Here is a 471,114-nt window from a genome sequence, read left to right as displayed (position 1 = left end):
CTGGCTCGCGCACTGAGCGGGGCCGACGGAGTGCGCACGCGCGCCGTATTGCTGAGCAGTTGAGCGAGTGTATCACGGTGAGATGCAGGGCGGGGCACCGTCTCCCTTCTGCAGCCCCGCCCCGCCGCCTGCGTGCGGCCGGGCCAAGCCCCTCGGGCTGCTCTTTAAACGTCGCTGCTGAGGGGAGGTGGGATCAGGCGGCGCCCTGGAGCAGCCTGAGGGGTTAGCACCGCACCGGCCTTATTGAATTTGCGGAAGCGCGCGCTGGGTTTGAGGCGTCTCCCGCTCGGACTCTCCGCAGGAGCCGCGGCTATGGGGCTGCCCATAAACTAGGTACCATTGTGGGGCCATTTTCCAGAGCGCCCCCCCCCCCTTGTGACACCGTGTGCCGCACAAACAGCAAAACCAACTCTTGGAGCCCCCGCTGTATTTGATGGGCAGCGCCCCGGTCGGGGTGGGTCTGGGGAGGTGTTATCTGCCGCAAGCCCCCCGCCCAAGCTGAAACACCTGGTGATGTATCACGGCGGCTGACGGGAGGGGGTGCTTGTGCTGGTGCCCCCGAGCAGGCTGAGACGGGAACTGGGGGCTGCAGTGCTGGGCTAGTGACTAATGTTCCCTCTGCCTTGCACCTGTGCGTGTGAGGGTGTAAAACGACAGTAGTGCGATTTATCATCGTTTCTCATAGCCCTGCTGAGCTGGTGCGTTTCCAGTTTTATTTGGAAGGGGCCTGTCTCCAAGGTGATCCTTGCTATCAGCAGAGGATGGGACTGAGAGCACAGCACTACCTATGCTCAGAGCAACAGTGGAGAGATGCTACTGCTGCTGGCCATCTTCTGCCATTGGGCTCCCTGGAGAGAAACTTGGCAGCAAGCCTTTTGGGGATTGAAGAGCGGGAGGTGAATGGTGGGTGCTCTAGTCTTACACTGTGTACCCCACTCCCTTTCTAATACTTTTATTTAATTTTGGTAGGGAGGGAGAGGAGTCTTTATTATTTCAGCAGTGTCAGGGGGTTAGTATGTAGGAGCTGTCTGGTTAGGCCGTAGTGGTTCTCAAACTGTGGGTTGTGACCACCTTTGAATGGGGTCACCAGGACTGGTTTAAGATTTGCTGGGAGCCAGGGCCAAAGCCCGAGCCCCACTGCCCAGGACCGAAGCCAAAGCCGGAGGGCTTCAGCGCTGGGCAGCAGGGCTCAGGTTGCAGGCCCCCTGCCTGGGACTGAAGCCCTTGAGCTTCAGCTTTGGCACCCCTGCCCAGAGCAGTGAGGCTCAGGCTTTGCGCTCCGCCCCCCCACCCCCCCCACCCGGGGCAGTGGGGCTTGGGCAGGCTCAGGCTTCGGTCCCCCATCCTGGGGTCGTGAAGTAATTTTTGTTGTCAGATGGGGGTCGCGGTGCAATGAAGTTTGAGAATCCTTGGGTTAGGGGAATTGAGTCACTAGGCCATGTCTATACTATGGGAACTACAGCAGCACAGCAATGGAAAGGATTGGTCCGTCACTGTAGGAACTCCACCTCCCCAAGCAGCAGTAACTAGGTCAACAGAAGCATTCTTCCCTCAACCTGGCTGTGTCTACACTGGGGATTAGGTTGGCATAGATATAGTATTCAGGAGTGTGTGGATTTTTCAGACCCTTGAGCACAGTAGATATGTCTATTCTAAAGTGGATCTGCTACAGCCCTGCGCCATGCTTCTGTAATATTATAGTGTAGAGTCTTCCAACATGCACAGAAGCGTTTTTCCCCTTGATGTAGTTAATCGATCTTTTCAAGGGTATGTGTACACTACAGCAGTACAGCTGCAGAGTTGTAGCTGTGCCACTCTACCATAACCGTGGTACTGTAATGTAGACACTTACTACAGCAGTGGAACAGGATTTTCCATCACGGTAGTAAATCCACCCCCTGAGAGACAGTAGCCAGCTTGATGGAATAATTCTTCCATTGACCTAGCTGCATCTACAGTGGGCATTACAGTGGACTGTCCTAACTGTGTCACACAGCATTAAATTTTTCACAGCCCTGAGCCATGTGGTCAGGGTGATCTAAGTTTTGAATGTAGACTAGGCCTCTATCAGTGGAAAACCGAGGAGTGCAGAGAACCATGCAAGTGTAGAAAGGGTTAGGGGCAGGAGGAGTTCCCATCAAGAGTTGGAACTCTAGGAGGAGTCTTATCTACTGGTGTATATGTATGCAGAGCAATGTGTTTGTCCATAGTGACAGAAAGCATAGGCCATGGATTGGCTCTCTACGTTATGGATGTGTTTTTCTCACACTTAGTAGCTGGCAGACTTCCATGTAACCATAACATCGTTCTCTACGATAGTTACACCACCTGGGAGTCATTTTTCTCACTCTTCTAGGACTATGCTATTTCTACCCACTGTGTGGTTACATTTAAACAGCTCAATCTGTGAAACACTGGGGTAGATTCTCCACTGACTTGTGCCTTGTGTAGGCATTTAAATCTGTGCAAAGTGGATGTAAAATGCTGCTAAATCAGAATAATATTGTTTTACATCCACTTTGCACAGGTGGATGGCAGTGGGAAAATTAGTCCAAGGATCAGGTACAATGTCTTAACGCTTGATGCTCCTGAAAGAAGCTCTGTCCCCTGCTTGAGTCAGGGAACTTTATAGTTTTTCCCCACTTCAACTAAATATGTAAAATAGATATGGAAAGATTTCATCTCCATTATGTCCAGATCACTGAATGAAGCAGCACAATGGAAAATGCCTGAGTGACACACTACCATGGAACTGTTGATCATTTGAGATGAGGGGACAGCATTTGGGCTGGATAAATTGAAGCTAAGGTTGTGGCTTGGATCTCTCCATCTGGGCTGTAACAGTCCTCTTCACAGCTATACTATTTGTAAAATTTATTAACATTTATTTCCTGCCATACTATCAGGTTAGAAAGACAGTATCAGGAATTTTATTTATACTCCTCTCGCTTTTCCTCATAATGCCAGGGTACACATCTCCTCCATTCAAAAGGAAGATCAAACTCCTTTCTCAACACACTGTTACAAAACTACCATCTCCTAGCGCTCCATTTAGAAATCTGTACCATGTTCATAAGGATTGTTTGGTCTTCAGTACCCTTCCGATTACTCTTCCTCATGGTAGATGTTGGATTTCAGGAACTTAGTTCTGAAATAACAGTTGGAACGTTTTCAGTTTTTCTGATGTTGCTTCTTTATTGGAATCATATCCATACATACTACATAACTAGGACAGGAACATTATGAAGCCCTTTCCTATTTCTTATATCAGTGTAATAAACTCTCAATTTTCAAAGAGGTTTATGCCACTTGCTATGGAATTGCTTTCCCAGTTTTCTGAACTGAGATCACAAGCTCATTTTACATAACCACTGAACAGCCATCAACTGACTACAACTTTCAGGTAAAATAGTTTGGATTTGAATCAGGAGATTAAAAAGTTCCAGAACTATTTACCAAAACCAAATAATCCAATTTCCATTTCTTGAATTTGTAACCTAGGGTACTGACCACTGGTTAAAATTTATGAGGAATCAGTAAAACTATCTGGAATCACCATAAAATTACTTGTCCTTTCTTTGCTTTTTGTATCCATAGAACCTGAGCATATCGTCTGTTTCAGTCCTGAAGACTCACATATTGATAACTGCACTTATATGTATCATGCATATTTTGAGTGACACTTCAAATGCAATCAGATAGTCAAAATGAGTTATTTAGTCACACACTTAATTGTCTGTTATGTCATGTCAGAGTTTTACCCTAACATTCAGTTGACTTAAATATTCATAAAAATTAGTATTGGGAGCCCTGTTTTAAGATTATCTTCTTTCCTGTCTCCTCAGCACATCTGTCTCTCTCTTTTTTTCTATGTCCTCCTGTAATGCTGTTGGGTTTTTGTTTTTATTTTATTTGTGAGTTGGTTTTTGTTTTGTTTGTTTATAATAAAAGGTGGCAGTCAAGGATTAGGCTTTTTTCCCCCTGGACTCGGCTGAAAAAGTTGCATTGTTCAAAGACCACTAGTAAAATTACTTTCCTCAACAAGTTACAGCACTGCATTTAGTTTAAACTGGAATTTTTCCAAAATCAAACTGACAAATTCTTAAACTTGGTCTAGCTAATAGAATAAAAAAGAAAAGTTGTTCAGAATTCCCTAATTAAAACAATGCCAAGCAAGTACTAGAAGTTTGGTAGATTGGGGGGGCAGGGGAAATACATTTGCATGATTTGTTGATATAATTTTCAGTGAAAGAAAATTAGTTGAAATAACATTTCTTGTTACAGTAATTTCTGCCTGTAGTTTCCAGTGGTAATGTAGTACAACTGACTTTTCTGAATGGTAATAATTTGGTAAATGTTCTTCATTGTGGTTGGATGACTGTTTTAATTCCTGCTTTCTTCCTCCCCCCTCCCCCCCCCCCCCCCCAATTAAATAATTGAGCTCCCAGGGGAACTTCAGAAACAACAAACCACAGCAAGGAACTGAAAATCCTCCAATAAGTTCATATAAATTACACATTTTACTTAATTTGGTATTAGCTTCACTGACCTCCTAACCACCAGTGAATTGATTTGAACACTTTATTAGTTGTCCTTTGATTATTCATGTAGAGCAGTGGTTCTCAACTTATTTACCATTGTGAGCTGCATATGCAGCTATCTGTGTGTTATGTGGGCTGCATCCAAGCAATACATGTACTACCTGTATGTCCCTGAGGATATCACATGGACCACAACTGTGTGCTGATTGACATGCGCAAGCAAGCCACAGGCTGAGAACCACTGATTGAGAAAATGCTCTACATTAATGTGGCTTATTAGCTTAATTATACTCTTCGTTTTGCCACAGATTTCAAGTCTGATCCATCAACCCTGTTTCCCCTACGTACTTTGAGATCACTGAAGATTGCTTGAGCTTTGTGTGTCTTGGGTTCCTCAAAACCTAGATGCAATAGTTTTTGTCCTCATCTAAGTCACTACTGTCCATTGCCTCTAAATAAGTAATTAATGCTCCAACAAGCCTCTTAGAGCACTGTGTGTAGTAGACACACAAATACTTTAGAATGTTGATTTCCATTAAAATTAAAGAGACAGTGGGTGTCCAAATACCTTAGGCAGCTTAAACAATCTCAGCCTACAGGTCTTAACAGAAAAGCCTTCAGTTGTTTTTGTTTTGTTTTGTTGATCTAAATCCCTTATTGCAGGATTCCTCAAGCTTTTGGAGCTGATGAACCTTGGGGGGATTATGAAACATTCCATAATTTGTCCAGACCTCCACTAAACATGAGCAGGTAAATATTTGTAATAGCAACAGTATTAAAATAGCAAACAGTTATGAAGTGTCATTAAAAATTGCAAAATATTAAAGACATTCACAATTCAGTATGGTGGGGAAGCTGGTCTTGCTGAAGAAAGATGTTCTACAGGAGGTTGAATTAGGGAAATACAGTTTAGTAATTTTTGATCAACAGTTTGCTATATTTTGGTTTTTTAATCACCATGATCAAGGGAAGACCTACTCACAGCCATACAAGGATGAAAACTTGCAGGGTTCTGGATCTAAAACTGGGTAGTTCTTCAGAGAAAGCAAGCACTGTCTGAGTGCCTTGGTAGAGGAAATCAGCTGCAGTCTTGCCACTGGGAAAATCTCTTGGTTTGTCTAACAGTGGCTCAGTCAGTTCAGCTATTTGATCACCAACTTGCATAAGATGCCAATCTCTTTCCCCCTCTTTACGTCATCACTTGTTGTATGTCCTGGTATTACATCTTCAATAAAACCATCAGAAACATACCTCAAACACACTCGGGGTTAGATTCACATGTGGGACTTGGTTGTCTAACTGCCAACTGAAGTGCCTAAGTCCAACATTTCAGCATCACAGGCATTCTTAAAATTAGGTGCCTGAGTTTCCACCACTGAAGTCCTTGAGGCACCTAAATTTTGGTGGCAGGCATGTACACAGCTGTCTAAATCGCCCTCATCTGGGAGGTGAGACATCTGGGTTCAAGTTCCTACTCTGCCTGAGAAATAACTGGTGCTTAAGCCAGGTTAAACTCCAAGAGAGAGGTACATGGTTGTGAATCCCAGGTGGAGATAGGTGCCTCTCTCTAGCCTGAACTAAGGCACCTAACTCCCTTTGAGGGGCACAGTGTGGGGGCCTACTGCTTTCCTCAGCATTTCCTTTTGGCTAGCTTAAGCATTTCATCATTCAGCACGCTGGTATTTGTGCATGCATTGAATTCCACTAAGTAGCAGGGTGCCCAAGTTGCAGTGCCTAAGTTCCCCTTGTGAATCTAGCCCTGGAAGCTTTGCAGCACCAGGGACATCAGTTGACTCAGCAAATTGAATTGTTTTGTAGTGACTTTTCCTGAGTATTGAAGTGTTGTTTGACAGAGGCACTATTTTCACAGGTTTCAGAGTAGCAGCCGTGTTAGTCTGTATCCGCAAAAAGAACAGGAGTACTTGTGGCACCTTAGAGACTAACAAATTTATTTGAGCATAAGCTTTCGTGGGCTACAGCCCACTTCTTCGGATGCATAGAATGGAACACACAGAAGATATTTATACATACAGAGAACATGAAAAGGTGGAAGTAGCCATACCAACTGTAAGAGGCCAATCAATTGAGATGAGCTATCATCAGCAGGAGAAAACAAATCTTTGAAGTGATAATCGAGATGACCCATAGAAGGTGTGAGGATACTTAACATGGGGAAATAGATTCAATTAGTGTAATGACCCAACCATTCCCAGTCTCTGTTTAGACCTAAGTTACTTGTATCTAATTTGCGTATTAATTCAAGTTCAGCAGTCTATTTTCACAAGTCTCCTCACTTCCTAAAATCAAGGGAGAAAATATGGGTCATGCAGCATGCTCTGAAGATCAACAAACTTGGCTATTGTTGATCAAGGAAGGGGAGCAAAATCCAAACAGAAGGGTCTGTAGTGAATGATGGTATATCAGCAGCCCTCTCTCATTTATACCAATAGGGCTCCAGCTCAGGCGGCTCCACTGATCTTATTTGTATCAGCATCTTAAAATAAACCCAGAAATCTAATCGCGAGGAGACAAAGACATGAATTACAGTTGCAAGGTCCACATGTGAAAGAAGTGGTTCTAACCTTTTGGTGGGCCACAGCTAGAAAGAAGCCAATCTGGCTCTCACTACTACTTGCTTGTCTAGCAGCAGCTGACAATCTAACCAGCCCTACGGCTTGCATACCTGGTCAACTAATGGCAGTAGCATCCCTCAGTCAGAGGGGCTGGTATTACCCTTACCATATCTTCCAGTTGCTTCACCCAATCAGCCATCACCACCCCAGTCTTATTTGGCCTTCAACCAAGTCTCCCAATACTGAGTAATGCAATTGACTGCTGAGGTTCAGTCAGCTCAGATGGAGATATAATGCTGACATGGGTGCCAATATACCACATGGTGGAATTTCTGTTTTTTCAGTTTGCTTTTTTTAAAACCTAGAAAATTACACACAAAACTGTTATAAAACGTTAAGGTTGCAAAGTCAAACACTCAAAAGTTAGGACATGCCGAAATTAGGTTGCCTCTGCAACCTCAATTCAGCACCCTTGTGCATATAAATTATAATACAGTCTTTAATAACATGATCACATAATATTTTTTCACCGGATCCCCATCTCATTTAGGAAGAACTGAAAGTATTAGTACATACGTCAGCAGTTCTCAACCACATGCAGCCCAATTAGCATACAGCTGTGGCCCAGCTATGTGCTAAAGGCCGCATGGCAAGGTCTGGGTGCCGGGCTGCCCAGCATAGCGGGGTCCAGGTTAGCCAGCAGGGGCGGGGGCAGGGCTGCCACCCGGCACCCCAGAATCTGGAGCTGCCACTTGGCCCTGCAAGGTCCAGGGCTGATGCCTGTCCCCACACGGTCCAGGATCTGGGGTTTGGAGTCGGTGTCCGGGCTGCCGGCCAGTGATGAGCTGCCAAAATCTTAGGAACCGGTTCCCTACAGGGTCTTCGGCGACACGGCTCTGGCGGGTGAAGGACCTGTCGCCGAAGACCCGGTAGGGAACCGCCTGGTGAGTACATCCACCCCCCCCCCATCCGACCCCCACCCATGTCCTGCCCCCGACTGCCCCCCTCAGAAACCGCAACCCATCAACCCCCCCCTGCTCCTTGTCCCCTGACCACTCCTTCCCAAGCCCCCCCAACCTAACTGCCCCCCAGGACACCACCCCCTACCCAACTCGCTCTGCTCCCTGTCCCCTGACTACCCTGACCCCATCCACCACCACCCCAACAGACCCCCGGAACTCCCATGCCTACCCAACCCCCCCCCGTTCCCCATCCCCTGACCACCACCCCCCCCAGAACCTCTGCCCGATCCAACCGCACCCCCCACCCGCTCCCTGTCCCCCAGGCTCCCTGCCCCTGCCTTATCCAACCCCCCCGGCCCAGCCTCTTACCATGCTGCTTGCCGGGGCCGGGCCCGAATCGCGCCGCGAGCCGGAGGGAGCCACTCGGCCGGAGCCGGACTGGGCTGCCCCGCACCTCCCTGGAGCCCTCCTTGCGCCCCCCCTGCCCCAGCTTACCTGCCGCTGCTTGTTTCCAGGCTTCCCGCGTGAACATCTGATTCGCGGGAAGCAGGGGAGGGAGAGGAGAAGGGGGGGCGGAGTGTTCAGGGGAGGAGGGGGAGGTGAGCTGGGGCCGAGGGCAGGGCGGACAGCTGCAGGAGCTTTACCAATTGTTAAATTTAAAAACCCTTTTAGAACCAGTTGTCCCGCGTGAGACAAGCGGTTCTAAAAGGGCTTCTAAATTTAACAACCGGTTCCTGCGAACCGGTGGGAACCGGCTCCAGCTCACCGCTGCTGCCGGCCCTGCTGCATGGCTGGGTCCAGGTTTGGGGAATCTACCTAATTTTCTTCTTTGAGAGGGTTATTTGCCTAGTGGATGGGGAGAAGCAAGAAACATGACATATCTTGGTTTTAGTGAGGATTTTGACACAGCCCCACATGACATTCTCATAAGCAAACTAGGGAAATGTGGTCTAGATGACATCATTATAAGGTGGGTGCACAACTAGTTGTGCAAGACCTTACTCAAAGACTAGTTATCAATGGTTTTCTGACAAGTTGCAGGGGGGTCAGTCCTGGGTCTGGTACTAGTCAATATTTTCATTAATGACTAGGATAATGGAGTGGAGAGAATGAAATTTGTGGATGATAGCAAGCTGGGAGGCATCGCAAGCTCTTTGGAGGACAGAACTAGAATTTAAAATGATCTTGGGAAATTGGTTTTTGAAATCACCAAGATGAAATTCAAAAGAGACAAGAACTTAACTTCAGAAGGAAAAATGAAATGTGCAACTTCAAAATGGGGAATAACTGGCTCAGTGGTAGTATTGCTGAAAAGGATCTGGGAGTTTTAGTGTATCACAAATTGAATGTAAGTCGTCAACGTGATGCAGTTGTGAAAGGCTAATATTCTAGGGTGTATTAACAGGAGTGTCATATGTAAAACATGGGAGGCCTCAGCTGCAGTACTGTATTAAGTCTGGACACCCCACTTTAGGAAAGGTGTGGATAAATTGGAGAGAGTCCAGAGGAGAGCAACAAAAATGGTAAAAGGTTATAACAGTGGCTCTCAACCTTTCTGGCCTATACCACTTACAGGAGTCTGATTTGTCTTGCGTACCCCTAAGTTCACTTAAAAACTACTTGCTTACAAAATCAGACATAAAAATGCAAAAGTGTCACAGTACACTATTACTGAAAAATTGCTTACTTTCTCATTTTTACAATATAACTATAAATCAACTGGAATATAAATATTGTACTTACATTTCAGAGTATAGTATATAGAGCAGTATAAACAAGTCATTATCTATATGAAATTTTAGTTTGTACTGACCTTGCTAGTGCTTTTTATGTAGCCTGTTGTAAAACTAGGCAAATATCTAGATGAGTTGATTTATCCCCTGGAAAACCTCTGCGTACCTCCATGGGTACGCATACCTCTGGTTGAGAACCACTGGTTTAGAAAACTTTACCTATGAGGAAAGGTTAAAAAACTAGGCATATTTAGTCTTGAGAAAAGAAGACTGGGGGTAGGGGGGCTGATAATAATCTTCATATATGTTAAGGCCTATTATAGAAAGGATGGTATCAATTGTTGATTATATCCACTAATGGCAGGAAAAGAAGTAATGGACTCAATCTAGAGCCAGGGAGATTGAGATCATGTCTGCACTACAGAGTTAGGTCAACTTAAGTTAGGTCGACGGTTATAAACCGCTGTAATTCTATTGCTTATGTGTTTTCATACAATGCTTCTTGTGTTGGCGGATTGTGTCCACAGTTGGTGCTCTAGCACCAACAAGAGAGAGCAATGCACCCTGGGTAGCTAGCCCACTGTGCAAATTGCCACCGTCTCCTGCTAGGAGTTCTGGGAATGGATCGCAGTGCATCATGGGGATGGGATCACCGCTCCATGATGCAGTTTTCTCCATCCCATAATTCCAAGGGCTTCGGACTGCGTTGTGCTCTGCTTTTCAACTGCCCCTGTAAACTTTATGCCTGCCATCTGTGCTTGAAAGCATGGATCCTGCCTTGCTCCCCACTCTTGTGATAAGCATTATGAACACAACGCAGCTGATCCTGCAGTATTTGGTGACCTGCAAATCTGAACAAGAATCCGTGGTGCCTGTCCTGCTGTGTGGAAAGAAACAATTCAAGATTGATGATGGCGTTCACGGAGCAGCTGCACATGATGGACCATCTCTATTGGGCTCAGGAAACAAGCACCGAGTGGTGGGATCAGATTGTGATACAGGTATGGGATGATGAGAGACGGCAGAGCTTTCATATGTGCAAAGCCACCTTTCTTGAACTCCGTGTGGAGCTCGCCTTCACCTTTTGGCGCAGACACCAAAATGAGAGCTGCCTTCATGGTGGAAAAGTGTGTGGCGATCACTGTGTGGAAACTGGCAACTCCAGACTGCTACCAGTCAGTCATGAATCAGTTTGGAGTTGGGAAGTCCACCGTGGGGTTGCAGTGATGGAAGTGTGTAGGGCCATTAATTGCCTCCTGCTATGAAGGACTTTGACTCTGTGTATTGTGCGGGAAATAGTGAATGGCTTTGCGGCAATGAGATTCCCTAACTGTGGCAGGGCAATAGATGGCACGCATATCCCAATTTTGGCCCCAGACCATCTTGCAATGGAGTACATCAATAGGCAGGGCTACTTCCGTATAGTATTGCAGATGTTGGTTGATCACTGGAGTTGTTTCACTGACATCAATGCAGGGTAGTCAGGGAAGGTGCATAACACACGCATCTTCAGGAACGCTGCCCTGTATAGAAAACTGCTTGCAGGGACTTTCTTTCCAGACCAGACGATTCCAGTGGGGGATGTGGAAATTGCCATAGTGATCTTGGGAGACTCAATCTATCCCTTACTCTTGTGGCTCATGAAGCCATACACTGGAAACCTTGACAGCAGCAAGGAGTGCTTCAACAACAGGCTCAGCAGGTGCAGAATGATCACAGAATGTGTGTTTGGCAGATTAAAGGGTCGCTGGCGGTGCCGTTTAGGCAGGTTAGGCCCCAGTGAGGAAAATATTTTCATGGTCATAGCAACCTGCTGAGCTTTGCATAACATTTGTAAAGCCAAGGGGGAAAAGTTTCCCCAGGGGTGGAGTGTTGAGATGGATCGCCTGGCGGCTGATTTTGAGCAGCCAGACACCAGGACGATTAGAAGAGCTTAACAGGGGGAAGGGGAGGCTATTTGAATCAGGGAGAGTTGAAGCAGCATTTTGACAATGAGCCCCAGTAATGTGTCTTTCTGTAATGAATTGAGCCAGGCATTGTTTACTTGTCACACTGAATGACCCCTGTAATGATTCCTGCCTGAGTCCTAATTGTGGTCTGCAAATGTGATGGTTGCCACTGTGCATGAATTTCTGTTGCAACCACCTGTGTAGGTCACAAATAAAGAATCACTGTCTTTGTAAGACTAAATTTTTATTAAATAGCAATACACAGATTAACATTTCTTACAAGGGACGTGACAGTGAGCAGCACTCTCTGAAGTGAGGATTTCACCGCTGTGTGTAAGTCCAGCTGTCGTTATGGAAAAATGCTCCTGGGGTGGAATGCAGGGGGTATTGTGATGGGCTGAGAACATGAGAGGAATGTGTGTGGGTAGTTTGGGGAGGGCAAGGAAGGCAGTTCTGTATGGGCTGCAGTGGGAGTCTGCAGCGCAATCAGGGACCTCTGCATCTCTATTTGGTCCTCTGTGAGCTTTATCATTCGCTCCTGGTCCTCTGTTACCTGCTTCTGCCCATCTCCTTTCCTGCTATCCATTTCTGGTTTTTTGTTTGTCTCTCTCCATGACCTGTGCTTGCTATTGGCTTGGTCTGACAGTTGCAGGACTTCGTGAAACATACCCTCCTTACTCCTTCTTGTATGTCTCCTAATCTGATGGAGGCGCTCGGCCGGTATGTAGGAGCTGGCCCTCAAGGGCACATCTGCAGAAGCAAAAGAAACAATACACTGAGTCAGTATTGTGTGTGCACTCTCAGTCTTGAATCATAAAAGTTTCATCCATCTCTTTCTCACCTTCCCTTGGCAAGCACGCAGCATGGCCAGAGCACTGAATGTTGTGTGTTCAGCCTGGGGGTGGGAAGTGGGGTGCAAGACGGGACAAAGGGTCTGGGTGGTTTCAGAATGGGATCAATACAAGTACCTAGGGACAGTATTTTGAATACTGGCACCGTTTTCCACAGCCGGGGTGATCAAAGCTGAAATCACACTACTGAGGGTAACTGAAGATACAAGGGTGCATCTCCTGCAATCGTGTGTGTTCAGACAGGGTCTGTATGCTGCTTGCCTGCGTTCTGCTTTGGTTCCTATGGAAGTAATTGCCGATTAGCACAGCAAAATTTACTACAGTGGGGGAAGAAACAAAGCAACTGTGCCAAGGAACCTTTGGCAGAGAATTGCAGAGTATCTGCAGAAAAGGTTCCCAGAGATCTCTATGGAGGATTCCTGGGAGATCGCGGTGTGCATTAACAAACTTTTCCGCAGGGCTCCCACTTCGTAGCTGCACAGAGGAATGCGAAGCAGATGCAAACAGTACCTAGTGTCATTAATTTTGATCCCTTCTCCCATGTTCACCATGTAACAAAATAAAGGACATCTCTAACTCGTAACCGTGCACTATCAAAACAAAATGAGTACGTACTGGAGCTTCCCTGTCCTGCTTTAGGCACACCAGAGCTGGACTGTTGGGATTGGCTAGACCCCTCCAGAGTCAAAAAGAGGTCCTGGTTCACCACGCCACTGGACGAGCCTGTCATCACTTGTCCCATATCCTCCTCCAAATCGTCCACCATTTTGTCTTTGGAGTTGACTCTGCTGGCTGCTGCCTCCAGTCCTCTGAAGTATCCATGGGGCTCCTGGCAGTGGAGGCAGGGTCGCCACCGATGATGATGTGCAGCTCCTTGTAGAAGCGGCATGTTTTTGGCGCTGCACCAGAGCAACGGTTGGCTAATTAAAGATTGGCTACATGCCAAATGTGAAGTAGGCAACATTTCTGTTTAACTCAACCCAAAGAAGTATATATATTTCTGCTATAATGAAATTTTATTATTTACCTTGAAAGAAGTTTTAACTTGTTTTAATGTTCAAAAATTGCTAGTGGGACCTGCATTTTCTCAGTACTAATATGTCTTCTTTGACTCTCAAGAGCATGGCTTCCTATAAATGATTTTTAAAATGTTTAAAAAAATATTTTTCTCTTTTTCGTAATGAGAGGTAGTGATTAGAATAACTCTGGTATGTTGCAGTTTTCATAAACTCGCAGGCACCAGTTAATCCTTAGTCACGCTGGGAAGATTGAAGTGGGATACATTGGTATCTTGCTTGTAACTGTCTCAGAATGTAGTTCAGAGTTCATCATGTATATGTATTTTAACATATTCAAGGATAGGTGTAATCATAATAACAATCCCAGAAAGTTGGAGAGCTCGTTCTCCAGCTCTTCATGGGTAGGTCATCTTTAGCTGAGACATCTTGCAGTTGCTTCTTAGGAGCTGCATAAGAAAATTTTCTGGCTGAGCAAAGAGCAAACTCTGTCCTGTCATCCAAGATTTTAGAAAATACCTTGGAAATGGTGGCGGTTCTCAGGGAGTTATGGAAATTTGACCCATTCTCCTACAGTCTCCTTAGGCTGCCAGAAGGCTTCTTGAATCTCCCACAAACCACTGATTCAGCTGCATTCTCACTGCAGTGCATTCTTATTCCCATTTTGCACAGGAGTAGAAGACAATGCACTGGAGAATGAGGCCCTAAGTATGTAAATTATACCAATTTTAAATCCCCTTACAAACTCCTACATTCCCTAGGCAAAATTCTGCCCCAGTGAAGTCAATACCCAAACTCCTATTGCCTTCAAGTATGCAGCCCTCCCTTACACCCACTTACTGACATGTACAACTGACACATCACCTTTCACTTGGGCCCCACATCTGCAAGTCATTGTGTACAATGGTTGACCATAATGCAGATACTTTTAAAAGTAGCCATACTTCAACAAAAAAATTCAAAAACAGACTTCAAAGAGAAACTACAGAGCTACTGTTCATTTGCAAATTTAACACCATTAATTTGGGCTTGAATAGGAACTGGGAGTGGCTGGCTCACTACAAAAGGAATTTTCCCTCTCTTGGTATTGACACCTCCTCATCAATTATTGGGAGTGGACCTCATCCACCCTGATTGAACTGGCCCTGTCAGCACTGGGTTCTCCACTTGTAGGGTAACTCCCTTCTCTTCATATGTGAGTATATTTATGCCTGAATCTGTAATTTTCACTCCATGCATCTGAAGAAGTGGGTTTTTAACCCCCGAAAGCTTATGCCACCAGGCTCCTTGTTGTTGTTATAATGCAAATACTACAGCTTTTGGCAAGTATAATACCCTGTGACCCCCTCTTGTGTTTCTTAGGGTTAGAGGGCTAGGTAAAATTTCCCCTTGGTTTCAAATGGCATGCTCTTCCTCTGTGGTAGTAACAGAATCACTGTATCCCCCTCCCTCCACACACACACACACACACACACACTTTTGTCTGTCGGATCTCTCTTCATTCCACTGTTGTAGTAGGGGAACATTCTAGGAGGAGTGTTACTAGAGGGGAGAATAAAGTTGTCCAAGAGCATATAGTGAGAGAGAGAGCTTTCCTGTTAATCTCTTGGTGCAAAGCCAAAACTGCGCTGTTATAAATCCCTTCTGTTCAAAGGCTATTTGCAGGAATTGTAAATAAAACTAGATTAGGAAATGATAATGTATTAATCCTATGTCTATCATTAATTTATTTTCTGTCTTAAAAGAAATTACCTGGCACTGACAATACTGTGATCCTAAGAGTAGGGAAAGAATTCATCCCATCCTCCATATACATACGCATGTGAGAAGTAGACTTAGAGCATTGTTGTAGTCTCAACTGGATTGTCAACTGTATGAATAAAAAGGAAACGAAGGGTAAAGCAATTCTTACTTGACCCTCATCTAATCTTGAGTGTCTGGCTGGAAATCCTATATTGTGTGTCTAGTGCCTCACTACACCTGTAATTGGAATCTCCCCCCAGAGTAGAGAAGAGTGGTTCCATAAGAACCTATTATGACTCTCAACCTTTGTTAACTGCCTCCCCTCAAATGCATAGACCCTAGTTAGGGTTATGGTGTGGATCCTTATGAGATGATTAAAGGGCAAACATAGGATGACCCTTCTGAGACAGGCAGATCAACAGAGGCCATCATTATCAGAGCCCTGAACTCCTTGCGTCTGGAAATCCTTCCCACCCAGCACAAAACTGACCTGTCTATGTGAGGAACTCCATGTTTTAGGTAGCCTTCCCCCTGCACAAAGCTGTCCTGGAGCTGGTGAACCAGGAATGGAGCCTCATGGACAGATGCTTGGCTAAGCATAAGGCCTTTGAATATAAATACTCTGATTTCTCCATGGTGGCAGATGAGGCATTGTGTCTTGAATTAGGTATCAATGTCTTCCAGGTATACCTGTGTATGAGAAATACACTCTCCCTAAAGAAGCTTGGTCTTCCAGTGCCACCACCATCCACAACCTTTTTGATAACCTGATGTGTCTCAACAAGCACATGCTAATTGTAGCCATTACCCTCCACGCTGCTGCTCATTGAATTTTTGTGGCAAGGGCCCTTCAACCATATTTGAGTATTATTGCTGAAGTGGTGGCAACCAATCTGAGTGAAGAGCATACCACTATTCAGTTCTGGCAGGAGTCCTCCAAGGCTTGCTTCTAAAATGGATAATCCTGCCCTAGATTAGGATAGGTCAGGCAAAGGAGGTGTGCCAGTAGTACCCTTTTGGATGAGACCTTCAGGAAATGGCTGCTTCCCATCTCCCCTTCTACCCTTGTCTTGATTATACTGGATTTCTCAGATCTTCTCTACCAGGGTTCTGTTTACTTTATGAACTCCATCATCCTTTAATTCTCACCTGTTTTTTGCAGGGTTTCCTCTGGAGATGGCATCATATAATTCTCCGATTCAGTGACAGCCCACCCCCTACATGCAAAGTTGTGGCACACTATTTCTAGCTGAAACCTACCTAAAGCTATCTCTTCAAATGACTACTCTGGTCAGCTTATTTAGATTTCTTGCAACTGGAGCATTGTTACGTGTAAGGTCCTGTAGAATCCATTCTCCAGTCACTTCTGCTTACAGGAATACTTTCAAAGGTGTGGACATGAATTCTCACATATATACTTTACTTTGTCGGTGTCTCTTCGTTAGAGAGGCCTAGGCATTTGGCCTGTGGCTCTCCTCAATAGTTACTTGTAGTTTTATAGGTACTCATTGGGTTTCCCTTTGAGCCCTTAGGGATAATGGGTTTAAAATTACTGATCCTTGAGGTCACATTTTTGATGATTTTGATAATGGCCAAGAGGGCTGGGGAATTGTGGAGCTTCCATTGACTCTCCTTATCTTTAGTTTTTCTATGTGTCAGCAGTTTTCCATTTACCCCTGATTTCTTTCTAAAGTTCTTGACCCTTTGTGTCTTCCTGGCTTTTTTTCTGAACCCTGAATCACCTGAGGAATGATGGTTACATTCACATACATGGATATGATGCAAGCTTTGAAGCTTTATTGGCATAGAATCAACAACTTTTGTCAATGAACAGCTTTATCTGTCTTCTTTGATGGACCTACTGGCAAGAAAATTGGGAAGGCCTTCCTCTGTAGATGGTTGTGATGCTAAACAAGCACATCTTAAGTCCAACTGTCTTTTAAACTTTGCTGTAAAGTGCCATGCAACCTTCTAGAAAAAATCATGTTTTTTAAAAAATGCAGTCATTTGAGCACAAAGGAGGTTGCACTCTCTCTCCCCCCAAATAGTGCTTCAGAAGGGATGACAGGACTTACTGTGGGCATGAGGAGAGCTGAATGACTGTAAAGATACAAGACTTGTGTATGGCATGGTTGGAATCTGCAGCTGTTTTGCTAATGTCTTCTGAAAATATATATTACGCAATCTTAATTGCTGCAGGTATTTCATCTGCTAAAATAATGCTGTTATTGCCTTTCAGGAAGCTTAGGGTACGTCTACACTTACCTCCGGGTCCGACGGCAGGCAATCGATGTTCTGGGATCGATTTATCGCATCTTGTCTAGACGCGATAAATCGATCCCGGATCGATCCCGGAAGTGCTCGCCGTCGACGCCGGTACTCCAGCTCGGCGAGAGGAGTACGCGGCATCGACGGGGGAGCCTGCCTGCAGCGTCTGGACCCACGGTAAGTTCGGACTAAGGTACTTCGAATTCAGCTACGTTATTAACGTAGCTGAATTTGCGTACCTTAGTCCGAAGTGGGGGGGTAGTGTGGACCAGGCCTTAGAAAGGTAATGAACACATTACACTTTATTTTCCTTCTTTTATATTTTTTATAGTTGAATTTAGATTGCAAGGGAGACTGAGACTTTTTGGCATGGAGCCAGATTCTAATAGAATCAGAGTGGAATAGATCAAGACTTAATTTAATCTGGCCTCTAGTGATGTGAACAGATTCTCCTCTAATGTCATCTCTTTGTTCCCGAGATAGAATAATAGCTATTTCTATTTACGTCTCATTTTCAAGACATAAGATTACTATGTTAATATTAAAAATGGAAAAAATGTGTAGGAGGAAGGTAGTGTCCTTATTACACTTGACTCCTTTCTGACAGACTTTGACAGATCAGGGACTTGATTCTCTTCTGATACTTTAAAAAAGAGTGCAAGTGAGAGAAGACTCAGGCATGAGGCTTGTACATTACAATCTCTTTAAGAGATTGGATGAAGTTTGGAAAAAGCAGGGTTTTTTGTTGAATTGCACAAGGCAAAGGCAGGTTAGCCTAGTGACTTATGCCACTCCATAGAAAATATGACAAGTCTTTCTATTAAAAAAAAAAAAAAAAAAAAAAAAGACTGAATGCCAGGTTTTGATGGTAAGAGACCCCCACTCTGTCACTGAAATCTGCTTCGATAATAGGATCTGATTGTGCCTGCTTGTGCACAGGGGTGCAAGGAACTTCACAAAAGTTTAAAAACTTCCCATCTAGGATCATACCTTTGCATTCTGTTTTATTTATTTATTCACCCCAACAATAGGTGTTAGCTATTCTTTTCTGTAGTGTCAGTGGATCTGCTTCTGGGTTTGTTTTGTGTATGTAATCTGCATTTTAAAGCCTCATAACCTCTTGAATCCATTTCAGGAGATGAAAGAGATAACTAGGTGAGGACTTAAGTATTTTTGGTAGCCAGATGCTTCTATATTTTGCATGCAGAGAGCTTCCAAGCACTGTCAACTTGACAAATGAATTTAGTTCTAAATGTATCCCTTGTTTACTTTAACAACTAAGTGTGCTAGTATTCCAAACTGTGTGTTCCATTTCTACAATGAAACATGTAGACCCACTGGGAAGAGGGCTGCATATTTATTCATTGCATATATAGTATATGTCTGTCTTAATGCTCTCAGAAATGATTAGCCTTAAATTTGCTGCCATAAATCAGGGAATAGCTATAGAGCCATCCTTGCCCTAACCTACGCAATTCATTGTAAATATCACATTGTTTCAACTTCAACAAACTTTTTTTTTTTTAAAATCTAGTGCAGGTGTTCTGTCAGCTCTAGTGACATTAGTATTGTTATATACACCCCTCTTGCACTAGAGTCCCCAAGTTGGTAAGAGACTTCTGCACAGGTGTGGTGTCTGCTAAGTCCCTGCGATCAAGGCATGAGGCCTTGTGATTCCAGACAAATGCTTTGCTAAGTGATATGTGTGACGGGTTGTCACCTCTGGCGTGCAGTCTGGGAGCTGTGGGAACTGCTGGGCCCCTCTAACCACTCAGTTGGGTTGGCCCTGCTCACACTGCTTGGAGACAGTCAGCCTAACCCAGGCCCTGTTATCACCCAACACAACAGCACGTGGTGCCACACACCCTAACTGAGCTACCTGAGAGAGCAGCTTCACCCACACCACTCAAATACATGCAGCAGAGAGCAGCCAATTTCCCAGCTTTCCAGACTCTCACCCACCATTGGAGTATAAACCCAAAATTATACTGTCTTCCACTGCGCAGGGAACTGTACAGCATAAGCTCATAATTCACCCCCTCCCTCAATGTGGAGAGAAATATGCAATAGCCTTTGCCCCTGAGTTATGATTCCCACACACTTCACTCCAACTCACTGGTTTAGACAAAGCAAAAAAGTTTATTAACTACTAAAGATAGGTTTTAAGTGATTACAAGTGATAGCAAACAGATCAAAGCAGATTACCTAGCAAATAAACAAAAAATGCAAACTAAGCTTAATATACTAAATTGATTGGATATGAATAGCAGATTCTTGTATCACCCTAAGAGATGATACAAGCAGACTGCAGATTCTTAAGGGGCAAGCTGCACTTGTTTTACCACTTGGAATCTCTAGGTGTTTCATTCACAGGCTAGAAATCCCTTTAGCCTGGGTCCAGCACGTCCCCCAGTTCAGTCTTTGTTCCTCAGGTGTTTCCAGGAGTCTTCTTGGCTGGGGAGTGAAGAACCCCAGATGATGTCACTCCCTGCCTTATATAGCTTTTGCATAGGGCGGGAACCCTTTGTTTCAAAGCTTGGTTCCCAGACCAGTCTGGGGAAAAATACTGACATCCCAAGATGGAGTCCAGCATCATGTGATCTGATCACATGTCCTTGTACAGTCATAGCAGCCATTACTTGGAGGCTGTCTGTAGCATTTTCAGAAAGGCTTCCCAGGTGGGAGATAAGCTTCTCCTAAAGTCTGTTGTTTTTTCCTAATGGCCCATTGCCCTGAATAGGTCTTTACCACCCACTATCTAGACTGACTTGTCTAGTGGGTGTTACCCAGGTGTAACTACATTTGAACTACAGATACATAGAATATTCTTCAGATACAAAAATGATACATGCATACAAATAGGATAATCATATTCAGCAAATCATAACTTTTCCAATGACACCTCACATTACTTATCTTGCATAAAATACATTTTAATTATCATCATCATCATATCACTGCAAAGAATATGGGGTGCAGTGTCACTATATGTACAGCAGCTTACAGGAGGAGATTTTAAAAGGTGCTATAAAACACAATCAAACTATGAAAATCAGTATAACATTCCATGCATTAACCATCATAAAAATTTTATTGTCCCTCAATGACTTAATACAGAATGGGGAAAAATCTCTGCCAAGGTACAATTTGGAAGATGTCATTTTACCTCCAGGAAAAGATCCTCTCAAGGACCTGGACTAATGACAGAGTGCAGGCTCACTGCCTAAATAAATAGCCTTCATATTCCGTTTGGCTAATAATAATTAAGGCTATGTTTTAGTCACGGGTATTTTTAGTAAAAGTCATGGACAGGTCATGGGCAGTAAACAAAAATTCACAGCCCGTGACCTGTCCCTTACTTTTACTATATACCACTAACTATAACTTGGGGGAGGGGGGGAGCTGTGGGTGCTTGGGGAGGTGGCCTGGGACCCCCGCTGGTGTGTGTGTGTGGGGGAGGAGGTAGGCAGTGGTGCGCAGCCCGGGACTCCCGCTGGTGCTGGGAGGGGATGTGGGCAGCATCGCATGGCCCAGGACCCCCACTGGTGCTGGGGGCGGGGTGGGGGGCAAGGTGGGCAGCAGTGCATGGCCCAGGACCCCCGCTGGTGCTGGGGGAGGGGGGAAGTTGGCGGGGGTGGTAGGCTCCCTACCTGGCTTCACATGTCCCTGCAGTTCCTAAGGGGAGGGGCGGCCGGGGGGATCTGTGCACTGTTCCCGCCATAAGTGCTGGCTTCGCAGCTCCCATTGGCCGGGAACCGCAGCCAATGGGAGCTGTGGGGACAGCGCCTGCGGGCAGCGCGCGGAGCCTTCTGGCCCCTCTGCCTAGGAGCTGCAGGGACATTCCAATGGGAGCCGGGGAGCTCCCTGAGGACGGCGCTGCCCTGCATCCCAACCTCCTGCCCCTAGCCCCCACCCACACCCAAACTGCTGCTGCTGCCCAGCTCGGGCAGCCTCTGAGCCATCACCGGCCACTGCAGAGGTCACGGAAAGTCACGGAATCCATGACTTCCATGACCTCTGTGATAGACATGCAGCCTTAATAATAATTCATACAAATATATTGACATCACATTGCTGTAACATTGTATCAACAACTCAGCCTCATATATGACTAGTAGAAAAGAAACAAAGAACATAAGAAATTTTAGGTACAGGAAGAGGCCATTCAGACCCAGTATTCCTGCCATTTTTTTTAGTTACTGTAATTATAGATCCTCCTTGCTTTTTTCACCGTTCCCCTTAAATCTTTTATTTTCAGGACACAAATTAATGAATCTTTCACTTTCCCCAGTAACTTTCCCCCTATGTTTATTACTCTTTGCATTAACCAGCTTTTCCCAAATCTATTCTTAGCTTGCTAATGTTTTATTTATGTACCCTTTCAAGCCTGTGGACTTTTTACCATAGTAACCAAATCAAGCCCAGTTCTGCTGTCAGTGACAACCATCATCAATGATAGCATAATTTTGTTCCATATCTCTATTAAATGTATCATTTTCTTTTTTAATATGGAAAATCTGTAAGCGATCACTTTCAAGTCCTCTCTTTACCAATAAGAATTAATAGTCTAAATTCTTCAGATTTACGTTCTTGGGACAGAAACCTCAACTGTACCAAGCTCACAATTGGTTCATGTAGGGTGGAGGAAAAAGGAGGGTGGCTCTAATCCATTGTGGCTCCTGGCTGGCCCCAGGATCTTAGCAGTGGAAAGGTGACTTTTTCTGTTGGTTCTCCACTTAAAATTATCCTGCATAATTATAAGTTTGGGTCATTTTGTGTTTCTTGGTGGAGTTTCTCAAATGTTGTTTCAAAAATCAGTGGAATTTGAGTCGTATTTACTTCAAACTTCTGTTCCTGAAGCTCCTTGCTTTCACTAGGCACTCTTGAAAGCGTGACTACTATAAGAAATCCCTTATAGTTTTGGTATTTCACATTGAACAAATACTTCTGTAATTTCATGATTATTTTTTGAAGCCCTGATAATATCTTGCACAATGGTTTCTGAGATCTGGCTTCCACTGATTTATGGTCTAATTTATGTCTCAATCACTTTGTGCCTATAAACACATTCACAACCAAAATTTCCAACATTTCTTTTTTCAATCTGAGCTTAGTTCTGCTGTGTGTTAGCATATGACATTGAATGATCTTCTTGTAGGACAGTTCCCAGCTTGTATCTACCAAGCTTTTACACTCTGTATTATTAAAATATTTCAGTATTGTGACTTCTATGACAAACTTTTTAAATTCTCCTCAATGTTTTTCTTGCAGTTAGCATTGCCATTCTGTTCTGTCTTCAAGTAGCATTCTGAATAGAAAACTTAATTATTAGGAATAATTTTCTTACCCATATTAACATGCCCCCAAATCTCTAAGACTTTCTTGTTTTTGGATCTTTCCTTTTGTACAATTGCCTCCATCTTTCTTGGATATAGCTGAACTCTTTGGTTGCTGCACATGTCCAAAATAATCTGCCTCATTCAGACCAATCTGGCATTTGTTCCTGTTCAGTTTAAGGTTCTTTTCTTTGAATAACTTGACTTGTTCTCTTATTGTGCTGTTGACCATTTTCAGTATGTTTCAGGCCTAAGATTGTCAGGTTGCTTGAGGGTTTCCATGAACTTCAGGCTACTCATACTGAACTCCAATCTAGTTGTGTTGCTGCCATGGCACTGACCCCACTGCTGGCTCTCCTGGGGGAACTGCAGCAGCACCAGTGTAGCTGCTTCATAGTGAGACACTGTTTTCCTGCTGAGAGGAATGCTGCTGGTTGCTGTCTACTCTTGACCCAGGAAAATAGTCATGATTACTACCTTACTACTGGTGACAGCCCTGAGGATTGTGGCCTTGAAGATAGCTTCCTCATTTTTACAAGGCATTAAATACACAAAAAATCCCCCAAAATGCTGACAAAGAAGGTAGGGTTTGGGTTTGGGATTGGGGATTATTGGGATTAGGCCAGAACGGGGAGGGAAGGGATAGCTCAGTGGTTTGAGCATTGGCCTGCTTAACCCAGGGTTGTGAGTTCAATCCTTGAGGGGGCTATTTAGGGCTTTGGGGATTTAGTTGGGGATTGGTCCTGCTTTGAGCAGTGGGTTGGACTAGATGACCTCCTGAGGTCCTTTCCAACCCTGATATTCTATATTTTTATTTTTAAAAATTCCAATTGCTGTCAAATATTTTTTTTCACCAAAAAGGCTGGAAAACAATTTGCTACAGTTTGTGGCTGATTCAAATCAGTCGGAAATATCAAAGCCTTTAAAAAAAGGAGTTTCTTCTGAATGCTTATGTGCAAACCCATCTTCTGAGCATTGGACTGGTACAGGCAGCCAAGGATTAAGTGTAAAATTATTTCATATGGTGCTTTGCTGTAAAGAGCAAAGCAGAAAGTAAAACCAAGATTTTATTACTTGTTTACTCATTGCATATAACTTTCATAATTCCCAGACCAATCTATTGTTGCTTCTCATGTGAACTGAAGAAAGTGGAAAACTTGGCTTATGTGGTATGGAAAATTTGGCATGTATATGACGTATGCTAAGGTCTTATTTTCCTGCGGAACCTACCCGAGACACCAGGCCCACTAACCTCATCTCCTTATCTGGAGAACAGCAGCAGTAGCCAGTTAAGGGGATATTATGGAAATCTCCAAACCCTTGAAGATTAATAGAAAGATACATTTTTTTGCTGAATATGATCAGAAGTTGAGCTAGATGACAATGTTATTTAAAAAAGCTATCCACATTCTGGAATCTTTTACTCTGTTAACTCTGTTTGCAAGTGACTAAAGTGAGATGGATTCATTGCCACAAGTCTACTTGAACACCATCTAAGATGGAAGGATAGTTTGTCACGCAAAATGGATCAGTTCCTACATACCTCCACAAATATTAATCTCTACATACCTCCACAAATAGTCTACATAATTTGCCTGGGTGTGAGCGAATTCATAACATCTGTACTGTACAGGACTTTTCAAACAAGATGAAGTAAAATTAAATTGAACTTCAAATAAAGCTAATGCCAAGCTTACTGCTTTGTGAGCTAATACAGCAGCAGTCCCTAATTTCTGTCTGGCACACACGCTTCAGTGCTGCAGGAGTCAAGTGTGTGTCCTTGGAAAAATCCATTTCCAACGTGGGTCCCCTACATTTAAAACTTCTGCAAGTATTCTGCAGTTCCTTGACAAAAGCTGTTGCTCAGGTGACTAATTTAAAAATTAAGGAGAGTTTTCATTGTGAAATGGTGAGTGGTGCTGTTTTTAGGGCCAAATTTGATTCTTGCAGACTTCAGAGCTGGGGAACTTGATGGAGTCTGTATATGAGTGTCTTCAAACCGTGAGTAATTCACAGGATGAAATAAAAACGGAAATGTCTTATCTTAAACTTGTTTCAGCCATATTTACTGAACAAAAGAAAACACCCTTTCAGATTTTTAGTTCTATTATACTCTGATCTTTATACCATTACAATTCAGTGCCACCAGATATAGTTTTACTTACTCCTCATCTGTATTCATTTAACAAAGCCAACATCAGTATTTTTAGTCACTGGGGTCTTGTAAATGAGAGACTTCAGTGGAGCTAAGCCAGTTCACACAAGCTGAGGATCTGGCCGTTTGTCATATTAGCATTTCTGAAGTTCACCCAAGTTCTCAACCATGCTACAAACAGGCTTAACAGAGGCATATACATCAGATACAGACACGACAGCTCAGGCTAGGTCTAAACTGGGGGGGGGGGGGGGGGGAGGGATCGATTTAAGATATGCAAATTCAGCTACACGAATAGCGTAGCTGAATTCGACGTATCCAATCCGACTTACCCCGCTGTGAGGACGGCGTCAAATCGACCGCCGCGGCTCCCCCGTCGACTGCACTTACTCCTACCTGGGCTGGTGGAGTACGCGCGTCGATTCGGGGATCGATTGTCGCGTCCCGACGAGACGCGATAATTCGATCCCCGAGAGATCGATTTCTACCCACCGATCCAGGCGGGTAGTGAAGACAAGCCCTCAGTCTTCAGTCTTACAAGGCTTAAAGCAAAAACAAAAGTAACAGAACTACTAATAAGAGAAGCACTCTTTGCGGATGATTGTGCCCTCCTAGCACAAACAAAGGGAGGTCTCCAGTGTATCATAGATTGCTTCGCTGAAGCATCAAAATTATTTGGCCTCACAATCAGCCTGGAGAAAACTGTGGTGTTGCATCAGTCATCTTCACCACTCCATGCCATATCCCCTAGCATATCCATTAGTGTAATCCAACTAAGCAAGTTGACAATTCTACTTATCTCGGCAGCAACATCTCCAATGATGGATCTCTTGACAAAGGGATCGTGAACAGGATACAGAATGCTTCTCAGTCATTAGGAAAGCTACGTAACAAAGTCCTGAAATCCCACAACATAACCCTCTTTACAAAAATAAAACTTTACAATGCTTTTGTGCTCACATCTCTCCTCTATAGCTGTGAGACGTGGACACCATACAAATGGCATATCAAAAAGCTAGAGGCCTTCCATACGTGCGCCATTATGGAGATCCACTGGCAAGACCAAATTACCAACCTGGAGGTTCTCCAAAAGTCAAATGCCACAAGCATCAAGGCCATGCTGATAAAAGCCCAAGTACACTGGGTTGGACACATCATTAGGATGCCGGAACAGCAACTTCCCAGAAAAATTTTCTATGGAGAATTGGCACAAGGACACCAGAATCAATGCCGCCCCAGAAAGCACTACAAGGACAGCATTGAGAACAGCATACACTTTGGTGCAATAAAACCAGTTGTTGTGAGAAGGCTGCGTCAAATAGATCAGCATGGCGACACACAACACTCAGAGCTTTCCAATCCTTTGAAGAGGCCAGAAATAATCGATTGTTAGCTGTAAGGGAAAAGCGTCATACCACTGCTATAGCTACCATGACGCTCACGAATGACTTTGTCTGCCCGATCTGCTCATGAGCATGCGCATCATGCTTTAGACTTCAGCGTCACTCCAGAATCCACAAAAAGAGATTATGACATTTTCATGCTGTTGAACCTACGGTCTACGCAAGATATTTCTGAAGTTCAGTGGTGGAACATGACTGCCTTTCTTCCCCATCATCAAGAACAATTTTCTAATTATCATAATTGATTATTACAGTAGAGTCTAGAAGCCCTAATCAGGATTGACCTGTATTATGCAGGATCCTGTAGAGAGAGTAAATTTAGGCCAAGATGCTAGAGTGGATATAACAAACAGTTGGAAGGAACTGGGGAGGGAGGATAAGGTAAGCAGCAGAAAGAGCATGCATCATTCAGAGACCAGCTTTGTGAACAGCTAGAATTTTTTGTTAAAGGTTTCTTTAATTAAAATATATAAATAATAGCCAAATAACAGAAGTCCCTGCAAGTCTACACTAACAGATGATGATTTACATTTGGCATCATGGCAAACACAGGTCTTGAGAGAGGCTTTAAAGGAGTATAGAGAAGTGGCATTACAGACCAGCTCAGGGAGGGTGTTCTATGCAGGGATTTCCTTACACCCCCCCTGAATTTCCCCAACATCTCTCCCCAGTTTTGTGAACTAGTTACATGCAGTGTTGCCAATTTAGTGATTGTTTAGAAATTTGAATTGAAATTGAAACATAAATACACACTTTAAAAGCATATAAAGTGTATGATAAAATGTGTGTATCTGGAAAAAGTATCATAGGTTTGAAAAGTTTGAACATAGACTAGCTTCCTTATACAGCTGTTGTTTTTTATGACAATGTCAGTACATTCATTTCGGTGATGTTGGCCAACCTACTAATTTCAAATTATGATTTGTAAGCAAAGTCTAAATGAGCTCTCCCTGACAGCTAGTGATGAGCTGGGGGCTGGAGGGAAAGGCTTCAGGACCAGATTGTATTTACATTCACACCTGATCTACCTAGGTATCCAGCAAACAGAGCTGTGTTGCCCAAGTGATAGATTTTGGCTGGGGTTGGGTTACAAATCACTTGAATGTGGGGGGAAGGTGTGGGGATGGGGGAGGGTAATTAAATGTTGTTCTTATTGTATGAGTAAAGGGCAGTAGAACTGTAACACTGCTCTACAGCCAAAATGCTTCTGAAATAAATGTAGTCAAACTTTACTAATTCTGGGTCACTGAGAACGAAAATGATGCTTAAAATTGTTGATTGGCTCTAGTTTTCAAGATATGCTATTGAGTCAGTATATACGACCCTTGACTTGGGAATGGCGGAGGATAAGTGAGTTATAAAGAGAAGGGATCTCAATTTAAACCAGAAATGACTGAAATACATCTTTGACTGGATCTATGAATAAATCTATGACTGGGTTTGGACAGTACTTGCTTTTTAGGCAAAACAATGAATGATGCAATCTGAAGCTGGTATTGCGTCATACATGATATGAATTGCGTCATGGATGATGCAATCATAACGAAGCTTACATCACTCTGCTGAACAAATTGCCCTATATCAGCTCTAGAAATCATACAGTGTCATGCTCTCTTATTTGTCAGTGTTTGATTTTGCAAAGGGACACATTTCTGTTTAGCCAAAGTGAGCAGAGATGCCTCGTACTTGTGAGAACAGTGCAGATAACTTCTGCTATGTTTGTGGTGAAGTGACTTTTGCATCACAAAAGCGCAGTATAACCACTATGGTTAAGAAAGCCTATCACCTTTATTTTGGCTGCAAAATTGGAGATCAGGACAAGAGGTGGGCCCCACACATATGCTGCAACACTTGTGCAACAAATCTTCGCCAGTGGTTGAACAGGAAAAGGAAATCTATGCCTTTTGCAGTGCCAATGATTTGGAGAGAGCCAACAGATCATACCAGCAATTGTTACTTCTGCATGGTGCCTCCAGTTGGGAAAGGTGTGTCAAAGAAGAAAAAGTGGACTGTGCATTATCCAAACATTCCATCAGCTATACGCCCAGTACCCCACGGAGAAGGACTGCCGGTTCCTGATGCACCAGAATCATTCTCACTTGAGTCAGACGAGGAAGAGGATGAAACTTCTGGTCCTGAACCATCAATGACACAGGACCCACATTTTCCCCCCTCCTCCTCCTCTGAACCACACCTCATAACACAAGGTGAACTGAATGACCTTGTCAGGGATTTGGAACTACCCAAGAGTAAGGCAGAGCTGTTGGGCTCCAGACTACATCAGTGGAATCTCCTGGCAGGTGATGTTAGGGTTTCCATGTTCCGTGACGGTCAAAAGGATCTTGTCCCATTCTTCTTCATGGAAGGTGATCTTGTAGCCTGCAACAACATCGATGGTGTGATGGCAGCCCTCAACGTCGTTCACGATCCAGATGAGTAGAGACTGTTCATTGATTCATCTAAGACGAGTCTTAAAGCTGTTTTACTGCATAATGGCAATGTTTTGCCATCAATTCCAGTTGGTCATGCAGTCCATATGAAGGAAACCTATGACAACATGAAACAAATTTTGAGGTGCATAAACTATGACCAACATCAGTGGCAGCTTTGTGGCAATTTGAAGGTTGTTGCTCTCTTGCTTGGTCTGCAGACTGGATACACAAAGTACTGCTGTTTTCTCTGCGAATGGGATAGTCGTGCAAGAGATTCCCACTACATCAAGAAAGATTGGCCAGTCCGACAGTCATTGGAGCCTGGGAGGAAAAGTGTTCAGCATCCACCACTTGTTGAATCAAGGAAGATTTTGTTACCACCCTTACCCATCAAGCTGGGTCTGATGAAGACCTTTGTCAAGGCCATTGACAAAACACAAGCAGCTTTCAAGTACCTCCGTGGAAAATTTCCAAGGTTTAGTGAAGCTAAGATAAAGGAAGGTGTCTTTGTTGGTCCTCAGATTCGTGAACTTCTTCGAGATGATGCATTTGACCATGCACTGCGTGGCAAGGAAAAGACGGCCTGGAAAGCCTTCCAGTTAGTGGCAATACATTTTCTCAGAAACAACAAGGCAGACAACTACAGGTTGTTGGTGGAAAACCTCCTCAAGGCATACAAAAGCCTTGGTTGCAACATGTCACTAAAGATACATTTTTTGCACTCTCATCTAGATTTTTTCCCACCGAACTGCGGAGCAGTGAGCGACGAGCATGGCGAGCGATTTCACCAGGACATTGCAACAATGGAGAAATGCTATCAGGGCAAATGGAGCCCATCAATGCTTGCAGACTATTGCTGGACAGTGACAAGAGATGCTCCATTTAATGAATACAAGAGACAAGCCAAGAAGCACCGAGTAGACACTGAATAGGACTAAACTATGTACAGAATAGTTTTTTGCCTTTTGTTTCATAATAAATTTTATTTATATAACCCTTTTGCTGATTTTTAAAGTGTTACATAAACAGGACAGGTGAAATATTATCATGTAAAGCAACCATAAACACATGAAAAGACCTAGGTTTACAATTTATGATTAAAACTCTACTATCTACACAATATACATAGACATAAAATGTAAAAACTTAAATATCTTAGAAACAGTAGCCAATCAGTTGTTTTAATTGTCATATTTGAATTCAGCACATCAAAATACATAATAAATAGCACATTTTATCTCTGAAGCAGACGACTTCTCATAAATTGTAGACCAGTGTAATTAGCCTGTGCTGATTGAGGGCATCAAGAGAGAGGGTGGGGACAGGTGTTTTGCTTGATGGTCTGCCTGAGTCACAAGTACTACTTGACCTGCCCCTCTCCACTGTTTAAAGATAGAGCTGATTATGCTCCAAGGATAGTCTTGTTTTGCTAAGTGACCACAACAGCTGAAATCACTGATAATCAGGTCTAAGTGCTTAGACCTGCTGTGGGACAGTGTTTCTGTGGAAGAGCTGGCCCAGTCTGCACTAGCAGCAAGGTTCCCCCACTGAGAGCTCAGCTGAAATCACTGAGAGCTGGGTGGAACCTCAAGAGACCAACTCACAGAGGTCACAGTGGCAGCAGAAGGTGACGGCACAGGGCCATTGGCAACAGAGCGATGGAGTGAATGGTGGCACAATGAACAACAGTGGCCAGAGCGAACAATGAGCAGCTGGAGGAATGAGCAAGGTGCCTTCTTGCCCCCCACCTGAGAGGTGAACTCATGTGAAAGCACCTGAGAACCTCCATTGACCAAGGACAACACCGGTGAGTGTTAATGAGGTTGTTAAGAATGCTGGAGACACAACACAGTTCATGCGAACAAACATGGCTGTGGCATCATACTTTCTATTTAAGACCTTAAGCAAGAGATACCACACACTACAAACTGGAGGCCAATGTTAAGTGCATTGTCACTTGTTCATCCTGAAGTTGAACACTGGTTCTGAACAAAACCAGCAAATGCTCACTATCTTTCTGCAAGAAACTCAACTGACTGGCTAGAAGCATGTGGTGCAACAGTGAAAGACTCAACAGTTGAAAAAGTGAAGAACTCTCTCACCACATTCAAAAAATTTGGATACATGGCTGTTGAATGCACCGATGCAAATGGGCATCAAGTATTAAGTCATTGTGTACGTTATCTTGATGTCAGTGATAAGCCAGTAGATGCATTTCTAGATGTTCAAGTTATAGAAGACACATCGGCTGCATCTGTGACAACCCACATCTTAGAAGAGTTAAATGCTTGTCAATTGGACCCCAAATGGATGGCTGCTTGTGCATTTGATGGAGCTGCAAACTTCTCTGGAAGACATGGTGGAGTACAAGCTTTGCTCAGAGAAAAGTGTAACCCTAATCGCTCCTATACACACTGCAGAGGCCATCTACTCCAACTAGCACTCGTACGAGCTGCGGACTCTTCAAAAGACATTTAATGTCTTCATTATATTCTTTTTTCAGCAAGAGTCCAAAAAGACTGAATATCTTGGAAAATATAGAAGATACACTGGGACTGAAGTTCAAATTAGTCCAACCTGGGAAAACCCTCTGGCTTTCTCATGAGCAATCCTTGGCTGTTTTAAAATTACTCCAGCCATTACTACTGGCTTTGAAAAGTATCTACCAAAATGGGACGGATCTAAGTAGTGAGGCTGGTGGATTACTTTTGCTACTACATTCAGAGAAGATTATTGCCATTCTCTCTTGTAAGTCTACTGTTGAAACCACTTGGGTCATTAAACAATGCCATCCAGGCATCTGCTACAACAGTAGTAGATATTTGTCCAGCAATAGAAGCTACATTTGGATCAATCAGAGAGCTATACATTGAAAAAGTACTGGAAGAAGCAAAGACTTCAGTCCAGAAGTTGACTAATGAAGGCATTTATATTGAATCCTTAAGTGAAGAGGACAAGAAATTTTTAAGACAACTGGAAAAGTACACAGACTTGATTCTTAAAAATCTACAACAGTGACATCTAGATTATACTCAACCTCTACGTAGCTTTTACAGATCCCTGTCCTATAAAACACCGACAGTTGAGCGGAGTGAGGCACTAGCAACAATGGGGCTGCCATGTGCTCAGGACAGAATAGAGAATTTGAACACAGAGTGGAATATCATATGATGAATGAATAAAGATTTGACTTCAACTTCTTTTTTATCATCACTAGTGGCTCGAACCGATCTCTGTGCCATCTTTCTTGGGATGAAAGAAGTAGGAATTCATCTCTAGCTACTCCCAGTCACAACAGCTGGAGTTGAGCATTCTTTTTAATCATTGAATAGAATTTTGTGTTCTGAAAGAAGTCACCTTCTGCCTGATCATGTGAATGAACTAATGAGCATATCAATTGAAGGAATGGAAGTACCGTACACACAAGAAGCCACTGAAGATGAATGCATTGCATTCAAGAAGTTCATTAACAGAGTTGTGCAAAATTATAACAAGAAACCAAGAAGGATGTAGATGTAGTGCTTCATAGAAGGCTTGAGTAGCCAACTTTAATTTGTGTGATGATTTTGAAACATGAGTTAAATCTAATAAAATAGTCATGAAAATTTTTTCAGTTTTTACTATGGTGCCATACAGCCCACCTTCACCCTCACGGTCTCACCCCTCATCGGCCCTGACATTCTTACCCCCCCCCTGTAAATGTGAACACCCCCCCCTAATTTCAATTCCTGGGGAAAATACTGGTTCTATGCGTAAGAAGCAGAATGGAAGAAAGTGAGACTGGCAGAGTGAAGGGGGCAGAGGGTGACGAGTTACAAGAGTAGATAAGTAGGAAGGGGCTAGATTACATGTGGACCTTAAAGTAAAGGACTAGAAGCTTGTATTTGATGTAGTAAATGGGGGGGGGGGGTGTCAGTGGAGAGCTGAGAGGACTGACGTGAGAGGAATTGGCAAGGAAAGTGTTTGTTTTTAATAGCAGCATTTTGTGTCTGGACCTGAGGGAACAAACTAGTGTCATGAAGGAGAGTGGTAGCCCAGAAAAGAGATGCTAAGGGCCTGGCAAGAGGTTTCAGTGGTGTGGACCAAGGAAAAGTCAGACTTTGAAAACGTTGTAGAGGATGAAACTGCAGGATTTGAATGTGGTCCGGATGTGCAGGTTTAAAAAAGAGGCAGTCCAAAATAACACCTGAGTTATGTGCCTGAGTGGCAGGCAGGATGGCGGTGCCATCAGTGGCAGAAGATAGACGGAAAAGGGAGGATTTGGGAGAGAAGATGAGCTTGTTTTTGGCCATCTTAATTTTAAATTTAGGGCAAGATGTCAGGAACACAGGCTGAGATGTGGGATTGGGTGTAGGTCAGGAGCAGAGAGGTAGATTTGTGAACCATTGTCATAAAGCTAGTAGTTCAAGCTATGTGAGTAGATGAGGTAATCCCAAAATAGGGTGTAAAGAGCAAGAGGAGTGACTCCTCTGGGATTAGAACCCCACCAAAAAAGGGTGAGGATCCACAGAAATATGACCGTGAAGGAACAACCAGAGAAGAAGGAAGAATACAAGGAAGGGCAAGATGCACAAAAGTCAAAAGAGAAATTTTTTTTTAAAAGGAGGGTATGATTGACAGGGTCAAAGGTCACTGAGCAATCAAGGAGGAAGAGGCCAGGGAATGGTAATTGGAGACCTTGGTAAGAATAGTTTCAGTAAATTTGAGGGGTCAAGAACCAGGTGAGAGGGGAATCAAGCACAGAGTTTGGAAGGGAGAGCGAGCAGTTGTTAATGGAGCACTCAATGAGCTGAGAAAGAGATTGAGGAAAAAGGCAAGGGAAGGAAAGTGGGGAACAAGGAAGGTCATGAGGCAGAAGGAGTAAGGGTCACTGGAATAGGTGGAGGATTTAGAGGAGAGGAAGTGAGAAACCTCAGCATCAGTGATGGGAAAAGTAAGATAGAATGGAAGAAGGGAGAGGAAGAGAGAGTAAGAAGGTCACAATCAATTTCTCTCTGAAATATTTGGCAATATTCTGTATGGAGAGGAAGGAGAGTGCAGGAAGTGTGGTGGGTTTATGGAGGAAGTCAAAGGTGGCAAATAAATGGCTGGCAAATTTTTGTCTTAGGAGTCAGAGAGTGGAGAATTAGAGCTGTGAGAACAGGAAAATGGCAGAGCTGAAGGAGGAGTGAACCAATTTATAATGGCGGAAGTCCATGTGATCATGAAATTGTCTTCGGAGGAACTCTGAAGCCTGGGAGTAGGAGAGGAGGAAGTCGATGGGAATGAGCCAGCCTGGAGGATTTGTGAGGCAGACTTTATACTGAGAGAATCTTGTGGTGGTGGTCTCTATATGCCCTGACTGTGACAGAAAATAAATTGTATGATATATTATTTGAGGAATAGTATGTGATCATGTAGGTGTGCATTAAAATACACTCTGTGAATAGCTGCCAGTATATTCTGGTTCTTCTAATCTCTCTCTCTCTCTCTCTCTCTCTGTGTGTGTTTTTAAATGCACATTCTTTCTGTGGAATGCAGTAAAAATTTCCAAGCTAGTTAAATTCCTTCCTTCCTGTGTACAGATTTATGTGCACTTCTCTAAAGAGCTCTTTCTATTGTCTGCAAAGAAAGTGATATATATCCCTGGTTCTGAGCACTTATTATCCTAAAGCAGTACAAATGGTGTCCTCACCAAACTCAAATAAGACATCAGCATATCATCTATGACTGACAGATGCAGTGGGTTTGTAGTTAGAAGATTTTTACATTTTTACTAACATGGCAGTCACAGGGATCAGGAAAATCCTTCTCTAGCAGATGCTGCGTACAACAATTCTGCAAGCTGGTAATCCCCTTTCTGACTGCAGTGCATCTGACAGAAAATGATTAAGGCAAGATGCACACAAAAAGTACTGAGTTAAAAAAGTCTCATTAGTTCTAGTTTGTAATATGCTGAGAGAAATAGAGGGACATTTCATACAACCATGATTGCTTTAAGAGTAATTTTGCAGCTTTAACACTGCTCTGGAAGATAATGGATTTCCATATGAATTTTAAAAGTACACCACTTTTATCATTGTTAAGGTGTATAAAAGTGTGACTACTCATTCAGTTTTCCAATACAAAAAAATAGAAATGATACAGGGCTGTGCAATTGCATATTATCTCAAATGAATTGCATGTGAAGAACATGTAAGAGCAAATAGGTTTTTTCCTTTTATTTGTGTGGGTCATATGTTGTTACCCTTGAGACATTGTTGATTTGAAGCACATCTTTCAAAGGTTTCAATTCCATTTAACAATGTCTCTTTAAGAGTGGCAGGGAGGGCAGAAGCATGAGTGACAGTTCAGACTGAGCAGCTTAATAGCTGTGCTAGTTTTAAGACATGTGAAAAGATGTTTTTTGGCAACCTGGAAAGTACTACAGCAGTTTAAGAGAATAAGGCTTCAAAATAAAAGACAAGTAATATCGATTACATGTCCTAAGTGGTCTTGAATGATGGGCATTAGTTACAGAAGAAGAGGACCATTCCTAAAAATATGGGAGAAGTGCGGCAAGACTAAGGGGAATACAGAAAGCAATATTGGCTATGTTAAAAGATTATTTCTCGTGATATGAAGAGGATGAGTGAATAGAAAATCCATAGCTGATAGAGAGGAAGGTGTCATGTAAGGAGACAGGACAGTAACAGGAAACTTGGAAATGGCAGAGATGCTTAATGACTTCTTTGTTTCGGTCTTCACCGAGAAGTCTGAAGGAATGCCTAACATAGTGAATGCTAATGGGAAGGGGGTAGGTTTAGCAGATAAAATAAAAAAAGAACAAGTTAAAAATCACTTAGAAAAGTTAGATGCCTGCAAGTCACCAGGGCCTGATGAAATGCATCTTTGGCCTGGTCTACACTACACCTTTAATTCGGATTTAGTGGCTTTAATTCGAATTAACTCTGGAACCGTCCACACAACGAAGCCATTTAATTCGAATTAAAGGGCCCTTTAATTCGATTTCTGTACTCCACCCCGACGAGCGGAGTAGCGCCAAAATCGAATTTGTCAATTCGAATTAGCGTTAGTGTGGCCGCAATTCGATGTTATTGGCCTCCAGGAGCTATCCCACAGTGCACCATTGTGACCGCTCTGGCCAGCAATCTGAACTCGCATGCACTGGCCAGGTGGACAGGAAAAGCCCCGGGAACATTTGAATTTCATTTCCTGTTTGCACAGCGTGGAGAGCACAGGTGACCACAGAGAGCTCATCAGCACAGGTAACCATGCAGGCTGATAATCGAAAAAGAGCACCAGCATGGACCGTACAGGAGGTACTGGATTTGATCTCTATATGGGGAGAGGATTCAGTGCTAGCTGAACTGCGTTCGAAAAGACGAAATGCCAAAACTTATGAAAAAATTTCCAAGGGCATGATGGAGAGAGGCCACAATAGGGACACAGATCAGTGCCGCGTGAAAGTCAAGGAGCTCAGACAAGCCTATCAAAAAGCAAAGGAGGCAAACGGTCGCTCCGGGTCAGAGCCGCGGACATGCCGCTTCTACGCTGAGCTAAATGCATTTCTAGGGGGGGCCGCCACCACTACCCCACCTCTGACTGTGGATTCCGAGCTGGGGATAATCTCATCAGGGACACCTGATGATTCCGCGGAAGGGGAAGAGGAGGAGGAGGAGGAGGACGAGCTGGCAGAGAGCACCCAGCTCTCCGTTCTCCCCAACAGCCAGGAACTGTTTCTCACCCTGACTGAAGTACCCTCCCAAGCCTCCCAAGCCAGCACCCAAGACCATGACCCCATGGAAGGGACCTCAGGTGAGTTTACCTTTTAAAATAGAAAACATGGTTTAAAAGCAAGCATTTTTAATGATTAATTTGCCCTGAGCACTTGGGATGCATTCGCAGCCAGTACAGCTACTGGAAAAGTCTGTTAACATGTCTGGGGATGGAGCGGAAATCCTCCAGGGACATCTCCATGAAGCTCTCCTGGAGGTACTCCAAAAGCCTTGCCACAAGGTTTCTGGGCAGTGCAGCCTTATTCCGTCCTCCATGGTAGGACACTTGACCACGCCATGCTAGTAGCAAGTAATCTGGTATCATTGCCTGACAGAGCCTGGCAGCGTATGGTCCCGGTGTTTGCTGGCATTCAAGCAACATCCGTTCTTTATCTTGCTGTGTAATCCTCAGGAGAGTGATATCGCTTAGGGTAACCTGGTTGAAATAAGGGAATTTAATTAAGGGGACTGAGGTGGCCGTTCCTACTGGGCTGTTTGCCTGTGGCTGAAAAGAAATCCTTCCCTGCATTTAGCCAAGTGCAAGGGGGGGGGGAGGATTGGCCCAGAGCTTTTCGCGTTTTGCTAGCAGGGATCTTCCCTGATACCAGCCAGGCGGTGGGGGGAGGGATAAAGCACTCATCCCAGAGAATTCATGGCGGGTGGGGGGGGGGGGGGTGTTAGTTTGGTTCCTGCAGGGATCTTCCCTGATACCAGCCACGCGGTGGGGGGAGGGATAAAGCACTCATCCCAGAGAATTCATGGCGGGTGGGGGGGGGGTGTTAGTTTGGTTCCTGCAGGGATCTTCCCTGATACCAGCCACGCGGTGGGGGGAGGGATAAAGCACTCATCCCAGAGAATTCATGGCGGGTGGGGGGGGGGGTGTTAGTTTGGTTCCTGCAGGGATCTTCCCTGATACCAGCCACGCGGTGGGGGGAGGGATAAAGCACTCATCCCAGAGAATTCATGGCGGGTGGGGGGGGGGGGTGTTAGTTTGGTTCCTGCAGGGATCTTCCCTGATACCAGCCACGCGGTGGGGGGAGGGATAAAGCACTCATCCCAGAGAATTCATGGCGGGTGGGGGGGGGGTGTTAGTTTGGTTCCTGCAGGGATCTTCCCTGATACCAGCCACGCGGTGGGGGGAGGGATAAAGCACTCATCCCAGAGAATTCATGGCGGGTGGGGGGGGTTTGTTAGTTTGGTTCCTGCAGGGATCTTCCCTGATACCAGCCAGGCGGTGGGGGGAGGGATAAAGCACTCATCCCAGAGAATTGGATGGGGGGGGGGTGTTAACCTTCAGCAGCAGAAAACAAGCTAACAGGAAAACTGCAGCACAACGGGCTTTGCTTGGTATGTGGGAAAGCAGGGCGCAGAAGCCTAAAGACAGTGGCTTACCATGGCAGCATGCAAGGTGAATTCTGTTTCCCCGACCTGCGTCTGTGATCTCTAGCAGCAAAGCCACAGGCACTCAATATTAAGAGGCAAAATGCGACCTTGCACAGAAATCACATGTGCTATGTAATGTGAATAGTATACACCGTGAAAGAGTATAAGCATTGTTCTGAAAAATGTATCTTTTAAAAAAATTCTCTCCTTTTTTCACTCCCTCCAGCAGGTGCAAATGTTTCAAGCCTCCCTCCTCCTTCCCGAAGGCTATCCCAGATAAGGCGTCGTAAAAAAAAAACGAGAGAAGAGATGTTTTCCGAAATCATGCAATCCACCAGGAATGAAAGAGCTCATCTGAATGAGTGGAAGGAGACGGTTTGCAAGTATAGGAAAGAAGCCAGTGACCGTGAGGACAGGAGGGACCAACGTGAGGACAGGAGGGACCAACGTGAGGACAGGAGGGACCAACGTGAGGAGAGGAGAGACGCTCGAGATGAGAGGTGGCGGCAGGAAGATCAGAGGAGTCGGGAAGCAACGCTGGGGCTGCTGCGTGAGCAAACAGACATGCTCCGGCGTCTGGTGGAGCTTCAGGAACGGCTGCTGGAGAACCGAGTGCCGCTACAGCCCCTGTATAACCCCCCTACCTCCTCACCATGTTCCATAGCCTCCACACCCAGACGTGTAAGAACACGGGGGGGGAGGCTCCGTACACCCTCCCATTCCACCCCAGTGGACAGCCCAAGCAAAAGGCTGCCATTTTTTTAACCTTTTTTTACTGGGCTTTTCCTTCCCGCAGATCCTCCTCCCAAACCCCACTCAGGTTCTGTGCCGCTACAGCCCCTGTATAACCCCCCTACCTCCTCACCATTTTCCATAGCCTCCACACCCAGATGTGTAAGAACACGGGGGGGGGGAGGCTCCGTACACCCTCCCATTCCACCCCAGTGGACAGCCCAAGCAAAAGGCTGCCATTTTCTTAACCTTTTTTTACTGGGCTTTTCCTTCCCGCTGATCCTCCTCCCAAACCCCACTCAGGTTCTCTCCCTCTTTTTATAATCAATTCATAAAGAATAAATGATTTTTAAACAATGGTGACTTTATTTCCTTTGAAAGCAAGCTGGGGGAAGGGGGAGGGTGGGTTCCTTACAGAGAATGAGTCAATAAAGGGGGCGGGTTTTCAGGAAGGATAAACAAACATAAATTTCACACTGTAGCCTGGCCAGTCATGAAACTGGTTTTCAAAGCTTCCCTAATGCGCAGCGCTTCATCGTGTGCTCTTCTAATCGCCCTGGTGTCTGGCTGCGAGTAATCAGCAGCCAGGCGATTTGCCTCAGCCTCCCACCCTGCCATAAAGGTCTCCCCCTTGCTCTCACAGAGATTGTGAAGCACACAGCAAGCAGTAATAACAATGGGGATATTGGTTTGGCTGAGGTCTGAGCGAGTCAATAAGGATCGCCAGCGACCTTTTAAACGGCCAAATGCACATTCTACCACCATTCTGCACTTGCTCAGCCTGTAGTTGAACAACTCCTGACTCCTGTCCAGGCTGCCTGTGTATGGCTTCATGAGCCATGGCATTAAGGGGTAGGCTGGGTCCCCAAGAATAACAATTGGCATTTCAACATCCCCCACGGTTATTTTCTGGTCCGGAAAGTAAGTCCCTTGCTGCAGCCGTTTAAACAGATTGGTGTTCCTGAAGACGCGAGCGTCATGAACCCTTCCCGGCCAGCCCACATGGATGTTGGTGAAACGTCCCTTGTGATCCACAAGTGCTTGCAGCACCATTGAGAAGTACCCCTTGCGGTTTATGTACTGGGTACCCTGGTGCTCCGGTGCCAAGATAGGAATATGGGTTCCATCTATTGCCCCACCACAGTTAGGGAATCCCATTGCAGCAAAGCCATCCACTATGACCTGCACATTTCCCAGAGTCACTACCTTTCGTAGCAGCACCTCCGTGATTGCTTTGGCTACTTGCATCACAGCAGCCCCCACAGTAGATTTGCCCACTCCAAATTGATTCCCGACTGACCGGTAGCTGTCTGGCGTTGCAAGCTTCCACAGGGCTATCGCCACTCGCTTCTCAACTGTGAGGGCTGCTCTCATCTTGGTATTCTGGCGCTTCAGGGCAGGGGAAAGCAAGTCACAAAGTTCCATGAAAGTGCCCTTACGCATGCGAAAGTTTCTCAGCCACTGGGAATCGTCCCACACCTGCAACACTATGCGGTCCCACCAGTCTGTGCTTGTTTCCCGGGCCCAGAATCGGCGTTCAAAGCCTATAACCTGGCCCATTAACATCATAATCTCCAAAGCACCGGGGCCCGCGGTCTCAGAGAATTCTGTGTCCGTGTCCATGTCCTCATCACGCTGGTCGCTGCGCTGCAATCGCCGCCTCCTCCTCCTCCTCGCCTCTTGTTTCTGGTCCTGTGTAAGCATAAACTCCACGAGAAAGCGCGAGGTGTTTATAATGTTCAAGACTGCGTTCTGGAGCACAACGGGATCCATGCTTGATGCAGAATGGAGTCTGCAGAGTTCACTCAGGAAAAAAGGCGCGAAATGGTTGTCTGCCGTTGCTTTCAGGGAGGGAGGGGGAGGCTGTACCCAGAACTACCTGCGACAATGTTTTTTGCCCCATCATGCACTGGGGTCTCAACCCAGAATTCCAAGGGGGGTGGAGACTGCGGGAACTATGGGATAGCTATGTAAAAGCTACCCACAATGCAACGCTCTGGAAATCGATGCTACTATGGTAGCTTGGACGCACACCACCGAATTAATGGTGCCTAGTGTGGCCGAATACATTCGAATTTATAAAATCGGTTTCCTAAATTCGAATTATATAAATTCGAATTAATCCTGTAGTGTAGACATACCCCTAGAATACTCAAGGAGCTAATAGAGGAGGTATCTGAGCCTCTAGCTATTATCTTTGGAAAATCATGGGAGACGGGAGAGATTCCAGAAGACTGGAAAAGGGCAAATATAGTGCCCATCTATAAAAAGGGAAATAAAAACAACCCAGGAAACTACAGACCAGTTAGTTTAACTTCTGTGCCAGGGAAGATAATGGAGCAAGTAATTAAGGAAATCATCTGCAAACACTTGGAAGGTGGTAAGGTGATAGGGAACAGCCAGCATGGATTTGTAAAGAACAAATCATGTCAAACCAATCTGATAGCTTTCTTTGATAGGATAACGAGTCTTGTGGATAAGGGAGAAGCTGTGGATGTGGTATACCTAGACTTTAGTAAGGCATTTGATACGGTCTCGCATGATATTCTTATCGACAAACTAGGCAAATACAATTTAGATGGGGCTACTATAAGGTGGGTGCATAACTGGCTGGATAACCGTACTCAGAGAGTTGTTATTAATGGTTCCCAATCCTGCTGGAAAGGCATAACGAGTGGGGTTCCGCAGGGGTCTGTTTTGGGACCGGCTCTGTTCAATATCTTCATTAACGACTTAGATATTGGCATAGAAAGTACGCTTATTAAGTCTGCGGATGATACCAAACTGGGAGGGATTGCAACTGCTTTGGAGGACAGGGTCATAATTCAAAATGATCTGGACAAATTGGAGAAATGGTCTGAGTTAAACAGGATGAAGTTTAACAAAGACAAATGCAAAGTGCTCCACTTAGGAAGAAAAAATCAGTTTCACACATACAGAATGGGAAGAGACTGTCTAGGAAGGAGTACGGCAGAAAGGGATCTAGGGGTTATAGTGGACCACAAGCTAAATATGAGTCAACAGTGTGATGCTGTTGCAAAAAAAGCAAACATGATTCTGGGATGTATTAACAGGTGTGTTGTGAGCAAGACACGAGAAGTCATTCTTCCGCTCTACTCTGTTCTGGTTAGGCCTCAGCTGGAGTATTGTGTCCAGTTCTGGGCACCGCATTTCAAGAAAGATGTGGAGAAATTGGAAAGGGTCCAGAGAAGAGCAACAAGAGTGATTAAAGGTCTTGAGAACATGACCTATGAAGGAAGGCTGAAAGAATTGGGTTTGTTTAGTTTGGAAAAGAGAAGACTGAGAGGGGACATGATAGCAGTTTTCAGGTATCTAAAAGGGTGTCATAAGGAGGGGGGAGAAAACTTGTTCACCTTAGCCTCTGAGGATAGAACAAGAAGCAATGGGCTTAAACTGCAGCAAGGGAGGTCTAGGTTGGACATTGGGAAAAAGTTCCTAACTGTCAGGGTGGTTAAACACTGGAATAAATTGCCTAGGGAGGTTGTGGAATCTCCATCTCTGGAGATATTTAAGAGTAGGTTAGATAAATGTCTATCAGGGATGGTCTAGACAGTATTTGGTCCTGCCATGCGGGCAGGGGACTGGACTCTATGACCTCTCGAGGTCCCTTCCAGTCCTAGAATCTATGAATCTAGGACACATTAATAAAATAGTTCAACAATAGTCTTTTAAATATCTGAGCAAGAGAAGTTCACACATCTGTACCTTGAAGTTTCTGGGGCAGATTCTGTGTTGTGTCTGAGAGAGAGAGAGAGAGCACAGAAGTCAGTGTTGGGGAAGGGGCAGTAAAATGGCTTTACACCATCCATATACTGACTGACTGCCCCCAAGGGCTGCTCTAAATTAAGGCAGTTTTCCTAGGGTGCCTATGGGTTTCTCTTCAGCCCAGAATCCTCCGTAGCATTCAGCATTACAGGCACGGCACTTCCCACTCTTATTCTCTCCTTCTCACTTACTGCTATGCCACGATCTATTACAAGTTGATGAAGTTCACAAAACTCATCAGGAGATAAGAGACCGTGAGTTTCACAATCAGAACTAAAATGCAAAATTAATTTCTGGGATTTAACATTCCTGAAATAAGTATCTCACTCACATAGAATCCTATAAAGCTATCAAGAAATCTGCTGGGTGGGTGGGAGAGGGAAGAGAAAAAAGATACATTATGATTGTGGTTTGAGAGGTGCTCAGATACAGTGGTGATTGGTGTCATATAAGACCAGAGAGAGAGAGAGAGAGAGAGAAGGGTTCCATGTATCATACAGGACCCTAGAGAGAAAGAGATTACAAACAGGAAATATTCAGAATAGTAGGATAATGGTAACAGTACCACGATATAAGATAGAACAGTATGAATAAAGTTATAAAACTATGTTTCATGGTGGAAGGACACATTAATAACATGCCACATCTACAATATGTATTTCAGAGGGCTTTTAAAGGAATTTAAAATTAAGGAGTCGTATATTATTTTCAATAAGCCATACTAAAGTAAATTTTAGTAAGCAGTGTGGGTGAAGGGATCAGGCAAAATTGTGGCTTATTACTTTACTGAATCAAATAAAACTTTATTTATGTCGGTCTGTAAAATATGTTAAAAACTACTAATAAAAAGATTTCTACAGAGAAGAAAATTAACAGGTATAGAATGAGTGGGGAAAAAAACAAAACAAGTTAACAGAAAGTCTGAAGTGACCCAAGCTAATGACCAAGGAGTTTGTGCAAAAGATTTTAGAGTTATTTAATTAATTGTTTTAGAGAAACAAACAAGCAGCTCTATAGAGCTAATTGTTTTATTAGTTAGGAAGGCAATATAAAGCATACTCAGTCAGAACATCCTAACTGAAAAAATACCATCTATATCAGCAGCTGATGATAGAGTAGAACTTCATACTTGAGAGGAAATTAATGAAACAATTTCATTTTATTTAACCTGGCTTAAGTGTTGTTTTCCCTCCTTGGATTAGCAAAACTAACCACGCTAAAAACTGTTTCTGGTAAAAGAGGAAAACAACCATGTACCACTACAAGGGCTGGAACCTGAGGGATCCGATTTCTAAATCACTTTATCTGTCTAGGTATTTACCAAGCTGATCACTGTAAGCCATTTTGCACTGGCTTCAAGAGGGGTAATTTCAGCAGAATCTGAACTGAAAGGGAAGCGTCTTTTTATTTTCATAGTTTCCTTATCTATAAAATGGGGATAGTCCTGACCTTTGTAAACAGCTTTGAAATATATGGATGAAAAGTGCTATGTAAGAGCTAGGCATCATCATTATTATTATTATTCAGTTTGCAATTAATTGGATTACTTGTGAACCAGTATCAGATTGTCACATGGTTAAAATCTGTATCAAACTTCACATTTTCTGTAGAACAGTACAAAATCACTCCAATACCCTCAGACTAGATTTCTACATAAGCTGTGATCTGCAAGAGCATTTACACCAATTACAAAGCCATTGAGAAATCAGAGCACAAGAAGCTGTTTAAGGTAGAATGGAACGTATTTAAATATTTTAAAGTAAATAGTATAGTTAATATTTGGAACAAATTGCTAGTATGTAGATTTTAAATATGTACAAAATGCTCTATTTAATAATAGTTAATCCTAACTGCTTTGCATGTTCCAGGAGTTTTATAAACATTAGCTAGTTAATAAATTTCTAACTTGTTGAACATGGGGTAGATTCACTGCCTGGCTATGCTCTCTTTCCACCACTCAGGCAGTGCAAAAAAGGAGAAGACTTTCTGCAACCCCCATCTGGAGATCCTCAGTAGATACAAAATTGGTGTAATCTCTATTGGGCTGCAGTCATGGGTGGGAGGAACATGCCCAGAGCACACAGTATGCCAGAAGTGAAACCCTGCAAGTTTTGCCTTTAACTTCAGGGGGGCCAGGATTTAATCCCAAATATCTTCAGCTGATGGACAGTCCTTTGGGACTGGACAGAGAACCAGGGAGCCACTCCTAGTACTGTCACAGTCCCCCTTCTCTCTGCCCTGTCAAACAGAAATTGGTTGAAGTAAAGAATCTGGTCTGGTATATTTTTAATGTGCATGTTCTTGATTCATTCTGGAGTCACACACACTAGTTACTTAACTATAAACAGGATTATTGAAAGGACAAAACACAAAAGGGAAAGACACCAATTTCCCTTAAAGCCTTGCTGAAAAGTCTTTTATGAGGAATAAGAGGGTAGCTTGGACATTTAGGTTGTATATATGACATGTCACAGCTCTTCTGTTTTCTTTGATGCTAGATGTATATCTATATTGCCAGACTGCTGTAGGATTTCAGTAATTGGCTAATGTTTGGATAAGTGGATAAGGACTTGCTCAGGCTACATCATTTATTTATATGTGAAATAAAATGATGTTTCTATCATATATTATTGCTATATTTAAGCACATCTACATACATGACCAAATCACAGCATAGCCAAATTTAGGAACAAAGGCATAATATGGAATATATAGGACCCCACTGTGTTTTACATTTGATGTACCTGCATAAAATATGCCAAAATTGCTTCTCAAAGAAACTGTAGTTTAAAAGGTACAATATATTAATCATCCTTCAGTGTTCATTTTTCTTTAGTTTCAGTCCTGTAAATATCAGGAAACTTTATAAGCAGCTGGAGTTAGGATTTTATTCTAGAAGTGTCCTGGGCATTTATTGTTCCAAATGTTACGCTATGTTTATGTCCATTCTGAAACTCAGGGGCGGGGTGTGTGGAACCTATCTTTATGGTATTCCTGTACATTTTACAGAAATTAAAGCAGACTATTTTTGTGAACAGTTGGCACCAATCACACCCACCCCTAGGTAACCTTCATTGCCAAACAATGTTCCAAAAGAGGAAATTTATTACAGCACCTATTTAGGTATTCTAACATCATTCTGTCAAGGCCATAAAGTGATTTACATGGACCAATGTATTACCTCTGCTTTTAGACAAAATGAGTTTACCATGATTAATGATTTTACCATGACTATAAGAAGAACTTAAAATGACGTAGCCATTTACAATAAAATATGATCTATATTTTTTACATTCTTTCTCCTTATTCTCTTCATTTCATTTATTGAAGAAATAAATGACTTACCACTGAAACAAGGTTAATATACTGTCACCATAGTTGTACGATGACTGAGTAACCAGTACTACAGGAGAAAGAGAGAAAAACTGTAGCTTAAATGTCAAAGTACTGTAAAATCAGGCATAGGCAGAATGGAGCTTATTATATGAGATAATAAGTATGATGAAGCTGTTTAAAAACATTTGGGATTCACTGATGTATTAGAGAACAAAAAGGAAATAATCCCTTCTGATATATACTTAATATTACACCTGTTACTTTTTGAGTTTTCCAAGTGACTGAATGCTTGGTCTATCTTCATGCTCCGATGCCATCCATCTGCCTATCTGGCTTTAGAGGTAGAGATGATCAGAAGGAACTATGAAGGGGTCACAAAGGGCATCCATACTTAGGACAGTACTAGTAATAAAAAAAAAGTCTTCAGACTCAAGAGAATTGGTTTTATTCTATTTTATATGATATTTTCAAATTTACTGCAACAGTAGCAGAGCAAGCTGTTTGTTTCATAAAGGATTTTAGCATCTAATAAGAAACCAGTAAAAGACCTTACAGGCTGAAGATTAAAGTTCCCGAATAAGGACTAATCATTTTGGTTTGGACTAAATCTGGTGGGTATAAGAATGTTGGAAAGAAAAACTATTCCAGTATATTTTGGTCTAATGGAAGAGGTGTTATGGAATGGACTCTGCACTTTATTGCTATGTAGATTTCTTAACTAATAGAACATGTTTTAGAGTCAGACATTGCCTAATTTAGGCAGTTTGACAATGAGGTGATGAGTTTAGCACAATAAGAATTCAAGAACTCATTTTATTTCATGGTTACACAATAATTGATTTGTGGTTACTTTTGTGTTGCATTTTAATATAACTCAAAATGTATAAAATCAATATCAAAATGGCTCTTCGTAGTTAAGCGCTTACACAGAGTCTAGAGGTGAAAGCTTGGCTCTGTTGATGTCAACAGCAAAACTTCCATTGACTGCAGTGGGGCCAAGTTTCACCCTGGATGCATTCGGGCAGGTTATCATAACACTGCCTGCTTTTTTTGTTTTTGCTTACCTGTTAGAGCTACTTCCTTTAGACATGAGTTCTGCTTCAATGTGAGCATTTGCAATTACCAGTAGTATACCAAGGTCTAGGTGCAGTGCTTACTTCTTGATACTACAATTACCAAGAACCATTTTGAGAGTAGTTAGTAGGAGGTGAACATTCATGTCCACATAGTCCATTTTTTTGAAGGCTGCCTGGATACGTATGGCATCACAGAAACTTGATGGGATAATTCACATGACTGGAAGATTGGTATAGAAGGGTACAGCTTCTTCAGGAAGGACAGGCAGAGAAAAAAGCATGGATGTATTGCCTTGTAGATCAAAGATGATAGTAGGACCTGTTGAAAAGTCTCTGGGTAAGGATAAAGTGTGTGTGTGTGGGGGGGTGGAGGGAAAGAAAAGAAAAAAAGATGTCATTATAGGAGTTTACTGTAGACCTCCGGACCAGGAAGAAGAGGTGGATGAGGCTTTTTTTAAACCACTAATAAAATCATCCAAAACACAAGACTTGGTGGTGAGGGGGGACTTCATCTACCCAGACATCTGTTGGGAAAATAATACAGCAGGGCACAGATTATCCAACAAGTTCTTGGAATGCGTTGTAGATTATTTTTTATTACAAAAGGTAGAGAAAGCGGTTAGGGGAGATCGTGTTCTTGATTAGGTTCTGACAAACAGAGGAACTAGATGAGACTCTGAAGGTAGAAGGCCGGTTGGGTGAAAGTGATCATGAAATGAAAGAGTTCATGATTGTAAGGCAGTGGTTTTCAAACTTTTTTTCTGGGGACCCAGTTGAAGAAAATTGCTGACCCAATGGAGCTGGGGATGAGAGGTGTGGGAGGGCTGGAGCAGAGGATTGGAGTGCAGGGGTGAGGGCTGCAGGGGTGGGGCTGAGAATGATGGGTTCAGGGTGCGAGAGGGGGTCAGGGCTCTGGGCTGGAGTGAGGGATGAGGGGTTTGGTGTGCAGCAGGGGCTCTGGGTTTGAGGGGGCTCAGGGCTCTGGGCTGGGGGTGCAGGCTCTGGGGTGGGGCTGGGGATGGGTGGTTTGGGGTGCAGAAAGGGGTTCAGGGTTTGGGGGGGCTCAGGGGTGTGGGGTGGGGAAGGGGGTCAGGGCTCTGGCCTGGAGCCAAGGATGAGGGGTTTGGGGTGCAGGAGGGGCTCTGGGTTTGGGGGGGCTGGGGGTTGGGGTACAGGAGGAGGTCAGGGCTCTGGGCTGGGGGTGCAGGCTCTGGGGTAGGGCCAGGGATGAGGGGTTTGAGGTGCAGGAAGGGGTTCCAGGTTTAGACAGGCTCAGGGCTGGAGATTGGGGTTAGGGTGTGGGCTTACCTCCGGCGGTTCCCAGTCAGCAGCTCAGCTGGGGTGCAGAGGCAGGCTTCCCACCTTTCCTGGCACCGTGGGCCGTGCTGTGCCCCGGAAGTGGCCAGCAGCAGGTCTGACTCCTAGGCGGTGGCATGCAAGCTACTTTGCATGATTTTCACCCGCAAGCACCGCCCTCCCCACCCCGCGACCCCAGTGCTCAATGCAAGGGCAGTGTGGGGAGCCCCGTAGCTGCCCCACCTAGGAGCTGGACCTGCTGCTGGCCGCTTCCGGGGCACAGCGCGGTGTCAGAGCAGGTAGGCACTAGCCTGCCTTAGCTGGGCAGCACCGCCAACAGGACTTTTAATGTCCCAGTCAGCGGGGCTGACCAGAGAGACCTAGTACTGGGTCGCGACCCGAACTTTGAAAAACGCTGTTCTAAGGAAAGGTAAGAGGGAAAGCAGCAGAATAAAGACAGTGGACTTCAAGAAGGCAGATTTTAGAAAACTCAGAACTGGTGAGTAAGATCCATGGGAAGCAAGTCTAAGTGGAAAAAAGAGTTCAGGAGAGCTGGCAGTTTTTTAAAGGGACATTATTACAAGTACAAGAACAAACTATCCCAATGTATAGGAAAGATTGAAAGTATGGTAAGAGGCCACTCTGGCTTAACCAAACTTCAATGACCTGTAACTCAAAAAAGAGACATACAAGAAGAGGAAACTGGGTCATATTACAATGAATATTAAAAAACAACAACCACCCAAGCATGCAGGGAGAAAATTAGAAAGGCCAAGTCACAAAGTGAGGTTAAACTAGCTAACGGTATAAAGGGTAACAAGAAAGCATTTTACAAATACATAAGACGCGAAAGAAAGACCAGGTACAGTGTCGGCCCGTTACTAAATAAGGAGGGAAAGACAATAACAGAAAACATAGCAATGGCCAAAGTGATAAATGCCTTTTATGTTTCTGTTCTCACCAAAAAAGTTAGCAGTGCTTGGATGACAAACATAGTGAACATCAGTGTAGATGGAATAGGGTGTGAGACTAAATAGGAAAAGAACAAGTGAAAAATTACTTAGGAAAGTTCAGCAGGGCCTGATGAAATACATCCTAGAATACTTAAGGATCTGGCTGAAGAGATCTCTGAGCCATTAGTTATTGTCTTTGAGAACTCATGGAGGACAGGAGAGATCCCAGGAGACTAGGAAAGGGCAAATATAGTACTTATCTATAAAAAGGGGAATAAGGACAACCCAGGGAATTATAGACCAGTCAGCTTAACTTCAGTACCCAGAAATATAATGGAGCAAATAATCAATCAATCAATCTCTAAACACCTAGAGAGAGAAAAAAAAAAGATAAGTAACCGTTAACATAGGTTGGTTTGCCAAGATTTGTTCTTGATAAATCCAACAGCCTTTTTTGACAGGGTAACAAGCTTTGTGGATGGGGGTGGGGAAGCAGTGGATATCGTATATCTCAACTTTAGTAAGGCTTTTGATACTGTCTCACATGACCTCATAAACAAACTAGAAAAATATAGTCTAGACCAGGGGTTCTCAACCTTTTTCTTTCTTAGGCTTGCCTAACATGCTATAAAAACTCCATGGCCCACCTGTGCCACAATAACTGGTTTTCTGCATATAAAAGCCAGGGCCAGTTTTAGCAGGTAGCAAGCAGAGCAGTTGCCAGGGGCCCCCATGAAGCTACATTGCTCAGGCTTTGGTTTCAGCCCTGGGTGGCGGGACTCAGGGCCCTGGGCTTCAGCCCCATGTGTTGGGGATTCAACTTTCTACCCTGGGCCCCAGCAAGTCTAACGCTGGCACTGCTTGGCAGCCCCCCTGAAGCCTGCTCGCAGCCCCCCAGGGGGCCCCGAACCTCTAGTTGAGAACCACTAGTCTAAATGAACCGTCCAAAAGCTGGGTGCACAACTGGCTGGAAAACCATACTCAGACAGTATTTATCAATAATTCAGAATCGAGCTGGAAGGGCATAGTGAGTGGGGTTCCACATGGATCGGTCTTTGAGCTGGTACTATTCAATATCTTCATAAATGATTTGGATAATGACAGACAGGGTACGCTTATAAAGTTTGCGGATGATACCAAGCTGGGAGGGTTTGCAAGCACTTTGGAGGACAGGATTAGAATTTGAAATGGTCTGAATTAAATAGGAAGAAATTCAATAATGACAAATACAAAGTACTCCACTTAGGAAGGAATAATCAATTGCACACACACAAAACAGGAAATGCCTGCCTAGGAAGGAGTAGTACAGAAGAGGATAGAGGGTCACAAACTAAATATGAGTCAACAATGTAATACTGTTGCGCAAAAAAAAAATCATCAGTCTGGGATGTATTAGCAGGACTGTTGTAAGCAAGACGTGAGACGTAATTCTTCCACTTTACTCAGCACTGGTAAGGCCTCAACTGGAGCATTGTTTCCAGTTCTGGGCACCACACTTCAGGAAAGATGTGGACAAATTGGATAAAAGCCAGAGAAGAGCAAAAAAAAAAAAAAAAAGGATAAAAGGCCTAGGAAAACATGACCTAGTAGGAAAGATTTAAAAAAATGGATTTGTATAATCTGGAGAAGACAGATGGAGGTCATAACAGTCTTCAATTAAGTAAAAGGTTGTTATAAAGAGGTGTGTGATAAATTGTTCTCCTTATCCACTGAGGACAGGACAATAAGTAATGGGCTTAAATTGCAACAAGGGTGATTTTGGTTAGACTTTAGGAAAAACTTCCTAACAGGAAGGGTAGTTGAGCACTTGAACAAATTATCTAGGGTTGTGGAAGCGCTGTCACTGGAGGTTTTTAAGAACAGTTAGACAAACACCTGTCAGGGATGGTCTAGATCAGGGGTCTCAAAGTCCTGGCCCGTGGGCCATCTACGGCCCGAGAACCTCCCCACTGCGGAGAGATGCAGGCAGACGGGCTGCTGACAATGTCTGCTGCAGGCGCTGACCCCTGCAGCTCCCATTGGCTGGGGGAGAGGGACAGAGATACCATCACTAGTCGCTAGGCAGAGTCAGCCATGGAGGCAGCACTGTACCTCAGGAATATACCATCTTGCATTGCTTGTCTTGATTTTTATTAATTGGTTCACCACTTCATCAATGGAAAGTGGATATACAGCAGCCTTTGCAAACCTGAGAAGGCCTAAGAGTATTTGGGAATCCACCCTTTGCCTCAGTGTGAGAGAGCAGGGCTCTTGGAGCTGGCTAAACTGCTGGCCGTGGATGAGTATCAAGATCTGTCCTACTGGCTGCTTCTCCAAATTGCTTTGGGAAGGACTTATGAAAATAACTCCACAAGGTGGAAACGCTGACTAATCAGTTTCTGTAGGGATAATTTTTCTTCACATTTGAACCATGTATTTTGCTTTTCTTGTTTTCATGGTATAATTTGGACCACTCTAACTGAAGCAACACAAGGAGGCTGAAATGAATACATTGGAAGTGTATGATCTCAGTGAGAGAAAACATGCTCAGCAGCAGTTTATGAACAGTGAATAGGCTTCAGCAAAAGAGCAGGTGGTATTAGGACTGACAAGGCAAAGGACTGACTGGCAATCCTTGTGTTGCCCTGCTGAGTATGTTCATTCCATTCAACTCTGGATCAGAAGAGGTATATAAAATAAATTAATGGAGATATCCTATCTCCTAGAACTGGAAGGGACCTTGAGAGGTCATCAAGTCCAGCTCCCTGCCTTCACTAGCAGGACCAAGTACTGAAACAATTTTTTTTTACAAAAATTAAAAAACGTAGAGGCTGCAGAAAGTTTCTTGATCTCCACATTGTGATAAAACTAGATTCACAATCCCAGGGCTTACACTGACTTAAATCAGTCTGCACTGCATCGTGCAACAATTTGTAATGTCTAAAGGGAGGGGATACTAGTAAAAGCAGGTTGGCAAGAGGAAAACAAGCCAGGTTATAAGAGTCTCCCTCTCCCCTACTATGTGTGAATTAGTCAATCAACAAGCCGCCTTTTTGCTGTGGGTTCTGGTTTCCTTTAATTTTCTGTTTCTAAGCAGTGTCCACATGGTCCCCGTTTAGTTGCTGGGATGCAACTGTCTCTCTTCCCCGCAAGACTTGATACAAAGGTTTTATGGGACTGAATAAGAGGACGATGCGTGAGTCAGGCGGGAGAGGAAGGAGAACAAGGGTGGGTGAAGGAGTTCCAGGTAGGTAGTATGTGAAGGAATGACTGTGAAACAGATGGTTTGAAGCCACCAGCAGAGCCAGTTGGAGGTATGAGAGGAGGCAGTAGGGCTCATTAGCATGAAGGTGGTGCTGTAGATGTAGCAAGGGGTGGAGTTTGTGGCAGTGATGAGCTGCCAAAATCTTAGGATCCAGTTCCCCGCCGGGTCTTCGGCGGTACGGCTCCGGTGGGTGAAGGACCCGCCGCTGAAGACCCGGTAGGGAACCGCCCGGTAAGTACATTCCCCCCCCCTCCGACCCCCACCCATGGACTGCCCCCCTCAGAAACCGCAACCCATCAACCCCCCCCCCCGCTCCTTGTCCCCTGACCATGCCTTCCCAAGACCCCCCACTCTAACTGCCCCCCAGGATCCCACCCCCTACCCAACTCGCCCTGCTCCCTGTCCCCTGACTGCCCCGACCCCATCCACCACCACCCCGACAGACCCCCAGAACTCCCACGCCAACCCAACCCCCCCTTCCTCATCCCCTGACCGCCCCCCCAGAACCTCTGCCCGATACAACCCCCCCACACTCGCTCCCTGTCCTCGGGACTCCCTGCCCCTGCCTTATCCAACCCCCCCTGGCCCTGGCCTCTTACCATGCCGCTTACACCTGCCAGAGCCGCGCCGCCCGGCCAGAGTCGAGGCTGGAGCTCCTTGGCCAGGACCGGGCCTGGGCTGGGGCGCTTGGCCAGGGCCGGGCCAGAGCCGCAGCCGGAGCCACGGGGCCGGGTGGAGCCGCGTGGAGCCGCTCTGGGCCGCGCCTCCCTGGAGTCCTCCTCGTGCCCCCCCCCGCTTACCTGCCGCTGCTTGTTTCCAGGCTTCCCGCGCGAACATCTGATTTGCGGGAAGCAGGGGAGGGGGAGGAGAAGGGGGGAGGAGCGTTCAGGGGAGGAGGGGAAGGGGAGGTAAGCTGAGGCCGGGGCCGGGGGCGGGGCAGACAGCTGCCGGAGCGTTACCAGTTGTTCGGTTCTTAAAAGGGCTTTTAAATTTAACAACCGGTTCCTGCAAACCAGTGGGAACTGGCTCCAGCTCACCCCTGGTTTGTGGTATAGAGAGGCATTTTGAAAGGAGCTGTGTAGTGGTGGTTGGTCCATTGAGCCAGGGGTGTTTTGAAGGTGGCAGGGGTCCTCTGTGACCCCCACTACTGATTCTCGGCATCAGCTGCTGCTGCTTAGTCAAACTCCCATTGACTTCAGTGAGCGTTTGCCTGAGAAAGGGCTGATTAAGGATTTGCTCCTATGCACAAAAATGTGTCTCTCACTCATTGCCACAGTAAGCTTGATAGATGAATCTGTCCATTTATCTTCATAAATACCTATTTAAGTATAGTGTGGCCACTACCCTCAAGACTTTATCAACTTCCACTGCGCATGACTTTCACCACAATTATTTTAGGCCCTGAGGGATGGGAATTCAAATTTATTTAATATAATTTATAACAAAAGCATAATATACAAATCAAAGAACTTTGTCTCTTTCAATTTATGTACAGTCTAGAAATCCAAATCCCCACAAAACAAAAACAAAAACAAAAAAAACAACAACAGAGGGATTCAGAAAGAAATAGGGAACAAAGTCCCAGGAAAATTAAATCCCTAATAATGTAATTGATTTCATTTTTCTTTTTACTTCTCAAAGTTAGCAGCAACCTTCTAGGCATGTCTGTTACTGGGAGCACTGACATTAATATAGAAGGAAATCCAGGATTTAGTAATGAGAAACGCTGCTTTGAAATTCCACAACTGCACAACAGTTCCCTCCCAACAGAAAATCACAGGAGCAGAGTAAAAGTGGATGGGCTGGATCCAAGGTCCTGCACCAACACCCAGCTGTACAAAGCGAGGGAGGGAGCTAAAGGTCAGCCTCACTGCTACAACTGACTCTGAGCTCCCCAGAACGTACCCTGCAGTCTTCTCTCAGGACATTTACCCTGAACTCCCACTGTCCAGCTCCACCTCTACTTGTGTGAATTCGATTGGAGGTAAAATTTTCCAAAGTGTTTAAGTCTCAGTTTAAAAAGTGACTTAGTGATACAAAGGAACCTGAGTCCCATTGACTTTCAGTGAGACTCGGGATAAATTTTTCAAAAGTCATGCAGGCATTTGGGAACCTAACTCTCACTGAAAGTTAACAAAACTTGGGTCCCTAAGTTACTGAAGCATTTTTGAGGAAGTTACCTTGCTTCTGTTGTGCCAACCTTCTCACTGCCAAATGCCTTGGGTTTTGGGGGCACAGATGCTCCTCTTCATTCACCCATGGCAGATCTTTGGGCTTTAGTTTCTCTGTCAAACACTGCTAATGCCCGGTTATGAAGCACTCAGACCTAATTAAAAAACAGGTCATGATGGCTGATGTCAAGATGAGGAACCTGCCCCTTGCTCGAACTTTAACCAATGAATCTTAAATACAAAGTCAGCAACTTTACCACAAGTTATAGAAGTGTCAGTAGCATTGGCACTTATATAATCTTTTCAGACATATTGAGGATGAGTCCATTATATATCATCCCTGCAACATATAGGGTGGGAGAAGAAGAGTACTGATGTAAAGCGATCCAGACTTTGCACAACCAGAGAGGCCAGGTTGCAGTTTTCCAAGAACGCAAAGGCTGCTCCTACTGTAACAAGTATAGAAAAGAACAGATTGCAGCATGTATTTGGAGGTGCAGCCTGCAGAGATGACTGGTCATAGCGTGAAATACTCTCTCTTGATCAAGATGGAGCACTGCATGCGCGGACTTGTTTTCTCTGGACCGCACCTCTATTAAAATAAAGGTGCCTGTGGGCTGTATTATAGGACTCCAATACACCACACTTGGTATATAAATTGCACTTTGGGGTACACTGCTCTAGAGTCAAACTAGCCCAATAAATCTTGGATTGTTTGTTTAAGAGTGTAGGTGCAATCTTTTGGAAAGCTCAGATCTGGACATCTGCAGGTTTCACCCAATGTCAGCACCTTTTATGGAAAATCACAAAGGCTCAGTAGAACACAGTATTTTGTCAAAAACAAGTCACCACCACATTTCAAGCACTGATGTATTTCTGCTGTGACAATTTGTCTGAATACAAGATATTTGGTTAAAAAGATAAATAATAATTTATGAACATTTATCTGAAACAGCTTCACTGACTTATGTTTGTTCCTGGTGCTAAAATATGGAAAAATCTGCCTCATTTCTGTAGAAAAATGTTTTAAATTTATGATTTCTGTTTCCAGAACAGCTAATATCCCAGGAAGATGAATTGTCATTCCAATCAAATATTGCTGTGCCACTGACTAGCTGACGGAGAATAAACCTCCCAATAGAGGGAAAAGACTTTAAAAATACAACAAATAATATAAGAAAAAGCCAAAAGGAAAAAAATCAAATGAAAATCACAACTAACAAATGGGAACAAGTTCCCTATGCAAGAATATGGATATAGGGAAAAATCCACAAACAAAAGTGGGGGGAAAAAAACCACCAAAATAATAGAAAATGTTGACCCAATAAAAAAGTAGTACTGATTTAGGAAGCATAAAATCAACCTATGGAATTCACCATCACAGGGAATCAATTAAGTAGTGCATTGTGGCTGAATTTAAATTAACATTGAATAGCTTTAAAGCCACAAATAATATTTATAGCAACATAGGCTAAGTTAACAATAAGGTTAATCAAGGCTTCTACATCAGGACATAAATAGATCACTTATGAGGATCAGAAATCCCCCCCCCCCCCCATCTCTTATCAACTGCATTGTGAAATTGAAAAAAATGTATTTTGATTTTCTTTTTCCTCTTTGTTAATCATCAGGTATTGGTGACAGCCAGAAGCAGGATGTCTGACCTCATAGACATTGTGCCACAGAAAACACAGGGTCCTGGAAATTGATATGGATTGAAACCTATTCCGCACTGGAGCAATGTTTCTGTAAGACCACTGAAATTAATTTCAGTTTTGTACTTGAAAAAAAGCACCCTCTCATTTGTGCCCACCTAAATTCTATGACATATGCAGCTCTTTTAAATACTTTAATTTCTTCATTCTACACATACTTGACATTGTATTTGTCTGAACTGTATACAGGATACTGTCTTTAGCCTCTTTTCTTCCCACTCCCGTTGATATTGATTTTGTTTCCTCAAGTCTAAAAATGTCAACTAGAGACATTAAAATTGTTGGTTTGCACTACTGAAATAGTGTTTTGAAAATAATATTGAAGAGTTAATGTCACAGGATAGCATGCTGCAGAAGAGCTCAGAAATTTTGCATAGTGTGGACTACCTCCCCATCCACTGGTGAGCACGCAGACCATTTCTTCCCAGATTGGTGTTTGTTACATCTTTGTGACAACTGCAGCAATTGCTTACATGGGAAAGAGACGTTAGGAAGAATTCAAAATATTTTAAGCTTCTTTTAAAGCAATATAGCACATGCAGAGAAGGAGACGCCTATATGTCAGCCCACTTGCTGCTGACCACTACAGAGGGCTGCTGCTGATCCACAGACCAACTTACTGAATTGTAAATAAACAATTTCACATAGGGAGTGGGAGGTTGCCATGTTTTAAAGATAAAAAGCTAGTGTTGCTTAATATATAACTTGTTTATGGTCACAGTAATGATAGCTGTACAAATAGCTAGCTCTTGTAAAATGCTTTTTATCTGTAGATCTCAAAGCTCTGTCTATACTAGTACTCAGTTTTTACCTGTTCAGAGCAAGGTTTTGGATATGGTAGTAAACATGCCTGAGCCATCTCTGCACCAGTTCTCTCACTGTCAGGAGCTGAAAAATAGGAGCTACTGTAGACCCTGACACAGTCAGCATTTTATTCTTCACTCCGCTGTTAGTTGCATGCATGGATCTAAGCCTAATGTTGTGAAACAGAGTTTGACCTGTTAAATGGTATCGCAAGTATCCACGGTTCCAATATCCAGCTGCTGGCTGTATTTCCCTTACTTAAGTTAGCAGCAGAAGAGTGGGTGCAGAAAAGGATGCTCTGCACAGTGATGTGTAACTGTACATTGACTCGAATTCAGAAGTGAACTAGTGAGTTGTACAAAGGCATCATCAAAAAGCTGAAGTCAAACACATGCTTGAAAATCACCAAATATGAAGTGGAGCATGTTTGTTCCATGCAAAAATCTTAAAATAAAATTATTTTTTATTTTTATGAAGCAAACTCTCGTAGGCTGCTCAACCATTTCTGCTAGTCTCATGGCTACTCTAGGCTGTGCTATTATGAGAAAGCTTGGCATTATGTTTGTGGAAATAGGACATGAAGTCTCAGGACATGCCAGTGATGTATTGATAAGTAAAGGTAAGATGCTTGGTGCAAACTTTTCACCTTTTTGCAAGGTGACTGCAGAATTCAAAGAGCAGCATAAGAAAGCGTAGACTGTATGGTGTAGATCTGTCAGTGGTGAATGATGGGCAGATTGGTCTAAAAGTAAGACTACAAATTATGGGGGAGATTTTCAAAGACACAAATGGGAGTTTGGTACCCTGTGTGATTTTGAAAATCTCCCTCTGTTTTTAATATAGAAGAACCCACTTCTTTTTGGTACAACACTAGCCAGAAGATAGTTTGTGTTAAATTAAGAGAGATTGACATTTTAGGCAACTGTAATGCGAAGACTTTAAGGACCACATTGTTCTAGTCAGTCTGTACAGCTCAGTGATAAAGAAATGCTTGTTTTGGAAAAGATTTTGACCTCATTAGTTTATGCAACTGGTACGCTAATGAAAGAGCATGGAGAACTTACTTTTGGGAACTGATTAAAGGAGTTTGACTGCTCCACGGATATTGCAAAACATGATGATTTTATAGCTTGATAATGCATTAGCTCCCTCCCATGTACTGAGGCTCAGAAATGTGAAGATGCACTTTTTACTACTTCACACCACCTTCATGACTTAGCCACCTGATGGTCAAACAATTCAAAATTTGATAGCGCTGTATCATTGCCAACAGTTGCAATACTGGGCCAAAGTCAAATGCAATTTAATTATTGGAGTAAAATAGTCATACTATTTTTGCACTCACACCATTGTACAACTTCTATTGATTGGACATTCATAGAGGCTTGATTCTGATGTCATGTGCACCGGTTTTACACCTGTGTAATTTCACTGCATCGATTTTAGTGGCGCTACTCCTGATTTACAACAGCATGTGAGATCAGAATTATATCCCCTGTGCAAAAAGGTACCCACCAGAAGAGGGTCAGTCATTTTGCCCACCCACTTAATGTCAAATTGGTGCAAATTACATATTTAAAATAAATTATGGTTAGTGAGAGCAGGACTTTACATTTTCATTAGATAATTAACCTTCATGGAACAGATCCTCAGCTAGGCTAAGTTTGTGATAGTTTGAGTGGCTTTGCTGGAGCTGTCACAATTCAATCCAACTGAGAATCTGTGTGGAGTTTTGGCCCAAAAGGAGTATTTTTCTGGAAAAATTATTTGTATCTAAAAATGGAGATATATAATGGAAACAATTTTACTGTCTTAATTAGGGCTTTTGCTTCAGTAATATAGTTAACTGGATTGTGCAAGCCTAGGGTAATTGCTAGAGATCTGGGAATGTGATGAGGTATACAAACCTCACACTGGGCAAGCCCAGTAGCCCTGCCTCTCTAGATCTGCAGAGCATGCTCTAAAGAGAGGAAGCTTAAATGCACCTCACTCAGGGAGGAAGACAGACCTACTCTGAGGGCTCCTGGACAAGGGTGCTGAAGAAGCCTCACTGAGAGGAACAGAAGTGCATGCTGAGCGCACTTGGGGCTGAAGGTTTGGTTATCTTTTCTTTTGTTACCGTGTATTGGACTTAGAGCCATAGAGGAGAGACAGATGGTAGGAAGTGACCCAGGAAGGGTAACGCTGGTGCCAGACATGGTTGACTTACATAGGGCCCTGAGTGAGCCTGCTGGAGAGGCATAAGCCATATGCCAATCTCACTCCCCCTTTGATAAGAAGAGGGTGAGGACATTGCAACCTGAGGTGAAGCTACACCTCACCTGAGGAACTGGACTGAAAGGCCTTCCTGCTGATAGGTGATACTGGGTGCACCTTAGTGGAATCCTCCATGTAATGGAGGGTTCCACTAAGTGGGACTCATTTAATTTTGAAGTGTGTAAAAAGAATTAACCTCATGCAGGTTAAGGAAAGGTATTGTAAATAAATACCAGTCTTTAGAGAAACTTACATCTCATAGTCCTTTGTTAGCATTCCACTTCATAGTGTAAGATAATATCAAGGCAGGAGAAGTTTACCAAAATGTAAATATATTCCAATGTTCACCTGCTTGTTTTGCTTAATATATTTAATTACAAGGATTTCCCTAAGGTAGCAAATAGGCCTGCTTAATTTGATACTTTGAAGTCCAGGCCATGGATTAACATAACATCTCTTAAAAAGAAAACCAGGTTGTTTCAGCCAAAAAGTTCTCTGCAGACTTATAACACACAAGTATTTAACATTTCTGCTGAACACCCGCATAAGGACATGACATCAAGTTGCTGGCATTTTTAATTATTAGAAATGATACATTTTAAAACAAAGAAAAAGTTGAATAAGTCCAATTTGATATTTATAAACAGTAAACAAAAAAGAGGGTGAAAGGACTTTGTTTCTTGCCTCATTTAGAATATTGTTAATATAGCAGGTCTCTAATTAATGTAATATTACATATCTTATCTAACTGTGATTTAAGGTAATACCAGTATGATTTGATTTGTCCCTCAAGGACTACTGAAAATTAAGAACCAATAGCAGTGCATGTTGTGTTAGAAGCAAGACTTATAATTATTAATCCAGCCAATAACTGATTTTTTTTATGATGTATGCATGCAAGTATAAAATGAAAAATATACCTAACTGTAGAATGTAGCAGTCCTATATGGCATATCCTTAGCCCTTGTCAATGCTTAAAAATAAATTAATACATATGCCTTTACTATGTAAAATCAGACAATTGTTTAAAAAAAAATCCTTTACTTCCAGAATAGCCTTTTAAAACAATCAAGACAAATTTTGGAATACCATTAGTTTGCACAAAATAACTAATAAAAGATAAATTCAGAAGTCCAGATGTTGGCATGAGGTAAAACCATGTGCATTTATTTAATCTGCATTTTAGAATTAGTAAGCATAAAATTAAATACGTTGACTGTAATAATTCAGTCATACAAGTGCAAGTCTCCAGCTATAACGTATTTTATGGCAGATCATTTAAAAAAATGTACCAGTAAATCATAAAAGAGGGAGCATGTCCATTTAACTTTTATTGAAGTATACAGGAGGTTTTCTTTAGAAATCAAATATGAGCATGAAGATATGGCTGAACGTAAAATCTATCAAATTCAGTGAAAATTTTCTGACTTTAAATAGTAGCTGTAAGAATGACCAATATATATTCTTTGTTACATCCGCCCTCACTCTACAAGTAAAAAAAAAAATAATAAACATTCAGTAAACATTCTTTCCTAAGGTAGTTTCCCTTATATATCAGTGATTTATCCATTTCTCGTATACATAACTTTTTAAACATACCAATCAGTGGTTCTCACAATTGAAAAATAAAAGCACAAAAAAGTTTACACTGTTGTACAGGTAAATAAAAGATCATCTTGAATTAAACTGTATATCCTTAAGGGCATAGTATAGTTTCAATTTCATTACCTATTACATAATTAGCTTCTTACATACAAATATTGACATATTTGGCTTGTGCTTCAAAGCCTCTCTATCTGTAAAGTCCATGTCAATGCCACTCATAATTTGAAATCACTGGAGATGTCTTTACTGCTGCTAGGTTTAACCTGGTCATGCAATATCGTCTCCTCAGAAGTTGTTGTGGCACTGCATTTCTCGGTGGAATCATCAGAATCTGGATCCAAGCCTTCAGGGCAGGGGAGTTTTAAAAGCTCTTCACGGAGTTGAGCTGTGTGACGCTGTATGTACAGATATTAAGATACTGATTAAAACATCGTTACTTTTCACAATTCTTCTAAGAGTAATTTTGATGCATATTATCAATCAAATAATATCCAGGAAAAATATATAATAAAACGGGCTCCCACGAGTTGAAAACTATTTCTGTGGCTGTCAACCAGTTCAGCAACAGTAATGGTTGCAGAAATTCACATACCCCCAGAGTTCTACTGAGGGTGAAGTAAAGGGGACAAGGGGACGCCAATCTGCAGCAGCAGGGCATTTGGGGTCAGGAAGGCAGCAGTGGAAGTGTCCTGGTTTGTCCTCCTGTGCATCACAACTGTGTACTGTCCATGCTCATAGTTGGTGCTGGGCACAGCAGGAAAATTTTGGATAATTAGAACTCACCATCTATAAAAGGGTTATGATAATACACATACTACAGAGATATATAATATAAACATCGTGGACATTTCTCTAATCTGTTCACCATAAAAAGCAGTGACCATTTTAAAGCTCAGTTGCATTGAAACAATGTCATTCTAGCAACAGAAAAAGTGTTTCTCAGTAATAAAGCCACAAATTCTGCTCTTGTCCAAGCAAAAAACAAAAGTTAAGTATTATATATTTTGTTACTGAACACTAAAATTGCATTGGAATGTTAGATGTGCCAGGCCTCTTAAATGTAGTGTTATTTGCTTATCAATTTATGATTTTGTCTATGAAAGGAATTTGTTTTCTGGGAAGCTTCCCTTTAAATCTGTATTGCGGATTGGTTATAGTACAATTTTATCATATCCCAAAATAACACCAAACTGCTATAAAAGCCTTATGAAGAAAATTGAACTCTCACACTTGCATGGGGTGGAACAAACTACATAAGAAGGAAATAAATTCCATTTGTAAAATATTTCATAAATGATCATCAAGAGATGCATTGTGACTGTCAGTTTTACAGTTTATTTTAAAGCTTCAATCATGTTTCAATTTTTTTTTTTTTTTTTTTAATATTGCTATTTTTGCTTGTTGTACTCATACATGCAGGATAGTTTCATTAAAGTGAACTGTTGCTTCATGTTACCGGTCATTGTATTAGCATGTCTCACCTTAAGAGCTGCTGCGTGATGAGACATAGTCCTGCCTACCCGTTTGTCACTGCTGTACTGCTGTATATCTGCTATCCACTCCTCACACTGGGCCATGATCTCCACTCTTTTCAAGTAAAAATGTTTGTGTATGACCTGTAAGAAATATACAAGATAAGAAGAAAAAAATTTAATCACTGGCTTCCAACAACCATATACTTTTAAGAACAGCAAGACTGAATTTTGACCTAAAAACGTCAAGTAGATCAGTGGTTCTCAACCTTTTTGGGCTCAGGACTAATTTGCAAACCTTGATAGCCTATCATGACACAGAGAGACCCAGAAGCCCGCAGACCCAGTCCTCACCCCCAAGCCCTCTGCAGGGTTGCAGCAAGGGGGTGGGTGGCCTCAGAACTAAGATTCCAGACATTACAGCCAGGGAACTCCCTAACTGGGGGAAGGGCAGTGAGCTGAGATATCCCCCCCCAAAATACAGCCCCTCCTCCCCCAGTCCATGGGGGGCAGAGTAAGGGGTGAGGTGGGATTTGGGGGCAAAGTGATTTGGGGGTAAAGTGGAGTGGGGCTGGGCAGCAGGATGGGGCATTGAAGAGAGGATGTTGCAAGGCGGAGGATAATTTAAGGGGCCAGTACTTACTAGAGAATCTGACAGCACTATGATTCATTCCCTCTCAGCTCCTGTCCCATAGGGCTGGTTGGGTTTGGCACCCTGCTCTGGGCATCATGACCTCCAGAGTCACTATGGCACTCAGTTTTGGGCTGGCTGGACCAAATTTGTGAGTGGCTTTATAACCTGGTGCATAAGGTCGCAATGCCAAGAGGGGAGGTTAGCCCAGCCAGCCCCAGGACCCTTTTATCTGTTCTGGCTACCCAATTTTGGGTCACAATCCACAGATTGAGAAACCCCATGCAGATGAGAACATTGTCACAGGTATTTTGTGTTATATGGATGAAGATTAAACAAAAACCTAAATACAATACCTTACTGGATGCTAAAATATTGACAGTAAAATGGTAGCCAAATTCCCTGACTGTACAGAAATCCCAGATGTATTTACTACACAAGGCATACATTTACACACAAATATTTATTAATCTGGAAAAGAACAGATATAATACATAGGGCTTTTCATGAGTTTTAAAGCCACTGCCCTCAGAACAGAATGTGTTTGGTGGAAGGGGGAAGAGCACCAATTATGTCTGTAGTCAGTGCCACTTTCTGCCTGAACAGTAAACAGGTAGGCAGAAGAACTTGTATTAGCAAGTGAGTATGGAAGAATGTCAACTGTGCAGTATATTCTTCCCCAGAGCTGGCCATGGACCATCAGCTAGTGTGGAAGGGGGCAAGGCCACAGTTATGTCACCTTGCGGTTACCACCTTTGGTGGTACTAAAACTCCCTGTAATGCTCTTGTGATTTTAGAGTTCAAGCATCAGCATTCAGGCTGCCCCCTACACAGGTGGGAGCCAAAATCTGACCCTATACTTATTTTGGTGTTCATGTACAGTTTTAGAGACCACACAAAAGTAGTCCTAACTTTTACTAATGGTATGAGACTCCTAAGCACTGACTTTGTCAGAGATTTCTAAACCCTAAGTGGGGTCATAGATATGTAAAACTAGAGAACTACTCTGAAATAGTTTCCTAAAGAAGTTTATCAAGCACACTATCAATTACTTCAAGGCTGAGTATTTTTGCAGTACAGTAGACGTGGGGCCATATTCTCCACTGCTTATTTCATCTTTTCCTTATTATTCCTCATGAGGTAAATTAATAAACTCTATTCTGAGAGTTGTTTTTCCTCATTTATAGCAGACACTATGAATAAACAGTGTGTAGAGTACTTAATTCCCTCCCCTACGCTTCCCCGCCCCGCTAATTGTATAGGCAGCAACCTAGTAGTGCCTGTTTTCCTTCTTAGGCTTCAGGTGGAACAGATGCTTATTTTATCCAAAAGGTTTTTGTTTGGTTTGACCAGACTCTAATTTATAGGGATAGCCATACTCCCTCTCAGCTAAGGGGCCAATAAGTCAAATAGATGCTGAAGCTTCTGCACTGAGAAAAACTGTGCCTGACATTTCAGCTATTCAAGAGAAGATTTTAGAAATTCTTTGTCCTTTGGGGACAACCTGAATGTTAGCTTCTTCAGCGATGACAAAGAGGATTGGGAAAGCTGCCAACATCGTCAACATTCATCCCAATGTCCTCTGAGGGATCAAGAAGTTTTTTAGTTTGTATATATAGGATAGGAGAGGGAGAAGGAACCAACCCAGGGTAACTAATGGCTTCAGAGATAAAAAGGCTCAGACTACATCCCTAGTAGTAATTAAGTCAACAGCAGAAGTCTTTGGTTCCAAGACTTTCATTCTGAGAAAGCTGTTTGAGACAGTGTGTGTCATTCACTAAATATTTGTACATTGCCTAAGACAACAGGGCCCAACCTAGTTGAGGCCTCTAAGCACTACTGAAATATAAATGACAAAATAAGCTCCCATTCACACTACTTAGCAGGTGTCACAGAACATAGTGCTCTGCTTAAAACAAATCACAGATGGGAAAACTCCATCACAATGGAAGAGGGACACAATGAGGCATCTCCTGTGCTTACTAATTTCTGAGGACTCTCTTAAGGTGGTTCCCCTTGATAATCAAGGCTCTTGACTTCTTTCTGAAACCAGAGCAGGAGCCAGGGGATAGATGGTACCTCCCTTTTTCACACACACAATTCTGCATAGGAAGCAGTCAGATGTGAACTGCTGGTTCTTAGACCTCCTAAGCTTCCTGGATACCTTTGCATCTTAAATCTTACAGAAAGAATGGTCTAGTGGTTAAGGATGCTAGCTTGGAATTTGGGACACCCAAGTTCAATTCCCTGCTTCTATCACAAACATCCAGTATGACCTCGGGCAAATCACTTAGTCTCAATGTGTCTCGCTCCTCAGCTGTAAAATGAGGATAAAAGTATGTTCTTACCTTATAGGGGTGTTGTGAGGATAAATACTTTAATGATTGAGATGCTTAAATACTAAAAGTACAGAACCTACTATACACAGATCAGTCCATCCCTTGCCTTGTCTTTGGGTCAGGCAGTTCAAGAAGGGACTGGCACTGACTCAGCGGGAAAGTTTTTCAAAGGGTATGTCTACACCCAGCCGCTAGTTCGGCGGCTGGGAATCGAAGTTCTGGGTTCGACTTATCGCGTCCTGTGTGGACGCGATAAGTCGAACCAGGAAGTGATCGCCGTCGACTGCGGTACTCCAGCTAGACGAGAGGAGTACCGCGGCGTCGACGGGGGAGCCTGCCTGCCGCGTGTGGACCGAGGTAAGTTCGAACTAAGGTACTTCGAACTTCAGCTACGTTATTCACGTAGCTGAAGTTGCGTACCTTAGTTCGAATTGGGGGGTAAGTGTACACCAAGCCAAAGACTCTTTCAACAGGAAGAACTGGAATTACAATTAGCACACTTTCCTGGACTGGAGAGTGAAACTAGCACAAACAATGCATCTCTCAGCTAAGTGCCCAGGCACTTGCTATGTGGATCAGGAATATCTTATTCTCTGGAGAGAGGACCACCTGAATTTAGTCTGTTGACTAGTATACGCTGGCTAGCAAACATATATATTATGTTGATACTACTACCCGCAATATATGTTCCAAGCATTTAAGTAAATAAATTAATTAAATAAATAAAGTATACATATTAAGCATTAATATAGCTGCTATATAGCCCAAATTGGCTTGTTTTTATTACAACCCTGTTAACTTATGCTAAGTATCCCATAACACCTTGCATTTGCTGAAGTAAGCATTTGGCACAAGCAGATAATAAACTTGTCAAAATCAAGATACATTCTTTCTGAGTCTTCGTACAAGCTAGGGAAGTACCTTCACGGACCAGTACCTAGAATGCTAATACCCAAAACAAAGATAAGGAAGGAACAGAACAACAAGTTAGGGAACTGGAACAAACTGATGGGTTGGATTTTAGTGATGTGTAAAGAAATGGGTAACCTGTAAAATCATACCAGCTAAAATGTGCAACTTTGGGGAGCACACCTACTGTGTAAGGTGAATGTAACATCGCTGCACAGGACTCCTCTTCGGAGATTGGTATCATATAGAACGTTTTTTCCTGTACTATTAATAAACCTGACTGACACTGGTTATTTGGTCTCAAGTATAGTTCATAACAAACCAAAGTGTGGTCAAACAATTGCCTATACAGTATCAACAAGTCTTCTTCCCAGACGGAGCCTTTGGATTGGACTAAACCTGACCACGATATGTGAATTCCAAAGCAGGTAACCCAATGCAACACAGAACCTGATGCAACTGACCCCTTGGAACTGGGCTACAGAGTTAGTTATAATTACTAACTAACCAAAATACAATTATAATAAAATCTGAAAAACTAATGCACTGTTTACACTAAAACTATACTTACATGGTTGATAAACTGATGATGGGGGGAAACGACCAAGGGAGTCATTTACTATGGTAAGGAACCTATGGGACTAGGGAAGCAATAGTTTATATACTCCTGCACTCAATGTTGGATTTTGCATGGAAGTATGTAAGGCAGCACCAAGGTTACTCGACAGAGGGATCCAACTTTACATAGGCACACCCAGAAGTGGGGATCTACACAGATAACACTTGGAGAAGAAGAACCACATCTATTTATCATAGTGTCTTTTAAAGGCATTTTAGTTTAATGAGAAAAACCTAGTGCTAGGCATGTCCTTGCTGTACTGCAAAGGGACAAAAGACATTTTTAGTGTAATATTGAGCTGATCAATTATTCTACTGATAAATCAATGATTCAGCTCCCATTGCTAGCTAGAAAAATTACAAAATGCCTTAGTCAATGTCACACCTAACATAACAAGTAAAGTGGAAGAGGAGAAAGTCATGAGGGAAAGTCAACAAGTTGTTCAATTTAATTTTGTCAGTAGCAAAATATGTTATTTTATTCTTTTAGCGGCCCTTTGACCACAAAAGCCAGATACTTTCAAGGTAAAACATATCTTTGTACAATGGTAGGATAATAAAATACTAATTTAACTCCAGAAAGCATAAGTGCCCAATTTGTCAAAGATAATCTATCTTTAGTGTGAATATTCTTTTCTTAGTCAGTGTGTACTATCAGATGTTTCAGAGAAGTCTTACAATCAGTTGAAGTGTATTAAGCCTGCTGTTGGAAGTGGTAGGAATAATGCATGGTTTTTACAAGTGACAACCAGCAGCTGACATTATGACAAAACGTAGCAATTTCCTTCCTCTTTTACATAAGAAAAAGGCTCAAAGCAGGAAAAAGTAAATGAGCATAAATAATGTGTCATGGGTAAAAGGTCTAGCTGGGAGTTGAACAGAATTTTTTTAAAACCATGTTCAAACTGCTAGAATCACGCATTCCACTTTTCTTAGACGTTAGGGAAGGCATCAATTCTCACAGTTGGGAGTTACCCTTAATTTGATATACACACCTTCACAGTTTAATAGAGGTGTGAAATTGTCCAAGAAAAAATATGACAAATATCAGATTTCTTGCTTGGCTGCATAGTTAGCAAGTTTCTTAGTAACATCAAATATAAATGAAAAAAGAGGAAGATCATAGTCTGATGATATCTTCATTAAAATGCTAAATGAAGATTAAATTAAACGAATTGCCACAGGCCATGGACAATGTACATTTTTATGACACTTTTCAGCCAGAAAAAACACTAAATACTTTTACAAACTCATGTATAAACTATATGCAGTAATGGGAATCACTTCACCCATCACTATGGTGCAGCCAGCTCTGGAATGAAAAGCTGATGCTGTTTAACTCATAATAAAACACTTCTTTTCTATGGACTCTGATGATTGGTTGGTCAAACAAACAACTTCACATCTTCCATTAATGTCTGTACTGATTATTTTACTTCTTCCTTTAATCTGTCATCTATTTCTTCACTTGCCACATCTAGTAACAGACTTATAAGTGTCAATCTGTCTGGAGGAGTATAACCAGGGTGAAATCTTTTCTTTAATACCTCATTTTGCAGTACATTGAAGGCAATATCATTAGCAGAAAATTATCAAGTTCAAGATAGTTGTTTTTACATCAATTGATCTTTGCCTTTCAAAGACAGACAGTGCTCCTAAACCAAACTGGTGATGTTCAGAGCTGGAAACTGGTTTTCTCTACTTTTTGAAATGAGTACAAATCCTAGGTAGCATTTTAATTAACAGCTCAAGAACATTTATAATTTGCTTTTGAATTATCTGTTTCCATTACTCTAGTCCATTCACTCACTTGTTTCCTGCCCCTTCCTTCCTTTAGGCATCTTGAGTTAGATAAATTAATACACTAACGTTTGGTAATCACTAAACCTTTAGTACGTACTTGCAGTATAGATCAGCAGATTTTGCATGTAATGCAGTTAGAAGAAGAAACACCACATCTGATGCTGTGAAAAGTTAAAAATACAAACTAGCTAAGCTTTAAAGAACCACATTTTATCAGATTTTCCACTAATCTTTCTAGACGTTTCAAGATTCTAGCAAACTCATCTAATAAACTCAACTCTACCAATGCATCAAATTTCTTGTTGTTTTCTGATAAGTATAGCAAGAACCTTGATATTCCCATCATTTCTCTTTCAACCTTTTTATATAGTTAACGTTTTCATTCAACAAGAAGGAAATCAGTGGGGAAATGTGCTCAACCTCTTAGATGTTGATAACACAAATGCAAGGAGCATGGGGAATAAACAGGAAGAAATTTAAATATTAGTGCGTAAGCTAAATTACGACTTGACTAGTATCAAAGAAACATGGTGGCATAAAGCTTATGACTAGAATATTGGTACAAAGGGATCCTTGCTCAGGAAGGGCAAGCAGGGAAAAAAGGCAGGAGATGTTGCATTATACATCAGGAATATATACAGTTGTTCTGAGGTCCAAGAGGTGAGAGGCAAGCCACTTGAAAGTCTCTGGGTAAAGATAAAGGGGGGAAAACAGAGAAGTGATGTCATGCTAGGAGTCTACCCTAGACCACCAAATCAGGAAGAGGAGGGGAATGAGGCATTTATAGAACAAACAACAGAAATATCCAAAATGCAAGACCGGATAGTAATGTTGGACTTTAACTACCAAGACTTCTGTGGGAAAAATAATATGGCAAAACACAAAATCTCCAATATGTTCTTGGAATGTATTGGGGACAACTTTTTGTTTCAGAAAGTGAAGGAAGTAACCAGAGGGACAGCCATTTTAGACTTGATTCTGACCAACAGGGAAGAATTGGATGTGAATTTGAAGGTGGAAGGTGGAAGACAATTTGGATGAAAGTCAATTAGGGTGAAAGTGATCATGAAATGATAGATTTCATGATTCTAAGGAAAGGAAGGAGTAAGAGCAGCAGAATAGAGACAATGGACTTCAACAAACTCAGAGAGCTGATAGATTTTCTTCCCATGAGACCTGACCTAAGGGAAATGGAGTTGAGGAGAGGTGGCAGTTTCTCAAGGGGACAATATTAAAGGCACAACTGCAAACCATCCCGATGGGAAGGAAAAATAGGAAGAATAGCAAGAGGCCAATATGGCTCCATCAGGAACTCATTAATGACCTGAAAATCAAAAAGGAACCCTACAAAGAGTGGAAACATGTACAAATTGCTAAGAAGGAGTACAAAAGAATAGCACAGGCATGTAGGGACAAAATCAAAAAGGCTAAGGCAGAAAATGCATTACATCTAACAAGGAAATAAATGACAATAAAAAGATGTTCTTTAAATACATTAAGAACAAGAAAAAGATGAAGGAAAGTGTAAGTCTTCTACTTAGCAGGAAAGGAGAGTTAATAACTGATGACATCAAGAAAACTGAGGTGTATAATGCCTATTTTGCTTCAGTCATCACTAAAAAGGTTAATTGTGACCAGATATCAAGCACTCAATGTTGGATTTTGCAAGGAAGTATGTAAGGCAGCACCAAGGTTACTCGACAGAGGGATCCAACTTTACATAGGCACACCCAGAAGTGGGGATCTACACAGATAATACTTGGAGAAGAAGAACCAAATCTATTTATCATAGTGTCTTTTAAAGGCATTTTAGTTTAATGAGAAAAACCTAGTGCTAGGCATGTGCTTTGACAAATTAGAGAACTGGTCTGAAATCAGTAAGATAAAATCAATAAAGGAAGGAAAAAATTAGATGCCCAACTACAAAATGGGGAATAACTGGCTATGTAGTAGAACTGCTGAAAAGGATCTGAGGGTTATAGTGGATCACAGATTGAATACGAGTCAATGATGTGATGCAGTTGCAAAAAAGACTAATATTCTGTGGTGTATTAACAGGATTGTATGTAAGACATGGGAGGTAACTCTCCCACTTTGATTGACACTGGTGAGGCCTCAGCTGGAGTACTGTCTCCAGTTCTGGGCACCACAAATTAGGAAAGCTGTGGATAAATTGGAAACTCCAGAGGAGAGCAACAAAAATGATAAAAGGTTTAGAAAACCTGACCTCTGCAGTAAGGTAAAAAAAAAACTGGGCACATTTACTCATGAGTAAAGATGACTGACTGGGGACCTGATAACAGTCTTTAAATATGTTAAAGGCAAAAGCCAGTGTTTACTTTGATTCATAATACCTACCTCCTTAAAACATGGTGAAGAGTTTCTGATTTGTTCAAGCATAGCCCACTTGACTGTTGCCTGTCGTATATTTCCATCATATTCTCTGGAACTCTGTGTACCACTAGGAGTACCTCTAGATCTTTCATATCCGGGTTCATTAAAATAGGGTTCTGCTACCAATATGAGGGACTGGACAGACACCAACACCTGTGGAGAGAAGCAGTTAAATAAGTAAATGAAAAATAATTCAGCCCATTACATAGTGACCACCACTTGTTTTTAAAATACATTGTATATTAAAAGATTTGTCTTCATTACAAGAAATATTTCATGACATATTAATTAATGTACGTTGTAAAATATGAATATTTCATACGAGTGGGGAATTGTGGTAAATATCTATTCCATCTGAAACAATTACCATACTTATACTAAAAACCATCATCCACACAACTGTAAACCTAGTCCAAAGAAAAAATAAAATAGAAAACTATAAGAACATAAATATGTAGCTACATATTACTTCCAGAGCTAAACATTTTTTGAATAAATTGGCCTGGCCCCACGTAGATTTTTAAGCAGTTTGAACAAACGAACAATGGTTTCTTTTATTACATTAAAAACATAACCATTGCTCGTTTGTTCAAACTGCTTAAAAATCCATAATGGAGGTAAAAATTCTAGCTTTCAGGTCCAAGCGTATCACAGATGCAGCACACAGACTTTGAGACTAAAAGCCAAGCACTGTAAGTATAAACTGAATATTTATAAAATGAAACAGAGTCTAAAAGTTACAAAATACACATTAAAATTAAATAGCCGAAGTGCAACAGCTTCACTATTACCAGTCACACCCTGATTCAGGATTCTGTGGTTTTCCTGCAACATCTCCTGATATTGCCAACACCTAAAGCAGCTCTCCCTAAATTAACTTAGCTATTAGTGCCATGGTTAATTACTGCAGAAGAAACTCAGCTCTTCACAGACCAAAAGCAACTAAAATAAACTTTCAAAGTAGTAAAAAAAAAAAAAAAAAAGTTCTGTAGGAAATACAAACTCAATGTTCAGTAAGCTGACTGCACATTCCCTATTTATTTTATTGGGATTTATATACACACACAAGGTATCTAACCATATGCACTAGGTAACCCTCGAAAAAAACTCAGAAGTACCTACATGAAACACAACACTCCAACATACCTAATGTGCAGTAGTAACATTCAGTTAGACCCATGGCCAGCAATCAAATAGATATTTAATGCTAAACTCCCTCTCCAAAAATTCACCTTCCTCACAATTCTCCCTTATTTTCAAATGCCTGGATAAATTTTGGCTGAAAAAAATATAAATTTAACAACCAATCACAAATGCAGGATTACTAAGAAAATTTCTTAACACTTTTGGCACAAGAAGCCTACTAAAACAAATGGCTGAAAATTATTACTTTAAAATTTTTATCAGTCTTTCTTAATTTTAATGTGTAAGTGCCTATGAATTGCAACCCTAAATCTTTATTGAGGTACCTAAGTGGCCTAATTTTCAAAGGCGCTGAGTGCTTGCCAATCCCACTGAAGTCAATATTAGCTGCAGGAACTCAGCACCTCTGAAAATTAGACATCTATTTAGGTGTTCTAATATGGATTTAGGTGCTTAACTCTAGGCATGCAAGTTTGAAACTTCTGATCAGTATCTAGTGCAAATTATAACCGTACGTCTAAGTAAATGGAAGTGAGTTAGGGCTAGTCTACACTGGCAACGCTAAAGAGCTGCTGTGGCAGCGCTTTAACGTGCCTTGCGTGGTCGCGGTGCAGTGCTAGGAGAGCTCTCCCAGCGCTCTAAAAAAACCCACCTCAATGAGTGGTGGCTCCCAGCGCTGGGGCACTGTTTAAACTGGTGCTTTATGGCGCTGCAACTTGCTGCGCTCAGGGGGTGTTTTTCACACCCCTGAGCGAGAAAGTTGCAGCGCTGTTAATTTCCAGTGTAGACAAGCCCTTAGTTTCAGTGGAATTCCCTATGTAGCTTACTACCACAAAACACTATACTCTATTTGACATGGAAAAAAAGCTTTGAAATTTAGGTGCAAAGAAACCATTAAAAAGAATAAGTAGATGTCTGATCATTCTCTTTTTAAAAGAAAAAAGTATTATTTCAAAGTTTTTAGATCTACTGCTATATTAGCTATATAATATAAAGTAACTTGGTACTTTAGTTATTTGTAAAGATTATGGTTAACTGAAAGGGTCCAATATTCTTCTCAGACACACAAAATAAATACGGGGGCAGAATTTGGCCTTGACTTCCCTCTTTTCACCATCTGAACAAGAAGAAACAATTCTTATTTGAAACAGAAGCTTAAACAATCATTTTAAAATATTTTAATGAAGTATCAGGTGAATGAAATTAGATTTTTGTAGATCCATTCTCATTATTATTACATTGCTGATGATCTGAAGGTCATTCTAGCATGTGATAACACAAGTAGGAGTGGGTGAACTTATTTTGATAAAAATGATTCTTGTTGTTGAATTAATTTGCACCAAGAAGAAATGAAGGTGGTGAGCTGAGGGACAGCATAGTGTCTAGTGGGCTGAGCAGGGGACTGGAATCTAAGAACATCTGAGTTATAGTCTCATTCGGCCTTTAATTCACTGAGTGATCTTTGGCATACTGCTTAAATCTGTCTGACTCAGTTCTCCATCTTTACCTCTGTCACTGGCTGTTTATATATTTAGCAGTTCAAACATGTTAAATGCTATTACAACATATTGTATAATCAGAACTGCAAAACAGAACCTCTATGAAAGTTAGCTGCCATTGCTGCATATGAAAAATTCTTGTGAGCTTCCATTGAAGTACTTTTCTAATGAAGAAAATGTGTTATGTTTTCATCTCCATATCAACATCAAAAGTCATTTTTTTTTCAAACAAAAATTCTTGTGCTTGTTGAATAAAAGTTAGACTATATTACTCAAAAATGTAGACTAACAAACATGGATCCCCCCCAGGAATCAAGAGATACCAAAAAAGGGGTGGGTGGGTGTCTGTGTTTTTAAGATTTATTAGAAGGCTGTTGTCTTGCTATCTAGCTCTTTCAGTATCGGATCTTAAGCTGAGTCAGTTTATGGTTGTCCTATCTAATGGATGTCATGTTTCATATAAAAAAGAAAAAGCTATTTTATTTTGGGTTCTGTTTATCTATAAAATAAAATTGTGATTTTTCTATTATAATAAAGAGTGGAATTTTCACAAGTGTTTAGAGTCAGCCTAATTCTGCTCCCCCTGAAGTCAATGGGAGCTGAGTTAGGCCAACTCTGAAAGCGTTTGAAAAATGCACCCCAAAATGCTACATGTCAAAACTTGTCATAAAAATCAGTGTTGAACTCATAGGATTCACTATATAAAGAACACAAAAACCCTGCCATATCTACTGTTCAAACATCTTACATTCTGGGTATTTAAAAATTTAGACATAGTAGACACTGAATAGATATTAGCTATTCATGGCTTTGAATATTATGCACAGTCTTAATTAATAAGCAGATTTGCTGCTGTATATTATGTTTTCAGCTACCTAAAATCTCTGAACTGAATTTTCCACTTTCATCTGTGTTAGAAAATTATCTTACAGTGTTCTCTTACTACCTTCAAAATGAAACCCTGATAAAATAAAATAACCAGCAGACCACGGATTTCAATATAAAATTACAAACTATTTCTAAACTAGGTTTCTTTGTAACAATCAAATCTAACATTCTACAGAAACATACCACTAATGATTGCCTCCCCTCTCCCAGATGTAATCTGTAATTACATAAATGAATAAAGAAAAGGTCCATTGAACTAAATTAATCTAAACCAAACAAGGATAAAAGGCCTCTGGTGAACACAGGGTTTCTATCATATGCACCTTTATCCATTACATTTTTAGTTAATGTTTTCCAAACAAACGTTCAGTTTATCCTATTTTTCATCAATTAATGTTTACAAAGTAATTTGGAAATGCAAAGAATTATGGCCCAGATGGTCTCTATGTATGAAAAACCTAGTCTGGAGAACAATTTTGTCCAGAAAAAGCTAGTTAAAGTATAAAACTACCTCCAATCTGATCAGTATATAGGAATAAAAGCCAAGTCCTAATGGGAAGGACCTCGGGCAGAAAATCACTCCGTCCAAGAGAAAAACCACTTTGAGGTAAGGAAAGAATCAAGTGAGTGCCAGGAAACCCAAACAAGCCATTTGAGTGCATTAACAGACTTTGCTATAGTTTTTATTTTGCATTTGTGTAACAACCGGTGAATTTATACAGGCTTTGTATTAAATTTCCATAATATTCTGCGCAAGTGTCTGTTTTATGTTAGTCAACTGCAAAATCCCATGCTTCCTGGTAATTGCTGGATTATTTTTAATCCCCATTCATTGCTGTGGCTAATATATGAGCTTTATTCAGCTGATTTATTAGGTGGTTTTGGAAGAGCTTCTTTATAGTTATGGATAGCACATACTTCATTTTCCCATCCATTTCTTACTATTTATGATAATATGAATTTTGGAGGCTGCTTTGCGTTCAACATAAACACCATGACACAGATGTTAAATGATTCCTGCAAGATAAGAGCTCAATCTCCCAGCTTTTATGTGCCTAGCCAAAATCAGCACCTGGATGAAAAGCAGCTGTCTACAGCTGAGCCAAGACAGGCTGAAATATTATGGGTAAGAAGAGGGAAGCACTTTGAAGAATTTGCCTACTCTATAATGTTTCTCACTAGAGAGAGCAATTGCCTTCAAATGGTTGTCAGTCAGTCTGCAGTCGGAATGCCCTTTTGGACTCCTCCGTACTACTAGATGTTCAACTAGCCCCTGCAGCAATTGCTGCCAACTTTCAGGTGCAGACCAGACCACAGCGCTCCCTTTTATGATGTCCAGGCTTGATTACTGAAACTCAAATATAGGAGTGAAGCCACACACCCTGAAAAAGTTACAGCTGGTACAAAATGTCCATCTGTTTAGCAACACAACTGACTGTAAGCAATCACCCCAGTCGTCTCCTTTCTGTGCTGACTCCTCACAGGGTACAGAGTCCAGTTCATGGTCTGTCCAAATATTTAAAACCCTCCAATGGAACTGGCTCTTGCTACCTGAGAAATTGCTTCTCCCTGAGACCATGAGCTCCCATGGCAGCTAAGATGAAACTGTTGACCAACAGGGGAAGGAGGCTTGTGAATGCAGGAGACAGAACTTTCACAGACTCTGCTCCTAGACTATGGAACTCACTCCTACAAGAAATGAGAATGACCAGTGAGTTACCAGTTTCAGAACTAAATTTAAAAATTTATTTCTCTGGCTTCACTTTTCCTCAATAGTTTCTTCCCTCACCCACTTAGACACAATCATAAACAAGCAAGCAAAGCCAACTAACATGTATTTCTTCTACAGACTTGGAAGGAAGGAAGGAATAAATAAATAATGCTACTCCTATTTTTGTACAGCTGGGAGGCAATCAGATATTACCAGTGATGGGAGCCATTTAAGTACCTGAATAGTGCTTCTCATTTTGGAAAAAAAATCACACACTGAAGAATTTCTTTACATGCAGTATTAAGTTTTGCAGGTGTGTTTATTTCCCAGTTTTTTTCCCCTGTTATTCCAGGTCTTTTCCGCGATACAACATATAAACAGTATTTGACAGGTTGTGAGTTGGATATTCTGTATCTGTTATGCCAAAGGCCACAAATTTAGGAATTATTCAACAGTCTAGACAAGACAGTCATGTACCATTTATTAGCATGAACAGTGTTCATGGGGTGTTGCACGCTTCATGTGTCATTAGGTTGATAATGTTCCAGTAGCTCAGTAAGCTTTTCACCGGATTGTGGTACTTTTTAGACTTTTTAGCAAAATAATCACACTTTGGGGCTAGTTAATAATAGAAATCCATTTATCAAATGTAAATTTCTGTTTAATTTCTTTAAAACATTCTACTTCTGGCCAAATTAGGACACAAAAGCTGACCACAAATACTATACCAGTTAACACAACTAACAATTACGTATTGACAATCATTATCTATCTGCACTCTTTACATGAAAAGATTGTTATTCTTATCAGTTACGATAGTCTCGTCTCTGGTCTGGGAGGAAGATAAACTTTACTGTAGACTTCACACTTTGCTACCAGTCCCCCTTGTGATACTGCCAGATGATATGTGACAATTATATGTTGTCCCACAGTTATTATCATATGTCCAGCCATATTCACTATTTTAAGGCGAGGGAATATTGTGAGAAGCAGAAATACCTTTAAAATCAGAATGATTTTGTTTAATTACCTCCCCTATAACTTCTTATTCAACAACTACAGTCCCCGGGGTGTAGTGTATTCATATTTTGATACTGCCAGAAAGAGAAACTTTCCAAAATCACCACAGAATCTAGATTTCATTGAAGCAGATAGTAAAACCCTATGTCTCAATAACAATAACACAGATATCGTAGAATACATGGTAACGCTCTCCTGATGTTTGAGAGGAATCTCAAGCCTTAACTGTTTTAAACCCCCCTCCCCCCACCCAAAAAAACTGGACTTTTCCACTTAGATATTTACAGAATGTTTTCTTGTCTTAAATTTCAACCTTCTGAAACCCCTGCAGTGCTACTTTACTGTACAATCCCATACACAGCACAAAAAATATGAAGTTAAAAAACATGGATTCTTACAGAGAAGAAAATTTCATGTCATTAGCATACCAGGATGCTAAAGAACGTAATTTGCAGCAAACAATGGCATTTTGCAGCAATTATGTCCATGTTTTGTTTTGTTTTTTTTTTAAACCTCTTAACTGGTACTATGCTTTGCAGTCATTACAAAATGCTAATTAGATGGCTCCGTGGAAAACTAAACTGATCAGCAACATTGAAATTATGTATTTTCCCCCAGAACAGTCCTTTTATAGGAATTTATTAGCAAAACCATTAACAAACACTTATTTACAAGCATTACTGGTTAACTCCCTATAGTCACAAACCAGTATTCTTTATTAAATTATAGCAGCCTTTAAGAGTGTATTAAAATGAGCTAACCAAGGCTGCCTTTAACAAATGACCCCATAATCTCTTGGAAAGGAAATAAGTGAGACAAGGCTGGAGATCTAGGCCTTTTCCTACAACACCGAGAAGCCTAATGAGGGAAACAAGGAACCTGCCACAACACCACAGGGTGGTAAGGCACAAGATCATACCATGGGGCTTAAAAGGATTGAGACTAGAAGCTCCTATGAGCACAAACCAAGAACCTCAGTCCTTGTTCTAGGAGCGGTCTAGAGAGAGAAGCTGCAAAGTACAGCTGTGCCCAATCAAATTGTCCCTGAAACCAAAAGCCCATAATGGGGGACCAACTAGCTTCTTGATCTATCCAGAGATAAACTGGCCCTCAAAACTGATTAATCAAGGCATTAGCACTAGGGAAGTGAGGTTAGCATCAAGAGAAGCAGCAGATGGTGTCTTCAGCATTTGCACTGGAGAGAGAACATTTAGACCCAAAACTTCCAGCACCAAGGACTGGTCCCATCTCTGATTCATACAATGACTTTTCTTGTTAGAGTGCTTGATTCCCCAGGCACCAAGGAATTCTCATTTCTCCGCTTTCTCTTAATGTTATGTTTTACAGTAGAGAACAGAAGTTCCCAGGGCCTCCCACAAATTTAGAAAGAACTAGAGATGGCTGAGGACTTCTACTGTTTGGCGAGGACTGAACCTCTGTAGCTTTCTCTAGTGCTGCAAGTGTAATTGGCACCAACCTTTGAGGTTTCACCAGGCGCAGTCACTGAGGAAGGCCCTAGCATTGAAAGAGCAGCACCAGCCAACTCCACCAACTTTGGAGCTGGAGAATGGGTCAAGAAAGGCCTTGGTGCAGCAATAGTAGGGATCCCAGAGGACTGAGTCTCCTTTTTCTCAGAATCCTAGTACCTATAATATGCTCTGTGTTCACAGAAGGCTCCCAAGGCCTATGGTGCCTCATCACAGTGGGAATATGAAGAGCCCACTCTGAAAAAGATTATTATTACACCTTTATGAACATTCCTCTTATTTTTACTGTTCATGTGTTACAAAAAGAATAAGGGTTCCCTGTCCTTCCGTCTGAAGTCTGAAACCACATTTTGTATTCTCAAATCAGGGACTTATCTGTTTCCAAGATGTATAAAAAAGCATTGGTCACTTTCACATAATTTCTTCTGTCCATTTGTTTACCACATTTGGAGCTTATCTTTTCTAGCTCTGCTAATACATAGTTAACTTTATGAGGTTTTATTGAAACTTCAGCATCTTCCAAACTGTCACTTGTATTTGCTTGCTCATAATTCCTCTTTCTGTTTGTTTAAAATTGGAAAGGTAGTTATTTACTACCTCAGCCTTCCTGGAGTCCTCCATTATTTGTTCCTCTGACTCTTGAAAGAGAGATCTCAAAGAGGTCTTATTTTTGACTTAACTATATTCTATCAGTAGGTTTCATCTGAAGTCTGTTGTTTTTTTTCTTTTTCGGATCTCCAAAACAAACACCACATTTCACCACTGGAAAACCCCTAACAGTCTCTGTTTAAGTTAAACTTCTCTCTGAAAACTGTTTCTCCACTATTGTGACAAGTAACACTTAACAGTGTTGTAACTGAAACATGAGGGGAAAAAACCCTCTATTTTAGTCAATTAGTTTACTCTGCTTTTGAGAACACTCTGTACAATCATTTTTACTGGTTTTCCTGTTAATGTGAATGCATCATATACAGCAGACCCTCGCTAGAACGCGCGTCTTTATAGCGCAAATTCGGTTATAGCGTGGGACTGCGCATGGATCCCAAATTTAATTACCTTCATTGGAATCCATGGTAACGCTGTCCCCGCATTAACGCGGGACTGCGCATGGATCCAAAACCCCGCATTCTAGCAGGGGTCTGGTGTACAATAGAAATAGAAAAAATTAAAAGATAGGAAAATGTGGCAGGGGCAACTGAAGTACATGAAATTACTTTAGCTTAAGTTTTGAATTTGTCTTGATTTTAAGTCGACAGTTCCCCTGTAACTAGCATAATTTAATTTAATATATATATATATTTACAGTATGTAAATTTAAGCATGTGTGTAAAGCTTTGCAGGATTGGGGCCTAATTTCAGACCTCCAATCCCCGGAAGGGGAAATACCTCCAAAAATCTACATGGGGGAAGTTGAGCAAATGCTTGAATACAAGTCAGCTTGCTATGCACTGAGCCTCAATCATTATCAGAATGACTTTCTCCTCATATAAAAGCACTGTATGTTAAATTGTCAAAATATTCACTATGCTTTTAGCTTCTCTTATGAAGTAAAGTAGGATGCCAAGCTAGGTTCCCAGAGACAAAAGCTAGCATATAAACAGTAATATTTCCACTGCCTTACACGCTTAGTGGGTAGGAGTCCTCTCACACCCCTTTCAGTGTCCAGATACCTCCCCCTATTTCTACCTGATTTCTACCCTTCCACCATCAAAGGCCATAACTGCCATCCTTCTTTCAGCCAAGGAGAAATGAACTGGGACTGCTTCCAGAACCTATCAGTGCAGGGGCGAGGGATAGCTCTTGAGTAATAATTTTCCTTGGCTATGTTGTTCTTGCTTCTTCTGAGGCAAGGTCTACACTATAGACTTATATTGGTATAATTATGTCACTCAGAGGTGTAAAAAATCCACACTCCCGAGCAACGTAGTTATACCGACCTAACTCCCCCCCATGTAGATAGTGCTATGTTAATGGGAGAGCTTTTCCCATGGACACAGCAACCACCTCTCAGGGAGGTGGATTAACTCTGCCAATGGGAGAAGCTCTCCTGTTGGCGTACCAGCGTCTTCACTAAAGTGCTACAGTGGCGCAGTCACACACATGAAAACAAGCCCTCAAAGTACACTGAATTAAAAGACTTAACTAGATCAAGGTTGCCAGTGATTTACATTTAATGCTTGAACACAAGAAGTTAAGATTTCTCAAGAGTAATAAACTGACTGTCACGTCCTGACATTTATAAAACAGATACAAATTTAGATTCTCTCTTTTCCAAAGGTGCTAGCCTCATGAATATTTGAATACACAGGTATTCACATTATTAGTTACAGTGCTGTAATTCAACAAGCTTCTTTCTTTTGTTATTTGCAGCTGTTAAGAGATACTAGAACAAAAGTCATACTATGGCCAGCTATAAGATGATGATTTTGAAATTTAGGCTTTGCTAAATCCATATTAGTATTTTATTTTGGGGACTGTAGCTGCTAGCTGGAAATTGGCTGGAAATAAGTACATAAAGATTGTTTTAGTATCCCATACAGCTTCTGGGTGCAATGAGTGAATGTTTACACAGAAGAAATCAATGAAAAGGAGGTCTGACTCAGTGTGGGACATTTACAGCATATTAAGTCCATTTCAAAATAATAAGAAATCTAATTGATGACGAACAGTCATTGTTCAGTGAGGGGCTGGTAGTTAGCCATAGGTTCCCACAGGCAAAATGGAAAAGTAACTCATACATTTCTTTTGTCCATGGTATTTTATGAAGAAAAAAGTTGTTTAAAGTTCTAAGGTAGAAAAGCTAAGGAAAGAGCAGACATTTTTCAGATGTTTATTTGTTCTTACACAACATATTTTGAAGAGGAGGAAAAATGCTTACTTGCAAAAAACTTGAAGTCTGGGGATTCCACTTTTCTTCTGGTCTTCCATGCCATGTGTTAAGTATGCTTAAACAGACCTGTAGATAAAATTGTTAATAAGATAGAACATAAAATGCACAGGGACAAACTCTGGATAGTTAAATTAACATGACTTTAGACTTACAACAACATTTTTAAACTAATAGGGATTTGTAGGGCATCAAAATATATTGTGAACTATGCCAGATTAGATCTTTTTGAAAATCAAACTTTGAATTGGTAGCCAAATTAAACTATACAAATTATAGACAAAGTTCAACTAGGACAGTATGCTAGCAAATGAGTGAAACAGATAAATTAAAAAAAAAAAAAAAAATCACAAAGAAGTCAAACTCTGGAGGTTCCAAAATGTATGCATCACACAAATTCAATATCCCTGAGAATGTAATGAATTCTTCCCTGCCTTCCCTTAAAAATACAAGTTTTTTTTTTTTAAAAAGGAAAAGGAAACTATTAAGCCAACACTATAGGCGAACGCTATCACACACAACTATATCAAGAGAGCATGAACATTCTTGAATGCTTATGTCGGACTGGACTCTCTTTTTCAACAGCACTTTTGTATTGAAGACGGGAATGTCTGAAACTAGATACAAGACTGGAACAAAATCAGGGAAAGGGATTGAGTAGGGGAGTATGAGAGTAAGAGTTCAAGGAGATCCTGAGTGTCAGAGGTTCAGCCCAAATGAAGGCCATCCTTAAGTTCCATACACTGAAGGGGCCTACCTCAAAGCGTTCTGAAATATTGTCAGGTGCAGGGCCGGCTCCAGGGTTTTGGCCGCCCCAAGCGGCCAAAAAAAAAAAAAAAAAAAAAGCCGCGATCACGATCTGCGGCGGCAATTTGGCAGAAGGTCCTTCGCTCCGAACGGGAGTGAGGGACCGTCCGCCGAATAGCTGGACCTGCCGCCCCTCTCCGGAGTGGCCGCCCCAAGCACCTGCTTGGCAAACTGGTGCCTGGAGCCGGCCCTGGTCAGGTGCCACCCGAGAGGTAGCAACATGCAATGGCAGGTGAGCATTGTCAACAGGGTCCCAGAAGTGTGTCTGCTTTAAGCAGCCTCTTTCAGAGTCCCTGTAGCAGCGGTGGAGGAAACTCAAGTGTGATGAATATTAAAAGTTACACAAGAGTAGTTTATGGAGAACAAAAAGACAGTTTGCATTCCTCTTTCACCTGCAATCACCACCCTGGGACCTATGAAGGAATCCCACTAGTAAGCATCCCCAGATTATTTTAAGCACCCCCTTGAAAATTCCCACTGGAGAATGGAAGAATTAGCTGCTTGTTGGTGTCTGAGGAATATTATTGCCAGGGTTCTCAAGTATATCTATCTATTTACGTATCTTAGGTAATTATGTGGCCTCCATTACCAAAGTATTTGAGCAGGGGTAGGCAACCTATGGCACACGTGCCAAAGGCGGCACGCGAGCTGATTTTCAGTGGCACTCACACTGCCCGGGTCCTGGCCATCAGTCCGGGGGGGGCTCTGCATTTTAATTTAATTTTAAATGAAGCTTCTTAAACATTTTTAAAACCTTATTTACTTTACATACAACAATAGTTTAGTTATATATTATAGACTTATAGAAAGAGACCTTCTAAAAACGTTAAAATGTATTACTGGCACGTGAAACCTTAAATTAGAGTGAATAAATGAAGACTTGGCACACCACTTCTGAAAGGTTGCCGACCCCTGTATTTGAGTGTCTCAACACCCCAGTGAGGCAGAGAAGTACTACTGTCCCTATTTTACAAAATGGGCAACTGAGGCAGAGAGACTAAAGGTAAAATTTCTGAAAGCACCTGAATGACTTGGCCTAAATCCCATTTTCAAAAATGACCTGGCAATTTAGGAACACAAGTCCCTTGACTTTCAATAAGACTTATGAGGTTTTGAAAAATTTACGCTAAGATATTTAGGAGCCTAAATCCCATTTTCAAAAGAGACTTGGGCTCTTTGGAAACTGATAACAATACAAGTGCTCAGCCTATGAAATCTGGTGAGGAGGATGGATAGATGATGACCTTCTAGTGAGGTTTGCAGTTCTCCCCCTCAGATGGGAAATATTAAAAAAACAAACAAACAAACAAACAAACAAACAACACTAAATTGTTGCAATCCGGTCCATACTATAGGGGAAAAAAGCCCCAGAGTAAGTCATTTCTGGCAGTATCCAGAGAGGGGGTGAATTCCATTAGTAATAGGGAAATCAACCCAATGTCCCTTCAGTTTGGAAGGCAAATTTTAACAAGCACCTTCTGGGAGCCCTTGAGAGCCCTCACCAACATATAATTAGTCAAGAACAGCTGATAACCTTGGCTTCAAGGAGGAAAAATAAATGAGCACTTCTGCATATACAGTGCATAAAATAAAAAATAAAAAAAGAAAGATATATTAATGTATGCATAGTACAATTAATGATAAACTGCACATTTATTAAAAGTTCTCTCTCTCATGCCAAGGCAGAACACAAATTCTGTATGTATGAAACTTGCAAATTTCACACTTCCTTTCCTGGTTTGCTCTTCCTCTGTGCAGGTGCTGTGAGTTACAGTCCGGGTGGATAAAAATCAATGATTTAAAAAAAATAAAAAATATATATTTTTTTATTTAAATCGGATTTTTTTGGGATAAAATGCTTTTTGAGGAAAAAACCTATCTAAAGATAGTTCTAATTAAGATACATGATAGCTCAGATATCTCATCAGGGAATAGGGATTATAAATTCTAATTCTATAGTATGAGACAATATATTCATGTAATGTTTAAGAAAAGTTTTGTAAATGAGTTCCAATAGTTCATGGATTAGGGACCCAATCTTATGGGGTTCCAGCGGCTTCTGTATAGATTATTTAGATTAATCTTTCTATCTACCCAATGGGACTAAGTGCTCAGTCTAGAAGATACCATCAGAGATGCTTCGTTTTGCAGTTCTCAAACTGTGGATTTGTGTCTCCAGAGATAACATGCTTGTTAACAGCAAAAATGTTTTAAAATAAATAAATAAATAAATATACAGAGGTAAAAAATAACAGACCTCAAGTCTATTGTCTCTCTGCAAATTTGTGTACACAGAGTCAATCCCTTACCTCTCTCTAAAAGTGCAAAGTTTCAAAAAGTTCAATGAATAGAAGATTGTTGGGGGCGGAATAGATCTGGACAAAGAGAAGAAGTCTGGAGATAAATGTGAGAAGTGAGGGACATGCGCTTGTTTTGTTAAAATATTATAGGTTTGCTATTGAAGAAAAAAATCCAGAATACTTAACGTTGTTGTTTTAGTTAAATAAAAACTTAAATGTCTGTTTGGTGATATTCTCCTAATACAGCCTGGCAAGAAAATCCTCCAAATATTAATGATTAACCTGTTGAATTGGAGATAGTTCATCTCCCAATGACTTCATAAATATCTGCTTCAATTACCTTTGGTAAATGAAACAACCAAACAATCATTCATTTTCTGATATAGCTGTAAAAATAATCTGAAAAGTTTTCAAAATAAAATACTGTTTAAAAATGTATAGTGTGTACTTTTCTAAAAATGAAACCTATGTCTATCCCTGAGTTGTGAAGAATAAGTATTAAGGTTATAACAACCAACAAGAATGCACTTTTATGTAGAAAACCATGTTTAAATCGAGTCTTCCTGACTAGTGATTTAAATCAATTTGATTTAAATCAAATCCACCCTGGTTACAATAGAGAAATTTAAAATAACCTTCACCTCTCAACTGTGGTTGAGACAGCATGAGTGAACACAGGCTCAAGCAAGATTCTTTTCCATTTCACTTTGTTGCTAGCACAACACAAAGCAGGGCAGCAGGGCAGACAGACATACCAAGAAGTATACTTGAATACTGCATTTCATCATGAGAACTAAGTTCAATGCACATTACCTTGCCATCATTGTAAAGGTTTGGATTAAATCTCACACTATGGCCTCCAGTTGTTTCCAGATTCACAAGTGGAGGTGAATTAGGATAGTCTTGTGGAAAATATACATCAAATTCAAAGCAACCATTTGCATAAGGGGTGTCTGCTGGGCCAGTTATGAGCACCTATCATATAAAAAGAAATGGGACAAATTGCAGTTTTAAACATTTTATAATTGGTATCTTGAGAGGTTACAGGATAAACTTATTTTTCAGCTCCAGTTCTACTTTGAAAATAATACCTACATAAAAATGTCATCGTCTTACAAATCTGTCTAACCTGGTTGCGTTAGTGATAAATCTAAGTTGTTAATGCCTCTCTCTCCTGGTAGCACCACCCATCCAAAGCAATTTAGAGGAAGCTAAGTCTACTCCTTTTTTGTACATCAGTAATAGACTGTTTACTAAATACCAATTACAGGGTCATTCGGAGTGTGTTTATACTGCAGTTAAACACCCTTGGTTGGTGCATATCAGCTGACTCAGGCTCGCTGGGCTTGGACTACAGGGCTGTTTAACTGAGATGCAGATGTTCAGGATTGGACTGGAGCACAGGCTCTGGGATGCTGCGAGGGGGGAGGGTCCCAGGGCCAGCCCGAGCCCAAATGTCTACACCTCAGTTAAACAGCCCATAGGCTGAGCCCCACAAGCCTGAGTCAACTGACATGAGCCAGCCACAGGTGTTTAACTGCAGTGTAGCTATACCCTCAGTTACACCTCTGCAAGCCCACTGAAGGCAGTGGGGTTGAACAGGAGTCACTAATGGTATACTTTGAATGTAATGGGGTTGCATGAGTATAAGTATGGGCAAATTTTGGCCTGCAGAATCTATTGCTAGTGATGAAAAGGAGGAAAGAATCTGACTTGACTTTCAAATCCTGGGCTAAGTCTCAAGGGCTAGTAATTAGAAAAGAGATGGCTTTACTTGTAAATTGAGCTTATTTTATATGGAAGTTATTGAGAAATTGATGTAGAACTGCAAGATACCATGTTTATATCCACTTTTCAGAGCAGAACCTCACTTTTAAAAAAATTCCAAAAATAAAATTATGCACCTATTATTTCTTTCATTAATCCGCCCCTCTCTCCAGTTTTAACAGAAGTGAACACAGAGAGAATGGGTATGGAATATATACCAAGTTGCTAGGACTTTGTAGTCACCTACAGGAAGTTTATTTAGAAGTTACAATTGGCAACAATTAAAATGGTAAATTGAATAGTCATGTTTCTCATGAGTATTTAAAAATATTCTCCTAAATGTTTATTCTACTGAGTGCAGAGTCAGAAAGCACCTTCGTTTCTTACCTTCATGATATCAAGCCGTTCCTCATCACAGCGTACGAAGACACTGGATGAAGATGAAAGTGGCAGCGATGTTGAAAGAGTCACAGCTTCTTGAGCAAGACGTCGAGCCCTGGCAGCACTGTTTGCATCACTTGCATTTTTCACCTGAGACATGTAGTGGTAATTTACTTTAAAAACTAGTTTTCCATCATCATCTTCAGAAACCATTTCAAATGTATCTAGAATAGTGAAAATAATATTTTTATTGCATCAGAAAAATAACGTTACTAATGGATTGATGTTGAAAAAAGTGTCAAACTGATACTCATTGAAAAGTTACATTCCATGTAATCAAAACATATACTGCCCTTTCACTCCTCTTTTCTAGGCAGTTTTGTGAGTTAATATAGTGACCACAGAAAATGAAGCATAAGCAGTACTGGGTAGAATCAAGTATAGTTCAGCAGGTTTACAAGCTTCCATGCACAACCATGTTAATGTACCTCAATACTGATCTATAAAACTTCCTGTTATTTCAGACTAAGCACATTGTGATCCTAAGAAATTAATAATAATTCTAGTCATGGATCAATTTGGAGCAGACTGCCAACTATGTTTAATTAGGGCTACCATATGTCCGGATTTCCCCGGACATGTCCGGCTTTTCGGTCTATAAATAGCCGTCCAGGGGGGATTTTTAAAAATCTAAAAATGTCCGGGATTTCCCCCCGGTCGGCTATTTATAGACAGAAAAGCGGCGGCCAAGCGCCGCTGGGCACCCAAAGCCCCTTCCCGTCTCCCCCCATCCCCTGCAGCCTTACCACGCTGTCCGGCCCTGCAGCTGTCTTCCCCCTCCTCCACTCCCCTGAACGCTCCGCCCACCTGCTCCTCCCCCTCCCCGCGAATCAGATCTTCGCGGGAAGTCTGAAAAGAAGCAGGGGCAAGCGGGAGGCAGCAGCAGGTAAGCTGGGGCGGAGGGGCGCGAGGAGGAGAGCTCTGAGGAGGCATGGCCCGGGCCGAGCGGCGCCCCCAGCGGCTCCGGCCCAGGTCGGGCCCCAGCGGCTCTGGCCCCGGTTCCGACCCCAGGGCGGCGACCCCGGCCCGGGCCCCAGCAGCGCCGGCCCTGGTGCCGGCCCAGGCCCCAGCAGCGCCGGCCGAGCACCTCTGGCCGGGCCCCAAGCCCCGCAACCCCGGCCGGAGTGCAGCCCGATTCCTGGGCTCTTTAAAGCCGGCCCGGGACAGGGAGGGGGGGTCGGATGGGTCTGGGGTTCTGGGGGGGCTGTCAGGGGGCCAGGGGTGTGGAGAGGGGTTGGGACAGTCAGGGACAGGGAGCAGGGGGGGTTAGCTGGGTCTGGGGTTCTGGGGGGGCTGTCAGGGGGCCAGGGGTGTGGAGAGGGGTTGGGACAGTCAGGGACAGGGAGCAGGGGGGGTTAGATGGGTCTGGGGTTCTGGGGGGCTGTCAGGGGGGCAGGGGCGTGGAGAGGGGTTGAGGCAGGCAGGTAGCAGAGGGGGTTGGATGGGTCAGGAGTTCTGGGGGTCCTGTCAGGGGGCGGGGAGCAGTTGGATAGGGCATGGGAGTCCCCGGGGGTCTGTCTGGGGGCGGGGGTGTGGATAAGGGTCGGGGCAGTCAGGGGACAGGTAGGATCGTAGGGGGTTCTCAGGAGGGGGCCGTCAGGGGACAAGAAGCAGGGTGGCTTAGATGGGGGTGGAGTCCTAGGGGGCAGTTAGTGGCAGGGGTCCCAGGAGGGGGCAGTCAGGGGACAAGGAGCGGGGTGGGTGGGTTGGGGGTTCGGGGGGGGCAATCAGGGGGTGGGAAGTGGGAGGGAGTGGATGGTGGCGGGGCAGGGGCAGGGCTAGAGCGGGGCTCCTCCCCCCCCGTGTCCTCTTTTTTGCTTGTGGAAATATGGTAACCCTAGTTTAATACGGGTAAATATTCATAAAAGATTAGAACAAGACCAGATTTTTTACCATTTGTCATTAAATGAAATTTGATACTTGGTGCCAAAGGTGAAAAGATAGCGCCACTAACTCTCCCAGCTACATACTCTGTTTTCATTGGCAATAAGCTGAAAATGAAATGGATACTAACATAAAAGATAATGTAGCCAAAATGACAACAAGATCTCGATTTGTGACATAAAAACTACTCTCAAAATAACAAATGATTTGTCAAGCCACCTTCAATACTAGTCCTGGCTTCTTTTTCTGAACCCCCACCCACCCAAACTTGTACGTTGTGTAACAGAGGAATGGCAGTGAATTCCATAATTAAGTTTATGGGAGCCTTTCGATTACAAGACTGACTTTGATCCACCATTTAAATATTCTGAGAAAGAGAACTCTTCTGTCTGAAATTGTTCATGCTCTGAAGCAAGAGGTAAATTATTGGTAAATGTTGAGTTTAATCTGAAAAGTGCTTTTTGAGACAAGGGACCTAGAAAGAGTGCTTTTTCACTTCTGGAAGATGTGGTTTTGGTTTTTTTTTGGGGGGGGGGGGGGAGTGTGTGTTGTTTGGTTTTTTTTTCCGGACAAAGCAACTTGGTCTAAATATTACAGCTTTGTTTTGAACCATGAATTACTGTACTGTTTTCTTAGGGATGGGTGAAAAGCTTTGGACTTAGGATGCAAAGTTTTGAATCCTGGGAGCTTCAAGAAGGTTTCTGTGATTATTACAAGCTCCATGAAGGGTCTTGTAAATATTGGATTGGAACTTTTACAAGACCAAATATCCTACATGATTTCTCGTACTTGTTATTTTAGAGGTTGAAATACTGCAAGAATACTTTCTCATACAGTATTTTGACTCTTGGTCTTAGATGGCCAGATTTTTAGGATAGTTTTTTTCCCCCCCTGGAATCACATTTCATGGACCCAGTCCTCCAAACCCTTAGTCACCCATGTGAATAGTCCCCATGGACATCAAATGGACTACTTCAGATTACTCATGTGAAGATTTATAGGACTGGAACACATTAATTGATAAAATAAAAAGAAAATTTTGTGTATGAGCCAGCAAGAGCATCTAGCAATAAATTATATTTAAATTTTTTTTAATGCTACTCATACATTTTGTAGAAGTTCAGAAAACATTTCCCCTCAAAAAATCTTCACTGAAATGTTCATTAAAATTACTAAGAATTATCTTAAAAATATTACAGAAATCCACCGAAAAGGTTTGTATATATTTTCACTAATGAACCATGCTGGGAGACATGGAGGACACATGCAAAGTTCTCTGCTTAAGTTATGGTTGATTTTGCTAACTGAGGGTCGGATCCTGGAACTGGAGCCACACGGGCAGACCACTGTGCTAGAGTGGAGCCCTGCTGAAGTCAATATGGGCCTAACCATACTGATTCAGTTAGAGGCTTTGGGCCTGAGGTAAGGTTTTTGCAAAGCCTAGGGCTGTGATCTCTGATATGGACCCATGTCCCTATTGGATGTTCAAAGCTTGATGTGAGAGTGGGATGAACTATCCACAGCCAACAATTTCTGAACAAGTTTAGCCCCCTTTTCTGTTTATGAATTATCCTTGAAAGACTAATTTTTTACTAGTTTTCTTTCATTATTATTAGAATGGCTTATGTGAAAATATCTGAACCTACGGATATCTCAGAAACTATTCACACAATGACTACTGCTATGACTATTCACGATTCATAAAAATCACAGAAATGCAGGACTGGGAAGTACCTTAATATGTCATCAAATCAAATCCAATCTGCTGCACTGAGGCAGGACTAAGGCCTGGTCTACACTGAAAAGTTAGGCTGAGCCACCTACATCACTCAGGTGTGTGAAAAATCCACACACCAGAGCAGCATAGTTAAGCTGACCTAACCCTCGGTGTACACCGCACTAGAGCAACCAAAGAATTCTTCCGTCAACCTAGCTACTGCCTCTCAGGGAGGTGGATTACTTATGCAGATGGGAGATGCCCTCACACATAGATAGTGTCTACAATGAAGTGCTACAGTAGCATTTAAGTATAGATAAGCCCTAAGTATTATCTAGGCATCCCTGACAGGTGTTTGCTAACCTGTTCTTAAAATCCTCCAATGACTGAGACTCCACAACCTTCCTGATTAATTTGTTCCAGTGCTTAACTACCCTTACAGTTAGGAAGTTTTTCCTAATGTCTAACCTAAATCTCCCTTGCTTCTACTTGAAGACTGTTACCATATTCCCCATCAGTCTTCTCTTCTCCAGACGAAACAAATTCAGTTTTTTCAATCTTTCCTCTTATGTCATGTTTTCTAAACCTTCTATAGTTTTTTGTTGCTCTCCTCTGGACTTTCTCTAAGTTGTTGACATCTTTCCCAAAGTGTGGTGCCCAGAACTGGACATAGTATTCCAGCTGAAGCCCTAACAGTGGGGTGTAGAGTGGAAGAATTTCTCGTGCCTTGCTTACAATAGTATTGCTAATATATTCTGGAGTGCTGTTTGTTTTTTGGCAACATCATTACATTGTTGACTCTCATTTAATTTGTGATCCATTGTAACCCCCAGATCCTTTTCTGGACTACTCCTTCCTATGCAGTCATTTCCCATTTTGTATTTGTGCAATTGATTATTCCATCTTAAGTGTAGTACTTTACATTTGACCTTACTGAATTTCATCCTAGTGTATTTCATGCAATTATCAATCACTTAAGTCCCATGATATTGCTTCTTCATGCTACCAAACTCAGAGAGCTTTCAAGAAGGCCCACAAAAATTTCTGGTGTGAATACCCAGTAAAGTGAGTATTTATGACTAGGGCTGTTGATTAATCACAGTTAACTCACGCACGTAACTCAAAAAAATTAATCACGATTAATTGCAGTTTTAATCGCACTATTAAACAATAACAGAATACCAATTGAAATTTATTATAAATATTTTGGATGTTTTTCTACATACATTTTCAAACATACTGATTTCCGTTACAACACAGAATACAAAGTGTACATTACTCATTTTATATTATTTTTTATGATAATTTTTACAGTGCAAATATTTGTAAACAAAAGATAGTATCTTTCAATTCACCTCATACAAATACTGTAGTGCAATCTCTTTATTGTGAAAGTGCAATTTACAAATGTAGAATTTTTGTTGTTACATAACTTCACTCAAAACCAAAAAAATGTAAAACTTTAGCGCCTACAAGTCCTCTCAGTCCTACTTCTTGTTCAGCCAACTGCTATGACAAACAAGTTTCTTTATATATGCAGGAGATAATGCTGCTCGCTTCTTATTTACAGTGTCACCTGAAAGTGAGAACAGGCACTTTTGTAGCTGGCTTTTGTTAAACATTCACATGCCCCTTTGTGCTTCGGCTACCATTTCAGAGGATGTGATTCCATGCTGATGGCGTGTTAATTAAATAATAATGTGTTAATTAAATTTGTGACTGAACTCCTTGGGGGACAATTGTATGTCTCTGGTTCTATTTTACCCGCATTCTGCCATATTTTTCATGTTATAGTAGTCTCAGATGATGACTCAGCACGTTGTTCATTTTAAGAACACTTTTGCTGCCGATCTGACAAAACACAAAGAAGGTACCAATGTGAGATTTCTAAAGATAGCTACAGCACTCAACCGAAGGTTTAGGAATCAAAAGTACCATCCAAAATCTGAGAGGGATGGGGTGTAGAGAATGCTTTCAGAAGTCTTAAAAGATCAACACTCTGATGTGGAAACTCCAGAATCTGAATCACCAAAAAAGAAAATCAACCTTCTGCTGGTGGTATCTGACTCAGATGATAAAAATAAACAGGCATCGGTCCACACTGCTTTGGAAGAACCCATCATCAGCATGGATGCATATCCTCTGGAATGGTGGTTGAAACATGATAGGACATATGAATCTTTAGCGCATTTGGCACATAAGTATCTTGTGACACTGGCTACAACAGTGCCATGCGAAAGCCTGTTCTCACTTTCAGGTGACATTGTAAATAAGAAGCAGGCAGCATTATCTCCTGCAAACGTAAACAAACTTGTTTGTCTGAGCGACTGGCTGAACAAGAAGTAGGATGGAGTGGACTTGTAGGCTCTAAAGTTTTACATTGTTTTATTCTTGAATGCAGGTTTTTTTGGCACACAATTCTACATTTGTAAGTTCAACTTTCATGATAAAGAGATTGCATTACAGTACTTGTATTAGATGAACTGAAAAATACTATTTCTTTTATCTTTTTTACAGTACAAATATTTGTAATAAAAATAAATATAAAGTGAGCACTATACACTTTGCATTCTGTGTTGTAACTGAAATCAATTTGAAAAAGTAGAGAACATCCAAAAATATTTAAATAAATAGTATTCTATTATTAACAGTGCGATTAATTGTGATTAATTTTTTTAATTGCTTGACAACCCTATTCATGACTCTCCAGAAATGTATCTCTGAACAAAATATTGTCTTACAATTACTCATAGAAGCAAATAAGTTGGTTAAACAGTTGTTTTTGCAGCATTTGTAAACCCCCCACACAAATATTTGAGAAATGATTATTTATATTATCATAGCATCTAAGAGCCCAGTCACGGACCAGGACCCCATCATGCTAGGTGCTGTACAGACACAGAACAAAAAGACTGTTCCTGCCCTATACAGTTTACAATTTAAATACAAGACACAAGAAAACAGAGGGATACAGAAAGATAGATGGGGGAAGCACAAGGAAACAAGGAGACAATGTTGGTCAGCAGTGGTCTCTGAGAACTAAAAGACACACACAAAGATCATTTTGTAACTTGTATGTGAACCCCCCCGTACTTAATACATTTGAACATAGAATCATAGAATATCAGGGTTGGAAGGGACCTCAGGAGGTCATCTAGTCCAACCCCCCTGCTCAAAGCAGGACCAATTCTCAACTAAATCATCCCAGCCAGGGCTTTGTCAAGCCTGACCTTAAAAACCTCTAAGGAAGGAGATTCCACCACCTCCCTAGGTAACCCATTCCAGTGCTTCACCACCCTCCTAGTGAAAAAGTTTTTCCTAATATCCAACCTAAACCTCCCCAACTGCAACTTGAGACCATTACTCCTTGTTCTGTCATCAGGTAGCACTGAGAACAGTCTAGATCCATCCTCTTTGGAACCCCCTTTCAGGTAGTTGAAAGCAGCTATCAAATCCCCCCTCATTCTTCTCCTCTGCAGACTAAACAATCCCAGTTCCCTCAGCCTCTCCTCATAAGTCATGTGCTCCAGCTCCCTAATCATTTTTGTTGCCCTCCGCTGGACTCTTTCCAATTTTTCCACATCCTTCTTGTAGTGTGGGGCCCAAAACTGGACACAGTACTCCAGATGAAGCCTCACCAATGTTGAATAGAGGGGAATGATCACGTCCCTCGATCTGCTGGCAATGCCCCTACTTATACAGCCCAAAATGCCATTAGCCTTCTTGGCAACAAGGGCACATTGTTGACTCATATCCAGCTTCTCGTCCACTGTAACCCCTAGGTCCTTTTCTGCAGAACTGCTTCCTAGCCATTCGGTCCCTAGTCTGTAACAGTGCATGGGATTCTTCCGTCCTAAGTGCAGGACTCTGCACTTGTCCTTGTTGAACCTCATCAGGTTTCTTTTGGCCCAATCCTCTAATTTGTCTAGGTCCCTCTGCATCCTGTCCCTACCCTCCAGCGTATCTACCACTCCTCCCAGTTTAGTGTCATCTGCAAACTTGCTGAGAGTGCAGTCCACACCATCCTCCAGATCATTAATGAAGATATTGAACAAAACCGGCCCCAGGACCAACCCCTTGGGCACTCCACTTGAAACTGGCTGCCAACTAGACATGGAGCCGTTGATCACTACCTGTTGAGCCCGACGATCTAGCCAGCTTTCTATCCACCTTATAGTCCATTCATCCAGCCCATACTTCCTTAACTTGCCGGCAAGAATACTGTGGGAGACTGTATCAAAAGCTTTGCTAAAGTCAAGGAATAACACATCCACTGGTTAATCTAATGAAACTGACTACAACCTGAAAATGTGGATATGGGTAACCTTCTGTATGTGAATAGTCTACTGTATGAAGTTATTCACATGTGCAAATCTTTCCTGGACTGAAGTCTCAATGTATGTTTTTAGAATTTTTCTTTCTACACAACAGTATTACACAATATTAATACTTCTTAACTTACCAAATTGGAGTTTTTTCATGACAGCCACATACTTTTCTTCAAGGGACCTTAAAACAGACAAAGGCTTGGGCTTCACAGAAGCCTTTTTGGAGTATTCAGCCAACTTCTTTTCTGTTATATAAAAATTTGAAAGTGATGTATATTTTTCCACACAAGATTAAAATCTGATCTTTTCTCATTTACTAGTGGCTGGTTTGACAACGATACTGAACACATATTCCCCACAAGTGATGACAAAATCAGCTCTTTATTTCAGACTAAGTTTTGCTTAACAAATAATGTAACTGTAAAGCTCAAACTATCAGCTTGCATTGTGAATTTAAGATAGTTTTCTTAACTTTTTATAAAATTCCATATTTCTCTACTCTATAGACTTATAAGTAGAAGACCACATATATTGTAAAATTTATGTTACCATAAGAGCTATTCATTTTTGGTTTCTTTAATTTCTGTATAGACACCAAATGTATGAAATTTCTTCCATTTTAATCCTTAATTTAGGCTCTCTTTGTTCTATACTTAATTTACTAAGAATTTTTTTTCAAGACGTTTAATTGCAACAGCAGAGTTATTACTTTGTCAGCTTTTCTCATATTCATTTTCCTCTTAATGTTAGACAAGATATTACATAATTGTGATTAAAAACTGGAAGATACAGCATTGTCCCTTACACTAACCAGTTTTGTATAATCTGATCAAGAATTTTAAAAATGAGTGCCAAAGTTTCCCAGGAAACTGCTGGGTGTTCAGCAGTTTTGAAAATCAAGCCACCTAAGTCCAAAATTAAAGACTTAGGGACTAGATTCACAAAGGGACTTAAGCATTGCAATGCTAAGTGTTACAGTGCCTAACTTGTAGGCACTTTGATACCAAGTGGAATCTACAATTAGGCAACGAGGCTCCCTATGCAGTGCAGAGAGAGAGATGCCTAAGAATGGGATCCAAAAAAGCCAGCGCACTATCTATCTCATAGAACTGGAAGGGACCTTGAAGGTCATCAAGTCCAGTCCCCTGCCTTCACTAGCAGGACCAAGTACTGCCCCTGACAGTTTTTTTTTTTTTGCCCCAGATCCCTAAATGGCCCCCTCAAGGACTGAACTCACAACCCTGGGTTTAGCAGGCCAATGCTCAAACCACTGAGCTATCCCTCCCCCCTGATATAAAATCATGGGGAGCTGCCTAAACTAGTCAACAGGAAATTCCAAAGGGGGGGGGGGGGGAGGAGGTGAGTCCTAAGCCCTGCCCTTCAAAGGGACTTGGACACCAATCTCTACTTGGGAATCACTGCGGTGAACCCTCTTCTGGAGGTAGGCGCCTAAAGCTGCTGTTGTGGTTTTTTGTTTGTTTGGTTGGTGGTTTTTTTTTTTTTTTTCCTTCAAGAAATGCAGGAGGTGGCAGCCCCTTACAACCTTTAGCCCAGTGGTTAGGGTACTCACACAGAATGTGGGATACCCAGGTTCAATTCCCCACTTCTGCCTTATGTGGAGAAGGGATCTGAACTTAAGTTTCCCATTTCTCAGGTGGGTGCCCTAGCCCCTGGAGTAGAGACTCATTCTCTCTCTCTGGCCCAATGCATGCTTAATTATTTATTACATAGTGGAACAGCTTCAACTGGAAATATTGAGAAAGACTCATACCAGAATATCCCATAGCTCAGTGGTTAAGGGACTCACCTGAGAGGTGGGAAATCCATATTCAAATCCCTTTTCCACATCAGGCAGAAGAGAGAATTTATTCTGGATCTCCCACATCCTGGGTGAGTGCCCTAACCACCGGGATAAAGGTTACAAAGGAGCTGCCTCCTCCTCCTCATCCCCCTGCCATTTTGTAGGAAGTTACGTGTGCTCTGAGCAAGCATACTGGAGTAAGCGCCACAGGTGAAAGGCAGGGGAATGCCTACTTTGAGGATCCCGCTGAGGCATACAGATGAGATAGGCACCTGGTTGCTAGACTGTGGCAGCTCACTGGATAAAACTTTGGGAAGTTTAATGGTGGAACTGCAAGGCACTAGGGACTTTAGACATCTGCAGGGCTACATGGCATCTGAGCAGAGATTTTGAGGATCTCAGTGGTGCCTAAATATTGGACTTAGCCACCTTAAATGGCAGCTGGGCACCTAAGTCCTAGGAGTCTAACTTCTGGCATCCATTTTTAAAATCTTGGCCTCTGAATTTTATAACAGGAGTACTTGTGGCACCTTAGAGACTAACAAATTTATTAGAGCATAAGCTTTCGTGGGCTACAACCCACTTCTTCGGATGCATATAGAGTGAATCATATATTGAGGAGATATATATACACACACATACAGAGAGCATGAACAGGTGGGAGTTGTCTTACCAACTCTGAGAGGCCAATTAAGTAAGAGAAAAAAAAACTTTTGAAGTGATAATCAAGATGGCTATTTGATATGCAAACTCGACACAATCAACTCAGGGCTAAATAGGGATTGGGAATGGCTGAGCCATTACAAACATTGAATCTATCTCCCCTTGTAAGTATTTTCACACTTGCTTCTTATCAAACTGTCTGTACTGAGCCATCTTGATTATCACTTCAAAAGTTTTTTTTCTCTTACTTAATTGGCCTCTCAGAGTTGGTAAGACAACTCCCACCTGTTCATGCTCTCTGTATGTGTGTGTATATATATCTCCTCAATATATGATTCACTCTATATGCATCCGAAGAAGTGGGTTGTAGCCCACGAAAGCTTATGCTCTAATAAATTTGTTAGTCTCTAAGGTGCCACAAGTACTCCTGTTATTTTTGCGGATACAGACTAACACGGCTGCTACTCTGAAATCTGAATTTTATGTCAACAAGCATTCTAAAAATCTTATGTACGGTATTCATCAAAATAATGACTATTTTTATTTTACCTTGATTTGCTTGGCGCAAACTGGTGGTAGCAGCATAAACTATCTCAGCAGTCTTCTGGATGTCTGGTACCAAAAGCGTCAGCCCCTCTGGCTCTTGATCAGAAGCATCTGGTTTTACTCCTGCTTTAGCTTTTTCTTTTTTAGACCTGTTTGTTGAAATGAATGGGGAAAGGGGGGGGGGAGGGGGAAGAGGTTATAGGACTGTAATCAGACACAATATTCAGAAAGCTGGCTATTATTGACAATGGGTAAAAACATTAGCATTAAAAACAACAAAGCCTTTTTGAAATGCAATGTGTCGCCACACCTACCATGAAATAGGATAAAAACTGAATTCTTTCCTTTAAATATCACAGTCATTAGCATATGGTCTTGACTGGACCAGCAAAAATGTGTGTTTTGGGTACAGCAAAGTGAAGTTTGAAGAAAGACAAAACAATATACTGAAATAACAGTTTCTTGCTCGAGCAGTAAAGTTGTTTGTAACAAACTATATGACATTTTTCATTTTCAAAGTACTTTACACCAAAAATTAATACAGAAATCCAATACAAAAATATTTGAAGGTCCCAAACCGACACTGGGTCTCCCTGCACAGAGCTCAGAGCAGGATTAGGTCCTAAAATGTGTAACCTTTTTTCCCCACATTGTAATGCTCTCTCAAAGTTTTCTTAAAGTAATAAAAATAATGAAAAAATGAACATTAAAAAGTTTAAATATTTTAATCTACATTTATGTATATCCGTTCAGCCTGATGTGAATTAAAATGGCCAATTTATGAGTTTTAGAATAAAAAAATTCCAGATACTTAAATAGTGTACAATAGCATTGCTGTTTTTTATAAAAGTAGCTAAGGTAAATGACTAAGTCATTTTAAACAATCTTTTTATCTTGCCAACCCATCAATAGTTTACATTTGAATATAAATATGCTCTTGAAAAGAAAGCACGAGACTGACAATGCTAAATTATTTAGTGTGTATATTTTCAAAGTTTATTTGTAAATTAAGTTCTAATATGCATATGCACTAAACACTATGTAAGCCATTACAGATTTTAAAGTGGGCACTTCACAAAATCATTTTCATTTAGTTCTAAGTGAGTTTTTTGCTTCTCTGTAAATTTTGTTTTAAAAACAGCAGCTGTTCATTTTAAGATTCAAACAAGATTAGCAGCCAAACCACCACTCGTTTCCTATTTTTCTATCATCATAGGCATCACCATAACAAAAAGCTGTTTATGTAAGTAGAAATTAGCAATTTAATGCTTTGATGCTCCAAACTACTTTTTTTTTTTTTTTTGCAATCTCTGAATACTTCAGACTCTGTATATTTTAAAACAGGCTGAAATTGTGTTAATACTAGAGTATTTCTAAAACATTCAACACTGAGGAAATTATGGTGATATTTAAGGTCTTTGAACCTCATCAAATAAAGCTATCCCTTGAGTATGTTAACAACAAAGTAAATTTATTGTAGCAACACTGATTTTCCCTTGTACCAGATTTTTTGTTCAAAATTATCATGACCCATTGTTTTCTTAAAAGAAATATTGGATTTTCAAGAGTGCTAGTGCAGGGAAAGAGGGAGCTAGGCAACACATGTATTAGCGCCACAGGAAGATATTTTTAAATGCACAAAAGGCAGTTGGGGTGCCTAACTCCCACCATTTGTGCTTTGCAAAATCTCCACCGTAGTCTTTTGTTTGTAGAGATATAGATCAAGATTTTAAAAAATGGGAGCCTAAAGTTAGGTTCCTAAAGATGTATTTTGGTACATAAAAAAGTGAAGAGTTTTTCAGAAGTGCTGAGCCTCTAATACAGAAGTGGGCAAACTTTTTGGCCCGAAGGCCACATCTGGGTATGGAAATTGCATGGCAGGCCATGAATGCTCACGAAATTGGGGGTTGGGGTGCGGGAGGGGGTGAGGGCTCCGGCTAGAGGTGTGGGCTCTGGGGTGCAGCCAAAAATGAGGCATTCAGGGTGCGGGAGTGGGAACCAGGCTCTGGGGTGGGGGTGCGGGCTCTGGGGTGGGGGTGCAGGAGGGTGCTCCGGGCTGGGACCGAGGGATTCGGAGGGGGATCAGGGGTGGGGCGGGGGGTTGGGGCACAGGAGGAGGTCAGGGGTGCAGGCTCTGGGGTGTGCTTACCTCAAGCAGCTCCTAGAAGCAGCAACAGCAGCATGTCCCCCCTCCGGCTCCTACGCAGAAGTGCAGCCAGGCGGTTCTGCGAGATGCCCCGTCCGCAGGCGCCACCCCGTGCAGCTCCCATTGGCCGTGGTTCCCAGCCAAAGGGAGCTGCAGCGGCAGTACTTGGGTCAGGGGCAGCGTGCGGAGCCCCCTGGCTGCCCCTATGTGTAGGAGCTGGAAGGGGGACATGCTGCTGCTTCTGGGAGCCGCCCGGAGCGAGGCGAGGCAAGGCCCCAACCCCGCTCGAGCAGGGCGGGCCCCGGAACCTGCTCCCCAGCGGGATCTCGAGGGCCAGATTAAAATATCTGGAGGGCCAGATGTGGCCCCTGGGCCATAATTTGCCCACCCCTGCTCTAATAGCACCCAGTGAAGGCCACAGATTGGCTCTTGAATTCAGAATTCTCAGGCTGCTTGCTAGAAACAGAGACTGCACCTCAGCTTTTCTGGCAGAAGCCCAAAAACCCTTGAGATTTACAAGAAAGAAAAATATGTCAAAGGCAAAGAAAATGTGGCTGGTCAAGCTACGGAAAGGGAAATTATTGTTTTAAAAATTATTTTAAAAAACCCTCTTCAAAACAGGTTACTATTCTCCATAATAAATCTCATATATTTTACTTTAGATTTGGAAAATCCAAACGTCTTCCTCCAATTTTAATTTTAAAGCATATTGTAAATAAATGTATAGGCCCTAATTCAGCAAAGCACTTAAGCACGTTTGAGGACTAAGAAAAAGAACCAAAAACCAAAACAACATACAGTGAACTCTAAAAACAGTTCAACGCCAGTAGTAATTAATTTAGCAGATAGATTTATTATCTAGCTAACAAAGCAAGAAAGAAAATTAAAAAAGAGGAATAATTAGACAAATGTAACTATGAGTTTTCAATATCAACAAATTCCCTTTCTCTGCCTCCCTCCCTTTCCTGAGCGTTAAGCATCTTAACATGTAAAACTATTTGTTTCATCGCAAACAAACAATAGTGCCCTGTAATGTGGAGCCTTTATTCTGTTCAGGTGGGATAAAGGGATCTTTAAAGAGCAGAACCAATCCCAACTGAAGAATCTTTCCATAGAATAGAATTTCCCAAGTGGGTTAGGGTTGGCAGAACGACCCTATTCTGCCACCCTCACCACCACCACCACACAACCTCTAGCTCTTCACAATTGATGTAATGATCATACAGGGCTGTTACAAGTTGATACATCTTAGCACAACTCCAAGGCTGCTGTAACTAGTGTGCCAGGGGCCAGAATTCAGGATGTGCAAAGAGCCACCTCCCCCACTCTCTCCTCCTCCACCTAAATGTTTAATAAAGGCATTGATAGAAGACCAGGTTGCTGCCCTGCAGATTTCCTCAGTTGAAGCATAACCTTTCTGCCAGGATGTCACCAGAGATCTTGTAGTGTGTGCTTTGATTCCTTCAGGAATAGGTTTGCTGAATGCCTTGTATAGTTTGCAGAGGTTTGCACAATGCCACCACGATGTCTAACAATCCATCTGGTCAGGGATTGTTTGCATGCCCAAAGACTGTGGCATTTTGGGAAAAACGAAACAAACAAGGAGCATGACCACAAGATCTTTAGAGCTATACATACATCCAGATTGTGCGACAGGCGACAGCAGAATGCTGTGGATTTGGACAGAATGATGGGAGGATCACTTCCCTGTGAAGCATGGAAAGATGAATTCAAATTTATGAATCTATACAAGTCTTTGACATATTATTAGGGTGACCAAACCATTAGCTCAGTCAGCCGGTGCGCATATTTGCACACTAACCTCGAACTCTACCATTTGGCCAAGTTCAGTTTTTACTTTATCACTCTGTGATAATGGAACTTTGTGTGGTGCATGTAATTTTTGGAAGTATCTCAGTGCAATATATTATCCTTAATGCGTCCCAGTCTGTTAAACCTCCCAAATTCTTTTAAAATCTCTTCTGTATTCTGTTCAAAAGGAGAGTTGTACATCCATTTGGTAATCTGCATTTGCCAGCTGCTATTCTCCCCCAGCACATTCTCCATTATTTCAAACTCTACTGCAGTGGTTCTCAACCGGGAGTCTGCATCCCCAAGGGGCCTCAAGCCCTTTCAGGGGGGCCGCGGGACCACGCAGCTGGAACCCAGAGCCTGAGCCTCGCCCACCACCACCCCCTCCCACAGGGCTGAAACCCCAAGCCCTGGCACCCCCGCCATGGGCCTGAAGCCGGGAGCCCCTACCACGGCACTGAAACCGGGAGCCCTTTGGTAGCAGTAACCACAGGGGAGTCCTCCTGGCGCACAGCCCCCAGCTATCCCCTCCCTGCACCCTGAGCTACCTCACTGCCCGCACACAGCCCCAAACCATCATGTCATAAGCAAAGACCGACCTGTCCTGGAGCGGGGAGTGGAAGCCTGAAATAGCCGCCAAGTGGACCTTAATTGATGGCAGGGATAACCCGTCAAGCTTGAGTTCAGAAGGATCGCCTGCAGCGAGGCCTGTTCGGCCCAGATACCTTGGTCCGAGGACCAGCACGTGAACCTTTTCCATTTGGCCAGTTAGGTCACTCTGGTGGAGGGCTTTCTGCTACCCAATAAGACATGTTGGACCCAGGCTGAACATTCCTGTTCTTCCACATTCAGCCATGCAGTAACCAGGCTGTCAAGTGCAGCACGCCAGGTTTGGGTGCAGAAGACCGTCGTGGTTCTGGGACAGCAGATTCGGCCACAGAGACAGCTGCAGCGGGGCAGCTACCGAAAGGTCCAGCTGTGTGCTGAACCAGTGCTGGCGAGGCCAAGCCTATCAGGATAACCTTTGCCTTGTCATGTTTGATCTTCATAAGGACTCTGTTGATCAAGGGCACTGGTGGGAAGGCATACATCAGAGCCTCCGACCATGGGAGCAAAAAGGTGTCGGACAGAGAGCCCCTGTCCACCCCCCTGAGCGTGGCAGCTAACCGTCACTGTGGGTGAACGGTGCCTCGAATAGGTGGATTGCTGCCGGAAGTGGGGGGACCGGTACCATGTCAGAGAACGTTCCCACAGTGTAGGTGATGGCCATCTACATTGTGCAGACGGTTGGCCGGAGAGTGACTAATGCCGGCAATACGGTGACTGCTGTCTCCCTCTGGGCAAACCTTGTCAAGAGGGCGGAGACCGGAAGCCCAGTGCCAGAAATCTCAAGTGTCAAACCAGTGACCTGAGCTGTTGTAGAGACTGGGGGCACGGCGACGGAGAGCGCTGCCTCAGCTCCGGAGACCGGTAGCGTTCACTCACCCTCTGGGGGGTTATTACGGCTGGCTTGCCCTCGTAGGGAGCCTTTGCCGGGTCCATCACAGTGCACAGTGCTGGCTGCGTTGGGAGAGTCCTTTGCTCTCTGGGAAGGCATTGGCCCCACTATGAGTCTGGGTCCCCTACCACTCCTGGAGTCAGTGGCAGAGCCCTCGGAGGAAGAGGGGGCGTCTCGGCAGCCCAAACTGCGTCCTTTACCCCATACCCCTTGGCCTTTCTTGCCTGGTGCCAGGGAGTCTCGCTTCTTCAACTTCTTCTTGAGCACTGGAGAAGAGGAGCAGTGCTGGTTAGAGCCTGGTGCCGGGGATGCACTGTGCACCGAGGCCGAAGTACTGGGAGTTGAGTATGGCTGGGCTGGCTCAGAGGCTGGTCAGAAAGCAGCCTCCATGAGGAGAGCCCTCAAAAGGATGTTGCACTCTGCGTTCTGGGACGAAAGTTCTTACAGATGCAACACTTCTTCACATGGGATTCCCCCAAGCACTTCAGACAGCTGCTATGGGGGTCACTAACAGGCATAGCCTGTTACAGTCAGAACAAGGCTTAAAACCCAGAGACGGGCAAAGTCCCTCTCAGGACTCTAATTTACTAACTACAGTACTTAACAACTACTTCACTAACTACTGTAAACAAACTATTTACAAGACACTAAAACTTGAAGAAAAGGAGAGAACTGCTGAACACTTGCTAGGCAAGGGAAAAAAGGTGCTCTGACCAACCGCCACAGGTGGTAAGAAGGAACTGAGAGGGCGTAGGACCGGTGGCACTTAATATACTGACGCATGAGCACAACACTCCAGAGGGCGCCACAGCCGATCCCTCAGACACTGTGCTAAGGCAAAAATCTCTGACAACTGTGCACATGGGGACACACACACACACACACCCCCCCCTAGAATAGAATCAACATGAGCAAGCACTCAGAGAAGAACTCAACATTCTTCCTTTCCCACCCTTAGCTTAGAAAGCTGGATATCAGCAGGCTTTAGCTTCCTGTCATATTACATTCGCAGTCTTACAAAGACTGCGACATTCTATGGCTACTATTTCTGAAGTAAAAGAGGAGCAGAAAAAAAGCTTGAACGTTATCTTTATAAAGGTACAGAGACGGGTACAAAAGGTGTAAGGAGTTATAATTCTGATATTGGAACACCATGGCAAGGTAAATAAATGTACTTGGGAAACAGACTTTTGGAAAAGTGAAAAACTTTTCACTTCTGAAATCATCATACTTCAAAAACAGCTGTCCAACTATCCTCAAAATGTTGAAGAAAAACTTTCCTCATGCAGAATGCCACACAAGAAAATTGAGTAAAATTTCTTCAGCTTTGGTTAAATTTGAGGAGGAGATTAAAAGCAATCTTATAATGGAAATAGAGTTATACTCTTAATTTGGCTAAACTATTTACTCTCAAAACAGAAGCAAAGCCTGAGAACCTTTTAAACTCCTTTACTTGGCCAGTTCTATGAACTACCCTAAAGAGTCCTTGTAAACCACCTTAAGTCTGCAGGTGCCTCTAAAGACCTTATGTCCTAGGACTGGATCAGTTCCACTATATTTCTAATGGAGCCACTTATGTGAATGAGTTTCTCCAGGTTGAATCCATATTATGTATGATACAGTACATCTCCTGGGTACATATACATATCAAAACTATAAAGTCAGGTAAGCCAAACCTCACTTGAACCAGGGAGTCGGTTGAGGAAATGCAATAAGCTCCAAAATTAAACTTTTCAAAATAGTAAAATACCAACAACTAAAAGAAACAAGAAAGTGTGTTATTTTGCCTCATCATGTGGCCTGGGACCTTGTCTCCTGGAGACTCTTCCTCTTCCCAAAAATGAAGGAGCAATAAAAAAGGGGAAGCATACCTTTAGCCAGATAAACTAAATGATTAGATATGCACTAATAAGCACACTGAGATGTAACCCAAGATATGACTGTGCTAGGTCTCACTCATTTACAGGATTTGTGGCTGTTAGTAAAAAGAAATCTAAACAAAACCTCCGTCCTTGGACCTGGCAACGTATCCCACTCAAGCATGGAACACACACTCCTGACTTGTTTGTCTGAAATGAAGGCAGACCCACACAGGATTACAAATAATCTTGCTTTTGGTCCTCCATGAGAAGAGAAACCCCTAGCCTTTAGGGCAGCATTTCTCAATGTGGAGCACAGATGGAGTGGAAGATGTATAAATTAAGACGACTAGGCCTTTAACACCACATGGTGAGATTGAAGGAGGTTGTGATTGAGCCTCATGTCAGGAAAATGAAACTAACTTTCAAAAAAAGCTGCTTTAAATTATTCCAAAACTAGGGCCTATTAATTTTCACAAAGGCAAGGTATGACAGCTCAGCAAATCATCACAAAGCTAATACCCATAACAGCTCTGCAGCTAGATTCCTTGAAGAGGGAAGAGGAAAATGATTTAGGTGCCAAGTATTAACAATGATAACCCAAAACAAACTATATTTGGGGTTTACAAGTTTTGCTAGTAATGACTAACTGCTAAATAATTAGCTTTAGCAATGTTAGATTCCTTGGTTCTGGTGATATGTGGGAAACCCAAAGCTAAAATTTAGGTCTACAGTTTAATGGATGCAGGGGACTTAAGGCCAGATCCTCAAAGGCCAAAGGGGACATAGGCCATAGATCCTTAATTGAAATAAAAGGGAATTAGGCACCTAAATATCTTTTGAGGATCTGGACCTTAATATCTGCTGCTACTTTAGTAGCTAGACACTGACTGGGTACAGATGGCTAAATTTTCAATAGCGGTCTCTAATTCTGAGTGCTTTATTTTCCAAGGGTCTAATGCTAGTGGATTCAACTGTGACAATAGACAGTGTACTATAAGTGATTTTTGGGAGAGCAACAGGCCTTGGGACAAATACCTCAAGGAGGTACCTTTGACTTTAATCATTTGACATTCAAATTTGGTTTACCTTCTCCATAAGAATGCCTTACAGTACTTATATCAAAACAATAACCTTTATAACCTTAAGTAAAATAATGATTGGAGAGACTGGAGAGGAAACCACAGCTGCAGGTTAATTTATATCTCATCTAATATCTAGGTAACCGTCCTGCTAAATATGATATCTTGTAGTTATTGTAGATTAGGATTCAGTTTTACATTCTCATACTTTGTGTCCCCCCGCCTTCTTGCTATAAGATACAAGTATCATTGCTCATGTTATCTATTATTTTGTGTATCATGCCCTTCTCAGTGAAGCCCTCTTATTGTTTCCCTCTCCTTTGGGCTTATTACTCATTTAAATGTCTCCGAAATCTCTGTCTACATGTGGATGCCGTCATCATTATAAACATGATGCAAACCTTTGGATCACTGTACAATCAATGACGTCTTTCAGTTACACTACCTTTGATTAAGCTTTATTGTCTTGCCTTCTTGTCTATGTATTATAGACTATTATTAGTATTATACCCAATAGTTACTGATAATCTTTCAGTTTCTTTCCAATCAACATGTGGTACTTGAAATAATTCCTTTGAACTAGATGGGGAAAGCTGTCTCAAGGGATTCATTTCCATGGCATGTCTTTGATCAAACATTTCTTTTGGCCTGAAATCTATTACAATTTAGACATCTCTTCATCCCAGGACACTTCTGTCTTCCTGACTATATTGCTAGCCACTCAGAGACAGAATTTAATTCCCTTTTAGTCACTAGTTATTACATTTTGTTTTACATTTCTGTAACAAATCCACTTAATAGATGAGCACAGCTTCAATCATCACACAGCCCTTTCTAAACAACCAGACCCAACTCTACCCATGGCAGGAGTCTTTGCCCATTCCCAAACACTGGCAAAAGTACGTAGTTTTAAAAACAGATTCTTGCAAACTGAAGAGATCAAAGCTCTTTTGAGGAAGATCCTCTGGAATCACTGCCAGAAGTCTCAAACCAGTCTACACCACATGTATCCCAAGCAACAATAGGAAGTCTCGCACACATTGTAAAAGTCAAACTCCTATCCCCATTCTAAAGTGGTTATCAGAAGGGCTAAAACAATACTTTGGTTCAATCCCAGGAAAGATAAACTTAGACTTCAAATGGAGTTGGGGCACAGAAAAAACAAACACCAAAATAAGTAGGCACGCAAGGGAGACTAAAGGTTACAGGTTAGAACTAGGCCTCCTTGAAATCCTTTTGTCTGGCTTGGGTCCATGAAACAGGACCTTTCTAGCAATGTGAATGATGTGCTGTCAATATAGAAACTTCTGCTGGTAGTTCCCTTGTAGGCAGAAAAGACTGCATATCTGAAGAAGGTTCCATTCACCAGGCTTTTATAAACATGTCAACCGCTTTCTTTTGGGCCCAAAACTTAGCTTCATGCACCTAATGTAATTCAAAGGTAAGACATTAACCCATGTTTGAAAGAAGTGTGGTTTTATTCCACCATTTGTAAATGCACATGCCACTGGTAAGTCAAATTCATAATTGTGGAACTCCAGCTCTGCCTTTTTGTGTATGAACACTATTCCCACACAGTCTGCTTTCCTTTTGTCTGGGTTTAGAAGATTAGGGGAAAATGATCCGAGAATCTCTCTAAACTCCCTCTGATACATGTGTGCTTCTGGGAAAAAGGGAGGAGAAAGCCCAGCTGAAGACTGTACCACACCTATGTGAGAGAGAGGAAGCTACTGAGAGACCTCTTCTGGAGAGCCAGAGAAAGGCAGATGAAGTTCTAAAATTGAAGTGGGGGAAGAGAATAGATCCCCCACATTCCCACAGCCAGAGTATAAATCTGCAGGTGTGTGCATGCACATGCGCACACGAGCCGTGATGATCAGTTTTTGAACACTGATTATGGAGATTTAAATAAGATCATTCCATTGAAAATCACCTAAAAATCAACAAGCCCAGTAACAAAATACACCAAGAATAAATTGTCATAATACTTTCAATGGGAATAAGTAATCCATATTAACATTCTCCCATTCTTTTTCTCTACTTTTACCTGGACGCTTTAAAAAAAACATAAAACAAAAAAAATCTTTATTGCTATAAACTCTGTTCCAAAATTCTGATTTTTCTGAGGCAAAAATTATACTCTATCACAGTTAGCAGATACAGTGTATGCTGTACTTTATCAAATTTTGGGTAGATGAAAGTGCTAGAATGGCAAGGAAATGAAACTAAAAATTTAATTTAATTTAGACTCTCAAATGTTGGAAAAAAAGATGACAAAATCATCTCAGCTCACATTTAAAGTATTGACAGCCAATGGAAAACTGAGCAATATTTCAATGATAAATGTGCTAGACAAGATACAGTACATGCTAATAATTTAAATTTTTAATTTCGCTTGTGCTAAAAGATGACATCCTTACCTTTCACACTGTGCTAAATGAATAATGAATGATGATACATTCTGGAGACAACTTCAATTTTTAAAGCCAATACTGAAACTTATCCAAGCTGAACATTTCAGAGGTAAATTTGATCACACAATGGTGAATTTATCAAAAGTGTTGATACAATAAAGCCACTGAACCTTTCAGCTCTTCTGTTACAGAGAAGTTACTTACCAGTAATGGTAATTCTTGGAGAGCATTATATCAATATTCACATTACTGGAATAAATTTGTCCTAGGCTTGCAAGCTTGGAATCTTCCAGAAAGCAGTATTTAGGCCATTCACCCTCTCATGCCTCCTCACTTTATGTATGTCTCCAAGGGTATGTCCAGACTACCGGCGGCGGGTAGCGATCGATTTATCGGGGATCGATATATTGCGTCTCGTTAAGATGCGATATATCGATCCCCGAACGCGCTCTCTGTCGACTCCGGAACTCCATCGGAGCGAGCGGCGGTAGCGGAGTCGACGGGGGAGCCGCAGCCGTTGATCCCACGCCGTGAGGACGGGAGGTAAGTCGGAATAAGATATGTCAACTTCAGCTACGGTATTCCCGTAGCTGAAGTTGCGTATCTTACATCGACACCCCCCTCCCCCTCCCCAGTGTAGACCAGGCACAAGGGTACAAAAGGGAGGAGCGGTCCCAACTGTCCTTCAGAAGATACAGGCAGGGAGTGTGACTATGTAGAAGCAACACCTTTGAAGAACTACAGTAACTTGTAAGTACTTTCTCTTTCTTCCTTTGGGTGCCTCTGGTCTTAAAGTCTATGAGTTTGTGAGTCAGGGAGGAGACAGAACATGGTCTCTTTCCGTATGTTCACTGGGCCCAACCACCAACTTAGCTCTCCTAGGACTTGGGGCAAGACTGTGACCTTTTTTGTCCACAGAGTATCTGGTTAAGGTGTACACAAACCTCAGCCACAGTTGTAAGGGCTGAAGGTTAAATCTGGCAAATGGTATCACATACCTACATGCCAACACATGGCATAAAAGACACACATGTATGCACGGGAGCACAAGGTGCATGTGTGGCCCCAATGGCCACTGCTACTCAAAAATTTCCAGTCTTGTGCACATGAAGTGCGTGTATACGTATAGCAGAATCCACAGTAACACCAATGTGCAAAAAAACTCATGATTCCCTCTGGATATCACCCTTACTGACAAGTTCCAAAGGCTTTTCTTCAGTAGTGAAACTTCTGGGGAGAGCCCACTTATAAGGTGCGTCCTTCACCTATAAGCAGAAGGCATGGCAACCATGTCATCTTTCTTTCAAAAGCCATTGAGCCAGGGGAGTTGCCCTCATTTTCTCTGCCTCTGACTGCTCCACTCCCACTTCTGAGGGAGTGAGCTTATTTAGCAGCTCCTATCTTCAGATTGGCAGCAGGACATGCATAGACCTGTAAGAGTTAGGTTTGTCTTGTTGCAGCCCAGCAGGAATAAAGTTAGGGAAAATGGAAGGTTTAAGCCCCCAAACACTAGATTAGTACCAATCTTTCCTACCGGTGAGTAACTACTACTAAAGAGGGACAATATCCAAAACATACCAACTTATTTTGGAAGTTTCAAGTTTATTATTTAACTTCTGGTAAGAGGAATGTACGGTAAAACAAAATACATAAAAATGAAACCTAAATCTCAATTGAACTGATAGATTGTAGTCCATAAACCATTCTGCTAATTGGTAAAAATCAATTTAACTGAATAATGACATAAAATGTTATGAAGAGTGACCTTAAAACCTAGCAGAGGCAATAAAATGGTATACTGTTTTATCACTTTGGACTGTGACACAGAGATATTTATCTTCGCAGCTTTTGTTTTTTTCTAAAATTAATAATAAATGCACCAAAAATACTTTACAGGAAAGCTCAGGAGAGATTAAAATGTTTACTGTACCTCAATCGGTTGGTGTAGGTATCCACACATGTCTTCATTTTAGCCAATAAAGTGCCAACAGAAGCTTGAGATTCCAACTGCTCTTCCTCCTCTTCTCCATTTTCCCCAGACAGAGGCAGCAACAGCGGCACCATAGAGGTGCAGGAGGCAATAGCACGGAGCAACTCTAGCAGAGCTCTGTAGAGAGGAACATGCCTGGCCATATCCAAAACTACAAGAGAGAAAACAAATATTTTATAAAATCACCAAAAGGTAAAAATAATATACCTTCCAATCAGACCTCAAATGGCTGAAAACAACAGTCTGATTTTCCCCTTTATCCTCTCATTTAATGAGAGTCAACCTTTTAGATGTGTCACAGTGCAAACGAGCAGAAAGTAGGGAAAAAACCTCAAAGTAACACACAGGGCCAAAAACAGTAGACAAAGCTAAACCCCAATACAGAGACTGAAAAAAGGAGCAAAGTGAACAGGAAAAAATCCTAACTAAACTATGTTTTAAAATTGCCCCAACATTAGACTTCACTTACTAGTATATTTTACCAAAGCTGGCATTGTATATGATGTAAATTTTAGTGCATGCATGTATTATAAAAGCAATTGTAGGTAGAAATAAATATTTCATTAAAAATCAAGGACTTCCAAATAATTCAAATATATGCACACACTTTAAAAAGATCTCTCCCCTCATATTTATTTTTCTTTTGACTCATGAGTTCAAATATCTAATGAATGTCATTTCTCAACTGAATTTCATATCATTATAGAAATCCTCAAAATGTAGCAATACTCAGATACTTTACACAGCTGATTCCTCTGTCCCTAGGACATACTATTTTTAACAGCACTGCAGAGGAAAACTATTGCTCTAGTTCAGAGTATTCACAAATGAATGAGTTTATGATAAAATACATTTCTGCTTTCTCCAGCAAAAAAATCAACTGACAACTCGCATTAGTAAAAGGTTGAACCATACAGGAGCACTTTAATGTTTCATTTAGCACATCTTACACTTGGAGATAAGGCATACTACAAGTTTTCATTTCTCATTACCAGTCCCTTAACTCTAAATAGGAGAAGATGAGACAACTAACATCCATCCAATACCATAGAATTGTAAGTCTGAAAGGGACCCCAAGTGATTATCTAGTCCATCTCAGAGGCAGGATTAAATATACCTAGACGATCCCTGAGAGATATTTAACTTCTTCTTTAAAACTTCCAAGGATGGTGTCATATTTTGGGGTGCAATCCAGAACAGAGAGAGGTGGGAGTGCTTTCTGAAAACCAAGCCTTGGTCTCAAAATGGGCCCCCAGAATTGGAGACACACACAATCACTAGTCAGTTATGAAACTCGTGGTCTTCACACTTGATTTTAGATATCTGTACACAAATGCAAGGAGTTTGAGGAATAAACAGGAAGAACTGGAAGTATTAGTATACTGTACAGGGGGGAAAAGGGAGGTGGTGTTGCCTCATATATTAAAAATGTATACACTTGGATTGGAGGTTGAGATGGAAATAGGAGACAGACTTGTTGAAAGTCTCTAGGTAAGGATAAAAGGGGTAAAAAACAAGGGTGATGTCATGATAGGGGTCTACTACAGACCACCTAACCAGGAAGAAGAGGTGGATGAGGCTTTTTTTAAACAACTAACAAAATCATCCAAAGCACAGGACTTGGTGATGGGGGACTTCAACTACCCAGACATCTGTTGGGAAAGTAACACAGCAGGGCACAGATTATCCAACAAGTGGAATGTATTGGAGACAATTTTTTATTTCAGAAGGTGGAGAAAGCTACTAGGGGAGAGGCTGTTCTAGATTTGCTTTTGACAAATAGGGAGGAACTGTTTGAGAATTTGAAAGTGGAAGACAGCTTGGGTGAAAGTGATCATGAAATGGTAGAGTTCATGATTCTAAGGAACGGTAGGAGGGAGAACAGCAAAATAAAGAGTGGATTTCAACAAGGCAGACTTTCCTAGAATACTCAACTCAGGGAGTTGGTAGGTAAGATCGCCTGGGAAGTAAGTCTAAGGGGAAAAACAATTGAAGACAGTTGGCAGTTTTTCAAACAAACATTATTAAGGGCACAAGCGCAAACTATCCCACTGCGTAGGAAAGATAGGAAGTATGGCAAAAGACCACACTGGCTTAACCAGGAGATCTTCAGTGATCTAAAAATAAAAAAAAAGAGTCCTACAAAAAGTGGAAACTAGGTCAAATTACAAAGGATGAATATAAACAAATAACACAAGTATGTAGGGATAAAATTAGGAAAGCCAAGGCACAAAACGAGATCAAACTAGCTAGAGACATAAAGGGTAACAAGAAAACATTCTACAAATACATTAGAAGTAAGAGGAAGACCAAGGACAGGGTAGGACTATTACTCAATGGGGGGAGGGGAAGGGGGAAGAAATAACAGAAAATGTGGAAATGGCAGAGGTGCTTAATGACTTTTGTTTCGGTTGTCACCAAGAAGGTTGGTGGTGATTGAACATCTAACATAGTGAATGTCAGTGAAAATGAGGTAGGATCAGAGGCTAAAATACAAATATAACAAGTTAAAAATTACTTAGACAAGTTAGATGTCTTCAAGTCACCAGGGCCTGATGAAATGCATCCTAGAATACTCAAGGAGCTGACTGAGGAGATAACTGAGCCATTAGCGATCTTTCAAAAGTCATGGAAGATGGGAGAGATTCCAGAAGACTGGAAAAGGGCAAATATAGTGCCAATCTATAAAAAGGGAAATAAGGACAACCCAGGAAATTACAGATGAGTCAGCTTAACTTCTGTACCCAGAAAGATAATGGAGCAAATAATTAAGCAATCAATTTGCAAACATCTAGAAGATAACGTGATTAATAACAGTCAGTTACTGTCTCGCATGACCTTCTCATAAAAAACTAGGGAAATACAACCTAGATGGAGCTACTATAAAGGTGGGTGCAAAACTGGTTGGAAAACCATTCCCAGAGAGTAGTTATCAGTGGTTAACAGTCATGCTTGAAGGGCATAACGAATGGGGTCCCACAGGGATCAGTTCTGGGTCCGGTTCTGTTCAATATCTTCATCAATGATTTAGATAATGGCATAGAGAGTACACTTATAAAGTCTGCGGACGATACCAAGCTGGAAGGGGTTGCAAGTGCTTTGGAAGATAGAATTAAAATTCAAAATGATCTGGACAAACTGGAGAAATGGTTTGAAGTAAATAGGATGAAATTCAATAAGGACAAATGCAAAGTACTCTACTTAGGAAGGAACAATCAGTTGCACACATAGAAAATGGGAAATGACTGCCTAGGAAGGAGTACTGCGGAAAGGGATCTGGGGGTCATAGTAGACCACAAGCTAAGTATGAGTCAATAGTGTAACACTGTTGCAAAAAAACAAAAGCGAACATCATTCTGGGATGTATAAGCAGGAGTGTTGTAAGCAAGACACAAGAAGTAATTCTTCCACTCTCCTCCCCACTGATTAGGCCTCACCTGGAGTATTGTGTCCAGTTCTGGGAGCCACATTTCAGGAAAGATGTGGACAAACTAGAGAAAGTCCAGAGAAGAGCAACAAAAATGATTAAAGGTCTAGAAAACATGACCTAAGAACGGAAAATTGAAAACATTGAGTTTGTTTAGTCTGGAAAAGATAAGACTGAGAGGGGACATGATACCAGTTTTCAAGTACATAAAAGGTTGTTATAAGGAGGAGGGAGAAGAATTATTCTTCTTAACCTCTGAGGATAGGACAAGAAGCAATAGGCTTAAATTGCAGCAAGGGAGGTTTGGGTTGGACATTAGGAAAAACTTCCTGTCAGGGTGGTTAAGCAATGGAATAAACTGCCTAGGGAGGTTCTGGAATCTCCACCATTGGAGATTTTTAAAAGCAGGTTAGACAAACACCTGTCAGGGATGGTCCAGATAATACTTAACCCTGCCATGAGTGCAGGGGACTGGACTAGATGACCCCCCGAGGTTCCCTCCACTCCTATGATTCTATGTCTCCACCCTTACTTCTTGGGGTAAGGTTCAAGAAACTGCAGTTCAAGGGGTGACTAAACTATAAAAGTAAGGGGCAAAAGCAACCCAAGTTCTCTCCCCCTAGCCATTTCTCTCTTCCACAAGACGACGAAAGAAACCGTCTATGGACTTTAGGAGTAGATCCTGACTTGAAATGCTCCCAGCAACAGAGCTGACCACATGTGGTAAGAATTTCACCTTAAACGAAGTCTGGTTTGTTAAGTTTAGAACGTGTTTTGTCTTTATTTTTCTTGAGACCATTTCTGACTTTAATGCCTTATATTTGTACTCACTTAAACCTATCTCCTTGTAGTTAAACTTGTTTTATTCTTTAATTAAAACAAATCCAGTGTTGTGAATTATTTGGGTAACTGCATTTAAGGCAGTCCATTGCATGTCAATCCCCTTAGAGGGGAAACGGACTAATATATCTGGACTGTCCAGGAAAGGAGGAAAGGGCTGGACAGCACAGAATACACATTTTTGGGGGGCAATCTGGGACTGGAAGTGTATTGGGATTACTCTGCAAGTAGTAATCAAGACCGCTGGAAGTAACCAAGGCTGGTGGGGGACAGAGTGGCCAGACCAGGGCTGTGACTATATAAAGACACTCAAGGGTGTAACCTGCATGCTGTCTGGCTATTTGTAAGGAGCGCAGGTTGGGACCTACAGCAGCAAACCATTCCACGCTGCTGAGAAAAGAGAAAAACACCCGAATGGTTAAAAAATTCAGGATCTCTTGGACTGAAAGAGGGAGTTCCAAAACCAAGGACTCCTCATACAATGCCCAGCTAGCAGCTTCCTTTTATTTATATGGAGGGAGCCAATTTCAACTGTGGCAGTTTAACAGAGAGATATGATCTCCCACATAACCAAATTACTTTGTTTCCAGACTATACTATATTTTCTAATACTGACTTTAAATTTTCAAAAAGCCAAAAGAAACTATAATTATCACTCTAAGTCCTTTGAATGCCTGCTTGTTTTCTTCTCTGCTGCATGGCTGTCATGGATAGGAGGTTTAACTTCTGGGTGATTGCACTGTGTAGATCATTGTGCCATACCATCTTTCACAGGATAGCACTTTCCATTTCAAAAAGACTTAAATGATTGCTATGTTGCTTTGTGGTTTCCTCTATGAAATAAGTGCTATTCCAAGTTAGGTTCATTAAGTTTAGTATTAATCTTAATATTTTAATAATCTAGTCTTAGTATTGATCATGGAAGATTGTGTAGGGTATGACAAATGATTTATTTTACCTCATATGTTGCTATATTTTTCTTTAGAACAGAGAGCTAGTCTGGAGTAAGTATCCTAATTGGTTTTGTTGATTAGAGTGTTTGTCTTGTTTTTATCCAGAGTTTTTTTATCTTGTACAGGTCATAACCCTGAATATAGAAGTATCTATTTATCAAGTGAGCTAGTTAAAAATAAATATAGTTTTGTGCCAAGAGCTCAGGTTCAATGTTACATCTCTCAGAAAAATTAGTTCAAATATTTGCACTGGCTTTATACCTGAGTCAGCTGTTATATAGGACAGAAAATTAGGCAAACCCCTCTCATTTTGTCCCTAGAAAAACTAGTTTCCCTCTGTTGATACTTACACCTTGTTAACTGTTTGAAATGGGCCACCTTGATTACATTGGCCTCATTAGCACTACCAAAGTGATTTTTCCTCCCTTGGTATTCACTCCTTCTTGTCAACTGTTGAGAATAGGCCACTTCCACCTTAATTGAATTGGCTCGTTAGCACTGACCCCCCCACTTGGTAAGGCAACTCCCATCTTTTCATGTGCTGTGTATTTATATCTGCCTACTGTATTTTCCACTCCATGCATCTGATGAAGTGGGTTTTAGCCCACGAAAGCTTATGCCCAAATAAATTTGTCAGTCTCTAAGGTGCCACAAGGACTCCTCATTGCTTTTGCTCTCTCATTCTGTTAGTATAGCTCCATCCATAACCATTACAGAACATCTCTATTTGGCCCCAGGAAACATACTTCAAATTTTCTCCCCCACCACGGGGACTTCAACAGTATCGCATACTGAATTCACATTAATGAATACAAATAATCCAGTTACGTCCATACAGTAGGAAGCAACTATTAGAAAGCCTTAGGTTATTTTACCTATCTATAAGCATCTTGCATCACAAATGAAAACAATCAGATTATGCATTAAGGCCTATATCCATCAACAACACAAAGTTAAGTTTAGTTTAAAGTTCAGCAAAGCATGCTTAACCTTAAGCACGTGATCAAGTGGTTTGCAGAACAGGACCCTAAATAATTCTGTTAAAAATCAGCTACATCCATGTAGCCTCTGGATTTTAATAGCAAAATGTGTTATCCCATTGTCAGAAGTGGTTTACTTTTAATTTTGTTAGCTCACTGAACACTTAGGATGAAATCCTCACCCTATTAAAGTCAATTGGAGTTTTAATGAGAGCCAGGAGTTGCCCCTTAAAATGCAAGTTTCACAGGCTGCAAGATAAAATGTGACCAACAGTCTTTTGCTTTTTCACAAATTCTATAGCTACTGCATGACTTCCAAGTATGAAATTCTGTGGATATTCTTATATAATATGTTTTTAAAATTTAATAATATGGAAGAATGGGGAACAGCGATAAAATTACCAGAAAACATTTTCTACACCATTCCTTTATTTACACCATAAATATACACATACATACATGACAGATTCCCATTAAAAACATATACAGTTGGACATATGACTACTCTCTATTTAGGGACCTTTATTTTACCACCATTCTTAAGTACAAAGGGACAACAAAATATGTATTTGATGTTGAACTATTACTGGATCATCTTTTGAGTTTGTCAAGCGTTTAAAATGCATAAATCTAAGGGCAGCAGTCTTGATGCACACAGAAGTGTTCAGAGAAATGACTACAGGACCATGGATGAAAAAATTAAGGTAATAATTGTCAATGCTATGATAAGTGGAATGAGTCATCAATTGTGTACTGGACAGCACACCCTGAACTTCCAAACTTTTCCTTGTTTCACCACAGGAGGCACTAAAAATGTTTTACTATTGAGGTAAAAACAGTTCACAGGCCGATGCATTTTCTGAGACTTAATTTTGAAACCCACCTAAAAAGTGGTCTAGTATGATGAAAGATAAGTTTCTCTACAAAGGGTCAATCAGAAACAAATGTGTTTACATATTTCATACAAATGAGTACTACAACTTGAGGGATAATACTGCCTCTCAATTATGTTGGAGCGCTCTTTCTGAGGTGAATATTTTAAAGTTATGTCAAGGGCACCTCAAGCACATGGATAGGTGCATGTACACACATGCAAATAATTAAACAAACACAAAGCATTCCTTTTAAGAAAATGAAAACGGCATACTGAAAGTATCTACCTTAATAGGGAATGATACTAATGTTATTCATTATCCAGAATTGTTGGTTATTAACCAGGTAGTCAAAACCTGAAATTAAATAATTACAAATGTCTGCACCAGTGAGTGGTCTCCAGTTGTTTTAACACTACTGCAATAAGTCCAAGCCTTCATGCAACGTGTGTTATTTATTTATACAAACAGCATGATTATTACTTTTACTGACATTTGGCGCTCTCTAAAGTGTGTCACATTTTAGAAAGAGAAAACACGTATAATCTTTAATAATATATAACAAACAACTGACGTCACATCTGCTGAGAATGAAAGGCATAGCTGGTAGATAAATATACCATAATTCTTGGAAACGGTTACCATAACTGCAGTGGCATAATGTCTCAGTCTTTTTTCACATCTGTACAATATAAACTTTGAGCTTTTATCCTGAATCAACACTATTCAAAGTGTTTTTATTCCATTGCTGAAATATTAGCAATTAAAAAAAATTCTGATAGGAAGATTACTGTCAGCAGAGACTCTTTATAGACCACGAGTTTCAGAACTGACTAGTGATTGTGTCTCTCTCCAATTCTGGGGGCCCATTTTGAGACCAAGACTTGATTTTTAGAAAGCACTAAGCATCCACGCTGAAAATTTGCCCTTTTAAAGTGGTCTAAAGCAGAACAATCAAAAATTAATGCACCCAAAATCACAAGTCACTTTTAAAAATTTGGATCCTGGTTAACAGTCCCTGGATACCAAGAGTTGATTAAAAAATTGGATACTCTGCATAATTTAGAACTCATTTATGGACTTGCAACACACCTAATTTGCATTTTTCTAAATAGATCCAAAACAACGCATATATGATAGTAACTTAAATTCAAAGACCTGTGAAAAATATATTAATGGCAAGCAGTTTCTTAGAATAAAAACATCACTTTCAATGATATAAAGGAATAATACGACCCAAGCTCAATAATCTAATGATTCTTTTGATTTCCTTTAATATTCTAAGATACTCAAACTAAGAACAGACAGGCCTAATGGCCCACTAAATAGATAATATTGAGCAGCACTAAATTATTTTTCCAAATCCTTTAACATTCTGAGTGCAGCTTAATTGGATAAGGATGGTAATACAGGACTTATATTTTACTTTTCAGTGGTAATGTATTTTAAAAATACTGCACATAGAGTGCATATGCAAACAATTTAAAAGACAAACAACAAATATGCTGCAGTAATACCAATTCCAAAATATTCACACCTAAACACAAGTTAAGAAGAAAATGTCAAGAGAAAGGATGGAATATTAAATCTGAAACGATGTTGCAAGACCCCAAGGAAAGCTCTATCTTGCAAACCTTGAGGTACACAGAAAGGAGCCTCTCTCTTGCGAACTTTAGAAGCTGTGCAGCTGTTACATTATGACATATGCAGTAAGCCAACGGTTTCTTGCAGAGCCCTTGCAATGTTCACTAAGCTCCGTCACAAAAAGTCTGTTTACATACCATTTTTGTACCAATTTAACTAGATTTTTAACATGACATAGTTAAATCAGTGTAACACACTAGTATGGAGGCAGCTGTACTGATACAGGGAGAACTGCTATACTAAATCAGACCCATACCAACTAGTCCAATATCTTGTCGATGGCGGTGGCTAATCACAACGACTTCAGAGGAAGCTTCAAGAAATCCTGCAGGAGGCATTTATGGAGTAAACAGCCCACAATTCCCCAAAAATTAACAAACTGGCTTATGTACTAACTCATGACATTTAAATAACTTCTGAAACTTTGTTTAAAAAAAATCTTTTATATCAACTCTGGGTTTTCTTATTATCCATAAGTGTCCAATCTTTTTCTGAATCCTGCTAATCTCTTGACCCCAATGATATCTTGTGGCAATGAATTTCACAGGCTAATTGTGCATTATGTGAAAAAACATTTCCTTTTATCAGTTTTAAATTTGCCACATCTCAATTTTAATTCTCCTTGCTTTTGTATAACAAAGGGTGAACAGAAGTTAGAAAGTTTTTCCTAATATGTAACCTAAATCTCCCTTGCTGCAGCTTAAGACCATTACTTCTTGTCCTATCTTTAGTGGACATAAGGAACACAGTCCCCTTTATAACAGCACTTAACACATTCTAAGACTTTTATCAAGTCCCTCCACCCCATGCCAAGTCATCTTTTCTCAAGACTAAATATGCCCAGTTCCCTCCCCCCCCAATCTTTTCTCATAGGTCAGGTTTGCTAACCCTTTAATAATTTTTGTTGCTTTCCTCTGGATTCTCTCCAATTTGTCCACACCTTTCTTGAAGTGTGGTGCCCAGAAATGGATACAGTACTCCAACTGAGGCCTCTCCAATGCCAAGTAGACCGCAACAGTTACCTCCCATGTCTTACATACAACACTGCTGTTAATACACCCCAGAATTATATTACCCTTGTCTTGCAACTGCATCAGTGTATATTCATTCAATTTGCAATCCACTATAACCCCCAGATCCTCTTCAAGCAGTACTACCATCTATACCATCTAAACAGTTATTCCCCATTTTGTTGTGCATTTGATTTTTTTCCTTTTTAAGTGAAGTACTTTGCTCATCTATATTGAATTTCCTCTGGCTGATTTCAGACCAGTTTTCCAGTTTATCAAGTTTTAATTCTAAACCTGTCCTCCAAAGTGTTTGGAAACCCTCCCAAGTTTGGTGTCATCCCCAAATTTTGTAAGCACTGTCTCCACTCCATTATCCAAGTTATTAATGAAAATACTGAATAGTACTGGATCCAGGACAAATCTGTGTGACCCCTCCAGATACATCCTTCCAGTCTGACAGAAAACTATTGATAACTACTCTCTGAGTACAGTCTTTCAACTAGTTGTGCACCCATTGCTCAGTAATTTTATCAAATTGTTCACTAACTTTTTTTTACATCTTGTCTTAAATTCTGGGAAGGACTATGTTTTTGTTTGTGTATGTACAATAGGCAGCACAATAGCCCTCCACCCCCATCCTGACTGGGGCCTTTTGAGGCTACCATAAAACAATCTTCAGCTGACCACACACACACACACACACACACACACACACACACACACACACACACACAGCAATTCCAGCTCAACAACTGTATGTCAAGAATTAGTTTAAAGATGTAAGGATATTAATTTTTGTTAATACAAAAGTATTCATTTCGGGGGGAAAAGGCACACTGCAGGTTTCATCAATGAGACAGTAAAACTTCAAGCATTAAAATGTAATATAGCCTCACTATCCTTTTGTTTATTAAACAGCTCAAATTCAATGTTTACCATATCACTACTGCAATATGAACACACTTCCTAGTGGTTTTACCACCAGATCATTGTAAAATAGATCTTAAAAGCTCTCTCAAAATCAATTTTTATAGCATTTTTTGGTATCTATAGAATATGTAATAACCTTAGTAATTATTGAGGACTTCTAATTCTGATGCCATGGCATAATACTGTTCACAAGCCTGAAACCCTAAGGGTACTAAAGTTCAGAACAATTTCAAGAATCTCATTAGCACTCTGAAGAGTTTTAGAATAGCTAAGCGCAGCACTGTTACAAGGAGAAAAACAGAACAAAATATTACACAGTTTTATCTGTTTCTAATTAAAATCGTTAAACCCGTTCTTGTTGCCATAGACACAGCCAAACATTTAATGGCTTAGAGAGTTTCCTAAAGGGCCGAGCTTTTGTTCCCACTGTTTCTAAATAATTTACAGCTGCAGGCTTTCCCCAGACCAACTTCTTTACTGCACCTTTCCAAACATATGATCTATGAATACAGTCCATGCTGCAGGCTATAGTGTCAGTTCCAAATACTTCACGCTCTACAGATTTTTGATTTTCTATTTCAGAAACAACCGGAGGCAAGCCTCCTTTATAATATGTCTAATTAACACTCTAAATTCTGTTAAGTTTTGAGGACAATGTTCACCCAAAGAACACTTTACATTCAAAAGCCTGTAGGAAAAGCATTTAGCCTTAAGCAAAAGTGATATAAAATGCTGGCATACCTTAGTCTTTATAGTTAGCCTGATTTTTCGGTTTTTCCTTATAAGAATGAACATGAATGCTCTCGCAGTACCGTTTTGAATATTAAAATAAAATGCATCAGAAAAGACTGTTGTGCTCAGAATTAGAATAAATGGCTCTCATATGGCCCCTTGAGTACTTGACAAAATGCTGCTGCTATTACACTTCTTAGGTTTTAGAAAATATATTTACAAAAATATAGGGTTTTTTTCAGTTTAAATCTATATGGTGTTGGATTAATAAAAAGGCACTAAAAGCTATCTGTAGTGGTATATTAGAATTTTAAGCCGTTAGAGTAGACGCTTAAATTAAAACAAGGACATTTATGAAAAATAGATAATCAACTTTTGTATTTGATGTCTGAAGGCTCCGAACATCTTAAGTTGTGGTATATGAAAAATGTAGACTACAATACACTTGCAACATTAATTTTCCATTATGTGGTATAGGTAGGAACTCATGCTTTCAGTGACACAAGGCTTGGGCTTAGAAAACTACCAGAGTACTCCTCTTCCGATAACAAGGGATAGTCACGCATTTTAGTGAATAATTTCTGAGGCTCTTATTTTGAGCATTTTCAATTTCAGTAATGGACAATATATCAACATTATCAGTATCTTAGATTAAAGTTAATATCTTATAATAAACCCCAATTTCCAACACCTGCCTAACTTTCCCAAAAGTAAAACCAATCCCATGTCACATCACAGCCTATGGTAGGATTTTTCGGGGAAGTCTGGAAAAGTAATCTTGGTTTTTGTTTAGGAAACAATTTAAATTTCTAGTTTATCGCTTGTAAAGATAACCTTGAAAATGTTAACTGAGTGTAAACTGATGCCCGCAAATGTCTACAAAGAAACAGTGGGTCTGAGAGGAGTGAACTGCCTCAGTCATCTCACTAGGAGCCCTGTGAACTCAATGATTGTGCTGCCATGGAATTTGACATTTTTCTAAAGTACCACAAAATTAATTGTTTTTGCTACAGAATTTGTTGTTTTGCTGCAGCCATGTGCCCAGCGTTTGTTTCTTTCCCCTGACCTGCTGGTATGTGCCTGAAATTGCCTCTTACTCTGCACTTTTCCCCATGAGGGGGAATTAATTGAATTATTGTGCATGTTCCCTTCACTGTTCTATAAAACCAAGCACGATGGGGTAAGTGAACCAAAAATGCAGGTGAACCAACTAGGCTGCCTAGAGAACACAGTAGTAAGTGAGGCTTGGGGAGCTGAGACGCTCATTACACTCTCCCTACTACTTCCCTGGCACATACCAGGCAGGGGAAAGGTATTCTGAGCTGGACTGCCCAGATACATTCATAACTGCTGAAGAACATACAGACTGGACATCTAGATAATACAGGTAAAAATCCATCAGTAATATTCATTAATGAATATAATTATTGATGAATTCTACATCAATTCTGTGCATTTGGGTGTGGAAGAGATTGGAATGAAGGGTATTTCATAGCGATACAATAAATTAACACGGCTGCAGAATTTGATCCCACTGTGCTGAGTACGAGGCCCCGACTATATCTAAGAAAATCTCAAATGGATGCTAATATCAGATAATGAAAAATATTTTAAGTTGTTTATTGAGCAGTTATTATAAAAAGTAATTGAAGCACAAGACCATTCTCAAATGATATTTCTACTGCAATCAAGAAAGCAACCATAAACTTGCATCGAAATCTTCTAGTATAAAACGTATGTGCAATATATTTGTATTAATCTTTAACAGAGGAGGAACATTGGGGGTGGGAGGGGTGCGCAGCAGGGCTCAGGCCAGCCCCCACAGGGGGGAGGGAGGGAATGCCACCCAGCCCGCCTTTGCTCCTCCCCCAGCCCAGCTCTGGCCCCAGCCACAGCTCTACTCTGCCCCTGGCCCAGATCCAGCCACAGCTCCACTTCGCCCCTAGGCCAGCTCTGCCTCTAGCCCCAGCTCCTCCCCCATCCCCAGTTCAGCCCCCAGCATCAGTTTCAGCCCAAGCTTCTCTGCTGAGCCAAATGTGCAGTAATGGGGGGGAGAGTGTGTGGCATGGATAGATTCCATTACTGGTAAAGGGGGTGGGGGGTGTGACTGAAAAATGTGGGCACCAATGGTCTAAGGGGACTGTCTGTGACTCCATGGTAAGACTGGCATAGTGATCCAGGAGTGCACATTTGTTACTGGCTTGGTGAAAGTTAATTATAGAATACCACCACCAGTTTGGGGTGTCTGCCCTATTTTCTGACTGCCTGACCTGAGATTGTCACACTCAGTTGTGAGCCACTTCAGACAGCATGATAAGCCTGACAGCCCAAAGTAAATAAAATATTTACACAATATCTGGATTTTTCAGTTCTTTTCTTCTGCTGAAAGCTCTAAAAGGGATATTCCAGATTGGTGGATCAAAGAATACAAAATACATTTATAAGCCACCAGTTCAAACTGATGAGTTCTGGACTACAATCACTTCCACCAACAACAGTAGAGAAAGTAGGAAGATACCATTGCTCTGAGAAGTTAGGTTGGTATTTTTAAGGAGCTTAGGCGCACAACTCTCCTGAATGTCAATGGGTGCTGGGCACCCAGTTTTCTTCAGCTACTTTAAAAATTTCATCTTGAATGCTCAAGGGAGTATTGGCAGAGGAGAAAGAACACCCTATATAAATGTTTTGTAGAGGAGGAGAAAGAAGGACCAAACAGACACCTTGCAAATGTCCTCAGTCAAAGTTTTGCCCCTTTCAGCACATGAATCTGCCACTAACATTTTGGATTAAGAAAACCTAAAAGAAGACGAAAACCTGCAGTTCCCATAGCATATACTTCAGAAATATATAGGAGACTTTATCTAACAAAATCTGATAAGGAATGATTATAGCTTTTATCTATTAAAAAGAACTGAACTTTTTCATATATTTTTGCAAATTTTAGTGGGCAAAGTTAAGTTTGGGTGTGAAGTGAAGTCAGATGAGGCTACTGGTGCTTCATAATAAAAAAAATTAATATTTTTGTGCCACTACTTATGCACACAACATAATCTCCTCAGCTTTAATGCTGTGATCACTAAGATCTAGATATTAAAACAACTGTCTAAGGTATCGAAGTTGGTCATTGTTCTAGTCTAAACCCTATATAGTTTAAGACGTTACTGGTCAGCCAACAAACTGCTTAAGGAAGCTATCCCCAGAAATCTTTTCCTTATTATTCCATATCTCTAATTTCCAACAGGGTTAGGGTAATAAGAAATACTCAAAATAAAAGTTCTAGCTTTAATTTTATGCCGTTTATCCTTATGTACATTCATGCTATAATAAATTTAATCAAAATAACATATTTACATTCTACTGCCTATTGCTAGATTGTTCAACTAATCTTTCTGCAAAGAGCATCAGCAATATTCTAAAAATAGTTCATACTGCAGAAGGAAACTGCAGTTACAACTTGGAAACAATAAAAATGCATATTGTAAAATAACCATAAAAAATGCTCCAAAATATACACCTTCAGATGGCAGACTAAGGTAGAGCAAAATTCTTTAATTTTCAAGAATGATCACCTTACCATAATACATTGGGAATAAATTTGTTTTTATTAGTGAGTTCTAAAATTCAGGAACATGATCTAAAATTAAGCTTGTGATTTAACTGGTAATGCAGCAAGTTTGAAATAGGTTGCAAAAAGAATGCATTGAAACTTCAAACTAACAACTAATTTTAAATTGGAATAAATTAGTTTCCATTCTCTATAGTACTTGAAAGGCAGGTGGCTCTTACCCTAATTTTATTTTGATGCAAAACAAACAAAACAAAAACAAAATCACTAGTAAATAAGACAAATCTCTATTTCAAAAGATAGAAGTCATGCAAATCCCACACTAGAGCTTTCAACTTTGCTTGAGGATACTTCAGAATAAAAGCAAACTCCATTGATATAAAGAACAGCCTTTAAAGAAATGAACAAATTTAGGCCAGTTTATATCATGACTTGGATAATCTATACCACTCATAGGTTCTTCACTAAAAATTCAGAGTAACAGAGCTCATGTATTATGCATAGTAAACCTCAGCTAGGTACAAAGCTCCTTCTGTCACTTCAGATTACCCTTACCTCACTAGCAAAGGGGAAGGGAAAGCCATGCAACAGAATGGGAAGCATGCACTCTCTTTTCTCTGTCTTCAGCAGTGGAAGAGCAACTGTGCTCCTCTGTACCCCACCTTACTTTAGCAACTGGTACCAGGGATCTCTCAAAAAAATTATCGATACCCTGAGATCAGTGTATGTCTACACAGCAAAGAAAAACCCAAGAGTGGCCCACACCAGCTGACTCAGGCTTGCAAGGTTCGGGCTGCAGACTGTTTCATTGCTGTGTAAACTTCCAGGCTTGGACTGGTATCTGGGTTCTAGGACCCTGCGGGGTGGGAGGGTCCCAGATCTCGGGCTCCAATGGGAGCCCAGGAGTCTACACAGCAATAAATAAATAAATAAATAAATAAATAAATAAATGGAGATATCCTATCCCCTAGAACTGGAAGGGACCTTGAAAGGTCATCGAGTCCAGCCCCCTGCCTTCACTAGCAGGACCAAGTACTGATTTTGCCCCAGAACCCTAAGTGGCCCCCTCAAGGATTGAACTCACAACCCTGGGTTTAGCAGGCCAATGCTCAAATCACTGAGCTATCCCTCCCCAATGAAACAGCCCTGCAGCGTGAGCCCAAGTTGGCAGGCACAGGACAGCTGTGGGTTTTTCTTTGCTGTGTAAACATACCCAAAGGGGCTTCCCTGAGGATGGCATTAGTCTTTATTAGAAGAAAGGATTTCCTGGAACAATGAGCTAGAGCCAAATCCATTTTGAGGACAGCAGCCTGCACCTCTGACTTCTTAATGAGAAACTGGCTGGAAAAATCAAATAAAAGTCAGGTGCAGCTCATGTACGATGTATTAGTTTCTGCACACCCAGCTGTAGAACAGCATCTGGCATGTTTTTCCTCAAAGCTTATATGTAATACTTCTCAGTCTTCTGTGGAAGGAAGGAAGGAAGTTGCCCCAGCAGCTTAGTTGTATTTTTACATAAGACATGAAGGTATATGAGCGCAAAGTATCTAGGCCTGCCAGGAACTTCTCCCTGAAGACAGCCTTTGAAGAGTTAGGCTTGATTAGATCCATACTGCAAAAGGGAATAGGCGGTCCGAAGTGAGTAACAAAAAGATCTATATTACTGGCAGGTGGATATTGAAGACGACAAACTGGAAAGAACACGTACCATTCAGTTGATCTTTGACTGGTGGGGGCCCATGGAGGCTTTAAGATGTGTCACAGAAGAAAGAATCATTGTCATTTGCTTGTGCCTTTATGATATAATTAAGGCTGCTGAAGATATAAATACATATTTTTAATGGTGGGATTTAAAGATCCTGATTTTTTTTTTTAAACCTTAGATATCAGAAATATTAAGTCTCATTTTGCTGGAGGACTCTAGTAAGAGCTTCCTTAGCCCTTAGTTGAAAACCTATACTGGCATGAAAGCTACAGTCCTCAGGAAACTGCTGCTACAAAATGCAGCAGCAGCAGCATGTCATCTTCGCAGTTTGGATATTCACAAGAACACCAAATCGGTCCTCCACATGATACATTGGCTTGGCATAGAAAGTTGCATCAAATTCAGGATGTCAGGGTATGCTTATACTGCAATTAAAAACCTGCAGCTGGCCCGTGCGAGCTGACTAGGGCTCCGGCTAAGGGGCTGTTTAACTACAGTGTTGACATTTGGGCTAGGACTGGAGCCTGGACTCTAGGACCCTTTGGGGATAGGAGGGTTCCAAAGTTTGGGCTGGAGCCCGAGTCTGAATGTCTACAATGCAATTAAGCAGCCCCTTAGCCCAAGCCCCGTGAACCCAAATCAGCTGGCATGGGCCGGCCATGGGTTGTTAATTGCGTGTAGACATATCCTCAGTCCTCACTTTGAAGGCTCCTAATGTTCTGGGCATGGAGTATTTAAGATGAACTGGAAATATAAGATTAAGACTGGAGTGGAACAATATAATCGTCTGCTGCAAAGCTGTAAAGCTTACCAGTGCAGAAGAAAACTTTCTCAGGGCTATTTCAAGAGTGAAATTCACTCATTAAACTACGAGTCGTGAAATAAAAGTACACCATACCTCATTACACACACACACACAAATTCATAGTCAGTTCTCCTCCGCCCTTTGGACGGAAGAGGAATACAGGAGACACCGTCCATAACAGGTAACACTCGCATCACTTAATTTATTTACTCACATTATTTATTTATTAATGCGCTCAGATATGATGGTGAAGAGCACGAGAAGAACTTGATAGAATAGAACAGGGGTCGGCAACCTTTCAGAAGTGGTGTGCCAAGTCTTCATTTATTCATGGTAATTTAAGGTTTCACATGCCAGTAATACATTTTACATTCACAGGGGCCAGCAGACGGAACCCCAGACTGGCAGCGGGCTGAGCAACTCAGCCCACTGCCAGCCTGGGGTTCCGTCTGCTGGCCCCTGCCAGCTGGGGTCTCGGCCGCTGGACCTGCTCAGCCTGCTGCCGGCCCAGGGTTCCGTCCATCCAGGCCGGCCGCGGTCTGAGCGGGGCCGGCAGCCGGCAGCAGCGTGCCACAGTAAATCGGCACACGTGCCATAGGTTGCTGACCCCTGGAATAGAATATAAAATCAATATTTTTTCAAGAAAATATAAATATGTCACTCATGCCACATAATGTAAGTGTTTGCCAAATCCGCTGTTGGGGATATGGAGGAGCAGCAGGGCTGTGTGGGGGCAAAGGGGCAAAGCAGGGAGAGAACAGAGAGAGGGGAAGCATGTAAAGGGCTGACAGGTGGGCAACAGAGGCGACATGTAACTGGCCGCTGCCTGGTGCCTGCCTGCCCGCACTCACCACCCAGGGATCTGGCCAGCAGCAGGACCCACCAGTACTGATGGCTTAGGGACAGAAAATACAGGAAAATTTGCCAGTTTTAAAGAAAAAGTCAGGACACCTGCAAGAGGGCTTAAATATGGGACTGTCCCTTTAAAAACAGGATGTCTGGTCACCCTAATATAGAAGAATATATTTTGCTTGTTATCTAATGTTGAATTTGCCAATTTAATTCAAGCAGTTCATTGCATTCTAGGGAAAATGCAAAACAAATACAGGTGAAAACAGACTTTTAGGACAGAAGACATGAAATTTTCAGAATTTCCTTATATATTTTGTCCTAAATATATTTTAAAGATCTACACAGGTCTTTAACCTTTCCCCCTCCATTTCCCCTCTCAAACCTCATCTTTACATGCTGCCTTTTAACTTGCAACTTTTCTAAAACATTTACTCTCCTTGTGGAATCAAAGTTCAGGAACTAAACATTATTCAATCAGACTGTCTTATGACATTGTACAGGATATGCAATGTTTTTATTGTATACCTTTATCTAAAACCAAACCTTTACTTATACTTCTACAGTTGACCCATAAGCAGCTGTAAGAAAGAACAAGCTCCTATTATTTGACATAGTTTACGTCTCATTTCTTTAAATATTGAGAATGTATGACTGAACAGTTTACTATTTCAAAGCACTTTTATATACTGCACATATCAGGTGGAATATCATTCAATGCGATAAATCTTTGATTTCATACAAGTGTTGTCTTTAGTAGACACACCTGCATCTCAAGCTTGAAATATGAATACCTTTAAATGACAACCTATATGCATTTGTACTGCCTAAGGTCCTCTCCCATACACTACTAATGTTGATCTATAATCAACAAGATTTGCAAGGCTCTGGGGATCAACCCCTGTTGAATTGTCAAAGTTTTACTTAAAGGCTTTTAACTTTGTTTATATGGAAAGAACAGAAGAATTACGACTTTTTTGGATACCTGCGTCAAAAAATGTGTACAACTGCATAACTTGTGCACTTAATAGTGACTTTTATTCTTGTTCCCTACAAAACATTCCCAAATTCACTGTCATTATTACATATAAAAATGTCATAACATGTTTTCTCTTGTTCTAAATGCTAACCAATGTAAACGTAAAAATCCAAGTCTCTCCAAATTAAATTTACATTCTTCCTCTTTCCAGTCACATTTCAGAATTCACAAAGAAATTAAGTCTCCGTTTCAGCACAAATGCTAAAATGTAAAAACTGCTGAGAGAGCTTGTACCTGGTAACAAACATACTAAGGAATTATTCTGCTAGTACAGAGGCTCTCAAACTGTGGCCCACTAGTGGACTGTGAGCTCCATTCAGGTGGTTCGCAGATAGTTCCTTCTAAGGTGCGTGCCTGGGCAGCCACACACAAGAGAAAAGGCAGGGGGTGGTTGGGCGGGGAGGAAGTAAACTGGATGGTGTAGCGCCTGGAGATGGTGTTGAGGACCCATTGGTCAGAGGTCAGACACGACCACTTTGGGAGGAAAGCACACAACCGATTGGAGAAAGGAAGCTTTACTGAGGGTGGATCCCCCAGGCGTCCCATCAAAACCACCTTTTTCCCCACTTGCTTGTTCTTGGAGGACCCAGGCTGGAGAGCAGGCCGAGACTGCCTCTGTGGGCGCCTCTTATAGTCCTGCGACTTCATAGGGCTGGTCTACACTGGGGGGGGATCGATCCAAGATATGCAACTTCAGCTATGCGAACCGCGTAGCTGAAGTCGAAGTATCTTGGATCGAATTACCTGGGGCCCACACGGCGCGGGATCGACGTCCGCGGCTCCCCCGTTGACTGCGCTACCGCTGCTCGCTCTGGTGGAGTTCCGGAGTCGACATTGAGTGCGTTCGGGGATCGATAAATCGCGTCGTAACAAGACGCGATATATCGATCCCGGATAAATCGATTGCTACCCGCCGATACAGCAGGTAGTGAAGACGTACCCTAATAACCGGTCTCATATTTTGACTGGGTGGCCTGAGCGGGAGTCTGCTGCGGCTTGAATTTAGGTTTAGCCGGAGCCAGAACATAGAGACCCAGAGTCTGGAGAGTCATGCGGGAGTCTTTCAGGCCATGCAGCTTTGTATCCATTTGTTCCGCAAAACAGAGCTTTGCCGTCAAATGGGAGGTCCTGCAGGGAGGTCTGCGCCTCGCTGGACAGCCCAGAGAGCAGGAGCCATGACACCCTTCTCAAGAAGTGAGGTTTTTACCCACGAAAGCTTATGCCCAAATAAACGTTAGTCTTTAAGGTGCCACCAGACTCCTTGTTGGTTTTGTAGATACAGACTAACACGGCTACCCCAATATTTGACCCTTCTCATGGACACCACTGTGTCCGCTGCATCCGAAGCTGGCAGCAGGGTTGCCCTGGCAGCCGCTGTGCCCTCCTCCACCAGTGCTTTGAACTCCTTCCTGTCGTGCTCCTGGAGGGAGTCCTCGAACTTGGGCAGGGAGCCCCACAGATTTAACTCATACTGGCCCAGGAGAGACTGGTGGTTCGCCACCCATAACTGGAAGCTCGAGGATGAATAAATTTTTCTTCCAAATGAGTCCAGCCTCCTTGAATCTTTATTTTTCGGGGTAGGAGCTGGTTGGCCCTGCTGTTCCCTGTGATTGACCGACTCGACCACCAGGGAGTTAGGAGCAGGGTGGGTGTATAAGTATTCATGCCCTTTGGCGGGTACAAAATACTTGCGTTCTGCTCTCTTAGAGAGGGGGCCAATGAGGCTGGGGTTTGCCACAGGGCATTTGAAATTTTTGCCACCCCTTCATGGAGAGGTAAGGCCACCCTGCCCAGTGGCTAGGAGGACAGTACATTAAACAGGGAGTCTGAGGGCTCCTCCATCTCCTCTGCTTGGAGGTGGAGGCTTGATGCCACCCTTTTTAAGAGCTCTTGGTGGGCCCTAAAGTCCTCCTGCGGGACAGAGGGAGGAGGGGCCATAATTGACTCATCCGGGGAGGGTGAGGAGGCCAGCACGGTACTGTGTGTCCCCACCGGCACTGGAGGGTCCACCACCTGGTTGGTGCCGAGGATGTACATCCCACCGACTCCTTCCTCGGAGGTATGGAGAGGGAGGCCGATGGTCCTTCTGAGGCTCTGGCCACCAAGCGAGCCCCCACCAGGGGCTGTGTCGGGGGCCACAGGGCCCGGTGCCACTGCACCTGCTGTGACACCGGTGGAGCCAGCTGTTCGGCTTGGCCCATTGATGGACGACTACGAAGGGAGGCCAGGCTGACATACAACCTGCCGCTGTCCCTGGACCGGGAGGAGGAGTAGGGACACCAGCCCTGCCCATCCTGGCTAACAGCCATTGATGGATCTATCCTCTATGAATTTATCTAATTCTTTTTTGATCCATGTTATAGTCTTGGCCTTCACAACATCCTCTGCCAAAGAGTTCCACAGGTTGACTGTGCATTGTGTGAATAAATACTTCCTTTTGTTTGTTTTAAACCTGCTGCCTATTAATTTCATTTGGTTCTTAAATAACACTTCCTTATTTACTTTCTCCACACCAGTCATGATTTTAAAGATCTCTATCATATCCCCCTTAGTTATCTCTTTTCCAAGCTAAAAAATTCCCAGTCTTATTAATGCATGTCTAATTCATACACAGGGATTCTAATTATTGCTGCCCATAAAAGTAGAACAGGAACATTTTCCCACTAAACAGTCTTGATGACATACACATTGTGACTGCATTCTTTGGGTGGGGAATAAAAAGGGGAGAGCATTAAAAGTAGTAATTACTGTTTGAAACAATAGCCTGTCTAACAAAGCATAAAAACACAAAAGGCAGAAACACTGTTTCAGCTTGAATGCCTTAATGTCACTATGGTGTGCAGCACTTCATCAGAAAACCCTGAAGTACTGTTAACTCTGCTCCCCTCTATACAGCAGCACACTTTCACTGTTACAGGATTAAAATGTGCCTGGCCTGACAATGAAACAGCAGAGCCATCACATTGTTATGCAACTCACTGTCTGCAAGGGTGGTTTGTAGTTCCTTCTTTATTCAGCAAGTGCCAAGTGCATCTTTAATCAATGTCACAGCTCACTACAGTATGCAACCAAAGCCAGTGTCTTTCCACTTCTCAGATTTTACTGGCTGCTAAGTTATGCAACGTTCTGAAGAATATCTTGGAATTATTTTCAGAGGCTTTGAGTGCAGGTGTGTGACAGTTCGAACACTACTGCCAATAAAAGATTTTTTTCATCCTTTTTCGAAGTCTGGACTAAAATTACATAGTGTAATTGAATACATAGTTTACTGAATTTGGAGTTTTAGCATGTCAATGTGAAAAAGCATCTTCAGAGGGCTAGCAAGAAGCAGAGCTCATTTTTGAAGGGAAAGTCAAGAAAACTACATACACCTGACCAAAAGCAGGAGCTTATCTAATTTTTTTTTTTAATTAAACCCCAATGGCATGTATTACTTGCTTGTGAACAAAATATGTCATCTAAGGAAAAACTGAAATTAAAAAAAATAAAATAATGTACAGTTTGTGTCAATATTGAAAGGGGTTTTGTTTGTTTGTTTGAAACTATGTTTACCTTCAATGGATTTCAGAAAGATAAAGCCAGTCAGTATTTTTGGAAGATTTTGTAACACCATCACTTCCACAGCTTAACTTCTTTATCAAAAAATTGTTCATGTTCGTATAGGATCTCTCTCTCTCTTTTTAAATGAAAAGAGCAGTCCTCCATGAAGATAAAAGGTTGGTTTGCCACTGAATCGAGGACTAAGAAGCATGTCTGATGACATTTTATTCCTGATGCAATGTAGGGTAAGGAATATTTTCTTTTTTACCGTTATGTTATGGGCTGATAATTTAATTTGATTCTCAGCAGCAATGTGTTTATCTTTAACAAATAAAAACACCTTCAGAGGTAAATGTAATTATACTCTAAAATGTTATTCTGAATCTTAAGTAAGTAAATAAGGGTCATTTAGACTATTAGAAAGATTAAATCCACATTTTAGTAAGAGCAGAAATTCCTAATCAGGAATGCTAAACCATAGCAGATAAACAGCATCCAGGTACCTAATCCCAAAAGGAAAGTAATCTTTTAGAAAAATGCTTGAAGAAGGTACTTGTGTGCACATACATTAAGAACATAAGCAGAACTACACAGTGGGGGTTACCTGTCAACCTTATTTTTGCAACAAAAAAATGGAAAGATTATACATTATCTTATATAAGAAATCCTCAAATTCTTATTTTTGATAAGATTGTCAAATATGGTCTCTGGGCATAGTACAATAAGAATATCATCTCTGAAGACTGACAGATCTGCATTTTTTGTTACATATTTACTGCTGCACAATGGCCAAAAGCTAGTAGATTAAAAAATGCCTTACCTGCAACTGCTAGTTGTACGCATAGGCATAAAGACTGCAGAATTATATTACGACATTTCTACACTACAAATCACTAAACAAATAAGAGTATCTTCAGTTGTTATTGTATCATGACATTCAATGTTCAACAATAGCTAAGAAAATCACAAATGCTATTTCAGTCATTTTCAATTATATGACCATCACTTGCTTGTGTCCAATTTTTATTTCACAAGGAATAAGGTAAATAGGCTAAGGCCAAATTGAAAACAGCTTTTATGACAAAACATTAAAGTGGCTTGCAACAACAAACCAGAGCCATTTTACATCATGCCTAATTCCACAGCTACCAAACAACTACTACTTAAAATATGAATATAGCCACACAAAGAAAACAAAAACTGAGCCAGACATAACAAATAGAGCTTTAAGAAATCAAAAGATCTTTAGTACAGAGCTGTAGTGCACAATTTTTTTTGAAAATGTCAAAACTATCTGTTCAAAAGGGCTAGATTTATCATTTTTTCTTTTCCTAGCTAGCTGTCAGAATATCGGTGAAGAGAACTGCAGAAAAAATGGGGACCTCTGCCATCACAACACTAGAAGATGTAAAAAAGCAAGAGGAGAATGAAGAAAAAGAAGAATCTATTTTAGCCATGCTGGGGATAATTGGAACAGTGCTCAATCTCTTTGTGATTGTTTTTGTGTATGTCTACACTACACTTTGATGACATTTTTCAGCATCAATTTTACAGTATACAGTGCAAAGACCTGAGATGGCAAGAATGATTTCTAAATGCAAAGCAATAGGAAACACTGCCTCAAAAGATTATCAAACACATTCCAGAGCAAAGTATCTGGCTACGGGTACTTCGTCAATGACTGTGAAATGCATCAGTAAGCCCAGTTAGGAGTACTAAATTATGTAAATGCAGACCAACAATATTCAACTTCTCATTCATGAAGGATGAAGCTCGAACACTGGAAATACAGATAGTATTGTTTTACTACCAATGAACATTCAGGACACAATCAGTGTAAATAAATTAAAATCCAGAAGACAATCGCACCATAGAAGTCTTCATGAAGAATGTAGATTACATATATTTTATTTATTTCAATCTCATGCTTTCTATAGATTTGTGATGATACATCCCTATATAGGTAAGACCAGAAAACAAAAAGTCAAGTAGGGTTTTTATTTTTAAAGCACCATTGTATGCTAAGATTTATACCAATGTATAATGAGTGTGTGTGTGTGGGGGGGGGGGGGGGGGGGAAGCACTGTTATACCAAAAGTACTGTAAAATTATAAATAAAATTTTAACTATTGACTAAATTCTGCAACTTTTGTTATAATGTTTAGTATTTTCTTTTAAGATTTATTAGAAGAATGATAGCAATACATATTACTAGATGTTTTCCTCCACAGTGTCATTTCGACAATGTGCGTGACATGAACAAAATCACTTTTGGCATTTTTATATTGATGCTTAGTTTAAAATAAAATAAAAAGTATTATCACACAAGGGTAAAGAACAGAATTAACAATTAATTGAACATTTCTTACTAGCTGGATACTGACAGATTTCTAAACTGTTTGCTCTAAAGCCTCAAGATCAAATTGAATGGGTTATTGCTGAGTTCCGGTGTGCACTCTGTTGTACAGAGAAAGACTTAATCCTTGCCCTGAGGAGTTTACCATCTAAGGCCCGGATCCCACAGAGATCTTCAACTTTTTATACCACATATATTTTATTGTACTGTTTATGATTTAGGCCCAGTACTATACATATGCTTAACTTTAAGTATGTGACCAGTCCCACTGAAATCCATGGAACTTGCACATGTTTAAAGGTACGCATGTGTGTGAGTCTTTGAAGGACTGGTTCTAAATCTAAATTCAAACGTATATAAAAGATTTTATATAAGTAGACATACACACATTTTCCTATTCCATAAAGAAAACTACCTTGAGAACATTAAAGTTACAAGGTTAAGCATTCAAGGCAGGAAATGTGAAAGCTACAAGGGACACAGCACAATTAACTTTAAAATCTCACTTCTGTTTTATATAAAAACTAATCACCTAGTATTGTTAAATACACCCCTGAAAATTACTACCCTCCAGGATAAAGGGAGACATGGAAATAATTGTGCCTCTGACAGTGACAAGCACAATTTCTTTCCCGGGCTGTTCTGGGGCAGTTTTGCTACATCCCATTCCTTAATCAAGGCTATCTGTAAATTGATAATCTAGTGCTTTTAGGTAATCTACTACGGTGTACTATACTCTGTGGTGAGTGAGAAATGGCGTCCATGAAAGCCATTTAGAAATAAAATACGTTCAGCAAATAAAGTAAGGACTCCACAATATCCACAGTGAATTAGGCAAAGGCTTCTGCATCTTTTCTCCAGCATATTAAATCATATGATATTATATGGTATTTATTTGAGAAGGATTGGGGGTGGAAGATGTTAAATTCTGGTTTTTACAATTTTGAGCTTGATAGTGGGTCATCTATAAAGAGATGTCAAAAAAGTAATCAGAAATGAGACTGCACTGGGGGTGGATATAACAGAAGTAGATAAAAGATTTAGGTGTCATCCATATGGTACAGAAAATATTTCATTTTATGACATCACCATAGATATAGGAAGTAATAGACTGTTTGGTAAAAAAATAACTGGAATCCACAAAGTATGTGTGAGAGAATAATATCAACCTATTCATGTTGATTTAAGAAACTGTAGCAAAGATTGGGATATTTCTGAATATTTATAGTATTTACATACCGTACATGTATATACATATTATAGCATTGATTAACTTTATAAATAAAGTTATCCTTTGGGTGAAGTTTGGGGAGAAATTACTCATACTCATATCAAAGATTAAGGCAGTAATTTTGTTAAGCATTCTCTGCCTTAAGGAAATAGTTCAGACATATTTTAGTGTTTGCACAATGCAAAGTAAAATGCAGGGGGTAGCAGGACGCTGTTTTGATTCAGTAGACAGCAATCTATTCTTTGAAATATTATTGAACCAGTGCACCAATACAACATTGATGCACTGTGCTGTTTTTACATTTCAGATAAGTCTGCTTTCCCAAGGCTATGACCAACTATGATAAAGATCCTATGGCACCATTTACAAGAGTGAGGATGTTAATGCTAGTGTCCTGGTAAAATTTTTCTTTTACGTAATTACATTCTATCTCAGTTCCCACTGCAGTTTCAGTTTACACAATGTTTTTTCACTGGCTGCCCTAAGTTATAAGGTACTATCACTGTAGGACAGTGACCCCAGTCTTTGAATTAAAGAATAGACTTTCTTAAAACAAAATGTATCAACTACACCAGAGAACTATCGTATTCAACATACCCATCTGAGACCACAGAGGCAGTTCACTAGGCAAAGAGTTTTGGAGATATAGATACACAAACTCCAGTAGATAGTTTCCACTGCTTAAATTCTAAACAATCAAATATATGCAGCGGTTCTGGAACAATTTTTATACTAGAGGTGTTGATGATGGAAACCATGTATTTGGTGTTTGTTATTACTACTTCAAGCCAGGAGGTACAGCAGCACCCCCAGCACTCCTAGTTCCAGCACCAGTGAATATATGTATATGGGTGGGTAAACAAAAAAAATCCAGATTCTGGGAGAAGGGGGGATTTCCTCTTATTAGAAGCCATATTTAAGAAAAACATCTATACTCACAGCATATCCACAAACCTGGGGGACTATTGGAAATTAGCAAGCAAATCAACCAGACATAATGGAGGAAGAGCAGAATAGAAGATCAAGGGGGAACAGCAGCTTATAAGGCCTAATGACCAGAAGGAGACTCAGGGTACATCTACTCCAGGATAAATAGCCCACAAGTCGTCCAGGTCAGCTGACTCGGATGTTTGGGGCTCAGGTTCCAGGGCTAAAAAACTGCTGTGTAGACATTCAGGCTAAGGCTGGAACCTGAGCCCTGGGATCCCGAGAGCCCGAATGTATACATAGCAATTTTTAGCCCCGCAGCCTGAGTCAGCTGACCTGGGCCAGGTGGGGGCTTTTATCCCTGTGCAGACCTCTTCAGATGAGGATGCAACATTATCATTGTAGTTTCTTGCTAAAGATGTGGAGATTTCCAGGTGGGTGCTCTGTAGAGCTCTTCACAAAACACTTTCTTTCTTCCCGAGTATGGATAGATATATTGTGAATATACTCAGACGTGAGTTATTTTTCCAGCCTTCTTTTACACTTAGAAGGTTGTACCCACCAGCAGACAGCTGTCTGAAGCTTTCATTCCTCTGTTCTCGCCAATAAAAGAAAAGAACAAGGCATCAGATTTCTTGAAGTACTAGGTCCTGTCTAAGCAGAATTGAATGGATTTGCAAACAGGGATGCAATGCCATCCAATCTCTTGAGGATACAAAAGTCATGTCCTAAGTGAAATGATAGGGTAGGATTTTCTGCTATGTTCAAAGTACTATTTTGTCTTGGGGAGTAAGGTGGAGTCAAGGCCATTTAACTCACTAATCCTGTAGTAGAAGAGACTTCAGTTGGACAGGCAACTTTAAACAATGAGGAAAAAAGGGATGTGGGTAGCTATACATTTAGAAGGCTGCTCCATTATCTGCTTCAGAACTAAATTAAGCTTTCAGCAGTTTGCAATGGGAGACTTAGCAGGATGGAAACTTCACAACTATTTAATGAATCTGCAAATGTGATGTGATGCTAGACTATTTGATGAAATTCAAAAGAGCATTCAAAATGGCAGTCTCAATCTATGAAGCATATAATAATAGAAATGTAAGGCAGGAAGAGATCTTGAGCCTCTTGCGCTATGGCAGGACCAAGTAAACCTAGACCATCCCTGACAGGTGTTTATTCCCCCTCCCCCCCCCCCCTTTTTTTTTTTAAAGCTTCCAGTGATGGGGACGCCACAACCTCCCTTGGAAGCCTATTTCAGAGCTTAACTACTCTTATAGTTAAAAAGTTTTTCCTAATATCTAACATATTTTCCTGCCCACAGATTAAGCCCATTACTTCTTGGCCTACCTTCAATGGATATGGAGAACAATTGATCATACTCCTCTTTATAATGGCCCTTAACATGTTGGAAGACTTATCAAGTCGCACCTGAGTCTTCTTTTCTCAAGTCTAAACATACCCAGTTTTTTCAGCTTTTCCTTATAGTTCAGATTTTCCAAACTTATTATTTTTGTTGATCTCCACTGGACTCTTTCCAATTTGTCCACAATCCTTCCTAAATTGTGGTACCCAGAATTGGACACAGTACTGCAGCTAGGGCCTCAATAGTGCAGAGTAGAGTGAGACAATTACCTCCGGTGTCTTATAGATAACACTCCTGTTAATACACCCAAGAAGATTAGCTTTTTTTTGCAGCTGCATCACATTGACGCATATTTAGTTTGTGGTCCACTATAACCTCAAGATCCTTTTCAGCAGTACCACCTATATAGTTGTGCATTTGAGTTTTCCTTTCTAACTGAAATACTTTGCATTTGTCTTTATTTAATTTAATCTTGTTGAATTCAGAGAAATTCTCCAATTTGCCAAGGTCATTTTGTATTTTAAAAACCTGTTCTCTAAAGCGCTTGCAATGCCTCCAAGCTTGGTGTCATCTACAAATTTCATAAGCATATTCTCTACTCCATTATCCTAGTCATTAATGAAAATATTGACTAGTAGACACAGGACTGATCCCGTGAGGGCCTTATTACATATGCTTTCCCAATTTGACAGAAAACCATCAATAACTACTTTTTGAGTACGATCTTTCAACCAGTTGTGCACCCACCTCAAAGTACTTTCATCTAGACCACATTGCCTAGTTTACTTATGAGACTGTCATGTTGGGATTTGTCAAAAGCCTCACTAAAAATCAACATATATCTCGTCTACTGCTTCCCCCATCCACTCAGTCAATAATCCTATCAAAGAAGGAAATTAAGTTTCTTTGGCATTATTTGTTCTTGACAAATCCATGCTGGCTATTCCTTATAACCCTATTATCCTCCAGATGCTTACAAACTGATGCCTTAAATACCCTAGGATGAATTTTACCAGACCCTGTTGACTTGAATACTTGAATCTAACTTACCTAAATAGGCTTTAACCTGTTCCTTCCCTATTTTTGATTGCATTCCATCCCGATTGTCAATATTAATGGTGTTGAGTCATCACTAGCCTTTTTAATGAAGACTGAAGCAAAATAGACACTAAACCCCTCAGCTTTCTAGTTGTCATCAGTTATTAGTTCTCCTTCCCCACTAAGTATAGGAACTACACTTTCCTTCATCTCTCTTTCTTGCCTAATGTATTTAAAGAACCTCTTCTTATTGCCTTTTATGTCCCTTGTCAGGTGTAACTCATTTTGTGCCATAGCTTTTCTGATTTTGTGCTGTTCTTTTGTGCTCCTCCTTAGGATGTGACCATGTTTCCATTTTTTGGAGGATTCCTATTTGATTTTCATGTTATTCTAGAGCTATTGATGGAGCCATATTGGCTTCTGACTATTCTTCCTATCTTTCCTTTGCATTGGAACAGTTTGCCGTTTTGCCTTTAATATTGTTTCCTCAAGGAACTGCCAGCTCTCCATTTTCCCTTAGATTTTCTTCTCATAGGATCTTACCTACTAGTTGTCTGAATTTGTTAAAGTCTTCTTTTTTGAAGTCCATTATCCTTATTCTGCTGCTCTCATTCCTTCCCTTCCTTAGATTCATGAAATCCATCATTTTCACCCAAATTGCCTTCCACCTTCACATTTACTACCTATTCCTCCCTGCTGGTCAGAATCAAGTCTAAAATAGCTGTCTCCCTGGTTACTTCCCTCCACTTTCTGGAACAAAAAATTATCCCTGATAAAGTCTCCACTAAGTTCTTAGGATGTATGTTCTGCTGTATAAAACTTTCCCCTACAAATGTCTGGGTAGTCAAAGTCCCCCATTACTACCAGGTCCTATGTTTTGGATATTTCTGTAATTTGATTTAGAAATGCCTCATCTACTTCTTCTGGATTTGGTGGTCTGTAATAGACTCCCAGCACAACATCATCCCTATTTTTTAACACTTTTCTCTCTCAGAAACTCTCAACTGGTCTGCCTCCCACTTCCTTCTGGACCGCAGAATAAGTGTATATATCCTTTACGTAGAATGCAATCCCTCCTTCCTTTTTTCCCTGAACAAGATATCCCCTGCTATACAAATATTCCAGTCATGAGACTTAATCCACCAAATCTGTGATGTCAATTAAATAATGATTTAGCTTATGTACTAATACTTCCAGTCCTTCCTGTTTATTCCCCAAACTCCTTGCATTTGTATACAGATATCTAAAATCAAGTGTGAAGACCAAATGCCACACAGGAACTTAGGGTAGGTTTTGATAGAAGCTATTTGGCATTAAAACTATGTTCAGATCACCAACACTTCCCCCATTGTCAGCTGCAGAATAAGACTCAGAACAAGGAAGACACTGTCTCCTCCAAGGGGAGAAGGAATTCTTATTAGAAGACATTCATAAGGAGTCTCTTCTTCAGGACCAAGGAAGCCAAGGAAGACAGTAGTGCCATGCCATCAGAAGTAGTGCTAACCACAAACTTCTCCCTCACTGAGTTCTGTGGGTCTGAAACTAAAGTGTAAGGAAGAAAGCAGAAAGGAAAAGATGCCTGAAAAATGCAAGGGTCCCAAAGCCTTCCCAGCAGCCAGCATTATGTCAGCATTATGTCTGTCTTCTACAAAAGACAGAATATTGTAGCTTGTGATGCAGTTACCAGCCTTTATTATAAAGAGAGACAGAGGCACCCAAACTCTTCACCTTGTGGGTTCAGACTGGTGTAGTCAGCCTACAGTTCTCCAGACTGATAGATCTACTGTGTTGTGTATGAGAACCAATTCACAGAGAAACCAGTACTGCTAAAACTAATTTTAAAAGTATTTTTAAACAGTGGTAATTTTTGGTAGAGGCTTTCTGTCTCAGCCCCATTGTGCTATGCACTGTATAAATATGTAACAAAAGACAGCCCATTTTCTTTTCCTTTCCTTTCTATCTTCTGTTCCCTTACCCCACCTTTTCTACATAGACTCTGTGAGCTGCTTGGACTAAAAATGATAATCACTTTTCTCTTTTCTGCCTTCCCTTACCTAAAAATTTTGGCTGGGACTATTTATTTCTTCATACATCTCAGAGGTCCATTAGATCAAATAAAATACCTTTAACTATTTAAATACAAAATATAAAACACTCAACCAGATCATGACTCACACAAGAACTAGATGGTGACTCAAACTAGTTGCCATCCACTGCTGGGAACTACTGATGTAACAAACGAACTGTGTTTCATTGCAGAGGTGGCAGCATTTCAAAAGTTTTTTTTCTCTTACTTAATTGGCCTCTCAGAGTTGGTAAGACAACTCCCACCTGTTCATGCTCTCTGTATGTGTGTATATATATCTCCTCAATATATGTTTCACTCTATATGCATCCGAAGAAGTGGGTTGTAGCCCACGAAAGCTTATGCTCTAATAAATTTGTTAGTCTCTAAGGTGCCACAAGTACTCCTGTTCTTTTTTCAGTAGATGAAGTAATTCCTGTATTTGAAAAATGATTAGGAATGATCTTTCTGGATGAAAGATCATATGTAAAAATTATGAAATAACAGTAAAAAAACTTCACTTGAAACTACAAATATGAGATATAACTAATTCCTCATTAAGGAAAACATGTTTTGTTAGGTTTTAAAAAATTTAAGAAAAAGTTATCAAATGAAAATAGCATAATACAAATGTAAATGTCCATCATGTTCTCATTCAGACATGAACAAGACATAAGTATATTAAAATCTCATCACGCACTGAAGTGATGAGTTTCCTTCAATATTCTTTTATAAAAGATATTAATTGTAAATGCCAGCGTAATTCTACACTAAGAATACAAATATAATTGTAATTAAAGTCACTCAGAGTAATAGTTTCAGTAGTATTGTAACTCTGACCCTTATGAATAATGTCTGAATACCTTCACCCTGTTCACAAAGGACTTCTCCTTCTGTGTATTAAAGAGATAAAACCAATTAGGGAAATTAATGAAAAATGTCCAATTTACAATTTCAAGGACATCTGGATCACCTTGCTCCTCCCCAGAAAATGATGCAGGACGGGACTGAGTGATCTGCTTGGGTTGCAAAGACCTGTTTCAAGGTGAGGTTTCTAAATGATTAAGTGACATTTAAGTGGTCTTCATCTGCTTATTTATCAATTTCACTTTTATCAGGAACATGTGATCTTTTGCCATATAGATTTTTTTTTTTTAGAGACAGTTAATCTAGAATGAACCTGCAAGAACATATTTAAACCTCAGGAAAACTTAAGATAAATTTCTAGTTGTAAGAGTTGTCATTAAATCAATACCACATGCAACTTACTATTAGCGTATTTCACAAACAGAGGTGCCTATCAACAAGCTCTGCCAAAAGAGAGACTTTACAGGCAAGACACGTTCTGTACTTGTAGCTAACTATGCTGAAGATGAGTCTACAAATAAGATATAAAATTGCAGTCATCACCAAAACACTGAAAGACTATTCTAACATCATAACAGCAGCAGCAACCTATATAATATTTAATTGTAGAGGGAGCAATAGCAACCCCTATATTTTCCATTATAAAAAAACCTTCCCATTATTTTTTCCCCCTTTTAAAAAAAGATCTCTAGATTCACCATGGTTTGCAGCAGGAGGAGAGTCCTGAGGTAAAGGTAAGCATTTGCTGACCCCATGGCCATTCCTTCTGCTGTGGGCAAGTTAAGGAGCTGCTGAAACTGCTATTTTCTGGTAATGTGTTGCTCAATACAGCTTATTCCTGGGTGGATGTGAAAACCCCTCAACATTTGATTAGCACTATGCATGCAATGCCCTAGTTTCTCAGTTTGGATTAGAAGCCAGGAGACCATGAATTCAAGTAATTTCTTCTAGTCACAGTAACTGGTGTTAATAATTTTGTGCCCTTTACAAAACGTATTGGATAAGGCCTCTTACCCCACTGAGAGGTTACAGAAGCTTGGAATAAAACCAAGATCTCTAATAGGACAGACTCAAGTCTCATCTATTTAGATTTGGAAGATTATTTATGGGGCACTGCAGTTGAGTACGCCACTGTCTTGTTTGTAAAATGGGGCTACTCATACATACATAATACACTCAGTGTATTATGCATGCTCCTCTACTCACATGTCTACAAAGGATAACAGTCTACTTGCGTTCCCTAGTAGGGCAATTCACCTTTTAGGTCAAGTGCTAGTGTTTGTGTTGAAGAAACTCTGGGGTTCAAGCCCTGCTGATGGTGTGTGTGGTGGGAGGGTGTAAGAGTTGCACAATATTTGTCTTTTCAAAAACCCTAGAGAAGTACTTACAAGTTACAACATTAAACACGCTAATACTGCAAATTCAAGCACTCAAGTTTGGAAATACCAGATTTAAGGATTCCCATGAAACCTTTATTCTGCTTTCTAGTGCACAAACTCACTGTGACAGTGTCTAATTACATGATCACATACAATTTTTTCCACAAGACACCAGCTTCATTCAGTAGACAGGATGGATGGTACTCAGAAAACGAATCAAGGCTGTGTGGCAAATGAAGCTGTTTGTAGGACCTTCGCTTTGTACAGTTAGTAGGTGTGTAGTAAATGAAGCAGGAAGAAAAAAGATGGTTAAAGCAGTTTGATACCAGGAAGAACTGGGTTCTATTCCTGGCCCCTGTGGTGCTGGGCAAAATCACCTAAATCCAAATGTTCATAGACTATCACTAACTGTGTGCTACTCATATTCTGGGTGTGCACACTTGAGATCCCTCGGCCTTCATCTCCAGAGATGCTGAGCATTCACACTTGTAACTAAAATCAAAGGAAGTAGTGAATGCTCAGCACGTCTGGCAGTAAGGTAGTGTGGTCTTGAAGAATGAGTACAGGATTGAGAGTTAGAAGGACCTGAGAATCCTGACTTTGCCATAGATTCACTGTGCGGTCTTGAGAAAGTCACTTTGCTTTTAGGACACTTAGTTAAGAAATATACAGTGCTTTGAGCATACCGAGTACTATAAAATAATAAATATTCTGAAAAAGTCAGGATTTTGTGTGTTTTGAATTGGATGCCCAGTCAAACATTGAGGCACACAAGATTAGTGGAGCCTTGTAAATTCTTCATCTGTGAAAACCCTCCCTAACTAGCAGGGGCATTGCAAAGATGCTCAGATCAGCATCACAGAAAAACCCAGGAGGAAATTAAAAGTTCCATATTCAGTGAAGGGCGTGGAATGGCAGTAAATGAGGTAAGGAGCCACACACTTGAGGAAAAAAAAAAAATACTGAACAGCTGCATCATTTCTTGAGCATTGTCCATCCTAGGAACTAAATAAGGCAAGGGTTCTGTAGGAAAAAAAATACTATGTTACTGTATAACTAAAGACTATCATCATGCATATACACAAGGTTGCATAGGCAATCTTAATTCTAATATTTCTTAATTTCTGAGTGCTAACTTTACGACTGTAATTTTTAACAGTTTTTTTAACTAAGATGAAAAAGATATAAACATAAAATGCACAACCCCCCCCATGAATTATACATTAATAGCACTGGATTTTCATGCAGCAATCTATGAGTGTCTGGTACCTTATATCAGTGGTTCTCAAAGTGCTCACAAAAGATCTAAATTCCTTCTGTGGCACTGTTTGGGAAGGAAATGCAACCTTCATTCGCACACTCTATATTACTTAGAACCACAAACCTTAGAAAAGTCCTTTCTAATTTATAATCCAAAGCTGTTAGTTTCTCTTTAAGCTGTCTCTTCTTGTTACCTATCCTAGAAAAGCTGAAAACTCCAACATCACTTTTATGATTCCTGTCCATTAATATAATCTGTCTTTATACCAAATAACTGCATACTCATTTCAAGCTAGCTAATGTTTTGTCTCAAATATGCATGAAGAGAAGGCAATATTTTCTGGGTGTATTCATTTTCCCAGATCTGTACCTATCAGCAGGGCCGGCTCTAACTTTTTTGCTGCCCCAAGCAGCAAAAAAAAGCGCCGCCCTGCCGAGCCCCCTCCGCCGAGCGCCGCGCCACCGGAAACCCCCCCCCCCCGAGCACCGCGCCGCCCCCCCCCGGCCGAGCGCCGCGCCGCCGGAGCCCGCTCCCCCCCCCCCGCCGAGCGCCGCCGGAACTCCCCCCCCGAGCGCCGCGCCGCTGGAGCGCCCCCGCGGAATGCCGCGCCGAGCTGCCCCCCGCCACCCCAAGATTGGCCGCCCCTTACCAGGTGCCGCCCCAAGCATGTGCTTGGTTGCCTGGAGCCGGCCCTGCCTATCAGCACATTTCCTTCTCTCCTTTAAGGAGTTCATACAGGTCCTCTTTTTATCAACATCTCAAAAGCAAACCTTGATTGATATTTTGAGAGTGCAGACTTTCACAGCTGTTTCCCTAACCCAAAAATAAAAATATTTAGATACAAGGGTTGTATTATAAAATGCCTCCAATGAACATGTAACTAAAAAAGAAAGCAAAGAAGGTAGCTTAAAATACATCAGGAAAAATTCAAGAGTGTTCATTTGGACTTACTTGTTAAGTATAATGATGAAAAAGATTTTTTTGTAAAGTTAGTACAAAATACATTAAAATAAGGGTTGAGAATTTAGATACACAGAAGTTCCTTGTGAATTTTCAATATATGGTAGCAACTTGTGTTGGTCATATATTTATATTTACGCAACCTTCCGTGAAAAAGAACCACCTCTCCCTTACTTTAGCCACTCCTTGACAATTTTTAAATTCACAACCATGAAATATATTGTTCCTATACATCCCTCCTTTCAACCTTCCAATATCCACAATTGGCAATAACCCAGCAACACAGCAGCTACTTAACTTCAAGATTTCCCACCAGGGCCTTCCCACTCCCTCACGGGGTGGGGTGGGGGAGAGAGTGGAGGAAGAAACAGGCCTTTCTGTATGGCCTGGTCAACAAACTAGGGCTACTTGCTCTTCTATCTCCAAAAGCCACATCTCTTTCATTCCTTCCTATCTGTATGAACTGTGACACATTCATCCAGAACCTCTAACCAGTAGCTTCTGCCCTTCATGTGGTGCGGGACTTGCACAGGGCTTGGCCTCCCTGAATGACAACCTTGTTCAGCCCCAGCAACTGCCCAGCAGGAGAAGCAGCTCATCGGTTGCTGCTGTCAGTCTTTCTCAGAGAAAAGCTGTGCCATGTTTCACTGGTTCTGTGCTGTATTTTATTGGGTATTCTAAGGAAAGTGTAACACCTTGTACTGAATAAAAATTACAATTAAAAAAGTTTGTTACAAGTAGGATTCTTAACTTCTTTTTAAATTGTTAACAGTACTAAGTGCCACTCAGCAAAACTGACATTTGAACGCAGGGGTGGTAACTTTGCTCTAGTCCACAGGAAATTTTAAAATTCGTTTCCAGAGATACAGAACCCTGCAAGAAATGAGAAAGATTTTTCAAAAATGGGTGCCAAAAGCAGACACCTTATATAGGGATTTAGGACCCTAACTTTAGGCACCTATTTTTGAAGATCTTGATCTGAATTATTAAATTCAAACTTAAGTCTATTCAAATAACTTATGAATAGATTCAGAAAAAATCTAATATGCTGTATATTACGGAAGTTAATTTACAGAAGGAATAAACCACTTTTTAAAATAAGTCATTTATGGACAGCATGGCCCACAGCCACAATTAACGAAACAACTTGTTCTCTCAAGCAAAACTAAGTAAGTTGTTTCCATGGAACATAAAAGTAGTTGGCACCATTTTAGATTAGAAAAAATTCTAACTATCAAGATTAACATCATAACAGGACTTGCATTAGCCATAGTGTTTGAAATTAGCTACTCTGATTTATCTTAAATTTGAGCTGCAAGTTTGTAAATACTTGACCAGAGTGTTCTTGAAAAAATGAGATAATCCTATAGTGATGGGTCAAATACTCTGAAATATCCAGAGAAACATTCTTCACATTGTTCAAAATTTTTGTTGATTGAGGTTCTTTGAAGACATTTTTGGACTGCTTCAGCTCAAAATAACACAGTGCCCCACCTACCACTGAGTAGTTACAGAGAGCCAGCTATACCGCCTTTATTTTGTTCTATATATGCATGGTTTTGAAAAAACACTTGTAAAGAGGTAGCTCCTATCCCAAATAGTTTGTCTTATGCCTCAAGGAATGACACATTAACATGACACACTGCAAGCCGTTTTCAAGCTCCAGTGGGAATCCATGACATCTATGACATCATAACTGAGAGGGAGCCAACTATTGCAGCTTCAGGGGAACTAAACCAGCATCTGACGAAGTGGGTATTCACCCACGAAAGCTTATGCTCCAATACGTCTGTTAGTCTATAAGGTGCCATAGGACTCTGTCGCTTTTTACAGATCCAGACTAACCCGGCTACCCCCCTGATACTTAAAAGGTACAGAATCATTCATGGCTGAATACCCACTCCCAGTTCCACTTTTAGAGAGTTCAGAAGTAATGGTAGGGCTCGCACATTTTCACAAAATGACTATATGTTACCTTTAACCAGGATTTCTGGTTAATGCCGATAACTGGCACGTGTATGCACACTAATATTAAGTGAACTATAAATTTCTCATTAACACCACACACTTAGGACAGAAAGATTAACAACTGAAGACCAAAAATCCACACAGTCATTTATACCCTTGGTTCACAGAATGAGGAGGCATAGTGGGCAGGGGTGAACCAACAGACACTGCTACAGAACAATTTCCACTCCCAGGAGCACATGTCCACCCATAATGAATATCCTTGGGACTAGCTCTTGAAGAAGAATAGTAAGATACAAAATTGTCAGCTGGAAATGTGATTTTTCAAGGTGATAGCATCTGTAAACAGATTTTTTTTAAAGTAGTTTTGGAAAAGGGATAATTTCAAACTGTGCAAGAGTTTAAAACTCTACAAAATAAAGAAATCACATCAACAGCCACAGCAAACAAATTTAATCTCATAAGACTTACATAAATCTACTATAAAGGAGTAATAAAATATGTTTTCTTTTTTTTTTTAAATGTCAAAAATAACCCCGATGGAAATTTGCAGGGACTGTCTATTTTGTTCAAGTAGCATGAAATTCTCTTGCAAATGAATATTTACATTTACCCTGATTTTGTCAATAGCAGCTCTGCTTTTCCACCAGGCTCATTTCAGAGAAAGAAGTGCAATATGCTTTTAAAAAAAACAAAAAACAAAACAAAACAAAAAAACCCCGAACAGCAGCACTTTACCTGAATCGTTACGGAGGTATGACGACATTGCTGGAATGAGACAAGACTGACTGAGTAGCTCTAACAGAACTGATGGAAGAGCATTGCTGTTTTGTCCTCTACCCTCATGGCTAGTCTGGGTCTCTCCATTTGATATGCTCCCTGCAGGATTTATGTAACTAGCAAGAACCTGAAAATTAAAATATATTGAGACGCTTAGTCAAAATCTGATGCATTTTAGAGATAATAACTCAAATTGTCCATATCTACTTAATGGCTGGCTTGTTATTTCACCTATTAAATGTTGGAAGTTACTCCTTCGAGCTCAAAGATGATTTAGATAGAATCCTATGCAGAAATTACTAGATCACAGTTTATTACTATTTTTGCTAAGTTAAGAAGGTAAAATAAGCATTAAATAAAGTCACTTCAAATTATTACACAAAAGTTTAGGTTTAAAAAACCCATTGAAAGCACTAAATTGCTAGACAGATCATTGTTATGTGTCATTGGGGGAGTTCTGACACTCCTATTAGAATAGCTACCTTCTAAATACATCCTATCTCCAGTTTAATCCCATGATAAATCCAATTTGTAAATCATATGGCAAACAGTGAAGACAGTGAGAAGTATCTGCCCTCTCAATAGTACGATGCATAACCTGTTGGATCTTAGATGGTCGACAACAGAGAATACCTTAATCATCAACATCTAGCAAAGAGACTGCAACTTTTACTGTTAAATATGGACCTCACCAGTTATCCATGCTTCGGTCACTTCTGGTGAGATTACTCCCTGCATGGGGCTACACCTGAAGACTGCCTTTGATCTTTAGTCAGTGAATAATACAGCTGTTTTCTTCCTTGTTTGTGCAGTGAATTGTCTTGGAGGGAGCATGAAGCTTGTGTTCTATCATCTACAAGGACTTCAATTAGTTTCTTGGAAACTAACTGGAAACTATTGTTTTTTTTACCTATTACATTTTATGTGGCTCAGGCCTGAGCCACCTTAAAAACTGCCTCTCCCCTGTGCTCTATCCTAGTAGTAAAGATTAGCGAAGGCATATGAGCTGACAGCTCCATGAGTTAAATTTGTACTGACTGCAGATAGGATTTCTTATAAAAAGGGCCCTGGGCTCTGGAATTCACTCCCTATGTTTGTTAGCATGAGCTTGTTGAATTTCATTGCTTGCTACTAGGTTTATTTAATAGTTAGTTTTCCTTTTTTTCCCCTTCTTCAATAAAAGATGTTTGATAGGAGACGGATTCTTTTGCGTATGGACGTATAATAATGGTGATCTAACCGAGTCCTTTAACTGACAATGTGGCAGTTTATGTATTTAAATTATGCATTTTTCGTTTACAGTACTTAAGAGTATAAATACATTTTATAAATGAAAAAAGGCAGTATGTATATCAGTTGTTAAACTATATACTACTTTGTCAGATTATGCCATCAGCCTCAAGACATTCAAACTTTTGCTTGGCTCTGAAGTAGCAATAAGCTCATTTCAGACAATCATAAATAAAATGTATATGGGTCAAGTTCAGTGGTATGCTGAACAGGCCCAGAGAAGAGAGAGAGGGGTGGGTGTGTGGGTGTGGGTGTGGGTGTGGGTGTGTGTGTGTGTGTGTGTGTGTGTGTGTGTGTGTTGGGGGGGGGGGGGAGAGAGGTTTAGGAGGGAAGATTGAATGGAGCCTTTTGAGAGGATTCCCCTATGTCTGAAAACAGCCTTCTTGGACAATTTGGGGTAATAAGAAGGGACTTAAAAAAAAAATCAGTTACCCTTGCTAATGGTGAAAAAAAGGAGGAAATCACAAAGAAGCCTATTTGGCAAACTAGAAATTAGTCTGTTCCTAGTCTCCAAGGTCTGCTTCTCTGATCATCTGCCTTTGCTTTTGCCTGGATGCCAATAGGTCTACATGGGAGTATAAAAGCACCACAGAAATCTACTAGAATATTCTTGGTTCAGTGAACATTCAGAGCTGTCCATGTGCTGACAACTAAGAACATCCGTTTTTGTGTTCTGTTCTTTTTATGGATCACCATGATAGAGGTTATAAACTTATAGGTGGATCCTCCTCCTGGGGGGGGGGGGGGAATCTGTGCTTATCATTTAAACTTGAGCTTCTTGTGATCTCTTGCTAATTTATGTTTGCCACATTCACTGTATTACCTGGTTGAACAGAGACATGCTCTATATACTCTCAAGTGGTCCTGAAGGTCCTAAAGCATCAAACTCAGTCTATAGAAGGCAATGCTCTGCAACCTTCCTCACCTTGATAAAGTAACTGGTGTGTTATGATAACACAGAAATACTCCCCAACCTGAAAGACTGGCATGTGTTCTCATTTTTGGTGGTCAGGAACAAACCCCTCCCACAAACATATAATCACAGGGGCATCCACCTTTGCTACAAAGCTATTATGCACATCAAGCTTACAACCTCCTGTTTTCAGCAACTTAGCCTGCAAATGTCTAACAAAACAGCTGCACAATTAATTACTTGAGGTCACAGGTGTATTGCATCCGTCTTTAAGCAAATAGCTTATTGGAATTTTCTGCTCCATCTGGTTCAGTCCTACATTTTCATACATTCACATTTGTTATGAGAAAAAAAGCTAGACTTTTTTTTAGCCGCAACACAGGAAAAATGAATTTTTTTTTTTTTTTAACTATAGGCTCACGAATGGCTGATGGGTGTTTCAGCCTAATAAGTAAAATACTTCAGATACTTGAGTGAAAAAGGGGTTAAGAATACAACTTTTTTACAAGTTTAACTATCTTACCACCACATGCATGAATGCCTATCTGGGTTATTTATACTTCACCATTCCATACCTGCAGAAGACAGGTGACATGTTCTTCTTCCAGCCTTTGTTTAGTCAAAGCTTGTTCTACATCCCATCCAGAAGCAGTGGAGCCAGTTCCAAAGCCAGTACCCTTAGCCCAGTAGAGTTGCTGTTCTTCTGTTGATACACTGTTGTGCGTGCTCGACACCTGTGGCTAATAAAAACAAAAAGGGATTATACATCGTATTGTCCAAGTCCTTCAAAATTCCTTCTGTCCTTCAGGAAAGAAGGTTTTTTGTTGCTTTTTATTTACTTATTAAAACAAACTCATGGACATTGTGACACTGCACCCCATATTCTTCGCAGTGATTTTATTAGGATATGATTATGACATAATTATGATGTATTTTATGCAAGATAAGCCATGTAAGGTGTCTTTGGAAAAGTTATGATTTGCTGAATATGATTATCCTATTTGTATGCATGTATCTTTTTTGTATCTGAAGTTATGAATATTGACTATGTATCTGTAGTTCAAATGTAGTTACACCTGAGTAATGCCCACTAGACAAGATGCTTTCAGTCTAGATAGTGTGTGGGGAAGGCCTATTCAGGGCAATGGGCCATTAGGAAAAAACAATAGGCCTTAGGAGAAGTTTATCTCCCACCTGGGGAGCCTTTCTGAAAAGGCTACAGACAGCCTCCAAGTAATGGCTGCATCACTCTACAAAGATATGTGATGAGACCACATGATTCCAGACTTCATCTTGGGATGTCAGTATTTTTCTAGAGATTGGTCTGGGAAATAAGCTTTGAAACAAAGGGTTCCTACCCTATGCAAAAGCTATATAAGTCAGGGAGTGACATCATCTGGTGTTCTTCACTCCTCACACAAGAAGACTCCTGGAAACACCTGATGAACAAAGACTGAACTGGGGGAAGTGCTGGATCCAGGCTAAAGGGATTTTTAGCCTGTGAATGAAACACCTGGGGATTCCAAGCTATAAAGCAAGTGCAACTTGCCCCTTAAGAATCTGCAGCCTGCTTGTTTCATTTCTTAGGATGAGAATCTGCTATTCCTATCCAATCTATTTAGCACATTAAGCTTAGTTTGCATTTTTTGTTTATTTGCTAGGTAATCTGCTTTGATCGGTTTGCTATTACTTACAATCTCTTAAAAATCTATCTTTTGTAGTTAATAAACTTGTTTTTGCTTTATCTAAACCAATGAGTTGGAGTGAAGTGTATGGGAATCTTAGCTCAGAGGCAAAAGGCTGTTGCATATTCCTCTCCACATTGAGGGAGGGGGTGAATTTTATGAGCTTATGCTGTACAGTTCTCTGTGCAGTGGAAGACGGTATAATTTGGGGTTTATACTCCAGAGGGGGTGCGTGCCTGTGGATCTAGGAGTTGCCTTAGCGGTAGCCTTCCAGGGGTTGGTCAGAGAGCCTGCATGTAACTGCTGCTGGGTGTGTCCCTACCTGTATGTATGCTGGTGAAAGTGCAGGCTGGAGGGCTTGTCAGCTTGTCACAGCAGTACAGTGTGAGAGGGAGCCCAGGTGGGTGGGTCGGGAGAGCTCAGTGGTACCCCAGTTCCAGGTGGCACCCCGGGAGGGAATCCGTGACAGACATCCATTGGAATTCAACCCCCAGGACAGGAAAGACTCTGCAACGCATGTGTATTTCTAGTACAGAACCAGGACTGTAAATCATCCCATGTGCTTTTCAGCTTGCATGGGACAGTAAATCATTTTTCTGTTCACTGTAATCACGTTGGCAATAACAATATTTTACAATGTACACTAATGAAGGGTAATTAGGATCATGTTAAACGATGCAGCTCTACAACTAGCACTAAAATCTAGCCAAGTTTAATGAAAATTATAATTATTAGACAAATTTGGATGGAAGATAAATGTCATTTCAAACCTTTCTGCAGGCTGCTAAGACTTGGATTATGAAACGACACGAATTATCTGTGAATAAACTTGCTAAAGTAGTAAATCAGGAGAAACAGGTTATACTCCCAGCTCTGCCACAGAATTCATATGTGGCCCAAGTCACTTAAACTCAATGGCATCTCACTTTCTACTCCAGTAAAATGGGAAAGTAAAATACTTTCTGACCTTGGAGTGTCATGACATTTATTTCACTAACTTTTTAGAGGTGCTCAGATTGCTTATTCTTATGGTGCTCATTACTGCATTTAAATAATAAAATTAATTTAATAGCAAAATAGCATGAGATTAGTAAACTGTTTTAACATGTGTTAAAATATTCTGGTGCCTGTGTTAAATTTAAAAGATAGCTGTCAGATCTTAGCTGAAAGATCATATATAGAAGATAAGAATTCGGAAAAGAAAATGTAATTGATGCCTAAAGTTATGCACCTAAACATATATTTAGGACCAAAATAAGTGACCTGCCTTTCAGAAATACTGAGCACTCACAGGTCCCATTACAGTTACTGAGAGCTTTGGGTAATGAGCACTTCTAAAAAGCAGGTCACTTATTTAGGTGCCTAACGTCAGGTGCCCCATACTGAAAATTTTGTCCTATGCCAAAAACTGGAGATGACTTCATTTTCTCCTTTTGTGTTGTTTCAAGTATAGTAAAGAGAATGAGGAAATAAAGCTGTTAAACTATTTGTAATAAAAAGCAAATACCACTTATATAATATTAAAATATATAAACAGATTGAATTACAAGTTTTGAATTGGAAAAAACAAGTCAAAAATATATTTACTATGCATCTTAGAAATTTTTTTTACTGCTAGAAAAGGAAAAGCAGTAGTATTTTTAATTATAACATTTTTACACTATATAAATATATCATTATGGCCTTTGCAGTAATATATTGGCAATGCTTTGCATTCATGATTTTAATTTTAAATTGGAATCTAAAGTCACTTTAATAGTAAAACTACAACGTGCCCAAACTCATTAAGATGTTACTATAGATGAATATGCTGTCTCTTTGGACTTGAGCTCTTCAGGAGAGCCCTCACCTCAAGAATATAGGCTTCAGTACAGGCTTGGTGAATCTCTCATTTCACTCTCACAGGAGGGGGTGGGAAAGCATACAGCATGTCATCTATGTGAGAGCATCTGCTCCTACTGAAAGAGAATCCACTTCGCTGGTAAAACAGTGATCTAGTTTCACATTTCTGTGATTTGCGAGAGAGGTCTACTTCCAGGTGTTTGAACTGCTTGGTCACTAGTTCAAAGATTTCCTAATTCAGATGCCATACAGAATCGTTGGTGGGATAGCTACTCAGCCAATCCTACCCTGAATCCATCAGTATGCTGTATGTGCACTGCTCTGAGTGATGAGATACTCTTCTCTGCCCAGGACAATTTCCCTTGCTTCTGAGAGGAGTTGTGAGCTTCTGATTCCACCAATTGTTCAGAAATGTGACCATGGTGGTGGGCCCATACTGAACCAAAACATGCTCGCCTCCAAGGTAGTGGTGATAAAAACTTTGTAGTGCATTCATTTCTGTGAACTCTAGGAAGCGGATACTTTCTCTTTTCCATGTGGCATTCTCTACATGTGACTGTCTAGTTTTCCAGGTGTGTTCCCCACCCAGCAAGACAGGCATTTGTTGCAAAAGTGGAAGGTGAAATGGTTGGACTTTCAATATGTTTTCTTGTCCTCAAAACCATGCTTTGAGCATCTCTAGTCTCTCCGTGCCAGAAGCTTGAAGTGGATGACAGGGAATGGATCACTTGATGATTACCTGTTCTGTTCATTCCTTCTGAAGAACCTGGCATCAGCCATTGTCAGAAGACAGGATCCTGGGCTAGACGGATCATTGGTCTGACCCAGCATGGCCGTTCTTATGTTTGGTTCACCAACATTCAGAGGGAAATAAAAATTCTTGGCATTCAGTATTAGTGCACGATTTTCCATTGTATCTGGTGTGTGGGTTTAGACCCTAAGCAGTAATTTTTGGAGAATTCATTTACTGAGCTGCTGCTCTGGATGGAGGTTTGATTAAGATATCATTTAGAAATGATGAGCACTTTTGGACCAGAGACTTGCTAGGATTATTACTAGCATCACTGTGAAAACCCTGGTAGCTGAAGATGGATCAAAAAGGCACGGTCTTGTGCTAGAAGTGCAAGGTTATACATTTCAGAAAGCTACCATGACAAGATCATAGGGTAATGTGGAGATAGACATCTGCCAGCTCAATACACATGGAAGTCTCCTGGATATAGAGCAACTATGATTGATCCTAGGGTTACCATCCAGAATCTTGCTTTCCTTACCCATTTATTTAGTCACTTCACATCAGTGATCACTCTGATACCTTCTATGTATATTCTTTATAATCCAAAATAAAGTATACACTGGTGTACATTTAGTCTGAGGGAACTGGTTCTACAGCTCTCAGCTCCAGGAGGTGAGCTTCCATTTTTCATTATTACTTGTGCTATACCATATCTTGACTCTGGTGAGTGGATTAAAACAGATGAGGTGGAGCGTTATGTGCCAGCCAGTTGTAATGGACAGGCTGCATTATGCACTTCTGAGGTTGAGTGGAGATGTACTGCTAAAATATTCTGCTTTCTGGTCTGATACTGGGTTTACAGCCCATGACTAATGTGAGCTGAGCTATTTCTGGGCGAAGGCTAACGTTAACTCTACCTGATTCATAAACATCAATTCTACTATTTCTCTCTAGAATAGGTTGTGTCCCTTCATTAGTATTTCTGAGTGGTGTAGGAACGGAAGAACATCTGTGCCTGTTAGGTGTCTCAGTCTCTTCTCAGGATCACAAGGGGGACAGTGTGTGTGTGTGGGTGTAACAGACTTTCAAACTGTAGTGATTCTTGACTATCTTCTCCAGTTTTGTTTCCTTCCATAGAACAGAAAACCCACGAACATGTAGGTTCAACCTTAATTCGATCCCCTTGTGTGTATGCATTATGATACTGTCTGACTATATGATCAAATACTAGTTTTCTTCCCATAGGATGCCTGCCTCATTCAGAGCACAGAATGGACAATACTCAGAGAATTAATTGGGACTGTGCAGTGAATGAGTCTGTTAGATACTCCCCTCACCTACCTCACTTGTGATGCTGCACAGGTCACTTAAAATTTTTTACAGATGGTCCTTAACTGTGTGCGACTCATTTTCTATTTGCCAAATTTGGGATACCTGAGCATGATTTGTGGGAGTGCTGAGCTCTCACAATTGCAGCTTAAGTCAGTGGGAGCTGTGCTTTGAACATATTAACTACTATAAAATATTAAGTTTTCTGAAAATTCAGGCTCTAGGCCCTTTGGCTTTAATCTCACTGTGCCTCACTTCCCCATCTGTAAAACAGGAATAAAATAGCACTTTACCCTATCACCGAGTTATGAAGATCAATTCACTAAGGTTTGTGAACCACTTATTGAAGAATGAAAACCACTTAATGAATAATTCTGTATTCAATGTAGGGTTGGATGGTGTGCAGTATATAAGACAGAGGCAAACATTGCCTAGTGAGGATAAAAATATTGAACAGCTACACATTGACCATCTTGAGCACTGAATAAGACGGGAGTCCTGTGGAAAAAATACTATGAATCATGTAATTAAAGACTGCATCATAATACAGATGCGCAAGCAGCCCAAATTAAAGGCTGCATGGGCAACCTAACTTTTCCGTGTCTGACTCTGCAATCTTTGCATTCTGGTAAAGTAAAGTAATTTATTTTTAAATGTAATAAGCCTTTTAAGGTTATTACAGGGCACTGAAACATGTAAGCAGCAGTAGTTTAGCAAGGACTTTCAAATTACTTTTGCAATTCACTTGAATTCAAGTTCTCAAGAATTCATTTTAAAGAGCTACAGAACATTAGATTAAGAAAGATGTGTGATGCTACCCCAGCAACAAGACTTTCATAGTTACTAGGTCACTGGAGCTTACTGCAGCTAAGTACGTCACTAACCAGAAGCTAAACTTACCTCTGACTGGTTGGGACTAGAGTTGGGCACTCTCGGGGCATGGTGGCTCAGAGCAGATAAACAAGCAAGTATAAGATGCACTGCCCCAATTTCTAGTGCCATGCGCCTAAGGAGTACTCCATCATCAGTAGTCAATGGTGTGGTGCTGAACAAACTGCGCAGCACATGAAATGGAAGAGTTGGAAGCACATTAGCTGAAGGAGACTGCAGGATATGACCTAGGTTGAGAAAGTATAAAAACATTAAATATTTCCTTTTAACAGTTCAGCACATAAATGTTCATCTTCGCAATGATTTATTGAAAATATCCAGCTATATTTCTGAAAATATTAAGTCTTCAGCGGAATGTATTATTTTATTCTGAGCTTCTTTTTAGCCAAACTTCTGGTGGGAAATATGGGCAAGAGATATGAACTGGTTTCCTTTATGGAGTAGGCGGAGACCAATAAATGCATATCATTTGTGATTAAAAACAAAATTTAAACCCTTATCTCCAAGGGTGAAAAGCTAGTTCATTAACAACTCTCTCACTGCACTAAATTATGTATTTGGTCATATTTTTTATTGTAAGACTGGATAACTCTGTAAAGTTTAGAGAAAGTTTATACAAACAGCTGCCCCACCAGGAAGCCAGTGAGAAAAACCTCTCCACTTTTATTAACATATTTTTAATGCTAGGATAAACTTTGCAGTAACAAAAACTGTAATGCCGTTCATGAGGTACACAATGAAACAGTGTAGCGATTCAATACATTTTCACTACAGGACATTAAAACTAAAATTATGTTTTACTAGATAACCAATGTTTGAGTTTTGTACTATAATTTTATTTTTAAAGTTAGCCCTATTGTATCAAGGGTGGAGAAGAGGATAATGATTTGTAAAATCATAGTGTAACAATATTCTTGCCTGTTAATTAGATATACATAGTTAAAACTGTCCAATTTTATGTACTCTTCTGCTCTATTTGACTCAGTAAAGTGATTTTCTAGAGATTTTTGCTTTAAAAAATAAATCACAAAACACACAAACTTATCAAAACATCTAACTTTTTTTTTTTTTTAAAGGAACAAAACAGACTGCTGTCTAAAAGAAGGTGAGAGCAAAAAGTCCCACGACTGCTGTCTATATGACAAGAAATATAAAGTATTTATTCTCATTTTCTATAGGCTCCCAAACTCTATACATAAGCCAAGCCACAAGGGAATGGTAGAAAAACCAACTGAGAGAACATTGATACACTATTTGCCTCTGAGGTGTGTTTAAATGGTAATTATTTTGGGCCATATCATAGATTTGTAGATATAGATCTTTACATTATGTAAAAGAAGCAGGCTAGACATGAGAGTTGAATGGTTCTCCGGTCAGTTTACTACCCAAATCTGAAGGAAAATACCCAGATATCAAATTTCATTTGTTATTTGGCTCACTTTGTCTCCCCCACTGTGCACAAGCTTACAGAAAAAGCAACACGAAATTAAGAGGCAAACAAAAGTCAACGTTCATGGACTAGCTGAGCAAATTGGGAAGTTTATTGTCCCTCCCTCTTTTGATTTGTGCAGAGGTTCTAAACTAGGATGGATGTTCTAGGGAGCACAAGTACTCCCTTAGGGCATTTAACCAATTTATGAATGGAGGAACAGGTTCTTGTTTTGATTCTAGAGGTATCTAGGGGCCTAGCCTTTGCAAAGGGATAAATGTCTGGTTAATTAAACATGAAAGGACCAGGTCTCCCTCAGAAAAAAAGGTGGCCAAGGTATTTGAGCTGAGAAATTTGTTTGTTTTCATCAGGCTACCAGTGGGTGAAGGAGATCAAGAAAAACATTTGCTACAGCTTCTATTAGTGGTCTTAAGGCCAATTTTATTAGTACTGACCACGTTCATTGTTTGTGGTAACCCCCCCCCCCCAAAAAAGGAACTCACTGGTCTGGCCTTACACAAAATTCAGAGTTTAAATCCAGAATGGCCCATTAGATCATTATTATATCTTTAGATAATCTAGTCTGACAGTCTGTATATCACAGGCCCTTAAATTTTACCCAGTTCCTCCTGTGTTGAGCCCAATAACTCGTGTTTGGCTAAAGCATATCTTAGAATCATAGAATCACAGAATATCAGGGTTGGAAGGGACCTCAGGAGGTCATCTAGTCCAACCCCCTGCTCAAAGCAGGACCAATTCCCAACTAAATCATCCCAGTCAGGGCTTTGTCAAGCCTGACCTTAAAAACCTCTAAGGAAGGAGATTCCACCACCTCCCTAGGTAACCCATTCCAGTGCTTCACCACCCTCCTAGTGAAAAAGTTTTTCCTAACATCCAACCTAAACCTCCCCCACTGCAACTTGAGACCATTACTCCTTGTTCTGTCATCTGGTATCACTGAGAACAGTCTAGATCCATCCTCTTTGGAACCCCCTTTCAGGTAGTTGAAAGCAGCTATCAAATCCCCCCTCATTCTTCTCTTCTGCAGATTAAACAATCTCAGTTCCCTCAGCCTCTCCTCATAAGTCATGTGCTCCAGCCCCCTAATCATTTTTGTTGCCCTCCGCTGGACTCTTTCCAATTTTTCCACATCCTTCTTGTAGTGTGGGGCCCAAAACTGGACACAGTACTCCAGGTGAGGCCTCACCAATGTCGAATAGAGGGGAACGATCACATCCCTCGATCTGCTGGCAATGCCCCTACTTATACAGCCCCAAATGCCGTTAGCCTTCTTGGCAACAAGGGCACACTGTTGACTCATATCCAGCTTCTCGTCCACTGTAACCCCTAGGTCCTTTTCTGCAGAACTGCTGCCTAGCCATTAGGTCACTAGCATGTAGCAGTGCATGGGATTCTTCCATCCTAAGTGCAGGACTCTTCCAGAAAGGCACTCAGTCTTGCTATATAGAATTCAAAAGATGGAGACCCTACCACTTCCACTGGTAGTATGTTCCAATGGTTCATCACCCTCAAAGTTAAAATGTTAAAAGTGTGCCTTATTTCCAATTTGAATGTGTCAGGCTTCAGCTTCAAGCCATTGGTTTTTATTATGCATGTCTCAGCCAGACTGAAAACCCTTTTAGTACCCAGTATTTACTCCCTGTGAAAGTATTTACACATTGTAATCAGGTCACCTCTCAATCTTCTTTCTGATAAGCTAAACAGATTGAACTCTAATTCTCTCACTGCAAGGCATTTTCTCCAGGCCTTGAATCATTTTTGTGTCTCTTCTGCGTCCTCTCTGATTTTTCAACATCCTTTTCAAAGTGTGGACACCAAAACTGTATGCAGTATTGGTCTCACCAACACTGCATAGAAGTAAAAATCGCATCCCTAGTCTACTCACTATTCCCCCCGTTTATACATCCAAGCATCACATTAGTCCTTTATGCTAAAGAAATGCATTGGGAGCTCATGCTGAGCTGCTTGTCCACTATGACCTTAAAATTCTTTTCAGAGCTACTCCTTTCCAGGATAGAGCCCTCCAGTCTGTAGTATGGCCTGCATTCCTTGCTCCTAGACATATAACTTTGCATTTGGCTGTATTAAAAACACATTTTCTTTAAATGGGCCCAGTTTATGAAGTGCTCCAGATTGCTCTATATGACTGACCCGTCTTCATCATTATATGCCATTCTGCCAATATTGTGTCATCCACAAAGTTTAATTAGCAGTTATTTTATATTTACTTCCAGATCATGGATGAAAATGTTGAGTAGCACTGGGCCTAGTACTGATCCTCATGGAACCCCGCTAGAAACACCCTCATTCGAAGATGATTCCCTATGACAACTATTTTAAAATCTGTCAGCCAGTTTTAAATTTTCTTATATGATCCAGGATGTGGATAAGATTGAGTTCTTCACAAACTACACAAAGCAATTCCAGCCTCCTTCTAAAGCATCACATTGTAAATACACTTAAATGTAAGTTAAAACAATTTAGCAGTGTTTTACAAATAAATGTAGTAGTTTCAGTACATACTTCCTTCGCCATCATCTGTAACCCCCAACACCAATCTAAGCAGACACTGGGCATGTTTCCTCTCTTTTAACAGCACCTCTGCATAGCCAGGGAGACGAAGAAATAATCCAAAGGCAGCCAAAGAATGAGCTGGTATGGGAGACATAGTTTGCACTGTTGATTTGATGGGTGGAGGCTCTGCAGCAATTGTTTCTGGGGCTTCGTAAACTAGTTCTCCTGATTGCTCAATGGTAACCCATTCAAACTGATCACTGTCCTTCTGCTTCTCTTGTGTAGTGGATGTAACTACTGGAGCACTCACCTTCAAAAACAACAAAAAAGTTAATACAATCCTTGGAAGTAGTCATCCTTTAGGGTCATTTCTTGAAGCACACAATTTCATTACAGTTAGAATTAGGGTTTAAGGAATATACAATTTTTTTATATAGGAAACATGCATGAAAAAAATGCCCAAATAAAAATTCATTGACCCTGTTCCAAGTAAAATGGATCAGACTAAATGGAGAAGTAGAAAACATATGTTTGTTACATTTTTAAAAACATTTCAAAAAGTCCCATATGTAGGTAAAATAAAATTGCATTTAGCATTTAATTTAAAAATACTGAATCTTAGATTTAGTTAAGAATCATAAAATATACTGCAAACAAGGGAAGTCAAACTTATTTAACTAGCATATTTAATTGTTTTCAGCTACATATCTGAAAACAAGCAAAGTTAACCACAAGCCGCTAAAACTAATACTAAAATACAAAAGCACTTTGCTTGGCTGGCTTTGAATATTTATTTTAAATGTGCCAAGCTTGCTGATTTTAGGATCCTGAGGCTGTATGTGACATTAATCTTTAAGAGCTTTTGTTTTAGGTCCTGATCCTGCACTGTCAACTGTAAGGGCAGACACCTGCACCCACAAGAAGGTCCCATATGGAGGTGAATACTAGTAGGGGTCAGTACATTTATCACAATGCTGTTTTATTGTTATCCTGACACCTCACGTAAATATGCACAGATCACCTGAGGCATGAAGATGAAACATGACAAAAAAATTCAACAGTTCATATTATTTGGATAAACTGATATGATATAATTAAAGCCTCAAGTTTATTTTTATGCCACAATTTGCTTACACATACTTATGAACCTTGTTCACGTTCTTTCCTAGTTACTTGTTTTGTGAAGATCCAGAACATTCAAATGGGAAAGACAGAATTATGTTAGAAGGCACCTGTGAGGGTATATTTCTTCTCATCGACCCACAGAACTTATTACCACAACAATTTATTAGAGAGAAGCTGTTCAAATACTGGTTCAAAAAAGGGAATGAATTGGCTTTATTTTAACTCTTAAAACAAGACAACCACAGCACAATGTGGAATTTCCCCCCATTTCCTTCCTTGTACTAAGACCAGACTACGAGCAGCTGAGCCAACTGATGTTACATGTGATAATAAATCAATGTTCACACAAACAAGAATGTTTCAATGGTAGTAAGAGGTTAGGTTGTTTTATGGCCATACATAGTACCCAAGAGAAATTTACAAATTAGGCAAATAGGATACTAAAAGCATCATTCTCAATCTTCAAAAAGGCCCTGCAAAGTGCTGAAAGCACCCAATACCTAAAAAGGGATGCCAGCATTTTGCAGAATCGGGCCTTAGGAAGCCGTAGCAAACATATTTCAAAGCATCATTAGGATAGAGCAGTGGCTCCCAAACTGGGGTTCGCAGAACGTTACAGGGGGTTCGCAAGAAAAAAATTCATTAATGGCGGCCAGAGGATCCCGGCATTGGAGGCAGCAGGTGGGACCTTGTTGCAGGGCAGACAGCCCGAGCCCCAGGGAGAGCAGGGCTTTGCAGTTGGGGCTGGCAGCCCGAGCCCTGCCCCCTGTCAGTGGGGGAGCCGGCAGCCCGAACCCCAGCGCTCTGGCGGGGCTGGCAGCCCCAAGCCCCACGGAGAGCGGAGCCGGGCAGTTGGGGCCAGCAGCCCGAGCTCCAGCGGTCAGCGGGACCTGCAGCACAAGCTCAGTGGAGCTCAGTTAACTGGGGCGGTCAATGGGATCCAGCAGCAGGAGCCCCAGGGCGTGTGGATCCGGCAGCCCAGGTCCTGGCGCAGGGCCAGTAGCCTGCGCCCTGTGGTGGGCAGGGTGGCAGTGAGACCCCCAGACCTGCAGGTGGCAGCTCGGACTCCTGTCCTTGTCAGACAGGGGAAGTTGGTATGGAGGGCAGAGTGAGCAGGAGCAGTGCTGTATGTGGGGGGTGGTCCAAGCTAATTTGTCCTTCGCAGGACACCCTCCTAGGGAGAAACCTTGTGGCGGAAGAAAAGCTGTTTGGGAGCCAAACCAGCTGGAAGCACATTGTAGCCAGTGTAGCTGTGTTAAGGTGCCTCTGTAATTGTCATTCTCTCTGGAGTGGCTGTTTTGCTTCAGTGAGACTTGAGTGAATCTTCTCATTTTCTAGTTTGTTGGTTGTTAGCAGTCTCTCTGTTATTTTTATTAGAACTTTTGTACACAAGTTCAATGGATAAGTGGCTGAAAAAGGAAAGTGTAAAGACGCAAGAATCAGCTAGTGTTTCCTCAAGTCCACACTGTGGAACATCTACGTCTAATTATCATGATGGTCCTGGAAAGTCACTTACAAAGAAAAGAAAATATGATGATGATTATATAAAATATGGATTTACATGCATTGGTGATCAAGAATGTCCAAAACCACTGTGTGTGATTTGTGGTGATGTTCTAGCAAACAACAGCCTCAAACCTTCTCTACTTTGGCGCCATTTAGAAACTAGGCATCCTGTACAACTCGACAAGCCTGTTGATTTTTTCAAGTGAAAATTAGCTGAGAGGAAAAGTGACATTACCAGTTTTATATCCAAAGCAAGTACTGATAATGAAAATGCACTTGAAGCATCATACCGCGTGAGCTACCGAGTAGCAAAAGCAACAGAAGCCCATACCATAGCAGAGAGCTTGATTGGTCCATGTATAAAAGACGTAGTTCATTGCATGCTCGGAGAAAAGGCTGCAAAAAGGATTGACATGGTACCTTTGTCCAATAATACGTTGTCACAAAGAATTAATGACATGTCAAATAATGTAGAGACCATAATTGTACAGAGAGTGAAAAATAGTCCATATTATGCTATACAATTGGATGAATCAACTGATGTAGCTAATCTAGCTATTTTGCTACTGTTTGTACGTTATGTGAATGAAGGTCTGGTTGAAGAAGACTTGTTGTTTTGCCGACCATTGGAAGAACGTACAACTGGAGAAGATATCTTCAATCTGACTAATGCATATTTTCAAGAAAAGGAAATAGATTGGACTTGTTGCCTAGGCATTTGCACTGATGGGGCCACATCAATGACGGGGAAGTATACTGGATTTGTGGCTCGAACAAAAAGGTTGCATCAAAAGTCTCTTGGACTCATTGCAGCATCCATAGACAAGCCCTCGCAACAAAACGCATGCCTGAGGGACTGAAGGAAGTGCTGGACAATGCAGTGAAAAGGTGAATTGCATAAAATCACGGCCAACAAATTCCAGAATATTTCACGTACTTTGTGAAGAAATGGATAGTATACACGATTGTCTGTTGACCCATACTGAAGTTAGATGGCTCTCACGGGGCAAAATCCTGGTGCGCTTGTTTGAGCTTAGAACGGAAATCCTAGTTTTTTTCAACAGCCACCCTTTCCACCTTGCCAGCTGTATGGAAAATAATGTCTGGCTCCAGAGCCTAGCTTATTTAGCAGATATTTTCTCAAGAATTAATGACCTAAATTTATCTCTTCAGGGTCTCAATATAACAGTTTTCAATGTGCAAGACCGAGTTGAATCCATGATAAAGAAGTTGCAGTTCTGGGAAAGTTGTTTGGAAAACAACTAGCAGCGAGCAGCGGCCCCCAGGAGCCGGCCAACAGGGCTGCTAACAGGGGAGTTTAAGTGGGAGTGAGTCTCATTGGAGGAGAAGGTATCTGTACTTGCGTCTGTCTTTGTAGTGCTTGTATGTGTAGAGGCCTGTAGGGGCAGTGTGCTGAGCCCCGAGCCCTGAGTAGGGGCTCCGCCCTGATTAGGGGGCGGAGCTTGGCTGATTAGGGGGCCTATAAAAGAGGCCTCCCAGCCGAGCAGCGGCCCTAGCAGCGAGCAGCGGCCCCCAGGAGCCGGCCAACAGGGCTGCTAACAGGGGAGTTTAAGTGGGAGTTTACAGGGGGAGGTGGAAGGGGAGGCAGGTGGGCGCGGTGGTCGGTGTGCTTTGTTCCCTCAGAGGCTGCAGGCAGAGACCACAGCAGCCATGAGCCAGGCAGCAGGGGACACAATGCAGATGAAAGCATGTAGCAGCTGCGGTATGTATATAGTCCTAGCAGGTGCACCTGATCAGAGGTATGTCTGTATGAAATGCCGCCTACTTGCCCTGTTAGAGGAAAAGGTTCGGGGGTTGGAGATGCAAGTAGAGACCCTGGTAGAGTTTAGAAGGGGGTTTGAGCAGCTAATGGAGCAAAGGCAAGGGGTGGCTGAAGGGGCATGCTCAGGGGTGCAGATGGAAGCGGGGGCTATGGTCTGTGAGGGGGGAATGTCGGGGGGAGAACAAGAGCAGTGGAAGCATGTGACCGTGAGAAGCAGGCCAAGGAAAAGGAGGGCTAGTGAGGGGGAAATAGAACTCAAGAACAGGTTTGGGTGTTTGGCTAACGAGGAGGGGACACAGCAAGTGGTACCTGATGGTGGGAGGCAGAGGAAGAAAAGAAGGGCAGCTAGTCCAATACACAGGGGGGAGGAGTTGATGGAAGTAGCATCAACACTTGGCCCCGGGAGGATACAGGATGGCAATAGGGGGACTATAAGGGAAAATAGAGACAGACAGGAGTTACGGCCGCAGGGAACAGGGGATAGATTGGTAGATTGCGCTGCCCCCAGGCAAAGGCAGGTTTATGTGATTGGGGACTCCTTACTGAGGAGGTTAGACAGGCCTGTGACCAGGGCGGACCCGGAAAACAGAAGGGTGTGCTGTCTGCCGGGCGCTAAGATACGGGATGTGGACCTGCGGTTGAAAAGGATCCTAAAAGGAGCGGGTAAGAACCCCTTGATCGTCCTTCATGTAGGAACGAATGACACGGCTAGGTTCTCGCTAGAGAGAATCAAGGGAGATTATGCCAGGCTGGGGAAGACGCTTAAGGAAGTCGAGGCTCAGATTATCTTCAGTGGGATTCTGCCTGTTCCTAGAGAAGGACAGCAAAGGGCAGACAGGATTGTGAGGATAAATAGCTGGCTAAGGGAGTGGTGCTATAAGGAGGGCTTTGGGATGTATGGCCACTGGGAGGCTTTCGGGGACAGACAGCTGTTCTCGCGGGATGGACTTCACCTGAGTAGGGAAGGAAATAGACTTCTGGGAGGGAGGCTGGCTCATCTCATCAAAAGGGCTTTAAACTAGGAACTTGGGGGAGACGGTTGGGAGATGTCCAGTTGATCTCCACGCCAGATTCCAACACTGAAAAAGAGGGCGAGGAGAAAAGCACAGATATAGGTAGGGGTAGGGAATTGGACATAAGAAGGAGGGGACGGATGGACACTACGGGGTCCGTACCAAAGTGCACAACTAATGGGAGAAAAGATAGACAGCATATGGTAAGATGTTTATACACCAATGCGAGAAGCCTAGGTAACAAAATGGAGGAATTGGAGCTCCTGGTCCAAGAAATGAAACCTGATATCGTAGGAATAACCGAAACGTGGTGGAATGGTAGTCATGACTGGAGTACAGGTATGGAAGGATATGTGCTGTTTAGGAATGACCGGAAAAAAGGTAAAGGTGGGGGTGTGGCGTTGTATGTCAATAATGAGCTAAAATGTAAAGAAATAATAAGTGATGGAATGGATAAGACGGAGTCTGTCTGGGCAACAATTACACTGGGTAAAAGAACTACTAGAGCCTCCCCTGAGATACTGCTTGGGGTGTGCTATAGACCGCCGGGATCTAGCCTGGATGCGGACAGAGAACTATTTAATGTTTTTAAGGAAGTAAAAACTAATAAGAGCTGTGTGATCATGGGGGACTTTAACTTCCCAGACATAGATTGGGGAACAAATGCTAGTAACAATAATAGGGCTCAGATGTTTCTAGACGTGCTAGCAGATGAATTCCTTCATCAAGTAGTAGCTGAACCGACGAGGGGGGATGCCATTTTAGATTTGGTGCTGGTGAGTAGTGAGGACCTCGTTGAGGAAATGGTTGTAGGGGACAACCTTGGCTCGAGTGACCATGAGCTAATTTGGTTTAAACTAAATGGAAGGGTTAACAGAAATAAAACTATGACTGTGACTAAGGTTTACGATTTCAAAAAGGCCAACTTTAATAAATTAAGGCAACTACTTAGGGAAGTGGATTGGGCTAACATACTTAGAGAGCTAAAGGCAGATGAGGCCTGGGATTATTTCAAGCTGAAGTTGCACGAGCTGTCCGAGGCCTGTATCCCGAGAAAGGGGAAAAGGTCAGTAGGCAGGGGAATTAGACCCAGCTGGATGAGCGGGCGTCTCAAAGGGGCGATTAAGAAAAAACAGAAAGCGTACAAAGAATGGAAGAGAGGAGAGATCGGCAAAGAAACCTACCTTATTGAGGTCAGAGCATGTAGGGATGCGGTGAGAAAGGCCAAAAGCCGTGTAGAGTTGGACCTCGCGAGGGGAATTAAATCCAATAGTAAGAGGTTTTATAGCCATATAAATAGGAAGAAAACAAAGAAAGAGGAAGTGGGGCCGCTGAAGCTTGCAGATGGAGTGGAGATTAAGGACAATCTAAGCATGGCACAATATCTAAATGAATATTTTGCATCGGTGTTTAATAAGGCTAATGAAGGGCTTAGGAATAGAGGGAGCAGGACAGAGGGGAATAAAGGAGGGGCGATTGACATCAAAGTATCAGAGGTGGAAGCCAAACTTGACCAGCTAAATGGGACTAAATCGGGTGGACCGGATGATCTTCATCCTAGAATATTGAAGGAGCTGGCGCGAGAAATTGCAAGCCCCTTGGCGATAATTTTTAATAAATCTGTAAACTCGGGGGAGGTACCGATGGACTGGAAAATAGCTAATGTGGTTCCTATTTTCAAGAAGGGGATAAAAAGTGACCCGGGTAACTACAGGCCTGTTAGTTTAACTTCTGTAGTATGCAAGGTCTTGGAAAAAATCTTGAAGGAAAAAGTAGTTAAGGACCTTGAGGTGAATGGCAATTGGGACAAATTACAACATGGGTTTACGAAAGGCAGATCGTGCCAAACCAACTTGATCTCCTTTTTTGAGAAAGTAACAGACCTTCTAGATAAAGGAAATGCGGTGGATCTAATTTACCTAGATTTTAGTAAAGCGTTTGATACTGTGCCGCACGAGGAATTACTGGTTAAATTAGAAAAGATGGGGATGGATATGAAAATCCAGAGGTGGATAAAGAACTGGTTAAAGGGGAGACTGCAGCGGGTAGTACTGAAAGGGGAACTGTCGGGTTGGAGGGAGGTCACCAGTGGGGTTCCTCAAGGTTCGGTTTTGGGTCCGATTTTATTTAATCTATTCGTTACTGACCTCGGAACCGAATGTAGGAGTGGGCTGATAAAGTTTGCGGATGACACAAAGTTGGGAGGTATTGCCAATTCGGAGAAGGATCGGGATATTTTGCAGGGAGACTTGGATGACCTTGTAAATTGGAGTAACAATAATAGGATGAGATTCAATAGTGGGAAGTGTAAGGTGATGCATTTAGGGATGACTAACAAGAATTTTAGTTATAAGTTAGGGACGCATAGGTTGGAAGTGACGGAGGAGGAGAAGGACCTCGGAGTCCTGGTTGATCGCAGGATGACTATGAGTCGGCAATGTGACGTGGCTGTGAAAAAAGCTAATGCGATCTTGGGATGCGTTAGGCGAGGTATTTCTAGTAGGGACAGGGAGGTGCTGCTTCCGTTATACAAGGCGCTGGTGAGACCTCATTTGGAGTACTGTGTGCAGTTCTGGTCTCCTATGTTTAAAAAGGATGAACTCAAACTGGAACGGGTACAGAGAAGGGCCACTAGGATGATCCGAGGAATGGAAAACCTTTCCTATGAAAGGAGACTCGAGGAGCTCGGTTTGTTTAGCCTAACCAAAAGAAGGCTGAGGGGGGATATGATTGCTCTCTTTAAATATATCAAAGGGATTAATACCAAGGAGGGAGAGGAATTATTTCAGCTTAGTAGTAATGTGGATACGAGAACGAATGGATATAAACTGGCCGTGGGGAAGTTTAGGCTTGAAATTAGACGAAGGTTTCTGACCGTCAGAGGGGTAAAATTTTGGAACAGCCTTCCGAGGGAAACGGTGGGGGCAAAGGACCTCTCTGGCTTCAAGATTAGGCTTGATAAGTTTATGGAGGGAATGGTTTGATGGGATAATGTGATTTTAGTCAAATAGGCATTAACGGGCCATAGCGGGTAAAATGAGAGTCCGGCTGTAGAATCTTGCCTGTATGCTCGGGGTTCTGCTGATCGCCATATTTGGGGTCGGGAAGGAATTTTCCTCCAGGGTAGATTGGCAGAGGCCCTGGAGGTTTTTCGCCTTCCTCCGCAGCATAGGGCAGGGGTCGCAGGCTGGAAGATTCTGTTGTGGGTGAGTCAGCTTTTGTGGCCTGCATCATGCGGGAGGTCAGACTAGATGACCATATTGGTCCCTTCTGACCTTAAAGTCTATGAGTCTATGAGTAAAACAATCAAACTGACTGTTTCAGTAATCTTCATGGCAGAACATAAACTTCAGTTGGATCAGTGCACTAAAACCAATATAACTGCACACCTAAAAGGACTTAGCACAACTTTCAGGGATTACTTTCCAGCTATATCAGGCGATAATGACTGGATTCGCAACCCTTTTGATGATACCACTTTCTCAACACAGATATTGAACACTGAGGAAAAAGAGAAATTGATTGAGATCTCCTGTGATTATGAACTGAAAAGGAGTTTCAGAAATCTGTCATTGATCAACTTTTGGCTGAGTTTAAGAAACGAGTACCCCCTTCTGGCAGAAAAAGCTGATGCAGTTTTGTTACCATTTTCAACAACATACTTATGCGAGAAAGCGTTTTCCTCGTATGCACATCTGAAAACGAAATACAGAAACAGACTTGATGCCTAACCAGACCTGAGACTATCTTTCTCCAAAGGTTCCGGACTTCAAAGAGCTATGCAGAGCAAAGCAAGCGCATCCATCACACTGAGGAAATTTAAATATAAAACCTGGAAATATTCATTTTTAGAAGGGGGTTCACAAGATTTCACAATTTAGAGAAAGGGGTTCGTGGGCTGTTAAAGTTTGGGAACCACTGGGATAGAGCTAACATGTCTCCATGTACAAACTGCACTAAATTACATGAAAAGAGAAAATGCTATCATGAAGAGAAAGCAACACACTTCATTTTGGAAGTATGTTTGTATGAACCAAAATATAAAAGAAATGTGAGGTGCACATTTCCATTCCTCTACTTGCAAAGACAGGAAGATGCCACCTCTTCAGGGGCAGAGTTAACCTAATTTGAGTGCCTTATTTAAGCACAACCTTAACTCTGCATTTCATGGGTTTCAACTTCTTAAAAGGTAACTCATGCTCAAACCCCTAATTTGTGCCTGTAACTTTGCCTTAAAATTTGATTGGAAAGTTGCTTAGAGTTTGCGTGGTTTTTTTTGTTTTTTGTTTTGTTTTTTTGTGGTGGGGGAGGGATTTGTTTGTATATTTGTTTTTAATGGTTCCAAATTTTCCCTGTTCCTGTAAAACCCAAGGAAGTCTATAAATGGAGAGACCTGATTCAGCAGACAACAGAAGGCTGAAAGGAAAGGACTGCCTCCTTGGTAAGTTGGCTGAAAAATTGCCTGATAACCACAGTTCTCAACCACCATCCTGTGACTGGGTAATCTGATGCTGCAGATGTCTCAGGTTTGTAAAAATGGAGTTCCACTTCTGAAATCTCTATAGGTCTGCAGAATCATGATTCTGCCTGTAGAACCTAGAAGACAAGACTCTGCTTCTGCATCAACTTCCTGAAGTCTGAAAGGCTTTATTAGGCTCCCCAGGAATCCTTCCACATCTTTAGAAGGCTCCTCTCAGCCCTACGTGAGCCCAAAGAGACTCTTCAGTGATTAAAAGTCTTATTTAGGATCATAGGGGGAAAGGCAGGGTAGTCAGAATGGCATTAATTAACTTAAGACTCACAGGGATGGTGGGCCTCCAATAAGCATGAAGCTCAGCAGCATACTGCCGAAACATTCATAAGCCAGAAGATCTATACAAGCACATATATGCAAACATAGCACAAATCACTCGTTTCAATCCTGCACCCATTGTAGTCAATGGCGAAAGTTCCACTGACTTCGGTGGTGGCAGGATTGGGCCCCTCTGTTATACCAGCAACTATTTAAATTCTAGTTTTAGACATACGGGCCCAGATTTATGCCTGCTGTAACTACTGTGGATGTAAAAGCTTCTTGTTGTAGCTTACAATAGCTTCGTACTGTAATTCTGAAGTACAGCTATTTGGAGGGAAGAGTACTACTTACTGAATCAGATGCTCAGATTCCAGAGTAGCTGCCTACTTTCTCTTGGAGGATTCCCTTCTGAGCAACAACAAGGCCGTACCCTGCTTAGGTTATGAAACCTGAGGAGATTATAACCTGATGTAGTACTGGCCACGGGCAATATATGTAATACAATATACTACAAAGAAACTGAAGAGATTACTTGCATAGTTTTTACATAATTTTCTTACATCAGAGGAAATTTGGTTAGTGTTAATATTTGTAAGGTTTCAAGTTTAACCCTCTCATCCCTCAGAGAGGCACTGAACAGTTTTCCTTTCACTCTCCTTTGGTCTGATTAGGAATTTCTAATACCACTTAGGTTGGAGGCCTAATCAGAGAAAAAACTAAGCTAGCATGTCCCATGCTCTTACAAATTACTACATTATCCCTTCTATATAGATTCTGTGAAGCTCATACCTTGCTGTAGAGGTAAAATAACTCACTGTCAGCTGCTTTACAGAGAATCGTTCTTGATCACAGTTTGAGGGAAATAGTAACTCTTTAAGGAAGTTTTAATAAAACTAAGTTAGACAAACTAAGGCTGTTCCAGAGAATAATCTCATTAAAATCTTTGAGTCTATGAGCATTCCTCTCTCAATTAATTTCACCTTGACCACTGATGTCTATGGGTAAGACCTTTCTTTTCCATTACAGTTTATGAAGATTCCATTTTCTGCAATTAAACACTTTCTTCCATTTCTTAATTGAAGTCAATGAACACTCAAAATATTTTGATATTCCTTTTAGTATGTCACACCAATGATTACTCATGACTATTGAAGTGTGAAGTACACAAAAATCCACCCAAAGATGTTCACCTTATCCATGAGTAATAAAATAGCAAATATTTTATATGACTACTTCAGTATGATTTAAAGGTGACTTTCAGAGGATTTTTTTTAAATGGGGTTATGCTTTTTTAAAATGAATGAAGGCAGCTTGTACATTTTTATTTTTGCACTTTTTTTAAACTTTTGAAATAAGGAAAATCAAGTGCGTGTTTTCTTTGGCTTTGCTGGAAAAACAGTTAAAGGTGTTAGAGCACATTTATTGTAAGCTCTTGCTTCTTAAAGGTTGGGGTGTACGTTTCTTGGATCTTTAAGAAAAATTTCCTTTCTCCAATGTGTCAGTCATTAGTTAATAGATCAAGTCTCAGATATCTTAAATAGCGAATTTTGATGTATGAACTATTGAGACAGCTTCACTCCTCTGAGACAATGCAAATCACAGAGCCCAGGACCAAGCATGAGAGAGCTAAGAACAATGCATTATCAGTCAAGGGGATTCAGCTGCAGAATAAACTTCCAGAGAAGATTGGGTGAATCCAGAGTCCAATCAGCTTTAGGAAATGCTAGAAAGCTTGTAGCAGAAATGACAACTTCCTACACGCACACATGCATCTACTCAAACACGCTTTCCCCTTACTCCCCCAAAAGAAATCCCGCAACAAACAAGTCAACCAAACAAAAAATAATGTTAAGACAGCAGATTTAACTATTAGAAATAATGCAAAACAAGGTTCCTATAAGCAGTATTAGTGTAGCCACACTATATATTCTGTACAAGCTACAGATTACAAACAAAAATTTTCATGAGTTAACATGAATGCTTATATTTGTTTCCTAAAAGATTACCTGTGAAACTTTTCATTTAATTTACTCCATACAAAAACTGTATTAAGAGAATGTTAAGACTGCACTGTTAAAGTAACCAGAAGTCAGGAAGTGTATAAAAAAAAGTTACCAACCTTTCGTAACTGTTGTTCTCCGAGTGGAATGCACATGTGCATTCCACTCTTGGTGTGCGTGTGCCCCGCACACAGTCACCAGAAATTTTTTTCCTCAGTGGTACCCATCAGGGCAACTTGAGCACCCTCTACTGCCAAGCTCCACTAGTGCCAGTACAAAGCACCCAGCTGAACCTAAGGCTCCCTCCCCCCACCCCCCCATTCCTTCTTTTTGGAAACTCCAATGTAGAAGGGTAGGAAGGCAGGTCATGCAATGGACGTGCAACACACCTCGAAGAACAAGTTATGAAAGGTTAGTAACTTTTTTCTTCAACTGATTGAACATGTGCATTCCACTCTTGGTGACACCCAAGCAGTAATATAGGCAAAGGGATCAGAGTTCATGTACATACAGACCATATTACAGCTCAACCAGATTTGGCATTGTCCTTACAGTAATGAGTGATGGTGTAATGCGAGGCATGTGCATGCACTGACAACCAGGTTGCTGCTTTACAAATGTCCTGTATAGGGATCTGTGATAAGAATGCTGCTGAGGATAATTATGATCTTGTGGAATGAGCAGTCAGGTTACTTGGTGGCAAAACACCTGCCTGTTCATAACAAGTGCGGATACATGAAATGATCCAAGATGAAATTCTTTGTGAGGAGATTGGGAGACTTTTCATTTGGTCTGCTATAGCCACAACAGTTGGGTGGACTGCCAAAACGGTTTAGTCCTGTCTATGTAGAATGCTAGTGCTTGTCTAATATCCAATGTGTGTAGTCGTCATTTATTCCTATTTGTGTGAGGTTCTAGGTAAAATACAGGTAAGTAAATTGCTTGATTAGCAAGGCCTGGTCTACACTAGGAGGTTATGTCGAATTTAGCAGCGTTAACTCGAATTAACCCTGCACCCGTCCACACAACGAAGCTATTTAGTTCGACATAGAGGTCTCTTTAAATCGATTTCTGTACTCCTCCCCGACGAGGGGAGTAGCGCTAAATTCGACATGGCCATGTGTGGATGTAATTCGACGCTAATAGCTCCGGGAGCTATCCCACAGTGCACCACTCTGTTGACGCTCTGACAGCAGTCCGAGCTCAGATGCTCTGACCAGCCACACAGGAAAAGCCCCGGGAAAATTTGAATTCCTTTTCCTGTCTGGCCAGTTTGAATCTCATTTCCTGTTTGGACATCGTGGCGAGCTCAGCAGCACTGGCAACGATGCAGAGCTCTCCAGCAGAGGTGACCATGAAATCGCTGAATAGAAAGAGGGCCCCAGCATGGACTGATCGGGAAGTCTTGGATCTGATCGCTGTGTGGGGCGATGAGTCCATGCTTTCGGAGCTGCGATCGAAAAAACGGAATGCAAATATCTACGAGAAGATCTCCAAAGCCATGACGGAGAGAGGATACAGCCGGAACACAATGCAGTGCCGCGTGAAAATCAAGGAGCTGAGACAAGGGTACCAGAAGACCAAAGAGTCAAACGGATGCTCCGGATCCCAGCCCCAGACATGCCGTTTCTACGAGGCACTGCATTCCATTCTAGGTGCGGCCACCACCACTACCCCACCACTGACCGTGGACTCTGACGATGGGGTATTGTCAACGGCCGCTTCCTCGGAGATGTTCGCGGACGGGGAAGATGAGGAAGGAGATGAGGAGGACGAGGCAGTCGACAGCGCTTTCAACGCTGATTTCCCCAACAGCCAGGATCTCTTCATCACCCTCACGGAGATCCCCTACCAACCCTCCCAAGGCCGTAACCCGGACCGTGATTCAGGGGAAACATCAGTAGGTAAGTGTTTTAAACATTTATTTTGAACAGAATAGTAATGGTATCTTAACAATGGGTTTTTAATGATTAGTTTGCCCTAGGCGCTTTATTTTCTAGTCCTTGCCAGTGCAGCTTCTGGAAAAGTTTGTCAACATGTCCAGTTTTTCATGATTACTTTGCCCTAGGCGCTTTACTTTTTTGTCCTTGCCAGTGCAGCTACTGGAAAATTCTGTCTATATGTACGGGGATAGAGCAGAAATCCTCCTCGGACATCTCCTCGAAGGTCTCCTGGAGGTATTGTGAAAGCCTCTGCATCAGGTTCCTGGGGAGAGCAGCCTTATTGCATCCTCCATGGTAGGAAACTTTTCCGCGCCAGGCTAGCAGCAAGTTCTCCGGGATCATTGCCTCACAAAGCATGGCGGCATACGGCCCTGGTGCTTGCTGGCATTCACGCAGCATGCGGTCTTTCTCTGTCTCCGAAATCCTCATCAGAGTGATATCACTCATGGTGACCTGCTTTAAATTAGGGGAATGTTAGTATTGGGACTGATTGCCTGTTCCTTTACATAACTGTAACCGGCCGTTTACAGCCACGCGGTGGAGGCGTGACAGGGGCAGCATGCAGGGATCTTTCCCGGGGACAGCCGCGAGGGGGTGGGACAGGGGCAGAGTTCATGCTTGCCGGATTGCCGGCAGCAGGAACTGGCCAACGCTAGGAGCATTGCTTGGAACGTGAAAGGAGGGCACTGCTATAAATTAAGCTTTAAACAGCCAAACGTCTACGGCTTACCATGTCCGCCTGCTAGCCGAATTCTGTTGTCCGGCCCCGCTTGTGTGATCTGTACAGCAAGACCCCAGGCACTCAATGGGAAGGCCGAAAATTCGACCTTGTACTGAGTGCGCATGTGATAGGTGCTGTGCATGATCTTGTTCACAGAGGAAGACTATATTCATTGCTCACAAAACTGAATCTTTCTGAGGAATTCACTCCCTTTTTCCCATCCCACAGCTGCGAGTGTCTCCCGAGCTACCCCAGCATCCCCCTCCCAGAGGCTGGAGCAGATCAGGCGACGAAAGAGAAGGACATGGGACAAGATGTTATCAGAACTTATGGGCTGCTCCCGAGCCGAGGCGGCACAGCAGACCCAGTGGAGGGAGAACATGTCGCAATACCAGGGATCACACACAGGACAGGTGGCGGCAGGAAGACCAGCAGGCGACTCAAATGCTGCTTGGACTAATGAGGGAGCAAACGGACATGCTCCGGCGCCTTGTAGATGTTCTGCAGGACCGGAGGCAGGAGGACAGAGCCCCGCTGCATTCTATCTCAAACCGCCCTGCCCCGCCACAAAGTCCCATCCCCCCCTCACCCAAAGTCCCAAGAAGGAGGGGCGGCAGGGGCTGTGAAAACAGTCACTCCACCCCTGCAGACTGCTCAAGTAACAGAAGGCTCTCATTCCCAAAGATTTGGTAAGTCCTTTCCTTCACTCCAAAAGCACCTCACCCAAGCCCCCGTCCCAGTTTCATCCCCTAACTGTGTAGTTGTTAATAAAAAATACGTTTCTGTTAATTACTGTTTCTGTCATGTTCTTTTAGAGGAGAGTGTGTTTGAAGGGGGGGGAAGGGAGTTGGTAATTGGAGAGGACAGTCACCTTTACCAGGGTACAGACATGGGGGCAGATTCAGCAGAAGGTCACACACATATTGCAGTCACTAGGCACCCTGGTCAGTCTGGGAGGTGGTTTTCATGTTCTGTGTGTGGGGGGCTATGTGAGTTTGTGGCGGGGGAGGGCGGTTACAGATCTTATGCAGCGGTCCTTAGCCTGGATGACAGAGCCACACAGCAGGTGATCTGTAACCGCCCTCCCTCTCCACAAAGTCACATAGCCCCCCCACACAGAGTCCCAAAAAGGAGGGGTGGCAGGCTCCGTTGAAACAACCAGTCCACCACTGCGGACCGCTCTAGGAGCAGGAGCCTGTCATTCCTCGAGTTTAGAAGCGTCCTTTCCATCACTACACACGCTCCCCACCACAGTCTGCGTCCCAGTTTCAACACTTTACCGCGAAATCCTTAATAAAGAAAACGGTGTTAATAAACAAAGTTTCATTTATTTTATTTTTAAAGGTGTGTTGGAAGGGGGAAAGGGGGTTGGTAACTGGAAAGGATAGTCAACATTAACTGGGTAAAGAAACGGGGGCAAGTTCAGCTTCTGAATAAACAAACTTAATAGTCACAGGTTACCCTGCTCACTCTGGAACCTAGCTTTCAAAGCTTCCCGGATGCACAGTGCGTCCCGCTGGGCTCTTCTAATCTCCCGGCTGTCTGGCTGGGAGTAATCAGCAGCCAGGCGATTTGCCTCAACCTCCCACCCCGCCATAAAGGTCTCCCCCTTGCTCTCACAGAGATTGTGGAGCACACAGCAAGGTGCAATGACAATGGGGATATTGGTTTAGCTGAGATCAGAGCGAGTCAGTAAGCTTCTCCATCTCCCCTTCAGACGTCCAAAAGCACACTCCACCACCATTCTGCACTTGCTCAGCCGGTAGTTGAAGAGTTCTTTTTCACTGTCCAGGGCGCCTGTATAGGGCTTCATGAGCCAGGGCATTAGCGGGTAGGCTGGGTCCCCGAGGATCACTATAGGCATCTCCACATCCCCAACAGTTATTTTGTGATCCGGGAAGTAAATACCTTCCTGCAGCCGTCTAAACAGACCAGAGTTCCTGAAAACACGAGCATCAAGTAGCCCTTTCGGTTAATGTACTGGCTGGCCTGGTGGGCCGGTCCCAGGATAGGGATGTGAGTTCCATCTATAGCCCCACCGCAGTTTGGGAATCCCATCGCAGCGAAACCATCTATGATCACCTGCACGTTTCCGAGGGTCACTACCTTTGAGAGCAGTAGCTCAACGATTGCGTTGGCTACTTGCATCACAGCAACCCCCACGGTAGATTTGCCCACTCCAAATTGGTTCGCGACTGACCGGTAGCTGTCTGGCGTTGCAAGCTTCCAGAGGGCTATGGCCACTCGCTTCTGGACAGTCAGGGCTGCTCGCATCCGGGTGTCCTTGTGCTTCAGGGCAGGGGACAGCAACTCAAAGTTCCATGAAAGTTCCCTTACGCATCCGAAAGTTTCGCAGCCCCTGTGATTCATCCCAGACCTGCAGCTCTATGCGGTCCCACCAGTCCGTGCTTGTTTCCCGGGCCCAGAATCGCTGTTCCACAGCATCAACATAACCCATTGCCACCATGATGTCCACGGCGCGGGGTCCCATGCTTTGTGAGAGGTCTGTGCCCCTCTCAGACTTAATGTCCTCACCGCGCTGCCGTAGCCTCCTCACCCGATTTCTCAGCATCTGCCTCTGAAAAAGGTGGATGATAAGGTGCGAGGTGTTGACAACGGCCATAACTGCAGCGATGATCGCAGCAGGCTCCATGCTCGCAGTGCTGTGGCGTCCGCGCTGTCAATCACCAGAAAAGTGCGCGAACTGATTGCCCGCTGGCACTTTCACGGAGAGAGGGTGGGAGTGACGGTTGAATGACGACAGTTACCCAAAACCACCCTCGACACATTTTTTTCCCCAGAAGGCATTGGGGGCTCGACCCAGAATTCCAATGGGCAGCGGGGACTGCGGGAACTGTGGGATAGCTGCCCACAGTGCACCGCTTCCAATGTCGACGCTTGCCCCGTTAGTGTGGACTCACAAAGTCGAATTACTGTCCTTAGTGTGGATACACACGTTCAACTTTGTAATATCGGTTCCACAAATTCGCTTTAAGTAAAATCGAACTACTCTCATAGTGTAGACATACCCTAAGAAAATTTGAAACTACTTTAGGGAGGAGGAGGAGGGCATAAATATACCTTATCTTTAAAGAAGACTGTACATGGTGGCTCTGATGTCAGGGCACACAATTCAGAGACTCGTCTAGCAGAAGTGATGGCAATTAGGAAAACCACCTTCCAAAAGAGGCATAGTAAGGAGCATATTGCTAAAGGCTCAAAAGTTGGTCCCACAAGTTTAGACAAGACCAGGTTCAAGTCCCAAGGGGAAACGGACTCAACCTTTCCAGGCCTTTAGGGAATTTGAATGTCGTGTCATTTGAAAAAACAGAACGTTTATCCACATGAGGGTGGAAAACTGATAATGTTGCCAGGTGAACCTTGATAGAGGAAATTGCTAAGCCTTGATGTTTCAGGTGCAAATAGTCGAGTACATGTTGGATGGACAAATGCATTGGCAAGACTTCAGTTTGGCAAGCTCAGACTAAGAACTGCTTCCATTTTGACATGTAGGCAGTCCTGGTGGAGAGCTTTCTACTATCTAGTAAGATCCGGCAAATTTGCTCCGAGCAAGCCTGTTCTCTGGGATTTAGCCATGGAGCTTCCAGGCCATAAAATGAAGGGAACACAATGAAATCCCCACCCTAGCATCGACATGTCTGAGACCGGAGTTATTGATGGTTGAGGGCATATGTAAGGAATGCCTGCACAAACGTTGAGAGGATCCAACCAACAATTCAAGGAAATTAGAACCTGTGAAGGTACTGGGAGTACAGTGTCCAGAAGATGACGGCTTGGTGAGTACACTGAGGTCAGCCAAGTCTGGTGTGGTCTCAGATGCAGTCTTGCATGTTGTGCCATATATATGCTCAAGGTCATGTGGCCTAGGAGCCTCAGAGTTTCAGGCTGTTGAGACTGGATGACATTCAAAGTATGTCACCAGGGATTGGCTCAATTTGAATTGTAACTTTTGGGAGGAACGCCCTGGCCTCGGTAGAGTCCAACATTGCCCCAGTAAATGCTATCCTCTGTACCAGACAAAGGGTAAATTTGTCTGCACTGATCAGTAGAACTACAGCCTTGAAAGTTAACTGAATGAGTTGAACATTGGATACAACCTGAGCCCTGGACCAGCCAGTTGTCCAGGCAACTCTTAATAGTCTCAGCAACGCTGCCATTATGGCCATACTGTTTGTGAACACTTAAGGAGCTGCAGACAGGACAAGTGGAAGCACTGTGATCTGGCACGAACCTGAGGAACGTTTTGTGCCCTCAGTACATTGACACATGGAAGTAAGCGTCTCTAAAAATTGAGGGCAACATACCAGCCTCCAGGATCCCTGGAGGGGGAATAATGGATGCCAGGGTGACCATACAGAACTTCATCTTTTTGAGATAGGTTGAGTTGACGCAAGTTTAAAATAGGCCTGCGACCTCCCTTGGCTTTCAGGATTAGGATTAATGGGAGTAGAAACCCTTCCCTCTTAAATTCTGCAGAACCTCCTTTACTGGTCCCACCTGAAGGACAGATTGAAGCTTCTGGACCAGACGTTCTTCCTGACAGGGGACCTTGAAGAGGGAAGGGGAGGGAGACTGGGAAGGACCCATGACCTGAGCTCAAGTGCTCAACACCCAATGGTCCCTGGTGATACAGGACCAAGCACTGAGGAAGTGGAAAAGGTGGTTTGCAAACAAAGGAAAAATGGGGTATGGCATCATGGGAACTGGTACAGTGTCCTCGAGCATCCCATCAGAATGCCTGTTTAGAACCACCTGGATGTCTAGGTTGGGCAGGCTTTGATGCAGAGATAGAAGGGGGAAGTGGTCTATGCCTATAACCCCTACTCCTTTTTCTCTGCAGGTTCTGACTGCTAGCCGGGGCACAGTACCAGAGGGGTTGTTGAGGCCTATAGTGCTTCCTGGAAGAGGCTGGGGTGTACATCCCAAGGGACTTTAGGGTCACCCTTGAGTCCTTTAGCCCATGGAGCTTCATGTCTGTCTGCTCCGAAAAGAGCAATGATCCCCAAAGGGCAGGACTTGTACAGTCAGTTGGACCTCATACAGAAGACTGCAACCAGGAACTCCTACACATGGCCACTGCCGAATCTATGGACCTGACAGTCGAGTCAACTACATCCACAGCAGCTTGTAATGAGACCCTTGCCACCGATTTTCCCTCATCCACTAGCAAGGAGAACTCTGCATCTGCATCACACTAAAACTGCATTTGGATCCCCAATGAGTAATATACCATTTTATATCCTATTCAGAACTTCTCACTGAGGAAAAATTCCTAACTTCAAAGGTAGTAGATTTTAATGAGGATATTTAATTAGCAAAGCTGGAGAAAATTTCACAACATTTGATCAATCAAATGCAAGGTATAATTCATAGGATGATTTTTAACTCTTAGAAAACAAACCATACAGAAAATATTTGGAAATCACTATAGTAAGGAAAAAACTAGTACATAATTCTAGACAATCAAACTGTTTGACTTACTTGTTGAATTACATCTGGATAAAGCATAGGAAGTCTCTCTGCAATGAGGGCCAACCCACCCATTCCTGCAAAAACTTGTAATGGAGACTGAATGGGACATGTTTCAAGGAAAGATTCATCCAGCACTGCATCCATACACTCATCGCCTGGAGTGACTGCTTCCTCTTCAGGACAGGACCCCAGTAAGTCTGCATGTTCTATTAAAAAAACAGAAAAAGAAAGGAAGAACCAAACCATTAAATGAAGTGGTATCTTAAACATTAGAATGTTTACTTTTTCTCCTCCACTCAGAAAATAAGAACATTTAAGCACTTCAGCTATTATACTTATTTCTTCAGCAAATATTGAAGTCTTCAAGGGGGTTAAACACATCAGTATAAGAATAGCAACAGGAAATCCAACTTTTCTTTTGGTAAAACCAAAACAATATAAAATATTAAGAACAATCTAATTTCCATTGCCAAGTCAAATCAGGTTATTTGACTGTGGACTCATAAGATATGGACCCACGGAAAAAAGAAATTTGGTTCGTTTAGTGAGAGTTATGATCTTCCAGTCAGATGAAGATCTTGGTGGTGCCACTGCAAAATGCAAACTCCAAAATTTTAGAATTAATCTTGGACCCATGACCTGAGCTCAAGTAATCAGGTAAATAATCATTTATATCTTAGAAAGAGTTAAGGTGCTTGCTAAATTAGTGCAAATGAAACTACAGCTATAATGCAAATAGCAGTAAGCAAAGAAACAATTATTTTAAAATAGGCTATTCAGTGAGCCTGAGGCATAAGATTTAGCTTGAGGCCTAGTGATAATAATAATTAGCATAAGGCCTACTATAAGTTAGCATAAGTCAGAAGATTTAGCAATATCTTCTGATAGACTGTTAGACCTCAAAATCTTCATTTAGCTAAACATTCTTAATCACATTATATAGAGAACCATCTATCAGCGTAAATGCTTACAATAGTCAGAACCCCAAAAATTGGTAGCAAGAATGACAAATATGGACAAGAGGCCAAGACTTAACCAAATATGATCTTGAAGATAAGTAGGTGTAAGAAATAGTTGCACAAAAAGGAATCAAACCTGCCCCTCAAGCGGGACCTCAGGATGGCAGGACCGTGGCAACCTAAACACTTATCTCACCACCCCATGGATTCGTGAGTATGTGTGATGTGGATTCTGCTGTTATCCTTGTTTATTTTGTTCTGTGATTTTTCTTATATTGACCATGTTATTAATAAAACTCAAAGCCTTTGTGTATGTCTCACCAATCATCATCAATTAATCTCTAAGTAGTCACCAAAGGACAAACCTGTTATTAGTGATAAGTGCATTTTGCACCCCAAAATAATCATAAGGCTAACCATGTGTTAGGAAATGAGGGCAAATCCAACCAATATCAACTCTGTGGATGGCCTGTAGTACCATAATTATAGGTGACAGTGCACAGGTTACCAGAATTGCAAAATAGTTGGATTTCTACAATCCTTAGGCTTTATTTACAAGACAAAGTCCTTCTTGGTTTGACCTAAGGTGTGAATTTAAGCCAATTTACTAAAACCATTGCAAAACTCTGCACGGACTCCTATTTTAAGAGTGGCTTTTTTCATTTAGCTTAAAATACATTACAAACAAGTCAAACTAAACAGATAGAAGCCACTCTTTGGTCTTATCTACATTGAGAATTAGTGCACTGTACATTCACACTCCAACATGCCATGCACTAAGTCTCTATATAGACATGGCCTTAAGCAAAATAAGAAGTATAAAACCTTGTATGGACAGGATTTAAACAAAATCTTCTTAAATTCATTCCTTAGGTTAAACCTATGCATAGTTCTCACACAGACAAGCCCTTAGATCAGAATGTTTACCCAGTTCCACAGTAGACCCTCACCCCAAGCATGAGGAGCAGCATAAGAGAAATCATGAAGGGTGCTTGTTTGAAAATTTAACATGAGGGTGATGGAGATGTGCATCATTGGCCTATCAATGGTGAGAGCTGATATCTCAATAGTGAACGAGAAATGACAGGTAAGAAGGGGATAGGCTGTGAAAGGTCATGAAAGTGAAAACACACCACTTACATTTGATGCAATAGGAAAGGTTAGCTAGTAGAGGACTGCAAAGAGAGGGATGACATGGACAACAAAAAAACAAACAAACAAACAAAAATTAAGTATATCAGAAGCAGGAAGTCTGCTAAACAACCAGTGGAGCCACTGGACAATAGAGATGCTAAAGGAGCACTCAAGGACGATAAGACCATTGCAGAGAAACTAAATCAATTCTTTGCATCGGTCTTCACGGCTGAGGATGTGAGGGAGATTCCCAAACCTGAACCATGCTTTTTAGGTGACAAATCTGAGGAACTGTCCCAGATTAAGGTGTCATTAGAAGAGGTTTTGGAACAAATTGATAAACAGTAATAACTCACCAAGACCAGATGGTATTCACCCAAGAGTTCTGAAGGAACTCAAATGTGAAATTGCAGGACTACTGTAGTATGTAACCTAGCCTTTAAAATCAGCTTCTGTACCAGATGCCTGGAGGATAGCTAATGTGACGCCAATTTTTAAAAAAGGCTCCAGAGGCGATCCCGGCAATTACAAGCCAATAAGCCCAACTTCAGTACTGGGCACACTGGTTGAAACTACAGTAAAGAACAGAATGGTCAGACACATAGATGAATAGGATTTGTTGGGAAAGAGTCAACATGGTTTTTGTAAAGGAAAATCATGCATCACCAATCTACTAGAATTCTTTGAGGGGTCAACAAGCATGTGGACAAGGGTCATCCAATGGATATAGTGTATTTAGATTTTCAGAAAGCCTTTGACAAGGTCTTCTCACCAAAGGCTCTTAAGCAAAGTAAGCTGTCATGGGATCAGAGGGAAGGTTCTGGTAACTGGTTAAAAGATAGGAAACAAAGGGTAGGAATAAATGGTCAGTTTTCATAATGGAGAAAGGTAAACAGTGGTGTCCCACAGCGGTCTGCAGTGGGCCCAGTCCTATTCAACATATTCCTAAATGATCTGGGAAAAGGGGTAATCAGTGAGGTGGCAAAATTTGCAGATGATCCAAAACTACTCAAGATAGTTAAGTCCAAAGCCGACTGCAAAGAGTTACAAAGGGATCTCACAAAACTGGGTGACTGGATAACGAAATGACAGAAGAAATTCAATGTTGATAAATGCAAAGTAATGCACATTGGAAAAGATAATCCTAACTATACACATAAAATAATGGGGTCTAAATTAGCTGTTACCTCTCAAGAAAGATCTTGGAATCACTGTGGAGAGTTCTCTGAAAACATCCACTCAATGTGCAGTGGCAGTCAAAAAAAGCTAACAGAATGTTGAGAATCATTAAGAAAGGGATTGATAAGACGACAGAAAATATCATATTGCCTCTATATAAATCCATGGTACACCCACAACTTGAATACTGCATGCAGATGTGGTCGTCCCATCTCAAAAAAGATACATTGGAATTGGAAAAGGTGAGACAAAGGATACAAAAATGATTAGGGGTATGGAACAGCTTCCATATGAGGAGAGAATAATAAGACTGGGACTTTGCAGCTTGGAAAAGAGATGACTAAGGGGGGGGACATGATAGAAGTCTATAAAATCATGACTGGTGTGGAGAAAGTAAAATAAGGAAGTGTTATTTACTCCTTCTCATAACACAAGAACGAGGGGTCACCAAATGAAATTAATAGGTAGCAGGTTTAGAACAAACAAAAGGAAGTATTTCTTCACACAACGCACAGTGAACTTGTGGAACTCCTTGCCAGAGGATATTGTGAAGGCCAAGACTATAACAGGGCTCAAAAAAGAACTAGATAAATTCATGGAGGATAGGTCCATCAATGGCTATTAGCCAGATGGTCAGAGATGGTGTTCCTAGCCTCTGTTTGCCAGAAGCTTGGAATAGGCAACCGAGGATGGATCACTTGATTATCTGCTCTGTTCATTCCCTCTGAAGCATCTGGCATTGGCCACTGTTGGACGACAGATACTGGGCTAGATGAACCTTTGGTCTGACTCAGTATGGCCGTTCTTATGTTTTTATGACAAACTGATGGGCTAGGAAAGCGATCACTGCAGCAGCATTCTGAATGGATATGAGCAGGGCAAGACTGCATTTGTCATGTCCAAAGAGAGGGATGTTACAGTAATTGAGATGTGAGATGATGAAATTTGAACATGAGTTTTAGCTGTGTGGGTGCATAGGAAAGGCTGTCTCTTACAGATATTATGCAGAAAGAATCAGCAAAATTTAAGCACAGCCAGGATGCGAGGACCTAGAAAGAGGGCCTAGTTGAAGATGATGCCCAAGCCTGGCCACCCAGGACATTACAGACCTGAGCAATGGGCAAGATGTTGGTGTTGTCCACAGTGATCTAGAAAGGAGATAAGCAAGAAGAGCTTGCAGTGGAAGAGATTAAGGGGTCAGTTTTAGCCATGTTGAGATTGATCTGATAGCTAGACATCCACAAGGAGATGTCAGAGAGGCTGACCAAGATTTTAATTTGGACAGAAGGAGACAAGTCGGTAGTAGAGAAGCAGATTTGAAAGTTGTCAGCATAGAAATAAATGGTAGCTGAAATTGTTACTGTGAGTAACCCTCACAGAAAAATGGAGGATGGATGAAGAGGATCTACTTCAGGACACACAAAAGGAGTGGTTAGAGATAGTAGGAAAACCAAGAAAGGACAGAAACAAGAGAGGACAGGATTTCAGGAAGAGCATAATGGATGGTGTCAAAGGTGGCTGACTGGTCAATGAAGAAGACGATAGAGTATTGGTTCTGAACTTTAGCTAGGAAGAGGTCAATAGAAAATTTGGCGAGAGCATTTCAGTGGAGTGCAAGCAACAGCAGCTGGATTGGAGAAAGCCTACGATCGAATTGGAGGAGACAAACTCCCAGACAGCGACTGTAGACAGCACATTAAAGAAGCTCAGAGATGAAAGGGAGAAGCAACATTAGTTGAAGAGGCAAGTGAGGTGAAGGGTGGCCCTTTTTAGATGGAAGAGACTACAGAAAGCTTGCATTGTGAGGGGAAAGAGCTAGGGAAGAGAGAGAGGTTTAGGAGACGAGTAAGGAGGGGGATGAGTAGGTGCAAAAGAGATGGGATGGAGCCACTGGGACAAGTGGAGAGGTTAGAGGAGGAGAGCAGACAAGAAAATTTCCTCTGTGACATGGAGAAAGAGGAGGGAATTGTAGTGAAGGTGATGATGTACTTGTCAATTTTGTCTTGACAGAAAATCAGTGAGATCCTGTGCGGAGAAAGAAGTGCAGACAGGAAGAGGGGAGGGTTTCAGGACTGAGTCAAATGTGGCAAAAAGGCAGCTGGGAGTGAAGGTATAGGATTCAATTAAACTCAATTAGTATAGTTGCTTTAATTTCATTTTTGTTGTTCTCTGCATCTTATACCATATATCTTTGGAAGTAATTTCACAATGTTTAGTAGTGAAGACCTATGTACTATAAATCTCACCACTTCTCTCAAGCTGCATGATTTAGGAATACCAGCAAGGGAGAAATGGGAAACAGCCTGAAGTTAGGCATGTCTTGCTAAAAATACAGCAACAAAAGTTAAACACTTACCTTTTTCTGTGTGGAGACGCTTAAAGGAGTCTGTCTTTGACAGGCTTGGGTCTGAGATCACTTTGGAGCCAAGCTTAACTGTCAAGTCTATTGATCGGTAGCCTTGAGGGAGTTTACGGTCATATAGTAGAGTCAAAAGCTGTGCAAGTGTCATTTCAGCTGGCAAAGGCTGGCCTAAACAACAACACAACTGGATCATTTTCCGGACAACAAATTTATGAAAATTATTTGATTAGGTTACTTTTAATACACCTTGCTTGTTCATTTATGCCACAGCTACAAAGGAGAATTTAACATCCTTGGGTCCTAACAAGCCTTTACTTCCTGACCACTTCAGTAAAATTTGACAGAGAAGTCCGTAAGTTTAAACTCGTCCTGTCATTGCACTGATTCCATCAGTCTGGAATAGACTATTGGATACCCACATTCACAGATACAGCTCACTGGACAGAAGTATTGGTGCCCCAATGATCTCCATGTATTATGGAATCACCGCTTCAGGTTCCATAATTAATACTAAGTTTTGCACTTTATTATGTATGAAGAACAGCATATCCTCCCCCAGTTACAGCACTTGTTCTGAGTTAAGAATTAATTTTATGAGAATTTACCATTAATTAGTTTATTAAAATTTTAAAATGAGTCCTTTAAGAAATTTTGCACACTTAAAATAATTCAGGACACAAAGTCTGGCATTAACAGAATAATACAGGCTAAAACTGCAAAGCAACAGGATTCTTTGGAGCAATTGCTCGTTCAGAGATTAGTCTTTTTAGCCAGAAACAAAAACTTTTAGAGGCCACTTCAGAGAGAACGTTTGACCTCTTGTGTTTAGGAATTTGACGTAATTTAAGGTAAGCGTTTGCTCCCTCATCTTTTCTTATTGGGAGGCAGCCAGTCTAAGACCACAATAATCTCCAGTTTTAGGACTAAAAAAAGAATGGTCCTGTTGATCTTTTTCAGTGGGAAGAGGGTCTGATGATCTCTTAAAGTAGAATTACTATGTAATTTATAAACTGATTGCTAAAGTTGCAGAAAGGTATGAGGCATACACATCTAATCTCCAAGCAACTGATAACTCCTTTCCCCCGCCAGATGTAAAATCCCATGAGCAGACATACTAAGTGGAGACTGGTAATGGTACCACTGGGATGAGTGTAACCAGATTGACTTAGGTAGGTAACCAAATTGATAGCTTTGATTGTTACTAAGAAGTTTACTCCACAAATCTCTCAGAGAGGAAGCATTGTGTTTGATTACATACCCCATACATCTTATATGTTTTTTCAAGCAGGTAGTTGTCTTGTGTCAAAGCTGCTTCCACTTAAGAAGCAAGCTTTCTTTCAATGGCTGAAGTTGTTTCTCCCCAGGCTGCCAGGGGACCCAATGCATCTCCTTAAAGAGTAAATGAAAGGTCTCTGTTCCCTTAGACAAGAGATACACCTCAAAATGAAGTGACAGAAAACCAAGCCTGCTGCATCTGCCAGACAGAGGCAAAGTCCTGGACTTGTGGGGCAGGTTCTGACCATACAGACAGGTAGCCATCTGGGTACCAAAAATTTAGCCAGTGAGCTGCCTCAAGTAGCGGCTGTGAGTGTAGTTGCTCAACAGTCCACTCCTGGCTGCCAGACTGTGTATGAAAACATGTATTCATTTTACTGGTAATGAAGTGCTCAGGTTTTAAAAAAAAAAGGAAGCATGGTTGAATGGTTAGAGAGGTAGCCTGAGACTTGGAGACCTGGGTCCCTGCATAGCCACAGGCTTCCTGTGGGTGGCCTTGAGCAAGTCACTTGTCCCTCTGTGCCTCAGTTCCCCATCTGTAAAATGAGATTAGTACTTCCCCTACCTCAAAGGGTGCTGTACGGGTAAGTACTTTAAAAACTGTGAGGTAATCAGACACTACAGTGATTGATCATTGTGCTCATCTAATCTGATCTCTTGTGTAATACAGGCCAAAGAATTTCAGAAATTCTTGCATCAGTATCAGTATCTTTCAAAGGGACACTGAATCTTAATTTTAAAAGACTTCAAGTAACAGGGGATCCACCAAATCCCTTGGTAGGCTGTTTCAATGGTTAGGTACCCGCACTTAAAAAAAAAAAAAAAAAAAAAAAAAATGCACCCTATTCCCATTTTGAATTTAACTTCAATTTCCAAACTCTAGCTCTTCTTATGCCTTTGTCTGCTAGACTGAAGAACTCTCTGGAATCAGGTATCTGATCCCAGCGTAAGAACTTTGAGACTGACCAAGTCAACCTCAAAGCCTTTTCTTTACCAAAATAGACTGAACTTCTTAAGTCTCACTATAAGGACGGTTTTCCAGACCACAAGTAATTCATGTGGCTCTCCTCCTATGGCACCCTCAATTTTTCAAAAATTTTAAAGTGTTGACACCAGAACTAACCACAGTATTCCAGTCCTGCTTTTATCAATGTTGTTTCCCTACTAGTCTACATTCCCCATTATCCATCCAAGGATCATGTTAACCCCCTTCAGCCACAGCATTACACTGGGAGCTCATGTTTGGTGGGCAATCCACCATGATCTCCAAGTCCTTTTCAAGGCAGTGCTTTCCAGAATACACCTCCAATCCTGTAAGTATGACATTTCCCCCCCTAGTGGGATGACCTGACATTTGGCTGTATTAACATGCATGTTTGAATAAACCCAGTTTATCAAGCAATCCTGATCGCTCTGCCTAAATATATAGGGAATGTAGTAATTGCCATACTGGATCAGATCTGTTGCCCATCTAGCCCAGTATCATGTTTTTAACAGTGACCAGCACCAGGAAGCTGAATGAACCCTGCAGTAGGGCGATGTGAGACAATCTGTACCCCACTGAAGATCTCCTCATAATCCTTAACTGTCAGAGTTTGACTTAAACCCTGAAACAGATTTTATTTTTTCCAAAAAATTTTAGCATTGACTATAACAACTGTGGATATTCTTGTGTGACCTCAATCCCTAATCCCACTTGAATCTTGACCTCAACAGCATTTTATGGAAAGGTTCCAGTCTAATTACACATTGTGTAAAAAAGTATTTTATTTTACTTGTTGTGAATTCACCACCTTTCAATTTAAGTGAACATCCCCCCACTCTCCCTCATTCTTGTTTTAGATGGGGAGAACAGACGCTCTTCTCTATACTATTTATAACTCTATATTTTATCACAGCTCCTCTTACTTGTCTCCTTACCTAAGGTAAATAATCTCTTTTCAATCTCTCTTCGTATTAGAGTTTTCTGTACCTCTAATGATTCTCATTACTCTTCCCTGAACCCTTCATTCTGCAATAAGGTGACCTGTCATCTTAATTAATTTACCACTCCACCAGTCTGTGTGTCATCTACAAACATTCAAAATATTGAATAGCACATGGCTGCTTTACATATTTTTCATATGAAAATCTGGCTAAGACATGCTATTTTAGGAAGCATAAATATTGTGGCATTCAATCAAGGACACAGACTGGCAAATGAACTTCTCTAAAGCACTAAAAGTTGCTATCCACTTAAGTGACAAACTGGATATAGCTGACTCTTGAATTTATCCTTGGGAGGTCAAAAACAGTGAGGCAGCTTACAAAAACTCTTGTTGCTGGGCTGCAGGGGAATCTTTCTTTAATTAAATTTGCTAGTTTAAGAGCTAGAGACTGAATTTCAAGGGAAGCCAGCATGTCCATACCTCAGTTTTTACAGCCAAGCTTTATAGACACATGAGCTGCTATAAAGCCTCGCTTTCATTTGAAAGGTAGATCAGTGATAAAATGGTTATAACCCTGCAGTAGGTAGAGGTGAAAGAAGGAATGCAGATATCCATCAGCATTATACTTACTATTTAATATTACATGTGTACATCATGTTGAGGTTTTTTTTTTGTAAACTGAAGGGAAAGTTAATTATTTCAACAGTTTAAAAACAGTTCTTGAAGTTACCTGGTAGAAGTTTATGGTATAGATGAAAAACTGGAACGCTAATGGTCTTGCTGGAAGATTCACCTCCTGAGGAAGAGCTACCTACTTTATCTGTCATCATTCTGCCTCGTCTTGATGGTGGACGAGGAGGAGTTGATGAAACAGCTCTTTTTGACTGAGATTTCAAACCTAGTAAAGAAATGAAATGTTCAAAGTCATTTTGGTTTCAAAAGCCTTTCTAGTTAACTGTTTAATGGAAGACGTTCTCATTACTAGCACTAATGGATGGAGACTCACTCACTCACACACACCGACCCCCCAATTGACAAAACCTGCTCTGAACCACTGAATTGTGAAATTCCCATTCGTGATCTTGGAGAAGTACCTGCTGAGGCTGTCTGCTAGTGTATTGTGTATCTGCAGGAGGTGTACTGCTGATAGAGTAATCTGGCATCGAATATACCAGTTACACAGATTGATAGCTTCTATGCAAAGAGGGATGGATCTTGCTCCCCATCCTTGATGTAGAAAACTGTCATTATGTTGTCCAACATCACTTAAATGTCAGGATTGTATAAGTGGTAGGAATTGCTTGCAGGCCTTGTGGACGCCTTGTAATTCAAGGAGGTTTAACGTGCATCCTGAACTCTTGGGGAGTCCATGTCCCTTGAGCTGTATGCTCTTCCAGATGGTTGCCCCAGCTTAGCAAGGAGGCATCCATTAACAAAATTCTCTTGGGTGGGGAAGGAGCGAAGGGGACCCCCACACACATACTCTCTGCTCTCCCACCAAGCTCTCCTGGTCTATGGGAGGGAGCAAGACTAATTTATCCATATTATCTTTGCTTGCCAAGTACACTGGTGGTAAGCAATGAAGGTGAAGTCTTGCAAATGGTGTCATATAGGCACAAGACGCCATGTGACCTAGGAGGATGAGACATGAGCGGATCAATGTCTGTCTGTGGGCTCAGTCTGACTTGCGTGACAAGGTTCTTTATGGACTGGAATCGGACAGAAGTGATGAATAGGTAAGTTTTACCTGAGACACCAAGAGCAAGGTACAAGGGGGAGGTAACAAGCAGATTTCATGAAACATGTAAGGTGGTACATAAGTTGTCTCCGTCTATAAATGCCAAGGTATCTCGACTTAACCCATTGTGTGGCCGAGGGGACAGCAGAGACTCCCACTGCTGACTGAGCCATTCGTTATCACTGGGCACTCGTGTTAGTGTATCTGTAACCACAGAGCCAGGATGCTAGGACTGCGTCTTGAGAGCAATAAATCTGACCGATGGCCTTTGTCATCGAACCGAGCCTGTGGTCTTTCTTATGAGTAACACTGATGTCTGCTGAATTAGCAGGCAGCATTATCTGCTAGTGCTGATAACACTGGAGTTTCAAAAACAGAAGCACTGAGCACATGTAACAGTTTAGCAGCCTGGACAACATTACTGTTGTCCAGGCTGCTAAATGACATTTCAGCCTTCTACACTTAACATGTGCTTGTTGACTTTTTGGGAGACATCAGCAAAAAGTCCCATATAGAATAGTATTGTGAGGAAACTGCAAGTATGACTGGAATGTATGACGTGTTTGCACATTTCATTTATTTTGATGGGAAGACTAGTGTGTGTGAGAGATTTTGGATGAGGAGTCAGGAGAAAAAGATTTTGTGGGTGAGGAGATGGTAAGTGTGTATTTTTGTGAGATGAATGTGTGTGTGTATGGAGAAAGAAGATGATAGGTACAAGTACAGAAATTAGAAGCAGGGAACGTAAGAGAGAAGAAAGATTGTATATTTGGGGAAGAGGTAGATAACCCAACACAGGAGAAGAAAGATGAAAAAGAAGAAGGAGAGAACAATTATTTCATAACATAGTAACTGCTATTTAAGAGAAAAATTGAGAAAGACAAAGGGATAGATACAGAATAGTGAAAAGAAAGAGAGAAAAAACACATAACTGGGATAAAGAAAATTTTTAAAAGGTTTCACTTAATAGAAAGGATAGAAGTAAAATGATGCAATAAAGAACCAGACTTTTAAAGTCTATTTAAAAAAGGGATGGGAGATATAACATGGTGCTTAAGAGAACAGAAATTTGCTTAGGGTCAGCCCTCGCTGGCTATGCTGCCTCTCTCATAACTTTATCTTTTTAAATGTTGAACAAAACTTGTCAAGTTTTCTTGTTCACTAGTACATATGAAAGCGCTGTTTTTTTATTCTGAAAATATAGTAACACTTTAAGGATTAAAGTGGATTAGGAAACACTATTTCACTAGAAGGGTGGTGAAGCACTGGAATGGGTTACCTAGGGAGGTGGTGGAATCTCCATCCTTAGAGGTTTTTAGGGCCCGGCTTGACAAAGCCCTGGCTGGGATGATTTAGTTGGTGTTGGTCCTGCTTTGAGCAGGGGACTGGACTAGATGACCTCCTGAGGTCTCTTCCAACCTTAATATTCTATGATTCTATGATTAGTCACACCCATCTGTTCCTCCATCCCCACTACCTCTCCCACTGAAGCTGCTGCACTTTATAGTCAGCTGAGTTGCATTAAAAATATTTTGAGTAGTGAAACAGCGGCCCAGTTCAGATATAGATGAACCTCTTAAATTGTGTTTAAAATGCTGAAGTCCTGATAGGGGAGACAGTTTGAGAAATACTGGTTTCAAGAGTCAAAAGAAATCAGTGTCCCGCCCTGAGCTCATTTTCATGCCCAGGTGAAACTATGGTAGATCAGCCATCTTCAAAAGATGGTCAGCCAAAGTGTTAAGAGAATACCATGAGTTCCTTAGAAGTTCAGTCATCAGGTCTTAAACAGCAGAACTTCAGAGCAAGATACTGCAATACCTCCTGCAGCCACCTGTTCAACTTTAAATCCCCTCTACCACGGCCAACTTCTCATGTTCAAACTACGGAGTGTACATTCCATTCCAATTTTACAAGAGAAGTTTACATGACTGATTTTAGAAGGATATGAATGAGTTTTCAAAAGGTCTAGGATTTTGGAAAAATCCTCTATATTCATGTGGAATAAAGGGTATTGGTTTTATACGTACTTATCTCCATCGTGACATCTTTTGCCACTATGGAACTATTTGTATTTACCCTGCAAATGGTGTAAATGAAGGTTCTGGGTTTAGGTGATCTTTATAAATACAATATGACACATGCGGGAGACACATGTACTTTTACAAATAGGACTCTTTACCACATCGTAACTCATTAGCGGTCGTGGTTGTACCGGGGCCCATCCCTTGTTGCTAAAGGTCAGTAAGCTTAATTAAGGAATATCATTGTCAAACATTTTCAGTAGTACACCTTTGGTAATAACAATGGTGGGTTTATACGAGTTGACATAATTATTCTCATTTTATGTTCAGAGGGATTGATTTTACAAAAGAGGTGAAAAGGAAAAAAAAAAACAAAAACCACAACACATACCAGAGGCAACAACAACACTGTAATTGTCCTGAAAGCCATTTTCTGCTTTAACTTTTTCTTTCTCTTCGTAGTTCTTTTTTTCTTTATCTTCTTTCTGTTCATTAATTAGTTTAGCTGTGATACTTGGTGTATCTGCAGGAGAAAAAAAAAACCGCACATATTTTATAGGTATTAAGATGTCATGTTGATTTAATTATCATTTTATAATTTCTCACCCACTCACTAGATATTCATTTGGTTTCACTCAATTACCTTGCTGGCTTGGAGCCTTGAGTTCCATTCTAACTACCAAAATTATCTTAAGCTTCTTTAATAACAAAAGACCAGGCATTGACAGAGCACTGACAAGAAGTCTTGCAGCTAATTTTCCTTGGACCATTTAAAGGAACAATGCTTTGACAATCCAGGCAGAAGTTCAAGTATTTAGTTGTTTGTATTCAGGTGATATGACTAGCAGAGTTAGAAAAATCACTGCTACCAACAGAAAAAAGGAGATTAAACAAAGATAAATTACTATGTTTAATTGTAGACAACTGTAGACTTAGATGAGTAAGCCAAAATATTTGAACTTAGATGTCATGTTGTGCATCTCAGCTGCTGAGCACTCTGTTTCCACTGAAGGCAACAGAAGCTGCTGGCACCCAGCATCTCTGAAAAATCAGACCACTTATTTAGATGCAGAACACTAGATATCAGTATTAATCTACTAATGGCAGCAATTAAACAATTGTCAGTTTTCCTTTTGGTTGCATTGGATGATCTCACATTGGTAATGGATGTCATAGTGCATAAATGGCCAAATAGTCTCCTTGTCTACTTCCGATTGGGAAGGTGATCCAGAAAACATCAAAAAGGACCACGTGATCATCCTCATCTCCTACTAGTCAAACGAAACATGGGCCTAGGACCTAGGTGTCCAAGGAGTCACCATGTACTTACTGCAAGGACCCCTTTTATACCACAACTCAGATCATCTACAGTTGAGGCACTGAAAGATAAACAGTTTGCCTGGGGTTCTTCTCCAGATTAATCAAGCATTTTCCTTGCTTGAAGACACAAATTGACCGATGACACCTACTCTTCCATCTGAACCAAATTTCACTTTTGATATAGAGAGAGAATTACAAGACCCCTGAAACCCAGAAAATCCCAGCTATTCTAGAGCTCCTCCAGCATGACAGGGAGCTGTGTCTCCATCAAATCCAGGCAAATCGTGGACACCCGCTGCATTTTATAATCAGGATCCTTAGGTTCTCTGAATGTGCATCATTGGGTTTCTCAGAGCCAACAGGCATATTAGAAACCGCATCTGGGAGGTGTACTTGTAAAGCAAAATTTGAGACTGACCCATGTTGGTATATTCTAGGATGCACTTATATTGGGTCAGTATTATAATCCTCCTAGTTGCTGGTGTTTTAAGTGTTGAGCTGAATGTCATTTCAGTCACCTAATGAGAAGGGAGTGAGCAGTTGCACAGGCTGATTATTTTAGCAGATGCTGCTTCCCTATCTGCAGACGCTGCCAGAAGTAGACTGAGTCACTCTTAAATGGCCCAGTCCCTTCCTTTTGCACGGAGATCCCACTGCCTCTGGTGGTATAGTCAATATTCTTCACAATTATGATGACTTTTGACTACTTGAAATATGGATAACCATGTAGTTACTGCTAATTAGCTCCACTGTATATATAACGGTGTGGTTTTACCCTTCTACAAAAACTATTCCCCTCCCCTTCAGTTCAAATGGAAGGGCTCTTACAACTGGCAGGCCAAACAATATCTTTCTTATCTTCCCTTTGGTCTAAATGGGATAGAAGAGTTAATTTAAAAGGCAAATGCAAAGAGAAAGAATTGAGCTATTGCCATTTTTAACCTCTCTGTGATGCATAAAGGCAGCCAAAGAGGTATTGGGTATTATTATTTTTTTTAAAAGTGCTTCTGCTTGTTTATCATTAGATATTTAAACCTTGTCTACCCAAGTACGCTAAAATACATGGAGAAATAGGGAAATTATAACTTCATAAGAGACGGCAATTTGAGATTAATAGGCAGCAGGTTTAAAACAAACAAAAGGAAGTACTTCTTCACACAACACATAATCAAAGTTCAAATGTACTGTAGGATGTACCGCATTTTTAATCACAAAGCTCCAGTGAACATGATATTTGATTTACTGAAATTTGTCTGGTAATAGAAGTGTCACATACCAATAACTTCATGTATTTTTCTCCCATTTATTTTAAATTGCTATACTCTGATGAAAGATGCTACATTAGTGCAATATGTTACTGGTCATCAGTATGTTAAAAGACTTTGGAAAAAGTTAATTATGAAAAAGTGTCAGTGCAGCACTGGTTGATCACAGAAACAGAGAACACCATATTATCAGCAGATGCAAACAAACATAGCCCCTCTGAAATGCACAAAGTCAATACAGCTACACCAGAGGATTTGACTCAAAAAGTTTGAAAATATAGACATTCCCAGAGCAATTTTAACTGAGACACTCGTATATACTGTCAAAATTACAGCTAAGTATTTGCAAATTCATATGAGGATCTATGAAAATATGTATTTTGTATGGACTCACTTATGTGCAATGTGGCAGAGTTGCAACTGTTCTAGGAACTGTAACTTTGAATTTCCTTTGACTCCTCTAAAATGTCAACAATAGCTTAGCAATACAGACGACCTACTAAAGTTTTTTTTTTTTTTATTTAATATTGTGGTGAATTTTTTTTTTTTTTAAACTTTATTGCATATATAAAATGGCTTAAGAGCTTTTTACCTTGCTTGTTTCTCTCCTTTGGAACATCAAGTTTGATTTTCCTGGTTTTGCCCAAGGACCCCTGAGAGGCCACTGTGATGTTTGTTTATTGTGAACGTTAACCTTAATTTCATGAGCAAGGTAATTGAATCTTTATTAAAGATTGCACTTCTCCAAAATGTTGAACTGGTCCTTGCAGTTAAATAGATATTTAATATAGAAAAGACTAATAGTCTGACTGAAAATCTTGGATTTTATTTTTGGATAAAATAAATACCTCAGTCGTGACCATCTTGTTTGTTCTTGTTTTTCAACTTTATTCATAACTTTCAAAATTAGTTCTCAATTTCCATTGTATAGATAAATATTATTTATATTGCAGGTAAATATGTATGAGTGTAAATTAGATTGAAAAGGATGGTATAAACACTCCACATGGACATCATTTCTGTGATGTTTAACTTGCAATAAACATTAAGCCAATGATCGCCGTAAGGAATTTTTTTAAATTGGGCTTAGACATAGTTAAAGGGAACTTTGAATACTGAACTCAAATATTCATAAGATTTTGGAAGTATCTCAGGAGAAAATTTGAAAGTATTTTAAATATTGAAAATGTAGGCATAGTAATATATTTTGTGGCCTGGCAGCTGAAGATAAGCTCTGAACGGTTAAGTATGTCTAAGATTGCCTCCTCTAAATCTATTATGTAAAGTTGAAAGAACTGTATGTCCAATCTAAAACTGCAACCATTAGAGGAAAGCCTGTGTTATATGTTCCCAAAAAAGTAAAACTTTAATCTCTGATTACTGTCTATTTTGAAACTTTGTTACAAGTATGCAGATATCACGCATATATAATAGCAGACACAATTTTCCCTTAACACATTATAGAATTAAATACACAGTATTGAAACTTGCCTGACACACGGTCAAGAACCTCTGCTAATGTTGTTGAGACAGGTAAGTGAAGAGTACGGAACTTGTGTCCTGCGCCATACATTGGATGTTGGATTACGTGGCTGGTAGCATTAATTCTACCTTTGTACAGCTAAAAATAAATAAAAACCAGTTACTTGCAAGTATTCAGAAATAAGGCCAACAATCATGACAAGTTGTTAAACTATATTAAGTAAAATCACAATATGCAGCCATTCACTCTCCAGACCAAAAGAAATTTTTTTGAAAGTATGCCAACTTGATAAGATGGTAAAATGATTCATCACAAATTAAAAAAAAAATTTTTACACAAAGAAAACTGCTGCAAAAATCTGTTTTTGTTTAGCACTCAGAAAATAAACCAATAGTCTTTATTTTTATTTTTAAGTTCAGTACAAGACCTTCTCTCATCATCTTCAGTGTGCACGCACCTGACATGTTAGGTACTTTGGGTTTAATTTCTTTTCTTTTTGAAAGTAAAAAAATTCTCCCCCACTCCAATAAGCTTTGCACAGAGGTGGTTACTACTCTTGAGAAATCAACAGAAAAAAAAGTTGAAGATCACATACCATTTATGAGTAATCAGAAATATAGTTAGCAAAGTAATTCTAGATTTAGCAATAGGTACTTTGCTTTTATAATACAAGAACCACTAAAAAGTTATTTTAAAATAACTGAAAATAGCACTTCTCAACCCAAATTACCTCCCCCATTTAAATTCATATCCGATTTCTTTAGTTAAAAAATTTTTTAATTGCTTTTTATTCCTCCTAGCTTTCCAAAATCCTCCCTGCCCTGCATAGAAAGTTATTATTCTGTTACTTCTTGCTCATCAACAGAATTGTTTACTAAATCCCAAATGCAGGGCCAGTTTATTCCTGTGCAACCCAATCAAAAGCAGAGGGGTGATGGGTGTCACTGGGGCAAAATTTAGTCAAAATTCGTTTTTTATGACATCTGAGAACTCTGTAGTGTTTGAAGGGTGTGTTGCTATAGAATATTTGCTGTTCTGAAGATCTACTCTTTACAGTAAATGCCATTTCTGATCAGATTACTCTACCCACCCAGTTAGAGCTAACTTACACCCTGTTCTAGGTAGTTTAGGTGAAAAGATATAAATGTGCAACCCAATCTTTTAACAGATTCTGTATGTTGCAAATATATTTTAATTGTTCTGTGCACATCCACATTATGCTAGGATTTTTTTCTTCAGATGTTTGAGATTGAGCAAAAAGAAATAAAAGCTATATCCTAAGAACTATGGAATCCAAGTCAAGTGACAAAAATGACTTGAGTTTAGATAATCACTTTGTAACCATGGAAAGACAGGATCCTGGTTTCTGTAAGAAGGCAGAGCCCTTTCCCCCCCATGGGGTTTTAAGCTGCTGGAGCTGTTGGTAAAAACCTTCAAGATCCAATGTCTGCCATCATTCAATGGGTAACTAGTGAGGAAACACAAAGGAACATCCCCAAGAGAGCCCAAATCTTACTCCAGGGATGTATGGGAGACAAAGGATAGACTCCTCGTCAAGGGATCTCATTAACCACTTGAAGGCCTAAGACATGGAAATGTTCCTCTTGGAGGTGGATGGAATAGTCTTGGGAATATATATTTGGAGTTACCTTGATGGGTCTCAGGACTGAAGCAGACTGACTTGCCCTGGACATTGAGGAGAACTGACCTACCTATGCAGTTATCTCCAGAGGAATCTCGTGTAGGTTAGGATGGGTGTGTGAGAGAGAATTCCCAATAAGTCATCCAGACTCTGATCCCCTTCTTGGGGGGAATTGAGGGTTCAAGGACTGGGGACAACTGTGGTAGAGCGCCCCTTCTGTGGCTCCTGAGAGGGAGGTCCCTCAAAGAGAGGCACCATCATCACAATTTTTGCTTCCTCTCTAGCCAGATCCACTATGCTGGGTAAAGCACGGTGGGTTGGTGGGAGAACAAAGCCAAGGTGAGACGTTTAGTAAATAGTATCATTTTGGACAAAATCTTTTTTCTTTTTAAAATCTCCAAATTTTACTTGAGAAGGAAAGAGGAAGTGGGGAACAGCTGTGAAAATTGGCTTTAAAAGCCAAAAAAAAAAAAAAAAAAAATAAAGGAAAGGAAGGAGAACTGAGCAACTGCTCTGTTCAGCCGCATAGAGCCAAGAGTCTGAAGAACCACACTTTGGTTTGTGGCCAAGCCCTACAGACACTGTAAAGGCATTTGAGATCCCTCTGGGATGCTAGAAGAGATAACAGAATGTACCTCAATGGGTGATAAGTAATGGTCCAGAAACACAGATGCTGAGCTGACTATAAAACCTAGCAAAATTCTGAATTGAACTGATGTCAATTCAGATTCTCTGAATCATTTTTCAAATTTGTTTTTGTATGCTTCCAGTTCTTTGTGTGGTAATATGATTTGGTTCTCAATAGCATTGTGACAGTAGGTGCAGCCTGTAATGTCGCGTTCCTTTGAAGTCTTTTTCAATGGCTTTTGCTAAATTAGTAACTCTCTGCAGAGTCTCTTGCTATGTAAAATGCTTGCTTTTCATGAAGAGGGCAAATTTCATACTTTTGGTAGTTGGATGGAAATGTAAACACACTCTTCTGGTGCTCCACCAAAAGTGCCATTGGGAAACTTGGGCATCAATCCTCCTTTTTAAAAAACGTAAATAGAGTGTCATGGTGACTAGGCAAGAACCTCTGAACTTCCTCAATATACCTTAGGACTGTGTTAGATGTTCCTTTCTCAACAGGTTTAAATACAGTGTTGAACATTATATGTTAGCAGTTTAGGATGATTGCATTTACGAAGTTGCACTTCTTTATTTTCATTTTTGTTTTTTGAACTGGTAGCAAAGATCTCCTTGTCATATTTCTTGGTATTTTTAGATGGCACTGTCAACTGCTTGGATATAATATTCTATGGTTTACTTTTCAAATGTAGAATCAATAGTGGGGATCAATAAGCGGGAAAGCAATTTTCCCAGTATTGAAGTATTAGATGGTCTCAGTTCTTCCTTTAATTTTTCCCTTACTTCTTCACTTGTAGCATCAAGCAGTGGACTTGCGAATTTAAATCGGTCTTAATGAGTATATCCTGGGTGCAGTGCTTCAATTATTTCTTTAAATTGCTCATTTTGTATTATATCCAAGAGGATGTTGGCATAAAAGAAAGCTGCAACTTTACCTACTTCACGTTTGTCTTTTTTTTTTTTTTTTTTTTTTTGGGCAAAACATTTTTCTTGTAAATAAATTCTCTTACTACTTAACTCTTTTTTTTGGTTTTCATTGCTTCTATCTATTGGCAGTCTCAACTGCCACCACTTCCTTCAATAATCAGGCAACCAAAATTAAATTAATACAATGATGTTTGGTAATCAGTGAACATTAATCATTCATTGACCAGCTTTCAATTTACTACAGTTAGAATATGAGAGAACCATCTAATGAATTCAACACTCAACACTGAAAATTAAGTGCTAAATAAATTCATAAGACATGTTATCAGAAGTCCCTCAAGAGGTTCCAGATTCTAGCGAACTGAGATCCTCTAAAAGTTTGTAACTCCACTCACTTCTCTCTCTCCAGTGATAACTGATTCAATCCACAAATCTCATCTCTCCAATCAACAATGATTCCACCAAATCCCCTTCCCGGGCATTCAATAACTTCTTGTGTCAGATAGAAGAAGAATTACTTGTGGCTCTTTTAAATGTTACATTTATGTAAATAGGTCAGAGTGATATACAGCAAATTAAAAATCTAGAAAGAGCCCTTCAACCCTCTCCCCACATCCACCAAAAAAGTAGTTATCACTATTCCGCAATAAATATAGTAAAGAAAGCTGTCATTGTTTGCTAAAAAAGCAGAATCAACTGTGAGAATGTACAAGTAGTGTGTAGTCAGATCGAATTGACAATTCATAATGTAGATACACAAAAGACCTACTGGACATGGGGACTGAAGAAACATTGTCACTTTTTCATCCTCCAGCATCAACTGCAAAAATAGCCTTCTAATAAACCCTGAAATGTTTCCAGATGTTGGGAGGTTCCCTCGTTGAGGAGATGACTGGAACAATTCACAGAGAACCTGAAAATGCAAGATTAGATAAAATTTTAGAATATGACCGTGCACAAACCTATAAAATATAGTTCTGCATTATCATTAATAGTGCAGCATGGCCATTAATTTTTAAGATTTGCCGCCACTTATTTTTCAAATTAGGGTTTAAATGATCTCATCTTCAATTTATCACCAGAGGAGGATAAATGGTTACCTATGAACAGGTTACCAACAGCAAAACAAGTTAAAAATGAATTAAGAGTAAAAAAACAAAAAGCAGCATAGGAGTCAATATAATAATTCAAGTTTATTTTTAAGGCAATATTGTGAAAAACAAAGGCTAGTTGACAAAAATATGGAGAGGGAAAGTCAATCTTGACTAGGTGTTGCATCAAGAATGTGAAAAGTAATTTTTCTGCTTTATGGAGGAATTTCACTACACTGGGGTGAAGTTCTTCTCTGGAAATGGCCTCTTCTTACTCAATTTATCTGATCCTAGTATGTATTCAGACTTAATTTACAGATAAAAATTAAGTAAGCAAAAAAAAAATCACTTTTTTTTTTGTTTTTTAAATGTTTTCCTCCTGTTGGCACTGCAGAGCTAACGGCTAAGAGGACATGAACTACAGTAGATGCTTGTTTGCAGCATCATCTTATAAGAGCAACCACCGCTTACGAGCAACATTTCCCCTGGGAACACTTTCCCTACTGTGAATTGTCGACACTCCCCGTAACAGCAACAGTCACTTGGGGGCGCAAGATAGCAAAAGGGCACCGGTATGTTGCTACTAAAGAGCATCTGCTGCAATTCCATTCTTCTCAATATGTTAACAGAATTCCAAATGCAACGCCACATTCTGCTTTCTGTTACCTGTGCAGCAATCAAATGCACTGAAAGCAATAAAGTTGCTCAAGCATCTCTGCAAAGTGTTTTTATTAATGAGAGAGAAAAACACACCCAGTTTTATCTTCGGATTCCAGATTAAGAGTGCACAATTGGGCAAATTTGATTTACAAACACACGACCAAGGTGCCATTCTTATAGTGAGTTAGCAAAACAGAAATGAACTTTAATGTAAGTGACAAAACAGAGCCCCAAGTGCCATACTGAATATTGTACTAGCGGGCAGAAGAATTAATCTCTCTTCCATCAAACAAAGCGCAATGTGCTAATATTTCATGATGCAAAACCGTCTCCATTAAATGGCATATTAAAGAATCAAATCTACAAATAAAACAAAATATACTGCAGAATCTACATTCACATCCCTTAATCATCCAATACGCTATTTTTTCCTGTGTAAAATTTAAGCCACAAAAGCTCAAATCTTGTACCAACTAAATTTACACTTAAAAATAATAAAAGTTACAGATTAAGGTTTTGCTCTTTTACCTGTGCCATCAGCCTCTGGTTATTAGGATGGCAGGAGATGCACTGTAAAAAGAATGCAACGGTTGCATTTTCAATTGCGGTCCTTTGCTGAGTGGTCAGTCCTGTTCCTGCCGTTGAAGAAAGCAAAGTAGATCTTGCACTGGTCTGTTGCGCTTCCACACTGTGTCCTCCAGAAGTAGCACCAGAATGGCACAACAGAAATAAAAGTGCTGTCCACAGTGGATTGACTTCAGAACCACCCAACCAATCCTTCATGATGTGGCTGTTACCAACTTCTGTCAAAAACCTGAGTACAGGAGCAACTAGGTCTGCCGTGATCGGCATTTTATTAAAGTGCTGTGGAACATGATGTCTCCTGAGTCTATCCTGGGTAATATCCACAGACTGAGAAGTGCAGTCAGAGCTGGAAGTATGGTTAAAGCAGAAACTAGCAAGGCTTCTTACAAGGAGAGAGGGCAAACCTGAGTCCAATAATTGCTTGATAGCTTCGGGAGACTGAGATGAGGCAGCAAGGGTAGCCAAGTGAGACTCTGTTAGTGCAAGAGGTGCTTGTGCATTTTTAGAGTCATCTGTTAAAGATGAACTAAGGTCCTGTTTTTTGCTGTCATCCGTCATAGACAGTCTATGTTGACACTGCATTGGAGGAGGGGTAATACCCATCCAGCCCATGAGTAAGGAAAAGTAATTTGGGTGGATGTGGCACATTGAGCAAAGCAAACTATCAACAGCTTTCTTCAAAACCATGTTGCAGGGAAGAGACATTGACCAGTTAAAGAGTGACCTAGAGGAGAAGGAGAAAAAAGAAGACAAAAATTTGCCACTCGTTTTCTCTTGTTAGTCAAAAGTTAATAAAAATGCTTTCCAAAGATACTATAAATGAGTTTAATTATGCTACTATATTCAGAGGTTTGTAGAACTTTTTTTAACTAACAAATATCTGAGAATGTTAGCCTACTTGATATCACAGCATAATCTGGACACTGCATAAAAATCACTATATTTGAATTTATTTCTTTAGGATATATTTAATACAGCTATTATCTAGTAGATTGCAGACGAGGGCTGTAAATCAAGAGACCCAGGTCATGCAACTGTACCATTTAGGTCATGCAACCTTGAACAAACTGTGACCTCAATAACGCAACGCGTAAATATGGGGATAAGATAACCCACCTTTGTGAAGAACTCTGCAATTAAGCGGTTTAAACATCTCAAAGTATTTTAGTAAGTTCCCAGGACATTTTATAACTCTCTCTATTCAAGCACCATCTAAACAACTTCTAGGATAGAAGAATGAAAAATAGTGTAACGTAGATTTAGCGTAATGAAGTTTTCTACGTACCCCCACTCTCAGTGCTCTTCTGAAGAAAATTACAATTGAAGATAGGGTACAATTTAATAAAATTAAACCTATGCAATTATTCTTCTAGAACCACTCAAAAGAATGCATATCCTGTAGTTTGTCTGCAGTCAAAGAAGAGCTGCCTTTAATGGTAAAGGAAGTCAATGGGACTTGTGCTCCTAAATTACTCATCCACTTTTGAAAATGCCATTAGTACACCACTGGACTGTATCACTAATTACTTACATAATTTATTTCAAAGTAGACAAATTATTTTAAAAAAAGCATAGCTGAGTTTCAATCTCTCTCACACTACAGCACACTCGTGCCTAAAGTGATCTGACTCTTCACACAGGTAGATATACTCTAGATCCCATTTCAGTATTAGCATTTCACATCTTATTGGGTAGGGATAATTTCAACTACCTACAAATTGAAATCAGAGCCCACTTTTACTCCGGTCATAGATGGAGGATTTATTTCATGTCTACCCTGAAGGATGATACGTTCAATTAGGTGTCAGATATCTAAGGGAAAACACTGTTCAACTAGTAGCCTGTATAACTGGTGGCTTAGTGAGATTCTATAATCACTTTTCCTCTTTGATCACCAATCACATGCCTGCTAAATAGTCACTGCAAAGTCCTGTCCAACTGAAATGCTCTAGGCAATTTCATAATAAATGAAAAGAGAAAGTATCCTTTTCCATCTAGATTGTTTGGTGCCTTAAAAATAACAAAGTAGTATTTATGCACCAAAATAAAAATAACAAAGTAGTATTTATGCACCAAAATAAAAACATTTGGGGGGGGGGGCAGGGAAGAAGAGAACAAATGGAAACAACAACAACAAAAATCACAGGAGAAATTTAAGAGAAAAAGTTAAGGCTTGATGAAAAACAACCAAATTAAAAGATTTTAGAAAAATAAACGAAAATATAAAGAAGATAAATAATTTTGGATTAATATAATCTGTCATGAGAGCCATTTTGTACTTTAAAATGGCGGTGGTATTATTGACTTATCTCCTTAGTATTTCAGACTTATGGTACCAGTTACTAGAGAGAAAGATTCTCTCACTATCCTGTGCCATGACAATTGAAATCAGATCTAATCATCTTGATAACAGTTCAGAGATTTCAATGTGTGGTGAGTAAAGGCAATATGCTCTTAACAGAGGAAGGGCTCAATTCTAGGACTCCTTTTCTGTTAATCCAGACTCCAAGTCTGCTGGCATTACAGATGGGCTTTATACAATGCCCTGTGCATTGAGGCTTATGTATGAGGATGATTGTGGGAGATTTATGTGCAGATTTACCTGGACTGAGTCTATTTAGTTATGCTGACATTGGTCAACATATGAGAAAATCACTTAACTTATAGTTAGGGACCTACCAAATTCACAGTCATAGGATTTTAAAAATAATAAATGTCACAGTTTCAGATACTTAAATGTGAAATTTCACAGTGGTGTAGCCGTGGGGCTCCCAACACAAAAAGGAGCCATGGGGGGAGTCACGGTATTGCCACCCTTACTTTTGCGCTGTTTCTGGCGATAGCGCTGCCTTCAGAGCTGGGCAGCCGTAGATCAGCAGCTACTGACTGGGCGCCCGACTCTGAAGGCAGCACTGCCGCCAACAACAGTGAGGGTGGCACAGTCTGGGGGGTCCTCACTTTTTTGGGGGGGAGGGCTGGCCTTATAGGTGAGCGAGCGCCCAGGGTGCCGTGGTTGGGGGGCAGAGGGGTCCATGGTCACCTCCCCCGCTCTCTCTCACACAGACAGACAGAGACACACACAACCAGCCCAAGGCACCTTTAACTCCGAAATACCGGGGCACTGGGCCCAGAGCCAGGGAAGGGCAGAGCTGTGGGTGCCCTGGCTGAGGGCTCCTATTGTATGTCAGGTCTAACTGCTGGTCCTGGACGGGCTAGTGAGGGACAGGACTTCCTCTTCCCCTGCAGAGGCCACTCCCGGGGCCATGTCAGACCCAGCTCCAGGAACCTCCCCCGGCTGCAGGAAGCTCTGCAGCTGCTGACTAAGAGCCCAGCTCTGAAGGCAGCACCACTGTTAGCAGCAGTGCAGAAATAAGGATGGCATGGTATGGTATTACTACCTTTACTGCTGCGGCGCTGCCTTCAGAGCTGGGCTCTCAGCCAGCAGCCACCACTTTCCAGCCACCTAGCTCTGAAGGCAATGCAGAAGTAAAGGAGGCAATACTACAAACCCCCTACAATAGCCTTGAGACACCCCCATGCCCCCTTTTTGGGTTGGGACCCCCAGTTTGAGAAATGCTGATCTCCCCTGTGAAATCTGTATAGTATAGGGTAAAAGTACATAAAAGACCGATTTCACGGTCCGTGACATGATTTTCACGGCTGTGAATTTGGTAGGGCCCTACTTATAGTAACTGGAGGTTCTTTGAGACGCTCTGTATTCCACTGTGGGTAGGTATGTGCTCCATGCGCCCAGAGTTAGAGAATTCTTTGAAAGCAGCATCCTTTGGTCTATGCCTGCAACTGAGGAGATAAGGGGCTGAATGGACCAACCACCTTTCCAGTTCCTTCTCTACAAAGAATCCTGTTATGTTCTGAAGCAGAGGGGAAAGAGGGTGGGTAATGGAATACAGATGGGGACCACACATTTCAAAGAACTTTCAGTTACTATAAGTTAAGTAACTTTCACTTTGAGTGCTGGTCCCTGTGTGTGTTCCACTGTGGGTGATTGTAAAACAGTACTTAAGTAGGAGAAGGGTGCAAAGATGCAAGCAGCAGAACCATCTGAAGGACCGCTGTCCCAAAGGATGCATCAGGGAAGTAGTTCAGTGCTAGAACATAATGTCTCATGAATGTGTGAAAGGAACTCCATATACTGCTCTTCAAGTGTCAAAAGTATTTCTTGAAGCCATACGATTGTGCTCTTGTACAACGAGCCCTCATCCCATAATGGGGAGAAAGATGTGACAAATGACAGCAGAACACACAGCTCATGATCCATTTAGAGATCCTCTGAGAGGATATAGTTTGACCTCGGACTCATTCTGCTACAGCAAGGACCAGCGTTGGTGATATTCTGATTGGCTGTGGCCTTTTCAGATGTAAGGCTTGCCGTACATCAAGGGCATGAAGCAGGGCTTATACTCTCTAAATTCTCCACGCTATTGCCCCGGGGGGGTGGGGGGGGAAGGGAAGGGCACGCCAAGGGCTCCTGTGGATTTGAAATATTTATCAGAGCTCTGCTCTGGTGGGCTCCCGCTGAATTTAAGTCCTGGCATGAAGACTCCTTCTCTTCGGATGAGTGTTTCGGATAAAAAACAGGTAAGTGGATTGACTGGTTAAGGTGAAACTCTGAAACTACTTGGGTGGAGTGAACTTAGGATATAAATCCAATGAGACTGTCTTTATGGAACATGGTATAAAGTAGATCTGCCGTCTGTGCTCCAGGCCCTCCTGGCTGAGGTGATGGTCACAAGGAATGCAACCTTCATAGATAGGAGAGACATGGAACATGCAGCTAGTGGTTTGAAAAGAGGTTTAGTAAGTACCAAAAGAACAGGGTTTAAGTTCCATTGAGGAGAAGGTTTCCTGACTGGTGGAAAGGTTCTGATTTCCAAAATCAGCTAGTCACTAGGTAAGCAAAAACTGAATATCCCTGTGAAGGTGGGTGGTACGCACTGAGTGTTGCCAGGTGGACCTGTAAAGAGTTAATGGAGAGACTGGTCACTTTGACAAGAGAGAAGATAGGATGCCAATAACAGAAAAGATTTCGTACTGCTTAAGAGCATGAACATTCTAGAGTTGACACCCATCCAAAAACCCAGGCTTGAGATGCAGTACTTAGGGAGTAGAATGTTTGATTCTGCCCTTCCCATGAGTCAGGAGATTGGAAAAGGGTGGAATGTTGATCAATGACCAAGATGACATGCATAGGAGACAATAAGGGCAATAAGGATGACTTGTGGCTTGGCATGTCGAATTTTCTGTAAGACCTGTGTTAGGAATGGCAAGGGAGGGAAGGCATAGTTCAGATGGTCTGAAATAAGAAGTGATGGAATGGATTGGAGAAGAAAGCTACTAGAGCCTCCCCCGGGATAGTGCTTGGGGTGTGCTATAGACCACCAAGATCTGATTTGGATATGGATAGAGACCTCTTTAATGTTTTTAATGAAGTAAATAGTAATGGGAATTGTGTGATCATGGGAGACTAACTTCCCAGATATAGACTGGAGGACAGGTGCTAGTAATAATAATAGGGCTCAGATTTTTCTGGATGCGATAGCTGATGGATTCCTTCACCAAGTAGTTGCTGAATCAACAAGAGAGGATGCCATTTTAGATTTGGTTTTGGTGAGTAGTGAGGACGTCATAGAAGAAATGGTTGTAGGGGACAACCTTGGTTCGAGCGATCATGAGCTAATTCAGTTCAAACTAAATGGAAGGATAAACAAATAGATCTGTAACTAGGGTTTTTGATTTCAAAAGGGCTAACTTTAAAAAATTAAGGAAATTAGTTAGGGAAGTGGATTGGACTGAAGAACTTCTAGATCTAAAGGCAGGAGGAGGCCTGGAATTACTTCAAGTCAAAGTTGCAGAAATTATCAGAAGCCTGTATCCCAAGAAAGGGGAAAAAATTCATAGGCAGGAATTGTAAACCAAGCTGGATGAGCAAGCATCTCAGAGAGGTGATTAAGAAAAAGCAGAAAGCCTACAAGGAGTGGAAGATGGGAGTGATCAGCAAAGAAAGCTACCTTATTGAGGTCAGAACATGTAGGGATAAAGTGAGAAAGGCCAAAAGCCATGTAGAGTTGGAACTTGCAAAGGGAATTAAAACCAATAGAAAAGGTTCTATAGCCATATAAATAAGAAGAAAACAAAGAAAGAAAAAGTGGGAATGCTAAACACTGAGGATGGAGTGGAGGTTAAGGATAATCTAGGCATGGCCCAATATCTAAACAAATACTTTGCTTCAGTCTTTAATGAGGCTAATGAGGAGCTTAGGGATAATGGTAGGATGACAAATGGGAACGAGGATATGGAGGTAGATATTACCACATCCGAGGTAGAAGCCAAACTCGAACAACTTAATGGGACTAAATCGGGGGCCCAGATAATCTTCATCCAAGAATAATGAAGGAACTGGCACATGAAATTGAAAGCCCATTAGCAAGAATTTTTAATGAATCTGTAAACTCAGGGCTTGTACCATATGACTGGAGAATTGCTAACATAGTTCCTATTTTTAAGAAAGGAAAAAAAGTGATCCGGGTAACTAAAGGCCTGTTAGTTTGACATCTGTAGTATGGAAAAAAAATTTGAAGGAGAAAGTAGTTAAGGACATGGAGGTCAATGGTAATTGGGACAAAATACAACATGGTTTTACAAAAGGTAGATCGTGCCAACCAACCTGATCTTCTTCTTTGAGAAGGTAACAGATTTTTTTAGACAAAGGAAATGCAGTGGATCTAATTTACCTCAATTTTAGTAAGGCACTTGATACGGTTCCACATGGGGAATTATTAGCTAAATTGGAAAAGATGGGGATCAATATGAAAATTGAAAGGTGGATAAGGAACTGGTTAAAGGGGAGACTACAACGGGTCATACTGAAAGGTGAACTGTCAGGCTGGAGGGAGGTTACTAGTGGAGTTCCTCAGGGATCGGTTTGGGGACCAATCTTATTTAATCTTTTTATTACTGACCTTGGCACAAAAAGTGAGAATGTGCTAATAAAGTTTGCGGATGACACAAAGCTGGGAGGTATTGCCAATACAGAGAAGGACCGGGATATCATACAGGAAGATCTCGATGACCTTGTAAACTGGAGTAATAGTAATAGGATGAAATTTAATAGTGAAAAGTGCAAGGTCATGCATTTAGGGATTAACAACAAGAATTTTTGTTAGAAGCTGGGGACGCATCAGTTGGAAGTAACAGAGGAGGAGAAGGACCTCGGAGTATTGATTGATCACAGGATGACTATGAGCCGCCAATGTGATATGGCCGTGAAAAAAGCTAATGCGGTCTTGGGATGCATCAGGCGAGGTATTTCCAGTAGAGATAAGGAGGTGTTAGTACCATTATACAAGGCACTGGTGAGACCTCATCTGGAATACTGTGTGCAGTTCTGGTCTCCCATGTTTAAGAAGGATGAATTCAAACTGGAACAGGTAGAGAGAAGGGCTACTAGGATGATCCGAGGAATGGAACACCTGTCTTATGAAAGGAGACCCAAAGGGCTTGGCTTGTTTAGCCTAACCAAAAGAAGGCTGAGGGGAGATATGATTGTCCTCTATAAATATATCAGAGGAATAAATACCAGGGAGGGAGAGGAATTATTTAAGCTCAGTACCAATGTGGACACAAGAACAAATGTATATAACCTGGCCATCAGGAAGTTTAGATTTGCAAGTAGACCAAGGTTTCTAACCATCAGAGAAGTGAAGTTCTGGAACTGCATTCCAAGGGGAGCAGTGGGGGCAAAAGACATATCTGGCTTCAAGACTAAGCTTGATAAGTTTATGGACGGGATGGTATGATGGGATAGCCTAATTTTGGCAATTAATTGATCTTTGTGGTAAAATATGGCCAATGGCCCATGATGGGATGTTAGATGGGGTGGGATCTGAGTTACTACAGAGAATTCTTTCCTGGGTGTCTGGCTGGTGAGTCTTCCCCACATGCTCAGAGTTTAGCTAATTGCCATATTTGGGGTCGGGAAGGAATTTTCCTCCACGGCAGATTGGCAGAGGCCCTGGGGGTTTTTCGCCTTTCTCTGCAGCGTGGGGCACGGGTCACTTGCTGGAGGATTCTCTGCACCTTGAAGTCTTTAAACCACGATTTGAGGACTTCAATAGCTCAGACATAGGTTAGGGGTTTGATACAGGAGTGGGTGGGGTGAGATTATGTGGCCTGAGTTGTGCAGGAGGTCAGACTAGACGATCATAATGGTCCCTTCTGATCTTAAAGTCTGTGATTGGTACCGGAGGTATGGTTGCTGCCAGAGTGCGGTCCTGTACCGACAGAGCCCTGGATTTGTAGGACTTCTTGTCATGACTCAGACTTAGGAGGTTCTAAATCCTCATGGGCTGAGCAGGAAGACTTGCTCGGCTTAGGCATGGTTGAATCGGATTTCTCTGAAGTGGATTTAGAGAATGACCTGCTCTTATGTTTATGAGAGTGCTCCACATCATCCCAATAAGACCCCGACTTGGGATCTGTGGGAGTAGATTCCCTTGCTCCTAAGCTGGACCTTGTGGCAGGAGGCACATTCTTTGCTGAGTCAGGCTGATGTATGGGAAGAGGTGGGGCCTGGCCTGAGTCCGACTGCCGCTTCATGACTGGCTCGCTCTCTGAGGTGCTTTTTGAGACAAAATTTGTGCTCTTCAAGGGTACAACTGGGCAAAGTGTGGCAGATACTGCACCTTGCCACGATACGAGCTTCACTGAGGAAGTATAGGCAGCATTGATGGTTTTCGCTGACTGAGACGGATTGTGGGCAAGAAGCACAGATTTCAAAGCCTGGAGTCCAATACCCGTAACAGGATACCAGGAAGGAGAAGGTTGGGATAGATGAACGCTAAAACGTAACTAAAACTATAGAGTGAAATTCTAAACTATTCACAAACTATACATACCACATATATGCAGACTGAACAATAAAGAAGAAGATGAAGCTCCAGACACTAGAGGGTCTGACCCAGGCCATGCAGCTGTAAGAAGGAGCTGGAAAGACGGTTGGTCTGCTCTGCCCTTTATCTCCTCAGTTGGAAGCATGAGGAAACCAAAGTCTCATGGACAGACCAACAGACACTACTTTCAAAGAATTCTGACTCTGTGCGCATGGAGAAAATATGCGCCCATAGTCGAATACACATATGGACCAGTACTCCAAGAAGAATTTGTAGTTTAGAATTATACGTATATGTACCCAAAGACATATAAAAAAAACAGCTGCATTTTAAAGTCTATAAATAAGGTGTACTCATGTTTTGTAAACAACTTCTTACTAGTCTCTAGAATATTAACTAATGCACTAAACCTGGCAACAAGACAGACTTTTCAGTTACTCAGTTTTAATTTTTCAAAATTTAACGCAATTTTTTGTTTTTAAGTTCTTACAGCTGTAAATTACCTAGAGCAGTGTTTCTAAATGACCAGTCCATGGACCGGTTGGTCCCTGAGATCTCCCTGACAGAGTTGAGGAAGGCAGCAAGGCGGTCCCTGGTATCAAAAAGATTGAGATACACTGACCTAGAGGATAACCCCTGTGTTCTTATAAGGACCTAATTGACTAAAACACAGCTACATCAATTTTCTTACATTGACTCCCTATGAAATTTTGTATTATTTCCAAGTTTAAATAGCTACTTATAAGCCAATAGGTGGGGTCTTGTGTCGGGGGGAAATGGTATGTGGCCATGTGATTAAAGAAGTTCAGAGTGCATATGAACAAGAAGGCTGAATTAAATTGCACAGGCAATCATAAAATTAGCATTTCCTAACTTCTGAGTACTTGACCTTGCAGCTAACTATTTTAACATAGGGTTTTTTGTTTGGTTTTGTTTTTTTTAAAGGAAAGCAGTAAAAATTAATTATATGCAGCTAACACCTCCACACCCAAAATTGTGATAATCTGTAGTGCTTGAACATTGAGCCTTCAACACTGCAGGATAGCTTGAGCTACATTACCAGCTACATTACCTGGCATCAGAAGAAGACTGATGGGGGAGGGATAGCAAAGTGGTTTGAGCATTGGCCTGCTAAACCCAGGGTTGTGAGTTCAATCCTTGAGGGGGCCATTTAGGGATCCGGGGCAAAAAAAAAAATCTGTCTGGGGAATTGGTCCTGCTTTGAGCAGGAGATCATCTAGTCCAATCCCCTAAGGCCTGGTCTACACTAACCCCCAAATTCGAACTAAGGTACGCAACTTCAGCTACGTGAATAACGTAGCTGAAGTCGACATACCTTAGTTCGAACTTACCGCGGTTCAGACGCGGTCCACACGCGGCAGGCAGGCTCCCCGTCGACTCCGCGGTACTCCTCTCGCCGAGCTGGAGTACCGCAGTCGACGGCGAGCGCTTCCGGGATCGATATATCGCGTCCAGACCAGACGCGATAAATCGAACCCGGAAGTTCGATTGCCAGTTGTCGAACTACCGCGGTAGTGTAGACCTGGCCTAAGGTCCCTTCCAACCCTGATATTCTATGATTCTATGACTTACCCTTAAGGAAGAGGAGGAGATAACTGCTGGAGCCATGGGCTGGGTCTGGGGAAGCCTAGCCAGGTTCTCTCATCCTAGCCAGTTATTCCTCATTTTGTATTTATACATTTGATTTTTCCTTCTTAAGTGTAGGACTTTGCACTTGTCTTTATTGAATTTAATCTTACTGATTTCAGACCAATTCTCTAATTTGTCAGGACTGTTTTGAATTGTAATCATGTCCTTCAAAGTGCATGCAATACCTCCTACTCCCTAATGAGTAGGATAATGAGTGCATACTCTCCACTCCACTATCCTACTCATTAATGAAAATGACCAATACTACCAGACCCAGGACAGACCCTTGCAGGACCCCATTAGATAAGTTTCCTCCTAGTTTGACAGTAAACCGTTGAGAACTACTCTGAGTATGCTTTTCAACCAGTTGTGCAGTAATTACAGTAATTCCATCTAGACCACATTTTCCTAGTTTGCTTATGAGAATGTCATGTGGGACTATGTCAGAATCCTTACTAAAATCAAGATATGTCACATCTGCTGCTTCCCCCCAATTTACTAGGACATTAAACCAATCAAATTATATGGTTAGTTGCCAAAATACAGTTTCCAATATGTACTCCTGTCATGCATGGACTGGACCCAGCCTATGGGATAGACACACTTTTAGTAATTATGTTCCTCAACTGAGAAACTTCATTACATCCAGTCCTGCTACAGCTTTTCAAACTACTGTCTTCCTTTCTGCTTGTACATTACCCAACATATTGTGGTTGCTAGCCAAGAGAACACTTATTTTGTTTTTTAAAATTCTGATCATATTAATTAGGTTTTTAAATTTGAAGATAATCCTGAAATAAATGGTTATTGTAATCAGCAACTCAGGCATGCTCTGGCTAAACAGGTACGCTGAATTCCAACTTGATTACTTGGGCTGTCCACAAAAGAACATTTTCTAGCTTTTCCATTTTAAAATGTCAACTATAGCAAAAATTTAGTTCACTAATTAAAATGTAAAATTTCATTTCTTGTTTTAAATATAAGGATATGGCTCCTTGAGAAACTGAATCTTCTTAATATTGGAGATTTACTATACTGCAATTGCACTAAAATATTTCTACATTGTTTTACATGAACCGTGGCCCCAGAAATGAAAACAAATGTTGGATCTTGATAATAGCTATAAAAACATATAAATTGTTTAATAAGAAGTTTCAGAAATGCTGTATATTAAAAATAAGGCCACAAAAGTGAATAATTTGGTCACCCATTACAGTTACTACCAAATAATTTTAAAATATCATGTTATTTATAGTCATCTCACTGGCTTTCTCTGTAGTACAGTACCTTTTCATTAAGCATAATATATTAAGCACCAAATAAATTAGTATTCCACTATTACTGCACATGGAAACAGCAAAATGGCTATCATCTTTTAATAAATGAAAAACAGAAGTTATAGACTGCATATAGTGAAATATTTTACTTGCACTACTTACTCAAAGAGCTCTCTGTTCAGCAATGCTGGTAAGTCATATTCTACAAGTAGCTCATAGCTATGCCACAAAATTGCTGCTACACAGTGCAAATGGGAAGGAGATGGCATCAAGAGACCATACTCTCTTGTTGAGCTGTTTGGGCAGATGTAACTGATGCGGACATTTTTTTTCATGGCAGCTGCTCTTGCAGAATCACTGACCCACTTCAGCAGGGTTTGAATTCTAGAAGGCAAAAGCACGTAGCATATTATAACAGAAGATCAATCAGCAGTTGGAACCTATAAGACAGATCAACTATCTGCCCCAAAATAATTTACACTTATCTATTTCTTTAAACCAATATTGAAGGTAAACTACAAATCTTATGTTTCCCAAGGATCATTAACGGCAGAACTTGATTTTTTTTTTTTTTTTTTTTTTAAAGTTGGGATCTCATACTGATCTGACACAAATTGAATTCATGTTGCAGTTTCTCAAATTTCACATTTCCTGCACCATTTGTAATACCTGGGATGTCACTAACCATTGCAGGAGAACCACAGAAGACTTAATTCAGGATTGGCAATAATTAGAAGAACAAGTGATTTTAAAATTTATGTTTTAAATTGTAAATATTTGTAATTTTATAACTACACAGTGTATGGGGGAAAAACTCTTAAACTGTTAAACTTTGGGAGCAGAATGCAGGGGAAGCAACAGAGCTATTGCAGCCTTACCAGTATGGAAGAACAATTACCTAAACACCTGTAAGTAATAGCTAATTTAAGCAGAAGGAAGAAAGGGGTTTCACAGATTCATAGATTCCAAGACCAGCAGGGACCACTGATCATCTATTCTGACCTCCTAAATAACACAGGCCATAGAACTTCCCCAAAATGATTCCTAGAGCAGATCTTTCAGAAAAAACATTCAATCTTGGATTTAAAAAGTGTCAATGATGGAGAATCCATCACAACCCTTGGTAAAATTGTTCCAATGATTAATTACTTTCACTGTTAAAAATGTACACCTTATTTCCAGTCTGAATTTGTCTAACTTCAGCTTTAAGCTACTGGATGTGTTACACCTTTATTTGGTAGATTGAAGAGCCCATTATTAAATATTTACTCTTCATGTAGATACTCAGACAGTAATCAAGTCACTTCTCTTTGTTAAGCTAAACAGAATGAGCTCTTTGAGTCCATTACCGTAGGGTATATTTTCTAATTTTTTAATCAGTATCATGGCTCTTCTCTGAACCCTTTCCAATTTATCAACTATCCTTCTTAAATGGTAGGCACCAAAAATGGACAAAGTATTCCAGCAGCAGCGGCACAAGTGCCAAATACAGAGGTAAAATAAAAACTCTCCAGTCCTATTCGAGATTTCACTGCATCCAAGCATCGCATTAGTTCTTTGGCCACATCACCACAATGGGAGCTCATGTTCAACTTATTATCCACCATGACCCCCAAATTTTTTTCCATGTCACTGACTCCCAGGATAGTGTCTCCCATCCTATAAGTATGGCTATTTCTTTGTTCCAAGATGCATACATTTACGTTTAGCCATATTAAAAAGTATATTTTCTTGTGCCCAGTTTACTAAGCATTCTTTGAAGAGAATGCAAAGATAGGTAAAATGCAAAACTAGAAGTTTCTTTATAGTTCTGTGCTCATGGGATATTTCAAACTGGATACAAGAAAAGTATGTTTTAGCATAATGAGAAAACACTAAGTAATCCATTTTTAAACAATTTTAATACTTAAAGACATTAACAATTCAAATAATTATTTTACCTGTCCTTTGTTCCAGGGTCCTGAGTTGTTCCCAGCTGATAGAGAATGTCTATTGTAGAGTCAGAAGACAGGCCATTCAGTCTTCCAAAAAGTAAAGGGCTATTCAAATCTTGCCACACACACAAAAGGAAAAAAATTAACAGTAAAAGTACTCATTTAATTTTTTTGTTTTTAAAAGTGCACGTGGGACACAATTACGGAAGCAAGTGTATTATAACTCAATACTAGGATTGAGTTGACTTTTGCATTTAAAGCAAGGATTCAATCTCAATATATAAAGAATGCCACATGTCCTCCCCCATACCACCTGTGAGTAGTCAGAAAGTGTTCTGAGAATTTACAAGTAAATTCATTAATTTATCTATTAAAAATTGGTTCTTTACAATTTAGTCAGACTTTGTTCTAAGTTACCTCTGAAGTGGAATACCATTCTTTAAACTTCCCATATAGTTAAAACTCATTAAAATCTTGTGCGCATATCATATTTAATGATTTTTTAAGTAGTGATGGTAATTTCTTGTTGTTATTCTTTATAACAGAGTTTCTTCAGCAAATTTAATGAAGATATTCCCTCTTCCAAAATGGCTGAAACATTCTATTGCTCTCAGTAATACTGAGACTACTTGCAGTCCTCAGTTAGGTATCCATTTTGAGATTATTGCTCTCCATGAGACTAAGACCACAGGATATTCTCAGCAAAACTGCCCACCACCATGACCTGCTCCTCACAGTGCTCTTCTTCACTTCCTGACAGGATAGGGAACACTGTCATCTTACCTTACAGCAGCTTAGCTTCCCTTCTACTGGGAACAATGAGATTTGGTGGCCATTTTGAAACAGGGCATGTTAACAAGGACAGGATGTGACTTAAATCCTATTCAGAATAGGAGATGGCAGCCATTTTTAAAGCAGGCTACGCCTCATGAGTTTCTCTGAAGAAAAGAAATCTATACACTAGCCTCTGCTGACAGAAACATTCAGCTAAAATATAAACAGCAAAAGTGACCATTAATACTTAATTTTTTTTTTAAAGCTACCTCTCTCACCAGACCTATTTACTTGCGGCAAGAGGAGAAAACTGGGTGTACATTCTGACTATTCTGGGTTGCATGGTCAATGCCAAGGAACTGTAAATCCAGGTTTACCAGCCAGTATACTCTGGCTGTTTTACAAGAATGGCATAAAGCAACCACAGTGTATGGGTGATTCTGACCCTGAAAGCTGAAATTAAAAAGTGATTTCAAGTTGATACTAAATCCTCTAACCATTAGAAATATCATGGGATAACCATCTCTTTGGGTTTATTTAATGTTCATGTACATTAATGAATGAGTAATTCAAGGTAAAAACATAACAGGAATGTTGCAGTAATTCCATAATCAAGTTTTACATGCAGGCAATTGAGAATTAGGTTAAATTAAAAAAAAAATCCAAACATGTTAAGTTAAAAGAAATCATTTCCGTAAGTTTAGCCATAACTCTCAATTTCCTAGGTTTAACAAGGCTTAGTTATGTGATAATCACAACATTCCTGAAATTTATCTTAAAATTACTCAGACATACTCTCAGCCTTAACTATTCCTTAACACAGTTTGCAACTGGGATTTTATGTACACCTGTCCTATTGCACAGTTCCTGTATCCTGAAGGATTCAAGCATATTTATCTGATTTGCTGAAACTGATGTTTAATCTGATTACATTCTTTTATTTATAATCTGGGTTTGTTTGTGCTGGTAATCCTGCTGTACCACTGAAGGATAATTAAGAACTAGAGCAGTGGTTTCAAACTTTTTGTAGTGGTCACCCCTTTCACACAGCAAGTCTCTGAGTGTTACCCCCCTTATAAATTAAAAAAGGGGGGGGGGTTTAATTTAATATAATGTGGGCTTGGGGCTGTCAGCCCTGTGGAGCTGACAGCTCGCTACCCCCATGTAACCACTTTGCAACCCCCAGTTTGAGAACCCTGTGGTAGAGCATCCTCATTGACACTCAAAAGCACAGCACTGTATACCACATAAAATTATGGTGTGATGTGCAACTAAGATTTTGATTCTGCACTTTAATTTGTAAATTTCAACCAACTACTTACACATTTACATGAACCACAAAAGAAGTTGCAAGAATTAGAATGACAAATATTTAAAAAAAGAAAAACTAAGAAAGCAAAGCAATACATTCTCACCTGCAGGATCACTCCCAGATGCGGAACAATTTCTTAGAAGAATGTCAATCAGTTTTAGGCCTATTCTAGTGGACTGCAGCCCAATTTTTACAAGTACAGCCTCAATATTTGGAGAATGCATACCACAGTATGGTGACATCAGTAAGGCAGCACATGTCTGCAACAGATTGGCAGTGGGTGCTGCAGCACTAGCCATCATTCCTTCTAAATCGCTTATGTGAGTGAGGCAGTGATGCAATAATCTTAACCATCCAATACTGAAATAGTAAACAAAAAAGCTAGAATGAGTTAGTGTATGTAATAATTATGATGTATCTCAACCTTAAGTCAAGTAAATACCTTTATAGATGGGAAGTACAACAGGAAGAGAAGTATAAATATCTGATTAGATAGTACTGTAATAGGCACTGTAAGGTGAAATGAATGATATTGTATTAGAGCAACAGTATACAAACATTATTAAAGACTGTTCTGTTACAGAGTTAAAGGTATGCCTGCAACTTAATTTTGGCACTTTAACAAAAAAATTATTTTGAGTGCTTACATGTGCAATTTTATCATTCTGCTAATATAGTTAGCCTGAACCAGGAGTAGATAAATTCTGAAATTTGACAGGAAATCTATAATAAATTAAAATGATAAATGCATCATAGATTACAGTGAGCCATAGCAGATCTGGAGCCCTACCTCATTTGCTGTACATTTTGTAACACATTTTGTTTATATTTAGCATGTTTCTTCTATTATTTTTCTTTTAAACATATCAAATTTAACATCCTATATGAAAAACTGTTACAAGAATGTTTATCTTGAACAAATAACCAATTCCATTAAAGCAATGAACTTGAAAAAGATGAGGTTGCAGACAACTTAACTCTGCACCCTTGTGCGTGCGCTCTCTCTCTCTCTCTATATATATAAATAAAAGTTTTTAATTGCATGAACAGTACATGATGAACTAAAATTACACAAAAGATAACAGTAATAGCAAAATTTGGATAGCATATTTAGCTTTTCTAAATTTACAAAAATTGCTTCACAGTTAACAATCATCCTTTGAACTTTGCTTATGGAAGGCTTCTTTATGTATCTAATTTAAATTTAGTTTTCCTGTTTCTTCACCTAAGTTACTCTAAAATTTGAAAGCCAATTCAAATCAAAACTGTATTAGAAAAAAATCCCAAGTTTCCTGGGATCATCGAGGCAATTCCTAGTCCTTCATAACAATGAATAGTCAACGAGCCAGAGAAAGAGTAAGAATAACTCTATAGCCTGGTGGGTAGAGCACTCACCTAGGATGAGACATCCAAGTTCAAGTACCCTTGAATCAAGGACTATTTATAAAAAGTGGAACAACTTCAATAGGAGAGAATGAGATGGACCCATAAGAGAATACTTCCTAGTCCAGGGGCTGGGGCATTCTCTTGCAAGGTGGGAGACCCAAGCTCCACATCAGGTAGAGGGGGAACTGAACCCAAGTCTTCCAACATCCCAGGTGAGTTCCCTAAGTATTGGGCTAAAGGTTACATAACTCTTGTCATCCATGCTGTTTTGTGAATCTAGTCCTCTGCTGCTTTTTGACAAAATACCTTAAATTTTATCAAAATAGAAATGAAATGTTTTGTTTTGACCCAACTCAAAATTTTTACTTTGATTCACTAAAAATTTCAAAAAATTTCATTTTCAGTTCAACCCAAAATTAAAATTTTCCTTTTTTTTGAAATTTCCACCAAACCAAAAATTCTATTATGATGTCTCACTAATGCAGCTTAAATTTTCCAATAGAAACTATCAATCCTTTTTTCTAAAGGTTAGTAAATTCCTTATTACCAGTTGACTTTAAAATGCAATACAATTAATTTCTTAAATTTATTTTTACTCCTTGTCTTGTATTAAGTTAAAACCCAAATTTTCTAAAAGAGTTAAAATGGACACTATTGATGTTGATTAGAGAGAAATGCTGACAATCTGAGAATTCAGTTCACTACCTGGGACTCCTGCCTTAGAGACATAAAAGGCTTCATAAAGAAAGGATGAAAAGCATGGATAGCTCTCCTCATTTCTTGCAACTATTGATAAACATACCTTGTTTTAGACACTTGATCTTCAGAAGGAAGGAACGGATTGTTAACTGTTGCAGATGATGTGTTTCCAAAGGCTGTGAGGCCTAACAATTTAATTTGAGAGAGGCCTAATGTGCTAGCATCTCGGGGGCGATGGAGTCGAAGGCAAACTGCTGAGGCCACTTCAGCTTTTACAAGCTGGATTTTTATATACGTGAGACCACTTGTGATAACAGGAGTTGACAAAGGTAACATATTCACCCCATCTGCACTGACTTCAACAGATACTGATGAAGGGCAAGCTTCAGAGAAAGAAAACAGGGTTTAACATTTTATTTAGGGCTGTAAAATGATTAAAAAATAATCACGATTAATCGAGAAATTAAAAATAGTCAATCGCAGTTTTAATCACACTGTTAAACATCAGAGGGGTAGCCATGTTAGTCTGAATCTGTAAAAAGCAACAGAGGGTCCTGTGGCACCTTTAAGACTAACAGAAGTATTGGGAGCATAAGCTTTCGTGGGTAAGAACCTCACTTCTTCTGTTAAACAGAATACCATTTACTTAAATATTTTTGAATGCTGGGGGGGAGAAGCATGTGTGAGAGAGAGTGTGAGTGCGCTGAGAGGTGAATGGGCACCCCCGACATCAGCCCCCCCCTCTATGCAGTGGAGTAGCTTGGCTAGGGGTGGCTCCACTGGGGGAGGGGAGGCCCAGGAGCAGCAGTGGAGCAGGGGGACCCCTGCCCTGGAGGTACACAGAGACGCTCCCCTCTCCCCTCCAAGCACGGCACCCTGATGTGCGATTAACACTCCAAAAAAACAAAACAAAAACAAAAAAACTAGTTAGTTTGTTTTGAGTTAATCACATGGGTTAACTGTGATTGATAGTCTACTTTATTTAAAAAACATTTGTCAGTTTGAGTACCCAGTTTTTAACTGACAAATCAGAATATTTCCCCCAACTTAGGCTATGTCTACACTGCACTTCTGTCGTTGAAACTTTTGTTGCTCAAGAGTGTGAAAAAAAAAAACCACCCTGCTGAACGACAAAACTTTTAACAACGAAAAGCATCAGTGTAGACAGCGCTTTGTCAGCGGGAGATGCTCTCCCTGTGATGAAGCTACTGCCCCTCATTGGGGATGGTTTTATTTTGTCGCCAGGAGAGCTCTCTCTCGGCCACAAAGAGGGGCTACACAGCATACTTTACAACGACGTGGCTGTAGCAGCACAGCTACGCTGTTGTAAGGTATGCAGTGTAGACAAAGCCTAAAAGAGAGAGTTCAGAATCATTAAAATTAACAAACCATGTAGGCTGAGAGGCAAAATACGACCATAAGTTTCACATTAATTTCATATTTTTATCTATATCCAAAGTGTGATTTGTGCACTTTATTTCAAAGATTGGGCGTTAAACTAATTAAGAAGGCATAGGGTGCCCTGCCTATTCAGGTTAGGTCTACACCAGGAACACCTTGCTGGTATAGCTATACCTGTATTCTAAAAATCACAAGTGTGTATGAAGCTTATGCTGGCAAAACTGTGCTTCTGCTGCTATACCTTATTCCAGCCCCACTGGGCAAATAAGCTATACTGACAAAAAAATGCAGTTTTGCCAGTATAAATGAAGCAACATTAGGGACCTAGGGGGGAGACAGTCATCAGGTCAGTGATTATAATCCATTAAAACTGAATGTGTCTAACATCACAAACAATAAAGCAGCCATCACGAGGGCTTTAATAGGCCCTGTAGGATGCTCCAGAGAAACCAGTCTGAGGCATCAGGAGAATTAACATTTGGGGCCAGAAACTTAGAAAACAAGCAATATGTAAATTGATTCCTTATGAAATGCAAGGGCCTCTCCTACTTAACACCAACTCTCATCAGACAAGGGAGGCAGAACTAGAAGAGCAGCAAGGCATGCACTCAGGCTCTGTCTACACTACAGACTTATGTTGTATAACTACATGGCTCAGGGTGGGGTGTGGAAAATTGTAGTTATACCGACCTAATCCGCGGTGCAAACAGCACTTACTATGTCGACAGTAGGGCTTCTCCCGTTGACATAGCTACTGTCTTTCACGGAGGTGGATTAACTATGCCAATGGGAGAGGGGGAGGGATAGCTCAGTGGTTTGCGCATTGGCCTGCTAAACCCAGGGTTGTGAGTTCAATCCTTGAGGGGGCCACTTAAGGATCTGGGGCAAAATCCGTACTTGGTCCTGCTAGTGAAGGCAGGGGGCTGGACTCGATGACCTTTCAAGGTCCCTTCCAGTTCTAGGGGATGGGATATCTCCATTAATTTATTTTTATTTGAGAAGCTCTCCAATCAGTGTAGTAGCATCTTCACTAAAGCACTTCAGTGGCGCAGCTGCACCGGTGCTGCTTTTTAAGTGTAGACCTGCCCTTAATTCAAACAGCACAAAATACAGAAAACTTAAGAAATTCTATGGCATTTGATTCTCAATAATAAAAGCAAAGCTAATAAACTGCTGGGCTTTTGTTAGTGTTCTTAAATCAGGTTTTTTATGTTCAAAGAAAACATTTTTTTCTAAAATTATATCCTAAAAGTTTTTTAGTTCAGCACAATTGTTAATAAATCTACTCACTTGCAAGGGATGCAAGATGAGGCTGGATGTGTATCTCTTTTAGCAGCACTGCAGCAGGAAGGTGAATTGTGAGGTCACACCAGGCTTCCTCAGGTAGAAAGATGTAAGACCATGCAGCAGATCGAGCTCTTCTGTGGGGAGGCGTGGCCTGAAGTAGTACTTCAGCAGGTTGGGCAGTAGGACTGCTTGATGTGATTGAACCTTCAAGCAACAATTATATTAATTGTTAATACCACATTCTAAACTCAGATTACTAGTATTCAAATTACCAGTCACTAAAGAGTAACATTTTTCTATTATTCATTTGTTGTAGATTACAACACTGCAACCTGATTTAATCATTGCAATTACTAAATTAATTTGTGTTGTCTTTCCATTAAAATACATGTACATAACTTGTATAAAAGAGTTTATATACGCACACACAACTAACGCAATTTTGCTTGTAAATATGCAAGACATATGCTAGCCAAAATCCTAAACCTACTAGAGCCACAGCCAAAATAAAAAGATGTGAGAGGAGCCTGTTAGCAAAGTCCAGGGCCAATGTTCCGGTTAGATACCAAGCTCCCACCCCAGCTGCTGAGAATGGGGAAGGTGCTGGGCTGAATCCAGCTTGGAATCTCCATGTTTATCATGCCCCCCTCTTGCCAGGGAAACCTCACCTATGCAAGTGCAGTTTTCAAGCACTACACATGCACAACATTTCTATGTACACATGACTTAAAAGCAGTCTTGCACGTCTACCTCAAATACTACAGCCTGTTCTGTGTCCATCTTAAGCTACTGGTAGGGTCACAAATGGTTCAAAGTAGCTCCCCTCCCTCTCTCTTGCATTAGAGGCATTGAAAGGGTTTCACAAAGGTTGTTGCCCTGGCCTTTCAAAGAGTACAGGAAACTAATATTAAGATTGCTACATGCATGGTTTTGAACCTGGCAAGGTAGTTTTCAACCTTGGTTTGCAAGTCCCCACTCTCTGCTCCCAGCAGAACTAACCATTACTCTTCTATCTCTGCCTGGTTTAAGAATAGAGTAGGAAGAGTTATTTGAGTGCCAAACACTACCATGTGTACTTAGCATCAAGTTGCTGCTGACAGTGAGCAGTTTGTAACAGATGTAGAGGTGATCTGTAGCATATATTATGTGGTTAGAGCAAGATCTCAGCTACTTACAAGCTCTCTGCAGAGTGAGTTTGAAGACAACAACTGTTCATATCTGTTCTTAAGGTAATTACTGAAAACACTAAAGTAGAAGATGCATAACGGACTCTCATTCTATCAACTACGCAATGATTTTATTTTTTGCAATTTTATAGCTATTTTGTAATAGTTTCTTCTGATACCGTCACTCAAATTTGGAGGGATCTTTTGCCACTTCCCCACAATATCTGCAACCCTCCCTCCCCCCAAACCAATATACTCATTTTAATCAAAATGGGCTTTTTCACTCTCCAGTCTTGTTGGTTCTCAGACTCTGGATGAGTACCTTCTGGGCTAGGCCAGCAGACAAATCATTATCATTTGATCAGCATATTCAGATTCTAAGAATAGCCTTGTACAAAGTTTATGGACTATCCTACCTCACTGACATTTTTAAAAATGTATGTCTTAGTGCAATCTAGTGTCTCCTAAAGGCAAAAAAAGAAGTATTACAAACCTAATGGCGCAAAATTGTGGATTCCTTCCGCATTATCAGGCTCAGAAGCTAGCACTCTTGCTTTCAAACTGCTATCTGTTGCCTTGCTAGGACCAGAGTCAAGAAATTTCATAATAGTTGAAACCATGCTTCTTGCTGTGTTGACAATGGCTCTTGTACTGGTTACCATGTTGTTGCAAATGAGTTGAACACCTCCTAAGTAAAGTGAAGCAAGTCAAAATGTACATTAAATATAAGTATGGAACTAAAAGAAACCAAAAGCTAGGATTTCTGCTTAACACTAAGAAAGCAAAGGCATATTTGACCTACTTAAATTTGCTTACCTAACGTTGTTATACTAAGCACATTTTAATGAGGGAAAATCCAGCTCTCTTACCCATATCATGGAATGCTTTCAGTGCTTCACTGGTGTCCAACACTCTCAGAATGAACCATAACAGTGGCTCAGATAATTGGCAGGTAGCAAGAGAACCCTAGAAGAAATATATGAACTACTTAGTCATGATGTATAGTGCACAGCTAAATTTCATGCAAGATTATTTAAACACAATGGGAAGTTTATTACCTGATTATTTCTTTTATAGAATTGACCTCTCTTCCCCACCCCCAACTGAGGATAAAGTCCAAGATAGGACAGCACTTCCCAACAGCTAACGCAAGTGCCCAGTTCACTTTTCTACCATGAAATAGCATTAATATACTTCCCCTGGCTCCCCATCTCAGGGAAAATCTTCTTTGCCTAGGAACAGGGAAAGCTACTCAGTTAAGAATGGGGCTAAAAATACTGAATAGCCAAAACAGACAACTGCCAATGACTTTTTTTTTTTTGGTCAGAGTAGAACCTGTCTAGATGGAAAAGAAACCATTTCAACCATCCTTCAAGAGGGCTGGCAGCCATCAAGATCAGCAACAATTCACTGAATTTGAGAGGACAGGGATATAAATTGATGATTTCTGCCTTGAATGCTAGCCAGCCAGTAAGGTATTCTTAATGCTGGAGGAACCAAAAGGGATGAAATGGGTACGCTGAAACCCCTAAGGGAAAGGAAAGATGGAGAAAAGCCATTTCATTTCCCTGACGAGGCAGCTGAAAAGTTTGCCAACATCAGCTTCCTTGAAAAATATACACCTCTACCCCAATATAACGCGAGCCGATATAACACGAATTCGGATATAACACGGTAAAGCAGCACTCTGGTGGGAGAGGGGGGCTGCACACTCCGGTGGATCATAGCAAGTTCGATATAACGCGGTTTCAACTATAACGCAGTAAGATTTTTTGGCTCCCGAGGACAGCGTTATATCGGGGTACAGGTGTAATTAGGGTTTCCTCAAACAGCATGATTACACTGAAGGGATCCTGGATTAAATGCAACTACAATATGGAATTAGCACTGCCACCTGAAGTATACAAAAAAAATGCAGAGAGAACTGAAGTCCTTTCAAAGGAATTCACAACATATTGGTGTTCTCACTTTTAGTACCAACTAAGGCAAAGGCATGGCAAACCCAGAAGAATGCAGCCTTAAAAGTGGCTGGACAGATGAAAGCAGCTCTAAGACATGTTGGAGACTTCATAATCCTGTTTTAACATTTTATCTATGTGCTTGTCCACTAGATTTATGGATGAAAGCCCCCCTACATAAAAGTAACTGTTTCATTGAGCTGGGATACTGCTTAAGTACCCAAGCAAATTTTTCATATCTGTTCTTGCGTATTCTGTAATGCTTTAGCCTGTGTGGTGGGGAATCAGTTTCCAACAGGAGAAGGGGGATTCCAAGGAAGATCTATTCAAGAGGGGAAGCTTTGGAGGTGGATGTGGATGAGCACCTCAGCCCAGGTGAAAGGCTAATGCCTGAAGGCCAGAACATTATTCAGATACATGAATACCTAAAAGCCTGATTAGAAAACAAGGAAACTAAGACGCTCTGGACACCATGACCAGTGCCCTGAAGGGGAAAGTCTTATCCCACAGAGAGCTAAATAGGTGTGAGTTCATTAAACAGGGGAAGGATGCAGTCCCTGAGAAGCTGGTGTTGGCCCACCCCTCTGTTTCACTGGAAGGGAACCAGTTACAGAGGACATCTCCAAGATCTGGTCACAAATGGACAAGCTAGGCTCAGAAGAACGGAGCAAAAAAGGCCTGGGATGACAAAAACACGAGCAGGGCCACATTCGTCAAGGGAAAGGCAGCCTTGTAGGACTCCAGATCAGCAATTAGGCTCAGACATACCACTATAATGCTTTGGTAAAGTGGAGGCCCACCTGGGCAAAGCTGTAAAGTACAGAGGTGATGCATGCATACATCCACGCACACACTGCCCCGCCACCCCGCTGTGGAGAACTGCTAGGTCTGCAATCACCAGTCTGAAATACCTCAGGAACTTGGGTACTGCAGGCAGAAAATAAGCAGGTGAACCAAGAAAGGGGGGGGGGGGAAGAAGAGAGGGAGAAGAGAACTAGATCTCCTATTGCACAGGAAGTAGACTGGGATGAGAGAAATCTCTCACTGCCAGCATTTGAAAGCCAGAAGCTTGCATATGGATTCCATCTACTTTTGACTTGAACATGGATAAATCCAGCAGTTATGGGATTGGCATGTGTGTATTCTTTGGCGAATAAAACTTAACTCTTTACATAACCAGCATTAACTGCAATCAAAAAAGCCCTATGCCAACCCCACACAGGGAAAATGTTGAGTTCCCCATAACACAGGCTAGCAGAAAGAGAAATAGTCAAGAGTGGAAATTTCAGAGTCTCTTCTCCAGAATCTTAGACCAAAGCAGCATGTGCATATGGCCCCAACAGTTGCAAGCAACATCTTCAGTGGGAGTCTACAGAGGCAGAGCCATGAAGGAGAAAAGAAGAGCCAAGAAAATAGCTGTATCGTCGCTACAACTGTGTATCACTTGAAAGGAATCTAATTCATTTCATACTTAAAGCAGTGAAATTACTTGGAAACAATTTTAATGAGACTAAACACCATTAAAATTACATGTACATTGGTAACTCAATTATGGAGTGAACTATTATCTGTGAGGACTTCCATGTTTCTTAGAAAGGCTTTGAAATCTAAAGGTTTTTTATAGGATTAATTCAGAAAATATTTAAAGCAGACTGAAGTCTCAGCTACAAGACTGTAAAATTTCTATTAAAAGAACATTTCAAACTGTAACTGAATAGACTTAAGAGAACTTACTTGTCTTCCCATGTACCCACAGGCCATGTAGGTAAGAATTGGTTGAAGCATCACCTGCACTGTAGTGGCTTTTTTACTAAGTGTTGTCAATATAGTGAACAATCCATCTCCAACTGATATTGCATCTAATCCACCATGAAAGTTTTCATGTTTTGTGAGATGCAAACCACTTGCACCTAGTAAAAACAGATGAAACGCACAGTTTAAGGCCAAGATGCTGAGGCTTGGCAGACAAACTGCCAGTTTTACACAAACAGAGAGTGCATTAACAGAACCTAATGCTATTTAAATCTCCATTAAATTAGTATTCCCATAGCTACTGCAAAATATGAATTGGCATGTAATTAACAATGAAGTTTGCAATGAAGTGTAAATTATTATTACAGAGCCCAGACATGTGTAAGGCACTTTATAGCACATATAGGAAGGACTGATCTTGGGCCAAGAGAGCTTACTTTAATGTTAGGTGAGACACTACAAGGGAGGTGAATTAACCAAGGGAATGGGACAGGAAGTTCAACGGTCACAGCTGGCTCTATCTAGCCAAAAGCAACTAAAATGTATTTAGGATTCTTTTCAGAGGGCAATATCAATGTATATTATAGAATATTCGCAGCTCACTGAATGTCTGGTGCAGATGTATGTGTTGCACAGGAGTTCAAAATTTATTCCCTCGCTAAATGGCAGCTCTGCTGTTCACAGTACTACTCAGCTTGCTTACCTATTTATAATAGGAGTAAACCTCCTAGAAAACCATCTGACCTCTGCATATACTTGGTAGTCAGTCAGAACACACTGTTAGCATTCACTGAGACTAACAGAAATGCGAGAGGTGGGATGGTTCTTATGCCCTGTGCAAGGGCCAAAGCCACCATATGGCCCTCTACCTTTTGGAAGCAGTGATGAAGTCAAGAAATAATGCTGTTTCAATTGTTCATAATTCAAGTTGATCTATTCTATTAAAACATTTTAAGCAACTTCCAAAAAGTTAAGACTGCCAATTCCACAATAAAGTGTGTGTTTGGTATTACTCTCTCCCTACTTTCATCTCTACACTATTATATTTTTCTCATATGGGGAGAAAATGAATTAAGTCTTAACATTCTGAAAGAGACGTTGCTTTTTATTTAAATGAATACTATCTACTTGCAAATACATACCGATTATCATTGCCATAGCACTGCTGTTACACTGGCCCAGAGCAGACAAAATCTGGCTCATAATTTGTTGGTTGGCTAACACCAAGTCTGCCACATATGCAGTTGATCCTTGAGTATTAGAGCTGTTTCCATTGCCATCTTTGCCTCCCGAAACTTTTTCTTCATCAGAAACACTGTCTGTAGTACTACTAGCCACTGGAACCCGAGCACTATATTCTCGGTTACTCGAAAGTGGCAGCTGCACTAAGATATTAACCAGCTTTAACAAATCAAACATGAGTTGATCCCTTGTCATTTCTCCACAAACTGCTTTGGCATCACCTGGGCGGATAATATTGGCAAAGAGCCCTCCAAAACATGCGCGAGCACCCACTGAGCTGTCTGACCCACTGCGAGACATCACTTTGTCTGAGCATGTAATGTAATGGTGCACCAAAAAGGTGATAGACTCAATTACTGCAGAAATGGTGCTAACTGATACTACTTCAAAATTCTGTTCCAGGGTAAATTCCAAGAGCTTCACTTGTGCATCCAGAGGTCCCTGGCCTGTTTGGAAAGCACCCCTAAAAGAGAGAATCAAACAGAATATATTTAACTGATAGGTGACAACAGTTTATATATCTTTAAAAAGGTAGTCCTCTTCAAAGGACTTACTGTATTTCACTAACCAATATACTCTGAAAACCTAGCAATTTTCAAAAATGTATGTTGAAAGCACACAGGTAATTTTCTGCTCCTCTGACAGAGGGGATAGGCATTTATTTTTCATAGCAATTTTTATAATCACATGGGGCACATCATGCTGTTTCTGGGAAGTCTCCCTTCTACACTGTGCTGATATCATCAGGAAGGTAAACACGTCCCCCATTGAAAGAGTCTGGGAACTACTGTTTCTTTGGCCATGTAGTTACCTTAGAGATATTTTTGAAATGCTGGCATCAACAATTTTGATAAAATTACTGAGTGGAAAATTTTGTAAACTTAAAGAAAGTTTTTCTATGGGGGAAAGCCCTCCAATCTTTTATCACCATTGGGTGAATTTCCACTTGTTTTCTGGCAAAAAAAGGGATTCTTTACTCCCCATCATCAAATTTTCTGGGTTTTTAATCCTTAATGGTCTGGCTGGGTAATTACGCATCAACATCACAGGAAAGAAGTATCAAATAATTCCACTGATGACTGTCACAAACAGGTCAAAGTAAGTATTTGCATGCCAATAAGCCACATGAAAGATAATACTGCCTAAATTAGAATCTCTTACTGGAGGTCTGAAAAATGGATGTTTGGTGCTACTACTTTTGAAGTTTTACCAATGTGAGCTGAATTATTTAAGTCTGATTTAGCTAAAAGAAAAAATTAAATTTCAAAACTAGCAATAAGCTACTGATTTAGAATTGAATCTGTCTGTAATTTTCAACATTACAGAAAGCAAAGTGAATTAGTGTTCAGTATATGGTCTTAAGAGTGCAATTTAGAAGACAGAGTGAGGTTTTAGTTCGAAAGAGAAGAGAATTAAAAATAAAAACACTTCCTTCACAATCAGTCTAGTGCTTTGATGAACAATAATCATATTTGAAAGTATATTGAAAACTATTAAATATCTGAACCCCCGTTTTCATGCTTTTCCTGTGTTTTGGGAGATTTAAATCCTACTTCTTGTTTGAAAATATTTAAGACATACTTAAAGGAGGCTTTAATATCAGAGGACGAATCAACTCCTTTTTCAAAAGCTGTTTTATTTCAACCCTGAGTTTGTGTGGTGCTCAACATAAGTCAAATGTAGCATGCATACAGTAACATGCTGTAACGTATAAACAAAGTGAATTAAAGTTGGAATGGTTATGCCAATAAATACATTTATTTCTCATCATGAATATATTTAAATGTTACTATACAGCATTCTACTATTTCAAATTACAGATATCATCCAAGGTAAAATTACTTTTGCTTGTTGCAGTCTTCTCTACTTCCAGTCTATGATTAACGGACAGACAGGATTATGGTGCCATGTACTGGGAAGTGAGGAAGCAGAATTGAAAAAGCTCACCTCCAATTATATAAGCCCTAGTCAGGACCTGCCCATCCCAATTAAAGAACTACCAGAACTGTACAGAAAGCAATTGAATACAAGAGAAATAGGAAGCAAGAGGCAGCACATCAACCACTAAAAAGAAAGGCAGGATGAAGAATGAGAGGAGACAACAAATGGAATTACCAGCAAGTAATTTTCCCTTTTTCAAAGTCTCTTCTCCCATCCTACAAAGGTAGGTTAAAAGAACATGCAATGGCACTAAGAAGCAGCAACCTCAGGAGGTGAGCTTACCTTATTGTGCTGCTAGCTGGCCCTTGCAGCCAAATGAGTCATCCAGAGAAGTGAACAGGTCCAGCTGATAGTAAAAAGAGAGGGCCAAGCCTGCTACCTTATATACCTGGGAAAAAATACCTCACTTGAAGTGAGCATTGAAGTGGAGACTTCAAGCCCTATGGCATTTGACAAGCTCAGAACACAAGGTTTACCAGCCAGACCACATGAGAATGCAGCCTCATACCCATCTAACAACAGCAGCAGCAGCAGCCTTGCTCTTGTTGCAACGTTCAAAACATGAGTGATTTTTTTGACTTTTTAAATTCTTGAAAATGAGAAATATAAAGCTTAAGAACATGCTCAACATACAATAAAGGCAGCCTCTTGTCATTGATGGGGAAGATACTGGACTTGTCCCAGAGGAATTTGGTATTAACTGCAGAAAAATTCCAGGACAAAAACAAAATAAACTCTTCTGAAGAGAACTGAAAGCACACAGAAGGGAGGAGAGAATTAATCTCTCTCACTTGTCTGGCCACGGTCATTACAATAAACGAAGATCTTAAAGGAAAGAAGTTATCAATAAGTTTGCTCTAATGTCTCAAATAGGGGTCTTGTCAGAACCTGGGCTCCCATTCATAGTCCTGATAGAAGTTCCTGCTCAGGGAGTCCGCCGTTGCATTCTGAAGGCCCAGTAGGTAAATCTCACAGATTTTTATGTGATGGGAGATGCACCACTTCCACAGTTTTAGCCATTCTGCACATAAAGAGTGGGATCTTGCTACCCCATGTAGGTTTATATAGTACATAGCTTCCCTGTTGCCTAACGTTATCTTGACAGACTGGCAACCTGTAAATGTGACTGCAATCCAAGAGAGAGACATCCGTGGTAAGGATTTCCAAAGGTGGTAGACATGAGAATAGGATTCACGTCACCACCTTTATGGCTCTTTCCACCACCTAAGACATTTAATGGTTCTTTCCACTTGCGAAGGTACAGTGATTTGTTTGGAAAGACAGTCTGTTCAGGGTATACATACGTCCTTAGCCATGCCTGAACACATCTGAGATGCAGCCTCCCATGCGAGAAGGGTCCCTGAAGAGGGATGGGGAACAGAGGTGGGTATATGTGGAGAGAATGGAAATGAATGGAGTATCCCATAGTGACCACCTTAATGACCACTTGTCTGAGGTGATGAGCTCACAGGCAGGTAGTAAGTGAGATAGGTGGTCTCCAAAAGGAGGTTGGATGGCAGAATGGTGCAGCAGAAGATCCAGAGAAAGAGGCTGTTTGAGGCCCTTGACTAAGTTGTCAAAACAATTGCTTAGAGAAATGTGCAGGCTGGGTGGTTGTGGGAAGATGGTGGTCCCCTTTTTGGGGGTGCTCCGTAGAGCCATTGTGGGTGGAACTGAAATGATCAGGTGCATTATACTGTTTGAGACTTACGGAAGACTTCTGTTTGTTGCAGGCACACACATTCCCAGTGACTGAAAGGAAGTGGAGGGAGGGGTCCGTGTTAAAACTAAAGAGCTTGAGCCCTTCAACGGGGAAGTCTTTCACAATGTTCTGTATCTCCCTCAGGAGGCCAGAAGATTGGAACCAGGATGTTACTGCAGTAGCTAAGGACTGTGAAGCCACATTGGGGTTGTCAAGAGCATATTGCAAGGAAGCTCTAGTGATCAGCTGACCTTCTGAAATGCGGGCTTGAAATTGTTCCCTGGGGTCTCATGGGAGTTGTTCAATAAATTGAACAAACTGAGTAGTAGTAAAAATTATATTTTGCCTTCAAGGCCTAGTAATTTGTGACTCAAAATTGAAAAGCAGCCAACAAATAGCTTTTCTTATCCAGGAGATCAAGGCGTTTAGATGCCTTCTCGGAAGGAGAGGGTGTGGAGCGTGCTTGACAGTTCTCTTTGTTGACCATATCTACCACCAGGGAACTAGGGGTGGGATGGGAGAAGAAGTACTCCATTCCCTTGGGCAGAACGTTATATTTTTTATCTGGTGTTTGTAAGCGGGTGGAATAGTGGTAGGTGTTTTTACCATAGAGATCATGCAGGTGAGAACAGTGCCTCATGGATGGGTAGGGCGACCTTACACTGGGAGGAGATATGTGAAATGTCCACCAGAGAATGCTGAGACTACTAGACCTTCCTCCAAAGCAGTGTGGAAGGATTCAGTTAGACTCTTCATTAAGTCCTGGAAGGCCTTAAAGTCGTCTGCATAAGAAGGCAAGGGTGGCATTACCATCTCATCAGATGAGAACTTGTCCAAAGTTGACCCTTCTTTGTTTGGTTGGTCTCGCTCATCTTGGGTCGCCTCAGGTTCCAAGAGAACATAAAATACCAGCGAGCAGTCTTGTGGAGCCAGTGGCTGTTCAGTGAATCTAGGGCATCTGCTGGGCTCTGGAAAGTCCTCATCAGGGTACATCCCTAGAGGCATGTGCTGGTACGATGCTGTGACACAGCCTTGTACAGAAACCTCGTCAGAGGATGTGTTATCCCTTGAGTTGAAAGGGGGGGGGGGGAGCTTTGTGCATCAGTTAATCAGTGCATCCTGTTCTAGTGGGAAAGGGTTCAGACACAAGTTGTTGAAGCAATACTGGGGCCTGGAATAGGGATTGATGCAGAACCAGGATGCTTCATGTGGTACGAGAGAGGCCAACAAGATGATAGCTGTGTGCTCAGAGAGCTGATGTCCTGAGGAGGACAGTACCTGAGAAGGAGCTGGGTATCACTCTGAGCCGTTTCTATGGCTCTAATCAGATGACACTACTAGAGCCCTCAAGTTCCTGGTTTTAGATGCATCTCAATGCCTAGAGGTATCAATTGTTACCAAGGAAAGGGCCTCCTGGTGCTGTTTCACTGAAGACCTCTCCAACTGGACTTCTTAGGCAGTACTGACGCTTCGCTACCAGCACCAGCTGGAGCCTCAGCTGTACCTATTGTGGGACATGAGGACTCCCAAGAGTCAGCTCTGTGTGGTGACTTAGTCCTCTTTCTAGAGTCTCTGCTAAGAAAAGGGGGTGGTCTCTTCTTTTAGAGGGCTTCATCTCTAGAACTGCACCTGAAGTCACTGGTACGGCCTGAGACTGACCTAGAGGGACAAACACAGACCCCGTCGGAACTAAGGAGCATTCTATTAAGAGGAGCTTTAGCCTAGCCTCTCTTACCTTTGTGGGACCTACTTTTAAACCCTATGCAGACTTTACACTTTGATGGGACAGGAGTTTCTCTGAGAGATTGAAGACAGCTAGAGTGACCGTCACTATGAGTAAAAGTTTTCTGGCAAATCTGGCAAGGCCTGAACCCCAGAATCTTAAACATACCTCAGGGAAGTATCATAGACCACAAAGAGCAAGGCATCAAGTTCAGAGGGGAGGAATCCCCAAACATAAGCTGTGCTCCAACTAATAAAAATGAGGTAAAATAAAAACCTAAATAAATGAAATGAACATGGGAGGTAATAAGAAAAGCTGAAAGCAGTGGACACCACAGTTGCTTCATCTCAAGCCGCAGGCAGCTGAGAAGGAACTAGAGTGGTGGTGGGCCCATGCCTCTTTATAGGCCCTCACCTGGGAGCATGAGGCACTGCTCTATGCAAGTGGGGGTCCACAGACACTGCTATATATAATCTCCAGTTGCAAGTGCACAGGCGCACACACATCCTGCAGTGGTGCACCTATAGGAACACGTACTCAAAAAAGAAACAAATCTCAGTCACACGACTTCTCAGCACACCGCCTCCTCATCTGCAAAATGGAGCCGATACTTTCCTAGCTCACAGTCTCATTGTGATGCCTAACTAACAATAGAAGAGTTCTCTCTGAGCCTCCAAGTCACAGTGAAAATGCAAAGTCTTATACAGACATTTTCCATAGCTAGTAGAGAAGATGCATCACAAATAAAAGCATGTAGGTCTCCAATTCTCTAGATTTGCCCTGGAAAATACTAAAAGGGAGGTTTAGGGTCAACAAGAGTACCCCATTACTGGTACAGAACTTTAGGTGTTCTCCCAAAACTATGTACCCCAGATTCTGACTGTAGGAAACCAACCCTGAAGGTGGCCAGCAATTGAGAGTTTACAGAATCCAGTCGTTCTGAATAGGAAGGTGGTTCATTTATGATCTCTCCTCAGTATCATATTCCCACTGACAAACTGTAGCAGGTTCTAGTGGGTGCAGAGGGATCAGAGCACTTCTAAAACTGAAATGAACTTGGCACCAGAGGGTAGAAAGGAGCTAGAATATGCAAGACCAGGCTCTTTGTTCAGAAGCTAGACCAGCAGGCATTGAAAAGCACCAAGAGAGTTAAAGGGCCCTGAGAGGTCTCCATGGTGTTGAAACAAGGGAAACCCCTGAGACAGAAGCTAAAATGGGAGTACTATGGCAGGCAGGCCACTGAGAGCACTGCAGAAATCTCTTTGCTGAGAGAGGGAGTGCAGTATAAAGAAAATTAGAGGTAAACCTGCCACTAGGGAAGAATCCCCTATGCAAGGCTGAGACAAAAGCGAAGTTTCTAATGAACCAATAGAAAGCCTGAGCTCCCTAGCCAACAGCAGGGAAAACCAAGGGAAAAAAATCACTCAGGAGGTAGAAGAGACTAACCCCATCCAGAGAAAAACAGAAGCTGTGGGTTCCTGCAGATTACAGGTTAGCGAAGGGAGGCTAAGACCACAGAGCTAGTGCAAAGGAATAGGTACTTAAAGAACACTAGGTATGTCTGCACTGCAGCCAAGCATGTGATTTGCAGCTTATGTAGATATACCTGTACTAGCTTGAATCTTACTAGCTTGCTAAGCACAGAACTTAAGATGCGGTGCAGCAAGCTTCAGTGCAGGCTTCACAAGCCTGCCTGACCCCACTGGGTGTACACTTGCTTGTTCAGCCTGTGCCACTGCAGCTTTAAGTTTCTGTCGTTAGTGAGCTACCTAGATTAAAGCTAGTGTGGGTACGTATACCCAAGCTGTAAATCACACCCCAGGGGCTGTGTAGGGGTACCCTATATGTAAAGCCAGGTCCTTAGTTTTACATGTCATCTGAGAGACCCAGACAAAATGAACTGCAAGATATTCAGTTTAACTTCCACACTGAGTGAGACTGGGCTGAGGTTTGAACCTCTGGAGCTAAAGAGTGTAGTGATTTCAAATTTTATGCTTAAACCCCGAGTCATCTGTGTTGGGATATGTATGGGTTAAGTAGAGACCTGGGAAGCTGCTAATGTGCTAACATGGCATTAGGGGACAAAGGCATAAGGCTGTAGTTCTGTGTTTAATAAATAAGTTGGCATATTTTGCCCTTCCCTGTTGCTTGTAAGAATTGATAAGTGTTGCAGCTGCATAAGAAAGTGGGGATCTCAAAGGTACCTTTTGGGTAAAGCAGTGTTATCTCCTCCTCCCTTCCTTTCCCAGCTACATAAAAAGTCCTGGTTTATGGCCTCTTCCTACCTCCCCTGAGAATTGCTCATGACCAGGGAGATTTGTGGCAACAAATTGTTGCAAAAAAATATATTTTTAAGGTAAAATGCCTGTGTAATATGTGTAATGCTGTGCACGATAGGGTGGGTTTACTAACAAAATGGGTGGTTTTGAGGTGTTGTAACGGATGTAGGCATGTACATACTAACAAACAAAAAGAATGGGCTGTAACTAATTCAGTGCTTACTGGACAATTGGGTCCAGGGGAACAAGTATCACAATAAAGAAGCCTGTACTCATATCCACCTCTGGGTCAACCTGCTCTTTCTTCTAACAATCTGTGCACCCAAATCTTGAAAGAAAGCCTGAGGGAGCATGGACTCCAAAGATGTTTATAAAAGCTTCCAGCTGAGCTTAACTAGGGCTACATTTACACTACAAGCTTGTGGTGTGATTCGTCTGCTTGTGTATAAATAGTGTAGCCGTGGTGGCACTGGTAGCAGCAAAGGAAGCACAGCTGAGCCATTCTTAATACAATTCATCATCATGTTCCTATTACCTCTGGCATTGAGGGCAGTGATGAAGCTCCTCCACTCCTGACTGTTTCTGGCAAGTCTTTCACTGGTTCCGCAGCTGTACCCCAGGTTTTTCAGCTCGGCTTCCACAGCTCTTTGCCATGTTGTTTTCGGGCGACCTCGTTTTTGCTTGCCTTCAGGTGTTCATCTTATTGCTACTCTGGTGATGGAACCAGTTTCCAACTGAAGCACATGACCGATCCATCTCCATCGCCTCCGGGCAATGATGGTGCTCAGATCCTCTTGGCTGCACTGTGTCAACAGATCTTGGTTTGAGATTGTTCTGGGCCAAAAAGATATGGAGGATTTTTCTTAGGCAGGTTTTATGGAATAAAGACAGTTTGGACATGTCATACTTTTTCATTCCCCAGCATTCTGAACTATAAAGTAGTGTTGAAAGTACGCAGCACTGATATATCTTGAGTTTGGTTTTGATGTTGTATTTTGATGATTTCCAGACTGTATTTAAGCTCCTGAAGGTGTTTCTGGCTTTACTGATTTTGTTCCGGACGTCCTGGCTTGTTCCACCATCCTGGCTGATGGTGCTGCCCAAGTATGTGAATGTGTCTACATTGGTGAGAACATAATCCTCTATCCGTACTGGTGATGGTGAGGCAATATTAAAGGTCATGATATTGGTCTTATTGCAGTTGATTTTCAGTCCAATTTGCTGGCCGAATGCATTGAGTCGAGTTGTTTTTCTTGTATATGGTGTTGGGTATATGATAGGAGAGCGACATCTGCGAATACAAACCCACCTGAAAATGGTAGATGTGCACTCAGCATGGCTCAATCATGCCTCTGCTGTCACTACCAGTGCTACCCTAGCCACACTGCTATTTATACTTGCACTAGCTCAATGAGAGCTAGTGTGAATGTGTGTACACAAGCAGAAGAATCGCACTCCCAACTCATAATGTATACATAGCCCAGGGGGGAAAAAAAACCATTGTTGTGAGCCCTGTGTAGGAAAGGAGCTAGAAAAGTACCTGTAAGAGCAGGGCTTACCAGGGGCCAGCAGAGAAGCCTCAGGCCTAGGCACCCTGAGAGAACATGGCTAAGCTGAACAAGCAGCCAAACTGCTCAGGCAATGGGTCTTTGGAGAGATGAGAGATTGTTTCCTGCTTGTAGGTGGGGTGAAGACTAAGCTCTCTAGTATCAGACCAAGAGATAATAAATCTGTTCTTCATATTGTGGGTGGAACTACAGGAGGATGAAGGAGCACCACACAGAGGCTGGAGAGACAAAAATTTCTCCAGGAGCTGAAAGAAAAGCAGGCTGAAAGGTATTGTTTGTGGGACAGAGAGGCTGATAGGTGTCTACACAATGGAGAAACAGAAGGAATGCCTGCTAAAGTGAGACTTACTAAAACTGGGACCATTTGAGAGACATCCAGATCCAAGAGCTCCTGGACCTTGCAAAGGCAGAGAAATTGCTGAAGAACTGGAAAAGCCAGAGAGCAAGTGCCAAGCTGTGGCACAGTTCAGATAGCAGTAAGGTAGGTAGACTGCTAGGACCTCCTGTGCTCCACTGAAACTGCCACTCCCTGCTTAAAGACGACATACATTTGGGCATCCTGGTGTCCCCATGAGAGGTTAGAATAGTGTCTGATTGAATGGTATCTTCTGGCCAAGGAATCCCATACACCTAAAAGGATGAAGTGCTGTCGCAGAACTTAGTACTCTGCCTTTCACTCTCTCCTGCCTGTGAAGCAGAGCCCTTGGCGTTCCTCTTTCGGCACTTGTTCTTTTTTTCCTTTTCTTACCTCCTCTGTTTTCCTGTGTGCCCATACCACAGAGAGAGACAAAGATGCATAGGCAGAAGGAAGGAGAGAGCAGGAAAGCAGGGGGGGGGGAGGAGGGGGAAATTGGTCAGTGGTTTGAGCATTGGCCTGCTAAACCCAGGGTTGTGAGTTCGATCCTTGAAGGGGCCACTTAGGGATCTGGGGCAAAATCAGTACTTGGTCCTGCTAGTGAAGGCAGAGGACTGGACTCGATGATCTTTCAGGGTCCCTTCCAGTTCTATGAGATAGGTATATCTCCATATATTATTTTATTTAGAGGTAACCAATCCATGCTGCTGAGGCCAGGAAGCAAAGAAAACTTCAAGGTGGTCAAAATTAGGCTTATAAAATAGGGGTGGGGGTTTCTCAAATCTTTGCATCCCAGTAAGTGGCATCATAAGACTGACATACAGTAAAATACTTGCAGTAGCAGGGAAGAATTAAGTCTTTAACAACAGAATTTAAACAATTAAATGAGGAATTCAACCTTTTACATCTTGGCAATAGCAAGTTACTACTTAATTTTCCACTCTGATCAACTGATTATATTTTTGATCTGAATAAAGTCAATATGATCTTTTGACTTTGGCTAAAAAGTCTGTGGGCTAAAAAAACAAATATATTGGAAAGGAATTAGTTACCAGTTTAAACAACAAATACTGTTATTTGGTGATGAGATCTATTCTACAATGATCTATATTTAAAAATAACCATTACAGTAAGGTTTTCTTTCTAAATTTTTTCAATGGTTACTGGGGAAGATATAGGGAGTGTTTAGCATTCATTAATATATGGACTATTTGAAAACATTTTTAGAGATATGAGAATTAAGTATATATTAATTTATATTGGTAATGCTGAAGACCTTAAAACATGCATGTTTAATAACATTTTTTGAAGGACAAATAGCAGCAGTTGATGGCAAGGATATTATATGAAACCATGCTTCGTAAATCCCATTCTAGCCTCCTTTACCAATCCATGTGAAATACTTTCAGAATCTATCAGCAATCCTCTTAACCCACTCCTCATGCCACACTCCAGATTCTTTTATCCCCTTAGACTAGAGTCCCCCAGCAGAGCTTCCTCTGGCTAATGAAAAATTAGGGGGTTTGTTGGCAGGCCTCCCAAATCAGCATCACTTTAGATCAGGGGTTGGCAACCTTTCAGAAGTGGTGTGCCGAGTCTTCATTTCTTCACTCTAATTTAAGGTTTCACGTGCCAGTAATACATGTTAACGTTTTTAGAAGGTCTCTTTCTAGAAGTCTATAATATATAACTGAACTATTGTTGTATGTAAAGTAAACAAGTTTTGTAAAATGTTTAAGAAGCTTCATTTAAAATTAAATTAAAATGCAGAGCCCCCTGGACCGGTGGCCAGGACCCAGGCCGTGTGAGTGCCACTGAAAATCAGCTCGCGTGCCATAGGTTGCCTACCCCTGCTTTAGATGTTGCTCCAACAAAGAACAAGTTCCCCAATCAACTCCAGGAGGAGGCAATGTCATCCAATCATCTAACACTCAATATAGTCTTCCTATTTGCAGTCCCTCAAGCAAGGACTTGTGGAGAGTCCTGAGTCCACTGTTCCACTTGCTGCCAGTGCAAATTTGTGGGCATGTACTTCAGGCATTCTAACCCCGATGGAGGTACCACATAGGTACTGCTAAGAATACCCCAAAATTAACTCATTTAAATATGGTTAGGCAGTATAGTATGTGTAGATGTGCAAAATCTTTTCAGCCATGACACACACACACACACACACACACACACACACACAGTGTTGCAATGGGGTGAACATGAAAGTGTCACATCCTAGTTACAGAAACACTTATTTGTATTATAGACAGAGCCTACAGCTATTTCTGGAAGTAAAAAAAAATTAACTTGAGTATTAAGGATAAAACTCAATTTTTACCTCTCTGTTGAAAGTATATGTATTAACTTTAATAAAAATTCACTGAACATCTGAGGACAAGTTGAAGAAAGGTGCACTTGTAATCGAGTAAGAAATTCTTGCATAGCTTGTGTAGCTGTTGGCCCAACCTGAAAAGAGATTTCAAAAGTTGTTTATGCTACGAGGAAGCTTTTGTTTAAAGTACATTTACTGTAAAATGTTTTATGAGAAAAGCATTATGTCAACTAAACTTGCATTCCTGAATAATTTCTGTGGAATTTCCATTGGGTGGATACAAGTCTTAACTTTTCTTATTTGCATTCTACCACCAGCGATGGGTCATAACACCACAAACATTCAGTTCTTGGTTAAAAACAAATAGATTATTCCCCTCAAAACAGTTATCTTTTTTAGAAAATTTCTGATCTTTAATGAGTAATTTAGCTTATCCAACACGAAACCTCTTAATCTGAACTGATTTTCACATAGAAACATATATATTAGAAGTAGTCAGCAAATAAATATGCAATATAGGCTGGTTAAAAAATATAAGAATCTTAATTTTCATATTTCCTGACTTGATACACACTTTACTACGTAATCTTAAAATGGTTCATTAACAGTTCTCCTAACCAATTTGATTTCAGTTAATAGGATTTACTTGCATTATTTTACTGTATCTGAAAACAAAATTGTTACTAGGAAATCCCTCACATGGAATGTCAAATCACTGGTATACTTTGTAGTGTTTCATTCTACCATAATCCTCCAGAATAGTTCGGAAAAGAAAAAACATATCCATGAGTTATGCTATTAAATAAAGAAACTAACAGCATGAACAAAGGAAATGTTACTTACCTGACCAATAACTTGAGAAGAAAGCATAAACTCTGGCAAGTCAGGTGTAAAAGTATAATCAGGAAGGCCAAAAAAAGAATAGGAAGAGCAACTAGCACACACAGACACAAAAACTAACAGTCAACATTTTTCTAAGTATATCAGAAGCAAGAAGCCTGCCAAACAATTAGTGAGGCTACTGGATGATCGAGGTGCTAAAGGAGCACTCAAAAAAGACAAGGCCATTGCAGAGAACTTAAACAAATTCTTTGCATTGGTTTTCACTGCAGAAGATGTGAAGGAGATTCCCACACCTGAGCCATTCTTTTTAGGTGACAAATCTGAGGAACTGTCCCAGAGTGAGGTGTTAACAGGCAGTTTTGGAACAAATTGATAAATTAAATAGTAAAAAGTCACCAGGACCAGATGGTATTCTCCCAAGAGTTCTGAAGGAACTAAAATATGAAACTGCAGAAATACTAATTGTGGTATGTAACCTTTCGCTTAAATCAGCCTCTGCACCAGATGACGAAGGATAGCTAATGTAACACCTGTTTTTTAAAAAGGCTCCAGAGGCAATCCTGGCAATTACAGGCTGGTAAGCCTAACTTCAGTACCAGCCAAATTGGTTGAAACTACAGTAAAGAAAGGAATTATCAGACACATCAACACGATATGTTGGAGAAGAATCAGTGCAGTTCTTGTAAAGGGAAACCATGACTCGCCAATCTGCTAGAATTCTTTGAAAAGTCAACGAACATGTGGATACGGGTGACCCAGTGGATATAGTATATAGTATACTTGGACTTCAAAAAAAAAAAAAAAAAAAAAAACACCACCACACACCTTTGACAAGGTCCCTCACAAAAGGCTCTTAAACAAAGAAAGCAGGCATAGGATAAGAGGGAAGGTCCATACATGGATCAGTAACTGGTTAAAACATAGGTAAAAGGGTAGGAATAAATGGTCAATTTTCACAGTGGAAAGAGGTAAATACTGAGGTCCCCCAAGGATCTGTACCAGGACCTGTGCTGTTCAATTTATTCATAAATGATCTGGAAACAGGGATAAACAGTGAGGTGGCAAAGTCTGCAGATGATACAAAATTACTCAAGATAGTTAAGTTGAAAGCTGACTGTGAAGCGTTACAAAGGGACCTCACAAAACTCTCACTGGGCAAGCAAATGGCAGATGACATTCAATGTTGATAAGTGCAAAGTAATGCACATTGGAAAACATAATTCCCAACTATACATCTAAAATGATGGGGTCTAAATTATGGAGAGAAACTAAAACAATCCAGATTTCTGCTATGGGAATGTTCTTCAGTAGAGCTACAAATGTGGACTCAGCTCTAGTGGAATGTGCTATTACTCAGCGAGAAGGCTGCACCCCCATATTTTCATAGCAGGTCAAGATGCAACCCCACTTCGCCTTTATGTGAAAACTGGATGGCTCTTCATACCATCTGTAACTGATACAAATAGCCTGTGAGAGACCTGGAATGGTTTAGTCTTGTCCAGATAGAACGCAGAGGCCCTTCGGACATCCAGTGAATGAAGGCTTGATTTTTCTCTGAAGAAATGAGGTTTTGGGTAGAAAACTTGTAGGTGAATCTCCTGATTAATGTTATGCTCCGGGAGACCTTTGGAAGGAAGTGAGGATGGGGATGTAGTAGAACCTTGTCTTTACAGAAGGTGATGGATGCTGCATCAGTCCAGCTCCCCCATTCTCCTTCCTAAGGTGATGGCAATTAGGAACAAAATGTTCAGGGAGAGGTGGAAGAGGGAGCAGGTTGCCATTGGTTTGAAGGTTTTCCATAAGGCATTTAAAACAAGGTTGGGGGGCCAGGTGTCAAAGAGAGAACAAGTTCTAAGAAATCTAATTGCTGTAGGATAGGCAAAGACTGAAGCCTTGGATGGGTGAGTGGAAGGCTGTGATGACAGCCAGACGTACTCTAATAGGTAGTAGACCAGGATCTTGGAAAGCAGGACTTCCAAGGCTTGAGAAGATGGGAAGGACACCAGAATTGGAAGCATTTCCATTTCTGGAGGTAAGTCTTGTGAGTAGTGGACTTTCCACTGGATAAGAAAACTGACTGAAATCTATCTGAAAAGACCAGCTTCATGCCTGAGAGTGATTTAGGAGCCATGCTCTCAGATTCAGGAAGGAGGGATTAGGATGGATGATGGTCCCTGAGTTCTGAATCAATAGGTCCTTTGTGAAAGGCAATCTAAGGGGCATTAACTCCGAGACATGGATGGGGTTTGGGGTTACCACACCTGTCTCAGCCAAACAGGTGCTATGAGCATAGCTCTTGCTCCTTCTCAGCACCGCCTGAAAAGGGTCTTAAGGATTAACAGAATAGATGGAAAAACATAAGAAGGATATTGGGCCTTGGTGTTATCAGGCATCCCCCTGAGAATTGTGGCTTTAGCCTCCCTTGGAGCAGAACAGGCAACATTTCATGTTGTTTGGGGTGGCCAAGAAGTTTACCCTGGCATCCCCTAGGGATATATACTCATGCCTCCCTATATACCCTCATTTAGAGCACTTGGCACTGCTCTGCTCAGACAAGGGCTGGCAGACATGACTTTGCAGTCTCTGATCGAGACTCACAAGCACACATACAGCCTATGGTAGAGCACTCATCGGGACATATACTTGAACAATAATTACACAGAAAAATTATCACAATCATCTAAAACCATACAAGTGATGATGGTGCAAGCCATGGACATAATTTTACCTAGTGTTGTAAAACCTCATTAACTATAATTCTGAGTTACTTCTGTTTTTGTAATTAGCAGCATTACCTGTTGACTGTGTTGATTTGTTCCATGAGGATTAGTGCCTGAAAGAAATTTCACTAAAACATGAATGAGGTTGGGATCTGACACCAACAGTTGGGCAGTACTTTCCTGAGCTCCGATGGCACTGCTTGAACCAGCTAAAAACAAAAACATAAAAACAGAATTTGAACTGCAAGTACTAACAAAATTAATAAAATTTATACTTGGTACACACGATGCTTTATTCATTACTCCATTTTGAATAATGATGTATAAACTACTATAAGTTATTTACCATTCACTGAGGTTCTGAGTATACCATTTTCCCACCACCAAATCTAACAAACCCCCAACTGGGTAGTTCCCTCTGAGATGCGTCCCTGGGTGGCCGCGCACAAGAGAATGAAGGGCCACCCACCTAAATTAGTGGAGCCGCGCAGGTGTGGCTCCACTAATTAGGTGCCTGGACCCTGGAGAAGACACATATATAAGGTGATGTTGTGGCCTTGGGGGGAATAGGGAGTAGATGGGAGGGGACAGTGGGGTGAGAAGAGGAGGTGGGGGGAATTTGGGACATGCAGGGCTGCGGCAACCAGAGAAAGAGGCGACTTTCCCCAGCTCCAGGGCTGCGGGGAGAGACGGCCCTCCTTCCCAGCCCCAGCTGCCCAGGGGCTGCCACGGTGAGGGAGACCCCCTTCCTTTCCAGCCCCAGCTCGGAGGCTGCCACGGTGGGGGAGAGAGGGCACATCCATCGCATTAAAAAGGTAATACTACTGATATTAAAATGTGAGTTGTGTGCTTTTATTTGTAGAACAAACAAAATTTTTTTTTTTTTTTTTTTTTTTTAATATAGCACTTTTATCCAAAGCGCTTTACTATAGTTAGCTAATGGTACAAACAACATTTGGAAAGATCATTAAGTGGTCCACAGAGACCCTCAGCAATTTTCAAGTGGTCCGCGGAAAAAAAAAGTTTGAGAACCACTGATCTAGTCTGCTCTCCTGTATAACACAGGCCATAGAACTTCCCCAAAATAATTCCTAGAGCATAACTTTTAAAAAAACATCCAGTCTTGATTTTAAAATGGTCAGTGATGAAGAATCCACCACAACCCTAGGTAAATTGTTCCAGTGGTTAATCACTCTCACCACTAAAAATGTACACCTTATTTCAAGTGTGAATTTCTCTGGCTTCAACTTCCAGCTACTGGATGTGTTATACCTTTCTCTGCTAGACTGAAGAGCCCTTTATCCACTATTTGTTCCCCATATAGGTACCTATAGACTAATCAAGTCACCTCTTATCTTTTTCTTTGTTAAACTAAATAAATTGAGCTCTTTGAGTCCCTAACTATAAGGCATAGTTTCTCATCTTTTAACCATTCTCGTGGCTCTTCTCTGAATCCCATCCAATTGATCAACAGGCTTCTTGAACTGGGGACACCAGAACTGGACACAGTATTCCGGCAGCAGTTGCACCAGTGTCAAATACAGAGGTAAAATTACTTTTATATTCCTACTCAAGATTCCTCTGTTTATGCATCCAAAAATTGCATTAGCTCTTTTGACCAAATCATCACATTGCGAGCTCATGTTCACCTAATTATCCACCATGACCCCCAAATCTTTTTCAGAGTCACTGCTTCCCAGGATAGAGTCCCTCATCTGGTAAGTATGTCCTACACTCTTTGTTCCTAGATATATATGCTTACATTTAGCTGTATTAAAATGCATAATGTTTATTTGCACCCAGTTTACCAAGCAATACAGACTACTCTGTATCTGTGATTCGTCCTCTTCATCATTTACTATTCCCCACCCAATTTGTGTGTCATCTGCAAACTTATTCAGGGAGGATTTTATGTTTTCTTCCAGATCGTTGATAAAAAACGTTAAATAGCATAGGTCCAAGAACCAATCCATGTGAGACCCCACTGGAAACACACCCTCTTGATGATGATTCCCCGTTTACAACTTCATTGAGATTTATCAGTTAGCCAATTTTTAATCCATTTAATGTGTGCCATGTTAAATTTGTATCATTCTAGTTTTTTAGTCAAAATGTCATGCAGTATCCAGTCAAACGTCTTACAGAAGTCTAAGTATATTACGTCAACACTTACCTTTATCAACCAAGCTTGTAATCTCATTTTAAAAAAAGATATCAAGTTAGTTTAACAGGATAAGGGTTCCATAAACCCATGCTAATTGGCATTAATTACAGTACTCTCTTTTAATTCTTCATTAATCAAGTTCCACATCAGTCACTCCACTCCACTCAATTTCTGAATTTGCCCATAAAATATTCTTAAGATAGAAGCAAGTTTTAGTTTTGTGGAGGCAATATGTTCAGAGAACTCTATTCTAACCTTTGATCTTCCTCAGCCCAGGTCTTTTCTATTGGTTATTAAATGCACTCATTAAGCTCTCAGGCAAGGACTATGTAGTCTATCTGCTCTTTAAAGCAGACTTTTGGCAACTACTATATATACTTCGAGATTTGTCAATAGGAATAAACCCCCCAAGTTTGGGGGTGAGAGAGATATTGAAATACAGGTAAAATCAGAATATATCAGATGATCCAAAATAAGGCTTAATGAATACATAGCAAACTTACTCTCGTGCCTTACATATGATTAAGAAAACTCAACTACAACAGACTTGGGAAAGTGTGGAAGCCCTACTGGAATAGATACATTTACTTACTTTCATCAAACTGTACTGGCCTGAACATCTATTTGGATAGATATAGACTTCATCCCATAGATGAGATGAGGAAAAAAATACTGAGAAAGTTTGCTCTCTTTGTATTTGAGAGTTTCCTTGGCATCTATTTTATCAAGAATAGCTTCTCCTTGGAAAGGATGTAGATGAGCGAAAAAGGAAAACTACTTACCAGTAATTCTGTCTCTCAGAGACTTCCTCTTCATTATACAATAGTTTCCTTACACTAACTAATAAGTCTCCACCCACCAGGAGGCAAAGTACTGTCAATCAAGATCAGTATTAAATCCTGACAACTTCTATCTCAACTGAAAAGCTTTCAAAGCAGTGAAATAAAGTTATAATGTTGGAGAGGCTTGCCATGAAAAGAAATCCCTCTAGGAAAATGGAGGGAAACAGGAGGGAAGGAGAAGAGGAAAACAAAAATATAAGAATTTTCAGTGAGTAGTTTTCCTTTGTCATAAGTTGCCTGTCCACAATCTATTACAGATTTTTCATATTAAGTAGATACAGCAAACACATACTGAAAGAGATTCTTACAGAGGTGCAAAGAGCATATGCTTCACACTGATTTGCCAATATTGTTTTGAGTCCAATTAATTAAGCCAAGACTGATGAAGAAAACTAAACTGGGGCTCAATAAAGGAAAAACAGGCTGAAGCAGCCGTCTCAACCTCAGAGGTAGGCAGCATCAGCCCCATGAAACAGTAAAGAAGGGATGTGCTGTAGTCCACATTTGACTATGCTAAAGGAAGGAAAGCCAGCCTTGCTTTGGTGGGAGACAAATCTGAAACAGCAGGGTAGGTGTGCAAATTGTTGAAGAGGATCAAGCTAAGGAAAAATGGAGTCTCTGAAAACAAACATGGTTTGCCAATCTAGGGCTTACCTTGGCAGCAACCAATACTATCATTCTGAACAAGTTTATGATTTTCTCTAACCACACACACATCCAAAATATTTAATTAAATGAAAAAACACACATTGATATTCTTCATAAACATATTTATACCAAGCATAAAAAAGGCACATATTGTCCAAAAGAAAGTTTAACACTGCAAACAAAAAATACTACAATCTCGGTCTACTAACTAGTTAGACTCATGACACTTGTATCTGCTGCACGACATGATATATCAACACTTTTCTTTTTAGTACATAACCTATTCTGACGTTTCAACTAATCCAATCTGAGTGTGATGAAGACACACTCAACTGATGCTCAGCTGCCTGCACAGCTTTTAGAAGTTCATCTGAATTCAGATGTTTTGTGTTGCATCATTTTATTTCTACGACTTTTCACCATTTAATACAATGAACTGCAACAACCTCCTTCAAATGTAAATTCAGAGTAGAAACCGGTCGTATCCATTTTAAATGCTAGAAGAGGATGAAACAGCTCAGGATTATGTACCCATTACCAAATTTCAGCCTCATTCTGTTCTAGGCTCTATTTATGACCTTTATATTTAAAATCAGTCTTATTAATTAAGTAATGGCAATGCCCCAACTTCAATTTTGTGTGTGGGGGGGGGGGGATGGGTATTTTGTCCTCTTGTGTTTTCCTCACTTTGTTGCTAATTATATCAAGCCAGATGTCCATGGAAAGTGACAGCAGTGTCAGCCAATAACCTCTCAAGTATCTCCAAAAACCTCATTCAATTATTTTTGTAAATTCTGTCCCTCCTTAGATTAAAACATAGCACAACAATATATTCTATAAGTGTCCCCGGTGCAATGTTCAATATATTTATAGTAGTTAGATGCAAACAGACATACAATCTTCCTGAAAAATCCACTGAATGCTATTGGGAAGATGAGGTATTCACCATCTTTTTTCAATAAATGATTGGTCAGATCACATTTGACCACCCATCTCGCAGTAATGTTAGTGGTGATTCTTTTGTTCTTCCTTAATTTTTTTTCTTTTTCACTTGCAACATTTAGTAGTGAAACTGCAAGTTAATTTTTTATGGAGGAGTGTATTCAGGGTACAGTGTTTAAATTGCCCCTTGTGCATTACCTGGAGGTGCAGTTAGCCAAAAAAAACCACCTGCAATTTTTTTAGTAAGTGCATCTTCACCTTTCAATATTTCTGTGACACAAATCACTGCGTAAAAACACTGCTTTTTTGGGAGGGGGCGGGGGGGGGGGCGGCAAGGCACCTCCCTTGTCTGGCCAGACTTAGCACTTCCCCGCTCTGGCGATAGCAGGCCTGGGGTAAATCAGCCCCTCTGGGCAGGGTTTGCCTTCCCCCTTCTGTGCTACTTTGGACATATTTTCAGGGTAGGCCTCAGGGTCGGCCTAAGGGGTGATCCTCCACCAAACAAAAAGAAACAGTCTCAAACACAAAAACAAAGGGGGGATACCTTTTTCCTTCCTCCTCACTGGGGCAGGTTGTGGTCCTGTTTGCCCTGGGGTGCCAGTCCTTCCCCTAACAGACACTCAGGTTTGGCTGTTTCCCCTATGGAAAAGAGCACAGCCTCTCAACCCTCGAGAAGCTTATATCCCTGCTGCCACTAGCCTGGCAGCAGGTTATCTTTCCCCCTTTCTCTCACCAAAGGAGCCCTTTTTAAAGGTCTCAGGCAGCCCTTAATTGGATTCTGGTGTCCCTAATTGACCTGAGGTAACTCTTTCTCAGCTCATAGGGAAGAGGGCCTGTAACATTCTAAGGCTCAAGGCTTACAGAGGCCAAACATGTTAATTGGAGGGCAGTGCTGAACAACCACCACCTGTATATTGAAATTCCCAGCAGTGCTCTGCCTGAAAGGAGCAAAGACAATTCTGCAGTCCTTCTTGAGTTTGCTGAAGAACAGCTTCAAGTTGATCATGTCTTCATTTGCTTCCACAAGAACAGATGACAGAGCTGCATTGCTCCGTACTTTTAGCTTTTTGGGCTTTGAGATTGTGAGACCAGATGCTTGCTTCATGGCCTATATGTTTGAGAGAGACTCTTCAGAAGCAGCACTCTCTTGCAGTCGTCTGGCCTGACTTTGTCACAGGGGGGGGGGGGGGGGGGTTGTTGAAGACTAAGATACAGCTCCTGAAGGAAGCTGATATAGTGCTTCTGGAAAACCTGAAACAGTGACTTAAGTTATCATTGAGGCTACATTTTGAGGCTAATAGCATAAAGTCTCACTTTTAAGATCAAATTTTATGTACTGCTCTTTTAGTTCAATAGACGGCTTTATTCAAGGAAACATTTTAACTTGGAGAATCCAAAGAAACTGTTTTTCTGCATTTTGAGATGAACAAGAATCCTTTCTATCTTGCTATTTAACAACTCCTAATATTCACATTTTGTTTTAGGAAAATTATGTGTTTTTCATTTTGTCAGTCCTCTTCATTTCCTACCACTTCCTTCATCTTTTGTCATACTGAGACAGATAAATTAATACAATGCTGTCTGGTAATCGCTAAACAGTCATTTGCAGTATTGATAAGCAACTTTCCCAGTTATTAATCAGAATGTGAATCAAACATCTAATCAATTCAATAATGAAAGTTAATGGTGCAAATATCTGTAAGGTGCATGTGCAGCCCAAAAGACACTGATCTTGTACGCAAGGTCACATGTGCACAGAGTGGGAGCCACATGGACAAATACTCAAAGAAGAAAGTTTTCCTGTTGGTTGTTTTGAGGATTCTCTCCTGTCTACCTAGAAGCACTATAAGCTGGTTTTGTTATCTTTACAGCAAAGGATCTGTACTTGCTGCCTTTCTTCTCCTCTCATGGATATACATTTCCCCTCACCCCTTTTCCCCCCCCCTCTCATATAGGGTCTTGAAGGGCAAGTCTTCTGCAGTGTTCTGGACCTCCCTGCGAAACCTGGAAGAATGAGCCATGATTCCTGGCGCATCATGATAGCAGTTGCCATTGACCTTGATCCAATGTCAGCTGCATCAACTGCAGACTCTAATGCAGTTCTGACCACCAGCTTGCCTTCGCTGATAAAGGCCTGAAATTAAACCCTGTTCTGTTGAGATAATTAGTCCCTAGAAATGTTGAATAATTTAGATCATACTTAGCCAACACAGCTTGATGGCTCAATATAAAAAATTGGAGGCTAGTAGATGTAAACACCTTCCTCCCCAGCAGGTCCAGATGTTTGGCCTCCTTATCAGTGGTGACTGTTGGGTATTGCTGCCTACATCTTACTGTGGCAGCCTAAACAACCAGGGAGTTTGGAGGGAAGTGGAAAAATAAAAACTCTGCTTTCTTTGCCAGGACAAAGTCACATTTCTCAGATCTCTTGGGGGTAGGAGGTTGCACATTGCCAGTGTATGCCATTTGACTCATGCCTCTTCCAGCATGGCTTCGTTCACCAGAAGTCCTATCTGGCTGAATCCTGTGGGTTGCAGGATGTCCAAGAACTTATGCTGTGTATCCTGGACTTCATCTAAGGAGAGCTGGAGTTCTTCCGCCACCCTTCATAGCAGCTCTTGGAATTGCCTGTGGCTTAACTCTCAGTGGAATACAAACAGGGACCAAAATGCAAAGAAGAAAGTGACTTTCCACACACTAATTGAAATGCTGTGTAACAGAACACAGAATCTTTCCTCCAGTCTGTGAGAACTGATTCAAAGAAACTGACAAGCTCAGAGGTTGTTCAATAACATCTAAGAATGAAACAAAGTCCCCGTGTTTGAGCAACAAGACCATTTGCACTCTCCATCTTGCATCAGTGTCAAACCTTAGATCATTTCTCCCTCTCTAAATGCACTCAAAACTGTGCTCAGAGCCAAGGCTAATTTCCTCATTGCAATTACAAAACAAATCAAAAGGTGATCCAAAAAAAGGGATAATCTCATGTTATTTCTCAAAGTTTAAATCTTAAGATTTGACATGACAAGCTCATATAGCCCTATAAATTTCCAGAGTAAATTTCTAAAACAATAGATAGAGTGTTTACAAAAGTTAACATAAAAAGGATTGTGTTCCCCTAACAAGGTTTGAAATTTGTTTGTCTGATGCCCTGGATGGACTTGTGTACAGGCAAGACCTGGCCTCTTGCCTTCAGACAGAAAACAGGTACTAGCTCTCCAAACTCAGATTATGAATGTTTATCATGAAAAGACACTCAAGCTCTCCATCTGAAAAGAAAGACAGTTTGTTGTGGGTAGAAGAAAAAAACAAGTAAAAAGAATTTCTTCTCTTCCTATTCCATAAAGATGAAAAATTGAGACACTAGAAGGCTGCAGGGTAATCTTTGCTATCAAGTAAGGCCTATTCTGTGGACTGCTTCTCACAAATTGCTCCAGATGGAGCACCATGAACAAAAAAATATCCCTCCATAGCCAGAGAAGTTAGGGTACACTAACATAATTTTGGTCAAAAAGCAGGGAGGAAAGAGTAAAAGCCAAAAAACAAAAGAAAAAGAAAAGAACTAGAAGTGGAAGCTAGTACTGTTTCAATCTGCTCAGAGTGAAAAATAGTGTAAGAACTCCATAGCAGCTTGGTGTAGTGGATTTGGCACAGGACTGATTTGGCACCTTGGGTTATAGTCTCAAGACAGCCATTTACTCACTAGGTACCCTTGGGAAAGTTACTTGGCCTCTTAGTTTCTCCAGCTGTAAAATGGTAACAACAACATTTACCTACCTCAAAGAAAGAGAACCTGGTGTAAGACAGTATGGCAGGAGACCCTGAGGAAAGCTGAGAAAGCAATGGATGGATTGTATCAGAGAAGAAGGTAAGCAGGTGGACCTTAATATTGCCTCAAAGAGAGGAAAATGGCAGATCCTTGAACAATTACTCAACACGAGATGAAGGGATAAGAGGAAGAAGATAGCTTACATACCTCAAAGGGATGTTGTGTGGGCTCACAGGTTAATTAAAAGTTTGTAAAGAACTTTGAAAATATCAAGCGTTTTAGAAGAGATTTATTAGTGTGACATTTAGACAGGATAGCAATGGATGTCCTAGAAATGCTTAATTATAGTTTCTTAAATCAGCACTAACACTTTCAACAAGGGACTGACAACAAATTTATTGGAATTTCCTGTCGGCGTTTGCTGTTAAGTGATGTCACCTGATATTCAGAATGACCTAAGGGATTAATAGTCAAAAAACGGTTACAGAAATATTTATATCTTAAAGGGTTATTTTTAGCAACTAGATTTAACTGCATGTGTGCTGGTGAAGTATAACTTTGTGAACTAACTTACATTCCACTCGCCAACATCTGAATAAAACTACATTTTCGTTCAAACCCTACTTCATTGTAAAAATTTAGAAGAGCATACAAGGGTGTCTATTCTCAGGAAAAAAAGGTAAGTCAGAAATGTTAACCAAAAAGCCAGTAAGCAGTTAACAAAAACAAAGGATTTACAGCAAAGGTTAAAGATTGATAGAAATGTAAGAACAATTAAACTTCCTTAAAGTGCTTGTCATGCCACTGTAGTGAGGTATTATAGATATATACTATGTTGGGGAAAAACATCTAGCTACGTTACCTTGCATGTTTTCTTTTCTCTTTTTTTCCTATTTTTTATTGACAGCCCAAGAGAGTGAAAGTCAAGCTGACTTTTCCCTTCCATCACCAGTTATAAAAATGTTGCCATCATTAAGAACCTACTGTTTACAAGGGGAGTGAACAATATAAATGATTTAGTATGCTGTTCTGATGATGTACAAGAAGGAACAGAATTCAGCTCCCTCTCTTTGTGATAATACTGCATAGTTAACAGGAATAAAAAATGCAGCAAAAACTTGTGTCACTGAAGATAGCAGGTAAGACTGAAAGGAGCAGATATGCTCAGTAAGAATATCCTATTTTAAACAGAGGTTTGTTAGATGAATTACACTTGAAATCGTCTATTTTTTCCACACATGACATCACCCATAGTATGGATTTATAGTAAGTCACTACAAAACCTGGGTAAGATTCAGACACCATGCAGGTGAATGGCACGAAAATTCACTACCTATCCCCTGGAAAGAAAAAAAACCCTGCATTTATTAAGAACCTTTTTATTTTACTTTATTTCATTTGTAATTTAGTTTTCAAGCATCATAACAAAAACAACACTCAGAGAAAACTTACAATTAAGCTGCATGTTCGTCATAAGAGTTAGGCTATGAAGCACAAGGCACCATGTCCGGAGTAAGGTATTAGGATACCAGGCCAGGACTGTCAGAAAGCTAGTTACTGATGCTGTAAAGAAGAACACACTTTATTTTTTCAAAATACTGAGCCCTTAACAAAAGGTAATAATCAGGAATTTATATTAGGACTGAAAGTTCATTACATTTCTTTTGCTGCTAATCCTGTGCATTTAAAAGAGACTGTACATGAATTAACACAAGTAGAATTTTTCACAATGTCTATGTAAAATCCTGCCATCTTATAAACAAAGGCAGCACATGGAAAAAATATGAATTTTTTGTTTTCAAGGAATACATTATAGCATTCTATGGCTAACAGATTAAAGTATGCAACTTCATTAATGTAGGCTTTAATGTTTTGAACTTTGCTGAAGAATACTGTAGTTTTTTTAAATAAAGGCTAACCACAATTATCTACAGGAGAAAATTTGAGGTATGCCTTCATACCAGGCTGCCACTAAGATAGATCCCCAAAGTCTCCCAAATTACAGAATGGAATAAATGAGACAGTGACTGATTTGTTTCAGTGCTTCATGTGCTAGCAAGGTTAAGACTTTTCTACGACCAGGCCGTTTTTCCTGTGTGGATCAAAATCCACTCCTCAGGGTACGCTGTGGGGTTGTCATTTCAGCAGCAAAATCCCCAATAACATGTTCACTGGAGATTTCAGGGCACGTGACAGGATTCACTAGTGAAACCTGGCAGGAAGCAGTACAGGCTGGATGAAGTATGCTTTGCTTATTTCTAGGGCTGTCGATTAATCGCAGTTACCTCACATGATTAACTCAAAAAAATTAATCGTGATTAATCGCAGTTAAACAATAGAAATGTATTAAACATTTTTGGACGTTTTTCTACATTTTCAAATATATTGATTTCGGTTACAACACAGAATACAAACTGTACAGTGCTCACTTTATATTATTTTTGATTACAAATATTTGCACTGTAAAAATGAAAAACAAAAGAAATAGTATTTTTAATTCACCTCATACAAGTACTGTAGAGCAATCTCTATCATGAAAGTGCAACTTACAAATGTAGAGTTTTTTGTTAAATAACTGCACTCAAAAACAAAAAAAAATGTAAAACTTTAGAGCCTACAAGTCCAATCAGTACTACTTCTTGTTCAGCCAATTGCTAAGAGAAACCAAGTTTGTTTACATTTTCGGGAGATAATGCTGCCCACTTCTTAATTACAATGTCACCTGAAAGTGAGAACAGGCGTTTGCATGGCACTGTTGTAGCTGGAGTCGCAAGATATTTACGTGCCAGATGTGCTAAGGATTCATATGTCCCCTCATGCTTCAACCACCATTCCAGAGGACATGCTTCCACGCTGAATACGCTCGTTAAAAAAAAAAATGTGTTACTTAAATTTGTGACTGAACTACTTGGGGGAGAACTGTATGTCTGCTACTGTTTTACCCGCATTCTGCCATATATTTCATATTATAGCAGTCTCAGATGATGATCCAGCACGTTTGTTTTAAGAACACTTTCACAAAACACAAAGGTACCAATGTGAGATTTCTAAAGATAGCTACAGCGCTCGACCCAAAATTTAAGAATCTGAAGTGCCGTCCAAAATCTGAGAGGGACGAGGTGTGGATCGTGCTTTCAGAAGTCTTAAAAGAGCAACACTCTGATGCAGAAACTCCAGAACCCAAACCACCAAAAGAGAAAATCAACCTTCTGCTGATCGCATCTGACTCAGATAATGAAAATAAACATGCGTCAGTCCGCACTGCTTTGGATCGTTATTGAACAGAACCCATCATCAGCATGGACGCATGTTTTTAACAGTGCAAATACTTGTAATAAAAAATAAAAATAAAATGAGCACTGTACACTTTGTATTCTGTGTTGTAATTGAAATCAATATATTTGAAAATGTAGAAAACATCCAAAAATATTTAAATGGTATTTTTATTAACAGCACGATTAATCGTGATTAATTTTTTTAAATCACTTGACAGCCCTATTTATTTCTTGAAACAGCAGAAAAAAGTCCCATCTCCACCTTCTTTGGACTAACCAGTTCAAAGAGCTTATTTTCTTCCAGCCTGTAATGGGAGTGGGTGGGGCAGAGGAAGGTGCCACAGAAGCATTTACTAGAGAAAGATATCAGATATATCTCCTGCTTCTGGCAGGCAGAGCATTCCAAATAAAGTCCTCGCAGAACAAGTAGTAGTGATAGAACAGCAACATATTAACTATTGAAATTTAATAATACTAATTCTGAGCAGTATCCTGTGATGGTTTCTTCCGCCCTTCCAGAAAGACCAAACTGGTAGAATGCTCTCAGATAAATTTTTTGAATGCTATTCATAGGTTATGTTAAGGAAAACAAAGTCAGAGGATTCTCTGGAAAGAAATGTAGAGAGTTTTACCATTGACTTCAATGGGAGCGTTAAGCCAACGCTAGCCACTTGTGTAAACAGCTAGAGTATGATTTTCACATCTATTATCCCATTCTAGAATATTTTACCTTGGTTCAAAGAAATTACAGGTATCCGATTAGCATTATAAAGGAAAACGTCAGCGCCATTATCTTTACTCCCAGAGGAGCTGGAATTCAGGCTTAATGTGAGCCATAACTGTAGAAGCGATTCAAGCTGAAAATAATTAAAATAATATATAAATAGCTGATATAAAGTAACAAATCAGCAAAACCAGAAATGTACTTCTACACCTTGAAGTGTGAAAAACAAACTATTTTGATTTTTAAAATGTCAATTATCTTATTTACATTCTCTGCTATCACTGCTCTGGTGACAAGCATAACCAAGCACAATCCTCTTCAGAAGAGCTTTGAAACGTCAAACAGATGTACAGCAATTTCAAGTAAAATTAAACTTCACTTAACATAGTATACGAATACTTTTACTATAGTCTGGCAATGGCTTTTTATTTCTACATTTTAAACACAGTTAAGAATTATCTGTGCTCCAGGTTTCTCTTAGAAAAGAATGGTTTACATATTGCCTGAAAATCTCAGTATTTAAGATATCTCAGCAGAAGTTCAGCATATAACTTCTGGAATGCCTCATGTGCAAAGCCAGTGACTTTCCTTACTCACGAGCAATGATGGGACTATATTATTCAAAATCTGCTAGTGCAATAGACTTTCGATTAAATATTTAAACTGATGTGGGGAGTCAAACAAATGTGCTCAGTAACTACAAGTGTGCATACAAACTGAAAGGTAGGCCCCCAACTATCCATGTTCATACTGTTCAATTTGCATGTGTGCGCGCACATGCAAGGGCAAAACATGTAAATGGGCCTCTACTTTTCCACAGTGTGGCCCTTACATAATCAGGACCATTAAATGTTAAGTAATTTTAACTTTTAGTGACATTCATTACTAGTTGAGGTACCCAATGTCCTTCAGTGAAAGATCCAATACTGTTTTTAATTACAGAAGTGTTAAAAAAAATAAAAAAAGTTATGTTCTGTAGACAAGTGTTTAGGATACCTAGTAATTTATTTTATCTCTATTTGCACATGAGAACTTAAAAAGTCATCTACTTAACTAAACAGGTCTTTTCCCATTCTATTTTCAATAGTTAAAAACTATGAATATGGGGAAATGTAACACTCTTCTCTCAATATTAGCATTAAGTACTGTATTAGCCAAAGTTCTGAAAGTTCATAATTCCATACCTGAACATGATGGACTTGTAGCATGGAAAAGAGTTTGTTGAAGCACACACTCAGCATAGGTATGGAGGACAACTGTATGATCAGCTGGTTGGTCTGGTTAGCAGCATGTAATCCTCTTAGTAATGAATCATCTGTTCCACTAGGAGACTGAGTTACTAAAAAATTAAATCAAGTTTTTTCATAAATTCTTTTGTAGGAAAAGTTATACTAGGCAAAAAATATTTGTATTTACTTATCCAGTACTGATTTTTTTCATGTTATATTCAGATCTTTGATACAGTGTTTAAGTCACCATACTACTGGTTACAGAAACCTGAAAGGGTGTGCCTGAGTGACAGGTATAAAGCTCTTTACATTCACTATTTGGGGCATGACCCCACTGAAATGGACTTTCAAAGCTGTTGGCCAGCAGAAGCTCTATGGTTCTGCTGTGCACTACAGTCAAACAGACTATTGGGAATTCCCTTTTAAGCATTTCACGCAGTCCCATTCCAAGTGGGAGTATGCCCCTTTGTTCAATCAATCACAGCCAACAATCAAGCTCTTGAAAACAAATTTAAGGACTTCACTAAACATGTCTTTATTCAACTAGAGTCTCCAAATGAAACCCATTCCTCTTCTTTATAGTGTTTCCCTTACAACAGTAGAAAATAATGGTATATATTTCACAACTTTGTAAAATGACTCATACACTTATTTTTTAGTATCACCACTTGAATTTACAAATTATTTGAGAGAATCTTGAAGTTAACCTTAACAAGCAAACAAGTTTTAAGTGAAATTCATGGTCAGTAAGTGAAGAGAAAGATTTAGCAATGTATAGTTACATGTAGGTGACGTGTTTGTTAATGCTTGCAAAATGGAATCAGCCTCTAGAGTAGACATCATTTTCAGCATCAGCTCTGCTTGCTGTTCCAGTCCAACTTCTAGACGGGCATCCAAAGCTATAGAAAGCAGCATACAAGGTAACATTTGAGTATCAAATAAACATGTGGATTATAATGTATTTAAATATCGAACAAAAAGACACTGCTTGATCTACTGAGAGATCAACATAGCTACATATCCAACATTAGCAACTGCCAAAACATAATTCTCATTTTTGATTATAATTGGTGAATAGGGTTCACTGCTCTTTATGATGGAAGCGAGTGTTAGAAATGTATACTCAGAACAGCAATATCAAAAATTTTGTAGTAATCTGTAAATATATGCTCTCAGGTAGTGATTAACAACAGAACACTAAAGTGCAATATAGTATAGTTTCTCTCTCTCTCTCAAAAAAAGTATACTTCACTTCTCACTTGGCTGCCCCTTCCACAATTACTCATGTACTGAGCGTGTGCAAGCGCCATTTTTTAGTGGGTCAGAATTCTGGAATGAGAACCAGTTTCCAAAATAACACGTGAGAGGTACTTCTTACAGAAGGCTCTTTTCCCTGCAACACTGTCCACTTCCTATCTCTGGTTCAGTAAAGCAGCTTTGAAAAAATTATGCCTTTTTTTTTTTTTTAAATGTAGCAGGCTGAAAAAAAAAAAAAAAAAAACCAACAACAACTTCAGAACAGCTAGAGCATTTTTGTTCAAACCGCCAAGACAAATGCATCATTCTTTTGAGTAGAGGCTAACCATGGAAAATGTCAACACAGTAGGTGAAAGTTTTAGAAAGTCAAAAGTGACTGAAAATGAATTAGAAATTGGAAGTTTTTATGTTCTTAATTACAGCATGCACTTTCTTTTTCTAATACACGAATTCCATCTATAATGTAAAATTTGTATAATCTTTTCTAGTTTACTACATGAACCTCTGGTTTGCCAGTAAAAGAAACTTTATTTATACTCCTGTGAATCTTGAAATTCTGGTGTACGAACTCTCAAACTATGTATCTCAAAGTTAAATCACTTAGGGTACGTCTACACCCAGCCGCTAGTTCGGGGGCTGGGAATCGAAGTTCTGGGTTCGACTTATCGCGTCTTGTCTGGACGCGATAAGTCGAACCAGGAAGTGATCGCCGTCGACTGCGGTACTCCAGCTAGACGAGAGGAGTACCGCGGCGTCGACGGGGGAACCGCAGCGTCGACGGGGGAGCCTGCCTGCCGCGTGTGGACCGAGGTAAGTTCGAACTAAGGTACTTCGAACTTCAGCTACGTTATTCACGTAGCTGAAGTTGCGTACCTTAGTTCGAATTGGGGGGTAAGTGTAGACCAAGCCTTAATGATTTCACAAGCAGAAGGCACATGCCCACTTCAGCATTCCAGTAGCCATTAATTACTATTCAGCAAAGCAAATACTTTAGAAAAATATCTAAAGATTCCACAATAGAATTGAAATAAACCTACTGCTTGCTTACCTTGAGAGACTGACACACTCACAGTCTGTGATCCATTCTTCTCTGTGGATACTTGCGGTTTTGCAACAGGAATTCCAACACCTCCGATATAAGGGTTGTAGTTGTAAGTGCCATAGTCAGCACCCCAGTAATCATACCATGTGCTGCTTATAGGCTTTACCAAATGAGAGAATAAAATGTAAATTATTCATCTTTCAACTGTACAAATGGAAACCATCTGAGATTCTCTCTTAAATATATTTCTGATACTGGATCAGTACAGAGGAAGTGTAAATAATATATTTTATCCAGCATAAACTGGACAGCTACATTAAGATTCAAGCAAAAGTTTTCAAAAATTCGTAATCCAATGAGAGCTACTGGGTGCTTAACTTGTTTGACGATCAGGCCACTTATTTCAGTGCCTAAACAAAGATTCAAAAACCTAGCTTTAGGCACCTCTCTTTCAGAACCTTGGCATCAACTTTTACTTTTAAGTAATAAATTCCATCTTGCACATATCTATTATACTATGCCTTCATTGTCAAATTTACAGTCGACTCAAGTAGATTGCACAAGAGACTCTGAAATATGATTTCTTAAAAAATACAGTGCAACACATCAACATTAATTTGTACAACAGTATTGCTTCAAGGCTTCAGTGTAAAAGGCACTGTACAAAATAGACAAAAACCACCTCTGCCCCCAAAGAGCTTCCTATCTAATTTAAGACCATTAGCAATGGTGTGTAGAATAAGCAAAAGGAAGGAGGATTAGGAAATAAAATAAAAGCATGTATTAACGTAGCGGAGGGGTGTGTGTGTGTGTGGGTGGGTGTGGTGGTTTTTTTTTTTAAATCAGAAACAGATAAATATCAGAAGTCCCTATTGATCATCTACCCAGGTTTCCAGCTGGCAATTTATTGTAGTTGCATAGTAGAAGTGGGTCTTGAGAATGGATATGAACAGGGTAATGGTTTTGTGGACTAGTTCAGGGAAAGCATCCTACTCAGGCAGTCTGGAAGAAAGTGTGATGGTGCCTGTGGAAGCAGCACAGAAATAAGTGATAGAGGTTGGCATTGTTAGCAGAAGAAAGGGCAGGGGGGCAACAATTACATGAAAGAGCAGGTAAGTTAGGGGCTAGGTGGCATCGAGCAATCAGGAGAACTAGTGGAGGGACATACAAGGGAACGGGTGGGAGACTGTAATATGGGCTAAGTGATTTCCAGGAAGATGATTTAGGTGAAGAATTCAAATGAACTTGAAGGGCTGAGGTGAGCGCTGGAAAGACCAGAAAGCAGAAGTTGAGCCACAAGATGAGAGCCTGGATGAAAGTTTCAGTGGTATGGACTGAGAGGAAAGTGAGCTTGGAAATGTTATGGAAGAAAAAGCAGCAATATGTAACTGTTTATTACAACTATATTTAAAATACACTGATTTTATACTCTAGGTAAAAAAAAAAAAACTTAGTGCATCAAGTGTAAATGTGTTTAGCTTCCCACACTGTTATTCTGAAATAAGGTGTAGTGTTTAACACTTTTCCCCCTTTAGCAGCCAAATAGATTGACACAGCAACTGGTTCATTTAATACTCTAAGTAGGCAAGTGAGGAATTCTAAGTAGTGCTAATGCATTTTACAGTAGTGTGATTACATCAAATATATAGCCTAACTTTTCATGCCAATGAGGGATAAGGTTACAAATGAATTGCAAGAAACAATCAGGAGTAAGTTTTGTTTTTTAATACTACAATCTAGAATGTGTGGGGAGATTAATTACTATCCTTCTATTGTCTTTACGACTTGTTGCAACATAGATAATCGTGGAATATTTTGCTTTTATAACCTTAAATTATGACTATACTCAGTGTTTACACTCCTGCCTGTCAAAGCGTGTCTCTTAACTTCAAAATATTGTTCTTTATAGTATACAGCTAAAGCAGGTCTAATGACATGAAATATCACTAGACAAACACCAGAAAGGTAAGAGATGATATTGTTTCACAGGTAGAAGTTATTATGAAAACTCACGTGGGCCATACCTTGAAGACTTTGGCTGCTAGGGGATCTTTCTCCAAATCAATATCTAAAGGATCAATATCAACTTCCATCAGGTCTTGTAGTAATTCTAGGTCAATGTCCTTATCTTTTTCCAAAGATGATAGAGGTGGAGCACCTTTGGATGATTAAAACTGCTTTAATATTGTCAAGTAACAGAGCACAAACTGTAAAACTGGGCTAAAACATGCTTACTGGCCAATTATAGGGCTGTGTATATTTAAAATATTTTGCAATAGCAAAGACTGTTGAATGAGATAACAGTTTGCTTTGTTTTCAACACTGTAATTAGTAACAATTCATCTTTTTTGAAAACCCTATAAATCAAACAGCAATTCTACCCATGTGAGTGCTTCACGTGAATTCAGTATCTCATTACCCCAAAACAAAAAAACCAAAAAAACCCCACCACTTTACCAACCTTTTAGTTGAAAAACACAAAATACTACCATTAGGATAGAGTAATTTTTTCACCCAGAAGTTTTTTTTTAAAGTTCAAAATTCAATAATTATTGGGAAGATAGATACGTGGAGCAAGACATAGTAAGCACAGAACATTAACCTGCAACAAATATTTCTAAAACACCTGAATGTAGAATTCATTTCCAGGGCCAGCTCCAGGGTTTTTGCCGCCCCAAGCAGCAAAAAAAAGTAAAATAAAATAAAAGCCGCGATCGCCGCCGCTTCAGTCTTCGGCAGCAATTCGGCAGCTGGTCCTTCGCTCCGAGAGGGAGTGAGGGACCCGCTGTCGAATTGCCGCCGAAGAGCCGGACGTGACGCCCCTCTCCATTGGCCACCCCAAGCACCTGCTTGCTGGGCTGGTGCCTGGAGCCGGCCCTGTTCATTTCTATTCCAGACATAGGTAATTCCCACAGTCATGAGCCAAATTACAAAGGAAAAACATTGTTGCAAACACTCTTTTTGCTTGTTTATGATGTGCCAAGAAGACCACAAAATAAATTAATTTCATATACACTAAAGGCTGCATCTCTCTTTTTAAAATAAAAATAAAAATTCGAGTTCTGGTACAATCTGGAAGACTTATTAATCACCAGTGTGTGTCTGTGAGGGGTGGAGGGAGATATTGTCATAATGCACTGTTGAACAACTGACATTTCATATTTGAGAAACAAAAAGGTGTCAGAAAGAAGCTTCCAAGTCTTCCTGCATCCTAAATGCCAAAAAGTGGCACTAACCCTTTTTTTTTCCCCCTCCTCTCTGCCATTCACCTTTCAAACCACCTCAATTCAGCTGGAGGCCCAAAATCTAGGTTTGGATAAATTATGTGCAATAAAAAATTAGTTTCACAATACCTATTTAATTTGTTCTTATTAGTGCAACATTCTGAAATTTTAGTTGAATAGAGAAATACGTAGTTGAAGTTCTCTTCATAAAAGATTTTTCACTGCAGTATTTTTAGAAGAGTAATACAGTATTGAGTTTACACAGGAGTATTAATTCTCTAAAGAGAAATTAAACCTTTTCAAGAAGAGGTGCATGAAGCGGCTTGAAAGTCAGGCTTAGCCAAATTTTTAGCTCATCTTATAAAGGCCATTATGTGCTTTCGGCAGTGCTATATTTTACTCCAATGGATATTATTGGTCTCCGCGTTTCATGGAAACCTTTAGATTTGCTGTGTTCCTATTATTTCCAAGAGTCTAGAAAGAGTAAAATGTGATACCAAACTAAAGTAATGTTCTACCTCAACATCTGTACAGTCAGAGTGTAGAGCTGCCAGAGGAAGCAGCTTCTAGAACAGGGGTGGGCAAACTTTTTGGCCTGAGGGCCACATTGGGGAATAAAAATTGTATGGCGGGCCATGAATGCTCACAAAATTGGGGTTGGGGTGCAGAAAGGGGTGCAGGTTCCAGATGGGGGTTGCAGGCTCTGGGGTGGAGCTGGGGATGAGGAGTTTGGGGTGTAGGAGGGTGCTCTGGGCTGGGACCGAGGAGTTTGGAGGGGGATCAGGGCTGGGACGGGGGTGCGGAAAGGGGTGAAGATTCTGGCTGGGGTGCGGGCTCTGGGGTGGAGCTGGGGATGAGAGGCTTGGGGTGCAGGAGGGTGCTCTGTGCTGGGATTGAGGGGTTTGGAGAGCAGGAATGGGATCAGGGCTGGGGCAGGTGGTTGGGGCGTGGGGAGAGGCTCAGGGGTGCAGGCTCCGAGCGGCGCTTAACTCAAGCGGCTCAGAAGCAGTGGCATGTCCCTTCTCCAGTTCCTAGGTGTGGAGCAGCCCACGACCCTCAGAGCGGGCCATGCTGCGGCTTCCTGGAGCCGCGTGGTGCGGGCCGGCTTAAAATGGCTCGCGGGCCGGATCTGACCCGTGGGCCATAGTTTGCCCACCCCTGTTCTAGAAGCTGGTTAGACTGCTGTTTTGTTCTATTGCTCTCTAAGTTCCTAGTGTATTTAGTAAAAATTAACCATTTTGTTAATGAATTCCTCGCAGGAACAGATTATTCTTCAAAATACCTTTACAGGCCTACTTACAATTAAACAGACAGCCAATAAAGAGCGTAGACATTTAGCATGTTGAATTTCTAGTTTATCAGCTCACTATCAATGAACCACACTCCTGAATCCACATATATAATGTTTCTTCACGGAGTTCACTTGAAAAGCAGTCGCGAAAGTTGAATGTGAGCCGTCAGTGTGTCAACAATTGCAGTTGAAAATACTGAGTGGCCAAGTTGAAATATTATGCTTAAGAATTAGTAAGCGCTAAAGCTTACGGATATCTCTTGCTAACTTCAACCTATGGGACCCTGATATATGACAACTCAAAACTTAAACGAATGCCTTGCTAAAATTCACACAAAAGTACTTATCTAAACTACTAAATTACCGTGCATTACACAGTGGAAGGTTTGAGAGTGTTCAGGATTAAGCAAGCTTCAGAATTCATAATGACTCAAGTACATCAAGCATTTAAAAATGTTAACTGACTAAACAGAATTTAACATTCTATTTCCTAAACATCATTTCAATATAAAAAGTATCTGAATGTTCACCTGTGATGTCATGTGTCAATGGCTCATCTATCGTTTCCACTAACTGAACTGTAGACTGCTGAAGAGAGTCATCAGAGTCTACAGCAGAAGCTCCTGCATCTTCTCCCATGGCTCCTTCCTCCATAGCTTCAGCTGCTATTGTTGCCAATAGTTCTCCTATATATTACAGTAAGCAGACAACTCCTTTAGCAGTTCAGCCTGTACTCTGGCTGCAATACTAATTAACATCTGAGCATACTCGTCCAAATTTTCAAAACTGAATTGCAATTTTGGGTGCTTAATTTGAAATACCACCCCACCCATCTGAAAATCATGCCTCAAGGATATGCCCAATATCTTCTGAAAGTGAGAGCCCTGTCAAAAGTTTCAAATTGGGTATGCAAAATCACTAGTGATTTTTGAAAATGAAGGCCACAATGCTTAAAATCATAGTATCTAAATTAAATGTTTCATTTTATACGAATATCTTCAATTTGTTTCTTTGTAAAACCTACAAGCAAGACATTCCATGCTTTCATTAGCTTAATCACATTAGCAGACTTTTCCATGTTTCACATCAGAGAATCAAATAACTGGGGGTGGGGGAGAGATTCCAGCTTAATGCATTTTGTAAAAAAAAAAAAAAAAAAACTGAATTTTAACAAACCTGCTAGAATATCTTGCAGCATACAACTCAGAGAATACTGAGCCCATGCTCCTCCCCAAGAGATATCTCCTCTATTAAAGTCTGTCCCAACCAAAAGCAGCAATAGCCTTTCTAGTTGAGTTTCATTCACAATCTCACACAAGTGAATTGTTGGTCTTGTAGCATTTGCAATTCTAGCAAGAACCTGTAAAAGAATTTCAGAAATATACAATTTAACTGATTTTCCAAAAAAAACCCCAAAAAAAAAAACCATGCAGACAACACCCCAACAAAATTGAATTTGTTTCAAGTTCGGGATGACAGTCATGAGTAACTAAGTCTCAAATAATGAGTATTCCCAGAAAAGTGGCAATAAACTCTATATCGCATATCTCCCCACTTTATTTATCCCACTCATATTTCCATTTTATTGTTGGATGCATCAGATTTAGTAGTCCTTCACTTTCACCACCATTTCCAACACACAGGGTGAAATGTTGAATAGTTCTGGAAAGTCACAGTTCCCCACTGACAATGACTTCGTTTACCCATTAATACAATGGGTTTATATATCAGTACTTATCTCACAGGATGTTAGATGAAAGGCATGTAAGTGTGAGGTACTAAAAATAGATGCTACAGAAAGGAAAATTTGTTGTTTAATGGATTTCCTTTCACCTGAATTAGACGCATTTGTGCTAACGCCTTCATTCCCACAAATGCCAGAAGAAGTTCAGACTTGTTCAAGTGGCTCCAGAGTGTGGCCATGCACCTTCTACTTTCAAACCAGGCGAGTATGTCCAAAGTTTTATGGAACCACTCAGTATTATTTAACAGTATTCAAATGTGTTTTAAGTTCAGACATGGACCCAGAAGAAGCCATAGTACAAGAAATTCAAAAAAATTTTCAAGTGGAGTAGGCTGGGGGAAGAGGCCCGTTTATGGGAAAAGATTTCAAAGATTCCTTGCAGATGTGAATGTAACAAAGTAGTATTTCTTTATGGAAAAGAAAAAGATAGATTTAGATGTAATTGAGTAAGAAAATTTTCAATTCTAGCACGCAGCATCCCCCACGATCTCTAATGAATGCAAAGTAGGGAATACATCAGAGGTCCGCAACCTCTGGCATAGCGGCTCCCACTGGCCGCGGTTCGTCGCTCCAGGCCAATGGGAGCGGCGGGAAGCCGTGGCCAGCACATCCCTTGGCCCGCGCCGCTTCCTGCAGCCCCCACTGGCCTGGGACGGCAAACCGTGGCCAATGGGAGCCGCGATCGGCCGAACCTGCCGCCGCGGCAGGTAAACAAACCGGCCTGGTCCGCCAGGGTGCTTACCCTGGCGAGCCGCGTGCCAGAGGTTGCCGACCCCTGGAATACATAAACATAGGGAAGGAAAGGCTAAAGTAGAATAATTGTCTTTTATATTCAAATAGAATACTACAGAAATGTAAATTCCATCCATATAAAGAAAATGCTTGGTATTTTAAGAAGTTTATTGGCAACCACATGGGAAGAACCTTCTAACTTTGGACCCGTCTTAAAAGAAACGGAAACCTGCTTTGCAGAAGCTCATAAGTATAATGAAGGGTAGCCATGATGCTGCTCTGCCACGTTCCTCAGGTAACAAAGGTCTTTTCTGTCTACAATGCCACAAAGCACATAGTATTGAGTCCTGATTCCCTCAATAAATGATTTCCTGAGACACTAAGCAAATTAGTATGTAACCATCTTAGCAGCAGCTACTTTAAGGCTCGATGGACCTGGCCATTTTGGATGTAACAAGACAGAAAAGGTAAATGAGTGGTATCTGCATGCTATATTATAGGCTGACAAGGTGGGTGAGGAAAGGAGGAGGATCGGGGAACTACAGACCAGTCAGCCTCACCTCAGTCCCTGGAAAAATCATGAAGCAGGTCCTCAAGGAATCAATTTTGTAGCACTTGAAGGAGAGGAAGGTGATCAGGAACAGTCAACATGGATTCACCAAGGGCAAGTCATGCCTGACCAACCTGACTGCCTTCTATGATGAGATAACTGGCTCTGTGGATATGGGGAAAGCGGTGGACGTGATACATCTTGACTTTAGCAAAGCTTTAGATACGGTCTCCCACAGTATTCTTCCCATCAAGTTAAAGAAGTATGGATTGGATGAATGGACTACAAGGTGGATAAAAAGATGGCTAGTTCGTCAGGCTAATGGGTAGTGATCAACAGCTCGATGTCTAGTTGGCAGCCGGTATCAAGCGGCATACCTTAGGGGTCGGCCCTGGGGCTGGTTTTGTTCAATATCTTCATTAATGATCTGGATGATGGAATGGACTGCACCTCAGCAAGTTCGCAGGTGACACTAAGTTGGGGGGAGAGGTAGATACACTGGAGGGTAGGGATAGGGTCCAGAGTGACTTAGACAAATTGGAGGATTGGGCCAAAAGAAATCAGGTAAGGTTCAACAAGTGCAGAGTCCTGCACTTAGGATGGAAGAATCCCATGCACTGCTACAGGCTGGGGACCAACTGGCTAAGTGGCAGTTCTGCAGAAAAGGACCTGGGGATTACAGTGGTTGAGAAGCTGGATATGAGTCAACAGCGTGTCCTTGTTGCCAAAAAGGCTAACAGCATACTGGGCTGCATTAGTAGGAGCACTGACAGCAGATCGAGGAAAGTAATTATTTCCTTCTATTCGGCACTGGTGAGGTGATATCTGGAGTATTGCATCCAGTTTCAGGCCCCCCACTACAGAAAGGATGTGGACAAATTGGAGAGAGTCCAGCGGAGGGCAACAAAAATGATTAGGGTCTGGGGCACATGATTTATGAGAAGAGGCTGTGGGAACTGGGCTTATTTAGTCTGCAGAAGAGAAGAGTGAGGGGGGATTTGATAGCAGCCTTTAACTTCCTGAAGGGGGGTTCCAAAGAGGATGGAGCTAGGCTGTTCTCAGTGGTGGCAGTTGACAGAATAAGGAACAATGGTCTCAAGTTGGAGTGGGGGAGGTCTAGGTTGGATATTAGGAAACACTATTTCACTAGGAGGGTGGTGAAGCACTGGAATGGGTTACCTAGGGAGGTGGTGGAATCTCCATCCTTAGAGGTTTTTAAGGCCCAGCTTGACAAAGCCCTGGCTGATATGATTTAGTTGGGGTTGGTCCTGCTTTCAGCAGGGGGTTGGACTAGATGACCTCCTGAGGTCTCTTCCAACCCTGATATTCTAGGATTCTATGAAATATCTTTTATTGGACCAAATTCTCTAATATCCTAGAACCAACATGACTACAACAACACTGCATACATATTATAGGCAGAGCTAGCAGAACCACCCATAGTTAAGGTTGCCTACTACTTTCTTTATAATAGCAAATGGCAAATGAAATTTCATGTGGATAAATGTAAAGTAATGCACATTGGAAAAAATAACCCCAACTATACATACAATATGATGGGGGCTAATTTAGCTACAACAAGTCAGGAAAAAGATCTTGGAGTCATCGTGGATAGTTCTCTGAAAATGTCCACGCAGTGTGCAGAGGCGGTCAAAAAAGCAAACAGGATGTTAGGAATCATTAAAAAGGGGATAGAGAATAAGACTGAGAATATATTATTGCCCTTATATAAATCGATGGTACGCCCTCATCTCGAATACTGCGTACAGATGTGGTCTCCTCATCTCAAAAAAGATATACTGGCACTAGAAAAGGTTCAGAAAAGGGCAACTAAAATGATTAAGGGTTTGGAACGGGTCCCATATGAGGAGAGATGAAAGAGGCTAGGACTCTTCAGCTTGGAAAAGAGGAGACTAAGGGGGGATATGATAGAGGTATATAAAATCATGAGTGATGTGGAGAAAGTGGATAAGGAAAAATTTACTTATTCCCATAATACAAGAACTAGGGGTCATCAAATGAAATTAATAGGCAGCAGGTTTAAAACAAATAAAAGGAAGTTCTTCTTCACGCAGCGCACAGTCAACTTGTGGAACGCCTTACCTGAGGAGGTTGTGAAGGCTAGGACTATAACAGAGTTTAAAAGAGAACTGGATAAATTCATGGTGGTTAAGTCCATTAATGGCTATTAGCCAGGACGGGTAAGGAATGGTGTCCCTAGCCTCTGTCTGTCAGAGGGTGGAGATGGATGGCAGGAGAGAGATCACTTGATCATTGCCTGTTAGGTTCACTCCCTCTGGGGCACCTGGCATTGGCCACTGTCGGTAGACAGGATACTGGGCTAGATGGACCTTTGGTCTGACCCGGTACGGCCTCTCTTATGTTCTTAGACACCCTGTTTTCCATTGCTTATAACTTTGTCAAACTAAGAGTTTGGAATAAAATGGTCAATGCCAGATTGAGTTTTAAGAACATTTCAAAAAAAGCTGTTGGGCCATTTATGAGAAAAAGGTTAGTGAAAAATGTTTTCCAGTGTTAAATTCTTAAAGCTGCTCAATGAAACAATTGTAGCACCTCCAGGCTTTGAAGAAGGGATTGAAGTTTGCCAGGGGATCCCATCAAAGACGTGCCTTGTGCTGACATATGAAAATCCACCCAAATATGGCTTAATTGTAAGAGTATTATTATTTGGCCAATGAAAGAGTCAGAAGTCCTGTGGAAAAAATAGTATGTGAACCTGTAATTAAAGACTTTCATAATGAACATACACTACAGTTGCCTGTGAATCCTTAACATAGCCTCCTAGATCAGTGATTCCCTAATTTTTAGGTGCTTGACTTTGCAACCTAAATATTCTTTTAATCATTTTTTTATGCAACACTTAATATTCAACTTTAGAGCTTTATGAACATCTAGTTATACCATAATCTCTCCAGAGCACATTGAAGATTTGGACAAAGTGTCAGGAGAACTCTCTCCTAAGTAGAATAGAAAGGGGAGTTTAACTTGGAAAGAATAGTTTGGGATCTTATGTCACCATCAAAAATGAGTGTAGGCAAAACCCTGTATTTAGTTGTGTTTGGAGTGCTTTGGCTGGTTAAGATCATTATTGCATAATGGTTAGAGCACTGAATTATTCAGGTAGAACACTTTTTCCCAAGTATCTGGTTCTAGTGTAAAAACTGGAGTCTAGTAAATAGCATGGGACTCAATTTATGTATCTCACGAGAACTAGGGGCTCAGTGTCACCTTCTGTGATTTGAAAGAGTGGGTCCAGGCAGTCTAACCATTGCCTCTTTAATGCTTAGGTCACTGGGTCCCATCTTTGGCTGATGATATGGTTGGATACAAATAAGCCATGCTCAAGAAGATTACTGATGCTGGAGAAAAAAGCATTACAGTGCCCCTTCTGTCCATATGCCTATTTCTGGATGAAAACACACCTGACTGGAGTTACTCTAACTGTTCACACTAGGGTTTGGCCCTATTACCTAATCTGGGCTTCCCTGTAGCACCCCAAATCTAGTTCTTACCCCAGAAATAGAAGGAAGAATGGCCTTGTGCTACAGCACTGAGTTTAAGGACATATCTACACTACAACAGCAACACAGCTATGGCGCTGCAGCTGTGCCGCTGTAGCGTCAGTGTAGATGGCTTCCTACATTGATGGAAAGGATTCTTCTCTCGGTCCATGTAGGTAATCCACTTCTCTGAGAGGCAGTAAATTTTTCACAGCCCTGAGCAATGTAGCTAGATCATCCTAAATTTTAGGTTCAAGATCAGGCCTAAAGAGATTTGGAATAAATACCCATCTCTAACAAAAACTCCCTTCTTTCCTTTGGAAAGTCACTTAGCCTTTATATAGTCCTATACCCAATTTGGAAATTGAAGTTTATCCTTTTAACAACCCTGAGAAAACAGGGATGCATTTGGTCTCTGAGTTAGCCGGTTCTTACTGTCACACCCATTGAGTCCACAGATTCATAATGTTACAAATGTTGTGGTTAGATTCTTTTGGCATTGATTTGACTTCATTGTTGTCCTGAGGGCCATGACTTTCTAGGTTGTTGCACCAGGACATTATGGTTACGGCAAAGTACATGGTTGCCAGTGAGGCTCCAAGAGCTGCTGAAGATTTTTCAAAATCTTTTAAGGGTGGCTTCTATCTTTATGCCCATGGGGTCTCATTGAAAAAAATCATCCTCAATAGGAATTGCCATGGATGCCTCTGCTTCATCAGTCTTTCAGAAGATGGGGGGGGGGGGGGGGGGAAGCAGGAAGAGAATCTCTGGTGGCTCTATGACTCTGTACATCTTCAGAACTTGCCAACAGTGCTCTCTGCAAGAATTTTCCCACTTTTCTAGTGGTTTCTTTGAAGAAGAAATAGAAGGGGAAAGCAAATCCTTAGTTTTTGATGGGAGTTATTCTCCTTGGCTTTAGCCGGTACAGCCTCGGTTTGCCTGGAGCTCTCTCATGGCCACTACCACCACCTTCCCCAGAGATTCAAATATGCCTGCATGAAAATACTTCTGTTTCTTTGGCCCAGGGTTATGATCCAAAGCCAACACTTCCTCTATTAAGTGTTAAGATAAAGCTCCTGGAAAGGAGGTTAGGGTCTGGAACAGTTTGGGGCTTTTTTCTGTGCCTTTTGAGGGGTTTTTTTTGCCTTTTAATGGAAAACTGGTCCCACAGGGACCAGCTTCTTCTTGTCTGCTGTGCCCTTTTGGAGCTTAGCCCGTGTAGGTATAGGAACCCTGAATCCCCCCATTCCTCATCCTCTGAAAGTCAGCTGGAGAGAAAATACAGGTGAACATTCCAAAAGCAGCACAGATGCTCCTCTTAAGTGGAGGAAGAAGAGACCAGGGCTCTGCCAATTATATTTAACATCAAAACTCCACCTCAGGTTCTTGATTTATCCATGAGGAGTCCATGTTTGGGGAAGGTACATCAGTTTGCTGAATCTCATGATCTGAAGGACTGACCTGTCCTTGTAGAGGCAACTAGGGGACTTTGGCTGCTGGTAGGAAGGATAGTTGGGGGCCACCTACAAGCTGTATTGACTGAGCCCCTTTTCATTGCAGAAAAGGTGGTGCATGGGCTGGAGCAGTCACAGCAGAGCTCTCCTTTTATGGCTCTTGAGAAGGGCTTCTTGCTCTTTGGCTTCCTCCATTTGGCCTGCTCCATGATAATGGAGGAGAAGGAAACAAAGAATGGGTTTGGCAGGTAATCCCTTTCAAGGAGCAAAGCACCAGATATTTCAAATTTCTTGAGTCAGGGGAAAAGAAGAAATATTTTGCTTACTACTACTCTAAAATCAGATTTGAAGATTAGGATCACAATGAGACAGGAGCACTGATTGCTATTCTCTTTGCACATCTGCTGGAAGAGAATCCGACACAAGTATAGAAAGAGCCTGGTCAAGACCTGGAGCCTGTGGACAAAACTAAACTGGATCTGGTATCTGAACAAACTGAGGTGCAGTCCAAATGTTTCCAAACGCTGGAAAGTTGTAATTACGTAGTTCTAAAAAAGTTTCAGAAACCTTCAAGGAACAACCACAAACAGATGCAATAGATTGCATCCAAGTTTTGGGTGTAAAACTGAAACAATATGCTTAACAAGAGCTAAAACGAGGCATCTCAAAGCTTCAAAGGTTCCTGGTTACTTTTGTCTGCAGTTAAAATTAAATGAGCATGTTCTTTATACAAAAATCTTTATTTTAAGCCAAAACATGACCCACCTACTGTGAGTGACAGTGCTCTAAAGTAGGTTATTTTAAAGGAAAATAGGATATAAACTTACTGTAATAGTGTTACTAGTTATGAATGTACTAGTTATGTGTATTTGATAATACGGTTTGAAAAAAAACAAGTAACAGCTTTACAAATGGTATACTTTGTTCATACTAATAATAGAGTTGTGTAGAGCTAAAATAAGTAGATGAATTATTCCCTTCTCAGGTTTCCCTTCTCAATTTATTCTAGCTAAACTGTATTAATGTAAAAGTATTTTTTAAAATGGTGCTCTGTAGGAGATACTTTGCAAGCATAATGACAGGTTTCAGAGTAGCAGCCGTGTTAGTCTGTATCCGCAAAAAGTCTCTATATGCATCCGAAGAAGTGGGTTGTAGCCCACGAAAGCTTATGCTCTAATAAATTTGTTAGTCTCTAAGGTGCCACAAGTACTCCTGTTCTTTTTGCAAGCATAATTCCATTATGTAAATTTCAAATACTGGAAAACATGGGAACCTGAGACTATTAGGGATCATTACAAATTCAATAATTTAAGTATTTTTAATGCATCTTCAAGAAAAGGCAAAAGTAGCATCTGACAGATATTTTCATCAATACTATGCTGAAAGACCACATACTTTAGGATAATTCTTGATAAAAAATGAACTTCACTTTAACAACCCCACTGCCTACTTTTGTAGCATTCTGTTTACCTTACAAACAAACAGCAGTAGATCTGCGTGGCAAGTGAAGTCCATTGACAAAAGAAAGAGCGCCAGCTTCTGCACTACTGAGATACAACGTTCATGTGCCAGAGTAAATGGAAGTGGCTCAATTTCTGGGGTTTCCTTTGTCGTCGATACTTCTGTGTCTAAAGTAGAACGAGGCCACTCTGCAGTCCGACGTAAGCGTATTAAATCCTTGAAATGCTGCATAATTACAAAATGTAAAACAAGTGTTAAATTTTTAAACTAAACTGCCTATTTTCTCCATGTTAGCATATCAAGAGTTGGAAAAATGTAACAGTGCCTCTAGCACTTTTTAATAATAATGGAGAATCCCACACTCTCATATTGGACCTATATTAAGATTATATGGGAACATGGCATAAATTTGGGTTGGTTGCATTGCTTTCAAGTGACAAAGACATAAGTGTGTAATGCAGTTCATCTTACACAAGGGTCAATCAACTTTCATACTACAGAGTAGCTTTTTAAAAATTTATTTAGATTGAATTTAGTAATATAATATTAAACTACCATGGGTTCAGTTCCTTTTGCTACAGTTTCAGCCTAAACAGAACTATGCAATGACTAAGACTATATTCATACTCACATCCTCAAAGATATTCTAGAGTTTGATAGATTTCTCAACACCATTGTGTATTCTGTATACTTACTTTACAGAAAAACTGTTTTAGAAACTTGACTCTTGATACAATTTTTTCATATTCCTACATCTGTTCATGGATCCTTAGTTAACATAAATTCAAATGTATTGTACTCAGACACAGTAGTAAATTATAACTGAAATGTATGGCCCATCAAGAATACTGACTTCTCAGTTCTTTCCTAATGGCGAAAGAATTGGAACTACAGATATACAGGGCCTCAACTACCCTGCACGAAGAGAAGTAAACGTGCACGCTGGTGGCACACAAAATACTTAAGACTCAAGCTATTTGAAAACATACAGACATTATTTTTTGACATGTACAATCAAGGATTCTTTGTTACACTGTATAAGCCTTGTGTCACACACTTTGTACACCCTGTGGACCACCCTTCCATTGCTTAATTCCTGCCTCTCCCTTTGGGATTGATTATATGGTAATCAATAGTCTGCAGTTGTCATTTCTAGTACTAATAAATTGCAAGTTGGATACCTTCAATTCGTCACTGTTTGGGCAGAATCCTGTATTATTTTAACAGTACCACCCGCTCATCCCCCCCCATCTTTTTTTCAGAGTGAGCAAAGGTCACTGTTATTTGGCTGCAGGGGTATTTTTGTTTTTGTTTTTTTTGGAGAGTGGGGACAGAAGGAAACCTTTGCCTGGACAGGGTGTTTTTTTTTGTTTATTTTTAAAATAAACATGGCAGCTGTTTGAAGCTACTACCAAGTTTGGAATGCTGTAAGATGGCACTGATTACAGGTGATGTGATCAAAATTGCATAAAATGTAATTTATCACATACATGGTATGTACATACAATAGATAGATCATATTCAATGTGGAAGGTTTTAATGCAACCTATTATTTTCAACACAAGCAGGATTGCTGTAAAGCGAATCCCATACAGCTTTAACCAACAGCATATTTCAGCCAGTGGGGCAGTGCAGGTGTTTAAAACTGTGCCACTGACTTATAAAACCAGCTGCACTCCACTGTTGAGTCTTCAATTCCAGGATTGGCCAACCAGTTCACTTACCTGTTTCACAGTTGGATCAGTGGCTGAGTCCCTTCAGCCTCTAAGTGTTCGCTAGCAGGCCTACTATTCCCCTCCCCTGATCACCTATGGAGTTCCTTCTGTTCCAACTGCAAAATCTTTCTGGCCCTTCCATTACTGTGCAAGGGAAAAGTGACTACATGCTAACCACTGCAAGGTGGGAAGTGGTTTATTGTTGCTGCTGTAGAAGAGTCTATTTCACTTAAGTGACAACTCAAGAATAGAGCAGAAAGAGCAGGAAAGTGAAACTCATGACAAAGAGGAGTGTTAATGAAAATGCAGTGCTTGGTAAAATTTGCTAGTGTTCCTTTAACCCTATAATTACCATGAGGAAAAATAAAGTGACATGCTTATTTCTCTTTTATAACCTCTATGCATCTATGATCCCTTAAAGGCTTTCAGAAGTCCTAATAGGTAACAAGATTTCCAAAGGTAAAAATCTAAATGGATACTCAAGTCTGGTATCTGTGAAGTGAGTTCTACTTGTTTTAAGTATTGGGGGTAGCTGTGTTAGTCTGTATCCACAAAAACAACGAGTCCGATGGCACCTTAAAATCTGTTAGTCTTTAAGGTGCCACCCGTCTACTTGTTTTATGCTCAAAGGAATGTCCATACTGCCTGATCCATTTCTGTTGGCAGACAAGGCACTGAAGTTTACTAGATCGTTCTCTGAGTATGCCTGGGTTTGTTTTCATCCCCAGAATCCAGAGCTCATAACAAGAAGGTAGGATTTATATGTTGCCACCATGCTTGTGGAAAGCTAAACTTCCTAAAAATAAGAGCAAGTGTTTTCAATACAGCATTTGTTTGCTTTGGGAGGAGAAGGATTGGCATGCTTACTTTTTGGCTACTCACCCAAGACAATTTCCTTTAAAAATCACACTCATAAGTTAGCCATATAAAGCACATTTTCAGTTCTTTATAGACAAGTGCTGTCAGGTGTTTACTGTGATTTATAGACTAGTTTGACACTACAAACGCTTCTAGGTTATTGGTGATTTTGGCTATGATCAACTAAAAGGTGCCTGTAGCAGAATCAACTAAAACATTTTTCCCAAGCCAGACATTTACAGAGGCTGCTGAATTCGGCAAACAGAACAGCCTTGATAAGAGCCAGAACGAAACCCTTTTTTTTTGTATAAAGTCAACCCAGGACAAAAATGATTTTGCAGGAACAGGTCTTTTCACACAAAAGACAACAAGTGAACTGCAGTTTCAGAACATCATACCTTTGAAGTAGCCTGCTTTAGTTTTGCCTGTTCTACTAAAAGTTTGTATGATGATCCTTTGTTGCTTTGTATTTTCTCTTTTTCCATCTGTTCCACCAAAGCCTTCTGTTTTGCTTTTAATAAGTTAAGTTGCTAAAAGAAAATGTTAATAGGAAAAACAAAAAAATTAAGCAATAAGATGCGAAAAGGATCAGTATTTTCATATGATAGTAAACTTCAATTCAAATTGCAACTTGAGCCTTTTTAAGTTTAGTTTTTGTACAACTTTAAATTATACAACTTCAATGGGCTGCCAGCAGAGTCAGAGCAGATTAGGTTTAAGAACCACCAATATTTTAAGAGAGTTTTTAGATATGAACACAGGGTCACAAAACCTGTACAGGTGCATTTAAAAGTGAACAGAGTCTTAAAAATGATATACTGTTGAATTATAGCTGGTCAGCCTCTAGAAGCTTGCACTCAGATGTTTGTTGATTCACCAAAAATGTAAAAGTTTTACTATCAAATATGGACCACAGGGAAGTATAACAATATGCTCCACAAGACTAGAATGATTTCAGCAGATCCCATGCCCTGCAGTTTGAGATACATGTCAAGAGAGATAGACAGCTTTTAGCTACAGAACCAGGCCTCTGCAAAAGCAAGATTGAATGAGCTCCATGCCCAAAGCTGGAATTTTAAGAAATAAGGTACATTACTCAAGTATCTTACATTAAAAATGCCAGTACACACTGAAAGTTACCTGTTTATGATGAACAAGTTGCTTTCTGATCTTTCTGGAGTACAATCTATCTAGGCTACTGTTGCCTTTAGAAGATCTGCTCAGGCTCTGGGTATGTAGGCTATTATTAATAAAACTCCATTGGTTGCCTAAAGGAAAGAAACATATCAATATTTGAGGCTCACTTTTAACAGTTCCTAAAATAGCTGAGAGCAATAAGAAGTCGTCATTCTATAAACTAAATATAAAAATGGAGCATTAAATTTAAGGCTTCTACTAAACTGTCACGCAATCCTCACTTTAGGTGGCAGCATTACTGCATAGCTTGAAAAGGTCAACAGTACAATTTTGCATTCACTATATTCAAGTTCTGAAGTATGAAAGGAACAAACAAGACTAGTTCAACTCATACAAACCAAAAGCACCATAATGTGAATACTTATCACTCACATTTCTTCTCTTGAAAGATGACACTACTCAAAACAAAAAACCTCCACCCACAACTAAGCTAGAATTTGAAATACACTTACTCAAACACACCATTCTCCTCACACGTTACCTACAAACAGTCACACAAACGTCAAGTTGACCGCACCACACCTTAAGTACGGGCACCATTGTCCGGATTGCTGGGGGAAGGAGTATAGCACTTTACAGGTGGTAGTGAGAGAGAGGCACAGAAGCTGCTGAAAATGTAGAGTGGGTTAGCATGATAATGTTGACTCATCCCCCAGGGACTGAAAGGGCCGGAGAGTTGACCAAGAGCAAGCCTGGCAGGAAAAGTCCCTTTTCTCGGGACCAGGCAGAGCAGCACTCACCCTCCTTCCCCTTGGAAATGGCAAAATACTAAGTTTGGTCTGGACCCATTGTGGGCATTGCACTAGCCACTCCTGTCTCGGGGGGCTAGGAAGGAATTTTCCCTCACCACCAGATTGACCAAGATGATATGGTGTGGTTTTTGCTTTCCCCACAGCAGGTTTGGGGAGGCTTTATTATGGTGAACAGGGAAGGGAGTTAAGTAAGGAGTTGTGACATCATAGCCTAGAGTGTGGGGTGGATGTCCAGTGCAGGTACTCCATAGGGAAGGGATACAGTGACCAGATAAATGGCTTGGTAAAGGACTTAAAGGAGGTGTTTGTTAAAGGAGCGGAACAGAGGTCCTATGACTGGCATGGCAGGGAGTCAACCCCCCCTTTCCTTTATAACCTATTCGAGGGGGGGAAATATGATCAAGTCCCAGTAATCGGTTGGCTGGGGACCAGGATGGAAAAAGGGGGGCTGGCAGAAGCCCCTGGGTAGACATTGAAATGATCATGGAGTTACTTGAACTGTACACTTATCTGCCAGGTAGTCCCAGACATCTAATAATAAAGTTGCAGCCTGATTAAACCATATCCAGTGTCTCCTGTCCTTTTTTTGGTTTAACAGTGTTGCCAACTCTCGCAATATTACTGACAGTCTCAAAATATTTTGTGTTTCTTAAAGCTCCAGCTCCTGGTATCATGGAATAATGTGAGAATCTCAATTTTTTTTTTTTTTTTTAAGTTTATACCCATCATGGTTGTGAAAAAGAGTCTGAAAATGTAAACCATAAATGGCTCAAGAACCAAAAGACTAATAAATAGATCCCAAGTTGTATTTTTAAAATCTCATGATTCTGAATCATTTTTGAACACTGCAGCTGGCAGTACTGAACATTTTACAAAGATCTCTAAAATCCAGACTTGAATTAGAAATATTATAAGTGTTCCATACCTGTCAGGAATCTCTCCCTCTCTTTTCCATTCAAAGGCTTCTTGGCTGTTGCTGCTTCATCTTCAACTGCTGCCACATAGTCTAGGAGTCTGGATACCAGCATTACAACCCAGCTGATCATGGGAATGTCCAATACCCCTTAAACAAGTAGGTTTTAGGTGACATTTGAGTGATTGTTCGAATTTCAAAAATTTACTAAATCAGAAAAGCAATGCTTAAAGAATCCCCACACAGACATTTTATGGTGTACACAGTTCTAGGTAATAAGGGTTTCCATGTTTCCTTCCACAAGCAGAGGAAAGGACTTGCACTCAAGAATCACTGCATGGGGTCTCAGAGCACAGAAAGAAGTTGGGAGGAAGGGAATCATGAAGAGCTGAAGTAAGGTCCAAAAGCAAAGATCACAATTCTTCCCGTCAGATGAAAATGGAAATAGAAGGATTCTCCCTCACTGTTAATGTCCCCTTGACTGTGAACCTTGGTAACAAAAGGCAAATAAGGCCCCACAAACAAAAGGGCAGTTATTCTTCTCAACCCCCTAACATTCCCGTTTTCCACAGATTGCTCCTCAGCAAGCTAGCTCTCATTCAAAGTGAAATCTCAGCCAGTTGCTGGGAAAGCTGAAACCCTCACACTGAGGCAAGACGTAGTACCTCCTGCAAATTGATAGCACTAACTAATATCATTATTGCCTGCATTGGCCTCACACACGCTAACAAGAGGGTGGGGATTTCTGCATGTGAGTCACACAAAACCTACTTATGCATCACACAAGAAATCCTTCTGAATCAATGAGTCATTCTTCGGTCCTCAAAACAGTTATAAAACACACTAATTAGTGTGTATCAATGACCATCAGCCTGCAAAAATCAAACAGGTCACTCAACCAGTGTCTTTAATTAAACTGGATGCCTGTATAGACACAACATGCACCAGTAGGCCAAAGATTATTGTGTACCACATTGCAGGTTAAAATCACATTTTCATATCTGTGTGTAAGTACTATATTTAAGCGGCACATTTAATAACTACTTCGTTTTTATACAGGACATTTTGTCCATTTATCTCAAAATGCTCAGTCAACTCAAGTATCATTATTTCCAATTTACAGATAAGAAAACCAAGGCACAGAAGTGATTTGTCCAAGGTGTCACACCCAGTCATTGGCAGAGCAAGCAACAGAATCTAGGCACTCTGACTTCCCCATCCGGTACTCTGTCCATTGGAACATATTGCCCCATTCTAAATGGTAACAGAAGAGACTTAATGGTAGGGCCTGGAACTGGCAATGAAGACTAGAGGGACAAGAGGTAGGATGGCTCATCTGGGTGACTATTGTTGCACACCAGTCCAGGTTTCAGACTAAAAAAACAAAGATTCTGATCTACAGTATAGGAGTCTGGTCCACAGAAAGATGTATAAAAGTTGTTTGGGTTGTTTTGTTTTTTAAAATGATCATACTATGTCTTTTCCTTGTATCCATATCGATACCTCTGTTCTTCAATTTCTCTTAATATCTAAGTACTTCTTAAACTCTCCTTTTTTCCCCCCCTCCATCCCAAATTTTAGCACTCCCCGTCACTTTCACCCCAAATACCTTCTTTTTCTCCCCTACTGTTGTGTCTTATTTTCTGACTCTTAGGCCTGGGCTACACTATCAGGGGGGTTCGAACTAAGATATGCAACTTCAGCTACGAGAATACCGTAGCTGAAGTCGAAGTATCTTAGTTCGACTTACCTGGCCATCCTCATGGCGGCGAGTCGACGGCTGCGGCTCCCACATCGACTCCGCTTACTCCTCCTGCCGAGGTGGAGTACGGGCGTCGATTCGCGGATCGATTTATCGCGTCCAGACAAGACGTGATAAATCGATCCCCGATACATCAAACACTACCCGCTGATCCGGCGGGTAGTATAGACGTACCCTTAGCTGAAGGACTAATGGGAGAGAACCATTAGTTTCTCACTCCTTTTCTCGCTCCCTACATTTGATGCATCTTCTCACCCCTTCCCCTCTACTGGGAATTCTGTCACACTTGGTGCGCTCATCACACACTCAGTAATTCCCTAGTGTTCACCTGTGTTGCCCAAGGGGAAGGAAGCTGGAAAACCAACAGAGATGAAGCTCTTAAGTCCTCAGTGAGCAGAAATAGTGATGCAAGAAGATAATGGAGAAATTGGCAGCTGTGGGAAGAGGGCAGAAGGGGTGCAGGAATTGCAAAGGCAGATCATAAGAACTTATGAAAACCAAGTGAGAGGGTATGGCAGTGCTAGCCTTTGGTAGACTGATGGGGAGCAATAAGTCAACTCCCCTCCATCACTTACAAATCTTTGTTTGAGGGATTCAGGATAGTAGGGAGGCAGAGAGCCAGCTGGCATTTACCAAGCTTGCAAACCTATAAATCCAAGCTGATGAGCCTTTTATAACTTTGTAAGTGTACATGAGTTAAGGGATGTTCCATAATTTAAAATTTTCACAAATTTCAAAAGGTAATTAACTGATTTTCTTCAAATTTGTCATGATTTTAAGATGATGTACAAAGTAAGTCTAGTTTGGAGAATATCAATTGAGGATTTTTAGAGAGCTATGAACTCTATGAACTTTAAATAGTCAGAACATTTAGAAAAAACATTTAGCTACTCATGAGTTAAGGGCACTTCAGCTATGCACTTAACGCAATTTTATATTCCGCATGCTCTATTAATTTTCAAACAGCCATAATTTGGTCAAATTAAATCCAACTATATTTGCTAAACAAGCAAAGACTAGTTCCCAAAGAGAACTGTATCTGTGCCTAATTCTGAAATTCAGCTACTTTTGCTACCGCTGTCTGAAAACACAGTGGGATAATTTTTTAAACATGTAAAAGTCCTTTTCATCCTAACTGAACAAGAATAGCGAGGCAGATTTTGCTCAAAACTTGAAGGAAAAAAAAGTCATGTTTGGGCAAAGACCAAGAATGTGAAATTTTAACCCCCGACAAAAAAAATCAATGTTTCCAAATAAGCAAAAAAGGGGATTTTAACTTAACCTCCTTTGATAGTAGGTGCAATCAGGCCCCCGTTATGAAAATATACTCTTTAATTAGAATCAAGATCTAATCTGAAAATATAGCTCCTAAAATGAAGAACTACCTTCAGTGCGCCTGTGCATAGGTAAATGAGGTTGCAGAGGTGACAGCAGGTTATCCAAGAGATTAAGCAAACTTTCCAAGACACCACTGTTGCTAAGTGACCTTTGGCCAATGCAGGAAAGCAACACGAAGACCCTAAAAATAAAATTAAAAATGTTTAACACACTGAACAATTCTCTTCAGTTATAATTCTTATAAAAAGCATTTAAATGCAGTAATACTTCCTGGAAAATACATCAAACAACATTTCCACACATTCAAATCAAAGATTAAGGAAGGCAAGGGTTCAATTTGTACTATCAGAGGGACGATGTAATAATATAAAATCTGCAGTTTCTCATTTTAACCTTAAGTCATCATCAGTAACTTACCATTAGAAGCCTGCAGAGTTCCCAATCTATGCATTTTCTTCACTGAGAATTGACCAGTTTCATTTCCTATTCTACTTGTCCCTACTTTATTATTATAATTCTCGGTATTGTAAAACAATGAATATTTGAAAACATACATGGACTGAATTCCCCATCTACCACATTATCCACACCACATTATTCCTGTGTAGGTGCACTCCTTTTGCCTGAAGTGTAAGGTTTTTTGTAACCTTCATTTTAACAATTTACCATCATTTTTTTCCAAGGGAACAAACTCTTCTATTTAACTGACAGCAGGTCATGAAGAGGGAATAAGGTGATACTTTTTGATGGCACCTGGCTCAAAAACAAAGTTCAGAAATTGCACTACTTTGAATTTGCTGGAACACCTATGTGAGCAAGAGAATTTTCCAACCTTTGACTCGTCAAAGAATCCAGGAGGACAAGAGAGAGTTCAAGTGGCAGCAGAAGTTTTTCCTATTTGAGGTAAAGGTTACAGGCTAGCCCATGTGTTATAAGCCTACAAAAGCCTGCATACCCCATTACAGCAGCCAATTATTTATGGCTGATGTTCTGAAAATTTTTACCATCTTTTTAAAGAATAGTATCAAATCTGAATAATCAAGATGACTAATGGCTGGCCTTGAGACCGCGCAATTAAGTTAATTACACTTAAGACCTGGGTTTGATTCTCAACCCTAGTCTTTTGCTCTTACTCCAAAGAGGTTGGACCTGTGTTCCAGGTGCTGCTTGATTTATATTTCTATGGAGCTGCTTTCAAATCACCTTCTTACTTCCTAAACCACTAGTAACTGAGATCTCTGTGATGAAAACCCATCTAAGCCTTGCAAAGAAGAAAGCAGCTCATGTTGCTGTGAAGCAACCCCTGCAAATGTGGAAAGAGCATCAGAGAGTCTCCAGGAGTCCCTATTCAGTCCCTCCAAAGCACAGATATGTTGCTAGATCACCTGAGTGCAGTACTAACACCACCACCGAAAAACAAGAATTGAGATTCACATATTTATATTTTGCTGTTGTATTTCCTTGTAGCCACCTTTGAAGTGAGCAGAAGGAAAGACATGATGGGTACGATTCAACCCCACTGGATAAGAAAGACAATGTTTTTGTTAGGACAAGTCACTGAAAAAGTTTAACAATACTAGCATTTGAAGTGTCATCATTAAGTTTCAGAGTTAATAGTGAGCTGCAAAAACCTCAAAAACCAATCCCAATAGCCTTTGAGAGATCCCAGAAGAGAGAAGCCCTATATAGCTATTCAATGTAATTACCAATGTGTTTGTATAGAATTTGATACACTTGTTGCCTATTAATAACCCAAAAAATCTGAGCTGCAGATCTCCTGATATGTCTGCTTGTAGTATTTAATATGATGAACAGAAATGTTAAAGAATCATTACATTCCTTTCACTCATTACCCTAAGGTATTAAGTCCAAGAGATTAGTACTATTCAAAAAAGATTATGGATAAGAATATCCACAGTTGCAGTAAGCAGAAAAGTGGACAATAGGATATAAACCACAATCACTCAAAACAGGACTGCCACTAACTGGTTAGGTATTGAGGAAGCAACTTCCTCTATGGGAGTTATTCTGAGCTGCATGAAATTTTTTTGTCAAAAAACGTATATGCTGAAAAATGAAGTTTTGGTCAACCCAAAACTAGTCATGAAATTGGGTCAAGGTTGTCAAGTAGTTACTGAACTGAAAAATTGAAGTGTTTTGGAAATGCTGAAATGAAACTGTCCATTTTGACATTTAATTTTTTGGGCTGGCAGAGGAGGTGGTGGTGATGGCACCAGCCTCTTTATAACTTTTAGCCCAGTGGTTAGGGCACTCAGCTGGAATTTGAGACACCCAGGTTCGATTCCTCCTCTGTCTGATGTGAACAAGGAATGAACTACAATCTCCCACATTACAGGTGAGCTCTCTATCCAATGGGCTATGGGATAGCCTGGTGTGGGTCACACAATTTCTCCTATTGAAGCTGTTAAAAATTTAAGTCATTGGAGCAGGGACTTGAACTTCGGTCTCACATATCCTAAGCGAGTGCACTAACCTATGCAGTAATTCTCATTTTTTTCCCCCGGCGCAATAACTGTTCATTGTCATTATGAATGTCTATGAATTGCCATTATTGCTCCCTCTCTTTATAAAATGCCCAAAATTGAATTGAAAAATTTCACGTCTTGTTGAAGGAAGCATTTTATTCAATCCAACGTGAATTTTTTTCTGAATTTCTAATTTTCTGAATTTTTGTTTCAAAACAAAAAAATGTGTTTTCTAGACACTGATTTTTCTGGAATTGGCAGCAAACGAACAAAAAACAGTATTCAGCCAGCTTTAGTTCTGGCAACAGCAGGGAGAGGAAACTTGATTAGTGGTCTATCTTATGCTCGTGTTGTACTTATGAAGTTACTCTGCAAAGAAAAAAAAGGATTTTTATCTGCTCCAGTTTCTCAGAATTTTGAGGTATTGTTAAAATACAGCTCTAATTAGTCATCCTCCTTGGTCTCACTTCAACAACTCATGTATAAGGCTACATTTTAGTCACAGGTATTTTTAGTAAAAAAGTCATGGACAGGTGACGTATAACAAAAAAATTCACAGCCCGTAACTTGTCCATAACTTTTACCATACAGGTCTGTCGCATCTTACGTGCATTTAACATGCGCGATTTCAGCTTTACGCGGTTGGCAAAAACAAAACAAAACGAGAAAAATAACAATTTTAATACTGTACATGTAGTGCGGGCGATTCCGCCCGCCATTACACTCAATGTAATTTTGACTGTACGCAATTTTCACTTTACGCGCTGACTGCGGAATGTAACCCCAGCATAAGATGCGACAGACCTGTATATCCCTAACTAAAACTTGGGTGGGGGGCCACGGGTGCTCGGGGGGGGGGGTCAGGAGGGCAGTCTGTGGGCACTGGTGTTGGGGGGCTCCGCGTGTCCCTGCAGCTCCTAGGCGGTGGAGGGGCCAGGGGGCTCCATGCACTACTCCTGCCACAACTGCCAACTGCGCAGCTCCCATTGGCCTGGAACCACAGCCAATAGGAGTTGCTGGGGTGGGCCTGCGGGTGCAGGCAGCAAGCAGACCCCCCTCAGGCCCCTCCGCCTAGGAGGAGCTGCAGAGCCACGCCAGTGGGAGTCCTGCACCCTGAGGTAATGCCCCCCAACCTCCTGCCCCTAGCCCTAAGCCCCTCCTACACACCCAAACTGCTGCTGCTAGCTGCTAGAGCCAGCACCAGACGCTGCAGAAGTCATGAAGGTCACGGAATTCATGACTTCCATGACCTCCCTGCTTACTCATGTAACAGTGGAAGCAGTTTGTCCCAGTTTAGGAAGTTGTATTGTGCTGACACTATTTGTTACTTTATACTGTCTACAGACATGCTATATAAAACATCTTCCTGGCTCCCTGTTCTTAGGTGGTGAGTGAGGACTAGAGAGGGTTGCACATTTCATTGCTCATGTAGGCTGAGCTGTATACTCAGATGGAATCTTGCCCCCTTAAGGCCAGCCACTATGACACTCCCTTAACCAACCCAGGCAGCGGGCCCAGTTTAGGAGGGGGCCTGGCCATAGTAGGGACACCCTAACCTCCACATTGAACTCTAACCCTGAGGTCACTGCCTCACTCCTATACGTAGCGTGACTCTGCTCCCCTGCGAAGGCCTCTGAGATCATTGCCTTTCCCCCCTCCTATATAATCATAACATTTACATATGTGGACATCAGGCTTTTCATCTTTTTTATCAAAATCAATAGGTCCTGAACAGATGTTTTCAAAAACCATCATGTTGCGGCTGGCTAGACATTCCATTGAATTGAGCGTAAGGCCTCACTTTGCTCGGCCCGCTAGATTTCCCTGATTTTATTTGGGCTAAAGAATAACTACAGAGCTGGATAATGATTGAGTTTAGATGAATTCACACTCCTGTTGTGGGACCTGATGTCAATGACTATTTTGGAGAGAAGTATGGATGTTGAGGTCAACCAGAGATCCCAGTAGGCTTTTTATAATTGATGGGAAAGGCCATTCATCTAGTTGTTTAAGTTCCTTATACTAAGGGACAGAACCGTGGTTTCCCAATGCAGAGACATCCACTGCGGAGATGAGACAAAGACACCCAAGACAAAGGAAGGCAACAGTGCACTAATGAGGCTCCTGATACAGAGAATGTCTTGCACAATGAAGCTGGCCCATAGTTATAGATCAAGAATTACGGAGTCATGGCACCACTTCGATCAGAAAAGTCACAGTACTTGGAAGAGAGTTCTTCGAAGACCTGCTACCTGGATATGCCAACAAAGTGAATGTGGTACTCGACAGCTGAACTGACTCCTAACTTCCAGTGCAAGGTGTCAGGGAATAAAACTAAATCAGAGATCCTCAAGGGCAGCTTGATATGGTCCTTGACATCGAAGCTTGCATAGCAGGATAACGCTGTCAAGTTTCATAGACAATGAACTTCCAAGAGGCACTAAACCTATATACCTGGCACTGGCACCTCCAAACATTAGTCCCAACAGGTGGAGTTTCAGGAGACTCAGGTTTTGATATGTGCAGTTACTAGAGGCGCCGCACATAGCATGAATGCAACTTAAAGGGAAAAATAGGTACAAAGTGTTCTTGGCCATCATAGAAATGATGGAAGGGCACAGCTTAAAGCTGGTAAGTTATGAGAAAGAGGTAAATTCTCTCAAGAGAAAAGACAGAGGCAGTGACTGACACCACTGAATACCTGATCACTGCCTCTTGAATTCACAGCAACAAGCCCGGTGGGTGGAGCCGTGCCCCTTTGTACATTTTCGGATGAAGATCAGCACAAGAGGACAGAGGCAGAGTTCTCATGTATCCCCAGATACTGCTAACCCAAAAGTTCTGAGTGTTCACTTCTGTAGCAGAAATCCATGCAAGTAATGCTCTTAAGAACTTACAAGTGTATATACTTCCTTTACAACTTAGAAATGTTCTACTTTGACTCTGCTTTTCCACCAAAAAGCACTGGACTCACTTTTAAGTTGCATCAGACTGCCAAAATGGAGATTTCCTCTTAAGAAATTGTTCTTTAAATATAATTTTAGTGGATGTTCTTTGTAATTAGATGATGTGATCAGATCATCAGTTTATTACAAGGAAGTTCTCATCTTTGTGGTGAGTTGGATAAGTCCGTTTGGCTCCAGACACAACACTTTACCTCCAATTTAGGTAATCTTTTCAATCAGTGCTTAAATCAAAAGGGAACTTTTTAAAATGAAAAGCTTACATTGTATTGAAAAACAGCATCAATAGGAAATATAAAATCAGAACTAGCATTTTTCAAGCCTCTGGACTTCTATTGTTAGTGCTAGTAGGAAAAAAAATGCATCTGCCATCTTCCCAAATACTAGGTTAAAAACCTAACGTTTTGCAATAAAATTATGTAACATCATTCATACACAGTAAACATTACAACATATCTCTATGCCAAAACAACCTTACCTGTCTTGTGGGAAAATAAGAAGTTGCTCCGAGTTGTACAGTTCCTGCAAAACATTAGAGAGAAACTGCCCCCACCATCTTTCACCTCCACACAGCTGAACAAGTAGAAGGCCAGTGTGCAATCGTATCTTTGGGGTCCCACTGATACAGAGATGTTTAAATAACTCTTCACAAGCCTGAGCATGAAACGTACTTTGCAGAACCACAGGAACAGAGTGCCCTTATAAGAGAAGGAAATCAAATGAAATGCATATGGATGTTTAAGGGGAGAGGTGTTTGTCTTCAGATTTTAAAGAGTAGCAAGTTACTACATTCATAAGGAATGCTATAAATCCCCTCCCCTCCCCCCATCTGTGAATGTAAGGTAAAAATACACAAACGGTATCCATACAAAAACATTATACACCTCTACCTCGATAGAACGCTGTCCTCGGGAACCAAAAAAAATCTTACCATGTTATAGGTGAAACCGCATTATATTGAACTTGCTTTGATCCGCCGGACTGCGCAGCCCCGCCCCCCCCGGAGCACTGCTTTACCGCGTTATAACGGGGTAGAGGTGTATAAACTTCACATTTATTTTCAGTATGCTTCATTATGTATGGCTTGTTTAAAAAAAATTTTTTAAAAAGCATTCTTGGTTCTCCAGATTGCTACTGAAGTAAGTTCAAATTTACATGGATTTTTCCTATATTTATAATTTTATGTTAGAAATTTCTAACAGGCAAAAATGTGACTATTAAAAGGCTAAGACTAAAATTTTCAAAAATGCTTAAGTGACGTAGGAGCTTAAGTCCCATTTCAGTGACTTTCAATGAGACTTCGGCTCCAAAGAACTACAAGGGGATTTAACCGCTTAACTGCCACTTTAGGCATCTAAATCCAAAATTATCATAATCAAAAACAAAACCCTCACCCAGCTGTCACCTAACTTTATGGTCACCTAAATTTCCACTGATGAAGTCCCGATGGTGCCTAAAAAATCTGCTGGTGGGCATGTGCATATTCACTTACTAAGTCCTGACACCCAACATCTAGCTCATGCCTAAACCCTGGAGGGATCCTAAAACTAGGCTTTCCCCTTTGAGGCCCAATCCAGTAGGTGTGCTCAGAAGCCAGCTTGGAATACACCTACCTGATTGGGTAAAAAGGGGGACACCACCACATATTTTGTGCAGGACCCAATGGCCCAGCAGTCAGAGCACTCACCCAGAATGTGGGAGACCCAGATTCAAATCCCCTGAGAGCAGCAGGGATTTGAACCTAACCACTAGGCTATGGAGTATTCTAAGGTGAGTCTAAATCTCTACTGTTGAAGCTGTTCCATTTTGTATAAAATACTCATTAGGCCAGAGACAGAGGAAAAATGCTCTATAGCCCAGTGGTTAGAGCACTCCCGGGTATGTGGGAGATTCAGGTCCAAATCTCTGCTCCAATGAATATTTAAAGTATTTTATGCAAAGTGATTGCTAAATTATGTTAGCAAATTTAAAGCAGGATGGACTGATTTAATTTACCAATTATAATTATGACCTAATTAAGGAAGCAAGAAACTTGCATTTAAATCATTGATTTTAATCTTGTTTTACAATATGTTGATGTGCAACGAAAAACAGACTTTATACTAAATTCAGTGGTACTTTTTGCTAACCAGAAGGCTACACTAAAATCAGATGTAAATATTTATATAGCTTAACATACATTTATTCAGATTCTTAATTTTTACTTATTATGTTAAATGAATGATGCATTTCTTATTTTTTAGATAAGAAAAATTAACACTACCTTTGGATGGACACTTGGATTGAAATCAATGGGAAGTCGATACCTTTTTGAATGCCTGCTTAGGTGCTTTTGAAAATCCGATTCAGCACCTACCTGCATTTTTAGGTGCCTATATACCTTAAAAAAATCTGGCCTCAGACCTTTGAAGTTTTTAGAATTAGTAGACCTCATCCTCTCCTACTAGGTTTTTATTCATAGGCTGGAAGAGGCAAGCAAACTTTCCTGCTCATTTTAACTCTCAATAGTTTTATACACTATGAATGCGCTACTCCAAATCAAGAAAATATTCTGCTAGCTAAATCTGAAACCAAAAAGTAATTAAGGCAAAAGCTTCCCTGCATAAAAAAAATTAAGTACTTACAGTTGGAAAAATGTAAATACCAGCATTCACACCAGTATGAAGACTTAAGAGATGCTTAATGCAATACCTGATATTGTGATATTTATAACGCTTGAGTTATCCTCAGAAATTAAATACGTTTCCCACAATTCTGTATATAATTAAAAAAGCAGCACACTTTATCTCATTAAAAGTTGATGAGAGCGCATCAATGCAGCATATTTTCATTTAAATGATTTTTTAAATTATAGAAGTTTAGGCCTTAATGTAGGTTGTCAATTTCAAATTTAATTTTAAACAAATCTATTTTTAAATGGGAAAATGTATTTAAATAAAACAATCCATTTTTTACATTTTTTTTTTTTTATCATTTATTTTTGTCCATCCTGATTTTATAGTAAATGTGACCTCAATATAATACAAGAGCTTTCTATGTACTGCGTGGGACAATAAACATGACCACTACTAGCATATCTTTTTGCTCAAAAAACTAACCGAAGAAATTAGCAAATTAAGCTTTTCAAGGTTTCTGGAACACTGGTAAAAGTGTTCTTAAATATTTTAACTGACGTATTTGCAAACATTAAAAAAACACTAACCATTGGAGGAATGAAGTAAGCTAAGTAAAGTATCCAGTAAGTATCTGATGATGGTGCGTAACTGCTCTGTGGAGGACATCTGAATCAGCTCTTTTGGGTCAGGTTGTTCTTTTAGTGTCTTCCTGCTTGCACCTAAAGCTACTTTGAGCCTCTGTACAGCATGATGAGCCAAATTGAGTTGAAGCTGTAGCTGAATGCAGTCCTGGTAAGCAGAAAACACTCTACTGTCCTCCTCTACTGCCTTATCTGGTTTTCGCAAAAAATACTGAGCATTGTTAGCACTGTTGAGTGGAGGCAGGTCAATGTTTTGCAAAAGGATTTCCAGTCTATGGCATGCCAAGTTGTACCTACAGGGGGAAAATTCCAGCATTCCTTTCAACTGAAATTCACATATAGCAACACATATTTAAGATTTAAATTGCTAAAACTGAATATTTGTTACTATATATACACTATTAAATAAATACTGAAAACGGAGGGAAAGAGGACTTCTTTATTTACTTTTTTTAAAACCACCACCACGGAGCTTATATTGTAACATCTGTACTACATTACAAGGCCAAGTTACACTGTCTGATATTTTTAAACAAGTCCTGGAAAGTGGCAATGCAAAATTACTGACATAGTCTTTCCACTGTTTATTTAAAACAAATGTAACCGAATATTTGTGTACACATTTCTTCCCACCTGCACTGTATGTCTTCTTGCAATGCAATCATCATTGTTAAGTGTTGATCAATTTCTGGCTGGTTTGCAGCTTCACCTTCTCCTCTTAGAGGATCATGCATTAACTTCAGTTCACTTTCCAATGGCAAGATATAGGTATGACCATAGTAAAACCCTAATGGGATTTTGGCTCTAGCATTTGTACTACCATATCGACCAATTACAGTGATCTGTAATAAAAGGTAATGTAACCTTTATTTTTGCATAAAGAAAAGTTAACACAAATCACACTTCCATTTGAAAGAGTTTAAAAGAATAAGAAATTCAAATAATCAATATTTGTGGGAAAGCATTTTCATTTTTAGCTTTTTTTTTTTATTTTAATTTTTTACCTTCATGAACCTGCAAACTGGTGGTGGTATTAAGTCATGTAGAATGAGTGAATGTGTGCTAATATCAGTAGCTACTACCAATCGTCTTCCATCCACCTCTTCTCCTAAAGTCCAAATGTCAATTGACAAGGAAGCCAAGTCTCCACAGGTGGGAATCAATACATCTGTCAACAGCACAGGTCTGCCAAAATCTAAGGTCACAAATCTTCTTGCTCCTATAAAAAAAGTTAGATGGGCTGAAAGCACCAGTACCATTCCAATTAACCAAATATACAAAGTCCAGAAATAGTGGTTTGGTATATTGATTTAGTATACTTCAGAAAGACTATATTTGTGAAAATTTGCAGTTTTACTAAACATCAAAGTAGTTCGTTAAACTTGCAACCTGACTGAAGATGTTCTGAATCATAGACATGACTTCATTTGCAAAATAGTAAGGAGTCCAAAATATTTGGCTTAGATCCATTGTACTGGTAATCAATTTATGCAGCAAAGTGTACACACACGTATGTACACATACACACAAAACTTAAATGCATAAAGGTGTAAGAATTGGTGGTATACTTATACAAACTATTCTAAATCTTTTAGAAACGTATGAAATGCTGGAAAACCTATTTGTTGCCTCTTCTTCACATGCTATATGGGCAAAACAGTTGTCTGCTTTCTCCTTAATTTCACCATTTGTATCGCTAGAGTTTCATAATTTCTTCTTGCTCTATAATAGGAAGCCATAGAGGGTAAATAAATAGCTAATATAAAGATAGATATTTGTGCCCTTTGGCAAGAGTATTTCATTAAAGTACCTGTCTAAAGATCCCAACATACCTTCCTCTGCAATATTTTTTCAGCAAGTGTCCTTGTACATTCAGCATTCTTGGCATACGATGGTAACAAAGTCATACACATTTATTTACAAAGGCAAATAGGACTGCAGCTAGACTACTAATCGAAGTGTCCTAGAAAATATTCAACCTCTATCAGAAAATCCCATTACACAAAACCAAGAAGTTAAGAAAGAGTTCTGGTTTTACCTGAGTGCATTCGTTCTATAATAATGGACTGATGAGGCGGAGGCTGAAGAAAATGTGAAGCATGAGATATTGCAAGAGCAAGGCCAGATCCAAGTGGATTCTGAGGAGGAGGAGGAAACAGTAGTAAAATTAAAAACGTAATTAAAATGTATACTATTTTGTATGTATATGAAGGTCTTGTTCATGTAAGTCTGTAAGAATGAAAAAAACAATTCAGTCCCTTCTATTTACAGGTCTGATATTCTTGACTTCACTTACACTATATTTTGCACTAGTATGCACCATGAGGAAATACTAATACTAATCAATGGATTTAAACCAACTGAATCCTTGTTCAAAGGATTACAGCTACATGGTTATGTTACCTCCTATATAAGGAATCTATTTTCTTTTAATAGAATTTGGGACATTATCTATCTTGCCCTTCTATAATAGCCCATATGAAAAGGAAATTCTTTTATCTAGTAGTTAAATGTTTACATCTCAACCAAAGTCAATAAACAGAACTGTTACTAATCAATCAAGTAAAAAGTAAAACCAATAGTTAAATCCTGATTGTTAAGAATATATTTAAGTGTCTCATTTCCATTAGAAAATTAATTACCGTTCTGGACTTGTTTGCATTTTTGTTATGTGCAGCAAGATTAACTGTTGGAGGATCAATGACTGAGCCAGGGAAAAGCTGAGCAAGCTCTGCATTGATAACAGCAGAAACTGCCTCATTTGGTGGAGTCAAAGGTGGAGTCATAAACAGAGGTGTTGTTTTTGGAGTGGGTGGAATGACATCTGAAGGATGAATGAAGAACCCTGGTGCTGCTACTGGGTTGGAAGGCACAGAGTTGTGAACAGGACCAACTGCTGATGCTGCTGCCGCTGCTGCCGCTGTTGTCTGATGTAGTTTTGCTTCCAGCTTAGCTTTCTGTAAGAAAAATAAAAGCAGAGTATGTAGAGTAGACCAACACTGCCTGTAAACGTATTAGCAATATGCACTATGGACGGAGTATAAAACCTCAACTTTCATTTAAACTATGTAAAAATGCATGTCATCCAACTACCATCATTATGGTTCTATTAATTACCTAACACTAGCTGGAAAAATGGAATACTGTATAATCTGACAACGTTTACTTTGTATGCAGTATTGTCATAGCTGTATTGGTCCCAATTAGAGAGAGCCAGCGGGTGATGCAATATCTGTTATTGGACCAACTACTGTTGTGTATCTCACCAACATTCACTTTCAAATTTGTGAAATTATCCCAAAAATAAAATGGAGATGTATAATGCAACAAGAACTAGGATTTAATTAAGGAAAAAGTAAAATTGCATACAAATCACCACTTTACCATATAGGATTTTTATTTTGTGTAAACTGGTATCATTGATGGCAACTTCTCTTTCTTTTAATTCCAGTGTGGTTCCTTGACTATCTTGCTCTTCTGCTTGTTAATCAAAACTATATTCTTTACGAAAGTGAATGACACTGATGAAATTCCCCACCCTCAAAACCTCATATGTACAAAAATAGAATTTGAAAGGCAAAAAAAAGAAAAAAAAAATTGCATGGTAAACAATTTCATCATTTTGTTTAATGAACGTGATCCTCAGCCCAGAGCTGTTCCCTCCTCACAGAATGCACTCTGAAAATGGGGAGAAAAAAAAGAAAAAAAAAAAAAAAAGTATAGCTCTGTAACTACTTTCTCAGCTTTTGAAGTTTAGAGACAGCATGAAAAAATAGCCAAATAGCCTCCAACCTGTTGCTGAAGCTTCAAAAGCTGCTGCTGTTTCTCTTGCAGCACCTGGAGCTGTTGCTCGGCTGAGGCCATTGCATGAGAGAGAGACTGCAAAGCTACCTGGGCTGCTGAACTCAGTGCTGTCGAGGCTTCCCCAACCGTCCCAGATGAGAGGCCACCAACCGCTGGGGTAACCCCAAAGGTACTCACTGGCATGGAACAAAAGAAAAAAAAAACATGTATGTAGAAAAGAAGCACAAAAAGCACTTCTACATGGCATACTTAATTCCTTTATAGGTTAACAATAAAATAGCAGGCTAAAAGCAAGCTAGAGAGAAAGTATCAAGTCATAATTTTCCTCACACAGCAAACTGGACAAAGTAATATTTTCTTGTGTGTTACAAAAGTTGTAGTTTATGCACTATGTCTAAATGTACATTCAACACACACCTAAATAAAAGTGCTACTCAAGGACTGGTTACTGTAACCGATTTCTTTTGCCATGTGGGGTTGTAATGCAAACACATGCTAATGTGCTACACACAGTAAACAACAAATTCAAACTTCTAAATTTAAATTTCGTTTCCTTAAATTGTTTGTCAAATCTCTAAGAAAGTGTATGTTGCCATTTAACAACTTGAAATTTTAAGGTTTATGCAACTTCTAAAATTGTTTGGGGGGGGGGGGGGGGAAGTGTTGGATAAATGGCATTCAAATATCTAGCATACATCGATTTTTGTGTTTTAACTAAGTAGAAATAATAAAAGGTTGTATATACCAGTAAACGTACTTGCATCGTCCCTTTCTATCCTAGTCCCATCACTAGTTGAAACACAGGTAAAGTGCAGAGGCTCAACTTCCAGGAGTCCAGTAAGGGAGGTGAAACTACCCTCAGCTGCTGCACCACCACTAATCTTCCCATTTCCTGTAAGAAAAAAATATTTTGTTCATCATTTAATGTTCTTTTGATAGTGGTCATTAGATTTTTCAAGTATGGACTGTGTCAGCAGTTAAATATAATCTGTGCATATTCTCACCCAACATTTCAGGAGGAAACAATTTAATAAAGCTACTGTAACATATACATTTCTATAAAAAGTAATGTATCTTTAGGTATAGGATTTTGAACGTTCTAATTGTAGCTCAAAGTGCTATCTGGTCAGAGGATCAGGAATAAGCAGCAGAAATAAGCTAAGAATGAAGGCTGCGCTCTGTTTGTGGAAGGACTGGAAAATTTTGACTTGCAAAAAGTACATTCATCAACCCTAAGTAACATTTACTGATAAGATCCACCCACACTCATGGATGTGTTTGGGGCAAGTTCAAAGATTTTTCTAGACCATCGAAGTTCAGTATTAGAATCCTTTACGTTGGCCAGGAAGCCTAAGGAGAGTACTTCCAAAATTGACACTATAACCAGCAACATTTAACACTCATGACTTCCATCAGATTATCTTCCAGCATTTCAAACATTAAGCCACAAGCCTAACTACCCGTGATTTAAAAGCTCTAAGATACAAGTCTGAGAAGAGGCAAGAACACATTTAAAAAGTATAATGTATTAGATTCAGAAGTTAATCAGCAGCTAACATCTCATTAAATTTATAGTATCTGGAGTGAAGAGAAAACCAGATGGCAGCTTTGCAAGTTTTGGAAATAGCCTATCTCCCAGACAGAGAAATCTATGTCTACACTACCGCAGGATCAACACTCTGGCGACTGATGCACCCGGGGTCGATTTAGTCGATCTAGTGAAGACCCGGTAAATCAATGGCAGAGCGCTCTCCGGTCGACTCTGGTACTCCACCGGGAATGAGAGCATAAGGTAAGTCAATGGGGGAGAGTGTCTCCAGTCAACCCAGCGCGGTGTAGACACCGCAGTAAGTTGACCTAAGCTACATCAACTCCACTACATTGTTCACGTAGCTGGAGTTGCGTAACTTAGGTAGACTTACCGTGGTAGTGTAGACATAGCCATAGATACTGACCTGGTTGAATGGTCAGAGATAACGTGGGGAAATTGCTTGTTAGAAAAAAAAAAAAAGACATGCTTTTTTGGATGGTGACTTTGACCCAATGAGCAATGGCAGCTTTAATGGGTTTAACCCTGCCCTTTCTTAGGACTTCCATAGAGTAAGCAAAGATTACCAAGATTTCTTGGAAGAACTTTAGGCCTCTGAGGGAGGTTCAAGTTATGAAGGAGAATTCCCTTGTGATGCATAGTTATCAGACAGATGGAAAGTAACAAGATGTGTCTTAACTAAAATGAAGAGTGTGACGCAAAGACAAAACTACTTAGTTTAAGTAAAGCTTGAGGAATAGCTCTGCTAAAAAAGGATTAATTTTGCTTACCCTTCTAACTGCAACTATGAAAAAAAGAGGACAAATCAGATTAATAGAAAATTGGGGCTCAAGCAGGAACTTACATTAAGATTGTACTTTGGTTTGGGGGCTATAATCTGCCATCTATATCAAGACAGCCCAAAGAACTAAATATTACAAGGGTGAGTCGTGATAGTGCCTTGTCTTCCACTGGTTTAAAACAGCTTTGAATGCAATGATTTAACTTTAAAAGGTAAAGCTGTTCTGACATTCAAATCAGGCTACGGTAAAAAAAAGAGATCCCATAAGAAAGAGAGAATGGTTCAATGGCCGGAGCACTTCAACTAATTATGGTAGGGTCACTAAGATGAGGTATTACCTATGTAGTTACACATAAGTGAAGATGACCACTTGATTCCCTTGGTAATTTTTTCTGACACGTTTATGCTTAGACTTAAGAACAGAAGAAAGTTTATTAACTCAATGAAGAGAGGTTTAAGCAGAGACTATTATCAGACATGGAAGTGGTCCAGTACTGCAAAGAAAATAGATTTTATAGTTCTTAGTCACTATGCTTCTTTTGGGGAACTCAAGAATAGTATCTCAGCTAAAGAATATTTTTAATCAGCTGAAAAACTGAGCTACTGAGTAAAGTAAAATTCTCAGGGTACGCCTACACTTACTTCCTGGTTCGGCGGCAGGCAATCGATCTTCTGGGATCGATTTATCGCGTCTTGTCTAGACGCGATAAATCGATCCCAGATCGATCCCGGAAATGCTCGCCGTCGACACCGGTACTCCAGCTCGGCGAGAGGAGTACTCGGCATCGACGGGGGAGCCTGCCTGCCGCGTCTGGACCCGCGGTAAGTTCGGACTAAGGTACTTCGAATTCAGCTACGTTATTAACGTAGCTGAATTTGCGTACCTTAGTCCGAAGTGGGGGGTTAGTGTGGACCAGGCCTCAGTTTCATTAAGTTTATGGCAGACTACTGATTGATCCCTTTGCCATGTTGCAGGCAAACTGTAAATTTGTCAAGTTCATCAGAAACAAGAAAAGATAATCCCACCTCAATCCCTAACTCCCTTCTAGACTGAGGGGTGAGAGACCTCTAACTGGAGTAAAATTAGCTTCCTCCAGGTATAATTTATTCCAGTGATGGGGACAAATAATACATGTTAATCAACTTTCCAGAGTAGTCAGAGACAAAAATCAGGAAGGGGTGGGCAGGAAGGATGTCAATTCATCATCTTCAGGACTGCTATCCATTAAGTGTCTTGACTTCTTAGATATTTAGTATTCATAGAATCATAGAAGGTTAGGGTTGGAAGAGACCTCAGGAGGTCATCTAGTTGAACCCCCTGCTCAAAGCAGGACCAACCCCAACTAAATCATCCCAGCCAGGCCTTTGTCAAGCCAGGCCTTAAACACCTCTAAGGAAGGAGATTCCACCACCTCCCTAGTATTCCATTCCAGTGTTCTTTCCTTGGAGACTGTGCTTTTTGATAGAGTTGACAAAAATAAAGCCTCTTGGGGTTTTTTAACCCATCTAAATCTCTCTCGATGCTTGACCTCCATACTTGTCTTTTGGGGAAAAGGGGTTTAAGAGGGGAGTCAGGCTCAGTCAAGTCAGACTGTTCCATCTTTAGGGAATTGCATGACCGATGAAGACAGGGTGTGGATGACCAGCACCAGAGTTTTCATATTGAGCTGAGAGGCAGCTCTAAAAGCTTGTGACGCCAAGCTGGATTTCCTCTGGATTGGTGAATGCACTTTTAATGACAACAGGCTGTAGTGGGAACAACTCATTGCTAGAAACATAGGAGGCATTTAAAAAAAACAAAAAACACCACAGTTTTGAGATGAAAAGGGGAAAAAGGAAACTAAGGGTTTAGTGGGAAGGAAATACCAACCACAAATGTATGGATGAAACAAACAAATTAAAAAATTTATGCCTGAGCAACAGAGGGTTTTCATAATGATGCATCACACACAAATTAATCAGTGTCATGTAATGCCTGGGCTCCACATTTGAAAAAGCATCAAAACAAGTGTCTACCTAAAAAGCATAGGAGTCATGAACATCTATGTCACCAGACTCTATGCATGAAAGCAATTATTTTTAAAAAGTCATGCAAACAAGTTGAGGCATGTCACTTTCAGAGACAGATATGTGCTTTTCAGTTCTCAGAAGATAATGTTTTACACTTTCACAAATCTAATCAAAGGTTAAAATACAGAGTCACTTCAAGACTACAATACTAAATGCTTAGTAAACCGATAAGGGGGAGGGGGGGAGATATTGTTCTTAAGAGTTACTATTTTAAAAAGTTTCAGACCAAGTATAATTTTTCAAGTGTGCATACCTGAAAGAACATCAGATAAATCAATTTCATCTGATTGTACACCAATGCTGCTGTTGTATACATTCTTACAGGAAGAGCCACTCATTTCCAAATCAAAGAGAACTGGATCAAAAGGTGAACTATATAATCCATATCTGCAAACAGAATAAGACAGTTGAACACTTCTTCAGACACCAAGCTGTAACTATAAATTATTGAGAATGCATAGACTCACAAAGAGACAAAAAGCCAAGTAGTTCATTTAGGATCTTGGTTGTATTATTTCAATGGACTAAAACTCACATGCCTTTCATTTAATGAATGGATCTTTGAGATTACCAATTATTCATATTTCACCAAAATCCTCTAAATTGGCACACACTGGTGGACAGCCTACTATCTTGACTAAGCAACTGTCATTAGAACAGTCTCTAAGACTTAATACAATATTGTCTTGCAAATATTCTCAAACATAAGAAAGCCATAGACCCTTAAGAATTACAATTCATATGCCCAATAGCCACCCAGCAGCATAGCAGTTTACAAACACCCACACATTAGATTACTGCTTTAACTCAGCCAGCTGGTAAAGATATACCACTTTTCTCCCAAAACCCAAAGCCAATCAGTCTTCCACAAAGACGGTGTTTTTAGCATGCCCTGCATCTCTCTGGCAAAGAGAGCTAGTTGGAAATGTTCTGATGGAGCAGGTTTTCATCAAAAAAATAGCAATTAATTGAAAGCTAAACATTGTGCAGAAACACGTTGATTTTAACTAATATTCCAATAGTACCTAGGTGAGGTTTCAAAACTTGCCTGCCAGCTCGCCTGACTAGCTCCTCAGCAGCCCACTTAGAGGTTTACCTTTGAGCCTGAACCCCAGAGTCCACAATTTTGGGACAGTGCTGCCATACAGACTGCAAAGGAGCAGAGGACCCTCTGGCTTCCCAACTCTTGCAGCCCACTACCCCAAGAGTTGGGCAAACTCAGGGAATCAGTTGGCCTGGGAGTCTGGAAGTCCTGGGTCAGGCTTCCAGGGTCCACAGCTGTGGGGCACCCCATCACAGGGATTGCCCCAGGTCTAGGGACCCTCAAGACTTCCAGCCTCCACAGACTGCCCATGAATTCTGGAAGCACCAGCATCCCTGATTCCAAGGCAGTCAGCACAGCATCTCTGCCATGCCAGAAACTCTGGAACCCTGGCAACTGTTGACTGAAATTGACATGATTCTTATCAGTTTCATTGCTGCCCATTACTGAACAGCAGTGGTGAAACTGACCAGTCTGTGCTCGGAGAGCTTCACCACATGAAGTAGGTGGTAATGAAGGAGATAGAAAGTTCAACATGTTTAGTATGGATATGATCATCATACGGTCATCCACGGTCTCTACATGTACTATTCCACACAGCCCCAAAAGTCAGACCACCATACTTTGCATGGACAGACTGTTTGCTATCAAAGTTGACATCATGAGGTCCTTTTACAATGGCACAAGTCTTTTTTCTTTGGGATGATGCTAGCATTGATAAAGTCATTGCACTGATTTGCCTAATGGAAAAAGTAGTCAACAACAGGTGTAGCATGGGAACAAAAAAAGCTGCATCTCCTGACAAGAGCATTATGTTGTGGCTACATATGTGAAATGTTTTAAAATATCATTTGGTACTTTCTAATGCTTGGGGAAAGGAGACACCCCAGAAGTAAAGACCACATGATGTTTAAGTGTATTTGACAAAACTCTGATCTAATGCTAGGCAATGTTGAGTCATTCAGAGGATCAAAGCAGCAGTACAGCAGTGACAGTGGAAATGAAGAGAGAGTCTGGAGTACTTTGGAGATATTGGAGATGTTTAACAGCTCATGCAAGGTTCAGCTGAAGTAGGGTTGAGCTGACAGTTGATGGCTACCTGTGTGATACTGTCATTTGTCTCTGTCTCTCTCTCCCCCCCGCCCACCATATACATTCATTGGCAGCTCAAGAGGGATAAGTAACCATCCCCACTTCATAGTTGTACACCACGAACTATCCCTTCTCAAGCATTTACTCAGGTGGCTTTTTCCCATGGCAGTAGCTAGTCACCAAAAGTGTATCTGCTCACTCACAGACAATAGGAAGCTAAGCATTAATTTAAATGAACACCTGCTTCCACATGATTACCAAGTATTATACCAACTGATGGTGGTGATGAGAAAAAAATAGGACACAGAAGTTGTACAGACTATGAATACTATCGAACATGTACTCCATAAAATGCTCCATAGTGGAAAAAAAAAAAAAATCTACCAGTGGTTGTCATCTTATTTATAAAAAAAGAATGTGGCTACACATCACACATGCTACCTTTTTCCTGATGATGATTTGACTTCAATTACTTAAGAGAGTGTGGGAGAAGGGGAGACCGTGCAAGCACATTAACCTCAGTAATTTGAAGGGACTCCTAGAGGACTACAAAGATGACATTTCATATTTTGTTGAATTTAACTAAATACCATTACATTCATCTTTACCTTTGTAAACATGCAGCATTCTACAAATAAGTCAATAGGAAAAACCTCATTTTCTGATTTTTTAAATATATAAGCAGTTTTGTTTTATACACATTTTATAACACGAGAATGGTACATCATGGGTGTGAAATCTCAACAGCAGAAAAAGGCAGCAAGTTTGCCTTGATTAATAGGTAAAGCCACACTGGGAATGCCAAGGAGCAGAGTAACAGCTCATAACGAAGGCTCTGATATCTGTAGACGTGATGAGAAAGATGTTTCTGCTGGTGTTCCTTAGCTCATCCCAACTGCAGAGGTATTGGAAAGGAAGCGAGATGGTCTCAGGTAACAGGGTCCCTGGACATCTAAGGTTTTCTAGGCTAAAACCAATACCTTAAACACTGATTGGAAACTAACAGGCAGCATGCACAGATCACAGAGCATCACTAGCATGGTGTTAGAAAGCTGTGTAATGACTTGTTTTAGTCAAATATATATACACTCACTAATGTTAAAGAAATTAATATTATAGTTAAGAAAACATGAAGGAATTTTTGCTTTTGTATGCGTCTTTGCTAACGCGGCATTTCAGAATGTAGCTGAAACAGCTTCAGAGTTGTGCAAACCATGTAACATGGTTTGTGTGGTTTATTTGCAAAAAACCTTGGTCTGAGTAAAGAGCAGGGTAAAGCAGAGCGTCATGAAAGAATTTTTAACAATTTCAGGTGCCCTCCAGCCCCTCCTAATAAAACAAGCTAACCAGTAAAAACCCAAAGCCACAAAAACAGAGTAATAAAATAAAAACAACTAGATTAAGCCAGAGATGATGATAGCAGAGAATAGAAGACATAAGTAAGTCATATATGATAAAAGTAAGTTTTAGTGGGATAAGCAAAAACATATTAGTTTAGGTTAGTTACTGGGGTTTATGCATGAGAATGTTTTAGTGGGGAGGGGGGGATTAGAATAGATAGGTACACAGATGAGGTTACTGGATAAGCTGAGTCTGTGCAAAGTTATGGAATAAGAGATAAAAGATAGGTGATTTACAACAAGAAAGTAGAGAAGACAGAGGGGAAGAACACAGCAGCGATCAGAGATTTGACAAGAGTTGCCCTGTCCCCAGGAGAGGTAACTTGATCAATTATCTTTCTTGCCTTAGCTGTTTTTCGTGTATATGTAATTCATTGGTGATAATAGCATTGTCTTAAAACATGCAAAATGCAAGCTAAAAGACACGGTTTAAACCTACACTGAAGTGGATCTTGTTTTTCACCCAACAACGAGCTCTCTTCATGAAGCTCTGCCTGACATGCAGTCAGGTTCTTCTTTAACTTTAATCTCCAGATGCAGCCCCAAGTATCATACATTACAGTAGTTTGATGTTGAGGTGACAAGAGAAGAAAACTGATGTTTCAATGCCCCTTCCCAGCTCCTGTTAAACCACGGTAATAGAACGTTTGTAAGCACTGATTAAGAACATAGCCTGCTTCTAAGGAACAGGCTCAACTACCAGATTGAATGAGAGTCTGGAACCTTAAAAGTGACAGTGTCAAACTAAAGAAGTCATTGTATTCATATTTTACCTCCTTTTGTTACAAGTTAATATCTAATATTGAAAGAAAAATATTTTTCTGATTTTCCAATTTACTTTCTTTGACAAAATACTGTCTAGAGAGACAAGGTGGGTGAGGTAACATCTTTTACTGGTAAAGGAGACAAGATTTGGAAGAACACAGAGCTCTTCTTTAGCTCTGTGTAGCTTGAAAGCTAGTCTCTCACCAATAGAAGTTGGTCCAATAAAAGATATTACCTTACCCACCTTGTGTCTCTAATATCCTGGGACTGACACGGCTACAATTACACTGCACACAAAATACTGTCCAGTCAATTTCATTCAATGCGGGAGAAAATGTTGGTGGGAACACAGATGTAGGTATAATGCCTGAAACTAATTCAGTCTTAACTGACCAGATTTTGAGGTTATATCCCTTTAAGTGCCAGCCTGCGGGATTTATAGATTTCCATCTAGAGACTCAGGATCCTCTCTAATTCCTCCTCTATTCAGACCCTTCACATTTTTAATAAGCTTGACTAACATAGTGGCAAAACAAACAACAATTGTCACAATCTGCAAGAAGCACCTCCAACAGTACAGTGCTCCATAGCACCGGAATGGGGTACAGAAAAGTGCAACCTACGGAATTGTCAACACCAGTTTCCTTGATATCCCTCCCACACTCTCCAGAAGTTGACCAGATAGATCTCTTGCACTAAACAGACCAATCACCACCACAGCCTGGAATAGTATTGCTATTTAATTTATACATGGACCCATTTTTACAGGGAGTTAGTCCAGGTTTTTAGACCTGGAATTTGTCCTTTGGTACCAGGAAAATATGGTGGACTCAGCAATAAACTGCAAGAATTTGTAGGGTCCTGTGCACTCCCCAATTTACAGCAGTATATTTAGGCTGGAAGGATTAAATTTTTTCATCAGTAAATGTCAGTAAACATTGATTTCACCATACACACATACAGATGAAAAAATATTTCTATCAATAATTGAAATTTATAGATCGGAAAAGGGGGGGGGGAAATGATGCTTGGGAACTTCGAGTTTAAAGGGATTTACTCTGCATATTTGGACAAGCAATGTGGACAATTTGCATGAACGATTATAAAGTTTTAACTTTTTGAATCTGAATGTCTAATTGTTGTCTGACCCCACTCCAATTTCCCTCAACTGTGAAAATGTCAATAGTAAAAATCTTTTAAAATGCTTAAAAATAAACAATTGATATGATCTGTTAAAATTAGAAAAAGTAAAAGTCGAATTCTGTCAAGCCAAAGCATTGGATTCCTTTCACATACTCAAAATAGGAAATCCTTTGGTCTGTTTGAGAAATGTTGGTGAACAGATGCATTGCAAAAAATATCACACAACATATATTTGTATTTGAACACTTTAAACAGAGACAATTACTAATTCCCTTCTTGTCTCTGCACCAGTTAAATAACATTTCACAGAGCTGTGTTAATCAATGCTTGCTCATAAAACAAAATATTGCAAAATGAATCTGTTGAACAGCCATGTTCGTTTCAACTTTTCAATAACACATACAAAAATTAAGATCAGAAGAAAAAGAGCCAGATCATACTTGTACCAGTACTACAAACTATGGAAAGAAACAATGTTACTTGACAGCGTCTAAGAAGATCATTCAAAATGATAAACATTTTTTTAAAATTTGAGTAAACAGCATGCTTACAAGAAAATGTGCATACAACTACATATTTTCCTCTCAATACCTTGTTTGAAGTAAAGCTTCCATGGGTGTTAGCCGGTCCTGCAACTGTCTGGACACAGCAGTTAGCAAGGATGCACAAGCTGTACTGCATCCTGCCAAATCTTCATCCTTCACATAATTCAGCAATACAAAATACCAGTACACAGATCCTAAAGAAGGGAACAGGAATTTCAGTTCAACAGAAATATGGCTAACATTGCATTAAAAAAAAAATCACATTAATGTTCATTCATTCACAGATGTAGAAAATTAACATTTGATGTAACTGACCCTTTTCTCTTTTTTGTATAACAGTTGCTCAGTTTTTCTAATTATGGCATACTATACAATATATATATTAGTCTCATATGTTGTATATATCGTATATATTATATACTATACTAATATATATCTCGTTATTAATTGTATAGTATGCCATAATTAGAAAAACTATATATTCAGGATATCAGGAGAGAGAAACATATAACCATGTTTTATTTACGTAGCAGCACTATATATCAATGCTGTCTCTTTCTAATGCGTACATGATTTATGCTCGTGTTCTGCAACTAGAAGGTGTGTATGATTCATCCTTAAGAGTACTGTTTAAACTGTAGCGAGCAAGCCAGCTACAGTTATTAAAGATAATGCTGTTTCAGCACACAAAGCATTAAGTATATTTTTTTTGGGGGGAGGGGGGGTTGTTTCAGTTTTTTACTTTAAGAACTATGTTTCTTGACAACTCTAACTTGGTCAAGAAGGTTAAGTTATTGGAAAATCAAATGCTAGATTTTGTTTTTTGGAAGGTTTCATGAAACTTTATGTATATTACATTAACCTAATTCCATGCAATCCAATGCATTTTTCCTACATTAGCAATCCTGATACCTCTATTTTCGAATGTCTGTTACCTCAGCAACTAGAAAAGTAACTCATGTCATACAGCTTGGCAACTGTATGAAAAAAGCAAAGGAAAATCTAAATCAGTTAACACATGATGAAGACTGACATTTTTATCTTATACACTTGGATAGAAGTAACCTTTAAGGCTTTGATTTTGTTACAAATAGTTAAGTTACTGCAGTAATTCTACTTTGCCACTTAAGATATATGGCTAAAAAGCAAAAATTCTAACACATGCTTTATTTGCTAGTTATGTAATTTTAACGAAATTAGTGTTAGATAGACAGGAGCAGCTAACAGGGGAGTTTTGTGAGTGACTTCTCCAGGTGAAGGAGGAGGTTACGTGACCCTTGGGGTAAGTTTGTTGTCTGTTGTGTGTGTGTTTGTGTTTGTTGTGGTGTGCTTGCTGCTAGACTGAAATATACCATGTGGTCTGTTTGTTTGGGGGACCGTGTGCGGACCGTGTGGGTGCTGAGTCTAGCGGCCTGCTAGGCAAGGCTGAGAGCTTCTTAACGAGGCTTTGATCCCTAAGCCCTTTAGCACCCATCAACCCTTAACTCGGGGGTGGGGCTACTCAGGAAGACCAAGGCTTAAAAAGCCCGCTCCTAAGCAACCAGAGAAGCTAGCGAACAAGAACGGCTAACAGGAGTTTTGCGGGGGGAGTTGTGAGGGGGCTGGGTGGTGTTACATATACTTAACATTCCTGAAACTTAAGCTTAAAAACCTCCCCTGATAAAAACAAAGCAACAACAAAGGAACCAGCTGCAGGAGCAAAAAGAGAATGTAGGCAGTAGTCCAGCAATAGAGCAAGGGCTACCCAGTTTATTGCACCCAATGCAGCATGTATGATTACCTGCCTTTTGGCAGATGGCGTATGTGTGCATTCGGTGCAAGGAGCAGCACCAAAAGTAAAATCCCTGCAAGCTGCACGGAAACTCTTTAAAGACAACATAATAGGAGGCTCAACTTAAATGTATACCCCAAATTAAAAAACATAGTAAGAGCCACTGTGGCTAAAAAACAAAGTAAAAGTAGTGGTGAGGCAATAAGGCATCCTTTAAAAAGTGGAAGTTAAATCCTAGTGAGGAAAATAGAAAGAAGCGTAAACTCTGGCAAATGAAGTGTAAAAATATAATTAGGAAGGCCAAAAAAGAATTTGAAGTACAGCTAGCCAAAAAGTAATAGCAAAAAATTTTTTAAGTACATCAAAAGCAGGAAGCCTGCTAAACAACCAGTGGGGACCACTGGACGATAGAGATGCTAAAGGAGCACTCAAGGACAGTAAGGCCATTGCGGAGAAACTATATGAATTTTTTGCATCAGTCTTCATGGTTGAGGATGAGAGGGATATTCCCAAACCTGAGCATTCTTTTTAGGTGACAAATCTGAGGAACTGTCCCAGATTGAAGTGTCATTAGAGGAGGTTTTGGAACAAATTGATAAACTAAACAGTAATAACTCACCAGGACCAGATGGTATTCACCCAAGACTTCTAAAGGAACTCAAATGTGAAATTGAAGGACTACTAACTGTAGTCTGTAACCTATCATTTAAATCAGCTTCTGTACCAAGTGACTGGAGGATAGCTAATGGGATGCCAATTTTTAAAAAGGGCTCAAGAGGTGACCCAGGCTATTATAGGCTGGTAAGCCTGACTTCAGTACCAGACAAACTGGTTGAAACTATAGTAAAGAACAAAATTGTCAAACACATAGATGAACATAAATTGTTGGGGAATAGTCAACATGGTTTTTGTAAAGGGAAATCATGCCCCACCAATCTACTAGAATTCTTTGAGGGGGGTCAACAAGCATATGGAAAAGGGGGATCCAGTGGATATAGTGTATTTAGACTTTCTGAAAGCCTTTGATGAGGTCCCTCACCAAAGGCTCTTAAGCAAAGTATGGGATAAGAGGGAAGGTTCTCTCGTGTATTGGTAACTGATTAAAACAAAGGGTAGAAATAAATGGTCAGTTTACAGAATGGAAAGACGTAAATAGTGGTGTCCCCCAGGGGTCTGTTCTGGGCCCAGTCCTATTTAACATTCATAAATGATCTGAAGAAAGGGGTAAACAGTGAGGTGGCAAAATTTGCAGATGATACAAAACTACTCAAGATAGTTAAGACCCAGGCAGACTGAGAAGAGCTACAAAACGATCTCTCAAAACTGGGTGACTGGGCAACTAAATGGCAGATGAAATTCAATGTTGATAAATGCAAAGTAATGCACATTGGAAAACATAATCCTAACTATACATATAAAATGATGGGGTCTAAATTAGCTGTTACCGCTCAAGAAAGAGATCTTGGAGTCATTGTGGATAGTTCTCTGAAAACATCCACTCAATGTGCAGCGGCAGTCAAAAAAGCCAGCAGAATGTTGGGACTCATTAAAGAAAGGGATTGATAATAAGACAGAAAATATCATATTGCCTTTATATAAATCCATGGTACATCCACAACTTGAATACTGCGTGGAAATGTGGTCGCCCCATCTCAAAAAAGATATATTGGACTTGGAAAAGGTTCAGAAAAGGGAAACAAAAATGATTAGGGGTATGGAACAGCTGCCGTATGAGGAGAGATTAATAAAACTGGGACTTTTCAGCTTGGAAAAGAGACGACTAAGGAGGGGCTAGCGGGGGGGATATCATAGAGGCCTATAAAATCATGACTTGTGTGGAGAAAGTAAAGTATTATTTACTCCTTCTCATAACACAAGAACAAGGGGCCACCAAATGAAATTAATAGGCAGCAGGTTTAAAACAAATAAAAGGAAGTATTTATTCACACAATGCACAGTCAACCTGTAGAACTCCTTGACAGAGGATTTTGTGAAGGCCAAGACTATAACAGGGTTCAAAAAAGCACTAGATAAATTAATGGAGGATAGGTCCATGAATGGCTATTAGCCAGGATGGGCAGGGACGGTGTCCCTAGCCTCTGTTTGCCAGAAGCTAGGAATGGGGGACAGGGGATGGATCACTTGATGATTACTTGTTCTGTTCATTCCCTCAAGGGTACCTGGCATTGGCCACTGTTGAAAGACAGGATACTGGGCTAGGTGGACCTTTGGTCTGACCCAGCATGGACCTTCTTACGTTTTTATACTTCGCTTACAGCTTTTTTGTTTGTAATTAAATGAGTGAGTGTCACTAAAATTAATTTTACAGTGACAAGGGGAGCCTGTTGACCCATGAACCTATCAAAGAGTGCAAGCTACTTGTCACTGGATGTAGGATTGGTTCTCAGACTGTGGTAACTGTACTCTTATGTGCTGTCTAATTAACTAGTTATCTAAATAAATCCAATCAAGCTAAATGATCCTGAGGTCTCTCTACTTATTAAATCAAACCCTTGTTGGTAACACTAGGCATTCTGCTTTAGAAAACAACATTATAAAAATCAGGTCTCTAAACTAATTTAAACAGAAGAGGCACGCTTTTGAAATGGAACATTAATAGATGGGTATTTCACAGACTTGGCAAAAAGCAATTCATACTAATCAAATAGAACTTGTTCCTCTATCAAACAGAAGTGAGGGAAAACATATCTAATATAGGTATGCAATATGCCTATGACAGCAAAAGATATTTTATACATACCACCAGTTGCAGCAGCAGGTAGAAAAGATATATTGTCAAGCAAAGCCTTCAGAAGAACAGATCCAAACCCCTGCTGACTTGGGTCACATTTGCCATTACTAGCAAAAAAACAAATGCTCTATGAAAGTTCATATTTCATTCTTCTTGTAATCCCTAAGCATTATGATACCATTGCATCAAATATTCTAAGGAGTTTGTTGTAAACATTTTTCCATCGGGGAAACTAAAATTAGTTGAGAGAGGCTCTCACTTCCCTCCTAAACATATCTGAGCATATGTATTCCCAGGTGAATGGCTAGTATATTAACTTAACTTTTCTAACTCCCACCATATCAAATTATTTTGCACATTTAACTACAAGGAATAACAAAAACAAGTAAACTTTAAATAGAATTAGCCTCAGAACATGTATTACACAAACTTAAAAATAAATCACCAACCTTATGCATAGTGCTAGAAATCGTGCACATTTGTGGGCTATGCTCCGCCCTGCTTCAAAGAAGCACACACGTATTATATCAGAAAGACATTTACGTGTTTTAGAAAGTAGGCTCTCATTCCCATCCTTTGAGCTGAAAAAGAAAAAAAAAATAGTACTTTGGAGAATTATATAAGCTTTTATATTTAGGAAATTTGATATTGAAGAGTAACTACATGCAGTTAATTGAAATATCTCTTCTACCTGCCAAATCCATTTGATTGCACTCCTGCCAGCCAACACAAGGTATCTAACACAAGGCTTTGAGCATGTTCTGTGGTCAGACCATCATCTGTCTTTTTGCAAAGTGTGTTAAGAAGTTTTTCATGGAACTCTGAAAACTGTAACATGGCACAGCGTTGAACTCTAAAGAAGAAGAGATTAGTAACAAAAAAAAAGTTGAACTGTTCAAGTAAAACTGATACTTAGTGCTAAGTTTTGTTTAAAAACTAGGCAACCTATAAGCTAAGAATGGGGAAAGATTTTTCCTCAAAAAGTGAAGTCTGATTCATTTCAATGCTCTAGTTTACAGCAGTGCAACACAAATCCCTGCTAGCTACATTTGCATTTGAAGGCCAGAAAAATTTCTCACTACCAGAATATGTCTAATCATACACATTTATGGCATTCTTTAAGTGAAAACAATATTTTGATATCCCATTGCAGTTTACACAGTATGAAGATTTAAGATCCATATATGACCATTTTACATTTTTAAATCATGTTCCTGTCAATTAAATTTAGCAACAAATACCAACTTTCAGATTATGATTTGTCATAAATAATGAAGTTAAAAACCTAAACATTTAAATAAAACATGTTTACAGAGAGACTAACCTTTCCTTTGAAACAGAAGTTTTTTTAAATCTTCGAATAGTTACAGAGACCTCTTGAAGTAAGTCACACCCTCGCAGATTGTCTGATTTTCTTGAAGAATTGCTGGCTTCAATTTTATTGGATGACTTTTCCTGACAGGTCAGAAAGAAAAAGAAAAAATCATTGGTTTCAAGAGTTACAGCACTCATGATTCCTTCATTTATGCATCTTGTTCAGATGAAAGTGCTGTGTAATTTAAATTCAGAAATATTTATTACTTGTTAATGGTACCGTGTAGACATTGAGCGTATTCTAGCTTTTTTTTAAGCTAAAAACTAAGCTAAACAAGTTTCATTTGTGCCCTAAAGATCCCCAGACTCAAGGTGTGACAGACTATAAAGAGGAATAAGTTCCAAAAGTAAAAAACCCCACTTGAAAAAGCCCTGCTGGTGATCATGGAATGTTTCAGCTTGGGAACCAAAAGAAGGAGATTTCTAGCTTATTTTAACTGCTTTGCTGGGGTAAAAGTTGAGGGGTAATTTCAGGTAGTTTATTTACTGATGGCCATCCATGTAATTGGCACTAAGACTGACAATGGTCCGCCCCCACCCAAAAAATCTAAGCTAGACAACAGTTCAGACAGATGGAATACTTCAAGAACAAAATATGAGAAGCTGGTCAGATCTCAGAGCAATTTTATTATATATTATAGGTGGAGCTGATAGCCTTGCTATTATTAAATCTGCCTGAAACTTCCCATTGTTAGATACCATTGTCAACTGCTTATAACTGCCAAACTTCAACCATTTGTGTTGAAGTTTTCCATGTTAGGAGTGTGCTTCAGGGTGAGTTTTTTTGAAAAATTTAGCCAAGACTGTTCAGCTGTTTCCTGAGAATGAGATGAGGGAAGAATATGTTGGTTTTTTCCCCTATGTTTAATTTTAGCATCCTCTTCTTTGTCAAGCTCTAGTGTCTTCATGCTTTGGAGCAGGGGCTTGAAATTTGTAAAGGAATGGCCTTCTGACTCTCGCTGTCTCTGTGAAAATCCCCGCTTCTGCCAAGGGCTAAGGCAGACTTTCCCTGCAACTGCAGCTCTGGACTTGGGCTGGCTGTGCCAGGTCTGGACACTTGAACTGACAGCATGCAGATCTGTCTCTACTGTGATCTCCATGGCCTGGCAGCATGGACAATGAAGCTACCTAATTCAAACACAGAGGGAACAAGAGCCTGACCTGCAAAGGGGTAAAGGCAGAATAAGCTGGGACAAAAAGCCATGAGGAGAGGGAATGGACGCTGTGACAGGGAAAGGGGAGGAGGAAATTGGGACGGGACTGGGATTTGCAGTTAGGAGAGAAAGACTGGCTGACTGGGAACCAGGGAGAATGACTTTGACCTGCCAAATCTGGGATAAGGAGCAGAGGTTGGGGGGAGATACTGGCCAAGGAGCACATGGGAACCAGGAATGTGGGCAGGGTGGAGGAGAGACCGACAGATCAGTTAAGGAGTCATAGGGAGAGGAACTGGGACTATATGGGCAAGTAGACTGGGAAGAGAAACCCAAGAACTAGAAATTGGGGCTGGCTAGGTGAGGAGCATGGGACTATGACAAGGCATCAGGGACAGGGAAGACAGGAACAAGCTAGAGGGTATGGAACAGAAAGGGGTGATGTTTGGAGGGGAATGGGCAGAAGAGTCTGTGCCCACTATAGAACACTCCCCTCCAAAGCTTGGAATTGGCTCCAAGATTCCTGAAACTCACCAGACCTCTGCTGTCAGCAAATCTGTGAAACCCACTGGCAAAGTGTCCTACCCCTCTCTAGTGCTGATCTAAATGAAGGATGACAACCTATCAGTTACTCCATCAGTTCAAGAGGCAGAGGACTGTGTGGTGGATCTAAAGGTTCCTAGCCTGCTGATGACCCTTGTGAGTGTCAATATGGGTCAACACGATGAAATATTTTTTTCTTTTTTTTTTAATCTAGGCAAATAAGGTTGTTTTAATATAGGATTTTTGTTTAAGGTTGCAAAGTCAAGTTAGGAAAATATAGTATGTGATCATGTAACTAAAGACTATCATAATGCAGGCACAAGGGAGCTCAAAAAAGGTTGTGCAGGCAACCTAAATTCTGGTGTTTCTTATATTTTTAGTGCTTGACTTTGTAGCCTTAATAACATTCTCTTAATGTAGGATTTTTTTATATAAAAAAGTGTTGGGGTATGTATTTTTTTTTTTTTTAAACTCCACTGGATTACAGGTAGGCTTCAGCAAAGAAGGGATTTAAGGAGGTATACTGCTGGTGCACTTAGATACAGAGAGAGTTCTAAGAACAATGGGAGGCCTAGAAGACTTGAGTGAGAGAATGGATCTTTTACTGTTTAATAGTTATCATCACACCTCTTGCTAGAAAAACAAGACCCTAAACTACAGTTCTGGTAGGTATAAAACTTATATAGTTAATCAAAACTTCACTAGGATTTGTTTTAAGTCTCTTATGGTAACCGTATGAGAGACCTTTCATTTCCAAAATGGGAGTTTATACAACTGAATCTGAAGCTTTAATATACATAAAATATAGCTGCAACTATGTTAATTATTCAATACCTTGCCTGCTGCAACTTTGGCCAACAATGAAGCAAGGGAATTCCCTTTACTACTTTGAGGTTTTAGAGATGGCATCCTTACAACAGGCCGGATTCCACCATTACAAATTTCTTCTGTTCCTCTGTCGTTCACTGCTTTAACATGGATTAAAAATGAACGGTACTTGCCCCCAGCCATACCTGGAAAAAACAAAAAGAGGAAAGAGCTTCTACACCGGTACTATATCAAATTGAAGAGATTTTAATTGGATGGCTAAAATTCACAACCACCTGAGTTAAGTAAGTATGTTTTCGTAATTCAGTATAAATTCTAGGCATTAAAGAACAGGCATTTAAACATGGATTTATATGGTGTAAGTGGTCCATAATTAACGTGGTTTTATGGGGAATTAATCTGATAAATCCTAACCAAGATCGCTCGACTCAGAAGTATTGGGTATACTCTAGTAATGCACATTTTAGAGAGATAAGGTAATAAATTAATTTACCTTTAACAAGCTTTGGACTTGTTAATGTCAACATTCCAGCATGTCCTGACAGATCCAGTCCAGTAGCCAGCCATACTGGACCACATAGTATGTCTTCTTTATGATCCTCTAAAAATGGACACAACCGTAGACCTTAAAAAACACAACATGATTTAAGTAGCATGGATATGGCCTCATCAAATAAGGTTAGGTTACAAAATAAGTTATTCATTTTCATAAATTAAATGGATATATATTAAACTTCAATTTAGACTGTAAGATAGGTGAGCTGACACCTATTTAAGAAATAACTAAGCTATGTTCTAGTCAAATTATGTACTTTTAATTTTCAGAAAGTTCTCAAAAAAGTACAGTTTTCAGATATACTGTACATATAACACAGCTGATGCTCTGGAAAGAACATCAAAATTCTGCACAAGTTTATGGCCTGTAGAATGGTGAACTGATAGAGTGGTTTGAGCCACAACTATCACAAGTCCTAGTTTAAAAAAAAAAAAAAAAAAAAAAAGCTCATGTTAGATTTCATTGGCAGCAGATGAAAATGTCAATTTAAATAAGACAAAATGAGGGAGATGGGATCACTCCAATGCAAATACTTAAGAGCCCTGCACAGATACCAAATTTATATCCCTGGATATCCGAGGAGCTGCAGGGCTCTACTGGGAATGGCAGCAGCAAAAGCAGCCGCAAGTCCATCTGCCGCTTGCAGGAGCCAGCGCTCTGCACAGGCAGCTCCTCTGGCATGGCTGAACTGCTCCCAGCCCCGCCCACTGGGGTGGGCACCAGGCTCAGCAGCAGCTGTCCCTGGGCATGCTAGTCTGGAAGCATGCAAGCCACTGAGCCTGGTGCTCACCCAAGTGGGCGGGGCAGGGGTCCGTTGAGTCATGCCGGAGTTGCTGCCCATGCAGAACGCTGGCTCCTACAAGCGGCAGCCAGATGTGCGGCTGCTTTCGCTGCTGCTATTCCTGGTAGACCCTTGCAGCTACTCGGATATCCACTTTAGATCTGTGGATATCCACATCCGCGGATATAAATTTGGTATCTGCGCAGGGCTCTCAAATACTAAAACCATGTTTGAAGTTAGAGTCAGTCAACATCTGCATTGCAAATCCTCATTTTTTCTGTTGTCATATTACAAATAAACTTTGGAAAAAAAGAATGGCAACAAAAGCGGATATTAGCAATGAAACAGAAGAGCTTCAGAGAAGAATGATGCAAGCATTTTTATACAATGAAGTTGAGAGACTGTCAATTCTTAGGGAAAAACCACATATTTGTAAGCATTTGTATAGCACCTCGCACAATAGGGCACTTTGCACCTTATTGGGACGTTCAAGTGGGATCTCAGTATAAATAACAATTGCAATTACTAAGTTTTTTACACATATTACCACCACCTGAAGTGTAAAACTATTTTAAAAGAGGTAATCATAGAATAAGCATATGTAATCTGAGTTGTATTCTAATTGCTGCTTCATATAAGAGTATAGAATATTTTATTTTTACCAGTTGAGGCTGAAAATACCAGTGTCAGCCACAAGCAAGGCCATAAAAAACCCTTGATGTTTATTGAAACAATCAGATCAGAGGTGACAAGAATATTGCAATGGTACTTTCCATTCTTGTGAAATTATAAAAGTGAAACTGATGTACTTTTAAACATGAATCAGTCCTTATTACACCCAAATAATGGTTATATTAAATGCAGTCAGAGGTACATTTAAAGTATAAAGGACCAATTCATAACTAACTTAAAAAAAAAAAAAAATCCTGTGTCACTTACCAACAATGTCCCAAAACTGATGCTTCAAAATCTTGACTGTAAAGTAGGGGCTTCCTCCCACTAACCCACCTTGCTGTCTGAGCTTACCTACTCTGTCTCAAACAAAACAGCAACTGGTGCTGTTCCAGCTCACTAACTCACAGCTTCTAGAGGCCTGCAGGCAGTAGCATACTAGCACAGATGGAATATCTCAGATGAGTTCTCAGAGGATCAAGAATTCTGTGTTGCCTAAAGCCACAGAAGACAATGTCTCAGATTGAGAAGCATCCCCAGTTAGATTCACTCATATTCCCTACATTTCCCCCCCACCCCATCTTCCTTGGCAAAGTGAGGAAATGAGACAAGAGTTAAGGAGGAGAGCACACCAGGCTTCCAATAAATGGCAGTGGGAGAAGAAAGTGAGGCAGCTGATGATATGGGTTGAGGGATTGGCAATAACAATTAGCATATTTGTAAACAAATGAGTGGGGATAGGAAGGAAAAATGAGGCAGGAGTATGTAGAGAACACAAAAAAGGCAAGGAAAGCACAGAAAGTTAGAAGCTGAAAACAGGCGGAAGACAGCAAGAAATAAGTAATGAATGAGAGGTGATTGAAAAATTGAAGCAGGACATCAGAATTAACACAGAAAATAGAATGATGGGCTGGGAGAAATAGCAAGGAGACAAGTACAGAGGTAAATATTTTCTCCCATCCTGATTTAATAAACAAACCTCAATTTTCAAAAGGACAGGACAGCAGGTAAAGGGAATGAGGGGTGGGTAGATGGATAAGGAGAGAATAGGACAAACTTCAGAATCTTTTTCTCTCCTTCCATGTACTGAAATTCTAATCTGCCCACCTCTGTGCGTGCCTCCTCCCCACCACCGACACCCTCCTCTCCAAAACTTTTCCCTTATCTCAAACACACCTTGCAATAGTATCCTGGTTTTCTCTTTGAAAACCTGGTCACCACATGAAGCAAAGAAAGAAGGAAAGTAAGACTTAGCTTGAAGGAATAAGTGACAGAAGTTTGTTTTTTTTGACACTTATTCAGTCCCAACACTTACTTCTAGGCACTAGTCACCCCTACACAGATCTAATTTGATATCCTTCCAGACACTTTCTCTCGCAAGTTTTGGGGGGAAAGCTGCTGTAATGAGCTAGATGAGGAAAGGATTGAGTGAGTTTGATAAGGCTGTAAAGTTAGTGTGACTAGCTAGGAATTTTTAACTGGCTATTTTAAGTTTTGAAGGCATTGATGCTAAAACTAAGGAAAATAAGATATACAATGAAAAAAAGTCACTTTCCTTGAAAACTAACTCAAGCAACACTTAAAACCATGTTGCAGTGGAAGACATGACAGATCAGCTTGACAGCTGCTAAAATGATCTATAGCATAATTTCTAAATTAAAATAAAATCTTGATTTAACAATACCAAAATCAAAGTCGCCACCAGTTAATTTTTGCTTTCAACAGAGAAGTATAGTCTCCACTGAAAGGAGCAACTGCCAAATGTACTGAATAGGGTTGACCAGCATAAACGTAAAGGATGTGCTTTTTTTTTTAATTTTAATTACTTGAAAATATTTACATAGACGTTCCAATGTGATCTCTGAAGATTTTTCATATAATAGTTTCCGGAGGGAAATAACCATATTAAACTCACATTGTGATTCCTCTACATCCATGTTCTGCATTTCTTCATTCAATTCAACCAGTGTTGGTTTTCCATTTCTTTCCATTTCAATACTATGAGCTGGAGATAAAGGAAAGGTGATCTGTCTATCTACTGCTGCTTCTGGAAAACAAAAAAATATTAGCAAGATTTGGTAAACATTGTGTAGTGTTAATGAAAACCAGAAACATTAACTTCTATAGCAGATTTATGATTTAAGTTTTTGCTCAAAATTCACTGAAATCATCATCTCTACTAAAAAATCCTAAAGCTGCTGACAAACTCCCCTTAGTACTAAAATTAGAACAGAACACATGATTTATTAAATGAAGTTAGTCTTCGTCCTCAATTTGTTTGTGAGCAGTTTATCAGTCTGAGTTTTATTTTTGACAAATAATTTCTACCAATAATACATTGCTCTCAAGCAATTATTTATGTTTGATATTGAAATTCAGAGCTGTGTTTGTTAGTTTGATTGGACATATAGGTATGTTTCTGTTCCCTGACTAAGTATAACTCTTAACAAATGGTTTCCATTGCAGATATTCCATTTCATAAAGTCACATTTTTATTGCTGCAAATATTCTGTACCATGAGCTTTTCACCAGTAAAAAAAACAAAAAAACAAATTCATAGAACACTAACACAAAAGAGTAACAACTGAATCTAATTCAATTTTTTATTTAAATAAACCTTATTGTAACATTGAGTTATTTGCCCGGCTCTAGTTAAACCCTATTTAGCTCTCCAGTTTTACTATTTGTATAATGAATTAAAAAAAAAAAAAAAAAAACCCACCACAGAAGACAGCCCACAAGTAATAAGACCTAAACTTGCTGGGAGAAATGAGGGTGAATTATAAGGCCAAAGAGTAGCTTCATTTTCAGACAGACCAGCAAATAGTGGGGTATTTTCCCCATCTCTGGATGAGGTCACCAAGAGTGCTTCAGTATCTTATGACTAATACTTCATATCAAGTCTTAAAGAACACAGGTCAAACGTGGGAGCATTTGTTTCCCTCTGTCCTGTGTCCACAGGTAAGCTGTATGTTGAAATTCTTAGTCATATTGTACTCTTAGAGAATATACTTTCCCCACTGAGAGACTGCTACTCTGGAATACTGTTCCCTTGGATACAAACCAGCTTTTCGGTGGTATTCTTAAAAAAAAAAAAAAAAAAAAAAAAAAGACTCAGCAGTACTCCTTTATACCATTATTTAAAGCTATGGCATAAGGAGTGGAAGTTCTCTGAGAATGGCTCTGAATTTGTTTTTTCTTTTCTCTTAAATTCACAGTCATGCAACCTTTATTTCAATGGAATTCTAGTTGCTAGATTTTTTTTTTTCCTCATAAGGCACTCAGATGCCCTATAGTCATGGACACCTGCAAACTGAATTTCTAATTATGACCTGGAAGAATTACCTCTCTCTTTTTTTTTTTAATCCTTTGACTTAGAAAAGAAAATTTGATGTAGACCTCAGAAGCACTGTCATTTATGTCTGACACTGCAACTTTCTTTTAATGCAGGGGTCTGCAACATTTGGCACGTGGCTCGCCAGGGTAAGCACCCTGGCGGGCCGGGCCAGTTTGTTTACCTGCTGACGCAGCAGGTTCGGTCGATCGCGGCCCCCACTGGCCGCCGTTCGCCGTCCCGGGCCAATGGGGGCGGCGGGAAGCCACAGCCAGCACATCCCTCGCCCGCGCTGCTTCCTGCCGCCCCCATTGGCCCGGGACGGCGAACCGCGGTGAGTGGGGGCCGCGATCGGCCGAACCTGCCATGTCAGCAGGTAAATAAACTGGCCTGGCCCACCAGGGTGCTTACCCTGGCGAGCCGCGTGCCAAACGTTGCCGACCCCTGTTTTAATGCATCATCAGATTCTAGTAGTAGGACAACATGTAGGTTCAGCTCAACTGTTGCTTTAGCTATATTTCTTTCTTCTTTATATAACATTGAGGTTTTAAAATCTGTGCTTATCTTTGACTATTTTAATGTTTTTCTTATTTTTGCTCCCCAATGTTTAATAAATGTTCATTTGTGCAAAGAAAGTTAAAATGCAAGATATTACTAAGTAAATGTAAAATTGAGATATCTACAAATCTTTAATTCATCTCTAATTAAATCAGTAAAAATACCACACCTAAGAAGTAACAAGTCTGAGAAAAGAAGATCTACTTCCTTACCATTGACTTTTCCTAAGCCTGGAGCTTTATTTTTCAGTAAAGTCACTTGAATCTGTGGAATGTTTGTTATGTTTGAGTTCAAAACAAATTTGAAATCCACGTGTCCAACCATACAGGCTTTTGGCAAAACCAGTTCAAAGACATGTTCATCCCAGCTGTTGCTGTTGGGGAAAAAATATTAGGTATTTTATAACACCGTGTCTACAAGCTCAGTACAACCAAACAAGCAGCAGCATCCAGTTTATTTTCTGCATATACTTCTTCTCTAGCATAGTGAGAAAAGATGAAGTTTTACATTAGTCAGTCTAAGCTTCCTTCATATTCCCTCAATATCAGCATGAATCTCTGAAGCAAAATCAAGTATATTAAACTGCAGTTAACCATGTCCAGTTTATACAGAAAACATTGAAAGCCAACTGATAAGATACTGAACCAATGTGTTTGGAAATCATTTGGCTGAATCAATGTGTTTGGCGAAAAAGCACAGAACCTCCTACTACCTGCATTACAATACTGCCTCTATAATACTTAACATTTCTTTTGAGGCTTAAGTCAGTATTTAAACAATGAAAATACTTTCTTAAACATCAATGGTCTTCCAATGGTTAAACTGTACCAAAGCATGATAGAATCTGGTTGGCAATCTCTGAAGTTGGCCTTCTTCACTGATGGTGTCAAACATTGTCACTTTTCAACAGTATCATGGCCACCTGCAGGAGGCTCAAAATACTAATTTCAATTCAAAATTTTGAAATACATTTGACAATTTATACAGGATGAGAAGTGCTTCTTACCAGGTGCACACTCAGAAGCCTGCGCTGAGCAAAATGGGTGCAGCTTTCTTTTAATGAGTCATTTTTCCTTTTGAAGCCAACTTTGTTTTATACTGAAAGTGTAAACTTGAGACAATAAGTACCCCTCAATTATCAAAGTTTCATAACTTGACACACTAAGGTTTACAAAAGTAGATCAAATTGAAGAAAAAGCAATTAACATAAAATTAATCATGCTTCCAAGTGTTACATTACACACATTTTCAAAAGTAAGAGGTTGTCACTTACCTGTAACTGGAGGTTCTTCAAGAAGAGTGGTCCCTATCTGTATTCCACTGAAGGGTTATGCACATGCTCCATGTGCCCGGAGCCAGAGCTTTTAAAAGTATTAGTGTCCGTTGGTGTGCATGTGCCCTGCTACTGCCTTATGGTTTTGACTGAGGCAATAAAGGGCAGGGCAGACCAACTGCACCCTCAATTCCTTCTCCACAAATCTACCAGATCCGCAGCAGAGGGGAAAGGAGGGTGAGACTGGAATACAGATAGGGACCACACATCTTGAAGAGCCTCCAGTTACAGGTAAGTAACCTCCTCCTCTTCTTTGAATGATGGTCCCTATTGTATTCCACCGAGGGTGATTAATGAGCAGCACCTACTGAAGAAGAGGGTACAAGAAAGATGATGGCACCATGGAACAGAGGACCACTGCACTGAACGAGGCATCCATCGCAGAGTCATGCACCAGTGCGTAATAGGAAGAGAAGGTGTGTATCGAACTCCACATGGCTGACTTGCATATGCCCGTAACAAGCACGTTGTGAAGCGCAGTCATAGTTGATGCTTGCACTGTTGTGGCATGGGCCCATATCCCGCTGGGTGGAGACAGCCCTGATAACCGATAAAGCGTAATGCACCCAAAAACCCACTTCGAAACTGAGTGGAGATGGCCTGCGCCTTAATTTTTTCCCACTATGGCAACCAATAGCCTCAGAGGCTTCCGGAACAGCCTCTTCCTCTGCAGATAAAAGGCTAAGACACTGAGGGAGTGAAGACGTCATTCCTCCTCTTAAGCGTGCGGCTTCGGAAAGAAGGCAGATAAATGTATGGGATGTGTAGCAAGGCGCGCAGACTCTCCAGCGTGGAGCCTCCTGCTGATCATCTGTGAATTAACTCCATTCCAGCACTTGGAGCGCCCCCTGCTGGCCAGTGTCTTGCCTGCCTCAGGCCCATGTCCCTCCCAGACCCCAGTGCCCCTTACCTTGGGGTTCTGCCCACAGCAGTACCCCCACACTCTGGGTATCCCCCCCAGGGGGGACCCACAACCCTCTGTGCCCATCTTGCCTTAGTGGCTACTGCTAGTCATCATCTAGCCCCCTTTCTCTGGGGCAGACTGCAGTCTGTAATGGCCACTCATCACTGGCAAGGGGGTTGGACCAGCTGCCTTGGCCCAGCTGTCTCCCTACAGCCCCAGTACCCCCTTTGGCCTTTAGCAAGGCCTCAGCCTGTGTACTCACCAGGCCAGAGCTCCCCAGCTCTGCCTGCCCTTCCCCCAGCACTGTTCTGCTTCAGGTACCCCGTGCTCCCAGGCAGCTAAGCCCTTCCCACTGCAAGGCTGGAGTGAGACTCTGTCTCCTGGCCCACAGCCCTTTTATCAGGGCCAGCTGTGGCTTCATTGAGCCAGCAACACCTGGAGCCAGCCACACCTGGGGCCAACTACCTCACCAGCCTCTCTCAGCTGCTCTTAAATCCCTTTTTTAATTGGGTCCCAGCCACAACCCTCTCCAAGGGCTGCTTTTAATCCCTGTTCTCCTGGAGTGGGGCAGCCGCCCCACTACAGGATGGTTGAGGTGAAAGCAGGAAACCACTTTCAGAAGAAATCTAGGATGCAAATGCAGGGAAACTTTGTCCTTCTGGAACATGGAGAAAGGGTGCTTTGCCAGTTCATGAGACTCGGGGGAAGATTTGTGCCTCCCCGGAGTCAACAGCGCACGGTTCATGGACAGAACTGAAAGCTGCCTCTGAACCAATGATTCACAGGACTTTGGCAGAACCGGTGCAGAAGGGGCATGCCGCTCAGGAGCTGGGGCCAAAAGATCCAGCATGCACTGCAACATTTTGTCATGCTTGTGTGCTTTGGAACACACCATATCTCCGTGGCTGGAACTTGTGGCCAATGCAGTGTCTTTCTTGGTCCTTGAGGAAGACTTGCTGCCATGCTTATGCACATACTTCAGGGGTGGGCAAACTTTTTGGCCCGAGGGCCACCTCTGGGTATGGAAATTGTAAGGTGGACCATGAATGCTCACGAAGTTGGGGGTTGGGGTGCGGGAGGAGGTGAGGGCTCCAGCTGGGGATGCAGGCTCTGGGGCTGGGCCACAAACGAGGAGTTCAGGGTGTGGGAGGGGTTTCTGGGCTGGGGCAGGGGATGAGGGGTTGGGGGTGCAGGAGGGTCTTCGGGCTGGGACCAAGGAGTTTGGCGGGTGGGAGAGGGATCAGGGCTGGGGCAGGGGGTTGGAGTGCAGGAGGGGGTCGGGGTGCAGGCTCCGGGCAGCGCTTACCTCAAGCAGCTCCCAGAAGCAGTGGCATGTCCCCCCTCCAGCTCCTACGTGGTGGCACGGCCTGTCCACAGGCACCGCCCCTGCAGCTCCCATTGGCCACAGTTCCCAGACAATGGGAGCTACGGGGGCAGTGCTTGGGGCGGGGGCAGCATGCAGAGCCCCTTGGTTGCCCCTACACATAGGAGCCAGAGCGGGGACATGCCACTGCTTCTGGGAGCCACGCAGAGCGGGGCAAGCCCCCAACCCCACTCCCCAGCTGGAGCTCAAGGGCCGAATTAAAAACATCTGGAGGGCCGAATGCGGCCCCCGGGCCATATTTTGCCCACCTGACATACTTCCTTGTCTCACAGCTAGGCCCCGGCACAGGGTCCATAGCACTGGTACTGGCGGAACCAGACTTGAGCTCCATGGCAAGAGGTGCACTCTTGGATGACTCAGGGCGATGTACGGGGGCGGGGAGTGTTCCCCAGGCTGGATCCAACTGTGGCCTCATGGCGACTTCCATGAGGTGTTTAAGGCTGAGAGCCCAGCCTTACCGGATACAAGCAGGGAAGGAGAGGCAGATACTGCACCTGGACACAACATGGGCTTCCCCCAAGCAGTACGGACTGCACTGGTACTTGTCACTGATTGAAAACAAGAGAGGGCATGGCTTCAAGATCTTGAACCCCAGCATCTTTGGCATAATCCAGTACCCAGGCATGGGTACAAGGGGGAGAGAAGGATGGTTGGCAAGAAAACTGCCAGAGCGGCACCCAAGAGTCCTTAAATCCTAAGAAAACCACTAAAAACTACTACAAAAACAACAAAATGCTAACTATGTACAAGAATAAATCAGTCTCTCTCACTACATTTGGAAAGTGCATCACAAGGGATGAGAGAACAGCAGAAGCTACGACTCAGACCATGCGATGGTGAGAAGGAACTGAGGGCGCGGTCGGTCCGCCCTGCCCTTTATCACCTCAGTCAAAATCATGAGGCAGTACAAGGGCACATGTGTGGACCAATGCACACTACTACTTTTAAAAGCTCCAGCTCTGGGCGCATGTGCATAACCCCTCAGTGGAATAAAATAAGGACCATCACTTGAAGAAGAACTGCACTTCCTGACTGTTTTCAGTCCATGTGTAAGGGACATTTATAAATATATTATTTAGAACTAAGTTTTTTACACTATGCTACATATCACTGTCTTCTGCACAATTTCTTTGCAGTATATTAAGCGTTGATATAACTATTTTCTAACATCTTTTTATTAAATTTTTGAAATATTAATCTTCAAGGTCAGAACTCTCTCGGGCAGTGGCAATGCACCATTAAACTGCAGGATCTAGGAACATATAACCAGTAATTAAGGTTAATTGCTTGTTGTCTATTTGACCATTAATTCTGTTCCGCACATGGTGGAAGTCTCTTTTGCGCAGCATTTTCCATGAGAAGAAAAAAAAAAAAAGCAAAATATTTTTAAACATTACATATAGTTCTAGCATACTAGCATGTGTTCCAGGTGTCTCTGTGTGTCCACATATTAAATACTGCTTTGTAAAGCACCAATATTCCCATTGGCTATCAAATGGGCAAGAACTTGTGACACAGAAAAAGGATCTAAATAATAAAATATAGTTTGTGTTCTCTCCTTGTTATAATAAAAAATAGGAAAAACCATCTCCCTCGAGTAACTTTTTCAGCTGACCTTTTAAAGCATTTTTCATCTTTTCTTTTAATTCTACTATAAGTACCTGACTTTCAGTAGTGTCTCCTTTTTCTTCTAGCTAACAGTGTTTAAACCAAGGATTAACAAAGAAGCTCTCTCTTGGAAAATTATCTGGGGAAGAACCGGTTTCCTTTTAGAGAAGCAAAGAAGTTCCTAAAGCAGATCTACACAGTAAGATAGCAAAGAATTTTGTGGAAGCCTATTAAGAAACACTCCAGGGTGTCAGATAGGTAAAAGAATCTAGACCTTTGCTCCTACAGCAAACTAAGCCAGCCTTCCAAGATCTTCTTAACAGCTATGGAATGTAGGATTAATTCCACAGTTTCAGAAAGGAGTCCACAATCTCTCTACAACAAACTGAAGAGTTAGCTGTTTAGGTTTCATGACATCTAATTCTGCCTCTGCAGATCCAAGTGCAAAGACCCTGTTGAAGAAGAAAGTCAGAGTTCAGGAGCTTCCATTGGTCAGTATGCCAAATTGCAACCTGACAAGGGGAAGAAAAAAAACAAAAAACAAAAACAAACACAGGATTGGCAAGTGGTTATCATTATAATGGTGCTACCCCTAAGGCTAAAAGACTAACCATGGAAAATATTAGGCCAAGAAGAATTGAGGAAGTTATGAGCAAAGGAAGACTGGGGTCTTTAGAACAGCATTCCAAACTCAGCTTTAGCATACAGGTAGTTAATACACTCATGAAGAATCCTAAAGTTCTTTACAAACTGAACACATAGAAATGCCATTTCTGGGATTGAATATGGCAACTATTCAGCACCAGAAATACTGCACAACTGATTTTGTTTCAGGATTTGGGGAAAAGAAGGGGGAAGAAAGATTATTTTGGTTTAGATTTGTTTAAGGATGCAGTGAAAAATTCTCTACAACTGAAAATAGAACGGGAATGTAAGAATACAGAATATAATTCCTCATGATGAAAGTTTGTCCAGGACACCACAGTTAACATTCCCAACTCTTGCAAAAAAATGTATTTCCTGAAGAATTACTGAATATTTAATCTAAGCTTAGACTAAGCATCTCAGTTCTCTGTCCTACATAGCACTTAACACACTTCTGGCCCTATATAAATGAAAAGGATGTTGCTATGACATGGACATATAACTATTAATCATTCAAAACATAATATATCATGGATGTGGCCAATCCATTCTAAAAGGGCCAATGTGTTGAAGTATTAAGGACTGACCAGCTCAGAGGTTCAAGTTACTGACCTGACACAGAGGTAAGCAAATACAGAGGAAAGCAGTAAACCATCTTGTGTGCAGTCATGTCTTATATAGGAACACTGGAATTGTCACACTGAATCAGACCCTTGATTCATCTAGATCAGTGTTTTTCAAACCATGGGTCGCGACCCAGAACTGGCTCGCGAAACGGATGGGACTGGGTCGCAGCGGCTCTGGTCAGCACCGCCTATCAGGCCGTTAAAAGTCCTGTTGGCGGTGCTGTCTGGCTAAGGGAGGCTAGTCCCTTCCTGTTCCGACACCGCGCTGCGCCCCGGAAGCGGCCAGCAGCAGGTCCAGCTCCTAGGCGGGGGGGAGGGGGATGGTGTCATGGGGCTCCGCACGCTGTCCTCGCCCCAAGCACTGGATCCTCACTCCCATTGGTCAGGAACTGGCCAATGAGAGCTGGGGGGGTGAGGGGGCACGGTGCCTGTGGGCGAGAGCTGCACAGAGCCACTTGCGCGCCTCTGCCTAGGAGCCAGATCTGCTGCTGGCCACTTCCGGGGCACAGCGGGGTCCATGATGCCAGGACCAGCAGGAAGCCTGCCTTTGCACCCCAGCTGCGCTGCTGACCAGGAGCCGCCGGAGGTAAGCCTACACCCCAAACCCTTGCCCCAGCCCTGAGCCCCCCCAAACCCAGAACCCCTTCCTGCACCCCAAATCCCTTATCCCTGGCCCCACCCCAAAGCCTGCACTCCCAGCCCAGAGCCCTGACCCCCTCCCACACGCTGAACCCCTCATTCCTGGCCCCACCCTGCAGCCCACACCCCAACCCTCTGCCCCAGCCCTGAGCCCCTCCCACACCCCAAGCCCCTCATCCCCAGCTCCGTTGAGTGGCGGGCATCAAAAATTTTCTTCAACTGGGTCACCAGAAAAAAAAGTTTGAAAACCACTGAACTAGCTGACAGTGGTTAGTAGCAGATGCCTCAGAGGAAGGTTTAAGAATCCCACAACAGAAAAGTGAAACCATCTGCCTTCATGAAGGTCTTATACTAATCCCACAGAAAGATTTGCTTAAACCCTGAAGGGGTTTGGGGGTAGGGATGGGGTTAAATCTCTTCCAAAATTTTGCATCAACAGGTCATAACTCTGGATATTCTTAAGTGCCCAATCTGTTTTTGATTACTAGATAAATTGTTGGCTTCAGTGACATCATGGGGCAGTAAATTCCAGTTTGACTACATGTTGAGTGAAAAGGTATTTATTTCCCTTAATCAATTTTGACACTCCCACCTTGCAGTTTCCTTGAACATCCCTCTTGTTCTTGTGTTATGACATTCGCACAACAAACTCCCAATCTATTTTCTCTATACCATTTGTTCTTTTATATACTTTTATCATGCCCTTTCTATTTATCTTTTTAAGGTAAACAATCCCAGTCTTTTCAGTTTCTCTTCATGAGTTTTCCCATGCCCACAATCATTTTCATTATCCTTCTCTGACCCTCCTCTAATTCTGTAATATTATATCTATTTATATAACAACATATTTTCCATATTATTCTGCATTCCATTCCTTGTGCTTCCTATGACCTGTTTTGCTTTTTTCACCATAGCTGCACATTAAGCTGTCCACAGCGATTCGCAGGTCATTTTCCCAAGTTGATTCAGAACTGGGCAAGATGTATGAACAGTTCAAAGTTTTCTCCCCACACTCTTCGCGTATCTTAGGCATGCAGAGAGAATTCTTTTTTCCATTTAAACTAGCTAAATTTAAGTTTGAGAAAAACATGGAGTAGAAAAGTCTGGGAAACTAGACTTCATACTTCAAGCAGTGAGCTAACAAGAAGCCACATGTAGAATGTCTGGTTGGTCCAGTAAATTTACTGGATCTGAGATTTCGGAAAATCTATGAGATTTAGAGAATATAAGAACGTAAGAGCTGCCATACTAAGTCACCCCAGAGTCTACCTTACCCAGTATTCTGTCTCCAACAGTGGCCCTTGCTAGAACTTCAAGGGGAGTATACAGAACAGAGCAATTATGGAGTGATCCAGCCCTGTCTTCCACTCCTGCTCTGGTAGTCAGAGGTTTAGGGTCGCTCCGAGCATGGGGCTGCCATCTTGGCTAATAGCCATTGAACTTATTCTATTCTTTTTTTGAACCCACTTATACTTTTGTCCATCACAACATCCCATGCCAATGTCTCTCACAGGTTATTTGTGCATTGTGAAAAAAAGTACTTCCTCTTGTTTGTATTAAGACTCCTGCCTATTAATTTCATTGGGTGACTACGTGTTTTTGTATTTTGTGAAAGGGTAAATAATGCACTTCTTCCACAACATTCATAATTTCATCGACATATATATCATATCTCCTCTTATTAGTCTTTTTTAAGATGAATAGTCCTAATCTTTTTAGTGTCTCCTCACATGGAAGTTATTCTGTACCCTTGATCATCTTTGTTGCTCTTCTCTGAGCCTTTTCCAGTTCCGCTATATCCTTTTTGAGAGGGGGCAACCAGAACCGGACACAGTATTCAAGGTGTGGGTGCACCATAGATTTATATAGTGGCATTATGACGTTCTGTCTTATTTTCGATCCCCTTCCTAATAATTCCTCACGTCCCTTTCACCTTTTTGACCCCAGCTGTGCACTGAGCAGAAGTTTTCAGAGAACTATTCATGCTGACTCTCTCTGAGGTGGTAACAGCTAATTTAGGACCCATCAGTTTGTATGCATAGTTGGGATTTTTCCCCTCCATGTAGATTACTTTGCACTTATAAACATTTAATTTCATCTGTCATTTTGTTGCCCAGTCACCCAGTTTTGAGAGATTCCTCCAACTGCTCACAGTCAGCTTTGGACTTAACCATCTTGAATAGTTTTGTATCATCTGCAAACTTTGCCACTTCACTGTTCACGCCCTTTTCCAGATCATTAATGAATATGCTGAACAGGACAGCTCCCAGTACAGATCCTTGGAGGATCCTGATGCTGTTCACCTCTGTCCACTGTGAAAACTGACCATTTATTCCTACCCTTTGTTTCCTATCTTTCAACCAGCTACTGAGCCAAGAGAGGACCTTCCCTCTTAACACTAGGAAATTAAGTCGGTATAACTACAGTATAACTATATCACTCAGGGATATGAAAAATCCACACCCTTGAGCAACGCAGTTAAACCGACCTAACCCCCAGTGTAGACAGCACTAGGAGACAGGAAAATTCTTCTGTCCGCTTAGCGACTGCCTCTCAGGGAGGTGGATTGTCTACACCAACAGGAGGAGACTCCCATCGGAGCAGGTGGTGTGTTCACTGAAGACACTGCACTGCTGAAGCATTTTAAGTGTAGACAAGCCCTGTTTCCTTAAGAGCCTTTGGTGAGGGAACCCTGTCAAAAGTGCACTACATCAACTGGATCACTCTTAACCATATTCTTATTGACTCCCACAAATTACTGTAATAGGTTGATGAGGTACCTGACTCTTCCCCAACAAATCAAATAGTTTCAAGGTCCACTGAGACAAATATGGAAACCTCAAGCAGGGGAGGCAATGCAAAAGATCAAGAATGAAGAGTCATATTAACAGTTCAGTTTTGTTTGTTTTTAGTTCACACACTTGTCTGTGCAACTATTTAAAAAACAATTAGAAGAAGCAAGCTTATACTACTACACCAGCTGCAACATAAATTAGTCTCACACCTACCCATCCCAATCTTTCTTGAGCCATTACTCTACTTACCTATCTGTCTGCAGTTTCCAAGTCCGAGTATGCTGAGCTGCATCCCCATGGTGTTGCTGATGTAAATGTTGAGGATGCCGCCTTTGCTGCTGCTCCTGTTGAACTTCCACCCAGCATGGAGGTACAGTGGCTGAAAATCGTGGGGTCAAAGTCTCAAAACGGGTTAATTCCACCAAAGATGTCAATGTTTCAAGGGAAAATGGTTGGTCCACCAAAAGATCGACTCCTAATATTTGTTGAAGGGGATAAAAAACAACAGGTTTACTACGTATACTTTCCTCTCCAAAACATCGTAGACCAAATTTCAAAATTATCCAAGCTGCTCTAGCACTAGAAAGGTGTTTGAAAATTTTCTGGAAAAGGCATGAAAAATCAGCTAATTTTGAAGTCAGCATACCTAAAAGCAAACTTGCTCAAAAACTTTGATTTTTGCACTTCAGAATGTTTCTTTTTAATATCTATTGATTCACTTAATGTCAAAATCTTTCCATTCAGAGAAAACTGTTGTTATGGATGTGGAATTGCTATGTAATAATCTAAAGACACTGAGGTATAATAATTTTAACACTGTTCTCTACATGAAATACCCCAGCTGCAGTCTCTCGATGATCTAAAGCTACTGTTAAGTAAAACTTGTTGCTGTAGTGTAATCTTCATGAGACCGAGCAATAGATAATCATAGCAAGGTCAGCATCCATGAAAAAATTGATTATACCCATTTCACCTGGCACAGAATAAAAAAAGGCTAAACCACACATCACATAATGATGCAGGGTTACCCTCGTTCTAAAAAGCTCCCGATGATGCAAACGTGCTTATAGGGTGGCTCTACTCTGAAAAGTGATTATTCAAAGATTTCAATTTACACAACAGATCTGCTTCCTGTATACTAAGTCTTTTTGTTTTGTGACTAAAGTAAGTTATTATTTTAACTCGTTAGCACTACAGAGCCAACATAAGTGAGAGTAGAATTCTATTCTTTCTTGTGTAGAAGAATGGTTTTACTAAAACGATTACTTACACCTGTGTCAACCCCAGTTATGGCAGTGAGATACACAAGTGTAATTTGACCTGATAAACATTTAATAATTGATAAGGATATATGAAAAGGGAAGAATCCAGGTAGTGGCCAGCTGTGTAAGTTGACAACAAACTATGGGCTTGTCTTCACTGTATTAGCTCAAAGTGAAAAATGAGGGGTGCCCCTAACCTGACTCCCATCCACACACAACAGCCTCTAGTTTGAGTTAAGTGGAGCTTTAAACTTGAGCTAGGTGATCTGTTCAGAGTGTATGGTTCGACGTATGTGATATGCAGATGCTTACGCTCCTAATGCAGCAGAGATGTAGATACGGACTACAGCTCAAGCTAGCTCAACTCAGATGCTAATCTAATCACATCAGCTGCACAGCAGAATTAGACTGGCAATCAAATCACTGTGCATCTCCAGTGTTTCACAGTCCAGCCGCTCTCACTCAAGCTAGGCTACAGTGAAATAAGTCAACTGTATTAACTTGAATAACTGCTACAGTGAAGACAAGCCTTAGATATGGTGTTTGAGGTGAACTGGATATTGGGGCGGTAGAGCCAGCTGCTTCCTTCAGTATGGGGGAAGGAGTGAATCTTTCCAGCTAGCAACCCAGTATCTGAATGAAGTTGCAGCTTGGAACAAGATTAAATCCCAATAAAGTCGGGAGAAAAACGTACAGGAAGAGGGAAACAATCAGAAGAGTTCACAGACGCTGTATTAATAACCCTAGTTGAGGGAATACACCTGCCCTTTGTTAAAGTCCAGTTCTGTTCTGAAAAAATGACTAAAAATGACATTGGAGTTCATTGTTTAGCAGATCAATAATTCCACATGAAAATATCTTCAGTTTACAAATAAAAATGCTTTTAAAAACTCTCAGAGAGAGACGACCATAACTTACCCTGGAAAGCCAGGATTAATCAATGAATTACAGGAATCTGTACAGAATAAATAATCTCCATTCTCTTTTTTGCCTAATAAATTTCATAGTTTGAAATACTTTCACACTAAAAAAAAGGCTTCTAAAATGCATTAGAAATACTAGGATCTGAAGAATACCAAGTCAACTCCAGTGTTCAGGCTACTATATATGATTTTTCTACCCAATGTTATGTTTAAAATGTTATGTTTATGTATTAGATAGCATCTGTATCATAAATCCTGCCATTACAACTGTTAGAGGTTGAATGCATGATATTAATTCAACATAATGAGCTTACCAGGCTTATTTAAGGGGTGTAGAAAGTTTAGCTTCGGCAGTGATAAAACTCTGTCACTTCCACATTTATCCCCCACTCCACATCAAACAACATGCAAAGATAAAATGAACTGGGAAGAATACTGAGTTAGGGTATTTTTGCAGCCACAAGACTAGACTATTGATGATCACTTGACATGCTTAAAAAAAAAAAACGCGCACCCCCCCCCCCCATATGGTTAATATATTTTGTTGTGTTTAAATGTGAATGGTTTACCTGTAATGCCTGGACTAGAAGGGTTAGATAAGGGCTTCATGCCTTCCGATGATTGCTCTACCCCTTTAGAAAGGGATCCATCCACAAGTATATCAGCTTCATCTATATCATCACAGGTTCCTCCAATCTGAAGGAAATGAAGCTCTCCACCTAAAATGTGGTTGACATTAACAGAAGTAGTTTGAGACAAGTTTATGTCAAACAAGCATATTTTTCCTCAAACACTTTTAGTTAACTAGTACATCATTATCTGGTCATTACATACAGTAGTTGCGAAGCATCTGAAGGCTCTTCTGTATATTTTTTAAACTTTACCAGAAAAAGTACAGAAACACAACCATGCAAATGTTTATTCCATCTGCTAATGATTATGAAGGAAACAGATCAGCCAGAAAGGTTCCTTGAATACCCAAAAAGACAGTTAGCTCAGTAAACGTGAAAAAAGCCAAAAACAACTCCGATTAGCCTTTTCATAAGTATCATATAATTCAAATCTTGCCATAATACACTGATACTACACCAACATTTCAACTGGAAACCCACTCAAAACAACTCAATATATTCCCTATAAAATACCACTTCCTCAACTTCTTATAGTCAGGGCTTGAAAAATCCACTTGTCCACGAAGTTCTAGGCATGTAGTAATCTTGCCTTGGCAAGCAAAAGAACCTAGAGATGAGTTTCTGCGGATTTTTAAGCTTTTATTTATAAACTTGATGCCCAACAGCTACAGTGTCTCTTTGCTAAGTACCAGAAAAGTAAAGTTAACAGAATTCCCATTGGTTTACTGCCGATATTCTGAATTTTTGGGTAGCTCTCGTGAACCATGTATTTCTTGCTGTTCTTTCTTAGGAAAATATAAAGTTAGTTTCCTTACCTGTAGTTTTATGTTCTCTTAAGTCAGAATTTAAGATGCGAGATGGAATGTCTTCCTTACTCCTATGCCATGGAGAAAGTTCCCCCAACCCCAACGCACCTTGCTTTTACCTGCTCCCCCAGCGGGCACATATGGAACACTGCACCAATATCCATCTCTACCAGCCTAAAACTTTCTCATCCAGGGATGCTGAAACAATTTGTATAGTGGGGGTGCTGAGAGCCATTGAACCAAGCTGCAAACCCTGCATATGATGGAAACCACTTCAAGCCGGGGGTGCAGTAGCACCCCACTACCCCTAGTTCCAGCACCTATGTTCTTATCTATAGCAGCAGGCAAGAGTGCCACCCATTGAGATTGCCTGACACTTCCCACAGTAAGATCCTGTTTTCAGCTGCTTAGAATTTTGGCTAAGCTTAACTGTTTGGTCTGAAATGATCTATACCGGATGTCTGCCTCAGGATGAAGTTCTTGGAAAATTTCCAGAGTAGAGCTCATACAACAAAAGTTTCACTGCCCAGACCACATCTAACCTGAGTAAGTCTCTTTCAGATGCACAGGGGTTTATAGTTCAGAAAAGGGTGAGAACAGACCAACTCAAATGAAAAACATTATTCCATTTGGGGCCAAGTTCTGAAAACTTCAGAATAATGGAGACAGATGCAAACACTTAATTTCTCACACATGTAACTACAGTGGGATGCAGACATTCTAATTATGAATGCAAAGTAACAGACTATTTCTGTACTTACTGGCAGTTTTATAATGGAATAAAGAAAATCAGTTTTTACCCAACTGTTTTGTTGGCTTTTGGCAAGTTGACCTAACAGTTTCGACAGCTTGCCACCTGGGAGTTTGAAAGTTTAGCAATTCATGAGTTATCCATATTTAGGAAAGGTTCTGGGTTTTTGAATATGAAACTTGTATTTTCTCCCTCATTACTCAAAAATTGGGGAACTGATTTTGATCAAGTTTCCAAAAAAAAAATTTGTTTTTAATTAATTTTTGAGCTGAGGGCAAGTCAAAATTGAATTTTCCATACAAATCGAGTAAACAAAAATTCAGCATTATTAAATGAAATTTCCAACAAAACATTAGTATAATATTTACCAATAATCCAACACTAATATATGGTTATGGCAATCATTACAAACCATTTCTGAAACCACGGAGTATCACAGATTTTATACTCTATATGGACTACTAATGCATTCTACTCAATCTGGACTAATAGTATTAAATCTGTTAGCAGTTTTCAAAAGAATCAGCATTTTCAAAATCCATTCTACCACAAAAAAACTTCAATCATTTTCCTCCACCATTGCATTCTGCAACAAGTAAGTAGCTTTATTTTCAGGTTTCAGATGGATTCCTCCAGCCTCCCCGCTTTCTAGTCTGGTGGAGAGCTCATCTGCAAGCTTTGTCATCTGTTTAATGTGCCAGGGAGAAGGTTTCTAAGCTACCTTCCAGCTACATATTACAAGTAGAAACATATTAAAAATAGTACCAGTGGGACTGGAAGCACCAATCATTATTGGGCAGCTCAGTTAAGGTCAGCATCAACTTGGTATCATGGTGACCCAGAGAACAATGGGTAGAAATTGAATGGAACTTAAATAGCAATTTGGTGCATTGATTTTTTTTTTTTTTACCTAGAAGATTTAGACCAACACAAGAGGGAAATAAGACTTCAGATACAGAATTTGATACAAACTCAAGACAGCCCCCTTCCCTTCCCACTCACATGCATCAGAAACAATCCAGAAATTCAACCAGGGCTATCTAAATCCAAAATATGTAATGTATGGGAGTAGAAATAAAACACAAAAAACAAAACAAAAAAAACTTTGTTCCACAATTCCACAATAACAAAATTATGTAAATTAACACCAAATAATTCATAATTCTTAGTTGTGACTTCCTTGCAAGTAAACCATTACATCAAAGCTTTTGCAAGACCCTTAATGAGGACAGAAACACTAATTATGGCAAAGGCCACCTGAAAGGGCCTACTCACCTCATGATATAATGAATTATTACTAATAAAATTTAAACAATAAGACTCACACCACTTTAGAACAACAGGAAAATATCTGAAGACAAGCCAAAAACCTCATCAATTTGTGCAAAAAAAATAACTTAAGTGGAGAGAGAGATGACTGATTAAAGTAAGGAAAATATAAAAATGGGAGTCAAATACTGGGGAGTATTTAGAGGAACAGGGACCTCTCTGCATATATACTGGGAATGATCTGTTTTGAAGAAAAAAAAATTTAAGATAACTAGAATTAGGTGATCCAAAGAACTCAGTGATTCTATTAGTTTACAGTCCAAAGAGGTTACTGACTCAGGAAAATGACATATAAACACAATTACTACTAGCAGCCAGACGTGCAATAGTTCATTTTTGGAAAAGGACAGCTCTCCCAACATTAATGGCATAAAGAAGTAGAGCAGGGGTCTGCAGCCTCTGGCACGCGGCTCGCCAGGTTAAGCACCCTGGGGGGCCGGGCCAGTTCGTTTACTTGGCCGCAGGTTCGGCCGATCGCGGCTCCCACTGGCCACGGTTCGCCGCTCCAGGCTAATGGGGGCGGCGGGAAGCCGCGGCCGGTACATCCCTTGGCCCGCGCCGCTTCCGCCGCCCCCATTGGCCTGGAGCGGCGAACCGCGGCCAGTGGGAGCCACGATTGGCCGAACCTGCGGACGCGGCATGTAAACGAACTGGCCCGGCCCGCCAGGGTGCTTACCCTGGCGAGCAGCGTGCCAGAGGTTACCGACCCCTGAAGTAGAGTATGGTATGAGAAATCCTTTCAATGAAAAATGTGTCAGACACCTTACACATTCGGATCAGGTACATTTTGTAATGGTTGCTATTTCTGGAATTTGAACAGAATACATGGACAAGAAGTTGACCAAACACAAGTGGGTAAATACAAATTATGAATAAGATTCCTTTTTACCTGGTATGGTATATTCATGTATATTAAGAATGACGAAAAAGTATATTAAAAAAAAAAAAAAAAAACACTAAAAAAAGCGATTATCCAGACTTACAATCTGGCCAGAATATTGTGGTTAATAACCCTACCTTCAAAAACTGGCATGGAATCTTTAACCACAACACTTCTGTTATATCTTTCAAAAAGACAGCACCAATATCAGCAAAATATATGCTGACATCATGCAAAGGCACAGATTTAGTGCCAATTCAGAGACTGAAATGAAATACTTTCCCCTCAGAATGACAGATTTTCTTTGAACATCCATCCACAAATTAACCAGAACCAATCCCTTTTAGCTTTCATGATATCAAGATCATTGCCAGGTGTGCTTATGAACAGGAAGCCATCAAGGCCTTATTCACAAAATGCATTTTTTCCCCTTTATAAAATGTTTTGAGACTAAGTTAAGAACTATCTGTAAATGTTAAATGAATTCAGTCTTAATGAAGCTTCAAAAGGACTCATTTCCCAAAGCTTAGGAAAGTTATGAGAAAAATTTACCAATAAAAAACATGTAGAGAGAAAAATGTAAATAAAATAGAGTACTTAAAGCGTAGATGGTCAAAAAGCCACGATTCCACAATCAAGAAAGAGGATAACTTTGCCTAAAAACCAACCCTGGTTCAGTGGCAAAGTGAAAGCAGCAATTAGAAGTAACAAAACAATGGGAAAAAGGGAAACTGATACCAAGTCAATATAAACTAGAAGTTATGAAATACAGAAAATTGATTATGGGAAGCTAAAGACATTGGGGAAAATCCAGGGCTGGCAGTGCTAAGGACAATAAGGATATTAGCAACAAAAGAAGTTCTAGCAATTGTATAAGCCTAGATGGAGATGGTAAAATTATTGTTAATGATGCAAATAAAGCAGAAGTTGTCAATAATTATTTATGTTCCATATTTGGAAAGAAGCACAATATCCTTTTATCACATGAGGATGTGAATTACTTTCTAATACATTAGCAACTGAGGAGGATGTTAAACAATGTCTGCAACGGATAAACATTTTTAAAATCAACAGACCCGGATAACTTGCACCCAAGAATCCTAAAAGAGCTGGCTCAAGAGATCTATGGCCTGCTGCTGTTTTGTTAATAAATCTTGGAGTACAGGGAAAATCCAGAAGACTAGGAGAATGGTAATGTGGTGCCAATATGCAAAGCGGGCAAGCTGAGGTGAGCCAGATAACTATAGGTTGCAGCTTGACATCAATCCTGGGCAAAATAATGGAAAAGCTGATTCAATTAATTAAGAGTAAAGAGCTAGGAATTTAATTAATGCCAATCAACGCTGTTTTATGAAAAATAGGTCTTGTCACACAAACCTGATTTCATTCTTTGATTAGAGTGCAGGTTTGGCTGATAAATGTAACTGCATAAATGTAATATACTTTGACTTAGTCCTGCACAACACTCTAAAACATGAACACTACACAGTATCAAAGAATACATTAAGTGTTAAAAACTGGCTAATCTCAAAAAGCAGATGTCAATGGGGAATCATCAAATTCTAGTGGGATTCTGCATGGGTCTGTACTATGCCCCAACACCATTCAACACCTATCAATGATCTGGAAGTTTATTAATAATATATGGAGATATACCTATCTCATAGAACTGGAAGGGACCTTGAAGGTCATCAAGTCCAGTCCCCTGCCTTCACTAGCAGGACCAAGTACTGCCCCTGACAGTTTTTTTTTTTGCCCCAGATCCCTAAATGGCCCCCTCAAGGACTGAACTCACAATCCTGGGTTTAGCAGGCCAATGCTCAAACCACTGAGCTATCCCTCCCCCCGATATAAAATCATTGCTGATAAAATTTGCAGAGGACACAAAGATTGGTGGAATGACAGATGAGAACTAGGCAGCCATACAGGGTGATCTGGATCACTTGGTAAACAAGGCCCACTCAAAAAAAAAAAAAAAAAAAAAAAAGCCTTTATATTCAGCCAAATACAAGGTCAGACATCTAAAGGGGAAAAAAGGCAGACCACACCTATAGAATGGGGCATTGCATCCTGGAGATCAATGACTCAAACTGAAACTGAACTCCCGGTGTGATGCTGTGGCAAAAAGGTCTAGTTCAATTCTTGGATGCATAAATACAGGAGTAGCGAGTAGGAGTATGGAGAAAATTTTACCCTTGTATGCAGCACTGCTGAGACCAATAATGAAATACTGTGTGCTGTCCATACCCATAAAAAGAAGAAGTTGAAAAAATTGCGGATGCGGAAAACAGCCACAAAAAATTACTCGAGATTTGGAGAAAATGCACAACAGAGAGAAATAAAGGGATCAACCAGTTTAGCTTATCAAAAAGAAGACTGAAGGTATGTCTACACTAGAAAGGTAAGTCGACCTATATTAGGTCAACTTACAGCATGTCCACACTACCCTCCTTGGGTCAGTGGTACACATCCTCACCAGAAGCGCTTCCACTGACCTAGGAGAGGCAGTGGTCTGGCAGCTCCCTGCTGGGAGCCTAACTGCCCACAGGCTCCTGGCAGGCTTCCCGCCCCCTGCTCCCTGCCAGGAGTGGGTGGGAAGCCACCCTGGGCTTCTCGCCCTGGCTCCCAGCTGGGAGCAGAAGCAGGGTCCAGCTGCCCAGCTCTCCCGGGGAGCAAGGGGCAGCTGGACAGCAATTTCTGTTGTGAAATTGACAAGACAGCCACCAGCTGATGTAAGAAACACAGTGTCTACACAGACACTGGGTCATCCTAACTACATTGACATAAGCCCTACGCCTCTTGTGGAAGTGGAGTTATTATGTCGGTGTAGTAGGGCACTTACATCGGCAGGAGCAATGCTGTAATGTAGATACTGACTTAATTAGGTTGACGTAACCTGCCTGACGTCGACCTCTGTAGCGCAAACCAGGCCTGGGATTGGGACTTTATTACTGCACAAATACCTTCATGGGGAGAAAATATTTAATTGAGTGAAGAAAGAAAGGCGTAACAAAAACTGATGGCTGGAAATAAGAAATTGGAAGTAAGATAGATTTTTAACAGATTTTAACCACTAGAACAAACTACAAAGGGAAGAGGTGGATTCTCCATTTCGTGGAGTCTTCAAATTAAGACTGGATGTCTTTCTGGAACACATGCAGTGTTGAAGCTGTGTCGGTCCCAGGATATTAGAGAGACAAAGTGGGTGATAGAATATCTTTTATTGGATCAACTTCTGTTGCTGAGAGAAGTTGGTCCAATAAAAGATATTACCTCATCCACCTTGTCTTTCTGGAACATATGCTTCAGTCAAACAAAGTTATTAGGTTCAAATACAAGGATAAGTGGGTGGAATTTAGTGGGCTGCGATACAAAAGAAGTCAGACTAGATGATCTAACAGTCCCTTCAGGCTTTAAACTATGAATCTATGAAGAACAGAATTATCAATACACTGCGTGCACCTAAAACGTACATTCCAGTTTTAGAGATATCACCTAGACTTAAAATGTGGAATAGTTCTAGAACCAGGGGTGAATTTGAGAACATACTCAATATACAACCCTCAAGATCATTTATATGTTGCATTTTTGTAGTTCTGAAACTCAGTCAACATTCTACCACATTTAACATTTGTCATTTTATTATAGCGTTTATCACTTTTTGAAAAAAGTATCTTACCTTTGGTGCAAGCACACAGTCTGTCTGTGCCCGAGCAGTATATCACAGAGACAAACATATCTGGTTCCTCATTGCCCTCCTTTTTAGGTGGCTCCACTTTGGCCAGAATTTCAAAGTTCGAAAGATCTAAAATTTTTACAAATCCTCCCTGAGTAGTTATTACCAGGTGCCCAAGAGTAGAGATCTCAGATTTTTTCTCTCTCCCATTACCATTCTTAGGAGTTAAATGTATTTCTTCTACAGGCTCCTCACACTCATCATCTCGATTATCCAGTATATCTGGTGGGAGCAAAATCAGTGAGGTAATTGTGTCCTGGGGGTCTTTGATATGCTGGATTTTTATTGGTTCCTCCTCTAGAGTCACTATTCTAGTGGCATAGTTCATTTTGTAAAGCACTAGATATCCACCACTAACATTTCTCTGCTCAGGTTGAATTATTAAAGGAGTTTGTACATCTGCTGGTGACTCGTGCTGGATCACACTGATATTTGTGCCATTCACAACAGCAAGACTCGACTCTAGTTCACCCTTTCTTCTGTTACATAGTGCCGAATTTAATTTATTTAAATTATTCAAGGCCTCTACTTGATTTATTGCACTCAGGGATTCAACAGGGCATGTCCGTAGTCCTACTAACAAATGAACTCCATCTGCACAAGGAGTGATTGAATCTACACAAAGGTTCTCCTCCTCTGCAAACTTAGGCAGTCGCAGGCACTGAACCAATGTCCCAGGCTTGGGAACCATGGAGTTCCACTTATCAGAGTCTGGAGAAGTTAGATTGGCTGCTGCATCTGCAAATTGTTGAATGTAAGTCACAGGTGGATCCTGCAACAGCAACTGTTCCTGACTGTCCAGCTCCATCTCAATGATCTGTGGAACTGTAAAACCATCATCATGTAAACTTTTACTCATAATATTGTTCATCTGTGAAAAGATTTTTCCTGCTTTTTCATCAGACTCCTTAATGCTGTAAAGAAGCAATATTGGTAAAGTCCTCCTTACCAGAGGGGAATTCAGTTCTGAATTAGTGCAGGATTCATTGTCAGTTGATCCCTGCTCTGATACACTCTCACCTCGAGTCCTGCTTAAACCATCCAGTGATCTCTGAGAGTTACTACTAACGGGGGAGGTAGCAGGTGATTTGTATGTTAATAAACCCCCAGCTAATAAACAAGGAAAGGGAATGTTGTGTTGTTCCAGATGCTTCTCCTTCATCTTTTCACTCTTACAGTTAGCTAGACAGGGATTTGCCCCAAGTTCTTCTAGATCCTTAACTGTGTCTTCAAGCACATTTGCAACGATTTCCCACTGAAGTTTCTCAGGCTGCTGAAGAATGCTCAGGGCTGTTACATCAAGGCTCACCTCCATGGTTTCTTTTTGTGATGTATGCCCTTTAGAACAAACAATGCATTAGTAGAGATAGATAGATAGATATAATTCACCACAACCTAAACCAAATAAGTATAGGTTATAGACTAATTCTATTAACCAACCATTTAGTCATTTCTCTATGTACCTTCAAATATACAGAGGATACAAAAATGTGACATGTCCATACGTGAGAAAAGACCTAGAAACATTTATTCCCCAAAAGTTAACAACAGTCCTTTAAATAATTAAGAAAAATCAAATCAGAATGATAGAGGACAAGAAACTGAAGACTTTCCCATCAAAAGAAACTTACCTTCCTGAGCTGCTGTCCATACTGAACCTCATAAGCCACTCAAGTGGCTCTGCTGTACACACCCCAATACCCCCTCCAGCTACCTAGACAGCCCAGTATGACCCCCTCAGAAGGGCAGATTCAACTCCCACTCCTAGCTGATAAACCCATGCTACACTACCGCCATATTTTACTGTTCACATCAGCTGACAAACCATCCAGCAAAACAACCCCCCCACCCAGTATTCCTAACTACCAATCATAAGAAAATGGGGGAAAGCCAACTGCTGCAATGGGGGAAAGCCGACTGCTGCAGAGGAGCATGTGGATCGGACAGAGACTTCTCTTAGGGGAGAGTCTAATGATAGAGAATCTCCAGGTTCTAGTCAGGAGCAGAGGATGGAGAAGGATAAAGTAGGGGCCAGATCAGATGATAAACATTCACACAAAAAAGAATCTAACACACCAGAAAAGGGCAGACAAATAAACAGTGACAAGTTTTTAAAGTGCTTGTACACAAATGCTAGAAGTCTAAATAATAAGATGGGTGAACTAGAGTGCCTCGTGATAAAGGAGGATATTGATATAATAGGCATCACAGAAACCTGGTGGACTGAACAATCAATGGGACACAATCATTCCGGGTTACAAAATATATTGGAAGGACAGAACAGGTCGTGCGGGGGGGGGGGGGGGGAGGGGGGAGAGGAGTGGCACTATATGTGAAAGAAAATGTAGAATCAAATGAAGTAAAAATCTTAAGTGAATCCACATGTTCCATAGAATCTCTATGGATAGAAATGTCATGCTCTAATAAGAATATAACATTAGGGATCTATTATAGACCACCTGACCAGGACAGTGATAGTGATGATGAAATGCTAAGGGAAATTAGAGAGGCTATCAAAATTAAGAATCCAATAATAGTGGGGGATTTCAATTATCCCCATATTGACTGGGAACATTTCACTTCAGGACGAAATGCAGAGATAAAATTTCTCGATACTTTAAATGACTGCTTCATGGAGCAGCTAGTACGGGAACCCACAAGGGGAGAGGCAACTCTAGATTTAGTCCTGAGTGGAGCGCAGGAGCTGGTCCAAGAGGTAACTATAACAGGACCGCTTGGAAATAGTGACCATAATACAATAGCATTCAACATCTCTGTGGTGGGAAGAACATCTCAACAGCCCAACACTGTGGCATTTAATTTCAAAAGGGGGAACTATGCAAAAATGAGGGGGTTAGTTAAACAGAAGTTAAAAGGTACAGTGATTAAAGTAAAATCCCTGTAAGCTGCATGGGCGCTTTTTAAAGACACCATAATAGAGGCCCAACTTCAATGTATACTCCAAATTAAGAAACACAGTAAAAGAACTAAAAAAGAGCCACCGTGGCTTAACAACCATGTAAAAGAAGCAGTGAGAGATAAAAAGACTTCCTTTAAAAAGTGGAAGTCAAATCCTAGTGAGGCAAATAGAAAGGAGCATAAACGCTGCGAAATTAAGTGCAAGAATATAATAAGAAAAGCCAAAGAGGAGTTTGAAGAACGGCTAGCCAAAAACTCCAAAGGTAATAACAAAATGTTTTTTAAGTATATCAGAAGCAGAAAGCCTGCTAAACAACCAGTGGGGCCCCTTGATGATCGAGATACAAAAGGAGCGCTTAAAGACGATAAAGTCATTGCGGAGAAACTAAATGGATTCTTTGCTTCAGTCTTCACGGCTGAGGATGTTAGGGAGATTCCCAAACCTGAGCTGGCTTTTGTAGGTAACAAATCTGAGGAACTGTCACAGATTGAAGTGTCACTAGAGGAGGTTTTGGAATTAATTGATAAACTTAACATTAACAAGTCACCGGGACCAGATGGCATTCACCCAAGAGTTCTGAAAGAACTCAAATGTGAAGTTGCGGAACTATTAACTAAGGTTTGTAACCTGTCCTTTAAATTGGCTTCTGTACCCAATGACTGGAAGTTAGCTAATGTAACGCCAATATTTAAAAAGGGCTCTAGAGGTGATCCCGGCAATTACAGACCGGTAAGTCTAACGTCGGTACCGGGCAAATTAGTCGAAACAATAGTTAAGAATAAAATTGTCAGACATAGAAAAAACAAACTGTTGAGCAGTAGTCAACATGGTTTCTGTAAAGGGAAATCGTGTCTTACTAATCTATTAGAGTTCTTTGAAGGGGTCAACAAACATGTGGACAAGGGGGATCCAGTGGACATAGTGTACTTAGATTTCCAGAAAGCCTTTGACAAGGTCCCTCACCAAAGGCTCTTGTGTAAATTAAGTTGTCATGGGATAAAAGGGAAGGTCCTTTCATGGATTGAGAACTGGTTAAAAGACCGGGAACAAAGGGTAGGAATTAATGGTAAATTCTCAGACTGGAGAGGGGTAACTAGTGGTGTTCCCCAAGGGTCAGTGCTCGGACCAATCCTATCCAACTTATTTATAAATGATCTAGAGAAAGGGTAAACAGTGAGGTGGCAAATTTGCAGATGATACTAAACTGCTCAAGATAGTTAAGACCAAAGCAGACTGTGATGAACTTCAAAAAGATCTCACAAAACTAAGTTATTGGGCAACAAAATGGCAAATGAAATTTAATGTGGATAAATGTAAAGTAATACACATTGGAAAAAATAACCCCAACTATACATACAATATGATGGGGGCTAATTTAGCTACAACAAGTCAGGAAAAAGATCTTGGAGTCATTGTGGATAGTTCTCTGAAGATGTCCACGCAGTGTGCAGAGGCGGTCAAAAAAGCAAACAGGATGTTAGGGATCATTAAAAAGGAGATAGAGAATAAGACTGAGAATATATTATTGCCCTTATATAAATCGATGGTACGCCCACATCTCGAATACTGCGTACAGACGTGGTGGTCTCATCTAAAAAAAAGATATACTGGCACTAGAAAAGGTTCAGAAAAGGGCAACTAAAATGATTAGGGGTTTGGAATGGGTCCCATATGAGGAGAGATTAAAGAGGCTAGGACTTTTCAGCTTGGAAAGAGGAGACTAATGGGGGATATGATAGAGGTATATAAAATCATGAGTGGTGTAGAGAAAGTGAATAAGGAAAAGTTATTTACTCGTTCCCATAATATAAGAACTAGGGGCCACCAAATGAAATTAATAGGCAGCAGGTTTAAAACAAATACAAGGAAGTTCTTCTTCACGCAGCGCACAGTCAACTTGTGGAACTCCTTACCTGAGGAGGTTGTGAAGGCTAGGACTATAACAGCATTTAAAAGAGAACTGCATAAATTCATGGTGGTTAAGTCCATTAATGGCTATTAGCCAGGATGGGTAAGGAATGGTGTCCCTAGCCTCTGTTTGTCAGAGGATGGAGATGGATGGCAGGAGAGAGATCACTTATGTTCTTATGTTCTAAGATATGAAAGAACCACCATCAATGCTGAAATATAACCTGGTCTAATTAAACTGGAACAATGCAAGGACAAAATTTTTAAAAAGTGACTCGGAGAAGCTGCAGAACCTTTGCATTATTTAGTAAACATGAATGATTGCAAACAAAAGTCATAGGTTGATACCAGCCCAGGAAGAAGAGGCTGAAACACAGCTGAAGGAAAATAACCCTGAGATTCTTCTTTTCTAGCATTTAAACTTGAAGATCCAGATTTCTACACCTCAAGTCTACTCCCTTGTTCTTATGCATTATGATATAGTTAATTACATGATCACAGTTTTCCTGTAAGAACCCTATCTCATTCAGAGTGCAAACTGAAGAATGTAGAGCTAGTGAGGCAGTTCTATTCTCCCTCCCCACCCTGTCCTTTGACATTTCAGTGAGGACCCCGACCTTATTCACTTTGCACAGAAAATGAAGAGGTCTTGCAAAAAGCAGTTGTGATCATGTAATTAACTATCAGAATACATCTATACAAGCGAATAGAATTAAGATTTAGGGGGCTGTCACTTCCTGACTTTCCAGTGTTTCCCTTCTAAAGCTTTAACAATTTTTATTTAATATAAAACTGATAATATTGCAGAAAAAAGTTTCTACTTCTCAACAGTACAAAACTTGTTAGAAATAAACTGAAACTTTCCTTTGCCTCAGTTTGAGAGTTATTTTATTGATAGTCATGTAATCAATTTGTGTTGTTCAATAAAGATTTTACTAGATAGCAAAGTCAGATAACCAAAAAGGAATATGCAAGTCACATTTTTGTAAAGTTGAGTTTAACTACTGGCATTACCCTTAACTACAAAAATTCAGCTGCAGTAAGTTGATCATGGCATCCTTTTTGCTGCTCATCCTACTACTCTGCTTCAGACGGATACCATTTCCAGATACTACAATTATACATTTAGTGCACCTCTCAGTCTTAAAAGGTGGTCCCGCTAGAATGAAGCTGGGTTTAAACTGAAGTTTTTTAAGGACAGAGAAATTTAGCCTTCAGGTACCTTTCACAAACACTGTTCTATCCAAAAACTCTTGGAAATTCAAGGTTGCTGTGGGAATCTCACTTCTGAATTTCCTGACTTTAGACTTTTTAAGTTTGCTCTTCACTCCTGTCCTACCTTATTCTCAATTTACCAACACAACTGAAAATGTGTGTAGCTGTGAGTTTACTCTTGTCCCCTCTTCTCTACCTCCTTGCTTTGTCTATGAAACATCATGCAAAATGGCATGATATAAATAAGTCAAAATCTGAAAGACATCAAAGTTGTTCGCTCACTGTATTTTCTTTTTTTCAAATAAAAAGCGCTACAGAGAATTTTTTAAAAAGTATAGTTTTACATCTCAATCTTCACTGTAGCAATACTACAGGGAGCAAAAAATGTCAACTACAGTCAGTAGTCTATTTCAAATTCTTGTTGTCCTTGTCCAGCAACTGTTCATTTAACCAGTGATGTGTAAAAGTTATAATAAAATTAAATGAAAACAGATAATGCATACAAGCATTACAAGAATAAAAATAACAAACCCCGTATAGACTCCAGTAAGGCAAAAGAACATGAAGTTTTATACCTACTGGTGAGAAACAGCAAGAAACAAACCCAAGAACCTTTATAATTCAATATAGCTTTTGGGTCCTTAGTAATTTTGTCACTATGGAAAAAGATTTTCACAACTGAAAGTTACTGTGCAACTGCTAAAGTTGACATTTCACATTTTGATTTTAAGTCTCCCACAGAACTCTATTTCCTCAGTTCCAGAAATGGGACGATCCAGACCCAAATTCAAACTATCAATATTTTGCTTCCTTTTTTACCTTAGCTTAAATTTTATGTGCCTTTTTGGTTATATGAGCTGTTCAGATACTGCATTAACACTTTTCAGACACTACTTTCATACAGGACTGCACATTCTTCCCCAGTGATAATTTTTTTCCCCATTAACACATTTTGAGAAGAACTTGAATGCTATTTTGAAATTTAACATCCTTCCAGTTTCATCTAACATACAATTTCACTAGCTGAATGATAATTTCTTATTTTCAAATGCCTAGATCTAACTTCATTTAACTTTACATTACTTCACGGTCATAAACCCCAGTTGATTATGCTGTTCTAATGCTTTGTGCTATTTAAAATGCGAACACATTTGTATGCCACTATTACTTTTACTATTAGTTCTTTCCACAACAAAAGATTTGTAATGTGATTTTAACTCCTTGCCATGGAATTTTATGTAAGTGAAGTGTATTTTGCCATTTTCCCAAAGCTTTAGCTTGTCACAGACTGAAGTGTGTACATGTATTGTAGCTGTAAAGGTGATCCAAGATTATATTTTCATATATACATGCAAGAAAGCAGAGTTCAAATTAACTTCATTGCCTAACTCACAAATCCTTAAATTCCTAACAGATTTTTGCATACAGTGTTCAAAAATATCATACCCACCTGTCACAGATTCTGATCTGGAATGCTCTTCACTGTCTGAATCCTCCAACAGGTCATCACTAAAAGCACAACACAGCTCAATGAGATTTTAAAACATGACAGCTGCAACACTTGCAATCATGGATTATACACTTTGCATTTACTCAGCCTCTATACATCAAAGATTGTACAAACTTTAATTCTCACAATGTTATGAGATACAATAGGTTTTATGCCTATTTTAAAAACAGAAACTGGGGCATGAGCAGGCTGACAAACTTGTCCAATGTCATGGGCCCCGCTAGAATTAGAATTCAGGGTTCTCAATTCCTATTCTTATGCAATAACCAACAGATTACACTCCCTTCAGAGTAACAGAAGTCATTCAATAACATTTAGGTAGCGAAGTGTTCATACTACCTCCCTATTAACGAAGTATTATGCTGTACCATGTCCAGAGGGCAAGACTGGGATGCTTTTATTATCTGAATTCTCTTAGAGATCTTTCCCAGTACTGATGGAGTGGCCTCTGAGGAGCCAGTCGTCCAAATATGGAAAGACTGCAATGCCCTACTGACGCAGGTGAGCCACTACTGCTGACAGGACCTTCATAAAGACCCTTGGAGCCATGGAGATTCCCAAAGAGAAGGACACTGTACTGGTAATGCTCTGAACCTATAACAGACCACAGAAGACTCTTGAGGAAGGGATGAACAATGACATGAAAGCAGGCATCTTGGAAGTCGAGGGCAATAAGCGTCCTCTGGTGCCTGCGGACGCTCGAGGTAAACAAACCGTCTCGGCCTGCCAGCAGCTTATCCTGATGGGCCGGGAGCCAAAGTTTGCCAACCCCTGAATTACAGGGTCGGCTTATGAATGAGTCATAAAAATTTGCCATTTTTACTTATCCATCTTGGGGGAAGGCGGGGGGGGGGGGGGGGGGGGGGCGTCAGCTTATAAACCAACTGGCTTATGATAGAGTATATATGGTAATTTCCTTCTTTGACAGGGTTAGTAGCCTAGTGGATAGGGGGAAAGCTGTAGACATGATACCTTAAAATTAGTAAGGTTTTTGACAGTGCCAACATGACATTCTCACAAGCAAACTAGAGGAATATGGTCTAGATGAAATTACTATAAAGTGAGTGTGTAACTGGTTTAAAGACCATACTCAAAAGAGTAGTTATCAATAGTTTGCTGTCAAACTGGGGGAAACATATCTAGTGGGGCCCCGCAGGGGACTGGTACATTCTCGGTATTTTCATTTACGATTTGGATAAAGGAGCGGAGAGTGCTTATAAAATTCGCAGATGACACCAAACTGGAAGGGGTTGTTAGCACTTTGGAAGACAGGATTAGAATACAAAAATGACAATCCTGACAAATTGGAGAACTGGTTTGAAATTAACAAGATGAAATTCAATAAAGACAAGTGAAAAGTATTATACTTAGAAAGGAAAAATCAAATGCACAACTACAAAATGGGGAGTAACTGGAGAGGCAGAAGCACTGAAGAAAAGAAACTGGGTGTTATAATGGATCACATATGATTGACTTATATTCAATGTACTGCAGTTGCCAAAAAAGCTACTATCATTTTGGGGTATATTAACGGGAGTGCTGTATTTAAGACATAGGAGGTAACGGTCCTGCTCTACTCAGCACTGGTGAGACTTCAGATGGGAACCAATTCTGAGCACAACACTTCAGGAAAGTGGTGGATAAACAGGAGAGAGTCCAGAAGAGAGAAACAAAAGTGATAAAAGGTTTAGAAAATCTGAACTCCGAGAAAAGGTTAAAAACTGGTCATGTTTAGAACTGAGGGTAAAAAAAGCCTGAAGGGGGGGGACCTGATAACGGTCATTCAATATGTTAAGGGCTGTTAAATTGTTCTCCATATCCACTTAATATAGGACAAGTAGTGATGGGCATAATCTGCAGCAAGGGAGATTTAGGTTAGATAAGAGGAAAAACCTTGTAACTATAAGGATAATTAAGCACTAGAATAGGCTTCCAAAGGAGGTTCTCCATCATTGGAGGTTAAGAATAGGTTAGATAAATACCTGTCAAAGATGGTCTTGCTATACTTGGCCCTGCCTTAGCATAGGGGAATGGATTAGATGACCTCTTGAGGTCCCTTCCAGCCCTGCACTTCTACGATTCTTCAAGGCACCGGAGACAGCTGGAGTGCCCATTGCTACAGGGAAGAGACCTGTGGCAAGTCTGGCAGGGTTTGAACCCGAGGACTTAGGCAGAATGGGGAAAAGCCATAGACCACAAAAGTTGAGGAGTTAAATTCAGTGGGGGCCCCCTCCATGCACAAAATGAACTTAAAACAAAACAAAAAACAAAAACACACACACTAAATAGAGTAAATAAAGCTAAAAAGAAAGCAAGGTGGGAAAACAGATAGGAAGCAGTAGACACTGCAGTTGCTCCATGTCAAGCCTCAGGTAGTAGAGAAGGAACTTAAGAAGTGGCAGGTCTGTGCCTCGCTACTGCCCACACGTGGGAGCACACAGTGCTGCACTGGGCAGGCACAGACGCTGTTTATAATCTGCTGTCAAGAGTGCACAGGCACACACACATCCTACGTGGAACACCAATAGGGATGTACACTTGAAGATGAATTTCAGTTAAAAAGAAAAATAAATTTCTGCTTCCATGCAGACTGGCTATTGCTTTCTGGATCTCCTGAAGTTCAGTGAAAATGTTTAGAAAGGTGACAGAAAATTTCATCACATCACCCTTCAACACTCACTTCCCCAGGAGCTTTCCATCAATGATTGTTTTATGGGCACGAGAGAAAGAAAGTCTACATTAATTTATGATGCTTGGATATAGTGATAAGATCTCACAGACTACAGAGATGTATTCGTTGTGAATATATGCAAGGGTTTTTTTGGCAACTGCCATCCTTTCCTTGGCTTGATAGCATCTCTTCAGTCTGCATCAAGTCATAGCTAACAAATTGAAATGCCTCAGGACAGGCCTTGCAAACATATATGATTCTATAAACACACATATTTAATAACCAAGATAAGTAGTAAGGAAAGAATTACAGTTCTTAGTACTTCCATAATAATTTGTACTTTAAAAGCGCTGTACATACAACAGATTAATAAGACATGGAAAAAACAAGGTCTGGCAGCTCTTAAATAATTTTACTTGATTTCAAAGCATAATGATTAGAAACTACACTTTCCAAAAGCTTTAGAATACTTGCATTTAACTACTATCCCATATGATTAAAATGAAGATCTATTCTTGAAACTTAAGTTCCCCCACATCATTTCTAGCTTCGTGCATCACAATATTTCAAGCAAACTCTGATAATATCTCTCTTCTACCTGCAAGGTAAAAACTGCACACATTAAGACAGGTGAGGAAAGTATTTTAAAATATAACTGGGGTAAAAAATAAGCTTTGAAAGAAAAACAATCATTCACCAGACGGGACTTCAGTGACATTTTTACATCACATGGTAGTACATAAGCATCACCACTCCACATTCCACTCCCATCTCCATGAATAAGCAAATGATGAATCAATTACTTCTGCTTTCTAACTAAGTGTGAATAAGTTTAATGGCATTTCTAATCCATTATCCAAGATAGAAAATTTTAAAAAGATATTTTTAAATTTGGAAGGTTAGCATACCTGTCTCCTTCCAATTTTGGTATATCTGAGCAGCTAGAGGAATCTTCCAGCCATGCTAACGTTGGTCTCCTTGAGTCAACCCCTGAGCTCTGTTCTCCTGACAACACAAGCTGTTGAACAATTGCTGGATCATATGCATTGATCTCAAACTTTAAGTGAACCTAAACAAATAAAAATGTAGAGGTGTACATTGATTTAAATCTGACAAAACAATTATTACTACTGAATTCTTAAATAAGATGTACCTTCATAAGTTTGGAAACATCCCATATGCAGATCTTTCCTCGTTTTGTTGCTGCAGCTAGAAAGTGAGGGCAACTTCCCGATCCAAAGCAGGCTATCCTGTCAGTGCCATCTGTGCAGGGAAACTGTGCTGGACTTGTTGCGAGTGTGACTGAGAGGGGTACATTCTGTGTGTGCTCACCTTTGACAAATGGGCAGTTTGGGGAATGTCTCTCATGTTCAGACCTTTGTGCATTAAAAAAATAAAATATCAAAACATTGGCTTCTCATAGCAGCAAGTTTGCATTAGAATACCAACTACTAACTATTAAGATCAATTTCCATGTTTGTGAAGACACTATATACATAATCCACAAGTAATATCTCAACCTGTAAGAGCTGAATCATACAAGGAGGAAATTGTTTTAACCAGAGCATAAGAATACTGTTACTGATCCTTAGTTTGTGGTTATTTCTCAATAACCATATTGTATGAAATGCTTAAAGGAATTCCGCGTATCAAACTGCAGGGGGATTTGCATACACCATTAGGAGAAATAACCATGAAGTTATCATGGCAACTGCTGGGCTCTGACTGGATACTAATGTCAAAAGAGCAAGCAGTAAGATGCTATAACAAGAGAGAAAATTTAACTCAAGAGTACATACAGTATCATTGCTTGTAATACCAGATTTCTTTATGTTGCTTTAGTAAGTTAAGTACTGTGTTCAGTTCTACATTTCTCTCTACAGAAAGGGACACTGAGAAGTGTAGAGTCTTAACCAATAAAAATAAAAAAAAGCTAGTAAGACAAGTGTGAAAGATTTCTGAATTAAATTTGTGCAGTAGGTGGAGACACTGAAAAGAATCATAATTCTAACACCTGACGGATAGTACCAAAGAAGAGAAAATCATCAAGTGTAGTAAAAGGGGCAAAGAATAAGTAAAGGGCTAAAACTAAAAAAAATAAAAAAATATCAAGCTAGCCAGAATGTAATTTAGGGAATGTGACAATTTAAGACACGTATTTAAGACAAAGTTAGATCAGGCACCTAGAAACAGGTAAAGAAATGCACTCATGCATACATTTAACAAGTCATTTGAAAACTAGTGATCCCTTTATTTAAAGGCGGTAAGATCCAAATATTCAAACCCGTTTGCCTTATTACACTTTATATCAGTAACCATCAACTGTCACACCTGACACAGAATCCTGAAATCAAGTATTTACAGGTGAAGAAATTTTAGGTAAACCTAGAGTGTCAGAAGAAAGACCATTAAATTTTAAAGGTATTCCAAATGAAAGAGAAAAACCAAGAGCTTTCACCAAGCACAGTTTCATTCTTTTCCTGTATTATAGGTAGTGCAATAAAGTGTTACTTAAAATGGCGGGACAGTTTGCATTTAAAACTGGTATTTTTTGGAAATCCATTGCTTCAAAACTTTCTAAATACAAATGCATAAGAAGAACTCAGGCAAGGTATGTCTACCACAGTGCTCCACTTAATTTTTTTTATCTAATATATTTTCATATCATACAGAAAGCAAAATAAGTCTCACATTCCACACTTAGACTCACCAAGGTTCATCTGTAGGCTCCCAGCACACCAAACACACACTGCAGGTAAAACACATGGCTCTGTCATCTCCTGATGAAGCAGGCTATAAAAAGATGAGAGGGAAGTAGTTTTGCATCAATGTCAACATATCAGTTTGAAAAGAAACAATTTAACCAGTTATTTGATTCTTTTGTATACACTGTAAACTTTATTTCTGACAGGAAGATTTAAGCATTACATCCATATGCTGCACAAAAGTTTAGATAGCAAGAGGCAGTATTTTAAATTGAAAAAGTACAACACTACGCTACTATGTAAAAGAGACTGAGCACTGCAAAACTTCTCTGCCCAAGCCATTGGAGATAAAGGAATATCAGAGATGATGCTAGGTCTCAAACAAGAAAGAAGAGTAATTACTTTAAGTAATTTTTGTTGAAAAAAGTCACACAGCTATATGATACAAGACAGCTGATAAATAATGCTGAGATTTTGTTAACATATCTGCAATTTTTTTTAAATAAAACCTAAAAGACTGGGAAATGTTAAACTATCTGCTTAATCTGTTAGAGTGCAAATATTCCATTGCATTTTGTGTCTCATACAAGAACTTAATCTCCTTACTTAGCATTTTTCCCTTTGTTCCCCAAGTCATTAAAGTACAGTATATCTAGGAAACATTTAAATGCAACTCCATGATATTTCTCATGATGCTGCATTTGTTCTTATGGACACTTGGTTGAAAATTGCTAGCAAGCATGTACGGTCTAACAGTAAAGAGTTTTTTTTAGGCTGCCTTGCAAAAAAAGACTTCCCTTTTAAGTGCATTTAACAGGCTTAGTAGTTGGCAAATAATGCTTATTTCAGTGGATGTAAGCTAGCCTTACAATAAACTAAAAGATCTACTGTACCACATATGGATTTACATAGTGAAGACTATCTGTAAGAAAGTGCTAGAAACTTAACAGAGTTAATGAAAAGCATGGGGAAACAACATAAAAAAAAAAGCGATTATATTTAACCAATTATTCAACTAGCCCTAGATGTGTTTTGAACCTACACCACATTAAGGAAAATTTAAAATGTTAGTCCCATTAAATCAGTGTAATTTAGTGAACAAGGAATTCAGATCACAAACTTTTTGCTTTTTCTGCCTTATGTAAGCTCTCTTCATAAAGGAGAAAGCTTTCAGTTACACAAAAATTGTTTAGTAATCTAGTGATGTGAAAAGAAATTAATGTAATATACATGACTAACAGAACTTGAGTAATTATTTTTTGCCAGAAATATAGATTTAAAAGAGTGCTACATATATGGGAACTCAGATCATTATCCTCCACTGACCATAGTCAAAAAAGAACTGGACTTTGGACTGAAATGCACTGAAAGCACGAGACACCTCCTAGCTAGAAAGTGCTCAATTACTTCAAAATTCTTGAGCTAAGAGTTTCTGCCTGATCGTGTGCTAGGAACCGATCCAAGCATAGGAACCCATTGAGAAGTTTATCTTTGAAGAGCATTCATACCTTTCCTCTGCATCTCTTTTAGTGTAAAATATGGCAATAATGTATTTATATCCAAAACGCATCATCTTTTTACCTGATGATAGAACCCAGCTTGAGCCATGGGATCTGGCTGCGCCCACCTATACCCTACATGAGGCCATGAGGTGAATGTCTCTCGTCTGTTAGCCTCACTATACATCAAGGACCTATAAAAGAGAGATTTTATGTTATCCAAAGTGTCATTTAGAACAATATTAAATGACTACAGGCTGTACAAACATCTAAGAAAGCAAACGCCATCAGTAAACAGATAAAATTAAAATCAAACTAAATTAGCCATTTTTACAACTATCAGGAAAACTATGGGAAAGGATGATTTATCAACACTTGGATTTCAGAATATTTCTTCAAACAAATTAAATATGAGGCAATACATACGTGATCAAATTTCAAATGCAGGAATAAAGTTTGAATGTACTGTAATCCACTATGCACTCTTCAGCCAGATGGAAAAGAATAAGCATTAAACACTACCAAAATTATTCTCCCTGTCTGATATTCAAAACCTAGCTAACCCCTAAAAATGAGGCATACAACTATCTGAAAATCCCACTGAAAAATCTTTGCTACCAAAACCAGCCCAGGATGCCAGGGATGGAGATACATACTTTGCAGTATCCAAAAGGTCATTATTTTAGCTCAAACTTAACTGAAGTTATGCCAAGTCCATGTAAGACAATATGCTACATCATAAATACATTGTATGCTACAAATACTAAAACAAAACTAAAAATTCTCAATTATGCAGCTGAGGTTACATAAACCTTTATTCATGCTAAAGTAATGAAGCCTGTATCTTTTCTAGTTTCCACCACTGTTTATCTTTTCAGTATGTTCCACATATGGGTCTTAGAGGATTGAGTACTGTATAATACAGTGGTCCGAAATTTTTTGGACCACTCACTAAGTGACCCAATATCATCCCATAGTGCATCATATCCCAGACACCTTTGCAGGTAACAAGAATTGTACTATGGTGGGAGCTGGTGCTGTTGAATGGAGGACTGCCCCCACCTCATCACCTCTCGTTCTTTAGAGTTTCAGATGAGAAAAACACAGCACTCCTGAACAAAGTTTCAGCTCCCCACTGCCTCTCCCCTGACAGAGTCTATTCTGCTGCCAGAGCCTTTCACTGCAGCAGGGAAAGGCACTGGCAGTGGGACACTATACTGCTAACAATAGCAGTGCAGATGTGGGAGGCACTGCCTGAGCATGTAGTGAGCCTGTGTAAGGTATATTTCCTGGGGGTTCAGGCATGTAGGGCAATCTACTCACCTAAGCAGTGCCTCACTGTCTACACTGCTATTTATACCCATGCTAAATAGGTGTGCAGTGTCGGTACTGCAAATGTAGATGTACCCTTTTGCTTAACATGCTTGAAACAAGAAATTATGAAACTGGGAATTCAAGATGGTTTTATTCCCATCTCCAAAATCAGTCCAAGGAGTTTTCTGCTGCCAAGTGAAGACACTATAAATAGCTCTTTATTTGTGAAACTGTAGTATAAAAACAGTGTTGCAGTATTGTTGTGCATAAGAATTAAGTTTGGTGGTCTATACTAGGTATATGAGCGAATGTATGTGCTATGATGTCTACCACAACAGACGTAAACAACTCTCATAACACTCTGACAGCCACTACATCAATTTGTAGTCATATCAACTCAAGCTGTGAACTTGGGAAATCCAACAATATAAGCAGGACCTGGAGAAGTTAAACCTTGCAGAGAAGATTAAGGAAAAATATAGATGCTGAAGGAAGTGGTTTTGACACTTCACTCCAAATAAATATCAATACAGAAACATGACAAAAGTTATTAAGCAACAGCCTAAAAAAATACAACTATAGCAACCTAACTGGCAAGCAGGTATCAGTTATTATCTTAACCCTAATGAGGCATTGCTGGAATCAGGAAAAGATCAAGCGATAGCCAGGCAAGTGCAGTTTTCTCCATTTGCTGCTGAAAAGGAAGTGCTGGGAAGGCTTGAAAGGAAGCATTTATACTCTGCAGGGGATGGCACACAAATTTAAGAGCTAGGGGAATTCAACCAGTATTCCACTAAGGAAGTAACACTCAGGAGAGATGAATCCACAGAGATAGTATCTTTGGAGAAGCAGTAGTTTTATTTAATAATGCCAAAATTTGTAAAAAATCATTTACACTAAACCTTTACACATTAACCAGTTTCTGCATTCCCCATTTTCTTTTCTCGCAGATGGATAAATCCAATTTCTCCTTATTGAAGAAACCAGAATCTACTTTGATCCAGACAAAAGGTAAAATTCACCATTAACATTTTTTTAATGTACCTGTCCACAGATCGACCAGGTCCCACGCCAAGTTCTGGTCGCGCACTGGGTAAGAGGTAAGATAACCTATCCATCACAGAGGAGGCTACAGGTAAGGCAGCAATATTTTGATTTATCTTCTTAAGTTCATTTACAATGGCACTGGCGACAGACTTCAATACATGATGAGGAAGATGGAACGTAACTGTTGCCCACTGAATTAAGAAAAAATGTCCAATTTGATATTCAGAAAGTTATTACAAGAAATTACAATACAAATGTTTCACCTGGAAATCAAACAAGAATCAAGAAATACTAATAGCTAGTCTTGTGTTTAATAAGTGTGTCATTGATGCTAGCATCAGAATGCTAATACAACACAAAAACTCAAAAATATTTGTTCAATTTTTTAAGACTGCAGCTCATGAAAAATGAGTGCATTTATTAGTTTGTATCAGAGGGGTAGCCATGTTAGTCTGGATCTGTAAAAGCAGCAAAGAGTCCTGTGGCACCTTATAGACTAACAGACGTATTGGAGCATGAGCTTTCATGGGTGAATACTCATGCTCCAATATGTCTGTTAGTCTATAAGGTGCCACAGGACTCTCTGCTGCTTTTATTAGTTTGTAATCTCATTTGATTATACCACTCAATACTGCACATGACAGCCAAACTCAGCAATGTGAGCTCTAAAAATGCCTCTATTAAGATTTTTTTTGGTGAATTATAATAAAAAATAGTTGAGTCATTTGAGTTATAAAAGCAGGAAAAACATGAGAAACCTTAAAACTTAATATGCTTTTTTATATCCCAATTTAGTTCTCAGTCAGAAGTGTCTTTAATGTCTGAAGAAATGTATTTTACAAATAAAAGTCCTGAAGTCATACAGTTGCTCTGTAGAATTTTAGTGGGGATTTTTAAACCACCACTTGTTTGCAAGTCTTTGGAGGTCAAGTTTGATGCCTACTCAGAAAATAGTTTAGAAATAGAGATCTGATATTTAACTTTTAAAGAAAAAAGTTTATAAAACATTTAAAGAGGCAGATCATCCTTTATTCAAATCTTCAGCTTTCAATACAGTATTACGTTTTGTAGAGAAATCAGGAAGTTTGTTAGAGGACTAAACATGTGTCCACTTTTAAGTGTAAATTGGTATGCCTACTGCTAAAGTAATTGCAAAACAATATGGTTTCTGGTATGATACAGAATATAGAATTTCAGCAAAGGTAACTAACAGGTACACTAAATTTCCATAAATTCAAAGATTACTCAAAATGCATCAATTTTAGGAGAATCCAACGGTTCCTTTGGACACTTCACTTTTAAATGTACTCTTGTGCTACTTTACCTAGTTGCTGTGTGCTCCACATACTTGCAATCAAGTGCAAATTAACCAATCAGGGTCTTTTTACTATGTTATTAAACAACAACTAACTTATCAACTTGCACTGAAGTATTAACTTATTTTCTGAGAGGATGGATTTTATACACACTCACAATATTTACCCTGTCATACTGTTTTAATATGAATATATAGTACTATAGCCAGCTATTACTGTGGCTCTTTTGGGTAATGTTGATTGCTAATTTGGCTCCTCAACCACTGAGGTCTGAGTATCACTGCAATAGAGCATTTCATACTGAAGCAATAGCCCAACCAGTCAGTCCCTGAGACTATCATGTTAATGGCCACAAATCCCCTGGATTAAGACTGAAACACTACAGACCAGCCCCTTGTCGAAACAACTTGGGCAAAAGCATTTAAATTACATTTTAAAAGTTGAAAAGAAGTGTTGCATCGCTTTACCCATTCTGTTATCTGTATGTTCTGTATTTTGACTGTAAACTTTGGGGTCTTTCTTACTGCTTGTAAAGAGCCTAACCTATGGATACTACATAAATATTTATTTTATGTTGATGTGAAGAGTTAGGCAAAGATTTTAAAATTGGTTAACTGCTTTCAATTACATTTTGTTGTTGCTGCTGAGGAATTGGAAGGCTTTTTTCTTTTAGGCCAAATCCTGTTACACTGTAGACAAGGAAGTTTACAATTCAAACTCATGTCTCAGAGGAACAGAAAGAATGAATTTTATACTTGTTAGGAAAGGAAAGCCATTCTAGGAAGACTAGTGAAGCTGCTCAGACCAACTGTACTATTAGATTAGAATAGACTTACAGTAACTCCGCACTTAACGTTGTAGTTATGTTCCTGAAAAATGCTACTTTAAGCGAAATGATGTTAAGCGAATCCAATTTCCCCATAAGAATTAATGTATAGCTATTCAAAAGTGACCTACAAACGCCCTTAAAACATACAATGGAAATGAAGTGTCAATTTTTTTTTAAAGGAAATGTTAGAGAATTTTGGAGACACTTTCTTCACCTTTGCAACTTTATGGTTTGCTGCTGTCTCATGTGAGGTATTTTTTAAGCCATCTTTCAGTTGTGTGATGAACAAGTCATATCCCTCTGTGCTGGAGACATCTACCTTCTCTATGCAAGCACATAACAGTTGCTGAGCCTAAAAACATGTGGAAAGAAACAAAATTAATGTCTGGATACAGAAGCTACTATCCTGGAAAATTTAAGACTTGATGGATTCAGTAGCTAGATCAAGATATCAGAGACAAGAAATGTATTTTATTTGCGAAGCACATTGCACAGTTCCTACAGTATGCTAACAGGCCATCTTCTGAGGAAGCTGTTTTGTCAGATCTTTCATAGTTTGGAATTGGGAAAAACAAAAATACTTCCCAATGCCATGTGCTAGCTTGCAGGCTGGTAGGTAGCTGAAAATGATCATTTAAAAGGAGCACTAGTTCCCAATGGCACCCACCGTGCCACCCACCTGGGGTGATTCCTGGGTTGCTGCCTACCAACCATTATTATGTACGTTGTTTTCACTCCCCAAAGAGCAGCAGACAACGGAAGCAAACCAATAAGAGTCTCCCAAGCGAAGGCTGCTCCTCAGAGGAAGAGCAAACTAAAATCCTCATGGCTCCTCACACTTCCCCAGTCTCTTCAGAAGATGAAAATTTATCAGTATATCGTGTGATGAGTTTAGAGAAAGAATATTTGGGAGAAAGGAAAGAGCAGAAAGCCTCACAATGTTGTCACATGCCAATAAATCACATGCAGTCTATTAGAGATGGGTACAAGATACAGAACCTGATTTGTAGACGCATCATACCAAAAGTTAATAAATGTAGAGTGCGAGACTGGTGAAAGCCTAGGACAACAGGGGAATACGGGGCCAGGCATGGATGAAGGGACTCTTCCACCTGATCCCATGCTCTCTTTGGAACACCTGATTTAAAATTTCCTGGGGCTCTCTGGGGATGGTGTTACCACCTCTAATAATGAAAGGTAACTATACCAGACTGTTCTTGCATTAAAATAGCATTCCCTGCTTTTTTCTTGGCAATAAGGCCCTAGACTCCCTGAAGCTGTTCCTGCTGATCTCCAATTCCTTCCCAAACAGTAGTCTTTAAAGAGAAGAGTCCAGACCTTGGAAAAGTGTCCACTACCCACTGTTTTAGGTACAGGGATCTTCTTGCTGCAACTGACACGGCCATGGAATTGAATACTGTTTGTATCACATCATAAGTGACATAGCAAACGAGAGCAGAACCCAGGAAAGGAAGTGTGTTGGGCTAGTTAGAGTCCTCATATGTGGCCTTGACACCCACCAAGCTTTTGTAGTCACCCAGAAGGCATAAGCTGCATATAATTGGCAATGGTAGCAGTAAGCCTGAGGACTTGGAAAGCTCTTTTCAGAGCTAACTATCAGCATGGGCCTTTTCCTGAGTAAGAATTGCAGTCTCATGTTAACACGTTATCTATCATGTGCTAACATATTTTGCTAGAGTCTAGCTTTCCTCAACCAGCTTAGCATGTGTTAGAAGTACACTGCACTGTCTACAATGGACTCTTAAAATATGTTAGCTAACGTGCTAACATCACACCTTAATTCCGAGTCTAGACAAGACCCCAGGAATCATCCTTCCATCGCGAGCTAGACGGGCAAGCTTCCTTCAAGTGGTATTCAATGACCAGGTGGTGTTTTCAATCACCTCTAAGGTAGGGGAATTTAGTTGATTAGCGGAGGCAACATGTTAGCCATTCATCCCTCTTTCCTTGTTCTTGAAAGCCTAGAAGGCACATGATCTAAGGGCTCCATAGTCTGGGCAGTGGTTTCTGGAATGGGTAGCAGGAGCTGCTGCTTGGTTGACTACAACAGAGCAGGAAATGGATCCCTATCTCTAGTGATTGCTGGACAGGTTTCTCTTCTGAAATGCCTCAGCTGGATAGCAGGAGCAAGACTGTCTATGTGCCCTTTTTGTTCCCAGATTTTAGGTTGGACTATCCCTCATCAAGTTTTGGTGGAGGGTAATTACTGCTTTATGGTGATTTACATTAAAATATTATCCCATTAGGCATGCAATCCTTTAATATTAAATTAACAACTCAGTACAGTTTCATTATCTCTAGTATAGAATCATTACATATTAACAATTTAGAACTTACCTCTGTAACTGGCAATTCAAGTTGAACCACATCATCTTGCTTTGAAACAGGTGTTTGCAGAGCTGTGTCTAGCAGCAAGATGCCATTGAGGTCTTTCCTACATCCGACTGCATAATCATCCACAAAGATAACTTTATCCACAGCAGAAATATATTGACATTTCACCCGTCCACCTGGTTTAGCTGCATGGGAAAATACAGAAAAAAATGCTATTAAAGGAAGTAGAACTATTTATCACAATCCAGTAAAATGTGTTTTGGGACACGAGATAAAAATTAGCTAAAGAATCAGTAAGTTAACATTGAAGGAACAGTCTAGGACTAGTTTTTTAATAGCTATATAATCAGATATCTTGAAGGCTATTGTGCCCTCTGGCAAAAGTCACACTAAGATTAATGACACTGTTCATGTATTCTTGCCAAACAATTATCTATGACCATTTTAAGAGCTATAGTGAAAGCAGTCAATCAAGTCCTACTTTCAGTAAAAGTCTTAGTTTAGTTTATGCACATATGTGGCAAACGAACAGTTTGCATTCATTCCTTTAAGATGATGAGTACTTCTTCTTGACTGAAGGTCAAGTTAATGGTAGGAATTAAGCTGTACAGTGAAGAGATAGATCAAGCTAAAAACTCAATAGCTGATCAGTACTCTGGAGATGGGTGAAGCCTCTCCATGGTCAGAGGGGACCACCAGATCACTAGTCAGTCAATATATATATCACACCAACAAAACCCAGCACCTGTACACCAAACCAAGGCCTGGTCTACACTAGGAGTTTATGTCGAATTTAGCACCGTTACATCGAATTAACTCTGCACCCGTCCATACCACCAAGCTATTTAGTTCGACATAGAGGTCTCTTAAATTCGACTTCTGTACTCCTCCCCAACGAGGGGAGTAGCGCTAAATTCGACATGGCCATGTCGAATTAGGCTAAGTGTGGATGGAAATCGACGGTAATAGCTCCGGGAGCTATCCCACAGTGCACCACTCTGTTGACGCTCTGGACAGCAGTCCGAGCTCGGATGCTCTGACCAGCCACACAGGAAAAGCCCCGGGAAAATTTGAATTCCTTTTCCTGTCTGGGCAGTTTGAATCTCATTTCCTGTCTGGACATCGTGGCGAGCTCAGCAGCACTGGCAACGATGCAGAGCTCTCCAGCAGAGATGGCCATGCAATCTCAGAATAGAAAGAGGGCCCCAGCATGGACTGATGGGAAGTCTTGGATCTGATCGCTGTGTGGGGCGATGAGTCCGTGCTTTCCGAGCTGCGATCGAAAAGACGGAATGCAAAGATCTACGAGAAGATCTCTAAAGCCATGGCAGAGAGAGGATACAGCCGGGATGCAACGCAGTGCCGCGTGAAAATCAAGGAGCTGAGACAAGGCTACCAGAAGACCAAAGAGGCAAACGGACGCTCCGGATCCCAGCCCCAGACATCCCGTTTCTACGAGGCACTGCATTCCATCCTAGGTGCGGCCGCCACCACTACCCCACCACTGACCGTGGACTCTGAGGATGGGATATTGTCGACGGCCGGTTCCTCGGAGATGTTAGCGGACGGGGAAGATGAGGAAGGAGATGAGGAGGACGAGGCAGTCGACAGCGCTTACAACGCTGATTTCCCCGACAGCCAGGATCTCTTCATCACCCTGACAGAGATCCCCTACCAACCGTCCCCAGGCATTAACCCGGACACAGAATCAGGGGAAGGATCAGTCAGTAAGTGTTTTAAACATGTACACATTTATTTTTAACAGAACAGGAATATTAACAATATTAACAATGGGTTTTTCATGATTAGTTTGCCCTAGGCGCTCTACTGTTTAGTCCCTGCCAGTGCAGCTACAGTAAAATCCGGTCTATATGTCCGGGGATAGAGCAGAAATCCTCCTGGGACATCTCCACAAAGCTCTCCTGGAGGTAGTTGGAAAGCCTTTGCATCAGGTTCCTGGGGAGAGCGGCCTTATTGGGTCCTCCGTGGTAGGAGACGTTTCCGCGCCAGGAGACAAGCAAGTACTCGGGGATCATAGCCTTGCAGAGCATGGCGGCATACGGCCCTGGTCTTTGCAGGCTTTCCCGAAGCATCCGTTCTTTCTCCGTCTCTGAAATCCTCATCAGAGTGATGTCGCTCATGGTGACCTGCTTTGAATTAGGTAGGGGAATGTTAGTATTGGGACTGCTTGCCTGTTCCTTTACAGAACTGTAACCGGCAGTTTAGAGCCACGCGGTGGAGGCGGGAGAGGAGCAGCATACAGGGATCTTTCCCTGGGACAGCCGCGAGGGGGTGGGACAGGGGCAGAGTTCATGCTTGCCGGATTGCTGGCAGCAGGGACTGGCATTGCTTTGAACGTGAAAGGAGGCCAGTGCTATTATTAAAGTTTTAAGCAGCCACAAGTCTACGGCTTACCATGTCAGCCTGTTACCCAAATTCCACTGTCCTGTCCCGCTTGTCTGATCTGCACTGCAAGACCCCAGGTACTGAATGCGAAGGCCGAAAATTCGACCTTGTCCTGAGTGCGCATGTGATAGGTGCTGTGCATGGTCTTGTTCACAGAGAAAGACTATGTTCTTTGTTCAACCAAAAATTTATCTTTCTGAGGAATTCACTCCCTTTTTCCCATCCCACAGCTGCGACTGTCTCCCGAAATACCCTGGCATCACAGTTCCAGAGGCTAGCGCAGATTAGGCGTAGGAAGAAGAGGACACGGGAGGACATGTTCTCGGAACTTATGGGCTGCTCCCGAGCCCAGGCAGCCCAGCAGACCCAGTGGAGGGAGAACTTGTCCCAAATCCACCGATCACACGTGGAACGGGAGGAGAGGTGGCGGCAGGAAGACCAGCAGGCGACTCAAACGCTGCTTGGACTAATGAGGGAGCAAACGGACACGCTCCGGCGCCTTGTGGATGTTCTGCAGGACCAGAGGCAGGAGGACAGAGCCCCGCTGCAGTCTATCTCTAACCGCCCTCCCCCGCCACAAAGTCCCATACCCCCCTCACCCAAAGTCCCAAGAAGGAGGGGCGGCAGAGTCCGTGAAAACTCTCACTCCACCCCTGCAGACTGCTCAAGTACCAGAAGGCTCTCATTCCCCAAAATTTGATAAGTCCTTTCCTTCCCGCCTCACCCAAGCCCCCGTCCCAGTTTCATCCCCCAGTTTCATGTGTAGTTGCTAATAAAAAATACGTTTCTGTTAATTACTGTTTCCATCATGTTCTTTTAGAGGAGAGTCTGTTTGAAGGGGGGGAAGGGGGTTGGTAATTGGACAGGACAGTCACCTTTACCAGGGTACAGACGCGGGGGCAGGTTCAGCAGCAGGGCACACACACATTGCATTCACTAGTTACCCTGGTCAGTCTGGGAGGTGGTTTTCATGTTCTGTGGGGGGGGAGGGAGGGGCTATGTGACTTTGTGGCAGGGGAGGGCGGTTAGAGATCTTATGCAGCGGTCCTTATCCTGGATCACAGAGCCACGCAGCAGGGGATCTGTAACCGTCCTCCCCCTGCCACAAAGTCACATAGCCCCCACAAACAGAGTCCCGAACAGGAGGGGTGGCAGGCTCCGTTGAAACAACCAGTCCACCAGTGCGGAGCCTGTCATTCCTGGAGTTTAGAAGCATCCTTTGCATCACTACACTACACCCGCTCCCCACCACAGTCTGCGTCCCAGGTTCAACACTTTCCCACGAAAACAGTAATAAAGAAAACGGTGTTCATTAACAAATTTCAAGTGATTTTATTTTTAAACGTGTGTTGGAAGGGGGGGGAACGGGGTGAACGGGGTATGTAACTGGAGAGGATAGTGAACATTTACTGGGTAAAGAAACGGGGGCAGGTTCAGCTTCTCTGTAAACAAACTTAATAGTCACAGGTTACCCTGCTCACTCAGGAACCTAGCTTTCAAAGCCTCCCAGATGCACAGCGCGTCCCGCTGGGCTCTTCTAATCGCCCGGCTGTCTGGCTGGGCGTAATCAGCAGCCAGGCGATTTGCCTCAACCTCCCACCCCGCCATAAAGGTCTCCCCCTTGCTCTCACAGAGATTGTGGAGCACACAGCAAGCTGCAATAACAATGGGGATATTGGTTTCGCTGAGATCAGAGCGAGTCAGTAAGGTTCTCCATCTCCCCTTGAGACGTCCAAAAGCACACTCCACCACCATTCTGCACTTGCTCAGCCGGTAGTTGAAGAGTTCTTTTTCACTGTCCAGGGCGCCTGTATAGGGCTTCATGAGCCAGGGCATTAGCGGGTAGGCTGGGTCCCCGAGGATCACTATAGGCATCTCCACATCCCCAAGAGTTATTTTGTGGTCCGGGAAGTAAATACCTTCCTGCAGCCGTCTAAACAGACCTGAGTTCCTGAAAACACGAGCGTCATGAACCTTGCCCGGCCATCCGACGTTGATGTTTGTAAAACGTCCCCTATGGTCCACCAGTGCTTGCAGCACCATTGAAAAGTAGCCCTTTCGGTTAATGTACTGGCTGGCCTGGTGGTCCGGTCCCAGGATAGGGATGTGAGTTCCATCTATAGCCCCACCGCAGTTTGGGAATCCCATCGTGGCGAAGCCATCTATGATGACCTGCACGTTTCCCAGGGTCACTACCTTTGAGAGCAGTAGCTCAACGATTGCGTTGGCTACTTGCATCACAACAACCCCCACGCCAGATTTGCCCACGCCAAAGTGGTTCGCGACTGACCGGTAGCTGTCCGGCGTTGCAAGCTTCCAGAGGGCTATGGCCACTCGCTTCTGGACAGTCAGGGCTGCTCGCATCCGGGTGTCCTTGCGCTTCAGGGCAGGGGATAGCAACTCACAAAGTTCAAGGAAAGTTCCCTTAAGCATGCGAAAGTTTCGCAGCCACTGTGATTCATCCCAGACCTGCAGCACTATGCGGTCCCACCAGTCCGTGCTTGTTTCCCGGGCCCAGAATCGCCGTTCCACAACATCAACATGACCCATTGCCACCATGATGTCCTCGGCGCGGGGTCCCGTGCTTTGTGACAGGTCTGTGCCACTCTCAGACTTCAGGTCCTCACCGCGCTGCCGTAGCCTCCTCGCCCGATTTCTCAGCATCTGCCTCTGGGAAAGGTGGATGATAAGGTGCGAGGTGTTGACAACGGCCATAACTGCAGCGATGGTCGCAGCGGGCTCCATGCTCGCAGTGCTGTGGCGTTCGGGCTGTCACTGACCAGGAAAAGTGCGCGAACTGATTTCCCGCCGGCGCTTTCAGGGAGGGAGGGCGGTGGTGACAGTTGGATGACGACCGTTACCCAAAACCACCCTCGACACATTTTTTTCCCCAGAAGGCATTGGGGGCTCGACCCAGAATTCCAATGGGCAGCGGGGACTACGGGAACTGTGGGATAGCTGCCCACAGTGCACCGCTTCCAATGGCGACGCTTGCCCCATTAGTGTGGACTCACAAAGTCGAATTACTGTCCTTAGTGTGGACACACACGTTCGACTTTGTAATATCGATTCCACATATTCGATTTAAGTAAAATCGAATGTCTACACTCTCGTAGTGTAGACATACCCCAAATAACCAAAATATTACAGCACACGGGAGACTACATTATTATGTTCCACAGGCACAGAATAGGTGCACCAATACCTGAGGCCCCTGCAATGGCAGGGAATTGAGATACACCCAGATAACCCTGACAAGTGACCTACACTCCATGCTGCAGAGAAAGGTGGAAAAAAACCCAGTCACTGCCAACCTGACTTGGGGGAAATTTCCTTCCTGACCCCACATATGATGATCAGTTAGATTCCAAGCAAGAACCAGACAGCTAAGCACATGAGAGAGAATGCTCCATGCCACCTCAGAGACGCAGCCCTCAATGTCCCATCTCCAGTTTTGGCCATCCCTGATGCTTTAGAGGAAGGAGACAAAATACACAGTTGGGGGGGGGGTCCCTTCCTGACCCCCTCCTTTCCATCTAGAAGGAAAGGCAAGGGACTAAAGCAAATCTAATTAGTCCCAGTTAGACTAGATACCATAATCCAGGCCTGCACAACATGCGGCCCACGGGGGCTCACTGTGCGGCCCGCAGGCAAGTGGCGGGGGGAGCTGCCGGCTTCACCCCCTGCCCGGGGGCAGAGCCGAGCTCACAGCCCCGCCCGCGCGTACCGCGCTCTGGCCACTGAGAAGCGTGGCTGCCAGGTTTGCCCCCTGCCGGGGGGAGAGGAGGGGGCCGACCTCACAGCCCCACGCGTGCGCACCGCGCTCCGACCGGCCGGCGAGAAGCGTGGCTGCGGGGTTCGCCCCCTGCCAGGGGGAGGGGAAGAGGGAGGCCGACCTCACAGCCCCACGCATGCACGCCGCGCTCAGGCCGGCCGGTCAGAAGCGCGGCTGCAAGGTTCGCCCCCTGCCGGGGCGGGGAGTGGGGGAGAGCAGCAACCTCACAGCCCCGGCCGGTGAGAAGTGCGGCTGCCGGTTTCGTCCCCTGCCTGGGGGGGGCCAACCTCACAGCCCTGCATGCGCACGCCGCGCTCCAACCGCCCGAACGGCCAAAAGCGCGCACACGCGTGCACGTGTCTCCGTCTCCCGCTCCCACCGCCTGGCGTACAGCGGGTGCGTCACTTCCGGGGCCTGCTGAGGTGGGAAGCGCTGGGCACGAGGCAGAGCCGGTAAGTGCGAGCGAGGGGAGGGGCGCCCGGCCTGGGCTCGAGCCGCAGCTGGGGGGGACTGGGACGAGACCCCCTCCAAAACCCCCTCTTCGGTTGGGGGTGGGGTGGCTACTGCGCTGGTTGCTCCCAGGGCGGCCTCCGCAGTGATGGGGGGGGGCAGGTTTGAACTGTCTGTGAGCAGCTGGGAAAACCCACGGGGGAGGAGGGAGACAGAGTGAGAGTGTGTGTGTGTGCGCGCACGCGTGTGCTTTGGAGCCCCAGGCCCTTTAAATAGCCCCCAGGGCCCTGGGATAGCGGGGGCTCGGGGGCTATTTAAAGGGCCGGGGCTCCAGCTGCCTCTACTGCACCCCCTGCCCACACCACCCCGCACCCCCTGCCCTGTCCGCAGCCAGCCAGCCCCACACATGCCCCAGCCCTGCACCCCCTGCCCTGTCTCCAGCCAGGCCCACACCCCCTGCCTGCAGCCAGGCCCACACCTCCTGCCTGCAGCCAGGCCTTGCTCCACCCCCGCCCTGCCTGCAGCCCTGCCCTGCCCCCACCAACCCGTCTCCAGCCAGCCCCGCACCCCCTGCCCTGCCTGCAGCCAGCTCTGCGGCCACAGCCAGCCCCTGCCACACCCCCTGCCCTGTCTGCAGCCAACCCCTGCCGCACCCCCCTGCGGCCCTGCCCGAAGCCAGCCAGCCCCACGCACACCCCTGCCCACACCAGCCCCGCACCCCCTGCCGTCTCCAGCAAACCCCTGCCTCACCCCCCTGCCTGAAGCCAGCCAGTCCCGCACTCCTCTGTCTCCAGCCCTGCCAACCCCTGCCACATCCCCTTGCGGCCCTGCCTGAAGCCAGCCAGCCCACCGCACACACCCCTGTCTCCAGCCAGCCCCGCAACCCTTGCCCTGCCTGCAGCCAGACCCTACCTCCAGTCAGCCCCTGCCCTGCCTCCAGCCAGCCCCATGTCCACTGGTGCCCTGCAGTTCCCAGGGCAGTAACCCTGCACACCTGCTTCAATGAGGGGGGCAGGGAGCAGCTGGGACCCACACATGTGCACACCATTATGGTGACCAGACAGCAAGTGTGAAAAACCAGAACGGGGTGGGGGGGGTAATAGGAGCCTATATAAGAGAAAGACCCAAAAATTGGGACTGTCCCTATAAAATCGGGACATCTGGTCACCCTAGGACACCCCCAGGGAGTGGCGGGGACCCACACATGTGAAATGGAGCTCATTAATAACCGATCAACAGCATATATAACACAATGTACATAATATATAATTTTATTATTTATATAGTCATGGAAAGTAAATAATACATGGAAGAAATGAAAGGCTTTTTTTTTTTTTTTTTTTTTTTTAACATTTTTTTTTTTTTCTTCTAGTCATCCCTGCTGGGGCCCCGCCGAAAATGTTCGAATTGGGCCCCGCACTTCCTATAGCCGGCCCTCTGTGTGTGTGTGTGTGTGTGTTTTGCACCTGCCCTGCCCTGACTGCTGCCCCCTTCCCTGGTCCAGGGACCTTATCCCTCCCCGGCCCCTATCACACTGCCCCCCCCACCCCACCCCAGGGCTCCCTGCGGACCCTGTGTTTGTGTGTGGGACAGTCACATCCAATCCCTTCACACTGCTCCCCTTCCCCCTCCCTGGCTTAGTTCATACCCCCAGAAAATCCCTTCAAACTGTCCCCCTTTTCCCCTCCCCTTATTTCATGGGGGGATGACGAACCGAGCGGGCGGGTGGGCAGGTAGTGGCGGCGAGGCTTTATACTTGGGGGGAGGTGAGGAGGTGAGCGGCGAGTCGGTGGCTGGAAGGAGGCATCCATTTTCAGTATTTTAATTTTTGGTACTGCTGTGTGCAGTAATATAGTGACCCTTGGGGGTTAAAGAGGGGTGTAATGGTGGGGCCGAGCAGGGACGGGGCGGGTCCTATTTTACTGCTGTGATCTGGTTATCCTATGCACGCCGTTTCTTTCCCCCTCTACAGGCTTCCACACACTGTCAGTGCCTTGCTAGTGTGCCACGCGCCGTAAGATATCTCTTCTCTTTGTGTGTGACTGAGTGTTTCCCTTGTGTGTGAATTTATTCAACAAAATCTTGAGCTTCATAATGGCTACCATGAGTGAAAAGAAAAAGAGAAAAATAAAATCAGAGCGCAGAGTTTTCAACACTGAATGGACAAATAAACACTTATGTACTGTTTCTAAAGACAAAATACTGTGCCTTGTGTGTCGCGAAACGTTAGCCGTTCCGAAAGAATACAACCTTCGGCGGCACTTTGAAACTAAACATCCCAATCTCGCCAAATTGAACCCAAATGAAAAAAAATAATTAAAGCAGCCAGTTTAGTGAAAAACTTTAGTGGAGAACAGCAAATTTTCAAGAAAGTGAGCACTGAGAACGATAGTTACTAAAGTAAGCTTTCAAATTTCTAAGGAAATTGCTGCTGCTGGGAAATGCTTCACACTTTTTTAAAAACTCGCCTTCTGTATGTTGATTGCTGTATCTGAGTTATGTCCAGAAAAGAGGGGAATATTTGAGAATGTCAGTCTATCACGCATGACTGTCCAGAGAAGAATAGCTGACATTTCTACTAATCTAAGTGATCAGGTAAAGCAGAGAGTCAGTGAATTCTGCTTTTACTCCCTAGCTATGGATGAAAGCACCGATTTAAAAGACACCGCCCAACTTCTTATTTTTATTAGAGGTATTGATAAAAACTTTGAAATTACTGAAGAACTTGTTGGCATGTGCTCCATGATGGGTCGCACAACTGGAAAAGAAATCTCCAATGAAGTGATAAAGTGTATGAATGATAAGTTGGGAGTAGATTTCACAAACTTGGTAGCCATTTGTACTGATGGTGCTCCAGCTATGTGTGGAAAAAATGTTGGAGCAGTTACTCTTGAAGAATTTATCGGGAGACAAATAACCAAACATCACTGCATTATACATCAGCAGGTTGTAGCAAAGTCTTAAAATTTGAGCATGTAATGTCAGTGGTAGTTTCCATTGTAAACCTCATCCGTTCTAGAGGACTAAAACATAGGACATTTCGAGCCTCTCTTAGACTCACAGACTCATAGACTTTAAGGTCAGAAGGGACCATTATGGTCATCTAGTCTGACCTCCCGCATGATGCAGGCCACAAAAGCTGACCCACCCACTTTCCCTTAACTCAGCTGTTGAAGTCTCCAGATCATGATTTAAAGACTTCAAGTCGCAGAGAATCCTCCAGCTTGCGACCCCTGCCCCATGCTGCGGAGGAAGGCGAAAAACCTCCAGGGCCTCTGCCAATCTACCCTGGAGGAAAATTCCTTCCCGACCCCAAATATGGCGATCAGTAGAACCCCGAGCATACAGGCAAGATTCTCCAGCCGGACCCTCATTTTACCAGCGATGACACGTTATTGCCTAATTGACTAAAATCATGTTATCCCATCAAACCATTCCCTCCATAAACTTATCTAGCCTAATCTTGAAGCCAGAGAGGTCTTTCGCCCCCACCGTTTCCCTCGGAAGGCTGTTCCAAAATTTCACCCCTCTGACGGTTAGAAACCTTCGTCTGATTTCAAGCCTAAACTTCCCCACGGCCAGTTTATATCCATTTGTTCTCGTGTCCACATTGGTACTGAGCTGAAATAATTCCTCTCCCTCCCTGGTATTTACCCCTCTGATATATTTAAAGAGAGCAATCATATCTCCCCTCAGCCTTCTTTTGGTTAGGCTAAACAAACCGAGCTCCTCGAGTCTCCTTTCATAGGAAAGGTTTTCCATTCCTCGGATCATCCTAGTGGCCCTTCTCTGTACCCGTTCCAGTTTGAGTTCATCCTTTTTAAACATAGGAGACCAGAACTGCACACAGTTCTTGAAGGGGAAGACACTGAGTGCAGCGACTTAATCTACCATACGGAAGTGAGGTGGTTGAGTCGAGGATGAGTGCTCCAGCGTTTCGTTGCTTTGAAAGAGGAGATAGAAAATTCCTAGAAAATGGGCCAATAAAATTCCCGGAGCTTGAAAATGAGTCCTGGAATCAAGATCTCTTTTTCTTTTGAGATATTACAGCACACCTGAATGATCTCAACATTCAACTTCAGGGAAAAAATCAACTTATATTTCAAATGTGTGCAGCAGCGAAAGCTTTCAAAATGAAATTGAAACTTTTCAGAAGTCAGCTGTCAAAAGGTGAAATGTGTCACTTTCCCACTTGTGCACAGCGTATCCCTCAGCACAAACACGCCGAGTTAGGAGAAAAATACGCAAAGCACATCAATCTTTTGATTGAAGAATTTGACAGAAGACTTACTTTGTCTAAAGATGATGACATCCAGTTGAAGCTGATTGAAGATCCCTTTTCTGTGGATACAGAGGAAATGCCACAGGATTTGCAGTTGGAGGTTATTGAACTTCAATGTTCGGCAGTTTACCGAAATAAGCACAGAGAAAGCAGCCTGTGGGACTTCTACAAAAGTCTGGACGATGAAAAATACAAGAATCTTATTGAAGTTGCACTGAAAACGTTCAGCATTTTTGGAAGCACTTACATATGTGAACAAACATTTTCCATCATGAACATGAATAAAAACAAGCAACGTTCTTCTCTGACTGACGACCATTTGGAAGACATTATGAAAATATCCACTACAAATATGACCCCCGAATACGACAAGCATGTTGCCGAAAAGAGATGTAATATCTCTCATTAAATTTGCAAGATAATTATGAAAAGTACAAATGTTTTCTTTCAACGGAACAGGTGTTTGCTTTAATTGAAAAATTCTTAATAAAGTATCACACCCTCTCCCCCCCGCCCCCCCAAAAAACCCCTTCCTTTTCGGCCCATAGCTGTTTCGGCGGGGCGGCGCTGGGGAAGGAGGGTTTGTTTCCGCGGTGCGGGCGGCGCTGGGGTGAGGGATGTGTTTCGGGGGGTGTAGCAGGGTGGTTACCCCGCTCCTGCCCTGAAGGGCTTAAAACAGCCTTGGGGGAGGGCTGTGGCAGGGGAAAAGCTGAGCTGACTGGGGAAGCCGCTGCAGCTGGGCCATGCCACAATCAGGCCCCAGCTGGCCTGTATAAAAAGGCTGTGAGCCAGAGGCCCAGAGGAAGTCTCTCTCTGCTTGTAGAGAGAGAGAGAAAGAGAAGGGTCTGGCTGCTAGGGAGTTGAGCAGGGTACTGGGAGTGGAGCAGGGCTGGGGAAGGCTAGAGGAGCTGGGGAACTCCAGCCTGGAAAACCCCCAAGCTGCGGACCTAGCTAAGGGCCTAAGACCAGTACCAGGGCTGCAGAGGGGCAGCCCAACTATAGAGGGAGGCAGCAGGTCCAAACCCAACCTTGCCTGTGATGAGTGGCTGATATACTGCAGTCTACCCCAGGGCGCGGGGGCTAGTTGGTGACTGGCAGTAGCCTTATACTGAGGTGAGGTGGGGATTAGAGGATTGGGGGTTCCCCAGAGAGAGGAGACCAAGAGCCAGAGTGTGGGGGTATTGCCAGGGGGCAGCACCCCAGATCAAAGGGCACCGAGGTCCAGGAGTGACACAGAGCCAGCGGCAGTGGAACACCGGCCTGCAGAGATCGCTCCAACGGCTGGATGAGCTAATTCCCGAGAAGACCAGCAGGAGGTGCCACCGGGGTGAGTCCTGCTTGCTTACACGGGCGCTGGGGGGGAGGGGGACGGGGTTCGGCGGGGCTGGGTGGCGCTGGGGGGGAGGAGTTGACGACGATGCGTGTTTCAGCACAGCCGGGGGATTTCGGCCCTCAGCTATTTTCTTTAGCGTAATATGGCCCTCGCCACTTTACGAGTTGTGCAGGCCTGCCATAATCTGTACTCATGTATAGTCATCCTGATGTTTTCTTCCCGGAGAGGAAAAGTTTCAAATGATGACTTAAACACATCACTTCTAAAACATTTAAAGACATTTCAATAACAAAGGTGTGCAAGACATTAAAACTGCCATCTCTACAGTGCTCTCTTTTCATGTGTAACAGAACAACTAGAAGCCAATCAACCTCAGCGAAACTCGATAGTTCAGATCCCATCAACTTCTGAGTAGTTTCAATTATTTTTACCAATATGTATTATTTTACATTTATGGAAGGTAATGTATATTGCCTCCACCCCATTACACTTCAGATGAATTTTAAATATCTCACAATCCCTCCATAGTTTTCAGTAACTGCCATCCATCACAACTTCAAAATTTCCTGTATACTTCCTCCTCCAAGTAATAAACAAACTAATCCATTACTATCCTGAAAACTACTCTTCTATTTATAATCGGACTATGGCTTCACCTTAGCACCTATGGTTTCTCCCTCAACGCAAAGTGATCTATATAAAACCTACAGTTCTAAAGTTATACATAAAGTCTGAAATAGTTGTGTCAGGTGCCCTCATCAACTAGAATTTTGGTATCAAGGACCCCTATACTCCCCTGGTTCCCTTAAATAAGTTTGTCTGTCAATGTACTGCCTTTGCAGATCCTTGCTGAGAGTGCCATGTGCCCCACCTCAGGAACCATTGAATCATATCAGAGTTGTAAAGTCTTAGTTCTAGCTGACCTAAAAAGGAGAGGACACTTTAAATGGAAAATCAAGCATCTGCAAACTATACTTTTACCAACATGCTGGAGTTTCTCAGAGAGAAATGTCTATGGACAAATACAACTGCAGCCAAGGAAAATAAATCATTCTACAGAAAAAAAAAACATTTCTACAGACAGTAGCAAAAGTATTAAATGTAAATTACACTTATTTAAACTTATAATTGCCTCAAGGACTCATTGAAAACCATTATGTTCAAAATTAAGAAGTATTTGACATCTTCAAAATTATGCCATAAACTGCAAATATAGTTGTCACCCCCACAGACTAACATGTGCTATATAATACTAGAGCCTATTTTATTAAACTAAAAATCTAGTAAAAAGTCTCCTTCAGTTTACTTTTGCAGAAAAACTTTTGCTGTCAAAGGATGATCATCAAAACTCTCTACAAGGATGTTTATGATTGCCACCTGGACTTTGTTCAGTGTTTACAACAGGAAAACTAGCCTACTTTCAGTTCCTAGAATTTGAATGAACTAGTAAAGGATATCCCATATTCTACCTACACCTACAGAAGCAGATACCGCAATCAAAGACTGCTGAAGTTGCAAACCCAACACTCAAGAGCTGACTAATAACTTCCACTAGTTCAAAGGTTCAGCTCCAAGTTCTAAAGTGGACTGTGGTCTATACCTGCCCATGTGATAGCAGGACAGTCTAAAATTAAGAATTTAAGTTCTTACAAATCACAGGTCCAGAACCAGGGTTTGGAAAAGTTAATTATCCTGGAATCATTTGAACTGGATCCTCCAAAATATTTCTAACCTTGGCAAATCATGGAAAATTGAACACTACGAACAGTCATTCTAATTACCGCCCTGCATTCCACCCCCAATCACTAGCAGTTCCTGGAATAGTTTCTTTATACTCTTGGCATTGACCTGGCTCATTTTTTTTTCTACATATCCCTGGCTTACAAGAGTAGGCAAAACAGGAGTCAAGCCTTCGTTCTACAGTCATTAGGCAAACTGGTGTTCTGCTGGCAGAGTGATAGTCCAAACCAACAATACTTGTACTCCCAAGAAACTAGAAAAATTGAATCCAGTCACAGATCCATTCCCAAATCAACAGTAAATTGGGGATGATAGGAGAAAGTATTGTGACATGTATGCAGCAGAGGGGAAAGCAAAACCCACTCCAGCAGCCAAAGGATGGAAAACACTAAGCACCTTCTGTATGAGAAGTGAAGCATACTAAAAAGAGGAGCAGTGTCCAAACTGAGGGGCAGATTTTGTTGTCTATGGTTGAATCTTTTCTCCTGTACAGAGGAGGATCGTCCGTGCTTATGGTCAACATCTGACTTAAGATGATGACAAAGAGCAAACTTTTTGCCTGTGGCAAGCATCCGAGAGCAAATAGCATGTAGATTCATCGTGCAATTCTGTCCCTTTATGTAAACATTACGATGAATTCTTTACTTAGAGATCAACTCATCACCCCAACCCCCCTAGGACTCCTACCTCAATCAACATCCAGGTTAGACAGTAAAAAGTGATTTCAGTATTTTTATTTTTGTTGTTCAGTAAGCAGATCTCTGCCATATTCACTTTCCTTCCTGACTAAAATATGCTCTGTTTCAATTGTTGTAAAATTGGAGTGTCAGTACAAGAATTTCCATACTGGATCAAAACAGTGATCCATCTAATAGAGTATTCTGTCACCCACAATGGCCAGTACCAGTGCATCTGAGGAAGGTCCAAAAACCCCAAAGTGAGTAATTAAAGAATAACGTGTTCACAGGGGAAGTTTCTTACAAACCCTCTCACTTACAGAACAGTTTATAGGGTTTATAACCATTCCACTTTTTAAAAATGTTATCCAATACTCTTGTTGTCATTATAGAGAAGTGAGATCCTCTCTGAAATTGCAGTTCTGTTTCTAGCTGAATTTTGGACGCTGTTGAACATCCCAAGACGAGTCAGACCAGCTTGAAAATTGATAGGTCAAGTCAGGATCCAGGGTGGAGCCTATGGCAAAAACTTGAAGTTATTTTAACAAAAAGGGCTTGAGATAGAGTACCCCAAAAACTGAGCTGTTTTCAAAAATTACAAAAGTTTAATACTTCTATCCACACCAAGGAAACACATGAATCTTAATAGTAAATGCTCTTTGCCAAGATCTAGTGCAGTGGTGTCCAAACTTTTCCCATAGTGTCCCTCCTTACCAGTAACAGAATCTGTCCACGCCCACCACTCCACTACTGCACAATTGACTCAGCAGAGGAGCTTGGGCTGAAGGCAAAGCTGGGGTCAGAAATGGGGACGGGGAGAAGCTGGACTTAGAGGCAGAGCTGGCCTGGGGACAGAGCAGAGTTCTGGCTGGGACCGTAGCTGGGCTTGGGGGCAGGGTGGCACTCTCTCCTCTTCCCATCCCCCATAATGGCTGGCTTGGACCCCACCACATGCCCCCACAAACACTGCACCACACCCCCCTTGAGGGGCACACCCCACAGTTTGGGGATCACTAATCTAGTGCATGGTAAGTACCAAAACAATGCCCATAACTTCAAATATAAACATTATTAAGCCTTTAATTTGGAACTGCAAAGTAACGTTATAAAATGCTAGAAATCTTTTCAAATCACTGGCACAACTCCCCTTTCAGAACAGGAAGGCATGGTGAAAACAGGCAAAACATAGTTGCTTGCTTCAAAATACCCTTTAACCTATGGGAGTTGCATTATGCTGGGAGCCCACAAGTTTCAGCTATTCCACTGATTAGTGTTCATAAAGTTGTGCTTTTTGCTGTAGTTATTCACAGGGGAGAAAGCCCCAGACCTATGAAAAAAGGAAGGGTTCCAATGCAGAGAGCCTTCCTCTTACAGCTGCCAAGAAGCTGGAGCATGGAAACAAAAATTCCTTCCCCCTGCCAAGTATGAGTGGGGACCTTCAAATTTAAGAGACATTATTATTGGGAGACTGCCCCCATGTTAGGGAACAGAGCAACCAAAGACTGCAGGAACTAAGTTGTGCTAGGGATCTAGAATAAGCAGAACCAGGTCCAGAACTTCAGGATGAGGAAAGGAGGCTTTTCTGTACCTCTATGGGGAGCTAGCTGACACTGCAATACCAAACCATGAAACTGAGTGTTCCCCTCAACAAGGACAACCAATCTGGGGTCAGGAAGCCCAGAGAGGGAGTGCTGTTGTGGTGTAGGTTTGCAGGTCATAGTATGGTGTAGGTGATTAAGATAGCAAGTGTGCCAGAGATCATACAGCTGGGCTGCCCAAACCAAGAGCCATTGATGGAACCACATCCCCATTCGGGGCCACTCATTTGGTCACCATTTCGGATCCCACCCAATCACATTCAGACAGCTGCTGTGTATGCCATGCTGAGCACTTCCAGCCTGACTGGCAGCAGTGTCCCATACACCTGAGGAAATGAAAAGTCCTGGCAGTTATTAGGGAGACTGACCAGGCAATGGGCTTTGCAGATGCCACTAATGGAACAAGTGCTGGCAGAGTAGAGGACAATTCTGCCCTCATGTGAAGCTATGTCCAGCCTTTTACAAATGCTGCGATATTTGTAAGAACCTGCAAAACTCTTTGTCTATCCCCAAATCTGTACATTATGTTTCACAATAAAGAGCTGAAGACCTTCTGCAAAGGATCCTTTACACACACTCCCTCCTCCTGCTAAAATGGACAGGCTGCCATCTCCCCTACTAGTTAGGATAATGAACATCTATTAGGGCTGTCACGCAATTAAAAAAATTCATCGTGATTACTCACACTGTTAAACAATAATAGAAAACTGTTTGAAAATATAGAAAACATCCAAAAATATTTAAATATATTGATTTCAATTACAACACAGAATACGAAGTTAACAGTGCTCATTTAATATTTATTTTTGATTACAAATATTTGTGCTATAAAGAAACAAAGGAAATACTATTTTTCAGTTCACCTCATACAAGTACTGTAATACAATTTCTTTATCATGAAAGTTGAACTTACAAATGTAGAATTGTAAGGAGCAGGTTGACCCAGCGGTGGATTGAGTAGATGGAATCCTTTATTGTGATACACCTCTACCCCGACAGAACGCTGTCCTCAGGAGCCAAAAAAAGCATCTTACCGCATTATAGGTGAAACCGCGTTATACTGAACTTGCTTTGATCCGCTGGAGCGCGCAGCCCTGCCCCCGCCCTCCCGGAGCGCTGCTTTACCGCATTATATCCAAATTCGTGTTATATCGGGTCACGTTATATCGGGGTAGAGGTGTACTTGTTCCCCTGGACCCAATTGTCCAGTAAGCACTGAATTAGTTACAGCACACTCTTTTTGTTTAGGTTAGCATGCACACTCCTACATCCGTTACAATACATACGATCCCCGAGTTATGTAAAACCGACGTACGCAAATCCGAGCTTATGGAAAAAGTTCCGTAAGCTAGAAATAGGAGGGGTTTTTGGGGGGACGTAATGGTCGGAGATACGTTCCCCACTTACGCAAAATTCGAGTTATGCAAGGCGTTGCAGCACGGAATGCTTGTGTATGTCGGGAGCATCTGTACCCCAAAAACCCTTAAGTAACAGAAATACCCACTGTTAGTAAACCCACCCCATTGACTGATTACAGCATTACGCATATTATACACACATTTTTACCTTGAAAATACATTTCTTTGCAGTGTTTGTTGCTACAAATTCCCTTAATCAGCAGGTCTCAAGAGAGGTGGCGAAGGGGCCATGAGCAGTTCTCAGTTATGTAGCTGGGAAAGGAAGGGAGGGGGAGAACAGTTCTTTACACAAAGGTATCCTTTAGACAACTACATTTTTAATGCAGCTGCAACACTTATTTATTCCCAACAAGCTGAAGGGGAGGGTGAGGGATGACACTTATCTATTAAGCGAAGAAACAGTGCCTGCCTGTGACTTTACTACCCAATACTATACCAGCGCACCAGCTGTTTCCCAGGTCTCTACTTAACCCTTACATATCCCAATAAGAATTATGTACCAAAAAAAAAAAAATGCATTCAAAAACAAAACAATGTAAAACTTTAGAGCCTACAAGTCCACTCAAGTCCCACTTCTTGTTCAGTCAGTCTCTCAGACAAAAGTTTTTTTACATTTACAGGAGATAATGCTGCTGACTTCTTATTTACAATGTTATGTGAAAGCGAGAACAGGTGTTCACATGGCACAGTTGTAGCCGGCACCGCAAGATATTTATGTGTCAGATGCGTTAAAGATTCATGTCCCTTTATGCTTCAACCACCATTCCAGAGGACATGCGTCCATGCTAATGAGGGGGTTCTGCTCGATAACAATCCAAAGCAGTGCAGACCAATGCATATTCACTTTCATCATCTGGGTAGGACGCCACCAGCACAAAGTTGATTTTCTTTTTTGGTGGTTCGGGTTCTGTAGTTTCCACATCGGAGTGTTGTTCTTTTAAGACTTCTGAAAGCATGCTTCACACCTCATCCCTCTCAGATTTTGGAAGGCACTTTAGATTCTTCAACCTTGGGTCAAGTGCTGTAGCTAACTTTAGAAATCTCAGATTGGTACCTTCTTTGCATTTTGTCAAATCTGCAGTGAAAGTCTTCTTAAAACGATCAACATGTGCTGGGCCATCATCCGAGACTGCTATAACATGAAATATATGGCAGAATGCGGGTAAAACAGAACAGGAGACATACTATTCAGGAGTTCAGTCACAAATTAAATTAACGCATTATTTTTTTTAACAAGCGTCATCAGCATGGAACTATGTCCTCTGGAACGGTGGCTGAAGCATGGGGAGGGGGAGGAAAAAGCATACGAATGTTTAGAATATCTGGCACGTAAATACCTTTCAATGCTGGCTACAAAAATGCCATGCGAACGCCTGTTCTTATTTACAATGTCCCCTGAAAGTGAGAAGTCAGCAGCATTATCTCCCATAAATGTAAACAAACTTGTTTGTCTTAAGAGATTGGCTGAACAAGAAGTAGGAATGAGGTGGACTTGTAGGCTCTAAAGTTCTACACTGTTTTGTTTTTGAGTGAAGTTACATACAGAGTGGATAAAAATAATTTTTTTTTAAATCTGATTTTTTTTATTTAAATTGGATTTTTTTGATAACATGCTTTGAGGAAAAAACCCTATCTAAAGATTATAGCTGAAAGATATCTCATCATGGAATAGGGATTATAAATTCTATAGTATGAGACAATATATTCATGTAATGTTTAAGAAAAGTTTTGTAAATGAGTTCCAATAGTTCATGGATTAGGGACCCCAATCTTATGGGGTTCCAGCAGCTTCTGTATAGATTATTTAGGTTAAGCTTTCAATCTACCCAATGGGACTAAGTGCTCAGTCTAGAAGATACCATCAGAGATGCTTAGTTTTGTAGTTCTCCAACTGTGGATTTGTGTCTCCAGAGATAACATGCTTGTTAACAGCAAAAATGTTTTAAAATAAATAAATAAATATATAGAGGTGAGAAATAACAGACCTCAAGTCCATTGTCCCTCTGCAAATTTGTGTACGCAGAGTCAATCCCTTACCTCTCTCTAAAAGTGCAAAGTTTCAAAAAGTTCAATGAATAGAAGATTGTTGGGGGCGAAATAGATCTGGACAAGGAGAAGAAGTCTGGAGATAAATGTGAGAAGGGAGGGACAGGCAATAGAAACAAAAGTGAAACTGTTTGAGCAGCATATTCCAGAAGTCTTACCGTCTTCTTTAGTATAGCCTTCATTGATTTGAGATCTACCATACCATTCTCTCACTAGAAGGGAAAACCTATAATGGCAGCAGGCCGTAAAAGAGACCCAATTTGGAAATATATGTTTGAAAGAAAGTCACTCCAGTGAACTGAATCTGAAGTCACTTAAGCACTTGGATTCAGAGACCGTTGAAGTGATAATCTCACTTTTAACAGCAGTAGCTTCTTCTACTGGTCTAGAAAGAATATTTTCTTCCTTTGGACTAATTCATTCCAAATTGAGAAGTCGTTTGGGACCTGAAAAAGCAGGAAAGCTTGTTTTTCTTTTCCAGATTATGAACACACAGGAAAATGAAGGTGAAGACAACTGAGTTAGCTGCAGAAGCCAATATTTTAAGTTTCTCATGTTGACCTGGCTGACACAGTCGATTTAATTTGAATATTTCATTTATCTATTTTAGTTAAAAACCAATTTTAACAAAAACAAACCTGATTTTAAAAAACTTGAATGTTTAAATTCAAATGCTTGTTTTATTAAAATATTATACGTTTGCTGTTGAAGAAAAAAAATCCATAATACGTAACATTGTTTTAGTTAAATAAAACAATTTAAGTGTCTGTCTGGTGATGTACTCCTCCTAATACAGCATGGCAAGAAAATCCTTCAAATATTAATGATTAACCTGTAGCATTGGAGATATTTATGAAGTAATTGGGAGGTGAACTATCTGCTTCAATTACCTTTGGTAAATGAAATAACCAAACTATCATTCATTCTCTGATATAGCTGTAAAACTAATCAAAAAAGTTTTCAAAATAAATCACTTTAAAAATGTATAGTGTGTACCTTCTAAAAATGAAACCTACATTTATCTGTGTTGTGAAGAATATGTATTAGCGTTATAACAACCAACAAGAATGCACTTTTATGTAGAAATCCATGATTAAATAGAATAACAGGAGTACTTGTGGCACCTTAGAGACTAACAAATTTATTAGAGCATAAGCTTTCGTGGGCTACAACCCACTTCTTATATTCTTCACAACACAGATAAATGTAGGTTTCATTTTTAGAAGGTACACACTATACATTTTTAAAGTGATTTATTTTGAAAACTTTTTTGATTAGTTTTACAGCTATATCAGAGAATGAATGATAGTTTGGTTATATGCATCCGAAGAAGTGGGTTGTAGCCCACGAAAGCTTATGCTCTAATAAATTTGTTAGTCTCTAAGGTGCCACAAGTACTCCTGTTATTTTTGCGGATACAGACTAACACGGCTGCTACTCTGAAACCTATGATTAAATAGAGTCTTCCTGACAAGTGATTTAAATCAATTTGAGTCAATTTAAATCAAATCCACCTTGGTTACATAACAAAAACAACAAAAATCTATATTTGTAAGTTGCACTTTCACAATAAAGGGATTGCATTATGGTATTGTATGAGGTGAATTGAAAAATACTAATTCTTTTGTTTCTCATTTTTACAGTGCAAATATTTGCAATAAAAATAATATAAAGTAAGCACTGTACACTTTGTATTCTGTACTGTAATTGAAATCAATATATTTGAAAATGTAGAATATCCAAAAATATTTAATAAATTGCAATTATTCTATTCTTTAGCGATGCAATTAAAACTGATTAATCACAATTAATTTTTTTGAGTTAATCGCGTGAGTTAACTGCGATTAATCGACAGCCCTAATATCTATCCTAAAGGGATCCTGAAGTCCCAGCAACAGATTGGGCATCCCTTGTTTGGCTCCTTGTAAACCCCATGATCCACCCAACATGTGGAGGTGCAGAAATTCCATATTCTATGGGGCTCATGCAACTAAATCCTTACGTGATTTTGAAGATATCCTATTAAGCCCTTATCTTGTCAAGGCATGGCTTGGCACTCCTGAATACACTTACTCACATACCTGGGTTTTGCATATGCTCCAGTTCAACTCGCCCTGGATCTTTTCCTCTGCCCAAATCGTACCATGAATCAAACATCAGCTTGAGACCAGCTGGCAACATGATGGTTTATGTTGAGACATGTCACCAAGTTAAGGTTGCAACACAAGTGGTGAAAGAGGTGGCACTAGAAGATCTTGTTCACTATGTGCATAGCTTGCAAGTGAGCTATTGGAGCTATTACACCAGCAATCTCAACCCATATTAGAGACTAAGGTGCACATGGCGGTTAGCCTTACTTGAAATAAATCTAATCCAAACAATAGTTGTAATGCATGTGCAACACTGGAAGTATGAGCTGACATGAGGAGTGTTAATAGGCATTTTAGAGGGACTACAGTCATTAAATTTAGGGAAAGATACCAAGTTTCTCTAGTGTAGATAAGGCCAGAAAAACACTTTTGATTTACACTTGATTCACACAGGCAAGGTTGCCTCCAAAACCATGAGAATTGGATACTTTTCCCTCCAATGAAAGCTCAAAGTCAAGCACAATTTCGTTGCTTACACACTATCCCTTGCCAAAGTTACACATTGGTTTTTGCCAGTGTCACAGCTGCAATTACCTCTTTAGAAGAGCTTTTCACAAAAGTAAGAGATGTTAAACCTTGCGTAAAGGCCAGATACACATTTCAGTAACTTGTTTTGGACCTACCTAAATTCTCTAAAGTTGCTGTAATTGGGGAAATTATTTATCCATTTTTCCCCTAGTTTAAGTTGAGGGCACAGAATAGCTACCTTCATTTAGAAGCATGACAGTGTTTAACTGGAGGATAAGTGAACTCAGAGTTTGGAGGGTGTTTTTGAATCCTTCAGAATGAAAGGCAAATCAGAAGTCAGTCATTTATTTGCTACATTTTGTATCAAGTTAAGGTAGTTCTCTGTATAAAAGTATTATAATATGTTGACTGTAGTGGTTTAATTTAATTCCAGTTACATAGCCCTAAATATATTTACTTTAACAGTGGCATAATGGAGTTGTAAGTTTATTTTATCAGTTAAAAATAAATAAAATCCTCTTCATTTTTTTTTTTAAACTTCCAACTAAACACATGTAAATTAGGCAAGCAAAGTTCTATTCCTTCTCGTGCATCATCCTTGTCAGCCATAAAGAATAATAATTTACCTTGCAATAAGTGTGGTTCTTCGAGATGGTTGTCCATAGGGATTCCACTTTTGATGCACACACCCCCAGGAATGCAAGATCTAGCCCTCTTTCTGGCTAGCAGTGTCCATTAGAATCTGTGCCCTGGACATCCTCTCAGCTCACACACAACCCCCAAAGGCATAAAGGGCAGAGCAGGGACAACTGAACCTCAATTTCTTTGAGAGTACAAAATCCTGTTGCTATGGGACTCCGCTTAAGCAAGGAAGGGGGGCATGTTGGGGATTCCATATGGACAACACATCTCAAAGATCCACAATCCCTGGAAGGTAAGGAACTGTTCCTCCTTCTTGGTATGATTGTCCATGTGGATTCCACCTGTGGTGACTAGCAAGCAGTGACCTGAGTCAGGAAGTGAGTGCAAGGAGTGCTATTTAAAACAAGGATTTCAAGACAGCTCTATTTAAGTGGGCACCTGTTCAAGCCTCAACTAAAGAATAGTGCTGGGCAAAGTGTGGACTGATCACCATGTAGTGCTGCCTTGCAAATTTCTGGAATAGAGATGACCCTTAGAGAAGCCACAGAAACTTCCTGAGCCCAAGTGGAATGAGCTCTAAGCAGCAGATGTGGATACAAGATAGCTCTCTCGTAACAGGACCTATAGTTAGATACCCATTTGGACAACCTTTACTCTATCTGCAAAGGCTAAAAACAGCCTAGGGAAGCTTCTGGAGGGCCTGGTCTCATCCAGTTAGTATGAAAAGGCCCCACCACATCAAGGGTATGCAGTTTGGCTTTCCCTCTGATTTGAGGGGGGCTTGGAAAGAAAACTGGGAGGTGAATCAACTGATTGAAATGAAAATTGTGAACAATTTTAGTCAGGAAATTGGGGTGAGGCCTAACAGTCACCTTATCTTTATGGAATACCACGTAGAGTGGACCAGCCATAAGGGCCTGAATTTCCCCTACCCGCTAAGCTGATGTTCTGACCACTAAAAAGGCATTCTTTTTACTCACCTGTCTATGAAGACTAAGTCACTAGGTGCTCAAAAGCAGGTCCCAGTAGGTCACTTAACACCGTGTTGAGGTCCCAGGAAGGAAAGGGATCCCAGAAGGAGGGAAATGTGGTTGATTCCTTGAGGGTCTCATTCAAGAGTAGCATGCGAAAATATAGTATGACTGACTTGGAGAATGATGTGAGGATACTGCACGCAAGCTTACACTTACAGAGCTGATGGACAGTCTGAAATGTTTTATAATGAGCAGATAGTCCAGAATAGCAGAAATAGGGGTTCCAAAGAAGACAAGTGATGCACTGCTGCTCAAATAGAAAACCTCTTCTATTCTGCTGCACAAGTCAGTCTAGTAGAGGTTTTTATGCTACATGCTAAAATATTCTGGACTTCAGCTAAACAATTTATTTCAATGGCAGTTAACCAGCCAGCATCCAGTCTGTCAGACATAATGCTGGAACTGGGTGTAATATCAGACCTCTATTTTGCTAAACCAGGTCCAGTAGAACATGGAATACGATCAAAAGACTGTGTTGAGAGGTTCACCAGATCCAAATGCCACAATTGTCTGGCCCCAGAGATGCTTGGCCAATTCCAACAATCCTTCATTAATAGGCATGGAGGAGAGCAAAATTTGTAATTTGTGGGATTTTTCTTGCAGTATTTCCACCAGAATCTCCAAAGCATCTATCATGCCTCATGAGATGGAAGATCAATTGATCTTCCACCTCCTGCTGGTGTTCTTCCTTGCTGTCATGCTCCTGCAGGTGCAGACTGAAAGACTGTACCAAATGACCCTCAGAAACAGACGTATGCTGTCTTATAGGAGAGGCAAGTGAAGGGTGGTGGAAGAAGTTTCCTAGTTGGTTGCCCACTAAGTTCAATAGGGCAATCTCTGGATTCTCTTCCAGACCAAAACAGCTAATAGGGAGAGTGAGGAGCAGCAGACATCTCCCTGATATGTTCACAAGGGGAAGAAGAAAATGAACATACTTCTTCCAGGGGAGTTGGGAGAGCTATCCTGCCTGTTGTCGAAGGGTATTCTCAAATCCTACCCACAACACGAACAGGATCGCTCACTGGGACCAAGGCAATAGCACTTCTAAAAAGGACAGGTTAGAACAGCCGATGAGGAGAGCAATGGGGCTCTGGTTATGTGGTCACAGAGATCTTTCAGTATAGAGAACACCTAGGGTACTGAAAAAGTCTGTGCAGGAGATCAGCATCATAGGCACAGAGGTTATCAATACCAAGAGCACTGGTACCAGAGGAAATGAAGACCACAGTTTCTGGTGGTACTCTGAGTGCTTGATAAGCAGCCAGTGCTGATGCATCAAAAGGACCCGCTCTGGGCAGTGAACTGCCTTTCAGAAGAGGAGCATAAGCAGAGACAGAAACATGATGGATCTTGTGTCTCATTCTACTAGACAACAGAGAGGGTGACCTATGTCTACACTCATGCTGGAAGCAACGTACCTTCCTACACTTCTTTGATGACAACAGGGGGCGGGGGTGAGCTCTGCCACTGTCAGTAGTCAAGGGGTTCAATCTCCTGAAAAGTGTAACTGGGAGTTGGCAGTAGAGCTCCAGTTCACAGAAGCACTAGTCAAAAGTGACTGTTCAGGCTTGGCAGAATCTTTTGCCTCAGGCTCTGAAAAGGGGCACTCCTTGGTTTGTGCGTCCTCTTGGAGAAGGAGCAATATATCCAGTACCTTTCAGGGATGGGTCCCTTTGCAAGGCAAAGGACACATCTAGAATGAACAGCACTGGGTGGGATAGTAGCCCCACAAAAGAGGAAAGTTTTAAATCCCAAGGATTTTGTTTCAGCCACTATGGCTGAGGTCCTGATATAATAGATTTCTCTTGTAAGAGCCTTTTGCCAATGTGTGAGAACAAAAAAAATAATGTTAATTTATATTACCATACCATCTATGGACCCTAGTAATAGGCCAAGATCCCACCATGCTAGGTGCTATACAAACAGAGCAAAAAACATTTACCACTACCTAGGCTAATGAGATTTTACAGTGCACAGAGTAAGGGAACGCTGCAGAGGTTCCATCTCTGTTATAGGCAGCAAGAAGGAACTAAGGCCAATTGGGTCTGCTCTATTCTTTATACCCCCCCAGGTAAGGTGGCACAAGGACATCCACGGCATAAGTGCAATCCCAACAGGCATTGCTAGCCAAAAAGAATCTGATCTTAGGCATATACACACCGGAAGTGGAATCCATGTTGACAATTACTCAAAAAAGAATAAAGGTTCTCCAGGCCAAACGAAGCAGTCAATGGCAACTTTGCAATTGTGTTGCCACTGATAGATCATCATAGATGAAACTCTGATACTTAGTAAATGAGAGACTTAAGACCGTTACCATTTAGGAATTATATATTTTTCTATGAAAGAAAAGTGAGTGCAGATTTCTAACCTTTGCTCACTTATGAAGTGATTTATAATTTAAATCCTAATATTCAATGAGAGTGTATTTATTACCCAAGCCTAATAGGCAAAATTTGCAGGAAATCAGTACAGGACCTGACTTTACTAAGCTAAATTCTGTATACAGCCATCAATACTTCCTTTGGTAGTGGTCACCAAAATCTCAAGAGAAGGAAGTCCTCTTAATGAAGTCTAACCACGTAATTTTAAAATCAATAGTGAAAGCAGAAGTATAGTAACATATCAGAATTGGATTTTTGTATAGTAAAGATTATTTCCCCAAACTATGAAATCCTGTCAGAATATTCTATTCTACTGGTGATAATTCATGAACTGGGAAACTGATCTAATCCTCATACACGGAACTTATTTTCCAAAGATCAGTTTCCTAACCACGACAGAAAACCAAAACAAAGGAAAAAGTGGACAATTATTAGAGAAAGTGTTGAACTCCTATGTCCACAAATGCAGTGAATAGCGAGCGCTTTTTAACAGAACGGTAAAAACATTATTGTTATCACCAATGAGAATCAAGGGGCACAGAAGCCCTCAGAAAAACCTCAGAAGGGTTTTTGAATCTAAAGTCATTTGATATTAAAGTTGATTTGGAATAGAAGTCAAACATTACTTCTCAACCTAAAATAAATTTCAACTAACGTGATCTATAGCATAAACTTAGTATCTGGATTTATAATACACCTCTACCCAGATATAACGCAACTTGATATAACAAGGTAAAGCAGTGCTCCAGGGGGCGGGGTTGCGCACTCTGGCGAATCAAAGCAAGTTCGATATAACGCGGTAAGATTTTTTGGCTCCCGAGGACAGCGTTATATTGGGATAAAAGTGTAGTTTAGATCAAGACTCAATTAGCACCACACAGTAACTGACATCTTCATCAATAAAGATTAAAGTAAAGCCCTATACAGTCTAGCAGGTTTGTACTAATAACTGGGAGCATTCACTGTGCATTGTGTATTACTTACAAAACAACAACAAAATTAATATAAAAATAAATCAAGGACACTCCATCACATAATCCACTTTGTTTCACAACTGTTTAGCTTTATTCCTTTAATAACTCTAATACAGATGCTCCACTGGCACCTCATCAGTAAACGGTCTGTATTTTATTTTCCAAAAACAAGGAAATCTTAGTGCTGGCCACGGCGCTGCCCCTGACCATAAGCCTCTGAGAAAAGCAAGGATTTATCGGGTTTGATCAACAGAGGCAGGAAAGCTCAGGAGCAACCCGAGAGGCCGAAGATATCGAGAGGAGCCCACCTGCCCTCCCACGCGCAACACCCCCCCCCCCTTCTCACCGGTTTTTAACCGGGCAGCGGCCCATCTCGGCGGGGTTGGCTGGGATCCCCAGTCTGCTCAGATACGGGAGCAAGGCCAGGACCGGGCCTGAGGGAGCGACTCCCAGCCCCCACCCCGGGTTACCCCCAGGCACAGGAGAACCGGGGCCCTAGGAAAAAAACGAAACAGGCGCCGCATCGCCCCCGCCGCTCAGCCGGGCGGCGGAGCAACCAGGGGGAAAAGATGCCGGCTGCCGGCCCATCCCAGCCCCCTTCCCACCTGCCACCGGGCCCGACGCCCAGCCCAGCGCCAGCTGTTCCGAGGCCACCTCCCGCCCCAGACTCTGCCGAGCGGGGCCTGGCTCTCACGGAGCCCCTACCCCACGGGCCGGAGCCCGGGTTGGCTCCGCCGGCGCCTCCCCCCGGGCCAGGCCGGGACTTACCGTTGAGCGCCGAGGCCTGCAGCGTGGCCCCCGAGGTACCGTCGATGACTTTGATGGCGCCGCGGGCGGTCACGGCCAGGATGGCGTTGAGAGCCGGGTGGTAGCAGAGGCTACAGAGCCCGTCGGCGTCGCAGCGCAGGCAGCCGTCCCGCAGCAGCAGCCACTCGCAGGGGCCCGGCGCAGCGGAGACCGATCCGGGGCCAGCGGCCGCCGCCGAGGAGCATGAGGCCCCCGCAGCCGCCGCCGCAGCCATCTTCCCGGCTGCTGCCACCGCTCAGGACAACAGGGCCGGGGAACCGCTCAGTGACAGTCCCAGCGGCCGCCACCAGTCACCATCCGGGTCCGGGGAGAGGGGGAAAGAGAGAGCGCCGGCGTGAGCAGGAAGTGACGCGTCCCACGCCGGATACGGAACTGACAGCGAGTGTGAGAGCCCTGGGGTGAAAGAGGAAAAAGCAAAAGCGCAGTTGCCAACGGCTAAGGAAGAAAGGGGGAGGGGCCGGGCGTGCGTCACCGCCCTGTTTCTGGGGAGACTCCGCCCCCGACCCGCAATTCCCCTTAGCTCCGAGCTCTTCTTCCCGGCAGCCTCCGCCATGCCCGCTCCTGGGGACTGGGGCGGAAGTGCGAAGGGAACAGGTCGCCCGCCTCCTCTGCGGCTGATGTCACAGCTGGAGGCGTCTATCCCTCTAACGGGGGAGGGGGGGGGCTTTATTGTCCCCGCCTCTCACACAGCTCGTGCTGGGCGGGGCGGAAGCGGGGAATCCCAGCCTATGAGTTGGCTGGGTTTCCCCTCCCGCGCCAGGTGCTGAATGGAGTCTGCAACGGGTTGCCAAAACTGTAATGTGGCGCGGCCACTAGCTGGCAGCCTGTGTAACGTTTCTTACCTGAGCTGGTAACAGCCATACCTGGTAGTGCAGTAAAGTATCTTAACGAGAACTCGTCTGGTCTCTCTCTCACGATGGCAGCTGTGTAGCCAGTCCATATCTGGTACAGGAGCCTCACCTAGTAGCAGCCTTGCAACCTGTCATGTACAAAGAGTGCAGGACATGGTGTCAGAAGTAAAATAACCAAACTGGCAGTGGAGGAAAACAGAAACAAGAGGAAAACAGGAACAAAGGTTGCAAACAGAGGCAGGAAGGGACGCAACCAAGCTTCTGGGATCAATCTCATCAGCATGCAAATCTTCAATGCCCCCTGAGAACTTCAGTTTTGACAAACCTTTAGACTAGACAGACGAAGCAGTGCTTTGCAAGATTTTACATTGCTACTAAACTCTTCCAGGGTACTGGAAGCATCCATATATTGTCTTTAGTTTATGCTATAGATTACAGGCAGAACATATCTTTAAACCCTTTGCCTTTACTGATGACAGTCAGAGTGATGACTGTGAAAGAGTTCTAGCTATAAGAAGAACAGGAGTACTTGTGGCACCTTAGAGACTAACAAATTTATTAGAGCATAAGCTTTCGTGGGCTACAACCCACTTTTCGGATGCATATAGAGTGAAACATATATTGAGGAGATATATATACACACATACAGAGAGCATGAACAGGTGGGAGTTGTCTTACCAACTCTGAGAGGCCAATTAAGTAAGAGAAAAAAAACTTTTGAAGTGATAATCAAGATAGCTCAGTACAGACAGTTTGATAAGAAGCAAGTGTGAAAATACTTACAAGGGGAGATAGATTCAATGTTTGTAATGGCTCAGCCATTCCCAGTCCTTATTTAATCCTGAGTTGATTGTGTCTAGTTTGCATATCAATTCCAGCTCAGCAGTCTCTCGTTGGAGTCTGTTTTTGAAGTTTTTCTGTTTTAAGATAGCCACCCGCAGGTCTGTCATAGAATGGCCAGACAGGTTAAAATGTTCTCCCACTGGTTTTTGAGTATTATGATTCCTGATGTCAGATTTGTGTCCATTAATTCTTTTGCGTAGAGACTGTCCGGTTTGGCCAATGTACATGGCAGAGGGGCATTGCTGGCACATGATGGCATATATCACATTAGTAGATGTGCAGGTGAATGAGCCCCTGATGGTTCTAGCTATGTTTGATGCACACTTTATACCTCTCAGAGAAATGTGGTTTATGAAAGGGCATGTTTTCACCAGAGAATTCAAGAAGTAGGGGAATCTGTTGTATTTTTTTATAAGAACATTGCATGCTTTGGCAGAAAACTGTGATTGGGGGACTGTAAAACATGAAAATATTAGCAATAGACCAGCTATTGGGCTTACAGACAAAAGCCTCTCACAGCAGCAACAATTAAAGACTGATTTAACCCTACACATAGTTAGCTAGAAAACAAAGCAGAGTGAATTAGTGAAGCACTGGAATATCTTTAAAAAAAAAGAAACCCGCTTAGAAGCTGTAAAGAGACACAGTGTGATTACTAAAAGTATTTATCATAAAACCCTTAAGGCAGTGAGCAAAAAGTGCCAGGCTAACTATAAAGCCATTCAGACTAAATGCACAAGATGTGGAAAATTTCATAATCCAAGAGATGTGTGTCAAGCTGAAGGCTCAGGATGTCATAAGTGCATACAATATGAACATTTTGTAACCATTTGCCAGACTAAAGCAGTCAGTGAACTGACTACTACAGACTTATGATGACAAAAAGCTTTCCTGAAGAGTGAAACTGAATATTCATGGAAAGACTATTAACTGTAAAATTAACTTAGGACCAGACATGACCATCATATCAGAAGGGACATATAATTAACTTTATCCCTTCCCAGAGCTGAAATCACCTGACACAGCCCTGACTACCTGTGGAGGAATTCTGAACTGCATGGGCCAATTCACAGCACAAATAAATTACAAAAACAAAAATGTTGCATTCAGAGTGTTTGTGATCAAAAGATCAAAGACCAGCAACCTTCTCGGCTACAGCATAGCAGCCATGATGGAAAAGTAGAAGAACTTGATGTAGTATTTGGTGATATTGGACTTTTTAAAGGAGATACAGGACAAATAACCTTAAGAGACAATGCTGAACTGTACAATGTACATACACTTTATAGGATTCCTATCACATTGCTTCATAAAGTGGCAGCTGAATTAAAGAGAATGGAACAGAATAGTATAATTGAGGAAATCTCTGAGCCAAGAGCATGGTGTGCCCCAAATGGTACTGGTTATGAAGAAAAATGGAAAAATACAAGTGTGGGGATCTTAAAAGACTTAATGACGCAGTTGGGAGAGAAAAATATATCCTCCCAAGACTGGATGACTTCCTCCCCAATGTGATAGGAGCTACAGTATTTTCCCAAGCTGGGTGCCTTTTATAGATTCTGGTAAATTCCTTTATCCAAAGAGAGTGCTAAACTAACTATATTTATCACATGCTTTGGGAGAGTTTGCTTTTGAAGATTAGCTTTTGGGATTACCAGTGCACCTGAAGTTTTCCAAAGAAAGATAGCAGAACTGTTACTAAACACAAATGGAGTTGCAGTTTTCATGGACAATATTTTGATATGTGGGTCATCGATGAAAGAACACAACAAAACCTTCAATGAAGTTATAAGCTTAATCAGTCAATCTGGACTGAAGTTAAACAAGGGAAAGTGTGTTTTCCCCCTACACCAAATCAAGTTTTTGGGACAGACAGTAAAGAAAGATGAAATCAGTCCCAGCCTTGAGAAAGTAAAAGCAATTTGAGAATTGAATGCACCACTGAATATACCAGAACTGAGACACATACAAGTTACCTTGGTTGATACCCACAAGAACTGATTTAAATTTTTATTAGTGAATATTTAAAATAAACGGTACAAAAGGTTTTGAAGAGTCAGTTGTCAATCATTGGGGGGAACATACAGAGTATGGGGGGGATGTTGTTATGTTGGGGTTGTGCAGCACACATAATACATATAGACTGCAATGTCTCCAATGGGGGGGTAGGCAGTGGGTGGGATCTAGACACAGGTGGTAATCGGTGAGGGTCAATCATCCACACGGGGTATAAATAGTCATGGGTATAAGTAGGTGGGCTGGGTAATGGTGGTGGGGCGACCCTCACGTGGTGGTAGTCAGTTAGGTTGGGTAGGTTCTGGGTTCAGGGGAGAAGGCCCAGCAGGGTGTGTGGGGGGGGGTTACTAGGTCCCTGTCCCCTTGCGGGTGGGCGAGGTCTCCACCGGCTCACTCTTGGCATTGGCGGTGGCCGGTGAGGTTGGGTGGGGCTGGGGCTCAGGGGGTAAGGTCCCTTCCACTTAATGTACTGTTAAAGTCCAACACATCTTGGCTGTGGGGGCCAAATCAAGAAAATGCCTTCAAAAAGGTAAAAAAAAAAATCTCAACATTCCAGTTTCTCAATTACTGTGGATGAACAAACCCACAATGGTCAGTGTGGATGCAAGCAGCTATGGCCTAGTTGTTGTATTGTTGCAACAACATGGATCTGAATGCAAACCAGCTGCATTCTGCTCTCTCATACTCACAGAAGCAGTAAAACAATATGCACAGATTAAAAAGGAGTGCCTGGGAAACATATGGGTGTGTGAGAACTTTTACAGATATCAGTGTGGATTGAATTCTTTTACACTGATGATAGACCATAAACCACTTGTAACCCATATCAGTGAAAAAGACCTGAATCAAGCACTGCTGAGATGCCATCTTTTGGTAAGGTTAATGCAGTTTAACCAAGTTTGTAAATACGTTCCTGGGAAAAATCTGGTAGTAGCTGACACACTGTCAGAGAGATCAGCATTGCACTCAACTACCCGTGAGCTCAAAGATGATGTAAAGGTGTACGTGGATGCTGTGGACACATACAGGCCAGTGTCAGAAAAGAGACTACACCAGCTACAAAAAGCAACCTTGACAGACACACAACTTCAAGAAGTTGTGAGTTACATTAGGGCAGCTAGCTCAAGTATCCAAAGGACACAAAGGGTATGTCTACACTACAGGATTAATCCGAATTTATATAATTCGAATTTAGGAAACCGATTTTATAAATTCGAATGTATTCGGCCACACTAGGCACCATTAATTCGGTGGTTTGCGTCCAAGCTACCGTAGTAGCATCGATTTCCAGAGCGTTGCATTGTGGGTAGCCAATAACATCTAATTGCCAATAACATCGAATTGCGGCCACACTAACCTTAATTCGGATTAACAATACCGATTTTGACGCTACTCCTCTCGTCGAAGAGGAGTACAGAAATCGAATTAAAGGGCTCTTTAATTCGAATTAAATGGCTTCGTTGTGTGGACGGGTCAAGCGTTAATTCGAATTAAAGCAGCTAAATCCGAATTAAAGTCGTAGTGTAGACCAGGCCTAAGGAGGTGACAAAAGACAATGTGGCCAATTAAGCAAGAAAAACCTATGTGGCCAATTAAGCGAGTCAAATAGACTAATAAAGGTGACTGCATCATCATTCCAAATGCAGTGAAACAAGAAATCCTAAATCTCATCTGTGACGAACTGGGACTGTTCTTACTGTGATCTTTGAATGCTGACAGGGGAGTGTGGCTAGGATAGTCTGCATTGGGGGATGGGAGACTGACCGACGGAGAATACCTGAGCATGTAACATGAGAACCCAGGAAGGAGTTATAGGCCAGGTGACACCTTTGCCTGGGAAACTGAACAAAGGCTGTGGGAGGGGTCGCTGAAGGTAGAGTCTCAGGAGCTGGTTGGTGAGGTGGCTGGGAGGCAGAGAGGGCTCTGACCTCCCAAGGGGGCTGGGGTGCCCGAGGACCCCAAGATGGACCTAACTGAGGGGTATCCTGTTGTCTGTGCCTGCAAGACCTGTCTTGGACTGTGTCACTGTCATCTAAATAAACCTTCTGCTTTACTGGCTGGCTAAGAGTCATGGTGAATCTCAGGAAGCCCGGGGTGCAGGGCCCTGAGTCCCCCAATACTCCGTGACATCATCCATGAAGGAGATAGAGGACTAACTAAAGGCCATGAACAAGCAACCAGTCAGGGTGGTGGCTAGGCATCAGCAAGGACATAAAGAATAAAGTATCTGCATGTGAACATTACAGAACTAACAAATCGACACAACACAAGGAACTTTTAACAACACCTCTACCAGACAGACCTTGGAAGACACTAGCTGCAGATTTATGTGAATGTAGAGGACATCATTACCTGGTCATAGTGAACTATTTTTCCAGGTATGTAGAAATAACGTACTTAAAAGACATAACATGATAGTGTAAATTTTGTAAATGATAGTTTTACATTCCTAAGAGGGAGGAGATGTGATGGAATGCTAAAGCTGTATTACAATATTTAGCCATTAGCTGACACCATGTGTGACATACCTTACCTGAGCTGGTAAGAGTCATACCTTGCAGTGCATTCAAGTATCTTAGAGATACAACAGAAGTGTTCTCTCTGTCTATGAAGGAAGTGCTGTAGCCAGTCCAAATCTGGTACAGAAGCATGATCTACTGTAGCAGCCCTGCAACCCACCATCTACAACAGGGGCGGGCAAACTTTTTGGCCTGAGGGCCGCATCGGGTTTCGGAAATTGTATGGAGGGCCGGTTAGGGGAGGGGGTCGTGGCCCGGCCCCCACCCCCTATTCCCCCCCCCCCGGATCCCTGCCCCATCCAACCCCCCCTGTTCCATGACGGCCCCCCTGCCCCATCCAACCACCCCTTCTCCCTGTCCCCTGACTGCCCCCCACTGGCCCATCCAACCACCCCTTCTTTCCTGACTGCCCCCCCCCCGGGACTCCTGCCCCATCCAACAACCCCTTCTCCCTGTCCCCTGACTGCCTCCGGAACCCCTGCCCCGACTGCCCCCCGCCGCCCCATCCAACCCCTCCTCTCAATCCTGACTGCCCCCCCCCAGGACCCCGGCCCCAATTCAAGCCCCCTGATCCCTGCCCTCTGCCCCGACCCCTATCCAACACCCCCACTCCCTGCCCCCTTACCGCGCTGCCTGGAGCACGGGTGGCTGGCGGCGCTACAGCCGCGCCGCCTGGCTGGAGCCAGCCACGCTGTTGCCACCGTTCAGCACAGAGCACCGGGTCAGGCCGGGCTCTGCAGCTGCGCTGTCCCAGATGCTCACAGCCCCACCGCCCAGAGCACTGCGCCGGCGGTGGAGCAAGCTAAGGCTGCGGGGGAGGGGGAACACCAGGGGAGGGGCAGGGGGCTAGCCTCCCGGGCCAGGAGCTCAGGGGCCGGGCAGGAGGGTCCTGCGGGCCGGATGTGGCCTGCGGGCCGTAGATTGCCCACCTCTGATCTACATGGAGTACATGACAGAGTCCACACTGTGAGAACCGTACTGGTTTATCTTGTTTTGATTTCAGCTAGAAAGTTGTTGCTGTCAGTTTTATTCCTGCGGAGTCACCCTGCCAGCTTTCATGTGTCTCTGGGATTGGGGTTTGAGGCCCATGTCACAAACACTATGGAGCAGGAAGTGAAGTGTAGCCAAGTCATCGAATCATAGAATATCAGGGTTGGAAGGGACCTCAGGAGGTCATCTAGTCCAACCTCCTGCTCAAAGCAGGACCAATCCCCAACTAAATCATCCCAGCCAGGGCTTTGTCAAGCCTGACCTTAAAAACCTCTAAGGAAGGAGATTCCACCACCTCCCTAGGTAACCCATTCCAATGCTTCACCACCCTCCTAGTGAAAAAGTTTTTCCTAATGTCCAACCTAAACCTCCCCCACTGCAACTTGAGACCATTACTCCTTGTTTTGTCACTAACCACAGTACTGTATGCAACAGTAGAGGTAACAAATACAGTGCCAGAGAGAGGAGCGGGTAGCCTTCCCATGTGGAGTCATCAGTAGCTAAGTTTAACTTTGTCCATTTGGGGTAGTGTCTGCATATTCCCACTCTTGGGAAAGGTGCCCTGGCACAAGGAGTGTTGGTATAAACCATGGCCCTGAAGGATGATGATGATGATTGTATTTTATTTCTATTGCTGTAGCACTAAGGAGCCCTAGTCATGGACTAGCACCCCATTGTGTTAGGTGCTGTACAAACACAGAACAAAAGACTGTCCTTGCCCTAAAAACTTTACAATCGAGACAAAAGACAATAGGAGGATACAGACAGGGGGAGTACAAGGGAGTACAAGGAAACAATCAGACAATATTGGTTGATATGTAGGAACTCTCCTCGGCACCAAATAGGGCTAGATCCACAAAGAGAACACAGGCTCAGCATCGCAAAAAACGGTTACTCACCTTTGTAACTGTTGTTCTTCGAGATGTGTTGCTCATATCCATTCCAATTAGGTGTGCGCGCACCGCGTGCACGATCGTCGGAGAATTTTCTACCCTAGCAACACCCGGTGGGTCGGCTGTGGAGCCTCCTGGAGTGGCGCCTTCATGGCGCTGGATATATACCCCAGCCGACCCAGCGCCCCCTCAGTTCCTTCTTGCCGGCTACTCCGACAGTGGGGAAGGGGGGCGGGTTTGGAATGGATATGAGCAACACATCTCGAAGAACAACAGTTACAAAGGTGAGTAACCATTTTTTCTTCTTCGAGTGCTTGCTCATATTGATTCCAATTAGGTGACTACCAAGCCTTACCTAGGCGGTGGGGTCAGAGTGAGACATTGCTGAGTGCAGAACCGCTGATCCGAATGCAGCATCGTCTCTAGACTGCTGTACAAGCACATAGTGAGCAGCGAAGGTGTGGACCGATGACCAAACCGCCGCTCTACAAATGTCCTGGATCGGGACATGAGCCAGGAAGGCAGTTGAGGAGGCTTGGGCCCTCGTGGAGTGGGCGGTGAGGCGCAGCGTCGGGGCACCGGCCAGGTCGTAGCAAGCACGAATGCAGGACGTGATCCAAGAGGAGAGACGTTGCGAGGAGGACGGTAAGCCTTTCATCCGGTCGGCCACTGCAACGAAGAGTTGCGTCGTCTTCCTAAATGGCTTCGTACGCTCAATATAGAAAGCAAGGGCCCTGCGTACGTCCAAGAAGTGCATACGCTGGTCTTGACGGGTGGCGTGCGGCTTAGGATGGAAGACCGGGAGAAATATATCTTGGTTCACATGAAAAGCTGATACCACCTTGGGAAGAAAGGCAGGGTGGGGGCAAAGCTGCACCTTGTCTTTATGGAAGACTGTGTATGGCGGCTCAGACGTGAGTGCCCTGATTTCAGAAACACGCCTTGCTGAAGTGATGGCTACAAGGAAGGCTGTCTTCCAAGATAGGTAAAGGAGTGAGCAGGTAGCCAATGGCTCGAACGGGGGCCCTGTGAGCTTGGAGAGAACAAGGTTAAGATCCCACGCCGGAACGGGTTGACGTTGCTGTGGGTATAGCCGGTCTAAGCCCTTGAGGAATCTGACGACCATCGGGTTAGAGAAGACCGAGGAAGCGTGTTCTCCTGGGTGGAACGCCAATATAGCGGCCAGGTGAACCCTGACCGAAGATATCGCCAAGCCCTGCTGTTTTAGGGATAGGAGATATTCAAGTATAAGTAGAATTGACGCCTGCAAGGGGGGCGTGGCCCGCTGCTCGCAACCGGAGAAACGTTTCCACTTGGCTAAGTAAGTGGTCCATGTAGAGGGCTTCCTACTACCCAGCAGAATCTGTTGCACGGGATGTGAGCATCGTAGCTCTGTCCGAGTCAGCCATGGAGCATCCATGCTGTAAGGTGGAGCGATTGCAGGTTGGGGTGACAGAGCCGGCCGTGGTCCTGAGAGATCAAGTCCGGGCACAATGGAAGCATGATCGGAGTTTGTACCAATAGCTCCAGAAGCGTGGTGTACCAGTGCTGTCTTGGCCAAGCTGGAGCGACTAGAATCATACGTGCCTTGTCTCTGCGTAGCTTGAGCAGTACCCTGTGGACCAGTGGAAATGGAGGGAAAGCGTAGAACAGCTGGTCTTTCCACGATAGCAGGAAAGCGTCCGACAGGGAGCCCGGAGATCGCCCTTGGAGGGAGCAGAACACGTGGCACTTCCTGTTGGCGCGTGAGGCGAACAGGTCGACCTGGGGAAATCCCCACCTCTGGAAGATGGAATAGATTATATCTGGACGAATCGACCACTCGTGCGTCTGGAAGGATCTGCTGAGACGGTCCGCCAGAGTGTTCTGGACTCCAGGGAGGAACGATGCCATGAGATGTATCGAGTGGGCAATGCAGAACTCCCACAGGCGAATGGCCTCCTGGCATAGGAGAGATGACCGGGCTCCTCCTTGCTTGTTGATGTAGAACATGGCCGTGGTGTTGTCTGTGAGGACTGACATGCAACGGCCATGTAGGAGACCGAGAAATGCCTGACAGGCTAGGCGCACCGCCATCAGCTCTCGAACATTGATGTGCAGAGCTAGTTGGGATGCGGTCCACAGGCCTTGTGTATGGTGCTCCCCGAGGTGAGCGCCCCAACCTAGAGATGAAGCGTCCGTGACCAGGTGCAGTGAGGGTTGTGGGGCATGAAACGGCACTCCTGCGCAAACCGCCTTGTGATCCAGCCACCAGGTGAGAGAGGTCAAGACCGAGTTCGGAACTGTGACCACCATGTTCAGGCTGTCCCGATAAGGACGGTACACCGATGATACCCAGGCCTGAAGTGGGCGAAGCCGAAGTCTGGCATGCCTGGTTACATAAGTGCAAGAGGCCATGTGTCCCAACAGGCCGAGGCACGTCCTTATCGTGGTGATCGGGAAGACCTGGAGTCCGTGGATGATGTTTGTGATGGTGTGAAACCGAGTGTCTGGCAGAAGAGCTTGGGCGAGTCTGGAGTCTAAGACTGCCCCGATAAACTCTATTCTCTGGGTTGGCTCCAGAGTGGACTTTTCTTTGTTGAGTAAAATGCCTAACTCGTGGAATGTTTGTAGTGTTATCTGGAAGTGAGCTTGAACTTGCTCCCTGGTGCGGCTGCGCACCAGCCAGTCGTCTAGATACGGGAACACCTGTATCCTTTGTTGACGAAGGTATGCTGCCACGACAGCCATACATTTGGTGAACGCTCTCAGAGCCGCGGACAAGCCGAAGGGAAGGATGGCAAATTGGTAGTGCACATTGTTTACTACAAATCGAAGGAAGCGCCTGTGGGGGGGGGGGTAGATTGCTATATGAAAATATGCGTCCTTCATGTCGAGGGCGGCGTACCAGTCTCCAGGATCCAGGGAAGGGATGATGGTCCCCAAGGAGACCATGCGGAACTTCAACTTTACTATGAATTTGTTGAGTCCGCGTAAATCTAAAATGGGTCGCAGACCCCCTTTTGCTTTGGGGATCAGGAAGTAGCGGGAGTAAAACCCCCTGCCCCTTAACTCTGACGGAACCTCCTCTATGGCCCCCATAGAGAGGAGCCCAAAAACCTCCTGTGTAAGGAGATGCTCGTGAGAAGGGTCCCTGAAGAGGGACGGGGAGGGAGGGTGGGAGGGGGGGAACCAAGAAAACTGGAGAGCGTATCCCCTCTCCACCGTGCGAAGGACCCAACGGTCCGAGGTTATAAGGGACCAAGCACGGTGGAAACGGGAGAGGCGATCCCGAAATAAAGGGAATGGATCCTGGGTAGTGGCTGGCACGCCGTCCTCGAGCGCACCTTCAAAAATTTTGCCTAGGCCCTGAAGGTGGTCTAGGAGGGCCTTGGTTCTGACCGGGTTGGGGGCCGGTCGACCTCCGTCTACCACCTCGCCCCCGCCTTCTGGGGAAGTCCTGTCTTGGACGAGGAGGAGGAGGGTAGAACCTTTGTGGCTGGGGCCTAAAGGGCCTGCGCTGGGGTCCTGGGACATGCATCCCCAGGGAGCACATGATGGTTCTGGAGTCCTTGAGGCTCTGCAACCGAGAGTCCGTCTTGTCCGAGAACAACCCCTGGCCCTCGAACGGCAGATCTTGCAGGGTCTGCTGCAGTTCTGGCTGTAACCCCAATACCTGAAGCCAGGAGACGCGTCTCATGGCTATCCCAGATGCTAGTGTCCTGGCGGCAGAGTCCGCTATGTCCAGGGAGGCCTGCAAGGAGGTCCTAGCCACCTTTTTACCTTCCTCCACTAGGGCCCCGAACTCCTCTCTCGAGTCCTGGGGCACCAACTCTTTAAATTTACCCATGGAATTCCATGAGTTGTAATTGTACCGACTCAAGAGCGCCTGTTGGTTTGCGGCTCTGAGCTGCAGACCCCCCACTGAGTAAACCTTACGTCCAAACAAATCGAAGCGTTTGGCATCCTTCGATTTGGGCGCTGCCGCCTGATGACCATGACGCTCTCTTGCGTTCACTGAGGAGACTACTAGTGAACACGGCGGAGGGTGTGTATAGAGGTACTCATGGTCTTTAGAGGGGACAAAGTACTTCCTCTCTACACCTCTGGCAGTGGGAGGGATGGAGGCCGGGGTTTGCCATATGGCATTAGCGTTAGGCTGGATCGTACGAATAATGGGCAACGCCACCCGGGATGGGGCATCAGCGGAGAGGATGCTCACCACCGGGTCCTCCACCTCCACTATCTCCTCTGCCTGTAGGTCCATGTTCTGTGCCACCCTACGTAACAGGTCTTGATGGGCACGGAGGTCTATTGGAGGTGGGCCTGAGGTTGTTGTGCCCGCCACCGCCTCATCTGGGGAGGATGAGGAGGACGCCTCCGGGGGTAAAGGATCCAGATGAGGGTCCGGCTCCAAGTGTCCCTGATGTGCAGGATCCCCTGCACCGGGGTCTGGGACCTGCGTGGGTGTCAACACGGGAGCCTCCATGCCCCCTGGGGGAGGACGGGAGATGGTGGCCTCAGGTACCCTGGGCTCAGCGTGTGCCGAGCGAGAGGCCGCTGGTGGAGCCCCTTGAGCTTGGTGATATGCCCATGGGGTCCAGAAAGACCAATGTGCAGGGTCCTGTCTAGGGTCCTCTGCCCCCTCCTGCCAATGGCCCAAATCGTCTGCAGCCTGACCCTGAGCAGGGTATGCTGATCGGGAAGCCCCTTCCGACGAGCGAGACGCCGATCTTGAGGGCCAGGGCGGTGCCGAGCGTGATTGCAGCGGCTCGTCCTGGAACGGTGACGATCGGTGCCGGTCCACAGGCGAGCGGTCTCTGCGCGGTGCCGGGGAGCGGTACCGGGATCGAGAACGGTGCCGATGGCCATGCCGGTACCGGGATCCAGATCTGGATCGCGAAGACGAAGACCGTCTGTAGACTCGGTGCCGGGAGCGGCCTCGCAAACGGGAGCGGCGCTCATACCGGTGCCGGGAACTGCGTCTGGACTCCCATCGGTACCGATGCTCAGGTCGGTGGCGAGAAGTAGACCGGTGCCAGGAGGAAGATCTGGGCCGCGAGAACGACTGGCGCCGAGATGAAGATCGGTGCCGGGACTGCGAGCGGCTTCGGGACCTGCTCCGAGACCGGGAGCGGTGCCGCGAGTCCACGCTCGGAGATGGAGGGCGTATCAGGGCAGGCTTGCCCGTGGATTGCACCGTGCAAAGGGGATGCGGTGCCGCGGTCTGAGATGGCGCTGGCTCCATGAGGGCGATGAGGTCTTTCGCCGTCGCAAATGTCTCCGGCGTAGAGGGGAGACAGGGCTTAACCACAGGACAAGGCGGTGAGCCAGTCCGCACCGGACTCAATGGCCCTACAACCGGTGCCAGAGTCAACGGTGTCGACGATGCCTGCACCCTCTGGCGCTCCGAAGCCGGACGCGGCTCTACCACCGGTGCGGGGGGAGCCGGTGCCTGTTGGACGGCAGCATCCTGGGTCTTGCGGGGTCTTTTATTCCCGGAGACAGGGAACGGCGCCGAGGGGCTTGCAGCGGATGCGGTGCTGACGGTGCCGTGGGGCCTTATCCGCATCTCCTCGCGGTGCAGTACCGGAGGGTGCTGCTGGGGCGCTGCGCACCGAGGCGCTCGGTGCCAGAATTTGGTGCGCCGAAGGAAGATCTGGGCTAAGCGCCGCCTCCATAAGGAGCTGCTTAAGTCTAAAGTCCCGCTCCTTTTTGGTCCTGGTCCTGAAAGCCTTGCAGATCTTACACTTGTCCGTCTGGTGAGACTCCCCTAGACACTTCAAACAAGAGTCGTGAGGGTCTCCCATTGGCATAGGCTTAGCACAGGTTGCGCACGGCTTAAAGCCAGGAGCCTTGGGCATGAGCCCGGCTGTGCGCCGGGGGGAAAAGGGGGGATAAAAGCCTCCTTAACCCCCGCTAACTATTTATAACTACTCTACAAAACTATTAACAACAAACTACTAATCTATAAGTATATAACCAACAACTATCTACAAGAATGAACAAGTAAAGCTAGGGAGAGTGGAGAACAGCTATGCTGCGCTCCACAGTTCCAACGACCGTCACGGGCGGTAAGAAGGAACTGAGGGGGCGCTGGGTCGGCTGGGGTATATATCCAGCGCCATGAAGGCGCCACTCCAGGGGGCTCTACAGCCGACCCACCGGGTGTTGCTAGGGTAGAAAATTCTCCGATGATCGTGCACGCAGTGCGCGCACACCTAATTGGAATCGATATGAGCAAGCACTCGAAGAACGCTTAATTTTTATATGCCCTGGTGCCCCATGGACTCCTCAGCCATGAGTTAGGTGCCCATGCACCCTACACAATGCATGGGGAGAGATAAGTGCCTAAGAAAGGGATTCACAGAAACCAGCAAGCTGGGAGGGGAACCATCTAAGCTAACCAGTAGGTCCCACCCCTCGCCTTAACATTTCCTATATCCCCCCCCAACCCCTTTAAAGATGGTTGGATGCCTAACTGCAAGGCAGAGAAAGGCACCTCTCCCCACTAAGCATTCTCAGCTGTGACCCTTCCTGGAGTTAGATGCCTAGGCCAGGTCAGCCTTGTTTCATGAAAAACCAGAGAGAGAGAGAGGAGGAATGAGAAAGAGAGACTGTACCCCATTATAACCAATAGATTAATGGTTATGGTACTCACTTGGAATGTGGGAGATCTGTTTCAACTCCCTGCTCAACCTGATTTGGAGTAGGGCCTGACCATTGGTCTCCCATATCACAGGGGAGGGCTCTTATCACAAGACTATAGAATCTATTTCTGTCTGGCCTAATTAATATTTAATTATTATACAAAGTGGAACAGCTTCAGCAGGAGAGATTGAGCCCTACCCACCTCAGAATACCCCATAGCTTGGGGATTAGGGCACTCAATTGGGAGGTGAGAGACTGGGGTTCAAGTCCCTATTCTAAATCCAGAATTCCTAAGTTTCAAACACAGGCAGAATCGGAATTTGAGAAAAGGTTTCCCACATCCCAGATGGATGCCCTGCCCACAGGGCTATTGGACACACTCACACAGAGCCTGCCAGCCATAAAAATTCCTAATCTGTTTGTCTGTTTTTTATGTGGGTTAGGTGTGCTCAGAGCATACCTACCCGATTGGGTCCTATTGGCAAGATATGCAAGAAAATGTCTATTTTGAGAATTGCACTAGGGCACTGAGCAGCTCAACTAGGACTAGCCTATCAGGACTAGCCATTTGACACATACCCACCAGCAGAAACGTAGGTGCTAGGGTAGCTTTACTGGCAGAAACATAGGTACCTAGGCAATTTAGGCACTTACAGTGTTAGGTGACAGCTGAACAGGGTGTTTCACAGAAGTAAGTGGCACTTAAATGTTGCCTAAAGTGGCAGTTAGCCCTGAGTGCCTGAGATAATTATGGAGGTGACGGTTGTGGCCCTTTACTTAAAGTTGTGTTCCAGTTTCCATTTAAAATAAGAATAAACTCCCTGTTAAACAAAGAAGGTGTAGCCCATCCAACAATTTCAGTTCCTTTTTCTCTTGTGCTGAGTGTGTAGGAACTTCAGTTGTTGCTTGCAGTCTGGCTCCTTTGACTTCTAGTTACCCCTTTTCCCTCTTCATCTTAGCCTAGTTGATTTTTAGTAATATAAATTATTGATTTATACTAAGTGTAGCTATGATATTTGTACACTTTTTGCCAGCCCCACAAAAAAAATTCTTATTAGAAGTGTGTGTGATTAATAAGACTCCACCAGTCGCTAGAGCCTGTAGAGTCAAATGCATGCATCTAAAGTGATTGCCTGCTGAGTTATATATAATTCACACTGTCAAATATTGTAAAAGGATTTGTGTACCACATCAAATTAGGCTAAAATTATGAAAATAGTGGGATACATGAACATTTTATTATTTGTTGGCTATCTAAATATTCACGAATAAGGAATTATTTGTATGAATAAAACTGAACTTTAAAAAAATCAAATATTTCAATTATTTATTCAAATGTATTCTTCTCCAGCTCTAGATTCTATACAATTTTTGTTTGCTATCAAAAGCCTTGTATTGGAAACCAATGTTCTTATCCATCCCAGGAAAGGGCTGAGAAAGCAAGTTTTATTTGCTAGATCTAATTTTTATATCAGTGGCCTAAATTTCTGACACTTGGGATATGTCTACTCAGGGTTAGTAAAACTCATGTTAGCAGACCCCCCCCCGTCTGTTAACTTAGGGCTTGAGGTAGTTTATAACCTCAGGTAGGAATTGTTCAACGCTGGATCCTAACCTGGGGCTCTAGTGTCTACACTGCATTATGTGGGCCCGATTTCAGTCAGCCGTAGCCCAGACTTCCTAGTGCCCTCCCAAAATGTGGCTGCTCTAGCCCTTTCTTCATGGTGCAGTGTGGGGAAAATTGACTGTCCACCAAACTTGACTGTCCAGAGGACAAAGAAAGTCAGGCTGTGAGATTGTGGACTACTTTTGGCAGACTCTCAGAGCGTAAGTCCAGTAGTGCCGTGTCTACACTGCAAAGCAATAGGGCTTGAACCCCCATAGGGTCCTGGGACCCTGGAACCAAGCCCTGGGTTAGCAAAATCTGTGTATTGTTGGAGTGGGGGAGTCTTCAGCTTAAGTTCAAATGTTGGGCTTACATTGCAGTGTTGACATGCCCTCATCTACATAATGTATATGAAATTTTATGTTTATTTTCAACATGCTATTTCTAGGATTTTGCATATAATGAGCAGTGAGAAGCAGAATTCCTGTTGAGGTAAGCAATTATCCAGTTTACATGCAGCTGTAGATGCAAGAGTGCCCGAATATTAAATCCTAGATGTCTATTGATCTAAATAATCAAAAGTGACTGCTAAACTTTATTTTCCAAGAATATGCTATTTTAAGAATGCCTTACTGATCTTGAAGGATGGTGTGAGGACGATGCTATTCATGAATCTACTGGGATGAAAGAAGACAGCCTCTACTCTTGCGGTGCCACTGCAAAAATCCAAAGTGTGAGGAAATGACAATTGGGGTGAGATATTTAAAGAGCTCAGCTCCCATTTATGCACCTAAGGGAAGCACCCAGCTATGGAAAAATGCTCTGCGTGCAGCAGCACCCACTGAAAACAGTGCTGATCTCTTCTAAAAATATATCTCCCCACCTACATAGGGATAGAAGACCTGCCGCATAGCCGTGACTGGCCTGAGTCAACCGAATGAAGCTCATGGAGCTAAGTGTGCGAGGCTAAAAGTTGCTGTGTAGAGGTTTGGGCTCAGGCTGAAGCCTGAGCTCTGGGACCCTGCACCTATGCAGGGTCCAAGCTTGAATGTCTACAGAGCAATTTTTCAGCCCCGGAACCCTGTGAGATGGAGTCAGCTGACCCAGACCACCCACAGGTTATCTCTGTGTAGATGTACCCATAGTCAAGTCCATGGTCTAAAGCCCATTGCAGTCATACTCTCACTGGGTTCAGTCGCCTTTGGGTAAGGCCCTAAAAGCTTCAAGATGAAAGCAGTGCTTGTCCAATGCTGAAGAAATAGCTATGCTCTTTAAATTCTAGTTACAACTCAAGCAGTTTTATAAAACATTACTTTTTAATATCAAAAATAGCTTTAAATACTGAATTGAGATCTGATGGACTAAGCTTTGTAGTCAACTGTCTTTATGACAACAGGACCCTCCCTTACTTTTCCCAAACTGGAACAATTTCCAGCAGCAGGAGCTAGCAGTTTTAGCTTGCATAGATACCCAATACAAACACGCACTTTTGGGTCATCTATAGTTGAAGATGGACATTCGACATTTAAAAATATACTGCTGTCGCTTTATAAGAATGCACTTGAGATGATCAGTTATTGCAGACAAAAGCTACAGGGTTCCATTGATACAAAAGGATTTGTTTTATGGTAGAAGCCAATGAGATAGGTAGTATCTGCCCCTGTAGCTAAACCAACATCAGGGTTTATCTTTGAACAGAGACTGTGTACACAAATGGAGGGAGCAGGCAGAGAAAGTATATGTAGTATGAAGACTGGATGCAGGACAGTGAAAAGAGAAGCCAGAAAAGTGTGCTTTAAGGGCCAATTGATAGTAACTTTTAGGCAACCTCTCGTTATTTCAGTGGAGTATGAAAAATTTAGGTGTGTAATTTTAAAATAGAACTTAGAGAAAAGGTGGTGGTTTCTTCCATGCAAAAGTCAAACTGTGTCATCTTCGCCTAGTAAAAGCAATTATATGGCAACACAGAGCAATTCCAACAACTGTACTGCCTTTTTCCATCAACTGGTACCAGTTTTGCAAATGAGGGAAGAAAGGAAAATACTTCTTTGTACATGCCTGTTCACTATGCACACAAGTTTGTCAGAACACAATTTTCACTTTGCACATGCAAGTTCCATACTGTTGCATCCATGCCATTGCAAATAAGCTTAGCTGGAAAGTAATTGCTTCAGCTTAGAAGTTGCACTAACGATAGGAAATCTGCATTACATTTTCAAGTACGAAACAGAAGTTTGTATACTTCATAATCCTAAAAATTTATTTACAATTTTAGAACATGAAATTGATTACATATATAGGAATGTGGATGTATGTGTTTTGATTCAGTGAATATAAATACGCTTTATACATTTGGTAAACAAATTTAATTCAAAATCTTTATAAAATACATCTTATGCTGTATTTACATATATACCTGGTCTAAAAATATGAGTTAATTGAATGCAAAGTTATAACAAACTATTGGAACCATTTGAGAACTGTTTAAGTATGTTTCTTTGAATAGCATATGCAAAAGATGAAACTAAATATATTGACTTTAAAAGGTGCAATTCTGCAGTTGTCTATAAAAGACTTGCTATGTTATATGCATATATACACTGGGTATTACACGCACACACACACACACACACACACCCCTCTAGTTTGCAGGAGGGAACTGTTAAAACAGCAAAAACTATAGTTTTAAGAGAATATTAGCATAAAAGAAACTATGATTTTTAAAGAAATGTGATCATAGTCCCATATGAAAAGGAAGCTGGGTGTGTAGAAAGAGTGATTTTAAACTGTCTCAATCAGTACCCAAGTTCATATTGTCATCTCAGATCCATAAACATGTTATAAAGTTGTCTATAACACAACTTGGAAAGGACAGACAAGAAATGGTAAAAACTCATTAAATACCTACCAGTCTTTAAGTGGGTTAACGCCTAGTGTTTATGATGCAGTTAACTACATTCATTCACACTGACTTGGTTTCTTTAAAGTTTAAAATGCTAATTGGATCTTCTCATGAAACACTGTAATATAATGATAAATTATAAAGATATGATTCTGGAAGAAGTCAGAATAATGTGCTTCCTATCTGATAGACCTGCACTGCTAATGCGTATATTATTTTAAAACAGTACAAATACTTTCAAAACACTTTGGGACATGAATTTCATTTACTATAGATTATTATGCAACAAGGTAATTGGTAAAATACACTAGTATAGGTTAAGGTTCACTAAGCTGTAGATATATAATCTATTTTTAGAAACCATACTATTTGTTTAGTACAAAATCTTGCAGTTCTTATTCAACCAAAACTTCCGCTGAAGTCAAAGATTGGTTTCATGATCAACTTTTAAACTAAAGTTTTTCTATGTTTACAGTATTGTGAGACTTAGCATAGCTGGGATTTGCTATCACAACATTTGTCCAGCACCAACTTTAAGTAGTTTAATTTAAAACTACCAGGTACCCATGCAGAGAAGCAAGTTACAGAAACCAAAGTTTCTTTTGGAGGCTGAGAATTTAACTTTAAATTTTAATTAATAATTAGTATTATTATAAATTATATAAAATTAATAATTAAAGTTTCAAGTTATATGGATAATTTTATTTAAAATATTGCAGAATTAAGCTAAATCACAGTAGTTTGACTACTACAGAGAATAGGCAGTTCCTCATATCACCTTGTAATGGTTTATAAGTTTTTATTATTTGCAGTAAGGGTCTCTGGTTGTACTATTACTATTATTTTTAAGAGACAAAAGTTTGCAACAAAAAAAAAAAAATTGCAAGTCAGTCAAAACCTATTTCCAAATATTACCTACTAAAGATAGCAAACAACTTTACTTCAATAAAGTAAATATCATGCTAAGTTACCTTCAATAATTTTTTTCTTTCCATAATTTCCATTAATATTATCAACATAAACCATTACATAAACAATTTATATAGTATATACAGGAAGTATTTAATGTTATCACAATATTACCTAATTTGATAGTCAAAATTAGTGTGAAAATTTGTTGCTAAGTCCCTAATTCTGCCTTACTTACTCAATGGAGGCAGAATCAGGCTTTTAAGAATCTTAATATTTCATTTTACAAAAGATGAACAGTATATTAGAAAAAACACTCCTGATTGGTTAAATTACATACCATTAAAAGCAATACAGATCAAGGTGTTACAAAACAGATACAAGGTTAGGGAAGCATTCTGTTTATTTTGTCATTTTAAAACATTGCTCAAGGTCACAAATTTGATACATTATCTTCCTTCTCCCACACCTTACTCCAATGCTGCAGTTGAAAGTTGTTTTGTGTGACTTCAAATTCAGATCTTGTTAAATATGAAATAATTTGATTCCACAAATAAGCCATTTAATGAATTAATGTCACACAGTATATGTCTTGCTCCGTTGGGCAAAGATATAAATGCGAATTTGAATTCAAATGCTTGGGTCTTCAAGTGTTGAAAACCCAATGTACATCCTTAAACAAGGAGTATATCTGCTACACACAAGCAATAGATACAAAATACACATGTACACTTTTTTCCCCAAAGTAAATTAGAATTTATAAAATCTCAAAAGCCAAATCAAATAAATCTGGGGCTCTAACATAAAAAATACTAATATCTTCATGTCTCAATTATAGAGCCTATTCTGTGAACCATCAGGATTGTTTCATAAATATATACAGAATTTGCTGTGCCAAAAAAGCCAGCTGTGTTTAACTGAAAAATTGCACTTTGAGACCATTACCAATATTTTTTCATATTCCCGTTCAATGTAATAGAGTAATCTGGTCCTGGTGCTTATGGCACAGGTATCAAGCTGTATTTTTGCTACACAATCTTATAAAACACAAAGTTCTTATATTATTTCATGAAAATCTAAAGAATCTTAAACCTAGAACTCTGATACAAATCCACATAGCTATAATTGCTTAATTAAATAATATACACAAATGTGTGTTTAGGTCTTAAAACTTTTCAACAACTGGATACAAAACAGTCACGCCTATTTTCTCCAGCCTCCTTAATCTTATGTTTTACCAGTCTGCATGTGAATAAAATATTGTTTCTGGCCACATCCAAGACTTCAGGTCACACCCCTGTGTATAAGGACAAGAAGTAGATGTATAATAAAAAGATTGGATAAATCAGAAGGGGCTTCTTAGTCTTAAATTCTTCTCCGACTAGTAATGAAGCAGCACTGTATGCAGCCCAAAAGACTCCGAACAGCTTAAAAAGAAAAAAGGTATAGTGTTAGCTGACAGTACAAGAAAATCTGTCCAGATACCAATACAAAAATCAGTACTTTTTTTTGAAGGTAATTAGGAAAGAAACCTTACATTTTTTCCTCAGTGTTATATTGAGAACACATAGTATGTTATTTTCTTTGTGTTCAGAGAGAGATGCACCATGTTGGTCTCTAAGTATTTTCATTCATGGATATTTGAGAGATTTTACCTACATGTATTCGTACTAATAATCTCCAGCTCTTATGTACTGGTTTTCCTCAACAGATCTCAAAGCACTTTACAATGAAGGTCATCATGTGGCGTCAAGCATCTGCACGTGCACTCATTTGAATTTAAGAGTCTATAGTTACAATAAAGCAAACAGTAAGCGTACATATTCAGATAGTATAGATCTTTATTCCAGGGGAGCACTATTTAACAACTCTTCATTCTGTTTTAGTCCTCTTCAACTTGAACTTTTTTCATGATTATTACCTGTAATTCTGCTTCTCTGAATATCATCTTGCAAGATTCTTACTCTTGGGTCTTGTACCTCCAATGCAAATCATGGGGAAAACTAAAAAAATGTGGCCTCCTCAAGCACCTGTTGGCTGGTGACCTTAGTCACTTTACTGAGCATTCTCCTACTTCAAGGGCTCTGGAACATACTAACCAATTTCTTTCAATAACAGGAAGAAGCAAGAGCTTCCCTTAGCCATAGACATAAAAAGAATATTTTTGTAAAAAATTCTGTTGATATTAACATCCCAGAGGTAACAGCAATATATACATGATTGCCTACAGCAGGGGTGGGTAAACTTTTTGGCCCGAGGGCCACATCTTGGAATAGAAATTTTATGGCGGGCCATGAATGCTCACAAAATTGGAGTTGGGGTGCGGGAGGGGGTAAGGGCTCTGGTTGGGGGTATGGGCTCTGGTGTGGAGCAGAGGAGTGGGGTGCGGAACAGGGTGCAGACTCCGGCTGGGGGTGCGGGCTCTGGGCGGAGGGGAGGGCTGGGGATGAGGGATTGGGATGCAGGAGGGTGCTCTGGGCTGGGAACAAGGGGGTGGGAGGGGAATCTGGGCTGGGGCAGGGGGTTGGGGCACAGGGAGAGGCTCGGGTGCACGTTCCAGGTGGTGCTTACCTCAAGCGGCTCCCGGAAGCAGCAGCCACATCGCCCCTCCGGCTCCTACACAGAGCCGCATCCAGGTGGCTCTGCGCGCTGCTCCGTCTGCAGGCACTGCCCCTGCAGCTCCCATTGGCTGCAGTTCCCGCCAATGCGAGCTGTGGGGGCGGTGCTTGGGTCAGGGGCAGTGTGCAGAGAGGAGCCCCTTGGCTACCCCTATGCGTAGGAGCCAGAGCGGGACCATGCTGCTGCTTCCGGGAGCCGCGTGGAGCGGCCTCCAACCCTGCTCCTCGGCTGGAGCACCGGAGCAGGGCAAGCCCCAGACCCCACTCCCCAGCGGGAGCTCGAGGGCTGGATTAAAATGGCTGGCAGGCTGGATCTGGCCCGCGGGCCGTCGTTTACCTACCCATGGCCTAGAGCATGAGACTGGGATTTTCAAAGGGGCTGAAGGAAGTTAATGGAAGTTCGGTGCCTATACTATGGCCTCTTTGAAAATCCCAGCCTGAATCAAGAAAACATCATATCCAGAATCCTCTCACTCTGAAGTGGAGCAGGGTAGATGAGTGAGAGAGAATCCTGAAAGATTATGGGTTAAGTTTTCTAAAGGACTTAAGTGACCTTGTACGTAAGCAACTTTGGACATCTTACCCTATATCTGTGAATTCTTCCCTGCACATAAGTAGTTTTCCCTTCCCTAAAGACGTCATCTATGGCAGAAGTCTCACTCTTGGAGACTACAAAGCTCCACGGTGTACCAGTGGAAAAACAAGGCAATAACTACTACAAGAAACTCATATTGGTTATCTTAGAAATGGGATTTAAGAACTCCTAGACAATGGGGTAGCCAGGTGGAGGGAACAGGGGGAGCAATAAAAAAAAAAGGCGCCACCCGCTGCGGCGCTTTTACTCACCCAGCAGCGCTCCAGGTCTTCGGCGGCAGGACCTTCACTCGCTCCAGGTGTCTTCGGCAGCACTGAAGGTCCCGCCGCCAAAATGCCGCCGAAGACCTGGAGCGAGTGAAGGTCCCGCCGCCGAAGACCCGGAGCGCCGCAGCGGGTGGCACCTTTTTTTTTTTAAATCACTCCCCTGGGTGAGTAAAAAGGCACCAAGAAATTGACATGGCGCCACTTATGCTCAGTGGGGGAGCGGCTGCTCCCCCCCTAGCTACGCTACTGCTCCTAGAACACATCTGGCCCAAACACTGTACAGGCTGTAAAATGTCTCCCCAAATAACAAAACTGTTCTAACACATTGCCCACTGGAAAAAACAAAACCTCCAAGTACAGGCAAGTTTGGATTCCTCTGCTTTGGATGCACAATCGTATTTGTAAAGTCAAGGCAGGAATGCTTTAAAAAGACTGAACACAAGCAGCAGTGCTTAGTGAATATGCAGAGTGTCGCATAACTAGTTAGTGTGCATGTGCTTGTCACTGACACATCTTGAGGCAAGCAGTATTGGCTGCCTTGCCTCAGACCAAGTGAGCCCTGATACAAACCTCTACTCTCAAGCTAACTGGGTCATAGTGTAAAATATAATCAAACACCCATTGTTAGAACCCTGCACGGATACAAAAATTGTGTCTGCATCCAATCCGCAAAAATGATCTGCGGATATAAAGCGGATATCCGTAGATTTGCAGGGCCCTACCCATTGTCCCCAAGCAAGAAGATTTAGCGCACTGGTGTAAAATGAAATCTATGAATTGGAGGGACTGTCAAAGGACCTTAGCCCGTTGCAAGCAATATTCCCAAGGATCTGTTCACGTAAGTAGTGGAATACGCACATAGCCTCAAAAAGTCCTTCGATTATATGCTCACGCATGTGACTCCTAAACTGGGGCTCTGTGGAGGCAGTGTCAGGAAGGAGAAGAGGTTAGTGACTGGAATTCAGTAAGATATTCACAGCCTTTAGCAAAGGCTGCGATAGTAAAGGCTTGAGCTACATCATTTGGAATTGTTAGGGAGCTCCTTTGCCGACTGTAATTGGAAAAGAACTGGCTGGAATGTTCCTGAGTGCCCTCAGGTTGTAAGCTTCTCACTAGTACAGACCCTCAAGCCAACCTATAGGTGCTTCACAGGGCTAAAATGTCTTAGATACAGGGCTTTGGCCCTGCATTTTTTGCACTGGAAACTCAAGTGAATTGTGCACATATCTGCTTAAAGTTACCATAAGACAATAAAATAATGACCATGTAACTAAAATTTAACTAATGTAACCCTATTTTTAGAATTATGTATTAATTAATGGACAGGCAAGTAATTCAAAAATGATTAACTTTCTGAGTATACAAATTAGTGGTAATTACAGGTAGCAAAACCACAACCACGGTGCAACTGCAGGGTAACTAAAGTGTAATTCAAGTTTGAGGAAATTAGAGTGGTTACTGGTAGCCAACAGTAAAGATAAACTAACAAAACTGATCAATACAAAAGGAATACAGGACAAAGCTGGCAAGGTTACCTTTTGATTGACAACCCGCCACCTCCCTGAAATCTGGCAACAGTTGTAAGTAAAGATTCATGCAGTTGTGCTCAGGTAGTATAGCCTTTAAAGAATCACACATAGCTCTGAGACCTCTCAGGGTATGTCTACAGTGCAATCAGACACCCATGGCTGGCCCGTGCCAGCAGACTTGGGCTAAGGGGGGCTGTTTAATTGCAGTGTAGACGTTTGGGCTTGGGCTGCTGACTGAGCTCTGGGACCATCCCACCTCATTGGGTCCTAGAGCCCAGGCTCCAGCTAAAGCCCAAACATCTACACTGCAATTAAACAGCCCTGTACCCTAAAAGCCCCACATGCCTGAGTCAACTGGCATGGGTCAGACACGCATTTTTAATTGCTGAGTAGACATACCCTCAGGAAACTTTTGCCATACTAGTACAGTTCATTAAAGTTCTCTACTGCCACAGGCCTGGTAGGTAAAGCTGGGCAAATAAAAGATTTTTTTGGTTCACTGGCAATTCAAAAACGAAAAATTGTTTTGGTGCGAACCAAAAAACAAAACAAAAAAACCCAACACTTTTTAGAACCTTTCAGCAAACTGAAAAGTTGAAAAAATGTTTTGTTTCAATTTTGAGTGTTTAGTTGTTTTTTTTTTAAGTTTGAAAAGCCATTTTAAATTGAAAAATCAAAATGTTTCATTTAGGGCTGTCAAATGATTTTTTAAAATCACAATTAATCGTGAGATTAAAAAATAGTCACGATTAATCACAGTTTTAATCACACAGTTAAACAATAATAGAATATCAATTTAAATTCAGCATGGAAACATGTTCTCTGGAATGGTGGTCAAAGCACGAAGGGGCATACACATGTTTAGCGCATCTGGCACATAAATACCAAAACTGGCTACAACAGTGCCATGCAAACACCTGTTCTCTCTTACAGGTGACATTGTAAATAAGAATCAGGCAGCATTATCTCCTGCAAATGTAAACAATGTTTATCTGAGCGATTGGCTGAACAAGAAGTAGGACTGACTGAGTAGACGTGTAGGCTCTAAAATTTTACATTATTTTGTTTTTGAATGCAGTTATGTAAAAAAAATATTTACATTTGTAAGTTGCACTACGGTACTTGTATGAGGTGAACTGAAAAATACTATTTGTTTTGTTTATCTCTTTACAGTGCAAATATATTTGTAATAAAAATAATAATATAAAGTGAGCATGGTATACTTTGTATTCTGTTGTAATTGAAATAAATATATTTGAAATGATAGAAAAACATCCAAAATATTTATAATAAATTTCAAATTGGTATTGTATTATTGTTTAACAATGTGATTAAAACTGCGATTCATTGTGCCTTTTTTTAACCTAGTTAATGTATTTTGCATTAACAGCTTCAGTTAACGGTGATTAATTGACAGCCCTAGTTTCATTTCAGAAGTGTCAAAATGAAACATTTCTACTTTTCCTGAAATTTTTTGGACACAAATTTGGCAAAACCAACACCAATTTGCGAAACATTTCAGTGTTACCAAATCTGCATTTTGTTGCTAAAAAAAGTTTTGTTTTAAAAATTTTGCCCAGCTCTACTGGTAGTTGACTTTGGGCTGGTCAGTTTTGGCTCTCTCTGCCTCAGTTTTCCATTTGTGTAATGGGGATAACAATACTTACCTTCTTTGTAGAAGTGTTTTGAGATTACTACTTCTACTACCATGTCTCTGAACATGACTGATGTTACCATTCACATTGCAATAACATATCATATATTGAATTATGGGGAAGACAGAGTGACTTCCTGACCTATGTTTCTGGACAAGAGGGTCACAAGAATTCAAGCAGTACTTTTAAAATTCTATTACAGGTTACTAAAATTATTACTTTGTTCAGGGCAACATAATATTTTGAAGCATAGTGACAAACAATAAACATTACTGAACTCACTTTTATTAGTGTAGATACAACTTCAAATGATCCAACCACCAAGAGGACAGGTGCTATTACAATGAGTGGAAGTAGAGAATATCCTATCACACCAAGAACTTGCCCATATGCAACCTGAAAATTATAAATCAATTCGTAAAGAATTAAAAAAAAAAGTCTTCAATCTAGCTCATAAGTTTTGTCAATAGAGAAAACACTTACATTTTGTCATGATGGAATTAGTAGCTATTCCAGTAAGTGTAGTGTTGAGTACATGCATCTGTCTTGTGGCTCAGAATTAAAGTTGTTAACGTGCAAATTTTTTTTTCTTTTTTTTTTTTTGATATTACTGTCATTAAATGTAAATTCACAGGGTAATATATTTATGCAAATTATAACAATTGGTTACTTCCAGTCTTTTTAATGCAAGGTTCTTTACTGGTAATGACAGAGTAATGCATTTCAAATAATTATTACATAATTACTGCAGCATTTAGAAATTAGTATGGTATGTATGAAATACACGTTCACTTTTCAAATTAACAATCAACTCGACAATGGTCATTAATTCTGAATATCTGCAATTAACCACCACACAAAGTAACTCTTCCACTGGGATGCCTAAATTAATGATAGAAGTTCATGTTAGCAGTGAAAAATGTAGTAAGGATGCTCTAGAAGTCTAGTAGTATTTCTGGTTCTGGCCAGGTTGTAAGTAAATGCCAGCAGTTTAAATAAATGCACGTGAAATTGACTAAGGGTCTGGTTTTGTTTTTTAAATCCAGACTTACATGAACAAATGAGTTGGATTGGTTCTTATTTTTAATCAAAACCTGTTCACTAGCTAGCAGCTATCTGACTAGATCTGACTAACTCTAAGAATTTACCTTGAATCTCAATTTCAACAGAGACCAATGTGTTCCACACTGTGCTATAATTCATGTCTAAATATGGGAGGTCAAGATTTTTGAGAAAGTAGCTAGGTGACTTTAAAGTGCCGCAAGTTGGGCATCCAAAAAGCCAAGTCACTTCTGAATATTTTATGTATCAATCACACTTTCACATGCTACTTACTTCTCCTCCAAGAACCCTGGCCAATAAAAAAATTGTCAAGGATCCAAATATCCATATAGTTATAATCCAAGAAACCACCTTAAAAGAGAGAGAACAATTAATTCTTATCAATCAATTATTTTTATTATAATTCAGAATTCATTTTGGTTTCATAAGAAAGTCAACTGCAGCAAACCTTGTATTATTCAGTATTACAATGGAATTTAGAAATAAAATTCAGATGTTTTATTATTTATACAATATCTTTTCTGACAAGTTTGCTAGTGTATTTGGAATGCTCAAACAAGAAAATATGGTAAAACCAGTATTTTACGCGTAGTGTGGTTTTATCATTAGAACAGGAAGGTGTCAGTCAAAATTTTGGAATTAAAAGAACTCTGGCTAAATCTTAGTGAATCCACTGATGAGAGGGTTCAACCGAGTCTCAGATTTTATAAGATGGTAACATGTTTGTTTTCATTCTACTCTGAAACACAAAAGGAAATCAATATCTCTTCACACCCAATGAAAAGCATGCCCAGACAACATTGAGCGGTTGGCTTAAACCAACAAAACACAAAGAAAAATCAGTGTTCAGCTTGTATCTCCTTTCTTCGTTGATGAAGATCGTCTCTAGGGATGGCAGAATACTGTGTCACCCTTAAAATACAAAATCAAAAGAATAGAGATCTAAGTTATGACTCCTAACTCTTTCTACACCTTGACAGTACTTCTAGTTTAGGCTGTAGTCTTCCTCCCAGGTTTCCTCCTCTCCTCAGTTCTTAATATGAATATGAAACTGGCTTAAATTATCACGCAATTCAGGTCCCTAGCCTACACTTACATTAAATCGCAGCCCAGCTGATCTGGAGTGCAGCTGCTAAGCAGAATAAGGGAAATATTGCTTTCCCTTTGAAAATAGCACTTCTACAGTGGGAACCCGCACTCCCAGGACAGCCTCTGAGCTTCAAAGTATGGTTGCATTTAAAACTCAAGTTTAGGCTACAAACCTAAACTGGGTACTGATTTAAGGTTTCATATGCACTGTAAAAATCAAAAGGGGAAGGTGAAAAGAGCATGAAGCTGGTGTCACTATAGATTTTGTCTCTCCAGCTAAAATTCTGTAATAATTTAAAAAAGAACACATCATAATACCATTATGTTTCACTGTGGAAAGAAACAGTGTATACCTGTCTTTCTTTCCCCGCACCTTTCTCCCATCCAAAAGAACAAATCACATTAGTGGGTCATATGTAAAATTAGTCAGTTATACTCATAGAAATAAGCCATTCAAGAGTGAGCGTTCGTCAGCTTTTAGTGCACACCTTATGGAGGTTGAAGGAACTCCCTTTCAGGCTCATATCTCAAAATTAATTACCTCGACTAATAGCATACTGTAATACCACACATCCTGGTATGGCTTATTGCTCAGGCTACGATTCAGTCACGGATTCCATGACTTTCTGTGACCTCCATGTCTTCTGCAGTGGCTGGTGTGGCTGGCCCGGAGGCCGCCTGAGCAGCTCTGGCAGCCCTTGGGCCCAGCCGCACCGGACGCTGCTGGGGATGTGGGAGGGGGGCTCCGAGCTGAGGCAGGGAGCTGGACTGCGGAAGGGGGTGATGGCTCTGGGCGGCGCTTCCCTGGGGGGGCTCCCCAGAAATGGCAACATGTCTCTCTCTCTCAGCTCCTAGGCGGAGGTGTGGCCAGGCAGCTCTGCACGCTGCCTCCACCTGCAGGCACCACCCCTAACGCTCCCATTGGCCAGGAACCGCAGCCAATGGGAGCTGTGGAGTGGGCGCTCAGTGTGGGGGCAGCGCGTGGAGCCCTCCTGGCTGCACCTCTGCCTAGGAGCCAAGGGACATGTTGCCACTTCTGGGGAGCCACGCAGAGCCAGGTAGGGAGCCTGCCAGTCATGCCAAACCCCCCACCCCCAAGCAGGGCCCTGGGCTGCTCCCGAGCACCCAAGTTTTAGTTAGGGGTATATAGTACAAGTCATGGGCTGTGAATTTTTGTTTGCTGCCTGTGACCGGTCCATGACTTTTACTAAAATACCCGTGACTAAAACACCGCCTTACTTATTGCTATATTTAAAGATAGGGTTAAAGGTGTTTACTCATTATTATAAGTGGAGCTTGCAGGGGGGCTCACTTAGGTGCTACCAAGAGAAGACCTAGGTTCATATCTAAGTTCTGTCACTTTTTAAAGATGGCAGTGATTAGAAGCACTACGAGGAATGTTATGCTTGGGCAATACTGGAAAAGCGGAAGAAAGGCCAAGCATTTCTATACTATAATTCTTGCTGGCCAATCAAAAGCTGCATTCCCTGAGTTCTGAAGGAATCATAGGAGAAGTCAAGTGACAAGAGACAGAGGTATTATGAAGACAGAAGTTATTTAATTATGGGGGTGGGAGCAAGAGAAGGAAAAGGTATCTGAGAGGACAAAAAAGTACCAGACAGTTATGACATTATTTGTAACCACAATAAATTCAAGATCTTTATACAAAGGTTTTCTGGTAATAAAACCAGTAAATAAGTTTAAAATTATCTGAAAAAAAAAAAACTTACTAGTATGACTATAATGCAGAAGGTTCAACCAGCAAGTATCTAACTGCCAACTGAATAAGCCACTTTTGAATTAGAATTCTTAGTTAACAACTTATTACTAATATGTCCGGACACAGAGCTAATTTTTCCCCTCTCTAGAAGAGATATCCTTACTAAAGATGTTTGCAAGAGTATGTGGCTGGGTAACGTGGCTGGGCGGGGGGAATCTTCTAATGGTTTCCTGTCCCCAAACTTTTTTGTGAAGCATGTAGGAAAGCCAACTATCTTTTTCACTGTGCAATGCAAAAAGAGGACAGTGGTAGGGGGAACTGAAACATTACGAAGTTAATAGTACAATCAATGTAAATTGTATTTGAGAACTAAATTAAAGATGGGAGAAGGTTTCAGAGGAGGGAATGTGTTCATACAGAAAAACATGGTGCAGACTTTCTACTCTATGATCGTGCCCCAACTACAGAAATTTAAGTGACATTCACTTTCATCACTGATTCCTACGGGTCCCTCAATTTCAGTCACAATTTACATTTTATTTAACATAGATGAACCAGCATTGTAAAGGTGCCGTCTTTTGCTTTACCATTGTAATGAAATATACCTATTATGTAGGTTTTATGTTTTACTCATTCCAGTTAGTATACCGCTGAGCATCTGACAGATTGCATATCATTACAAGCCTCCAGAAATCCCACCCTTCCTTCATTTCCATTTCAGAGACAAAACTTGACATTTTTATTCTAATTGACCTTAGAGATGTAGTTCAAGGAACATTTAGTATAGTATTACAAGTTTTTTAATATGCAGAAAGACACCCATGAAAGAAATATATTTGGAACTAGATGTTCCATTCTTCTCACTATACTCATGGCAAGGGGAGAAGAGGCTTTCTACCTCTCTATAAATATGATAAACTGTTTAGCATTCAAGTCGCAATATTTAAAGTTCTCTTTAGATAAAAGGTTTATACCTACCTTAAACTGTCCATATAATGAAACCATTGAGAAGAAGAGGACAACTGCCAGAGGGCCCCAAAAATCAGGGTTATCTCTCACTACCTGTCTATTAAACCCAAGAGATGGCATAGGCATCAACACGCATCGAATTTTGTAGTAAATATCCTTCAGATCAATGTCCAGTTCCTCCCTACAATTGTAAAACAAAAGCTTTACTACATATTTTGGTACTGGAACAGTTTGTGTAAAGAGAATAATTCATCTCATAATTCATCTGTGAGAGCAGGTTAATTAAGCAGTGAGTCTGTAGTTTGTTCATTATGAACATGCTTTCAGATGCAGTGACACACAAGACGTGGAATACTTCCAAGATATACCGGCAGCATAAAATGAAACCTCAACATCCTAGTGAGATAAAAATTATTTTTACCGTTTAAATATTTCTTCAAGAAACCCTTGTTAAATTTCTAACAACTTTATTCAACATTAATGCAATTTTATCATTAACTATATTGAAATAAATACTGTGGTTGGGAACACAAAAGAAGGGTAAAATACCCTACAGTCTGAATTAAAGCAAAGCTTCTGTCCTCCAACATCTAGGCACATGTATGCCATATTCATCTGTCAAGGTTTTTTTTTATTGTCATGCTATTTTAAAGATTATATACATTGAAATATGCAACCACATAGACACATTACATGTATTTATAATGTAACTAAAGATAATACATGCTCCCAACAGGGAACAAAAGCGTAGGATTCATTAATCCTCAAAGTGTTTAAAAAAAGCATACCAACAAGCTGAAGTTGATGGTCTTTTAATTAAAGGAAAGGTAGTTGCTTCAACTGGGTAGTTTCCCCCAGGCCAGTTTATGCCAATAGTTCAACTGGCTGGTTTCCAGCATGAGTAAACAGCAATAACTAAGGGCTGATCAAACCAGTAAAAGATGTTCTATCAGCAGATCTTGCTACTCTCCAACCTCCCTCCCCCACTTCCAGGCCACAAATTAGCCTTAAAACAGACAGGGATGGCCAGTGGAGAGTTGCCCTCTGCAAAACTCTCCATTGGTATAGATCTGGCAGAGTTTAGCTTTGCTGCTCCCCTCAACCATGGCATAAGGGAAAGGAGGGGGCATTCCAGGGGCAGAGCACAGATATGACAGGGAGAGGCGAGGCAAAGCAGAATTCTGCTATATCTGATCCTCTATTGGTGTAAGGTCACTGATGGACTCTAGTGCAAGTTAGGGCTGCCCCTGCGCAGTTGGAACTAGGCGGCTCTGAAGTAGGGAGCTTCAAGAGACTTCCTGCAGCTGCCCATCTGAGCATAGGTCTGAAAGTACAGAATCAGGACCACTATATTAGAAGGCACAGATCTGGGTTCAATTCCCAGCTCTGCCACTGGTTTGCTAGGTGACCTCCATGCTGTGCCTCAACTTCCACCTCTATAAAATGAAGGTAATGATACTGGCCTCCTTTGTAAAGGACTGAGTTCTACAGAAGAAAATCATTACGGAACTGCTAAATATGATTAGAATAAGTTATTGCTTGATTTTTGTCCCATGATGCTCAGTTACAATGTACTCTGGAAATAAGAGGGTCTTTGTTTTATAGCCTTCTCTCAGAAAAGCTGGACCATGAGTTAAGTCCAGTGAAAACAGGCAGTCACACTGTCTCCCCAGACAGGGAATATTCTTTATTGAGTCTATTGAAGTTATTTTTGTATATGCAAGTCTTAGGGCAGTTTATCTCCTTCTGTTATAGCAAGGGATTTTTACTGAACTTTGCCACAACATTTTTAGTACCTTCCACTGTCTAAGGACAGGAGCATGCATTTCTCTCCATCCATCCTAAAGTCAGCAACTATTCGTTTTACATTTCATTCTGAAGGTCATGTGATATGATCATTTAAATTCTGGAGTTAAATTCATAGCCCCACCACTCAATAAGTTCCATCGTGTATATGCATCTGTCTGTTGCCTGACGTTGACTTTTCTCTCATTCAAGAGGGTGGTGGCTGTCATTGGAGGTGAGCCACGAATAAGGCCATCCCTCAATAAAGACGGGTTTATCCTATGAAGTCTGACCTTGAATCAATTGAACAGAGTCAGTGCTGGCTCTCTGGCAGCCTGCCATGTTTTAAATCCATAGAAGCATTAAGGTTAGGAGCTTTGTCCTCCAATTGTGAGGTGTAATAAACATTAAGAATGCACAGATCACCTTTTGGTCCACAGAGTTGGCCTTTATAGTGTACAGTCTTATGTGACAGAGAGCACCTATGCTTTGTCACCCCCAATGTAGCAGTCTAGCTCTCTAGGAAAAGAGATGAAATGTGGTCTTAGTTTTTTTAAACAAAAGGTTAGCGTGCAACTTTTATCATATGAAAAGATATTTGGGTTTCCACTACTCTAGGAGATGCAGATGGAGTTTTAATGTCTCCAGAAATATCTGTTGTCTCCCAGCTCTTTCTGTTTGAGGATCTCCAAGTGCTTTACAAAAAATGACAAGTATTATCCTCGTTTTGCAGAGAGGAAACTGCGGGACAGATATTAAGTGTCTTGCCAAGGCCACACAGCAAATCAGTGGCAGAACTAGGAACAGAACCAAAATCACCTGCTTCAAAGTGCACTATCCATTAGATCATAAAACCCAACCATACCTCTTTACACAGGGGGAAGCATGGGTTTATCAGCATTATGGTAATTTTTGGCTTTAAACAGATTGTGTGCCTTTGACGTAACATGAAAGGATGTGGGAAAAGAGCTGTACTTCATTTATAATACCTTTAAAACTGAGTTTCAGTGAAACAGCCTTGATCTGAAAAATCCTAGTATACAAGACTACAGTGCAGGAATTTTTTTTCTCTAGCATTTAAAAGCCCTGATGAAGTCAGTTTATTTCAGAGGAGTTAAACCCGAATTAAACCCAAATCTTTGTCCACTTACTTCAAGACTATGGTGATGACCACCACTATTTCCAATACCTTTATTTCAGATAGTAACTGCTAGTGTTCACTCGATATTTTGTAAGTCAGTGTTGTTGATTATTTAACAATGCTAAACAAACTCAGCTTAATAGCAGCACAACAGAGGAGGATAGAAAGGACACAATCTAAGGGCTTGTCTACACTACAAAATTAGGTCGACTTAATTTAGGTCATCCTACAGTCACTGCAGTAATTCAAATGGCTGTTGGTGTCCACACTACCCTCCTCCTGCCAGTGGATCATGTCCTCACCAGGAGCACTTGCATTGACTGAAGTGGCGCATTGTGGGGCACTGACAGCTGAGTGTGGGGCACTGATAGCCACATGGGGCTCACAGCTGGAGCCCCCCCATCTGCCCCGGGGTGAAAGCCCCAGCTGTGAGACTCGCGCAGGCTCCATTTCACAGCACAGAGCCTACCAGCAGTGAAATTGACATTCTTGGCAATTTCACACTGCTATTGTCTCTGCTCAGAGCAGCCACATTCTGACAGCTCTGGGAGCCCCATGGGTAGCTGGGAGCCCAGGCTCTCGGTGCCCGGTAGCTGGGCTCGGAGTGGGAGCCCAGGCAGCAGTAGCCAGGAGCCTGGGGGGCAGCCGGGTTCTAGCTGGAGCCCCACACCTGCCCAAGGATGACAGCCCAAGCTGTAAGCCTGGCTCAGGGTTCACAGCAGGGAACCTAACAGCCTTTCTTGTCAATTTCACAGCTCCAGCAGAATTGACAAGGATTGTAGCCAACAGCTGATGTAAGTAATGCAGCGTCTACAGCGACAGTGTTGCCTAACTACACCAACATAAGCCCTATGCCTCTCGTGGAGGTGGAGTTATAATGTCAGTGTAGTAGGGCACTTACATCAGTGAGAGCAAGGCTGCAGTGTAGGCACTGACATAGGTCAACATAAGGCAGCTTACGTTGACCTAACTCTGTAGTATAGACCAAGCCTAAGATTTGATTTTTTGTTAATCATTAAAAGAACAAAAGTTTAAAAGAAGCAATGAGAAAACAACCTTTTGTGGTACTCTATATGAGCCAAGGCCAGTTATACTCAAGTTTTACCTCATCCTTTCCACCCTCCCCTAAAGCAAGATAAGCAACATGTTTTAGCTTCTTCTTCCCCACAACACAAAAATAAAACCTGAATAAAGATAATGATGTACAATGTTACAAATACAATGACAGACATAAAGTTAAGCCATTTATCACTGTGGAATCCTAGTCACAGCAAAAAGACTAACTGCTCACCAATGTTCAGGAAAACAAACAAACAAAAAGTTATTAACCAGAAAATGAAGATAGATATCAAAGAGCAATTTTGACATACAGAAGTGGCTTGTTATCTTCTGGGTCATCATCTTCTACTTCCAGAAGCCAGCCATATCCTCTCTGTCTCAAGAATGTTGTTGCAGTAGATTCTTTGATGAACTCTCCTCCTCCTCCTTCTCCTCCTCCTCCAAGATTTAGCTTAACATCTGGAGATGCTATAGAGCCACTAAGATCTTGGAACAAAAAGGAGAGAACGACATGTTTATACCTTCACAAAAGCCAGTCTGAACTGCTACTCCTATTTTTTCTGTATTCCAGTAGGTCTACCCTACACAGGTTAATACCGAGAAATATTCAAAGTTATAGAATAAAATTGTACACTGTAAGATGCATAATTTGAAAGTGATAAAATATTTTATATAGACAGAAAATGTTGACAAAACTATATCAATTATTGCTCTAGGGCCAAAACTGTCCAACTTCGGTGTCTAAAGTTACCCCATTCATTTAGATGTCTAACTGTAGACATTATGGTTTGACAGTTTTGGACTTACTTTGTGTTATATTATTGATAGTTAAATGACATTAATCTCGTATGCCACAATAGTAGCAATTTGCTTAGTACTTCAAGTGCACTAAACGCAACCCATTTGCATTCCAGCACCTTTCTATTCCACCCCATTTTTCCCTTGTATGCGTGACTGGTTACAACAGGAAAACCTTCATAGATGCATTTCAATTTGTAACCTGGATTTTACACAGACATTTTAAAAAAGAAAACTACCAGAACTCCATAGGCCCTGCTTTTATTTATTCAGAGCTATCGTCAGGAGAGATTCTCAGACTTCTCTAACATAGAATGATCTAGCCCTGGCACAACACTAAAAGAAACAAAAAAGGAGCAAAGCAAAGAAGCTTTCTGTCTGTTTATGTATACATGCCACAAAAGGCAAACTAAAATGCATTGGCATGTTTCACTTACTTTGCAATGAGGTACAGACAAACCAGAATGACATAGAGTAGCAGAGTAATAACTGAAAACAGAACAAAGGCAAGGAAGAAGTAGGAAATTATGGGAAAGAAAGGTCACAAAAGAAGGGATGCCATTCTAGGCTGCATTTTGTGTTAAAAAGTTAGAGAATACCGTGTGGAGAAGTATCAATCTTCCAAGAACACAGTCTCAATCACTATTTGTTACTAGAAAAAGCACAACTTTTGTAGAAAGCTTGTGCTGAGTACACTGGTGTAGAACCTTGCAAGGGAGAACTCTGATCTCATTTTGTTGGCTTCAACCCCTTTGTTTCACAGGTTTTCTTTAATGAAACTCCATTTCCCTCCTCCCACCTTCCTGCCTTATCCATACCATCCCTTCCCCATGAAATTCTCTCTATATACACACTTGTTCACCAAGAAACCAATCTCTCAGCAGTCAAATCTATCTGAAAGGCACTTCTGCAATGCCCAGGAGTAGAACCTATACCAAATCAAGTTGTTTAAAACAAAAAACAAAAACAATTTAAAGTATTTCTATTCCCAGGTGTCTTTCCCCTCCTTTTGTCAGATTGTGACATCTTTTGTATAGAAACTGTTCTTTTTGAGAGCTTTACAGCAGTAAGCATAGTTAGCACAGAGTATAGATAGATCACAGTGGCATTTCTGCAAATATTTACAATATGGAACCTGGAAGCATCTCCAGTCTTTAAGAATCTTGCCCTGCCAATGCTAGGGGAAAAGTCATTTTTCTCTGTTTGTGTGGGCCTTTCACATAGCAAAAGAAAGGGGGCGGGGAGCAGGGAACGTAGGAAAAGTGTCTATGAACCATATAATTGACAGCAATCCTGGGTATAGACATAGTATCTAGGGATTTTAAATTTGACAATGTCTATTGTTATATTTTTATGTGAATGATATAGGGTAAGAGACTACGCAAATACAACTATGTTTTTAAAAAGTCAAGATGCAACCTATAATGATGGTATAACGACAGTCTATTCTGTTTGTATGCATAAAGTTTTCACTTAACACCCAATGTTAAGACCAATTTAGAATTCTGCCTTAAACTCAGTTAGCTAAACGATTCACTGTTGGAACTTAAGTTTTCCCTGTGTCTGCTGTTCAGCCATTTTTAAATTACAAAAGGAAATATTTACTGGTTTGTAATTTTATTTCTGGCAACATCACTGTGAGCCAGGAAGCCTCCCTAATGCCAGCTGGCAGAGGACATACCATACCACAACTCACATCACACCTGACACACTTATTGCCCCAACCCACTGTTGTTATAATCTGTATCTAAAAGGTGACATGTTAGGTACCATATGCAAACTGATGACATGCTGGTCATTAATATTATGTGATGTATGTGTGTTTGGAAATATGTTGTTAGAAGGTGTTTTGCAACCATAAGCCCAGCCTGTCTTAGACAAAGGAATGTTGTTTCACCTCTCTTCCTATGTTTCCAATGTAAACTGAGCCAGGTAATATGTCAGAAGACAAAGAAAAGTACACCTACTTAGACAGTACACACAGTCTTCAAGCAAAACAAGTGGGGGAGGAGGGGAGGCCACTTAATGATCACAATAGGAATGAAGCCTGCTCCACCACAAAGCCTTCCTGGCTCTGGCATCAAAAACAGACTTTGGAAAATACAAACAGAAACAGAATGCCATTTTGGCATCCATCACTAGGTGGGCAAAAGGGCCCAGAGCTCCTGAAATCTGAGAAAGGTGGATCCTTCAATCAAAGGGTACGTCTATACTTACTTCCTGGTCCGGCGGTAAGCAATCGATCTTCTGGGATCGATTTATCGCGTCTAGACAAGATGCGATAAATCGATCCCGGAAGTGCTCGCCGTCGACGCCGGTACTCCTGCTCCGCGAGAGGAGTACGCAGAGTCGACGGGGGAGCCTGCCTGCCGCGTCTGGACCCGCAGTAAGTTCGAACTAAGGTACTTCAACTTCAGCTACGTTATTAACGTAGCTGAAGTTGCGTATCTTAGTTTGAAGTGGGGGGTTAGTGTGGACCAGGCCAAAGAGGCTGAAGTCTTTGGGAACTGACTATAGATGAAAACCTATTTAGACAGAAATAACTTGCTGAAGTTAATTTTAGTCACTAGAAAGTATGTTTTGTTTGTTTCATTTCTAACCTTTCCTATCTCTTTCACTTACTTGAAATCACATAACCCTATGTTCTTTGTTAATAAACTTATTCTTATTTTATTACAAAACCATCTCCATGTTGTGTATTAACAGGCTAGTGTCTGTTGTCTCTTTGGAGGCAGCAAACTTAACACCTTCTCCGAGGGTCCAGTCAGAGGTCTAGATGCAGCAAAAGACATCTCTAGGAAACCTGGAAACTGGGGTTCACTGACTGTCACCTGCAAGGCAATGTGTGGACTGGCAGAGTCTTGAAAGTTGCCGGCAAGGCAGACAAGCTGGTGTGCTCACAGGAAACTGACACACAGTTTTGAGGGTGACCTGAGCAAGACATCACACTAAGCTGTGCAGGACTTTTTTCCCTCAGATTTCAGCAATTTAGAACTAGTCGGACAGAACTCCCCTAGCTCTTGACAGCAATAGCTTGAGCAGTAGAGGGGTGTACGTGCAAGCAAGCCCCCCATTCAGTATCATTTCTGAAGGAGAAATGGACTGGGAGAGGCATTTGGAAGTTTATAACAAAGTTGTCCCTCAACTGGCACCTGGAGAGCGCCTCAGAGGTTGTCCTCATCCATCATTGGCAATTTTTAAATTGAGATTGTATGTTTTTCTATGAGTTATGCTTTAAGATTTATTTTGGGGAAGTTCTATAGTCTGTAGAATACCAGAAGTCAGACTATGCATCTGAAGAAGTGAGGTTTTTACCCACAAAAGCTTATGCCCAAATAAATCTGTTAGTCTTTAAGGTGCCAGCAGACTCCTTGTTGTTTTTAGAAGTCAGACTAGATGATCACACTGGTCCCTTCTGACCTTTGAATCTCTTAATCCGTTACCACAAGCACTCTTGTATTGCATACGGATGTTTGGTTCCAGTAGGATATCATTATCTACAAAGTTTGTCTCATTGAGCAGTGTACTTTGTATTATGAATATAGTTATTGCCATCAAACCCAACATTTGTATAGCATAACAAGCAGTCACCTGCTTAACATTTCTACCAGAGTGGTAAGGTTTTGGATCCTGTCTTAGGGCAGGAAGACTTATGGCCAAATCATATTTAGTAGGACTACTTTATATCAGTTGTCTGTTACTGACAAGCTGTGACTTTGAATAGTTCATCATGAATCCTACACACCTGACCATGTAGTCCTACTGAACCATGTTCAGGACATATGTTAGAAAGGAAATGGGCCCACAGGGAATCAAAAGCCACCAATCTGCCTCCAACAAGGAAGTCCTGCAGTTACTGGTAATGGTATGATGCTATGGAACCTTTCAAAAACTTGTGTTTGTGGTGCCTCATTGAGGCAGAGCATCCTGTGCAAGTGGTACCGAGCGCTTTCGCAGACAGTCAACTTGAAAGCTGGCTTTCAAAGCAGAATCTTCTCTGCTCCTGTTTTGAAGCAGCAATACAATGGATGGGAGAACAATGTGGCTCTTGTATCCTTTGCCCACTGAGAGGAGGAATCTTCCAAAAGAAATAAGACAGACAAACAAAGGAGTGGAAAAAGAGCATAGTTTTTACACCAGACAGCAATTTTTGCCAGTTACAATAAATCTACATTGGAGAAAATTTGTAACTAATTTTTCTGTACAAGTTGGCTCCATCAATGGATGTGCTGGTGTGGACATGATGCAGGTATCGAAACCACTCGTGTTGTGTAATCCTGTTTAAACTTTTACTTCTTTGTCATACTAATAGTGACACACACACACACACACACACACACACACAAAAGAAAAAACATACACAGCTTTTTGTAATCCTGCAGGGTCTTTTAGCTAGAGATTAAGAATGGCCATATTGGGTTAGACCAATGGTCCACGTAGCCCAGTATTGTCATCCAACGGTGGTCAATGCCAGATGGTTTAAAGGGAATGAACAGAACATGGCAATCATCAAGTGATCCATCCTCTGTTGTCCAGTCCCAGCATCTGGAAGTCAGATGCTTAGGGACACCCAGAGCATGGGGCTGTGTCCCTGATCATCTTGGCTAATAACCATTGATGGACTCATCCTCCATGAACTCACCTAATTCTTTTTTGAACACAGTATACTTTTGGCCTTCACAACATCTCCCGGCAACAAGTTCCACAGGTTGACTGTGCGTTGTGTGAAGTAGTATTTTTTTTTTTTTTTTTTTAAACCTGCTGCCTATTTATTTCATTGGGCAACCCCTGATTCGTGTGTCATGTGAAGGGGTTAATAGCACTTCCTCATTCACTTTTTCCACACCATTCATGATTTTATGGACCTCTGTCATAAGCCTCCCCCCCCCCATCTCTTTTTTTAAGCTAAACAGTCGTTTTAGTCTCTCCTCAAATGGAAACCGTTCCATATATTTAAATCATTTTTGTTGCCCTTCTCTGAACCTTTTCCATTTCTAATATACCTTTTTTGAGTTGGGGTGAGCAGAACTGCACGCAGTATTTAAGGTGTGGGTGTACCATGGATTTATATAGCAGAAGTATATTTACCATCTTATTATCTATCCCTTTCCTAATGGTTCCAAACATTAACTTTTTTTTGACTGCCACTGCACATTGAACACCTATTTTCAGAAAACCATCCACAAAGACTCCAAGATCTCTTTCTTGAGTGGTAACAGCTAATTTAGATCCCATCGTTTTGTACACAATTGGGATTATGTTTGCCATGTACATTACTTTGCATTTATCAACATTGAATTTCAGCTGCCATTTGTGAGATCCCTTTGTAACTCTTCGCAATCTGCTTTGGACTTAACTATCTTGAGTAATTTCGTATCATCTTCAAACTCTGCCACTTTACTGTTTTACCCCTTTTTCCAAATCTTTTATGAATAAGTAGAACAGCAATGGTCCCAATACAGATCCTTGGACACTGCTATTTACTTCTGTCCATTCTGAAGAATGATCCTATCCTTTGTCTAACCAGTTACTGATCAATGAGAGAATCTTCCCTCTTATCCCATCACTGCTTACTTTGCTGAAGAGCCTTTAGTGAGGAACCTTGTCAAAGGGTTTTTTTTGAAGTCCAAGTACACTATGTGCATTGTCACTCTTGTTCACTCCCTCAAAGAACGCTAACAGATTGGTGAGGTATGCTTTCCCTTTACAAAAATTGTGTTGACTCTTCCCCAACAAGTTGCGTTCATCTACATGTTTGATAAATCTGTTCTTTACTATAGTTTCAACCAATTTGCCTGGTCTGGCAGTTAGGCTTACAGGCCTGTAATTGCCAGAATCGCCTCTGATGCCTTTTTAAAAAATTGGCATCACATTAGCTATCCTTCAGTCATCTGGTATAGAAGCTGATTTACGTGATAGGTTACATACCACAGTTAGTACTTCTGCAATTTCATACATGAGTTCCTTCAAAACTCTTGGGTAAATACTATCTGATCCAGTGGATTATTATGGTTTAATTTATCAATTTGTTCCAAACTCCTCTATTGATACCTCAATCTAGGACAGTCCCTCAGATTTGTCACCTAAAAAGAATGACTCCAGTGTGAGAATCTCCTTCACATCCTCTGCGACTAAGACAGATGCAAAGACTTCATTTAGCCTCTCTTAATCCTGGGGGAATTCTGCACCAAAAATTAAAAATTCTGTGCACAATTTTAAAATTCTGCATATTTTATTTTTCAAAACAATATAATCATGCCAGTTTCAATTATTTTGGTAATTTATTTCAACATACCTATCAGCAAATATGTCTGTAACACTATAGACAACAAAAAAAGATTTAGGAAATGTTTTTTGACAGATAAAATTCTGTATTATTATGTGTAGTAAGGAATACAAGTAATAATTAAACTACAATACATAAAATAACCTCACAATACCTATTCAGCATTTCCTAAACACATAGGCAGAGCTACTGTTAGTTTCTCAACCAGAGTTTGCAACGTAAGTGTGCCTGGATTAAGGCAATATAGAACCCAGCAACAAATAGTGGCTCCTTGGCAGTCACTGAACAAGACATTGTTGAAACAGTTCAGAAACATTTGATGTTAGCATAAGTTACACATTTCTGCATAGAGAAGTCAGAAACACTAGCAATGTAATTTAGAGAAGATTTATATGTAAAATGATGCATTGGGGGGATGCACATTCAAAACAGGCCATGAATGTCAAAACAAGAGGCATACACTGGAGCTTTAAATTAAATTAAAAAACACGAGCCACCGTGGCTTAACAACCATGTAAAAGAAGCAGTGAGAGACAAAAAGGCATCTTTTAAAAAGTGGAAGTCAGATCCTAGTGAGGTAAATAGAAAGGAGCATAAACACGGCCAAATTAAGTGTAAAAATGTAATAAGAAAAGCCAAAAAGGAGTTTGAAGAACAGCTAGTCAAAAACTCAAAAGGTAACAACAAAATGTTTTTTTAAGTGCATCAGAAGCAGGAAGCCTGCTAAACAACCAGTGGGGCCTCTGGACGATCGAGATACAAAAGGAGCACTTAAAGACGATAAAGTCACTGCAGAGAAACTAAATGAATTCTTTGCTTCAGTCTTCACGACTGAGGATGTTAGGGAGATTCCCAAACCTGAGCCGCCCTTTGTAGGTGACAAATCTGAGGAATTGTCACAGATTGAAGTGTCACTAGAGGAGGTTTTGGAATTAATTGATAAACTTAACATTAACAAGTCACCAGGAACAGATGGTATTCACCCAAGAGTTCTGAAAGCACCCAAATGTGAAATCGCCGAACTATTAACTATGGTTTGTAACCTGTCCTTTAAATCAGCTTCTGTACCCAATGACTGCAAGATAGCTAATGTAACATCAATATTTAAAAAGGGCTCTAGAGGTGATCCCGGCAATTACAGACCGGTAAGTCTAACGTCAGTACCAGGCAAATTAGTTGAAACGATAGTAAAGAATAAAATTGACAGACACATTGAAGAACATAAATTGTTGGGCAAAAGTCAACATGGTTTCTGTAAAGGGAAATCATGTCTTACTAATCTATTAGAGTTCTCTGAAGGGGTCAAACAAATATGTGGACAAGGGGGAGCCAGTGGACATAGTGTACTTAGATTTCCAGAAAGCCTTTGACAAGGTCCCTCACCAAAGGCTCTTACATAAATTAAGTTGTCATGGGATAACAGGGAAGATCCTTTCATGGATTGAGAACTGGTTAAAAGACAGGGAACAAAGGGTAGGAATAAATGGTAAATTTTCAGACTGGAGAGGGGTAACTAGTGGTGTTCCCCAAGGGTCAGTCCTAGGATCAATCCTATTCAACTTATTCATAAATGATCTGGAGAAAGGGGTAAACAGTAAGGTGGCAAAGTTTGCCGACGATACTAAACTGCTCAAGATAGTTAAGACCAAAGCAGACTGTGAAGAACTTCAAAAAGATCTCAGAAAACTAAGTGATTGGGCAACAAAATGGCAAATGAAATTTAATGTGGATATGTAAAGTAATGCACATTGGAAAAAATAACCCCAACTGTACATGGGGGCTAATTTAGCTACAACTAATCAGGAAAAAGATCTTGGAGTCATCGTGGATAGTTCTCTGAAGACGTCCACGCAGTGTACAGTGGCAGTCAAAAAAGCAAACAATGTTAGGAATCATTCAAAAAGGGATAGAGAATAAGACGGAGAATATCTTATTGCCCTTATATAAATCGATGGTACGCCCACATCTTGAATACTGCATACAGATGTGGTCTCATCTCAAAAAAGATATCCTGGCATTAGAAAAGGTTCAGAGATGGGCAACTAAAATGATTACGGGTTTGGAACGGGTCCCATATGAGGAGAGATTAAAGAGGCTAGGACTTTTCAGCTTGGAAAAGAGGAGACTAAGGGGGGATATGATAGAGGTATATAAAATCATGAGTGGTGTGGAGAAAGTTATTTACTTGTTCCCATAATATAAGAACTAGGGGCCCCCAAATGAAATTAATGGGAGCAGGTTTAAAACAAATAAAAGGAAGTTCCTCTTCCCACAGCACAGTCAACCTGTGGAATTCCTTGCCTGAGGAGGTTGTGAAGGCTAGGACTATAACACGGTTTAAAAGAGAACTAGATAAATTCATGGTGGTGAAGTCCATTAATGGCTATTAGCCAGGAAGGGTAAGGAATGGTGTCTTTAGCCTCTGTTTGTCAGAGGGTAGAGATGGATGGCAGGAGAGAGATCACTTGATCATTACCTGTTAGGTTCACTCCCTCTGGGATACCTGGCATTGTTCACTGTCAGTAGACAGGATACTGGGCTGGATGGACCTTTGGTCTGACCCAGTATGGCCATTCTTATGTTCTTTTATACTCAGCAAGCTAAATAATGAGACCTTGTATAAAATCAGTTTTTAAAAAATTAAATGTATATATAAATTTAAAAAAAAAAAAAAAAAAAATACTCCCTTAGGCTCCTGATTTTTAAATGGTGCAAAACGGTGCATTTTAGAATTACATTTCTGCTCAAACTGGCTAATTTAAACAAATTCTTAAAATAGAAAGAAAAATACTGAGTATGTTTAAAATAAAGCCGATATGTTTTTCTAAATGAATGGTCAGTGGATCACCACATTAGAGGAAGGTGTATTTGATCCTTAGCACAAGGTACAGCAAGAATGTAAGCAGGCTCATCTTGGTGTCCATCTCAAAATCAGAAGGGGGTGGGAAAACTTTCCTGGAGGAGAAAGGGAGTCATGCAATCAGCAAGTATACACTCTGGAGACATGCAAGTATTGCACATAGGAGGAAGGAATCAAGACAGTGAGATCTAATAATACAAATCAAGAAATAAAGCAACACCAATTAATGTCCCCAGCTGATTCCCAAGTGTCCTAGATAAGAAAGGCATCCTAGATTAGAAAGGCACAGGTCATTGGTTGCACAGAGGTGTGTGTGTGTGTGTGTGTGGGGGTGTCATCCTACAGCCCCCCTCACCTCCCCTGGACATGGACTTGGTGGCAAGGCTGCACGCAACCCTGACCCAGTGCACGGGCCTGACCCACCCCATGCCTGCCCCCAGAAACATCCCAGCATCCTGCCCCTCTGCGCTGGGCACAGTGCAATAGCAAGCAAGAGGGACAGAGTCTTGCATGCACACATGGGCAGCCCCGAGGCAGTGATTTACATCTCCCCTGTCTGCTTCTGATGCCTGAACAGATGCACCCGCTTGGGACCGCTGCCTGGGAGGGATGCACGACACTCCTCTCGTGGCTTCCCTTCGCCTCCCCATCAGAATCAATTATTCTTTGGGGAAAACAAAACAAAAAAACATCTGCAGAGGACATTAATTCTGCACTTGTGCAATGGCACAGAATTCCCGCTGGAGTATTCTCCACGATGGCCTTGTCTTCCTTGAGTGCTCCTTTACCACTTCACTCATCCAGTGGCGCCACTGATTGTTTGGCAGGCTTTCTGTTTCTGATGTACGTAAAAAAAAAATTTGCTGCTAGTTTTTGAGTCTTTTGCTAGTTGCTCTTCAAATTCTTTTTTGGCCTGCCTAATTCTACCTTTACACTTGACTCACCAGTTTATGTTAATTAATAAATGAATAAGCACAACCCCTTTAGTCTTCAGTTTTCTGGTAGATTTCCATGCTGGTTCTAGTTTCAGGATGGGCTGTATATCAATCCTGAATTACGTCTGCATACACATGCTCTCAGAGCCACCAGTTAGGTTTATACACATGCAATGATCATTCATACTCCTAGGGTAGATATTGCTGGGGGGGGGGGGGGGGGGGAGGGGAGGAGGGAAGAATGCAGCTGCTAGTCGAACTACAGGTGGCATAATTCTGCTGTACTAAACACGAGTGCATATATCTTGACATAAAGACAGCTTTCTCCGGAGGCACATTTTGATACATTACAACCGCTCACGCAGTATTGTCAGCCTATTCGCCACACTATACCATAGTGTGCTGGCCACACATCCCGCACAGTACTCGCTTTCAGATACCTGCTGCTCAGCGCCGAGTTACTGAGCCTTGGAGACGGTGGCTCCAAGCTACCCACAGCACCACCTAAGCAGCAAACCCAGGCATGCGGGGCGGGGGGGGGGGGGGGGAGAAGAGGGGCAACCTCCACACTCGTCACAAGCACGGATGTGTCACTGCGCGGCGCAGGCCTGGATAGCACCGCTGCCGGAGGAGGAGACCAGCCCCACAGGCAGCTGCCTGTGGCACGCAGACGGAGCCGCAGCCCGGGGCCGGGTGCGTAGCTGGGATTTCGCAGGGAAGCGGTTACGTTTTATTCCCACCCACCTCAAGTGCCCAGACGGAGAGACGCTGCCGGGTCCCCCACAAGCCCCCGACACCCACAAGCTTAACGGGGCGGGGGCCACCTCTTCCGCCAGAGGCGCCCCCGGGCCGCCCGCTCGGCCACTCCCGGGCCGGGAGCCGCGAACCTGCCCAGCCCCGCTCTCACCTTCCGCCTCGGCCGAGGAGACGAAGGTGAAGTCCCCGTTGCTGGGCGCGTAGAGGGGCGGCTGCTGGGGGCCCAGAGGCTGCATCGCCCCGCCCGCTGCGGGGCCGGCAAAGGCGCGACCGAGAGGAAGGGGCGCGGGCCTCGGGCCTCCCCAAGACTCTCGCTCAGCTGCAGCGGGCCGGGCGAGCTGCTCCACGGCCCAACCCCCTGTGACAGGACAACAACAATGCCACTGCCCTTCCGATTGGCTGTTTGTAAGGCGCCGTCTGATTGGTTGCTCGCGCGCCCATTCCGATTGGCTCTCCGGCCGCATTTCAGGGCGGTGACTCATTGACCTCACTGTAAAAAACCTTCTGATTGGTGGAAACAACCCCAGGGAAGAGGAAATAACTCTGTGGCGGGGGGCTATTTTGTTCTATATCACTCCATCCACATACAGCCGTTTGGTTTCTTCCATAAGAAGAGTCGGTGCCTGCAGCTGTCACTCAACACAGCTCACTGCTGCCCCCAGCGCTCCCCACCCCTCCTGACACTGCCACCTGCCCTTCCTCACCCCCCCCCCCCCAAATCATCACCATCTCCCATTGCTTCCCATCACCTTTCTGCCTGGCTCATCGGCCTGCACCCTTCCCCTCACACGCCACCATGCACCCCCCTTTCCTGCTCCCACAGGCTGCCTCCCACGCCTAGCAAGGCCCCCCCACGTTTTCCATGGCCATTGAATCCACCCCTCGCTGCAGAACTGGGCTCCAGAATCTGTTTGTCTTAAAACAGATTATGTTTCTGGCTTTTATGGGTTGCAGAGATAACCTTGAGAATGAGCCAAGCAACAAGTCAATGCAACCTTGCCCCGCTGAGCCTGCGAACATCCTGAAAAATAGTTGTTAAGACGTGACCTTCCCCATTCATCACATTCAGGGCCCTGTGGATTTTTCTGAAATACAGAATTTTTCAAAGATGCTGCAGAGTTCAGCATTTTCCCTATAACCAATCACCTGGCATTTTGTTCTTCATCTACTCTGCCTGCCTCCCATGCTTACTGTTCCTCAGGTCTTCCTGCAAGGGGGAGTAAATTAGATTATAACACAGGCCCCTTGCCCTCTTCCACAGAACAGCAGCAAGTTGAGGAAATAGTTGGAATCCAGTTTGCAGTGAGGATGGAAATGAAGCAATAAAATAAGTTAGTGCTGAAGTAGAATTTTGGAGTTACTGCCATGGAATTAGGTCCCATTGTGCCATAGAGTAAATAGGACCTTGACTACTGCCTCCCATAACCACAAGTCATTTTAGCTGATGAAGCCCAAGTCCAGGCAGGTGGCTGCTGCTGCTGCTGCTTCCCACTTACCATCATCTTCCACTGCTTGCCCAAAACTGCCACCTGTCACCATGCTTTGCAACAGTTTCCCACTGTCCACTACTGTTGGTTACCTAGACACACACCATTACCCGGCTACCCATTATCACCTCCCATTATCCACCTGCATCCCACCATCCAGCCCTTTCCTTCCCCATCATCAGGTCTCTCAAGTAGGCACTATCTGTCTTTTCCTACCACTATTGTCTCACCATCCCAATGTACTACTTGTCACAGCCAGACAGTCTGCCTCCCTCTTAACTACCACCCACTTATCAGAGGTCCAGCTGTCCTAAAAGAATGACAAGAAAATTACAAACCCAGAAACTTGCAAGTTCTGTTCCTAATGAGGTCTTATCCCCTCCTAACAAAACCCACCTTACAAAAAAAAAAAAACAACCAAAAAAAAAAAAAAAAAACAACTTGACATTAACATGATGTTTGCTGCTATTGCTCTGTTTGTTATACCTCTTTCCTCCCACCTTTTGTCTCTCTTTATTTAGATTGTAAGATCCTCACAGCAGGGACTAATCTGTGTGTGTAAGCACATGCCTGGCAGACTGGACCTCATTCTTGATTAGTCTTAGGCACCCCCATAATAAACATGTTTAATAATAGTAGTTCCTGTTTTAGAGATGGGGAAACCAAGGCAGGCACGTTAAGTAACTTACCAAAAGTCTCACAACAAATCACCTTTGGAGTGTTCCACACTCCCAGTCACATCTAGTTCACTAACATTATTATTTATATTTCAGTAGTGCCCAAAGATCCCAGTCAGAATCAGAGCCCCATTGTACTGGACTCTACAGATTACATAGGGAGACAATATCAAAGAGTTTAGGATCTAACACAATTAAAAAAAAAAAAGGGGGTTAATTTTTTTTTTTACCTCTCCAACATCAGGTTCAGCCACTGTCTCAGTTTTCCCCTCTTCTGTGCCTCAGTTTCTCTTTTCTAATGGTAGGTTAGTCCACCAGCCCAAGTAAAAGTCCCCCCCCCCCCAAAAGGCAAAAAGTGTCCCCTCCCCTGAAAAAAAATAAAATCACAAATCTAAGGTTCACCCCTCAGTGCCAAGGCACCACAAAGTCCTTCATCCTTCCTCCAGGATGTGTGAGACCATGACCTTCTCCAATTTGTATTAGGTATCCATGATCTTTTTCCTTAGCTACAGGGGTCTCAGGACACCATCCTAAGGCAGCACTCTAGGGCATAGAGGAGCCCTCCTACCACAGGCTCAAGCCCTGAAGCTCTAACCAATGAAACAGACATCTGCTCCAAGCTCAACTGTTTGATTCAGTCTTTCCTCAGGGCTACTTCTTTCCCTTGATTGTCTCAGACCTCAATCCTGGCCCTTCCACACATTTCTTCAGCACAGCACAGCACACCCCTTCCTTAGTTCCATCTCAGCAGAGAGCCCACCACAACTCTTGACCAGTCCCCAATTACTTAAGAGTCCTTAGAAGCAGTTATTCTCTACAAGTTTCTCCCCATTCTAAGACAAGTGACTTGCATTTATACCACTTCCTTTCCCAGCAGACCTTGCTCTCTGGCCTACAACTCCAATGGTCCCTGGACTACAAGTTCCAGAATTCCCTTGTTCTGGGAGGAAATCTGGCATAATCTCTTTCACAGCTGCTACTTTTAAAATAATTAAATAAATAAATCTTTATTTACTCCAGATCCCTTTTCTTCCCAGACTACAGTTAAAGCATTGTGCACTTAATACTCAAGATAGAAAGAGGCTTGAAAGACTTTTTCAGCAGTGGAAGCCATAATGTCCCAATATTAAGACTATAAAGGCTTAATTGAACTCTTAAAAGTGATATGGAGGATAGAAATGGCTATATGTCAAAATGGGAACAACATTGGAAGAGACCTCTTTGGAGCACTGGTCCCAAATTTAGAACAGAGCAGCTAGCTCCTCTATATGTGTTCTATTAAACAAATCACCAGAAGTTCTTTCTCAAATACATATGCTAGAGTGAGTATGGTGGGAAAGGTGCTTTTAAAATCATGTCCAACAGATGTCCAAATATAGCATTTTTTTTTTTACATCTATCCTTCATTTAATCTTTTAAACCACTGGACTTAAATTCATTTTGTGGGCATCTGAATGCTACCTTCTGTGAAAGGCAAGTGGCCACTGAAAAATTCTAAGTTTATTTCTAATCTACTGTCAAAATGCTCCTTAATTGTGTGATGGCAAAAGAAGGAACCTCCAGATACAATTATTTGGTTTAAAAGGATATGGGATATATTTCCTATTGAAAAGCTTATTGTTAGCACAAAAATGGCTCCTAGTGATTTTGGTACAATTCAGTGCCCCTTTTTAGTGAAGAACTCTGAAAAAGTAATGAAGAATCCTGATAAATGTAATTGCTTTTTAACATTGTGATATGGATATGGGCCTTGTGTTGTTTTTAAGCCCTTATTATACATTTAGGCCTGCTTTTTCTTTCTGGTACGTCGTCGTCCTCTGGCTCTGTCATTGCTACTTACATTCACTATAGTTTTATGATTGTGCTGTTTTGTCTCTCATATGTCTTTTTGTTGTACTATTTTATTTTATTTCTGAAAAAATTCAGCAACAAAAAAATGTAACATACATAATTGTATTATTATGCTTGTTTGCCTATTGGTTGTTCGCGCATGTTCTTGAAGTAATACAAACTTTTTACTAAAAAAAGAAAATTATGTCCAGAGTACTAATTGAAAAGGCAGTCTGTTCCCATCACTGGCATCCAGGGACTACACAGGTCTGGGCAAGGGAAGAGGTCGAAAGCAGGGACTGTCCCTGTCCCACTGCTGCTCTCTGCTGTTGTTGGGAAAGTCCCTGCTTTTTCTGGGGGTGGGCTTCACTCTCGGAGGTCAAGCTCTGCTTCTTCCAGCCCATGAAAATCACATTTAACACCTGGCCAAGTCAAATTACTTGCTCACTATCTCAGTTTTCCTACCTGTAAAATGGGGATAACAACTCAGCGTACCATGCTCTTTTTGCTTAATGCAAAGCTGGCACTTGATTTACTGGCATTCTCATTTGATGACTTAGAGCCCAATCTTTCAGTGAGTTCTGTGCAAGTCCCCTGACGATCTCCCAAGACAGAGTTCATTGCAGGACTAGAGATGTAGGGGGTGCATGTGAAAAATAACATACCTGTCAATAAACATGAGAAGCAGTTATCAGTCCATTGATGTTATATGTGTGAGCTCACATATTGGATCATCTTTGAGGAGGAAACTTGGACAATGTGAGGACAAGGGGTGTTAGTGATGCAGAGGTATCCAGCAGGATGGCACACAGAAATCACATGCATCTTATCATCAGTTGCACAAGCTAAGGGATGTGATAGATGTGTGGATAATCAGCTGTTCTCTCTCCCTAAGATGCATGGCCTCACACAATGGGGTCAGTGTTGTGAATGTCCTATATGGATTTCATAAACTGATCCAGATAGGTTAAGTGAGGTAGCCAGGGGAGCTTGTGGTCTTAGTTATAGACCTAGGTTGTAACTAGGGGACCTGGTTGTAACTAGTGCTGTTGGAAAATTTCCATCAGAAAGGTGTTTATTTTTTAATTAAAAACAGGATACATTTTTGTGACAATTTTGACAATTTAAAAAAAAATTTCTTATGTTCTGACAGTGATTTACTGTATGGACTAAGATAAGTCACTTAACTTCTCTCTACTTCCATAACTCCATTTAAAAACAGATTAATTCATATTCCCTACATTCTTTGTTGAAAAGGGCTCTCAATGATAAAAATAAACTTTTTTCTTCTTCCTCTACATAGGCAGTCTTTTTGCCAGTGTAGACCCAGTTAAGCTGACACACATAGCTATTAGGAAAGAAGGAAGAAAGACCTCTTATCCATGCTTATATAGAGCAGGAAAGCAGTGGATTTTCTGGCTAGGCAGCCTTTACTCTATAAATGCCTTTTGATGCCATATCATGTAAGAGATCTGAAGGAGGGACTTTGCCTTTCCTCCAGAATTTGCACTGATCACTCTCTCCTCTTTTGTTTTCTGTTGATCATGTTTGGGACCTGATTTTCTCTTTTTCGTTTAAGCCACCAGAGAGCACCATAGTACTACTTTTGCTACACCAAAGCTTGCCAATGGATCATGTCCAGGGTGGTCCCTGAGAAAGATAAAGCACATGTTGTTTAAGTAATTTTCCTTAACTAGTTACTATTAGGTGACTTCGGCCCAGACTACAATTGTCTTAAAGGTGTTGGGAACAACCATTTGTTGCTGTGGCTCAAGCCTGCCATGTTGTACATTGGCTTGTATCTGTCAACACACAACAACCACTCCAGGGGTATAACAGTGTTTACAAGTGTTTGGTTGCAATGCCTGGGACAACGTATTTGTCTTAGCTCTGGCTGAAATGTGCAGCAACCTTCATGGAACTTGGAGGGAAGAGCATAAGTGGCAGGAGGGAAGAATTTGGAGGAGGCACCAGGAAGCCAGTCTGTGTACATGTGGCTTGAATGGTAGCTGCAGTGCAGCAACTCTGTAAATAGTTCTCTTAATAAAGACCCAGTTTAGTTTTAGAAACATTGAAGCCTCTCATGTTATTACACAGCATGCAGTACAGGAATCAAACCAGAACACTCTGAACTGCTTTCTCCACAATGTGGCTGGAAAGTCACAAGCATTGGTGCTCAGCTCCTGTTCTTCTCAATAGAGGGAAGTCTGGAACCAGATGGTATGCCATATGCATATAGACAAACACCTGTCAGGGAGAGTCTAAGTAATACTTAGTCCTGCCATGAGTGCAGAGGACTGGACTAGATGACCTCTCGAGGTCCTTTCCAGTCCTATGATTCTATGTGAGGTATCTACAGAAAGCTTGTAACTTGTCACAATTCATAATCATTGTGAGATTTATATATGGGTAATATTTAATAAATAATGTATTTCTGCTGAAAGTTTGTTTTATGGACTTGGAGTAAAAGGATGTTTTGGTAATGTCCCATTTGGGCAAGGGGGAGTTGTCACCCTGCCCTGGTTAGCTTAAATGTTTAGCCTTGCACAATACTAAGACTTTAAATGGGAAACCATCAGAGGCAATGACAAACAATTAAAACATCTTAGAGGTGCAAAGTGCAAGGTAATGTATTTAGGGACTAACAACAAGTGTTTTTGCTATAAGCTGGGGATTTATCAGTTGGAAGCAACAGAGGAAGAGAAAGACCTGGGTGTATTGATTGATCACAGGATGACCATGAGCCATCAGCCGTGAAAAAGGTTAAATGTCATCCTAGGATGCATCAGGCAAAGTATTTCCAAAAGAGATGGGTAAGTGTTAGTACCATTATACAAGGCACTGGTGAACACCTCATCCGGAATACTGTGTGCAATTCTGGTCTCCCATGTTTAAGAAAGATGATTTCAAACTGGAACAGGTGCAGCGAAGGGCTACTAGGATGATCCATGGAATGGAAAACCTAGCTTATGAGAGGAGACTCAGAGCTTATATATGGAGATGTACCTATCTCATAGAGCCGGAAGGGACCCTGAAAGGTCATCGAGTCCAGCCCCCTACCTTCACTAGCAGGACCAATTTTGCCCCAGATCCCTAAGTAGCCCCCTCAAGGATTGAACTCACAATCCTGGATTTAGCAGGTCAATGCTCAAACCACTGAACTATCCCTAGCCTAACCAAAATAAAGCTATGGGGAGGTATGATTGCTCTTTATAAATACATAAGAGGGCTAAATATCAGGGAAGGAGAGGAATTAAGTTAAGTGCCATGGGTGGTGGGTGAACTGCAGGCTTTGGGAGGCTAGCCCCCAGCCAGCCCACCCCTTCTGCCCGGGACCCTGCCCCTCCCACCCCTGTTTCCCCACCGGAGCCTGGAGACCAGAGCTCCCACACACACACCCCGCCAGCCCTGGAGCGTCCAATGGGCAGGTGGGCAGGCAGCGCAGCCCCCCTGCCGGAGCCCCAGAGAGGCAAGTGGGCAGGCGGACAGGCAGCTGATCATGGCCCCCAGTGCAGAGGGCAGGCAGGCAGTGCAGCCCCACTCCCACCGCAGAGCACTGGGTGGGTGGGCAGCACGGCACACAGCCCCTGGTGGGCAGGGGGCGCTAGCATCGGCTCCAGCTGCCTGGAGTCCCTGGCTTCAGGCCGGCCCCCACTAGCCCCAGCCTGGGGCAAGGGCGCTGGAGCCCTCCCAAAAGTGTGTGGGGGGGGGGCAGCGGCCCCCACCCGAGGTGGAGGCAAAAGCAGCCTCCTGCCCATGTCCTAGGCCCCCCTGCCCAGGGCAGGTGGAGGGACCCAGGCTCCTCACAGCTGCCCACACAGCTCTCCCCAGCCTGGCTCTGGCCAGGGGAGGAGCCTCAGAGCCACAGCCTGGCCATGATAAGAACTACGGGGTCAGCTGTGGGGAGCTGTGGCAAACCCTCTATCTGCCCGCAGTGGGGGGGGCGGGTTGAGTAGCCCCCGGCCCATGTCCCCGCCCCCCGGGCTCCCCACCCACCCGGGGCAGGTGGAGGGTCTGCGACTCTGCGGCTCCTCATGCCTGCCCGCATGGCTCTGCCCAACCTGACTCCAGCCAGGGGAGGAGCCTCAGCCCTGCCATGATAAGAACTGAGCGGCCAGCTTTGTGGATTTGCAGCAGACCCTCTACCTGCTCGCAGTGGTGGGAGGGGGCAGCAGCCCTGGCCCATGTCCCCACCCCCTGCCCGCCCAGAGCAGATCGAGGGTCTGCAACGCTACGGCTCCTCAGAGCTACCCATGCGGCTCTTACCGTAGCCGGGCTGCGGCTCCAAGACCCTCCCTCCTTGCTGGAGGCAGGTCGAGGAGAGCCGCACGGACAACTGTGGGGAGTCAGCGTGGAGTCGCGGACCCTCCTCCTGCCCTGGGCAGCTGGGGAGGCAGGGACATGGGCCAGAGGCTGCTCTCAGTCCCCCCTCACCCCGGGCAAGTGGAGGGTCCACTGCAGTTCCCCAGAGCTACCCGCACAGCTCTTCCCGAGCCGGCTCCGGCCAGGTGGGGGCTTCAGAGCCACAGCCTGGCTATGATAAGAGCCGGACGGGCAGCTGTGAGGAGCCGTGGCGGATCCTCTACCTGCCTGCAATGCAGGGGGCTCGAGCAGCCCCCGTCCCATGTCCCCATCCCCCAGGCTCCCCACCCACCCGGGACAGGTGAAGGGTCTGCGACTCCACGGCTCCTCACAGCTGCCCACACGGCTCTCCTCGACCTGGTTCTGGCCAGGGGCTCTTACCATGGCTGGGCTGCTCTCTGAGGCCCCCCCGCCCAGCTGGAGCCGGGTTGGGGAGAGCCATGCGGGCAGCTGTGGGGAGCTGGCATGGAGTCGTGAACCCTCCTCCTGCCCCGGGTAGCCAGGGAGTGGGGACACGGGCCAGGGGCTGCTCTCAGCCCCCCCCCGCATGCCAGGCAGGTCTCCCCACAGCTGCCCAGGCTCCCCAGCTGGGCTCCACACTGGCCTGGCCGGGGGGTGGGGCCCCAGGGGGAACAGGAGGAGGGGAAGGGGGCGGGATCTGCCCCGGCGAAAAGTGGATGGGCCAGGCCCATCCACTTTCAAAAAGTGGGAGGGGTATGGCCACCTGGCCCTCACAGTTCTGGCACCACAGGCCCAGGGCCCTGGCCACAGGAGAAGGAAGAGCCACAGCAGAGCGTGGCACAAAGCAGGAGGGAGTCTTGGGGTGGAGTTTGGGTGGGGCCATGCAGGCAGTTTGGGTAGGCTGAGCCTTCCCCTGCCTTTGATACCCGCTGCCCATGTTAAGCGTCAATGTGGACACAAAAAACAAGTGGATATAAACTGGCCATCAACAAGTTTAGGCTCAAAATTAGGTGAAGGTTTCTAAATGTCAGAGGAGTGAAGTTCTGGAACAGTCTTCCAAGAGAAGTGGGGGCAAAAAGCTAACTGGCTTCAAGACTGAGCTTGATAATTTTATGGAGAGGGTGGTATGATGGGACTGCCTACAGTGGCACTTGGCCCATCAGCGACTGCCAGTAGCAAAAATCCCCAATGGCCGTGACACTAGATGGGAAGGGTTCTGAGTTACTACAGAGAATTATTTCCCAGATATCTGCCTGGTGGTGGGTCTTGCCCACATGTTCAGGGTTGCCATATATATATATATATATATATATATATATATAAAAACTGGTTGCCATATTTGGGGTCAGAAGGAATTTCCCCCCGCATCAGATTGGCAGAGACCCTGGGGGGGTTTCACCTTCCTCTGCAGCTTGCGGCACCGGTCATTTGCACATTTAAACTAGTGTATATGGTGAATTCTCTGTAACTTGAAGCCTTTAAGCCATGATTTGAGGACTTCAGTAACTCAGCCAGAGATTAGGGGACTATTTCAGGAGTGGGTGGGTGAGGTTCTGTGGCCTGCAATGTGCAGTAGGTCAGACTAGATGATCACGATGGTTCCTTCTGACTTTTTCCCTGGCTGTGAATAGAAATAAAAGACTGTTTTCAGTATAATAGAGGAGGGGGAAAAGACCCTCTGGATCCATAACTGAGAAACCCCCTTAAAGAACAGAGGGCATTCATGAACACTTGGATCCTGATTTGTCTGAAACCAGCCAACTCTGCAAAAGGTACTGACTTTGGGGGAAATCTATATTAGCTAGGAAGAGTAACCACTGAAGAAGGCAGACCCAGATTCATGTTTTATGATTTTGTTTTGTATTTTAACCAGTTGTTTCCATCACTCTCTCTTGTTTCTAGTTAAATTTTTATTCTTACTTAAATAAATCTTCCTATGTTTTACTATTAGTTCACACGTGCTGTGAGGCTTACAGGAGCGGTGGTTTAAAGTCAAACTGGTAAATTGGGTTACACTGCACCTTTGGGTTCCAAGAATGTGGGATTTCTGTGAGTAGCCAGTCTCAGGGGCTGGATATCACAGAAGTGTGATTCAAGGGACACAAGGATTGGGGTGCACCTATTGTTAACCTTTAAGGCAAAATTAGGACTGACACAGTCCAGAGGAGTGTGCTTGAGTGGGTGAAGGGCTGGCACTGTCAGAGAGCAGACACCCAACTGCCACACAAAAAAAAATCTCACAGGGGGCAGTGGATAACAAGGTGGCTGTCATTTCATAGAATCATAGAATCATAGAATATCAGGGTTGGCAGGGACCTCAGGAGGTCATCTAGTCCAACCCCCTGCTCAAAGCAGGACCAATTCCCAACTAAATCATCCCAGCCAGGGCTTTGTCAAGCCGGGCCTTAAAAACCTCCAAGGAAGGAGATTCCACCACCTCCCTAGGTAAAGCATTCCAGTGCTTCACCACCCTCCTAGTGAAATAGTGTTTCCTAATATCCAACCTAGACCTCCCCCACTGCAACTTGAGACCATTGCTTCTTGTTCTGTCATCTGCCACCACTGAGAACAGCTGAGCTCCATCCTCTTTGGAACCCCCCCTCAGGTAGTTGAAAGCAGCTATCAAATCCCCCCTCATTCTTCTCTTCTGGAGACTAAACAATCTCAGTTCCCTCAGCCTCTCCTCATAAGTCATGTGCTCCAGACCCCTAATCATTTTTGTTGCCCTCCGCTGGACTCTTTCCAATATTTCCACATCCTTCTTGTAGTGTGGGGCCCAAAACTGGACACAGTACTCCAGATGAGGCCTCACCAATGTCGCATAAAGGGGAACGATCATGTCCCTCGATCTGCTGGCAATGCCCCTACTTATACAGCCCAAAATGCCATTAGCCTTCTTGGCAACAAGAGCACACTGTTGACTCATATCCAGCTTCTCGTCCACTGTGACCCCTAGGTCCTTTTCTGCAGAACTGCTACCTAGCCATTCGGTCCCTAGTCTGTAGCAGTGCATAGGATTCTTCCGTCCTAAGTGCAGGACTCTGCACTTGTCCTTGTTGAACCTCATCAGGTTTCTTTTGGCCCAATCCTCCAATTTGTCTAGGTCCCTCTGTATCTGATCCCTACCCTCCAGCGTATCTACCACGCCTCCCAGTTTAGTGTCATCTGCAAACTTGCTGAGAGTGCAGTCCACACCATCCTCCAGATCATTAATAAAGATATTAAACAAAACCGGCCCCAGGACCGACCCTTGGGGCACTCCGCTTGAAACCGGCTGCCAACTAGACATGGAGCCATTGATCACTACCCGTTGAGCCCGACGATCTAGCCAGCTTTCTATCCACCTTACAGTCCATTCATCCAGCCCATACTTCTTTAACTTGGCGGCAAGAATACTGTGGGAGACCGTATCAAAAGCTTTGCTAAAGTCAAGGAATAACACATCCACTGCTTTCCCCTCATCCACAGAGCCATTTCTGGGTATCCAGAGAACCATCACAGCACATCCTTGTCACAGGCTGCACTCACTGCAGGTGGTACCTGGGAACTAGCTCTGGCTAGGTGTTGCACCCTCCTCTGGCAGTGTCCCTCTCATCGTCATCTCACCCTGCAGCTCCTTTCGCAGCCTTTTCTTCATGACTCCTGCTGGGTCACTACTTGGTTTCCCCTTCTGGGGGTTACCCAAAGGCAGTCTTCTCTAATACTGACCTGATGGTGCCACTTCCCCAATGGTCAGCAGGGGAACCCCGGTCCACCCACTACTCTGGGTTCTGGTTCGGGGACCCTTAACCCAGCAGTTTTAGCCTTTCCTCTCCCAGCCCTCACTGCAGTTGTCTCACATATCCTGCTTGCTGGCCTGTCTCCTGTTGCTGGCTTCCAACCAGCATAGCCAGCTTCCTTGCACGGCTCTCAGCTTCCTTGCTCTAGCTCCCAGGTGGCTTGTCACACTCACGCCCAGCCCTCTGGGCTCTCTCCTGACTCCCCATGTCCTCACCCTTCATGTTCATGTTCACTTAGCACCACAGAGCCTACTCACATTTAGAGGCTGAAGTAGTGCTAGGTACAAATTCTGTTTATGATTAAATGTTTCTTCTTTCTGTAGACAGGGGAGTTTGAGAGGGAGAGCAAAAGATCCCACTGCCGAACAGGCTACCAGGTGAGAGTGAGAGTACTAGCTGTTGGTGTGAGTGAGTTTGCTTGACTGTTTGAATTTTAATTTTGATTCTGATTTCAGGTGACTTCAGTTTCAGTTACAGCTGCTGTGGCAGTTGGGACTGAGTGCCTGACCTTGTTCCCTTGATTGCCTTTGATTGGCCTTCCCCAGTGTGACTCACGAGGGGGTGGGACAGACCTAGGCAAGCAGGCTTTAAAAGCCAGAGCAACCAGGGGGCTGCAGACAGGGGAGTTTGACAGAGGGAGGCATGTGATGGTTAGGAAGACCTGCAACAGCTGTGTCTGTAGCCAGACAGAGTGCCTGAGCATGGATGCTTCTACTGAGATCCTGGTGTGGTTTTGCAGAGACTGTGACTTGCAATTCCCACTTACTGACATTGAGGCTGGGGGGACCATCCAATGTGAAAGGTGCCTGCTGGTGAAATCTCTCAGGCAGCAGGTGGGGGAGCTACAGAAGGAGGTGGCTAGGTTGAGGAGCATCTGAATCCATGAGCAATTCCTGGACAGTGTCCATGTGGAGACAGCTGAGGTAGCTGTCCCAGTACACAGGACTGCTGACACACCACTGGTGGAGGAGGAGATGGCTCAAGGTGGACACTGGCAGCTGGTTACTTCTGGCAGCAGGCAGTGCACCACCCCTGCCCTGAGCCCTCCCGCTGTGGTAATAGGTAACTGTTATGCTCTTCTTGATACAGGAGAGAAGGAATCACCCCCTACAGTAGAGGAGGAGAAGCCTCATACCCCTAAGGCTGGGAGGTCTGCTGCCACCACTGTGAATAGGAAACATAGGGTTGAGGTGGTCGGAGACTCTCTTCTGGGGGGGATGGAGGCGCCCATCTGTTGCCCTGACATTTCATCTTGGGAAGTATGCTGCCTGCCGGGGCCTGTATCTGAGACGATACGGAGGCATTGTCAAGGATTATCCAGCCCTCTGACTACTACCCCATGCTACTCATCCATGTGGGCACAAATGATACTGCGAGGTGTGACACTGAGCGGATCAAGAGTGACTACAGGGCTCTGGGAGTATGGGTGAAGGAGTTTGGAGCGCAGGAGGTATTCTCTTTGATTTTTCCTGTCAAAGGTAGGGGCCCGGGCAGAGACAGGTGCATCGTGGAGGTGAATGCCTGGCTGCGAAGATAGTGTCGCCAGGAGGGCTTTGGCTTCCTCGACCATGGGATGCTATTCCAGGAAGGACTGCTAGGCAGAGATGGCGTTCACCTTTCGAGGAGGGGAAAGACCCTATTTGGACACAGACTGGCTAACCTAGTGAGGAAGGCATGAGGGCAGGGGACTGGACTCGATGACCTCTTGAGGGCCCTTCCAGTCCTAGAATCCATGAATCTAGGGAGTTTACAGCACTGCTCATGGTATGGTGCCTCCTAGGAGAGAGTTTCTCATTACATGTGAATTAGTGATGAGGAAGCATAAAAGATTCAGACATTTGTTTTGAAAGTTCAGAGGGTGAGCAGAGGGCCTAGGTCAAGTCTTTCACCCTCTGTGAATGATTGGCTGCAAGTAGGGGTTGAAGGTGCAGAGGAAGCAGCGGGGGGGACTACACAGAAGGTCAGATCCTTCATCAAGTGAAGTCAATAGGACTGGGCCCTAAAAGTCAGACACACATAACAGCAGAGCCATGGAAGGTTGGTTTCAAGTCAGCAGAGCAGACTGCACAATCTGCTGTGTGTCTGTTAATCTGCTGATACAGCACATTTGACCTCTCCCATGCATCCCTCTTTAAATCAAAAAGTAACAATGGCCTCAGGCTCAGAGAAACACAAAGCCACCTTTGCACCCTTTCCCTCCTCATTTGCTTCAAGTTTTGCTCCACAAGGTCATGGATGTTGTTCGGTTATCAGCTTCATGACTCCTGTTGAAGACAAAAATACTGAGGTCTCTCAATGTTCTTGGAAGCGTTATTAACATTTTTTAGAATTGTATTTTACTGTGTACCCCCTTTTTCCTAGGACCTTGACAGCTGACAGCCTGTTACAATTCTATTGCAGAACAGTGCCAATTTGAAAGGTGAAAAGATGCTGATGAAATACTTAAAATGTCAAAATAAATGAATAAAAAGGTGCAAACTGCAGAATACATAAGCTCATGGTTTGTCTTTACAATAAATTATGGTGTGAGCCTTCACTGATTTATGTACAATCATGTCATGCACCTTCCCAGACTTAGGACCCTGATATATTTGATTAACTTGGACTCCATCAGTCATAAAAGGCTGCTTTTGCTTATGAATAAGTAGCTTTTTAGTTAGTTTTATTTGGACTATTTCCCATAAGTGGTATAAATGTGTCCTTAATGCTTCTTAGAGGCTGGCTAATAAGATTAGGAGGGATGACTGCAATATTTGTAGATGACTATCCAATAGCTGGCTAATCCATGATGGGGGTGCGTGCACAAACTGGCTTTGAGCATAAATCCCAGACAGTAGCACTTGTTAACTTTCAACAGCTTATGGATTTCATTGTGCTCATTGCTAATTAAAATTCTTACACAGAAAGCTTGCTTCACCCTGGGCTTGACCTGCCTCATATGATGCACTGAGGTGGCAGCTGCTTTGAATTAGGGAAGCCTGGGCATGTGACATGTATTCTCTGATCACTTTCTTCACTTTGAGGCTCTAATGACCAGCTAGCACGCAAGAAGATCATTAACCTCTTCTCTCTATTAGCCCTGTTGTATGCAAACCTAATACTTTTCTTCCACAAGAATGCATCTTTTAAAAAGTGAAAAAAATCTTTTCTCCTCCCAGAAACAATTCTCCACCCCTACTTGTTGCTGTGCTCTTTCCTCTAATCTTAAGAACCTTTAATTAAACACACAAGGCCATTGGTGCTGAGCATCTGCCATTCCCAATGACTTCAGTGCAGATACTCAAATTTTCTTAGCATTTGGCCCAGGACAATCATTTGTGCTTTATGGTCAAGTCATGCCACCCCCCCCCCCCAGAAAAACCTCTGGTAAGGTCTAACAACTCTCAATTTTAACACTCAGATTTTTTTCCCAAATCACCCAGCTGGTACGGTAAATGGGTAGTGGTTATAGCTGACATACATAAGGAAATCCCACAGATGTGGGGGCATCAGCAGAAGCCCAGCTAAGTCCTAGACCCACACATTCTCCATGGCAGAAGGGTCCCTCAGGAGCTATGCTTTCACTGATTTCCCATCCACACTTAGGCTAACACTGCCTGCCAGGTGAGGTTTGAGAATGTCTGCAGTTGCACTGCTGTTTTTAGCCCTGCAGCCTAACCCCCATAAGCCTGAGTCAATTGGCCCAGGCTCTGAGACTCAGTGACATGGGTGTTTCTTTGCAGTGTAGACATACCCATTTAAGTTAATGGGAGTTTTGTCATGGACATCGATGGAGGCTGGATTTCATCCCCCAACTTCTGAGTTTCTCAACCTTAACATGGTATTAAAGCTAGCTTTGTGCATGTAATATGCAATCACACCTCACTTGTTGCAGTGCTATAAGGCACTGACATATGTTACAGTGTAACAACCCCTGTGGTGAACTTTTAGCAGGGTTTAAACCTAGGACCTTCAGACCCAAAGCATAGATCACTTGAGCTAAGGAGTAATTCAATTAGCTGGCACCAGTAGGCAGAACATTGTCCTCTATATAGACTAGTCTCTAGAGAAGTACACAATACATACCTTACAAGTATATTGCAACAGTAATTAAAAATGTTTCTTGTCTGAAGTGAAGTGAATTACAATGCTTTCCCTCTTCTGAAATCATCATCCGCTCTCTTGATAAAAAGAGAGATTAGCTTTTAGCCAAGAAACCTTGTAATTCACTTCATTTCAAGCAGGAAATTTTTTTATGATGTCATTTTGGAGTTAATAGTTAAGGTTGCCACTGAGTTTCCCTTATAAGCCTGATTTTGCCCCCCACTGAAATCCACAATAAACCCCCTATATTAGCCTCAAAATTGGGGCAGGGGCAGAATTTTTCTAGAAAATATAGTTTCAATTGATGACATCCTAAGAAATAGAGCAAAATAGAAAGTGGAGATGATGAAATTGAAAGGTATGAGTTTATGTTTCTTTTGCTGATGAATGAGTGTTGAGTAACTGGTTTTGTTGTGCTAGGGTATTCCCCATTATTTGAATGTTCTGTAAACATTCTCAAAAGTGGTTGTGTGTGTCAGATTCTTGATGTTACTGGAGGTCACAAACCAACAGTCTCTGTAATATGGACAACACTGCACATTTGAAAAATTGGTGGCTTAAGTGGGACTTTGTTAGCAAGCATCAGAAAAGATAATGACCTAATTCAAATTTGATTGGACCAAGATGCATGGCTCCAAAGTAGGTCTCACACGTGATTTATCCAAAAATCTTGGAGGCAGACACCCTAAGTCAGAATGAGAGCAATTCATAAACCATAAGAATGAAGGGTAAGGCTGTGAGACCTAGCCTTTCAGGTCAATAAGCCACCCGAGGAAAGTCTGACCTTCCAGAACGAACAAGACCAACCATCTTGGGAAGAGGAAGTCATGACATCAACAAACAGGTCTCTGTAACTAACTTCCGCGTATCAAAAATGTTCTGATAACATTTGTATTATAATATCTCTGTTGAGGGGGGGGGGGGAAGGAAAGGATTAGCCATCCCATTTCAAGTATTAAACAGAAGTTTTATAACTGGCTCTGAGGTTGTGGCTCAGAGATTAGAAAATTTGGTTTCAGTATTAAACTGAACCAGATTCAAGTTATAGATTTGACTGACTTTGGTAAAGTTCTTCAGTTGGGCTTTATAATCAAACAGACAGCCTTCTTAGAATGTATATGAAGATTTAACTCCACTCAAATATTGAAAATAACTGGTTTGATTTTTATCTTAATGTGATAGAGTGTTTTATTCTTAGTTAAGTATAATTAGTCACCTAGCTCTGGTTATATGTTTTCTCAGTTTTATTATAGTTTAAGGGATTTAATAAAATGTATAAGATAGAAACTGATACTGAGTCACATTTCTTTCAATAAGCAGTGTGGATTCAGAACCTTTGAGGACCTGTGTAACAGGGCTTGCATGGCAGAATGCTTAGTGATTAGATCAGCTGATTCTCAGCTCCGGGCTGGGTGAGTGGCCTCAGCCTTTAAGGGCAGGGAAGAGGAGGGTGGAGACCTGGGCCCAGCCTAGAGGATGGAGACACAGGATGGAGACCTGGGCCCAGCCTAGAGCCCTGTGTATGTCAATCCCTTAACAGGAGGGTTGGCATCCCTCTCAGCAGGGACCCAGAATTTACTGCCCTATGCTACTTCCTACCAGCCCATTTAGTTTGGGGCATGGATCCTCTAGTACAATCTACCAGGCAGTTTGCTTCCCACAGGATTCCCTCTGGGATCCGGATGGCACCTGGATGCAGTCCCAGGCTCCCTCACGTAGGGCAGCTGCAAGCTGCTGAGGGTGAGCCCCATAGTCTCTGTGGTTCACTCAGTCAGTTCCCTCCAGTGCTGGAGTTCCTTCACAGTCTCCCTTGGTGGCTTTCTTCCAGGTGACTGCTCAGGCTGGTGGTCCATCCCTTCAGGCAGGGAGACAGCTAGGCTCCTGCCTCTTCACCACTCAGCCCTGAACTAAGCCAGGCTCCCTTCTTTTATCCCCCCTCCAGGCCTGGCATTGGCTGCAGGTAGAGCAGAGCAGAGCAGGGCCCAAAGGCTTTCTTGAACCCTTGCTGTGTTGGCGGGCAGTTTCTTTGCTTCGTCACAACCTGGAACAGATACCAGTCAACCTAAAAGCCTGACCTGCTCCCCCTAGCAAACGTACGTGTAACGGCAACAGACCCTGGTCGCCGGGATTGAACCGGGGACCTCTAGAGCTTAGTGCATGAGCCTCTACCGCATGAGCTAAAAGCCAAATGCCTGTTAGCTAAGGCTATAGAGCAGATCCTTTTTCTCTCTCTCTCTCTCTCTCTTTCTCTAAGTGGTCTTGGTGCCACTAGATGGGACAGAACACCGCACCCAGACGGTGTGTGTGTTACATATGGCTCTCATAGCAGCATGGAAGGACAGACAATCCTACTCATGGTTGTTCTGGAATCTGTGGCTTGAAGGCTAATTTCCTTGTGGAAATTTGAGGACTGTATCTCCTGTCCCCTCTGCAAGGTCACAAATCCCTTTTCTTTAAAGGGAACACGTACCTGAAACTGCAAATTCACATTCACAGGCTGCTTTCTGTTTTAAAAGTAATTTCCCCCACTCATGGGATTTTCTGTGGGAGGGGAGCACATGACCCACAATTTTCCTGCTGTAAGGGGAATTTCGTTAGCATGGTATTTTACTCAGATTGAAAAACACAAACAATGGATGCCAGATTTAAATTTTGACTTTTAAGTGGAAATAAAGATATTGGGCTGATTCTGAACTCATACTGGTTTTACAGCAGCACAACTTGATCTTGCCATTAACATAGTTTTCATACTTGACCAGCTGATAGGAAACTATGACATACTCTTAGGATATTAAGAGAATAGTCAATCTTCTGTGAAACAGCCCTGACCTATTTAGAGTCTAATAATTACATTTGTGATCAATTTAGCCACTGGATGTCACTGTTTCTCCATAGGTGCAGCTAAAAGGGATTGGTTTGTCAAGGAAACTACTGCCCATCAGATGAGTGAAACACAGATAATTCACATAATGTATACAATACTTGCATTGCTGTATGTAACTATTGGCCAAAACTCCATCTGACTACACTGGAAGGAAGAAGTGTACTGACTACTGTGTATTGAGCAGTCTACATTCAGATACCCTGGAAAAATGTCACCCAGTCATTTGGTTTGTACATATCTCTAATTGTGACTTCTGAAACCATCATGGGTTTTTTCATCTGTAATTCCAGTTTATATTTCTCTTATATTTGCAGTTCATTTGCTACAAAAATTAGTGGATGCCTGAGTATGAAGAGGCACTTGTATACATCTGTCCAATGTCTACAAGTGTTAAATTATTACAGCAAGATACTGGTGCCTGTTACCACCATTGCATTTAAAGGTCCCTCGCTTTTAAGAGGGTCATAACAGCCATAAATTGTAACTTCAGGCTGAAATTTAGCCTCTAAATATTTTGTACTTGAGAATGGAATTCTTTCTTAAATGACCATTTAAAAAATATGGTCAATTGCACAAAAGTACTCTAAAATTGCCATTTTCAGTCCTCTTCAGTAACATGGTTTTGCTCTGATGGAGGAAACTGAGAGGGCAAAGAGACAGAAAAAAATCTTTTAGTTTAACTAGTTTAATCCTCTGTAACAGAAATCACCTTTGTTTTCTAAAATGAAATTCTGCAGGCTGCAAATCCCTAATGTAGACCAGGTTTTAAACAAAAATATGTGAATGACTATGGCTGAAATATTTAGGTTTAAAAAATGATACTGTGCAGTGTAATAGTTGCTTAGAGGGTTGCAGCCTGGCTCCAAGAGGCTGTGAAGTTGCCCCATAGCTCCTCGAGCCACCACTCTCCCAACCTGGAGCTGAACCGAACCCTGTGGAAGACAAGGACCTATTATAGAATTGGATGATGGGTGGGGCAGATGGAGCTGCTACTGCAGAAGAAACCGGGAGGAGAGACTTGCTCCTCCCTGCCAATACCTCAGTTCCCACTAGGTCCTATTGACTGTGAGATTTTGCATTTCTTGGCTAGTGTATGTGACTCACTGGGTGCCGTCTCATAACCCACTTTTGAATCATTCCTCCATTGCTTGGGAACTGCTCCCATGAGCTATACACACTCACATACAGGGATCACACTGGGGAAAAATAGGTGGCTGTGCTCTCCTAAGCTGCGGCCACTCAACACCAACGTGCTCAGATACAATGGAAGTGAGCAGATGCCCCCATAGGCAAAGCCTAAACACGTGGACATCATAGAAGATTGACACCAAAACTGACAGATGCCAATGCAGGTGCACTGGGGTCCCCCTCTGGGCTCCCACATCGGGGAGTCCTGGATCCTGCACTGATGTGCGCTGGGGTCTCTCACTGGGATCTTTCACTGGAGACCTACATTGGAGTCTGGGGTCCTGTACACGTGTACATTGGGGCCAGGGGTCCTGTGCTGCAGACTGGGTGTTTTGGGGTCTAGCACTGAGGTAGGCCAGGGTCCCTTGCTGGGGTGAACTCCCTTTCTTGGGAAGCTGCTACTCTTCCCAGGACTGTCTCTGACAATTTGTTTGACTAAGGCTTGGTCTACACTACCAGTTCATATTAGTATAACTACGTTGCTTAGAGGTGTGGATTTCCCACACCCTGTGTGACGCAGTTATACTGAACTTACTCCCAGTGTACACAGTGCTATATTGATGAGCAGGCTTCTTCCGTCAACATAGCTACTGCCACTTGGGGAGATGGAGTACCTATACCGACGAGCGAAGCTCTCCCGTTGGCGTAGGCAGTGTCTTTACTAAGCAACTGCACCGGTGTAGCTGTGCTAAAGTATAGACAAGCCCTTACTGTGTTACATTCATTTTTACCAATCAGTCATTTTCTTTTTCACTATTGAACACCTTAATTAATTGGCACATCAAAATTCCTACTGCTGAATTCTTGTATCGAAAGCTAGATGCATTAATTGAAGCACAAGAAAATGTTTAGGATGCTATACCCTGTCGCATTTGCCCCACATTTTAGTTTGTTTACGATTCCAAGGTGGGGTGACAGATAATCAGGTTGCATGCTGTGTTTAACAGTGCAGTAATTAATCATATTTCCATGGTGTACTTAACTGCCAAGTACTTGTACGTAGAGTTTCTTATCTTTTGCAGGTTTGCATACACCCAAGGGTTGCAATGAGGAGTGGCTCATATGAGTTTTCCCCTCCTTCAACTAAATGCAGGGAAGATGTGGTATTAATGCAGCCCAGGACTTTGCTGGCGTGCAAGACACACTGTAACACTAGAATCTCAAATTTCAAACACGTTTTAGATGATTGGTGGGTGTGTGGGTTCAGATTCAACTCCCCAGACCCAAACTTGCCTGTATGATCTTGGCTTGTGATCAGACCAAAACTTGAAGGGACTTAATTTTCCAAATCTATTTTTGATCGGCCCCTAAATGGTGACAATCTCAAGAAGTCAGCATTCCACCAATTTGGGGACAAAATCTCCAGGGAACACTTAGCAGGATTATAGCATCATCAAACTTGAACTGCTAGTCTTGGTTTGGCTTCCGATCCAGACTCAGAACCCAAACCTAAACCTAATTCAGAGCCAGTCCCAAATCCCATCTCCTCAGCCCATTCACAATCAGCACTAAAAACAATACAACTGCAAAAGTTTGCGTTTTGCAACAAGTGAAACTTTTTGAACACTATATACGTTTGTTCATTTTTAGACAATAAATAGAATGCACATAGAATAATTTAGTGTAAATTAGGAAAAATATATTAATTGAAAATTCCCACATTTATTGTACCTGAAACAAGCTGAGGCACCTTAGGTTACCGCTGGATGTTTTAGTTTCATGGTACTTGCAGATATCCTGGGAGGCTGATTATTTCAGATCTAGCCCTCAGTCAGAATTAAGGTTGCAGAAATGACTCAGAAGACTTTTCTTTCTCCTGTTTGGAGGGTTTATTTACAAAACTTGTTCTGCGCTTTACATTTATACTTGAACTCGTCTGCTAGCTTTGAGACATGAAGTAGGCCTATCAGCTCCTTTACTAGTCTCTTAGGAGTCGGCAGCATACATAGTTAGCATGTGAGGAACTTATTTCTTAAGTTTTATTGGATGAATGCAAATAATAAAACTATTTAAATAATGAACATATCCCTTGAACCCAACAAACCTGGCAGCCTTATAGAGACAGTGAAAATGGCACACAAACTAGAAGTTTTATTAAAATTGATTCATCTTGATGCTGTTTTACCCTGAGTGCCTCACAGCTGGTTTATATCAAGGTTCCTGTGGCTGCAACATCCCGATTAAACCATTTTAAACCTCCCTTGTTCATTTTTCTACTGTGTGTGTTTGTAGTTGTCATCAACGCAAAGACCCAGTGCTGACCCCACAGCACATATTTGAAAAATAAAGATAAACCTAGGCTTCGAGGTTATGATTAAAGCTACAAAACCTGCCCCCTCTTGGGTCATGGGGCTAAGTCTTCAATTAAATTCTATGGATCCAAAATATAACACTGCCATAGAAGCAAATGCAGATATATAATGTTTGAAGGGAATGGATAAACCACAGGGGTAAGCTAGTTATATAATTTAGAACATGAGCTAGGGTATGGATGACTGCTTAACTCTTGAGTGCAAGCAGCAGCTTGTTATATTTATAGCGCAGTTTCCTTTCTCTGGGTATGATTTTAATAATTTATTTGTTCATTAACAATATCCAGTGAAGTCAGGAGCCCATCACAGTGCTTCACACTTTTATGTAGGAAAGTCAAGTTTAGGGGACTCTTGCTTTTGAGATCAGTTGAACTGGTACATTGCAGAGATGCTCAAATTGGGCAGCTTGGGGTTAGAGGTGGTAAGTGATGTTTGCAAGAACACTTTCGCTGTGCTCCTCCTGACTTTGACTGATGTATCCAGTGTAGTGTACAGACATCATGGTGATACTTAAATGACTGATAGAGTCAATAAAGGATGGTGTTCCAGGAGGAAGCCACATATTCCCAGCTGTGAGTAAAGCACTGAAATAGCACTTGCATGAGGGAATTTGAATAGTTGCTAGTAAGGAATGAGTGGAAACATTTCCCTGGAATAAAATGTAGGTGCAAATCAGTGAATCCCATTTGTATTAGTCTTTGGGTCAGGTGTGGAATTTTGTGTCAGATTTTTGAGAGGGGGCACAAAAGAAAAAAGACCAAACCAAACCACAACTGGATCCTCAGTTGAGGTAAATCAGTCTAGGTCCAGTGACTTCAATATATCTGCACTGATTTAAACCAGCTGAGCATCTGACCCATTGTCTTTTTAATTTTCATTTACCTTTTGACATGTCACAAGTGACCACTATAGTTACATGCAGTCTTCAAATTCTTTTGAAGCTTAGGGGTTTGGGCCCAGATACACAAAGATACTTAGGTGCCTAGGGCCCAGTTTTAGGCACCACTGTGATCCACAAACCCCCTGCTTAGCTGCTGCCTTATAACTTTTAGCCCACTGGTAAGATCATTATCTCGGACGTGGGAGACCCCCAGGTTCAATTGTCTCCTCTGCCTGTTGGGGAGAAAGTATTTGAAGGTCCTTCCCTCTCTAAGAGAGATGCCTAACCTCTGGGCTAGGGGATATTCTGATGTAGGGCTCCTTCAGCCTCTCCTGTTGAAGCTGTTCCACTTTGGATTAAATAATTAAAGAGTCATTTGGCCAGCGAGAGAGAATTACTCTATAGCTTGGTGGTTGGGGCATTCATGCAGGCGTCAAAAGACCCAGCTCTAGTCCTCCTGCTCCTGCTCTATACATTGGCATAAGTATTTTTAAAGAGAAAACAATGCCCATTAAAAGTGCTGGGTTGGTACATGTAGGGAATGAATTCCTCTGTTTATCCACAGAAAAGGTGCAGAGCATAAGCAACAGCACTTGCATCCCCCAGATCACATTGCCGCTGAGTCTCACATCTGTTCTGGAGATCACTAGTAGAGATGAATGAGTCGTTTGGCCTCTAAACCTGCTTTAAGCTTTTCGCTATCCACACTAGTCAAGCTCTCTTCAGCAGCAGGCAACTTAAACTCTATATAACCTCATGGTTTGGCTATGTATACTTGCATCCCTAAGCTATGAGGGAATCTTGTTCAAGAGATCCACAGCTGCAAACTTACTATAGTATCAGAGGGGTAGCCGTGTTAGTCTGGATCTGTAAAATCAGCAAAGAGTCCTGTGGCACCTTATAGACTAACAGACGTATTGGAGCATGAGATTTCGTGGGTGAATACCCACTTGCATCCGACGAAGTGGGTATTCACCCACGAAAGCTCATGCTCCAATACGTCTGTTTCTCTATAAGGTGCCACAGGACTCTTTGCTAAACTTACTATACTTATTGTTTAATGAACCATGAAAATTAATAGCTATAGACTAAAATTCATAACTACAGACTGGTTAGTCTGACATCAATCCAGGGCAAAATCATGAGAAGGCTGATATAGGATGTAATCAATAAAGAATTAAAGGTTGCTAGCATAATTAGCGCCAGGTAACATGGTTTTATGGAAGATAGGTCAAACAAACAAAACTTGCTATAATTTTTGAGATCACAAGTTTGGTTGAAAAAGGTAAACCTGTTGACAATATATATTTAGATTTCTCTAAGGCATTTGACTTGATCCCACATGATATTCTGGTAAAAATTTCCTCCATACAAAACCAGTGTGGCTCATGTTAAATGGATTAAAAATAGTTATTAGTTAACTAATAGATCTCAAAAAAGAATTGTAAAAGGGGAATTTCATCATCCAATTGGGTTGCTTCCAGTGAGGTCCCAGAGGGATCTATTGTTTGCCAAATGCTATTCAATATGTTTATCAATGTTCTGTAAGAAAACAAAATCATTACTCATCAAATTTTCAGATGACACAGACATTGGTGGAGTCAGGGGAACAGGTCAGTTCTACAGAGCAATCTGCCTCACTTGGTAAGATGGACTCATTTGGACCACATGCCGTTTAATACAGCCAAATGCAAGGTCATATATCTATGAACAAAGAATGTAGGTCACTCTTACAAGATGGTGGACTACAATGACATTGAACAGGATTTTGGGGTCATGGTAGATAACCAGTTGAAATGGCCCCCCTCCCCTTGTGATACTGTAACTAAGAAGGTGAATGTGATCCTTGGATGTACAAATGGGGGGATAACAAGTAGGAGTAGGGAAGTGGTATTACCCCTGTATTCCACAGTCCTGAGGCCATTACTGGAATACTGTATCCAGTTCTGTTGTCCACACTTTAAAAAAATGTTGAAAAATTGGAAAGGGCCAGAAAATAATTATTTGAGGTCTGGAAAGCCTGCCTTACAGTGAGACATTTAAGAAGTTCAATCTATTTAGTTTGTCTAAGAGAAAGCTAAGAGGTGACAAATATGGTCTATAAAGTACCTACCATTGGGAAGGTATTTCTGATAGTAGATGGTTTTTAATCTAGCAGAAAAGGGCATAATGCAATCCAGTAGTTGGAAGCTGAAAATGGACAATTTTAGACTAGAAATAAGATGCAAATTTTTAATAGCGAGGGTAGATATCCACTGGAACATCTTGCCTAGGGATGCAATGGATTCTCCATCACCTGAAGTCTTTGAATCAAGACAGAATATCTTTCTAAAAAAATATGCTATAGCTCAAACAGACATGCAGAAGTCGCTCGGCGTGGTTCTCTGGCCTATGGTATGTAGGAGATCAGACTAAGTGATTATAATGGTGCCTTCTGGCCTTAATATCTATGGAGTTTAATGTGTCCCCAGCCATCAGGTTTCCTAGCTCAGTATGTAGGGTTTCAGATCTAGACTCAGGGGCGGCTCCAGGCACCAGCGCAGCAAGCGCGTGCCTGGGGCGGCAAGCCGCGGGGGCAGCGTGCTGGTCGCTGTGAGGGCAGCAGTCAGGCAGCCTTCGGCGGCATGCCTGTGGGAGGTTTGCCGGTCCCGCGGTTTTGGTGGCAATTTGGCGGCGGGTACGCCGAAGGTGCGGGACCAGCAGATCACCTGCAGGAACGCCGCCAAATCCGTGTGACCAGCGGACTGCCCGCTGGCGTGCCGCCAAAGGCCGCCTGACTGCTGTGCTTGGGGCGACAAAAAACATAGAGCTGCCCCTGTCTAGACTACTGTAGCTGTGATATTGTGGTTCTTGTCATAAACAGCCTTACATTGAGAGAACACAGGTGGGGACACTAAACAGGGTTACAGAAGCAGAGTTAAGATTATTTAGGGGAACTTAACTGATTTTCCATACTTTGCAACATATTTTTTAAAGAGTAATTCACATTTTTCAGCTTCCAAATTTTGTTTGTTTCATTCGTTTTTGTTTAAACTTAAGGCCAAATAAACTTTAAAAGAACCCTGAAGTTGTTGATATGTATTTCAACCCTAACTGTAGTTTAATTAAATGCATTTTTATCATTAATGGAACAATGCGGGAAATGAATAATGCAGTTTTCTTCAGTGTTTGATCAGGAGTGTGTGTGTGAGAGAGGTGAAGAGACTCGTTTCTGCCCCTGAAAAATCTGTTTTCCATTTTGAAGAAAAGTGTTTAGGGTTTTTTTCCCTTGTGACTATAGCCTTCCAAATGTAAAGTGTTTGCTAGGAAGGAAAGTTTGCCAAGATAATATTTCCTAAAAATCCTGGGTCACTTATAGTCTTTGTTAAAGCTGCGTAAAGCTGGCGTTTGGAGTCCATAAAGCCACTGGCATCCCACTTTTTCAAAAGCAGATTCCATCTGGATTTTAATTAAATTTTGGACCACCTAAGGCACTGTTCACTGTGTGATTGGCTTCCTCCTTGTGCCATCCAACTGAGCCTGTTCCATCATTTATGGTCACCACCACCACTCTGGCATTCAGACATAAGAAGGGGCAGCTCTGTGGCAGGATTTATTTGGGTTCAGGAAAAATGAAGCAGAAGAGGGGACTCTAAACCTCAGCAGCAAGGGTGGGGGAAGGCAGAAGAGATGCCATTTAGGGACTATAAGACTGGGGAGCTCTGGACTCTTCCACTCTCAGCAAAGGCAGCAACAACCCAGCTGGGTGTGTGTAGAGAAGGCAACATAAGAAGAAAGGCCTGGCCAACAGGAGCCTCCCTAAGTGGATGGAAGAAAGAGTAACTTTACAGAGGAGTGAGATAAAGAAGGCACCATCAAGGGGACCTCATTCAGAGACAGGAAAGACAGATCTCAGGGGCTGGAGAGAGACCTTGGGAAGGGAAAGAATGCTAGTGACATTAATTGAATGGCTAAGATTTAAAGCGGAGGAATAGCTGCCAGCTGGCCAGATGACCATTGATGTGGCTGACATCACCATCATATAATGGTTTTCCTCTTCATTTTTTCCCCTGTGTTCATTGCCTCTTGAGCTCTCTGTGCTGCTACAATGAATGACTAGTCCAGGAAACAGTGGGGGGGGGGAAATAACTTCTTCTGACTGTTTCATTAGGTATATAATTCAGTTTAAAACAATGCATCAATGGGCATGGATATCTGGAGTATTTCCTTTGGATCCTTGGGGGCATACAATCCTGGCCTGTCCCCTCAGCCCAGAAAGGAGTGATGCCATGTTCACGGTCTGGTTCAGCTTTATTTCTTCCACAAGACACTAGAGCTGAATATCAATTATCCCTTCCCCCTACCTGGGGTCCATCTATTCACTACAGGTTTCCACTCTACAGACCACGTCTGAAAAAGTCCTACCCTACTCCAGGACCTCACACCAGAGCAAGTCAACCAATTTCCTGTAGCTTCTCTTCCCCAAACCAAGAGCTTCCCTCCTCCTAGCAGCTCTCTATCCCCACTGAGGCACTTGCTGGCTTTTATAATCACTGGATTCCTAGCTGATCAGTCTCAGCTGGGAGGTAGCTAACCAATCATAGGTGACCTGGGGCCCAACTCCCTGGAAGTTCCAGCCATTCTCTGACAGGGTGGAATTCTATTTTTTTCCCATAAGGAAAATGGATCTAATTCCCCTTCTAATTATGTTCTGAGTTTGTGTTGCTAAAGATTTCTACCTAATTAGATTGAAAAACATTCTTCAAAATGTACAGGAGGCTAGAATGGAGCTGCCCTAACAGGAGCATCCCAAGAAAAGGGAAATTATCAAATATACTTAGTCACCACTGACATGAAGCACCAATCGTACCAGTAAACCACACTTCACAATATAGAAAACATCTCCTTGAAGACAGAACAGTATTAGATTACAGAGTGTATTACACCATTTTTCCACATTCTAGTTTTACATTTGCATGAGTTCTTTCTTGCAGATGTAACATTTCTACTGACACCTATTGCATTTCATGAACTGGCCTTCAAGCAGTAGGCAAAAGTGACAGGGCGTTTAAATAAAATGTTCTCAACAGCACAACCATGATCTGAAATCACATAAAAATTATTACAATTTATTTGTAGTGGCTCAGTTAAAGATTTAAATTCAGCCCAAGGACACAAGGCAGTGACCTATAATCTTAAATAGAATTCCACTTGAAATAAAGTGAAACGAAGGAAAAATGCCACAATAATAACATACGAAAGAGCTGATGAATGTTAAAATAAACACTGGGTTCTATTTAGCTGGATAAATAATTTGTAGATGCTGGAATGGTCAGATCCCCGAGCATCTTTAGGATCACTTCACTTTTATACAAGGGAATTTAGTGGGGAGACAAGCAATCAAAACCATGTGTCTTTTTTTATTGGTGTGAGATCCAGTGCTGAGTATAATGACAGGTTTCAGAGTAGCAGCCGTGTTAGTCTGTATCCGCAAAAAGAACAGGAGTACTTGTGGCACTCTAAGGTGCCACAAGTACTCCTGTTCTTCTTAGTGCTGAGTAAATAATTTCCCTTTCCTCTTCCCAATGGATGTCAGTCCCACCTCAAGAATTCCAGTCATGCTTAATTGTAACTGAATTTATGAAATACTCTTGCAATATGCACTATTGTACATATCTTAAAGGTACTTTTTGTATATTTGCATATTTAAAAAATTTTTTATAAGCAAACTAGTTTTGATTAAACAAATGCCTTTTAAAGAATCTATGAATGTTCTGTACCAGCTACTGGGGAGACTGACTCGATATTGCTATAAAATCCACTTAAAGATGTGACTGATGGATTTGGGATATGCTTAGTGTAGCAATGCACATGCTGCTTGAGAATTTGCTATGAACCATCCTGGTCCCCTTTTACCTACACCACCAATACAACTGAGTTTTTGCCTAGTTACAGAACACACGTAAGATCCTGACTGCTCTGCACCTCAGATTATTAGTGTACAATGGTTGGTAGTGCCACTTACAATGAAGGTTGCCCAACACTTCCCATTATATGAGCCTGTTAGGCTGATTGTGTGTGTGTGTGTGTGTGTGTGTGTGTAAGAATACAATGTTTTGTCCAGGTTATAAAAATTCTTACAAGTGTTTCTCTTAGAAGCTTTTGTGCCTTCAGGCTTTGGAGCGAGGGCTTGAAATTTGGCAGAGAGGTGGACTGTGGACTGTGTCAGGGATGTGCCTTTTGCTTTTTTCCAGGACAAAAGAATCTGCAAACAACTACGGGGGTTGAGGTCTGAGGCAGTGGTTTTGGAGTCTATCATAGCTGGACTGCAAAGTCTCATGTCACAAAGAGGGGCTTAGATAAGAAGTCTGAGCCTGGGAGCGTGCCCTAGAATTCCAGAGCTAGAAACATAGTTGATGCTCTGCCCAGGGCCAGTTGGCTTCAAAGCACGTGGAACCCAGTGTTTGGGTACACCTGCAACAGACTTGTGTTCGTACAAGTTGTGGGCCAGTTGTGAGATACAGTTTTAAACAATTCATTTCAAATGCATATTTGCAGGGGCAAAATATCAGTGGCTCTTCCAGTTTTTCTGGGTCTCAGTCCAATGACTTAATCACAAGACTCTCCTTTCACTTCTTTGTGCCTCATTCATTACATGCTTTCCAAATTCCCCTTTGGACAGCCTCATTCATTACACAAACTTGCCTCATTCGCTGTCCATATTGTACAACACTAAACAGGACTGGTGTCTGGACAAAGTGATAGATAAGACTCTGAAAGATTCAGCACAGTGCTTAGCAGCAGTAAGAAAAACAAATACGATATACAAATAGAAATGCTGGCTATCATTTGGCAGAAATAATTCTAGCACTGTTTTGAGTAAACTGTGATAAGCCAATATGAGTAATATACACAGACATTACTCTAATAATAGAAATGAAAAAGCACAAGGGAGATCTCAGAGCTACGAGATTGATGCCAAATCAAATGTTATAACATAGGTTAAAGAAACTATTAGCCTATTTTTCAGAAGTGCTAAACACCCATTGAAAAAGTTGAACAGATTCTTTTTTTTTTAAACAAAAGAAAAGATGCTACATTAACTAAACTGGAAACAAAGAGGAATAGCATTAGCATTGAAGGCCTGATCCAAAAGCTATTTAAGTCAAGTGAAACACCCCCCATAACTTCAGTGGGCTTTGGATCAGGCCCTGAACATATGGATCAAGAAGAGAAATAGGAATAATCAGAATAAACATTTTAAAGGTGCACAGTTGGAGCTAAACAAAATTGTGGGGATACAATTACAAATGAGGGGCAGTGGCATTGCTAGGCTCCTTGGCCTCTTTACAGCCTACAATGCTGTAGGTTTCCTATTAGAATTGTATCTCTGATCTGGAACAGCAGAGTCAGCAGGATAAACATACAGTAAGAAAAAACGCTCATCCAACAGTTCACAGCCGCAAGTAAAAATGGTAATGCTTAAATCAGTCCACAGTAGGCTCTAGCAGTAGACAGCGTGGGTGGGGCCCTCAGTGCAAGTCTTGGCTGTGTGCTCATTTTAGGAAGCTTCAGTAAAGGTATTTATCGTTGGAAGAAAATAGGTCAGTTATTTCCTAT

At 41.7% G+C, this 471,114-nt stretch overlaps 2 protein-coding genes across 3 annotated transcripts; both read right to left on the bottom strand.

Annotated features, from left to right (window-relative positions):
• Positions 1-60,793: 60,793 nt before the first annotated feature.
• On the bottom strand, positions 60,794-393,004 carry BIRC6 (baculoviral IAP repeat containing 6). Its single transcript, XM_065402120.1, has 74 exons — positions 392,752-393,004; positions 364,610-364,791; positions 362,466-362,603; positions 360,104-360,297; positions 357,828-357,939; positions 356,252-356,334; positions 354,695-354,917; positions 354,450-354,610; positions 350,811-350,869; positions 343,261-344,655; positions 335,753-335,902; positions 333,248-333,473; positions 323,277-323,437; positions 321,088-321,219; positions 317,657-317,788; positions 317,170-317,348; positions 314,589-314,719; positions 313,956-314,117; positions 313,714-313,845; positions 313,274-313,371; positions 308,788-308,935; positions 303,008-303,141; positions 299,100-299,246; positions 298,343-298,530; positions 297,193-297,507; positions 296,589-296,688; positions 295,555-295,769; positions 295,184-295,392; positions 294,497-294,843; positions 291,773-291,992; positions 285,893-286,026; positions 282,758-282,895; positions 281,024-281,151; positions 280,282-280,413; positions 277,320-277,535; positions 269,025-269,208; positions 268,379-268,534; positions 265,358-265,491; positions 263,340-263,493; positions 261,817-261,933; positions 260,990-261,144; positions 259,812-259,938; positions 257,259-257,369; positions 247,517-247,650; positions 243,885-244,012; positions 231,888-232,450; positions 230,728-230,903; positions 227,905-228,001; positions 227,529-227,723; positions 225,873-226,073; positions 223,285-223,564; positions 221,200-221,456; positions 219,017-219,125; positions 217,239-217,460; positions 205,184-205,964; positions 203,674-203,817; positions 199,717-199,846; positions 196,032-196,163; positions 192,612-192,779; positions 188,673-188,846; positions 183,054-183,250; positions 162,675-162,975; positions 158,711-158,928; positions 152,794-152,958; positions 149,974-150,142; positions 110,873-111,083; positions 98,135-98,280; positions 95,256-95,366; positions 87,139-87,356; positions 85,798-85,959; positions 81,869-81,946; positions 71,207-71,395; positions 62,558-62,692; positions 60,794-61,471 (listed from the first exon to the last, which is right to left on the bottom strand). The coding sequence occupies exons 1-74, from the start codon at positions 393,002-393,004 to the stop codon at positions 61,292-61,294; spliced, it is 14,583 nt and encodes a 4,860-aa protein (XP_065258192.1). The 3' UTR covers positions 60,794-61,291.
• A 20,332-nt stretch (positions 393,005-413,336) lies between these two features.
• On the bottom strand, positions 413,337-440,392 carry YIPF4 (Yip1 domain family member 4). Of its 2 annotated transcripts, none has more exons than XM_065400800.1 (6): positions 440,224-440,392; positions 428,749-428,923; positions 424,462-424,633; positions 420,948-421,025; positions 419,895-420,008; positions 413,337-414,376 (listed from the first exon to the last, which is right to left on the bottom strand). In XM_065400800.1, the coding sequence occupies exons 1-6, from the start codon at positions 440,306-440,308 to the stop codon at positions 414,239-414,241; spliced, it is 762 nt and encodes a 253-aa protein (XP_065256872.1). In that variant the 5' UTR covers positions 440,309-440,392; the 3' UTR covers positions 413,337-414,238. The 2 variants fall into 2 exon arrangements, with proteins under 2 accessions (XP_065256872.1, XP_065256873.1); XM_065400801.1 differs by having other exon boundaries at positions 424,546-424,633.
• Between the last annotated feature and the right edge of the window lie 30,722 nt (positions 440,393-471,114).

Source organism: Emys orbicularis, chromosome 3 (genome assembly GCF_028017835.1).
Source record: "Emys orbicularis isolate rEmyOrb1 chromosome 3, rEmyOrb1.hap1, whole genome shotgun sequence".
NCBI lineage: Eukaryota > Metazoa > Chordata > Testudines > Emydidae > Emys > Emys orbicularis.
This window is presented reverse-complemented; position numbering and strand designations above follow the sequence as displayed.

Bases quoted from the DNA above. Each gene is read 5' to 3' on its own strand.
- BIRC6 (XM_065402120.1), bottom strand. From the start codon at position 393,004: ATGGCTGCGGCGGCGGCTGCGGGGGCCTCATGCTCCTCGGCGGCGGCC. The intron at 203,818-205,183 runs GTAAAAGAGCAA...TTGCATTTTCAG, and splicing joins ACCAGAGGCTGATGGCACAG to GTTCTCTGTGAATTGTTCCA. The intron at 199,847-203,673 runs GTAGGTCTTTTG...ATTTATTTTTAG, and splicing joins TTCTTCAGTCCCCATGTCCA to CTGTACAAAGGTAGAATTAA.
- YIPF4 (XM_065400800.1), bottom strand. From the start codon at position 440,308: ATGCAGCCTCTGGGCCCCCAGCAGCCGCCCCTCTACGCGCCCAGCAAC. The intron at 428,924-440,223 runs GTGAGAGCGGGG...TTTTGTTCCAAG, and splicing joins CTCCTCGGCCGAGGCGGAAG to ATCTTAGTGGCTCTATAGCA. The intron at 424,634-428,748 runs GTATGTCAAAAT...TTACAATTGTAG, and splicing joins GAAGATAACAAGCCACTTCT to GGAGGAACTGGACATTGATC.